Source organism: Numenius arquata, chromosome Z (assembly GCF_964106895.1).
Source record: "Numenius arquata chromosome Z, bNumArq3.hap1.1, whole genome shotgun sequence".
NCBI classification, from domain to species: Eukaryota; Metazoa; Chordata; class Aves; order Charadriiformes; family Scolopacidae; genus Numenius; species Numenius arquata.
In genome coordinates, this window is record NC_133616.1 from 83,884,873 (window position 1) to 84,388,563 (window position 503,691).

General features: G+C 40.5%; 3 protein-coding genes across 3 annotated transcripts in view; 1 reads left to right on the forward strand and 2 right to left on the reverse strand.

Annotated features, from left to right (window-relative positions):
* Positions 1–90,515, reverse strand: part of KIAA0825 (KIAA0825 ortholog) — a 216,580-nt gene extending 126,065 nt beyond the window's left edge. Inside the window, exons 1-15 of the mRNA XM_074166415.1 lie at positions 90,385–90,515; positions 79,348–79,516; positions 73,585–74,254; positions 53,009–53,179; positions 41,981–42,075; positions 40,040–40,267; positions 38,782–39,047; positions 37,394–37,544; positions 31,939–32,129; positions 29,620–29,802; positions 18,756–18,866; positions 13,630–13,769; positions 4,718–4,906; positions 3,018–3,251; positions 1,225–1,633 (exon numbers count right to left, since the gene is read on the reverse strand). Coding sequence (XP_074022516.1) covers positions 1,225–1,633; positions 3,018–3,251; positions 4,718–4,906; positions 13,630–13,769; positions 18,756–18,866; positions 29,620–29,802; positions 31,939–32,129; positions 37,394–37,544; positions 38,782–39,047; positions 40,040–40,267; positions 41,981–42,075; positions 53,009–53,179; positions 73,585–74,254; positions 79,348–79,516; positions 90,385–90,515 — 3,338 coding nt within the window. The remainder of the gene's footprint in view (positions 1–1,224; positions 1,634–3,017; positions 3,252–4,717; positions 4,907–13,629; positions 13,770–18,755; positions 18,867–29,619; positions 29,803–31,938; positions 32,130–37,393; positions 37,545–38,781; positions 39,048–40,039; positions 40,268–41,980; positions 42,076–53,008; positions 53,180–73,584; positions 74,255–79,347; positions 79,517–90,384) is intronic.
* Positions 90,516–124,794: 34,279 nt separating this feature from the next.
* On the forward strand, positions 124,795–163,129 carry SLF1 (SMC5-SMC6 complex localization factor 1). The gene is made up of 18 exons (XM_074166406.1): positions 124,795–124,803; positions 125,268–125,381; positions 125,536–125,611; positions 127,885–128,128; positions 130,285–130,447; positions 135,028–135,159; positions 136,634–136,687; positions 141,044–141,202; positions 141,782–141,948; positions 143,423–143,560; positions 144,248–144,413; positions 151,962–152,109; positions 154,274–154,419; positions 156,385–156,554; positions 157,053–157,186; positions 159,240–159,332; positions 159,727–159,909; positions 162,645–163,129. Exons 1-18 carry the CDS (start codon positions 124,795–124,797, stop codon positions 163,127–163,129), a joined length of 2,781 nt encoding a protein of 926 aa, XP_074022507.1.
* A 15,881-nt stretch (positions 163,130–179,010) lies between these two features.
* On the reverse strand, positions 179,011–463,884 carry MCTP1 (multiple C2 and transmembrane domain containing 1). Its single transcript, XM_074166917.1, has 21 exons — positions 463,321–463,884; positions 355,405–355,519; positions 336,718–336,860; positions 333,851–333,930; positions 333,189–333,297; positions 326,436–326,474; positions 311,972–312,142; positions 310,323–310,453; positions 298,990–299,176; positions 294,000–294,093; positions 280,640–280,742; positions 278,470–278,572; positions 277,985–278,086; positions 277,561–277,635; positions 275,637–275,756; positions 231,209–231,328; positions 214,150–214,203; positions 187,286–187,395; positions 183,873–183,982; positions 179,948–180,045; positions 179,011–179,082 (listed from the first exon to the last, which is right to left on the reverse strand). The coding sequence occupies exons 1-21, from the start codon at positions 463,882–463,884 to the stop codon at positions 179,011–179,013; spliced, it is 2,700 nt and encodes an 899-aa protein (XP_074023018.1).
* Positions 463,885–503,691: the final 39,807 nt, after the last annotated feature.

The window sequence follows — 503,691 nt, forward strand, 5'->3', positions numbered from 1 at the left end:
TAGTACACTAATTTAAAATTCTCAGCTTCAGGAGAAGTGCAAATACTAAAGTTTTAGTTTTTAGAGGTTATCCACAGTATTGCCTTACCCTGCATTTGTATTATTTAAGAAATACCTATTCTCCCAGTGACATTAGAAATTGTATTATGGAACCATTCTGTTAAGTATCAATTTACACATTATCATTATGGGTTTTTTATTCTTTCAGCTTTCAGTCACTGGCATCTGGCTTCAATCTTTTAATCACTGGATTGGAGCTTGTAAATTAGTCTTAAATGGAAATGTAAGGATTACAAAGGTCAATGTCAATGAGCATTCATGTGACACTATTACTGCTTAGTGCTGCTCACATTAACTGACTACTCCTAGACACAGGGTACTGTCCCTTAAAGTCTGATACCAGCGATTCTGACCTACAACCATTATATCCTTCCTTTACATGGACAGTTACTGTCAGGACAGCAATGACTGCAACCTTCAAGAATATTCATTAGACAAAAGCAATCTTACTTTCAGTAGTCAACAATTTAACTCTGTAAGTCATGTAACTCCAATAAATCTAATAACGGAAAGCTGATGAATAGTATTTTTACAGAATGGTACATTAGACCAGACTGGACTAGGAACACATTGACATGTACACAACTCCTTGAAAAATCGTTATAAGGATTTAAAACACTGGGACCTTAATGTCAAATCTGCAGGGAAGGTTGATATTTCCTCAGAAAGGCACAGCAGGGGACTCTCCTCCTCCTGTTTTGATATATCCTACTCACCCTCAGGGTTTGTTATGTTTTAAAATGAAGTACTCTTACTTTTTAATCACAGATGAACACCGAAAGCTTTTCATAGTCCCTCTTAATTTAATCACCATAGCAAAATTAATTCATAAGCATATTATGGTGCCTTCTAGTCAGTGTACCTGTTCACTTTCTGAAAGATACACCAACTAAATCGTCCACATTTTTGGATCATCACAAAAATACGAAATCCCTAAGTACTACAAAGGCACTGTTCTGATGAAACAACCATGGTTTACTGTTTCAACCATGCAATTAAGCCTCAAAAGCATGCCACACAGCCATCAATATTAAGAAGCAATCCATTTCATATAAGACCATTGCTCATTTATTTTTTTTTAAACTGAACAATAGCCACAAACGTGCCAATAATCCAGTAAAATAAAGAACAAACAAGAGCATTTGAAAAATACAATGTTCTTACCAGTCTGTGCTCAATTTTCTAGCCTTCAGCAACTGGCTTTCAATCCAGTTTGGTCTTTGCTGTTCAATGCTTTGTATAACCTTCTGGGTCACTTGCTTAGGACCACTTTTCAGTTTTCCCATAATACTTTCTAAGCACACACGAACTAAACTCAGTTTTTCTTTGCTCCATCTGTCAAGTGTTGCACCTGTTAAAAGTTCTGCAGTATTTCCATCCTCAAATATCCGACATATAATTACAATCAAGTTCCAGACAAGCAGACCAGCTTTCTTCAATTCAGCAAAGTTTCTTGACATTTTTCTCTCAGCCAGAAAAAAGAAGTACTTAATTGGGGGAGGCAAACATGCAATCACTGTAGGTAACTTGCTGATTACAATAGATACCGCCTGAGCTGCAAGCCTTGTGAAGCCTTAAAAAAAGAAAGAAAAGAAGATATGATTAACATTAACGTTCTAGTTCTATCACAGCATGCTTCTGAATGTTGTATGATAATTTCTAACTTTCTTTTGTACTGAAAATGGGTAAAAAGCTTAAGTACTCAACACTGTAGCTTGACTTCTATTGTGCTTCCTCTACATAAATCCCCCAAAATCTAAACAATAACGTGAATTAAAAACAGAGAACCTAGAAAATTTGGAATTCAGAATGACTCTATTAACAATTAGTCCTGCTGTGCACAGTTATTATAGAATAAATGAAAAAGACAAGACCCAGGTATTCTGAATGGTAAAAAAGTTGTTCTCAAAATTGTAATGTAATATTTTTTCAACTTCACAAGTGGAGCATTGCACTATGTGTCACAGGATATTACATACATTCAAAATCTTTAGATTTCTATCAATTTCTTTCTATGTTCAAACCTACAGAACTTTGTTTTATCAGCTTTCATATAAGCATGCACACTATAGAGCACTGCATTTTAAACATTTCATATATTAAAAGTAGCTAAAATGAAAAAATATACCAAAGGTGATCCACAATATTGAGCTAAGTCAAGTTTTTTTTTAAAAAACCAATAAAATAAACCAAGAAAATATAACTAACCCATATTCAAAATTTCATGCAAGAATATATTACAGTGATACTACTGTATTGAAAATAAGCAGGTGGTACTATTTTGGTGGCAATAGAGTTATGGTGAAACGTTCCCAAAAGAGCCTTTTGATATAACAGAGTCTTTAGGCACAGTAGGCTATGAAAATAAACACCAGAAATCACTTTACATCTAGTCACCTTCAAAACATCTCCTACTACATATAACATTTCTCTTTTTTTCAGTAACCGTTTCAACAACCAAGCAGTAGTATATTCCATAACAGTGTCAGTGCTCTTCAAATATAAATTGCCATGTAGTAAAGTTGGGATGAATAAGCTGTTACCACTTCAGTCAACAGCGTGTATCTAAACTTTAAGAGTCTTGACTGAAAAGACAATAACTAAGAGAAGAACTGGTTACAGTCATTAAGACCAGAGCGTAGACACTATGCTTTACTCTGCTTTGAATCCCACCTTACTACTGCTAAAAATGTTTTCAGTACTACTATTTATCAGTACTACAATACTGATTATTTTAGAAAGCTTGTTTGTGTATGCATGGGTGTAAGCCTCAAGAAAGAATACCTGAATTTTAACGTTAAGTACTTTAAAAGCAACACAGGGTGTTTGGAAATTGCTTTGTTCATTGTCAAACTGCAACATTCACAAACTCTTAACTGTTCAATTTTTTTACCAACTCATTAAAGGGGTAACAAGCCCTTATGACAAACTTATAAAACAGTATAACTTTCACCCACATTTCCCAGATTCTTTTCTCTTCATTTCCCGAGGAGTGTAATTCCATTCCTTTGGAACCGTTTTCAGTAAACTTTCAGGAACTATTTGCTTGTGCTGGTACGTTCCATAGTTTTCTGTTGCCTCCCATGAATGCATCAAAGAAATTATCTGCTTCACGATACCCTTGACTGAATTAATCAAAGTCAACTTCAAGCATCTGATAACCTCTGGCTCCGACTCACCACAACTGGAAACTTCAGAAGGAAGAATTATTAAATATTCAGTAAGTGTAGTCATTTGTGTAAATCTGTTTCAGAAAGAAGCGTTTCAGAATTCTTATGGCAAGAAAAGCAACAACATTACGTTTCAGAACAACTTAGACCTATTGGTCTGCTAAAAATTAAAGAACAAGTATAAAGCAAAGCAATACACCATCTTGTACCATCTTAATACTGTACTAACAAAACTTACAATTTCATTTATTTCCTTCATCTTCATTTCTCCCTTAATATATTTATAAAAATTTAATTTAAGCTGACTGATGTCTTCCATTTTACATGGAATACATTTAATTACTTGTTAGACATCAATGAAGCAAATGGATATACCTATTTTTTTCTACTTTCTTGTCTTGATAGTAGTAATGAAGTTGTGTTTATTAGATACCCAAGCTGTTATCCTAGAGAACACCAAAGGAAGAAAAGATACTTTGGGAACAAAAATGCACACAAATAATAGTCATCAATAGAGACAGCATGTTATCAGAGATTGCATGTTAAAAATAGACCATCCTAAATACAGCTATTGACATTACAACAAGCATCAATCTTCTCCACATTCTTAGTACCACGGAGAATTGCAGTTCCTCCCTGGCCATGGAGCAGCAGTCTTCAGGTCCTTTCCTCATGCTTTTGCTTGTCTCTACTTTTTGCTGATCTAAGTTTATTTTCTTCTCTGCATGGCCTTTCTGGAAGTTTCCACGCAACATTTCTGTATTTTTCCTCCTCTTCTACTTTTTGCAATCCCATTTTTCTCTGAGGAATTCCTGAGCACTTTTAGCACTGCTGTTTTCTATTTCATGATATTCGTAATTCCACTTCCCCTCTTACATTCTCCCATTTTCTTCCTTTCTTTCCTTTTGAGCTTTCCTGCATTTTAGCCATCATTTGCAAGATCACCCTCCTAAACCTCACCTCTCTTTTCTGGTTGAACACTGCTTTTCCCTGGGGGCAGCACTACTTCCTACAATTGTGAGAGCAGCTTTCCCTCTCCATGGAAGATGAGGAGCCTCTCTGCCTGTTGACAGCAGAGTCTATATGTCCATCAGGCTATGTCTCCCTCAACAGGAATCCTTCCTTTTCTTTTTCCACTCTCCTTTAATTGTTTCTTACTTTTAAGTCATGGCAAAGGTCTGGAGCTATTAAATGGAGACAGACAAAGAACCTGTATTGGTAGAAAGCCACAGAAAATATCTCTTGCCAGTCTGCTGGTCAGACAGACTCCTGGTTGACCACACTGCTCTCTAACCTCTGCTTTCTTGAGAGTTTTCACCACTCCTACCATGACCTGATTGCTCAAAACACTTCAATTATACTACAATTTTGAAGTAAACTACCATCATTCCATCTGATTTATTACGGTAAAAATAAGATGCACCACATGTCTGAAAACTGACAAGGTTTAACATCGGATTTTAAATACTTATTAATAAATTAAATACCTGTCATATTGTATAAGCAATTCCACAACTGCTCTTTTTCCATGTAGGTCTCAAAAGCAATGCCAAGAGATTTGGGTGATAAAGTGCAGTAAGACAATACCGTGAAGATTGTTTCAACCAGAGTGGGCTGTTTGTTATTTATCTGTTCTAAGAGGGAACTTTTCTCATCACGATTCAATACTTCATTTCCTTCAAAATAAACATAAACATGGTTACAATAATTTCCAAGTAATTCGAGTTCTCAGTAATAGATAGCATTAATCAAAACAAACTGCAAACTGTCTCTGAATAGTATTTCAAACAATAATAATACTTACTGATACTGAAATCTGATCTTCCTCTGCATAATGACATTTGACTGTCTTCCTGAATTATATATAGCCATTGAAAAAAAGACTCAAGCATGTTTACAGACTACGGAATATGCCTGCTTAATTCAAAATGCATTCAGTATATAACTAAAATTTGATTATTTACTATATGTTAATCAGAAGTAAATTCTACTACTTCTGTAGAATCAGAGTCAAAAAGCTATTAGTGCTTAACTCCCCTTACCAATATATGTCACATGAAATAACACAGCTCTATTTAGTTATATAAAATAAAATAAAGTAGCAACTGCATAATCCTCAAAATGGGTTGGCTTTCTTTTTCAGTATAAGACAAAATTGCAAAGAAATCGGTTCTGCAAACTAAAATCTCAGCCCTGCTAAGATACAAATACGTGTGCTTTCAAAGACAACTACTGATTTTCATAGAGTGGAGTGGTAACAGCTTACACCACATGTATTTCTAAAAGCTTTTCATAATCATTATAAAACATTCTCACAGCTGAAAGATAATGAAGTGCTTAAACCTCTTTGAACCAATGCCACTCAGTGGCTTTGACTTGTGCTAATGTTAAAGACCTCAACTTCCCACTTATTTGTGGAATATGTTTTTGATGTTAACAATTGTAACAAATGACTGGAGACAGAACCAATCAAACACTTTTAATTTAAATTTCTAGTTTGCAAAACTGAAAGCTTCTGTAAAAATTACTTAAATAAAATTACACTTGAAAATGTCATTGTTTTATGCCAGTTTGGATGCCCCTATATCCTTAGCAACCTGTGCAGGAGAAAGATGGGAGAGACTAAATTTCCAGGCTGCGTTTTTCTAGTGCTTCAAACAGCCTTCAAAATCTACCACAGTGGAAAATTGCTGCTTTCCACTCATCTCTGAATGATTTGAGAATGCTGTAAAATTCAAAAGTTCCATTTTACTCTCCTCTGAATTCCTACAACCTAATTCACACATTATTGTAAACCATTCGGTCTGGGTAGTGTGGAACCTTAATGGAAACAACCCATAGGATGTAGAAAGCCGAGTGGTTTCATAACCAACAGGCTGTGGGGTTTTTTCCTCAAGGCAGAAGACAGATCAGCAATAAGTATTTTTTTTTCATCAGCTTTTTTGCTATGAGTTGAGTGAGATGGCGTATTTCGCTGAGACACCTTCCAATGCCAGACATTTCTGAGTGAAGAATCAAATGGATTCCACTAATTCACTCAGACCAGAGATGTGTTGTCTGATACGGCTATGACAAAGACAGGATCAAGGAAGCAGAAAAAGCAGTTCAAAAAGGAAAACCCAAAGGTATTCGAACTGTGAGATGAAAATTTGAATTGAACTTTGATTATATTACTATAAGTATTTTTTTTTTTACATTAATTTATCAAAATTCTAGGGAGGAGGGTTTGCTAAGATTTTAAGTACTACGTAAACTGTCTTTGCAGAACATGATGGGAAATTGCTTTGTTTAATGGGGTTTATGACTTGAAATTAAGCCTAAATTTGCTTTATGATCAAGCCACATGGGAAGTTTGAGTCACAACTTATTAATAACTTTTCAATCAACTTAGTGCTACCAATAAATTTAGATAAATGGAAAGAAGTATAAAGGAATTCTGTAGGGGTTATACATATATCTTCTTATAACTGCTGTATAATAGAAGTCTTCTGCTCTTAGCAGAGATCTTCAGGAGTCCACTGGGAAACCACTCTGAGGCTAACCATGATACGTCAGTTTTCATTGGCTTTGCCTTGTTATACCCTGAAGTAAATGTTGCTCTTGTTGTAAGAATACCTAACCCTTCAAAGCTCAAGGTGAAGCAAGTTTCCTGACTAATAAACTGTCACGGATTGTAGAATCATGGAATAGTTTCTGCTGGAAGGGACCTTAAAGCATAATGTCAGTTGGTTGATAGATTTAGCTAGTTGATCAGTATAGCTGGTTAAATATTATGAATTAGGAGTCTACAGAAAGATGTGTAGATTTCTTTTGCCTTAGAATTTTTCTCTAACGTTTATTAGCTCACCTGTCATAACATTAAATATTCATCTTAGTTTGAACTCCAATCCAGCTTCTTGTTAATCATCACATAAGAACAGTATTTATATGATAGGCATCATACTTATTGCCCGCTGATGCTTCCCTCTATATATTTTTCTTTTTTCACTCACTGCATTTGTATATCAAGAGCTAATCTGTGAAGGGAATCTAAAGCTCCTACATGTAGCTCAAAGGAGATGCTTGTTTTTCATTTTAGCGGGACATACATCCACACATAAATATGGCTATATACTTACCTTAAATACATGTTAAATGAAATCTGCTATTTGTTATTTCCATATAGCATAATGTTGCATATGCACCAAGGATACCAAAATATATAAAAATATTAATACCATTAATAAATATGTTTATAAGAAAATTATGTATCTAGTGAATAACAGCTATGCCCTAACCAGTCACAATGAATCATTCTTCCTGTGACAAAATAATGCACTTCACCTCTTGGGTTAGTACAATGTATTTTAAAAACATTTTCAAAGAGGCACACTCACAAGCATAATTTATCCTTATTTCTTTCCTACTGCTAGAAACACCTCCCAGTAACTTGCTGACATTATCACACTCATCCAGCTCTTATCTGCTACTGATTTAGCCATGAAATGAATCTTACTGAATTTTGAAAATCATCTGTTATTGACTCCAGACTTCTCCTTCCCATGTGAATTCTTCCAAGATAGACAAGCTATAAACAGTTATGCTGTCTTCTTTGACCAAAAGAGGTAGTCAAAATTCAAATTTATACATGCTGTTTCATTTAGGAAAAGGAACTGAAGATGAAGCAAGTTATTTCTGATACAGTTCTTTTATTTGCAAAGAAGATAAAACTTCTGCTTTCTTTATAGTTTAAACCAGAGCAGCTGATGAGGATATAAAGAACGCAAGAAGGATATATTTTATTTGTTTATAGAACCAAATCTTTCAGCAGGCACTCACATTACTTGCTTCTCACTATATTGTCAGTGCTTCTTCTGTCACTGGCTCTTTTTCTATTCTTTTTCTGTATCTGTTCTGGTAGATCATTTTACTTGTCTCTCATGGAGTTGCTCCTCTCCAATGAAATAATTCTCCAGTCAGTCTTGACAGCTAGAATCTATTGTAACTTTGAATATAACTTCATTTTGGCAGAAACTCTATTGTTCTAGGCTTTAATTCCAAAGAGAAATTTTATATCACATTACTTCTATCCTGAATGAAATGCAGATCTCAACCCTACCAATTTCAATTTAGTAAAACCCAAATAATAATATCCCCTGTATAAACTGTTGCCTGCGAATCCAATGAATCCTAAATTTGTGACAACTCAAAAGCTCAACACAAGACAAAAAGATTTTAACAAACTTTATATCACCTGCCCATAAATTATTAATGTATCAGCAAACTTCTTCTGTGCCGATATATTTCTACATCACCAATCACATAGTATTTTATTCTCACTCAACTCCCTTTAGAATTTTTTCTCCCTAAAAAATTTATTTTCAACTATCTGAGAAGAAGCTTCTATTAATGAATCTCTAGGTTAATGGCTTCTGTGAAATCTATCTTACCAGTGTTAAATAAAGTACTATCAGAAGACCTCCAGCACTGATGTTATGGGGTAGTATGCTGAAATTGTGGCGTTCTGATAGCCAAATTTTGATGTGGCAACATTGAATTTAGTCCTATGGCCGCATTACCTCCTTTGTATTACTGCATGTGTTGGGGTTGATACTGAACAGGTTACCCTCTTAAAATGTATTCAGTCTATAGCTCTGCAAGAAATTCCTACCAGAAATGACTAGGTCTTTGAAAAGCTGTCCATATGACCATATATCACAGTCATGGAGACAATAACAGGTACATCATCACAGAGACTATCTTCACACTTTGTCAAGAGAAGGTACGTGATTCTCAGCCGGGCTCTGCCCCACCACTGGAGGGGTTCAAGACCAGGCTGGAGGGGGCTTTGAGCAACCTGGTCTGGTGGGAGGTGTTGGAACTCGATGATCTTTAAGGTCCCTTCCAACTCTAACCATTCTATGATTCTATGATTCTACAGTCCAAATGCAAATTCCTATTTGATATTTCAGAAACTCCATAAAATCTGTTTACTGTTTTCTTCAGCTTATCACTGGAAAGTCACCAAAACGATTAAGGTCCCTTTTCTATTGATCTTCCAGCTAGAAGTACATCACGCCAGTAAATCTTTCTACCATTTTACCATGGTTAAGCAGGTACAGTATCCAGTAAGTTCACTGCTCAGATGGGTATTTTGAGGATATGCCATTTTAAAAATAATTTTCTAATCTTTTGTTGTTAGGGTGCCACGATACAGGTTTTTTTTATCCTGGAGAAGCTAAGAAAACTCTCAGGTGCTCTGGAGCCTGTACTCACAAGCCTCATCCTGCATGACCCACAAATATCTGGAGGAGAGCGCTATCTCTGCACAACTATATAAATTCCTCTAAGAGACTTCCTTGTGCTCCCTGTGTTGCACATTAACCCCCAAGCTTCATCAAAAAAACCTGCAAAGCTCTATTTCCCCAAAATTGCATGCGGCTGAACCACAGGACTAGCCCCGCTGCTGGTTTTTCCAGGTAGACTCTGCCTCAGGATTATTAAATCCAAGGAGTCATTCCAAGAAAGTACAAAAATAATGACCTTCAAGTACTTGAAATAAAAGTTTTGAATTGTTATACAGATTTAGCCAATGCCAGGATTTTAATGGAGATGGTAATTTATTTAAGGAATGTACATCTTATTTTGTAATAACTCACTACAGTCACTCAAAGTTAAAGTTTAGTCTGATTCCTAAGTGAGGTCCATTGGTAAAGTTACAACCTTTCACTGTTTTTTTACGGTAACTTACAAAAAATCAGTGCTATTCACCTTTAAATGCCTACAAGTTAATTAATTTGTTTTTATTCCATTAAAATTTAATTAATGCTTAAAATTCACCTCAAAATGCCATCTTATACTTAGTGGCAGTCAAAGAGCTGCTTCCAAGGGGCAAAGTATTGGAGTGGGGAGGAAAAAAATCTTTCCATTCTACAAGTATATTTTCAACTCATTTCTCTTGCCAGAAACAGGTTTATAAAAGCACAGTCATAGAAAACTCTTCATATCTTTTAGCATCTAGGGAGTTGGCTGATACTGCACCACAGTTTTATTCTCTCAGTGGAAGCCCCCCCTTCCCCACCCCGCTTATGTGTGCAAGGTAAATTATCTCTTTTTGAAGCAACTCGCATTTCTTTGGGTCCAATTTCAGATTTGCAGCCCTAAACTTATCACAGAATATTTGCAATTGTTACTATCAGTTCAAATTTCAAAGTTTTAGTGGGGACCAGGATATCATCTAGGTTTAACTGTACTGGCCACACAATACCCTCTCCCATTAGTCTCTCAAATATGCACTGTGCAAGCCAGAAACACAAAGCGAAACTGCCAATGGCCTTGCCCTGCTGTGAAAGCAGTTTTCTTCCAGTTTATCTCCACATCCCGGTATTCACTTTAAAGTTGTGCGTAGAAAATGAAATTAAATCTCTGTAACAACTGGAGCCTAATGTATTCATTGTAATGAATAAGGTGTTTTTTTTTTTTTTTTTTAAAGAAATACATTGCTGCTTCTATTGTACATCCTTAACTTGGTGCTACCATCTCTTCTTCTTAAAGAAAAGCCTCATGAGGCCCAAGGAACGATTGATGATACGTTGCTGACGATTTCTGAGTGACCTCTTCATTATCTGCTACCGGTAAGGGGTGAGGTGTCTGTTGACTGACGAGGTTCCCTTTGGTATTAATCCTGTGTTGGGCCAGTGTAATTCAATAACACATAATAAAGCTTTTTGCTTTATTATGCAAGGAATAACTCCTGGTTCCTGGGCATAAAGACTCTCAAACAAGAAGTCAGGGATTGTTCTGCTGGCATCCTGTGCATTTACAGCAACTCTGGCAGAAATTCTTAAGAATTCACTTGCACCCTTCTCATTTTCATAACAGCATCTGCTGGATCCAATAACTCATATTATGCAAGCACCACTTCTTTATTCCTCTATTATTTGTTGCTTGTCAAAATCTGCCATTTCTGTTTCATATCCATGGGTGATAAAGAAATCCTGGTAAAAAATTCCACCAAGAAAATTGCAAACCAGTTTGTTTTCTCTGAAAATTAACACAGCACCAGTCACCTTTATTGTTTCTCTCCACAAAGGCACAGCAAAGGCTCTGGACCCTCCACTCATTCAAGAATGTGTCTTAGAAGAAATTTTCTGAATGCTGGATCTACAGAAAACAACTCTGGGATTATATTACACTGTAATTAACTGTAATTCAACAAACCTAGCTTGTTTAGACTTGTAGTTTCAGTTACAGAGGTCCAATATGCAAATGCAATTTTTCAACTATTTTTTCAAAAGTACCTTTTACCCAGTGGCCATACTCATTGGAGACAAATAAGTTGTTCAGTTTTGGGTATCCTGATTTATTGTCTTCAGTATTTTTGATGTGCCAACTTATATTTGAGGAGCATTTTACTTTTTGTGTACATTTTATATCATATCATATTGCATAAAAAAATGATAGAAGTCCAAATCTTGTCACCTCTCTGTCCCTGCTCATACATGGAGTTTCAACAAATACGATAACCTTCTTATAATATTTAGCAATGCTGAACCATCCTACATGTTTTCCCCCAAAATACTCTCTGCTGAGGCAACTTTGCCAATCCCAACAGCACTGCCTACTATGATGGGAGATATTAATTATTTCTGACCCTCACCGTGGTGCAACCATGTGAGAGCAATTAAATTAAATTGTGTGATGCCTACTGTAAGTACCCCCAAGTATTGCTACTATACAAAAACGTGTTACCGTTACCTAAAACCTCCTACATATGAGCACCTCTTTACACAGAATCTTTGCCTTCTGGCCTGGTTTTTGCAGGGAAAGGGAAAGACTGAGTGTAAAATAAAGTAAAATCTGAGAAGGCTTTTCCTATTCAAAACATTCTTATGATCTAGTAAATACCAGGGGGTTTCATGATCATTAGGGCAAATCACTCAAAAGCTATGGTATACTTAGCTTTTTATCGTTTTCATGCATAATATTACACACTGCAAAATTTTACTATTGATGAGTACATAATTCTGTAAGCCTTTTATCCTACTAAACAGAAGAATCCAAACCTGTCATTTCTAGTACTAAGGTATATCTTATTAGTCCAGCTTTCCTTGTACTAATACATAACTGCTCGCATTAAAAAAATTTAGATTTTTTAAATCAGAAAGCCACTGCGTAGGAGACGGAATAAAGAATACAATCATTTTATCATTAGATAATTAACCTTATTGAAATTAATTTAGAAGATATGGATCATCGCAGGTTTCAACTTCATCTAAACTGAAAGTTTATTCGTACCAATATTGTAATAACATTAACAAAGTCTGTGTAAATAGCACATTTTCTAATTCAAGGCAGCATACATTTCCCTGAAGCCCAAGAGGTTGGTCAGTCAATAGATTAATACATTCTGTCACTCAGTACCTGTGATAATTTAAGCAGCTAGTGAAATTCAGTACTGGGTAACACCCGGGTAAGAATGCGACCCTGATCAAACATTTGTCAGTCTTTGTAAAGGATGAGAGGTCTGTGGATGAGCAAGTGGATGCCGTGCAGCTCACAGTGCCAGGCGTGACAGGAATGGAAGCAATGTTGTACCCTTGACAAATGCCAGACCGTTGTAAAGTGACAGAACTAAACGATGTTATATCTAATATTATGTGGCCCAATCCAGCCCAAGCCACGACAACCTAATAGTTTTTTTCATAAGTAGGGAGAATTATTTTGCTGAAGAAAGATAGAAACTGAGATTCTCATTTGCTACTACTGCAAAATTTTGTCAAACGAGATTATACCATTAGCTTTTCAACAATCTGGTCATTTGATCTGAAAGCTATTAAAAGCAAAGATGTGATAAAGTTTGTTCCTTCAAACACAGTATTAGCAGAATGAAAAGAAAACCTCGTAGAACCATTATTTGTTATATTTTTGTAATGGCATTAATGAGAGAATTAACATGAGGAAGCACATAAATGTCCACATAAATGCATACAGTGACAAACATAAAATAACTTAAACAAAAACTCTATGAAGCTTTTCACTGTTGAAACATAATTTTAAAAGTGATCTTTCAGATGACTGATCCACACTTTTAAAATATCTGTGTAAAGCAGTTGTGGTATCAAAGCTCTGTTGAGTTCAAATTCATTTTACTCCTTCACATTTAAAATAGCAACCTGTTTTATCAAATTGTAGTCTGTTTTGAAACTATGAATACTCAGATTGACTGCAAAACATTCTCATTAAAAAGCGATGACTTTTTCTTTCTTTTTTCCCATTCAAGAAGTGTCCTACTGATGACTGAATGGCTACTGATACCCTCAAAAATAGTTGTCAGCCTTCCTTCAGTATTTAACTAGTTAAAAATGAATTTGTGTTTCTCACTGATGGTCTTATAAGGATTGACAGTATAAATACTTACTTGAACTCCTCAGTAAAATTTTCACTAAGAGACAATCATGATGTAGCAATGTTTCCAAAAGCAAGTTCAAATTGCAGCACGGCTGGGATAAGAGCAGTTTCAGCTGACCCTGGGCTGCCATTTCTCTGGCTGACGGAGTCCTTTCAAAATGTAAGATAAAAAAACGTAGTTAATTTATCTATGAAATTAATATCCTTAAAGTGCAGATGTAATGCTAACTCCCTTAAATGTCAATTCCTCCCAGATTACTCTGAAAACGCTTTCATGCTTGCTTACTTTAAGGCAGCTCAGGGAAGGAATTACATTTAATCTCAACTAGCTAAAAGCAAATTAACATTTGGTAGTCTGCCAAAGTTATAACTGATACAAAGCAACCTCACTTATCTCTTTCATGGAACCATGTTTGCCTTGTTCTACCAGGCAAAAAGGATTTCTTTTTTTTTTTGGTGCTTGAATAAATTTAAGGCTATTATTCTTTAGTTCACTATTACATTAATTGTTTAGTAAGAGCTCTGAAGTATGCTGGATAAAGTATATGAAGCTCTTAATTAAAAAACAGAGAGAAAGCTCAAAGGGGCTGCAAGATTCCATATTAAGTTGACCAATTCTTACACATTTTGAAAAATCCACATGGAACATTAGACTGGTTGGGTAACTGCTTCGCCAGCAGGGAAAAGTGAGAAAGCCCAGCACAAATTCATTGGCTTCTAATGGGGTTTCTGTTTGTGGTTTCCATGTTCTGCAAAAGTTTAGGTTTCCAAACAAAAATAATCCAGGGGTTCCTCTGAACTCAGCCAATGACCCAACACCAACCTCTGAACTCAGGTTGGAGCAATTAAATTAAAATAAAAAGCAAAAAACCAAACAACTCGACCCATTGTATTTACTATTTTCTTCTTCTTGAAACATTTTTTAAAAGAATTTCTCAAAATTGGGTTGTGGGTAACTTTTTTTCCTTGAAAGCTTAATTTTTCATTATTTTTAAGGATTTAAAATTAAATTTCAACAAGTGTTTTGCCATTGTATTTATTCATTTTGGCTATGAGTTTATACAACAATAGCTGCAAACACTGAAAGTTTATGCACTGCATATGTAAACTTCTGTGCACATAAATTTCATATGCACCAGTGTAAAAACTACATATGCACTGACGTGTTAACTATGCAGGCATAAACATTATCTGCCAGTACACACACAACACCTTCAGCATCAGTTAAAGCCGCCTTCATCAGGAGCTACATTTTCCTGTCAGACTAGAGAAGGATTTATCTGCCTCTGCACGTATATTTATGTGCCAGTTACACACAATGTCAGCATGAAAAAAACAGAGATGACTGCACAAAAACACACAAAAAAATATACCTACTACCCAGCTACAATGCCAGGAAATGGGACACTCCTCTAGCTTAGTCCCTCACACGTACGTATGTTTCCATTTCCAGAAAAGCAGTGTGCCACGTATTTTGCAGGGCAACCTCTATGTAACCCAAGGAAACCAAGCTTCCGTGACCCCGTTTCCCAGCAGGACCTTTACATCACACTGTTATGTCAAAACTTCTCAGTTAAAACTGTAGCAGTTCTTTTAGTAAAGGAGGATTTTATACATCTCAGCCTTTGGGGTTTTAACAGTAAAGCTAATACCTATGAGTTGATAAGCAATGTGGGTGCCGTGAAAGCTTATGTACAGTTTTTGTGACATTTCATCTGGTTCATTATATAAAATCATTGATAATGCAGCACTGGCTCAACAATTATATTTTTGCATGTAAGCACATACTGGATTCTAATAATATTTATCAAAAATATATACACATAAACATTTAAATGTTGATAGAACTTGCAACCAAAATAATTTTTCCATATTTGAAACACATACTGCATTCAAACTTTCAGCATTAGGGCTTTGCATTCTTAATAATATTATCTTAATTTCTGTATGTTCAAGATTAGTTATATATATATATAAACTCTAACACATGTTAAGAACTAATTAGTAGTTATTAATTAAAGTTTAAATTAAAACAATTGCTATATGCACACTAGAATTAGTGCTGTGGCTGGAAGCAAACTCAACACTTCACTAATTCAGTTAAAATACACAGGCCAGTTTCATTTTATTTCTCCCTTGAATGCCACATTATCATATCTAATAAGGTCACTCATTGCCTTCAAACTATGAGAAAAGGGACAAGTTTGGTCAATTAGATTTATGAAGGATAATATTTTAAGTAACTTTGGAAATAAATGCCATTTTTAGAATATTTGAGTTGAAATAAAACTTGTCTGTCATTGACCAGATGGGAAGTTATCATGTTGTAATATACACCAGTTCTTGGCTCTTTCAGCCTCTTGCAAATTGAAATGTACAATGGTGTGACTCACTTGGAGGAAAAATAAAATATAGCAGACATTCCCTACAGCCATGGAGCTAGCACCAATAAATGCACTGAGAAGTTTTGCAACGTGCATATGGAGAGGCATATGTTCTCCCATCCCCGTCGCTCAGTACTAGTGAAAATAAGACTAGCCTCATAAAAAGTGACAAAAGGTGAAGTACATATAAATATCACACATATAAATGTTCAGTTTTGTACAGTAAAAGAAAAAAAAACAGAACTCTGAGCTGAAAATCGTATGATTCAAAGCCCCAAATGATGCAAAGAGTGAATCACAATTACCACTAAAGGAACTGTAATATAAATTATCAGTAATTATTTAGTTTGATAACCAACTATGTTATTTTGGTTAGTATCCAAGATAGAAAAAAAAAACCCTCAAATGATAAGTTCAAGATTTTATAAGGCAAATAAACATTAACACTAATTCATGTTAACAACATTAATAAAGATGCTGAAGTCAAATAGATAAAGCAGACTGCAGCTATTTTTAGGCATGAAAAATTATGCACTAAATCTAGTTAAACAGTGAAATTGTAAATTGAAAAGAAAGCAAAACTTTCTCTTGAAACATCAAGCTTGGGAAGAGTAAATATTTAATAGGTACATTTCTGTCAAATTAGAGTCTTCAGTTAAAAATTAGGTGGGCACAGCTGGGAGGTGCAGAATGGCCTGAGCTTCTAGTATTGTTATGGGCAGTGAATATACATTTGTATTAGATGTAAGAAGTAAAACCATAAAACAATTCAGGAAGAATTAGGAAGCTCTAAAACACAGGCTTTGGCAATACTTAAACATAATATGTCTTCTTAATACTATAAATGCAGTTATTTCAAGAAAGAAAAGCTTCCGTGACATAAATATACAGTGCAAAACTGGTAACAACATTATAACACTTCAGGATATGTCCCTCAAATTATTTCATTACATACAGGGTCATTCACTTTTTTTTTTCTGAGCAGCTGAAAATTATGGTGCTAAAAGAAAACATTAAATATTTTACCAACATACTTCACTCATTATCACCAGGACAGCACACATGGCTGTATATAAATGGACTGTACTCAGGTACACAAACTATATCTTCAAAAGAGAGATGTGCTCTCTTTTGGACTACTCATTTTCCCATTTGGTGGTCTAGAAAATGTACATTTTCCCACCTTTCACCCAGGAAAAATAAGTAAATTCTGGATAACTCTGGAATAGCTTTCTGCTATTTATTCAAGACAAATTGGTCCTACATAGAATCTGTAAAATCCTAATTCCACCTCAAAAAAAGAGAATTATGTCAGACTGAAACAGTACCACCATTTGCTTTACGTTCTTTTATGCAGCAGAGGGTACTCGCTTGTGAAGTCATCTTCCAAAACTCATAATTCACAGTATTTTGAGTACTGTCCTTGGTTTACGGCATCAAAAAGTTTATCATCTTCTCTACAATGTATCGTTAATGAAGCATAAATTTTCCCAGAAATAGAGTAGATCCCTTTTTAAGTGCTCATGCAGTCATTCCCTCTCCTCTGTCCCCCCCTTCTCCTCTCCTCTCTCTCCACCCATCTGTAACTTATAAAGCCACCCACAAATTTCATTGCAGCTCAATTGGTAAAAACACATGATCTCCCAAGCTTTAGAAAAATTTAAAATTACTATTTCAAGCAGGGAAAAGGACACCTCCTGAATTCAACAGTTATTCACTCTGGCATTGGGTGAGCCAACCACACAACGTTTACTCCCTCACAGCATCTATGGCCTCTGCAATATCAGCAGGTACCATAGGCACCAGGGAAGTAGGTAACAGAACTGCTGACGTCGTTAGGCTATGGAGAGAAATCAGCATATTTTGTGTAGAATGGGGCAAAATCAGCCGGAAGATATTGTGATGTACAAGGTACAAGACACTGCATGTACAAGGCAAGAGGTAATAAACCCACAGCACATTGATCTTCAATAGGTCGCCGTAGGTCACCACTCGTAGGATAACATATTCCTCCGAAACAGAAAAATACTTTCTCAGAAAACACAATAGCAACTCACAAAAGCAGCTTTTCATGAGGATGGAGAGGGAAAATCTCTCAGGAAATAACTTTTGAAGAGGAGGAGGAGGTGAAGGGGTTAGGAGAGGATCTACACTGGTGTGGGAGTGCTTCAGGTTCAAAATTAGAAAGGGAATGACAGCACAGCTGGTAGCATATGTCTCATATGTAACTTGTCATTATATGCAGTGACACAGAAAAAGAAATTAAGCTTTTGCCTCTAATCATGCAGTAATCTCCCAAAAAAATCAACTATGATCAAGCAGCATATTTTTCAATGATCTATTTATATATAAAACCTTTTTTTAACCAGCAATCATAAACATTCTTTATCTCCCCTTTAATTACAGTCTTTCGAAAGAGCAACTGTGCTGAACTACATTGTTGTCAAGAGCTATATACTCTTTAATTAAAGCAAGAAAACCTTACAGATAATTCAAATATCAAACATAATGAATATACTAACAAAAGGCTACACAGTGCATTGCTTCCAGCTTGACCTTTCTTACAGACTCTTAAAGTGAAAAGATTAGGGAAATCTGCAATGAATTGAAAAAAACTGGTTTCTATTGTTTTTCAATGAGAATATTAATTAGTCATTTATTCAGATATACTCTTTTCAAAGTGTTGTAACAGTATTTGATTAATATTGACTACCTGGTGATTATTGTACAACAATTAACTTTTGATACTCACTTCTGTAAGGAAGAACGGGGTGATGGTATGCAAAATAACCAGTGCAATGGATGATAAGAGACTTTTGAAAAATCTTGAGGAAGATGTTCATCAGAATTGTTCAGAAATGTCCTGGAAAAAACACAAATACTTTTGAATTAAATGGAGGACTGAAAATCCCTTTGGATCATTAGTACTAAATATATATAAATAGAAGACACAAAATCCCTTAAGATAAATAGTACTAATATATGCACGCATACAGATAATTGCAAATTTATTAATCTTATATACTGTTAAAAATGTCATCCTATATCTTATTTACTATCATTCTTTGAAACTTGGTACTAGCACTGTTAGTACTGTTACAGCAGTTTTCTTCTTATTTTTACTCCTATACAGCATGTTTTCAAAGTATGTTTGAAAATGCACTGAATAAGTAAATTGCTCTTCCTATAGCTATTGATTCCTATAGCTGTTTTCTTTCTGCATAATACATGCATCATATTAACAATACTTTTATCATAATCATAAATAAAATATCTTTTGAAATGATGATGGTTCCTTTTTTGGACAACATGCAAGTACTTGTAGACTTTGGATTAAACTGGACAAAAATTTGACCCAGAGGCTTTGGACCTTCACTGGCTTGTGAGAAATAGAATACTGGTTGGAAAAAAACGCTGTTTCCAAATATAAGGACTAAATATTCAAATATAAAATTAGGCAAGCTACTTTTGTGTCACTTCTGCTTTACGTCTCTTACCCAAAGGATGTGAGAGGCAAAAATCAGTTGTGTCCAATCCACTGATACTAAAAATTAACTATTTTTATTAATTATTGATATTATATGATTATAAAAATATAAGAACAGAATTACATAATTTAATATTTGTCTTTAATTATTATTTAACAATAAATAACAATAAATGTGTAAGTATTTGTACAATTCTGTAGCAACCACTAGGCTGCAGAAATCTGTGTAAGGAATAGATGACCCTTGGTCTCTTCCATTTTTGCTCTCATTTACACTGAACACAACCCAACATATAGGATATTGTCTGTTACATCCATCCTCCACTAACCATCATCAATTATCACTTCTTTTGCACCTTACTTTTCAGCTTACTTGGCTGTGAATTTTTCATCTTAACTTTCCCTGTCTGAAGCTTCTTTCTTTATGTATCATGGCTGGGATTTTCTAAGCTGTATAAAGAAGGTAACTACCTTTTAAAAACACCACTTCTACAGAACTCATTTATGGCATATTTGCTTTCCTTTCTGGGGTGATTCAGTGTCATCACCACTTCTGAGTCAGTACTCTTTCTATTGCAGTAAGAGTAGAAGGACATTTAAAAATACATCCAGAAAAGACATGACAACGTTCTCAGGACAAGATAATTTTTTTACAAGACATAAGAGAAGCTGCTGCCACGACATGGAAACAGCGAGAGTGGATATAGACACTTGAAACTGGAGATGGAACAGAAACCCATTGGAATACAGACTTCAGGAACTCCTAACCTAAAAGGTAAAATCTCCTTTCTTCTAGGGTGCTTTGTTACTTACGATATAAATAGTATTTGTGTTTTGTCATTCGATTATTTAAAATTAATTTTTAACTCTTTTTCACATCTGCATATAAGTAATTTAGAGTAAGTAATTAAGTAATAATAATAAGTGTATCTACTTGTCTATAAGGTCACTGTCTGCCAGTAAGACCCCAGCTGAAAGAGAAAGAGAATGACACTTGTTCAAAAAGGTAGACAGGTGTACAGCTTCTGAACTTCTCCAAAAGGTACGGTGGGTTTTTCTGGAAATTAATTCTACTGATCAAATGAAATTAGCAGGAAGGATTTACTACAGACTTTGACATGATCTTAAGTAAGCAATATCTGAGCAGAAAGAACAAGCACATTGTGAATTTGTGCTTTTTATGAATTCATGAAAACCGGAAGATTAAAAATAAAGCTGAGATTGTAATATAGATACAGGGAGAATTTAAACTATAAAATAATTATTTTCAAGATAGTAATTTCAAAACTGTGAGAAAAATAAAGAAAAAAATCTGTCTCATACTCTGAAATATTTTTCTTCATACAGCAAAGCATCGTAGATACAGTTTGTGTAGTAACCTAATAAAAAAAGACCACATCCTGTCTACTGATAGTGCATGAACTATTTGAGGGAGTTCTGGACTAAAGTAGCTTGTTAAATGTGGTTTCTTACCTGTCTCCTAAGGACAAGAACAGTGCAGACTTTTGGACTCTGAGGCTTACAACAAAATATCTACAGAAGTTTTTAAACTGAGATGGGGGTAGCCTGAGGGCTTTAAAGATTGTTTAAATATTAGAATAACTTCAAATACTATAAAAAAAATCAAGTGTGTAATGATAATATGAAAATTCTGGTGCCAGCACTTCTGACTGTCCACTGCTGGCTATGTAATTCCTGCCAGGAAAACCCAACTCTGTGCCAGACAGTTTAATTCAACTACTCTTCTGACAGAAGTATAATAAATAGCTAGTAGGAAATTTGTTTTGACGAAAAGTTATGTTAAAGCGGCTGCCTATAGTCTCAAAGCAGTGGATAGCATCTGTGGAAGTATTTAATACCACAGCAAGATTCCAAGTTACAGTAGTTTTGTTCTTTAGTGGAGTATGACAAGGTGAGAATTGATCTTGTAAGCCTCGGTGCAGGTGTGAAAAAATGAGATGCCAAGAAGACGCATCCTAATGGTATTTCCTTGTAGACTTCAAAGGATTTAGCTCTGCGTAAGGAATAAACATGACTAAAAAGCAACTTCATGAACTGTAACTCTTATATATTAAAATTAAGAGAAATATTTCCAATCTTTAAAATTGAATCTATTGAATTGGTCTAGAGAACATGTCATATGAGGAGAGGCTGAGGGAACTGGGCATGTTTAGTTTGGAGAAGAGGAGGCTGAGGGGAGACCTCATTGCCCTCTACAACTACCTGAAAGGAAACTGTAGAGAGGCGGGTGTTGGCCTCTTCTCCCAAGGGAATAATGACAGGACCAGAGGAAACGGTCTGAAGTTGGGGCAGGGGAGGTTTAGATTAGATATTAGGAAGAATTACTTTACTGAGAGGGTGGTCAGGCACCGGAACAGCCTGCCCAGGGAGGTGGTGGAGTCGCCATCCCTGGAGGTATTTAAGAAACGTGTAGACATGGCACTTCAGGGCATGCTCTAGTGCCCGAGACTGTTGGTTTGTGTCTGTTTGTGGGTGGGTGTGGGTATTTGTTTCGTGTGGTTTTTGGTTTTGTTTTGGTTTTGGTGTTTGTTTTTTTGTTGTTTGGTTGGTTGGTTTGTTGGCTTTTTTGGGGTTTTTTTTGGTTTCTTTTTTTTTTTTTTTTTTTTTGTGGTTGGACTCAATGATCTCAAAGGTCTCTTCCAACCAAGAAGATTCTGTGATTCTGTGATTCTGTGATTCTGTGAATTACAGATATTTATATCCAATAGACAGCAATTTTACCAACAGAATCTCTAAACTCTTCTCTCGGCACTCAAGTCATTCACCTGATTTCTCATTGAGAGAGTAAGACATAATTCATAGTATGAAATCATAAAAAGGATTTCTTTCTCTTTAGGATCTTCCCTGACAGAAAGATTGTCGTCTCCTATTCAGTACAAAATACTAAAGAATGTAGAAAAAGGAAAGAATGGATCTGCCCTAACTCGAGAAACCCTCATCCTGGTGCAGAAGACAGTCTCTCCTTTGAAGTCATAATTGGGTCTGTTGTACTGCACATTGCCAGCCTGCTTCTCCTGGATAATTTAATTCTTTTAAAAAATAGTGAATGAAGGACATCACTGGATTTTCCTAGGAAACCCACAAGCAGCACTAAAACTGTCAGATCCACCATACAAACCCCAGCTACTTCACATGAGTAACTGACAACAACATTGACTGTGATGACTGAAAATTGTGAGGGATCAAAACCCTCTTTTTTTTTTTTCAGAGGTTTGGGTCATCAGCAAGAAAACAGCAAGGCCTGGTAGTTCTGGGGAGCACATTCTGGAGACTGCTGTTGTTCAACAGCTTCCTCAACAACCTGGACAAAAGCGGGCAGACAGAACACACATTTAGGACACTCGCAGGTGACACTAAATGGGGGAAGCTGGTGCAGGAGTTAACACAACATACAGCAGAGTGCCATGCCATGGATGACTGGGCCAATGGAAACTCACAAAGTCCACTGAGGTTAAGTGCAACTTTTTGCTCCAGTGACAGAATTATACTAACCTAGGCCGGGAGCTGATGGTCTGAGTACCAGCCTGACCCAAGCCCCAAGCCTGCGGTTTTATAGCCAGAAGGGTGTTGAATATGAGGCAACGGTGTATTCTCACTAGAAACCACCAAACCACACACTGGGCTGCATTAGGAGGAGCCTGGCAAGCAAACTGAAGAGAGTGACTCGCTTCATCTGCTTGGCAACAGTCCAGTCTTACCTAGAATGTTTTGTCCAGGTGTTGGGCCTACAACTCAAGGAGGATGTTAGGAAACTGGAATGGACTAGACAGCATCATCTGTGATGAGGTTTGAGGGATCTAGGGTCTTTTACTCTGGTGAAGAGGTGGCTAAAGGGTTGGATTCCCTAATGGCAAAACCCACCGAAAGAGTCATGACAAAGACAACACTAACAAGCTTTTCTCAGTGGGGGCTGGTGTGACACAGCAAGGCAAGGTCAGCAGCTTTGAAGGCTCACTCTAGACATTAAGCAATGCTTTGCACCAAGGTAGTGCAGTCATGGAACAGGTTTCCTGGAGAGGTTGCGAAATCTCTCAGCAGTTGATCTGCTGAAGGGTAGAGAGGCTTTGCAGAGGGATCTAGACAGGCTGGCTGGATTGGCTGAGACCAACGGGATGAGGTTCAATAAGGCCAAGTGCTGGGTCCTGCACTTGGGTCACAACAACCCCCTGCAGCGCTACAGGCTGGGGGCAGAGTGGCTGGAGCTGCCCGGCAGAAAAGGACCTGGGGGTGTTGGTCGACTGTGGGCTGAACGTGAGCCAGCAGTGTGCCCAGGTGGCCAAGAAGGCCAACGGCATCCTGGACTGTATCAAGAACAGTGTGGTGAGTAGGACCCGAGAGGTGATCGTCCCCCTGTACTCGGCACTGGTGAGACCCCACCTCGAGTACTGTGTCCAGTTTTGGGCCCCCTACCACAGGAAAGACATTGAGGTGCTGAAGCAGGTCCAGAGAAGGGCAACGAAGCTGGTGAGGGGTCTGGAGCACAAGTCTTACGAGGAGCGGCTGAGGGAGCTGGGGTTGTTCAGTCTGGGGAAGAGGAGACTGAGGGGAGACCTCGCTCTCTACAACTCCCTGAAAGGAGGCTGTAGAGAGGCGGGGGTCGGTCTCTTCTCCCAAGTTACAGATGATAGGACAAGGAGTAATGGCCTCAAGTTACGCCAGGGGAAATTCAGGTTAGATATTAGGAAATATTTCTTTACTGAAAGGGTTGTCAGGCATTGGAATGGGCTGCCCAGGGAGGTGGTTGAGGCACCATCCCTGGAGGTATTCAAGAGAGGAGTTGACATGGTGCTCGGGGATATGGATTAGTGTTGGGTGGTGTGGTGGTGTGTGTGTGGGTTGTGTGTGGTGTGGTGTGTGTGTGTGGTGGTTTTTTTGTTTTGGTTTTTTTTTTTTTTTTTGTGTTGGTGGTGTTGGTTTTTTTTTTTTCATTGGTTGGACTAGATGATCTTAAAGGGTCCCTTCCAACCTAGGTGATTCTGTGATTCTGTGATTCTGTGATCTCAGTTCCTGGAGGTTCGCATGGGTCTGTTAACACAGTCATGTCCGACGGCTCTTGGTGATGGTCCTACTTCGAGTAGGAGGTCGGACTAGATGACCTCCAGCCGCCCTTTCCAACCGACATTTCCACTATGCTAAAGTTACTTCAGGGAAGCCAGCGAAGGGTGGAGGAATATATAGCACAGATAAATGAGTATTAAAGACCAATGACCCAAGATTCATAGGTGAATTTAGGACTGGGTCTAGGTAGCCTTGTCATAAAGAAAAGAAAGTCTAAGTGACAGCAGAAAGCACAACATTTCATCACAAAATTAGGAAGGAGAAAGCATACACCAGAATCACTTTATTTGAAGTTAAGGATATTATTAATTTTTCAGCACCCCTACTATTTTGTTGCATTTCAATAACATAATAAAGAATCTTGAATAATTTGAATTCCCTGGAAGCAATAGTTAATACAGTATCTCTAGTAAGTTGGAAATGAGCCAGTCCTATTATTAGACAACTCCTGGAAAACAATGTTCTGTCATCACCGCTTTTATGATTACAGAAAACTTTCCTGAGCAGTCTAAAGATTAATTTAAACCTAGACCCTGCAGGGAAATCTTCTAGTACCAAAAGAGAAAGCATGATAGATTTAAAAGAAAAATCTCTATTTCACTTCCAGTTAATTTTACCAAAGTTTTGAGAGATATAGAGCCAAGCTAACAGATGGAAATTTTGATTATGCAGCTGTAATTGTAAAGAGAACTGATGAAGGATTAGTATTCCTTAAAATAATGCATAACGTCTAAATTTGTTATTGATAGATTCTTGCTGTGATGGACTATGCACAACTCAGAAAATAACAGACCTAGGAATTCAACATAAAATTCAGTATATGAAAGTGTTTCCAAATGGATAAAGTCTTTCAAGAAGCTAATTTGGTAAATTAGTTTTTTCTTTGTATTCTGGACACTGAGTTAGGTTACCTTACAAATACTGGCTGTAATGGAACAGAATATAAAAGAATTGTTTTGATCATGGAGTCTCACAGGTTTTGAAAATAAAAGTTCTGAATACACAGTTCATAAAGAACATCCCTTTTGACTTATCCAAAACCATGCATTAGCTCTCTAACAATGTTTTTCAGTCCGAGTATTATTTTTATAACTGTATAAGAAAATATGACATTTTTTGTATTCTTCTGAAAGCTGCCAGATTTTGGTTATGATTTGCAGAGTATTTTGTAGTAAATTAAATGAGCTGCCACATCCTGCGCATGTCAAGTTTTTGATGTCTAAATAAGCAAATTAGGATACGGAAATTTATATGCCTGAATATGAAATCTATATGCCCAAGTTGTTAATCTGTAGCATTTTACACAAAATACAAAATATGCCGCCTCACTCTCTCCACTGGCACTTTGTTCTGAGATTCAGTGAGTTCTCAAGTTAGCACACACTTTTTATCGATCCAGGTATAGAAAAATCTGTAAACAATGTGTTAGTGGAGGAGAATGGGATAACTAAAAGGAACAGGCTATACTACATATTTATTTTAGCCCATCATTCTAAGGGCTTTTGATAAAGTAAAGGTAAGATGCCAAAACTGACAGTAGAAGCAGTTACAGCTGCCACAATGTCCATTCCTGCCTCCTCTACTATTGCCACAGCAGGACTGCCTCATCTCTTCATGAGTCAGCTTCTTAATGCCTATTTTTTCATGAGCTTGCATTGTATAAGATCAGACATCCAGTTACAATCCGCTTTCGCATTTCCTCAGAGCCCAGGAATATTAAAATGAGCCCACATGTGACAAAAAATATTTGGTTAAAGAAGCTTAAATGCAGGAGGTCTCCACCCTCCTCTTTGTACCACTAGTATTATGTAGGACATTCTTATTTAGAAAAATCAAATAAAAGCCAGTTGAACAGGATTTGGCTTTCTTAGTTTTGGGGTTTGTTGTTGTTTTTTTAATTTGTGATGTCACTACATATTGTCTCTGGCACCACACTTACAGCATAATTTTTAGCACGAAAAAGCAATGAAAGACTCAGACCCACTTTCAGTGCAAGTAACCTGTCCTTTTGTCTACGGTTGTGACCTGTGAAGACAAAATTTTATAAAGATGGGCATTTCATACTCTTTCTCTTTAAAACTGTATTTAATATTTGTCAAGGCATACTGGTCATGTAACGAGGTGATCTTTTCAGTAAATTATCTTTAAATTACAGTACTTATAGAATTATTATGGGATGACAGTAGAAGATTCTAATTTACCTGGAAGCTGAAGGCAGATAAATCTGGACTAGTAAGAAACTAAATTTTTTCAACTGCATGTGTGACTAAGCCCTTGGAAACCTTACCAAAGGTTAACATTTGGTAAATGTTTTTAGACCAATAAGAATGTGTTTCTAACACAATGTGTCCTAACTGAACAGTTAATTGCTAATTTAGGACAGTAATTATTAATGAAATTCTACTGTTTGTGTTACAGAGGAAATTAAACCAGACATTCACTGTGGTCAACGTTACCCACAAACAAAAAAATGTGCAGAGTTTGATCCAAAGCTAATAAAATCCTGCAGATGTAATATTCAAGGATAACCTCCCCCAAGCTCAGGAGCGGTGCATCCCGACAAAGAGGAAGTCAGGCAAAAATGCCAGGAGGCCTGCATGGATGAAGGATGAGCTCTTGGACAAATTCTAACACAAAAAGGAAGCCTATTGAGGATGGAAGCAAGGGCAAGGAGCCTGCGAGGAATACGGAGAAATTTTCCAAGAAGCCAGGGTTCGGGTTAGGAAAGCTAAAGCCCTGACAGAATTAAATCTGGCCAGGGACATCAAGGGCAACAAGAAAAGCTTCTAAAGGTATGTCAGTGACAAAAGGAAGATTAGGGAAAATGTGGTCCCTCTCTGGGAAGAAACAGGAGACCTGGTTACCTGGGATATGGACAAGACTGAGGTACTCAACAACTTTTTTGCCTCAGTCTTCACTGAGCCCACTGAGCATGGGCTCTAACCAGACTGGCCAAATCACAGAAGACAAAGGCTGGGACTGGGAGAACGAGGGATCACCCACTGTAGGAGAAGATCGGGTTCGAGACCATCTAAGGAACCTGAAGGTGCACAAATCCATGGGAGCTGATGAGGTACATCTGCGAGTCCTGACGGAAATGGTGGATGACGTTGCCAAGCCACTGTGCATAGTATTTGAGAAGTTGTGGTAGTCTGGTGAAGTTCCCACTGACTGGAAAAGGGGAAACATAACCCCCATTTATAAAAAGGGAAAAAGCAAGACCGGGGGGAACTACAGGCTGGTCAGTCTCACCTCTGTGCCTGGCAAGATCATGGAGCAGATCCTCCTGGAATCTCTGCTAAGGCACATGGAAAATAAGGTGATTAGTGACAGGCCAACATGGCTTCACTAAGGGCAAATCATGTCTAACAAATTTGGTGGCCTTCTACGACGGGGTTACAGTGTTGGTAGATAAGGGGAAAGCAACTGACATCAACTACCTGGACTTATGCAAATCGTGTGACACTGTCCCACATGACATCCTTGTCTCTAAACTGGAGAGACATGGATTTGATGGATGGACCACTTGGTCAATGAGGAACTGGCTGGATGGCCACACTCAAAGGTTTTGTGGTCAACGGCTCAGTGTCCAAGTGGAAACCAGTGATGAGTGGTGTTCCTCAGGGGTCAGTACTGGGACCAGTGCTGTTCAACATCTTTGTTGGAGACATGGACAGTGGCATTGAGGGCACCCTCAGCAAGTACCCTGATGACACCAAGCTGTGAGCTGTGTGGCACGGTCGACATGCTGGAGGGGAGGGATGTCATTCAGGGGGACCTGGACGGTTTGAGAGGTGAGCTTACACCAGCCTCATGAAGTTCAACCAGGCCAAGTGCGAGATCCTGCACGTGGATTGGGGCAATCCCAAACACAAATACAGACTGGACAGAGAACAGATGGAAAGCAGCTCTGAGGAGAAGGACTTGGGGGTGCTGGTGGATGAGAAGCTCCACACGCCCTGGCAATGTGTGCTAGCACCCCAGAAAGCCCCCTGCATCCTGGGCTGCGTCCCCAGCAGCGTGGCCAGCAGGGTGGGGGGGATTCTGCCCCTCTGCTCCACTCCGGGGAGACATCCCCGCAGTGCTGCCTCCAGCTCTGGGGCCACCAACACCAGAAGGACATGGAGCTACTGGAGTGGGGCCAGAGGAGGCCACGGAGATGCTGGGAGGGCTGGAGCCCCTCTGCTGTGAGGACAGGCTGAGAAAGTTGGGGGGGCTCAGCCTGGAGAAGAGAAGGCTCCGGGGAGACCTTCGAGCCCCTTCCAGTCCCTCAAGGGGCTCCAGGAAAGCTGGGGAGGGACTCTGGATGAGGGAGGGGAGCCATAGGAGGAGGGGGAAGGGTTTGACACTGAAAGAGGGGAGATGGAGATGAGATGTGGGGAAGAACTTCTTTGCTGTGAGGGTGGTGAGAGCCTGGCCTAGGTTGCCCAGAGAAGCTGTGGCTGCCCCATCCCTGGAGGGGTTGAAGGCCAGGTTGGAGGGGGCTTGGAGCAACCTGGTCTGGTGGGAGGTGTCCATCAAGTTCCATCCAAACATGAGGAGGAACTTCTTTTCTGTGAGGGTGGCAGAGCACTGGAACAGGCTGCCCAGAGAGGTGTTGGAGTCTCAATCTCTGGACACATTCAAAGCTCACCTAGACACACTCCTGTGCATCTGCTCTAGGTGGACCTGTTTTGGCAAGGGGTTGGACTAGATGATTTCCAGCGGACCCTTCGAACCCCATATCATTCCATGATCCTGTGATTCTTTGATTCTTCTTCCCTCCCCAGGGCAGGGGGGTTGGAACTAGATGGTATTTAAGGTCCCTTCCAACCCAAACCATTCTATGATTCCATGAGGGTAATTCCCTCATTTGGTAAATTCCATTGGAATTTAGGTAAGATCATAAAGGTAAGTTCAAGACCAAATCAAGAAATAGTCAAAGCTTATCAAAAAGCGTCAACACTACGCGTTGCACTAGTATTTCAGCACAGAGATTCACCTTGTAGATCTATCCAAGTAAGCTCAAGAACCAATTTTATCTCAAACTGAATGTTTCTTTCATACTCACTCATACAAATTCTTCAGTGGTGAAGTTAAAATAGCCAGCACAGAGAGCAGACTATTGCAGTGGCTATGGATTTTATAGATCTTGAGATCTCTGTCTTCATGTGGATTCAGAAACTCCCGTACAGAGCTGCAAACTGACCACAGCATATCTTCCGTGGACATCAAAATTGCTGCAATGTCAATTCTGTAGGGGAAAAAAAGTGAAAATAACATGATTTAGGACATCAGGATAGTGGTAAATTTCAGTTAAATAGAGCTTTTCTCTGGCAAGACAAAATACCTAAACCATAGCACGGACTTCAAATTTCATCTTCCATCAGTTGTACAGGAATTCTGAATCTAATACACCATAAAAAAATCAGTGCTTCCACAGAAAAGTTGTTACTGAAACTAGTCAAAAGAAGACTTAAACAGTATGGAAATTTCTTCTTCCAAAAGACAATGCCACTAGACAAGAACAACTTACCTTCTAAACTACATCTAAATGAAATTAAATTTAGTTTCCTTTATGATAAGGTATATATAGAATGTACATACTATTTTCAAATCCTGCTGGAGCAAAAAAGTAATGACAAATGATCTAAATCTTCAGTTTGCATAACTTCAACTCCAAGCAACATACTGTGATGTGGAATGTTTCTGGGTCAGGATCTGTTGCCTATTGATACTGGCTGGCAGAGCATCATGGGTCACTGGCTTAAACAATAGCAAGAACCCAAATTACAACAACAAAATCTCATGAGACTACACTGACATAGAACAGGCAGGTAACACAAAATATATGGCAGGAATGAAGTTGGACTGAAATATTACCTAAGTACCTAAAAGCCAATGTGATCACCTGCATCGTTAAGGACCATCTTATTTATGGAAAATCTAGGCAAATAGACAGGAACAGACATTTGTCTATATTACAGATCAGATCTCTAACATTTCAAGAACCTTTGGGAGAAAAGACACACACACCCCCATACCCCAGAGTACAGTATTATAAAAAAAAGTTGTAAAATCTCTGTGATGAAAGTATACTGAATTATATTTATCCATTTTTTTCATTTGTGTATGACTGCACAATTCAATTCACTCAGTGACAAATTCAACAATCACCTTATTAAATAAAACAGCTTCTCTACAAAATGACAATGTAGAAAATTCTTTCTTGTTCAGTATTTTGAAGCAAATTCACATAGAATTGACTAATGCTACGTTTAAGAAATACTATATCAGAACTTATTCTTCATATTTCAGGGTATTACTTTTTTTTCCAGGAAACTTCCAGGAAAGTTTCCAGGATAACTCTCCTTACTTAAAGATATAGAAGGGCCTAATCATGGTAAATTAGTGCAAGAATAGAGCACACAAGCAGGGATTTTGGTACGTAGAATAAAACTTTTGGGTTATTCCTTCCCTATTCCAAGGATGTGAAGTTGTGCAAGGTATTTCAGCTTCCATGACGCTCCCCCTTTTCATAATAAAACTTACGATGACCGCACGTAACTCTTTTCTCACACAGAACATATCTCTGCTGACTCTGTCTCATCTGCAAATGACTGGCTCTTAAGTTTTTAGCTGGCATAGCCACCACGGACTTTCAAAATATAAAAAGAGGAACATGTTCATATAGGAAAGATATATAGCAAAGGGGCAGGATGAGAAACACACCAATTTCTTCAGTCAAACAAGACATTGGACAGAGGCAGGGTATGATTCCACCTGGAGACACCTGCTTTAGCATTTCTTAACAAGACCCGCCTCTCTGGGAAAACATATGAATCCCAACAAGAACTTCCAGCCTTATATTTCTTAAAATGACAGGAGAAGGAATAGCCTCTTCCTCCTCTCTCCTTCTGCACCACTGGCTTCGTTCTGGCAAATCTTCTGATGTGACCTCATTTCACTTGAAAAGCCATATGAAAACCCAAATTCTACTGGAACACATGGAGTTTTCTTCATGAATCAATAGCTTGATTTCTAATCCTGAAGCTGCCAATTCTGCCCCCATTTTTTGCTGCGCCACCATCCCTCAATGCACTGTTCATCATGAGGCTTTCAAACCAATCCAGCAGTTCATGCAACAACTTCACCAAGAGTTCAAAAGAGGTCTTTGACTATGCACAGTTTAGTATATGACTGCCAAATATTCTTAAATATACAAAATATATTGAATTAAAACAAACAACAAAATACATAAATTGTATCTATCCCCTCTACTGTGTTCATTAGTGTTTAAATTTGAATAAAAGCCGTGCTGTGTATAACAGAAAACTATGATTTACTTATTTTATTCATTAAAAGTGTGCATTAAATATATAACTATTACCTGATTTGTGGTGTTCTTTTGTAGCTGGGGCAGGCCTGACAGTATCTGGAGGACAGTATAGCCAAAGATTGCTCCAGTACATCTGTAAGTATCTCCTGGGCTGTCTTGGGAGGTAGAATAGTCCATAGATCATGATGAAGAGCACAGCAGAAGTAATGCCACATCTGGACAGAGAATGAGCATCTTTCCCCCTATCAAAACCACCACACGTTAAATAACAAAAACGCACCTTCCAAAATGTCAATTTAGTTCCTGTAAGTCTAATTAATTCAATCTGAAAGGAAATAGCCGAAGAGTTTCAGGCACTTGATGACCAAAAAATGGTCCTTGACAACATGTGAAACATCTTTATTAGAAAGGAAACACATGTTTCAGTTACAAAACTAGAGTTCTGCCAGAAAGCCAAACCACAGCATTTAACCTCTTATATCTTTAATTAACCTGTTCTCAAAGCCCATAGTGTTATGTCTAGTTTAAAAACATATACTGAATTCTGTACTTACTAGAATAGCCAGATGAATTTAATATAACACTTTGTTTGTCCTCAAAAGAAAGAGTTTTTTTTTTTTTTCATCTTATAATGGTAACTCACTGAAACGAAACATTCTGGGAAGGAATCCTGGGAAGGAATCAGCTTTGGAATTAATATTTCATTGTCTATACAGAACCACCCCAAAAAGACACACAGATAAATACAGAGGAGTCAAAATCACAGTAGTTAATCAGTAATATCTCTAAGAAGTACATAGTTCAACTCACATTTAAATATTTCAACTAACACCTGTTCAGAAAATAGTATTATGAGGAATTTGCATCAGAACAAGGACTTGAATCCTCACTTCCTGCATTCCAATGGAGTTGAGAAACATTTTAAGAATTTGTTGATACTTTAGCTTTATCAGATATAAGAAACAACCCCATGGGTTTTAAAACACTGTAAGAGTTTGATAGGCATTCTCTAATAATTATAGTAAACCAAAATAATCTGGCTTCTTTTTAAACACATCACATTAGCAGATTATTGGAAATAGTCACTATTCAGTACTTCTCTGCCATAATATTTGAAGTGTGTTTTATATTAAAAAGTGATAAATTATGAGAGAGAACAAAAGTACAAAACTTTTGACCACTGTTCTAGTTATTAAATTTATGACTGGCATAGGCATCTCTGAAATCCCATTAAAAAAAAAAAAAAAGAAAACTAAATCATTAAGAGGTCCAATTTTCCAAGTTTCTGTAATAGAGAAAAGAAAAATGTAATACAGATAAGATTCAAAAGAAAATTATATGCCTTATTTTCTTAGTACATACAACCACAGACATAACTGTTTTAAGGATATTACAACAGGCAAAATAAAAATTATCACTGTGGTATTTCGAACAATCAAGCACTTGATAAGTGTTCGCTCACAAGGAAAAAAGGATTGTCTTATATTGACCAAAAATTGACGTAATAAAGTAATGGACATACTAAAATAATTTCCTGCTTTTCTTATATGAAATATAATTACAATATTATTACATGATATACTGAAACATCATCATAAGGAAGTACAAGTTTACTTAATAGCCCAACTCCTAACATAACTTCATCACTTTGCATAACTCAAATGTTAATACATTTCTATAAGTCTGGGTTTCTTAGCTATATTACCATGACTGCTCTTGAGGCAAATTCCATCAGAACTTAGACAGAAATAAACCCCTAACCCTGACTCACAGACATTTTACTAACATTTCCCTTTCTTTGCAAAAACATTCCAACTGTTACAGAATAAACTTACCAGGTAAAAAATAATTAGTTTGAATGCCTAATGGAAACTAGTTTATTTTAGTCATATCTTTAATTTACATAAATAAACTAAAAAAAAATCAAAAACTGTGCAGACTTAACAACAAGAAATATAATTCTGAATTCACTTTATAATGTAGAGCATTTATTTTTTTAAGTAACTAAATGTTGGAAAACTTTTCTTTTTGACTATGTAACTATAAACACAAATAGTTTTTCTTTATTTAATTTTAAAGCAGTAAATTGGATAATATCTTTTTTATAACATTGTACCTCCACTGCAGAAGGAACAGTTTCACTGAAGATTTAAATGAGATTCACTCCCCTTTTCTGACCTGTTTTTCTACTTGTTGCCTTTTCTAGACAATTCTACTGGTAAACATCTGCTATTTTTGCAGGCTTCATGTAATACAAACAGATGTGAGCTTTTATTTAGCTTATATATCAGGAAACAAGCAGCTGTGCTTTATTACATAAGCCACTCAATATTATCTTTGAACAGACAATTCTTTATTCTCCGACTATTAGAAAACATAAGTTCCCAAAGCTGCAGCAGATGGTCCGCTGCGCTGAAAGCTCCATTTGAAAACGCGATCTGGAGAGCTGGCCCGTGCAGACCCAGAGAGTTTCGCTCCCTGGAGGCTTAGACTCCGAGTGCTCTCAGAGCTCAACTCAGATCTCACATTATCCCGAATTCACTACTTGTGAATACTCACTAAATCTCTGCCTAAGTTTCCTCAGATACCCAAAAACTTTCTGTGATCTTACAGTGATTATAATCATTCTGTTTGCCCTCTAATCATAACTGGTCTTCTGGCATTTCTTTTAATTCCAGTACCACTATTGGATTAGATATGTATGTATGGGTATCCATACCACTATGGAATAGGAATATATACATATATATTAGGTTAGAAGGAGGATGAGTGAGCAAGTACTGAAATTGGTTATGGAAGTCCAAAAATATTTAAAAACACATTATTCTTATTTTAACAATGTAGAAAATTATTTTAAAGAATGTAATAACCATTTGCTACCAATCTTGTTCTCCTCAGATGTTACCATGGTACAAACAAACAAATAAATGAATATGGAAAATACAGCCCTGTGTAATCAAACACAGACATTGTCCCCTGCCCCCTCCTCCTTCCCTTTGTCTTTCAGTGGTTTTGTATTCTTTCTGGATGACTTACACATCAAGGAAGTAAATAAGTTTTATCAGTCAGTATGTCATTAGTGGGGAATGGAAAGGAAGGCTATCACAGAGTCTTTCTAATACCACCGGTATGTCCTGTATTATTGGGGAAAGAGAGTAACTTCAAGTGTAGGATTGCCATTTAGTTTCTAATTAAGCCTGAAATACAAGAATGAGGAAAGAGGGGTTTCTTCTTCCTCCTTCTCCCCTATTCATGCACATAAAACCAAAGGATGGGCAATGTTTTGCTTATTTTGTGGGAGCACAAGGGAATGTGTTTTTTTATGAAATTGCATTCAGGATTTACAGATAAGGACTGAATCTTTTATAGTTACATCTAATACTCAAAGGAGAGAGGGTAGTCAGGGTCCTGATCTAAATCAGATTCAAGTTTAGGCTACTCAAGACACAAGCAGAAGCAGAGGGCCAAGTGCAGCTTCCCCTTAGAGAAGATCATGATGCTGTTTACAGCAGTGGACCCCACTGAGGATGCAGGAAGGGCTGTGAGCCGCTGACTCGCATGAGCGCAAGAGTGTGCTCCCATCGAGAGAGGAGAAACTCATTGCTCTTGATGACTGGCAAGGTCTTCTGGCACCTGGCTCCAAGCTACTTTTGTTTTCCAAGCTCAGCAGGACCTGTGTCTCTTAAGAGGCAGTCTCACACTTACTGCTGAGCTTAGAAGGAGCCACCTCTCACTGCTACATGTTTCAGCAGGACGTTGCCTCTGTAACAAGCAATAGGTCTTAAGTCAATCTCTTCCATTTGGCGTGCCTACAAGAGCTCTGTGGAAGTAGCATTCAGCATTGTGATTCCTGAAGGCACTCTGAGCCTGGTCCTTCCTTGGGCCGTGGCCCATGGCCCAGCAAAAAGAGCAGAGTGATGATGTAAGATTACACACTTCCCACCTCAAGTCCTGCATGTGTACAGAACTGAGACACCAGCTTTCTTCATCCCGTCCTACACACATCAGTTCTGGTCAGTAACGATAAAATTGTTTATCTAATCCATACTTTTTGAGACAGTTAATTCTAATAATTGGGTTCCTCAATGGTGAATAGTTATTGGGTCGGTCTCTTCTCCCAAGAAACAAAGATGGGACAAGAGGAAACAGCCTCAAGTTGCACCAGGGGAGGTTTAGGATGGATATTAGGAAAAACGTCTTCACAGAAAGGGTTGTCAAGCCTTGGAAGAGGCTGCCCAGGGAAGTGGTGGAGTTGCCATCCCTGGAGGTATTTCAAAGCCGGGCAGATGTGGTGCTGAGGGACATGAGTCATTGGTGGTTTTTGTCAGTGTTGGGTTGATGGTTGGACTTGATGATCTGAAACCTTCCAACCTCAGCAGTTCTATGATTCTATGATAAACAGGACACAACACCATTTGGACTACAGAGCATGAAGATCATACCATGATTTATCAGCTGCCAAAAGCCACTAACTTTCTTACCCTCTTATCAGCCCAGGACATCTGGGCTCACATTCAAACCAAAGTGAAATGCTTATTTACTTGTCTTTGAGGGATGGGTGTTTTGCTAGATAACTCATGTTAATATGAATCTGCACCACCTGGCCAGTACAGGTTTTTGTCACTGACTCAGCAGCTTTTTCTATTACATCTGTAGAATACACCCTTTCACACAGAGTTTTCTCTTGTGTAAGAATTCTAGAAAAGGCTTAACAAAAGCACCTTAATTCTCTTGCACAGCAAATGATATAGGGAAGGGCAGGACTTTGCCTTGAGGAGATCTCAGTTATTATTGATAGAAAACATGTAATACTTTCACTTCATCCTGAAATTAAGAGAAGACAATTTCAAACACTATACATCCATCTATGTCTGCCTTTAACTGGGCTGAATCAAAAAACCCCAATAACTTATATTCATTCACTTGATCCTTAGGGTTTTTTAACAGAATCATTAGGATTATAGTTTATGAGAAGACCTGTGACTTCAAAACACAGGTGAAATGGCACCAGTTATTTCAGAAATATATTGTTGAACAGTGAAGGTAACTATATTGACCATCTCTCTTTGTTACATCCTTCACTCACAAAAGGTAAAAAGTGGAACCAATTGAAAATAAAAATCAGAGAGTCAGATTAAAAATTTCAAAAGAAAAATAGCTGTCTTTCATTTTCATATGTGATATTTTCTACAAGAAGAAGAGTTAAAATGATGGTGTTTTCTTTCCTGAGTTCTGTATATATGTCTTGAATTTGACACACAGTATTTTATTAAGCAAATGACACAAACACTCCTTGGTAATGATTTATCTCATCTTTAAATGACTCTGCTTTCCTACATTATTCCTACAGAGACATTTGCCTGCAATAATAAATAGCTCAAAATAGTAAATTCCAATAATCTTTATGTAAAAATAATGCTGATCTTATGCTTCTAATTAGTCAGAGAGCTGGCAACCAGTAAAACACGTTTTGTAAAAGGGAGGCACAGTAAACTTAACCTCACACCTCATAAAAAGCTTTGTAGTCATCCCAGTGGTGGCTCTCGGCATCCTGTAAAATGCTTGTAGCACAAACTCTGACGCAGTAGCTCGTAACTTGAAACTGGAGAACGCTGATGAATTCCTGATACTGTTGGACAGGCAGGAGGAACAGGGGTCTGTTCAGAGAGAATGATCAAAGAGGGGAAGATTGAAAGGCTGTGCGGTAGGAGGTAACGATCCCCAGCACTGCAAATGGTTCTGATTATTAGGTATCAATCATTCATTTCCTCTTGGTCCTGGAGTCTGAACCGAGCATTCTCTGCTGAAAAATATCTGGTCTTTGTTTCACAAGTTCTTTAAATATATCTGCTCATCTATAAATTCTCATTTAACCAAGTCACTGAGAAATATATTACTTCAACCTGTTTTCTGAGATAAAAGTACATTTGTCATTCATTTATTGGGAGATTCTGGCTTGAGGCATAATAGCATCACCACTGGGTGTGATAAAGAAAACATAAACACAGAGCCCAGAGATTGTTTTTGGTAGGTATGTACTAAAACTCTTTCATAATACACATAAGTAGAATTATTGAGCAGTATTTTGGCTCAGACTTCCCATTGACAAAGATACAATTCACGCAGGAGAGAGTAAAATATCAGAGGGAAAGTAGCTCAACAGTGCATACAAGCCCTCAGAAATCATACACTCCTTGAAAATTGTGGTAGTTCAGGTGTCACGCCTAAAAGGCCCTGTTTCTACTTTTAAATTAGATATGGCAAAAAACACATGGACCAATACAGAGATTCCTGTATCTTAAGTCAAAATTTCCTAAAAGCATAGTAAATGTAGTTATATTGCCCCCCAGGTCAAACGCTGTCTTAGACTTTACACTCCTACTTCCTATCTTCTCTAATTTTTATCCTGCATCCAATGGAAACTAAATTCTAAAACTACATTGGATGTATTTGTTCACATTTCTGAATACAAACGGTGTAAGGAAAGAGTGCAGGAATGTATATTTATACTGTCCTCCAAGACTGTTAAGTGCTAAATCAGATTTTATGAAAATTCAGCTACTGCAAAGGTCAAAAAGGGAAATTAAGGTCTTAGCCCTCTATTTACATGACAGCAGAGTACATTCAGTTCACTTGACAATCCTATTTACTCAAGCTTAATAAATAAAAAATATTGATCTGCAAAATGAAATGCAGATCTTAAACATAAATAATTTGTTTTGCAATGGCTGCTTTAGATTATCAATAGCTTTGATTCAGGTCTTTCCATAAATAGTACCTGCAGTGTGTGCGCTCAAAAATACGAAGGAATTAGGAAAACCACAACTAAAACATGGAATGAGGTCCTGTATTTTTTATGCTTGAATGAAACCATTGTAAGTGAAAGGGACTCACTTTTTGCTCGTTTCTCTCATTAAGTTGCTGTACATTGTAAAATGCTGACGGACGTATATGGCCGTGGAGAGGGCAGCGTACAAGTCTTGGAGGGGAGCCTTGGAGGGAACGTCCTTGCTCCTCTCCCCCAGCCTCGCCAGGACAGCTGCTGCCACTTTGCCGCAGGCCTCCACAAAGTTGGCTCTGATTTCCTGAAGAGAGTCGTCCCTGCATGCCAGAGCCAATGGAAGCAACGTGTCGAGTTCCTCCATGATGTCAAAACAAAACTGAGGGAAATAAACGTGGCATGGAGTTATTTGTATTCTGACACCACTGTTTCATTTATACACACTAGGGTCAGACTCTTGAATAATGAAATTGGCATAAAACATAAAAATGTTAAATCAGTTTTACAAACATTTCATTCTGTTATAAAGGGGAGAAACGTTTATCTACAATAAATGAATTATTATTTTATTCTTCTTTTTTTAAAGCTGTATAATACATATTGGGGAAAAAAAATATTAAAACCATCTTATGCTACTAACACCTTCATTTTGTTTATGATTTCATTAGATGTTAATTCCTTGTAAACAAACATAATTTTCTAAACTGATTTATTTTTAAAAATATACAAACACATTTCTTAATACTGAATTTGAAAACAAATTTGTCATCTCTTAGTAAATTCATACATCAATCTTCCAAGAATTATCTCCCAAAAGCTTATGTGTTACTTTAAGGAAACATTCATCAACAGCATTCCAAATTTCCTAGAACAGTTGCAAAGCTTACTAAACAAAAAAACTTTCAAACACATATTTGCTTAGGAAAACAATTTAATTAATCACCATAAATGACCTTTCAGCCAAATCAAAGAACTCTAATTTGGCCATATTATTGGTTATGCTGATTAGTTAAATGGCATGTCTAAGGATATGAATACAGGAAATCCCTTTACAGCTACGCTTCAAAGCTTTCAGCATTTTCCCATCGAACCACTTGGTAACAGAGCAGATACTAATCAGAATGTTTTAGAACTTTTTGGATGAAAAAAACTAATGCCAGCAAACTTTAAAAGTTATTTCTTTCAAGTATAGACTATGGGCTATTGTATAAAGCTCTGTTCAGCCTCATATTTTAATGCCTCTCACTTTCTTCTTAATTCCATTTATATAAGATATAGAATATTAATGGTACTGTAAGTACTTCAAAGCGTAGATGGCAAACAGCCCTGGCATTCTGTCTCCCCTCAAACTTCAGATCTTTTGATACCTGCCTTAGCAATTCGTTTTGGTTGCTCCTCCTGTTGGACTGCTCCGCAGGACTCCCTCATTTGCTGGTTGTTTACAAGACTCATTGCATAGCCTGCAGCTGAAAACTCTTCTTTCTGCTCATGTTGAAGGATCTTAGTTGAAAAATCCTCTATTGCTATTGTTATACAGTGAGCCACTGAAGATGACAGGTCTTTAAACGCATTTCTCCAGCCAAAATTCAGTAAAACAGGCTGAAATACATATTAACATTAAATCAATCCAAATTCATTATTGAGTGTTACTATTGTCTGAAACTTATATGAACACCCATAATTAAATTAAAGGACACCATAATCTTCTGAAATTAATTTTAATAATTTAAAATATAGACTGCTAATCTTGAAGTCATATTAAAGGCAGTATATATACTCAACAAAAATGAACATGCATAAGAACATTAAATTTGTCATCAAATTTTTAAGGAATAAATTTATAAAAAACTCTGTTTAAACAAGACTGTTTTTTAAAAGCCATGCTTCTTCTCTACATGATTTTAATCTCTAATGGACCCTAACAAAGTTAAATACATCTATAACCAACAGTTTAACAAGTAATCCAGCAATGGACACCCTGTAATAATTTTCACTGCAAGGTAACAACTGCAAGCCACTAACCATGAATGTTAACAGAAAACATTTAGAGAAGCTGGTTTTGACACAGCCACACAGGCTTTCACTTCTCCAAAGCTGGATTTAGCAAAGATTAAAATGTTTAAACAGAGATTTCTAGTTTTTAGCCAATGCTGGCTTTTCCATCAGTTTATATCAGTCCCCTGCCTTCTATAAACAGAGATTTCTGAAGTTATCTGAAGCATAACACTTGGAAGAAGTAGACACAGTAGGACATTCATTACTTTTCCACTAATCTCGCTTTGCATTGCTCGTAGGACATACAGCAGGCTTAAACCCTATCAGAAGTGGTCAACTGAGAATTGCGCCGCTGTAAGAGAAAGATTTTAATGACGCAAGATGTAAAGATCCCCACTATGAGTAGGAGGAAAGAAAAGGAGGATTCCTAGCAAGTTGCACCTATAATACTAAATTGGAAGACAATGAAGGGCTAATGAAGTGCAGCCCTTTCAGTTTACTCCAATTTAGAAGTTGCCTCCTCCTTCCCTTCCCCACTCCCAACACTCAACTCCAGCCCCCACAGACACCCATTTTTGCACTCCCTCTTTTTTTTTTTTTTTTTCATTTTTTTGATCTTGGGTCAAGTAAAGCTCAATCTTCTCAAAATATTGTTCTTTGTAATCTATAAGATATAGGAACATCAGTCTCACAAACTGATTCAAAGCACATTTTTAAAAGTCATTTCACCATTAAAACGGAGCCATTAGGAAATGAAATTCCACTATTGCAAAGTATCAGGCTTGTTAAGAGTATCTAGGCCCCACAAATTCAACAATAAAAATTTGTTTAGCAGTAAATGGAAGCCAGACTAAAACTTAATCTCGTACATAAATTGTACAAAGCATCCTGCTTACTACACAGTAGTTTGTTGGCATCAAAGAAACAGGACATTGTGTGAGTACTTATCCCTATAGGAAGCATCATTATGATCAAATGCTAAGAACTTGATACATTTTTTTTTAAGATTCTGCTATATTTTAGAATATATCTAAACTGGAATAAATCTACCATATTATAGCATTTTTAATTGTTTTGTTATGAGGTATCTTATGATGTTAAATCCATTCTGTTATTGAATCTTAAATAACAACTACTTCATGAATGCCCTAAGATTTTATTCCACCTTAACTGAGTCTTTGCACCTAAAATTAATTGGAGTAGCTAAATAATGAAACGATGGCAATAGGTGTTTATAATGAACATGGTGGCAGACTTCACTGGAGACACAGACAAAAGAAAATCCCCTACAAAGTGCAAGACTCCCTTCATACTCACCTCTTCTACCTGAAGTAACTGTTCAGGAAGCACACTGGTTTCATTTGCTCTAGTTTCTCCTATTAAAAGCTCCCCACTAGCTTTCTTCAGAACTCCTGCACAGTATGATAAAAGGGATCAAAGTTAAGATTAATTCTGTAGAAAAGTCAGCAGCCTACAACATCTTCTGATATATCAATACGAAGCGTAAAAAAACCCTCAACAAGATGTAGGGGAATACTAATGTTATGATAAAGTCAAATTCAGGTTATACACAGCTCCTTTTATATAACATCATGAAATCCACATCCCATTGTATTCATATTTTATACAAACGCACATATAATGTGTAAAATATAGTTTCTTTTGTCATTAATTCATTTTTATACTGATTGTGCAGTCACCTATTCCTAGGGAGAACAGATAATGTTAGAACAGCTGCGTAGAAATTAATTTCTATTCTTTGTTCAATAAATTATATGAATTGCACACTGATGTATTTTTATAGTTTTTACTTATTTGGAAACGCCAATATGATAAGAATAAAAAGACAGTTAATTAGTACAGTTATTATAAGCAAAATAATGGCGACGGGAACAAGAACAAGTGAAGCTCCTTACGAAGGGCTGGTACAAAACTGACTCATAAATCTTGGAGTAATGGGAATATTGCGCCAGTTTTGACAAGGACACACCAATATCTGGGTTGATATCACTTTCATCAGAGTTTCAAGCAATTCAGGATGTTCCTGGAGTGCATTGATGATAACTTCCTCCTCCAAGTGATAGAGGAGCCAGCGAGCAGAGGTGCTATGCTGAACCTTGTTCTCACCAAGAAGGAGGGGCTGGTGGGGAATGTGAAGGTCAAAGGCAGCCTCGGCTGCAGTGACCATGAGATGGTGGACTTTAGGATCCCAAAGGCAGGGAGGAGGGTGAAAAGCAACCTTAAAACCCTGGACCTCAGGAGAGCAGACTTTGGCCTCTTCAAAGATTGATTTGGACGAGTCCCATGGGATAAGACCTTTGATGGAAATGGGGCCCAAGAAAGCTGGTTAATATTCAAGGATAACCTCCTCCAAGCTCAAGAGAACTGGGAAAAAAATGCCAGGAGGCCTGCATGGATGAACACAGAGCTCCTAGCCAGATTCAAACACAATGAAGCCTACAGAGGGTGGAAGCAAGGATGGACAACCTGGGAGTAACACAAAAACAATGTCTGAGCATCCAGGGACAAAGTTAGGAAAGCTAAAGCTCAAATGCAGCTAAATCCAGCCAGAAACGTCAAAGACAAGAAGGGTTTCTGTAAGAGGTGAAAAGTGGAAGATTGGGGAAAATGTGGGCCCATTGCTTAATGAGATTGGGGACCTGGTTACACAGACATGGAAAAGGCTGAGGTACTGAATCAGTCAGTCTCTGCTAGCAAGACCAGCCTTCAGGAATCCCAGGTCCCAGGCAGTATGGTTGGAGCAAGGAAGATGTATTGGTGGAAGAGGATCAGGTCTGGGAATGCTTAAGCAACCTGGACATACCGAAGTCCCTGGGCCCTGCTGGGAGGCACCCACAAGTGCTAAGGGAGCTGGCAGTTGTCATTACAAGGTCACTCTCAACAACCTTTGATCAACCATGGCAACTGGGAGAGTGTCCAAATTGTGCAGAAAAGCAAATGTCAGTCCTATTTTCAAGAAGGGCAAGAAGAAGGACTCAGGGAATCATGGGTCAGTCAACCTCACCTCAATCCCCAGGAAGGTGATGAAACAGCTAATCCTGTAAAGCATTTTGAGGGCACATTACAGACAAAAAATTAATCAGGAGTACTCAGCAACTTCATAAACTTCTGTGAAGAAATGACTGGCCTGGTAGATGAGGGGAGAGCACTGGATATTGTCTACTTGGACTTCAGTAAGGCCTTTGACACTGTCTCCCATCAGATGCCGTTATGCTGTAGACCATCTCTTGATGTACAGGATGGATAAGCAGACAGTGAGGTGGGTGGAAAATTGGCTGAATAGCCAAGCCCAGAGTGTGGTGGTCAGTGGCACAAAGTCTAGTTGGAGTCTACTGGCCTACTGGAGGCCAGTAACTAGTGATATATCTTGCGGTCAGTACTGATCCAGTGCTGTTTAACATCTTCATTAATGATCTGGATGATGGGGCGCAGTGTACCCTCAGCAAGTTTGCAGATGACACCAAACTGGGAGGTGTGGCTGATATACCCGAGAGTGTCATGCTGCCATTCAGAGACACCTCAACAGGCTGGAGAAATGGGCACACAGAAGTCCAACAAGGAGAAGTGTGAAGTCCCGCACCTGGGGAGGAACAACCCCAGGCACTAATATATGCTGGTGGTTACCCATCTGGAAAGCACATTTGCAGAAGGACCTGGGGGTCCGGGTGGACACCAAGTTGAACATGAGCCAGCAACATGCCCTTGCTGCAAGGAAGACTGGTTTGCATTAGACAAAGCATTGCTAGCAGGTCAAGGGTGGTGATCCTTCCCCTCTGCTCAGCGCTGGTGAGGCCACACCTGGAGTATTGTGTCCAATTCAGGGCTACTCCATGCAAGAGAGACATGGATATACTGGAGGGTGTCCAAAAAAGGGCCATGAAGGTGATGAAGGGATTGGAGCATCTTACATACCAGGAAAGGCTGGGAGTACTGTGGTGTTTAGCCTAGAGAAGAGAAGGCTCAGGGCGAGCATCTTATTAATGTCTATAAATACCTGAAGGGAGGGTGCAAAGAGGACAGAGCCAGACTCTTCTCAGTGGTGCTCAGTGACAGGACAAGAGGCAATGGGCACAGATAGAAACACAGGAGGTTCCCTCTGAACATCAGGCAATACTTTTATCCTGTGAGGGTGACCAAGCACTGGAGCAGATTGTCCAGAGAGGCTGTAGAGTCTCCATCCTTGGGAGATACTCAAAAGCCATGTGGACAAGGTCCTGGGCAACTGGCTTTACATGGCCCTGCTTCAGCAGGGGTTGTTGGACCAGACGCTTCCAAAGGTCCCTTCTGATCTCAACCATTCTGCGATTATGTGAGTCTGTGTTTCAAAAGGAATATGAAAAAAAACCCCAAACAATATGGCACTTTAAAAATCTGTCTTCTAGTACAAAGCTGGTACGCAACACAGGTACAGACACATTGCATCTCGTGTGAAATTAAAACCAAGAAGTTTTAAATTACTGGATGCTGTCAAGCATTGTTAAAGGTTATCTTCTAAGCATAAACTTACAGGTCTGCAGTCAGCTGAAGCTACTGGTGGTACCCATGGCCAAGGTTTAAAGAGGTTTTCTCTTTCTGTACACCCAGTATTTCCACACACATAGGACTTCATTTACCCAAAGTGGATTTTATCTTTCCCCTAAACAATACAACCTCTGAAAACAAACACTCTGCTTTTCATATACCTATACAGGATTCTAAAATGTCAAGCTTTTTTGAGGGTTTTTTCCTCAAGCACTCTTTTAGTTTGCAGTTTCAAAAGACATCAGAGAAAAACAGATTTGAGCTGGGAAAAATGAAAGATAAAGTGGTAGAACATAAAACCAGAAGAGATTAACCAGGTCATCTAGCTCCCTGAATGTTCAACATATATTACAGACATCACCATAAACTTACTGCTTTTTTCATGATGTTTTTATGCATTTTTTTGATGACGTTTCCTACAGTTTTCTTTAGAAATTACTCCAGAATGAAAAACACCCCTAACTGACTGGTTTCTCTCTTTTCTATTCTGTGCTTTCTACCTTAAATTTGGCTTGTTTTTCCTTGCAATTCTCCTTTTTTATACATATAAAATCTAACTATAAGCATAGTTGAATATATATATATTCACATTCTCTTATTGTCACTACTTAGATCAGCTATTTATAAATACCAAGACTTTAAAGAAAACCGTTAGCATTTAACCTAAAATCCTCATGTATTTGTGGAATTGCTGCCTTACTTGCTGAGAACTCACAGCTGAGACAAACAGGTATCTACTCATGGTAGATTTACGTCTCCAGAACCAGAGGTGAAGAGCCAAATGATGCTTCTGCCAGCATCAATCATTTTAAATATTTATTCATTTTGAAATTAACAGTTTCTACTAGATCTCGCCACCTCCTTTTTCAACTAGCAGTCTGGGCACTCTTGCCCTATATTCACATACATCTATCTGTGTGCATTCAGGCTCACACACACAGAAAACCTTTTCTGGTCTTCCCGAAGAAGCCCCAAGGTCAAGTCTCCTATCTTTTACTGAGTTCCTTTGGTTTCCCAAATTTTTGTTTTTCCCAAATCCCTATGTAATCACCTATGTAAAGTTGGCCTTAATCTTCTTCAATTTAACCTCCAGCTTAGCAAGGGCTCCCTTGATGCTTTTCACTGATCAGTGCACAGTAGCCACAGCCCCCTCAAAGCCTCTGCACTTTGGATGCTACCACAACCTTCCTCTCAAACACTGTTTCCAAAGAGACACGTATCAAACCACCCCCTTCCTCTCCTGCTACTTCTTCACTGGTCTTCTGACTGACTTTCCCTAATCATCAAACTCCCCTGGAAACGGAGGTGTAGCATTATTCAAGAGACTGGTGCAGCTGTTGTAGTGAAGCTACTCAGCCTAAATTAGTTTGCCATCGCAGACAGGAAGGCAGGCAATAGGATGGAGGAAGCATCCCTACCTACACCACTGTAGTTTTCTACACAAATTCTTTGACTCCTCTCTTCTTCCAAATTATCATAGAATCACAGAGTGGTTTGGGTGGAAAGGGACCTTCAAGCTCACCCACTTCCTCCCCCTGCCCTGGGCAGGGACACCTCCCACCAGAGCAGGTTGCTCCAAGCCCCCTCCAACCTGGCCTTGAACCCCTCCAGGGATGGGGCAGCCTGGGCCAGGCTCTCACCACCCTCACAGCAAAGAAGTTCTTCCCCACATCTCAGCTCAATCTCCCCTCTTTCAGTTTAAAAATGTTCCCGCTTGACCTATCGCTCCCCTCCCTGATCAAGAGGCCCCTTTTAAGTACTGAAAGGTCGCTCTAAGGTCTCCCCGGAGCCTTCTCTTCTCCAGGCTGAACGCCCCAACTCTCTCAGCCTGTCCTCACAGCAGAGGGGCTCCAGCCCTCAGGGCATCTTTGTGGCCTCATCTAGTTCTGCTCCAACAGGTCCATGTCTTTCTTATGTTGTTCTTATGTTCTTATTTCAGGAGCAATCCTCCTCATATGGCTGCTTAGAGGAGAGAATTTACAGAAAGAGGGCAGAAAGGAGCAAATGTCACAAAAGAAGAAGATGGAAGCTGAAGGAACATTTCCCAGTCTTTCATACTTGCTCCCTTTCTAGAGCATATTCTACACCTCCATTGTTTTTGATTATTAGGGAAGATTGGATTAATAATAAATCCTTGCTATACCTATCTTGAAGCTTATGTTCTACAAACTTGATCAACCGCTCACACTTTGTGTACTTTCTTCGGATTACCAGTCAGGCAGTTTTTGACAGTAAATATTCAAAACAAGATTATATCAAGTGCTTCACTTAAAATCAAAACTCTTCAGCTAATTTCCGTTACGTGTTTTAAAATTTGTCTGGGATTATTCTTCCCTTTAAAGCAAATCTTTTTGCCTATGTCCCCTTTATCTTCAATGCCTTCAATTCTTTTGCCAATTTAGTATTTTTCTGGTTTCGTAATGATGATGACAGTGAGACCTCTTGCATTGTTAATACAATTCTTTTTCTTCCTCATAAGAAGTTTTATTAATTTATTTTTTCCACAGAATTCCATTGCTTTCCTACTTTTTTCATAGCATTTAGGGTCATAAGAACAGTCATTGTGACATCACATGCAGCATACAGTAGCAAACCATCACAGAAACCTTTTGTACTACAGTTCATTAATTGAATAAGGTAAGCAACAAAGCCACCAAAGTGGTTTACTAGGGGGATTCAACTGTCTCAGTCAGAACTTTTATTGAAAAGAACTTTTACTTGGAAATAATACGTCTTGCAGAAATTGGAAATACCACTGCCCTCTAAATATAAATAAGCAGAAGGAACAAAAAGTTATTGACTAGCTGTAGATTAAGAAACCTTCTGTTTTCTATCTTCAATAATTGCCTTTTTATTTGTTGTGCTATACTGAGTAAATAACATGAATACAGAAAACCTACACCTGAAATCAAACTCCCTCCCAGTGTAAATTCCATCTTCACTGTGGATTGATGCGGTGAAGCTATGTATTTCTTAAAGAAGTTACTTGACCATCTTACTTTGAGACCAAAGCAAAAATCACACTTTTCTTTCTTGAATCTTTACAACTTCAAAGTCTATTAAGAGGATGCACCTCATAAATTTGATTCCACACTCCTTTTATTACGCTTTCCAGAAAGGGATATAGAGTAAAGGATTTCTTCTTATGCTGTGAAGGAAAGACCTTTGCAAATCTTCCCAGTCCCTGAGGCAAAGCCTGTAAACCTAAGGGCTTGACAACTTTGCCCACAGTGTTTTCAAAGAGCTCCATTGGGAAAAGATTTTCTTGGTACTCATTATCTGATCTGTCCAAAGTTCACCTTTCTCACTGGAATGGAAAAAAAAAAAAGTGAGAGACAGATGAAAGTACGTTAGATGTTTTTGATTTTTTAAAAGTCTCAACAAGAGGCTTCTGAAAAGCCAGACGGAAGATAAATCTACCTTAAAGATGGGAAGAGAATGCAATTTGGCAGGATTCTAAACCAAAATCTCCTGCTTAACCCTTGACTGCAGCTGAACGTTCCAGATTCCTTCAAAGAGAATGACCCCTGTGATGCTGCATGTACTAGGTATCTCAGAACATCTCAGGAATTTCAACCGAATGAAAATAGAGAAGTAGGCTATCTCATCCCAGTAGGCATGACAAGATACCTCCAGAAGAAAGGGTTAAACATCTAGTCAAGAAAAAATAGAAGGTGGTTACTCCTTTAATTATGTGAAACCTTTTGCTTGTAGTGGAATGAAGTGAGGTTATGCAATGTTGAGAACAAATGTGCTGCAGTTGTCAGAAAAATATGGGTACCTTTCCTCAGAAAGAGTAGCCGTCTTGTCTAGATGCCACGCTAAAGTTCAGGGATGGAAAAAACCATATCATCATTTATTTGTCTGGGAACTTTTCATGATTTTCTCCTTTTATTTGATTTAAGAGAAGATTTGAACACTACACTGGCAGTAGATAAAATGTAAACTATGCTTAGGTAACGCAAATATAATTTGAAATCAAGTGCAAAACTTGGCACATACATACTGCTCGTTGAGGAATACATCCTAAATTAGGTCTTACGAAGGAAAGCCAAAAAATAAAATCAGGAAGAACTGAATGGAGAATAGTGAAAAGAAGTTAGAGTGGAAAATGCAATTCACAGATTCTTTTTTCAATCTATGCAAAACAATTTGGGAAATCAGGATTCTGAATATATTCCAGAAGATGCCGGATACAGAACTCTCAAACTGAACTCAGAGAACTATCCGTATCACCTAAAAAAACTCTCTACATCCATCTCCCTACAGAGTTCACTCTGGTTCACTGTTTCCTCTGGTGCTATTGTCTGCCATGGGGTTACCATCAGAGAACACTGGTAGGCAGTACTTCCCTCTAACATCTATTTTCAACCACCTAAATTGGTCTTCATAGGATTCCATTGTGCACACTGCAAAGAAACTTGTCTTGTTGCCAGCTAGAACTGTGAACTACATGTCTTTCTTTTCTTCACTGTTCTTTTTTTGGTTCACAAGCAACCTCCTACCAAAAGCAGAATCCGCAGAAGAGACTACATCCAAGAGATAATGCAATGAAAAAGTATGAAGAGAAGCCCAGGTGGCCACCTTGCAAATTTCCAATGTGGAAGCCTTCGACCTCTCCGCCCAAGAAGCAGCTATAGTCCTAGTGTAATGAGCTTTACAAACCCTGGGAGCCTCTTTACCCTTAACTACATACGCCTCCCTAATACAATCCCTTAACCATCTAGCTAAGGAACTCTTAGAAGCCATTTGACCCCTCTTAAGACCCCCTAAGAGTACAAACAATCTGTCAGAAGATATGAAATCTTTGATTCTTCTGTGATAAACCCTAAGTGTTCTTCTTACATCCAATTTATGCAGCCATTGCTCTTTGTCATTGCTGGGTTTAGGGAAAAATGAGGGCCAAGAAACGGTCTGGTTTAGATAAAACTCAGATGCCATCTTTGGGACAAAAAAAAAATTTAAAAAGAGGAACCATCCAAAGAACTACTTTGTTTCTGATGGAACTTTACACATGTTCTATATATCAAGATTGAAGTACTATGGGATATGCTGAACAAAAATCAACTAAAACTGCCATTGAAACAGCTATACACATAAACGCAACACTTGACACAAGCACATGAAAAAACATTATTTTTGTTGCATCTCTGTGTGAGTTACACAGATAAAAAGGCTCCCGTGAATACTAAAAGCAACCAAAAAAGAAAAGGAAGCAAGTGCAAGGTTCCAATCTATGTGATGCCTAGGGAAACTCCAGCTCACTTGGATATTAGCCTACCTTTTATGAATTGGCCGGCTTCCCTTAATTTACCAGCAGCTCTACTTGCAGAAGACTGATACTTCAGATACTCCTGGACTGCAGTGACTGCAGGGTAGTTGGGATTCACCCAACCTCGCTTCAAACTGGTGAGGGAGAGTACAGATAACTGTCTCGCAACAGGGCTCACTTGCTCTGCTCCTTTGGCTGGTTCTGCAGCCTGAGCTGCACCGTAGAACCCATACTGGCACCTGAGCTAATTTAAAGCTGCCTTGTTCTCTATGTTCTGTTAAATTAAACAAGATTTCTAGTGAGAAGGCTTCTAAATAAGTAGAGAAGGTGGCCATTATGTTTTCTAGTCACATATTACAATGTGTTCTGATGAAAATAAAGCAAGGATTCTACTAAATCCTTCTTATCAAAACTCAGCCTTCATCAGTGAAAAAAATAAGATTATCAGCCCAATATAGAACATTAACAGAGAAGATCTTAAATCCCTTTTGGTACTTAACAGAACTTGGAACTACTGGGAACATAGCTCTCATTCTCCCATATCAAATCATCTTTCACTTCATCACTACAACTGAGATTTCTGACAATATGAAGTGAAAATAACACCAATAAACCCTTTTCCTAGCCAGATTTTTTTTTCTAAGTTTATCCAGCCATGTCTTCTCTTCGCGTGTTCTCCAGAAACTGATATAAGTGAGCAAGGTTTTGTGAGTAAAACCACCTGATCAGAACAGCAACACTAAAACCAAAGGTATGACTTCACTGACATCACCTGTAAAAGATTTACCTCCATTTGTGTTTCAGGGTAAAAGTAATTTTATATTTTCTTTAGAATGGGCCTTCTTCCCAGAAGACTGCCTCCTAAAACAAGATCAAGTAATATTCCCCATTCAGCTTCCATTACGTAGAGGTACCATTTAAGAACCTAATTGCTATAGACATGATTACTCTCAAAGAATATTCCTCAAAGAAGAAGTCTTAACACACTTTTGAGGAACAGTTCTGAATGTAATTAAGCTTGGAGAAATGCCTGCAGGATAAAGTCCTAAATACGCTTCCTGGAAAGTAAAACATTTCTTGTTAACATTGCAATCATTAAGTTCTCAGAATTATTGGTGATCACATGTCTTAGAGTGCAGTTCGTTAAACATGTCAAATAAATTTCCCATTCAAGAGTTTTTCAATTTGTTTACATTTTACCACAGAATATGCAAATAAAAAGAACACTTAAAATTACCATTACTGAATGTGTATCCTACCCTCCACATTACGGCTAAGAGAAGCTCACTGTAACACCTCTTTGTAGGATCAAGGCCATAAAACATAAAACATAGTGTGTTATAGCTTAGCGTTTCTTGAGAAGTAGTAAAACTGAGAGATTAAAGGAGGCAGAAATACATTGAAACCAATAGCAAAAATAGAACCTGAATGCAAATTTTATTTGAGCTTTGATGAATATTCTAAAAATGCATAGGTTAACCTGTATTTCTTTATTTCAGTGTCAGTATTTCAGAGGAAGGATCTATCAACAAAATGTGTGCCTCAGAACTCTTCCTATTTCATCTTTTTTTTTATCAAGTTAGGAGACCACATTCCCAAAACACCTTTCTTCTCCGCCTGCAGCCTGACTACAGAGATATCAAATATTTGACTCCACCTCTCCTCTCTCCCTAAGCAGCCTGGCCTCATTTCTGGTCTGATCCTTTCCTGCAATATAATCAAAGCTCTTGAAACCACTTGCTCTCTGGTGACCTGGAATCTCTCTTCTGGCAGAAGTAGCAGAGCAGAAGAACATTTATAAGCATACTGCGACCTGGAAGGTGTTATTCACCTGAATTTTCAGGATTTTGGGTTCTCCTCATATGACATGAATGCAGTTAGATTAAAAAAGAGAATGAGCTTGGAATCTAAAGCAAATGCAAACCTGAGGCTGGATTGTGAAGCAGTTTACATTCTGATGTAGAGCCTACTTCTATAAGATATCCACTGTAGCCGGTGGGATAAGCATGATAGTAAACATAGAACATACCAGTAAGTGTTTGTGAGAACTATAGGTTGAAGCAGGACCATACACTAACACACCTAGTTGCATCTATACTGAGATCAATGAAACAGATGATCAGGTCAGTGTTTTTCTCTTCTGAAAAAGGCAGCTTTCAAGGACAAGTTCAGAAACAGTCACAGTTTCAAAGAATTCAAGACTCCATGTATATTTTTGTCCTATATAAAACACAGGATTTTATAGATAGTTCAATAGGAGATATTATGTTACAGTGTTTGATAGTTTTTCATTATGGTTCTCCATCAATAACTACTGTACTTCACATCTTTACACATAACTATCAGTTCTTTTCCAAAAGTGACTGTGTTCTAAACTAAATCCACATATCTCAAAAAGATTTTCAGTGGATACGATAATAAACTTGTTTATAAAATACAATGACATAAATAAGGGCATTAAGCTTGAAAATAAAAAAAAAAGATCTTTTTACACAAAGTAGAATCAATAAATAAGGAAAAGCATTCATTACCTTGAACATTCTTATTCTTCTCCGTAAGTGAAGGCACCAACAGAATTTCTGCGGAGAGCTCTTCAATTTTTTCTTCCATTAATAAAAACAGTTTGATAAGTTGAGAAAGGCATTTGAGTTGATACAATGTCAAGCAGAAGTTCCTTCCTTTTTTGTGGTATTCTTGGGAGGCTGTTTAAGTAAAATAATAAAATACCTTTTACTATTCCTTAAAAAATGAACCTGCAAAAGTGATTACATAAGAAAGTAAAATATATCAAGTAATTTGGTTTTTGATATAGCATAATGTATCTTTTCCTCCTCCTAAAATACTGTTACACTAGTTCTTCCAAAATCTTTGGCATTTCTCCACTATCTGGGAAGTTACAACCAAATTCCAGGTTTTGTTATTCATTAACTAGGATTTTTTTCCCAAGCAACAGACCTACTCAGAAACCTTCTCACCTGTGTATTACTGAAAAACCACTGTGTTGCAAAAACTGATTGAACAAAAGGAAAAAAAACCACGTCATTACTATTTTTTAATGGTTTGGGACATCACATCACTACACTGTCACTCTGCAAGTCACCTTGTCTGTTTAACAATCTGCTAGCACAATACAGTTGATGAATATGACATTTGAGTGAAAAGAAACATCAATCTAACACTCCATAACTTTAAATATGTGGGGTTTGAAAACAAGTGAGACTGTCAGGGAACAAATATCAGCAAGTATCGTACCTATAAGCACTCGGTATTTAAAAGAAGAAACTGAACATTTTATTTTGAAAGGTTAACACTTGTAATCATAACATATAATCATGTCACATCAACCAGGGAACTCTGATTTGAGCACAGTCAGACTATAAAAGACTGGGAGCTGTTTCCAATTCAGCATTAACCAAACCACATGGTTTTAAGTACTTTAATTTTATAACTTCCTTAAATGTAATGCAATTTGCACTTCTATGCAAATTGTGGTGAGCTGATACCCTGTTCCTGTGCAGTTCTGTTGCTGATGTAACATCAGCAGAACAGTTTATGCAGAACGTGTCAGTGAGAGCCAGGGTAGTTTGAAAGGGAAGCTCTGAAAGACGAAAACAAATAGAAATTGATTGAAATGTACTTTTATGTGTCAAATCTCTCTTACCTTTGCAATTTTGAAGTACTCAGTACCTCCCTTTTTCCTCAAAGTTCCTAGGTATTTTTTTTAGGTATTCACAAATCACTTTTAAATAGACATAGATCTAGGTAGCAGAGCTGAGCTCTGAATACAAATTCCCTAATTTGCTATTCCATTTTTGCAGCCTTACAGACTGAACTGTGAGTTTTGCATCCACATCTGAATTTCCTCAAAGTTCCAAACAGATGTATTCATGCTAGTCCCTCACATTTCTAAGAATGGCAAAAGAAAGCGTTATGCGTAATTGCCTCTGCTAGTGCCTTTCCTCTCTGAATAACAAGTAAATAATATCTGTATTACTGGATTTCCAGTTCTAAGTCTTAAACTTCCAAAAAACAGACATTCCACTATTCAGAGTATATTTTTCTCCTTTTTTTCTTCTTTTTTTTTTTCTCCTTTACCTGCAAAACTAGAGAATATAAACAGAGTTTAACTGACATGAAATGACTGCCTGGGTCTGCAGACAGCCAGAAATAACAGATCCAAGACATAAGAACCACAAATCACATCATAAAATTCAATGGAACGTTACTTCTGCCATCCTATAATTTGAAAAGCTTGTGATGCTCCTGCCCCTTTTTTGAGGAACAAAGAAACTTTCTAATTATTTGATTGCCTCAAGTGATATTGTCATCATTAGACTGAAAGGAAGTGGACCTAGAAGACAAAGGCATACCACAGTAATATTAGTTTTAGAATGTATTGCGAAACTCAGAAAAAAGTAAAAACTTTTATTTTTACCTTCAATGACCATTCAAAGTTTATTTCAGCTGGAAGCTGAAGATATTGAGCTCAAAATCCCTCTTTTTTCATGCCATTAAGAAGTTGGGAGAACACTTTAATATGTGACAAAGCACAGTACACTATTAGCAAACAAACACTTATACAATGATCAGAGCAAAAGCTTACTATTTAATACTACATATGTTCTACAAACACCTAGAAAAGCCCTAAAAAGACTTTTAGGTTGGGAAGTATATAGGCAAAATTCTAGATGCTTGAAGGTAGGGAAGAATACTGGGTTGACATAAAACTGATGGCTGACATAAAACTTTGATACAAAATTAAGAAACAAATGGAGGTGATCCTGTCTTTGATAAAAAGGCACAAGCATATTGCACAAACATAAGCAGCCAACCCTTATAGTCAAGGGGAAAGGAGGTAAGACAACAGCGGTTTAAGTGCACTCATGAAGGCCTGAAGCATGAAGTTGAAATCCCTTGAATCAGTGAGATTCAGAACTCATCAGAAACCCATAAACTACAGGCACCAAGAACATGGTGATCCAGTTCAACATAAAGTGACGTGCAAAACTCTGTGTCAAGATAAAAGCATTAGAAAACAGAACGGAAAGATGAGACCACCATGTAATAAATACTATTCTCAGAGAATTGCTGATGCTAGGGAAAGCAGGGCAAACAATCATCTTGCACCAAAGCTCTAAGGCAGAGAATCCTTAAGATGGGATGCATCACACAACCCAGACCCTAAGATGACTCTGGAAGGAGAAAAACAACCAACCAACCCACCAAGCAACCAAATACCTATATGGCATTTACAGAGAGCACCATATACTATGGGTAACCCCTTCTTAAATCTTAGTTTGTCTTCTGTTAGGCTTTGTCATGATAAAGAAAATGTAATATGACTTAACATTTGACATGACAGTATATCAAAGATCCAGATGTGACAAAGATTCATGCATCACTTACACAAGTTTTTTGCTACAACATCATGGATGGTTCAAGCCACGTACCCTCACATTCGCAATCAGCACAAATCATGCTGATGTATCAATGAACCCGGGCCATCAACCAAAGTTGATTGCAATAATACAAGAGGTATTTGGAAGGACAAGTGCTGGTCCCGTAACAGCTCTCAACTGCTGACTTGCCCAACGGGCATAAAGTTACTCTGCACAGATACGTGTTACATACATGTTACTCTGCACAGATCACAATTTTTGAGGCTCTTGACTAAGGGTGGTAATTTTTGACCTGACTTCTCCATAGCTATCACTGCAATGCACGGTTCCATCTCCCTGTACTCATACAGAAACCATTTTACTGAGGAGTGCAGACTCTACAGCTGCAGAAGCATAAGCTTCTTGTGGGTTTGGTTCACAAAACCATCTTATTGGATAGTCCAACTTTTGGAAGAAGTTGGCTTAAACCTCAGTTCTGCTTAGAGCAGCCACAGCAATTTGGAAGAACTGGACAGGTGGAACCTCCAGAAGTGAATTTCCTTTGACACATGGTCGTTTCCATGTCCGCAGTTTTGTTGTCTCCTAGAAATGACAACTCATTTATTTAGTGCCTGATGACCAAATAGTGTGCACACACCTGAGTATCCAAAGTTTGACTGAAAGGTCTTCTATATGTCCCCGCCTGTCAGGTTTCAGAACACTGGTGGCAGCATCCAGCTTTGAAGACCACTGACCAGGCTGCTTGAATGAGCACATCACAGTCCATTTTTTAGCAATGAAAAGGCATTTCTCCTCAGACGTTGATCTGATTGGACAACCACAGGATGGAAACATTTAAGAACTGTATAACAGCAAACAGATAAGCAGCCAAAGTGATGACATATAGAAAATGTGTATTTTCTGTATTGCCTATACTGATGATTTCTGAACTGCTCTGGAGGCCAAATCTGCCAGCAGAAAAATCCTAAGCCAGTATGACGAGCTATCTTTAGGCACAACGAAAAAGATCCCAACCAAGCACAGTGTCAGGGAGAACCGAAGGCTGGGTGCCCCCTGAGAGACAGAGAGTAGAGCACAGTAACGTGGCCATCAGGACAGGTTCCTTGCCAGCCAGGGGCCTGACCCGCTGTATCTAAGCAAGGCAAGAAGGGCAGACCCAGAGACGGCAGGTTTCAGTCAAGGGTCCAGATCATCAGCCAAGTTCATGGTGATGATGCAAATCTGAGTAAGGAAGTTAATTCAAATCTTGAAGTCAGGATCAGGTCTGGTGGGGTTAACCTAGAGTCAGACAGTTCAGTTCAGTGAACATTAGGCAGGACCATGGTAAAAAGGCTCAAGCCAAGGTTCAAGCTCATCCCAGGAAGTCTGAACCAATGGGAGCCATGGCCAGTCTCAGACACGTCTCTGGTGGAAATGAGACATCAGAATGGCTATGACGCAGCTCAGGCAGGGGCTGAAGACCCAGGCCTCAGCTGAAAGAGGCCTCTTGGCCAGGCTGTGGTGGAGGCCTCAGAAGAGGCTGGTCAGGGCCATTAAGGCCCGTTAGTGCACACAGGCCTCTGTTGCATAGCCCTTAAGGAGCTTCAGTTTCCAGACTAAAACCATGGAAGAACAGGTCATTTCTGGAAAACTGTCTTTCAGCTTCACCAAGGACAGCACAATTATTTTGATAAGAGGAAAGAACAGAAAGTACTTTAAGTTTCTGCTGTCTAGACCGTGATCCTTTCTGGGGGGTAGGAGGGAGAAGAGGTGGAAAAGACAAAGATTTTACTTGAATTAACTTGAACTTGCACTGCACTTATTTGTAGCAAGTAAAGAAATTTCGATGGTTCAGTATACAAAACTGGATGAACGCAAAGGAATAAGCACAAAACTTTCATCCCCTTAACACCCCTACATTTAGAAAATCTGTACTCTTGACCTGCAATGATGCGAAGGTTGCAAAAAGGGTACTTCATTTCCACCGGCATCCTGATTTACCACCCCAACCATCAAACGACAGGCAGCAGGAGCCTGCCATCCCCAACAAGGTGACTCTTTGAGAGCTTTGCTTGTAGAAAAAAAGAAGTCTCAGGTAAAACTAATATTGAATGTATATCAAATTGTGCAAGGTTCGCCAGACCATGGAGTCATATAGTATCAGAGAAAGTGGGGGCACTTATTTTCAAGGTTGGCCTTTCACTTTAGCAGAAGGAACTTCCCGAATATCTGAAGGATGACATACTTGTTGAAGAATGAAGCATCATACTAGGGACCATCTGGCTGGTTGTATCTGGACAGATGGATACTATTAGTCTTCAGGAATGAGCACTCTGACCTGGCTGATCAACCATCCTGCTAAACTAGGGGTTAGAGACGGGCTACACTAGATCTTGGGTTTCTGATCAGATCTCATCCAAGCCTCATGGCATCAAAAAAAGGGACAAATGCATAGTCCTTTCCAAAGGAGCAGGAAAACCTCAAATGTCAGCAAGTCTAAGGATGAAGTATGGCCACTGTAGATCTTACATACCCAAGGAGAGGCACTGAGTGAAGGCATCAATGGAACAACCATAAGTAATAAAAGTTATTAATTGGAGAAAAAGAAAAAATAGGCTTGGTAGTAAAAAATGTAAAAACACATGAAACAAGGAGAATACTCAGGTCCCGCATCCTCCAAATTAAGACAGTGTTGTTATGATAAACATACATCAATAATAAAACACAAATCAAGTTTGATCTACTTTTTTTATACAGCCTTTCAAAACAATCTAAGCTTCTGTTCCATTCTTGCCTATTATGCAACCTAAACACTAATTTAGTTCTCAAAATTCTCATAAAGGTGAATCTTAACATAAAATCCACGGGTCTTGCACTCTTTAACATACAATTAATCCAGGTTCTTAGGTAAATTCAAGCCAAAACAGTTCTACCATCCATACGGAAAAACTCTTCAGTTGCATTTTCAAATGTTCTAAACTGAAATGAGTTTATTCAGCTGTTGTATAATTTAGAACAGAAGATCTGCTGTAACCCAGGCTATGGGTCCTTTTCCCCTGTGCAAATTTGCTGAATCACTCAAAACCTGAACATCTTGCAATGGTCATACTAAAATTTCTTGCTTTCCTCCCTCCTTCCTCAGACTGGAAAACTCTCGTGCAATTGGAGAAGCTATACAGAAAAGATTATGAAAGAACCTAGACAGAAAGAGCATCGGTAACACAAACATTTCTGCTGAAACAGTCAAGAATCACTAACATACACAGAGTTTTGCCGTTTCATTGCAAAAATGATGACATTTAGTTAACAGTAAATATTTAGATTGAGATGCTGATAATTCAAGATGAGCACATAGTGCAAACAAACCCTAAAAAATGTAAGCACTCTCATCATAATTTTCAACAGCCAGGTTTAGAAGATTAACTAGAAAAATTTAACTAGCAAAAATGGCATTTGTTTTTGTGCAGATGAAGTTACACGCACAAAATTCAGAAAGCTATTTAGACTTCTGATAGCATTCTAAGACCTCAGAACTTCTAAACTGCAGGTAAGCATGCTGCCTTAAATTATTTTTATTTTTATATCTTAGGCTTGAAATGCTGGATTGAAAATAATTTTAACTTAAGTAGCTGGCAAACCACTCTTCCTACCAATAAACAGCAAAAATGTATGAGACAACACTTTGCTTGGAGTATGAACAACACTATACTCCAAAAAATAAACTGTAACTTCACTGAAGTTTTTCATATAAAATCCTGAGAACAGAGAGTAATAGAAAATTATTTTCACTTATACTAATCACAAGGACTGTTAGTGCAAAATATATAGAATTTGAAAAATTTCAAGCACCTCAAATAGGGGTGGCTAAGAAATCAGAGTCTTTATGTAACATAAACATAGGAGCATAAGATTGTAAAAGTGGCTGTGTTCAGCTACAGTCTTTTATCCCAGTATCCTGGGCTTCGGCAATGGCTGAAAGAAGACGACTAAACAAAAAATATAGCAAGGAAACCATATATGGTATTTTTTTCTTGGAGCTTACCTAGCTCTTGATCACTTGCAGTTGGGCAGCTTCCACAGACACGGCACACGTCCATAATCTGTGGTGGGTTTCTATTTCACCAATTTCTCCAGTTATCCTTCCACCTCACGTAAATTTTTACCATACATAGCATTTTGTGGAAAGAAGTTCCACACTTTACCTACACTCTGGGTTAAAACAGAAATAATTTTGTTTGCTTGAATGTTTAATCTTCTAGCTTCACCTGATGCCAACCAGTTTTATGAATCAGTCAACTACTGATACCTGTTTATTTTCATAATTATTCCCTTCATTTTACACACATCTATTGTATCCTGCCATGTTAATTTTGTTTTTGAACTGACGTATTGTAGCTTGCTCATTTCTCCTTCTATGGAAGCTGTTCTACATTTTTTATCACCTGGTTGTCCTTCTCTAAGTCTTTTCCACTTTCTTCTATATCAGCAACCAAAAAAATGCATATACAAGATAAAGCCTAATGAAACTGACAGTATCAATACTGTAAAAAAGACACACAGAGATTACTAGTGAAATTGGGGATCACCTTGCAATACTAACAGTTAAATTAATACCTCATCTTCTAATAAGATAAATTAAATACATTGTAGACCTAATTCTACTCAATATTAATTCTAACAAAAAATCAGCATGTCATTCAAACGTCAAGGTTAAAATCAGTGTGGATGCAATATGTCTTGAACACTAAATCTCAGTCTTCTCTTACGTATTTGTATATATTTTCTGCAAAATAACGTGACCACTTGGGAGCTCTTAGGAATAAAAAAAAGATGGTATTAGAGAATTTCACTTAACCAGTGACAAAGTTGCGAAGTGTGCACAAGAATTCTACGCCAACTAATATGTTAATTAAAGCATTTTTCAAGCAGTATAGAGTGAAAGACACATATTCAATAAAAGCACTTGATCGTAGCACCTGAGCTTCTCCTAAATACTCCAATTCAGTAGCAAGATATCTGCCTTTATCTTACCACTTAAAAAGATTTGCCCTCATCTCTAAAAACGAAGCCGCATGAGAAATGAGGATGTGCTAAATCTAAATGACCTGTGTACACCTGCTAACTTGTGATTTTACAGCAAGTTTCAAGAGTGGTACTTTCCTCAAAGCTGTAGCTCTTGGAACCATTAAATAAAGTGTTTCCAATTTCCTTGGTTATAGCCTGGAAGCATTTAAAATCTCAAAAGGCATAAGAAAATATGCATATGAATGAATCCCATAACTTTAACTTTTGTGATTTTTTTTTTTTTTTATAAATGAGTATGCCACCTTATATATTTTAAACAATTTGGTATTCACAACATCTCAAGAAAACTGAACGGCTAATTCTGATCATTTCAGCCCATCCAGGGATGTGACACAGTAAAGTGTGGCGCAGAAATCCCTGCATCATAGGTGAGCTGGCTGTGGATGTTCAAGAATAGCTACACGACGACAGCACTGCTCTCAGATTAATTAGCCTTCCTACTCGTTGTACAGAGCCACATGGCTAAACTGCTTCTGAGACTTATGATGGAATCCTTGGAAAGCAACCTGATGACTGCCTTCTTCAGTGATTACAGTGGGGATTTCTCCCTCAGCAGGAACCAAGGGTTTAAAACCCTTTTAATCAATTTTACTATAAAATACCTTCCCAATACATTAAATATCATTCCCCTGCCCCCATTTATAAGGCTTAATTTCATATAAGATGGATCTACAATATTGTTCTACAAGGGACACAAGAAAAGGTTGTCAGGGATTTCATCCAATAAAGCTACACGAGGAAGAAAATCGAGAAAGTGCAATATTAAACTTAAAATCTAACTATAACCTGCATACAAATAATAAAGCCCTTTCATAAATGGAACCAACACTTTGTTAAATTCTGAAAAGAAACAGCCTAATAAAGCAACAGAAACTCAGCTGCTGATAGACACTGTGTATAGGGATATTTCAAGGGGTAAATTTTTGAAGCAGTGCACAGGGAGTTACATACATAAATTCCATTAACAATAATGTGTTCCTCAGCTCTCAGCGATATTAACTTTTAAGTGATGCTATAACTATTATAACAATCTTGCATTTATGACAGAATTCATCTGCACACTATCTCCTAAACGGAGCTTGTATATAAACTGTATTATTCTTTCACTTGTGTTTAGTAATGATATATTCAATTTTTATGGACATCTGCTCACAGTTTTCTCAAACTGCATGTTAGTGTATGTTTTTTAATGTAACTGCTAGGTTTAAATAATTAGTATTGCTGGATATAATCACTAATTTCCTCATACTGTAAGAGTGAACTTAATATTTCTGCATAGCAGATGTAATACACAATATTACGCAGAACTAAATTATTACAAACAGTGCCAGCAGTTTTCTATACACAGTACTTAAGATAATTATAAAAAATCATCTTCATTACTGCATGCTAGCATTTTTTTAACAGTTTAATTTGGATAGGTTACAAGATACATTCAAATCACACAGATACAATTACTGCAAACCCAAGAAGCTATAAAATGTTCCCAACCAAATCCCTTTGACCCTGTTAATGTCTGTTCCTTGTTAATCTAAGGCAAACATTGTTTGTTGCATGCATTTGTTATGGAATATGAAAAAAAAGAGAGGAAATCCCTTAACAGTTGTTATTGATTCCAGCGTTTACTGACTGAAAGTTAAGTGCCGTTTACAAAACAGAGCAGATGCAGATGCTGACAAAAAGGTAAACAATTGTTGCATGGCTCACTGCCAGATCCTAAGCCAATATATTAAACTCCGAGTGAAGCACATTTCCCCTATAGATTGCACTTATTGCCACTTCATTTCCTATGTGCTCTGTCTCTCTATTGCTGTGCCTGGCACTAAGCTATTTTCAGTTCGTCGGTGACCCCTGAGGCCCAGTGCTACCTCACATAGCCATTAGTGAAGGGAATTGCATGTGTCTGACATGGCCTGAAACCAATTATTTGATATTTTCTTCAGAATGATGCCCAACTCTGTTGGGAATGAGCAATCATGAAATAATTTACCTCCTGATTTAATTTTTTCCTGCACAAATTAGTTGTAGCCTGAGCTAGCGATACACAGCTGCCTGTGACATATCTCTGTCTTATCAAGATTCTACTTGAAATGATGAAAAAGGGAAGGGGGGTGCGGGGAGGGAAGGCTGGGGCGAGGAGGGGGGGCGGGATGAGAGTTGAATAGAATAGGTTGGGGAATCCTGCTTTAAAAAGGCATTGACAAGTTTATCAGATATACTGATCACATGTGCTCTGCGCTGATTGAAACTGACAGACCCATAAAGAACTATCAGCGCCGCAAAGGAAACCACATGGATGCAAACTGTTACCCGAGTGTTTAAGGTTTTTTTTAAACACCCGTCTTGCTCTGCAGCTCCCTGTTAAGTTCTAGTGAAGCCCAGGAGCATCTGATAAAGCAGCTTATGCAAATAGTCTACACGTTGGCTTTTTTCTGGTCCCCTTTAAAAAAAAAAATTAAAAAAAAAAATGGTCACAGATCTGAAGATAGCAAACATTTTCTTATTAGACATCACCATTAACTTTTGACTTTTGTAAGTGCTTATACTATACATCCATACTGTGCACGTGTCAAAAAAGCTCAGTGAAGTACGGGATCTCAACTTATGTATAAACACGGTAAGCATGTATAAATTTGCATATATTTAATCAAGACACTGTGTCTGTCATAGAAAGAGATATGTCACTGCCAGCTATTAAACAACCTCAATGAAGACTACACTAATCTTTTGAAAGAGATGTGCTATACATGAAATTTTAATCAAATCTGCTCCATAATATCTTTCCACTTAAATGAGATGGGTTTTCACCTCGTTGTGAAGGTTGATCCTGTTATCAGCTTGCTAGATGTTTGCCACCAACTGCTGAAGTCCTTTGTTAACGATGAGTGTACAGCCCTGTCAAAATTAAGTCTTTTCCTGGAATTGTATTCACCGACCAACCGATGGAAGGATAGACCACTGCTGGAAACACAGGCTGGGGGGCAGGAACATCTGATCATGCTCTGACAACAAATCTACGTAGTAAATCCTGAGCAAATCATCTCACCAGCCTGACTCCTGACAGCATACAGCTACTTTGCTACTCTGTCGGACAAATTACAGAGACTTTCTCAAGGGTTCTGAGGATGAAGCGCCCTATAACACAGTTTTAATAAAACTACCTTATACCTATAGATACCTATCTCAGCTGGCTCTGAAACCAGAGGCTCAACCTGCTCCTTACTTTTCAAAAGCACAGGTATCCTCTAATAAATTACAAAACATTCCTATTACACACTGCAATTTCTGGCAGACAATGACATCTTAAAGAATTCAAATTAATGAGTCTCTGAATTAAAACTAATTAATGATGGGTCCATTTAAGGAATTTAGCAGCTGGTATCCAAACATTTTCAGATAATTATCACAGTAATGAAATAGCAGACATTCTGTAAACTGCTCTTTAATTAAAATGGCCATAAAACTTGTATATAGACTATATTTGAAGTTGTTTATAGCATTTATAGGGGGGTTTTTTAAGTGCTATTTTATAACTGTTTTCAGTTATACTTCAGTAAAATTCAGTTTTACTTCCTCTGAAGTAGTTACTATAAGCAAACGGTACTCTTTAGAAAACTGTAAGAATTATCCTATGACAACATGTACTATTTCTCAGTAGTACTGAAACCACATTCTGTCCTTACCAATGACAGAAACTGGTTCCACACACATTTTTTTGAATTTTCTTGCCTACACCGTGGGCTGAGGGAGTCATCGCATTCCCTAAAGTCTTCCCACACACGCAGAGAACTGAAGTAGAGTTTGAGGAAATCAAAAAGACTGAGGGAGACTGTAGCAAACTGGAGATAGCACCTATTTTGAAACAGCAGAGTCCTTGAAGAACTCAACGAAGTTGATGTTCTCCTTCATTCTTTACTGAAAGAGAAACTAAGTACTGCCTGTTCTGTCAAACTTTCTCGTGGATTCTAACTTTGACAGGACTTGCATATCTTTCCCTGTAAACCATTTAAAGCACTTGGCTGATAAAAAAACAACTGTAATTTGTATTTGAAAACATAGTAATTAACATATTTATTTTAATCTGATTGCAATTTCTTTAATGTCAGCAAATATAAAAATGTCTGCTAGTCTTGTTTCTATCCTCTGCATTTATATTCACAGTGGAATGGCTGGGTGTCTTACAGATTGGCTCATTATATCAGACCCACTCCATTAAAATTAGATTGTTCGGAACTTTCAACCAATCAGGAATTTCTATCAAGTGTTCATCATTCCTTTGTGTAGTCTACGCATGATGTTATGTATTTCCTTAAATAATAGATTAAAGTGCCTCTGTCACTTTTGCTTCTCTTACTCCTTGGAATTTCCAAGACATAACAGAGGCAGATAGTGACAGCTTTTGTTCTAATAAGAGAAAACATTCAAAAAATTACTTATAAAGCTGGAGTCAATACTCATATTTCTGCCTCCTACCTCTTTGTATTTCAAAACCCTAGTTAGGCAAAGTCACCCCAAAGTTCTCATGATTACTTTTATACAGAATGTAAAATTCAGAACTAAGCCCAGGCATAGAGGAAGAAGGGTAGACATTGCTGTTCAAAAACTTCTAGAGAAGTAAGTTTGGAAATTCATAACCTTTTAACAAATATTTTGTAGAAAGGCTAGAACAAAAACGAAGGATTAATCATACATCAGCACAGATGTACACACACAGGTTCCTACTAACCGACCCGAGACCACACTCTTGAAACACCTCTTTATAGACGAGCTGCTGGGACTGTGTGTAACAGAACACCTAATTTCTGTGTCACAGGAATTGCTGGACTTTCCCAGCACATGAATAGTAAATCAGTACACTGACCCTTGTACTTAAACACAAAGAACTGCATCTTGGCCCAAGGACGATCCGTGCATGAAGCTGCTGAGGAAAAGGAAGCTCTTCTTGCAAGTCTGAAACCAGTAACTGATCCAATTCCAGACAGTTCCTCAATGTTTACAGGAACTAAAAATCTCCAGAGCACTAACTGCTAAATTTCTAAGGAAGAAGCTGGACTGGGTTATAACCACCCTTGTCCACTCTAGATCAGACAGACAGGAATACCTCCATTGCCTTGCTCTATTCAGCAAATGTAGTGAAAAGTATTATAAAATGACTGAAAGCTTTGTTTTTCAAAAACTCAGTAGATACAGCAGCCCCTTGACTGAAGATGGAGGGTTTTTTTAAAAATTTCTAAGCCTGAGGCACAGCGAAAAGGAGATTCATGTCCAAATTTAGCACGTAACTTCCATCCTGTGGATGTGACATACCCTCAGTTTAAACACGTTATTTTAATCACAATAGTTTGTTTTAAAAAAAATAATAAATATTTTGCTGTTTTAAAGTTCCATTTGCTCTCTGAATACACATTTTGTGACAGAAAAGGCTCTCTGTCTTGACAATAATCACAGCCAGGACCACAAAATTAACTTGTGATTACATGATGGTAGATGCATATATTGAAAAGATTCCTGTAACAACTTTCTTTTCAATCAATACTGCAGGAGCTTCTTTAAAAGGCATTTTTGAAGTCTCCTCTTATCTGCCATAGTTCTACACACTTTTCTTCACACAGGCCTATATTCTGAAGTAAAAGAGAGCCTAGTTTAGTAATTCTCTCTCAGGTTTTGCCACTTTTTATTATTAAACAGAATACTACAGTATATAAATCTCAAATTGACCTCTGACCACTCACAAAGTACCAGACTGGAGAGTAAATCACTTTCATCTTTTAAACTTGGGAGGAGAATGCAATAATTAGAGGGCATAGTGAGTTAAATGCTCTCTTCACGCTGAGGAGGAACTCGCAGGTGGGCTGAGAGAGCAAAAAGGAAGATAATTAGTTGGTGTTTGCTAATTGTGGACATTTTGAAAGCAAAAAAACTACCAAGAATGGAATTATCCCCCTTTCAACCTCTACAGAATTCAGAAAACAGATTCAAGTTCCTGTTGGAAAAGATGAAGTGGAAGAACTTCATTAGGGAGCAACAGTATAAAAAAAAATATAACCCAAAAGAAGATAAAGAATTTCATGTTTAAAAATGTATCAATAATTCCAAAAGTAAAGTTAGTGTTTACTTATTAAATAAACAACACACTAATAAAATTCTGGAATGGGCATCTTTTCAACATGACAAAGAGTCAATAACTAGATTTCACTGCCCGCCGCCTTATTATGGGCTTAATAAGTAATTTCCAGCAACTGCTCTAAAAAGAAGGAAGGTATTCAGGCATTCTACCAGCTTTGAAATTCTGTCAGTTCAACTGACATTTCAGTAACTTAGATACTGTTATCTTACCCCCTACTATAAGCTTAAAAAGTAACAAGCTTAATGCTTTTGTAATCTTTACGAAAATGTCATTCTCCCACTAGAAACACATTTGTGGTCGTGGGGTATTATGTTCATATGGCCTTTAAAAGAGTACCTCTTTTTTATTAAAACTTCAACTCTCTGTGTTCAAACAGATGGTTTTATTTTCTCCTCAGTACTACTCGTATTTCCATTTAATATAATTGTGCAGTAGAAATCAAATACAATACTTGCAAGAATAAGAAATAAATAATATGTGACAAAGAGGCTATGAAACACATTATTTCCTATATTAAATGCAAAGACATTTATTTTGTTTCCCCTGAGTAATAGGATTTTGTTTTGGCTGTCAAAATTTCATAGGCTTCCTGAGGAACAGAGACAACTGCAGAAATCTGCATCATATCTGTATGTCCACTGGTTTTCAATTTTACCTTCCTATTATATATTCCCACCGACACTGTTTGCTCCATTCTTTAAACAGGTGACAATTAAACCTATTGAATAAATCAATATTGATTGGTTCAGAATACAAAATTAGGAATCTCTGGTGTTTATAAAGGAAAAAACCTAATGATGGTATCTGCATTTTTACTCAATCCATACAGAGTACCCATGTCATTTTTGCTGATGTCCTCATGTTTTCTGTGAAGGTTATATATGCATAAGAGAGAAGTTTGGAATATTGTAAATCTTAAATTAATGAAAAAAAAAAAACTTTAAATAAACCTCCATAATAAATTTTAAAATTGTATGTTTCTAAAACGTTTGCCCCTTAGCAACTGAAAACTTGCTCCTATTAATGCAAGGATCTGGGCAATATAATGAACCTGACCTGTTGAGGCAGGATGTGATACTGGATATTATAATCCATATCGGCTACTTTACTTTCATGCCTTACCAGCACCTCAGAAAGATGCAACAGGACTTTCTAGGACAGAACAGTGATAAGCCAACTGACTGAGATACCCTCCTCCGAATACTTCTAAGAAACCAGATTTCAACAATGGACTGCAGATAAGAAAACATGATGGAAAAAAATTGTAACTACTAAATAAATATTGTAAATTATCTGCTACAGATTGTAATCTGGACAGAAATCTCAAAAAAAGGTGTGAAGATATAAATATTAATTATATGAAACCAAGTCTGGAATTCTTTAATTTCCAGACATAAATGGGAGAATAAATTATACTAAAGTTATTGAGTCCTAATTATTCTCAGACATGAACAACTGTTTTTTTCATCACACAGTTACTAAACCAGCAGGTATCAATGCTATTTTAGGCATACTTTTGATAGATAAGACAAAGATCATAGAAGATCGGTTGTAGGCAATAATAGTGGGTCAAGAGATCACAAACCAACTGAATTTAAATTAAATGGAAAGATAAAAGGAGTCTGAAACTAAGGTTCTTTATTTCAAAGGGAGGAAATGATAAACGAGGGGAAATAAAGCCATGTGCACATGAATGTAGAGGAGAAATCAAATTTAAGTCAAATGCGCAAAACCCAAAACTTGTATTTCATGTTAGCTGGACAACAAATTGTTGAGAATAGATAGGTAAGGATAAGTAACCTCAAAATAGACTTACCTTACTAAGTACTTTCATTTAGTGTCCCAAAGTTACCTTCATTTCAACAAATTACTCCAAAGTCTGTTTCTCTTCTTGCTCTCAACTCCACTGCACAACTGCAGCTCCTCTAAACAACATTGGGTCCTTCTATTCAAGCTTAGATATATGCCATATTCACGTTAAGTGTACCATAGACACAATATATTCCTTAGGAACTCATGCATATGTAAAGATAATAAATTAAAAATATCATGATTTAAATCACAGTTTGCATTTGAATATAACTTTAGAATAGAATGGAATTTGGTCATATTCTATAGAAAGAAAACAGAAAGGAAGCCTGCTGGACACATAAGTAAGAGGATGGTATACTGGGGCAAAAGTGTAAAATACATATATTAAAATACATCAATGAAGGTGATTTAATTTACCTCCACTTTGCAATAATATTTTCTTAAAAATAATCAGCTACTGGTTTTGATGAACACACTGTGTATTGCCTCAGATAGCAAATTTAAGATTTTTAAAGTTATTAATTATACAAATATACTAAAATATATATCTCATTGGCAAATGCTAGTAGATTTGAGATCCTATTTAAGGGTGTCTGACAAGTTTGTGACTATATGAAAATATTAAGCCAATGAATTCGAATGTGTCACAAAAAATAAAACTCAAAGCTCTAATCTCTTTTTAGGTTTAACCACAGGAAATTAAAAAACAGGCTAAGTAGTCTACACAGGTATTTACGCTCTCTCTATAAACAGATAAAAAATATATAAAAATAAACCCAAAGAAAACCTTCCACTAATACATAAAATGTGTATAATTTCATGGGTTTTAAGTTTCTTTGGCTGATGCCTTATCACTTACAAGAGTAGCTGTTGCTTCATCTAAAAGAGATGGAGGATTAAGATAGTTTAGTAATGCCTGATTAAACTAGCTTAACATTTTTGTAAACAAAGAAAAGTGAAAGAGATTCAAAAGGTAAAATCACAATCCACTTTTAAAAGACTTACTGCAAATAATTTCTGAGAAATATCACACTGGAAATTGAAGCAAAAAATCATAAGAGATAAGCTGAAAACCAGCTGTCTGCATGATTCCTTCCATGCCAAGTATGTTAACAGATACATAACTTTTTTAGCATTTTCTAAAATACTGTAACACTACATAAACTTTTGAAAGAATATGATTAATATGATAGAAAGGCTGAAATAACATCTTAGAAAATTCCATCATAAAATATTTGGGGGATAGGAGGGCTGGGAAACATTCCTCAGATATTGTTTTAGTGGATTGGAAACATCGATGAGAGTACACAGAGAAATTATGACCCCCACTAGATAAAAAACTACTACAATAACGTAGCCCAAGTACTAATGGCTGAAACCTGCACTGTTAAAGGTAATAAGAGTCACTGATTTAACTGGGAACAGGATCAAGTTTCAACATGAAAACACCTGCCTCCACTAGAGCTGGCAATCAAAGATGCCAAGTTCCAAAAACGTGCCTCTTTTCACATACCATTTTGCCAGTTTCTCTCTCAAACCACGCTCATCCTCAATCCTGCTAAAGAGATACAATCTCATACAGTACTTGACAAATAACTGTTCTAATTCAATATGAAAACAAAAATGTTAATTCCTTACTTCACAAATAGATTGTTATATATGAAATATTTTAAAGATTTATAACTCTGTTAAAGCTTGTTATAGACTACCTATATTTTCCTGACAGAAGTAGGTCATCCATATAAAGTTTTCTGAGGTTCTAGCCTTGTTTCATTATTTTCTGTTATTTTTTTCCTCTCCTATATAGTAGGATCAATTACAGCAGTTCTTATGAAAAAAAAAAAAAAGCCAATAAAAAAATCAAACCAAACCCTGCATTTCCCTGAGGGCGGACTAAGTAAACACAAACCCTTTTTTTCACCTCTGGGATAACAGTCCCAATTGAATGCCCTAGATTAAATTATTTTGCTGTTCTGAAATGCCCTGGTTTGGTGGTTCCCAGAGGGCAGAGGCAACATGCATCAAAAAATAAGAAACACATTGGTATAACTGTCTTTCAGCTAAGAAAAGAAGTCTCCTTCCCTTTCTCCCTTTCCCTTCATACTCCAGCATCTGTTTTTTTTGATACTCAGAAAACGGAATCACTGTCAAGGCAACCTATTAAAGCTGTTTTTTAACTTAATCTATGTATAAATACAGACTTCCACCCTCAGTTGTGGGAGGGCAGCAAAGGTATCAAAAATCACTATGAGTTCCAAGCAGGAAAAGCCACTTGACACTAAGAACTTGTCTGCCATTATAAACTGCCCCAAATAGTTATTCTGTAGAATTTCTTCCATAATAGTTATTTCAGTATGAACTGTCCTGTGAACGCTTTTATTACAAAGGTAAAGTGCCTTTTTCTGACTTAGCGTGATACAAATGTGGTATGTTCAAACATTTAGAATAGAGAAATCTCTTTGCAGAAAGGACTCCTCACAGATGAGCTCACACCCAATGAACTATTCAATAATACTTAATTTAGTAATGCTATAAGTATAGATTTTGCTTGAGTTGACTAATAATACCAAATAATAGGCTATAACATACCCAAAAAATGAATTAAAAAAAAATCCTATGTAACTTCACAACTCTGACCCCTTATTTTGCCCTAGCCTGCTGATTTCACTATTGTTTGGCTCTATTGTCTGGCTGCAGTCTATAACCGCAGGCCATCTAGAACAGTCTGATTCTGCAGGAAACTGGTAAGAGAAGCTGCAGGGCAATCAATGCTTGCCTCCCATACCAACCTCTTGGAAGTGAAATAATACAGAGCACTATACAGTGAAGAGATGAAGACATGAGCGTGACAGCCAATATGAAGAAAGTCATTTTGAGGATGAAATGGTATTAACAAACCGCGCTTCTAAACACAGTTTATGGGTGCTAAGAGGACAGATGCTGTGCCTGCAAATCTGACCTGGAATACATTTTGAATAAAAATAAAAATCTTCTGTAGGATTTTTTGAAATACAGAAATGTTTTGGTTTTTTTTCTTTAAATAATTGCAGAAAATGTCTTAAAAGTTGCAAGCAGGTCCCAAGATTTACTTTGTATATTTTAATCTTCCTCTGTTCTTCTGAATATGCAATAGAACTGTGCACTGGAAATCTGTCCCAATAGATGTGTTGGCACAAAAACATGTAAAGATGCATCTTATGCCAAAGAAAATTTAAGCAGAGGAATTAGTATCTTAATAGGTTGAAGGACTGTTCTCTCCTTTCTTGTAATACAGAAGCAGCTAACATGGTTTTTTTAGAGAGTCGCCCTTATGGTGACTTTAGTCTTCACATTTTAGATGTAAAATGGAGATAACTGAACTTACCCATCTTTGTGAGCTGTTTTGAGGTCAAAAGAAAAATTGTTACAAACTTCCATTTCACTCCCAGTCATTTTTTTGTCAGTGAGTCTTTTCACCAATTCCCATCTCACTATGTAAGTCAAAGATACATTTCTTGACATTTATTTCACAACTCAATTCTGACACAACTTCTCCTTGTTTCCCACCAACACACCTTCCCACTGCTCCTTTCACATTATTTGCCTGCATGCCTTTTCCCTTACCTTCTCTTTCATATGTTCCACATATTCCTCTATATTTCAGCTACAGTTGAAAAATTATTTCTACATTTCTTCTAGTGGAATTTCTAGTTGGCTTACATTAACATGTATATAGATTTTAAAACTCATGGGAGTATAATTTTCTTCTTATGTAGACCTGGCAGACCATCACCTCACTCATCTTTGTGTATGTTGTACAACCCAAAGATCTATCTTCTCTTTCTGGATTTTTCACATAACTCTAAACTTTTAATATTTTCTGTCTGCAAACTACTTCACCTTTACGGAAGGCTACATGTTAAACAAACAGCTCTTGCACAGAGGAGTGCCCAAAACTCTGCACTGAAAAAGCAATTACATACAATCACGCAATTATGTTATGCAAGTTTCCATTCTGTATTTTTTTCTAAAGCTCTGATTCCCCGCTTTGGAAATTAGCATGTCAGACTTACCAACTGTAAAAAGAAAGTACAGAAAATACCACATTGATAACAGGTTCCTTTTATGCCTTAAATTCTTTAGAAGAAGAAGAAATGACCAGGCAGCATTAACTTACCGTACTTACACAAGATTAGAAAACATTAACTTTTTTATTTTTTATTAATTAGAAACTGCAGAGTTATCCTTCAGGTCAGCTCAGGTGTATGAATTTGTGTTTATTTCACCGTCACACTATTGTATGGACTTTCCTCTAATCTCCTTTAAACTTCTGAAAATTTGGAAAAAGTGGGAGTAGAAGACTAAAGGGTCTGTGTTTTTTTTTTTCAAATCTGGATTAAATAGTTCTTATTCTATTATACATTTCAGCAGCTAAAATAAATTAGACTGAAAAAAATGACTATGTCATGACAATGTTATCCAGTGAATTATAACAGGGTTTCTATATACAGAAGCATAAGATACTCTCGCTTACTTTAAAAGTTTTTTCCTCACAATTCTGAAACAGTCTATAATTCAACTGCTGCAATATGGTTAAAACATAAAGCTGTAATTAATAATCTTAGGCTTCTCTCTTCATAGAAAATAATCAAGTATACTGCAAAAAAAAAAGTAGTATAATTAAAATAATATCTAACTAAAATGAACATAAAATAAGGCTACTAACCCACAGCATGAACTGTTCCTCTATGCTTCTTTGAAATCTTGTTTGCCTTAACTACATGCAGAGCATTTTCTTTGAACTGCAGCTCACAAAGTCTTTCAAGAAGAACTGTGATTTCTTCAGTGATGGTATCCAGATAAGTTTCATTAATGAACTTCAACGATGAAGAAGGATCAATAGTTCCACTTAGTATATACAAATCCTCTTTTATCATTGTGCACAATGTGGGTATGGAACTTTGGTAACCATGAACCACTTTATCAAAATTTGTTTCACCACAACTAGACAAAACACAGTTCTGTAGAAGGTTGCTAACCAGTTTATTCTGCATATTTTGATACTTCGTTAAGACTTCTGATTCAGGGTAAAGAAACAAAAGTTGCTGTATGCACTGAGTTTTAAACTCCATTTGTTGTTGCAATGCATTAGTATTTGTTTCTTCTTGACTTTGCAGTCTATTTACTAAAAATCGTCGAAGATGTAATCTCACATCATCCCAGAGAGATTTCACATCCATAGTTGAATCGTCCTCAATGGCATGAAGGGAAGACGTTAACTCAAAAGGCGTCCCACTTGGAGTACAGGGAAACGAGACACCACACTGACTAGAGAGGTCCAGAAGGAAGTGAAGTATCATTTCCTCTTGATTTTGCTCACTCTTCAGCAAGCTTTGCTAACAAAGGTAAATCAGAGAGTATTTTAGAAATGTTTTGTTAACTCTGGTTTGTAAAATGAACAGCTTCATCCTAGAGTACCAATTGTTTCCAATGCCAATTATCTTAACAGCAAATAAGAGACTCAAATTGCTATATAAACAACAGAAATATCAAAGCTTGTTTTCCCACGGATTTATGTGCCAATCCCTCTCCTTGTCTACCTGCTCCAATATCGCACATTCCTCTTCCCATCCTTCTTACATCCTCAACCTCTTTTATCAATCAATTCTAACCCACAATTCAAATGAAAGCTTTGGAAAACTCATTATGTAGGCCTTGGCAGCCTGTTTGTTGTGGTCCACACACGTACCTTTGAAAGAAGACGGTGTGAAAAATTACTCCAGATTTACACAAATAAGGGCAGGTTTTGTTCATAAAAGCAAACAAGGAATTTATAAAATGAAACACTGATGCTTTCTGTGTTCTGGCTCAGAAAGCAAACGTCAAAAAGGCTATTTTAAGGACAAAATAATCTTCCCAGGACCCCCTCAAAGAACTAAAATTGAAAACTGGTTAAGAATTGAACAGACCTGGATCACATAGGGCAGAAGAATAAGAAGCTGTGTATCCAAGACACACACTGATACACTAGCAATGTAGTGATCTCTAAATACATCTCAGCCATATGGGATGGAGACGAAGGAAGGCAGTTAACCACAGGAAGGCTGTTAGGAAGGAAGCAGGTGAAACCACACGGATGGATGCGCTGTTCCTACTTCATCTGATCCTGAAGAGCTCCCTCCTGGTCCAGGGCCAGGATCTGCTGCTTCAGGTTCAAGAGGCAATGCAGCAAATAGCAGGTCCTCCTGTCACAGCTCGATCCTTTCTACTTGCCCCAGAATGACACAAAATTAAACAGCCCCCAGCAGCTTTCCTTATTGTCTGTGAGACAAGTCATTCAGACGGACAAAGGCATGTCCAATACATGAGTAGAACACCACCCTAAAGTCCCATGGTCACTGGACACCAAAATCTCCCTCCTCTCTCAGAGAAAAAAAACTGCCTGTCATAAACCCATTTCCCACAACCTCAACGTTTTTCCTACTGTAAGTTGGCTTTGGCCAAGTCCTAGGCCCACCAACTTCTTATTTGTGAAGACCTGCTCTCAATCCTTCAGCTGAACTAGAGCCGTCCACATATTTCCCCATCACAGTGACAAGAAAACTGAGTGAAACTGGTGGTTCTCTTTACTTTCTGGGTTTCAGGACCCAAGCAGCCAAGCCTTAACCAGGATCCAGAAGCCCTCCCACTTGCTCCTCCACCTCCTATTGCTTCTCTCCAACAGAGAAAAGGTGGTGGAAATCACATAAGGGTAGTTCTCTCCACTCCTACCCTTTATCTATGTTTCCAAGCTATAGTCCATCCTATAAAGCAAGGCTGGTAAAGAAACGGTCAGCACCCTTCCACCTTCAGATTTACCTAACCTAAAGTATTTGAGGAAATTATTTCTTTTCCCATTTTGAAAGCGAGACAAATAAATCAAATTCAAGTCTGGTATTGCTTAAATATAATAATTTCCAATACAACTTGTTCCAGTTTTCTACTGTAGCAAGCTTTTATCAGCAGATAACTTATAAAAATATAAAAAAGATAAAATTATGAACAAAAACTTCAGTGGGCTTCCCCCCCACTTTTGAGTCACAACAATTTTCAAAATCCGAACTCCTATTCTTTGCTCTGGATGATTCAAAAATGTTGCACACTTACAGGAGAAAGCATGAGTTTAACCTTCCTATTGCCCTTTACTCTGGAGCGCTCCTGATGAAAAACAAAAAATAAGACTAGCACCGCAGTAGCTAATTCTGAACAAAAGGCGGAGAGCATGATTGCCTCCCATAAAAGAAAGTCTTAAAAATAGCAGACTAGCTATTTGCTTCCATTTTACATCTTCATTTCAGAATGTTCCTACGAATTTTTTTACTTACAAGCAGGAAACACACATGGAAGAAAGAATAATAAAGGAAATCATCAGCCAAATATCATCCAATAAAAGCATATGCATGTGATAGAAATACGTACAACTACTTAAAATCTTAAATCACACACATCAATATGCATATACATAAGGCTGATTTGATTGTCATTATCTACTAAAGTACTCCATATGGTTTTGTGGCCCCAAAGAGAATGTGTCTCGATGTCTAAACTGAAAGCCTAATCAGTAACCACTGTGCTGAAGATTCAAGTCTCCACAGGTAGAATTCTGGAGTTTAAAGGTTATTTTCTTTTATAAGTAATGCTCAAATACTATATTCTGAGATCAACAAAACAAGAGAAGCTGTCAAAACAGTGAACGTAACTGATGCCTTTGGATGATGAATCCAAAGTGTCTCCCAAGCAAATCCCTACTGCTGTTTTTTAAGGTTAAGCAGAAACATTTTTATTCATGAAAGCACGTAAGAATCTAAGTATTGTTTCAAGCCCTTTGCAACTTGAACTAAAGCATTAAAAATAGGGAGCTTGCAGATGCCATCTTAGACTCAATGTTACTCAGAAACAGAGCCCCTGAAGTGAACTTTGAAGCTCTGAAAACACAGTGTCATCAAGTCTCTTTGAACATTGCCTATATTGACATAAGCTTCTCTATTTGAAAATTAATCTGTAAAAATACTTCAAAAGATGGTGCCAAAACTATTCAAGAGAAAAAGAATCAAATTAGTATCCAAAGGCTTTAGAGAAGCATGAAAAGTTCTCTCATGAGCACAGAAAGTTAGTGACAATAATATGCAGAAAACATTTGACATTTGCAGTCTACTAACTGGACTACTACCTACTATAGGCTACTACCTATTGTATCATCAAACAAATCCAGCAAGATAAAGATTTTGTTAAATAAAGATTTTGTCATTAGTTTAGCATGAAATGAATTTAAGGAAGATGTGTACATGTACATATTCAGCTTTTAAATATTCAGAATTACAAAAGAGTACACAGAATGACAATATTTCACATAATTAACACTTCCAGGCTTCATGAAGAACCTCTCAGTACTTTCATGAGAGTTCACAAATGCATGAGAATACCACGCTAGCAATAAACCTACATATAGCACCTCAGTTAAAGCACATACAGAACTTTGCACTATTTTTTCAATTGTTCCAGCAGCTTAAAAAATAAGCAAAATCCCTAACAAAATAAATACACATAATAAGGGATAACAATTCTCCTGAAGCAGAAGGAAGGTTACCACTATTGAAGATGTATTATATGATACTTAATTAAAAGCCTGCAAGTGAGAAATTAAATCAACTGAGTAATTAGTTCAATGGACGGAGACACATATTTAAGAAAGGTCAGATGGTAATAATCTCATTAATGCTGAATATTATTGAAAATAGTTTACTGCAGACCTATTTATGCAGCTAAACATAAACTCACTGTGACTATTACTCCTTACAGATGAGCTGTCTATGCTAACACATACACACTTTTCATCTGGAGTCTCATCTACACAACAGGCTGGATTATCTAAGAAGCCATGAGCCTGGAAACAGTGATGTCCAAGTTCCCAAGCTCCAGATGTTTTCCAGATAAGCTGTGCAGAATTGAGGCTTTAAGGCTTCTCACACTTTGCCACCTGTTTAGCAGCCTCTCACAGAGCCCTTCCCAGGGCTTAACCTCCACAGCCCACAGCCACTGTCACGCAGTCAGTAAGCTCCTGGGAAGCTCTTTTGTGTAAGATATACCCAAAGTATTTCAGAGATGGGGACCTTTTGGTGTTTCCCAAACAAATGCCGCCACCTGGTGTTCAGGTATATGGCTTGAATAGACCTTGGAGAAGGAAGAAAGCAGGGAACGGACACAAGGAAGACATCGTAGCCATGCCCTCTTCTGAGGGGCCTTAAGTGAGGTTCTAACTGGACTAAGAGGAATAACAAAATACTTCATAAGGCAGCATTTTCTGGGATTCTCTCATTTTGTCTAGATCCAGTGTGGCACGTTAGCAGTTACTGACACCCTTGAGCGGGGTGATTATTAACAGCAACATTCATACTAATCACCTCTGCCAGAAGAGGAAAAAGTCACTTCTTCACCACATGAGCATTAAAGACCTGGAGTTTCTGGAGATGATCTCATTTGACACAGCTTAGTATCCAGTGGATTCAAGGGGGACTGAAAGATCAACAACCACTTTGAAGAGTTAAAAAACTGAGAGGTGATTTGGTGAAGCATGAGCTCTGGCCAGGAGATTGTCCCAAAGGAGAAAATACTCCACTTCTCCACAGCGGTTTTCCTCTGCCAATAGAGCCAATCTTAGCCTAAACACATTCATGTCCTACAACTACACCATGACATGGAAGTGACAAAGAACAATCCACTGGATACTATTTGTTTTGACACTCATGTGTACCTACATCATATAAACACACATACACATAGCTTATAAACTTTCAGCTGTCATTTACCGAGGTATCATCTTTCACTTATCTAGCAAATTCAATTTTCCGGACTTCCATTTTCACTCAGGTTAAGGTTAACTTTTAACAAAAACTTTGGATAAAAATGCCTTCTAAAATGATGGAATTTTTGGTTAAAGTGAAATTTGATTTCTAGTTATGCACAGTTGCACAGCTTGCTAGGACAATGGATGTAGCTCCCACATTTCTAATTAGAAAAAGCAGATAGGAAGTTAATGCTTAAATAATGTATAAAGGACAATAATCTGTATTAGATAAGCTAAATTCACACTGAAAAAAGTGAAGAACAAGAAGTAAGAGTAACAGCCCTGGTGTAGACAGTAACTGCAGATGTTTTTTACTGACATGTGTTTATAAAACATTCCTAGTAGTACTGAACATGTGGTAGGATTGTGAAAAGATTTTGCCCCAATTTTGTCTATTTAAGGCATGATCAAAAGAAAACATAACCCCCCACTGTGGACTTAAAAACAGTACTAAGCCTTATAATAAAATTTCTGAACTATCCTCACCACAGCGAAGACTGAAATGAGAAAACTAATTAACTTCAAAAAAACCCCCAAAACACCCATCATATAACCAACTTTCCCAAACATTAAACTAGTAGTAAACAATTAGTGAACAATTTTTACCAGGGTCCTAAGGAACTCCATCAGCTCTCCATGGTGTGTAGAAGAAGGTTTGAGAGAAGTAAAGTTGCAGTTGTTTAGCCACTGAAGGCAGTCAGTTGTGCTTTGTAGTATTTCATCAGTACAGATTTCATTTACTTCTGATTGCAGATCTTTTAGACACTGTTCTATGCTAAAAAAACAAAAACAAAATCACAGGATTTTTTCATGACTTGGAGATAAAAGCATTTTATATATTCCATATTTTAAAAAGAAAAACTATTTCATATTAATGTAACACTAGTCACTCTTCTTCATAGATTAAATTACTCTTATAAAATAAGGCATGAATTTGCAGGATTAACATTTAAATACAGCCGAGACAGAGGTAAAATAAATTTCCTTAAGGCCAGACTGTACCATCCTCAGTAAGAGCAAGTCCTGCCTCACTTCTCAATCCTGTACTTTTTAATAAAGCAGTCAGTGGATAAGACATTATCTAACCTAAGATCCGGTCCTTGGTGCTTAGTTATCTAAAGCAGAGAATATAAACTGAATCAACTACCATATTCAAAGGTGAATGTGTCATTTTAGCGATCAGCAGTTGTTTTATAATACATAACATATATTAACGACTTCTTAAAGACCCACTGACATCACAGAAAAATGCTGAAAAGAATTTTAGAGTCAGTTGTGCTGAGAAAGCAGATCTTCTCTTTCTTGTTTTTGTCATTAGAATATTTCAAAGAAAACAGAGTTTGTTTTCAAGGAGCTGATCCACTCCTTAGCATTCATCTAGAATCACAATCCTGTTTATGAAATCAGATATGGCTGCTTGTTACAGGGGTTTCAGTTGCAAAAAATCAGAATAACAATTGAATATCCAAAATTATTTTATTTCTATTTGTGTGGACACTTACATGAAAACAAAAAAAAAGAGAAAAATCCAGAAACAATTTAACTCTATGTTTTTTCCTACAAAAACACCTTTCCAGTATTTCAGAACTACTTTTTTAAAAAAAGCAATGCTTAATATTTTATATAGTTTCAGTTAGAAAAGTAGTGTTGACTAGATCTAGGCAGATCTAGGTTTAATACAAAGAGAGCCAACAATAAGACTGATGCCAGTGTTGATTTATTGAAGTGCAAAGTGATTCTCACCGCAATTTAAATTTTATTTTTGAGTATACTAGTTATTCCACTTATGTTCTTACAGCTGATAAGGGATGCAAGGTTTAACACAAATTAAAATTTAGTTCTTTCTATCTCCGTAGAGTTACAGGATTAGATGAGACTCAGCTCTTCACAGGCATTTCAATGTCAGATACTTTTGATCGTATTACTTTCTATTTTCATGACATCAACCAAACAACACACTTGCCTATTATACTGCCACTCGCCTCTCTATTTTATAGACATGAAGTATGACTGTTTTTCTTCAGCTGCTCTCTAACATTTTCAAACTTGACTAGTTTTGGCAAAAGAAGACAAGAGAAGAATATTAGAAAAGAGGACAGGCAGAGGAGGAGGAAAGGAGAACAAGAGGAGAGGGAAGAAAAGAAACTGGGAAACAAATAAAATCTTTAAGTGTATTACAAGCCGTGACAAAAATAAAGACCTCCAGTTTTCATAAAAATACGGAAAACCAAATTTTTTAAATTAGTAACCATAAGTAAAGTTTTTAACTGTTTTCTGCATAACTTCTCTGTGTGGAAGATTCATTTTCCACAAAATGGCATCTTTTTGGAGAAAAGTATTTTTATTAAAAATATAACCTACTTCAAATATCAAATAAAAAAAAAAATCTTAAACGCTACTAACCCATATCAATTTGTAACAAGAAATCACTGATGAAAGACCGTATCACCCACTGACTATACTTTGTCATTTAATTCTGCCTGCAGTACTGTTTTCAGGACGTGGAAGAAGCATTTATTTGATTTTCTACTGGATTTCCTCTTTTATTGAGTGATTTGCATTTTATTCTTTTACAGATGTTATGCCATGTACCTTAAATTCCTACGAGCTGTCTCATTCTGATCAACAGCAATAAAGTAAATCAGTGTCATCCATACCTTTGGGAACTGAGTCTGTTAGTTTGAATTGACATTTTAAAAAAACAGTGGAAAAAAAAAAGTAAGCGATCACACTAAATTAAGTTCAGAGATAAACAGTAGTTGTGTTTTCCTTTTAAAGTTACCTAAAACAAGCACCAAGAGAGAAGCATATTTTTTCTGATAATGCCATCAAGACTTATCATCTGTGATAGGTTTTGCTTTGTGCCTTTTATTTCTTTAAAATACAGTACTAAGTAATAACAACTTGGATATGAAAACTGCATCAACCACAATTATAGAATGCAAGGACGATCATAAGAATGTAAGTGCAGAAGTGTAATGTTTTTAGTGTTAGGAAAAAAAATACATAAATTGTTTCCAAAACTATGACTATACAGCTCCTAAAAAAAATTTCATCAGAATATACAGATCGTTTTGAACAGCTTATTTTTCCATATTTAATTGTCTTTATTGAGAATGATGGGTATATTTGTTTTATGTTTAAAAGGTGTGAGGTAAGCCATCCAAAGTCTATCTGCTCTATCAAATTGAAGTCACCACATTTTACAGCTGCATTATCTTCAGAAACCAAATTCACTACTACAACTAATGCTAAAATATATAAAATTTTTTAAAACTTATGAATACCTGGGTGGCCCGTAAAACACTATAAAATTGATGCGAAAGTCTTAAGACTTTCCTGAGCATGACCGAACTCAAAATGAAGTGCACTGAAACAAGTATATTCCCACCATCAAAGGGCCTGATCAGGAGCACAAAGGACCTCCATGAAAAAAAAAATCACCCTCTGCCTGTGGCCCACTCAGGTTCCTGATGGGATAGTCCAGCCATGAATACCAATTCTAAACTTGACAAAAGACTGGCTTGTATCTTTTTAACTTGTGAAACCTGTTCTGAGGACTATGGAACTGAATGCCTTGTTCATACACCTTGGCTCCTGAGACACTGTGGTGTACCGATGTGCCTCCTTCAGTCATACCCAATAGACTACAGCGTTGTGCGTTGTCAATGGCACCACTGCCGTTAGTCTGTGCCAATCTGCTTCAATTGGGAACCAGTTGTTACACTCATCTTTGACATAGGAATCTGTGTGCAAGCCAATAAACAAGCCATGAATAGGCTACAGCCTTCCTGAGGCCAGATATTTTGGTAATTTGTCCCAACACAGATAAGGGGATTAGGTGGATCTATTTCAGTGGCCCTCCCTGTAGGCACAAATCATGATAAGTCTGTTCATTTTATTTAATCCTTTTATTCCAATAAAGCAAACATTGAATTAGGACTAACACTGTTGTTCATTGAATAAAAATATTTTCTTCATGTTTACTCAAAACATACTGTAGGTAAACATGGTCTCAATAACGTTGCTATTTCTTTCAAGATTTTTGTCAACACTTAGTATTACATGAACATGGTTAACTATAGATACTTATTTCTTTACATTAATTTCATCATTACATGAAATATTTAGGAACCATATTTTTCAGTTAACACTGAAAAAACCACCATTTTTAGTCTGTATTATCTGAGTTTAGAAAGCAATCATTTTAAAGAAAAGACTTCTGCCGAATAGGATTAAAATTTTTCTCACTAGCCAGTATTTAAAGCTATAATTTCACATCAGCGTAGGGAGAATGAGACTTTGATTTCCTTTTTTAGAAAGGAAATTTGCTGCAGTTTTAAAAACTGTAAACAAAATATACCATTTTGATGTGAAAGATGTGCTTAATGTATTTAATGAATTTTACTCTTAAAAGTACCATTATAAAAAGCCACATAAAGTGCTAAATTCCCTTTTTTCCCCAAAACAATCCTTTTTCATTAAGGTTTAACTGCAAATATATTTTAGTAAGTCCAGTGCAGGAAATAAGCTTTTTTTAAACAAATTGAGGCATCAGCCCAGATGATGTCAACTGATGCTATACACCACGAGAGCGTGCAGTCAGTGCGAAAATACAACCCTGCAACCCTATCTAAATCAGGAATACAAGATCTGGAGCACAACAGGGAAATCAGACGTAATTCAGCACTTAATACTTTTCCCCTATTTACTATAGTTACCTGGTTCTGTGCTCCATATGTATGTTTTCTGAAACTCTAAATTTTAATTACAAAGTGAGGCATAAAATTCATGTTTTAGGTGATCAGGTACCGATGTTGAGACATTGCTGAACCTAACCAGAAGGTTCTTAATTCTTCTGTTGGATATTAGCCTGCTGGTACTACATTAAATAGCTGTTCCTGGTCAGATGGAAGGTCCCCATGTCTCTGACAGTGGTCATTAGGAGATGCCAAAAAATTAAAAAAAAAAAAAAAAGTTAAGATTTCCCAGAATATTTTCATTGTCTACAGCACTTTGTGATCCAAGTACTTAAATAAGGCAGTGTCCTAGTATTTAACATCCCACAACTTCTTCTTCCACAGATAATTCCACTTTTCTTTGAACCTGTGGAACTGTTTAGATATAAACAGAAAAAAAAAATTAGTCACCAAACTACTAAACGAGGTGCGGAACATAAAAGCTCAAAGAAAAAATTAACTCTTCTCTGTAACAAAGAAATCTGATAGTTATGCTTGTACGGATTTTTGTAAAATTGACCGAATTTTCAAGAAAGAATTCTTTAGTCCCACAAACGAGCATCTTGAGCCTTTTTGGGCACATTAACGCTTGCGGTTAGTACCAATGGTATACCCTTACACCAGTGAAAATTATTTCACTGAAATAGCTTCTCCTTTTTAGGTAAGGGGGGGTTGGTCTGTTTTTTTTTTTTATACACTAAGCAAAGTTCTGTTGTGTTACCTGTGTCCACACTGGAATGCTTTTCTGGAGTAGCACGTCAATACCATTTGGTAAGTATTCCCACTGTAGAGAGACAGTCTTGATTTGAGAACTCCCTGGTACTCTTATTTATTAAGTTAATGACAGTTTTTAGGAATAACCTAATCATTTTTAGATTAGGTTAGGATTTTAATTCTCCTCCTAATTTTAGATTAGGAGAGACGGTTTTTAAGTGGCTGCATCAATGGACAAACAGTGACAAACAGGCACTATAACGGAACTGATAGTGTAAGCACTGTCACACTGACACAACATTATTTTGCAAAGCAGAATATCAAAATGAGGGCTGCTGTCTCCATGTGTCATTTTCCATTGCCTAAGATTACCATGAGTAAGTTGATAGATGATCTCCTAACTCCTTTCAATTTCTAACAAGCACTGTTTCAATTTATTTCTTATAACATATGGAACAGCTATAAAATGGCAATGAGATTGGTTAAACTAAACTGCTAAGCTATAAAGTGAAATTATCTTTAAACCTCATGTTACTTATGCTTAAGATCCTCATATTCATGGAGATCTGTTTTTAGAATCAGTTTACATGTCTTTTAATAATAACAGACTGTTTTAAAAGAAATTAAATAATTGTTTCCACTGTTTTTTGAAGACAAGCACTAATATAATATTACTTTGTTATTACCAAGTACATTCTTTAAAAAGCTTGACTGTTAAAGATACAGGACATTTTATACAAAATCTGTCATCTCATTTGGAAACCCATGTGTCAGAGGACTTGCCGTACACTTCAAGTAGTAAGAAATCTTTGAGAAAGACTCTTCCCAGTACAATTCCCAAAGGCGTTTTCCTTGTTACACTGTCTCCCATGTGGAAACAAACCTTTTCTTTTATTTCATGAAAGCTGACCTGCTAAAAAGGACATATTAAGAAAATTTCCCATGATCTACCCGCAATTTCATGAGGTCATTGCTTATACCTCAGCACTACTGTGTGTTAATAAACAGCAATTTAACCATAAATATAAATAATTTATTTCATAGTAACTTTTAAATCGCTAGATACAATCCATAAAAATTCATGCAAAGAATGTTTCAATATTTTTATCTTGAAAAGAAACATGAGGTTTTACCAAAAGTGGCTATTTATCATCTTGAGTGTTCCTGCAAAGTTTATGATAACCAACAGTAACATTCATGGTACAATGTATCTCTTAGGATTTCTAAAATTCAGGAAAAAAAAAGAGATTATTGTAGTTTCAGGCCTATAATGTTTATGCTGTTCCACTCTAGTCTACCTGACCATTAGCTTACTCTTTCTGGCATGTCCATTTTCTCACTCTCACTAACCCAACTGCATAAACAGATGAAATTCCTTCTTGTATTTTATACTCTTTACAAGGGTGACCTCAACAGCAGAGGAGAAAGCTTGAAAGTCAAGATGCTACTGCTAATAATATAGGTTTTGCTTCCACCTCATATTTGTGTGTATGTTAACTTTTCTTTCATAGTTTGACTATATTATTCTCTTGTTCATATTTTGTATCTAACTTCTGTTAAAAATAAAATAAGTCCAATAAAACCAAAGTTAAACATTATTTTGTAAGCAGAAATATGAAACTGATAGATTAACTACAAAAGCTTTATCTCTTTAGAAAAATGCTGTTAAGACAAATATGTATTGATACTTGTTTTTAAAACCAGCAATTAGTTAAAGTACGAGTCTGAAAGTTACAGGCTTATAAAGCTGAAAGCCTTGAAAAAATTCACTTCCTCATATTCCTTGTATGGTAATCTTGGACCTTACGATGTAAAACAAAAATGCAGCCCTTGCTTCAAGGACTTTGTAAGTCTCTGATTATCTATTTACAAAACATATCCACCAAAACTGTGAATTAACTCTACCATTGAAACCAGAAAGAAATAGAATAGTGATGACTGCAGCTCAGCAAGAGAAACTTAACAGCATAAATGTACCAGAACCATCACTTCTACCTGAAGCACCACCTACCTTTAATTTCTGATCTTGTTTTAAAGACTTGAGATATTTCAGTCCACAACACCTAAGCTTTGCCCTGATAAGCTATTTCAAAAGAGTGGCAGCAAAACATTGGAGTCTTTCAACTCCATGGATTGGTACTGAAAGCACGATAGTGAAAAACAACGGCTAAAAAAGCACTGTCTCATCTATTCTCTTACGAAATGCTTTGGAAAATTTCGCAGTTACAGAAAAATCTGGTTACAGCTTCTGTAGATGCACATGACCTCTAAATAGCTACCAAAAATACTGACACGATTGCAATCACTATAGATTGGAGTTAAGAAACTGTGTCTCTAATAAAATAGCCAATCTCTGATAAACTGTGCTGTCCAGCTAGCAAGGTGGTAAGAAACAACTTTCCCGAACTCAGTGATCATGCACAAAGACAACACAGGCTGAATAGGAGTAAAATGACATTCCTTTCTCAGTTTAATTACTCATTCCTAGCTACTACTTCGAGGCAGTGGGTAGACAGATACTATTTTGGCAAAGATTTTAGTATCATTATTCCAGTATCTTTATAGGTACTAAATTTTCAACTAAATACTGCAGTAATGCACTTGTACAGGAGGCAGGTCACATTCACACAGAACAGTCAAATTATTTTTGCAAGCTGTGATAAATATTAGGTACGAGTAAAACTGATGAAATTATCAATTTTATTCCTCTACTTTTAGCCAAATTCTGCCAAATATTCAACCACTATTGGGATTTTGGATGGAGATGCCAAAATTTTGCTAATTCTCTTGAATAGCAGGAAAGTGAGGTGTAGCTGCTTCCTGAAAATTCCAGAAAGGAATAAGCCAAGATTTTCTTCAAAATAAAAGAAAGACAACTCTTGCAGCAGATCTCAGTTTAAAAACACATTTCTGTGCAAATGATGTAAAAGTAATGAACAACAACTGGAAAATGTCAAACTAACATACTTATTGAGGTACTTTTCAGACAGTCCTATTATTCACAAGTTAAGGATCTTGTTAGTTCCTCAAATAATGACAACAATTTATACTGAACAGTTATGGGACACAATGCAATGTTTCATGCACTTACTAGTATTGACCTCACTGGAGCCCTCCAAAAAAGACCTTCATCAAAATTCCAAATGACTGAATTACTGCTAATTAGACAGAGGGTCAGGTTGAAGTTCATCGGATTGAAGTCAAATTAAGCCTTTGTGAAAAGCCTCAGAAGATATAGTCTCCAGCATATTGTGGAGATACAATTATTAATAAATAATTTTGTTGAATCCTGAGTAATTGTTCTGTTGAAGAAGACCTAGAATACTTCACACTGTCCTACAGCCTCATAGAATCTATTGTCATTTAATCACCACAAAGGGCAGCCAGTCACTCCATGAAGAAAGCACTGAATAAACACACACAAAAAATCAACCGCTGAAGAGATTTCATGCTTACAACCACTTTCAAGTTACACACAATAAGCTTGGTTTCAAGCTCCATACCTTATTTTCTGCTTAGAAGTATTAAATACCAGCTGAAAGTTTAGTTCTATGGATTGCTCAAAAATTAACTCTTACTAATTCTTAATCCTCCAATTAGGAAAAAAAAATCCAAAAGGCTCACTTTTGATTAACAGTAATAAAAGTCAAAGCAAACGTGAGCAGAAAGAATGAAGACAAATGGCCATCCTGATGAAATTAAGACTACAACTTCACACTTTAGAATAACCCAAGACCATCACTGCACATAAAACTGGCCAACAATGACAGTAGTTTTGAGATTTTGTATTCACCTGCTTTGATAAACTGATGTGAAAATGAAGTTAACATTCAAGTGTAATAAGAGGTCTGTTATATAATAGTGAATGAATGAACCACTTACTCCCTTAAAACTTACAAATAAAACAATTTCGCACAGATGGCCTTTTTTTTTTTTTTTTTTTTTTTTTGTTATAGCACCAAATAGAATTGGTACAATACAAAAATACTGAAGGTAACTCAACTACTGGAAAGCATATCTGATTTGTCGTGCCACACAATTTTATAAAAGCTATTCAGTTGGAAGGCAATAAATGAGCATTCAAGTGATTTACACACTTTTGGATCATAATTTTTTACACAATGTTTTATTTTTAAAAATATATATATGCTGTATACTATTATGTTTATTCTCTGTGGTATAATAAAATCATAAATCTATCTGATGAAAAATGGATTGTATTCCAATTGTATCACTGTAGCACATAGAGCTGCTCTTATCATACCACTTACAAAGATCAATGGTAACTTGAAAATGATTTCATTCCATGCTACCTCTAATATATTAGCAATAAAAGGACTCTTTTTAATTTAAAAGTCACATCAGCTGCTGTCCATCTTCTTTTAAACTCCCCTCCATTTCTGAAACTGACATATTACAGGAGCAAAATATCACCTGGTAACTACAGGGCTACTTTCTGATTTTCCTTGTAAAAATTAGTTTAAAAACTAGCTCAAGTGTCAGTTCAGCAGAAATACAAAGCTTTTCCTGACATGCATTGTTGTGTACCACACCCCAATCCTGTGGTGATGTTAATGTAAAATGTAACATAAAACGTTAACTGAAATAAATTACCACTAAAAGCAACAAACAGCTGGCCTGCTTTGCCACCACCAAAAGTTTTCTAAACCAGCAGCACACATTTTACAGGCATTAAAAACAAAGAGAGTGATAAAGCTTGCCCCCCAAAGGCTCATCTTGAAAATAATCTTTCTAAGTCTCAGGCTGGCTCTGCATAATGACGACAAACTCACTTTTATTTGGTAGCTGAAGAGGTGACAACACCTGCCAAAACTCCTGATGTTGTTTCTTCCTGGATATACAAGGCCATAGCAACTCAAAACTTCAGTACTTTTAACTGTGTCATGACTTCAACTAAACTCTAAATAAGTATCTACATTTCACTGATGTCATCAGCTGGAAAAACATAATACGAAATTGCATGATCCAGTGGTCCACAATAGCATATTTCCCAGATCTTCACTATCATTGCTACCCTGAGATTATTACTATTGCAACCACATTTGTAAACACTGAATTTTAAAATTAAAATGTTCAAAATCTGACATAAGAGTAATAAAAATAAAAAGCCTGAAAAATCTCTCAGCCCGGCACAAGCAATGTAACAATAATTCAGTAAATCAGTTTTCACTCCTCCAGTGAGATACAGCAATGGCTTATCTCCATTCTTCAGGAAGCTGTTTGGGAGCAGACAAAGACCTCTCACAAACGTGGGCTTCGTTAAAATTACAGCATGTTTAAAGCAGACGTCATAAAGGGCATTCTTTGAAATCACGCAAGTATATAACAAGCACTGTTATCCAAAGGCAAGCATTTCCAAAATTCAATACAAAATTATGTTATTTGTTACATCTCTGGATGTATGCTTATATTTTTAAAGGGACAACTAGTTTATTCACTTACGAGCATCTATCACAGACCAAAGTATTTTAAAGGTGCTAGAGAGCTTAGCCACAAAACATTTTTCAAATAAGGCACAAAACTTTGAGCTGATTTTTTTGTAGTCATGCAAAAAAATAGGCATCAAAAAGAACTCTTTCAGTACTCCACTGTTTCTATAGTGTTGATTTTTGGAAACCAGTATGTTACAAAGAAGTGGACAATGTAATATATTGGAAACCAAATTCTAGTTAGAAAATCTTGTATTGCAGCGTATCAGTTTTAACTGAAATAGGTAAAATAATGGGTTATATAAAAAAAGATTACATATATTAACTTACTTGCTTTTTCTACTTTTGTTCGAAATGCTTAAAGAATATACTGAGTTCAAATTTTGCTTTTTTTGTATAATTCTGTGGCTGTTTTAGTGAATAAAAATTCTGTCTCATAGATGTAGGAAATACAACTGTCATGGGAATACATATTTTCTTCCTCCACTATCACACCTACTGCAATAATTCCTAAGATCAAGATGATTCAACTGTTAAAAATACCATACAGAGAAAGACTATAGCACTACAAATATATGGCATTACAGATTTGTTAAATGCTCAAGTGGTTAAGTTAAATTACTACTGAAGTAATTATCAGAATTTTAACCTACAACTAGACAAGAAAGAAAAGAAAGGCCATATTTCCTAAACATAATGATTGTCACTAATATTTTGTATACAAAGAAAGTACTCTTTACCTAGAAGAGTTCTTCTTTATTTTTTCATCAAGATCACTAAGGACTTGTTGAAACTCCAGTTCTCCAGGAAGGACACTTAACAAACAGTCTAAATTGGAAGAATCAAGTGAATACTCTCCTCCCCATTCCATTTTCAGAAACTGTAAAACAGATACAGAAAAGTGGTTAAATGATAGAAAAACTCAGAGAAGAAGTATATATACAACATTTTCTTCCTTGGAACTACTCAGATTAATAAGGGAAGCATTTATGTAGGGAACTATAAAATTGGTGTTGAAAAGTAAACCTTGTGCATCCTTCTGAGTGGAGTGCTACAGAGAGGGCACCCATAAAATAAAAGCAGAGATAAATTTCATAATATCTTGCATTTTTTTTTGGTTTAAAAAACCCAGTTCTTTTACCTTAGTCAGAGAAGTAGCTTTCTTAATAATTATTATTATTTTTAAGATTTAGAAAGAAAAGTCTCACTATTATAACTGGAAACTATAAAAGTAAATACCCTAGAGGGTAAACATATTCTCTGTGTGCTTATCATTTCTATTCAAGGAGTAACTGCTTTCTGGAAATTAAGCACATCATGCAAATAACTAGAACATAAAAATCCCAACCAAAACACTATAATGTACCAGAAAACAAGAGTCATCTTGCTTTGTACACATTTTACTCAACAAATACTTTGCCAAAACACAGGTCAGATCCACTGGCCTACTCAAACTAAGACACTAAATCCCAGGAGTCTTTAAAGGAAAGCGTTAGTGGAATTGTTTTTTCTGTATTCTCTTTTTTTGGGAAATAATGACATTGATTTTACAACCAGTGATGACTTGCTACTGAAGTTAAAGAAAAAATTACATAAAAAGTGGAAACTTCTAAATAACCAGTATATATCACATCAACTATTTAATAATACTATTCATATTGCAGTAGTAACATAAGGAACAAACATAACCATTCAGATGCACACAATGTTTGGACAACAAAACATACTGAATTAATAAATACACTATTTTTCTTGCAAGCAATACTCTTTTATGAAGCAGTTACAGCGTTGGTTGGAAATTTACCTAGAGGCACTACTAGAAAAACAGGCTGTGAGTTTTTCTAAGTGAGCAGTGCAGAAGAGACATATTCCAAAAGAACATCAGACTAAGATGTGAGGTCAAGATAACAGTTTTTGGTCAAATATGAGTGTAGACCTACAAGTAGCAGAACTGTGAATTTCTTCAGCAGAAATGACACTACTGATTCTGGTTTTCTCATTTCAAAACAAAGTTAGAATGAACATGAAGGTCACTTAAAGCCTAGTGTCCTGCATATCGGAATTAGCAGTACAATACTATGAAATATTTCCTGGATATATAATTTCCTTAAATTCTCAGAAGCTACAGAATAGTCCTTTGCAAATAGAAACTCAAAGACTTTCAACATTTTGGAATGTACCTGAAACTCAGTCACCCTTCTGGTTAAAAAGTTTCAATGTAAACAAAATACATCACGTAACACATTGAGGGAAGAACAGTCTTTGAATGTACGACTTAAAGTATCTTAACAGATGTTACTGCAATTAAAGACATTGTAATCAAAAGCAGAAGTTAAAAAGCGTTCTCCCAAATGCTAAAATGCTTGTCAGTTTCTCTGGCAAAAAACAGTAGGCCAATTGGGAAGGTTCTGCAACCAATGCAAAAACATTAAACAGCACTTTATAGAATTGAGAGAGAAGGAATACTGGAAATAGATCGTTCACTCATGTGAACGATGATACCGCTTACATGCAGACATGGTCATACAAATCCTTTCCCTCTTCTCTTCAGAAATATCTCAAAGAGTTTATACGGAATATGATGCCAACTCCATTCAATACCTGTAACTCAAACCCATCTTTTATTCAACTATGCTTGCGGAACAGTCAGCGATTGGTGCAAAATGTACTGTATAATAGATACACGTAATATAATAATAATACCAGCTTGGAATGACTCAGAGTTTTCATAGAACAGCTGCACAATCAAAATTGTATATTTATATTTATTCCTAACTCTTTTCCTTACAGGATAGCCATAAGAAGCTTGTGTTCCTCAGAAAAATATCAGTATAGTTTACAGACCACTTACTGTTTGAAAAATTCATCATATGAAAAAACTCGCCTTGTAAACATGACAGCCCAGTTTTCATGTATGCATTCCTGTAAGACTTCTGTGTCATACTTCTTCAGTTCACTTGTCAAAACAAGGTAATTATTCATTTCAGTCTTGGTTTATGGGGGAAAATGCAATATTTGGTTATTCAGTTTTCAAATATTGTTTTAGATGGTCAATAGTAATTTCTTCCTATGAACATCCAAGCATTTCTCTAATACAAGACTATCATATGAAGAAGCAAAACACAAATATGTTTCAGAAGGAAAAACTAAGTATATTGAGATATAAATTAATTCAAACTGAGCAGAAATTCTACTGTTATTTAGTGTAACGCCTGACAGGGCCCGGGGTGCACTAATCAGGCTGTAACTGCCTGACGACCTGGACTGGCAGCGGAACTGGACAATCACTCCGGTGCCTCCCTGGGGAGCAGGAGGATGGTCATCGGCTGGTGAGGTCCCTCCCTGCCACTTGGGTCACCCTCAAAGAGCATCCAGTCACCACTGCTCCCTGACAGCCAGTGTGAAACAGCCCTCCTCCAACAACAGAAAAGCAATTTTTTGTTAAAAAACGGATTTGTTTCTTAAAAGTTGTGTAATTTGCAATAATATGAAGAACTCTGTTTTGAAACTCCAAACACTTTCAAAGTGTTTTAGACAGTAATAACCCATTCCTTGAGCAAAGGAGATTAATTTAACACTTGTTATTATGCTACATAAAAAGTATCATCCCATCATATTTCTATTTACTATCACAGTGAAATATTGTATGTTTTGAGACAAGCGATCCTACAGAACCTGCTTCAGATGCAACTCAGCGTGTCCCTGTCTGTAATAGGACTAGTTGTTTTCAAAACATATTGTAGGACCATTCGTCGCCATTAAAGTGATGTAGCTGTCAATCTTTTTGGTAGGTACACAAGAAACTTAACCTATGTACAATGTTGCTTAAAAAGAAATATTATTCAAGTCTCTTATTTTAACCCAGAGTATCAATGCAATTTAACTTCACTGCAACAATTTCCCACTTCCAACAAGCTTGATGTGAAGAACCAATTTCTACTGAAAATTATTAGGCCTATTTGAAAAAATATTATGGAACATTCAAGTTGATACAACAGCTACTCCTTCCTTTTTCAATTCATACAGTGTTTACCACTGAAGAGCATTTTTTCTTTTTTCTTATTTTTTTAGGGTTTTCTTTTTCAATGTCAATCAAAAGAAAGCAATCTTCTCATAGGAGTCCTCCATAAAATGATACTTAGTTCAAATTGGGTATTTCTTCATTCTGATACAACAATTCAATAAATATCATTTTAAAAACCTTCCACTACAAACACACATGAAATTCCACAGCATTTCTAAGATTAGCTTGTAATGTTTATATTTACTGTAACAAGCATTTATTCTCAGACATATCATTTGTAAAAGTTACGTGGGCCTACACCAGATTTTTGTATGAGCATTTTTGTTGAATTTACATACAATATACGTCCATATATGTATAAAACACAATATTTAACTATAGATTCATAATCTAACACACTGTAGATACGCAGCTAGCAGACATCTCCCACTTTTTGACACAGACTCTTCTTTTTAAATATAAATTCTGAGTCCTTCATTACACTGGGTAAAACATCACTAGGTCATGTTTACAGCATACAAATCCATTCCAGAATTGTTAGAAAGTATTTAAATGTTGATAGACTTATTTATTGATAAATACTTAGTACCATTACTCCTTTATTTCCCGATGGCACTTCAGTCACTTAAGATTCTTGTTTTGACTTCAGAGGGTTTCAGGTATCACAAGACAGCATCAACCATGGAGAATGGAGAGCAAATTTTGTATTATAGTTAGACAGAACACCTTGGCAGGGGAGAAAAAGCATAAATACAGTTTTAAACCTCAGTTTGCCTGGAGTTTCCTCTGAATCAATTGCTAAAGTCTAATGGAAAATTAATTAGCTGGGCTGTCAGGCCCTTTGGAAAAAAAGAAGTATATATGTGTTCAAGAAAATCATAGCAGAGCTAAAGTAGAAGTTTAACATTAGACTTTATGGTTTCTCGTAATGTTTGACCACACTTTACTAAACTTCCAACTGCACTTTAAACTTTCATGGGTTTTCAAATGTCCTGTTGTATGTTTATGCAAGCTCTAAGTAAACTAAGAAGCCTTAGGCAGTATACCACTTTATACAATGCAGATCCAAAGAGATCTGTCTTTGAGCTCTATAGCACCTATTTGAACAAATTACACAGTAGGTTTCCAGAAAAAAAGACAAAACAAACTATTAAGGCTTCAGTAAAATCCAGATGTAGGCTTTTATACACATACTACTGTGTATGAAATAATCTAAAGAAGTTATCTAAACAGACTCTACTACTTAAGCCCTGGCAGATATTTAATGCAACCAACCATTTATGGGGTGTCACGTTAGGTAAATGATGTATACTTGGGTAGAAAGTCTTAATTCAGTATTTCTAACCTGTTAAGGCCAGAATATGAGGCAATATATAAGAGATCTATACCACAAGACTGAAAGTCTACAATTAATAAACTTAATTAAATGAACCCAAATAATGTTAAGATAAATGGTTTGACAAAGATAGATAATTAAATACAAAGTTTGTGTCTAATAGCTGAAGAATAAAATAAATAAAAAAATCCTTCAATGTCATTATGATAATTTAGCTTCATAATTTGTTACAGAAAAAATGTTTTGATTATATCATAATTTCTGTTATTCACCACAACCCACACATATGTGTAAACAAACCTCTTCAGTAGATAAAAAAAACAGCAGACTGATATTGTTTTGTTCAAATCACTAATTTCAAAACCAAGATTTGTATAAACCAAATCACATTCAACTCCACAATTCAGTCTTTAAAAAGTCATTCAAGAGTTAAAGAACCCATGACCCATCATTAATTTCCTTCAGTTAATGCCAATGTACAATTTTAGCTCTTGTGTAATGAGACACTTATTTCCGAATACTTCAAATATTACCATTAGTATATTTCAAGATAACTTTTAAATAATTATTTATATTTTGAATTGAAACAATAACTTGTGCATATGAAATATTTAAAAACTATTACCTAATGCATTTATTCATTTAGCAACATTTTTTCCACATATAATACTCCAAACTTCAGCACAAAATGCTTTGTCTAAGTGCAATCCAAGCACCACAGCAATCAAATTTTCTGGACTGCTACTTTACAGCCAATCTAAATATTTGAAAACTTACTTTAACATTATATGAGATCTACCCCAAGAGCTCTCATTCCACCCATATCCAGCACAATAAAAGAAAATTATTAGCATTTGCACTACTTTAAAGAAAGGATGTCAATGTAGCCGTGATTTGAAAACAGGGATATTTCAAACTGCAGCACTATATGCAGAGAGAGCTCGCCAAACCATTGAAGCTTTTTTTCTGATGCTGCTTCTTATCTTACAGGAGATATCACTTTATTGCGCTAGCATCCTTGTAAAACTAAAAGGGGATGAGAGAATTGACAAGATTTTTCATCACTCAGCTTACACTTTCAAACCATCATCTTAACAATGATTTCCTTTATCTATCTTTAGTTGCACAACTGTTCCCAGCCGCTTTACAGCACAGAAGATGTCATCTGCAATCGCACAGCAGGCAGCAACAGCGATGGCAATGGCTCGAGATAATACTATTCAATGTGAAATTCCTACTGTTCTGGACTCCTTATCGCTTGAATATTTAAAGTTTATTTGGAAACCACACAGAGCTTACACAAGAAATACATTTAAAAATTGTAATTTCTCGAGGTCTGCTCTGACACAGCAAAACCTTCTTAGCAATTTTCTCTGGTAAAAATCCTTTAAAATTTGTATCACTGTATAAAATAAAGATTGGTAAAAGAAAAGGAAGAAATTAAAAAGTCTGTCTATAAAGGAACATGACCCATTTTTGTTTCTGCTAATAGGCAGATATCAAAAATCTCTCTTTCAGTTTTCCAATTTACCTTTTATATGCACCGATTTCCCACACTTTGCTGAAGCATACACAGCTTTTACAAAAAGAATACCATACAGCTCTAGTGAGAAAAAACATTTACAAAATAGTTTGAATGCCACAAGTAACTTCGAAACAAGTTTTATTAGGAACATCTTGTAATGTTCCCCTCTGCAGACTTTCCACATTTGCTGTTTTCACAAACTTATATTTAAATGTTAATTTTATATTCATCAGTTATTATTCACCACATACATAACACATTTTCCTTTATGTATTTCAAAGAGAGATTCTCAATATCTATAATTAAATTTGTAACTGTATTGAACACATTTTTTCTCCCAAATTCTGCCATTATAAGACACAGCAAATAAAAAGAGTGTGAATAAGATATAACCCACAGTGGGACTGAAGAAACATAGTCCTTACTATGGACGAAACAGAAAGCTGTGCCTTCTACCTAAAGCTGTAATATCATAATGCAGTTCTCTGATCTAAGGCAGCTGTATCAGCCATTGAGTCATTGATACTGTCTAAAGCCTTGAAAAAGGACTGGATATGTAGTTGTCTTAGAAATCTTCCTATACTAATGCACATTTCTGACAAATAGCATATGCTATTATTTTTAATATCTGTGGTTTTTTCAAACTATATTGCTTAGTCTTGTTTTCCAGGCATATGCACATGCGAGAATTTAAAACTAAGATCCATGAGTTCTCCCTACTGCCTCCCCCCCATCTTTTGAGTCACACAAAATGAAATGTTGAGAATATAAAGCAAAGGAATCAGCACCACTTTTTTAGATTTCCTGCTATTTGGGACTGGTAAGAGATGTTCAAAGACAAGGAGAGAATTCTCATTTACATGAACTTAATCAAACACTATTGGTCAAAGGCAGTGACTTCAAAAGAGGAACATGCCATCTGGAGTTGCAAGGAAACTCCTGAGGAGTTATGTCAGAAGAAAGGAATAAAGCATAACGTGATTTCATAACCTTCAGAAGAGAAGAAATGGCCATTTTCTGAGTAGCTCTTCAGTGAAACAGTCCTGTATCATCTTTGTCTCTCAGCGAGTAACCCCGCAGCTGGAATCCCACAGTGTACAACATCCGACATTCTATATTTATAAACAAGCCATTCTTACAGAAGAAGTACACAAACATTAAGCATCCTACCTGTGAAAAGTCAGTGGCTTTCCCTGCCGCCTTATCAGTCTTTACAGTTACCAAAACTGTAAGTGTGAAAACAAGAGTTTGTACACAGGTGTACCTTTTTTCTTTTTTTTTCCTTTTTCTTGCTTTCTTTTGTAGAGATAAAGAAGGATACAAGATGCCTCTTCTCATAGAATTCTTTTTTTTGTGTGTGTGTGTGTGTGCCTGTAGTTCTACTATATTTAGTAAGTTAAAAAAAAAACAACAGATAAACCTGGTGCAATGTTGTCTTCTTTTGACATGGTTTAAGGCCTTACCAAAAAAATTAATAGAATAATAGAACGGTTAGAGTTGGTAGGGACCTTCAAGCCCCCCCAGTGCCACCCCCTGCCCTGGGCAGGGACACCTCCCACCACACCAGGTTGCTCCAAGCCCCCTCCAACCTGGCCTTCAACCCCTCCAGGGATGGGGCAGCCACAGCTTCTCGGGGCAACCTGGGCCAGGCTCTCACCACCCTCACAGCAAAGAAGTTCTTCCCCACATCTCAGCTCCATCTCCCCTCTTTCAGTGTCAAAGCCTGTCCCCTCCTCCTACAGCTCCCCTCCCTGATCCAGAGTCCCTCCCCAGCTTTCCTGGAGCCCCTTGAGGGTCTGGAAGGGGCTCCAAGGTCTCCCCGGAGCCTTCTCTTCTCCAGGCTGAACCTCCCCAACTCTCTCAGCCTGTCCTCCCAGCAGAGGGGCTCCAGCCCTCCCAGCATCTTCGATCATCTTCATGGCCTGCCCTGGACCTGTTCCAACAGGTCCACATCCTTCTTGTGCTGAGGACCCTGAAGCTGGATGCAGTACTCCAGGTAGGGTCTCACCAGAACGGAGTAGGAGAATGAATATTATATTCAATAATCCACTTTTCTGCCATTGCCACATACACACAAACGCAGCATAACTTCCTCTTCTGCCATTACGCTCAATTAAGACTACATCAATCAATTTCATTGTCAAATGGACATGCTTTATGAATGATGGATGCTTTAAAAATACTTTTAAATTACGAAAATAATTACCAATCAGTAGACTACAGTAATCACTAACACATAGACAAGAGATTCTTAGAAGCCTAGTTAGAAATACCTACTGTATGTTTTCTTATCATCCCTTTTTTTTGACCTATGGTATTTGCCAAGAAAATATACAATAAATAGAATAATTTCAGAATAGCATAGAGCATTTAATGTATTTTCTACAGCTAAAGCTGAGGATCATTAAGTATTGAGTAAATCTTGCATACCAGTACGAGAAAATGTCCGAGACCAGCAATTACTTTCCTCAGAAAGACTGGCTGGTATTGTGTTTTTTCCTGAAGGACAAGAATGTAAGATATCTCCGATGTGTGAGACTAACGGTACATCTGCTGCAGAATTGTCTTTCCAATTGTGGCAATAAGAGATGCTATTTAGGGATAATAAGTGAGTTTTCTCACTTTCTGTCACTTATAAACTCAGAAAGAAGAGGCAATACTTTATAAACCCCCACATCCCTCTCAGAATTATGCTCTCAAAAACACCTGTTACAGCCTTCCTATCTTGCTCGTCATTAACGTCTAAAATTGCACAGATTTATAAGGACTGTACTGAAGGAACTAATCTTTTAACACACTGGTAAAGAACCTAACATACACCATTTTAAATGAAAAACCTTACAAATACATACTAGCTACCTCTACACTAGACCATAAAAGCCCTTTCTCTTCTTGTTTATTGGAAAAAATCCTCCATCCGGACACAATACTCTTTGAGGACAATAGTATTTAAAGGAAAGAAATTTCAAGACCTTTGAGGTCTTATGGTTCAGTAGATCAGATACAGAGTTGTTAGAATTTTAACAGGAAATAGCCTTCCAATGAAACTATTATATTTAAAAAGAATTACAAAAAAAATCTGTGACCACAGCTTTTAAAAGGTAGGCTGCCATTTCAGTCCCTCCACTCCCGCACTTTCTATTTTCTTCCATTACTTGTCAATTTAAAGCTGAGAGTTTGAAAAATGTCAATTTTACAAAAACGAAACACAGAAACTCTCCATAGAAATGCCTCTTAAGTGGGTCCAAGCTGATAGTCACAATCTTTAAGGCTTGTTTAGTAGTATAAATGTCCTGGATTTTTTTCCCCCAAAATACTACTATTAAAGCTTCTTACTAAATTCTATACTATGAAACATTTATTTAATTTTTCTTTTTTTTTTTTAATTAAAAAAATCTTTCATTTCTTAAATCAAAAGTTTAAATTGGTTTTTGCTGGCATAATTCAACTTGTAAAGGTTTCATGCCATACTGCCTAATGCTTACTATGTCATTAAGATACTAGAGGGTACTGCAGTTACATTCACCTATGATTTTCAACTCCAAAAGCATTGCTAAGCTTCTGTTCCTCTCTCCTTGAAAAAACCCCATTGTCTGTGTATCTGTCTTTCTCCATGCTGTCCCAGGTGCATCTTTTCCACAATTTCAGCCAGGTTTTGCAAAGGGGTAGAAGACTCAAAGATAATTCAGTTATAACAAGCTTCAGGAAAATAGTTGCACAAATGGAAAAGAAAATCCCCGTAAATGACTCTGATGAATTTACACAGAATTTGTAATCCAATATAAGAGGCAAAGCCTTCAAACATTAGGTATTCCTAACTAAAGATGCCGGGATACTGGAAAACATGGAAAGTAATGACCCCGGATCCTTAAATGCCAGGAACAGCATGAAGCTGGTACCTCGCAAAGCTGTATGACAAGCACCAGTCCTTCTGGACGGAGCATGATAACAGACAACCCACTGTGTCTCCTGATTTCAGCATTCAGTTATAACAGCTATTACTATCTTTGTGGATAATCCGGATTCTGATTTGTGCTATCTGGAGGCCTTGGGAAGCAGGGAAAGAAAGTCTCCAAAGACTTTTTGCAAAAAGGGACTGGATGAGTGAGCAGGACAAAGTGCGATTTAGAGATTAACACAATGTACTTTACACTTATGGTCAAGGCATCTACTAGCGAGGGACTGCAGAGACATCTAGATACGGCACTTAGAAAACATGCTACCAAACATGAGGACACATCTCTAAAAAGCTCCCTATTGTCTGACTGCAGGAATGGGTTGTCCTGGGACAACTGAATTACACATAGCATGCTTGCTGTTTGGCAGATGAGTCACAGCTGGAATGTTTTAAACAGAAAACATCTCCGATAGGCAGAAGCAGAAAAGGCAACTTGATGGAGACTCTGAGACACTTTTGCAGCATGTACACTAAACAAGTATGTTCAAAGTGGTTTTAAATACTGACGACTAACTTCTGCCACATCCAGGAATGTCAGCTTGACTCCTCTACTCCTTGAACCAAGGGGAAAAATGAGAGATTATCTGTGGTCCTTCAGCTTACTCTGACGCATGAGTAACCCGAGCTGCATGTCCTGTGTTAACAAACTGCACCCAAAATGCAACATGAATGATCAGTGGAGTTGGGGAGACCTCAGCACACTCAAGACAGTGTTTTGAAACCATCGTGAAAGGTATTTCCTGACATCAAACCTCTTTGGAAAATGTCAGCAACTGCACTCAGAATGGCCTGCTGACAGAAAGGAGGTGGACCTTGCCAGAGCAAAGTGCCATGGCAGGATTTCAGGACACAGGTTATGATTAAATCCAGAGGTTTGGCTTCACTAGGCACTTTTGAAACCTCACTCAGAATGAGAACCTAAGTGAGTGGCACACAATGTACTGAGAAGCAGACAGACGCTTCTCCACTGGATCTCAGAACCATGTCACCTTCTTTGTCTGGGTTCCTGAGTAAGTCCTCAAAACATTACTTTGCATAATACTGCGTCATGTTGCATAAGAAGTTATTCAGAAACACAGATGAAATGAAAAAAACATCAAGAAAGTCAAGAAAACGTATGAAGGTATGTGTGGATTCTTCTTGAATCCAAAACTGCAGAAGACACGAGACTCTCATGACTATGATGTGGTTGGGGACAGCATCATTGTTTTAAGTAACAGAGAGGAGCTGAAGCAATCCCAGGTGCACAGTGGCCTAAACATTAATACATACACCATGAGAAATGGGAGGGCACGAACGCAAGGGATATTGCCTTTAACTATTTGCAAAATACCGCCCTCCAAGCCTCTCCCTCAAGAATTCTACTTCTTTCAGCTGACAGTCAAAATACAAATCTGGGATGCTTAATAAAAACTCTTGACTCAAGTCATCTACCTTAATCATCACTGAAGTTGGACAACACGTGATAAATAACACAAAAAAAATAAATAAAAAGGATGATCTGGTGAAGGCCTACATGTTCTTCCTTGTAGAAATTCTTGTGCAAAGTTCGATAAATTATAAAAATCAAAATGTCTTTCTGTGGCAAAGGTTGTTACTAATTTTCTAGGTGCTTAATAATCATGTCACATTGCTAAAAATTGCCAATGACTTGCTAATACTTGGCATACAAATAAGATCTTAAAAAGAATATAAAAGAGATTTTTGGATTGTACAGTTTCTTGGTTTCATTAATGAATAGATAGTTTTTAATTACCAAAACAGAACAATATTTCTTTCATTTTTACTTTGAAAGATAGTTATTGAGACATTGTTTACTCCCCAGTTCAGATACATTCTTCAAAATAAGTTTTCCAAGATCTTTGTAATTAAGCAGTATGCAAGATGAGAAAGAGAGGAAGACGGGAAGGGAGGAAGAGGGAAAAGAAGTTGTATATTCTTCTGATTTGTTCCTGTTCTTTTTATTTTTTCCCCTTTTAGTTAACAGAATTCTTAAAGCCTACTTGAAAGTCATATTAAAAAGGTTGCATATTGTCCCCTTTAATTATATTGCACATATTACTGATAATATTGTGAATGTTTCATCTAATATGTTGCACATCAAATTATTTTAAATAGTGAAGTTTTTGTTAAGAAATAATATTTGACTATAAATTTTTTCAGTTTTCACTTTTTTTCAGAAAAAGATCCAAGTGAGGCACTGAGAGTCAATTTTTGTCCTAAATTACATAAAAAATTGTGCACTTCTATAAATAAAATTTAATGCAGTAAGTTATATACATTTTGCAAATAAACTTTTGTTAGATATTTATAATTTTTTTTTTTTAAATAAACCTTTTATAAATAAAATGTCATTGCTTTCTCTCTTCATAACCAAATGTTGCCACACTAGCAGAACTATCCAATTACACCAGTTGCTGGCGTTCCCCAGAGTTATGGAGTCTTTAAAATCATACCATATTTTTTCACTGGCTGTGTTCCTCACATCAAGCTGGAACTCCGCTGCTCACAGCAAGCTAAGTGGGCAAGCAAATCCTCAAAAGCCCAGGTTTGTTGCCTAGCATTTTATTCTTACCTACCACTTATGCCTAGACTTATGCGTTGGCCAAAGTACAGATAAATAGGACAATAGACTATGGTTACTATGGCATGAAAGATATAAAGTATGGGTGTTATGGATAGCTCAGAATGAGAAACTAAGGTCAGATCTTTGTGTACTGGACTTCAGAATACTAAAAGTCCATTGAGACATAATCTGGGTGCAATACTTATTAGAGAAGATGTGAGAAAAAAAAAATAGATAAACTATAACTTTAAAGAGCTATTACGTAGTTTTTAGAAGGATGCTTAAATAGAACAAACTTATTAACAGTTCATAAACACACACTTTCTTAAACTTACACAATTACACACATATTTTCTTACATTTATTATACAGTTACACTTTAATAAACTGTGTAAATTAAATATTTGAAAAATTACATTTTGGTAGCACTGATTGTTTTTTAGATTATTTTATAAAGATATCTGTTTTCTGTTCATGTTCCAGTCAGATCATTTCAAATAGCTGACTAGCAGAAAATACAGGGTTGGGGAAGTTCTTCACAAACCTGTGAATTCCATTCAGGCCTCTACTGTGGTTTTGTACAGACATTTCCAAGCCTAAGTGAGCAAACGTCTTATTTCTTATTTTGACATACACCTTTTAAGAGAAAAGTCCATTTCTGTTTGAGAATATATAGACAGTGAAAGTAAGTCTCCTGGCTTTGCTGAAGTAGCCCAACAAAGGCAGAAAGAATACAAATATTCTGAATCTCCTAGCTTGCCACATGTTGGGAAAAAATAGATAGTAACTATCAAAAAGGATGAGGCCAAAAAAGATACATGAGTGTTTCTGAAAGGGTATTTGTTAGCTCTCACAACATCCAGCTAGTATTTCTACCTTGGAATAGCTGCTGTATGACCCAGGGATCACTTCCGAATCTCAGGATTTTCCATAGACCAGCATATATTCTTGTACTCAATCAAACATAACCGGAATCACTGTTTGAAAAAAGGAAGACAATATGATTCCATGTGTAACTTATCTTGACTTCCTAGATCACCGAGCAGTTTGTGGCCCATAGCTTTTCAATCTACATGCCTATTTCAGATTCAGAAAGCTGTATAGTAATTCACTTTCTAAAACTGTCCCCAAGGACATGGAAAAAGATGGAAAAGTTTAGGTAAAGGTAAATAGAAGTAGAAAAGAAAGCTCTTGACAAACTTTACTAATAGTTACCTTACTTATTTGGAAACTCAACCTCCTTGACCATTTAAACAGCCTTCCAGACCCAAATATTAATTCAACACAGATTATATTATTTTTTGTGTTAGGCTTACATTTTATTATTTAAAGTTCACCTTTTAACTGGAATCAAGATAAAATATAAGATTTGATGAAGTATTTGTAGATAAAACTACTCAGCTCTTTCCTAAAATCTGCCATGAAACATGGTAAGAACTTGCATAATTGATGTAAACAAGGAAAAGAAGAAAACCGAGGCCTTGTCTGGGTTAGGGCCCAAAGGACTCCCCCCTCAAAGTTTAGTCCTTTTACTGACAGTAAACTCTACCCTCATTTGAAGCAACCTATTTCTTAATAACACATATTCATTGTCATCTTCCTTACAAATTCTACTGTGGATTTTGACTCAGGTTTTAGACACTTATTTATATGATCTAAGTTAAATCACCTATAGTTTCAGGCTGCTACTCCTGAATGCTTCTAAATATGCAAGTTAGTCATCATGCTCGCATCATTATGACAGACACCAGAATAGGTGCCAGAAAATAACTGTCACTCTCTCGTGTGTAACTGGTCAAAAAGATGTAATTAGCGAATGTGGATGTTATTCATACTACTGCAGATGAACATAAATTAGTAAGTCAACACAGGAATCCCTTCTTTCAGATGTTAAGTTTTAGAGCTTCTCAGTGTTTCAAAAAAAAATATCTCCACTCAAAACTATTAAAGAGGTCTCAGCATTTTCTCAAAACCTTTGTGACAGATATAGGAGTCCCTGCTAGATAAATAAGAAGCAGATCCTCTATAGTATAAACGTAGTTACGATAGGACAATCAACAAAATGCTGATGTTTGTCATGTTCTTTTTACTCAATTTCATTTAAGCAAAATTTCATTTATGTGACTTCTGAAATGTGGAAATTTATTTCACTTTGACAGCCTACCAAGATGTTTTAAAAATACTGAAAATGCTTATTTAGTATAATGTCCTTGTTTTAAAATCTTTTCTGCTCACGTTACTTTTCTATTTCAACAAGCCTTTAACAGCTAGTATCACAAACAGGCAGGACACTCACATATTACTTTACCAAAATACAGCTAGCTAGTTTCTAGCTCCAGTGGTTCTGGAAACTACAGCCACCACATAATATGAAAACAAATCAGTCCTTTACATAAAACACTGACAAGAAAGGTAAAGGGGAGATTATCCCTTAGAAATCAACAAGAAATGTTTAATTGCTGTGTGTGCTAGATTCTGCTGACCAGGGCCTCTGTAGAGCTCCACCAAAACCTTTTGGTGACCTTTATCTCCAATTCTTAGGAGAAGTCTTCAGGATAAGATTCCAGGCCCCTTCCCTTACATTTGGCTGAATAAATCTTTGTGGGGGTGGAAAGTGGACTTCTGCTCATCAGAAACAGACTAACCTATGCCAAAATGTAAACACATTACACTTGCAGTAAAAATACTACATTGTATAAATTGTGAAATGCATTTGCATTGTTTATATTAAGAATAAAACTCAGTAGAACTATTACACACTAACATGAACAAGCAATGAGGAATCTGAAATTAATTCTGGAACTATGCAAAATAATTCATATTCACTTCTGCCAGAAGCACCTCCTCTGATCTGCTGTGTTCTGAATCTCTAAACAAATATCATAACTTTTGTACTTGAAAACACTTTAAATACTGAAATCCTGGGGTTTGAGGTTATTATTTCTCTCTCCTTAATCTTCAGACTAATTCCACAAAAAGACATTAGAAAACGTAGCCTGATCCAACTGATCTCCCCTTTCATAAAGACCAGACACGAGGAGACAGAGAAGGATTCCAACAGACTATGAATATTTTCAAAATTATGAGCATTTGGCTGAGTAACATGGTAAATTCTGCACATTCAGGTAAGACAGCTCTCCTCCAACCCTAACTAGCCCAGATTAAGTCCACACAAACTGTAACCTGAATTTTAAATGTTAAATGTAAATTTTAAATTAAGTATTCTATAATTTGTGGTTTTTTTTTTTTTAATTTCTGCACTTGGAAGTACTTGTGCACAAAGCATTTAAACAATGCCAGCACTGAATGATGATATGGAGATACAGAAGTAACTATGGAAGTAAGTATGTAGTTGACATTTGTCACTGTTGGTTCCCAAACGAAATTCATTTATTAGGGGAGGGAAATGGAAAATCCTTCCAATTGCCTTCAAAGTGACTGTCTCCGTCACCTCCCATCCGGTGTTAACATCAGAATGCCACCTCGCACCTGCAATCGGCTGCTGAACCCATGTTTCCGGGCACAGCAAACCCGCCCCCACCACTTCAAGTGAGGTACAATTAATAATTCCTTGCACTGAAAAGAGACACAAGGTCACTAGAAAACCAGCATAGCTGCTGACAGTGCATAAGCATCCTGTAGCATTGTAACACTACTTACTAACAGCATGATCTGTGAAAATGTGTAAGCATTTTGTAACTCTGCTAAAGAGAAGCATGCAGCCGCAAAGGAGCAAACAGGAACTTATGGCTGCTCAAGAAAACGTGCAAACAGGAAAATGTGCAAGATAAGAGAAAAATATACAAATAAACCAACAGATATGTCTGTTGGAACCAGAGGAATCCTGCAGAATAAAGGGAAAGGATGTCTGGCAAAACCACAGCAAGTCCTGATCCTAAAAAATAAAATCAATTATGTTGAGAGCAAATGAGATCCTCCCAATTTCTTTGAGGAGAGGGTAAGAAGCATAAAATACAGAGGAAATAATGTGGGAGGAAGTTGCTTATTGGGTTCATGCTTTCCCTCATTAAAGAGCTCGAGGCTGGCTGCTTCAGTGACTAAGACCATCAAGGACTCAAGCCGTCAAGTGTGAGTACCATATACTCACACTTTAGGATAAGCTTGTTAAGTACTAACTGTTTTAATCTTGTGTCATAACGACTGATAACAACTAAGTACCATGCGTATTGTTTATTAATGTCAAACTAGTACAGTATTGCTTCAAAGTGTGAAATTGGCCTGATTTATCTGCCGTCTACCAACACAACAGTCTCTAACTCCCTAAATGATAAATATAAACACACTTATATTCAGTTGCAAGTGTCACACTCTGTAAGTAGAGTTCCATTCCTAGTTCTGCTACATAATACTAACTCCACTATAGAGCAGGAGTTGGGTAAATCGCCTACTCCTGTTCTTTAAATCTGATGAAAACAGAAATAGTATTTCCTTCCCCTCCTTTCCTTTGTCCTGTTTAAATTGTGAACTGCTCTGATTAAGGACTGTTTTTCACCATGCTTAGCATCAACCACAGCAGGACCTCAGACTGGTACTTCCATCAAAACAGAAAATTTTAATGCTAACCTAACTTTTTGATAGTACAAGGACCAGCTTCTGCAACTACAGAACTGCACATTTCATTTCTTGCATAGGAGCAGCTCACTGCAGTGTTTTTTACCTCCCTTTGAGATTGTCCTGTTCACACATTTTCAATTCTCTCTTATTTCAGGGTGGTTGTCTGTGTTTCCACATCCCCCCTCCAGCTCCCGTCAGGGTCTGGCACCCTCCTCTCACACCACAAGTTGTGTGTGCTCCGTTACTCCAGCACCTCCTTTACCAGCGTCCCCACGCTGTTTTCAACACCACCCTCGTCTCTCATGACAGCCCTCGTTTTACAAGTCAGTGAACAATTCTGTGTCACCTCTTTTCCCTCAGTCATTCTGCTCCCTCACCCCTTTTGTTCTGGGAGATGAATCACTCTGGATGCTAATATGCTTCACTCCACGGTGAAGATGGGTGACGATGAGAGACGGGACGCGCGACACTGGCACGGCTCAACTGTTCAAACGTGGCATGACGTTGTTTGAAAGACATGAAGCTATGGCTACGCTAAATAACAGCAAAGGCTTTCATGTGTCACTTGTTCTCCTTTCAGTTCTCTAATTTCCTATAAAATCATAAGACTCGACACTGAAAATTGCCCCAAAATGGAATTTTTCACAAAGTTCCCATATTGGAAAACAGAAAGAGAAACGACATAGAAATGAGAGCAACCTTCAAACTTGACTAATCAGGTGTCTTCCTTCTGCACTAAGTTGCCTATTCAAAAATTGAAAGTTTACCTATACGACCAAGAGATAAAACAAAGGATTAAGATTAAATAATGCATTGCATATTCACCAGACACCAAAAGATGCAAAGAGTGTGCAGCTAATGTATCTCCAGCAATTAAAAATTCAGCTATATGAATATTGCAATAATTTAAGTTTTTAAATTATTTACCTCCAAGTGGCAGAAAGATCACTATTTAAAAATAACATGCAAGATGCAAGTCATGAAAAATTGATGTGAAACAGCAATCATTAAGACTTGAGCTCACTTTATGCAAAACTACTAATGCTAAAAAATTCCTACCAAAATTCAAGTCATTGGAAGAAGAAACTTTATGACTTGCTCCATCAATTCTTAATCCTCAGTTTTATTCCCTCTGAAGTATACTAGCAAGCTGTATGAACTCAAAAAAGGATAAAGAGTTGCTGCTTAAATCAAATCACAAAGGAGAAAATTAAATTCTTTCTGAACCACTCCCTTTTTCCTTCCATTTGCCCCTCTAGCCTTTCATTTTCTGCTACACTCTCCCTCTCAAATTTCCCAATGAAAATAAATGCTGGATGGCTTTGTGTCAGAAAAATCATGTATACTGCATTTTACTGTTATTTGCTGCTTAACATATCCCAACAGTGAACCTAACATTTAGAATCTATCGTATCAACATAGTCATCATGATCCAAGCTGCAAATAATAGAGAGTGTCACTGTCAATTTTGCTTTCTCACACTTCCTTCCCTTCACTTCATCTGATTTTAATAATCCCTGTCAAACCACAAACAGTCCAAATTACCTTCTTGACACAGAAGCTTTCAAGGAAGAGACAGAATCTCAACTTTCATTTAGCGACTACAAAAGCAAGCTGTCCGACTGGACAAATATTATTTCCACTCTTGACAATCTCTACAGTAAAGCATGCTTTTTAATTTTCACTGAAGCTGCCAAGGGTTTGATATAAGCTTCTTGTTTAGCGTAGATTGACTCACAGGATTAGCAAACCAACAACTGTAATTGTGTTTAAAGAAACCAGCACTTTCAAGTCAAAGAAAAAATTGCTTGCAAAAGGTGACAATTGCATGTCACAAGCTAACTGAATTAAGAAAAAGATTATACAAATAATTTCAATTTTGTAGATCTCACAGGATGTGTTTCAAGATCATTTTACATTTATAAGATTGACCAAATGGTTGCTGCTAACATGTAATATAAATCAGAATTTCAAGGAGGACAACTTTATATTCAACCACATCCGCAACAATCTAAGAAAGGTTAGCACTTGACAACAGGAAATATGTTCAAGGCAAATAAGCTTCTGTAAAAGGATGTGATCTGTAATCATTTTCCTCTCTGTTGGCTTGTCTTCAAAGTAAGCTTGATAACGTAAGTTGCTGCTTCACATATATAAGTTTAAAACTAATTGATTTCTCTGATGAGGCACAGTATTGTATAATTAGCATTCTATTTGAAGTTTATGTGGATTAATCAAAGCATAATACATTTTTATATAAAATATTTTCTTCACATAGACACATCAGTCCCTCTAATCATCTGGAAGTCTATTGCTTCTTAGTATTTTGACTTATTTAAAGTTGCAATCAGGTTTTGACGCATCACTAGTCACAAAAAAAACCCCCCAGAATTACCAAGCTGCTTCCCATCAGAAGACTCATGTGAAGTATTTGTTTAAATACCTCAGATTGCCTGTTCCATGCACAGGCCTAATTTAATCAAAGCTGGTTTAAAAGATTCTTTCATAACTAGTCAGAATACACCAAAATAATAAAAGCCTTTCTTTGAGGAATCCGTAACACCACTATGAAATGCACAGGTATATGCCTAGATGGTTTCTAGAGTTCCAGAACAAGAAAATTATGCTTTCTAGCAATACAGCAGCATATTAGTGTTCTTTTAACAGTTTGGGCTTGCAACTGGCTCTCCATGATCACTCATCTTCATGGCAAGACATCCTCCTGCTTGCTTTTTTATTCTGTTTTTCTTCCTAGTGAGGAGTAAGAGCTTTAACAGCTTACTGTACTTTTCTCCTTTAGCACTGCTAGCCAAAGCACAATTTTGATACTCAGCAGTATATTGATTCTACCATATGAGGCATGCATCAGATTGGACCTGTATGTTCTTTTATTCTAAAAGGATTTGATCAAAAGATCACTTAAAAGAGAAAAAAAAAAAATTATATAGTAACACACAGACCAGTGGTATTCTCATTTTTTAAACAAAAGGATATTGATTTAAGCCTCTTAAATAAAGTGCTTAGTCTTGACTATGTCTTGACTTCTAGTTAACTATCAGTTTGAATCCAGAGCAGAATTCAAAACTGATACAGCTAGCTTTACGCATTAAATAAGCACAAATTATATATCATTTAGTATTTAAGCACTGCCAAACACAATGGAAGTAGGAGATAGGAAATACATCTGTAGAACAGTATATTAGAGTAAAAATATACTGACTGATATGAAAGTATGTCTACACTACATCTACTTAACGGTAATTAAAATACTTGTACAAAACTAAACCTTGTGTCTAGCGGGTTTGCAGTTCTGTAACTATTATGGAAGCTAGATTTTTTAATGTACCTTTCCATTGCTGCTGAAGAAGAAAGAAAGGAAAATAAAGGAATGGTTACAGCGAATGGAACTTCCTTCTTCTCAAGGATCTCTTAAACTATACTCTCACACTCCATCCTGAAGCTCCTTATCACAGGGCAACTAAGAGTCCTGCAGCTCATGAAACAGTATCTCGTACTTCACGGTGAAGTTCATTTACCCCTATACTGTTAGTCTGTATATGCCATGAAAATACCATTTGGGTGTGATTCAAGAATACTCATGGAGAACCTCCAAGAATACTCATGAAGAATACATTTTACTATCTCTTCCAGAAAGATGCTGTGTCAAGAATACAATTTCAAAATATGATAAAGGGAACAGTGTTGAAAGGTGGGAGAGGGACTCATAACAAAATGCATTCACACAGGGACAAATAAATCTTCCTTTGGAACCAGACCAGGCCATAAATTACTGCGCAAAAAGGAAAGGCTGATTTTTGATGAAAAAAGGGGTTCCTCCTCCCTACCATCTTAAACAACTACTGTAAAGATATTACTAAATTCTCTAGTGCAGAAAGCACTTAGTCTTTGGTTTCACGATTAAGAAGGCAACTGTTCATAAATATCTTACAAGTGAACACCACGCACTGTGGTATTTCTTACATAATTACAAGACTCAAACGAGTTGTGCAACCAGGCAAGGAGTAGAACTACATGGTAAACAAGGTGCACTACTTGCCTATCACATGAAATAAATCTTTTGCTTCAGAACACAACCGGACTGAAAAGGAAAGATCTCATTTCTTTTAAGGAAGACTACACTGAAAGTTTGTACAAAGAAAGAGAGAGGGACATCACAGGCTAAAGAAAAAGGAGCAAAAACATTTTTCTAGGGTCACATTAACATTTTAGCAAATTTTATTTTCCTTATATTAATTTTATAGTATTTTACAACTTTTGCAAAGTTAAAAATTAATAAGCCATATAAGATTCAACCCAGAAACTTACAGTACAATCAATTTTTTAAGGTTCAATCTATATATGTTTTAATTTAATTGTCAAAAACTAAGCATCATAACAACTCTACCAGAATATCTTCAGAAGCATGAGTTTTGGCAAAATCTATTTTTAGCTAAGAGTTCTATGGTGAACCTTAAGAGTTTCAACTATATTCTATTAATCTGTAAGAAAAATTATGCTTGCTGTGACCCAGAGCAGGTGGTCCCACCCAAGATTCCCTTCACTGGTACATCACCAGGAAACAGTGTGGAGGATGTTACAAGCACAAACAAAACATCCAATGAGAAAAGTAGTATGTATGGTACGTATTCTGAAAAAGGGAGAAAGAGTTCAGGGATAGAAAAGCCAGGGAGTGTTCACTGAAACAACATATTTTTCCTAGACAGGCTGGTAATAAGTGAAGTACAATATCCTGCCTCATGCTAACCTCTGGAGCTGAGCATTATTCAGAAACTTTAAGTTTGTTCCATATTAAGAGAACCAGAAGTTTATTGCTTTGCAAGTGTACAGCATAGAATGGCATTGAACAAATAATTTGATTTTTAATATCAAGGCAGGCTGGAATGGTTTTTCTGTTTTTCTGTTCTGTCATGGTGTGCACCAGGGACAGGTTTATTGTAGGAAAAGAACCAAGTGGGCTATGTTCCTCACCAACCCCTATATTTGCATTGCCTGACATAACTCACACGTCCCCAGTTAAACGGCATGATAAGAATTAAAACATTGTAGAGTCAACTATTCATATTTCAAATAATCCACTTTTTTATCTGTACTACTGGATCATATAGCTCCCTAAGCTACCCTTGGAATGATTACAAGTTTTATTCAAGTTTGATTTTTGTACTATTATGTACTAATGGCAACAAAATCAAAAGAGTGGAGAGAAATAGATTGACTATACTGAGAAAAGATGCCATTTTCTGACCCTTTCTTCGCAGGGTCAAGAGAGTTTATTGGAGTTTTCTGTATAGTACAGAACAGACTGTATTCTGCTCCAAATGTAATAAATATTAGGGACTCTTTCACTTAAGCAAATGCTGCAAATCACAATACGCATTTCAAAAACAGTGCTCTAAATTAGCTTCTACAGTAACCATGTAAGTCCTCACTAGAGAGATACCTTATTCAGGCTTCTGACAAAATGTCCTGGTTTCAGCTTGGATAGAGTTAATATTTTTTCTAGCAGCTGTGTTTTGGATTTAGTATGAGAATAACTAGATAACACATACTGTTTTAGCTGTTGCTAAGTGATGTTTATATTACTCAAGGACTTTTTCAGCTTCCCATAGAAGTTGAGAGGGAGCAAACACATAGCAAGCTGGCCAAAGGCATATTCCATACCACGAGCATCATGCTCAGCATATAAACGGGCATTGGCCAGGGGCAGGAATTTGCGATCACTGCTCAGGATCACTGGCGGTGAGAGCGACTTGTGTTGTATCACTTCTTCTGTATATTCTTTTACCATTTTTTTTTCTTTCCCCTCTTCCATCTCTGTTCTATTAAACTGTTTTTATCTCAACCCACAAATTTTGCCCCCCTCCTTTTCTCCCTCTTCTTACCCTACTGGGGGGAGGAGGGAGTGAGTGAGTGAGCCACTGCGTGGTCCTTGTTGCCGGCTGGGGCTAAACCACGACACAAAATAACACTAATACAAAGTTCATACCTATCCATTTCTTAATAGTTAACACAACTAGTCATTTTTATAGCTGTTGTGAAGAGATAAGAATTTATAAAATGGTTAATCTGAACAAAGCTTGTTTTGAACTTTTTAAAAACTCAAATTTAAATGTAGCATCTCCATTTTCCTCAATCAATAAAAATTCATATATATTCTTCCTTAGTACCAATAAGCACTTTCCTATAAACATCACAGATCTCATCTAACCACCCAGTTAGAACTTTTTAAGCATTTATAGTTTAGAGCAACTCAATTTTAGAAAATATCAATATACTAAATACATACCTTCAGTCAATATATTCCTTCTGTAACCGAAATCTTCAATTTTAAGGGGCTACGCATAACATTCAGTTAATAAATCATCAGTGGTCCTACGCAAAAAAGAACGTAGTGAAATTACTAATAGGTAGTATTTGAGGAACTAACACTTTTACAGGTAAAAATCCAAATGGCTTAAGTATTATGTAAAATTGCTTATAAGAGAAGATAGTATGCATCTTAATTCCAACTGGCAAATAACAGTTCAAGTTCAAAATGTTAAAAGAGGTTTTAACTTCAGGAGCCTCCATTTCTGTTGATACTACACAAACTATGATGCCACATAGCACTTAATTTCATTGTTCCAAAAGTATAAAAAAAATGGCGCGAAGATATGTATAGGATGGGAAGGCCATAGAATCTCCCAAAATAGCATATGGAGTTGTCAGAAACTGGACTTTACAGGAGGCTACAAGAAATGCTTAGACAAAGTCTACACGGCTCAGTAGTTTCATTGACAATAATCTACTTTACAGTCACCCATCTGCAGAACAAGCAACTTAGAAGAGCGGAATTTTGAGATGAAGCTTCCATATATAACAGGCAATTATAAGAAAGATGGAGAGAGGCTTTTTACCAAGGCCTGTAATGACAGGATGAGGGGCAACGGTTTTAAACTGAAAGAGGGGAGATGGAGATGAGATGTGGGGAAGAAGTTCTTTGCTGTGAGGGTGGTGAGAGCCTGGCCCAGGTTGCCCCGAGAAGCTGTGGCTGCCCCATTCCTGGAGGGCTTCAAGGCCAGGTTGGAGGGGGCTTGGAGCAACCTGCTCTGGTGGGAGGTGTCCCTGCCCAGGGCAGGGGGTGGCACTGGGGGGGCTTGAAGGTCCCTTCCAACCTAAATTATCCTGTGATTCTATGATTGTACTAAAAGAACTGAAGATTGACTGCTGCATCCAGTAGTGGTTGTGGATACTAATGTAATGAATCAAATCAGGTAGCTAAACACGAGCTTGGCAAAAATATCCTACCATCCTTATGTACCAGCCACTTTACCCCGTGCAAGCCCGTTTATCCCCGTTTACCAGGCAGCAGTATAATCACTGATGGTGGCACGGGGTATGTGACTGCTATGAGTGGCTGCTGCAGGCCTGCCCACTTGGCGGCACTACCAGTTTGTGCTAGATTAAATTGACAAAACTGAAGTGAAAATGATAGATGGCCTGCATTAGAATTACAGACCTTGAGAATTCAGCTCTACAGAAGAATTGAAAAGATTGTGTTTACACGTGCACGTTAACATACCTGAATATAAAGTTCCATCATGTTTAATAGCAACAAAATGGGAAAGCATATGTAAGAAATAATAGGAAGTATCCTGTTCACCTCTTTTGTTACACAAAATTTCAAGTAATTAAAAATATTTTTAGAAGGCATTCTACATGTATTAAACTCTTATTCAGTACTGTTTATTAAAATGGAAGTGGTTCCTTATGTGGAAAAGAATTGGGAAGTCTTAGCACTTCCCAGGGTTTCAGCTGAAGTACCCCTCGACTAAAGTTCCTGAAACTCAGAAGTTCTGTGGAAGAATCAGCAAAGACAAGAGCAAAAGGAGTTTAAAAGAACCGCATTTAAGTTTGACAGTGGGATAGCCCCTGTTCTTCGACTGATAGTTTCAAGTCTATATTATAAATGAAGAACAAAGCCAACAAAGCCTGTACTTTTTCCATTGCTTTTATTACTTTTCTGAAAACAGAGGCTATGCAAAAAGCTATATAAAAAATGACAGTAAGGTTGTAACTCCAGCTCACAAAAGCCAAGAAATTTAAAGTTAGTCTGACATACAATCCTTAAATCATGCAATTGTGCTTCTTTTTTAAAAAGCAACAATGCAAGTTAATGACAAGTTGTCAGCTCTAACTTTGAATTGCCTGAAGTTTGTCATTTGGTGTTTGTGTCACAACCTTAATGTTATTTAAATGTAGTTTTTAGTATCTATTATTTAAAAAGGTCTACTTTACGACAGCAAAAAGCTTTGATGGAATAAACCTCAAAGTACACTGTAGTGCTGGTATGCCACTTCATTAGAAGTAGTGCATAAAACATATGCTGTTGACAAATCTAATTCATTAAAGGTGAGGTAGATGCACTTTAAAACAACTGCATGGCATCATTATCTACAGCTCCTTTTATAAATTATTCTTCTTTTCCCTTTTGACTGAACTTGTCAGTGTTCCCTTTTCAGACTGTGAATGTTTTTGCCTTAAAATTCAATACCTTCAACATGTTTGGACAAGTTAAATAAGTAGCGTGTTTGCTAAAACTGAAATTGTAAGCAGAAACATTCACATCGATTATTTCACTTATATTAACTAATGAGAAATAAAATTAACCAACAATGTATAAGAGTTTCAGCTTTATCAAACATAAAATTTGAAAATGAAGAGAAGAGGAAATTACAAAGTACAACAGAGTAACATTCTGGCAGCGTTTTGCATTGCTATTCAGATGACTTGGATTTGATACTGAATTGAATTCCGCAAGAGAGAAGATCAGGCACATCACAGAGCTGACAGCTAGCTGACATACTTAGTTATAAAAGGAAGAATTGCTAACTATATTACTCAGACTTTTAGGTAAAGACCATATTGGTATAGGAACTAAAGGCTATTGAAGGGTCCATAAATAAAAGCAAGCTGGTATTTGAAGCATGGCCCATCAGAGTGGTGAATTCCTTCAACAGCCTTCCAACAGATAAAAGACATACAACTAGTCAAAAACGGATCAAACTCCATCTTAGAATGTCATTGCCTGTGAGAACATGGAAATTTTTCTCCTCAGCCCAGAAAGAATGAAGTCCTTCTATCACTGTGGTCTCCAAATCACAGTGCAGGAGCTTCATTGAATCACTGAAAAAGTAAAGAGAAAACGAATGCTTTTGAGGACTAAATATAACACAAATTATGGTTAAATTCCAGTAATCACATATTCAGCAAAATTCTAAACTACACTGTATACAGGGAAACTGGGAAAAAAAAATAATCAAAGGTTCTTAATCAGGGATTCTTTCTCTAACATAATTTTCCATTTAATTCCTTACAAAGTGACCTAAATCTATTGATTAAAAACAGAGAGAAATTTTTGCATAGAATGCATAATCATACTTCAATATGTCAATACTCTGTACAAATATTTTGTAATTAATTAGCTGGATTAATAAAGAATTCTGATTTCAAGAAAAACCCATGTATAGCACATAATGTCATCCTATATATTTCTATACAGACACATGTACACATACACGTTTTTAACTATATGCAGTGTCTCAGATTAATTCTAGATTGTCTCTTGCAGAGAGAATCTCATTCCAATATAACACTTAACCTGAAAATTTAAGAGGTGGACACTTTACTTAGAAAAAATTGGCATGTAAGTAACTAAAATATGGAATCACCTCCAAATATAATTCACCGAGACCTATTTTATGCCTCCACAGATTGCAGCAAATCAGTTTCTGCAAGCAACTTTAAATCTTTCAACTAGAAACTGACAGATTAATTTACTACATTTCAATCAGCATTTACCATTTACCTCAGAAGATTTACATCATGTATGTCCAAGATGCTATACATGCAATTCTCCTAATTAGTCTCCCTGTTAATCCTCATTCTGCTGTTTTCATTTTGTTCCCTCTCCTGCCATTCTGTCTTTACAACCCCATGAGTGGAACAGTCATATTTCTTTAAGCCTTCCGCCAGCAAAAATTGTAAGAGTTAGCTGCAGATGGACAAGAGTACAGTGGTATCTCCACTCCAGGAGACATAACGCAAAGGCCAACTGTGCCCAGAATCCCTTAGTGAACTGAATTTGAAATCATTCCACTTACAACATTCTTATTACTGAAAAGATCCATATCCTATTGACTGCTGGTACCAGCATCTCTTCTTGTGAAGTCATTTCTTAGATCTGTGAAGGGGGCTTCTGTTTACCTCTGTACAATGGGGAGGTAGGACTTTGGGTACCTAAGTTCTACTTTGGTCTGCCTAATAAATCTTTCAGGATGCGGCTGGGAGTGGGGAGGCAGGAAAAGGAGAGAAATGAGGCAGGAAAAGGAGAGAAATGGGGCTGGCATGCTTAGAGAGTTTATGCTTATACAGAAGGGCCTGTAATGCCTTCCCAAAGGAAGCTTTTGTGCTCCCCAACATTTCCTGAAAAGATACTCTGTTCCCAGTCAAGGATTTCAGTCCTGTTCGTACTTCAGCCCTTACTGATGATCTTCATAAGCCCTTCTGTCAACGCTGGCACTCCAGATGGGAGAAACCGCTGACAGCAAAAACCTTCTACACTAACAAATGTCATTGCTTCATGGGGAAAGCGGAAGAAAAGAGGGAGAGACCGTGTCTATGTCATTGCTTCAAAGGAAGTCTTTTATTCTTCTGCTGTGCATACGGGACTGCCGAAGCACCTCTTCTGCAAAAAGTCTAGCAGCTTTTTCTGCAATCCTCAGGTTATTTTCAGGAAGCTCTTTGGAGGACCTCACCAATCCTCATAAAGCTCCCGGGACTACAGATCACAAAAGGACATGCCTGTCTCTGTCCTTGAGGCAACACTTCCCTCATAACACAGAGTGGTACCTCTGGATGGGAGAACGACTTTTATGTCTTATACCTGGGTATGCCAAAGCCAAGTAGAATCCACACAGTAAAGTTCACAGTACCAAAACTCCCCTTTAACGCCCAAGCCCAAAAGTGTGATGGGACACAGTCAGTCATTAAGCAAAATTTCTTGTTCATCCAATTTTTCACAAGGCTCGATGAGAAAAATAAAAATTATGGATCTTCAGCTTATTTTGCACTGAAACTGATCTCAAAGCCTATCTGAAAGAGAAAACCACTTTCTTATGGCAATAGGTTACTACATTAATAGGATGTATTTTTTGCTATTACTCTGACAGTTAATTTTGGATTTATTCTTGGGTAAACGCTGTTTTCTGAGCCCAGTAGACAACAATTTCTGACAAAACAAGAAACACCACCAGTGAACACACTATTTTAGTACTGAATACTTCTACTACAGTCCTCAAGAGACACTGATACCCCAAGGTAAGCTTGACTTCTGAGGCCACCTAGAATTCTTAGGTATAGATGACAAAGCTATAAGAATACAATAGTTACCTGCAAGATCTGCTGATGACAAGGGCTTCACCTTAACAGACAACTGAAGTGCTACAAGGAACCACTACCATACTCTGTTAACCTCACCTTAAGTACCAAATCTATATAATCCTTATTTTTGATATATATATATATTTCTATATAATCTTCCAGTTACATGTTGATAAAATAGAGAGAGAACTGTAACATACTGTAGGGTATTCTGATACTACCTTGCTCTTCTTGTACCTTCATTACCTTCCCTATTACAATTTATGTCATATTTTCTCCTAACTTCTTTTTAGTATTTTTCTTTCCTCCTTCCATCCACAATCATCTATACCTTTTGCCTGCCCTTTGTACTGACCTCAAGTACAGCGAACAGCAGAGAAGGTAAAAAGTGTACATGCAACACGTTACTCCACCGGTTACATCATGTCTAACTTGATTTTCTAATGTCTGTAAGCCAGGGTTCACGTTTCTCTACACTGTGGGGCATCAATCATGCTGTAGGTAGTTGCCTAATAAGAAATAAAACTCTGGGGGAAGAGGAGTTATTGCAGAGAAGAAACCGTTCTGCAATATTGTGAATATATACATTGCTATTTAACAATAATTATTAAGAAAAATATATAATTTCTGCTACCATTACACCCATTCACCATTCTGACTGCAGTTACTCAGGGAAGCATAATACACAAAAGACAAAGAAAATGCATTTTAAAACACACCAAAAAAACAACAAAAAATAAAAATCACAAATACAATCTGAATGAGCTTATATGGATTCTCAAAAAAAAAAAAAGGTGGAAAGATTTTGATGAAGGAAGATTTGCTGATCACATCAGAATGGACCTCCTACATAGGAGAAAATATCAAAAAGTCAGTGGGGGAATTAGGTCAATTAAGCATTCCAGACAGGTATAGCGGATTTAGGTCAGGGCAGGAGAACAGTAAGATGATTAAGAAAGAAGGTCCAAGCAGCCAGGGACTAACTCATGTCAGGCAAAGGCACGAAACTTTACGTGTTAGGAAAGGTAAGTATTAAATGCAAAATGAAACCATTCCATTACCTTTATTTTAAAAGAAAGACGACTCAAACAAACAACATCTTATTCCAAGTCATGAGTGACTGAAAGTGCACTAAGGAAGTGCACTAATTCACTTATGAGTGAACTAATACACATAAAGTACATAGCTTTGCATCATTGACAGAAGAGTTACTGAACAAGTTGCTGAAGGCCGTTCTGTGCTCTCTGTATTTGTCCCTCAACACTGATTCCCTGACAGACATTAATGGAATGTGAGTTGGCAGAAGGGCAGATGAATGCAAGGAGATAGAAGATAACGCTGAGTTTACAATGATCAGAAAAGGAAATATTCTAGCTAAGAAAAATGGTTACAAGAAAGAAACACAAATGATACCTCCTGAAAAGACCATAAAGAAGATGTTTTTAGATAACTACAAAGTCATGATAACTGAGAATTCACACTATCAGTAAGGCTTGAAGAAAAGCAACAATTTTCACAATGCTTGTTCTGTCATTTTATATTCATCAGCTCATGAAAGAAACTCTAGGTTTGCTTATAGAAGAACAATTATTATTAACACACTATTCTAGCTTCTGTGGGTTTATACTAATTCTTGTAATCCCTTATCACTATAGAATAAAAATTAAATTCCCTCACTTTTTCGACAAAGCCAGAGTCGGTGCTTCATACTGAAGACATTTACAAAATGGACCTAAAGCAGGGCACAAAGTTAGATTTTTCTCCACATGAAGGCAGTGTGGAGACACTTCATACTGTTTTAGCTTTTATGACTGACTTTTCAGTAGTTTTGCGTTTTCTTTACAAAGCTGTTATTAATAAATTTTTGAACAAAATTTGCCTAAGGCCTTGTGATTTTTGTTTTGTCAAATTATACTGCTTAAACGAGTATAGATACATAATGTTGAGGCAACAGAAGAAAAAAGCTCTAATAATTTTTTAAACTCTGAAATTGTTAATCCGTCAACTGATACACTTCTTTGCCTGACAGAAAATATTTTAAGCACAGAATGCAAAATATCTTCCACTAGATAAAAAAAAAAAAATCTGTCAGATCACATTTGACAATGGAAGAGACGTCTGTGCATGGATTGTATTACTATTGCCATTACTGCAAGAAACTGCGTATCATTTTCAACACAGGAAGTCAAAAGGCTAGAGAGGGGCAGACTGGAAAAAAACCCAACCCAAATCCTAAGTTGCAAAGTAAAGGATAAAGTAGTAAAGGCTTGCAGAAAGAGGTTGTGAGATTTAAGGACAAGGTTCAACAGTGATCACATTGATCATGGCAACACCGATGAGACTTGGAGAAAAGTAACCACATGTATTATGTGAAGTAAAATGGTTATCTATGGGAAAATGTAAGAAGTGAAATTCCAAGGCAAGAGACACGGTAGTAATACAACTACGCATAGAACATAAAGGAGACAAAAAGAATAGGGTAGAAAATTAGAACTGTGGAATGAAAAAGAAATTTCTCTTTTCTGTCTCTAGGAAAAATCAAGAAAGAAAATGTCTCATAGAGATGGGCACCTGAAACACTATAAGTAAACTCTTTTTGTGAAAGAGTAAAAAGCATACTTATTTCCCTGATCTTGGCTTCTTAAAGAACTGAGGACGTGGGAGCTGAACAGCCATTCTTGATAATCCTTAAAATGTAATTAGAAATTTTTTAAGTGAAATACCATTTGTGCAGTACAGAAAAACACTTTTGAATTGTTATAAAAGACGTCACATGTACTGTAGAAGATAAAGTGTAAAAGTGGATATCCATCTAAACCCAAACAGCTTAAATATAGTTTATAATACTGAGCAACTGAACCATTTGACACAGAACAAAGAAACCTAGAGATATTGAAAAATACTCCAGTTAAAAAGACTGCTCCTACAAAACCTAATATTAACTCTTGTAAATAAGGGTTAATGAACATTATGAACTAAGAGCTATCTAGCTACCATAATGACATCACAAGAAGGATGGAAAAGAAGAAAATATTTTAGACTTATTATGAAAAAATAATACAGGGAGAGGATAAGTGAAATCCAAACTTATCAGACATCATTAAAACAAAGGTAAAAAAACATGTTCTAGGTTTCTTAATGCTACACTTCAGTAACAAAATATTTTAAGGTGAAAATAGATGTGGAATGTTTGAGGTCTCAGTTATTTTGATTCCACATATGTTATAGGGCAGAGATAAGGGGGGGGGGGGGAAGCTAGAAAATACTTATTTCTCAAAAGTAACAAATTATCACCATATAAGTATGCAAATTCTCCACTAGTAGCTAGTTTACAGTATTGTGTGCTGAAATTTATGGTACTGTATGCTGAAGATTTCCCCAGCCTGTTAATGGCCCTGTGGCATAAAACTGCTATTAGTCACTAGTTAAGTAATGGTTCATAGTCAGTAGTAGTTAGTAAGAATTAAATTGTTAACTTTTAAAAATATTAATCCAAACATTATCTATTTCAGCTTTACCAGAGTAAGTAAACTCAGAATTATTTATTCATACAAACTGGGCTGCTAGTTTTTAAATAAAATAAATTAAAAAAAATTAAAAAAAAATATTTAGGGACAACAGATTAAGCGTGGTCCAAACTTTAGATTACATTTTGTAAAACAAACACAGGTTTTTGATTTTCTGCACTCCAGTTACAAGAATTAAAACGAATATCTTTACAGTGCTGACAACTCAATAGTGAAGGTATAAAGACGCAACAGGTACAAAATACAAAATGCAACTAATCTTCAATGTCAACCAAGAAATGCAAGCAATAAATACAGCCGTTTAACTCTGAATAGTCAAGTGTTAAAGATTTTACAGTGCCACTTATATAAAAAACTGACGACAGAGGTTGTTCATGGTTACTTTTTCACGCTCGCATACAAAAATATAGCTGCAATGTTAGGGAAACAGAAGATGGGAAAAACTTCAGTAGCATTAAGGGTACCAGAATATTTCACAAACAGCAACACGAGACCCATCTCAGGCCTGGAAGAACTATTTTTCCATTTTGATATTTGGGAAAATCAAGACAGATTTAAAACAAAGCGTCCAATGTGCTGCCAAACTTCAGATGTCTGAAGACAGGTGAGTTTGGTTTTCTTTCCACAGGAACACCTATGTATGCGTTGCTTCTATTGATCTAAGCTGCAGTGACAAATACTCAGCACTTGTGAATGTTTTGCCATACATTTCTCAGTTTATACATCTTAAATGTGAAACAGCTACCTCAGTGAGTACAAAGTGACTTGTCCATTATCACGTAAGAATTTTATGGAAGGGGAGAGAATAGCACTCAGTTCTCTAAGGAGGCAATTCAATAATTTTTTTTTTTTCTGCTTGAATCAGAATGCGTGCCTTGTACTCTCCGATTGCATAAAAAAAAGTGTTCTACAAAGCTAACTGTATTCATTATAACGCACTAACAGATTCCTTGTGCGCCATTCATTCAGTGTATTCGACACAGGAATCAAGTCAAAAGTCATCTCTCAAATACAGAAGGGACCAAAATAAAGTTTCACAGAAAATCATAATCTTGTCATTTCTACATTTCTAAATTCTAAATTGAGTGCTTGAGGTACAATCTGAATATTATTTTGACCTTTTCATGTTGCTTCGTAATTTAAAAAAACATCAAACCCTGACATCCATAAAGAAGAGTCAGTATCAACTCGATCAGCAGGGCACCAAAACAGGTGCCTCAATTATCTGGCTGCAGCAGCACATGGTCATCTTCCCTGAGGCTCAGCCATCATGTGGCACAAGATACTCTGAAAGTTTCTCTGAGACACAGAGAAAAGGGCACTGAGGATCAGAAACCCTCCGTCCCTTTCCCGACTCTCACAGACAGCCCGTTCCAGAGGGGAGACTCTTCAGCCTGCACCTACATCCAACTCCACCTGGTTCCTCCGTGAGCTTCCTCAACTCAGTCAGGTCTCTTCCGTCTTCCACCCCTAGTAGACGGCCTTCCACTTTTTTAACTCTGCTGAGCAACAGAAATGGTGATTTTCAGGGACTCTGAGGTGGCAACGGCCTCTTTCCCTACTTACCGTCTGCCACACCTCCCCACTTCCCGGCCACCCAGTTCTCCCGTCCTGAGGGAAGGCCTCCCCCTCCCCGGGCACCCCGTCCTGAGGGAAGGCCTCCCCCTCCCCGGGCACCCCATGCTGAGGGAAGGCCACCTCTTCCCCGTCCTCCCATCCTAAGGGAAGGCCTCCCCCTTCCCCGGGCACCCCGTCCTGGGCAAGGCCACCCCCTCCGTGGTCACCTCGTCCTTCCGCCCTGAGGGAAAGCCACCCCTTCCCGCCGCCCCGCTCCGGCGGGGCCGCCTCAGAGGGGCGGGCACCCACCCGAGGAAGCCTCAGAACTGCGCAACGCCCGGCCCCGCCGCGGGGGAGGGGAGGCGGCCGCAGGGGTTTCGGTGGTGGGTCTCCCCCGGCCCCGTCCCGCACGGTAAGGGGAGGGGACGGGCAGCCCCGCCGGCGAACGGGAGGGGACACTTACCGGGCCGGGCTCTCCCCGCGGCTCGGCGCCCACAGCCCCGGCGACCGCGGAGCGTCGGTGACAACGGCCCGGAACGGCCGCGCCGCCACATCCGGGGGCGGAGCAGGGGGAAGGCGGGAACGCGCCGGGGAGCAGCGCCCGCACCGGACCGGGGGGGCGAGAAGGCGCCCGGCCGTCCACATGGCTTGTGTAGGTGATGGCGGGCGGGCTCCCACCCACGCCGCTGAGGGGGAGGCGGTTGGCTCCCCGCAGCTCCTGCCCGGCACCTCCGCCCCTCAGCGGCGCTTCCCCGCGGGGCCTCCCCGCAGGGCGGGCGGCTTTCCCTTCACGGAGGTGGGAAGGCGGAAGGCCGCGCTGTTCCGCGGGTGGGGTGGGCTCCGCGCCGTTCGGCGGGTGCGGAGGGCGGTGGGCCCCGCCTGCGGGTTGCGGGAGCCGTGGTGCCCCATCCCGGGGGGTCTCGGCCGGCCGCGGTGTGGGGTCTCCGGCCTAACCCCTTACCGCCCTCGGGCCGTGCCGAGTCCTCGCCCTGCGTTTCCTCTTTTTTTTTTTTTTTTTCAATCGGAAAACGAGGAGGAAGTACTAGTAAGAGCAGCGTTCCGTGATGTGAATTTTGTGTCTTAAATGCCTCCTTTTGGTTTGTTTTTCTCCAACAGATGGCAAGTGGCGGCCAGAAGCGGATAGTCCAATTCACAGGATTTAAAAAACGAGAGAAGGCGGCGCTGCTGGAATGGCTCTTCAAACTGGACTGTGTTTTTTTACATGATAAGGTATTGTTCGCTAAAGTACCTGTTCGCTAGAGCAGGAACAAAAAAACGTAAGCCTTAACGCGCTGTGCAGGAGTTGGCGTTCTGCATAAATAGCCAAGAAAGTTAAACCGTTCCCCAGTGATACAAGTGTGTTGTTTCGGTTTTGTTTTCCTAGAAATACAGGAACTGTACACATCTTATAGCAAAAAAGCCATGCAAGAGTGAAAAGTTCTTAGCTGCCTGTGCTGCAGGTGAGTAAAAGATTTGCTCTAAAATTTCATAACATTGTAACATAGGACCGTAATCTTGACTTTTAATATAGTATTATGTTGAAGTTCTGATTTACTACTTTTTGGTTTGGGTGTTTTCCTGCCGTCCTTCTTTATTTGGTCTGCATGTGGTCCCAAACAGAAAGCTTGGTTATGTATTAGTTAGATCATGAAGTACTATCCAAATGATATGGGTGCTTAAAAATTCATTGCTTGAAAAGGAAGCAGAGAGAGCGTGGACACCTGTAATCAGCATGCACCAAATTCACATCCAACATTCACTGGTAAAGGCCACTGTAAGCTCCTGTTTATGCAGCAAGAGAAAACTCTAGGCTTTTACCATTCTGACGCAAGCCTTTCATCTTTCGTCTTGCTTTTCTTTTACCTAAGGTCTGATGCCAAAATCCCATACATAAGCAACCTTTTTATAAAAATACATGTAGATTGAGAATTCTGTATTTTAATATATTGTTGTAGACAGATTACATGGAAAGATTTTATAATGAGTTTAGAAAATCTTGTGGAGCTACAAGATTTCACAATACTGATACATTAACTGGTTAAATGTGATCTTTATTTTCCGTATATTGTCTTATACCAAAGTGTTAAAGCAATTTTTAGGATGGATAATCTTAAATTTAGGAGTTAACAGACAGAAATAAGTAATTATAGATTTGGATTTAAAGCATGTGTAAATGTCTTAATTTCATATTTGTACTTAAATATTGTATTAATAGGAATTCTCCATTGTCTACCACTGCTAGAACGTAGGTGTGTGTGATATATATATATGTATATATATACATGATTCCTTGTACTAATGTAAAATTTTGATCGCACTCTAATCAAAAAGGAAATAGACCAAAAAGTTTCCATAAGGGAGGCAATATTAGAATGCGGAAAGATTTCCAGCATAGCAGTTCATTTTAACTTCTATAAACCTTTGAGTTAACATTTTCTTACTTTACGGGATTTAAAACATCTGGAGATGTTTTCTTTAACTGAGTAGAAACGGTATATGTAGCATCCAGGCAGCAATGCAAAACTCTGTCTTGTTTCTGTACTTGCAAATCTTCCCCAATACAATCTAGTACCTTTCAATCCCACAAGAGGTACCCTTTTTGAGTAAGCATTGCTCTTGCCCTTGATGGCAGAGAGAGTGTGTTCATTCCTACTGCAATTTTTCCAAAGTAGGTGTGAAAGAGCATGTTTAAACTCATTTAGAACTCCCTAGAGGTGAAGAGAAATGCTAACAAGGATGACAGTCTTCATGGACTTTCTGTCTGCCAGAAGTTTTGAGATGGAAACTTTGAAATAAAAGTGATTTTCACACACAGGTTGTGCACAGCGTACCTTTTCCAGTCAGAAGTGTACTGGTACCTGTGCTAGGTTGTGCAGAAGTACCATCTGTGCTCCTGCACTGAGACATTTTGCCAGTCAACCCTGCTGTTCTGTGAAACCAATTAGGTTCACACAATTCAAGTCAATTTCTCTTGCAGTATCTTCTGTAGGTAGTGTTTCAATACAGGAGCAGGTTACTAACCACGGCTCTTGACCTGAACCTGTAAGAAGAGAGAGACAGAGAAAAAGGGGAAGATCATTACACAGAGTATCAAAAGCGTACATGTGGAAGATGAAAGAGGAGAGGCGGAGGAGGTGGAGCCAAGGGATGAGAGAACAGGATGTGAAAAGAAGAAAGGGGAAAGACAAAAGTCTGAAACCATATCCCCCTAATATTGGTGGTATTCGCTACACTTGCAGTGCAAGTAATATTAAGAATATGTAAAAGAAACAGCTTACGTGCTAAAACCTTGGTTCCTCTTTATAATAATTGGTGGTAAAACATTTCTTCGTTTTACTACGTTTGTGAGTACATTTATAAATGTGTCAAATGGTGTTAAAGGGTTAAGCAAGGTTCTGTGGAAGTTGTAAGAACCAAATCTGGGAAGCTGAAAAATTCCATTTGCAGATTTTTGAGCAATAGACAAGTATTTTATCTGGGAAGGGTAAAAAGGTACTTCATCATTAAAAGAAAACAAAATGATCATTTTCAGTGGCATTGTGAGATTTCTGATTTTAAAGTGTGAAGAGGAGAACTCTCGTAGTAGGAAGAAGTTTTTAAATGGTACTTGTAATTCCAGCTTTTATTTGCACAAGAAAGGTTGAAGTTAATTTTATATTAGATCTTCAGTTGATTGCCATTTGTCTGCACAAAAAAAAAATCTTTTGTGGTTGACAGTTCATTTGCTTTTTAGGAAAGTGGATACTAACTAAGGAGTACATAATTAATAGTGCCGAAAGTGGCAGATGGCTTGATGAAACAACGTACGAATGGGGATATGAAATTGAAAAAGACACCCATTATTCACCTCAAAGGCAATCTGCACCTAAAAGATGGCGCGAAGAACTGACACGCTCGAGTGCTCCAGGGGCCTTCCACAGATGGAAGGTTGTCCTCCCTGCTAAGGAAGGTGGTAAACGAATGGCGTCTATTAGAAGGTAAGAGGATACGTCTTAAAGCTTAAATAATCGCCAATGGAACACTTATTGTATGGTGAAACACTTTTTTTTTTCATGCATCCCAGTTAATTTGGTCAATAACAACCTCCAGCTCTTCAAACTCTGAGCTGTTTTTTATTAATATACTTCCATACTTTTTATAATAAAGTTACTGTAAATCTGTAACTTTATTACTTTTCTTGCTTGCTTTATAGTATAGTGTCAAAAATTCTCATGTTTGTGTCTTAAGTAAGCTGCGTACAGAAACTTGCTTCATGAGGCAAGATACATTGGCTTACTTTTTTTTTTATGAGTAATCCTTTATTTTGTGTGGCTGTTACACTCAAAGAGTAGCTGGAACGGGATACAATATTTCGCGCGGGTGGGTGACCTGGGCCAGCTGTGAGCTGTGTTTTTTTAGGGATCTGGGCCACACTGTGACTGACTTGGTAGGTTTTGGTTTCACCTCTGTGTAAGCCCTTCTTGTACTTCTGAAGACCTGATTTGTACTGTAGCAGATGTTTCTGATACGATGTAAGTACAGGTAGTTCAGAAGGGAAAGGACAAAAGTATAAAGGGAAAACACAGAAAAGGAAAACATCTGAAGGGCAAGAATTCTGGAACTGCATATTTCTCCCCTCTCTTCCCCCACCCCCCCATACTCTTCCTACAGGTTTGGATTCTGTGGTTTAAATACTACAGTGAATCACAAACAGTGTGTGTTAAGTAACGTTTGCTTCTAGTGCAGTAAAAGCAAACATCCCATGACACTGTTTTAGAGCTTTGTGTTCACTGCAGGCGCAGGTATTGTCCTCCTGTCCTTCTCTGTTGAAATTCCCGTTAATTAGGAGTACTCCTTAGGGCTGGGTGCCACAGCCACACAGGCAAGAAGGGAAGTGCAGTTTGGCTGACGATGGTACAGGGCTGCATCGCAGAACACCTGCCTATTCGCCGTTCGTAAAGACCAAGTGAGGTATAGCTGAAGTTACCATCTTCTGATGTTGCCAACTGGAAACAGTCTGTGTGCTGTTTCCTTGGCTGAGCAGTGTACTGTGTGCTGTCTGGCAGAAAGACGCGCTCATCCTGCTACACTTGTGAAAAATGCCATTTCTTTTTTTCCATAAAAACTGCTTTTGCAGGTCTTCATGATAATACTATTGGACTGCTGTCTTGCACAGCTCTGTGTTCGTGATAGAAATAATGTTTAACAGGAACTACATCAGCAAGAGAGGTGAACAGGCAGTTTTGTGGAAGGAATCTCTTTTTCAAGGCTATTTCCCATACACCAACATGGGGATCCTTTCACTCAGTCAGAAAACACTGAAAGGTAGATATGTTTTTGTCACCAGCAAGTACTGTTTTCAGTCATGAAGGCAACTGTAGCTTTGGGAAAAGATTGATTTTTCTCTAATATTTACACCACTTGTGCCTTTTTTCCCCCCTTCTATGCTTTTCCTGCCTTTAGTGCCTAGCTGTTGGATGGGTAAGTGTGTGAGACCAGCATCCTTTTCTTTTAGCATACCTGGATTATGAAAAATAAAAGATATATCCAGCATGTTGAGAGACCTTATTTCTTCCACCATTTTTTTGGTCTGGCATCTTTTATAAAAGATAGGAATAGTTGCAGCAGTACAACTCTGGAAATTGCCCCTAGGGAAACTCTCCCATGCAGTGGCGTCCCAAAGACAAACAAATATGTTTTCTGTGTATGATACTGGACAGCACCAAGTGCTGTAAATGGCTCCAAAATGAAGTATAAAAGTATATTTGCATTATGAAAATTTTTGGTAGACCACTTAATTTGTTGCAAAACTTAATTGAAAGACCATTATCATTATGGGGGACATAATGCAATAAATTAGAGCTGCTGTCATGAAATTTGATCTTTAAAAAAGTGCACAGGTAAAGCTTTCCATCAGATGTGTAGAAAGTGTACATAGATATTAGTTAATAGTGTTAAATTGTGAAGAGAAGGATGTCTTGTTAAGTGGGTTATTAAGCGCCCTTTTTTTCTCCTGATGAAGGTTGGGCAGTGCCTTGCATCTAGACCCCTTATTCTCTCGCATTTGCATGCTGAAAGTTTGTGAATGATAACCTAGCTTTAGGCAGTATTAATATAATGCAGTTAATACATCTTTCTAAATATGTTTATTTAGAGTTCTTCAAGCTGGAAAGGCAACCATATGTTCATCTCAAAAGGCAGAGTGCAATATAACTCATGTATTCATCCTTAATAAAATTTGTCCTGTGCAAAACAAAAAATGTCTCTCTGAATCTCGATACTACCCTGTGCAATATCTAGGAGATTACCTTTTTGAGGTAAGTAATTTAAAAAACATATCTAAAGTTAGTTTTTTATTGTTAGCATTTTATATCAGGTTTACTGATTAATGTAAATAACACGGCATTAATAATAGAGGCGAATGTGTTTTGTAATTTGATTAAAGGTAACACAACTTACTGATAGTGGGGCTGTCCAAGAGAAGAGGATGAAGGGAGGGTGCAAAGAGGACAGAGCCAGGCTGTTGTCAGTGGTGCCCTGTGACAGGACAAGAGGCAATGGGTACAAATTGCTGTCTGAAAGCATTGGGTTTTTTCCGTGTGAGGGTGATGTAGCACAGGAGCAGGTTGCCCAAAGAGGCTGTGGAGTCTCCATCCTTGGAGATACTCAAAAGCCATCTGGGCATGGACGTGGGCAACTGGCTCTACATGGCCTTCCTTGGGCTGGGGGCTTGGACCAGATGATTTCCAGAAATCCCTTGCATTTTCAACTATTCTGTCATTCTATAATAGAAAAATTATCTTTCTGAAAGGAGTGTTCTGTTTCGGATTAAACACCAAGGAAGCATACATTGTTTCTTCATCTTCATGTTTGTTCTTCCTTGGCTCGTTTTGTGCTGCTGTTACTGGAAAAAATAATTAGACTTCAGGGGGAAGTTCCAGTGTAGGTGACCATCAACTAAACAGTTATTCACAAAATACTGAGGGAAAAAAATACCATTTTTCATTTATATTCTCTTTATTTTGGTAAGGATTTTAAATATGTATCTATCTGTCCACCTATGTACCTGAATATATATGTATATTTTTATTGGGTTTGGTAAACACTCAAGCTGTACTGTAGTGTTATCTTCATGCTTCAAGATCAATGTAATCACTTCTTTTGTCAACTGACCCCAATTATGCTACCTTTTTTACATAAAGTGATAGATAGACTGGTTAAATAGTCTGTAGATTATTTTGTTAAGATTCAGTTTCTTAACTCCAAATGAGTTTGCTGGCAGTCCTTTGTGTCTGGGAGGAACTGCTGGTTGCAATATGAATTTTGGGAGGGAATGGTATACCAGGCAGAGAAAATTCGCTTAGACTGTTTCCGTGCCAGGAATGTAATGTAAGCTGGTCACCTATGTTCCCTTTTCAGTCAATGCACTTAGCTTTATGCTGCAAGAATTATAATTTCCTAAAACAGTTTGTGTGAACTGCTGTCTGCGCATACCTTTAACTCCCCATTGCTGTAGAGTGTTCATCACTTGTAGACAAAATTAAACAAAATGGATTTAGGCTAAAGGACTGTATAACCAACCAGCAGCTCTATGAGAAAAGGTTAGCATACCAAGAGGACTTGTTAAACTGTTGGTATATGAGACATTCTTATGTGCTGTAATGCATCTCCATTTGCCAGACTTCCACCCTTGGAGTCAGAAGCGTAGTTAATTAATGATTAGTTAATCGTCTGCATTGCAGAAAATGTTAATGAGTCCTTAAAACTCAAATCACATGATGCTCACATGTGCAAAGATTAGATTCAACTTTGTCTCTTTCTGTGTCAGAAAACCTGCCATTCGTGACGAAACTTCTTTCTCTTTTACTAGTCAAAAGTGTTAGTTTCTTGAGAATGCAAGCTCTGTATTTCTGGGTTGGTAGAAGAGGGTTGTCCAAAGTCCCTATAATAGCTTTCTTCTGCTAACTAAACTAGGACATGAGACGGTACCTCATCAGATCCCCTAAGACATGAGGACCTGGGTGGACCTTATTTAAAGAGAGAAGCCATACTGGAAGTCATCAGTTGGAATGCCTAAGCCAGATGAAGCATCCAGTGCGATATCGGATGTTTCAGAGTGTTAGGTTTACTGTTCAGCTCCAAAATTGGATCAGGAGTTAAATTTACAGTGATGCAAAAGATAAGATGCAGAACAAGAAAAACATTGTTTCTTTGTAATATTTCCATCTGAACGATGAGGGGACATGTCACTGTTCAATAAATTTTCTTGTATGTGCAGAACTCATGAGAACTAGAATTTCTTCCTTACTGTTTCCCTTGAGAGAGAGAGAAATTCCCAGTGGTCCATAGTTGTTTGCTTCCCAGGTGCACTGTTCGTCTTTCACTCAGGTGCACTATTCAGAGCTTCTAGCATTTTGATCTGAGACTGCTCAAGGGCCTCAAAAGATTCTGTTAGTCTGGTGGTTCCTCAGGCTCTGGGATGATTTTAGTCAACTGCTAATTGAAAATACTACCTTTGCAAGCAAGTAGGAGCTAAAACGCTGTTTGTTACTAGGAATAACCTATCTTTGAAAATCCTTTGGATTCTTCAGATCAAAGCATATGCTTTCTCTTCCTGTTTCAATGGGCAGTAAAGTTCTCACAAAAGGGTGAGAAGAGTTGAAAGGTCTTAATGTTTATACCCTGAATAAAACACGCATCAACATGGGATCTCAGTCTAGTGCTTATTCTCTTAATGAAACTTGTTGAGGGAAACTGTTCTCTATTACACTTTTCAGCTAAGATAGGCATTTACATTTAATAGAGGAACGAGTGTCCAGTTTTTATAGCTACTTCACATTTTATTGATCTCTGTGAGAATAAAGTGTTTCTTGCTATGCACCCTGAATTCCTCCCAGGTGTGATAACAAGTTTCCATCTTAACCAGTCCATTAACTTGCACGTATCTTTTTTTTCTTAGATTTCATTAAAGTAACTCACCTCAGAGGCCAAGAGAGCATTAGCTTTCTATTTAAATGCATCTAAAGAACTCAGAAAACTGCCAAGACTCCTAGTCTCTTAAAAGGAAGAGAATAAAACATAGGCAATCAAATCACAACACTTGTCCAAAGTATTAGGCTTTATCAAAGGATGTTATGGACATGGTCTTTTTCTCTCCCTCCCAGAAGTACTTGGCACATAATTCATTAGAACGTTCCAGCTTTATAAATTTGTGGTCCTGCCATTTGACTGCTACTTCTAGCAAAAATAAATACCCCCCTTCTTCCCGTAAATACCCACATTATGTGTCCAGATGCTGGATTTGGCAAAGCAGTATTATATTCTTTTTTTCAGAGGAATCAAGTCTTTGCTTCATCTTTACATTTCAGTATCTGTTCTTATAATCTTAACGTCATAACTCTAGTGTTAAAATACTCTGTGGGATTGTCATTAATGACTTGATCCTGAAAGCTGTCAGATGTGTTTGTTCAAGATATTAAAACACATGCATGATTTTAGGGAGCTAGTCTCATGCTTAAACAGAGACTTTAAATGCTTTGTTGAATGCATGCTGGCATTCATAAAATTTTGCCAAGGTGGGGCTCTAAATTGTTTGAATACAAGTATTTTTATAAGCATGTTGAAAATAATGCATAGAAAGTGCCACAAGAAGCAAAGACTAGTTAATGCATCAGAGTTCAGTTATCCCTGGCTCATCCAAAGCTTTTTAGGGCTCTTTTCAAGTTACCCAAAATACTTAACTCTTCTATGACGTGCAACAAACTCAGTATTTGTTTAGAAATACAGTTATTGTGCCAAATACTTTTGGGTTGGATTATCCATTTAAGGGAATATCTGAAAACAGGATGAAACATCTGCACTGTTTGAAACTTTTATCTTGAAAAATTAAAAGTATAAACTGTTCATGGCTTGCACCTTGTCATTGCTTGCACCACTGTGATTTTTTTGCCTAATGTTATTTCCTGTATTTCCCATACTTGATTCGCCCATCAGGACTAGGTGTTTGAATTAGAAGGCAAGCTGCCCCAAACCTCCCACCCCTGCTCCCAATAAAAAATGGACATCAATGCTGTCACCAAGAGGAACCCTTTGCTTGTATCTATGTTCTTAACTCATCACTCTGCAGGAGGAGGCTGGTTTTGTACTTATATGTGTATTTGCCTAAAACAAAGATGGTGTTTTATTGGTAGTCTGTGTATCTTTGAGGAAAAGCATACTTCGAAACTTACTGAAATTTGTTCTTCTCATATCCTGAAATAACTTCTTTTTTTTTTTGTAGTTATTTTTTGCCAACAAAAATAATTTTTTGGCTTCACTGAGAGTCTTTTCAGAATGAGATGGAAACCGGTTTGAGAAATATTTCCTCATTCCCTGTTCTGAAGAAATAGCTGGAAATGATAGGGGACTAAGATAATAAATTACTAAAGAAAAAAAAAAAGAGCTTCTAATTTTAAAATTACTACTTTATTTCAGGCTTATACGCAAGAGCTGAGAAGATTTCATTGTAGATTTAAAAAATCCTTACTACATTTTTGACTAATTGAAAAGGTGTGGGCTTTGGGTTTAGTTTTTGAAAAGTCCAAAGAGACTCCATTATGGAAACACAGCTCTGGTTTCAGCCACGGGGATTGGATCAGGGTTGTTAGAGTTAGTCAGTTAGGAAAAATCGTTATGGGGAAGCTTACATTTGTAATTCCTGTGCTATAGCTTTCTATAACCTCAGTGGTTTTGTTTCTAAACCACCCACCAGCCATTTGTCTGGCACATAATGTAGCAATTCCATACGCATGCACATAAGGGTTTACAATAGAATATATAGAAAGGGTTAGGACATAAAAGCTGTTTTAGAGCTTTAGCTCTGTAACTAAGACCAATGGTATTTGTTTGCTCTGCACAGAATGAGATACAAAATACTGAAGATGTCCAAATGAATCATTTCCTGGCTGCACAAGAAACCAACCAAATCATGTCTAACATGCAGCTCACCACAATGAAAAATGCTGTTATAAAACATATGTATTTTGCTGCAGTAAGTAACAATCAGTTAATACTTCCTTAGTGTAAAATGTATATTATTAAATCTATCTTTCACTATGGTATTGAGCTAATAAAGTAGATAATTTAACATATTTTGAAATGGTAATAATGCCTTTTAACCTGTTCAATAATCCCATATTTACTACATGTACTGTTAGGTAAAAAGTAGTTTAGTAGTGGTAATTGGTAGGCGTGGGTGTGTGGAAGACATGATGGACTACTTGAAATCTTGGTGTAATACATGAGATAAGTAGTAGCTAATATTGTTCAAAAAATACCATTGGACTACAGTCTTTCTATGACTTTCCTGTTATCTAGCTGAATTACACATGAATTACACTAACCATATCCTAGAGCAAGTATTTCGTTGATTCATATGAATGTTTTTTATTACAAGTGAGAAATAGGGCTAAATGCACTCCTTTGTTTTAATGTTGTGTAATATCTAATCCTGCTAAACGTGCTACATTAATAATTAAAAATATTGTTTCATATGTAGAAAAACAATTAATTACTTTGGGTTAGGATATATTATCTCTGTAAGATACAGTGATGAAGATGACGGTGTGTAAGTATTTTTTTAGGAGCTTACTTATATGAAGCACTGTATGATATTGTAACTGCAAAATCAGGTCCTCTAGGTATATTATATGTTCTTAGTAGCAAAAGAATTTTTAAGTCCTCAATATGCTCAATGTTTAGATGTGAGATTAACAAATAGAAGACTCATGCTGCTTAAATCTATACACCTTCAAATGCTACATCTTTTATCAGTGACATTTTATCATGACTATACCCTACAGACCTTTAAAAAGTAAAAGTGTCTTTGACTTCCATGTATACAACACACAAGTGCACTTATCAGATTATCTTTCCCTCAAACTATTATTTGCAGATGGAGCAATCATAATCCTAAACAAAATATCTCCTAAAAGACTTTTTTGGTAGCGTGTATTAGTAAGATTGTAACAAGAGGACATAATAAATACAGCAATAAATCTTTGCGCTTAATGCCATATCTTCACATTATCAGTAACTTGCAAGAGGAATCCAAAGTTTAAATTTTGCTGTGGAAAAACAGAAAACACTTACTATATTTTAATGTGGTTAAGTGGACCAAATCTAGTAAAGCTGTCCTTACGTAGCAACCACATAAACAAGAAGCACAGAATAACAGGAAAGACAGGGAGAAAAATTGCACACATTATTTTCCTGTTCGGAAAACAGTGTCTTATTTTTGACATAAAAGTAATTTTTTTTTTTTTTCCATAAAATAATTTCATTATTTTTGCCATCTATTTCATAATTTTGCTATCCAAATATTAAAATGATAAATAGATTACTATGTTGAATGTTTTGCTTGAACTGTGTTTAACAAAAGTTGCCATTTTGGGGGTTTTATACAGTATTTATTGCATATGTTTATTGGTCTCTAACATGCAGGTTGGCTTTATCCTGTTTTACAGGCTGTTAAGCACAGGATTGTTCAAAAAGACCAGCTGAATAAATGCAGTCCAGAGGTAAGGATTCTCACAAAGAGGACACATGGAATTCTATTATGAAGTTAGGCAAACATAATTTAGGGACTGAAAAGGGCTCTAAGGTCTCCCCAGAGCCTTCTCTTCTCCAGGCTGAACCCCCCCAACTCTCTCAGCCTGTCCTCACAGCAGAGGGGCTCCAGCCCTCCCAGCATCTCTGGGGCCTCCTCTGGCCCCGCTCCAACAGGTCCATGTCCTTCTGATGTTGGTGGCTCCAGAGCTGGAGGTGCACTGCAGGTGGGGTCTCACCAATGTGGAGCAGGGGGGCAGAATCCCTGTCCTTGCCCTGCTGGCCACACTTCTTTTGAAACAACCCAAGATATGGTTAGCCTTCTGGGCTGCAAGTGCACGTTGTCGGCTCATGTCCATCTTTTCACCCCTCAGCACCACCAAGTCCTTCTTGGCAGGGCTGCTCTCCGTCCCTCCATCCCCAGCCTGGGCTGATACTGGGGCTTGCCCTGACCCAAGGGCAGGACCCTGCACTTTGCCTTGTTGAACCTCATGAGGTTCACACGGGCCCACTTCTCCAGCCTGTCCAGGTCCCTCTGGGTGGCATCCCGTCCCTCGGGTGTGTCAGTCATTCCACTCAGCTTGGTGTCATCCACAAACTTGCTGAGGGTGCCCTCAATCCCATTGTCCGTGTCATTGATGAAGATTGCACAGTGCTGGTCCCAATTTGGACCCCTGAGGGACACTACTTGTCACTGATGTCCAGCTGGACATTTGGCCATAGACCACTACCCTCTGGATGCGACCATCCAACCAATTCCTCATCCACCAAACAGTCCACCCATCAAGTCCACATCTCTCCAACTCAGAGAGAAGGATGTTGTGGGGGACCGTGTCAAAGGCCTTATGGAAGCCCAGGTGAATGGACTGTATTGCAGTAGCAGTAAAGAGAAAGCAAACACAACTTTTTGCAGTGGTCACGTGTTTTTGCTGGTAGGGTCAGCTTTAGCTAAAGGTTGTCTCACTTTAGAAAGAAAGAGTAGTTGTTCATACAGCATAAGCCTTAAACATCATCTTGCAGGTTGTGGAGTGTACCGAAACAAAGATTGTGAGGAGAGTACATGATGGTTTCCAGTCCTGTTTTCATAATTACTTTGGCTTAATTCCTGTTTTTGTACTATTTAGTTAATTTCTCATTTTGCTTCCTGTTTAGCCAAATGGATGCCATAAATCAGGTACAAGTCAGCAACAGGTTCTATTAAGTCTTTGTCATATCTTAAATAAATAAATACTTGCAAAATTTTCCCTTTTCTATCTATAATGCTACAAGTGAATCTTTAAATCATGTTGAAACATTACCTGTTAGTACTTGAAAAGCATTATACATAGTAGGTATGAGCTATTGTAGTTTATATGGTAACCTGTATTATTCAAAAGTTAAAATGGGAAGCACTTAATATCTATTAGCTTTTTGTATTTCTCAGTAGCTGAAGGTTTGGTATCTTAATGAGCCATACTACGTAAATAGTTACTTGATACATAAATGAAGTCCCAGTCTGACTAAATGAGCTCTCGGGCTTCTCTTTCTTTCCCAGAAATTTCTTTTTATCTGATTTCTTTTTATTGACACAATAAGGAAGGGAGGAGAAAAATGTGTTTAAAAGATGAGCCTTTGTCATTGTCCAGCAGTACCATTAATGGGCAAAATGCTGTGCGCGTTTGCGTTACTGAACAGATTTGCATTGAAATTTAAGGTTAATGTTTAGTTTATTGAGTTTATGGGAAAACTGCTTTAGCTTTTTTAACACATGTATGCTGAAATTGTTATTCAGTGCTCTTAATAATAATAATAATACAATATTTTGCTTGGAGATTTTAAGCTGAATTCTAATGCTTTAGTTATGCATGACCTGCCACTGTCTTTTATTGCTTTGTGAAATATCCATTGCTAGCCTTTGCGTCTGACATGTGACTTCTATAGGCAGTGTATTAATGGCTTTTAAAAACAGCTCCAATAAATGTGTCTGATAATACTAGTGAAGTAAAATGAAACCTACAAACTAAATTAACAGTTTAGAACTACATGCTTTATTCATCCATCTCAGTTTGCATCTGCTAGGAAGGCTTAACTCCACTAAGTGTTCTGTTATCTATCATCTTCCCTAAAATATTTATTGCTCTTTTGTCAACTTCTCTTCTACATTATGCTATGTAAAACACAACTTATTGTCTGTGGACCTTCATTTTTCATTTGTTTTCATTAAAAAAGTTTTCATGGTTGTACCAGCAGAGCTTCACAAGAAACTGCTAGTTCCTCGTCAGCCAGACCGCAAGCCGATGCAGCTTTTTCAGCTTATTGAATATTAAGGCCCTACAATAGGTGTCTCCTGATACTGAGAAAAGTTCAACACCTCAATTCTCTAATCATCCTTCGTATCCCTCTACAAATAAGCTGAAAATGCGTTCTTCACTTCCTCCTTATCATGAATGTAAAGCAAAAGGCCTCACACTTGCCCAAAACAGCATTGTTTTGGTGTGCTTTCCATATACTGCATCCAGTTTGCTCTTTCTTCTAGTGACAGAATTCTCAAGAGGAGCAAGTTTCAATCACAGCATAAAAAGAGAGATTCTGGTCCCGTCACCAGATGAGGGCCAGCAGTAACATGCTTGTACACACAGAGTGCACGGAGTCATCTTCACACATCTTAAATCCAGGCGACAGAGAAGGTGTTCTTTGGCTGCCGTTAAACAGTTTATGATTGCTCTTTAGATGTGCTGTTTGCATATAATTAACATTACAAAAGTATGAATGCAACCATTATTTCCAAAGGAAATAGTGTGAAGATTTTAATAGTGCATGTATGAATGCAAAAATTGACATAAATGTGAGTTGCGAACGCCAGATGCACAAAGACTTGATTAAAGAAAAATTGTCTAGATGAGCAGCTTTATTTATTGTTAATGTAACAATGGCATACATTAGGACTGCTAGAAATTAAAGATTTGCAGAGAAAGTAAATATCTAATTCTAAGGTGGAGCTCATTCACTAAGATTTTACCTGTGATTTAACTATGATTACCATTTCTTTCAGAAGTTTTTTCAGGTTTGATCTGCGCTCCTAATGATTTTAGTTTATTATTGAAACATTTTTGGAAAGTCTCTTGCTAATAGCAGCGTACTCTATCGACCTCAAAACCACAACTGCAGTCACAGTCTGTGTTAACTTAAATTTTAAACTATTTTTAAAGCAATTGGTAGGATGTCTTGAGTAGCTTTATCTATTGAACATCAGGAGCCAGTTTCTTTGGCAGAGATCATAAAGTTGTTGGGGACTAAAGTAGTACAGTAATCAACGATCTTCCTGACCCTGTTCTCTCAGTTGTGACTCCCTATCCTAGTTTCTTTGAATTTACCAGAGCCTCAGGCTGTGTGGTCGAACAAAATAGAAGTTGTCAGGCAGAGGGAAGCTGTGCTTCTGTTAGCAGTATGGTTGCAACTGGTTTGTGCGTCTTGGCTTTGACTGGAACCTGGGCTACAGGAAAGATGTAAATAGCAATGTAGCTGAGATCTTCACTAGCTCCTCCTTTGTATCATTAATCTGTGGAAATAAAGGTTTGGGAAGCTGAGAGTACAGACAATAACAGGGAAATTGCAGGGCAGGTATGGCATTTCAGGAAAGCCATTAGATCCTTCTGGGTCCTCTGAAAGCTTGCAAAGTTAAGTGTTTTGCTGTCATGAGCGGCAGAGAGTAAGAAGGAAGCCCTGTGTCATTAAGAAGATCTTCAGGGCTTTGAAATCCACTGGATCAATACCTGTGCTGTCTGTAGCATTAACTGCTTCTCTGACATGCTATGTGGGAGCAGGAGAACTAGGGAGATAAAGCAGTTACATGGTTTATGGTTTTATAATGTGTACTCATAAATGATAGATTTCATGACTTTACATTTTTCTCTAATTTTTTTTTAGCTGTTCAGTGGTACTAATTATCTTACTGCTCCAGTCATATACTGTGGGAGGTACTCTGCACCTTAGGAAATATTAACACTCCTTTGCATACCTTTCCAGAATAAATTATAGAGAAGTTATTGGGTGTGTGAATTGTCATTTGTTTTTTAAAAGGGTAGGTGTGTTCAGATCTTCTAAGAAGAGAAGCACGTTCTGACCTACTATCTTTTCAATGAAAAGTTCAGTAAGAGTGAAGGCCTTTCTAGATGACAGCAGCTTATTGGATCAGGCAATAAGTAATATTTCTGGTTTAATTTATAATTTTCTCCCTATTTTATTATATTACCAACATTTTACTTAGAGATTGCTTGTTAGTTCTTGTAAGGTTTTGGGGTTTTTTTTATTAAGCTGTTCTTTTACTTACAAAGATACCTCATTCCTAGGTTGAAAATACTACCCTGTCCAGAGGCATGTGGTATATGCTTGAAGGATTAATGGAAGAGTATTTATTTCCTGATGTAATCACAGAACTTGCTGCCGGTCAGAAGTACTCTACGCCTCCTGTGCAACTTCTTCATTTTCTTCTAGAATATGTCCTATTGGTGAGAGATGAAGACTGAAGTATAAATATTAAAGCAAGAAATAGAAGTATTGTGATCTTTGCTTCTGACGTTGTATTTAGTGCGTTTTAGTGACATATTCACTGTTCACTGCGTTCATCAATGTGCATGTGTTGAAAAGGGAAGAATTTAATACTTAGGGATTTTTTTAAATTATTATTTATTTACAAGCCATATGAATGTAGTGCTCTAAATATTGTGTAAGAATTGCTCCAGAATTTCTTTTGGTTGCTTTTAGAAACAGCACTTGTGTGATTTTATTTATTTTTTTTTTTTAACCTAGTAGGCCACAGAGAGAGAGCTCACTCCAGAAGGTAGTTTGTTCTAAGCAGTGACACATTCAGCTGGAATATCACAGTAGAGCAAACTCTCCTTGTTTCCTCCCTGTTTTTTGTAAACTCTAAATTTTGCTGCTTGTAGTTATGTATTAAATTGCATGTTACTTCACTGATTAAATTTGGTAACTTGGGATTGTAAGGAATAAAGAAAGTATATAAAATCTTAGTGACTATGGATCTTTGGCCAGCATGGAGCCAATATTATTTTCTCATTTTATTACAGGGAAGTACCGATGCAATATTTTATGCTAAACTTCATCACGCTTTGTACCTTGTTCTCCATTGTGATCCTCCTTGGAAGTCCTCGTCTACATTAAAGTATTATTTGGATCTTCTCCAGTGTCCTATCTGTAAGAAAGGTACATGGTCCTTGATAGAGATGCTGGTAAGGTAAGAAAGTTTAACGAGGTGTTGGATGCAATAGTTGTTTTGTTACTCCAAACTCAGGGACAGGGGAGGAGGATTGGAATTCTATTGTATCAAAGTCACATTTTCACAGAACAAGTTAATGGTATGTGAAGGTCTAGAATTGTAACTGAGATTTGGACCCTTGAGTTGATGTTTCAGTAAGTGTTAGCTCACAAGCAAAGGATGATTTTTTGGAAAGGAAAAAAAGGTACATTTTCTTGTCCTCCTTCCTTTTAAAAAAATTATTTCTATTATTTTTTAAGCTTTTCACAAATTATAATAATCTGTGTATTATTGCTGTTGTGGAGTGTGTGTATGCACACACATATATATATCTGTAATTACAAAGCAAATTCCAGTCTTACCTTACCAAACATGAAGCTTCATATTGTATTTAGACTTTAATCATAAACTTTACCATCTTGTTCAGGAAGTCTGATTATATCCTATGCATCTACAAATCCAAGACTCAGTACATAGGAGCTGTTTGGGTAGTTCATCTATACTTCAGCTTGAGAATTCATTTTTTTGTAATTTACATCAATTGAAATTCATTCTTCCATTCATTTGGAAGAGAAACTAAACCTCTTCTTATTACTGTCGTAGAATTACAGAGTAACAGAATGGTTTGGGTTGGAAGGGACCTTAAAGTCCATCCAGTTCCATGCCCTTCACTGGGCAGGGACACCTCCCACCAGACCAGATTTAAATGCTTTGATACAACTGTGATTACAGATATGTGAATGTGTATGATTGTGAGTGCCTCTTTAGTCTTGAAGGGCATAGAATCACTATACTTCAATCACTCTAATTGGGCATTTAATAGTTTTTATTGGCAATATGTCACATGGAATGGAAATTGTCTTTTATATAAAGTATTTTATCTTTTAGCACTCGCTGGCAGAATGTGAATACACAGCAGTTGTATACCTGGTTGTTCTAGTACTCAAAATTCTAGCCAAGAAAAATGTGTTCACCCTTTACTTCAAAATTATCTCCGTCATGTTAGGCAATCATTAAACTTGATCACAAACTGTAATCCTGCCAAATAGTGTGTGTGAACTGTTATATGAACTAAGCGTTATAGGATGTTAGTGTCTGAAAAATATTACAATACTACCTTGTAATTTAAGGATTTTAAAGAAGTTCTGTTAAAATCAGTAATTGTATAGTACCTCAAGTAGAAACAGAAAAATTAAGCACACTTAAATTATTTATTTTATAGTATAATGCAAAATCTTCATCAATAACACAAAGCCCCAGTCACAAACATGTTAATTTTTTTTTTTTTGGAAAATGTAGCTTTAAAATCAGAACATTCGGCTTTAAAATGATAAATGTTGCTGGGGAGCAAGGTATTTCCTTGTCAAAATTGTCAAAAGTCAAAGCTGACTTTTTTTACCAATAGACCATGATTTCTGTCATACAAATGCATTTTTCCATGTTTATTTTTCAGGTCTTGCCTTTATTGCAAAACCATTTGTCATGCAGTCCCAGTTTCAGGGAGAGGAGATGAACAGAGGATAGTTCACAAAACATTATTGAAGTTTTTCTTTGATGTAGTTAAAGCTGAAGTAGAGTTTCTGACAAAAAGGTGGGTTTTATAGGATAATACTTTTTCACAATTTCACAAGCATGTCTGTATCTACAGCAGGTTGTATCCCGATTTTTGTATGTCCCTAATAAGATACTGTTCTGTAGAGATGGCAGTTTAGCTTTTGCTTTTGTATTTCTCAATTCTTAGTTTGTTTATTGTCCTTTACAATAGGTTTTTTTCGAATCTTGTTTTAAGGCCTCTAACTTTCCCCAGCCTATTATTTCGTTATATTACAAGTTTCAGTAAGCATTTAATTTTGCTTGTAAAGTTGTATTTTTAGCTTTGCAATGCTTCAGTATTCATTCTTTAAGGTAGACAAGCAGCATTTTGAATATACTGATTATTTTTTCAAAATTCAGTTAACTGCTATCTTTTGCTAGGGAGACAATTATCTTTCCTTAGTTTATGAAGTATAAAAAAAGTCTTGATGTTGCTCTGCCTTTATATAGTAAAGGCAGCCTTTACTTTATGTAATATTAGCACAATATTAGAATTCCTTCAGTCTGACTGTAATAGTCATCATTATTTTACTTATTATTCATCAGAAATTGTGTCTGATCTTTCCATACTTAAAAAATTGCCAAACCTGTGTGTGTTTTGACAGAAGACAAGGTTTCTGTCTGGTAACTATAGTAATCAAAGTGGCGTAAAGATTTAGGTTTTTTTCACTTCCTTTTTCTACAGTTTGGTTGAAGGGACCAATTCACAGCATCAGCAAGTCATGCCACAGACGGTTCTTCTGAAGACCTTTTGGCTGGGAGGCGAAACCTCGGTGCTTTTTACCAAACACATAAATATTCTAACAGACTGGGTCATACTTTCGCATCGAGAATTGAACAGAAGAAACAATGTGAGTATGAATTTTGTACTTCAAAATAATGAAGACCAACGTATATTTTTAGAGGCGTTCCTTTGTTCAGTCCTTTGTGGGGAATTATATGTAAGTATCGCAGCTGCTTGTTACAGCTGCCTTTTGTTGTGAAGCATGCTGGTTTTTGCTCCACTAAAGGAAATGAATTGATCCATAAGATTCTCATATTGATCTGCAGAGAAGAAACGAGTCGCCAGTAGCTTGTTGGCTACATTCAGATGTTCACATGCCCTTACCAGCAGGTATTACTGTAGTCATTAGGGACACCAGCTTAAACACATCCTTTCAAACAATAAGGTGTAATGAAAGAGGTGATTATCTTATTTTACAGTGATTGTACTCAGGAAATGTTGGAAGGAGGTGGTTAACAAAACTAAGAGGGTTTTTTTCTGTTTTCTACAGGTATGTGTTATTTTATTTTAATAAATGCCCCAGTTTTCTTCCCAAGTCCTTTAGTTTCATTTGGTATCTTTCCTAGGTCTTTTCACAAAAATGGAATTGAAGGCAACTTAATTGCTGTTCTGTGACCTGCTGACCAGCAGGACACTGACCTGAAAGATACTGAGTGTGCTCTGTACCACCTCTTTCTTTTCAGAAGATAGAGGCCTTGTAAAACGTCTTTGACTTCTAGATTCTCACATAAAATACAAACTTACTGCTGTCTCTGCGTTCTCTTTTAAATTATTGTTGAAAGCACAGAATAAATAGGTACTTCATTCACTTTTTCAATACAATAACAGAACAACAATAGAAAATCAAGTATTCCAGAGAAAAAAGCCACTTTCAATATAACACCTAGTAGTTCTTCATTATGTTAAGAAAGCAGAAAGATTAAACATAATGAGAGCTTCACTCATCTTACCTAGCCAGACCTCCTACCTTTTTTGAGGGCTATCAAAGCAAGACATTCTGAAACAGTGCTGCCTTTTATCCTTGGTCAAGATATTAAAAAAGTGCCTAAAATTAGGCTTCTATACCTATATTTATATTTAAACAACCTACCTTTTCAAAGGTTCTGAGCACCAGGCTTGCATTCAGTTAGTGTCAGTGGCCGTTCAGTTTCTTTGGAAAATGGGGCTGCTTTCATATGTTTCCTGGTGTTGAATTTGCAGTTTAAGTGTAGACACCATTTTCTTTTTTCTGCTGTGCCTTCTTTTGACAAGTTCCAGCACTGTAAGCCATACCTTTTTTATAAAGCATTCTTTGCATAAGCAGAATAATCACTTGTGTCAGATGGAGGGTAGTACATATACAAAAAATAAACTTAAAAGAGAGAAAAAAACCTAACATAAAACATAGAGACCTTCCTCTTGTTTAGGTTCTGTTTTCTTTAGATACATCTATGTAAGAATTGTACTTTCAGCACAAAACCCAGATGCCTATTGCTTTCCCACTTTGATCTTATGCACTGTAATGTACAATATCCCTGCAGATATGAATTCTAGACTTAAAAAGCAGCTTGTTGCCTCATAATATCTGTAGTTCTGTGTGTTCTTTCTTATAGCCTTATTCTTTAACTTCATATTTATATATTGGATTTTCTTTCCCTCTGCATTTTTTGGCAAAAATAAACTCTAAAACAAAATGCCGTATTTTTACATTCAAAACTTCTCATTGTCCCTTTCTGCGCTCTCAGTTTTGTTATACTAAAACCTGATATACTGATTTTTCCATATGTTCAGAGACTCCATTTAAAATTCCATGACCTAGTTGAAAAGGTCACTAAGAAAGCCAAAGCAGCAGGTCCTCCCTGACTGTGCAAGCAGATCTGTATTTTCTTTCCTCCTCCTTTTTTTATTATTTTAGAGATGCATAAATAAAACCACAGTACTTCCATGTCATTAAATACAGCATATTGGGTGCAAAATTTTCCTTCCTGTCTTCAGTTTAAGAGTGTGAGTCATTGTTACAAATTTTGTTTTTTTTAAAAGCTGTTTGCTCAAGAGGCAACACATTGGCAAGAAACATGTAAGGCCAGTCCGAAACCCAAATGAAAAGAATGAATTTGAATATTCTTACTCTCTGCATAGGCACAGAAATTAAGTGTTTTATAGCACAGTATAAGTGTTTCCCAGCTTACACAGCTTGTAAGAAGAAACAAACGTGCCAATTGTGATATACCTAACTTCTGTGCAATTCTCCAGTGAAAATATTTTAAGGAAAAACAGATGAATAGTTTAATTAATTTTTTGGGGGGCCATATCTAACACATTCTTTTCTAAGTGGTAAAAGTGGGCAATTTTTTTTTTTTTTAGCTTTTTAGAATCAGATTATCATTTTTTTTTTTTTGTGATTCAAAGAGATTGCAACAAATCAGCACTAGAGTGGAGGGAAAATATCTGTATATGTTTACTCTCTTCTAGTGCTGATTTATTGCAAAATTATGTTCTGTATACAGGGCAGGGGGGTATATCACTTTTCAGGCCTATTACAACCTACATCAGAAAAAAAAGAAAAAGAAAGAATGAAGACTTAAGTTACATATATAAGTGCATTTGCTTTCTTGTGTTAGATATAATTTACTTTATTTTAAAAGTCCCAGAATAAAATTAGTGACAGGGAATTGGACAACCTCGCTCATCGCTGTTAGTCTGATGTGACAGCCTGGTGAAATAAAACTGATACGCTATCCTTGTAGTTAAAAATGCGCTGCCAAAGAACATAGAAGTTTTACCATCACTTGAGATCTTCAAAACAATATTGAATATGATTTTAGTATAAATAACATTTATTATTTATTATATTATTTAAATAGGTATGATGCAGAAACTCCAGCTCAAGGTTTCTTGAATCAAAACTATTGATTCAGTTTTAGAATTTACAAAGGAACGTCTGCGTTTCTTAAAACATTTTGAGTAGCATCGAGCTATTGCATGGCTTTTCACAATGTCACAAATGGTATCAGAAATGCTTTTCATCCTTGATGCTACTGGTGGTTTGTGTTTTTTTTTAAAAAAAGCTGTCTTGCGTAACCTGACAAAGGAGTAAAAAAGACATTAATTCTATTTTTTTTGTTGCATCATCTTGCATATTTCTTACTTGTTTTCTTCCATGTTTCAGGTATCTTTACCAGGTATAAATCTGCTTGTTCTAAATTTGTAGAACCAAATGTCTTTCTGGTCTATCTGTCACTTCCAATAACTAACTTGGGAGTATGTGTTAGGCACTTTTGGAGTACTGCATAACACTACAAACATTTAACACCACATGAAAAGGAACTCTAAAATAATTCTGTAATTCAAAGTAAAAAAGTTCAAATAAATTTTTCCTATGACTTAAAAGCTTTCCTATAAGAACTTTTATGTGTACTAAACCACACTGTGAAACTTCTGTCACTGCAGCACTGCACTTGACTTGGCAAAGCATTAAATGGAACAGCAATGTAGGAATTGCATTTGCAGAGCTGGCAGACATCAGTTGTGCTGATGTGACCTTTGTATGCTAACGCAGTCAACAGCCTCTTCCCCCTTGAATGCCTTTCTCGGTGAGATGGCTTTGATTCTTGAAAATAAGAAGGAGGAAGAGAGTTTTGAAAAAAGGTTTGACTGGATCGTACTTAATTTGCTGTGTGTGATGCAGTGGGCTGACCCCAGCTGGTGTGTAAGTCCTCACCCACCCTGCAGCGGGACGAGGGGGAGAATCGTGTGGGCAAAAACTAGAAAACTCAAGGGTCAAGGTAAAGACAGTTTAATAAGTGAAGCACGAGCAAAGCAAAATAGGGAATTTGTTCATCACTTCCCATCAACAGGCAGATGTCCAGCCATGTCCTGGAAAGTAGGGCTCCATCACGCGTAGCGGTTGCTTGGCGAGGCAAACGCCATAAGCCTGATCATCCCCACCTTCTTCCTCCTCTCCCCAGCTCTTATTGCTGAGCATGATGTTTATACGGCAGGGAATATCCCTTTCATCGTTTTGGGTCAGCTGTCCCAGCTGTGTCCTCTCCCAGCTCCCTGCGCACCCCCAGAACATCCCTATGTCATCAACCAAGATTCAAAACATGGCACAGGCTGCTATGAAGAAAACTCTCCATCCCAGGCAGACCCAGTACACTTGGTTTTATAAGGAAAAGTAATACTACAATTTTATTAAGAATTTCTCCAGCACAATTTGAAACACTACATTTTGTAGTAGTACATTATTTTTAGGAATTTAAAAAATATTTATGGGGAAGAGGGAGAGACTTGAATAGTTTTTAATACACCTACAGAAAGCATGTTCTCATTTGCCAGCTTATAAAGAAATAAACTGTTAAAATTAAATCAGATTCAAATTTGATTGAAGATCAAACTAGTAACTGATAGAACCAAGATCAGTGGTTTCTGAGTAGTCTCAGTTTTTGTTAATTGAAGGCTCGTGTTCCAGTGACCACTAGTCACACCATTATCTAAGTGACAGTGTAAAGAAAAACTCTCATTTAAATGTGTTTTTACTTAATCCAACTTAATCCAAAACTGCATTTGTTAATAAAATAGCAATTCATGTCATTTATGTGGGTAACTTGTTATTTCATATCCAGGAATAAGAGTTTCCATATAATGTTCTGAATATTGCTTTCCTATATCTACAAAAGCATCAGGTGGCTCCTGCGCATTTACTTTTTCACTGATTAATATACTGAGAACACAGCTATGGAAGACGTTATTCTTATATTCCAAAAATATTGTTACTGAAACTTTTTTTTTCTTTGCTGATATTTTTCCCTTTATGTTAGTTTGGTAATTAAAAATATCATCTAAGCGTCAGAAAAACTGGAGCTTTGAACCAGCAGTAGAGTTGTAAAGCAGTAGAAGAGACTTCTTTTTAAGATTTAGCCTCTTGGGTTTGATAGCAGAAGCTATTTATATGCACAATGATGTTTCGTCATACATGGTAGTAATTCCCATTTTAAATAGAAATGCTTGCTTCTTTTCCCTTTTTAATATTGCATGTGTTTTCATTACTATGTTTTTATTGTTTTGCGGTTGAAAAGGAAAATATTTTTAAGATGTTAATATTTAAATATTTTTAGAACAGATGATATTCTCAGTAAATTAGAGTTTTTCCCCCTCATTTGTAGCATGGAACCAGTATTTTAAAATATTAAGGAGAAGCTCTTGGTTTGTACTACTCTTGATTTACCAAAATGGCAACCAAGCTTACACCAGTTGGCAGGTTCTGGTTTGTCTGTGTTGGTCTGCAGAGATACTTAGCTGAGCAAATGTAGTTGTAACTAGTTTATCAGCCACATTTAATATGCTGCTATATATCTGACTGCGAAACTTCATTAATACTTGCAGTATTAACAGTCATTATTTCAATCTGCTGCCTCAAGGTCAGCTTTCACTCCCCACCTTTGTCCTTGAAGATACTTCATAGATGAATCTCATGATTTAGAAATAAAAGAATGTAAATACTTGTGCTTTACACCTGTATCTACCTCAGATTACATCCCTGTGTCCTTGATCCTGTCACTTACCTCTGTTAAAATTGTGCTTATTTGCTGCATTTGTGTAATTTATTTCCTGCAAAGAACTATTGATGGAATTAAATTATTCACCCAGTATTTTGCTTTGGGGTCCAATGATAAAAGAGGAATGCATACTTAAGGGAAATTTAAATGCATTTCACAGGTTTTAAATTATTTCTTCAGTTTCTATTCCTGAATCCTCAGAAGATAGGGAGTAATGTAGCTTTTTAAATATTTAAATTCTAGTTGAAAAAAAAATTATTTTCATGTTGTTGACATGGCATATCGATGTTCTCAGTTGGTGTTTTTTTAAAATTATGAGATCTTACAGTTCCTCTACAATAAAATAATATGATACACTAAAGCAAGGGGCAAGCCAAATCAAGTTGAGCTGAACAGAGTGAAAGGAAGAAGGTCTGGAAGCGATTTCAGAGATCACATTCCTAACAGACTCTCCCTGGCCAGTTCTTAAAGGCCTTCAGTGATCCCCATGATTATACTTCCTCCCCAGACAATGTTTATTTGTAGTTGTGTTTATTCCTTTTCTTTTGAATGACAAGTAAGTCTGTTAACTGTAGGGATAGTATTTATGTAGGTTTTTGACAAACTACTTTGTAATCTTTTTATAATAAATCTCATCGGTGTCACAGTCTCTGTTGCTCTTACATATGTCTGATTTATTGATGAAGCTCAAACTGTTTCAGTCTTTGGTGCTTTTCAGCTCCTGAGGGAATCCTATTAAATTATTTTAAACCAACCTTGAACGTATTTTGTTCTCAAAGGACTATCAGACAAAACATTGACTGTGTTGTGGGGGCACAACGAAAGACAGAAATTTTGCTTCCTCTAAGTAATTCTTTAAAATCTCAAGCTGACAAATAAGTACGTACATACTCAGTTCAATTTCCCTCTTATCCAAAATTGTCCATTTTGAAGTACTCATTCTCTTTCACTAGATTACAATATATCGTCTGGTGCTCTAACGATTCTCCAGTAGAGCCTTACGTGCGTGTCTTTGGGCAAATGAATTTCATGTGTTCCTACAGTGGTGCACGTACCCTTCCAATTTGCGCAGACAAATACTGAATTTTCTGTGGTTGTACGTGTGGTCAGAGGAGTCACTTATTTCAGAATCATTGCATAAAATACTTCTAGATGTCACAGAAAGATGACATCTGAAGTAGAGATGAGTAGAGAGATCAGTTTTTCCTTTGCACAGATTAACTCAGACACTAGAAGCAGTGCTTTACACCGCCAATACTGATGGAGCGAAGTGCTCACGTGGGTGAACAAATAAATTTGTCTATCTCACGGTTCTTTCTGGGTAGCATGTTAAAGTACTGTATATTGACTTGATGCTTCCTGTAGACATCATGCTGTGGCTCTTTTATCCACACATGACCATTTTGTGCAGGTTCAGAGAAGACAAAGCTAAAACTAACGCCCGTAAGTGTGTTCTTTCTAAATTTTCAGCTGCTAGTCTCTTTGGAATTTTTGGTAGCAGAAGAAAGTTTTCTGATCCCACAAACTGTCCGCCAAAGTTTCTTCTGTGCAGGAAACTAACACCTTACATCCTTTCCCCTTTTGGCGCAGACGTACATGGTTAGTCACAAAAGGAGCTTTAATTCCGCGATGAAATCTTTAGGTAAAGAGAATCAGAACAGGGAGAATAAGATCACTGTAGTCGTTAAATTAAACACAAGGTTAACTAGCATAAAGGCAGTACTTGAAATCTTGCAGTTAAACAAAACCTAAGTTATAAAGAAATCACACTTGATACTGGTAAGCTTTGATCCGATTTTGCATTTGGTTTTATACAGTATGTTTTCCAATAACTTCCATTTCTCCAATGACAGGTCTTAACTGATGTGGCATCAATGGTGTATTAGTTTTGTTGACCTGGCTGCAACAGTTAGATTTTGAGCAGAAAAAGAAAAGCCATCAAAGAAGTGATATGGCAGCAGAATTGGCTTTTATCTAAAGAAGTTCTCTAGTGTTATTACTGGTACATTATCAGTGTGAATTTGTTATACAGTACAGGTCTATAGATACTCTTTTTGTTTTCCACCCCCCTCATTTAGGCTTTCACATGTGAAATAGCTGGTCTGTTAAATGCAATTCTTGGAACTGTAGTGGAATATTGGATCATCTCGAGTTTGCTTATGAACAGAAATGTGTTTCATCAAATAGCTGATGATTTGGCTCACTACATTGCCATTTCCTGTGATGGTGAGTGTTTGAAATGCCTCTTGAAGTCTTCTGTCAGATACATTGAAGTCCAGACTAAAATCCTCAGTTTACTTTCAGGTTATATTTTACCTTCTGCTGCAGCTGTGCAGTCTTATATAGTGTGATCTGTACATATGCAGGTGTGAGAAACTGTGTTATTGTGTGTATGTGTCTGTCTGTCCCAAGCAAAGACCAAACAGAACAGACTTTCTTATTAAAATCTCTCTGAATAAATCTCAGTAGGTGTTAATGTGAAAGCAAGACTACACAGTGTGAAGAATTAAAAAAATATCTTTGGAGTTTCCTTGTCAGTTTAGGAAGAGTTTTAAGCATATCATAATAAGCAGTTGGAGACACCGCAGCTCAGGCCAATTCTTAGGTGAATTTTTTCACTCCACAACCTTGATTTTGTTTGCTAAAGATACTTCAGCCTTAAATTAAGTCCAAAAGCAACGCTGAACTCTTGGACACATACAGACTTCAAATGAAACATTTCAGTGTCTCGTTCAAAATCTTTACACTTTATGGACTTTATTTGGGTGGTGGGGGAAAATTCCAACTAGTCTCATGAATCACTATTGTTCCTCTTCCTTAAGCATGCTAGAGAAAGAGAAATGTCGCAACTCAAATGAACCATTGTCATTTAACATGAAATGTCGGTTGAGATATCTGTCCTTTTAGCAGCTAGGGGACAAGGAACTCAAAAGACCAAAAAAAATAGTCTCAGGAAAGCTACTGAATGTTTATAATTTCATTTTCAAACTTAATTCCCACCAAAGATTTTTTTTTTCCCAATTAGGAAATAGTGGGAAAACTGTAACTGACCTGTTACACCTGTATGGTTATCCTGGTTTCAGTCATCATTTTCTCTAGATATAGGTATATGTAGGCTTCATTTAAAGTGTTGCTTCCTTCTCCTACCTGGACAATTGAAAAGAACTATCCTGAAAAAATTAAACTAAAATCTTAGTCCCTAGATAAATGTTTCCACTCCAGTCCTATAGAAAGCAAATTATCAGAACCATTATAACCTGCCCTGGATTTTAGAACACCAAATCAATTGGAACCTTGTAATATTTAAATCAATGGAGCTTTTAGTGTCTGCAGCTATTGGCACCTCTCAAACAGATATTCTAGCTTTCATATAATAGGGAGAATCTTGGGTATATGTTTCTGTAACACTTTCCTACTTTCCTGTACACAAATGAAAAATGATACTTCCTGTGCTCTCCTCCACCAAGAGCATTCACAATTTGGTTATAAAGAGTTAAAATTCTTTGACCTGTTGGTGAGCACTGTGGCTTGGTTCAGTCCGCAGCACTTAAAGCCAAAAAACGGTTACAGTTTGCCTGAATTCTGTCGCTGTTAGAGTAGGAAACATCTATACTCTCAAAACTTGTGCTTTGTTTTGATTGAATCTACAGATCAATTAATGTATGAGCACTTCTTAGCAGAACAGAATATTTCCTGAATAAAGACTTTCTTCCTCATGGCAGACCTTGCTTTCCAGAGGTTTCAGTTGCTATTTTGACAAAATTATTTTGCTAGAATCAAAATACAAGTATCACCCTAAGAAAAATCAGTCATTATTTCTCCTTTTCAAAAAAAAAAAGAGAGGTAGGACAGATGTATGCCTGTTATATATTGAGATAGATATACATTCTTCTGCCACTGTCTGTACTGGGTTTTTTTAAAACAGTATGAACTATTTGATATAATGTAGAATTTATAGGTCACCCTGCATTACTTGTGCATTTCTTTGTTCATGTATTATACATTTTATATATGAATTATGTTTGTATTGTGTCACAGATTTTAAAGATGATTACTTGCATAACTTCCCAAGTAAATAATTTAATTCTCAAAATCAAGGCGTAATTTTATAAAATTTTATTTAAAGGGTATTTTAAAAAAGGTTCACATAAAAAATGGTGCTTTGCCTTATAAAATGTGCTGACCATTTTCTTAGAAGCTGATCTTATCAAATGATGGATAAAATTTTTTTTAATATGAGTATTTTTAGTAATTCTCATAGAGAATAACTTATGAATCTGCAACAGCAGAAAAAAAAATCTGGAAGAGTTATCTTCTAGGTAACTCTAGGTGTACAGGTTTGTATATTCTCATTTTAAGGCTCTTTTCCTTCCCTTTGCTTTTTATCCAGATTTTTCGATATCTGAATTGAAAATGTTCATTTGTTCCATACCATCCCTTTGGCTTCAAATGTTTGTTGCAGAAGCAGTTTTCAAAAAAATGTGTTTACAGAGGAATATAGCTATTTCTAAAGAACCTCTTTCTCTTCAGAAAATAGTGAGTAAACCTTCTACTCCTTAATAATCTATCATACTTAGATGTTTTGCAAGTAATTGGATTCATTAAAGTCTTGGAAAATATCTTTCTTTTGTGGTCTAAGGTCATACTCATTGAATGTATTGTCTCCCACCTGTAGATAGACTCAACTGCATTTAAATGTCTGATCTGGGTTCAAAACAAGATTTTTCTCAGCACAGAATTTTTAATACCTGATTAATCTGTTTACATGCAGTTAACATGAAAAATCACAGTGGAAGCTTTTTAAAATAATCTCTGATTTAAATACTTTATTGCAATATTCAATTTTAATTAAGAAAAATGTCCAATATAGTGTGATTTTCACGGGATATCTTTTCCTTCAGGTTTTTGAAGAGGTGACAGTCTATTATTCTACTGTGTCCAAGCATTTGTTACATACAAGATCTCATTATTTTGAACCACAGTGTATTCCTATTAATTTCTCCTCGTAAAAAATATTTTCCTACTTGCAAATCTTTTCCTGCCTTCAAATCAAAAATTATGATAGTTGATGAAGAAATACATGATGAAAGCTGTGAAGGAAATTCTCAAAGTCATGACTGCTGGCAGGATGTAGGCAAATCAGGGAGATCACACAGGAATCACGTGCCCTAACTTACAGCCTCATTTCAGTAATCTTAATACTAAGGACTAACCAGAATATGGAATCCCTATCTTTTTCTATATGGCCTAAAATTCTATGGGAGGGTCAAAGAAAAACAAATTTATACCTTTACACTTTTTCCATCCTTAAGTTTTCCTGAATTTTACAGGAGTTTATTGTGAACCAAGATCATTGTTTATTAATACATCATGTTTAAACAGAGCTCGAACAAAAGACTGTCAGAATTTTAAAAATAAACCAACTATATATCTAATATTTAACATATGTTGCCAACACATATGCAGCAGCAATTGCTATTTTTAATATTGCTATGACTACTGATCACTTTCTGCAGCTACTTAAATGTAAATTTTTGTAGTGCATGAAACGGGTTCGTGTGCTTTTTGTGGGTTTCCTTAGCATTACAGTTCTTCCCTTCTCATTCCATAGAGTAAATATTAATTACTGTCCAGTTTTGCCAGCTTTTGTCATACAGGATGTTATCAGCTGGGCTGGTCTACTGGTTCCAATAGTGCTCCCCTACTCTTTGGGGGTAAATGTACACTGAGGGTGCAAATAAGGTGTCCCCCACCCATTGCAAGTTATTTGCAAAATCTACAGTGATCTGATAGATACTCAAAACCGTCTTTAATATCTTTCTTCAGATACAACCATTGTGTAATCCATGGATGACTTCCCTCACTAGAGTTTTTCCTGTGCTTTTACCAAACTGCAGAAACTTAGATGACTTTTTAAAGTGAGGGTTTGGGTGGGTTGGAAGCTCCGTATTCCTGGAAAGAAAAAAATATCTACAGTGTCCAAAACTATCCTAATAAAAGAGAGAGCACCTAAGAGATGACTAGTTTATTGCCCTTGCAATGCTCAAGGGCTTAATCCAACCCCTCATCTTAGAAGAGATGAAGGAGGGGAGTGAGTATTTCTTTACCAAATTGCTCCCTGAGTTGGGAGCAGGAAGCTTGTAAACACTTTCATTAAGTAGCCGAGAATCAATTAGCTTTACTTCGGTCTTCTGTCCAGCTAAAGTGATCAGAATTTCCTCAGCTACTAAAAAACCAAGAGAGAGGTCTAGAATTTCACACTCTCTGGCTCAGACACAGCCCACTCACCTCTGAGGCCAGCATGAAGAGTGATTTACAAGAACATAAGAAAGATTGCAGAAGACGACTTTATCTATGTGTGTAATCATTTAGGGATCATATTTTTAAAAACAGCAAGTTGTGGGTGGGGGATGACTGCATTGCATGCAGTGCAGCGGAAGAAAATGCCCACATTTTAATTTACTGTCTACAAAGTCATTGAAAATGTTGCTTTTGCAACAGGTCTGTTGCTATTTGCCTGCTTTGCGAGAGGTGGGGATACATGAGACAAGGAGGATGCAGAAAGCAAAGAAAATGAAAATAGGGCAACGGCCGTGCCCTGAGTCTCAAAGGGCATTACAGATGCTAAATGGCGATAAGCAGAACCAAGTCAAAGTGCTGCCTGATCTACCGTAAGTAATACCTATAACATCACCAGTTTTATTCTGCTGTGGGGGACAGCTTCTGACCTGACACATTTCTTGAACTTTATATGACCTGTTTTGTTGTCTGCAAATTACTGCAGCTGACAGAAAGCTCCATTGTAAACCTGTAACACCTCTGGGCTGGGGTTCCCCCTTTCTCCTCAACCTCCATCTCAGTGTATATGCAGACTGATCTGCTTCTATTTTCCCAGCATTAAATTTAAAGTGTACATAGACAAGTTGAACTGTTCGCAGAATTACCTTTAAAGAAAGTTTAATTGTGGGTAATTTAAATTTATTAATGGTTTAAATACAGTTATAATTAAATGACATAGAAATTATTTAATTAAGACATTTCAGAAATACCTCTGAAATGGATATATCTAAGTATGCTGTATGTACACATTTAAAAGCATGAAGTATATATACATTATCTTAAAATATAAAACAATGATTTTAGATGTGTCCCCTTTGCTCTGTTTTTAGTGACTTAATCTTTAATAAGTGCCCTACATTGACAAAGAAGCTTAGAACACAACCAGAAGTTGAGGCTTCATACACCAAAGAGAACTGCTATGTTTTGTCCGAAGAGGTACAGTTTTACAAGAGAAATATTAAAGGTATGCTTTAATTTTAGGTATGCTAAAGCATAAAGGTATGCATAAAGGTATGCTTTAAATTAAGATTAATTTATCTTAAGAACTTTATATGGTTAGAATTGGCAGTTTCAGATTTAAAAATCTTGTCCCGATGCATGCTGAACTAAAATGATGGCTTATGCCCAATAATTATTTTCTTATGGTTCGTCTTTCTTTTTTTTCCCAATGTCTGTTTAAAAGGAGGAACTGTATATATGGTGGGATAAAGCTGCCTTCTCCCTTCCCCTCCCCCTCCCAGATATTAAATACGGTGTACAGCTTGTGTGAGCTCATTCCAGTCTTGCCCGCCTTACTTTGCTAATCCACCTCAACCTGTGCTTGGTAGGATCAACGTCTTCTGATTTGAAAGTATAATTCAGTCTTCATCTCTTTCAGTCCTAGACATTTTGTGAACAAAGACCGAGGAGTATGCTATGTTACATAGCTGTGTTAAGCATATGGACTGTTTTCTTCCAGGCATTCAGCCCAGACTATGAAAGGCATTTGGCTTTTGTCTTAGCTATACTGGAACCCAAGTACCTAAGGAGTAAAACAGCGCTGCAGTAATTCATTCAGTTCCTACTTACTACACAAATTTAATAAGCCATACTTTACATGAGCCTTTACCTGAACAGAATTACTTGCTGGGACTACTTTTTGTCATCATCATCAGAAGCTTACCTATATTGCTTCAAATGCAGCTATATTAATCATGAAGCCCAAGAGAAGGCTTAGAAAAAAACTGGAAAAAGCAAGCTGGGATTGTTCAAAAAATTAAAACCAGAATTGTATCACAAACAGTGAAGGACAGGAAAAGCCCCGCACCCTCTTTTGGGATTTAAGAGAGCTTCAGTAACAGAGCCAGACCATGCATTTTTAAAATTGGTTCCCTTTCTCTCTATTGCTTTTGCAAGTAAAATTGATGTGAATTATTACATGCTGACTTCTACAAAGAAAACTGAGCTGAAGGACTAGGGCAAAAAAAAAAAAAAAAGGCAACTGCTTTTTTTTCTATTCTTCCCCTGCCAAAACTGCAAGTAGTATCTTCTGTTGAAAGAATGAGTATGGAGCTGACAGATTTACGTAGTGAAGGTATTAATATAACAAAATATACCATGTAAATCTTACCGCAATGGCTGAGAGATTTAGCCTGAGATATTTTTCATTTCTAAGATGTTTGTTGCATCGTCTTTCACCTGGCATCAAGATTTTCCTCTAGCTCTTGGTCAAGCCTAATCATTTAGTGAAAGTGAAACAGCGTTTAGAATGGGTCTGAAGTTTTTATCATGCAGAAACTAATGGTGTCTCTACATGCAAGCAGCAGTTCTCAGCTGCTTGCTGTTCAATTTTTCACACTTACTTCACTTCAGCTTTACATGGTACTAAGGCTTAGGTGTTTCTTTTTCCCCAGAGGATTTTCTTTATTATTATTATTATTATTATTATTATTATGACCCCTTCATTTATTTCTCTCTCTTTCCCCCCTCTCTTGCTACTGTAGCCAAGTCAGGCAGCCTATTGAGAAACAGCAAACCATCTGTTAACGGATTTGAAGTTCTGAATTATACTTGAGTGTGTAGAGGCACTCGTGCTTAGCCAGAAACATTCATTTGAATTAAGCTATAAATGCTGTGTAAAAAGAACCATACATTTTAACGCAGGTTCATGAATAAATTTAAGGGAGGGCAACTGCACTCTAAAGTTTTATTGCTTCAAAACCCAGTATTTTTGGTGTTCTGTGATCACTTGGTGCTTTTATAGTGTGATTGAAGCTTTAAACCTTGAACTGGGGGGAGATAATTCCTGTGTTAAACCGTTTGCAATACAATTTCATTGCTGGATCTCCGGTGGAACAGAAGCTCTGTGGGTTTTTTTTGAATTTTCTTAAAAGATGGTTAAACAGGATAAAGGAAAATCTTACTCATTATTGCATTTTCTGGCATATAGCCAGGTCTCCTAGTTCCAGGCACTTTGATTATTTTCTTTAGTTGCCATCTTGCCTAGTATAGTGTAATCTATTAATTTTTTATGGTAGGAGAGACAGCCCTGCATAGAGCTTGCATAAGAAACAAAGTGGAGAGATTGATTCAGCTTCTCTCTTCCCCTGGAATAGACATTAATGTTAAAGGTAAGTTATTCAATTTCTCTACAGAACTAAGAAATTAAGCCAGATAAAGAACTGTATTAATATTTGTTTGGTAATAAAGTTTGTATTTATACTATTAAAACTGTCTTTATTATTTTAAACAACACAGAATGAGGAAATTTTACCAAAAATTGAGGAAAGGTTAATTTATAGCCAAAGTGCATTTTAAAATCACATTTTGTATTGATTTTTAAAAACGCTATTTAATTTTTTTTCAGATGTTTTTCACTAGAATTTCTTGTTTTGAAATCACAGGCTGCCACTGTAGCTAGGATGAATACTGAAAAGTAAAGTGTTTTACCGTCTAATAAATTACGTTATTAACATTTTAGTGCTACTTCTGCTGTTTTAAAACTTCCCTTGATTTATAATTCAGACTATGCTGGCTGGACGCCTTTGCATGAAGCCTGTAACCATGGCAGCACAGTGTGTGTCCGTGAAATTTTGCAGCGTTGTCCAGAGGTAGACCTGCTCAGTCAAGTGGACGGGGTGACTCCTTTGCATGATGCACTGTCAAACGGACATGTAGAAATTGGCAAGCTGCTCCTTCAGCACGGGGGTGAGTGCCTTTATGCTAAACGGGCTTAGGGAAATCAGCCACCGCTCCGAGTTCCGTGTGAAGTTCGTGGTGTGTTTTTTTTTTTTTCCTTAATCGTTGCTTGAAATACAATGTTATTATGAAATATTTATTTTAAAACATTTTTAAGCCAAGCTGTTTTGGTCACAATAAAAATAATACTGTTTTCACACTTATCTTGATCAGATGAATATGAAATTAACCAGGATTTTCACATTTTTTTCCAATATGGTAATGTTTTTATTCTGCATTTTACACCATATGCATTGTAACTATATTCTCCAAACTCATTAATGAAGATAAAGATTACCTAGTCACCAAGCAAAGCTAAGGATTTTCTTTTGTTTTGATCTATTTTTACCACAGTGCAAAAATAGATCGGTAAATCTCTATATAATCATGTATTTCAACATAAATTTGTTCAGCATTTATGAAAATTAAGGTGATGGTCTTTGAAGAACACAATTAGCTTGGTAATTAGTTTAAGAAAGGAATCTATATTGTAATTGCGATAACTGCTGTTTAGGGATAGTAGTGGGAGGGATGCCTTAGTTTCTAAAAAAAGATACATTGCCCCTTAGGCAGACATATGATAAATGTTTTGAACAACATTTTTTGTTCAGTGACAGGGAACTTGTATCTTGCCTTGAAATATACTGTATCAATATAATTAACTTAGCATGTTTTTTTAAAAAATCAGGTGCAAAGAACGGTCTTGAATATCAACTCTTCCTTCTTTTAATTCATTTACTAAAACGAGTATTCGCGATATCCCTACCATCGACCCACTGTGTCAGTTTGATCTCTGTGCATTATATGCCGACTCCAGGTTTTTTTTCAGTCAGAATCATTCTGCATGTAGCCATGAGGCAGAAGAATGCACTGTATTTAGATGGCCTATTACTTAATTAAGGTAGAGAAACAACATTTTATTTCATCCTTCCGTATGACCTCCGTATTTACAGTCTTCTCCTGCCCCCTAAAGGCTATTTCTGTGTCTGTTGTGCGAGCACCGGCTGGTAATCAATACGTTCCTCTGCGGTTCTACCTCCTGAGTCTGCTGAGCCCCAGCTCTGTGGTGGCTCCCAGGTGTTCTGTACATCTACTGAGCCGTGTCCCTGACACGCCAAGCCAATAGCGGGGCTCCATCCCATCGCTCCAACTGATACAGCAGCCGATACCGGGGTTGAGCCCAGCTCCTCCATCGGAAATGGCATTGCGCTGACGGATATGCGTTTCTCCTCCGCTTCTGTGAAGAATAGGTGGTGGATGACCCCCGTGTCCTAGGGGAAGAGCTCTCCTCGCCCTTGCATTCATCAAGGCTTTTTCTGCCAACTCCAAGGCCGCGTGTGCCCTTATCTTTGCCGTTGTCACCAGCTGCGTTTTGGCCTGTCAAATAGCTGACAGGACTGCGGTGGGAAAGCATGTTGCCCCCTCAGTGTGGATTTACTCAGCTCAGTAATTTACAACACATCTCTGCGAAAACTTTTCCCACTTTCTGGCTCTAAAAACCTTCGGCTTGCGAGAGTTAATTACACATAATATGCATATGTATATATATGTATGTATATGTAAATATACATGTAATATACATATATGTATATATGTATATAATATACATACATGTGTGTATGTATTGTTTTACTCCATCAATGATTATGTATATGCATTATATACATAATATATATACATAATCATAATATGTATATAATGCATATACATAATCATTGATGGAGTAAAACAATACATCTTTAATCACAGCAAAGTTAAAACCTCCAGTATGGGGGTTTACATGCCAGTTACATACGCAGTATGGGTATGTAACCCGGTGAAGTACCTTTTGCAATTAAAATATATTTCTGAAAATGTATTCCAGTTAATATTTCATCATTACTTTAGCATAGTAACCCCAATTTATGCAAGAAGATTCCTGGTGGTGTTTGTCGTTGAAAAACACACCTGTAGTGTGTTAACTGCCTTCGTTTTTCCTTACTGGTACGGCTTTTCTTAAGCTCATTGAAATGTCTGTAAACTGTTTAAATATTAATAGCTCCATTGTACTAATAAACAGGAAAAGCCAAAACAATGTAGTATAGTCTGAACAGGTAAAACATGTCCCATTTACTTACTTTAAATCTATTTACTAGGGTAATTGCTTTTTGCATTTCAGAAGTCTGTTAAGAGCAAATTTTGAAACTCTGTTGTTTGGGGAGACTGGGATTCCTGCCTCAATAGCTTACCTTGCTGCTTAGCCTAGGACAAGGTTGAGCACATCATCCACAAAAGTAAAATAAAGACCATCATAGTAACACACCTTTAACTCAGAGTCAGTGTCGGCAAATAAGCTGGTCAATAAAATACTTAATGGAATTTTACGACAATAGTAACATTACATTTTTACTTGACATCATTACTTGACATTTTAGAATAAGCAACATTTTAATTTCTTTTCCATTTCTGTATAATAATCCTTGGCTTTCAACCTAGCAAAACTAGGAAGAAAATTAAGACAATATCATAAAGAAACCATTGCAAAGGGTCATTCTACATGTTCTAGATTGTGTTGCAAATGTGTAACTCATCAGTTACATCAGCATAACTTAGTACAAAAAGAAATTTAAACAGGCTAGTAGCTTCTAGCAAAAACCAAACGCAAATCTTGTTCGGCTGCCGAATCGAATGTGCCATTATTATTAATGTTTATATTTTCCCTGCAGGACCAGTCCTTCTACAGCAGAGGGACTCCAATGGAGAATTGCCACTGGATTATGTTGAGTCCGAGGCAGTAAAGCAAGAACTTCTGAATGTTGTTCATCCAGAAGAGAACATTGACAGCTTCTGTGAACGCACAGAACAAGATTTTTGCAGTCAGCAGGGAGAACTGTGGTTGATTTTATTTAATAAGATGCTGCTGAATTTTTGTTCAGTTTATAATCTGTCTTCACCCTTTACTTTAACTCTCAGAGAGGTAGCTTGTTCAAATGCACTTCCAGTAATAGCTCATGGTAACTGTAGGATGAAAAGTAGATTTTCTGCAGATTGGTTAGTTGATACATATTTTAAAGAGCTAGAAACTTTTCAAAAGCTACCACAGTTTCTTGAAGAAATATCTGCAAACATGTTATTCTTCCCTGGAGAACAGATGAATGCTTTATTAGCAACTCTGGAAACTATGGTTGAGGCATATCGTCTCTTTACTTAAATCTTTTTAGCAGTTAGCTTCCAGACAAGCCGCATTGGTTGAATCTTGACAGCCCTTGGCATTGGGCTAACTTTTTTTCCGGTAAACAAAGACGTACAAATTTCACAGCCCTACACATTAATATCTCCCATGTTGTTAATACTCTCCTCTGCCAGAACCTGGAAATCAGATGCATTGATGCAGTGCGTTCAAAAAACCAGTGCGTTTAAGGCCACATTTTTCCAATAATAGTGTCTTCTGGTGGTCTGATAGCTCTGGACGCCTGTCGCCACCTCAGAGGGGTGCTATATCCTTTGCGCCAAGTTAAACTTTGTGTTTTCTGTCCTGGAAATCTTTATTGCACACACACAAAAACGTCTGGAAAACCTTCTTCTCCCTCGTCAGCACTGTGGCACTCGTGGTCACATCCATTTGTGCGGTGACTGACTTGAGGACGGCGGCCCAGGTTTGCAGAACGGGTGGTTTGCAGAACCCCAGTGGGTACCACTGATTAGAGGCTTAAAATGATGAAGTCACCGTGCTCTTCCCAGGCCAGTGTTGCTGGAAGGGGCCAAACCCACCCTCAGCAGAACTTAGGGTGTCCTGGGCTCTGCATTGACTCCCGTTGGCTTGCAGTATTTTGATAAATCCATTACAGCAGCAGTGTATAAAATGATCTGGTAGCACTCCTGGGATTCCCTCAACTAAAGATGCTGGTGGAAGCAGTGGCACAAATCTAGTTGGCAGGGGAATTTACAAAGGATTAGACAAGACAGTTTAAGTATGTACTGGGCATCAGATTCTGACACTAAGTATGGATCTCCTTAAAAATTACACCCCATTTAATATGAGAATTTTGTTCTCCATTCTGTGAATACATGCAAACTACACATGATAAATCCTCTAAACTAATCCTCTAACCTAATTTAGGATTGTCTGCTACGTATTCTATCAGATGGTCCTTTTAATTAAGTAAGAAAAAGGGAAAATCCTGTGCTGTTCTTTAAAGGTATCGAGGCTGGTGAGGCAGCTGAACTACAGAATTGTGCTGCACAGGGCTGGGGATGCTGAAAAGCTACATGTTTTGAAGAGCTTCTATTGCACATTTATACAGCAACAATTACTCTTCTTGCCTTGCATCTTTGTAAAGGTCCAGTGCCAAAGTCATTTCAGACTGGGGTCTGGGAAGAAATGCACTTTTAAGGGAAGCTTATCCCTTCCCCTTCCAAGGGAAGAGAAGGAAGTGCCGCTTTAGAGTGAGGATACCTGATTTTTTTTTTTTTTTCCCTAACAGTTTCAGTAGTAGATCAGGAATAATTTAAAATCTTAGCCTTCAAAAGGAAGGTACTAATTAGCAGCGTTTCCAATTCTTCTGTAATAGCAATTTATAATATTAAAAAGAAAAGAACCCTAAAAGAAAGGGTGTGGATAATAGCTGCTTCTGAAATTGATGTTGCTTGACTAGAGGGAATAAGTTACGTTGATGCAGCTGGCTTGCAGCACATTAAAACTTCCTTTTAGCCTTTCTGCAGCTGAGATATATGATCTCATAGCAATTAATCCACTGAAGATGCTCAGACTGAGTTGGTCTTGGAACCAGACCTATGTTACAAATGTTCGGTGTTTATTAATGACTGATTATTATTTTTATACTTGCATGGAGAACAGCCTGCTCTGATAGAATAAAGGGTCGGCGCATATCGGGTTCATTTCTGTTTGTGCACTTTTGATTTTTCTGTAGTAAGAAAGCAACACCAAAAAAACCTTTGTCATGTATGAGATGGACTAATAAACATCAGTCTTCCCTGTTGCAGGGCGTGGTGAAAGAGATGCTACATACATACTTTCTAAAGAATGCAAAATAAGCATTTAAGTTGGCAATATTAACATTTTCTTTAGTCATTATTTTGATAGGTAAATGGGAATTTATAATAATTGGGACTCAGAGAACCACAGAAGAATGATTCTGGTCCTAATATAATACATTAGTGACTGAAATGAAAGCAGGAAAAGCATTATTTTGGTCTGATAGTGATTCTGCTTACATATCCAAGATATTCCCACAATTATTTGCTATTATGTCATTTAGACAGGAAAAAAAAGCACATCAATCATTGGTAAGTCCTACTTAACCATTTAAACTAATTTAAAGTACATCTCTCCAAGATACGATAAAGAAAAGTAGATAATGTGCTAAATGAACATTATTAACATTGCAAAGTGAAACGTTCAAAAGTTAGCAAATGTCTGAATTAATATTCCACATGTAGCTCCAACTTAAATATTGTCTGTGCGCATCGTCAGTCTTTAATTATATGGTGACACAATTTTGTTCTTTCTAATGTTCTCTCGGTTTAAGTAAGGATCATGTGTTGAAAATTTTCCTGTTATTTCCCAGTTATGCTCTTAACAGAGTTCAGTTTTATACATATTCAGTTTTATCTATACTCAAGTTTGCAAACTCCGTATCCTTAAAAAATCTTAAGTATATCTCAGTCGTATTTAACATAAAATTATGTGCTTCATCTAATTTATTAGAGAGTACCTGTTCTCCTTCAGAGAAGCAAAACTTTCCTGTTAAATCATGATTGCAATAAAGTGAGATCTATTAAGTGATTAAACTGCCTGCTTTTTAAAATCCCTCTTGGTACGTGGGCTATTTCCCACTTCTTGCCTTAGTTAAAAGAACAAACAAAATCAGCCGACCAGCCCCGCTCCCCCTTTTTCTCTCTACGCCCACGTTTCACACGCCGACACGCTTCACGGGCACCAACGTACATCTTCATCCTCCATCCATCCTGTTTCCCCCAGGCCTTTAAATGTTCTTCGTTGTTCTCCACCTTCAGCATGCAGTGGTCAAGCTGGAAAAAGGTGCCCAAAAAAGTTGCCAAGTTAGGCCAAATTTCAGTGTTACGTTTTGTCTGGCGTAGTCTTTGTTTCACGCTACTGCCATTTTGAGATAGGGAGCGCGTCTGTTGATGTGCAAAAATCTCCGTGATATTTGTGACACGCTTTTACAGAGTGTTTCTTGATTTCAAAACAGTCACACTTGCTGGCAAATAAATCACTGCTGCCGGTAGAGTAGGAGACCAGGCTCAGGAGTTTTGCTATTGATTTGTTTTATATTGCTTTCGGAGCAGAGGTTAGCTCATAAAATTTAAATATTCCTCTGGCTTCAATTTAAGTTTAATTTTAAATTTATTTTAAATTTAATTTTAAATTTGTTATAACAGAGAGGGGGTTCAAACCTCAGAGCTTGAGCTTCCTTTAAACTATCTAAATAGTCCTGAAGCTGTTTCCTGCACATTCTGCCAGCCTGAGTGATGCTGAATTGCTGGAACGCGAAAGGGCAGCATCACAAATGCCCTGTCTGGGGACAGGCTGACCCTTCGCCCCTACGTTCAAGGACCACACCAAGCATTTTTGCCTTTGCGCCAAATTCTGAGGAACCCACCTCCAGTCTGTTGTTGGGCAAGTGCAGCCTTCATGGCGTTGTCCCACATTGAACTTGCACTGGCTGCATTAAAACGCTTTTTTTTTTTTTTAAATAGGGATCCAAGTTAGTGACTGAAAGAGGGGAGATGGAGATGAGATGTGGGGAAGAAGTTCTTTGCTGTGAGGGTGGTGAGAGCCTGGCCCAGGTTGCCCAGAGAAGCTGTGGCTGCCCCATCCCTGGAGGGGTTCAAGGCCAGGTTGGAGGGGGCTTGGAGCAACCTGGTGTGGTGGGAGGTGTCCCTGCCCAGGGCAGGGGGGTTGGAACTCCATGATCTTTAAGGTCCCTTCCAACCCAAACCATCCTGTGAATCTGTGACTGAACCAGACCCATCTGTACGAGGAGTCATTTCATCTCCTCCTGTGCCACCTGCAAATGTCATACTGTAGAAAATGTAAACTCTGTATATACTCTTGGTGAAACGCCCCAATCTCAGTGCCAGTCCCAGGGGAACACGTGAGAAACGCTCCATGCTCAGTGGTTGTTCCCCAATGCACACTGTTTAAAATCTGCCAGATAATGCCTTTTTTTTTTTTTTTTTAAATCTGTTAAATGCACATTAAATAATTATAATCACCAAACTGCAATATATAAGTGTCCTTACAAGTTCATAAATTTATCGTCGTATTTTCCGGAATATGAAATGATGCTGCTTTAGGAAAACAGTTCTAAAAATTGCACTTTGGAAAATATTCATCTCTGCTCTCATATTGAGATAAAGATAGTGAAAACGCACCTAATTTATCAAGAAAACTTGTAATCTCTGTGGGAAAAAGAAAAAAATACAGATTTGGGGTTGTCTAAGAAGTTGCTTTAAGTCAGGATATCCACAGATACTATTAAAGTAGCTTATTTTAGGCAGTATTTAGGCAAAATACCTTCTTTTAAAAAAGGATGAGCTGAGGACTGCAGAGCGCCAGTAACACTGACCCACACAGGCCTCTGTGAACCAGGGGCTTGGAGAGCATGACCCAATGGCTCAAAAAATAATTAGGAATATTGAAAAACAATGCTTCTGACTACCTAAAGCTGATGGTAATATACATTTTTTAAAAATTATAGTATTTTGCTGGTTTTAACAACATCAGGAATTACTGTTTCCACCCACATTTGAAGAGAATTTGAATTCCCTGGAATTGGCTGGAGAGGGAAGGAAAGAGACAAGATGGAATGGTGCAAAGAATGCCACGCTCAAGCCCAGCTGAGAAACCGAGATCCAGTTTGAGGCTTCTTTGGGTGCAATTTTCATTAATCTTTCAGGAGAGCTGCCCTATTGACGCAGGAAAATTGTCATTAATCTGGAATGTAGGAGAAGTGAAAATAAAAGAGCATCGGGGTGAGCAGCTTACACCAGTTGTCAAGAGTGCTGATACAGGGAAGTTTACCTGTTGTGGCTTGTCACCCACACACAGCCGAAGCCTAATTAATCTAATTCTTGTCTTACCTAAATGAGCTTGTATACATTTGCTAAATGTCACAGTTTTTCAGGAGAGTCGTGGAAAGAAAGCCTCATCCTCGTTTAACTCCCCTGGCACCTAAATCCCCTCGCTCTTATGTTTGAGAGGAGTGAATGTTTTGCTAAGATAGGTAACTGCCTCGTTACAGCTGGTTTGGAACCAACGGGGCTCTTGGAAATTCACAGAATCCCAGAATTTTAGGGGTTGGAAGGGATCTCTGGACATCATCCAGTCCTGCCAGAGCAGGGTCTCCCAGAGCAGGTATTCGGGGAAGGCAGAGCTAAGGTAAAAATAAAATAATTTTGAACTGAACTAATTTATAGAGATCTCTATTGAAAAAAATCATAAAAATTCAGTATCAATAATTTGGCTTGTTGGTGCATTATTTGCCTAATTTACCCATTTAGCCTTAAAATTGGACGTGTTCTACTTCTCACTAATGCTCCAAATTTTTTTAATGATGTTACGTTATTTACCCCAATATCTACATGCATGCCTGCTGAAATTTTACTCTGAGGACAAACATCATCTGGCCGTTTGAGGTGGTCGCTTTCAGGGTGTTCAAAGCCCACCCTCCCTGTGCGGGGGACGCGCTGTCGGCAGCAGCTCTTGAGCTACTGGATGTTGATGTTCACGTGGACACCACCTGGACGGGAGATAAGGTGGTCTTCTCCATCAGCCCCTCCTGATTTCAGGAGCGTTCAGAGAACACGGAGAATTGCTTGTTCGCTGAAGAACCTTTGAACCTCCACACAGAAAAGCAGGGCGGGAAATGATGAGGTTAAACGATGGGTAGAGTTATGGAAGGCTCTAGCATACCTGTATTTATAGGGACTTCACCACCATTATTAAATCAAGGTGCCGGTTGGGTTTTTTTTTTTGCTTTTGTTTTGATATTTGAAAAATCCAGAAAAATCACCTCAAATGCCACATTGTGCCACAGCAGCACCAGGTTTGAGGCAAGTTGCTAGCCCAGGAAAAACTTTGAGGTCCCCCTCGGCTTCTTTGGGGAGAGACGACCATACAAAGCAGAACGAGGATCGTGCGCATCGTTCAAAACTCTGCCCTCCCCCAGAAACCTCCACGGGCCAGAGCATCTTCTCCAGGGAAGGAGACATTTGTTGACTTTTCTCCCACAGGGGTGCGCTTGCACACCCTTGTTCCTGCAATACCTGCATGAAAATTGCATAAATATTTTTACAGGTTGTATTTACATGTTTGCTGTTCCCCACTGGCAGCATCACCCTCGAGGCTGCAGGCCATCTCCTGCCGCTGCTGCAAGAGGATGAGCACTCTAACGAGGTCCCTTCTCCCTCTCCCCCATCTGAATGGCCTCATGTCTGCCCCATCATCCTCTTAGGACATATGGAGCATGGATTTGAGTCCACTCAGACTGAACAGAAAGTAAAACTGAGGTCTCTCTTCCACCTTGGGCAGGTCCCAAGCCCACGACACCGAAGTTAAGGTGCTTCACACAGGGTCAGCCTCATGTTATCTGAGCTGCGGTTGCCACCATCCCAGCTCTGACTGTCTCTACCCAGCCCTGCTGAAGTTGACCTTCTCATGTTTTCACAGAAAGAGTGGTCGGGCATTGGAACAGGCTGCCCAGGGAGGGGGTTGAGTCACCATCCCTGGATGTGTTTAAGAACCGTTTAGATGTGGTGTTGGGGGATGTGGTTAGGGGAGAACTTTGTAGTGTAGGGTAGATGGTTGGACGTGATGATCCCAAGGGTCTCTTCCAACCTGGATGATTCTATGATTCTATGCTGCAGGTAGGGGTCAACTTCTGCAGAGCATTGAGGCATTTAGCAAATATCCCTCTCAGCTGCTGCTTCCTGCCTTTCTTAGCAAAGTCAGACTTTTTTTCTGCTGAGGGAAGGTGACCCCAAAAAACTTTTACAGTTTATGAGAAACCGAAGGCATTTTATCCATCCATATGGAAACGTGGTCTTCATTTTAGAAGAGCTACTACATAAGACTCTCTTTCCCATCCATGTTTCCTTTGATGAGTGGGAAGTATGGAAGCTTTGATGTCACCTGCTCTTCTGCCTGACCCCTTCTTAGTATTTCATATGCTCTGAACTGAAACTTTACAAGTTTTTAAGCCTTCTCCTTCTTCCATCACTCAAACAGCAATAGTTTTTGAAGACCTTCTATGCTTTCTACAAAAGTCTTGCAACGCCACTTGCTGTGCCTCTACCTGCTAAATCAAAGTTATTCACATTTTTATGTTAAGTACCAACCAGGAAACAGGCTGCCCTTGCCAGCGGTGCCGAGAGCAGTCCTAGAATCACAAAATGGTTTGGGTTGGAAAGGACCTTTTAAAATCATCTAGTCTACGGGCATGGGACACCTTCCACTAGACCAACACCCCCAGGTCCTTCTCCTTGGGGCAGCTCCAGCCACTCTTCCCCCAGCCTGGAGCACCCGTGGGATTGGTGTGACCCAAGGGGAAGACCTGGCACTTGGCCTTGGAGACCCTCACACCATTGGCCTGGGCCCATCCATCCAGCCTGGCCAGACCCCTCTGCAGAGCCTTCCTCCCTCAGGCAGATCAACATCCCGCCCAACTCAGTGTCCTCTGCAAACTTAGTGAGGCTGCTCTCTGTCCCCTTGTTCCAGTCATTGATAAAGATATTAAACAATCTTTTAATTGGGAAAGGGAACAGTGCAGCTCATGCCTCCCCTGTTACAACCCCTATCGTCTCACCCCAGTTACTGTTGGGGTGCTCTTGGTTCAGCACACGTCAAGCCGCTGCTCCCTCTGCCCTCAATAATAGGGGAGACCAATTTCCTACAACTCCCGAGAAGGTGGGTGCAAACTCACTGCACGACTCCGGATCCTCTCTTCACCTGTCCCTTTGCTTCATCACAACTTAAATCAAAAGGTGAACAGAAACCCTGGCATTAGACTTCCTGGCACTTGACAGCTTCAGCAACAAGTGTTAAGTGTCAAGTGCTTAGAAAATTCATTTCTTTTTAAATTGCTACTGTTTGCTCTGAAAAAGTGTCTGGTCAAAGCGCAGCCTCCGCGTTACCCCATGGAGGAGGAGGCCAAACTGCGGAAATCATAGCGCTGCATTTAATTATGAACCACAGGACTTAACAAAGAAATTGCACATTGAAACCCCATTTCCCATGATGGAGAATTCATTAGGCCAATCCTCCCCCACCCCAGACAACCCGTATTTGGGGCAATTTCCAGTTTTAAACATAATCCCCCTTCACAAACTACAGGTTTTCTGCTTTGGTACAGCTTTATGGTTTGCTGTTGGTTGGTTGGTTGTTTTTTTTTTTTTTTCCTCCCAAGATAAAATGCCCGTTGTGATTTGATGTGAGACACAGAGAGGTACAAACCCTTTAATGGGAGCAGAGCAAAACTCTCCGCTCAGATAATTCAGAAGCCAAGTAACGGATGGCAAGACGCCTGTGTGGTGCAGAAACAGTTACACAACTTCCAGAGGAGATTCCTTTCCTTTTAGCGTCAATTTTTATTTTTGTATTCTTCCTTTCTGCACTGACTTTCGGGGGGGCAATTTCAAAATATGTCACAGCCAGGGAGCGGGGAGCGGACAAGGTCTGGACGCAGAGCGCCAAGAGGAGGGTGGTCCAGAGGGGCGTCGTTGCAGGTGGTCCAGAAGGAGAAGCAGCACCGATGAGAGGCAGGAACGACCGGTTAATGCAAAGAGGAGAAACCAAGGAAAAGATGATGTGCTGATGTAAAAACTCAGCAGCTGAAGCTTTAGCTTTGTGAACACATTGCCAAGGAGTTAGGACCGTTGGGAGAGGAATAAGCCTGAAAGAAATTGTGGGTGGGAAAAGGAAGGAGAAACCCACCAAAACCCCAAAGAGAAATAGGGAGAAGAAGCAGGAGGGCGTGACACGGCAATCAGCGAGATTTCCCAGCAAGATTTAATTGCTGGTATCAGCGGTGACCAGGAAATCAAGGGGAGGAGACACAGGGCAGAATCCTTGAGTTTGGTCACCCGGAGACCGCAGCCAAGGAGGAGAACAGGAAGAGCGACCCTTTGGTGTGGGACCAGCTCCGCGGCGTGTCACCAGCAACGCCTGAGGTTGAGAAGAGGTGGGAAACGGGGCGGTAGCGGGAAAGGTGTGGATGTCACTGTGTTTTTGAGCTGCGGATCTCTGCAAGGATGTCAGGGGAAAGGATGTGTCGGTGCTGGGGAGGGAAAACACAGGCTGGTTCCAGCCTCGCAATCCTCTGTAACTCTTCCCCAGCTCTTCTCCGAGATGCCACCAATCCTCCCCAAAATTTTATGCTGCCTCAGAAAACTGCAGCGACCGGACCTTCTTCTGGGTGAGTGAGACATTTACTGCTAGAAACATAGCGCAGAAAGACTTTTGTCCTTTAAATAAATCCCAGTCTTTAAAAAAAAAAACCAAAACACCACAAACAGAACTGCAAGAATTGAAGTGATATTTGATAGTTATCCAATTTACAAGTGAATCTTTTATTTAACAGCCTTCCCCATTTCTCCTCCCCCTTCCCCAATGGATGTGTTGAGGGGGCCTCAGCCTGAGGACTGAAAATGTAGCTGAGGGAAGGAATTGCTTTAGTCTCCAGGCCCGTTTCTCCTGATCAAGCCGTTATCTCATGCCCGTGAGCAACAGCTCCTCCCGACGCGTGTACGAGTGCTTGTCGAGCTTGTTACGTGTCCCAGGGCTACCAGCCCTGCGGGGAAGGGAGAGATTTTTTTCGCTCGTGTTACCGTATTTGTTCAGGAGACAGAGAGAAATCTTCCCGCCCATCGTAACTCAAGGACAGACGCCCACCGGGCAGGCTGGGTTCTGAGACATTAAGTTTTTGTCAGTGAGAGAAGCCGCACCATGAGTGAGCCCGGGCAGTCCTGTAATGGGGTTAAATGGGAAAAGACATTTCCCGGCACCCACTCCAGCAAAAACCCCAACCCCTTTTTCGTTTACTTTTGGGTGAGATGGTGGCAGAAGCTCAGGGCAGCCCGTGGGAGCAGATTAAAATGGGTAGGTGACATCTGAGGAGCTTCTGCTGGGGAGCGTTCCAGCTGCGTTAAACCATCAATGCTAACTTATCCCCTTATCTCTTCCTCTCCTCTCTTTTGGGGGGGTGGGGAGGTAGGGGTGGGAAAGAGGGCCATCTGTCAGTCTGGTTTTGGTAAATTTGGCCGAAACCACGACAAAGTTAAACGACTTTCCATCTAGGAATGGCATGGTAAGACAAGAGATGTGTTTGATATTGTCATTTTCTGTTCAAAGTTCTGGTGGTCCCTGTGGCAGCTGCGGTGGCACACACTAAAGATGGGAAGCTCCCGAGTGGCAGCTCTTGTTCTCTTCCATGAACCTGCCCAGCGCTTGGCACCCCCCACAAATTCAACCACGTTTTTTTCAACGCGTTTGAACTTTCCTTGTTACTTTTGACTGGGGAGCTCTCTTCTTCAGTTGTGGATCTACAAGGCTTTGGGTTTTTTTCTGACATGCCTAATAAAAGATGACGTGCAATTATGCAAAAAAGTAAACTTTTAGGAATGTGTCTTCACATCAGGGCAAATCAGGTCAGGCAATACTCTTATGAAAGGATTCCAGAAAAAATTAATCAGCACTCTTTAATCAAAATATATATCAGTGGTGAACATTTCAGGCTTTCCTTTAATCACCTGCTGTAATTTACATAAAAGCTGAGTAAGAGAAGCAGTTTCGAGTTTCCTTTGATTATACTAAAATGGGAAAATATTTATTACAGTCTGACTCATAACCAAGGGTTTCGGGCTTCTATATTGTGCAACCTGAACCACAGAGAAGTTTTTGACATTTAAATTTAATTCAGTACTAACACTGATGCAAAGAAAAACACAGTTATACTCTTTTTGGCCCCTTTGGTAAAAGATCTGAATTTAAAACTTCCGGAAATTTAAGTTGGACACTCAAGATTCATTGATGGGCAATTTGTCCTGTTCGAAGCAGGCTGAATCTGACTTCATTTGAGCATTCAGTTGGTGCGGAGAAAAAAAGAAATTATCCAGAAGTGCAATGTCTTGTGCAATGGATAGTTTGGATTTATTTAATATTTTGCATTAGGATAGATTATGGATTATTTAAAAAGTTAAGATTTTAAATCCTTAGTTTATGAGAAACATGCCTTCTTTTGGTTGATTACTATGATACAAAAGAAGCAAAAAACTTCTAATGTCTCTTGGGGCAGAAGTATCCAACCTCCTGGTCTGGTGGCCGGACCTACGCTTGCTCACCTCTTTCATGGCCAGCAGCAGCTGTGCTAAATAATCCCTTTTTCTGCCTTTTCCTGAGAGAGGCTGCTCTGTGGGAAGGGATGTGTGTTCCCAACAGGCCAAGTCCAGGCAACTGAAGCAGCTCTCCATATTTTCAATGTGGAGAAACATGGAGAGAAGGTGGTTTAGGACATTTACACTACTGGTCTGCTATGAAGGACCTTCTCTTTCTCCAAGCACAGAGGAAGAGCACCATGGGAAGGTGAGGCCTTGTGAACATCTCTCTGGGTCTACATGCCTTTCTCCAGGCTGCTCCTCTCCCTCGTCCGCATTTTTCTAGATTGATGTCAAAAGATTGCACTTTATCTGTGCGTAGCTGAATTTCTCCTTTGAGTGTCAGAAGATACACTCCTAAAAGGAGCTCTACCTTCATCAGGCAGAAAGCAATGGAAATCCAGTCTCCCACACTGAAAAATAGCCATAATTGCTAACTCTGATGTAAAAGAAGTTTTGCGTTTCCATCTTTGCAAGATTTTAGAAAAATTCTGGAGGAGGAGATTATTTATTGAAAATTTTCAATGGCAGTTTTGGTGGGGAGATGATGTCTTTCAGCGGCCGTGCAGCAACCTGGAAATTTGCCCAGCTGGGAGGAAAGTTTGCCCTCAGAAGAGAAATGAGCTCAGCAATGGTAAGAAGTCTGTGTCTTCCTGGAGCCATGCAAGGAGGGGAGGTGGGGGCAGAAGCTGCGCTTCTCCCACCAGGCAGGGTCCCTGGATGCTGGGCAGAGGGATGCAAAGGTTTTATGAGGTTTTGCCGGGCGGGTGTGGGATCTAGCGCTGATGAGAGAAGTAGTTTTTCCTTTCTCTCCCTCACTTAGAATAGAATCACAGAATTGCCTGGGTTGGAAGGGACCTTCAAGATCATCTAGTCCAACCATCAACCTAACTCTGACAAAACCAAAAAAACCCATCACTAACCCATGTCTCTAAGCACTATGTCAACCTGGCTTTTAAATCCCTCCAGGGATGGTGCCTCAACCACTGCCCTGGGCAGCCCATTCCAAGGCTTCATAACCCTTTCCGTGTAAACATTTTTCCTGATGTCCAATCTGAACCTCCCCTGGTGCAACTTGAGGTCGTTTCCTCTTGTCCCATCGCCTGTTCCTTGGGAGCAGAGACCGACCCCCCCCGACTACACCCTCCTTTCAGGGAGTTGGAGAGAGCGAGAAGGTCTCCCCTCAGCCTCCTTTTCTCCAGGCTGAACACCCCCAGCTCCCTCAGCCGCTCCTCACAAGACTTGTGCTCCAGACCCCTCACCAGCTCCGTTGCCCTTTTCTGGACACACTCCACCACCTCAATGTCTTTTTTGTGGTGAGGGGCCCAAAACTGGACACAGCCCTCGAGGTGGGGCCTCACCAGTGCCCAGGACAGGGGGACCATCACCTCCCAAGTCCTACTCACCACGCTGTTCCTGACACAGGCCAGGATGCTCTTGGCCTTCTTGGCCACCTGGGCACACTGCTGGCTCATGTTCAGCCGACAGTCGACCAACACCCCCAGGTCCTTCTCCTTGGGGCAGCTCCAGCCACTCTGCCCCCAGCCTGGAGCACCCGTGGGGTTGGTGTGACCCAAGGGCAAGACCTGGCACTTGGCCTTGTTGAACCTTTGTGCTCTTGGGCTATCCTAGAATGAAACCCTTTACCATCACATTTACTGGCAGTTCCAGCAGCTCTTCCTGTTGTTGGTAAAAAAGCCTGTGCTCTTGGGGACCACACTAGCAGATACACAGTATGCAGCCTGCTTAATTACCTTCTGATTATTCCACTGTTGTTTTAATTGCAATAGAAAAAAACCTAGGTTTTAGTCCACTTGGATTTAAAATGCTACGCTTCAGTACAGGAGCTCTTCAAGTTAAAGCTCATTGCTATTATGAAAAACACCGAGTTGTTCCTCACTACAGAGAGAATCAACTGTAAAAAGAGGGTAAGCAGGCTCTGTGCTGTGAGTGATCAGCAGAAATGTAATTAGAACCTCTCCCACAATTAACCTCAATGGACCCTGGGCACTCTAACACCTACTTTAAGTGTGCGCCCCACAGTTACTCATTTTCACGGGTCCAAAATAAAATTGTTAAATTTTATTTTCTGAGAGCAGAAAAGATGTTTCAGGATCATGAGACGTGTTATTCTTTTGTGATCGTTTATGAATGGACGAGTTGCTCAGGAATAAAACCCGGAAAATCAAACAGGTTAAAAATCGACTTCAGAACCAACCTGGAAATGGAAGATGAGTTGAAATATTTACGGCGTAAGGCAGGACTGATTCTCTGCAGAGCCCTCCTCCCACACATGGCAGAGTAGACAAACTGCAAATACTGAAAATGGGTTCACAGACAAATTATTATAAAATGTGATTTTAAAATGCCCTGTTGTGGCAGGAAAATCATATTTAATCAACGTGCACCCTCAGTCTTGCCTCTGTGCGTTATATCTTCAGTGCGATCAACTCTGAATGACTGAGGCATTATAAGTATTTTACCAATTTTTGACAAACAGATGTTTTCCCTCCCTTGCTCCCTCCGCTTACATGTTTTGGGGCTTAAACCACCAAAAATCCTGCACATAGAAATATGGTGTTTTCACTCCCCTGCCCTTCACACCGCTCATGGGAAAATGACAGCGTAAGGACTTCAAAGAAAGAGGCTTCCTAATACCTTGTAGAGAGATGCTTAAAACTGTGTTTAATGCCATAAATGTGTATAACTAGTCAGATGTTACCACCAAAGCAGACATTTGAATTCGGGTACAGAAAAGAAATACAACAGGAGATCGCACGCAGACCGATGGGCAACATCAGGAAGGTACAAGGCTTCCAGGGCCTCAGAGAACTCTGCAGAACTGACAACTGGCAACAAACATTTGCACATTGTCAAGTCAAAAGTTTGGCTTTTTTTTTGTTTTGTTTTGTTTTTTTTAAACAAAATAGGCTCATCAGTTGTTCTGACTTCATCAATAGCACGTTGCTCTTCGGGCAGCACACATTGGAAAGGTGGTTACACAAGCCTCGCAAATAAATTCTTTTAAAGTCATGACGTAATGAGAGCATTTTTAGGTCCAAGACTTCCGGCAGAACAGTTGGCTTTCTTTCAAACATACAAACAGAAAGATCAAAATAACTGTCACGTCAGAAACCGGCCACCACCGTTATCTGCAAAATAAACAAACCCAGGGTGATCTTCCATGACCAACGCGGCTAACATATAATTCTTTGGACAAATATACATATATATACATCTGCTTGCAAAGTATTTCTAAATAGTCTTTTCAAAAAGTATTCTTAGAGTAGTGCAATATAACTTCACCAGCAACTGCAACCAACGAGAGGTAGCCCAGAGAGGACGGCGGGAACGCTCCTCTCGAGGAAGGTCCCGCCGTTCTCCCCGGGGGCAAGAATCCCCTTGAACGTCGCCGGGGGCTACGACTAAGAGCTGTGCAGGGGTAGTCCCTCAGGAACGGAGTCTCTGCCCACTACACGGGGAGCTGAGCGTGGAAGGTCTACATGCAGCTATCAGAGTATATCCCCAAGTACTCATTATGCAGTGGCCACTAAGACATTTGAAATGTAAACGTTTCTCCTCTATGTTCCATGTAATTTATAAAACAATGCAGTTTCCATGCAGTAGGGTACAATCGTATCAGAAGAACTGACTACGTTATTAGCTAAGGAAATAAACCCGGTATATCAGCTTTACCACAACTGCATTTTTCTCCTCTACACTATATTTCACATTAGTAACAGGTAATGTGTCATATCATTAAGCGTATTAATATGATCTCGTGATTTGAAAGCAAAAACATTTTCTGCAAGATTTCCATATTAAAATAGTTATGTGCACGAAAGGTGTTCATAGCATGACACCTGAAGCAATATGGAGTTAGATCGATAGTATTCCTATCACACCAGAACTATGAACTTCATTCACTAAACGATGTAGTACAAATGAAGATTACTGGTACACATAGAAAAATCAGATAGGCAATCAGTTTACAAACCTGGCAGTATTTTGAGAGAGAGAGATATTTTTCAGGTCTTATAATGGAATGATAAAAACTGCAGGAACTTCTTTTGGGAGCTCCAGAAAGAGGTTTGCACTTGGTGTTTCTCATTATCTTATAAGCAGCCCCTACTGCACAGGGAAACGTTGCACCAGGAGTTAACACCAGGGTCTGGAGTTCAAAAAAATCCGCTAAAACTTAAGTGCAGTAGGCTCCACTACATTGTATTTCTCTTGAAATGTATAAAACATAGAAAACTGTAATGGTGACTTACTGGATAAAAATATTAATGCTCACGATCTGACTGAATTTTTGAGTCAGATTCAAATTTACACCTTTTGCAGATTTAGTCGACATGGTTTGAGTATTTCAGGTGTCTTTCACCATCAAGCAGCGGTGCATATTTACCATTTTGATTCCCTCAATGCGTTACGCTGTTTCTAACAAGGCTTTCAAACGGCGAAAACCCTACTAGAAACCCTCCTCAAATGTGTCTTTACAGTGCGCAGTATACAGTCAATGAGAAATGCCTTTTTACAGTATTTACAAAATCTCCTCGTTCGATAAAAAGGCAAAATGAATAAAAAGCTCAGAGAAAGGAAATGCTGCTTAGGTGTAGGCTTTTTCTTTTAACTTCCCCCCCAGCAGACGCGAGTCCCCCCGGCACGTGGAGCTGGCTAGCCAGGGTTGTTTTTCTTCCTCTTGCTGGGGCTGTGGCTGGGATCCTGTTTCAGCTCGTGGTATTGCATCTGTTTAAACACAATGTTCAGAAAGACACTGGTGAGGTGGCGCTGGCTAGAAAAAGAAGGATTTATATTTTTACCTCTTTTTTTTTTTTTTTTGTCCCAGGGAAAAAAAAAAAGAAAGAAAGAAAAAGAAAACTATCCCCCTGCAAACTACGTGGGATCTGCAGCTGCGGTTCAAGAACAACAGAATGACAGATCTGGAGTAAGAAGGAAAAACAGCATTAGGAGAATCCTGCCAGGAAGGGAAACAGTGTTCCAAGTAAACTTTAAGCAGGCTACTTCTTTTGTTTTCTCCATGAGCTCTGACAGAGAATAACAAGTATCCTCTTTAATAAATTGAATTCATATTTTTCATAATCTTTCTTAAAAACTTGTTTATTTTCCACGGGCTACCACAGCAGGGATCAGCTGCAGAGTGGGTACGTGCACCCACACCTCCTATTTACACCAGCTCTGAACCGGAACCCTTACCTAGAAATACGGAGAGCAGATAATCTCAGTGACACCGGAGGTGATTTATGTGCCTGACATTATCTTAACGCGTGCACCTTCTCAAGAGATTGCGTCTGGCATCACAAAAGCTTGTAATTCATAACCAGCTTATTTTTAAAGGAGTTCATGAGCACGGTTGAACTGTGGCCGCAGAGAAAACTTTCCTCCCAGGAAAGGAAAGGCTGGAGGGCTCCGAGCGCTGCCACGAGACACTGGGAAAAGTGTCGGTGTTGCTCCTTTCATCACAGTTGAATGAGAACAACTGCTTTAAAATTTGCTTAAAAAAAACCCCGGAAACTCATGATGCCACATGAGTCAAACTATCAAACTATCAAACTAACCACCGCAAGGACACCTGAAAAAGACGTATACACACCAATTGCACATCTGAAGGAACTCTGGACAGAAAGTCAAGCAGCTCGTTGTTATCAATTGCATACGGATTTCGAAGCTTCTTTGTAAATTTGTTGATGCCTGCAAAAGTGAAAGTTCAAATGTTACTATCGTAATTTTGTTTTAAAAGATAAACATTAATAATTTTGTTTAAAAATAATAAATAAAAAAACCCATAAAATAATAATTTTGTTTTAAAAAATAAACATATATTTTTGGCAAAGTTCTAAGGAAGATTTTACGATCTGTTTACAAAGTCTGACAGCACTGAATAAACGAATGAATGAACTTTAAACTCAGGCTCTAAAAAGTCAGAATCTGCTCCTGTGGTTCCCCCTGCTTCAAAATGCAAAAGTTCTCCGGGTGTTTTCAAATTCTTCCAGTATTTTTTTTTTTTTTAAACTAATAGAGACCATGGTTATCACATGGAGGTTGCAAAAAGGAGAGGGATCAAGTGTTCTCCATTTCTGTGGCCCAGAGGACGAGCAGTAATGGACTCTGCAGGACAGAAGATGCTGTTTAGACACAAGAAAAGTCTTTCCAGTGCTCAGGGTGGTGGAGCACAGGGGAATTAGTGCAGTCTGCATCACACGAAGGCTTTAGGAAGAGTTTACACAAACCTCTCTCTGGGAATGACCGACACAGGGGATCCCACCGCAGTGCAGAGAAGGGATGTGAGTCTTACACTGCCTAATGACAGCCACTGTTCAGAAGCACCGAGAAAACCCTCCCCAGGCTAAGCAGAAAACAGGCTTTTAAATTCTTATCATTACAGAGAGGGTCAGTTTCACACTCTTTTCACAGGAGAACCTTGTGCCTGGTCTCTGGGAACACGTGTCTAAAACGAGGGCAGACTCTCCCGTCGGCAGGAAAAAAGCCGGGACAGCATTAAAAATGTGCTGTTCTGTGTAATTTATCAAGGCTGTATCAGAGATAAGATAATGCCGTTTATCTTCCACAAAGTCTTTGGTGCCCAGGCCTTTCAGAAAGCTTTAGCAAGGACATAGAGCTTTGGGATGGGGAATGCCGGCTCGGTAACTCCCATGGCGTGAATTCCGAGTCCTGTGGTGCGGACAGGGGATGCCGAGACCCCTTTATCACAGAATCACACAGAATCTTCATGGTTGGAAAGGACCGCTGAGACCACCGAGTCCAACCATAATCTGGTGACTGAACAGTGAGCGCTGAGAAAGAATACCTGAGGTTCAAACACCTTTGTCTGAGAAGATGCTTTGTGTCTGCAAGGGGCTGAGAAGTTTGAGGTTCTACCCCGCCGTTTATCGTGCGTGGCCACCCGAGGACCCAGAGGTGAGTTCGGGAGTTGACACAGTCCTACCCTGTCACCCCCAGCAAAGGAAAGAACCAGCCACCAGCCACGAAAGGAATTGCATGAAGAAGTGACGGTCCAGGCTCAAGAAAAGAGCTGAACAGGTGAGATGGAACACGACAGGAGAGGCAAAACCCAACAAGGGGATTAGGGCTTTTCAAAAAGCTTGAAGAAGGGAGCCTACAGGAGAGCCGGAGAGGGACTCTTTGTCAGGAGATGTAGTGACAGGACAAGGGGTAATGGTTTTAAATTGGAAGAGGGGAGATTTAGATTAGATATTAGGAGGAAATTCTTTCCTGTGAGGGTGGTGAAGCACTGGAACAGGTTGCCCAGGGAAGCTGTGGATGCCCCATCCCTGGAGGGGTTCAAGGCCAGGCTGGATGGGGCTTTGAGCAACCTGCTCTAGTGGAGGTGTCCCTGCCCAGGGCAGGGGGGTTGGAACTCCATGATTTTTAAAGTCCCTTCCAACCCGAACCATTCTATGGTTTTACGTTCAGATTAGCATTATTTTCTTTATGCTCTTTTCCACCCAAATAGCTGCAGCAGTTACCAGGACTCTGTTCTCCTGCAAACAGGGTTAGAGTACAGAGGTGGCTCCTACACAGCCACACAAAGGACAGGCCATGACACGGGAAAATTGTCATTAATTAAAACCCTGTCTTCCCAAAGGACAAACTGGGCACATGCTGCTAAAGACCACCTCAGACTCTCCCATGGGCAAAAGTCAGACACAGAGCTCTTTTGTTTTCGGGTGCAGGATGGACAAACAAGGTGAAGAAATGTGTATTTCTTCATTTCTTCAGACGGGGGAGGCTGGAAACACAAAATGATGGGGAAAACAGGCATGTGTTTGGAATATTGCATTTTTTTGCCGGGACAGCTGCCCGGGGTGCCCCCTGCTTTGGGTGACATGGCTCTGTGAGAACGTGTTTCACTCCCAGGAGGTCCAGGCTGCTGGAGCTACGGCTAAGAGGCACCTGCCTGGTCTCCCAGCACAACCCAAAGGGAATATTTCCCTAAAGGAGGGATCCCCATGCACTTGCTGAGTAAGAAGCCACCTGAACTGAAATACAGGAGGAAAACATGGATCCGAAACCTCTAGCGAAGAAAGGTGCTTGAGGTGGTACCTCGATAGACTCCATCACCTGGGACAGGGAGGGAGGAGAGGGAGGGAAAGAGAGCAAGGTGCACTCGCAGTAATTAGTGCCTACGTTACCCATCCGTGACTGGGGAGGCTTGGGCTCTGGTTTGGGAGTTGACGCTCTTCTTTAGGTGAAACAGATGTTTTTGGTAGAGTGTGACCCACCCCCAGGGTATGGCAGGGTACATGTCAGGGGTTTGTCAAACTACAGTGCTGACTCTGTAGTTCTGTGGGTCTCGGAAGGGTATTAAAACCTCAGGTCCTTGCATGAAACCAAGGGGATGTATGAAATCAAGTCTACAAGCTGCCACATCTGTCCAAAGAATGACAGATAAAGGAGACAGACCAAGCACTTCAAACATCAGTACAAGAGGCCGACCACCATGTGTGTGTGAGGCAGAATGAAATTTTGGGAACAAACGAAGAGTCTGGAGTTCACCCAAGTGATATTGGGTGTGTGGGGAATAAATGAAATTAGGAGACAGGAAAGGACAGTGAGCCCAGATGCTTGCTTCGGTTAGTTCCATAAACATTTTGTGTTCAAATTGTCCTTACTGGTTCTTCCCCAACTTTGTATATTCTGCTGCATTTATTTGTGAAGAGTGTGTAAGAATATTACTAATACTGGCTGATACATAACAAATACATTTTCTGCAGTAATTTCAAATGATTTTATATTGTTTCTTGAGTTCAGAAGTTTTTAAAAGGCATGACTGTTATTCTTCAGAAAGAAAATCTAGCCACAGATTTAATTGAGGCAGCGCTCTTTGCAGGTCTGCGCTGCTGAATGAGGGTACAGCTGCTGGCGGTGCATAAAAAATGTACAAATGAAATCGTGGAGCATTATTTACAATAGATGTGGTAACGGTAGCTGTTTAAAATCAGTATAAAGAATAAATACAAGGACAAGTAATGAGAGCTTGGATCAATCACAACTCTGCCCTCCCTGCCCCTTCCTCCCCCCAGTTTCTGTTCATTATCAACCAGCCAAATGCCACATACACCTTTCTCTCGGACTAAAGGTGACCCTTTAAACAGGTTCCTTGTTGCCATGTTTACATATGCTTTCACAAGATAAAGTACTGCAGTAAAAAAGGCATATTGTCCTAAATGCACTATACAGATTGAAATGCCTCTGTTTGCGTATAAGTTGTGAAAATAAATCAGAGTAATATCTAGACAAAGCTACACTTTGATATATGAAGAATCCTCATGGCTACATGTTTATAGTATGATGAAGTCTGGAATGCCAGCCAAGAAAAATGCATTTTGCAGGTGGGCCTAAATCTTCATGCAGTTGTGATTTTTAACTAACCTGTCTGCTTCCATCATGGGGCAGCTTCATGACCATAAATACAGAAAAGTACTGAAAATGTAAGTCATCCCTTAAAAAACAGTTTTTTCTAAGTGGTGCAGACAGTTAAAAAAGGCTTTACTTACCCCAGACAAGGACAATGTATCTCAGTGGAATGAAATACAGGATGATGGTGAACACCAAGAGGGCAACAATAGCCAGGCAGCTCAGGAATGGGACAGTCCAGTTGAAAGTACTGAAAGAAAAAATAATGAAAGTCAGAACTGTGGTGACACGACAGAGCCAATAAAAGAACAGATAATGGGCAGGACGGGGGGAGAAGTGCCAGTTTCCATCGGCGAGAACAAACTGGGACTACAAAGGGATGCATGGATGGTGGACGTCAGGGTGAGCTGGGGCTTGGACCCCCTCCCAGTGCAAAGGCAAGGAGGTCCAGGCTTCACCCACCCTCCTGCTGATGGGCACCTCTCCTGGCCCAGCGGCAAACAATTTCCAGAGGAAGCATCGCTCCGCTTGTCGGAAATGTCCATGCCCACCCTCAGTATCAGGCAAAACACACACAATTCCTTTCTCTCTGGACACCCAGATCCCCTTCTTCGGCACCCGCGCAGAGGAGTGATGCTAAGGCTTTCTGTTTTATCCCCTCCCTGCTCTACCATGAGGACAGAGAAAGCATTTAAAGGCCCTTCTCCTCTGCCTGATGTGCCCTTGCACCCCACCCCGGGCCAGAACAGTCAGTCCTGAAGACAGGGATAATGCAACAGCAGTGGATGAAAGAAGGAAATAAAAACACTTTGGGTGGCCAAAAAAAAGGAGAAAAAGGATGGAAGGAGAAAAAAAAAAAGGAGGGAGTGGCATAAGGTAAAGTGCATTCCAGGAAAAGCAAAGAAAAACTTTATCTTCCAGATAAAATGAAATCAAATACAGATTATTTATTTATGGATAAAGGATGAGAACTTCTGGGATCCCATCAGAGCGTCAGGATATCAGCGTTCCAAAAAAGCCCCAGATCAAAACATCCTTAATAAGGGTCCTAAACTCCACACTGTGATAAAAAACCTGCTGATCCCCCCCATTTTGCAGAGGTTGAGGTGTGGGCAGAGAGGAAGCAGAAGCTAACGAGCCTTGAAGCAGCCGGGCTGTGGCTCTCCCACCTCTGTGTGCGTGGAAGAGAGGGAGGCCAGATGGCCAGTTCATACCCACGTCCCACAGGAACGCCGGCGAAAGGGAGCTTGGCTCCACGGGATGGTTCCATGAAGGCACCACCATATCAAAGGTGCTGCATGACGTTTATCCAGAAGGAAAACGTGGCCTTGGCTCTAAATAGCCTGATGATACTCTTTAAAGTATTACCACTAGCTACATGCCCAATCAGTGTGATTACATTATTTTGGCTGCTCTGGCTGAATAACTGCAATTATCTGAATTGCTAGCCATATTTTTCATAATGAGCCCTGGCTTCCTGTGTTTATTTGTCTTCTTTTCTCCCTGGCAATTTTGACATGTCTCCAGAGTGAACATGATGTCAGCGTCACTTGGTGCAGGATCACTCCCTTCCTCCTCAGGGGACACCTGCTCTTTTCCCCTCTTCTGCCCGCATTTGGGATGAACAGAAGGTTGAGGGTCTGCTCGTGTTCCTGCGACTCGGCTTTGTGCGAGGGATCGCAGACACGCCATGTGTGGGAACACTGGCTCCTCACTCCGCAAACCTCCTTCTGTGCTGCCTTAGCACAGCCCTCAGTACAGGTTTCCCATTTTTAGCGTTAGGAACAAATTACAAAGATTTATAGGAAGATTCGGTCTCACTCGGTTTAGAAAATTCTGTTGCTCTCATCTGGTCTATAGTGGAACGAGCCCTACTTCCAAAATGCACAATTAGAGAAACTTAATCATCAAGGCAACTGCCACGAACAGCCTTTTGATGAAAGACTTCTTTCAGAGGGAGGCTTATTTTGCTTGTCTGAAAAATCGTGCAATATAATATAATGTGCTCGCTCCTGCTTTTGCTGCTGTGAACATGACCTTCTTGAAGTGTCCCCATGGGAATGTTTCCCAGGCTTTCCTATTAGGGACCTTGCTCTTAAATGCATAAATGGCAACCACCTCTTCATCCCGATCCCGATATGCTTGCCTTTTCTGCCAGATTTAAAAAAAAAAAAAAGGCAGCACAGCATGATACATGAAAGGAGGGTGTAGCAAGGTGGGGGTCAGTCTCTTCTCCCAGGCAAGAGGCAATAGGACAAAAGAAAATGGCCTCAAGTTGCGTCAGGGATTAGGGACGTTTAGGATGGAAATTAGGAAAAATGTCTTCACTGAAAGGGCTGTCAAACATTGGAACAGGCTACCCAGGGAAGTGGTGGAGTCACCATCCCTGGAAGTGTAGACGTGGTGCTGAGGGACATGGCTTGGTGGTGGTTTTGTCAGTGTGAGGTTAATGGTTAGACTCAATGATCTTAAAGGTCCCTTCCAACCTGGACCATCCTATGATTCTATGATCCTCCTGCTTCCTGCAGGTTGACCTCCACCCAAGGCATCTGATTCCTAAAATTCCTTTCCAAAAGTCAGTACTTATTTTGGGGCTGTACCCCTTGCCCAGGCTATGGTCTCATGGGTGGGGAACACCACTGCACTGCAGATGGCACCAGTGGTGGATGAGACAGGAGCTCCTAGATCACATCCAGAACAAGGGACCACGTGGCTCTGACTCTCCTGTAAGATGTTCTGCTTTACAGCAAAGCCCCTTGTGAAGGTTTTCTACCTTCAAATCTCCGCTTGCCCCCTCTGCCCACCGCTGAAAGACAGTTTGAAGGCTCTTCTCCCAGCTTCTCATCTGGAGAGGACAAGATGCTCCTGGCTGTTGGGGAGCAGAAAGCCAAGTCCATCCTGCCCCTGCTTCACAGCCGATTGCTGGAAGACATTTTCTAGAACCTGTCTGATCTCAAATAATAAACCTCACACTGCTGTTCATTGACCATGCTGAAAACACACCAAACTTCCTGCAATAAATCTCAGAATCTCTCTTGCTTTAGGCCTGAGTTTGTTGGCAATTCTTATATATAATGCATTAGGTGTTACAAATTACATATGCTCTAGGAGGAAAAGTTTTCCTAACTCACATAAATACAACACTTCCAGCAATGGAACATATGTACATCCTTAAAATCAGAACCCCTATTTGCTTATTTCCTTTATCAAAGCTGCATTTTTTTTATTATTTCTTTAAAATAACTACTGTTAGGCCTCACAACAAGATTCTCTTTCTGTTTTACTTCAAAGCCTTAGTTCTGATTTTCTTTCCCAATAATATTTCTGAATTCCAACGTTCATATGACAACGTTTTCATTAACTGAGAGCCTGCACAAAGCGAAGTAAATATAAATGGGCTTCAGCAACGGATTGTCCAAAACTGGAGTCCCCACAACAAAAAAAAAAAAAAAAAAAAAAAGAAAATAGGAAAGGTCTAACACTTTGTACCTCAGCATGGAAAAAATATATGACCAGTACCAGAGAGCAATCCAGCACCTGTGTCAGCACTTACTTCTTGATCCTTTCTCCCAAGGAAGCCACTTCATCAAGGATATTCTGGACACTGACACACACCTCCTGGATGGCATAAAGTCTGTTCATAAATCCCTTTTTTTCACTGTCCTAAAGAAAAGAATAGGAGTAGTTGAGTAAAAGAATTTCTGACTGTAGGAAAAACCATGTGTCCATCAGTTAAGGTTCAGGAGGGCACGTGTTATAGATTCATCTAAAAGTAATTGGTAAAACCTGGCAATCAGAATCGTTTCCTTGTTCTTTAAGCAGTGCTTGTTGACCATAAGTATGTTTTAGTGTATATGCTGAGCACCACACAATTTTGTTTGTCACTGCATTAGTTTCTAGATACATATTTCAATAAGCCAGGTCTGTGGTTTATAAACATGCGGAAGGTGCCAACCTCATATGTTTGACTCAAGTGATAAGAGTCAAAAGGTGGAATAAGGGCAGTTTGTCCAAATGTTGGTTCTTGTGCTGAGTAGGTGCTGGGAAGATAAACATTCCTCGTGGGAGGCACGGAGCGAGAAAACAGAACCACCTCAGATCCCACAGACACGATCCTCTTTGTTTAAGCTGCCAGACGTACCTGTGACCACCACCATCATCCACCCTACCTTTCCGCTCGGCCGGTCAGAATGCTCTCTCTCTCTCTCCCTCTCTCTCTCTCATTTTTCCTTACTAATATTCATGTGCTGCTACCATAAAATACATGGGATATGTAGGTCTGACTGCCTTTACAGTATGATTAGTGCAGCCCGTTGCTCTAGCAGCACATAAAACACTAGCCATGGACAAAATGCAAGGTGCAGGGGAGATGTCACTGTAGGAAGTAATATAATTACTGCCTTACTTACTCAGGTTTCTATGCACTATTGGACTTTTAGTCACAAAGCCATCAATTTATGTTTATATTTCATTTTTTAAAAAAATTTATCAAGATTCTTTGTGCCCCTAAAAATGTGGTGTATTTTTCAAAAACAGAGTGACCATGGCTAGCCATGGCTTTGAGTGTCCCTCAAAGGCAGGACCCACCCTCATCAAGATGTTTTCTGGGGTCTTTGATAGATTTGCCATCAGTGAACGTTGTCCTTCTGCCAACTTGAGCAGACTTTGCCTCCTAGAAGAATCCAACAAGGTTCCACTTGGGTACATCAATGCCCTCCATGGACCATCCACGGGCCTCCTCCTGCTGTGATAACCTGTTCTTTTTTCCCCCAAAATCTTTCTGTGTCTAAATCCACCATCAAATCCATGCAGAGCGACAGCACTGTCAAAAAAATGCTGTGCTAGATGGGATTAAAATGGAGCATCACCATGGAAAAAAAAAAGACAATTTCTCTTCATTTTTCCCCAGACTACACGTAAGTCAAAAGCTCATGTTCAACATTTCCAACGGATTGATGGCATTTTACCCTACCTAGTTTGAATTTCATGAGTGTTTTCTCAAAATAAGAACTGGAAAGAAAAATACTTCAAGATTTGCAAAGTATTTGATAAAGAAGTTGTTCAACAATTTGCCATCACAAACCAGACAATACAACAGTCTCTGTAATTGGCTCTGAAGCCCAGCACCTAAGAAATCAGCATATATTGCATTTAGTTTTTTCTTTTCTTCTCCTGATGCTTAATTAGCAGACCGTATATTGGTTCACTTATTTTGTTGTCATTTTTGGGGTCTTAATAAACAGGTTTGGATGAGGAAAACATCATTGAACATTTGATCATCTGGAGTTACTTCAGCGAGACTGGTTCTACAAGTACGTCGTCAAGATTTCTTGTGAAGACACTGAAGTATTTACCTGCCGAACACAGATTGTCTGAAAATAAACAATGAGGGAGATGGACAGACGGACAGAGGTGGCAAAACTACCTCCAGTGATTGCGTGTAATTTTAAAAACCCAAACATTTCAGAGGCAGCAAAACGGACAGTTTCTCAGGCAACTTGAAAGAGCTAATGTTCTCAGTCAGGACTAGCAATTATACCACAAAGAAATATTTTTGTTTTTTGAGGATGACCATAACCACAACCACCGACACCAACCATGTCCAGTGCTGCCCGACTCCTTTGTGAAGTTATTTCCTTAACATTTATTACATTCTGGAAGCCCTGGCAATGAGAGCATTGCTGTCCTCAGAGGAGGTGCGGCGTACATTCAGCCTGTTTCATTTCTCGTCGGGAAAGAGATACCTGCTCCACTCCTTCATGTAAACCACATGCTTCCAGTACTGGAGAAACATGAAAATAATCTGTTTTCTCATGTAGCAGAAGCAAACAATAAGCCATACAGAAATCACAGGTATTTTGCTGTTTTTTAAACACATAAACATTTTGCCTTTTCAGTTCTGTTTGACAGATTCTGCCCTCTCTATAAAGTTATTTTGATTTATAATTAAGTTGTGTGAGAGAAGAATTATGTTACTGCAACAAAACCAGTACCCTTTGTGACAGAACTCAACTGGGATGATGTTCAGAGGTCCTGAGGCTGTTTTTCTTTACAAATATTTTACAAGACAAACTGGTACCTTTCCTTGAAAACACATCTGGTTTAAATCATTCCTCTAACCTCCTCCCCCCACCAAAAAATACCCAAAAGACAGAAAGAGGCAGAGAAAGAATCACTATTTCCAACCACCCCCTGCACCTTCTGAGCTTAAAGAAAATTTGTTGACATACTCCGAGGCAGGAATAGACAAAACAGCGCAGGAAGGAGGAGGCGGTCAGAAGGATCAGGGTTCGGCTTTGCTTAAACTAATTCCACATGCCCCGCAACTAATAGCTGTTTTTTATTTCCTGCTCCAAAGATTTGTGGAGAAAATAATCTGGGCTAGGGAAAAGCTCCCCTTATTTTCTTCCAGCAAGATGCTGCGTTAGCAAATACAACATGTGAGCCACCTTAAGCGAACTGAGGTTCTTAATAATCCATTTTTCAAACACTACGGGTATTTCCTTTCCAAAGAAAGATGGGCTGTGACTGGAATCAATTTCATCATTTGTATGGCTACAATTGCCAAGTTTCTGGAAATAATTGCCATTTAAATAGTAGATAAAATTTAATATACAAAGCTAACAACAGCTTTATTACTATTTAATTTCCATGATTTGTTTGTTTGCAGTAGGCCTAAGGTACCTGAAAAGCAAGATGTTTTCTAGGGGATGGCTTTGGGCATAAACTGTGAAAGCAAAGTCAAATGGATGCTGACAGCCTGGCTTGAATTTACAAAAGAGAGTGAACCCCAAGTGAAGTCTGAGACCACGTCCTCCTCCTCTTCCTTCACTGGAAATCGTGTACTACAGATTGATACCCTGCTTGGCCAATAATAATACTTCACTCTTGTACACTGATTTCCAGCCATAACCATATTTTACTTACATTTACATACATATTTTACCCTTGAACACAACCCATGTTGTCCGAGTCTCTTTATTCAGTGGACTACGCTTCCAATCCCATCATAAAAAAGGATTGAGGAAAGGATTATATCTCTAACCCCAAACCCCGCTCTTCTCTAGGTCAAAGTGCATTGGCAAAGCAAACATTTCAAAAGACAGGGAAAGTGGGAGAAATAAGTAAGCCAGACTCAAAAGTAAACTTTGGCAAAGTTAGTGGAATTAAGTCCACAAAAAGAAGAGCTTTAAGTGAAAGGAGACATTTTCAGTACAGAGAATAAAGCTCTCATTTTTTTTATGTTGGATAACTGTCCTATTAATAACACTGAAGTTGGAGAGAAAGGCACAGATCATAAAAACAAAAATCACAGGAGAGTTTCAAGAAGTGAATTTTGAAATTTTTAGGAGATGCTGTATGCGAAAGAGAGAGGCTCCAGAAGGATCACAGGATCTTCCAAAACCACCCCTCGTTGCCCAGGCTGGCACGACGGAGCACCTCTGTTCAAACCAAACCACTGAGACAAAGCCAGAATAACCTGTGATAGGGCTGAGAGAGGGTATGAAGCCACCACTGAGGGCAAGAGTCTTCACCCGGTATGTTCTAAGTCCTGTCACTTGGCCACCAAAACGTGTGTTTTTGCTTGTGTCACGCTGGACTACCTGTGGCCACAAAAGCATAGCCCTGCAGCTATCGGTGAGGAACCCCTCTAGTTACCCCTTCACCTTTAGCCACAAACCTTGAACAGAAGAACACTACTTCCGTGAGGAGAAACTGCAGATTACGTGAACTAATAGTTGGTCTCCAAAGCGGAGTGCATTCATAGGCTCTGGCACGAGTCTCAGCCACACGCAGGGCTGCAACATCCTGGTAGACCTCCCTTTGGAGACTAATGAAGTAGATCCAGAAATGTGAGTAGGAAACGCTTTAGCCCTTTCCTGGCAGGATTCATTAGTACCTCCCAGGGAGGACATGCAGACATCAACTGTTGAACACCATCCTGTGGTCTGGCTGCTGCTCAAAAACTTCTCACTGGGGATTAATGGCCTCAGCAATTACCTCCCAGACTTTAACCTCTGCTTTCTGGGAAGGTCACTGAGAAGAAGATAGTAAGCCAACACTACTCCAGTTCTGGAGGCATTTGATCTCCTCCAGGGTCTTCTGTAGCCCTATCAAAAGGCTTCAGATCTGGTGATGGGTACTTGGGGTAAGTCATTATTTTATCATTTTCTCAAGGAAATGGAAAGAGGTCAGACAGCCATGATGATATTGTTATCTTAAAGCTGATCGTGGAAGTGCAATCATGAGGTAAAGCTGAATGGTCTGCAGGACCTGGAAAAGTGCATGGAGTGACCTGAAACTGGCCTCCTCTATTAAGGCTCTAATGAACTGAGAGGGTCAGGTCGTTTTAACCGCTCTTCCCTCTCCAAGGCTGACACTTGTGGAGTAACCATAACGATCTTCTTACACTGAAAAAAGTATGGGAAGACTTTGGGAGACAGTAAAACCTTTTAGTGGGACCTTAACAACTTAGAACTTTCCACCTGTCCAGCAGGCAAGCTCCTAACTCTTCAGACTTTCAGTTATTTTAAATAGTGAGTGAGGGGATGCCAGGCCGACCAGCCTGGAACGTACCAGCGAACGTTCTCCCCTCAGCATCAACAAAAGAGAACTGAGCTTTTAAACTGCAAGCTTCATGTTTGCCCATACTACCTGGCACCACACCTTCAGTGACCACATTTTTAAGATGCTATCAGCTGTTTACAAATGCTCAATACATCATCTCTAAAGTCTACCTCCTAAAGTCTACCTTCCTCTCCATTTGCATGGAGAATAGGTCTGAAAATAATTGCTCAGGCCCAAACGGAAATCAGGCCGAGGATTTTAAAATATGGAGAAAACCACATAATTCTTAAAAGAGCAGGGTTTTACAGAGAGAAATGGTATTTGTGTTCATGATTATTAAAGAAAGAAGCAATAAATTGCCTAGTAAGCATTCCATATCGAAACCAGCAGAAAGTAGGCACAATAGAAACCATATAAACATGTGGACGAAAACACTAGAGATGCACTGTTTATGGAGACACCGTGCCTGTGAGCATGAATATTACAACAATCTGTTCTTCCTCAAACATACACTGAGAGTTGATAAAAATCATTTTGAACCTTCTGTGGCTTTTTGGCACTACCACCTATATAACGAATTAAGACTTTTTCATGTGTAATGAACTGCTGCAGTGCTAGAACATAAATATAAAACCAGAAAAAAAAAAAAAAAGTTAAGAGCGACAGTAATAATTCTAGGGAAAAAGATGAAATTGCAAGCTTTCTCTGAAGTAGAAAAATAACACTTTAATGGCAATTCTTATGTAAATTCTTATTAAATGAATTATTTTTTGTTGCCAGTGCTTTTTATTTTCTCTTTCTCCCTACTACATTCCACAGTATTGCCCAATCCAGTCTAAATCTGGTCCTTCCTCATCTCTCCTTCACTGTGTATTTTAATACTGTAATTAAAACATTCCAGATAGAACACAGAGACATGAAAGCAAGGAGCCAGTTAATGGAGTGACACCTCATTTCACTGAAAAAGACTTGGTCTTTTTAGTCTGGAGAAGAGAAGACTCATCTGATCAATGCCTATAAATACTTAAGGGGAGGGTGTCAAGAGGATGGGGCCAGTCTTTTTTTCAGTGGTGCCCAGGGACAGGACAAGAGGAAATGGGCACAAACTGGAATATAAGAAGTTCCATCTAAACATGAGGAGGAACTTCCTCACTTTGAAAGTGGCAGAGCCCTGGAAGAGGCTGCCCAGAGAGGTGGTGGAGTCTCCTTCTCTGGAGACATTCAAACCCACCTGGACACATTCCTGTGGGACCTGCTCTGGGTAGACCTGCTCTGGCAGGGGGTTGGACTGGATGACCTCCAGAGGTCCCTTCCAAGCCCATATAATTCCGTGATTCTGTGAAGGACCATCTAGTGGGGGGAAACAAAACCTTAAATTTTTCTTGAATGATGCCTTTTTTGGCTAATGCTAAACCTTTATGAGGTGTTCATTTCGTAAATAGTCTAAGCAAATATATTACTTGAAAAGGGTGGAAGTTTGTTTGTTCATGGTGATATGTTCAGGGGCAAAAAGTCAACAATGCCAAATAATACCGTGCCTTTCTTGGCATTGCTTTGGAAGAAAACATAAATAACTAAGACATTCTGGCGTTAGGCATTGGGGTGACGAGAATGCACCAGATGCACTTCCTTTATGTTCGTATTTGAAGAACCTGAAATTTTTCTCTCAGCTGCCTCTTTTTATCGCCTTCACCATGTTCTGCTGTGTTTAAGGAAGGAAAGAGGGAGTTCCTTATTTTTTTGTGAGACAGAACTAACCTGGAGCTTGACAGCGATCTCATTAATATTACTTTTGGATCCAACCACATCGATGTCACCCAACAAAGGCTAACACAGAAATCTTGGTGTGTGGACCAGCATTCGTTTGCAATAGCTAATTTAGATAGAATACGGTCCTGGAGCTCTACCAGCAAATAAACTTTGGCCATGATTTCATAGCTGAATTTGTAAATTCCAGTGGTTCTAACAGTGTTTACCCTCAATCTATGCTGAATGCAAAACTGCAATTAGCAATGTGTTCATTAATGCAACTCCTCGAGTTCTGCGATACAAATATGAGGGATGACAAATTTAAAAGTCAAACCTCAAAGCTCTTGTAATCTTAAATAGCTAAGGAAAGAGCTATTTTAAATAAGCACAGCCCTGCTATACAAGAGGCTGGAAGGATGGTGGGTGAAAACAAGTCATACCAGCTACTATAAAAATTCTGCATTCAGGTGGGGGTGAGAGAAACAGACAGAGACACCAGAAAGGGAATGCTGGAAAACAGTGCTTAGCAAAACTTCCGAATTTTTGAGATGCTTATCTAAAGCATATCCACACACTATTGTTGTCCACTTGTTCCCACCAAGAGCCTCATCAAAATAAAATAGCGCTCTGTTTTGAAAGTTTAAAGTAGCCTCAAAATTTATGTTTCAATAAATGTCTGTACCGCTGTCATGGATTGATATGAAAGGAAGATTATGGAGTTCTGCTGGAGTTACAGTCACTTAAAATTTCAGCTGCAGTTCTGAAATACATTGGCTTGAATGTAGCAGATGTAAAAGTTAATTTGTGTACGTAGAACGTCATTTTCATTTTCTCCCTGTAAAGATTATGATAATGATAAACATGCCTTTGGGCAGAGGATAAGACTGACTGCTCAAGATCACCTCCATCCAGGCTCGGACACTATCTCTGCACCAAAGTCTGCATTTAGATTTGCTTTACTGTCTCTGGAAATTTCACAGTCCTGTGTTGACAGGACATTATGACCACATAATTCTTATGTAAGTTGTTCACCTAAACAAACAGAGATAATGATTTTACTCTAACTTATCGGCTGGACCTGGCAAGCCTTGGAGATAGCAGCTGTAATGGCTTCTGCTGCCAGAAGACCTGCATCTCCAAGGCAAGACTGCAGAGGGTATCCTCGAAGTTGTCACCAGCACTATATGAACGGCCACCACAGAAGCCAGCATAAGGAGTGAAAGACTTATTAATATAAAAGATGACTCAGCACTCCAGCCTTAGATTTCTATTTCTGAGTTAATATGAACTATTCTCTAGAAGTGGTCCGCTCCTGAAGATGAATGTGGTCTTCCCTCCAGCCTCCACCTCCTTTACTTACCACGATAAAATACCAGCCCCTTTTTACGCAGTGCTACTGCTCTAACGTTTCTCTCTTAAGTTCTCAGTTATTAACTATGTTTAAATAAAACACATACAATACCAATTTTGTATTGCAAAACTCATGTGATGGTGCCTTGGACTGCTGATGTTCTTGGTTCACAGAAATCCCCTGAAATTTCCTTACCAAACTGGCAACACAGTTTTAGTAGTAAATTACCTGGGTCTGGTTAAGTGGACTGCTGAGCAGAGGACTCCAGAAATGCCTTGACCATTGGTATTTGCTGCTCAAACAGCACTCTTTTGGTACAATCAATCCAAACTTTTTGACTGCTTGGGATTCCAGTGATTTAACTTAATGGCAAGTTGCTATGAAAAAAGGCAAAGAAAACCATTTTCTTGGGGACACCATCTGTAAAGAGCAATTGATCAGAAAGACTTGAAAAGAAAAGGTGAGGTTCTCCATGGTTGTACCTTGCAACTACATCCTGAGGTCAACAGAGCCCAGATGGTCTACACTGGCTGAAGACCAAGCCCTAAAATCTGAAATACTTGATTGTTGTCAAGTGCTCAATGATTAGGCAAAATTTCTCTTTTAGGAACCTGATCTGGAGAAGAATGACATTAAGCCTAATATCCCTGCAAATATTCTGGGGGATATGGTGGGTGAGGAGTGATGAGCGAACGAAGAATTCCAGGGTCCCTTTGGAGAAAGTCTAGAGAAAAACCTGAAAAGGCTGTCTGCTTATTACATTGAAATGGGGGGAAAAAAAATAAATCCCTCTTTTTTTATTAGGAAATACTGAAATTTTGGAAAAGATCTAAAGCTGAGCCATCTCTTGAAGATGGGATGGGACCATGAATATGCAAAGTCACAACAAAGGGTAATTTGTAACAATGCTATTTTAATGTCTGACCACTACAACAGTCTGTTCCACACTCATTTTAAATATGCTCCAACATGCCGATGTCTCAGAAGGAAAAAAAGCACATATTTATGCTGGACCACAGCAAATGGTACTCTGACTGAAAACTTTGTAAGAGGCGCTCACATTCTGGCGGTGCGCTGCAGTCTACAACACCAGAAAGAAAGAAAAAGAGTAGCCCAAAGGCAAATATTTACACAAATGTCTACTTGATTTTTTTCAGAAAAACGAATAATTGTAGCTAGAGAAAAAGCTTTGACTCTGTGCTGTATGTATATATCTGTTACTTTACAATAAAAGACATCGTAGAAGAAGAAACCAGCTTGTCTTCAGTCACCTTAGGTGAATTTACTTTTGAGAAATGGATAATGAAACTTGCTTCATTGAGCTGATAATGAATGGAAGTGCTTTAGAAGGAAAAAGGAAAGCAAAGCGTTGTTAAAACTAAATACAAAATCCAGATGATTACTATAGCGTTGGAATGACGGGTGAAAAAATAAATGGCAGGAAACACAAAAAATTGTCGTTCTTCAGGCAATATTAACTTGACTCATGACATAGGAAGTATACTGGATCACAGATGACACTATTCACACTAAATACTGCAGCCAAAGAAGAAAAAACCAGCTGAGATACCTCATTTACAGAAGACGAAAAATAGGCATTCAGTGGAATTTACCTGCTTTGCTAAAGAAACAAATAAACAAAGTACTTCAACCAGTCACCGTGTGACATGCATTTCCCCACTTTACTGCTTCTTCTCGTCACCTCCTGACTTGCAGAATGCCTGTTTAAAAACTTTAACTCACCGGGACCCACAGATACACAACGGCTGGAGGAGGAAGGCTGGGAAACCTGCAGGGAGTAACAAGCCCGACAGCAAACGAACAAATTGTTGCTGTTTTAACAATTGAGAGCGGATTTGGGGCATTCAGAAAACGAATGAAATGAGACTGAGTGGAGAACGAGCGAAAGGGGCACCCTGTTTCTCCAGCTCCACCACTGCCGTGTAGGCGAGGGGGCTGAGCAGTGCATCATTCCCAACAGGCTGCAGTCTGCCTGGAATAACCTGTTTCATTCCCATAGCCCTTCTCAGCAGAGAAGACAAATTAGGCCTCCATACTACAAAAAAAAAACCCAACCAACCCCAAAACCGCTTGTTTCTTCTAAAACTTCAAACTCGTTGCTTATTTTAGTGTCACTCAGAAAAGCAACAGCCACCAGCCACAGCGCGAGAATTCAATGACAGGTCTCTCCTTCCACTTTCAGCAAACGGTCTTGTTATTATTTATCGCCTAGTAAATAAAGTTTAAATGCTTTTCAGCCCTGGTTGCAAACTCCGTACCCATTTGCAGTCCAACAACACCAGGGAATAAAGCTGCCACCGTAAAATGCCTTTTTTCTCTCCTGTGTGCCTGCTTTCCATAGATTTCATTATTTCTCCCGGATCTGCGCACGCTGTCGGATCTGGGGCACAGCGACGCGAAGTAAACAGGGAGAAGGGCTGGGAAATTTTTATCCTCAGTGAAACAACTGGCGGGGAGGTTCCAACTGTATCCAACCTTTTTCCAAAGAAAACAGGGAGAAGAGCAGGTGCCGTCCCTCCAGGAGAAGAGTTGTGCTGTTCCGGCCGGGCAGTCTGAAGAGCTCAGGCACTTGAGGTGTTTAGACTTTGTGGCACAACCGTTAGCAAAGAGACCGCAAAACACGACTGTACTGGATTAAAACAGCTTTTTGTAAATGGATTTATGTGAAGTTTAGAAACACCTAGACTGTTTTGGCTATTAAACAGGTGGAAGGACGGCTCATGCAAGGCACTGGGTGGACACATGCCTGCACAGAAACTGAGTTGTCAAGAGCAGAGACACACAGAAATGAGCGAGTTCAGGTCAAATTCAGCTTCCCAGAGTATTTCTCACGCTTTCGGAGAACCCTGGTTCAGACGTTTCCACAGCTGCTTGTTCTGAGTAATTCCCAATGGCTTTTTTTTCCATGAGTTTGTCCACTCACGTTGAACATACACAAGTCTCAACCACTCACATCACTCTTAGTGGTTCAACTATTTACCCCCAGGTTCCTCCAGAGTTTTCAGGCAAACACCATCCAGCCCTGATAACTTGTTATTGGTCATTTTGTTGACTTTCTTCCACAACTTCTTTTACCAACACTTGATTTGGAGCAGACCCTGTGCCACAACCCTTGTGGAAGCCTCCCTAAGCTCTTTCACACTGAATACACGTGAAAGAAATTAGGCTTAAATCCAAGATTTAGCTTGTTTTTGAAAGTTCCTAGTAACGTACATAGAACTTTTGAAGTTATCTATGGCAAACTTCTTTAAACTTTTTACAATTTAAAACTATTGAATCAATACTGGGAAAGCAAATGATAATTGACATTGTGCTTAAAAGAAATCTTTTAGATTGTTCCTAGAAGGAAAAGGAAATTAAAATAACTAAGTGAGGAGAAAGAGGTGAAAGAGCAGAAAAGATTAACAGTAAACTATCATTGAATTTGGTACTAGACCTTCCAATAAACTTTCTGAACAAACGCGGTCACTTAAGGGTTTTCCAGCTACAGCACTGACTTCTTCTGGAAGGAAAAGACTTGCAAATACTAATTTGGGATAACCATTCCCATCCCGAATGAAAAAAATGGTTAATTTTGCTGTGTTTTTTTCTGGAGACTGGCGCTAAGAGAATGCATGGCATGCCCACAGTTGTAACATCAGTCACTTTTACACCAGTACTTATCTCCTAACAGCTATTTCATGTCTCCTTCTGTTGAACTCTGCCAATCCATGCTTTGAAACAGGTTCAGTTTTATTATGGGGTTGTACAATAGCATGTACGAAAACAAACACGTAAGAAGATCTTCAGCGTTCTTGGGGAGCAGGGGGGAAATCTGAATACCTTCAGATCTCAAACTGAAAATCACCCGAGAACCTCTGGTTTACACATAAAAACACAACAGCGCATTCCTCTGAGTTTCCTTCCTTTTTATTTTTAAGATGGAAGAACCTTGGGATCGGCTACGAGCAGTCAGTGCCTCAAAACTCTGTAGGAACTTCTGTCTCCTCTTGAGATATTGAGCTTCACCCTCACGCCTTCACCCCCCATCCCTGGAGAAGCCAGCACTCCTGGACGCACAGTTCCCACACGGCATCCCACCGCGCTGCCTCGGCCCCGGAATCCCACTCCCTTTGTGCTGACTTTTATTGATTCCTGTGCTGTGGAAAATATTAATGTATGCAGTGGAAAACATTAATATAGTGCTACAGGGGAGAGAAAAAGGAGGGGATTCACGAACAAGGCTTACTCAGAACCGGCACCCTTTCCAGGGCTGTGTCTGAGATTGCTCCCCACTGCGGGAAGCTTAGCAACACTGCTAAGATTAATAAGTGATAATGTTATTAATATTAATAATTAATGGCCATCATTATTGAGACTTTTTTTGGTTGTTTGCCCGAGGAAGGGGAGGCAGGACCTGTCAGAGCAGAGCCTGGTGGGTCCCAGCACCCCCAGAGGATGGGTCTACCTTGCAGCAGGCGACAGAAAGACAATTAGCTGCACCAGACAGGGTGGGTGAAGAAAGTAAAAGAGCATTAAATACTTATGAATTACCTCTGAGCATGCAAGGAAACAAAGCAAGCCCCAGTTAAACCAAAGTAAAATGGGCACCACTTCTCTGAAAAGTGGTATAAAAAGACAGCCACCTTCTTCACATAAAGCAATCATCATTATTTTTTATATTTCACGCACAGGCTCTATTTACCCTCCTCAGGCGTTGCCATGTTGTGTCCTTGGATGCATTTTCTGAGTTCCTAAAAGACCCTCTCCAGGGTGAGGGCACCACCACGTACAGAACTGTGTCATTACGGGCAGTCCCACCGTCAGAAGGGCTGAGATCTCCTCAGCACCAAGAGGTTATTACTTATTACACCCTTCCATGTCATCATTTGTTTCCAACTCTTCCGTATTCTCTTTACGCGGCATAAATCCTCCTGGCTGGTTCCAGCGACAGAGTTGCACTGAGCTCTCCCCTCCCCACGTTGTCTAATATTATGGAGTAAAACAGAAGTATCTTAGGTAGAAAGGATGTATATTATTAAAAGAGATATCCAAATTATTCACCTGGAATATTATTAAGAAGCAATATGTTTTAATCTCATCCACACCACATTCAGTTTTCCTTACTGCTACTACAAAGAACAAATAAACATTTAAATAAACTGAGCCACCATTGGAGTGGTTTAAATAGACATCTCAACCTGTAAAACAGCAGCAATAACTAAATGCTGCAAATCAGATGTAGTTTATGGCAGAGGTAATTTAGCATATCTAATCACGGTTCCAACTTTCTCCTACAGCGTGAGAGTAGGAAGAATCATACATGGAGAAGAGGAGGGAGAAGGAAGAAAATGAAGATTTCCAAAGCAGGAAAACTTTTCAAAGTCCCAACAGCAAGTAACCTGTATATCATACTTCAGAAACTTGTGCCAGGGCTGTGCCTATGCTTCTGCCTTATGTGCCTTGTCAGGATACAACTCTGAACAGAGACCTTCGGGAAATACATCCTTTCTGGCTCCCTGGAAGCCATTACAGACCTTGTCTTTGCAAATGACCTCATTCAAAATTTAAAAAAAAGGAATTATTGCAATAAGAACATGGAGTAGGATCGCATTGACTGCAGACTCTTTTATTTTATTTTTTAGTGTCTTTTTAAAAAGTAATATTATACTTTCTTAATGTTTTTCATGTTCAGATTGTGGAAACTAATTCCTCCCAACCCTCTTCACCTTCCTGGGAAGGTGACAGGAGGTACAGAAACCACCTGGGGTGACCAAGTCCTGATACTGATTTTGGGAACTGTTTTGATCAAAAATAATCACCACAGGCTGTGAAGTGGAGGCACAGATTTATACCATAATTCTAATAGTGGTGACTGGAATTGTAAATAAATAAATAGTGTGGTAGATCTCATGATCTTCAAATAGTTTAAGGCTTTTAGCTACAAAAGTGCATTTTATGACGGGTGGCAGCGACAGAGTACGTGGTGCTCACTGATGTCAAAGGTCCCAAGGGTTCATCACGAAGAGTTTGTCTGAATATGGGAATAAACCCATATTTGGCCACTTTTTTCTTCAAGCCTGTACTTTCATTTACAGAAAACAACAAATTAAAACAACAGCAATTGTCAGGATCGATCTCCCCTTCAGTTTTAAAAATGGAAGTATAACACACTGCTCTTCAATCTTTCAGCACTTTATTTTGCCATGACTTTGGGACACTAAATGTCAGTAGAGCAGTAAGATTATCAGATAATTCCCTTAACAGTCTAAACACCGCCTTCACATATTCCCCCAAAACAGTCTTTAGAAATGTAGCATATTTTCATGTTTCAGCTGGTATTTCTGCCTGTTTTCTGTTGCTTTTTAAAGGATGTCCAAAATCAGGTAGTTTTTAAACAATTAATTTGATTTCCCTCCTCACGCAGTAGGGATCCACTCTTTCCTTGGCATGTTCTTTTTCATCCCTAAAGCAGAAATCCCTTCCTATGCCCCTTATGCCTTTCAGCTGATGAGTTTGTTCCCTCCTTCCCTCCTTCCCTAAAAAGTCTTAATTGACCTTGTAGTCCAGTTTGGTCAAATTCTTTTTATCTGTTTTCAATACGATTTTGTTTGAACTTTGGCTCTCCACACAATCTGCTGTGAAACTACAGAGGCTGGATGCTCCTGCTTGTCCTTCCCACCCAAAGGGTTTTGTCAACATGGAGCACTTTGGCTTTCTGAACTTTCCACTTATTTTGTGGGGCAAAAAAAACCCCCCAAACCCCTTATGGGGTTCTGTATTAACTCAGCCACAAATTCCAAGTTGCTGTGCGCTGGTCACCTTAGAGACATAATTCACACAAAGTGCATCTACACATTGGAGGAGCTCTATGGACACAGAGCTCTGCAGACAACGTCCTTGTGAATTGTTCCTCCATCCCAGTGAAACACCAGCACAGAAGAGCCATGCTCTCTCTTTTCTCCTCTCCACCATCCCTGTACCTTCTCTCCCGGATCACTCTCCCCGTGTTTGCTCCAAGAGTTCCTCCACTGCGCTGCTCCTTCTCAAACATTAATTTCCTAGAACTATTAATACTTCTGACAAACGACACCATTCACCGACCCGCTCCCCCGGGGCTCCGGCTCCGGCGTGAGGCTTCGCCAGCGGGGAGAAAATAGAGAGGGGAAGAAATGTTTAAAGGAAGGAGAAAAGACCTTTCTTTCTCCACTCCAGCTCAGGACACACGGACAGACTGCTGAATGTTAACAAAATGAAATCACACATAAAAATGTCTCGGGGTTAAAATGAGAACAAAAGAAGGGAAATCTGTAAATACATTCCCCTGCGCTTGAGGTACTTTCCCATACTCGTGAATGACCGGGAAGTACAACATTAAAACTGTCTCCTTTCCCCAGCAAACTTTGAAGAAAATAGATATTCTGGTGTTCTAGTTAAGGACCGTGGCGGTGGGCTTAAAAACATGAATTGCAGAGCAAAAATTGGAGGATATGGGGATCGGTGGGAAAGCAATGATCTGATCCCCAAGTCCAGAAAGAAAAAAGGCATCAGCAAAGGAAGTTTCCTCCAGTGTTCTGACAATAAAAAATAAACAGTGTATTGGCAGGAAATATAACATAAAAACCCAATATATTTGATTCAAAAACCCCTCTAGGCTTCAATAATTACTATTTATAACTACGCTGATTTGGTCGTCTGAAAAAAAAAAAGTCTCTGTTCTATATACCTCATCAAATCTTACATGATGCTCTACTTTTCCTTCCATTTTAAAGCTGACCTGCTTTTAAAAGCAGATGGTATTTCTTCAGACTCAATAGACTAGGTGGTGGTGACAGACTCAATAGGTATCTGTGGTGACAGAGCTCCTTATTATCAAAACCGTAATTTGGAGATATAAAACATGTTGAACTCTTCCAGCAGGCCCCCAAGAAGGGGTTGTCTAGATCAATAGGTGCAGCCTCAAACCCCTTTGCATTACTAGCAAAGGGGTTTCTCATCAAATTTTTGGGTGGGAACTTCAACAGTGTGAAGGGCTGCTCTTGGGTCTGATGGATGTTGTTTCGAGCTTTTTGGGGCTACAACCCATGAATGACCAGCCCCTGAGGCCTGACCCATGTCAGAGGAAAACACAATTTTGGTCTAAACCGATGTGTTTTCTCTCGAGGCAGCCAGCCTGAAGAATGAGGGGTCTCCAGTGGTCCACAGGGCCGAGTCCCAGCCTCCTGGAACAGGGGGTCTACCGAAGACCGGCATTTCAACACCCTCAGGTGGCCTTGAGCACAACGTTAATTACATTCTTGATTAGATTATTTTGAAAAGCACCTTTAATCTATTTTTGCAAAAGCAAACCAACAAAAGGGCGACACGTCGCTGTCATTTGAACACTTTTAGTCCATTATCAAATAAAAAGACAACATTTCACTGGTGGAAAAAAAAAATCGACAGCACTTTCAGGAGATGACGTTTCCGTATTTATGCATTAAGACTTCAAAATTCAGTTAAAATATTTTTTTTAAAAAATCACTGTGCTATAACACATTTTCTTCTGAATCAGTATATCCTGAGGAAGAAGGGGGAAAAGGATTACACAAGTAAGAGCTGTTTGAAAAAATTATTTAGCAGCAAACTGTCTCTTGGCCTGTAACATTATATAGTGATTTCTGATAATGCAGCTTCAAGCTTTCCCTGAACAGAGCATAAAATCTTAATTTTTAATAGACTGCCCAGAAACCACAACTATTACTATGCAAACCATTCTGCTATCAAAATGCAGGGGTGTGTGTTATACTTCATAAAAATAGCTGAGTAAGCTGTTTCTTGATTTTCACTATATGCTATGTATTGATCTAAAATATTCAGGCAGCATTTGTTCTTTAAGAGTGGGAAGGAAAGCAGCCCTGGGAATGCACAGAATAGACAAGAAGGTGTTTTAGTGCACATAAACACATGCAAAAATTTCAAATTCCTCCAAAATTAAAAAAGAAAAATCCAACCACAAATTAGCCTCCTACTTAGCAGCAGAGAAAGTATTCCAAAGGATTTCTATCTGCTCTTTCCCTATTTGTATTTAAAATTTTAATCAAGCAGTAATTAAAGGCCAACAAACAGCTTTTCCATACTTCATTTTACATTATAGCTAATGCCATACACCACACTGCTCTATATGCTGAAGGTAGGGGGAACTGCGCCATTCTGTTGTGTAAAATACTAAAAAGCACATCTGCTGAGCAATTGACCTTAAATTACTATTTCTGATTACAAGAAAGCTTCAGATTAGCAACGCTGTTCTGACTTTTTCACACTGTTAAAGAAAAACAGAAAGCAATACTTTTTCGACAGAACGCTTTTTTCTCGGTGCTCGGCATTACCCAGATGCCATTAGATATCTGTGACATTACATAAACGAGCGGTGTCCGATTTGTTTTTCTAAACTTGTTAGCCTCCAGAACAAAAACAGTTTGCTAACAAAAAATCTGTTTTTCCCATCCTAGACTTTGCTGCTTTAGCACTTAAGCAGGCCAAGAAAAGATATAAAGGGAAAGGAAATAGGAGAAAGAAGAAAGAAACAATACTTAAATATTTATTAGCCATTTTTCTTATATGTTTTTTGAGACGTATGAAAATAATCCGTATACATTCCCTCAGCTCAATTACTTACAAACAACTTATCTGTAGAATCAAGTAAATCTGTCAGTTGTGCAAGTTTATTTTTCCATGTGCTATCTCGAGATAAGGAGGTCTGTAATATTAGATTTCCACTGACATAATTGTGCATGAATTCTGATCTGATTTAGTATTACATGGTGCAAAAGGTGACACATTTTCTTTAATACAGCCCATTAGGAAAGGAAAGGAATTGCCAGCGTATGAAATCTGAGGAGTTTGATTGAAAGACTCTGGGACTTTGGGGTCAACTCAGTGGAAAAGTAACTTGCTCAACTACCCCAGGCAGTAAGGGCTGTGACAAGCAAACCTAATACCCGGTGTAGTGACTCGGTTAGACAATCAATAAAAACACTGCATTATCAGACCGCTACAGCTGTACATTACCCTATCGTGTTACCTCATCTGCTCCCAAACCAGTCACACACGCATTTGCTGATCGGGCAGATAACACAGATACCACCCTGCTCCTTCGGTCACATTTAGTACCACACCAGAGCGCTAAAACAACCGTTTATTGCTTTTCCATATGCCATAAATTCTAATTTTCGAGTCTATCTAAACTGCACACCACAGACTACATTCAAAGCACTACTGAGATGGTGAAGCCAACCGCTCCGAAATTAGGGTATGTGAGATTTAAGGTCTGTATTTCCCTCTGTGGATGCTCAATCCATGCCTGGTCCCCCAGCTCACCTCCGCCCGGGGTTCTGTGGCCTCTCCCTGACTCCTTGTCTCCTCCTCACGTAGATCTCGGCATCCTTCCCCGCATCCTGCCCAACGCTTGGCCATCTCTGCCCCCTAAATTATCTCTATGGGTTTCTTTTCTCACATCTGTGTCTCCTTCTGCCTATTCCAGCTCTCGCTCCCGCAGCCTCCACGACTCGGAGCTGCTCCCACAAGGCTCATGGGTGGCCGTCTGTACCCATGGTGTGTGGCTCACGAGAAAAACCAGTAAGTCCACAGAAAATACATTTTTCGCCTCCCCCAGCACTCAGTTCCACTGCTTCAACTCTCACGAGTCCACATCAGGCAGGAGACACAGCCACGGCAGGTACTTGCCCTGTTTGAAGGATGCTCTGTGAGGATACAGGTGGGACTTCACCAACCAGCTCCTTGGCTTCAGCAAGGTTCTGCCGAAGGCTGGCAGACTGCTGCCTCCTTCCCCCGTCCAGACCTCCCACCAAGCCACATAAACCATCCAAACAGGGGTAGGGTTTCACAGGAATTAGGAAAGTCTCATCCTTCATGTAGTGGTCACCTGTCTCTATGGTTATTTTGAAGTTTCTGTAGCAGGAGAGTAGACGTCAACAAAAATATATACTTTTTCCACACTGAAAACCAATATATTCTTCCCTGCGCTTACAGCTTAAAATTTACAGAACTGTTTTAATGGAAAGTTCCCATGACTAAAGAATGCTCTTTAAGGCTGGATTGTGAGTACTGGAAAATAAGCTGGTGCACAGCTGACGTCAATAAACACCAAAACTTAGAAGCTACAAAAATAAAGCAGAAAAGAGCTGTTTTAACCTCTATTCCAATGGAAAGTGGGAAGAAAGAATGCAGGATGAAGGACTGGGGAGAAGATTGTTTTGGCAGAGATGAAATCATCCGATCTATCAGCATTCTCAAACACATTTTTTTCTTCCCCAAAAGAGAGGTATACTCCAGGGCAGTGGAGGGGAAGATGCCTGGTAACCAAACCCTGTTGGAAAGTCTCTAGGCATCTACAGGTATCTGCTGTTCAGAAGCTGTGTGTCCAGGAACGTCTGCTGAGGTGGGTGGAACCAGATGCCTTTTCTGAATGGAAGTGTATTTAAGCTTTGTGAAGCAGAGGATCACAGCAATTCATTCAGAGGACAAACTGCCCTAGTAAAGTGCCGCAGCTTTGGAGTTTCTCTAGTAGCTATCTGTGAATGCATAAAAATCGTATCAGCTGCACAATCCCAGCTTTAGAATTCCAGACCACACTCCTCTCAGAGGAGCTCTGCACCGGAATTCTTTGGGGCAGGGGCGCCTCCTTCATTTTCTCAGGATTAAATTTTGACCAGCTGATGTGTCCAGCAACTTCATCACTGATCCGCATATCAAATAAGCAATAAAAATCCTTCTACTGACACACTGATACTTCAAACTGCACTCCAGATACATATACATATTGTTTGCAGAAACTTGCCATTTGGTTTCCCATGTTCCTGTATCTTGCTCCATAAAGCACAGCGATGTCTGACCAACTGTCCTGGCAAACTTTTGTAGCTGAAACTACATTTTTTCCTTACAAGCGCTTTAGTGAAGTGAAAGGCACACACCCGGCCTAACAGGCAGATTTTCAGTTGTGCTGCACTGCGAGCCTCAGCATCACACCTCAGCTGAAAATGTAGACCACGACATGGACCCGTTTTGCAGAGTGACGATGCTGGGCATCAACATCTCCCACAGCATCATCTCTGCTGGTCCCTCATCCTCACTAACTGAATCTAGAATAGTTTGGGCTGGAAGGGACCTTTAAAGACCACCAAGGGAACTTTAAAAGCCATTTAGTCCAACCTCCCTGCCGTGGGCAGGGACATCTTCAACTAGACAAGGTTCCTCAGGTTGCTTCATGTCCACTATGCCAGCCACAAGTCTGCCACCAGGGACTGGGTCCATGCAATGCTCATCCTCATGCTAGCACTTCTCAATCACCACACTTCTACCAGGCTTCCAAAGCCGTGTCTTAGTCATTACCATCTCTGCTCATGGTGGGACCTAGATGAAGACTCGTTCTGTATTAAGGGCTCTACACTTCGCTGTAAAAAAGTTCAAAAGCCATCTCTCTAAAACAGGTCTTTGGGGCTCTTCTTTGGAAGGCTCAAATGGGGAATAACCTGAAGAAACATTCAGGCGGATAGCAAATACTCATATACCAGCGACTACATGGCTTGCTTGGAGCTGCAAGTGGTTCACGGCAGCAGCTTAAACAGAACCCAGATTTCATGATTCTGTGTGAAAAGATGTTAAAAAATTCTGCTAGACAATAAGGTCCATTCTTACCACCTCTGAAGCCGCGTAACAGATGGATGCCTCTAGAGCTAAGGAGTAAAGCAAAGCAACCTGTAAATGTAGGAAGGTTTCAAAGAGAAGCCACCAGCAAAAGCTCTTGGTCGTTTCCTTCAACACTCACCATTCCTCTCCCCTGAGTCACAAGAAGACCATACAGACGTTTTTGCTACACCCCGTTTTATAAAGTTACTTTTTGAGGTGAAAACAAACCTTTGTTTGGTCTCAGAGAACTTCAATCTGCTTAGTTATATTAAGACATAATATTAAGGGTAGAGGAAAAATGTAGGGCAAAATTATGTCACATTCTGAAACAGCTAACATAATTAAGACATATTCTTCATTTGATTTAATAATTTATTGAATTATACTTGGATTACTTAATAAATGAAGAACATTACCCACACTGTATTAGTCACAGGTGAAAAAACCCACGTACACGGATGAGTGTAATTCATTCAGTAGTTTATAGACCCACGGTCCCCAAGGGACTCCCTCTCACACACCCACACCTCCTCGAGTGCCAAACTTCAGGTATAAATCTCGGATCCTGGTGTTGCTAATACTCATTTTACTCCACTATTTCTGACAGCATTTCAGGACTGCACTGGGATGAAGAAGCCTGATCTCACTAAAACTAAACCTCTCAGAAGGCTGTTCCAAGCTACCTGTTTCCAAAGGTGCACACTTTGATCATGAATCCCATCCGATGCCCCAGGACAGGGCAGGATGAAAACTCTTTGTGGAAGCACCTGTGCAAAGGCTCCACACAAACCACAGAATGGTTCGGGTTGGAAGGGACCTTAAAGCCCCTCCAGTGCCACCCCCTGCCCTGGGCAGGGACACCTCCCACCAGACCAGGTTGCTCCAAGCCCCCTCCAACCTGGCCTTGAACCCCTCCAGGGAATTATCCGAAGTACATCCTGGCAAAAGTAACTCCATGGCCGCGACTTTGGGCAGATCCAATGACCAGAAACATCACCAGCTGATATTCCTGTGTATGGGTTGAAGCAGCCTGCACCATCATCCCTCTCATTATGAACAATTTTGAAAAAAACCCACGACTTGTCACCATCAATAACTAAACGGAGCCTGAATCCAAACTGCACTGAGAAGTTTGACTTCGGCAGCTATGCACCCTAGACCGCTCTGTTGTAGGTTTGTAGACAAGTACACATAGTCCAGCTGAGCTTTTAAGGGACAGTGGTTTCATATGCAGCTACAGTTCTCACTGCAAGCTCTTGTTAGTTTTTTATTTACAGTTAGTACTTAGGTGTTTTGTTCATGTAGAATTTAACTGTGGAATCAAGCTACAGGTGAACCTACAGATTTATTCATTCTGGAATTTTCTCTTCACTCCACTCACTCCCTATTTCTTTATTGTTTTTCCACCATTTATTTTACAGGAAATAACTGCCGCTACAATAGATGTCAATCTTGTCTTTTATAGAATGTAAGAATACGGGCAACATTGGAGTTATCTTTTCTCCTCCTCATGATCCACTCTTGGTCAACACGCAGGGCATGCTTCTGAGACAGGTTACGAACTTGGCTTGAAAACAAAGTTGGTACCTTTCAGCAGGGATGATTAAAAGCTTTAAAACATATTTTAATTTGACTATGTTTCATTAGGAAAGCTTCTCGTTATCTTGAAACATCATGACATTGACTGAGAACCACAAAGAGTTTTTCAAAGAATGAAAGTCTAGAGAGAGAGTAGCCGAAGGTGCAAAAGATTTGAATATTTTGTATTAATAAAATACTGCTAATAAAAAGGTAAAATGAAATAGTGCTCATTCTGTGCATCTTCCCCCACTTAAATCTGCAGTAGTAGCATCGCTCACCGGCTTCACTCTGTGGTGTGCTGGGGGCTTCCAACAAAATGCTCAGCCGAAATTCTTTGTGATTATCTGAAATCTTATCTGGAGCTCGTTCAAAGAATGAAGCTGTGTGAGAAGCATACCTGAGCTTCTTAAATGACAAACTAAAACCTTACAGACAGAGATTATGCATGTTGACCGCTACATTATTATAACATAACTGCGTAGAAATCCTTTTGATAGCTCGTTGATAACTTGACTTCATGTAATTTAACTGACCCTTATTTGCTAAGATACTACGTAAGCCAGACTGTGGAAGGGAGCCAAAAAAAAAAAAAGAGAGAGGAGAGAGTGAAATCAGATTAAACTGTAAATCTGTGGCTGGCATAGGTTTAGCAAGCAGTCCAGAACATATGGAGCACTGAATCCAGTGCTATTTCTTGGAAAAACTAGTATTAAACTGTGGACAAATGCCTGAGCCAAACCAACTACAGCATCTTTTTCAGTTCCTAATATGAAAAAGAAACAAAATTAGCAAAAAAGTGTTCCACTGCTAAGCAGCACTTTGTAACTGATATCACAAGAAGTATACTTGCCATTTTAGTTTATTAGTCATATTGCAACTGAAAGTTAATATTCTCCAGCATTAAAAAAAATGAAAACATCCTATGGCCTCAAATCGTCAGTCCTGTCTACCTTAATCACAGCAGAGGGTGAAAAAAAAGTTACTAAAACCCAGAATATTAGCAAGAGACTAAGCAATAAGTGCAGCGCAAGCCTACCTTGTCTCAGTGTCACACGCCACTATTAATAAAATGCATTACTTTAACTAATTACATACACTTGAGCATTCATCATCCTCAGTTTATTACTTGTAACGCTGCAACTTAGGGATGTGGAGCAAGGTCCCTCCACCGGCGCGTCCCACAACCTACATCGGGGCTGGCCCACACGGACCTCATCAAGTAGCCCAGGAGTTGCCCTTTCCCCTGCCAGCGAGCAACGAATGAATACCTGAGCCGGCCCTGAAGAAAGACACTTTTCATAATCGCCCAACAATCTGCTAAGTGAAAACACATGGTGAGGCTTAGGGGAAGCCTGCCAGGGGTCCCCGCTGAATGGGAAACAGGTGCCAGGTAATACCCCCTTCACCGCCGGGTCCAAAGGTTACAGGACTAATAGCTGCCTTGTGGTAATCAGGGAAAGCCAAGACACTGGCCGTGCTCAAACATCTGGGATGTATTTTACATACTTGCAACATGTGCTTCAGCTTCAATTAAAGTGAGGCTTTGGCACATTTATTAATCTTTTTTTTTTTTTTTTTTTTTTTTACTTCTATTGCATAAGAAGACCCATTTACCTGGCTTTTCCATTATACCAACTGGAAAAAACAGAGAAATAATAAAAGCCAGAGGCTACTCCCAGCTGGCGTTACAAAATGTGCGTTTGTTTCCTCACAAGACTTCATTCTGCCCGTAGCTTTCAGAAGACACACACAGGAATTAAAATAATACAGAACCGGCACCCTTCCGTTCTGACAAAGAGATGCAGGAGGAGCAGCAGTGGTCTGGGACAGAGCAGGTCCAGGGCACCAGAGAGGAAAAAAACACCCCACCAGCTTCTAACCACAAACGACTCCGTCCCAACCATGCGTTTAAGTTTTTACAGTTCAGCCCAGTGCAAAACAGTGCCCGCGGCGACCTAATGCACACGGTAGTCTCTACATGCTCATTTTAAAAAAGTGCAATTTTCTTCTCCATTCAAACAGCATATTCAATCAGGAGAACTCAAAATGTTTGCAATAATGAAGACAGCTTTGAATTTGTAAAAATCAACCTAAACACCTTCTGTATAGAAAGACAGCTCTTAAATATTCAATAAAAGGGCTCACCGAATGTGCACACTAATGTCAGCACTCACTTCTATTCAACCTTGGCAACTAGATCTAGAAAAACGTTTGAACTCTGGTGTCAATTTGAGAAAGCTGAATATTAGATCACAACACTGAGACCCAGAGTGATATTTCTAATTGGGTATGTTTTGCCTGGCATCTGCTAATCGCCAGAGAACGGGGGGGTGGAGGGGCTGACCCCCGCCCTCATCTTCCCTTTTAAAGGAGTGTGTTTAGCAATTTCCAAAAATCACCGAGTGCTAACTACACAGGCTGGCTTAAACTACACGCCGCCAAGCACTATTCTTTGCGAGCTAATCACAGTTATTAAAATATCCAGGAACACACACACACACTACTGGGATGATGCTTCGGCACCAGCGCTAATAATAAAGCAGGAAGAAATGGGAGAAAATGGCCTCAAATGGATGGCAGATCAGTGTTTATCAGAAGAGAAATGATGATTCAAAGCCAGCATGTTGAGTTAAAATACAAGCTCTCCACAGCTACACGACTGACCTTTGCAATAAATCATATATTTTATTGCCAGAAGTGTATGCTCACATCATTTAGTGTTAAAAACCATCACATACGTGTTTTGTAAAAGAAGGTTTTGTTACCACAGTGTTTGCTGATTCTGGAATGATGTAGCTAACGATTTAAGTGATGTATAGAAGAATTTCACATAATAACTTTCTGTCAATTGTAAAATGTTTGCGCCGGCAATGGAATGAGGAAAATACTCTTTTTTTTTTTTTATCATCTCACAGATCTTAGGTGTTAGCTAACAGAAAATAATCATTCAGGGGTTTAACTAATCATGGTGAATTTTCTGACATTTCAAACGCTGCTGCCAGCATATGAATTCTTACAGTGGTATATAACTGTACATCTCAACTAGAAACAAAGGTCAAGGGCATAAATTAAGATACACTGTTTTTCTCCTCTTGGAAAAAAAAAAAAGAATAAAATTCATTGCTTTACTACAACAGAAGTGGGGGAACATCTGTGAAGGTCAAAATCGTCTGTACTTTAATTCAGAGTTCTTGTAAAATTATCTATTTTTTTTTCCCCTTTCCTTTCCTTTCCTTTCCTTTCCTTTCCTTTCCTTTCCTTTCCTTTCCTTTCCTTTCCTTTCCTTTCCTTTCCTTTCCTTTCCTTTCCTTTCCTTTCCTTTCCTTTCCTTTCCTTTCCTTTCCTTTCCTTTCCTTTCCTTTCCTTTCCTTCCCTTTCCTTCCCTTTCCTTCCCTTTCCTTCCCTTTCCTTCCCTTTCCTTTCCTTCCCTTTCCTTTCCTTTCCTTTCCTTTCCTTTCCTTTCCTTTCCTTTCCTTTCCTTTCCTTTCCTTTCCTTTCCTTTCCTTTCCTTTCCTTTCCTTTCCTTTCCTTTCCTTTCCTTTCCTTTCCTTTCCTTTCCTTTCCTTTCCTTTCCTTTCCTTTCCTTTCCTTTCCTTTCCTTTCCTTTCCTTTCCTTTCCTTTCCTTTCCTTTCCTTTCCTTCCACAAATATCACGTTCCTGGTATGGGAATACCAGCAGCAGTGGCAGCGGGGCCGTCCCGCCAGCGCTGCTGTGGTGCAAGGTCACTCTCATTTCTTTTCTCTGGTTTCTCCATCTCCCTGGGGGACAACCCATCCAGGCAGTCCCACGGCTTGGCTCAATAAGGTGTGGAAATGAGCTGTTATTTACTGTGGGTCGCAATCCTCAGCCCAACCAGCAGCCTCCAAAACGAATCACCTTTTTTTTTGGCTCAAATCGCTGCACGATGCGCCACGGTGTCCCAGGCCACGATGCCAGCTCAAATCAAGCAGATATCCGTGAGAATTGTGATTATTTAAATGTCATACAGAGTGCAAAACATTTCAGCCATTCATTCCTCCAGCGAGTAATTCTTCGAAAATTATAGATGTCAATATCCCCTCTTTAACCAGTATGGAGTTGCTGTTTTTACACCATTTTTTCCCCCTAAAGTGCAGCCCTATTTGTAATACTCAAGACAGGACAAATTTTTGTCCTTCAAAAACAGTTGTCACTGCAGTTATCTTCACAAGAGCTATCAAGTTCCAGACAGGCTGAATTATTTTTGTTTCTGGCAGAAAAAATATTTGACCCAGCTCTGGACCAAGAGGAAAAAAAAAAAAAAGAAAAAAAGGAAAAAAGGCAGGATTTCTAGTCCTCTATCCTTTCCTGCAACACTCTGTAGCATTGTTAGGATGATAAACAGCTCTGTCCAATTTTCTGGACTAAAACACTTCAACTCCTTTTTTAACTGTCTGTAAAAACAGTGTCATGTCTAAATTCTCCCATCCCCAGATACCCAAGTGCTAGGAAAGATAATTACCTTGTCATCTCTGTCATCCTCTTCCTCCTCGTCCTCTAGCATGTCCTCCACTACCTGCAGACAGAAACAGTAGTAGTTGTCACGATTTAAAAAGGAAGAGTTTTGTTCTGTCAATTCTGAACCTTTTGTAGATGAAAACTTTATTAACATTTGAAATAAATGCACAGAAGGAAAATGTACAACTAGGAAAAAAACCCAATTGATCTAGAGATTCAAATTTAGGAAAGTGTTATCGCTTTAATTGACCTACATCAGGGAATTATATACTGAAAACCCTTCCTGTACAAAATGCTTGCTTGACAATTTAAGTATCTGAAAGGTAGTTCAAAATTCAATGTATGATTGTTTTAACTAAAGGAATCCTTTGTCAGCTCCACTGGTGCCTACACAGCACACACAGATGCTTGTTTCAAATTTACTGTTGCCTACAGAAACACGCAACATTTTAAAGAGAATTTACAGCATTCACCAAGAGATTTTTAAAGAATACAAAGCTGGGAATAAATTCATAGTAGCTTATCTCCATACGATCTGTAACAATGGTATATACCATATGCTCTATCAGTGTTTCTTAATAGTGATTTTATACAATCTGTGCATCTAACTTTCTGCACATTCATTGCGAGCTGCAGTTGCCAAATCTATGCATTTTGCCATTCGAAGTCTTTTCAGTCTAACAGTACGAAATACACACATACATTCAATTAATTCTAAAAATATTAATAATTATTAATCACACCATGAGCATGAAATGAACCACTATTAAATCTAGCTTACAGAGAGATTAAATGACTTTCTGAAGATGGTCGGTGGCAGATTCAGACTTAAAACTCTCAAATCCCTCTCTCATAACACTGTGATCAAGTCTTCTCCCTATCTTATGGGGAAAGTTCTCTGTTGGTAGACTGAAATAAAGTTGTACCTCCTTATAACCAGAAAATAATGTGGCTCTTCTTGTAGCTATTTGTATGTAAGTACTTATTAGGATATAAGAACAGACATAATTGAGGTCAGCAAAGACCCACCCAGCCCAGTGTCATATTATGGATGCAAAAAGTGGGTACTATGCATTAAAAAAATACTCATAAAAAGGACAAGAGAAAGAAAAACTTGTTGATATGAAACATTAATACTTTGGCCTATTTAACAGACTTGCCACCAACTAAAATGATTGTTTACTTCGTCATATAGGTGAAGCTACAAACGGTTTTAGCGTCCTTGTCATTTAAGGCAACACATTAAAATTATAACTTCATAATCACCCTCCCGATCACAGCTGCAAGGATACTCTCATTAAGTCCAAATCCACGTCCAAGAGCTAAAGGGACTTTAGCCCCATCCAAATTCAGGAAGGAGAAGAACTTAAAACAAAAAAGTGTATCAGATGCCTTCCTCTGAGTCAGCTCAACCACCAAGAAGATCCCAGTTAATCACATCACATGGGCCCACGCGAAACGCAAACACCACATAGATTGATTTAACATGCACGTCTGGTAGAGTATGTGCAAGTCAACTGCACAGTTCAAAATATCTGGAGTTTCAGCTGCTCATCCCTGTTTGAAGCCAAAACACCTCTAACAACAAGCCTGGGACCTCAGAGGGGAAGGAGCCTCCAATTCCATCCACTGGCTGCTCTGTCCTGGAGTTTAGACTCCAAACAAAGACTAGAAACACAGAGAAACAGTAAAGAGTGAGAATGTCCAAAAGCACAAGGAAGAAGCATGACCCCAGCAATTAAGGAATAATTACTCTTGAATCCTTTCTGGCCCAGAAGACCAATTTTAGCAGGAGGAGCCTGGCTGACCACATCTTCTGCAGCCTGATGCAGGCCCATGTATCTGTGAGTCCCCTCAGGCTGAAGAAGGAACCAAGGCTGGGCTCTAGCCACTATATGAAGAAGAAGCCTTCTCCACCAGCTTCTCCTCTGTTTCCCGTTTAGGTCAGCTCTGCTCCTTTTCTTAAAGAAAGAGGATCAGAGACAGTGCCCAGAGAGTTTGGGATGGTCACACCTCTCAGCACAGAGAGAGGGAAATGCTTGTTGAAATGCTCATCAGCCCCTGCCCAGCTCAGGAGGCCATTTTACACATCCCATTTGGAGGTGTCTGAGAGGTCCTGTCTTCATGGACGTCTCTGTGGAAGCAAAGGCATCTTCAGTTTCCCATGCATCTACATGACCTCTTTGTTCCCCTCCTCCCCTGGTAGCTCAATGTCATCTCCCCTAGGCTCTTCCAAGTGTTTGGGGAGCTGGACTGATTGAGTTCTTCAAAAAAACCCACCCTAAAACTTTTAACGTGGATGGTTTCAGTGGCCCTGAGCAGCTCCAGGAATGCTAGCATTAGCTCTACTAAGGGAATTGTGAACTGAGAAGAGAGGACAAAAACCAAGCTGTTAAGGGCTGCAGCGAGATGGAAACTCTCTTAAATCAGTTTTGCCACATGCAAAAAAGCCTGTAATTACATCATTAGGTGACTAAAGCCCAAGTATAAACCTGAATCTGTTGACTCAGACACTGCCTACGCCTGGAGCTGACTAAACTCACTAGGTCTCTTATTTTTCAATATTAATATTCCCCAGACACTTAAAGATCTCTTTTATGTACATCCAGAAATTCCCTGTCTTGACAGGGTTGAACAGCAGAATGTCTATCTCACAGCGGTGCTAAAGTTAGCGTGGAGACAATTATTTGAATTGGAAACCTCTAAAATTGTTGCAAATGATGGCACCTCACTGAAATCACTTGCATGACAATACCCATTCTAAATTACCTGGATAATAATACTTCAAACCTACTTTTTTTTTTTTTCCCCCTCTTCCTCATCTAATGATCTCAAACTACTTTACAAGCTTCCATAGAGTGGCAAAATGTTAACTTGTTCAAAGGACATAAAAAGTCCTTTGAAACCACCTGAAGCCCAGGACTGAGCCAGATTTCCAGCTCCTCCATTCCATTTTTTAATTCAAAAGCCACTACCAGTCTATGCTCTTGTTCTAGGTTAGTCATATCATCAATTACACTGGCTTCGGAGTATTGAATTGTCTGGAAAGGAAAACAGAATTCAATTATTGTAGCAAAATAAAATGTAGTAAAACTGTTCCTGTGCCCAAGGTGCATAAATGATTCTTTAAAGTGTATGACACATCACCCATGTTCTCACTTGTCTCAAAATTCAAAAGGAAGGGTTAAGAGGAAGAAAAACATACCATGAACATTCAGACAATACAGACACAATAGTACAATTTATTAAAACACCAAAACAAGTGTTTTCAGAACTCTGACACGAATTAAAGCGAGGAAAGGAAATTCTTTATTAACTTGCGACGGAGGAGGAATAGGTAGGCTGAAGCTTTACAAAAGCCGTATACTGAAGCACAACCTATTTCTGCAGAACAAAGCAAGGCTGTTCCAAGAGAGGTGCAGGGAATCTCGGCAACAGATTTCAGTTCAACATTGTGGTAAGAATACTGGGGGGGGGGGGTTGGGAGGGGAAATTGCACAATGGAAATTTTTTCTCTCCTTTGATTCTGCCTCGTTGCTATTCAAATAAAGCACACAAGTGTGGCTTTGGTCTGGAGGAAAACCGTAGTTAATTCGGGTCTCTGTGGCAAGCATCGTACCTGGGGGAGGTGTGATGGGGGGGGAGAAGACAGGGAAGGAGGGAGAGGGAGGACAGGAAAAAGCATATGAAGATAAAACGAAACATTAGAGTTATTTTATTAAAAGTTCTATGGCAAAAATCTGAGATTGCCCCTAGAATACTCACTCTAAATTATGCCTTCCGATGCCTTGCTTGAAATCAAGTAGTATTAATCAAACAAAGGAAGGGCACTGGGGAAATCAGAAAGATCTAATGCAAGCAGTTAAAAGTGACATGACCTTCTGTAATGTCACTTGTCACAGACTTATATGCCGCATACTGGTAGAAGGTCTTGAAAGAACCTGTTTCTTGGTACTATCCCTTGAATGTAATACTAATACCGGTGACATTTTGAAAAAAAACCCACACGTCGACGGCCTCAGATACAGCATGTCAGCTCCTTCATGGCCAAACAGTAAGCAGAGGATGTTTTAATGCTGCAAAGTAAGATCCTTCCCGTACAAAATAGCCCTATTAAAAGCTTATTTTTTGAGGAGCGTGCAGCCCGATCCCTGCCCACTGCCATCGCTCCCGACCTGTTCCCACCCTCTTTGGGGACCTCAGCCCATAAATACTGAACGATTCATAATCCACAGGAGGTTGGAGGAGCGTCAGGTCTGTTGCAGCCGGTTACCAGGAGGGAGCAGAACCACTGCACCAGAGGAAAACCCAGCATCTCTGGGCTAAAACCAGCCTTCTGAGGGAGCTGACCACAAAGTACAACTCGCCTTTATTCTAAAGGTGACCTATTCACCAGCAAACAGGATAGGATTCCTGAGAAAATAATTCGTTTTGACTTCTAACCTCAACACCTGCAAAGTATGGTTGGATTCTGGTTATCTGCAAGCACGTTGAACCTAAAGACCATGAGAGAACTTTAAAATAACCTCCTGGATCTAAAGACTCTGTGGAAAAAGGACATGCTGAAACTTAACACTGCTTTCAATGAAAGGTCCTTCTCTCGGTATCAGCCATTTCTCATACAAAATGTGCAAACCCCAAATCACCCCATGGCCTCTCTCCTGTTCTAATTTCTTTGGCCGATCCAACAGAAACACCTGCGCAGGAGATACCTGGGTTTCTTTACATCTGCCCTGATGTAAAGAATGTCTGCTCTGCAGTAGTATGCAAAATAAAGAAAGAATAAAAGGAGAGACACTACCAGATTGCAGATAACCCTGATGACTGGTATTTTAATACCATTCTTTAATGTCAAGCAATGCCCACCCCCGCAACACACCTTCCATTAGGACTTCTCTATTTCCTTGTATCTTACTTGGTGTAGTTCTTCAAACATGGGGGTTTTCAAATGAAAAACAAAAGCAAACACATTTTATGCTGTATCACGTTACGGTGTCGAGACATCTGCAGACATTTGTATTGTCACATGAAAGCATTAACACATTCATAAGGCAAAGTAAAAGAGAGAACGAGGTTTGGTTCCGAATTAAACACATTTTAGAAGTGCAATGAAGGTGGTCAGAATCGCGCTGTTCGGGACTGTTTGGAATTCCTGTTAATTCCTACTCTCCCGACATACCCTGTACCGTATGTTTGTGTGTGACTCAACTCGGCGTTCGTGTGTGCATGTCATATAAAAGCGTGCAGTGTGTACACGTTCAGAGGGATGCACAAAACCCACTTGGGCTCTCCCAGGTCATTTCCAAGCGCTTCGAGCTGAAGCAGAGCCATCCATCCTCAACAAAAACCCGCAACGGTGGCAGCTCCGCGCTCATTCCCACAACGCGATGTCTGCGTCTTCCGTGGGGTTGTCAAGGAGAAACTTCACGGGAGACACAGCTTAATTAAAATGTCCACCTTTTTTTTTTTTTTTTTTTAATACCGCATTTGTAAGGAAAATAAAAATCAAATTAACAGATTCTGATTTAATAGTGTAGTATATCTGGAATACAACCGACCCTGATTTATACTATCAATGTTTTGACCTTGGGGTATTTCATCTGCAATAATAATCAAGATAACTGAAGCACTAGATGTAATAATAATTAGTGTGATAAGCTTGCCAGTAAGGTTGAATATATTGCAGTACAGAAGAGACAGCAGACTAAAAAGAAAAGCATTAGTACTTTACTGCTAAAATACTTCCTGATTTTTACAGAGACACTCAAATGCAATTATTTCTTCTTACAGAATGCATTTTGTTAGCTTATTCTGGGAAGTGCTCATGTCATAATTTAGTCTGATTCTTAATAGGAAATGAGACTTTAATACGGCTATCAGATGCCTTTTGATGCATGCTACTGATTACATGCAGTTCTGTAATGTCAACAACAGAATTTTTATTTACAGTATAATAAATTTCTTGGCAACATGCACGGGCAGTAAACACAGTTTATTATACGAGAACATGTAACCTTTTTCCTGTTGTCAGCTTTATATGTCCTCAGTATTCAGTTGCCAATGTAGTTAAGACTAAGTAATTTTTAACATAAAAATGGCAAAAGTAGTGGACCTTTATCTCTACATTTCTTTCAGTACTTGGTTCTCATTTACTTTAGCTCTTTCTTGTATTTAAACAATGCACAGTGAACTGAATATTAGGTGTTTATTTGAAGTATGTCTCCATCTAAAGGCTTCAACATGTAGTGTACACTTGAAATGTCAGATCCCTCCTAAAATACCTCATTTTTAGTTCAGCAGAATGGAAAAAAAACCCTATTCTTTGGTTGGTTAAATAGCAATGGCAAGTTTACTACGAGGGACTATTAAAAAGAACACCTTCACAAAATTTTGTGAGCTAGAATTCTTGGCCAAAACCTCATGATAAACTATCTTATTAACAACCCAACAGGGCAATGTAAGTTTTCACTGTTATTATTACTTCTCTTGAAATAGTTTTTGGATTCTAGAATGGCCAGATATGCTTCTTTTAAAAAACAGTGTTTGTCCAAATAATTGTAAGCTTGTGGGTGTGGAACAATCTATTGCATTCAAATTTGGAGCTAACAAGCTTTTTGGTAGTAAAAAAAAAAGCTGTGCTATGTATTTTATGTGACGATGTATGAAACACACATATTACTGTGATTTCAGTTGTGGTTTTTTTCCCAAGTATTGATATCTTTTGGTAAAGACATTAAAACTGTAGTGCAATCCCAAAGTTCTTCAAGCGTAGGCTGGATTAAAACATGCAAAAGAAAACCGAACCACAGATGAATAAAAATCTCACATGACTGTAGGAATTTTTACTAGAAACTAAGCTTATGTCAGTTTATATAATATTATTTTTAATAGCCACTACAACCTGTCAAGTGAATCTTGTTGCCATGTAAATCGCCATGCAAACACAAAAAAAAACCCCCACCATTAAAACAGTCTCGTAGAAAAGATGTCTCTATGTGCAGTCAACTTGAATATTATTTCAGATGCCCACAACATTGCAAGACAGTAATCGAAAACATGTGGAAAGAGTTAAATTAAAAACCAAATTGGTTTACGATAGAAAAAAATCCAATTTTTTCCAAATACTAGAGAGAGATAGGGTGGGGTTTTGGTTTTGGTGTTTTGTCTTTGGGTGACAAAACCAGCCCAAATATCCCAATTCTATAGTGGATTTGGTTTTTTGTAACAGTTACTGGGATGAGAACAGCCAAGTAAAGTTGTGGCAGGTCACCATCTGACTCGGGGACAGTCTCCCTCCTACCCACAGCAGCCCCGATACCCACTTCCAGCACGGCATTCCATTTTGCTGCAGGAGAGGAACGCTTCCTGCCCAACTTATATCTTTATAAAGTGTACCGTGCGACTGTTAAATTAGTTCATAATGCACTTAAAATATTTATAGTACCAACATTTAGTTAAATAACCTTTATGTAAGATTTATGTTGATTTGTTCATTTCTCATTTAATGGCAAATTATGAAGAGCATGTTTCATAAAGATAATTCTCCATTTAAATTCAGCAGGCCATTAAATATTAAAATTATGTTTCTGATGCAATCTAGAGCAAATTTGTCCAGCTTCAGCGATTATTTGCACTCATAAAAATTAGACTTGATTAATAAAATTTAAATGCTTGATTAAGCTGACATTTTCATGTTTCTTTTCTGATTTATTTAAAAAAGCCCTGTCCCGCAGTGGGGCACTATAGTGTATTTTTCCTCCCTGACTATATGGGTCATGCAGAGAGAACAAGCAGGGGCATGAAGACAGCAGTGGATCTTGGCAGAGTATTTAATCTTCAGGCTCGTGTTGCCGGTGGTCTTTGTGCCCTGACAGCAGCCAGAGAGGCGATGGCCGGTTTGCAAAAGCCTTTCCAACTTATGGGTGATAAAAAGTTTGTGGTTCTGATTAATTTGGCAAAAAATCCTTTCTCTATGATCTTGAAAGTCATTCTACAAAAAAGCCCCACATTTTCCTTACTTTTTGAAGGCGTTGTAGATCAGACTAGTTTTACACACGTATTGTTCTATGCCAGGAAGAACTTCTTTGCTGTGAGGGTGGTGAGAGCCTGGCCCAGGTTGCCCAGAGAAGCTGTGGCTGCCCCATCCCTGGAGGGGTTCAAGGCCAGGTTGGAGGGGGCTTGGAGCAACCTGCTCTGGTGGGAGATGTCCCTGACCAGGGCAGGGGGTGGCACTGGCTGGGCTTTAAGGTCCCTTCCAACCCAAACCATTCTATAATTCTATGATTCCATGATTCTCCCACCTGCCCTCATGCTTGGCGGGTTCTGCGGCTGCTGCTGTTGCTGTCATACCGAGGCACAACTTCCCAGGAAAGTACAGTCAAAATGAAATCAAGATGCAATTGCCAACCTGAAAACACCCTTTTCTATCACCTTGTGCAAATGACATATTCCAGACATGTTCTAGCCAGAATACAGTGGCAATGATATTTATTTTTGCCATAAACTCATAGCACCCTCAGTCAGTTTGCAGATGACACCAAGTTGGGTGGGACTGTCGACCTGCTGGAGGGTAGAAAGGCTTTGCAGAGGGATCTGGACAGGCTGGATGGATGAGCCCAGGCCAATGGTGTGAGGGTCACCAAGGCCAAGTGCTGGGTCCTGCCCTTGGGTCACACCAACCCCATGCAGCACTACAGGCTGGGGGCAGAGTGGCTGGAGCTGCCCCAAGGAGAAGGACCTGGGGGTGTTGGTCAACTGTGAGCTGAACATGAGCCAGCAGTGTGCCCAGGTGGCCAAGAAGGCCAACGGCATCCTGGCCTGTGTCAGGAACAGTGTGGTGAGTAGGACTCGGGAGGTGATGGTCCCAAGTCCTGGGCACTGGTGAGGCCCCACCTCGAGGGCTGTGTCCAGTTTTGGGCCCCTCACCACAAAAAAGACATTGAGGGGCTGGAGCGTGTCCAGAGAAGGGCAACGGAGCTGGTGAGGGGTCTGGAGCACAAGTCTTGTGAGGAGAGGCTGAGGGAGCTGGGGGTGTTCAGCCTGGAGAAAAGGAGGCTGAGGGGAGACCTTCTCGCTCTCTCCAACTCCCTGAAAGGAGGGTGTAGCCAGGGGGGGTCGGTCTCTTCTCCCAAGGAACAGGCGATGGGACAAGGGGAAATGGCCTCAGGTTGCACCAGGGGAGGTTGAGGTTGGATATTAGGAAGAATTTTTACACTGAAAGGGTTATCAAGCATTGGAATTGGAAGTGGCTGAGGCCACCATCCCTGGAGGTGTTCAAAAGACGGGTTGACATAGTGCTGGGGGACATGGTTTAGTGATGTTTTTTTTTTGTCAGAGTTAGATTGATGGTTGGACTAGATGATCTTGAAGGTCCCTTCCAACCTAGATGATTCTATGATTCTAAGAAGTTAGTCCTCAGCTAGAAATCACTGCTGCCTGCCTGGCAGAAAAGGACCTCTGGACTTCAAGCCCAAGACCCCCAGTACTGCACAGGCAACAGATCTGAAGCACTTGGTGTTTGTCCTGTATTCATTTGCAGATGAAACCCTTTGAAAGCCTTTCAACTGAGGACTTTATGGACTCATGCTTCCATGCTTTAAGACCATAATGTGAAGAAACACAGAAAAATCCAAGTTACTACCACCTTGTTTATTTGCCTAGTTGCTCAGTTTTCAATTGGCAGGAAAACAGTTGGTTTGAGTCAGGCACTTTCCTGGTGGGGCTGGTTTCTGGGTTGAATGTACAGCAAAGTGGCAACCTCTGCCCCAAAAAGGAGAAGCAGCAAATCCACCAAAATCTCTGACAGACACTGTTGCCTCACCCCCATAAGAAATTCATCAAACTCTAATCAGAAAAGCTTTTCCAGCTGCAACGGAGCTGGGGTTGCACAACCAACTCAAGCTCATCATGCTCACCATCCCTTTTTGAGGAAAGCAAGAATCCAGTAAGATGGATATATTTGTAATCATCCTTCTTCCCATTCCCCCTATTGCTTTTCTTCATGTGGCAATTTCCAGAAGACACATACCAAAAAATCTGTCTATACATATCGTACTGGAGGACTATATTAAAAGTACCCACAGAAACTAGCTAAAACCTCAAATTGAAAGGCTGTCTTTAACAAAAGTTATTTTTCTTCTAGTGTCAAAATTTCATCCTAAACGTGTCCAGTTCTAACTTTCAATAGAAATGTATACTCTGGAAACATAAGTCACTGAAGCCTATTTCGCAAAAAGCTCCAGTGAAATTAAAAGATGTATTGTGCCATTTTATATCACTCTTACAAGATTAATAATATGTGTATATACTCTATTATACAGATTCATAAGAATTTGTGTATGGCACATTAACTCCCAGCTGCTCACCATCATTTTCTATGCAATGACATGTGCAACTTGAAACTTCAAGAGGAAATTAGCTATTTAATATTTCCTTAAAGGCTCTAAGTATTAACTATAAATGCAGGATGTGAACTGAAGTGATTAAACCTCTTCTCCATAGGGGTATCTATGGCAGAAGAACATTCATAGGTAACTCCAGGCATGTGCACTCTTCTTCTATTAAATTTTAAATTGCTTGGAAAAAAACCCTAACAAATAATAGACCAAAAGGAGAGAAAGATTAATATCTTCAGTCAGAGAATCATGGAGTGGCAGAGGCTGGCAGGGACATCCTGAGATCAACTGCCCTACTCCAGCAGAGACCATCAAGTCCAACGCCCTGCTCAAGTGAGGTCACCTCTGAGCAGGTTGCCCAGGACCATGTCCATTAAGGTCCTGAGTATCTCCATGGATGGACACTCCACAACCTTTCTGGCCAACCTGGTCCTGGGTGTAACCACACTCATGGTAAAAGTGCTTTCTTGGTTTCAGATAGGATTTTGCATAGTTCAGTTTGTGCCCATCGATACTGCCTGTCACCAGGCACCTCTGAGAAGTGCCTGTTTCTCTCTTCTTTTACGTCCTTCGGGTACTTATACATGTCATCAATGCAGGCACTAATATAGGTTAGGGGTGGACCTTCTGGAAAGCAATTCTGAGGAGAAGGATCTGGCGGTTCTGGTAGATAGTAAATTATCCAGGAGCCAGCGATGTGCCCTTGTCACCAAGAGGCCAATGGGATCCTGGGCTGCGTAGGGAAGAGCGTGGCCAGTAGGTCGAGGGAGGTCATTCTCCTGCTCTGCTCTGCCCTGGTGAGGCCACAACTGGAATACTGCATCCAGTGCTGGGCTCCCCAGTTCAAGAGAGACAGAGAGCTAGTGAAGAGAGTCCAATGTAGGGCAACAGAGATGATTAAGGGATTGGAGCATCTCCCTGATGAGGAAAGGCTGAGAGAGCTGGGACTCTTTAGCCTGGAGAAGAGAAGGCTGAGAGGAGACCTTATCGATGCTTCCAAGTACCTAAAGGGTGGGTTGAAGGAGGAGGGAGCCAGACTCTTTTCAGTAGTTCCCAGTGACAGGACAATGGGTAACGGGCACAAGCTGGAACATGGGAAGTTCCATTCAAATATGAGGAGAAACTTCTTTACGGTGAGGGTGCCAGAGCGCTGGAACAGGCTGCCCAGGGAGGGTGTGGAGTCCCCTTCTCTGGAGATCTTCAAGACCCACCTGGATGCAGTCCTGAGTGATGTGCTCTGGGCAACCCTGCTTTAGCAGAGGAGTTGGACTGGATGATCTCTAGAGGTCCCTTCCAACCGCAACAATTCCGTGATTCCATGATCCATGATCCCTCCTGAGCCTCATCTTCTCCATGCAGAGTGGTCCCAGCTTGCTCAGCCTCTCCTTGTATACTAGATGCTCTCATCCCTCTATCGTCTTCCCAGTATACATGCATTGCATGACAGTCATGAGAGCAATCCCACGACATCATGATCATGCATGCATGTAGCTGCATGTGGACCTCTTAACTCCTACTGGGTCCCATGCTGTGCAGTCTAATGCACAGGCACTTCAGGGAGAGAACCCCTGGCATGCTGGGTTCTCAGAAAGGGTGTGAGAGCTTCTTCCAGAGCGACGTTTCCTTATTTGTGTGCCTACACCTGGGGTGGGCCCCCTCTGCCCTGGTTTGGTGGGTTTTGAGGTCTCTCCTGCACACTTCACCCTCCATCCTTTGTGCTCCAACACAGACCAACACTTCCTAACATGATAGTGGGTCATCATCACTTCCCTCCTGCATCATTTCTAGTTTAATGCTCTCCTCATCAGGTTGGCCAGACTGCTGGGAAAGAAGATTTTGACCCACTTGGTGAGGTGGATCTTGTCACTTCCTAGTACACCTCAGTCCTCAAGGAGGATTCCATAGTTGTAAAAACCAAGTCCCTGTTATCAGTATCAGCTGTACAATTGGTTGTTGACCCACCAGATCTGTCCACTCCTCTTTCAGCCCTTCCTCCTAATGGCAGGATTGAGGAGAAGACAAACTGGGCTCCCTGTCTGCTACCTATTTAGTCAAGGAAGAAGAGGAGCTTGCAGTGTCACCAGAGGAGATCCAATGTGCCTGTTACAGCAGTTAAATGTTATGGTCCAACAGCTGAGAGACTGTCATAGTTTGTCCTAATCGTGGCTGTCAGGATTACATGCGTGGGGGAAAAAAATAAGTTGGTAACTATGCAAACCAGGTTTCTCTCACAATAGGACACGTTCCAACCACACAATCAACTGTTTCATCTCAGGGAAGGGGACAAGAGCAGCTGGAGAGCGGGAACATTTTTAATCACGTTGAGGGATTATCTGACCATTCCTTAAGTTAGGCAGCTCCAGCAGGCAGTCAGAACACAGCCTGAAGTAGAAAAGCAGGAAAAAAAAAAAAAAGATTTTTTTTCCCCCCCTGACTTCATGCAGTTCTAATAACTGTGACTTTTGCTTAGAAATGGAAGTGAAAAAAAGACCCCAGACAGCAGTGCTGCTGTTTTCTCCAAGCCATAAAGGTGACGGGGTTATTTTGTACAACACATTTCAAAACATCAAAATATTAAGTAGTTTCTTAAAGAGACTGAAAAGAAGCTTTAAACCCCAGCATACTTTCTCTTAGTTTGGATGTATCTGGAAGTCTTTCAATTACAGCTGTGTGGGATGAACTTTTCTCTTCGTCCATCTATTGTAAGGTGTGATTTGGCGTTCCCGGAGAGCCGAGGCTGCTCGGAAATAACCAAGTCCTTTGCTCTCCCTCTGTCCTTGTTCTCCCCGAGCATCCCCAGCTGTCTGTCCCCACCACCCTCTGCCTCACCAATCCTGCGCAGGTGACACGGAGCAGTGGGGACAGAGAGGTGGCAGAGGGTGACACCTTTCCTTCCCTCCCCCCAGGGATGTGAAAAAGACGCTGGAAAAAAAAGAGAGGGAAAAAAAAGTAAAAAGCAGCAAGACCCACTCGGTTCTAGTTTTGTGTGTTGAGGTGGTGAGGGTTTCAGATGAGAACGGCAGCTGTGCTGAAAGTAAACTATTTCGTGAGGGCAGGTATTTAGGAGCACGCTTATAAGGGAGCGCAAGGATCCTTGGAGAAAGCAGCTAGGTAAGCTTCAGGCAAAAACATTACTGCAAAATTCATGGGAAAACATTAAGAAGTGTCGCTATTTTATTGACTTTTTTTTTCCTTGCTTAATACTGGAAAGAGATATTTTTTCTGTGATTTTTTTATACCTGTCACATGACTTAACACCAGAAGTTAATTCATTTTAGATCAGTCTGAATTCTCACAGATTGATTTAGAGATCCATCCACTAAATGTACATCTGTCTACATCTGCTTACACCAACATTTAATACAAGAGCTTGTACTTGATGAAAGCATATCTTTCAGAAAAACATCTAATCTGATCTAATACACAAAAACCAGGGAATCCAATGCTTTTCTCTGAAGAATGTACCAGTGTTCGACTAAAACCACAACGATGATCAATCCTTCGAGAGCCCAGTTGAATCCAAGAAAGCAATGGTGTCTAATATGCCACTTCACCTCTCCATCGGATTTTCCAAGACTTATCTCCTGTGAGTAAATACCCGTGGGGCTCCCCCTTGCCCCAGCCTCATTGCGCTTTTAGTTCAAGAAAGGACTTGCACAAATAACTTAGGAGTCAGAGTAAATGGCAAAATAAGCATACACGCAGCCAAATGAGCGGCACAGGCTCATGTTATGGCAGAGGAACCCAGACCACTTGGCGGGTGAATTATTCCACGAGAAAACAGGTTCCAAACTACTTCAAAGAAACTGATGGCCAAGAGGACACAGCGAATGACACCTCGTCTACCAGGCAGCCAACAAGGATGAGTTAAGACAGTCCATCTGCCATACCCGGGCAGAAACTCAGGGATGACTATTTCATTGACCTGCAGAAGAGGGCAGTCCCTAACGCCCGAACCAAGACAATCAATAATTGTTTTCTCATAGGGGTATTACATGGAAACTAACTCTTCTGAGCTACTTTTGAAGGTCCCAAATTTAAGTATTTTCCATAGACATGAAACAAGTATAAAGCGCATACAATTTTTAACCACGTTTGTCTAGTGTTAGTTGCGTAAGAAAAGTTAACAAATATATTTCTCTTTTTGTCTTATCATTAGCTTGAGGATTCCACAGTAACTTCTAAACACGGTTGATATTTCTAAGATAACTAGTCAATGACTTCACCGAGGCGCACAAGAAATCTCTGGAGATCTGGGAACAGAAGCCAGATCATGCGAATCCTGAAGCATTCTCTAGCCACTAGAAAATGCTGCTTAATTAATTTAGTTAATATTTACACTCTGCATAGGAAAACAGAAATATTTAAATGACTCCTAATCTAATGATACTGTGCTAATGACCTGAGCTAAGGACTTGTGATATTACTGAAGATTTGTGACTTAATTAGAAAGGCATCTAGTAAGTCTGAGGATCAATTCATGAAAGACAGATGCTCACCAGGATGATAACCATGCTCAATTCATTAAAAATGAGGTCCCAACTTACTTGTGATAAACCTAAACAAAAAATACTAATTAACAGCACAGATAAGAAGTATTTGGGACGAACATGATTGGTTGACATAAGCTGTACAGCTTGGTCTGAAGCGATCTCAGCAAGAGGAATATTTTAAGAGCAGCATTTGGTGTCCTCAACAGAGCGCTCATCAATAGCCTCAGCGTTTTGTTAGAAAAGTTACCTGACCCAATTAATCTTCACAGGCAGGTGGTATTTCAGAGAGAAATGAAGTGTATTGCAGCTCACGAGTGAAATCTCTCCCTTCACGAGGGACTTGAGTTACTGATAAAATCTACAGGTTGAGAAGCTTTAAGCATCTCAGGCAGCAGGAGACTAAGGGCCATGATTTAAGTAATGCACCTTTAAAAATCTTGATCTCAGGGTTTTTTCCCCAAAGGTAACAACCTTTGGGATTAGGGAGTACTTCTATCATCCCCACCCTTAATTTCAGATGACCCTTGGAAGCATAACAGTCTTAGTCATGCAGACAGCTAATACCAGTGTCAGGATCAGAGCTTTATGAGTTCCTCTGGTCACTAATAATTGCCGTTGCTAGTCGTTAGGGTCATGGGATCACGCGGGCTGGAAGGGGCCTCCATCCTCCTGCCCAGAGCAGGGTCAGCCATGAGGTCACATCTCTGTGAAGAGTTCAACTCCAACTTCTCAATAACCTCCCTGGAGGTCGTGGAGGGCTGCTCTTCAGGTCACCCGAAGCCTTCTCTTCTACAGGCTCTTTCAAGCCCACTTCCCTCACCTTCTCCTGAGAGGGCAGGTGCTCAAGCTCCCCCTTACCATCTTGGTAGCCCTCCATTGAACTCACTCAAGTTAATCAGTATCTTTCTTGAACTGGGGTGCCCAAAACTGGACACTATTCCACATGCAAGTCTAACACGTGCTGGGCAGAGGGAATAATTTCTTCCCTCCATTCTGTGCTCCTCTTAATGCAGCCCAGGGTGCTGGAGACCCTCTTTCCTCATGGCTCAAGTTTACCTTGTTGTCTACCAAGACGCCCAGGCAGCTGCTTCCCGGACAATCAGTTATTCCTCCCCAAGAGCAACACTTCAAATTTTTCCTTCCTGACCTGGGTCATTTCTACAGCCTACCTAGGTCTCTTTGATGGGCAGATCTAGGGTATCAGCTAGTCCCGTGCACTTAGTGTCACCTAGAAACTTGATGGGAGAGCACTCTGTCACCTCCTCCAGGTCATTCACGGAGATGTTAACAGGACAGGTCCTTATGCACGCTGGTGCTCCACATCTTACCAACTTCCATTAACCACCATCCTCTGAGACCAATTATCTAACCCATTTTGGTTTTTTTTCCACCCCTCTGGTTATCCATCCAGATCGTAATGTCCTAGACAGCACGCTGCTTTTGGGATATCAGTACTGATACAAATGCCAAATTCATAAGGCTCAGCAACAAAATACATGCAAAAATCCTTAAGCTTCCCGGGTACTAGAAAATTTGCACAGCAAATACAAATACAACTTCCAATTTTGATACATACTTCTGAAAATTTCAATCATGCTTTTATTACTAATAAGTGTCAGTTATCCGTAAATGTTTGCTACTTTATATCCCAACTACATGCATTTAATTAAATGATGGCATTAGATGGGGAGCAGAAAATAAGAAAAGGCTTATATTAAGCTCAATGAATGGCAACATATTAATGATAAACTCTGAAATACAATATGATGTGACACATTCTGAAACTGTTAACAAACTGGAATAATTTTAATCTTTAACTTCAATATGTGAAATAAAAAAGCAACATAAGGACTTAGCCACACAAAACAATTTTCAAAGAATTTGCCTTCTCCTGAGCATTAAACCTCTCATCTCTGCTCCCACACAAACCAGATCCTGAGAACAGTACATGTTCTACTGTATTTTTACACAACATTTTGAACAAAACCAGACACGTTTATTGGATGGCTGGAGAAAAAATTAAATTGCAGGTGGGAAAACTGTCCACTGTTCCAATGTTCCAGCATTGTGAACCGAGACATTTTCAAAAAGATGTCGTATTTAAACCCAGTTAAAAAATTTTATCTAGTTAAATAAAGAAAAGGACATGCATGCGCTTGAAGTAGAGAAGACTTACCGTATCATGTTGCCTGTTATCTTTCCCTGATATGATCAAGAAGTAGTTCCATGCCAGCAGCAACAACAAAGCCAGTGGTATCATGTAGAGCTCAAAGTTCCAGACCACAAAAAGAAAAAGCTGGAAGACAGAGCAGGGAAAAAAAAAAAAAAAAAGTGATTCAAATCTGCATTACATTAAACTCTTGTGCACGGTTAAGACCAATAAATTAAAACAATTCCAAAGAAACCCACCTCTCCTTGGGCAGGAAAGTTGTTTAACCACTTTGCTGACCAGTCACTTACCTGCACGGAGCAACTACTGCACTTTCCACTGATTCGTGCCTTAATTCTTGCAAAAGGAAAACTGAGGTAGTGTAGTCTAAGGGGAATGTTAATTGTTCTCTCATAAAATAATTCTTATGCGGACAAAATAATGCCAAATAGCATAAAAATAAGATGACAACTTAAGAAAGAAAAGGTTAGTTATTTCCATAGATAAAAATTAATTTGCTCATTTTGTAGTAATGTCACACAAACAAGCAGAAGATGTAAATATCAGAACAAAATCTGAAAAAATCTTTTGCATAGAAAACTAGCAAAAATCACACTAAAAGGTAAAATCGTACAACTATTCTAATGAAAGCATAGTAAAACAGTACTGACCGCAGATGGATCAAAAATTAGATTAAAAGGAATCACAGAATCACAGAATGCTATGGGGTTGGAAGGGACCTCTGGAGATCATCCAGTCCAACCCCCTGCCAGAGCAGGGTCACCCAGAGCAGGTCCCACAGGAACGTGTCCAGGTGGGGTTTGAATGTCTCCAGAGAAGGAGACTCCATCACCTCTCTGGGCAGCCTCTTCCAGGGCTCTGCCACCCCCACAGGAAAGAAGTTCCTCTTCATGTTTACACGGATCTTCTTATGTTCAAGTTTGTGCCCGTTGTCCCTTGTGCTGTCTCCAGGAACCACTGGGAAGAGTCTGGCCCCATCCTCCTGACACCCACCCTTTAGACATTGCTCAGCATTGATGAGATCCCCTCTCAGTCTTGCTGAGAAGCTACACCTTCGAATATGTTGATTTGTGGGTGTTTCCTCAAAACACCTCTAGTGTTCCAAGGCTGGAGTTTGGCATGACCAGCTTACATCCCCCAGAGATGTGCACCTTGGTACCTGAGGGTCCTCTCCAGTGCTGGGGCCACACGGGCATCACACCCCAGGAGGAACCCATCCCCACCGCCAGCTCTGGGGTCAAACTTGACTTGGGGTTTGTTTTCTTTTGATACAACAAAAACACAACAAAAACAAAAACATGAAAGTATTACAGCAAACCACACTACGTACCCACCACAGCTGGCTATACACCCAGAAATCTTGCTAAGCCTTTTTCAGCCAAACAGTTTAGCTTTTGAATATTTGCATTTCTAATACCTACTAAAACAAATGAAGGTGGTGCGCCACAGAACTAGCAAACCTAAAGGAATGCCAATACCCAGGTAAACTAAAAAGAGGCTCATTTTCCCTGATCAGTCACGAGGACGTATATAAAGCCGAGTGAGAACAAAATGGGGATTTTAATAGTCTTCTGCTAGACTTTTGTTTAGAGTGATAAAAAAATGCTCTTATCAAATACAAGCTCACATAAAAGAAAAAATATCTGTATTTTAAGTAATCTTCTCCCTCAAGATTTGCCAACTTACCTCGCCCCCTACTTTCTGCCACTGAATACTATGTTTATGGGGGCCCTGAGAGACTGCAAGACAAACATGATAAACACTGAAAGACCCGGAAAAGCAGTGTGTGTGACATACATGAGAGGATATTGGCACTTCTAACAGTTAATATTTCATTTGAAAGAAAACTGTCTTTTTTACGTTGCTTAGTTTAAAAGGAAATCTGTTAGAAGTGGTAATGAGTAAGAAGCAAACAACATCTCATGGAATTTGAGCGTTCTTCTGTGAGTTTGTGAACTACCCTTCTGAGAGTGAGACCTACGGGGATTCGATGCGGTAAGTCTGACACAGCCAATTTACAACAGAATTCTCATCCCAAAAGAAAAGCAAAAAAATCCTTGCACCCTTAAACCCCAGAAACTCCCCGGCTCAATGGATGCATGCTGAAGGGAGCTCTGGAAGTCGCCAAACAGGATCAAAGTGTAGGAAAAGCAAACACTGGAGACTACCCATTGAGGAATGACAACGCATACAGGCTTTCTGATGGTCCCACCTGAGCTTTGGTTAGAAAGGCAGAGAGAAAATCAAGTAATATCCAAACAATTCCAGGCTCCAGAGAAGGCATCAACCTAGAGAGTCTCAGGAGATATGGACCTGAGAATCATGGAATGGTTTGGGTTGGAAGGGACCTTAAAGATCATCGAGTTCCAACCCCCCTGCCCTGGGCAGGAACACCTCCCACCAGACCAGGTTGTTCCAAGCCCCCTCCAACCTGGCCTTGAACCCCTCCAGGGATCATAGAATCATAGAATCGTTTAGGTTGGAAAAGACCCTTGGGATCATTGAGTCCAACCATCTACCCTACACTATAAAGTTCTCCCCTATATCATATCCCCCAACACCACATCTAAACATCTCTTAAACACATCCAGGGATGGTGACTCAACCACCTCCCTGGGCAGCCTATTCCAATGCCCGACCACTCTTTCTGTGAAAAATTCTTTCCTAATGTCCAGTCTAAACCTACCCTGCTGGAGCTTGAAGCCGTTCCCTCTCGTTCTGTCATTAATTACCTGTGCGAAGAGACCAGCACCAACCTCTCTACAGTGTCCTTTCAAGTAGTTGTAGAGAGTGATGAGGTCTCCCCTCAGCCTACTCTTCCTCATACTAAACAGTCCCAGCTCCTTCAACCGCTCTTCATAGGATTTGTTTTCCAGGCCCTTCCCCAGCTTCGTTGCCCTCCTCTGCACTCGCTCCAGCACCTCGATATCTCTCTTGGATTGAGGTGCCCAGAACTGGACACAATACTCCAGGTGTGGCCTCACCAGTGCTGAGTACAGGGGCACAATCACCTCCCTACTTCTGCTGGTCACGCTATTTCTAATACAAGCCAGGATGCTGTTGGCTTTCTTGGCCACCTGGGCACACTGCCGGCTCAGATGGGGCAGCCACAACCTCCCTGGGGAACTCTGTACTCCAAAGCATAGAATCACAGAATCATAGAATTTTCCAGGTCGGAAGGGACCTTTAAGATCATCTAGTCCAACCATCAACCTAACTCTCCTCACTTGAAGTTTCTACATGTCAAATGATTCTTACGAGTATTAATTCTTTACACTGTAGGCCATTAAAATATTATATTAAGATATTAATTCTTCACAACTTGTATGGACACACCTTTCCAAAACGAGGCCACTACACCAGCTATCTCCTGCCAGCTTCCTTTCCATCTGGCCTGGCTGAACTTTAACCAGTTCCTCCTTTCGGGCACCTGTCTTGGGCAGGCTCCAGGGAAAGGGGGACTTTGCCTTTTGCAACAGAAATGAGACATGGGCTGTGTGAGACCAGCACGGCGATGGACCCCAGCGAAATGGCATCTCTGTCCTCCCCAGAGGAGAAACACACTCACAAAACACAGATTCCCAGGATCAGACAGAACTTTTTAAGTCAACGCGAACAACCCCAAAACCTGCTGTGGAACTGCAAGAAAATGCAGGGGCTCAGTTCTTTGCCAAAAGGGGTCTGATAGTTGAGGGAGAGGGAAGAAGAGAAGTGGTGTGGACAAAAATTCACGTGTGAAGGGGAGGAAAACCTACATATCCAATCACTAAACAAGTATAGGGAAAAAAAAAATCGAGAAAAGCCACGGAACAAGTGTAAAAGGGCAGTTCTGGGACTTGCCCGTGCCTGTGAAGCATCCAATGGAACACGGACTGTATCTGTTACGATCTCTTCCACAGAAATAATGGCTCTAACTCCGTCTAAAAAAAGGATCCTCATCACTACTGAAACAAGCCAACTATTTTAAGGGAGGAGTGGGAGTCTCAAAGGTTACAGTTTAATATAGCTGCCATTTCCTACACAGAAGACTATAAGGGAGGACCTTTTTTCTTCTCCCCCGTGAGATCAAGATTTTCAGAGTCACAGGCATGAACTGGCCATTTACAACATCACATCAGTTGATGCTCTTAGTGAGAGACACAGGCATTAAATGATCATTCAGGGAGACACATGACACTATCCCTGGTGTACAACACTTCAAAAAATAATTTAAGTTAGAATATTGAATATCCTATTCTTTTGCAAACTACAGTATATTTTAAAAAGAAATCTCATCCAAAATGATTAACACTTCCTACTGTTCAGAAAAAAAGCCTGCCCTTTCAGACTAGCAGCTGTGGATCATTAGCTTTCCAGTGATGAGATGTGTTTGATGAGTATTTTTCTTTCTAATTAAGAGATGAGATTCTCTATTTGACTCTCTCTTCAGACAGAAGTGAAGAGAAAGATTTCTGCCTATGTGGAAAGGCCGTATTCTACAGAACAATTATTTCAGATTTCTTTTTATCTACCTCCACCCAATTTCATTTCATTTTTAACAGAACCCTGTTTGCACCCACAGACTTCACAGCATTAACCCCTTTGTTTCCCAGCTCTTTTTGTTTCTCCTTTTGCTTCTGTTTTGGCTGCTAGAGGAGAAGAGCACATACAAAAAAGGAGCACCCCACTCAGGAGACATCGACCCACATCCTCAGGTGTGGGAGTGAGCTGAGGGGATCATAGAGTCATAGAATCATGGAATAGTTTGGGTGGGAAGGGACCTTCAAGACCATCCAGTGCCACCCCCTGCCCTGGGCAGGGACACCTCCCACCAGAGCAGGTTGCTCCAAGCCCCCTCCAACCTGGCCTTGAACCCCTCCAGGGATGGGGCAGCCACAGCTTCTCTGGGCAACCTGGGCCAGGCTCTCACCACCCTCACAGCAAAGAAGTTCTTCCCCACATCTCAGCTCCATCTCCCCTCTTTCAGTGTCAAACCCTTCCCCCTCCTCCTGTGGCTCCCCTCCCTCATCCAGAGTCCCTCCCCAGCTTTCCTGGAGCCCCTTGAGGGACTGGAAGGGGCTCGAAGGTCTCCCCGGAGCCTTCTCTTCTCCAGGCTGGACAACCCCAACTCTCTCTGCAACATGTGGGACAGCATGGTGGGATATGGCCATTCCCACCACTGGAGGACCCTTACAGCCTCACGTACACACTACCTATATCCTCCTGTTATATGCATTACCCAACTCCCAATTTCCCTGGAAATGCAAAAGTTTGCCGCATGGCTTTTTTGGCACAGCAACGACAAACAGAGCCCACATCTGCAGCTGCAATCTCAACATCATCCTTTTGCCCTTTGAGCTTAAAAGGACAACTGCATTTCCCAAGGCTTCATCCCTTGGATGTGTTCTCAGAAGACCAGAAGGAATGAGAGGTACCCCACGTTATCTGCATGGTACAGGCTGTCTGCCAAGTACTGCAGGTTTTAAGGCTCTGGTAGAATCCTGCACGGTGTTTATTCTGTGAAACACTTGAAAATACTTTTCCTTGTACCTTGGAGAGTCAGTAGCCTCTTCCATTGCAAAACTACTCAGTCACCGCTGGCAATGGCAGCTCCTCTCATCCTGTATGGCCCTTCTATTAAAAAAAAGTGAAAAGGAAGTATTTCCTTTAGCTGCATCAGATCTCATACACGGCAGTATTAATGTAAACATTTATGGAATCCATTTCAAACACAGTGCCCTCATTCAGGCAAGTCTGGAAGAAATGTGCCTTTTGAAAATAGTCTAAAGCATCCTCCAATGTTTTTTTCTCAGCAGTCTTGCAATTTCACTTCCAATTACCTGAGTGCCAGGAGAAGGTGCACTCTGAAAGATCTGAGCCTAAAACACATTATCTGTTACCCTGGTTCTTTGAATAGGTAAAAGTCAATTTGAACGTAGCAAAAGCATGGAATGTGTAAGACAAATACAGAACAAATTTCATGTCATTCCCGGCCGCATTCCTTTGACAGATTTCCAGTGGAACCTTGGACTAGTGTTGGTTCTCCTTGTTAAATGCCCGAGGTCTTGGTAGTCTGAGACATGCTGAATAATTAGCATTTTTGACCCTATAAGAACTTTTCCTTTAACTCAGAAACAAATTTATAGAATTTCCTGCATCTTCCCTCTCTCTGCTGGAATTACAATAGTCTGGTTCACTGCGATTCAGATTTTTACTGTCATGCTCTCTATTTATTTCATATAGAAGAAGAAAATGGAGATACTTCCATGATAAAGAATAATAAGATCTTAAAAGACTGGATGAAGTATTATATTGAACCCAGTCTCGATGAGGCTTTTGTTGTATTGAAAGACCAATGGTAGCTCTTGTTAGAGCACTTGGGTCCCGTATCTGGAACAACACTCAGCCAAAAAAAATCCATTTCTTACTAGGTAGGACATGTCTGGTCATGGTTTTTCCACGTCGATCACCTGTACAACAAACCCACATTTCTATTACATCCCATGGTCTATGGCTGGTTACTAAAGAAACAAGTCTGGCAATTACATGTGGCTCACTTGATGGGCTTCAACCCACTCAGCTTGTTTTTGAAACTCATCTACAGTAAGACAGACTCATTTCATCTGAAGAACCTCCAGGATGGCACTATTGTCCAGTCACATCATAATATAAACTACCCGAGTCTTTATAAGAGTGCCAGCACCAAAAAAATGTTCTAGTTAAAAGCCTGACAATTTTCATTTAATTTTTGTTTACTTTTTTCCTTGAACCTCTTGCTGTTCTCAGGGCACTTCAGATTTGTTCTCTCAGACTGCTCAAATACAGACAAACTAAGAGAAACCAACAGTGTTGTCCCTGTGCACAATAACACCTGGCAGCAGTAAGAAATGCCCCACCAGGACACACAAGATCAACAGCGCATCCGGGAACGGGGGTATTGGGTTATCAAAGCTCCGTCCTGCTTCAATACTGCACTTTATGAACACATTTCTGAACAACTGAAGAACCCTTGTCTTTGTTTCAGCAAGACCTGGACAGGCTGGAGAGTTGGGCAGAGAGGAACCTGATGAAATTCAACGTGGGCAAGTGTAGGGTGCTGCACCTGGGGAAGAATAACCCCCTGCACCAGTACAGGTTGGGGCTGACCTTCTGGGGAGCAGCTCTGAGGAGAAAGACCTGGGAGTCCTGGTGGATAAGAGGTTGACCATGAGCCACCAATGTGCCTCTGTGGCCAAGAAGGCCAGTGGCATCCTGGGAGGCATCAGGAAGAGCATGGCCAGCAGGTTGAGGGAGGTCATCCTCCCCATCTGCTCTGCCCTGGTGAGGCCCCATCTGGAGCACTGGGTCCAGTTCTGGGCTCCCCGGTTCAAGAAGGACGGGAAACTGCTGGAGAGGGTACAGCAGAGGCCACAAAGGTGAGGGGATGAGAACATCTCTCTGATGAGGAAAGGCTGAGGGACTTGGGGCTTTTTAGTCTGGAGAAGAGAAGACTGAGGGAGGATCTGATCAACACCTATAAATACTTAAAGAGTGGGTGTCAGGAAGATGGGGCCAGTTTTTTTCCAGTGGTGCCCAGGGATAGGACAAGAGGTAACAGGCACAAACTTGAACATAGAATCATAGAATGGTTCAGGTTGGAAAGGACCTTAAAGATCATCGAGTTCCAACCCCCCTGCCCTGGGCAGGGACACCTCCACTAGAGCAGGTTGCTCAAAGCCCCATCCAACCTGGCCTTAAACACTTCCAGGGATGGGGCAGCCACAGCTTCCCTGGGCAACCTGTTCTAGTTGCTTCACCACCCTCACGGTAAAGAATTTCTTCCTAATACCTAGTCTAAATCTCCCTTCTTCCAATTTAAAACCATTACCCCTTGTCCTGTCACTACACTTCCTGACAGAGAGTCCCTCTCCAGCTCTCCTGTAGGCTCCCTTCAGATATTGGAAGGCTGCTATGAGGTCTCCCCAGAGCCTTCTCTTCTCCAGGCTGAACAACCCCAGCTCTCTCAGCCTGTCAACATGGGAAGTTCCATCTCAACACGAGGAGGAACTTCTTTGCTGTGAGGGTGTCAGAGCCCTGGAAGAGGCTGCCCAGGGAGGTGGTGGAGTCTCCTTCTCCGGATATACTCAAACCCGCCTGGACACGTTCCTGTCCAACCTGCTCTGGCAAGGATGCTTTGACTGGACATCTCCAGAGGTCCCTTCCAACCCCATATAATTCTGTGATTCTGTGTGACATCACCTGGAACGCTAGTCTACACAGCAATTATTTTCCAAGCAAAAAATGTGCTTTTAATGCCTGTCTCTGGATGGATTTTGCTTTTGTTTATTATATAAACCTTGGTCTGACCTATTCTTTTTAGCACAGTTCTGCTGAGGGTCGTAGTCACCAGCTATAGGAGTCAAGCCATTTTTCAAATGGCTTGAATTTGAATAATTCAAGTGTCCAATTTTACACCATGTTTTTTTAAAACGAAGCACGTTGAGCCTGTCCCCATTGCAAATACCTCTCCCTGTCCTAGAAACCAATCACGTCTGCCAATTTTAAAATTCCTTAAAAACTGGCTAACAGTTACAGAGCTGCGCTTGCCATTTCTGTTGGAAGTGTCATACTATGAAAGGCATTTCTAAAAAGTACATTTCTCGTAATTATTTACCTTTTTTTTTTTTGCACACACAGATCCTTTTACACAAAAAAAAATTGGAATCTGGCAGGCTTCTCTGTTACGATAGCACTGCTACGAGGGTGGGACTGCTGCAAGTGTACATGTGCGTGTCACTTCAGACGGAAAAACCTAAAGTGTTGACTTTGTGCAAAGTGTAAAATCACGACAGGGATCCCGCCAGATGCCCACAGCTATCCACCCGTAATGCACTGGCCCCTTCCTTCCTTACAGCTTGAACTTACAGCTTCCTTCCTTACGGGCTTTGAACCCCCCTCCTGCTCCTCTCAAATTCCCCAGGATTGTAAAATTAAATTGTCTATCAAAAGTTATGAAGCTGGGCATAGGGAAAAAAATATTGGGTATCTTCTTTGGGTTACAGAGAGTGGCTTCACCGTAGCCCAAACAACAGCCACACTCTCTAGACATCCTTTAGGAAAGCTGTTCCAAATGCTGTGCTTTCTTTTACATCCCATACTGCGCCAGATTAACTTTTTCTTAATTTGCTCCCTTATTCTCCATCCATTTTTGCAGATCAAGGGAAGTCATTCAGCATTTTAAGACAAACACTATACAAAAGTTTAATATTGCAGAAATAGTCAGCAATACCCAAATAATGGAAGTTAAAAGACTTGCAGACTTAACATTTTCCAAAGAAAAATAAGCCACATACTTTAAAAAGCTGAATGTGAGCTACCTAAAACTTCACAAATGTGTAAATTGTGCTCATCTTCATTGGTACTAGAGAAAACCAAAACAACCCCTCCTCATCACCCATTCACAAATAAGCATCAGCAAAATAAACGGACCATTAGGATATTAGGAAGTCTAGCCATTGCAAAGGTAAGCCCTTTGGCCGTAGGAAAACCTACGCTTTGCCAACTGTCCACCAGAAAGGGGCAGCGGTAACATTTAAATTGTATGAAGACTAAAACCACATGGTTAAAGCAGTGTGTGATTTCCAGTGATAAAATGCAAATATACTGATTTTTGGTTTGATAACCACCCATATGTCTGGAACAAACAGGAACAGTGGATTCCACAGAGGAGCATGGACGCTTCCACAAGCTGTTCTGAAGGCCCATTTTGCAGACTGGAACTGTGCTGCCCTCATTATACTGAAGGCACTCTGGCTTAAAACTTTTACTTACAGCTAAATTCTGTAATTTTGTTTCCACAACTGTTTGGAGATAGCTGCATCAACACACTGTTTTCTCAACCATTCACACACAGAAACTCCTTACTGAGTCTGTCCCTTCACTTGGAGCTGAAATTAAGGTTGAATCAATCAATATTTCTACCTCTTCTGTTTTTTCTCTGCTCTAAAAATATTCTGATATGTTTTGGGGTGTTTTTCCTTTGGAAGAAGAGATAGAGGCACCAAGGAGTAGGATGACAGAAGAATCACCAAGAAGCAGCACCATTGCTTTTCAAAATGATAACATCCATTCATTGGAGCATTAATACGTGTAGACATTCAAATTTCCCTAATGATTCCTTTTAAATCTTTTTTACATAGTAGGAGTGATTTTAGAAGGTGCCACTTGCCATCGACTATCACTTTATAGCAAGTAACTTAGTCTAATGTTGGCTTATTTTAAATTTTCAAGACCATCAGTCAACCAGGCTGATTTTCACACTTGTAACTCAAGACCTACTTAATTTTGTTGTCTGTTATGTCTGGAGTATTTATTGGGTATCACTGTAAAACAATAAATAAATAAAAGCCTTGGATTTGTTTGTCTTTTACTGACCAGCCTTCCTTAAGTACAGATAGACTAAGCTGCAAGTTGTTCACACAATGTAAGAAAATGTCCTTCCACCTTTTAAGGTCCTTCTTCGTAAATGCATTTAAACAAATAATAATACATTTCAGCTCCCTTACCACTCTTTGTGGTTTCATCAAACCAGTGCTGTCTAACATCTTTGTCAGCAAGATGGACAGTGGGATCAAGGGCACCCTCAGCAAGTTTGCTGACGACACCAAGCTGAGTGGAGTGGTCGACACGCTGGAGGGAAGGGATGCCATCCAGAGGGACCTGGACAGGCTGGAGAGGTGGGTCCATGTGAACCTCATGAAGTTCAACCAGGCCAAGTACAAAGTCCTGCATGTGGGTCGGGGCAATTCCAAACACAAATATATCTCCTTTCGAGCCCTGAGAAAGACTTGGAAGTGTTGGTGGACGAGAAGCAAAACATGAGCTGGCAACATGCGCTGGCAGCCCAGAAAGCCCCCCAGAAAGCTATATTATTATATAGCACTGGATGGGCTTTAAGGTCCATTCCAACTCCAACCATTCTTTGAGTCTACGATGTCCCTGTCTGTCTTGTAATTTTCTAATTTTCTCCTTCACCGATCTCAAGACTTCCCCCCAAAACTTCAGCTCTGAAAACTTGCACAGTTGTGTGCAGCATCACCAGCAACGGGTGCCTGTCTCTATTTGCAACTCTAATATTAATCCAGGGCTGATATAACTGACTTCTCGTTTCTCTAAAGTGTTTTACTCTTTCTCTGTGGGCATCGTAGAGTATTCCGCCCTTCTGCCCCAAACGACCTCTTTAAACTTACGTAGATCCCACAGATATCTACATGTTAGCATGCTAGGGATGTATTTTTCTTCATATTTACCAAGCCTCTAAACTTTCTTGTGCAGAATAAGACTGCAGACTGTAAAAAGGAGAAGTCAGCAGAGTATACTATACTAGTTTAGAGAGGAGAGCAAGGCAGCTCCAGGTGTTTGAACAACCTGAATTCTGCAGTTATGAGATCGTCCCTGGGCTGAGGCCACTGAGAGAAGCAAGTATTTTTAGTTCCCTGGTAAGATAGCTATAATTATATTCCGCACTGCTTTCTTTAAACAAAATGCAAAATAAAACACTCCAAGTTCATTTTTAGCTGGCAGTTTTTCTCTAGCAGACTCCAGTAGATCCCAAGAAAGGTAAAGTATGTTCACATCCTTCTAGGTAAAAGTTAAAAAATCACACTGTAAAGAAAACAATGACTTCTGCTATTGGCATAAACAGTAGAAACTTGAAATATGTAAATGACATAAATAGAACAGTAGTTAGAATACAGTTTATGAAATGTAAGGTATCATCTTGTACGTTTTCAATTTGGCTCTTTGCATTGTAAAACACAGCACAAAGGAGTGGAAAGATGGCAATTAACAATCCCATTACAATTTGGTAGAATCAGTCATGAATGAATAACTAAAAATAATTTAAAGAAAAGCTAAGATAGTTACTACTGTATCACTACTCAGTCTTTGGCTGACTTTGCTTCTCCTTGCCTCTGCTAAACTCCTCTGGTCTGCAAAGCTCCATTTGGGTGCACTTGAGGAGCAGCACCAGATTCACGCAGCATTTCCTGCAGGAGCACCACCCTGAACTGCTGGGAAATGAACGGGAAATGGGGTCAGGTTCCTGGTTAAGAAATCCACCAGTCACACCTAACGATGGCCCATGGACTTTCAGTTCTGTCAGAGGTTTTTCCCAATAGCCACTTAACTGCCCCGCTTAATGAGGGCAAAGGCAAAATTGGCATCTCGGAGAAACCAGAGGTTCTGCATGAAGGAAAAGAATGTCAAAGGCAGGCTTGCGAAACAGAAGTGACTTATTTTTGTTAAGAAACTACAGGAGAAAACTCAGATTCTGGCTGGAGTTAAGTAACCATTCATACAAGGTCCCATAAAAACAGGAGAGAGGTGAGGGCTGGAAGAGAAGCAAAGGTGGACAACATTCAGAAGTCCACAGCAGTGACCCCAGGCTCCATGGACACCGGTAAGCTAGACAGGGCACAACCCACCCGAAACAAAGAAAAAAGCATACCACGTAATTAAACAACCCACAAAAAAGTTTGGAGTTGTTTAATCTGATTTTTAAGGCTCACCGTTGCCAGATATATTGGGAAATAAAATGATTAATCCATAACTCCTAATGTAATTTGTCAAGACAAACAAATTCAACAGAACAAGATTTTCTTTCTTCTGATCCTAAGTGGAAAACTGTTTCCTGCTGCTTTTGTTGAGGTAATGCTTCTGCAGGGAAAAGCATGTTCTCATGCTATTAAGAAACAAACATGCCCTTCCAATCGTTTCTCTGTAATAAATTTAATTATATTTGTATTTCCACATACTACATTAAATCATATTTAGCACAGAGAGGTGCGTCCTGGCAACTTTCCTGTTGTTTTTTTTATAGTTGCTTTTTTTCCCAGCCAGCAAATGCTGCAACCCAAGCTGCCTCCCATTTTTCACAGCCATCTCTCCCCGCGCTGTAGCGGCTGCAGGAACTGCGGCTGTGCACTCCAAATATATGGCGTTTCACAGAATCTGCCTCACCTCCGCGTAGCTCATTGTTTCAGCAACATTACACTTCATTTATTTAGACGTCTGCCACTCCAACACGTTGGGGCACGCTTTAACACGGGAACGTTCCGCAGCTCTCGAAAACCCTTCATTGAGCCAGCAGCACCATCAATAACCTTTACTAACCAGCGAAGAACAGTACATTTTATAGATGCTCATTTCAAAGCACATCCTTAAAAGGTGAATAGGGGAATGTAGAGTATTTTATGGCTATCTACAACACAGTGTATCATCATTCTCAACAGCCGTTGCTACATTCTCAACTTTTTTTTTTTTTTTTTTGCAAAATAATGTCACAATGAGAGTACTGGTGTCAAAATAAGGACAGATTTTCTGTGTGTGTCTGTGTGTTTGAATGTGCTACACACGCCAGGGAGGGGAGTATTCTCCTCGGAAGGACCAAACTCTGGAATTAAGACAAAAAAGATAAATAAAAAATAAGTAAGAAAACACAGATAAATTTAAGCAAGCAGAACTCAACACTTGGAATTATAAATACGTGGTTTCCACACCTTGACAGCCCATTCAAGTCTCAGAACCTTTCAATCAAACCAGAACAGCTGAATATAGTAGTAGAGAAGCTCTCATCATTAAGTTGTCTACCACTTCCCATTCATTTATTTTGCCATTTTATAGAAGTTCTAACACACTTATTAATTATAAAGGACCTTTGAAACACAACAAGAAGCCATCCCTCAGGCAAAAGGAGCACATTTTTTTTTCCAAATGCCAAAATCTCTAATGCTTTACATACTTGTCAAAAACCTCCTTTTCCATTGCTAGCAAACCAAAATAATAATGACCTTGAAAACCCAAGGTGGAGACTCGACCTTGTGATTTTTATAGTTGAAGAAGCGGAAGGATGTATCATGGAATCACGAAACTGTCAGAGTTGGAAGGGACCTCTAGAGATCATCCAGTCCAACTCCCCTGCTGAAGCAGGGTTGCCCAGAGCACATCACTCAGGACTGCATCCAGGTGGGTCTTGAAGATCTCCAGAGAAGGGGACTCCATGACCTCCCTGGGCAGCCTGTTCCAGGGCTCTGGCACCTTCACCGTAAAGAAGTTTCTCCTCATATTTGAATGGAACTTCCCATGTTCCAGCTTGTGCCCGTTACCCATTGTCCTGTCACTGGGAACCACTGAAAACAGTCCAGCTCCCTCCTCCTTCAACCCACCCTTTAGGTACTTGGAAGCATCGATAAGGTCTCCTCTCAGCCTTCTCTTCTCCAGGCTAAAGAGTCCCAGCTCTCTCAGCCTTTCCTCATCAGGGAGATGCTCCAATCCCTTAATCATCTCTGTTGCCCTACATTGGACTCTCTCCAGTAGTTCCCTGTCTCTCTTGAACTGGGGAGCCCAGAACTGGATGCAGTATTCCAGTTGTGGCCTCACCAGGGCAGAGCAGAGGGGGAGAATGACCTCCCTCGATCTACTGGCCACGCTCTTCCCTACGCAGCCCAGGATCCCATTGGCCTCTTGGTGACAAGGGCACATTGCTGGCTCCTGGATAATTTACTATCTACCAGGACCCCCAGATCCTTCTCCTCAGAACTGCTTTCCAGAAGGTCCACCCCTAACCTATACTGATACCTGGCATTCTTGACCTTATATCCTTATTAATGTAAAGGAGAGCTTGAGCAGACCTTCCTTTGATGTCACCCCTCCTTCCCTGTCTCCCCGGTATCCGACTTCCACCTGAGGTCCTGTTGGCGTCAGGCAGAGGAAGGCACAAGGGCTTTGAGCTGGGATTTTTAAAAATCCTGTAAGTTTCTGCAGAAATGACCCATCTGTTTGAAGCAGAGGGATGGTTCCTGAGCAGCCCTGGGCTCCTTGGAGCCACGGCGTGGTGTTCACCACTTGAGGGGACCCTCTGCGTAAAGGCAGTGCTTGGCCACTGTCCCCACAACAGCGGGATAAATGTTATGCTCATCAAAGCCACTTCCAAGACTCAGGAATTCAGCTACCTGTTCTTGAGGAAAGTACATTCCAGCAGGTGCAGACCCCTCTACTGCCACTCTCACCAGATCTCTCACCAGCTCTGATTGATGCCTTTCCCTGATTTTCCACCTATTCTGTCTTTTCCTGACTCCTGCGGGAAGGACACTGGGTCACTCTCCGCTGCTGGGTCTCACCTCAGTGACTGCACCCCACTCTCCCTCTCTTCCCAGACTGTCACCATGCTCAGCAGAACCCTATCTCCAGAGCCCTGGAGAAGAGAAGGCTCCAGGGAGACGTCATAGCAGCCTTCCAATACCTAAAGGGGCTCCAGGAAAGCTGGGGAGGGACTCTGGATCAGGGAGGGGACCAACACGAGGAGGGGGAAGGGTTTGACACTGAAAGAGGGGAGATGGAGCTGAGATGTGGGGAAGAAATTCTTTGCTGTGAGGGTGGTGAGAGCCTGGCCCAGGTTGCCCAGACAAGCTGTGGCTGCCCCATCCCTGGAGGGCTTCAAGGCCAGGTTGGAGGGGGCTCGGAGCAACCTGGTCTGGTGGGAGGTGTCCCTGCCCAGGGCAGGGGGTGGCACTGGGTGGGCTTTGAGGTCCCTTCCAACCCAAACCGTTCTGTGATTGTATGATCTTGTCCCTTTTCCCATCCTTTCTAACGGAATGTCTTGTTGTCCGCTTCCTTCTTCCCTCCCAAAAAACCCCTAGTTTCAAATCATAATTCCTCTTCCTTTGGTTTGCCTGGAGAGCAACCATAGGAGAAAGAAAACATGGTGGGGATTTTCTAGCTCTCGATTCCAGCACATGTCCTCCCCCCGGACTGGCTCTGGAGGACCTTCGGTGCTTCAAGACAGAGAACCAAGGCTGCCAGCAGGCGAAAGGAGTGCACACAAGAAGGCGGCAGCCAGCTGGACACATCTGACGTGTCTCTCACAACACACAGGCAGGGTGGCTTTCAAGAGCTGGCCAATATGTGTCAGTGCGCAGGCAGAAAACAATGGGCAAAACACCAACGTCAGAACTTGACCCCCTTTTAGAAAGTCCTGGTAAGTATAAAAATGTAGGAATGCATCCTCAAAATGGTTGAAAATACGTTAAGGTGGGCAGAAACTTAGATTGTTTTCTAATTGTAAACAAGTGAACTACATTACTACATTGCCTCCATGAAAAGCTTCAACCTGAGAATTCAAACACCGAGAAAGTCGAAGGCAACAGAGGAGATTACAGACAGGTCTTAACTGCAGACAGCTCTGCTGAAAGAGCCTACAACAAATATCAGGCAGAAAGAAGGAATTTGGGTGTATAACCAGAACACGATCTGAGTTATTGGAAAAGGTCTCTGTGGAGATCTGAGATAATCACAAAAGCTGTCTTCCTCATTAACGGTTTCACAGCCGCACGGCTCGTCCAAAATAGAACAAACTATCAAGAGTCCCTTCTTACCGTCGCTCTTCACATCCTAAAGGCACAAAACTTCTTCTTGGATCTTTGAGAACCCTTAGTGGAATTTAACTAGCAAAGACATATTGGTGTCTGATTCCACAGTTTGTTTTGTTTGTTGTTGAAGTACTGGTTAGGTGGAAATCACCATGGCTGGAAGATACCTGCTATGGCACGAAAAATAACACCTACCAACTAGAAACGGAAATTAATGAGCTCCAAATGAAGAGATAAAGGTACATATACTCTTTATGTATATAAATTACATGTATACGTAATTGAATATGTATGCACACCCAGACAAAACCAGATATTTACATAGCACAATAATCCCTCCTTCCATTCCTGTGCCTTTTACAGAGGTCCTTTGGGCCACATACATCATTTAGTAATATCATTGCTGGGATGAGGTTTCATTGCTCGGTGCCTCATTTGATCATTTACCTCTCTGCACAGTTAAGAAACCAGACAAAGTAGAAATGCTGTCTACGACTTTGTACTTGTTCCGCCCGGGTGAAAATGACACGTAACATTTACTCTTACTAAAAGGAAAACAACTCGAATTTTACAGACAGGGCTGGAAAATTTTCCTTTGGTCATATTCCTTTTGCTTCATTAGAATGTCCTTTTTTTTTTTTTTTCCGACATGATTTCAGCATGCATGAGACAGTATTAAAAAGTCACGGGTTTTTTGTTTTGATGCTGCATCTACAATTAACTGTGGTAGCCCACACTGGAACTTTGTATGAAGACATCAAGAAAAAGACTTTAGAGACATGGGCAAACACAGATAAAGTTCCAAATTTAGTGACAGAAGATTGGTATTTTACCATCTTCTCTGAACATTACAGACTTTTTATCATGCTACAGGCAACAAACCTCGGTGGAACTCTGGCTGGTTGGCCTTCTATCCCTCAGAGCGTAAGTAGAATCATCCATAAACTATGCGAGTTTATTAAAACTCTATTTAATTACTGTCCAGACCACTTTATCATCATTCTTTAAATATTTATATATACTATCCCATATGTTCTATCAAGGATCACTGCAATGAAGCTTTCTACGTTGTGGGAATGTGAATAATTTAACACTAAAGAGTTGTCAACAAGGTACAGAAACAATATAAAACACATTTTTTTTGGAATAAAACACAAATCTTGTGAAAGCATCACAGAACTTTCCATACCCAGCCAGGCTTACTTATACAGCTTTACTACCTGGAATTTCCCACCACTGCTTAACGAGCGGTACAGCTTCCAGGACACAAACCACCACGATGCGCACTGACCACTGCACAGCTGGAAGAAAATTAACTAATGCGGCAGCCCAAGTCCCAAGACACAATCCCACAGCGGTCCATAACAGCCGAGGGTAAAACCCTTAACCTGCAGCAACCCCAAGGAAGAGCTCCCACAAGATGTGCCATAGGAGCCACCGCCATGTTCTCCAAGGCTTCCCACACCCCAAGAAACATGGATAACTTCTTATATTTCTGGGTTAGAGGGACAAAGACATGTTCTGGCTGTGTGAGGCTGAGACTCAGCACGCCCTGAGTGAGTTATTACCTTACCTTCAAATCATTCCAGACATGAGGGTGGTGATTCTGCCCCTCTGCTCCGTTCTGGGGAGACCCCCCCCAGTGCTGCCTCCAGCTCTGGGGCCACCAACGTCAGAAGGACATGGACCTGCTGGAGCGGGGCCAGAGGAGGCCACGGAGATGCTGGGAGGGCTGGAGCCCCTCTGCTGGGAGGACAGGCTGAGAGAGTTCGGGGGGTTCAGCCTGGAGAAGAGAAGGCTCCGGGGAAACATTAGAGCCCCTTCCAGTCCCTAAAGGGGGGGTCTCCAGGAAAGCTGGGGAGGGACTCTGGATGAGGGAGGGGAGCCATAGGAGGAGGGGGAAGGGTTTGACACTGAAAGAGGGGAGATTGAGATGAGATGTGGGGAAGAACTTCTTTGCTGTGAGGCTGGTGAGAGCCTGGCCCAGGTTGCCCAGAGAAGCTGTGGCTGCCCCATCCCTGGAGGGGTTCAAGGCCAGGTTGGAGGGGGCTTGGAGCAACCTGCTCTGGTGGGAGGTGTCCCTGCCCAGGGCAGGGGGTGGCACTGGGGGGGCTTGAAGGTCCCTTCCAACCCAAACCATTCTATGATTCTACAATGATTCTACAGCTACACCTCCACCAGCCTGTACCGCCTGGAGCACTGCTCCTCCGGCTGTTGGAACAATGGGCCGATTTAAGTTACCGCACTTCCTTCCAGACAACCACATGTCCTTACCACCGAACTTTTAAATATGTGCTGTTTCATATGGATTTACAACGGGGAAGCACTCGCCATGGAAAGCGACTACAAATCACAGCCTGGGAACTAGCGGTGTAGCAAGTTATTATATAGCACAATAAAAGGTAAAGAAAGCAACAGAAGAAATACAACCTGAAACAAAGGAGGGCATAATAATGAAGCAAAAAAGAGAAGTAACACCAATAAGCTTAAAAACATGCTGAAGCAACTTGGAAGTTGTACATATTCCTTATGTTTTAAAACTAATCAACCCATGCAGTTACAAAAATAAAAGCAGTGTCAAAACCCCATCAGATAATTATATCACTTCTTTCTTCCCTGTCACTGTACTACAGACTGCTCAGTACTACTCCATAGTACTTTTTTGTGGAATAGCATTAAAATTGACGAGGTACAACATGTTATGTTGAATAAACCTCAATTATGAAATACTTTCTTTAATTTTCCTTAATATAACTTCAGAGCAGGTAGTGTCAGAAGGTAGAGAAAACCAAGATTTTATATATATGTATACATATATATATATATTGCAGCTACATCTACATGTAAGTTTAGCTGTATCTCTCCATATGAATAGCAATTTTGTTTCTAAGAATAAAAAGAAAGACAATTGGTTGAATGACTTCTACAGTATATTTTTATACTTTAACATATTACTATTAGTTTTACAGAACTTCTTTTTGAGTTGTGCTGGCAATCTTTGAACACTTGAGTACGTGGGGGTTTTTTGTTGTTTTTCTTCTGCACACCAGCACCATGAAATTGTCATTCCCACCTCAAGCAGAAAAAAAAAAAAAAAAAAAGAAAAAAAAAAGGCAGAACAAGTTTTTCTAATAGTACATTAAAGCAAAAAATAGAATGGTAATAATGATGCCTTTTTAAGCCCCAAAAGGCAACATGAACAATGACTAACAGAGAAGATTTACTGAAACACAACTTGGGCATATAGGTAGACCCGGAATTCCAGAGAAAACAAAATTCTCATCTAAAGAAAAAGTAGAATTTACTGTCTGTATGAATTCTCTTTCTTAAAATGTCTTTAAGACCTCCTTCCATAATTCTGGAATCTGTTTCAAAATTCTTTGGAAGAAAAGAATTTTGTGCTACCTGAATTTAAACAAATGAACCAGCAAAACTGAACGTTGGTTTCATGGAGAGGGAGGAAGGGGTATGTGTCCCATCTCTGGTCTGGGACAGGGATGTCACCCTTTCCTCTTGCAATTCCTTTGGGAAAGACGCCTCTGTGTGTGCAGAGGAGCAAACACAGAGGATGAGGAGGATGAGGGACGGTGGGCGCGCGGTGCTGCACCCCTGCCCGGAAAGTCACCCACGTACAGATGCTGGTGTCCGATGCCCACACTGTGGTTACCGCCTTCAAAACACAGGGAAAGAAAAATAAAGTTAGTAGCTCTTCAGCTCCTCCCAAACCCGCCGCACCGGGGAGGACTCACTCCAGAGGCAGAGATTGTGACATATCTGCAGAAAGCTCTATTTGCGGGCGCTGGAATTCCATTTGCTCCGACTGCGCCCGCTTCAGACATCAGAAACCAAGAGCTGATTTCCTATGCTCTTGCTTCTCACCACCCTGTGAAGGCACGAAACCCCCAAATGCTGTGGAATTATTTTCAGCGTCAATTTCTTGTTTATCACATTTTCCACCCTATCTATTTTTTAGTATCTGATAAGTCTCCCCGGGATCTAGCTACATCTCTGATAAAGAGCTGTTTGACGACTGCATTCTTGACACAAGCTTTCTCCCCTGCATTTTATCTATATGTAAATACACAAAAAGGGCATAAAACATATTTACAAGTATAGGTGCTCCCAGATACCGTATTCAAACACACACACAAAGTAAATGCATGTATGCGCTCATATACATACGGCAATACAATGGGATTTCCGTGGGGAAATGTGAAAGTTATTGTTAAAATGTCTGTCATCCATGTAAGAGAAACACAAATGAGCTGGGCATTAAATTTGCATACAGCCCCGAGCGCAGAGGTTCCTGCATGTGCAGTGTTCTCCTGCTCTTGATGAGGGGCATATCTGGCAGGGAGAGTCTGCCAGGATTAGCTCAGGAAAAAACACCCCCAAGGAGATAATTTGAAGACATACTGAGAATTTGCCTCAGCACATGAAAATAAACACGAAACCCACTGCAAACTGCGCACGGTGAAAGTTACCACAAACACCGCGCCACACACCGGGGGATAATCTATTTCAGCTAATTAACACACAGCCACACACAAGACTGTGAGAAGTGGTTGCCACTTAGGATTGATTTAAGTCTTGCACTGCTTAAATAGACTTGGAAAGAAAAGGTCTTTTTAAACGTTCAGACAGAGAAGGGGGGAGGGGGGGGAAGGTAAAATTAAAGTAGCTGTGAAACAAACAGGCTCAGATTCACTCGGTGGCTTGGCTTTCCAGGGAACAACAAGACAAGGTACAGGCGTTACTACTTCTTTCATAATAAACATCCAAAAGGCACAGTCCCCTTCTTGATTTTAATGATGCTTTTGACGAAGTCAATACTAACATCCTCTGCTCCAAGTCACAATCAAGATAATTTTTTTACTTTATAGGTAAACCTGTGCTAATAGAGTGTATCTTTTAACAGCAATACTGGCTGCAGAGGCAGAAATTATTGCGACTTAAAATTCAGGAAGAAACCAGATAGGTATTATGCTGCATGTGATTTCATTTAAAAAAAAAAAATCAATATGTGAAAACAACTTGGCCTGAAACCACCTAGCATAAGAAAATGAAGTATTTCTCTTTCCTTCTCTTTTTCCGCAACCCAATCCTCTTTTCCTTTCAATTTTTCTTGTTATGAGAGAAAGCGTGATGCCATTTCGTAACTTCTACTTTCTGAACACAAACGCACGAAACAAATAACATGTCATATCAGAAGTAGGATGTGAAAGCACATCTCCAAATGTTCACAGCTACCCATCTCATTAAGCGTCCTTACTACTTTTAAATAGTAATTGAAATTATTCCAAAGATCTTGCGTGCTTCTGCTCTGGCCTGCTAAGCTACCTCTAGTTATCTTATGGACAGTTCACAGATACTGCTGAAGAGTAATGAAATAGGACAGAAAAAAAACCCAGCGGAAGATTGCTCACCTATCCAGAAGAGGTTTAAAGAAAGAACTAAACCAAGGAAATAAGAAGCATCTGGGGAAAAATGGAGGTGGTATCTGCAGCACTTTTTGGGCTTGGGTCCAGTCTTCAGACCCGAGTGAATGTGAGAGTACCATGTGCATTTGTGGTAAAGACAGAGGGGAAGGAGACAACCTCCCATATGAGAATGTGAAATAAATCTAAATACCCATAACCCTTCCTAATCAAAAAGGGTAGTTTCCAGCACAGATAGGCAACTCTGAAATGGAAAAACAATTCCCTACATTCAAAATATCAAATTTCAGAGTTCGGTAGACATGAAGCACTGAAATATACAACCAGAGCTGTAATTTTGGAAAAGCACTGGATGAATTATAAGCTTTTTATCATAATGAACCACAAAAGCTGTGAAGCTCTGTCCCCAGGTACAGGACACACCTGGGGTGCAGGGTCTTAGCCGTGAGACTTCTCTTTGGAGAAGGGGACCCATTCCAGGTGGCCATGAAGAAACAGCACCCAGCTGAACCCCAGCCAAGGTACAGGAGTTGGTGTTTGGGTGATGCCTGAGCAACGTCTACTCCCTACTGCATCTGCCCCGTTCTCCAAAACACATCTTTTATGGCATTTTATGGCCACTGCTCTCTATCTGCCAAGCTCCCCTGAAGGTCTAACAGCCACCAGCGGGAAACCCGGCCCATTATGCTTTTGTCTGGCAGATTTAGTCCACCAGAAGTTGAGCCAGAGTTGATTGTCCAAGGCCAGGCAGGGACCACACGTGGTCTCCTGTTCTATGCCTGGAACCATCACTGGACAGTGACTTGGTTTCACCACCAGTTGCCTTTGACTTCATAGAATCATAGAATTGTCTAGGTTGGAGGGGACCTTTAAGATAATCTAGTCCAACCATCAACCTAACTCTGATAAAAAAATACAAAAAAACCCCACATCACTAACCCATGTCTCTCAGCACTACATCAACCCATCTTTTGAATCCCTCCAGGGATGGTGCCTCAACCACCTCCCTGGGCAGCCCATTCCAAGGCTTAAGAACCCTTTCAGTATAAAAATTTTTCCGAATATCCAATCATTATATCTAATGTTCATCTCCCTCTTTATGTAGTTCCTAACAACTATTGACATTCTCTTTTATCAGAAAAGCTGTTCCTTCACCATAAATGGGGTGAGAAAAGAATATGGGCAACAGAATGAATGATGCTTTGTCATTTGGTTATTTAGAGCTAACAATCTGGGGAGAAAAGGAGGATTTGTTATGGGTACCCAGGATGAAGGGGAACCCTTAGTTTTCATCCCAGTAGGAGGAAAAACTAAACTAAACTTTTTACTGGAAGGACCCAGATCTTCCCAGTATAAAAGAAGTAACAGGAGGATGTTTCACATAATATATATATAAAGTGAAGCAAGGTTTACGACTATAAAAAGCAATTTTGGAAAGGCAGTTCTGCTCATTACAGTATCATTAACCACGATTATCCTTAAGCTACCTAAAGGGTGGGGCTATTTCTGCGTCTGCAGAATGTTTTTGAAGTTTTACGGCTGATGTTTTACCAGTACAAATAAGCTGGGTAGCAAACTCATTGACTGATGGCAGAAATTAAGACATTTCGTTTTAGAGTAAAGTGATTGCTCTGGTCTGTGAGCAGAAGGACAAGCTATAACATGGCAGTTGCTTTTGAAGACTTCATGTTAGTAAAAAGTTCAAGATCTGGGAAAAGATTTTTAAAAAAGGAACACAAGGTTTATTGATTTGATCTTGAAGAATTCACTCAGCAAAAACAAGAAAATAATTTTAAGGTTTCTGTGGTGGGATTGGATCTTGACACCCCCAAGACAGGTGGCAACTTCTGCAAAAACACCACAGATCAAGGGAAAATTGGATAGAAGTAGCGTAAGAAAGGTCTTTCAAGGATCAACTTGTACCTTTAAAGAACTGTGAGGTTTGGAAACAACACTGTTTGTTGTTTTTTAAATAGCTGAATATTTTGCAGTAGGGACTCTTAGTTAATAGATTTCTCAATGCAGATGGGTGAAAAAAAAAATCTGGTGACCTTTCACTTATGAAGGCACAAATGACCTGAAAGGGTCCAGCGCTTTTGGAGAGCAGGAAGCCAAAACCAGAGCAGCGTTTAAATCCCACTCTGGAATACCACCACACTAGGACCAAAGACTTTCAATTCCAAAGAACTGGCTCTTGGTCCTCTCCAGGTCTCCTCTCTGGGATTTTTATTCCCATACATGACAACTTCAGGCAACAGCATCCCAACACAGGAAAATGGAAAACCCTTTCCCAGCCTGGACCATACCACGCACATGGCAGAAAAGGTGGTGGAGACCCATGCACTGCCCTCCCGATGTCAGGAACCCAGGACACAGCAACGTCTGGGTCTCATCACCATAGAATCATAGAATGGTTTGAGTTGGAAGAGACCTTAAAACCCATGCAGTTCCCACCCCCTGCCCTGGGCAGGGACACCTCCCACCAGACCAGGTTGCTCCAAGCCCCCTCCAACCTGGCCTTGAACACCATCAACCTGAACTCAATGAATATTTCACAGAATATTTCACAGAATATTTTTGTTTGGATGGGACCTTTGAGATCATCGAGTCCAACCAACAGTGCCACGAAAGTGCCACGGCTAAAACATCTCACCCTTTTCTTCCCTAAAAAAGAAAGCATTCTGCCCCAGCAGAGCAACCAAATACCTGAAACTTGACCAAAAAAGGGTGCGAGTGGAGAATCCAATACAGTTAAAATCCCGATGTAAGAGCAGCCTAATGAGAACAGAATCCGGCCTCAGGTTTTTCACATCATACAACAAAGTAATACCAGTAATTCCCTAAAACAGTACTTCAATAATGTTTATCCGTGTCAGATTTCAAAAAGAAAAATACATTAAAAGTAGGACCACAATACTCAGTGTCTGCTTTGTGAAAGCTTGTGATTGCATTCCAGTTTTTTCCCTTTGAAAATTTGATCTTGTGTCTTGACAGTGACAAATCGCTGGTTCTTCGCTCAGTGGACCTTCCTGATAATAGAAGATATTCTTCCCCCAGAGAAGGAATATTTCAGGTAAACACGTTCACATGGACTGAGCCTGCCCTTTACTGAAAAGAGTTTGATCTAATTGCTTGAATGTCATCACAGAACAGGACATCTGAAAGTAGATTATCAGGTAAATTTTAAATTACTTCAAACATTAAAAAATGCCTATTTGTCTTAAGATAATTGTTCACAATTAGCTGTGAAAGGCAAGTTTTGCACCATTGTAATACCGCATGCACAATGAGAGCTATGTAGTATTCATACTCTGAATAATTCTAAAAAATAATTAGCTCACTTAAAGAAAGCAGAAAGAGAAAACAGGGTAAAAAAAAAAACCCAAATTGCACTATTTTTAGATTAAGTTTATCAAGAGGTATTTTTTTACACCCTCACTTAAGATTTTAAGTTTAGGGGAATCTACCGCAGAAGCACGTAAGTGTATTTCCCTGTAATCTTCCTGCCACAGACCCCAGCAGATTCCTACCCACTGCTACCTAACTGTGGGAAGTTAAAAAAGGTAATTTACAGCACACCCCCCAGACGAGCAGTTAAACGCTCTCCTGTCATGTTTTGCCTAGCCTTATTTTTCTCCACGCACCCAGAGCAGAAATACAGAGAACGCAGCGCACGGAAATAAAAACCACCCCTGCCAGCCTCGCCTGCCCGCGCTTCGCTGCTCCTCGCTGCGCAAATGGGTTCCCAGGTACGACCTGCGTATGGAACACCCGACAGGAGGGTGTGCCTTGCTGTCAGGATGTAACAGATTAAAAAAAATAAAAAATAAAATTATATTAAAACAAGATTTTTTTTTTTTTTTTTTTTTTTTTTTAATGTCTAGATGGAGAAACCTCCTTTTTCCCCTCGCACTGATTTTTTTTTCCTTTCTCCCGTCTATAGGAGTCTACGCTTCGGTTTGACAGACGTCAGTCAGGATGGGGTCCTCCTCCTGGGCGTCCTGCCTCCCCCCGGGGTCCCCGCGCTGGAAAAACGACCCCCTTGTCTAACGAGCTACGATGGGAGCATTTGCTGGGAGCAGCAGATGCCTTTTCTAACTCGGCCGCTGACACGACAAATCGAAGCCGGGCCCTCCAAAGCAGGTCAGATTTTCTCGTTAACCGCGCGGCACTCGCCCGGGCAAAACAAGCAGTAAAAAAATACTCTCTTCTCAGTTTTCCGAACGCTTGGGTTCCTGTAACAATTTGAAAGATGAGGAGGCTTGCATTTTATGAAAAAAAGCCCCAACCACCTCACCCCACAACCCACCCCAGACAAAGAGTGCCCCGGTGTGTGCGGGAACTCAACCTCTCCCCTCCGCCACAAAAACGCCCCTATTCTCCCCAGAAATGGGAAAGGCTGGAGACTGCCATGCGGAGGGTCCCGACGCCGCCGTGAGTCAAAGGTTAGTTCCCTCCCACCGGCCTCGCACATCGCTCCCCCAACGGCACAGACCACACCAGTAGGCACCAGTTTGTTCACGGGAGGCTCCCCCAGACCTTGGGGGCTCCCCTCTCTGATAGAATCATAGAGATTCTATATATATTCTATTCACAGAATATATCACTGATATCCCAGTCCAGCTCATGGAAAAAAATCTTAACCTTGGACATTAACAAGAGCTTTGTCATTTTTTTTGTGTGTGTTAAACCCCGCTCACTGACCGTCAGTAACATTAAATACAATCTTGGTAAATCAGAGTAAGCATCGGCCGTTTTATTCAGCACACCGTGACCACGGGCACGGGTGAGAACCACATCTTCTTTGGTGCGACCTCTGAGGGAAAAAAAAAATACATAAACCTAGAGGCGTTCTGCATTAAGTGGCACAAGAGCAACGCCAAAGGAAAATAAACTGTGATTTTAAGAGACGGCACGCTACCGCTGGGTTCTGGAAATGGAAGCAGCCTTATTATGAAGCAAAAAAAAAAAAAAAAAAAGAAAAAAAATTAAAACTCTAAAGGTAATTTGTTGAACAATTTTCTCTCTGAACAGCCCTGGATTTAAAAATAAAGCCTATATTACTTTTTTTTTTTTTTTTTTGCTATTACACATTTTACAAGTTAAAAAGAAAGCAAGTAACGGCAGCGTGGGTAACGGGTCACCTCCCCGGTGCCGCAGCGGGGCCAGGGTTCTCCTGGGATGCTTCTGGTGAATCTTGGTCACCCACCTCAGCTCCGGGGACACATCCTGACTCTAACAAGTGCTGGATCAGGCCCACGGTGAGGAGGAGGAAGAGTTTGCTCATAGTCTTAAGAGTTTACCTTAGCCCGCCGCTAAGGGAGACCACGAGTGTCGCGTATTTTCCAGCACAGGGAAGAAAAGGTGCGACAGAAATGTGGAATTACGCTCATGAGTTAATACCTGACGGGCAGGATGATAAAACAGGTAATTAGGAGGGAACGTGGCTCCTCTGAGGCTCCCCGCGAGAGTGATCTGCTGTGCCTCCCTGCGCCCGTCCCGCAGGGAAAAAAAAACAGGGATAGGTCTTTAGAGAGAAGTGAGTCACAAGGCCAAACAACTCCATGCGTAATCTTTAGGCTACTGTTTTAGGATCACAGATTGTCATCAAAGTCTGGAAATTATGCAAATAGTGCTCGCTGCATTTAGAGGTCTGCACAAGCAAAGACTTCCCGACCTAAATAGCGACTGTGGCTCTGAAAAGGCAGAGATTTCCTTTGTGCGGTGCAAGGGTGCTGCCTACAGGAGCCCGCGGGGAACCGCAGCCAGGCAAGGCTAGGGAAAAAAGATCCCATTTTTCTGAGGAAATAGGACACAACTAGCATTATCACTAAAGTAAATCCTTCTTAATTTCAGGCTGAAGAGCATATGCTTTACTGATTTTTTTAAAATCCATAATCCCAAAGATTTGGGGTTAACCCAACTTAATCCTAAATCTTATAATGGTGCTTATATTTTTCTATTTTTCAAGCATCTACAGTATTGTGAAAAATAGGCTTTCTTTTTTTAATAAAAAACAAATTAAATAACCTCTGGGCTCTTCTAACACATGTATTTCACATATTTTTGTTGACAGGTAGTTTTGGCCGTAACTACTGAAAGATCCCATTGAAAGATCGCAATTAGTGCTCGGTCTTGTAAATACATTAAGTTTCTCGAGAGGAAGTATTTGTTACCATATGGAATATATTTCTATCCCGTATCTCTTGTATAACCAATGTTTCATCCAATACAGTGCAACTGTATTGAGAATTACTTAAAATAGCCCAAATGCAACAGTATTTCCGATGGTTTTGAGATAACGAGGAGATGCCTGGGAAGCTGCACTAATCTAAGTGCAGGCTTTTTATTCCCTGCGTCTTTTACACATTCGTCTCTTCCCCAGGCAGGTCAGATACGGCAAGTTCTCAGGCATGTGTGTAAATTTACTCCCGGGGACAGCCCTACTGGTTTGAACTGAACTGAACGGTGGGGATTTAGGAGCAGGGGCTCAGTCTGTCAACTCTTCCGGAGAAGGGTCCCCGCGCCCTGCAGACCCCGCTGCAGAAGGCAACCAGCAGATAACGGGAACGGGGGAAGCGGCAGCAGCGTCCGCTTGCTTTTACCATCAGCTGAGATTCAGGCAAGACATGCAGTTCAAAAGTAGTGCAACCTGGCTTTCAAAAAAAAAAAATAAAATTCTGACATTCTTTCTTTTATTTTTCTTTTTTCTTTTTCAGGGGGATGTTTCACAAGTACTACAAAAACAGAAAAAAAAAATTATTAAATGCATTTACATTGCATAAGAGAGTAATGACTGAAAATATTTCTCCTTCCAGAGACAGAACTCAGAGCTTCTCTATTTAAAGGCTGTATTTTTATATCCACAGCGAGGAAAGGACATCGCCTTGTCAGAAGTACAATTACACACATTTTAATATCGCTGCAATGCTACGAAAGGGGAAATTTCAAAATGAGTTTTTTCTGCATCCATTTGTCCAAGTCCTGAATACCTTCCAGGGAGTAAATGCCAAGATGTATTTTTATTTGTGTAAAACGATTATGATATGCAAAATTAATAATCTCATGAGGTGAAAAAATGCTTTCTTTTACACTCCTAGTTGAAAAAAGCACCTAGATTAAAGCACTTTTCTGAAACAGTTAGGAGACATCACTAACTAATTCCAGCTTGGCTAGAAACACTATTAGAAAGAAAAAAAACCCCAACAGCATAAGATCTAGTTAAAAAAACGTATCTCAGAGAAGAACTGACAGTATTGATGTATGCTACAAAATAAAATAAAAAGTATTCGGGAATGATACATAACTTTTGCTTTATTCTGAGGCACCTAACATATCTCTTAAGGACAAAATATATCAATCTTATTAATATTGTTAGTGATTTGAAATTCATATTATTTTGCCAAATATTCAATTATTCATGATTTTCAGATGAAATTTCAAGAACAGTTGCACCAAAATGTATCAGCTCTTCTTATTCTTATCTTTAGAAATTGGGAAAAAAATTGTTTACATTATTTTAATGACATCCCACATATAATAATATAATTACATCACAATTAAATGAGCTCAATTCTATTTTAATTAAAAAGATAATCCTGAATCATTTTTTTTAATAGAAATGTCTCACTATAATTAAATTGTTCAGAGGACATTTAAATGAGCATTGAAGAGAGAACCACACAAGCTGTAACAGTATATTCATAACAAATTTGTTCTGAAATTAATATTTAATTAATTTTAAAATACTTTATGTCTCCTATATAGTTGTCTGTAAATTATTTTAAGTTGCCTTTCCCACTGATTGAACTTATTCATATTTTATTCAGTTCTCCCAATTTTTAATTGCATCAGAAAGCTCTGTGAGCACAGTTAGTGGTAATGTTCACGGGTTGCCAGAGAAACATTAGTAAAGGGAAAAGTTCCTACTAGCTTTCTCATTAGGCTAACTAAATTTTAAATCCTATGCACGCATCTTTTTATTAATTACTTGCCTGTGACAAACTAATGTCTCAGCATAGAACCTCATTTCGGTGCCTTCTAATATTTTAGATGCAAAGATAGGGTTTTTTCCCTCACTGGATTTTCTTAATCTGTAACCAATATTAAATTCTTCTGAAAAGTGGGGTTGGCACATGTCTACTCACCCCCCGCCCCATAGTTTTACAATTTTATGGCAGAAGGAAAGCAATGGATTGTTGATTAATGCAAAAATATTTCTGATAAGGAAAAAAATCAAAATGAATCAGTCACATGCAAATATCATTCTTACTTTTGCTGCATGCATATCTAATACATGCGTTTCCAACTCTTAAAACCTAGCCACTATTAATATATCGTAACTGACTTCTAATGTGAAGTGATTCCAGTCAAACATTTTTTTACCCCACTGTAGTACTTTGTGTGCGTCCTGACATTCATTTCTTCTTTGGATTGCTGTAGCATTATGTTGCACAAAGTTCCCACCAGGAACACCAATATCACTGATTTTTTTCTTTGTACTTTTCCCTGAAATGTTCACAAAGTTTTTCAGGATGCCAATCAAAACTTAAAAAAATAAAATAAAAAACAATTCCTTTATGAAAGCTTGATGACCTTTGACATTGTTCACTATTTAGAAACCCATAAAAGAATAGATAACAAATATATGACTCACAAATTATCAATTATGAAAAATAATCTGGGGTAGAATGCTGCACTAATGCAAAAAGATGGATTACTTGTCATAAACCAATAACGCTTTTGTTTGTGAATCCAATATCTCATTTCTTTCCTTCATGTTGGGAAACTTAAAATGATTTTTAAACTGCATTAACTTAAAAAAACGCAACTATCATAAAGGTGAACACTGAAAACGCCTCCAGAAATGATCTGTCGGTTCTTAACCAATTTATGTATATTTATATACAGCTCTAAGTTCTGAAAATCAGAAGTCAGCAGAGGCCGGATCCGTCACCGAGAAAGGGGTGAGCCCAGCACCTGGGGGTGTTGGCTCCACCACCCAGACCCCAAACCGCTCGGGGTGAAGAGCCCCATTTGCCATCGCCCGGCAGAAAACAGAATTTAATTACTCCACAGCCAGGTTTTAGGGCACGGGCACGCCTGCCCCATTAGACTTCTTCACGGTTCTGGGTTTACTTTGCTTTCTGTAACCTAGGGGGGGGGGGGGGGGGGGGCATATTTTGGGGTTTTAATGGAAGAAATGTGAGAAAGGGAAGAAAATAAAGCCAAGAGCCACCTCGGAGGCGGGGGGAGCGGTGCCATCGGCTGCGGAGGGGTTACCTGCGGAGAGCCCCGGCCGGTGACGTGGTGGAGAACCTGCCGCGCTCGCCGACCGGCAAACGCCAGGGGAGAAACCCAGATGGGCTTTATTTCCACCCAGAAACCACAGGTTCCCCGCTCAGCCTCCCGCCTCCTCTGCGGACGCTGAATCCGCGGCTCGTGGCGGAAGGCTGAGGGACACCTACCAGCAGAGCTCACACAAACAACCGCCGGGACTCTTCCTTCTACTTTAATTTCCGACTGTCTTCCCACCTACACCTCTTCCACCTACACCCTTTGCTCTGCCTCCCCCAGAACCCACCTTTCACGGACTAACTTTGGTCGGGTTGAGTCAAAACACCTGATTTTGAACACCGGCAGCTACCGCTCTCAACCGCCCCGCGCCGCGAGAAGCGGTTGAATGATTTAATTAAAATGATTTAATTTAAATTAGGCGTATTAGACATTGTCAGTGAGGGAGCAGGAGGGCGAGGGCAGCGATCCGCAGGCAATGAAGCATGATAACCAGAGATTCCCGGGTCAGGGATGCGCTCCTGGCTCCCGGCCCCAGCTGGAAGCCGGCCCGGGGGTGGCCACCCCGGCTCTGGGAGAAACGGGGGAGCAGGGAATGTGTGCCGGGGGCAGGGGGGGCCAGGATTAACTACTTCGTCACTCGCTAATGACAGCTGCCAGATGATTAGGAACCACACTAGGTTCTTAACTTTAACTTTGCTAATCAGCAAGATCAAACTCTGACAACTCTGGACTGGATTTTTTTTCTATTACACCAAAAAGAAAAAAAAAAAAAAAAAAGAAAAAGAAAAAAAAAGAGAAAGAATATGAAGAAAGTAGTTTGTGCGTTTGCACTGGATGTCAGGCAGCCAACAAGCACACAGTCCCAAAAATTAACTTTGATGGAATAAAACACTCGATTGATGTGGGCCAGCCACAACAGCACCATTTGCAAGGGCTCAGTTTTCCGTCCCATGGAACCACAAAGGTTTTAAACAATATTATTTCTTCCCATCTAATGCCAACAATCAGGAATCAACCAACAAAAGGGAAATTCTATTTAATCATTTTGACATCACGTTCCCCAGGAAAGCGGAACTTGAAAACGGCAAGGCTCTGCTACGTTTAGTGTGAGATAGGGAAAAAAACCCAAACCTTGCAGAAAAAGACCAGCCTTTACCACAACCCCATAACCCTTCCCCGGGTGGGCTGATGGCCAAGGCAAAATGGGTACATTCACTTTTGGGAAAATTGTGATTTTTCCATATTCTCCATACAGACAGAAACCTTGCTTCTTCGATGCTGATTTTAAAGGAAATTCAAAGCAGATAGTTAATGGTAAGGCTGTAATGAATTTATTTATTTATATTTTTTTTAACCTACGCCTCTGATAAAGCCACTTTCGGAAATATAATGGTCACCCAACCCTTTTGTGGCTTTAACAAACCCTTACTTCTGCCCCTTCTTCCATACAATGTAGACTCTATTCGCACCCGTGCGGTACCAAATTACAGATAAAGTTACAGCAAATTTGTTTTCTCAAAAAAGCAGTGAGGCCTAATATCCCCGGAGCAATAACAGCCTTGTCTGCCCTTCAGAAGCAGCGCCGGAGTGGTTTTCCCTCAGAAACGGGGGTTTCTTCCCGCGACAATGGGGCCGTTGAACGGGCGGTGAATGGGACGGGGCTCGGTTTGCAGGTGCCCCCGGGGGGGTCCGGCGGGGGCAGCCCCCGCTGCGGTAGGTGACCCCCCATCCCCCTGACGGGGTTCTCCACCCCGAACAGGCACAGAAGAATCAGTAATTTATAGAGGTGCGCCTTGTTCATACTGATGGAATCAAGGGGGCTAATGAACACCCCGAAGCAGCCTCGGAACGAAGCGAAAAATGTCTTAAAAGGTGAAAAACCCACAACCCACACCCGAAGTGACTCCTGTCTGTGAAAGGAATACTGGCATGACAACGACCCACCAGCGCGCTAAAGTTATTTTCCAAATGCTCTAGCTAATAGGCTGTGATGAATAAATAACTTTTTAATGTGTTTCGCCCGCGTTGTGCTCGGGAATATTAACACCCAGTGTTAAAAACGCTGTTGGGATTGGTGTGCGGCCGTAACGCTGCGGGGACAGTGACAGAACACAGAAAGAAAGCTCAAACGAAGAGATTTCGTTAGTCGCCCCTTCTTTAAAATAATTCACTCCAAAATGTTCCCCTGTTTACTTGCTACCGTATTGCAACGCTCCGCCTAAAAGACGAAAATCAAGCGTATTTAGGGAATAAGCATTAAGTGTTGTTAATGTGGCCTTATCCTGTTAATCATTATCCTGGGAAAATTATGTTGTGTTTTATATACTAATACTACGACATTTTTATTAACTCATAATCCCTCTGCTAACAGTAGTGCTTTAAGCAAGTAATAATTAAGATGGCAGCAAATACTAGAAAAAACCTACTTTTAAATTTTTCGGTCCTGTTAAAGGGGTACAGTACATGCTGGTACTAGAGGTTCTTTCAGGGAAATCTGCAAAAAGAGGATTGTATACCAAGCAGAAAATATTCTTTCCTTATTGAGGAAAACAAGCTTAAATAATCACTAACAGTTTCCCTTACAGTACTGATCAGTCATCTTCAAAGGAATTAGCTGATTTTAATTATTAAAAATGCGCTTTTCCTGGAAATTGGAGAATTTGTCATTGGAAAACAGAGTTTCAAACACATTCACCTGCGCCTTCTGCTCTGAGATTAAGGAAGAGATTTTTCCCTCTCCCTTAAAAACGAGCACCAGAGAGACCTCAGGAGAGACGGCGCCAGATCAGAAATACCAAACCAGCCGACTTTATGAAGGCGAGAACAGTCCAGGAAGGAGCATCCCGAGCCGAACAGACACCGCGCGTTCCTGCACCTAAGAACCGAGGGGGATATAAGGAAATAGCAAAGACTCATGCATCAGGCCGGCCAGGGCTACTGTTAAAAGCAGAGATTTACCTTCAGCTTAAACATGTTTATCCCTCAAGTGACGATTTAGAGGAGACAAACCGAGCACAGAGAATCACAGATATGCATTAATATTAGCTTGGTTTTCTTTTTTTTTTTCAATCATATCTTTCCCCAGCATACAGTGCCAGCTCCTGCAGCAACGAATGCAAAATATGGATTCAGTATATCAAAGCAGAATCAATTTTATTCCTTTTTGAGCACATTTCTTTGCTACCTTTTAAATTTTTTTTAATGGGGTTAGGAAGTGTCTGTCTCTGTTCATTAAGCAGCAGTGTCTACTTACAGAGGCCAGTCAATTAGGACTGGAATAGAGGCACATCTAATCACAGCCACTGTGTGGCCGTGGAGAGAAAACCCTGTCTCCCATTCAGCCGGTGCCGATCGCTAATTGCCCGAGAAGTTCCAGTGGCATAATACCGGTTTTAACAGATAACTTTGCAGTCTGAGAGCAGCAGTCCATCTCAAATAAACATGCCTAAATTATGCCTTTTTTTTATTTTGCTTTTGCAAATCAGAGGATTCTTCTCGGAGTGCTTGTATCTCCGGGAAGCAGTTGGCATCCCGTAACTTCAGAGTCACCGGGACGGTGTCAGGGTTATCCATGGAAAGGTACAAACTCCAAAGATCCGCCACGCAGTCCCAGGTCTATTCAGTGTCAGCTGCAGCCACTTGGCTTACAGTTATTAAACTCTTTTTCTCTTCAGTAACAATTCCGGTCACAACGTTAGTTATCTCCACTGGGTAAGTGTTAATACTTACTCTGGAATCAATAAAATCTACCAGTGAAACCAAAATGAATTATGCTTTTAAGTTATGTCTCCTTGTTTATTCCAGAGTTATAAACAGATTTTGGGGATATAAACACCTATTATTTTTCTTTTGAAAATTAAACAAACTAAAAAAAAAAAAAGAGCTGTTTATATCAAGTAAGTGGCTGTGAGGCTTACAGGCTTTTCATTTCAAGGCCAACTGAAATTCTCCTCTCCTGCAGAAGCTAAATCACTCAGGCATGACACTTGCTAAAAAACTAACACTCCACCCATACTCTGAGTGTTTCATGTATTAAAAAAATTATATAGACAACATTTTCTTGCATAATACTTAACTAAAAGGACGTTTAAGGCAGTTTTTGTTCCTCTTTATCTTGGCCTGACCAGTAAAAAAGTTGTTGTGCAAGAGAGGTCATTGCAAACACCTGACCTTTACCAATAACATGGATTACCAATAATGAGGATTTTCTTCACAACTTTTCAGCCATCAGTTTGGCCTTTAATTAAGAAGTTTAAGCAAACTTTCTGCCTAGGTAGGGATCTGCTGGATGCTGCTTTGTCACCTGGCCACCGCCTGCTGCCAACAACCGGGAGGGAAAGAGGAAAAGCAGGTGGAAAGGCAGTTCAGAAAAGCATCATTTTTTTTCTGGAAGAATGGATTTAATCCTAGTTCTTCAGGTATGGAAAACACCCTGGGTGGAAACACCGTTTACCCTGAGTCAACTACACAATAAAGATTACGTTAATGATGTGCTGTGTAACTCATGCCTAATTTAGAAGAAAAAAACCCAAAATAATCCACCACCCGGCTCCTTCATAGGACTTTCCCACATAGATCTTAATGGAGTTCAGGCAAAAATCAAGCCTCTTGTGTGGGAAGCCCACCTCACACCCAGGAGGAAGGCAGAGGGGCCACAGGAAAGGGGACAGCAGAACGAAACAGCCGTTTTTCACTTTGATTTCCAACTGTCCTGAGGGCAAAAAGGCTCATCACTCATTCTCCCCACCAGCTCTGCCGGTCTGGGACATCAGCACCACAAGCACCATCACCACCCGACAGTTATCTCCTAGTGGGACGCAAGATTCCCAGCTCTCTCTGGCCCAAACCAGCCATTTTTGGAATGCAGCATCTCTCTTTTGCCGAAAATGTAGGATAAAGCTGTGTATGGCAGACAGTCCCCTTTAAGAAAAAAGGGATCAAACTTCCCCTGTAGCGTTTGCAGTGGGTCCTGTGGGGTGTTTTTCTTTGGAGGCTTTATTTACACCACCAGTAAACCCACTTACATACAGCACGTGCAGCACTAGTAGAAACAAACTAAGTTCTAAGCCTTTTTTTTTTTTTTTTTTTATATTAACAGTTTGGATTTCACACTCTGCAATCAAAACTGAAATCATAAAATTGCACGTCAAACAAAATAAGCAGGACAAATATTTTCATGATGCACATTTGAAACATCACAGAGTCTTTTCACTCCAGTAAAATCCAGCATATTGAAAATTACTTGGTTTTGTCTCATTCTTCTACCCAGGAACAGATGCTTACGGCGTCCCCTACCAGCTACATACCTACTGAAGAGGCAACTACTCTGTAGGGATGAGCACACGGAGGATTCCTTAAGGAGCATTAGGAAGAAACCGGTAGCTTTATTTCTGACCAGGCTGTCCTTTCTAAGCATTTTACGCATCATATTTTCAAAAGCTTTGAAAGATTGCTCCTCTGTCTGATTTTCCTTACTTGGGCTTTTCTCACTAGCGTGCCACGTTCCTGGTTATTGCCTCTTTCTTTACCACGCTGAAACTTTTTGCAAAGCCTTACATTGCATTATTTTAACTACTGAACGGCCTGGTAAAATCAGCGTGTCCCGTAGTCCTTCCTCTTCAAAGCAAAAAAAAATTAGAATACCTACCGCTGCTAAAATAAAAGGAAGTAAAACACCCTTTGTAACACGGTTTTATAATGTGTTGGTTCTCGTATGACTCATAACTAAAAGACAGTGAAAAACTAAGATATTTTATAACCCACCCATGTGCACTATTTAAGTAATGAAAGTTTAAATGGCCAAGATTTCCTGCAACGACTGTGAAACAGGAGTTCGGGGAAGCCAGCGATGATAAGGTACACGACTTTCTCCTTGGAACATCAGTAGTAAATCATTATTCCAATTTAACATCAGTGCTATCTGAAGTCTTTCAGGTGCAAAGTTTTTTATTTGGGAGAGTTTTGCACACTCGGGAGGGAAGTGCAAGCTGGAGTCCCTGGTGGAACCTCCCCTCTCTGGAGGCAGGGCCAGGCTGGGTCCAACACGACCCCCCTCCAACTCCTCCAGTGACACTGGGGATCGCCTGGAACACGGTCTGTGTGATGGGAAACATGCTCCAGACCAAGATCTCAACTCAAGGAGACCGGCTGCCTAAATTTCCAGTCACATCACTGCCTTCAGATGAAATCTAACCTCATTTTTATAACATTTGAGACAACACTAAATGCTGGACAGTGACTAACAGCTTCATGAATTTCTGTAATTTTTGATCAACCACATTTTGGTGCATCAGAGCTTTTGGTGTATCAAGTTGTAATTTCATTCCAAAAGCGTTGAAAATCAAATACTTCCAGTGCAAAGTTGTCAGTTTTCTAAGTCGGCAGAAAAGGAAAATAGGTGGGAAGAATGGTCTGGCAGTGAAAGGAGAAGCCCAAGACTTGGAATACCCATGCTCTACTCTACTGTGTATTTCCTGTTGGAGAATCACAGAATGATATGGGGTTGGAAGGGACCTCTGGAGATCATCTAGTCCAATCCCCTGCCAAAGCAGGTTCACCTAGAGCAGGTTGACCAGGAACGTGTCCAGGTGGGTTTGGAATGTCTCCAGAGACGGAGACTCCACCACCTCTCTGGGCAGCCTCTGCCAGGGCTCTGCCACCCTCACAGCAAAGAAGTTCCTCCTCATGTGGAGATGGAACTTCTTATGTTCAAATTTGTGCCCGTTCCCTCTTGTCCTGTCACTGGGCACCACTGAAAAAAGACTGGCCCCATCCTCCTGACACCCCCGCTTGAAGTATTTACAGGCGTTGATCAGATCCCCCCTCAGGCTTCTCTTCTCCAGCCTGAACAGACCCAAGTCCCTCAGCCTTTCCTCAGCAGAGAGATGTTCTAGTCCTCTCATCATAAAAGAAATCATGAAGCTCTTTACCTCAACTGGTCATGCAAAATAAGGAAAATATTTCCCCTCATTGTACAGGTGTTTTTTGAGGTTATGAAGAACTCAGAATGGAATCCAGGTAAGTACCTAAAGTCGACACGCAGGTAAAATAAATGCCTGAGGGAGCAATTAAAGTGTCCAAAGGCAGAGCTGGTGCCACTTATACACCCTGGGGTGGGCACTCCCATCACCTGGATGGTGATGGCAGAAGTGACACAGAACCTATGACAGACACGTGCCCTCCTGGAATAGCAGCTGAGCAGCACACAGGATGCTCCAGATTACCTGAAATGACACCAAATCTGTATTTAGGCAAATAATCACACTGCTAAACTGGCTCAGCAAGTAGGCATTCACCCTGCGAAGGAAGTAAAATGAAAGTGATTTTTTTAAAAACAAAACACTAAAGGAAATAATTACATGTATAAATATTGCCCAGTCTTTCCTTGTATCAGCTCTGCAAGCACAAAAAGTGCCAAACACATAAATGTCCCAAAAGCCAACGTGGAGGGTTGACACCAAGTGTTTCCCCACCAGCATCATTCCTCAGCTGCCACTGTTAAGTAGGGAGAGGTTTGTTCAATCACCACTGACGCTGGTACACTCTTTAGGAATGAAATGCAGTGGATGACCGTGGTCAGATCTACCGGCACCTGGTTCGTACCTTTCCTACCCCTCTTTCCCAAACCCGGAACGCAGCAGAGATAAGGACAGACGAAACCTCAAATCCTACTCTATTTTTGCAGCAGTCTCACGTTATAGAAAACCGTGTCTACGGAAAATTGGGAAAGAGGAAACAGGACCTAGATCACTTCTCCTTTTTGCTTGCTTTACTTCTGAAAAACACTCCCCCAAAGCGCAGCGGCCCGGCCGACGCTCCCTTTCCCCCTGCTGAGGATGCAGCTGACAAAAAGCCCAGCGGCTCCTGCCCTCCTGTGCATCCTGCATCACAAACGGACCCCGCGCCCGGCTCTGCCCAGAACAGGCAGGTCTGACAGTCAACAGCAGTTTCTGGAAAGGCTTTTTTAGGATGAAGCTTTTGCGACTACCTTACCCACGCTTCTTCCAATTTCAAATTCTAGACAACAGGCGGCCACCACAATCTGATGGCCCGCTTCACCCAGGCTTAGTAAAAAGCAATTTGAAGCTTTTTATGTATTATAGCCTCAAAAAATGGTATCAACGATGGCAAAAAGCTCTTAAATATATCTGCAAAATTCTGATTCTCCTACAATTACAGTGTGGGGGGAAAAGGACAATATTTAATAACTAACACAATTGTAACCTGACGGTGCCGTATCCAGTCTCGCCCAATCTGTGTCCTTCAGCTTTTAGCAAAAGTTGCTTCTGAGATAACACAGCAGTGATCATTTCCCTTTTTTAATAGGGAAAAGCTAAGGAACTTGACAGAATTACTTTACTGTCTCATTTCCTCCCAGGGACCAGCTCTTTTTTTTTTTTCCCTCCTGTTTCCTTCTGGGTTTCGATTAATTAGCATGACACCACCGCAACGAAGCAGTGTGTGTGCAAGGGAACCAACACTTAATCAAAGGCTAGGGACAGTATTGTGTCATTTTCACACATGAGTTGTGTAACGTCAGAAGACAAAGCGGAGGTGAGTCAGGCCTGACGAATGGCTGGGAGGCAGGGCGAGTCGTTTTATCGATATTTCACAGCCTGAGAAAGAAAAAAAGTATTTTCTGTGTGCATGCACAGACACCTATAGAAAGATTCGGAGGAATAAGAGCAGGAACGGAGAGAACATGTCCGTAGAAGGCTTTAATTTGGGGACACACTGAAAATTGCGACCAGGTGAGGGTACTCTGCTTCCAAATGAGAAAGGAAACAAGTTTATTTTATGAGTAACAGTTAAACGCTCAAGCAGGCAATTAAAGTGCTTTACCGAGGCCATTTTGGGATACCAAACACTTTGAAGATTATATATTCCCTCATATTTCATGTTCAATGTTCCTCTAAGTAAAATATGTGGTTCCCTTTAGTTAGTCAGTTATGAATTGTGCTTTAAAGGCAAGGGGACATTTTTGATAATGCACATCTTAAACTTTTCATTAAACTACCAAATTTAAATTCTACCTTTTTGTGCACTCTGACATTTTTGTCTGGCATTTTCATTAATTTTGCGACATACATAAATGTAGCTGAAATGTTAACTGATCAATACTTTGTCTCTCTCATGTAGCACTAGAGCGAAGCTCCCCAAGGACCACGCAGCAGTACAGAAATTAAATGTGTAAAATATCAAATGTTAATGTTAAACACAGCAGCACTTACTGTATAACGACTGAAAAGGCTAAAAGAATTCCAAATGGACAGATGGTAGCACAAATTATCTACGATCACATTTAAAGATTAAAGTTTGTTCCGTAAAATAATTCATTGACTCACATTGAAGTGTGTCCTTTTACTGATAGCTCAGTTGTCCAATTATTTTTGCGCTCATTACAGTGAGAAATGACAGTATTGGAAAAAAAGAGTGTACACTTTTTCCCCCTACGTTGCACCCACTGACATCTGCAAGAACACAAATGTCTGGTCAAGAAGCTGATGGAAATTAGGCCCAATTTAGTAGACATTTCAGTGCCCACTAATCTAAAGAAAAAACATCCATTTTTGCATACTCTGATAAAGTTCTTCTGCCTGAAACATACCGTATCAATTACTGAATTAAAAATACAGAAAAATTAACTGCTAAATAATCCAAAGGTCTGATTTAAATACAGAAAATCATGTGAATTTAGCGCAATGGCTCTCTCTATGCACTCTATTCCTTTCCATTACATTTAGTTGTTTAAGAAGCATAAACACAAACACGTAACACATTTTTGATCAGCCTCTAGATGTAACAGGAGTATACATTAATTTAACATTGCTGCTATGCACTTTCTTTTCTTCCAAAGTCTATGTTCAACGCATGTTTCATGAGCTATTTACAAGTATCTTTTAGTATCTGAAAAATAACAGCTAACCATACTGCAAGTTTATATTACCATAGAAATATAAAATAATTATGTCTGGGTAGCAATTGTTCTTCTCTTGTGAACTAGTGAGGCACAGGATAAAAAAAAAAAGGAGTCAAAATCTTAAGTCATTCAGACAAAATCCCCAGTGAAGGCAATGAATGTACAAAATTCAACAGAAACAGGTAAAATATTGTTTAGTTGAGGAAATGCATCATCTAGAATACTCAAAACTTCTAGGTTTCTGTACTTTCAGGTACAGCACGGGCAAAAACGGCCATGGAGCTGGTGGTTTTGGACAGATTAGAGGAAGAACCATGCTAAGACTTTAATAAAGCACTTCCTTTCCTAAAATAACCCAAAGGTTTTTTCATTTGGGACCCAAGGTCCCAAATAACCTAAAGGTTTGAGACAGCTATGTTCTGGAGTATAAATAAGCAGCAAGCCCCTTCAAATGAACACTTTTATTGTGAGTCTCCAAGGACAATGACTTTAGGAAGAGCTGCAGTGAGCACTGTGGTGCATGAAGAGCATGAAGCAGACAACAGTTGTTTATCACTCAAGGCTTTCTGTGGGTCTCCAAGAGCAGTCCTCCTTTCCAGATCTCCGATTAATTACAACTAACGTACTGCACTTCTGGAAACTGAGCTAGCCTGCCAGAATTTCTTCAACCATGGGGGTCGGTCTCTTCTCCCAAGGAACAGCTGATGAGACAAGAGGAAACAGCCTCAAGTTGCACCAGGGGAGGGTTTAGGATGGATGTTAGGGAACAATTTCTTCACAGAAAGGATTGTGAAGCCTTGCAGGAAGCTGCCCAGGGAAGCAGTGGAGCCACCATCCCTGGAGGGATTTAAAAGCTGGGCAGACATGGTGCTGAGGGACATGGGTTAGTGGTGGTTTGGGCAGTGTCGGGTTGACGGTTGGACTCCATGATCTGAAATTTCTCTTCCAACCTTGGCGATTCTATGATTCTGTAGGACATGGGGTGAGGCATGAGAAAAGGGCACTGGCAAATCTTACCTGGGCCAAAAGGAGATCTAAAAAACCACCCCTCACACACGTAACTTACGTGAAATGGCTGTAAATCTGTGTTGTGATGTTAACCATCGAGGTGTGCCCTCAAATCCAAGGAAGAAAAGCTGAGTTTAAAAGTTTACTTCTCGTACATTTTTTATGAGTCTGCCTACAGAGCTGGAAGCATCCAGAACAGCCTATTTCTCATCTCCTTTCTGGCACTGACATTTCACTGTGACATTCTCCAACCTCTGGGAGACAACTTCAAGAGGAGATACGATTTGTGTAACAGTGAAGAGACGAAAATGATACATAGAAGTATGGCTTTTTTTTTTTTATAGAATCTATTAATTTCCAGGGTAACCTTAGTGCAAGCATAATTCAGCATCACACGTGCAAGTGAACCACTCCCGAGACTTTTCAAGGAGCTACGATAGCTATGAAACTCCAGAAACCATCAAAATCCAAAGCTTACGACCACGAAAGAAGCTCACGTAGACTTGACTGAGCTAACAGAAACTTATCAACGTTTTGCCCAACAGAGGGATGATCCAATCTGTGGAAAGAGTAACTTTTTCAAGTGGAAAAGCACGGGACGCACTTTGGATGCAGAGCGGGAATGCATCCGTGAGGTCACGGCACTGATGCAGATGTAAGCTATCCATAGCAACCACAACCACCACAGAGCAATGCAAATACTGAAAGGAAACTAAGGAAAATAAGCTTATATATATATATATATATATATATATGTATGTATGTAAATAAAAGCAGGAACTTGTTTCCCTTGCAATACACAATAACTACAATAATGACGTATGCTGACTATAGCCCTCCGTGCTCAAATTCCGTGTTGTATGTATTTTCAACCACTTATTCTGACACAGGATTTCTCCAATAATGGGAAACAATTAGAATTTAACAGCCACACAACTTTTTCCATGGCCACAGCAGCACACCACAAGAAAGGGATTATTTCATTTGCCCCAAGGAATAGGGTGCCTTTCCGTTTCCCCTTCTCCCACCAGCAGCAGGTGGGTGTTCCACATCTGTACTGAAATCACTTGGACGGATGAGTATTTACTTACTGGAGCAATAACAGTAACATGAACCTTTTGAGTTTTACACAGAAACCTACATTTTCCTATGAAATTTCAAACCAAAATAATGGCAGATCATCTTTCTAAAGTAAACAGTGGCAAGTCATTTTATATTTTTGCACGCAGTGTAGCTACTGCAGACACTAGAAAATTATAAACACCCTAAGAGTCGAGCAGCAGGTGTATCTCCTGTACTCCTGGTGAACATCACAAACAAGGACCAATGGCTTGCTGCCGTCCTGTGACAGGCTACAGGAGGGCTCAACAAGTCACTTAGTACAAATAGAGCCCCGCTACAAGAAAATTCCTGCAAAACAGCACGATTTAGTGACACACCAAAGCACCCCAATTTACTGCTCCAGCACGGCTCCAATGTCTGGTTGATTTCTCCAGATTTGAAGCACCTGAGCTTCAGGCACCCGAGGTAGGAGTCCTGTCACCAGACTCCCTCTATAATTATTCAAAGTAAGACCAAAACCATTCCCCGTCCATATTGATGATGGAGAGGCCCATAAGTTCAGTATTTCAGCCAACTTAATAAATTTATTTAAATGTTCCAGAAAGCATGTCCATACATACGTTTTTACTCCTGCTGGGACTCCTTCAGGCTAAAATAAAAGCCAGGACTCTGGCCTTGCTTGTAGCTCTTTCTTTTTTTTTTGAAAATAAAAAGATACTCATCTGGGAAACACAATCTAATCTATGATTATGCTTGGATTTCCCAAATTTAACAGGAAAATAAAGGTTAGTATTTATGAAGCTAATGTTTATGGAGAAATAGCAGTTTCATTAAAATCACTAAAAACTGAACCATGACCAAAAAGATTTTAAAATTGGGGTTTTTTTAATTTTCTTTTGTTTTGTTTTTTTAAACCAAGAACACTAAATTGTAGTAAGAAAGCAACTATTTGGGTCTAGAGCTTTCTATTTCTAAAAAAGTTATAGGTGTAACACGAATTTATATGTGGAGGACAAAATAACACTAATTTTGTATTCATGATACGTAAAAGCATTCCGGACATGCTCAAGGTTTTAGGGTAAATATCCACTTGATTGTTATTTGTACAATAGTAAATTAAAAAAAAGAACACCCTCTACCTTGTTTGTGTGACATTTTAAACACTTTTTTTTTTAAATAAGTGAAGAAACACGATTTGCAGTATCTTCATAATGCAAAGTTTTAAATAAAAAAAACCAGAACCCACCACCACAACACTGTACTATCTCTCAGTCAAGAACACAAACCTTCCAGCGTGATTAACAATAATACAGAGAAGATCATACCAAAAAAGCAGCAAGACTTCTTGGGGGAGAATCCCAGTCAAAGCAGCTGCTGATGTAGTAGGCGGCATTTATGAGCACCATGATGCAACGCTTCGTCCGGATAAAGTTTCTCACCAGTAGCTGTTAAAAAGATGAAAGAATGAAAATATTTCAAAACCCCAAAAGCTTACCACATTGTCATTCTTAACTTGGGTGAAGACTGAGAAAAGAAGATGTTAAGGTCTCTAGCTCACAAATTGAGAAAGATGATAGTTTAAAATTTGAGACTTGGAAAAGAGAGAATTTTAGTTATATGTGTCAATTGATATTTGCTGAATTTAATTCTACAGACACAAGTTGATGTCTTCATTTCCACAACTGTAGATCAGCTCTGAAAAGATGCTTGCCAAATTTGATGAATTATTTTAAGATTTCAGAGTTTTATTAACTAGGCAAGACTTTCTCCATTCTCAATTACTTAGACAATTGTGGCCTTTCTTAATAAAAAGATGCTGTAAGACACTAACCATGCAAAATTACTGTTCTAATCTAATTAAGATCACCTACAACCTGTTACATCCAATTTTACCTTCATTTGTAACAAATTTATGCTATTTTGACCACCACGTTTTTAAGTATTTATCAAAGTAACTTGTAACTGCAGACATTGTCTACATAGTGATGAGACACAGCAGCACTGGGTTTTGATTCAAGAGAATACCCTGAAATCCTCTACATTGGCGATTCACTTGACCAAAAAAAGTGAAGAAAAGAGTGAATGATTTCTGAATCAAATAGCACAGAAAACACGAGGCAGGTAAGACACATTCACTCTCAGAAATGTGGATGTTTTAAAGGCAACCACCCCAGTTGTACACACAGATGCCTTCCCCTCCTCTGCCCTCCCCCCGGTGGGATTGTGGGGAGGTGTTTCATGCAAGCTAATTTTTAAAAAAACAACCCAAAGTGGGTATTTAAAGTTTACTCCTCCTGCCATCTGCAAAAAGCTCAATGCCATGTTCTGTTATAAAGTGGGGAGAAGAATTAACCTTGAAGAAAAGGCCTTGCTGTTTTTCCTCTCCGGAATAGCTGTGGAAGATGCAGCTTTAGTAACTGCATTACTCACAGCAGTAAATAAAGAAATATTTTGCCTCTTGAAATCTTTTTTAATGAAATATATCATACAACTGATATAAAATTCATCCAGCAGATAATTTAAATTACGCTCAAGCCTATAAGCTTTCAGCAAAATAAAAGCCAGTTTTGAGGCCTTTGCCTTTTCACTGCAACCACAAAAATCTTTTTCCCACAGCCCAGCCCAAAGCCCAGTTCTCTCCATATAAAATACATCATTTGTGGAACACCAAAAACTGAATGAAAAGTAGTTCAGGTGGAGAAAAAGGTACGATGTGTGTTGAAGTATATTTTTTTACCAAAAGCGTTAAAACTGAGCATAGCAAAAATATCCAGAGAAAAAAAAAAGAGCGTCCAGACATTTTGTACCCACAGGACTCTCCAAAGTAATAAAGAGTTTTATTCTGCCTTCACCTTTGATCCAAACCTTATTCAGCCAACTTATTTAAAATTTGGCTGAAAGACCCTCTCCCCTGCAACAAATGGAGATCTTTCGGGTCAAGGTTAACAGCAAAAATTTATGCAAGACTTAGTTTACATGCACCTGTGCTATCATCTGATATGTGTGGAACCTGATGGTTTCAACTGTGTTCTTATTCACGTATTTCATGGAAATTAAGCTGCAATTTATAGAGGTGACACAATAAACCCGTGTATTTTGTTTCTGCCTCTTCCGACCTTTCATATTCTTTTGTAAACAGGTAATGAAAATGTTATTCTTTACCCTCAGCAGTACGATACCAGATATTTTGGGTGTGCACACTTGATATTAAGGCTTTCGGAAAGGATTAGTATTTCCTTACTTCTTTACCTGTTTAGACAGTCTGTTTTCCTCTTCAATGTACTTCTGTTCTTTGGGCATTAAGGTGCGTATGCTGGCTTTCACCTGCAGGTTAAAAACGCGTGTCAGTGTCTCGAGCTCGCTCCTCATTAATAACACATGCCAAAAAAAAAAAAAAAAAAAGAAAAATTAGGGAGTTTGGAAGCCGGGGCTGCCAAGCCCGGAGAGAGGAGGGTCGGGAGAAGGCATGAGCTCCTCGGCGGAGCCGCCACCGCCACGGCAGCAGCAACAAAAAGGGTGGGAGTGCCAGGCAGTGGCAGAGGAGCATTCTGTGGTAGACATCAAGGTTTTAAGAGAAAATGAGGAATGACAGAAATTCTCTACAAATCGGGAACAAAAGCTTTCATGAAACTGAACTCTTTAGCAGTACAAAAAAGCCAAAGTTAAGACTTACAGCATTAAAAATCACATCTATTTCAAGATAGATGACCCCCTTTGTTGGCCCTGTCAGCTGCTTGTTTTTCAAGACGTAGGCTTTCTGTTCACCATTTTGAATCTGCAGGAAAAGGACATGACAGCCGTCTGTCTCGCGGTCTCCGCTGAATACCCCCCCGGCGACCCCTGACCCGCGGCTGCTGAAACTGACAGAGAACCCAAAACAACTGTGGCAAGTCTGACAAGTACCTGTTCATTACCAGGACCCAGTCTGTCAGGAAAAATTAACTATCATGGGATTCAACATGGCCGTGAATTGAGTATGTTAAAATTTTAGTGTTCTTATTACAGACCTTGGTTGAGAAATGACAGACACAGAGCTGCAAATCTTTTTTTTTTTTCTTCTTTTTTTTTTTTTCCCTTTTTTTTTTTTTTAAATATTTTTTCTCTCCCCCCCTTCAGCGGGAAAAATACAGAGTGGTGTGTCAGGTGAATGAAACTTACAGACAGCAATGGTATAGCAACTTTGCCTAGGAAGTCAGCGCTCCGATCCCGATCTTCGTCATAAACTGTCACTTCAAGCACCGAGTGGATGTCTTTAATATTGCTACAAAGGGAGAAGCACACACAGAAGGGAGAAGTCACCTACACCAGCGGGTACCAAGGACAAAAGCCTGAAAGGTTAGCAAAAAACCAGATTTTTTTTCCCAGCCACGGGCAGAGAGCAGAAGTTAAGTAAGTGAGACACCCTCCGTATCGCTGAAATGCTCTCTCAGGGCGGCTCCCCCTCGCTGCCAGGCTTCCCCGGCACGAGTTTTCCCCAGGATGTTGCTTTAAATCCCCCTCCTGGGGTCTGGAGCCAGGCTGGGGATTTACAGGACCCGGAGCTCTACAGAGCATCCCTTACACTCTGCGACCCCGGCAGCAATCCCTACTGCAAACACCGGGAAAGCCGCCCGTTTGTCAGTGAGAATAATTACCAGCGGCGCCAGTGCATCCCCGCACTGAGAAGAAGCTCCTTCCTTCTAAAATCCCTGCCTGATTACAAGCCTACAACAGTCATTACAGCAAATTAGGGACAAGCAAGGCAAAACAATGCATTTTTCAGCTACTACTGCTTTATTTTTGCCTGTGAGCCATTAAACACGCCAGTACCACGCACAACAAATGCCACTGTACATTGAAAACTCTCACGTGAAAAATCCACATTCCTTATTCAGAGAGGAAAACACAATTGTTTGAGAGAACTCATCTTTGATCAAATGGCTGATCCAGGCAATATGGACTCAAGCAAAGCAGTTTAACTTCAGTAAAATACACATCTCCAGATTGTTAGCCCAAAATTAATTAACAACTCCAAGGATAAATAAAATACTCAACGCAAACATACACAGAAGAGCAGTGAAAACTCTCCTTGAAGGCCTTTTGAGTTTTTCTGTTTGATTCCTGATTAGTCCTTTGTTTCTACAAAACCAGGCAATTCCTTACGCAGAGAACGCTGCTGAGGAGTAGAGGTTGATTAGTTATTGGCTCTATCAGTAGCTAATTAAAAATAAATCACTGAAGAGTTTAGCGTGGTTTTGCAGATACATAAATGAGAACTAAGTTAATGAGCTAATGAGAAGTACAACTGTTGTGAGATTTTTTCTTTTGTTCTGAGTTCACTCCTGAAAGCTCACTGCAGGGCAAGAAAGGTATGCGTGACAAATACTTGAATGGCAAATTTAGAGGAAAACATAAACAAATTAAAATCAGACTGCGTTTTGAGACCAAGACCAAAACACAGTATTTTCATTTATGAAAAAGGGAGGTATGTGTACACAAAGCTAAAGCCTCCAGTGGTTTTGCAGAGGACTGTCAGCTGGTTTCTGCAGCAGAGCATCCTGCCACTGATCAGTTTCCTACTCGCTGGTGCTCACACCGCAGCCAGAGAGAGAAGCAGGGGGGGAAGAAGGCCACTGAGCAAGACAAATTACAGGAACGTTTTGTTTGCAGAACGCTTTTTTCCTATTCTGTCACAGCCTTTTACTGCCTTCAAAATAACAGAAGGATAAAAAAACCCAACCGCATCAATTCCCCATAAACTAAACTGTTTAGTTCAAGACTGCGTTGTACCCAGCAGCAGCTTTGTGCTCGAGTGATGCCCCATGGCGTGGTGAGAAGCGCAGTTGGTAAATGGAAAGAACCAGTGGAAAGTATCTGATCATAATGCAGAGAAGTATGAAAGCACTTAAAATTCCTTCCTTTATACAGTTATCTAATGTTTATTAAAGTTAACAATCACATTTTAATGAAGGTTATTATCACAATATCCTGTTTTACACCCAAAACTTCAGGGCCAAATCCAGCATGATGTGTTTGGCCCTTGAAACTCTCACTGAAGCTTGCAGGGGTCCACGGCACTTAGCATCATACCTTCCAAGAAACAGACCTTGCTTTTTTACCTTTAAAATGGTACCTCTTCTCTATTCTTTTTTTCATGTTTTTAATGCTCAAAAAAGTATTCAGCGGTTTGGTTTAGAATTATCAGTATGCCATCACGGTCTTTCTTCAGAGCCAGCAGTGGGTATCTTTGATTCACACGTACATCGCCTTCGGAACACCTCCCCCCGCCTCCAAAAAAAAGCCCCCAGCCCTAACCCCCTCCAAACACTCACAAAACCCAAACACCTACAATGTGAAGACTTTGTTCCACTCTGGGTTGAGGTTCTTGTAGACGGTATGGGTCAGCAGTCTGTCGTTGTTCAGTTCAACTACACAAAATGGGTCACTTTTACCTACAAGAGAAAATTTGGAACAAAACTTATGAACTAAGAAAACCCACCGTGAGCAAGGTTTGAATAAAAATTAGTTTTGGAGTTTTTTCTCTTTCTTTTCCTAAGCTGCATTGTAATTCTCTCAGGAATTAATTCAGGGAAGTCCTATGGTCTGCATTATATTCAAGATGATCATAACAGGCTGTTCATCTCCATAATCTATTAACATTCTTCACTAAAAGAACATCTTTTTTGTCTTTAAAAAAAAAAAAGAAAAGAAAAAAAATCCCCATACAGACTTTTCTGATGAAAAAACAGCATGTTCCTAAAAGGTGCCAAGCACCCTTCTGAGACAGCTAAGAGAACTTTACTTTAATGGGGCCAATCCCACATTTTCTGTAATGATAACATAATTAGAGCATTTTGATACGTAGGAAATGTATTATTCCGTACTATTTGTAATAACACAGCACCTATGATACTTATCCAAAGATTACTATGCCTTACATGCTTCATGCTGTACAAATCCTCTCCCCAAAATCAAAAAACCTTAAAGACAGCCTCAGATGAAAGCCTGGCACCGGAGAAAACGGGCAAGCACAATTAAACAATGAGACGGTATCAGCTGGAATGATGGGCTGTAGTCTCAGCACAGCAGAAGCCCAAACGAGGTGGAGATTTTTGTATACATTAAAGCACAATGAAGTAGCTTTGCATATATTTACAAGAAGGTCCCCCAGCATGAAAGCCACCACAGGAGAAAGTGTGAAGATGCTGCTTTGAAAATGTAATGTGTAGATAATGGAAGCGGTACCCTACGCTGGATATGGAAGTTGATAATTTTTTTTTTTTAATTTAAAGAAAAAGAATGGAGAAAGGAAGTGTGTGTGTGTGAGCCCCTGAATATCAAATAAGCAGCTCATGGCCAGCGACTGCAGGTGAGCCGTGCTTAGACACCAAGCAAAGAGCAAGAAAAGACGCGTGAAACTTATACTAAGCTTTTTCTTGGATATCCACGAGGCCACGGTTTGTATCTGGGAAGCAGAAGAAGGAAAGCAGACACCTGAATCTCGTGCTTAACAAGGGTCTGCTCCTGTGAAAAAGGAGCTCTCCGAAGAGGGAGGAAGGCAAACAAGGGAAGATCGGTATCTCCAGGGTTTTGGGGCAACCCTGAAATTTCTTGGAAAGGTTAGAAGGTGTTGGGAAGAAGATCCGAGGAACAGCTATGATGGAAGAAGCGGTAATGAAAACATGAGGGGCATGGTGGGAAGACAGTTGCAATAAAGAGGCAATAAAGAGAAGAAATCATAGTGTGGAGTAAATTATTTAACTCATATTTCAAATTATGACAGTAATGACAACCACTATAAATGCTGGCCGAGACGGAGAGATACTATCCCTCCTACTTATTTTGATTTCCTCCAGTAATTGAAGAGAACAACCCTTGCCTTTGGCACAGAATACAAGTGCGTGCATTATTTTCATGTAAGGCTGCAAATATATAAGGAGAAAGCCATAGAATAAATTGCTGTTCCCAGAACCCAAGGGGATGTTCTCTGATGGAAATTAACAACTGAGTTGCATGCCACAGAGGGGCTCCTTCTGGTTTTCTCTGGACAGCAAAGTGTTTGGAAGTTATTGAGTGTTGGCGTTGGCCCCCCACAATCAAACCCAGCACACTAAGCAACTGTGCTTCACAACGTCCTCAGTAACTCCAAAATGCTTTGTCATGCGCTATAAGAAGCCATAAATTGAGCAGCTCAATGGGGCTACATTAATGATATTAGGGAGGCATGTAATTTGTTTCATACCTTATACAAATGACAATGAAATCAATATTTAGACAAAGCTGTCCAGGGGTCACATCTCCCAAACTGCAGTATTGATCCAGACTACATCGGGGTTAATGTGCATATTATTAACTTTAATGATAAAGAATAATTGTTTTAAACACGTTGTGAATTACAGTTAGAGTTGATGTTTACCTTTTCTAGAAAACAATGTATCATTGAATCTTTTCCATTAAGTTTGAAAAATGATTAATTCATTGGTCAGCAGAGATGGATGTATCACACATCTCAATATTCTCCTACTTCAGAAGCCTAAAATTTGGTAGGAAACTTAAACAATTTGTATTTATTTAAGTTATTTGGATTTCTGTTTTTGAGAAAGAAACACCCAGAAGATAGTTAAAATAACAAGTCAGAACTGACACAGCAGGCAAGGGAGGTGATATTACTTTATCTCCTTTTTTAAAGTATCTTCAATCGTATTTGCATATGATGGTTGGTACAATGTAATTTGTGCTAATTAATCATATAGAGACACAGGAAAATCATAGAATCATAGAATGGTTACAGTTGGAAGGGACCTTAAAGATCATCGAGTTCCAACCCCCCCTGCCATGGGCAGGGACACCTCCACTAGAGCAGGTTGCTCCAAGCCCCATCCAGCCTGGCCTTAAACACTTCCAGGGATGGGGCAGCCACAGCTTCTCTGGGCAACCTGGGCCAGGCTCTCACCACCCTCACAGCAAAGAATTTCCTCCTAATATCTAATCTAAATCTCCCCTCTTCCAATTTAAAACCATTACCCCTTGTCCTGTCACTACATTTCCTGACAAAGAGTCCCTCTCCGGCTCTCCTGTAGGCTCCCTTCAGGTATTGGAAGGCTGCTATGACGTCTCCCCCGAGCCTTCTCTTCTCCAGGCTGAACAACCCCAGCTCTCTCAGCCTGTCTTCCTAGGGGAGGTGCTCCAGCCCTCTGATCATCTTCGTGGCCCTCCGCTGGACCCGTTCCAACAGGTCCATGTCCTTCCTGTGTTGAGGACTCCAAAGCTGGACACAGTATTCCAGGTGGGGTCTCACGAGCGCAGAGTAGAGGGGTAGAATCACCTCCTGCGACCTGCTGGCCACACTTCTCTTGATGCAGCCCAGGATGCGGTTGGCTTTCTGGGCTGCCAGTGCACATTGCCGGCTCGTGTTGAACTTCTCATCCACCAACACCCCCAAGTCCTTCTCCTCAGGGCTGCTCTCCAGCCATTCTCCACCCAACCTGTATTTGTGCCTGGGATTGCCACGTCCCAGGTGCAGGACCCTGCACTTGGCCTGGTTGAACTTCATGCAATTTGCATGAGCCCATCTCTCAAGCCTGTCCTGGTCCCTCTGAATGGCATCCCTTCCCTCCAGCGTGTCGACTGCGCCACCGAGCTTGGTGTCGTCGGCAAACTTGCTGAGGGTGCACTCAATCCCACTGTCCATGTCTCTGACAAAGCTGTTGAACAGCACTGGTCCCAGTACCGACCCCTGAGGAACTCCACTCGTCACTGGCTGCCACTTGGACATTGAGCTGTTGACCACAACCCTTTGAGTGCGGCCATTCAGCCAGTTCCTTATCCACCGAGTGGTCCATCCATTGAACCCATGACTTTCCAATTTTGAGACCAAAATGCACTGCGGTGTCTAAAGGCCATCTTCTGTAAACAAGGAGAAGGTATTTACTGTGTTCATTTATTTTCCGCATCTGTTGACATGCACTTTTTCAGTGACTCTCCTCATAGGTTTATAAGGATATCAATTCACTTTAGAAAGCTAAATAATTTGTAACATCAATCACAGAGGTCCTCAATCAAACCAAATGGTTTTCAGAAGTGAAAAAAAACCTCTCACACTCAACTTTTGATGTCTCCTTCCCCCATAACTTGAATACAGTCTGAGACCAAATCCAAGTAAAGGAACTATTGCGAAGCAGTCCAAGGGAAGGCCCAAGCATCATGGTTGATGAGTAGGAGTTTCCCAGCTATGAACACCTCTGCTAAGGAATACTGTTTTTACCACACGAGGAGGCCTTGAAGTTCCCATATGCAAAGCCCTTCGCCATCACCAATGGGCACTTCTTCCATATGCTCCATCGCTCACAACCAAGCTGGTGCTCAACAAATGGTTGTTTGGATACCAACCCAAACAAGCAGACACAATCCAGAAAGACAAAGCCCGAGGAACGCACCAGTTCTCGGTGAAACTCATATCCACTGGTCATTTTTCAAGTTCTCGTCATTGGAAAGAGTATCTGCAATCTTAACTCTCTCTGATGGCCATGGCAACCTGCTGCACTGCAAGAGTGTTCACAATAATGGGACTGTTCCACATGAAAGCCTTAAGAGAGCACTAAGATATTAAAGAAGGTGTTCTTAGGTCTCCTTGGTCTCTAGGAGGACCAAGGAAATCCAGGAACTTACAACATCGCTATATTATTCAAAACCCCTCCCTCAAGCACAACACATAGAGCCAATTGATTCTGGAATTGCCGGAGACGTCAGGATTTGGCATAAAATCTTCAAGGAAAAGTTCCCACAGGAGAAATATTTTCAAATAGAAGTGACCGTGCAGTGGTCTGGAGGGAGGGAAAAGGGGGATTCTTCCATGGCCACTTTCTAAAAATTGAGAAATGTTTTAAGGTTTAATTTATTGTTTTCTATTTCGCCCCCTCCAGATCCACAAACAAACCTGCATTCTCCAACTGTTGTAGCAGGGATCACACTGCAAACAGGCAGCTGCCAATAGGATAATTGCTTACTTCTTGGAGACAAGCTTTAAAGCATTCCCAACTTATGACACAATTCAGCAGCTCCTGCAGGTTGTAAAGCAACCACAAAGAAAACAATGCAAAATTTGAACTTCTTGAAGGCAGCTTCAGACAACTTCTGTCCAGTGAATCCAACTGGCAACTTCAAACAAGAGATAGATAAATGGTCTTCCTCATTTTTATAAAAAAGAACCACACATGTTCAGAAGAGTACGCGCTGCCCACCTAGCAGTTCTAGAAGTACACGTAAATACCCTTTGATGAGACCTGTGCTGCCGGGGCTCAATTGCACCATCCTAAGTTATGCTGTCACCACCCGTATGCCAAATCATGACTGTCACATATCACTGTGCATCATCTGTCATATGTCAACAAATTCTACCCAAATCCCTCTGTCTACTGAGGATCTTCCAACCAGTTCCCTGCTCCCTGCCCTTGGTAGGATCCCAGCTACTGTCCCAGTGACTTCAGAGGTACTTCACCCTGTCGATCAGGAGGACATCCACAAACTTCTTCTGAATACAGCCCTGAAGGTGTGCTCAGTGCTGTGCAAGGGTAAGACAACCACCACCTGCGTATTAACATGCTTCCAGCACCACAAGAACCCACCACTTAACGATCTTGAGTAATTCCACGACCTCAGTGGGACTAATCACTATTGTACCCAGCACTGTTTGAAGGAATTCATGAGACAGGCAGTAAAACCAGGGAAATAAACCTTCCCACTGACTGAAATCAGAGCTGCAGTCAACCTCGGTAAGAGGTAAAACAAATCTCATTAATCCATTCTGTTGCTCTAACATCTCATGCTTTTTGGATGCTACTCGTACAGTCCTACAGGCTCCTGAAATGACATCAATAAAGTCCTAACTTATAAAATACAAATAACAATCTGGAAGAGAAAGGGAAAACAGCTTAACAGCTTCTCTTTGGATGGATCTCCCTCACCGTTTTTTCCCCTTTACCCTTTACACACTGGGACTATCTGAGAACGTCCCCTAGAAGGAATTATACTTTGCAAGGTAAGATCCCACTGAAAAAAAAGAAAAATTAATTGCAACTGAATTTTCCCATTTTATTCATCATTCCACACACTGCATCCAGTTCGACAGATATCCTTGTTTGTGCTGCGCTGTGTTGCATTTAATCTACACACAGTCAGTGAGACCACAGCACAAACTGCAATTACTTTACTTAGATCTAAGTATTTTACTTTAATCAGCACGGTGTCCCTCACATGAATTAAAACATTAGTCTTTTAATTGGCACCTAGCTTCTCGGAACCACCACATGCTCCTGGATGAACCCTCCACCCATCAGCTCAGACCAGCCCAACTCATGGTTGAGCTGCAAGAGGGGCTGACCAGGAACTGGAGAGGTCCTACATGTTATTTCCTTCAACACCCAAAGTCCCCCCCAGCCCGGGAAGTCCCTCACAAAAGAGACACTGTCAGTTTGGAGCTCAGATTCATTATCTGGAGCTCAGAAGGCTGCCCACTGGAACAACCTTTTTCTCCTGCAAGTATGCAAAATACACTTCTTCATCATACAAAAGAGACTGAAATAGTGACAATTTTTAATTACTTCTCAAAACATTTAGAAAATCAAACCAACAAAAACTCAACACCCACACAATTTTAGCTTCTAAATCTTCTCCTCAAGTAGCTACAGCACCACAAAGCCTAAGAGTTTTGCTGTGGTTTTCACTCGGAGAAGTTTGGGAAAGGCCCTTTCCATCAGTCCCAAGACCACAGGACTTCCACATTTGCTGACGAGCTGGCTCATTATGCCGGAAATCATCAGGAAGCACCAGAGATGCTGTGTGGCTTGTGAACCCGTGTGAACTGATGTCCTAGGGCTGGTGGACCAGTCTCAGACACAGGCCACTGTAGCCCATCTTCCAGGCTAGAGGCGAGCTGGACTCTGCCCAGTCTAGTGAGCAGCCCAAATAACAAAACATTGGGCTGCATTTCAAATTCAACTCCAAAATTACTGCTTTTTCACAAGAGATTGACACAACTATCTTCTGTTTGTATAAATATGAACTTTACCTCAACACTGGAGCTGTCAAACTGCAATACAGCATAATTCATATTCCTGGGCAAGTTAAACAGGTATGTCCTTCAATGGACCCTTACAGGGAAGTTGTCCCATAACCTTTCTTGATTCTTAGTAGATTGTTTTCCCAGCAAAAATTAATTTCCAAGCACTGTAACTCTTCCAAACAGGAACTTTAATTCAACTTAATTACACTTTTGTGCTCACTTTCTAGCTCTGCTTGTACAGAAATAGGAGTCTTCCTTGATGAAAAGCTGTCAAAGCTTAAATTTACATTTCTCGCTTGCCACTTTTTGTACAAGTTAAACTGTGATGTCCTTTCATTATAAAGCTCTACGAAATGCATGCATTTGTATCTAGAAAACTGCATGCCATCTGCATATTATTTGGTTAAAACTGTAAAAAAGGAGACTTTAGTAAACAAACATCTGGAGACACCCATATTTTATGCAGTTAAGATGACTCCGTGTTTTAGACAGGGAAAAAACACCTGTGTGCAGTCATAAACATTGTGCTTTTCTGTTTTCAATCCCTGAAAATCCAGCTTGTTGGAAAGAAAAAAAATCAGGAAGACCATCAGTCGTCATAGAACGACTCTATCCTTATTAATCAGAGCTGCCACAGGCTCTTACAAGGAGCTCCCATTGATGCCATTGCTCTTCAGAGCAGGTGGAGCCAAGAAGCAGATGACAGACCTACCTGTGGCCTGGAAAACTTCACTTCTCAAGGATTAACTCTCAAGGGAGATGGGACAGCATGGGGCCACCTCCCCGTGAGCCCTGAGGAGATACTCTACCGTGGTTATAGAAAGCATGCCCTGCTTCAGTAGATGTCCAGGGACAAATAATTTCCTAGCTTGCTTTCTCCAACAGTTTTCTCAGCAAAAGGAACCACGTGGCAGGTAAATAGGGATTGGCATTTAACATCTGCCTGCCCCTGGTCAGTCTGTAAAGTTTCACCAACTGACAGAAAGTCAACTCCAGCACTGGCTAGACCATGAACTGATTGTAAGCAGATCCCTAACTTTATTCTGAACTATTACGTGAATTTTTTGCATTGTTAAAATTAGATTATCCAAACTGAACTGGACTCGCAAGGACTACTAAAAATGTTCTGGATAGTCGAAAAATTAAAAAAATAGATTTCAATTCAATTTCTCCTTTTTTTAAAAGTCAAGTTCCCAGACAACCACTTTGCAAAGTTCAACCAAGTTTAATGTAGTTATGAGAGCTGAAATATTGTTTGAATATTTCATAGGCTATTAGGGCTCTCCCCTACCGCTGGCCATGCCTGTCCCTTACGGACCTAAGTCCCCACAGCCCCCAAAATGCCTTTTTTTTTTTTTTTTGGAGGGGGAGGGTGGGGAGGGGAGGGGGAAGACAAGACCGCCAGTCCATGGCTCTGGGGGGGCAGTGCCACTCACGCAGACGCTAATGTCACCGGTGTTGTTCCAGGCTCCCTGCCCGCCAGCTGCTTGCCACCGAGCATCCAGCCTGACCTTTGGCCAGGAGGAGGGAGGGCTCAATAGCCGGAGAAGCCGCCTTGTCGAATGGATTAAGGACAGGACCCAGGACGAATGCCAGCTTTGAGAAGGACTTGCTCTGTCGGCCTTCGCCGAGTCCGTTAGCCTTTCTTAGTTCTTCCGTCCTTAAAATGGAAACGGTAATTCCTCTCTGGCAGTGCTGCTGTGTTGCAGCGGAGGGGAATTATGACATACCTGACCAGGCGAGCCGGTGCAGCGCCACAATTGTGTTAAACTCATTCCCACACAATATTTACAGAGGAAGAAAAAAAGTTAATTATCACAAGTCCTTCTTTCACCGTATATTTAATTCTAAATGCTACAGTTAACCAAAAATCTATTTAAAATCCTACTTTTACCCTTTAGTATCCTAGACCTGCTACCTTCTTTAAAAAAAGTAGTTTTGCAGTACAAGACATTGGACTGATGTCTTCAGGCAACCGACACAGACAGGACCAGGTGAGATTTTATCTGTTGCAGAGAACTGCCCATCTAGTAGATTTCCGTACTTTGTGAAGATAATTCAAGTGTATATTGAAATCTGGTTGCGCTAATTGACAGAGCAAATTACTTTTGGAACCGTATTTCCAAAGGGCCTCTGAATTTATTCCTTCAATTTTACATGCATGGGCTTCCATACCTTTGTGAATTTAACGTTTGTGTACATCACTCTGACATTCCCCAGCATTAGAAGAACAATTTCAAAGACTATTTTTGCACACGTATTAGGACATTTTAGTAGAATAGATTTTAGAAAACTCATTTACATTCCGCACATTTAGCCACCTTGGTATCTTCATCCTACTTTCAAGTGCTTTAATCAAAATTTTAACATGGAATTTTCTTAGAAGAAAGGCTGAATTCCAGACATACAACTAGAGAGAAAAAAAAAATAAATTATCTTTTGCCTCATTTTCTATGCTTAGTTTCTATTCTTCAGAGGAGGAGGATCCTAAAAAGGTTTTGACTGTAAACCTAAATATCACCAAGCTCTCTAGTAAAATCTGTCTGATATACCAGGTTCTGAAATCTCGGTACCCAAAAAAACCCCACAGAAAATTGATGAATAATGAGGTCAGAAATACAAATAAATTTACTTCTAATGAAGACTGGAGACACAGTAATCAAAGTGTTAAAAATTCATTTCATGCACATCTCATTTGCCTCTTAGCTGATATTTATCACATAATTCTGTGAGAAAGTGGAGGCCTAAGATGCTCCAGATAAATGTCTCAATTAATTGTACAGAGGTAGCCCTCTTTGAGCTGAACCAGAGCTGTGAGCTCTTTATTAAAAGCACTATTCTGTAGCCTGTAACCTTGTTCCTTGACTCCTCTCTAGTTTCCAATTTAAACAAGTCCCCATGCGGCCGGCTCTAAAGGGCTTTGTCTCCCTGTCATTGTTACGAGAGCCGAGGCATCCTGGAAGTGTGAAATCAGACCTCATGAGCTGAACGGTTCCCCAGGGAACGCCGGACGGCGCAGAAGGTCAAAGTCATGGGCTGGACCATCTGAAAGCGTCTGATCGCCGGTCTGTGACACGGCGAGCGGGGTGGGGGCAGGGGGAGAGGGGGGCCGGGGGGGCTGGGATTGAACACGTCTTAATTAAAGTCCAAAGACAGCAAAACACACTGTTTTCCAGGCGGGCCCATCACACTGAGCTTGGATTTTGCTCTGCTAATGAATCGGAGTTGCTCACTCTTATTATTCCTCAAAATAGTAACAGGACTTTGGCTGAAGTCGATCAGGCCTGTGGCACACCCTGCTCCCTTCCCGTTAATAATAAAGCAGAGGTGTTCGACTTTATTTTGTGGTACCAGGAAAAGGAGGAAAGCATCCGCCTGTGAAGCCTGCAGCCTTCCTCCACCATGGCTACACCTACACCTAGCTTTGCTCCAGGAGGGATACTTGTACCTGACCATGGCCTAAACTGGCCATGGTTGAGGGTCCCGTGCCTTCCAAAACTCATATGGGTTTGGTGAACACAATATATATTAATTTCAGAAGCGAACTGACACGATGAGTCCATCATATCTTATGTTTTCCAGGTATTTCTTCCTGTAAGAGGACCTGTGGGCACATGTGTTGCCATGCCAGGGCTCCCCAAGAGCCAAACCCTCGAGAAGGTCTTCCAGGGCAACCACGAGTGAGCAAAGACGTGGGGGAAGGGGAACTTAGGATTTAGGGAGGAAACAGCCTTGCACTGAACAGCTAAAAACACAATGGGAGGTTTAAGTGAAACTTTCTTCTGGAGAAGAGAAGGAAAAAGTAAGCACCATGCTCAGTGTCTTTCCATTCGTTAGGTTATAGTTTGAAAAACACGTGTTAAAAGGTAAGTATTTTCCAGGAAGCCGTATTTGCTATGGCCACGGTTTCCATCAAACAGAACATAATTTTGCATTGGTGGAAGCCCTAACACTGTGGTTTGACCATGGAAAGACGCTGTTTTTCTGGGGGAGACATCCTCATAGACGCAGCAGTTCCGGCAAAGGCTCTGCTCCTGGAAGACGCCCTGTTCTTCAGCTCCCACTGAAACCGAGGTGAGCTTTCAGGCACCGGTGGGGAACCTCCCGACCCCCTCAGCAGCTCTGCCTTTCCTAGACTTCCTTGCAAGCGGGTTCTGAGTGAGGAGGTCTCACTTTGTTCTTTTCTGGGGTATTTTTCAAACCCAGCCATGGCATGTTCGAGCAGAGCCCTGTTTCCCGACTCGCTCCCTTGCTCACAGCTTGACCGAAATTTCAGCCTACTCCGGCGTCTCGTTCAACCACCACCCTTAATCTCCCTTTTTTTTTAACTAACCTTAACGATTTGAAGTGTACTGTCCAACACTAGGCTATTGAGACTGGAGAAAGACCTGCCCTCGACTATCAACAGTTTATTAGGGGCTTAACTGAAGTGACCTACTGTAGCAGCATTCAGCTGAACGGGGCCATGGGCTTTCTGTGGAGAGGAGAAGAATTGAGGGTTTCATTAAAAAGTAATTTGTGCTTTTTACTCATTCATTCAACGGGAGTCTCAATTGCTCTTTATTCACACAGAGTTAATACAGTATTACAATGCTGCTCAATGAATGTATGGTAACAAAAGAAAAATTTCACATTTTGAAAGGGAAAAAAAAAATCCTTGCAACTGCAGTAAGATTGATGACTACTTAAAAGATTACAGAAATCTTTTTCCGTCTATGCTTATGCCTAATGATGGAATATTAAGGATTTTTAAAATCCATTCAGCCCAAACTAATAAATTTTGATTTATTGCTGCACATGGAAAGACTCCTGAAAGTGAAATGGGATACGCTCAGCCGACAGGAAACAGCAAATCACACAGGTACGATACAGGTGTCTCGGGCTCGGAGGAGGGCAAAAGATTAACTCTGAAAAAACAACACAGCAAGAAGAGCAAACTAGTCCCTAGCTTTTACTGGCACAAGCAATCCTCGGTCGTGTAAGTTACACCCCTGATGACAGCGCTCTCCTCACTGACTAATAACCCTTCCTCGGCTGAATAAAGGTGGGGGGTCAAGTTTTACACAGTTTTTGGCAACCATGATTTATTGACAATCACCAGATATCCACTGTGAGTTATTTCTATATATTACTATTCAAAGTTTAATCTGAAATGAATGGTCTGTACGTACCCACAAGTGACTAAAAGTAGCTATAAATTACTACAGCACTTAATAAAACCCCTCTTTTCAAGACACCAGGTATTTTTGTCCAAAATATACAATGATTTCTGTAATGCCTGGAATGCACAGCCATTCCACAAAACGTATCTGTCCTATAAATGCTTTTTCTTGCTAATGAACAAAATATGTGGGACATGAGAAGGTAGTGAGTGTTCTTCCCCTTCTTCCAGACTGTCGTTCTAAATGCAATGTCTGAAAATTTTTGGTAGCTCTGTACATCTTTAATTGAATCAAACGTATTTCCCAAAAAAAATTTGTTCAACCAGCACAAATGACATGTTGATCTGGAAAAAGTCGAAGATTGAACGAGGTCAGGGACTGAATTATCCCATTTGCCCCTGAATAACTTAATCTCTCTCTCTCTGTTCAGACCACATTGGATTATAAGGTCAAAGCAGAGTGAGGAATCTTTAGCAGCATTTCTCCAACCTCCCTGAAAATAGAAGAATCTCTTATTTTGTGTGCCACAAACTCGATGATCAGTTTCAGCAATAAAATGTTTGCTCTGTTACCTTGTCTGAGGAAAAAAGCCCACATAAATACTGGTACTCATGCTAATTTACAAAAAATTATTAAAAAGTAAGTATGTTGTTATATATCCACATCTGCCCCTACAACAGAACATTTATATCCAAATTGCAGTTAAGCCAGCTAGACTAATATAGTTTCCTTTTTTTTTTTTATCTTTTTAAAGCCAAGATGGCTATTTTCTGACACAGAAGCAGCTCATTTTGCTCCATTCAATTTGAGCAACATGAAGGCGATTTTACTTATGGGATATAACTTGGGACACTTCTGGAGAAAAATGGTCAGAATGGCTGAAATACTTTGTCTTCATTTTGAATAGCAAAAGGTTAAATTACCCGTTCAGCTTGTATCACATAAAATAGAATATACAATTTTTTTTTCTTATTTCCCCTCTTAAAGAGATAAGCAGTAGTTACAGGAAACTGCATTTATTTGAAACGCCTGAAATCAGCAGCAGCCTTGCTAAATAACTGACAGATATCGAGCACTTCTTTTGGAAAGAAGTTTAAAGTAGTATATAAGTCTAGCACCTTTTATTTGCCTTGTCCTCTGCGATTCAGCTCTAATTCGGATAATTTTATTATCTTTTTATCTCCTACCAAAAGAAGTCTTTTCTGTGCATTTTTTTCCCAGGACCTCTGATGGAGAAAAATGTACATTTCACCCTTCTGAGAAATAACCTACGTAGGGCTCTGCATCAGAATGACTTGCTGCCTTCTTACAAAAGTTCTGTTTGTTCCTCTGCAGATTTTTTCCTTAATAAGCAGAAGGTGAGACTGTGCAAACCGACAATAATGTTTAGATAAACTCCTGTTTTAGACATTATTTTTTTCCCCACTTCTGAAAAGGCCCAGTCTTTCTACGGTATTTACTGTCACAGAAACTAAATGAATCCTTGCCTGTGACATCAGCTGCCATCAACGCTTCTGCCCTGATGACCTTCACCTGAAGAAATCCCACATCCTTCATGTTATGAAACATCGCCATCAGACTCTAAAAAAAAAAAAATAAAAAATAAAAAAGAGAAGTAATTCTGGACTGCAAAAAAAGACAAATCGAAAGCAGTATTAACAGTCTCCTCCCTACCCCAGATATAAGTGTGATTCTGTCAAACGTAGTCATACTTTTAAATACTCCTTTCTGAAGAACGTACAGTTGTCAGTGTTTCTCTGCAACTTTAACTTACCAATGAGAAACGCAAAGTAAAAATTAGAAGATGAATGATTAAATATAATAGTGAATTAATCCCCTAATAGTACATGAATAACCGTGCATTGAAATTTTAAAAGGTAGCAGTGTATTAACAAAATTAATACAAACACTTCCTCATCCTGAATGCTCTTCTGAGATCTGTGTTCACATTTTCCCCTTGATGGCTCCAATACCATTTTAAACAGTGTCAAAGGGTCAATATTGGGGTTTTTTTTGTAGTTGACCATTACACACGAGCTTGCCTATAGCATCTATGCATATATAAGCTTGCATATGGCTTGCAAATAACATGAGCAAAAACCATCAAAAGAGGATTATAACAACGTAATAACATTTATAATAATCACATGCAAAAAGATAAAAAAATGAATTAAAATATGGTTCCAGTTTCATGGCAAAAAGCTCTTACTATAAATATTTTTTAACATAAATTTCTGCAACATCTACATATATTAAAAAGTGGAAGAAAAAAATTAAAGAATAGACTAACACTTGCATTTATTCATCCAACATAGTTTTACAAAGCTGCTTGCAAGGTGCATTCTGTTGCTGCTCTTTTTTCTAATAACTAGAAGTAACAAACCGGGAGTATTGCACCGGGCAGGTGGGACACGCCAAAATACTCGAGCTCTAGCTTTGAATATAATTTAAAAGTTGCAGCATTTCAAATGATAGAACACTGAATGCAACTGTGAATCTGCAATCAATTAATAACAAATCTGGCATTATCATTCAGTGTTTGGATAACCGAGGGGAGAAACCCCAAAAGAGGAGACTAAAATTAGATTTCCAAATCCACTTTAAATTATACATATACGTGGCCTAATTTTTGGATGCTTTTGCAAGGTCTTGTTCGTAAGTACTAGCACGTACCTTTGTTTTGAAGTATTTTAAATTGTGGACTAATACATTTAATGCCTTTGGCCTTTTCTAAAATTATAATGTAGGGCCGGTGAAACCTTTTCCACTGTTTATGATAATGCCCAGATTTCTAGAAAACGCAAACATCCGGTAAAACACCAAGTCAACAATTCTTTCATTTATTATGAAGGCAAAATCGACTGTTATGGAAAACCGGAATAAATAACATCCCTGATCTGAAAACCACAGGTGCTGCTTAAATGCAATATTAAATGTCAGCTTGCAAAAGCTACGGCATGTTTATGCATAGGTAACCTATCCATTAACACCCTGGACGTATAATACGCATCCCTGTCTTTTTATTAATAAGACAATTCTAACAGTTAAATCACACTCTGGTATTAATTTCTCGAGCCCCAGCTGACCCTGGGCTGTTCACAGGGGGGGTCTGACCTTGGTACGCTGAAATGAGGGATCTGTTGTGGAGCCCCACACGCTACATACATGTGAACACGTGTGTGCGTGTTATCACAGGATAGTGGTTAAGGCATTTTTACCATTTTTTAATATAGGAATCACCAGAAATGCGGCCGATGGTCAACTTCCATCAGCGCACACTCGTCACAGGTAGCGCTGTTATGGCTCAGACACACCTCGGCGCCGTCCCTTCCTCAAGGTTTGGAAGCCTCTTATCAGAACTGGTACCAGCACGGAGATCACTCTGCTCCAACACCAGGATGAGAGTGGAAGGATTTACAGAAACCTCTCCACGTTTTACCCAAGTTTCCCACCGACGGAAACAAACACCAAGCCTCAGACAGAAAACAAAGGCAGAGCGAGCCAAGGGACGGCTCCCCCTTCCCGCAACGCCCTGCGGTCCCCTTTCTCCAAATTTCATCAAAAAGGCACCGATGCTCTATTATACTTTCCCACCTCTGTGAGCGTGCGGCAGAACCATTATTTTTGAACTTTCAGTTGCAGCAAGTCGGCTGGCTGGGATTCATTAACCCCCGGCTGCGGCGGTGGGGGCTGCTGGAAACGTATACAACGCCGCGGCAGAGGCTCCGGGAGGAGCAAATGGCTTTAATACATTACTTTAAATACATAACTTTAAGTAATGATTTATCAGATGGTATTCTGTCTTCTTATTTATGATTATTGTTGAAGGCCTCAAAACCCACATGGTTTCTGAAGCCTGAAATTTCCATAGCAGAGGAATCCATGATTTGCTGAGAATCTTTTCAGCCCTCAATAGATGGGGAAAGATTGAAATGCTCTGGAGATGAGTCCTCTTTATTTTTTTAATGAAAGGCTGTATAATATATTTTCTGTATGGCTGCAGCAGCTGTCAGGGAGAGCATCTCAGTTCAGCTCTATTATGGGAGAAGCAATACCCCATCCTATGGCATGGAGATACACTGAGGGGCCAGCCCTGATTGACAGCTTGTCACCATGACGTCTTATTCCATCTCTGTTATGGAGAAAATTAATGTCACACCACCAGCCTTATGACTCGCTGTCATCTTAGAACTGCTCACCTTTTATCAATGCTCTAAATAACATTTCAAGCCCATCGTCTCACGGTGGACAATCTGGTCAAGGGACATTAAATCGGATGACTGTGAAATGTCATAATAAAAATGGAATGCTAACAACTTCTTCTCTAAACTAGCTCCTCTGGTTTTTAAACTGTGACAAGGGGGACCGCGGGTTCAGCACACCCGTTCTGAAAAGGTCATACAATCTCTCTTGGTCCGTACCCATTAATGCGCCCCCCTCCTCACCCCAAAAGGAATTAATCTTTTCAGACAATTGTGGTAAAATAATGGTTCAAACAGTAATGCCTGTTTAATTTGTAAGGCTCTGATGTTCAGCTACAAATGGTTAAATGACAGTAATAGAGTCATTTTCCAAGGCTATTTGATCTGATGGCAAGGTCAGCTCATTAACTGTTTTTGGCTGCAGAAAGGGTGCAAAATACATTTCTCAGATGGGAGCTGGTTTTCTTTAAGGGGATGAAAAATAGAAACCCCCAAAATCCAGCCTCTCGGTGGGGAACAGTACATCTTGCTAATTGCGTATTCTTTCTTTGTATTGGTTCTGCAGCAGAGATATGAATACCAAAGGCAAATCAAACACCGGTGAAAATAAACTACTTGAATTTCAATAATCCTTGTCATTTCTTTCTTCGGCTGTCCACCGGTCATTTTAATAAAAACAGTAAAATTTATCAAAAATTTTATACATCGATGCTACAATTTTCAAAAAACATAATGAGAAACTCATGCCTCCACAATCAGAACATCTTCCAAAAATATAAATGTTTTCAAATGCATACAGGAATGTAAATACAAGAAAAGACACATATCCACAAATATGTAAGAAAAGGAAATAAATAGATCAGTCTTAACATGACACAATTATGCTCTACACTGGGGACAAAAAATTGAGAATTTAGGAAAACTGGTTAATAATACACAGGCAAAACGCGTTTCTATGGTGCCACTAAATTATCAAACCCATCAGTATCACTTGACTGCCATATCACCACACACAATAATCCATTGCTGCACTTGGTAGCAAGAAGTATGTCACACCTCACAAACAGACCCATCACAAATTTATTATATTTATAAAGATCCATCCTGACATCCACAGACCGCCTTGGCGGATCCCAAAATGTGCAGCGACTCTCTTAATTGTAATTATTTCTCAGAGACGGTGCACAATACCTTAGCTCTCAGTTGGTTTAGCAATATTATGTTTAGCCTCACTAAGTCACCTCTATTAAACTGTGTTTATGATAACGCTATTGGTGTATGAGTTGTACAAGCATTAGCAGACAGCTGATTCCGTGGAGATAGCCAGAATAAATTTGCTGAAGCGCACATCCTGCTAATCTGTTTGAAGAATATTGTACAGCATTAGTACTAGCACTTCATGTTATCTGCACAGCCTGATAAGGTACATCTTTATTAAATTCAGTTATTGAAAGGATGTCAGTCATGGAATAGGAATATTTTAAAATCTGGGAAAAAAAAAAAAAAATAAAATTAAGCAGCTCTTTGTTAGTCAGAGCTTGGTTTAATGGCTGAGTGTCTAGAGAAGCCTTTCTAAACACCTGGCAGCATTGTACAATAAAAGCTTTGTAATTTTAAGTGGAAATAGCTTTTTTTTTCCCCCCTTTTTTTTTTTTTCCCCCTTCTTTCTCCGTGTGTAGTGATACAGTTACTTTTAGTGATTTAGGTATTAGCAAATGCTGGAGTAAGAGCTCCCCTCTCTGTTGCTTTGATAAAACTGCAAAGATTCTGTGTAATGTGAGGATGCTGGGAAATGAAAATAATTTGCCTCTGAATATTTTGAAGTGGAAATATTGTTTAAAACAATTATTTTGAGGATACAAAATACTGCCCCAGCCCCTAATGCGCAGACAAAAAAGTAAGTTTTCTTGCCCTTTAGTAGATGCTCCAAAAAAAAGCCAAGAACTATTTGCACCTCAAACCACCTGGCATAAACACGCTCTGGAAAATGTACTGAGTGACCCCTCAGTTATTTTATGATTAGTGAAAATTAATTTCTTGATGGCACATGATCATATCAAATAGCTGAATTGCTATTCAAGAAATACCTTATTGTATAAAGATGGTTTGTAGCCTATGTGATGTTACCCGTACCAGCCACGATAACAGTAGTAACTAGTTTAAATGACTGTCATTGGCTGAGGATATAAGGATATAAGGGATATATTTAGATTTTTTCCCCCTACACAAAAGCAAACATTTTGTGAGCAAAGGGTAAGAGAGAAGAACTCCATACATATCTCTTGAGTATCTCCTCCCGCTCCTTCTGGTCCTCCAGGGAGGTGACGGAGAGGTCGGAGATGGTGACGGCAGCCGAGGCGGTGAGGGTGACCAGCAGCACCAGACACCCCTCTCCCTCCTCCAGCGGCATCTCCAGCTTGTGGGTGTGCTCCTTGCTCAGGCTTGACAGGTCCACCTGGCACCTGCAAACAGACATTCTCGTCAAGCTGGGGCTTTCCTCACCTCCGCTTACTTGCATTCCATGGGACAAAAAAATGCCCAAATCAGTAAAAATTCCTTCCCAGCTTCTGGAAGGACTTCTCTGCAGCTTCAACCCATGATGCTTCCTTGACTATATTTTTTAAAAGGCTACAACCTGTTATGCTTGTGAATAATAAGTACTAAAAAGAACATACAGACACTAGAAACCAAGTTAGCTAGTATGTCTCACTCGAACCCAAGTCAAAGAGAACTTTAAAAATTCAGCTTCAGATTCAAAACGTCCGTTTTAATTACACCTCTTTTATATACACAAAATCTAAGTAAGTTTTGATGTGAACGTTTTTGATACCATTCATCTAACAACAGGAAAAATCCTCTCTTAAAAAACAGTAAGTCTGCGTGGACTTAATTGTGACGGAGTTAAGAGCAAAACACACCTTGAGCACCACCCGGGAGGCTCCTCTCCCGCAGTGAGCTGGGGGTCAAACTTGCACCCGGGCACCCAGGATCAAATCTGATGCCCCAGCCTGCTGTGAAATGAGGTGTTTGGCGTTGTAACGAGCAGGGAATGCCGGTAACGGCTGGAGCCCGTCCAGCCTGGCTGCACCCACCTCACGGAGAACGGCTCCGAATGCGCCAGGCGGCAGAAACAGCTCAAAAATAAAAATTAGAGCACAGAAGGGAAACAGCATCACTGCTAACAAAGAGCCGGACATGAGCTTTTAATTAAAACAAGAATACCTTAGGGTTAGTAATTAGTCTGCTTAGAATTTTTAATGCTCTAATTTGTGCAAAGCACAAGTTTCGACTTTCCTAGACTGCGACTCTGAGCGTGCCTGGAAATTCAACGCCTGTGATAAGTCTCATGTCCTGCACAGGAATTTCTGTGAAAAAGCACTATTTGGAATACTTTCACTTATCGCATCCCCCAGCAGTGTTTTGCCAATTCATTGCTCTAAATAAAAACAATAACAACATTGAAACAAGTAAATGAATGTATTCTATATATAGTTAAGCCACTGAATACTCTACTTTTAACAGCGATTATTTAATGTGACAAGCACATGTTCTATGTGCCACTCTCACTAAACTAAACATCTAGCAAACTCTTTTCATAAAATGTCAATTGATTTTGAAGAGAAAGATAATGTGGTGACCGCAGGGCCAATAAACTGAGAAAAAGGTGGCAGACATGAATAAATAGGCATTTAAGGACAGGAAATAGCCAATTATGAGAATAAATGCGGCCTCATAAAATGGGCGCTCTGCTATCACAGGCAGATTAGATTTGCTACAGGAAATTTTTCTTGTAATTTTTTTTTTTTTTTATGAAACGTTTACTGTCTGTTGTGCAGCTGCCAAAATTAAACCACTGCGAAGCTCATACAGTAACAAAGTTCAATTATTTTACAACGAAAAACATTTTGGACTGACATAGCATTTCTGAGCTTAACGTGCACCTCTTTTCAACCTTATTTTCAACTCTTTGGATGGGAAGGACCAAGAAATGAAATTAACAGCACGGAAGGACTAAAGCCGTTGCCTCAGCATCAGTGCAGGCTGATGGTCAATATAAGTTTTGTACATGTATATAGGCTGTTAAATTTTTATTTGGGCTGCAGTGAGGAGTATAAAGCTCTCCTTAAGATAACAAATATTGTAATCAGCCATTCAATGCTGGACTAGTTTAAGATGCCCCTGTTGTTAAATATTCTCACATAGTTTAAAACAGATACCCTCAAAAATATGTCCCTGCAACCACATTGTGATTTTAACCAACAGTCACCAAAAGAACCACTGTAAACTCTCTCAAATTCAGTAAAACAATCAGAAAGTTACTGTTATACAAGTAATGCAGAAATAATCCACCCCTCACTCAAAAATGGGCAACAAAAGCTACCTCCACTGGAACAAAACAAACCCTACATGCATCAGAAAATGGCAATGACTGCAAAATTACAGGGTTTACATCAGAGCTACAAGCTCTGAGTTCTCCAGTTCTTGAACTTACAGCACTTTTGCAACATTAGCAGTCCACGCTGACTTTTATGGAGGCTGAAAGAAGCAACTGACAATTCGATTTTACCCGCGCACCATTCCTACAGCCGTGAAATATTCCCAGTAGCACCACATGGGGAAGAGATTCCCTGGGAAATACGTCTCAGAGAGATCTCCACGACCAGCCCCTCACCAGCTCGTTATTTCCTAAAATCAGACAAAGGGTCGGGACCGATCTGGAAGCTTTTTCCAGTGAAAGACTTAACTATTTTACAGGGAAAACATCCTGTGAAGGGTTCCTGGGTAATTTGATGAAAACCTGGGATTATTCCATTCAGGAGTGCCACCCCTGCGCTTGAAGGAAGCCTGGGTTGTTTAAGGCATTACCTGAGCGCTGACCCTACCCCGGAATAACCTTCACAGATGTTAGGAAACCCACAAAACTCCTTTTTTTTTTGGATTACATTTCCTTACAAGCCCTGAGCTTAACAAAATATTTCTAAAGATAAATAGCTTTGGAAAGCTCAGGTTGACGACACCCCTTTACATTTTACTGAGAGTACATACAAGATTTCCAAGGTTTAAAGCCTCAGCAATGCTGAGTTTTACATCACTTAAGATGTTCTCTGAACAGACATTTGTCACCTACAACTGTTTCCATGGAGAACAAAGATGCTTTGAGAATGAAGGTGAACCCGAATGTTACCAGAAAGTGGTGCAGAATGAGCATATTGCGGTGGTAGAAATTTCTGTCTTGCCTTCTCAAACTGAGGACCATGAAAACCCAGAGACTTTTTGAGAAGGCCGTAAGTTGCGTGTGACCAGCGGCTGTCACACTGAAAGTAGGAGATAACAGTCATTTTGGACAATTCAGTTTCTTATGGAATTACTATTCACATGCTGCTGCTGAAAGAAGAAGTTCTCCACGTGTGAAGGGGTCAGCATGAAAAATTATGGCGAAAATAGCCATTCATTCCATAGACAGATTTTCAAACATGGCTATAAATCACATTTTACGGCAGTTTGAATATTTTGCGTATGGTCCCTCCAGTGCCCACATTCTGCCAGCACCGGCAGAGCTGGCTGACCCTGGGAAGAGGCACGTCCCCCCAAAATCAGCGCCCCATGGGAACATCACCAGGCATGGGGCGAATCTGCGATTTTCATGCCCCAAGAGATCAGGAGGGAGAAAACCCACCCAAGTGCCTGAAGCTGATGGGCCAGAGAACCGCAGAGAAGAAGCTGCAGAACCAGGGCACGGCTCCCAGGAAGGAAGATGGGAAGGTTCAAGGGGATTTCACCACTTGTCTGAAACTGTGCTCAGTGTGTTAATCGCCCAAACTGTTAGAAATACATTTCTGATTTATTTTTAATTTGAATATATCTGGCCTTTGGTTCTTTTCATGCCTTTCTTTACTTGGTTGAAAAAGCCTTTAGTGCCCCGTATTTTCTTCTAGCGAAGGTACTCATATACCATAATCATATCTTTTCTTGATCTTCCTTTTGATATGCTAAACACCTCCAGCTCCCTATACATTTCCTTGGAACGCATCTCCTGCAGCCCTCAAATGACTTTTTTGTAACTTTTCTGATCCAGTGAAATTCTCCCGCAATCCTTTTTCAAGTGTGGAAGCCAGAACTCTATGTAGCATTTTATTATCAGCATGTCTGAGAGGTAAAAATCACCTCCCCTCTCTAGTTCTAACAGAACCCGGAATGTAAGACCGCGTTGGCACCCTGGTGAAATATCCTTGCTAATGAATGAATTACAAAGGTAACGACATGACATAGAAGGCCTCTTAAAAGCCAGGTGGCCAGGCAAGGGAGAGGCAGCAGATAGTGAGATCATTTTCTCACATGACAAAATAAAGCATAAAAGAGGAATTGGCACAATCCTAAGTGATAGGGACAGAAAAGCACCACTTGGCTACAACCCAGGCAACTTAATTATCATCATGACTTGTTGGGGAAGGCAGCCTTTCAACTCTGCCGTGATCCAGGTCTATGCTGCTCCAAAGGATGCCAAGGAGAGGAAACTGTGCGATTCTGCAATTAGAAGTGAGCTGGACACACATCAGACGCAGCGAGGCACGAACTGCTACAATTTGTGAGACTCCGTCTCCTTTATGAGCCCAATGTTCCAGTAAAAACCAAGAAACAAACGGCGAGGGGAAATTCTGCCGAGTGCCGGCAGAAAAATGACACAGCTCGGAGAGAGGGGGACTGCAGCAAGGCGAAGTTCTGGGGAGAACCAGACTTTAAAGCATAAAGATAATGAGAAAGAAATAAAACGACAGACCCCACACGATGCTTGAGATAGGCGGTGGATAGAGGTGAGAGACTGAAAACCAGGAAAGCTCCCCAAGGAGCTGGAGGCTGTAACTCCGCTAAGTAGGGCAGCCACGGTGGAGGGAGCCTGGGAAGCCAGAGGATGCCTGGAAATCTGGAGGATGCCTGGGAAACTGGAGGATCCACGGGATGCTGGAGGACACCCGGGATGCTGGGAACACACAGGATCCGGGAAACAGTGCCGCTGGGTGCCAGGCAGCAGGGAAGAGCCCTGCGGTTTGGGGTAAATCAGTCTGGATCAGGGAAATATGAGCTACACGAAATACGGGACAATCTCACCCCTCCCCGAGCAACACGGGAGCAGCGACAGGTACATTGCTGGCTGAAACAAACACAGTCCATGCCACAAAATCCTGTTGGTGGGTTTCAAAATGACTGATTAACATTTTCCTGAGCACAGCTCTTCCCAGTAAAACTACAGATTTACTTTTTAAATTGCATAGATGGACAAAGGTACTTGCAGACGTTTCCCGATGGGGTATTTCCTACGCCGTCCCTGTGGCACAGCCGCACTCTGCAGACGTGCGCTGTCAGTGAAATGTGTTTTCTGCCACAAAATTAACACTTTCCTCTGCTAAACCAGTCTACTGCTTTGACGAAAATTATGTCTTCCTATGTGGTTTTCCCCTCGCTAGCTGGTACGAGCAACTTCGCAAGAGCCTTCAGGCTGCTCCAATCTGTGCCTTCCACAAACCATCACCCCCAGCCCTTCCCCACGCTGACTCTCACTTCCAGGCAGACAGTCCATTTTTCCTTCCTCTCCCCTTATTTTGCCACTCTCACCTCAGGTAGGGGAGGACATTTCCACAAAGGGGTCAGAAGAAGGATCCATAAACTAATCCAGCCTGTGTGCAGCATCCCGTATTTCAGAATACGTTGGGGAATACTATCAATTTTCCAACACTACGTGACAATAACAACTGTCAGTAAGAGTTGTAAATAGTAACACACCTGGCAAGGAAAAGTTACTCAAGATTTGTGAGCCAAAACTGAACCTTTTTTGGCTTTCTAGCAGAACAGAAGCGCCTCTGCATTAATAGAAGAAGTTAAAACATGCAGAGATAGTAATACATAAGGTGGGGAATACCCAAAGGCCGAATTTTGAGATGCACATCAATATTTACATCTAACTCCCTTTGACAACGATCAGAAATGGAGACAGCTCGGCGCCTTCCAGGATTTGTCAAGGGCAGGCTGACCAGTAGCATTTTTAGATTTAAATGCTTTGGGCAAAACCTTCATTTTACATCGAGAAATGCATCTGCAATAATTTAACTTCAGGCATCACGTAAAACCATCAAGCTGCTACAGACACGGGCTGCTGGTCGTGTGCGGGTCTGTGTCAGCACAGAACCGCTGCGTAATTCACACGGGCACCGAGTTCAAAACCCAAACCAACAAACTCTGCATTAACCATTATGTTTAAACTTTGATAGCTTTCCAAAGCTACTCCAACACGCAGAAATTTTCAAACCACCATGTGAAAAAAAATATTTGGAAGATCAGCATAATAAAGTCCCGTTTACAAATCCAGAGGAGCACGTTTTGGCTCCCTGGATTTTTTCAAAATTGAGAAAACTTCCAAGATTCATCTATTTCAACATAAACACATAAAACTCTCACACCTACTATTCAAAACTTCTTGGGCAACAGTATTTTAAAAAGGAAATTCCCAGTATTTTAATATAAATCACAATCTCCACAACATCTCCAGGAAAAAAAATCTGGGAAGTAACATCATCAGGAGCGCACCTAGTGTGCTTGGCTCAACTTTATACGCCTGTTGGAGTAGCCATACACAGCTTTACAGCACCACTCAGCTCTCTCTGGTAACCTTCAGTCTCCCGTAGCAAAATCACATAAATTTCAGTGAGAAAAAAAACCAGCTGAAAAAGACATAAATATTTTATATAAAAACCCCACTTCAGTTCAGAACTTTTGAGTCGTGTATCCCTGTGCTTTCAGATTAATAATGCAGCAGCACAGGTCGCACATTGCTTGTATTTATGGGCGCCCAAAAAACTATGAAAAAAACGAACAGAGAAAGCATAGCAGATTAGCTGTCGAAAACCTAAATACTTAATTTTTAGTATTTTGACTTTTGTACTTCATAACATGCATTATATGGTGTGTACCCACACACACACGCACACACAACACCATTCTGAATTTTCCTGACAACTCGGAGAGATTATAGGATGGTTCAGTTTTCTACAGATAAAATTAATACATAGCTTTAATGAATACACTATGCACAAGGTCTTTTGTTCTTAATTTGCAACAGATTGGAAAAAAAGATAGTAACATCTATAAATACCGATGAAAATAGATATAGATGAAGTCAACAGTAATTTCCTGGCACAAAATATGAGTAAAAGTCAATGTCATTTTAAAGATAAACACACATTTTTCATACCAATAAATAATGCTATAAATCCTGCCGTGCTGGATTGCAAATAACTTCAGCTGAATAAAACTGCATGACATGGGATTTACTTATCCTGTATGTTCACAGAAACAACTTGTTCTCTGACAGCACTCATTCTTGGCAATTTATTGCAGCTGTCAGCAGCCAATTTGTTCAGATTACTGCTATGCATAAAGGTGTAACAATCATGAGGATTTATTAGCTGATTATCGTAAAGGTGACAGTCAGGATCGCCTTCAAAAACGCAGATGATAAGAAAGTTAAATAATTACACGAAGATTAAAATCATTTCACCTTCATTTTGATCCTAGTATTGCCCACATAAACTTACTGCTGTATATGTTTTTAATCACGGGAGTATATTGACTCAATACGGAAGAGAAATTATTTACTCGTAGCAAAAACACGTGAATATTGAATGTATTCAAACTGAAAAATATACGCACATACGTGTAAGAATTTCTACCTATCGGACGAAGTAATGACTTGTACTGCTCATGCAACTCCACATGGTTATTTGAATGCACGAAGGCTGCCCCTGTGGCTTTAACTGCTGGTTCTTTCCAAAAAAAAGGACTTCCAGATCTCCTGTCTTTGGTCCTGGAATGGGTTGGGTTTTTTTTAAATTATACTTAGAGAATGTCAGAATTTAACCTCCTGCATAATGAAACTCAGTTCTGGTCAAGCCCAGTGTCTCCTCATACAAATCAGTGTATGAATGGAAATTAATTTTTCTTGAAGCTTTTGCATGACATTTTTTTCCAGGCTTTTGAAAGCCCCAAAGAAACACTGAAATGGTTCTAGGATTTTGGTTTTTTAGGGCATTCTAAGACAGAAATTCACAAGGTGCTACATCCTTTAAACTGTCAAGGAGAGTGCACAGAGCTGAGGATCAAATGGATTTTAGAAGCACGTCAGGCTCAAAGTTAAGGACGGAAATCAAACAGTGACCATTCCATCCAGGAACCGCCGTGCTGGATGTGCATGGGCACCAAACAGGAGCTTTGCGCTGGCTCCAGGACAGACACATCTTTCTCCTCCTCTAAATCAGGATGCTCCACGCTGCCACTCTCAGCCTCTCAACACCCTCCTCCCTCTTACCGTCCACCCCTTCCATTCCATCCTCCTCCTGCCAGGCTGCCCCAAGGCCCCAGTCTTACTTCTATGTCTTCGGCCTTCCTGGACATCTTTGCTTCACCTTCCTGCCCTCAAGAAAGGATGGCCAGTCTGAGCCCTCCCAGTATGAGCAAATATCCCACCACCACCTCGTCACAATCCCAGCTTCATCCTGGCCCTTGGCATGCTGTAGCCTAACGAGTATGGTGACACACGCAGGGCCCACAGGAGTCCACGCTCCTCATTTCCCACTTCTTTTATTTCACTGAAGTGTAGCTGAGACAGTGTCAGTCCAGAAGTAGTTACGACATTCTGTTCTGGAATAAAATTTGCAAGTTGAGCAGAGAAAAGTATTTCCACTCAAGGGGGGTTCCTATGGTGGTTTCCAGGAGGGACCTGGAGTTTATCCCTTCAGCCTTCCATCCAAAGACCCTGTTCACCCACGGCTCGGTTTGGAACCACTGAACCAGTTTTAGGGATGGATCCCTTCAAAGCTCAATAAGGCCTGTTTTGCAGGGGAAGTTCTGCTGACCTTCAGGTGTGCTCCTCAAGCAGATGAATATGGAGGACGCAAAAAAACAACACTCTGGATGAGAGGTGAGAACCGCTCCTTAAACAAACTTTTTCTTCTCTTTTTTCAGTTTGGTTTGCTGTTTCCCTCAATGAGCAGGATCTCCTCAATCAAGCATGGCTTCTCCATGACCATACTTTGGACAGGCAGGACATCTTCAAGAAATAATTGTTTTCACTGCATTTAATACACATATTCCTGTATAATACAAGAGCTGCTGCTTGCACGTGATTCAGGAAAGCGGGAAGATCGCAGTACGATGAAAGGGGTAACTCTCCATCACTGAGTAATGCTAGAATACCACCAGAAAGTCTTTTATTTCCCTCCCACAGCCTCATTATCACTTTTCTTGGAACCTGAATCAAAATATTCCATTTATTGTATGTGCCTCGAGAGCCACAGAGCCTTAGCCATGGACCACGACCCAGTCCTGCTTTACAAAATTAACACACATTTAGCATAACACACGCTCAGAGTCCGTACCGTCTGTACCAAAGTATTTCCAGCTTTTAGAGGCAGCCTCGAGAGGTGAAAGTGGGGAAGAGAAGTTGATGTAAAGTGGAGCTGTCAGGTGCCCGTGATTTTTATCCACAGTGACTGGAAAAGAGTATCAGGGAGGGGGAATATTAAGACCTATTTTTGTATTCAGATTGAGCTTGACAAATGACAAAGTTTTTCATGGAAATCCTCACGGAGAGGAATTTGTTCGCCGGTTGCATTACCCAGAGATAAGGTACCAACAGAAGGTGGAATGAGAGAGTGTCTGAGAGGACAAACTGAGGAGGGATTACACATACACCAACAGCAGACAGGTCACAAAAATCAAGAGCAGCAAGATTTTGGGAGAAATACCACTGATTCTGTTAAAATCAGTTATATACTGCAGGAGCACTACAGCTTAGCTTTGTCCAAGGAGCATCCTCTTTTTGATACATACAAGAATTACATCTACTTAGGAAAACAGCAGAGACCAAAACAAAACAAGATTCTCCCACTGAAAAATGCTAAAGGCTTCAAGCATTCTTTTTAGGGAACCCTATCAATTTTTTTTGGCCTAAATAACACGTAGAAATCATTTGTTACCTGCAAAACAGCATGCAGTTACCAAAAATAAATATATGCACACTTAAGACATACAACTTTTTTAGGTATCTGAAAAGCTACCTTAGCAAATTAAGTGTTTGAAGTTACAAATTTTCCTTCTCTCATTTCTCTATCACGTTCTTTGCCTTGCAGCAAAAAGGGTGTCTTTTAATTCATGCAATGCTCTTAAAAGGACTTTATAATTACTGGTAACAGTAACAAGGTAAGCGCCACTTTGATGACAGTGTTCTGAAAAACCACACCTGAAAACCCTGAATCTCATCATCTTTTGGATAAGAAGGTTAAAGTTAAGCAGAAAATAGGCATCATTTTCCAAGGTATATCACATACCGAAATAGGTCTAAATCATTACGTCACTTCAGAAAAATAGTTATTGTTGCCCCATGCACCGACTGAAATCGAGCGAGGTAAAAAACGCAATGTAAACTTCAAATATAAATGTATCACACCGTCCACAGGGTTTCATCATATAAAATAAAACCCTACTATGTATACTTTGGTAAAGTGGTTTTGTCGTGTATGAAAGCCTTTTGCCTGCCACAGACTCTGCATGTATTCAGACCTCCCACAATTTACAGTAGGAAATAAACAGAGTATTATCCGACTGATCTAATTTGATAAAGAAAGCCATTGCCCTAAACGTAACGAGAGGGAGGAGAAGGTCAGTGGGAACACAATCACATTGATATCGAAAGTACAAAAGTATCCGCGGGATTTCCATTCCTGATTTTAACTACCAAAAAAAGCAATTCTGCTACTTATTAGTATCAACGCCCTATTGAAAGAACCTATGTCCAATATTCTAACAAACTATCAAAATAGATGGGATTAATAATAATTACTTTTATTATGACTGTATGGATATCAATTAAAGTATGATGTAAACAAGTACCTGAACTTTCAAAATAGCACTGACTTTGTACAAAATCAGTAACCACAAGACAGTTTTTTCCCCATTTTTTTTCCAGTTAATGCCATTGTTAAAAAACATTAACTTCTTTCCTCCTCCTACACAGAAAAATGGAGCGTAACCACACACACTTATACCACTTCTTGAACTCTAAGACAGATCCCAAAGATTCACTTTTCCTGAAAACGAATGATCTTATTTATTTGCCCCAGTAGCTGTGCATAGTCCTTTAAGACTCTCATTTATTTACCAAACAGATTAAAAAATAAGTACATAGTTTTTGTCTTTTGCGGCTGTTACAAGTCACGAGAGATACTTCTCCTCCAAAAGCTGGACATTGCCCTATGGAACCTCCTGCATCTTGATTATTGCTCTAAACCCGGGATTTTCATTTTGGAAAACTTCAGTCTATCAATTGGTAAAAGCTGCCACCTACTGGTCAGTAAAAAGTATTTTACCCCACGAAAGTAAAGAATTACATCAACGCAGCGAACTGCACTGACACTTTGTGAAAAATCCTCCCCCACCTTTAAAAAAAAAAAAAAAAAGAAAGCAAGAACAAACGGTCATAAGAAATAGTTTCAACGGCAAGGCTCATTTTAATCATCTGCTCTCATCCCCAGGGAACAAGAAGGCTGTAATTGCACAAACCTGCCAATAAAATCATCCTTTTTGCCAGCATCTTTGTCCCACACGGTAATATCAATAATTCCACCTCGTTCTTCATAGAGATGAAAGTCAAACTGCTCCCTCCACTGAGGATTCAAAGTTTTTGGCATAATCTGAAAGGAGAGCAAAAGGAAAGTCATATTGCAGCGTGCAGGCACACGCTTTCCTGGATTGTAAATTTGATCTTTAGACTCTGTTCAGGAAGTGGGCTTTTTTCTGTTTGCAATATGAGTGTCTTAAGCAGTGAGAATTAAAAAAAATAGCAATTAGAAAAGACGACTGGCCGGTTGTCTCATACCCCTCTGATACAATAGCAACCTCCAAAATCCTGCAACCTGTCACCTTCAAAAGCCTCCTGAACAAAGGATTTACCCTGGGAATGGATCCATTTTTCTGTAGAATAATTACGCCCTCCTTTGAGTGACAGTCAGCTGCAAACTTATGTGCCTGAGCCTAAAGGAAAACAAAGCACCTGCAATGACAAGTAGGTGATGGCTGTAAGTATTTAAACAGAAACAATTTCATCATGTCCTCTTTCCCCCGCTGCAGTAGTATCGGCGGAAAGGTGATACTGTGGTTTACTTTTTATGGAATAATATTCCTTTTTTTATTTTTTTTCCAATACTGTATTTTACTTCCTTTCCTTTGCAACTCAGATGAAAGTAGCTTTCTCAATCACTTTCAGTCCAGTTACTTCTGACAAAAGAAGCCACTTCAATGGATTTCAGTCCATGTAGTTCCGACCACACTCTGCAGAACAGAAAGCTGGTGGGTTTTTCTACCCTAATGCAAAAGCAGTAGTCACACCTGGCCTGGGCAAGAACGGAAACTGTCTAGTCCCTTCCCCAGGAAGCAACTGCCGCTTTCTACATCCACCAGTTCCACTGGCTTGAAAAAACAGAAAAATTAGGGAGGATTAAAACACAGAAATGCTATGAAGATTTCTAAGTTAGAAAAGCATGAAATTTGATTTCTTCTAATTTCAGATGAAGAGGCTGCCAGGCTGGCTCAGAGGTCAGCATGCTATCAAGAGAGGAAGGTCCCAGCATCTGACATAAACAGCAATTTTCAAACCAATAGGGATCGGGGAAATAAGAGTGAGAAAGCCAAAAGTCTCCGCAGTCATTTTCTCCCTGATCAATCTCCTCTGCCCCTTAAGCTGATACATATAGAAAATGTTAATGAAACTCGCTGTAAGGCCAGAATGAGGAAAGCGAGAGTACGAGCACAACACAGCTCAGGGATAAGACCATGCAAAGGGTCCAAGAGGTGACCAGCATCACTGGTAAGAGATGACTGAAGGGCACAACGGTGCATCTTCTGGTCAGGATCACTCCACGTCTCTCCCTTTGAACAACCCGCAACAGGCAGTAAGAGCCAACACAGTCCGTACGGAAAACCAGGTGTGCCTCCTCGCCACCCCGCATTTTTCAGTGCTACACTTTCACCCATCTAGTATTATTTTTGTTTATTAAGAAATAAAAAAACCCCCGACATCTAAACAAAGCTCCAGGTGCCCTGGCAGCCAGTTAATATGACAATAAATCTCCCATCACTATATAAATAGTTATTCAAGGCAAAAAAATACCCACAAACAGCCAATGCACATGTTTGGTCACAACTGAAATTACCTTGCTCTTGTACTTCTGATGCCCCAACCGGAACTTCACATAAGGGTCACTTAATCCATTTGCATCCATCGCCTTCAGCTCACGACCTTCGATTAAGGTAATACTGACTATCCCTCTCCAAAGCTGAGATTTTCTGTGCAGGTCTGAGAGACGTAAGCTCTGGGTCTGAAACTTTAAGGAAACAAAAACATAGATTTAGTAAAAACAATTCAAAAATTTCCCCTGCATTTTAATGTAATTTATATCACTATGAAATGCAAAACAACCATCTTAAACCATTTTGAAGGTACTTGACAGTCTGTATGTAAACTACATTACAAAGAATTACTCAGAAAGAAACAAAACAGTGACAAATACCCAGGTAATGTCTTATGCTGCTTTTGCAGAAAGAAGCAGAACAAATGCTACACTTAAGGAAATGTTCAGAAAAAAAAAGAAGTGTTTTTTCCTTCTCCCTCCGCAATAGAACTAACAACGTCACAAATAAATGTGAGAAAAGTCTCTTACATTAGTAGTGAATGATTGAACGAATTTGAACAAACACTAAAAATAAACATAAACAGCAAGAAAATGAAACTTCCATTAAAATAATACGAACCCACCATGAGAAGAATGGACCAAGGAAAAGTAAGTCAATAAAGTCCCATGCACATGATGGCTATCTCAGCCTCTAAAATGATGTGGTATTCTCAGAAATAGCAAGAAAAACTGAATTAATTACCAACGCATTACTTCAAGAGTTTCAAAACAAGAGGCTATGGAGCCTCTGATGGGAACTGTGTGGAAACTGTGGACTGTGAACCCGCAGCCGCTGACTTTGGGGGCTAAAAGAAAATACCCACACAGACCAGATGGACACAGCACTCCTCATCCCACCGGGAGCAGGAGAGCATAGGGCTTATAAATTTGAGTAAATCGATGTCAGCTCCAGCTTGCTGTGAACTATAGGGGGTACAAGGTACCTCCCGGCGGCCCAGGACTGGGAAATCACCTCCGCACACCTGAGGAAGGCGAACGTGCCCCAGGTGCATCTGAGGAGTGATGCCACCAAAGGCTCTGCCTTTCACTCTGAAGCTGTATTCGTCCAAGGTTACCTTATCTCCAATCAGAACACCTAAACAACATTTAAACTCACACATTATTCTTTCTAGAGATCAAAAAGAAAAGCCCCAAGTCTGCACGGATGTTCAGCTGTAAAGGTATCAAATATATGCATTTTCTTTATTATGTGAGGTAGCTTGGGCAACAAAGGCTGTATGGGCTCAGCAACCCTCCATAAAATAAAACTGCACACCTCCAGGATCTCCCTTACAGAGATTTTCACTGCAAATTTGGTTTTAGTCTTTCTGAAGGTAAACACAGCTGTTTAGTGCCCAGTTTGGCAGGACTGCAAGTGCCCAGGGCAGGTATATTTTATTATTATTTTTATTTTATTAGGGAAGAGTATAGAAAGCATACTGGAGTATAATCACTGGATTATAATCTGTACTCACCGGACTCCAGAGCTGAGATTATAATCTGGGGCTGCGGGGTTTGGAGAAAATCTGAATAACATGCTTTTAGCAGTATTTCAGACACCATATTGGCATGTATTTTTATTGTCTAATGGCTATTGATTCCAAGCAGTATGGTTACTCTGAAAATATTTCACCTATTTATTAAAGATTTCTCTTTCAGAAGTGAAGGATTTGACTTCTCACAAACTTGCTGTTTCTCTCAAGGCAGACAAGGTGGACTTCAACTGAGAAGAGGAATAACCCTTAACTTAACCTGTGACATGAAGCAGCAGTGGGACACCAGGAAGCAGAGAATCTGAAAAACGAGGGCACGAGTGGGAAATTCAGTTGCTGGAAGAGATTTCAGTTACAACATGGGAACCTTATTACACTTAATACATATTTTCTCAGCACAAATACCCTTTTTGTTGGGGTATACAGTCAACACTGCCAAAGACTTGTCCTGTGAAGTCATGGCAGGTTTTTTTTTCCTCTTGTTCCAGTTCCTTAGAAGGTTTAGAGCGAAAGAAAGACTGAAAAGTAAGTAACTAAAACTGACTGCCCTGATTGTAAGGTGTTGCAAGACACAGATTGATGAGTCAGAAGAAGAGATGAGGCACATTTAGGAAGAGGCTTCATACTGGGACAGAAGCAGGGGTTAATTGAGACTTATTCTGGTAAAAAATACACACTTGTTGGGCTTTTTAGAAGAGCTGAGTGGGAATCCAAATGATTTCCAGGGTACTACCATGGAAAATAAGCATGAGCGTGCATTTCAACTCTTTTAAAGTAAAGCTTAAGTGTAACTGCGTAAGTCTCTGCTTCACTAATCACAAATGAGACAGTGAATCATTTAGAGAGTAATACTTGATCTAAATTCCCTATTTTGAACGGCTCTTAAAATAATTTGCTGCGGTAGAGCAGCTGCCACCATATAAAACACACTGATTTTTTTATAACCGGTAGGGAGTTTTGTCAACGGAGGTAATTTACATTCGGGGTGGCAAGGCACCATCCAAACAACCATGCATGGAACATCTCAACCTGCTGGAAGAGAAGTGGCCGACATCTAAAAACAAAGTGGTGTGGGCTGCTTGTGGCTGTTTCTTCCTCAAGGTAAGGAACCTGCACCACGGTGGTGCTCTTTTCTCCCTGTCCTTACGGGTAACACAGAGATCTGTGGAACAGAAAAAGGGAGATGGACCAAAAAGAGCCAGGGTACAGCTGGCTGGAGATAAAGCTATTGAGATTTCCTGGATTCACAAGGCATGGGCCATGTGGTCTTCTCCAGCAAGAATAACCTCCAACTGTTATTTTTCCTGTTTCCAAGTGAGACTGAAGAGCATCCGAACAGACATCTAAAACACGCTTCCCTTCCAGTCAAAGTCAAAGTCATCCCTACCTTCAGAAATCACAGATACTAACATACTCTCTAATTTCATAAAGCCTTTCTTGTAGGAAGTAAAATAAAATAAATATGAATGTTTAGATTTCAAGTCAAATTTGACAAAAAGCTAACAGATGAAAAAAATGGGAAAATAAAACTGATTTCACATTTTAGAATTCATCCTTTATGAAGTTAATTTCATACTGTGAGACAGGTACCGTAATTCTAGGTACATTTTCAGGTGTCTAAGCAGCCTTCTGTAATCCAGCCCACAGTGCGTCAGTAACAAAGTCAGAAGAAGAAACTGTGAGAGCAAAATGAAGAAATGAGCCTGGATCTTCCCAAGTTTCTCCTATGAAGGAATATTTCTCAGGACTGATTCTCAGACAACTCATTTCCCTCAGAAAGCAGGTAATGCGTTTTGCATTCTGGCTTCACTCTTCTGCCATAAACAGGCAGAATCATGAAGAAAATGCACAGCTTTTAATTCTCTGGGAAGAGATGGAAAGTTACATATTTCTTAATGTTCCATCTGAAACCAGCCACATGGTCTGCATAATGCCACGATTTGGAAAGAAGTAAGGTCAAAATCTCAGGCCACAACTAACCGTCATTAACGTGGGATTATTATTCCTATTCTTGTACATTTAGAACCAGGCATGGAGACTCCCACCTGACATCTTCTAAACCAAAAAAAAAAAAAACCAGAGTGTTTATTTTTGGAAAAATGGAAAAAATATTGATGTTAAAAAATATTTATAAGATGGAAAAAATACTAATGGAAAAAATGGAAAAAAAAATGTTTGGAAAAAAATGGAAAAGAGAAAAGAAAATAAAAGAAAAAAGAAAAAGGAAAAAAAGAAAAAATAAAGAAAAAAGGAAGTTTCAGCCTTCATACTCTAAAGCTTTCTCTCTTTTCCCAAAAGAAAATTAAAATTAGACTTCTGAAAAGGAGTCTTTCACGTCAAAGCTGCCTGCGAAGAAAACCTTGCATCTTTTCATATCCATACACTGCTTTAATGCTTCTACTATAAACAGGAAGCAAACCTAACATTTTCTTACATAACAAAATTAAGACTTTATTTGTGTTTCACTGATGCTAAGAGTGGGGTAGTGGAAGGGTTAGGGGTGCCAACAGCAGAAAATCTCCTGACACAGAAACTAGTCTGTATCCTCTATTAAATAGGATTAATATAGTGAGCCAAATACAATGGTAGAGCTGAAAGATGACCTTACAGCACGGCGTTAATATTCTGTGTACGGCCACATATTACCGGGTAACGTTCTGGGGTGGGAAACCAGCCGGGCTCAGCCAGAACCCGGGCGCTGCTCCCAGGTTCATCAAGACCGTGCTCTTGATGAGTGCATTAATCGCCACAACTTTACTGTTACTTCCTTCAAAAGAAGAGAAGCCTTAGCGAGTACTTTTGAAAAACTGTATTTTAGGATATTTCAATTCTAGGTAAAGCTAATCTAAATGTCTGTAGGTGAGAAATTTACACTGCCCTACACCCTGTGTGGCTTTGGTATGACTGCCATGTTAAAGCTCGTTTAGGACGTTTGCTTTAACGACTCAATATTGTCACTGTAGCAGCAATCTTGAGCTGACACCACAAAATTTGCAATAGGACCTGATACTTTCGCAGCATTTCACTCAGTTTTGTGGTCTGCGAAATCCAGCAATTGTGCATTCTAGTGAAAGGAGCTTGGTGCCGTGTGATGAAGGCTGGGACTCTTCTCAAGCACCAACTATGACTTAAATTTTCTGCGAAAAAGGTGGAAATATTTACACAAGACAACGTTGTGCCATCAGGAGCTGTCAGAGGGGCTGTGTCAGTACAACCCTGACCTTCACCCTTGTCTTCCTCCCAGCAAACCCCTTGGAAACTGTGGCTGCAGCATGTGAAAGTCAAGGAGTTTCCTGATTCTATTGCCCAGGATGGCCAGTGTCACCATGGTCCTACACTGACGTGACCATGACACACAGGACAGTGGCCACCAAGACTTGGCGGAAACTCCCTCTGCTTTGGGAATTGCGGGCATGAACCCAGAAAACCCACACGGAAATGTTACTCTGCTTTTTGATTGTTAACAGCTGTTATCACTCACATACAGGTAATGCAAATATAAGCCTCACCAAACATTTGCATAATTTTTATAAGCACATGTCTGTCAGACAGGTGTATCTATTCTGACGGTTTTTTACTTCTATTCCATTATTTAGTAGCTTTCTATCAAGCATTATTTACAACTGATAAACTGACATGGGGAAGACCATGGCTTACAAAAGCAATTATTTTCTCAGTCTTAAAAGATTCTTCTTAAAAACCAAAACCTAATAATTATACCTTCTGTTCTGAAATTCCACAGAATTTGGGTTGAAAGATTCTGGTTAAAAGATTGACCTGATTGCAAATACCTTGAATTAAGAAATCTCATACAACTCCACGCTTCTGCTTGTCTTTGTCATCCTTGATTTCCTATTTATAATTTTATTCTCTACTCAAGAGGTATCTCATTCCAGTGGAAAAGCATTTGCCCCAATTTTAAAACAGAAAAAAATCCTTCATAAGGCTTTTGCTATTGAAGAAGGCAAATCAGGAGTCACATAAACCAAGTATTTTCAGTTGGGCATAAAAGCACCAGTTAATAAGGCCACAGGTTTTGGCACTTCAGTTTGTGCCAAATAATATAATAAATAAAAAAAAAAAAAAAAAAAGTCAGCAGTTAGGAACTGAAAGCCCTACATTTTGCAATTCATTTTTGTTTAAAATGTTCCTAAATCATATTTTTCCTTTTAAAAGTATATGCAGAAATTTCTAAAGCTGAATTAAAGCAAAAATAGTTATCAAAGTGCAAATTAAAAATAATTTTAATTCCCTTGCTTTAGGCAGTAAATACACTCTTTTATCATCAATTGCAATTATTCAGAAGTAGCTTCTCAGTTTTGACTTTGGGATGATAACGTATTTTCACTCTTAGTTTATACAACCCAGACTAATTTACCTTGATTTCTGAGAAGAATGGACCTTTGGTTCCAATTGATCAACATCACACTGAAACAGCTCATCACATATTAATAGTATAAATTAAGAGTATTATTACATTTTTCAATTAGGAGTATTATTACATTATATACTAGTGCATTCTCGTATTCCCAGTTCTAAAGTTATCATAGACAATAAGAAACAGAGGAGAAGGTGTAAGAGAAGAGAAGGTGACATCTTTTCCTCCAGATTTTACTAGACTGCTGTTACTTGACAGGGCATAGCAGATAATTATTTTCCCCTGCTGTTTTTGGCTAAAGATGCCAAACCACTTGTTCCTCTGTTTATCCTTAAATTAAAGCATTCAAAAGGTTTTTCTGGTGTTTTCTTCATGTGCCATTAATGAAGCAAATTTAACGTGGGGTCCGATCATGTTGGAGCTCAATTGAATGGCAATTCTCCCACAGAGGTGGGAGGCAAGAGAAAAGGGCAAGAGCAGATCCTTATTCAGATGAAAACAATTTTCAGTGAAATGAACAACATTTCTGACAGAGCTTCCTCTCACTGTGCTTTGGATAAAAGGCACTGTGTCTTTATTAAAATGCCTTTGTTTAAACAGTTATGGTTGCACAGGAAAACACAAGCTAATCTTATTTCTTCATATACAAACTGTGAATAGAGGCAGTGAGTATATTAATTAGCTCTCCCTGAGTGCAGGGTTTGTTGAAATGAACTATTTATATGGGATAGCACCTCACTCACCCTCTACCTGAGCCATGCAAAAATTGACAGGATAAACAGGTTGCCATCAAGAAATGCTGTTCAGAGAAAATCGAACCTCTATATGAGAATATGACAATTTCATCAGAACTTTGGACAAAAATAAGGAATATAAACAACCTGGTCAGCCAGTATTTTGGCTTTTGGTTATCTATCCTTTCTATGAGTATCTGCCAGACCACTAACCCATCAGTACACTGCCTACTGAACACAGGACATACCACAGTTCCCACCCAAGTTCACAACCAGGGAGGACAAGTGTTGCCAATGAGGCAAAAATTACACCAACACCTTCAGGTTTTCCATTGGGAAGACCTAAATTAACACCCAGACAGCATAATCCTGTCTTGTGAAGTAAGCAGAAAGAGATGATGTGTTGACAAAAGAACAAACCAACTTTCATTTCCAAATGCCTTCCATCCCGAAAGCTTAGGAAAAGAAGACTGCAGTGCTGCACTTTCCTCTCAACTATTGAGTAAAAATGGATATTCTTCTTAATTGTGTAGCACACTCTACGTGTCCTATATAAACTAGCAGAACTTCTCAGCAGGCACCAGACCTTGGTGCTCTCATCTTCCATGGTGTACTTTGTGGACTACAAACTCAATGGAGCTTACGAAGTTCTCAGATGACAGCGAAATACATTTATCTGTCACGTTTCTTTCCTCTGGGAATGGCCAGTAAATCCACATTGTGCCAAGTCCTTCCATGTTACAGAAGAAGCGGGGAGACATGTCAAGTATCTGCAATTGCAGTCCTTACAAAGAGGTTCCTCCATGATCTACACCATCAGCAAACATCCAGCAACGGTTGGCAGCAAACCAGTCTGACCACACAGCTCCACCTGGGTCTGACTGGGATGGAGGTCCCTTTCCTCACGCCACCGTGCTTCATGTTTCTGGTGAAACCATCGCTGGTAGCACGGGAACGCTCTGGCTCTTGCTGATCAGGGCTCGGGGGGGATCAAGTCTTTGTGCTAGATGGAGTCACCTCACCACAGACCTGTTAAGTTTCTTCCATCTTCTCACTATTCACTCTGTTTCTGCTCGCAGTAAAACTTCATTCCAAATACCACTGTTTTTCTTCCTCTTACACACTCGAAATGATTACTATTTGAGCACCCCAAAACTTTCCTCTGAATTAACTAAATACACATGCACACATACATATTTAAAATATATATGGGGTGGGGTCTAGAGAACTTGTCATATGAGGAGAAGCTGAGGGAACTGGGCACGTTTAGTTTGGAGAAGAGGAGGCTGAGGGGAGACCTCATTGCCCTCTACAACTCCCTGAAAGGAGGGTGTAGAGAGGCGGGTGTTGGCCTCTTCTCCCAAGGGAATAATGACAGGACCAGAGGAAACGGTCTGAAGTTGGGGCAGGGGAGGTTTAGATTAGATATTGGGAAGAATTACTTTACTGAGAGGGTGGTCAGGCACTGGAACAGCCTGCCCAGGGAGGTGGTGGAGTCGCCATCCCTGGAGGTATTTAAGAAACGTGTAGACATGGCACTTGAGGGCATGCTCTAGTGCCCGAGATTGTTGGGTTGGGTCTGTTTGTGGGGGTTTCTGGTTTGTGTGTTGTTTCTTTGGGTTTTTTTGTGGTTGGACTCGATGATCTCAAAGGTCCCTTCCAACCAGGAAGATTCTGTGATTCTGTGAAAAGTATCATTTTATTTCAGACTCACTCTAAATTGTGCCTATAAATTGTGCCGAAATCACTGTGATAAAACACATCCATCTGTGTTGTGGGAAGAAATGAGCTCAATTTGCACCACGGGAGGTACTGTTAGGCACCAGAGGGAGAAACAGCCTTTAGTGGAAATGGTAGTTATGCACCGGAACCGACCCTCTTGGGGGGCTGTAGAACATCCACCACTGCGGGTGCTTAAGGACAGGTTAAACAAACACCTGTCAAGCACATTTTAGCTGTTACTGTTCCCACTTTAGGGCGGGAAGAAAACTTTTCAGGCTGTTATTCTTATTTTCTGTCTGTTTCACACCTACTCTGCACACAGGTAGAACTTTCATATATCCCAGGCACCTGAAATCCTGGGAATTGAGGTTGGTTCTGTCCATCAATACCTGCTGTGCCACTGGCCTTGTCTCCCCGAGACATTCCTGTCACCTCCCCAAGCTCCTTGTCTCGTATTTTTTTGCCTCCATCTCTCGCAGCCAGCACAGTGAGGACAAAACTTGGAAAGCAAGCTCTGAGTGAATCACCCCGTGAGCAAAAATCACCACCTGGATCCACCATCCCTCACCCTTCCCCGAATGGAACGCCTGTGCTCATACAGCGAGTTTTACAACAACAGCGGGAACAGGTGGTTTGTCATAAAATATTGACTGTTATCTTCAGGTTCCTCACGGAGAAGTCTGCCTGCTCCCAAAGAAATGAAATGCTCTTTGAGAGAGAGCGCCCAAAGAAAGGCTTCTGCGTCAGTCAGTGTGAACAACTAATTGTCAAACGCAAGTAGAATTACCCCACTACTCTAAAAATACACAAGCTGTGTTTCTCTAAAAACTAACATTAACTCTTCTGTGGCTGCACTGTCCACAAAAACAACCCTTACTAGACAGAGGCAATGACCATAAAAAACCTGACATTTTGTATGAAAAACACTTTTTAAAAAAATAATAATTAAAATATAATTATGTATGCTCTTCACCCTTCCCATTTCCCAAGGGAAAGTTTTGATTTTGGCTACGTATGTCTATATGTATGTTATATATACAGATAAATCAGTGCTGAATTATAATTACAGCTCCACTGACCCCAAGTTTATTATTTATGCTTTTGATTTTAAAGCACTTCACATTAAAAAGCACTGGAAGCAGTTGAGATTTTATCCTTTAAAAATGTTGGCAGTAAAGGCACAGCAAAAGCAATGAAATTTCATCATTAGAAGCTAAGAGAAGAATGAGGAGGAAGTATTTCATTAAAGAGAACACCATTTTTTACATGAGAAAAAATAGTGCATTTAAACAGTATCCTCTTTCCTCTGTTGTGAACTTTAAGCTTAAGAATCATAGAATCATAGAATCATCTAGGTTGGAAGGGACCTTTAAGATCATCTAGCCCAACCATCAACCTAACTCTGATAAAAAAACAAACAAACAAAAGAAAAACATACAACCCCCCCCATCACTAACCCATGTCTCTAAGCTCCATGTCAACCCGGCTTTTAAATCCCCCCAGGGATGGTGCCTCAACGCCTTCCCTGGGCAGCCCACTGCAATGCTTAATAACCTTTTCAGTGTAAAAGTTGTTCCCAATCTCCATCCTAAACCTCCCCTGGCACAACTTGAGGCCACTTCCCCTTGTCCCATCGCCTGTTCCTTGGGAGAAGAGACCGACCCCCCCCTGGCTACACCCTCCTTTCAGGGAGTTGGAGAGAGCGAGAAGGTCTCCCCTCAGCCTCCTTTTCTCCAGGCTGAACACCCCCAGCTCCCTCAGCCTCTCCTCACAAGACTTGTGCTCCAGACCCCTCACCAGCTCCGTTGCCCTTCTCTGGACCCGCTCCAGCACCTTGGCTCTTTTTTGTGGTGAGGGGCCCAAAACTGGACACAGCTCTTGAGGTGGGACCTCACCAGTGCCCAGGACAGGGGGACCATCACCTCCCGAGTCCTACTCACCACGCTGTTCCTGACACAGGCCAGGATGCCGTTGGCCTTCTTGGCCACCTGGGCACACTGCTGGCTCATGTTCAGCCCACAGTCCACCAACACCCCCAGGTCCTTCTCCTTGGGGCAGATCCAGCCGCTCTGCCCCAAGTCTGGAGCACCCATGGGGTTGGTGTGACCCAAGGGCAGGACCCGGCACTTGGCCTTGTTGAACCTCATCCCATTGGCCTCGGCCCATCCATCCAGCCTGGCCAGACCCCTCTGCAAAGCCTCTCTACCCTCCAGCAGGTCGACAGTCCCATCTAAATTGGTGTCGTCTGCGAACTGAGGGTGCACTCAATCCCCTCCTCCAGGTCATTGATAAAGATGTTAAAGAGAACCAGCCCCAATACTGAGCCCTGGGGGACACCAATGAATGGTAAGAAAATGTTAAGCTTTTTTTTTTTTTCCCCACTATTATTTTTGACAGCACTGCACTGAACAATACAAAAATGAGGAGGAGAAAGAAAGCAGTAAGTCCAATCCTCACTCGGTTCTACGCTGCCAACATTCTAATGGGCTCCCTTCCCCTACCCTTTCCTCAGCTACTGATGAAGCCCCTGAGCTGCGGAGGACGAGTAAAAAAGAGGTCAGAACTGACTTTTATCTTGTTTTCATAACCAGGGGGGAAAAGGAGAATGGCAATGGGTTATTTCTTGTCAGGCGGGTTGCTCATTCCTAACGGGAATCACTCCAGCAATTAGCACTACTCATCCCACCGTCAGGAGCGGTGTTAGTAATTGTAACTATTAGTAATAAATCACTTCTCTTGCTAACCTGGGCTTTTCCCTGCTCCTTCTATACCCAGACTGCAACCACGTTTTACCAAACTGGATCTGGTATCCAGACAGTTTTTAGAAAGCAGGAGAGAAGCAGGAATTTCATTTCCTTCAGCGCAAAAAAGGAGACCCATCGGGAATGTCTGTCTACACCTCCGGAGTTAATGCCAGAAGGGAAACCTGCCCTAAAGGAAAACTGTGGTGGACGTGGAGAACCACAGAAGGAGAACAGGTCAGATCCACACACAGGGAGGAAAGACGTTTTGCACAGGTCAGGTTTTTTCCAATAGCTTTTTATGAAGAAAAAAAAAAAAGCTAAAAAATCCTGTATTTGGTTTAAATGACTGACTGGCTGTCTTTGTGCCGCAGCAGTTTTCTGCTAACCCACAGAACATCCGAGTAACTGCAACCCAAACCACGGGCGCACCCAGGGTAGTGAGCAAACACCGGGGTCACGAAACATTGAGTACTCTCCCAGTTTGCTTTAATGCCACATAAAACAAACAATTTCAAACTGCAGATTGTAACTCCCCAGCAGAAGTTTGGGGTTTTTTTAAATAAACAGCTTTGTGGTTTTTTTTTCAATAGCCCACGGGGTGTCTCCTTTCGCTGAAGACAGGAAGTTTGACTTTCCTTTTCACAGAACGTATACGTGCTCTGACTCAAAAATTGTTTGAATTTCATTTTTTTGCTAGATTCAGTGAAAGATGAGTATTCCCTCTGACCCAAGCAGCACAGGTAGTGATCTAGCTCCCATGAATTTTGATCAAGATTATGTCTGGAATAAATTAAACATGATAAAAAAAACCAAACCAAGGCAAACAAACCAAAAAAAAAAACCAAAACCAAAACCCACAAAAAAAAACAACAACCCAAACAAAAACCCAACAGTAACAGAAGGAAAAAAACCTAACAAAAACAAAATCAGAAGTGGTGTTGAAAACACTGGTTTACACGCAAAATAGATAAAATGTACAGCTGCACTGAGCTGGGTTTTTCATGAGACTTTAGCTTCATCTTTAGGGTGCACAGGGGAAGCAGTGTTTGAAGTAGAGACTCAGAATTTGGCCAAAATAATTTTTTGCAAGTACATGAATATCGTAACAGACCTGAGGAACTCTGTGGAACCCACACAGCTCACAAACACAGTCAATGCCATAGTGCTCCGCACTGCTATAACTTAACTTCAAGCTACCAGGTTACAGAAAAGGTAGGCTTCAAGTACGCAAATTTTAAAAAGTGAAATACACTGCCATAATCTGTAAAATCAAATTCATTGACTAGAAGTGCCATTTTACAGATTCCAGAGAGCTAAAAAAAGTAGTTTTAGGAAATTTTATAATGATACCTCTAAAAAATTTTAATATTCTGTTTTTTCTCAGCTCTCAGGAGTGTAAGACAAATACTTCCTTGATGAAGAAGGATCTCAATTAGGGCCCTTCTCAATTATCTAACAGCATTATACACTTATTTCTAGACATTTTTTTAAAATCTGCAAATGATATCTTAGTTAATATCGATCATCCTGCACCCCAGACAACAGCAGCTTTTTTGAAGGAATTATTTGTAAATTGAAGACTTCTTCATTTGTTTTCCTGACAGCAGACCTAAGATCTGGAACAGCCCCACAACACAATGAGCTCCTGTGGTTTTAGCCGAGATACTTCTGTATGTGAATGACACACACACAACAGTGCATGTAAGATATCGCACACACGTTACATCTCTAAGTAAAATTATTACTTCAGATGAGATAAATGTAGAAAAATGCAATATTTAAATTCATACACTTTGTATTTGCCAAATCTTTTGATATGCCCCTTTGCAAAAATGGCAACTCCTAAAATGTTGTCAAATTACTATAACTAAGGAGAACATGGATAAATAACTCATTTGGACACCTCTGAAGAATTCCCAACCATCATGTTGCGCCATTCATTCAGGATTATTCACGCTCTCAGTTGTGCCAATTAGAAACCTGAAGTATGGGAAAGCTCTTGATTAGTTTTACTAACTGTCATCCCAACACGTTCAGCACATCAGGAGTTAACACATCACCTCCATGATGCAAACCAGCTCTGTCCTTCCTCATCCTTACAGCTCCTCATCAACTCCTCAGGACTTTGAGTACTTCAGGTGTTCCAGGAGAAGTAAGAGGAACCATTTGAGAATCAAAATACCGCACTTTACCACTTCACCAAGTACTTCTGTTTCTCAAATTTCAAAAAGGCGACAGAGGTTGAGAACTGTCCCGTATCACAGAAGTTAACTGTGTGAAATCCCCATGCGTAACCCAAAAATTAGGAACTCTGTTCTTTCTTTTTTTTAAAAGGTTAAAAATGACCTGTAAATATTTGTCAGTCAGTGCTATATACAACGCTCTTTATTAAACTTCTATTTAAATTTGTGTGCCGCTGTGCTAGAAACGTAAATCCCTTTAAAAAATAATTGAAATGACCCGATAATTCATTTTTCTTACTTTAACACCATTACATGAAATATCTCAAAAAAACCCAGATATATCAACTCAGCTCAAGACTTTGAGAAATTTTAATGCCATTTTTAATTATGCAAATAATAAGGAGGCTGAAAACTCAAAAGCAGTATGGCAGCATTAGCTAAGAACAGTCAGAAAACTGCTGAGAAACTACACCATTTTCTTTATCTTTTTGGAGACATGTACAGGAAACAGGTAAAAATGAGCCGTATTCTACTACAGTAGAAATCCCAGTCTTTCCCTAGTGGAAAAGAGTGTACACTGCTCCTTTTTGTCACCCACATGACCCCTAGGAGGAGAAAAGCCAGACACTGAATTTGCCTGAAAAGGCATCTAAAGAGCTGTACAAAGTGGAGACCGATAACAACTCCTTGATGACTCTGCTGGTGGAACCCCTGGCTGCGACTGCCAATCTGTGCACGTCCAGCAGCCAGGGGAACTTCTCTTTGAGAAGCATAACTCTGGAAACTCCCACACACAAAACCTCTGACCATTACAGTAGCACGTAACAGGAAAATGAAAAGTCACCCTTTGGTATGGATTCTTGGTTAACAAGTGAGCTTTAAGGAAACTGTTTATACACGAGAAATTAAAGGTTTTGGAAAAAGAATCAGGACATGTTTGTCACTTACTAAACAACTTCAAGACAGGCCATAATGCTATAACAAAGTTGAGAGGTTTAATGATTACACCAAGAGCTCAACTGTTTCATGATTTTGATTTGATGAAACACAAAACAATGTCATTAAAACACAGTTTGAAGGGGAACAAATCCTGTGACAAGTCCTAGATGGCATATTTGGTAAAACGTCATAGTTTAAAAAACCAAACAAAGAAAAAACCCCAAAAGCCAGAAGACCACATGCTAAAAGTTACCTTACTTGATCTTTTCCAACTCTTCCTCATTAGCATTGTCTGAAAATAAAATAGAGCATTTTAATTACCTTTTCTCTGCAATACAGAAAAGGAGGCCAACTGTCTCCAACGGGACAATCCACATTTAACCACCACTAGAACTGAAGCAGCGACACGTACACTCCAGCAACACCTACACGAGACTGAAATAAACCCAGACAACCAGCAGCACCGTCGGCACCCGGGCACGCTTTCCCAGGTGGTATGAAGGTCTCATTTCCAGAGACAATGCATTATGTGGAATGGTTTAAAAAAAAAAAAAAAAAAAAGGAAAGAAAGAAAGAAAGAAAGAAAGAAAGAAAGAAAGAATTGGATAAGCAAATGGAAAAAATCAATGCCCCATTACTGATAGTGACTTCAGTTGTGGCTGATACTTGAATGATAGTTCTTTTAATATTAGTGTACTCCAATTTTTCGGAACACTGCTGTTCAGCTCACAGGTGGAGCCACCTAAGAGAAACCCTGCATAAGGCTCCTTGGACAACACACATCTGTTACAAACTCTTTAAGGTTACCGCTCCTAATTAGTTTCACAGCAGTAAAAATAGCTCTTTTGATTGATAATTATGCACAAGGGATAGAAAAATACTCCTACCTTGACTCTTAAAAAACCCCAAAATGCAGTAGCCCTATCCCATTACCTAAATAATCTGTAAATCCTTGGCATTGCTGCAGCCAATGCTTCGCCATGCCAGGAGGCCAAGCGTCCACAGAGACAGATTCTTAATCATTAAATAATAGAGACACACTGGTCAAGACGGATGTGGACAATTTATCTGTGAACACAACTGTTGCTTAAAGCAGCTCTGTGGAAACACAGGGAAATTAATTCCTACAAATTATTAGCATTTAGCAGCCTGCTGCTGACACTTCGCAAGAATAAATCACAGGTCACTATTTTCTACTGAAACTTTTTGTCATAAAAACAAACTTTTTTTTTAATTAATTCTTGCAAAACCACTTTCTTTTTCAGGTAAAGGAAATAAATTTTGAAATGCAAGCATTTTCCTTGCTAGGAAATAACAGTATAACAGGGGGAGAAAACGAAAATGTGAGCAAATGTGTGGGTTTTATATTTTTGAAACATCCAGAAACGTTTCAAATAGGCACAGTTTTTTGGGAGAAGAAAAAAATCTGAGGAAAACTTTTTAAATTGCTATGGGCGGTTAAAGCCTAAAGCCTCTATGATAAGTTAATGATAATTGTAGCACTGTGGCTTTGGAATATATACATGGACACTAATGGGTTTTCAAAGCTGGAGGAAGCCATTTAGCTCATTTTTTATGGGAGAGGCACATAAGAATTAAGTAGGTTGAGGCCGGCAGCAGTCCCTGGAGAAGACCTCCGAGCAGCACCCCAGGCTCCTCCTCGTCGTGGCTGGTTCCTACACAGTTAAAAGTCAGGGCAGAAACTCAGCTCCACGGGGCTTTGGAGCAGGCTGTGAGCAAGGAGGAGAATACGGCCCCACAGCCGAATTTACTGCCTCTCAAATCTTATTTCAGCTCTGAGGAGCTCACTGTGAGCAGCAGCTACAGGAACCGTAGTGACCGTGCTCGTGGAGTGCACCAGCATCACCACCAGCTGCAGCAGGACAAGCTGAAGCCATCATAACCATCCTCAGAAGCCAATAAGACAAATACACAGCACAGGGCAGATTAGGATGGGTGGTCTACATGGAACTATTCCATCTGAAAACGTTCCATGCCCTAACTCCATATCTGTCATTCTTTTTTCCCCCCTAAGTTGTTATTATCCCTCTAGCAAATGAAAAAAAAAAAAAAAAAAAACAACCCGATTTAAGAGGGCAAGCGAATTGGCAGTATATTAATGTTGTTAATATTTTTGTGTGAAGCAAAATGGATTAAGCATGACGTGGGGTAAATTATTTAAGGAAAAAACAATGCTGTGAATGTTATTCTCATTAAATAACAACATCCAAGTAGCACTCATACGTCTCCCTTTTCCCATTTTCTGTGCTACTCAGGCCGCTGGCAGTGGTGGAACAGGAGTCCCCAATCTCTGCTGGCCCCGAGGCAACTGCTCTCATCCAGCTACCAAATTCCCCATTTCCAGTAGCCCAGCGTGGCCTGTAAGACCGAGGCTGGGGAGAGATGGGAGATGTGCAGCTCTGACGAACTCACGGCCGCGCCCCGAGTGACGAAAATCTGCGCATTCAGCCAAAAAAAAAGAGCCAGAAAACACTCACATGCACCGCGGCAGGGGGTAACTGCAGCACCAAAGAGGACCTGCAGGCATCACGTACACTTTCTTAGGGGCATGCACGCGGCTGGAAAGGGCACACAGACATGCACAGCGCTGCATGTGTCCAACGGGAAACGTTAGCAGAACCCTTGTCTGAATTAAAGAAACAAAACAAACACCACTGCAGCAGGGCTAAGAAAAAACATCAAGCCATTGATAGATCTGACTTCTTTTAAAGTGGTCATCTAAGGGAGAAATTGGTGAAAAATACAGAACGTTCATCATAAACATTATTTTTTAGAAGAAGAGTTAACAGTAAATTCTTTCAGAGCTCACAGGTTTCAACATTTTTATATATACATACTTTTCCCATGCTTCAGGTCTTCTTAGTTTACACTAGTTATCTAAGCTATCTGTCCTCTCAAAGCAAAGTAATTAAAAATGCTGCATTAATGTAAAGGACAAGTATTGTTAACAGCATAAATGAATTACCGGCACTAGTGCTAGTACAATTAAATTGTGTTAGGCTGGAAATAGATTATACTTTTCATGAATACTAAAGACAGTCTTATTTTTACGGTTGTAGAAGAATAATTCATTCATCAACTTTGATTCACAATTTATGACTCTTCAAAAATCAGAACAAATCAGATTGCCTTCATTTGTCAAAACTTAAAAGAACAGGACTTCTAATCGGGTACATAGTCTGAATGCAGAATTACAAGATTATTACTTTAAAAGTTCACATTTTTATCCTGTTAGAACAAGCACTAGGTTGGAAAAGGCAAAGATACTTAAACACAAGATTTGCTAAAAACTTTGACTTGTTCACCTGCCCACATTCATATTCAATGATAACCAGAGGCTATTTCTGCATCTTCTTCCCATAAAACACACTACAGAAATCAAATAGTGTGTTCTTGTTTATGAAACTAGTATACTGAACCTCCTTTAATTCAAATCATGTCCAATATTCTTCTACTGGAAAACCACAAACTGTAAACTACCCAAGCACTGTTTCCACAGTCCGCCAGGACTCAAAGATAAACACTCCCCTCTCCTACTCTGTAATATAATTTTACATACAGTTACACGAACATAGGCATATGTTAATATTCTTAATTGATATCTGAACCCAGAGATGTAATCAGTTTCTGGTATCAGGGCATGGGACCTTCCAGCTGTAAAGATCTCATCAGTCAGCACATGGAAAAAATCTGTATTTCAGCAGAATTTCTTTCAGAGAGATAAGGAAGAGGATGCTCCTGTGTGTACCAAATCTCTCTCTCTCATCTTACACACCTCAAGGCTTCACAAAAGTACGTCGACCCAAACCAAAATAAACCATTGCTTTTTCAAACCAATTTCTTATTTTTTAAACCATTGGTAATAATGCCCCTCTCACAGACGAGTGGCAATATACAATAAGGCCACCAATTTTGTACCATTTAACTTCAAACTTCACTCTTATCCTCTGGCACAGGTGTGAACATTTCAACGTTCAATATTTCTTATGCGGCGTGGCTGGATGCATCTTGCTGTAATAAACAGCTATGTTATTTTGGTAAGCCAGTAAAACGCTTTATGAAAGACCTACCCTCCAGCTACAGAAACGCATTTGCCAGAAGACTTTCCCTTCATCTCCATGCATGGCCTCCAAACCACTGCGGGTGGCTCAAGTCTCCTTGGGAAGTCCCATCCACATCAAACCCTTACCCAACGGCACATCACAAACAGCAAGTCTTGTTGAAGGGTTTGGGTGAAGACTGTAGAGCTGCCCAAAACACCAGACCAGGCACAACGCTGCCTCTGCGGCTACATGGCAAAGCTGATGCTTCTTTCATTAAAGCTATTCCTCCTTTTATTTCCCTGTTGTTCTTAATAAACACTCTCATTTTAAGTATATGTTATTAAAGTACGTGAAATTTAAGTACTAGCAGTTAATTTCCAAATTCTTCAGCTTGATGATTTAACCATTTTACACCATTTACATGTGACAGCACGTGCAAGCGATTTAGAGTTATCACTTGAACAAATTTAAACTTATTCAGAAGAAAATGTATTTTTGAAATGTAGACCATATAGCAATATCAAACCACCAGGATTTAAGAAAATGTACAGCTGAAGAGGCTGTTTCTACGTCTTCTACGCAGCAGTCATTAAAGCGCATTTAAAGGTGCTCACAGGTTTTTATCTGAACATTTTAACTATACTATTTGAATTATAGAAGAATTATAGAAGAATTCTCCCCAGTAGAAGGAAAGTGGTAATCATTCAAATCGCACACTAGACAGACTGGGAATGTAGGAGTTGCTTTTAATTACGACTTTATACGGTGCATATTTCCAGAGTGGACGTGAATTAGCTTCGATCCTCTAACGTAACACTTGAAAATTTATTGATCTCAAGCATATTAAATTCAATAAAAATTATCCTCATTATTACAAGACCTTTTTTAAAATAACCAGGGATGACAGTTTAATTGGAGCGATACATCTGGTAATATATCTACTCCTTCGAGAGTAAATAAAATCTGATAGATAAATAAATAAATAATTGTATGTGGTAACTGAATAAAAGATAATTGCGCCTTGAATTATTAAACCCCTAATACATTCATATACAGCAATTCAATATTAATTTTGTAGGTCATCTTCCCTGCATTGCGACACAATCTCTCCGATTTTACTGCAACTCTGTTAGAACCTCTCTGAGATCTGTATCTTGGGAAGATTGGTTTCTAAAATACAAATATAAAGCTACAGAATCTTAATCTGAATCTTGGGTGTTCTCAGAATGAAGTCCCATGTAACAGTTTGAATGGGAAGAAAAAATTGGTCACTTGAGCTAAATTAAAAGGATTAGCTTACTAAATAGAAAGCTAATAGTGAAATGCATAATAGCACAAATCCAATTCTTCCTCCCATTACAGCCAGCCAGTTGGATATGAAAAAAAAGTTGTTACCCACCAAGTCCATTACTTTTGATGTTGAGTTGCTAATTTACCGCGTAAATACTCATAATGAAAGACATGTTCTGCTCTAGTGTCTTAATTTATTTGATTTTCTCACGGGTAATTTTCTGGAGCGCTCGTTGTATTACAGCTGATAACACCGGGCAGCACAGTAGCTATCCTAAGAAAGGAAACTTTCCAAAAAAAGGAAACTAACGTGCTGTCCACATAACAGTTTCCCGCATAACAATACAGTATTTCTGTGCTGCTTGATTTAGGATTATGGCAGGAAAACAGCAAAGCCCCTTGGAAAAACGGGGCTATTACCAGCTGACTCAGAAATGCTGGTCTTACCCAAACACACACAAAAAAAAAAACAACCTGGTATGAAACACATTTTTCAATTGCAGTGATAAAGAATTTTGTGGGGCAAATTTGCAAGATAGTATTCTGAGTTCTCTAGACAAATGTATCACCTAAAAAAAGAAAAAAATACTCTGTTTAAATAAACTTCCTCCACATTACTACCAATTTCCATTATCTTGCTTAAGTTCTAACAGAACGTCATGAAGAAAACTAACAGATGAGAAACATATTGTCAAGATTCTACATCTCTGTCACACCAAATACCAAACACCTAGTTCCAGTAACTGACTTACCAGGGTATTTAGCAATAGTTAGGAGAAAAGTGGAAAAAGAACAGCATTACCATCCGCCACCATTCCTCAGGGATGCAACAGGACGATGGGTTGCACTGCACCATACAGAAACATATGTGCTCTTACAATAGCCGTAAAGTTGACCATATCCATGGAAAAGTTCATCAGATTAGGTTTTTTTTTTCCCTTGGCCTCTCTGAAGCCAAAGGAATCCACATTATTTTACAGCCTCTAAGCAAGATGTTGTAAATTTATTTCTGATTTCTGCCCTATTTGTAGTACCACTGCTCAAGTCAAAAGTCAGCTGACAAAAAGCTCATAAAATACATCCAACTAGAGACAGAATTTGGCCTAACTAGCAGGATCTATAAAACTGGAAACTACTTTCACTTACAACTAAGCAGCTCAGAGAACTACGACTGATGAAAGAATCAAAATAAACCTAGAAAACCATACAATTTTCTAATTGAAATCTGGTCATGAAATTTGAAATTATAAAAAAATACTTCATCACTAGATGCCAAAAAGCAGAAATAATACCTTTCTCTTCAAGTTTCTTTATTTTCAGTGTGGAATAGGATTCAAATGTTCGTATCTAGAGATGGCAGCGCTAGGTCCAAAATTCTTCACCGGTGTTCTACAGATATTTTTCCATATTAATCACCATTCACCTGCGACTGAGTTTATCTGAAACTGGTGAACATTCATGTTCCACCTGGGTCCCTCCATACTGTCTCAGGGAGGATCCAGGTCAGACGAAGTACACTGTACTACACCAGCGTTATTTTAAGAATCAGAAAAAAATCAAATTAATCTCAGAACATGCGATTTACTCTTGTGCTTTACGTCATCCAACCCTAGAACAGTCGCAAGAGTGATGACACATATTAAAATATTTACCGCTTCTCGCTGTTCTTCTCGAGGAGCCAACAGAACTGATAACAATATACTTCCCAGATCATGGTCAGGGTAGTGAGAATCCTTCAGACTCAAGGTAACATCTGTTTGCCTAGGAGACAAAAATATATGCGTTTATTTCAATTTCAGGCTCTCAGATAATGAAAATTCTGAATCATGAGAATTACAGGCATCTGCATTTCCATGAATCTACTTGAAAATGGTGTCATAAATTTACCCTATTTCTAATTCTAAGTATAGCAGTCAAAAACCCCATAAATAAATACTAAATACTGTTACTCTGTGTTAAGTACTTATACGTACTGAAGAACTGTAACATGAATGGATTAAAAAACAGGAAGAAAATAAGTTAAACAGTAGGTGGTAATGCTGTGAATGAAGATAACATAAAAACATGAGCGAAGTGGTTATAAAACTAACCTCTCCATAAACACTGTAGAAAATGTTGAGCATGATCAGTTAATACATTATTAACATTCATATTACAGTAATTCCCTAAACAGAAAGTGTTTTTCCTAGGTGAGTTTTATGTAGTTTAGGTTTATATAATTATTTTCCAGCATAATGTTCTATTTGCAATTCCACAAACACTATATCAGCACACAACCATTAAAAACTACTCCATAGGCCTGTTTGTGCCATACCTATTTAATTCCAATGAAGTGAGATCCAAAAATGCCGAACCAATAAAGTCATCTTGCAGTCCAAAGTCATAGTCAAAGACCTAAGATGCACAGGAGATAAATGCATTTTTCAGTACTGGAAATATATATTTTTTTTTTCATATTTTCTTGGTTTATGAATGGTTCGTGCAACTCCTTTTCCAGATTTAAGCCACACACTTCTCACTTGTCAAACCAGGGCTATCAGAAAGTAGTCTGAAACTTTCTGTCCACAAAATGTGTTTGAAACTGCTTATTTTAAAAGTCAGAACACATCACATACAGGCACAAGGGTATATTTCTACTACTAGATTGCGTATGTGAGCAATATCAATTTTATTAAAAAAAAAAAAAAAGTATTTTTATCAGCATAGGCATTAAAAGAAGGAAGACCAAAAGAATAACTAAGATTAAGCAGAATCATTGATTTCCTATACATTAATTGATACCTTTATCAGTTTTGCAAAATACAGGCAGGAGGGCAGGATACAGTTGTGAAAAGTGGGTTATTACAGCTCTTTCATCAGTATTAGAAATGATAAAATTGTAGGTTTTGAAGGTTGTATAAGTTTCTAGGCTTTAGAAATACTATAATCTAAGATGAAAACTTAATGGATATGTGTAAGGAAAGAGTGACATTTATCACTCTACTATAAGGACCCTGCCTGCAAACTTGCTACCTAAAAGAGAGAGCATCTGGACGACATCCAGGCAGGAATCTGTGGCCAGTGCATGGAACAGTATCAATGACTTGAGATGGATTATGCCTTCCCAAGTCAGAAGGAAGAATAACAAATAAACTGGGGACGGCTTCTGGAGGGAAAAAAACAAAAAAGGTGGATGGCAACACAGAAAAGGTTTGGCAAAAAATTAATTACAAAAACAAAAAATGGGAAAATGTCAATTATCAAAATCAAATTTTCTAGGTAAGTTAAATTTTCCTGGCAAATATCATCATAAGAATTTCTGAGGACTAGAATATAGTCCCACCAGAGAAAGACTTGTGAACAACCACTAATGTCAACATTTAACTCAGATGGGACAAGTCTAGGTTCGAGGTCTTCGATTTTGGTAAAAACACTTCAACTGTTATATTACAGAACTCTTTCCCAGGAGGCAGCTAAAGCTGTTCATCTTCTACAAACACCTTAATATGGACCAAGCTGAGAAATCCCAAAGCTGCTCAGGAATCAAGGGTCTGAACGCAGAATTTGAGCACCAGTCTCTCCCTGCATTGATCTACCCAAGTGGGTACCCTCATATTTTCTCTGTCTAATACTCATTCTAAAGGGGAAAGAAAACAAATGGTGAAAATGCAGCTCATGTTGCAAAATAGAATTGTTTTCTCCCCCTGCAAATTACCAAGATGAAAACCTCAGACAAATATTTTCATCTGACTTAGTACAACTCAATCACGCCTTAGAACATCTGGACAAGCTACAAAAACTGAAATATTTCACACGGTGTGCTCAGAGTACAAATATGGGTAGACATTATACCACTTCACACACTCTTCTTGGAAAAAAAAAATAAAAATAAAATACAGACACTTATTCCCTTGTGACCCTACTGCAGGGTTGGTATTTGGCATGAATGAATCAAAACAGGTAGCTGTGTTGCAAGTGTCCTTCTTTGAACTTGCCTCCCTCTTCACCGCGCTGGGCCCGTGTTCATTCCCTACGAGTCACTGAGCTTAATAAGGGCAGGAAAATGCCAACTAAGAATTACAATTAAACTTATGCTTTCTAATAATGATGTACTTTATCTGAACAGAATACATGAAAGATAGTAGAGACTGATACTCAGGGGCTGTTTAGGTGGCATTCGTCTACTAAAGAAAAAAATCAACAATTTCATATTTCAGTTGAAATTTTTGTCATGTATTTGAGATTCAGACTGATACTGATCTGAAGCATGGTATCATTTCAGATCAATTAAAAGGATTACTCAGGTAAGACTTAAGTTTCCAATCTCTCTCAGACTATTTTTGACCTACGTACGTTCTAATCAGAACCCTGAGACTGCAGTTTTTCCAATAACATTTTTAGAACTTAATTTTTATCTACTTTGTTTTACACAGTTAAGGATAACTTTTGAATATAGATGACCATAAACTATTTGGGCCAGAAAAGTACCTTTCCATTCTATGACTACGAAACAATAATCACAGCTTTTCTAGCTTCCATTCCAATATGGATAGCTAATAATTACGAGTGGCATTGCTGCTAATTACTCTGGGCACTGCTGGCCTCTCTTTGATTTAAACTCAAGCTATTTGTGATTTTGGAATAAGTGATGCCTCTATTATGACAAAACCATCCTCACTTGTGATATACTAAGCAGAGTTACAAGCTAAATTAAAAAACAGTATAAAACATTATGAAACTTATAAGCAAACCCTCTGTGTTCAAGTAGAAAAAAATCAAAACCTAGCAGAATTGGGTACACGTCTTGATAAATTCTCAAATTAGCCTCAGCAAAAAGTTATTTTTCATGAGATAGATTATGCTTCATATCAGAATTACACAATGACATTTGCATAAATAAAAGGGATGTCATCATCATGCCATCAACATAACTTACTTTCTCTGTCCTTCTCCTAAGATCACACTTAAGAAATATAGAACAATTATGGCCTGAAATAAACAAAAAAATCTGTATTTATCTGTTTTTTTGTGGGGGCAAATTTTGATGTCATCATTGCACAGATGTAATTTAAATAATTTCCACCTCTAGATAGTCTTGAGTAATGCACTACTGCACAATAAATTTTCCAGCGTACAAAATATAAATTCTTTCAATAACTCTTCTGTTGTAATTTCACAGAATTAAGTAAGACAGTGTCTCACCTTTATATACAGTGGTTCTCTTGTGTTATCTATAATAATGGAAGCTTTTTCTTCCCACACAGGATTGAGGTTCTTGTGTATTGTCTTACTTCTAAATACTTCTTTTCCTCCAAGTTTGAACTTGACATAGGGATCACTGGTTCCTGTTAATGATACATATATACTGTTAATTATCTCCTTTTAATACAGTAAGAGAATGGAGACTGAATTACATTAAATAGATCTAAGTGTAATTTCTACTGATAGTTAAATTAAAAACAGCAGCTGAGGAAATAATTTTTTATTGGCACAATTTATTATTTTCCGCAGTGTTTGTTAGTCGGTAACTCACCGTGTTAACATCAAATGGGCGCTTGCATCACTTCCTATCGTTTGCAATCCATACTGAAAGCCATACACAAAATACTGGCTACTGAAGTGTAGTTTTCAGTTAACAGAATTAGGTCCTTGTTAGGACCAGGATTTTGACTTAATGCAATCACAAAAATTAGATTATAAAGTTAAAATTGTTTCTGTAAAATATTAATCTAATTATCTAATGCCTTTGAAAAGGCACAGGCTCCACTGACACCACTACTGTAATGCTTCACAGAATCACAGAGTGATATGGGGTTGGAAGGGACCTCTGGAGACCACCCAGGCCAACCCCCTGCCAGAGCAGGTCCAGCCAGAGCAGGTCCCACAGGAACGTGTCCAGGTGGGTTTGAATGTCTCCAGAGAAGGAGACTCCACCACCTCTCTGGGCAGCCTCTGCCAGGGCTCTGCCGCCCCCACAGGAAAGAAGCTCCTCCTCATGTTGAGATGGAATTTCCCGTGTTCTAGTCTGTGGCTGTTGCCTCTTGTCCTGTCCCTGGGCACCACTGAAAAAAGACTGGCCCCATCCTCCTGACACCCACCCTTTAGTTATTTATAGGCGTTGATCAGATCCCCCCTCAGTCTTATCTTCTCCAGACTAAAAAGACCCAAGTCCCTCAGCCTCTCCTCGTAACAGAGATCTTCTAGTCCTCTCATCATCCTCATAGCCTCCACTAGACTCTCTCCAGCAGTTCCCTATCCTTCTGGAACTGGGGAGCCCAGAACTGGACCCAGTGCTCCAGATGTGGCCTCCCCAGGGCACAGCAGAGGGGGAGGATGACCTCCCTCCACCTGCTGGTCACACTCTTCTTGATGCACCCCAGGAGACCATTGGCCTTCTTGGTCACAAGGGCACATTGCTGGCTCATGGGCATCCTGTTGTCCACCAGGACTCCCAAGTCTTTCATTGAGTTTACGGTGTCCAGGCTTTGCTCTTCCACGAAGACATGCTTCCTACAATGCTCACAGTGAAGAAATCAACTCTAAGGTCAGTCCCCAAAGTTCAGGTCCTTCCTGCAGTGATCACCTCCCTGCAGGAGAGCACAGGTCTAAGCCCCTGATACAAGTGAATAATGATTAACAATGACCACAAAGACAGCCCTGAAGGAAACTGAAAAGAGAAATGTTAAATCACGGTACGAACGAAAAATGGATAGGATGTGGGTGTAGAAGTGTCAGAAGGAACAACTGGTGGAAGGAGGACCCTTGGGGTGGCATGTGCTGGGGACATAGAGATTAGCAGCCACCCAGGAGCACATCTGTGTCCTCTTCTCAAGACACCCACACGAGGAGACAAAGGACAGTACGCAAAAACCTGATGTAGCACACACAGGCATGACAAGACTGAGAGATAAATCACTGCCAGCTCCCAGAACGGCACATCCAAAACCACCACAGAGACGGTCACCCCACTAGAGGAAGCCCCAGGGACATGAGGAGGACCTGTCCGTTGCTGTCCTTCCCCTCCCCACCACCCAAGACCCAGATAACATGTCTGTGCTGGTGAACGTGAGCAAGTGGGCCTGAGAGTGTGAAAGAAAATGACCACAATCACTTTTGGTTTAAAATAAAACCACTTTTCCCAACCACAAGGTTTCACACCGCTCTGTGGTGGTACTTCCCACAATCTGACCCCAACTCCCAGCGCGTTGACTTGAGATGACGTTGTGGGAAAGAGAGTGAACCTGGTGGAAGGAGAGGGGCAAAAGCCTCTTCCAGCTGTGCCGTTCTCAGCTGGGTGGGCACTGGGGCAGCAGCTACAAGACACAGAAGTTGTGCCCACCACAGTCCTCGCGAAACCACCGCCTCCCTGGTGGGCTGAAGAAAGACTACTCGTCTTTTCCTGCATATTTTGATTACAAAAATACAGCTAAGTCTTTAAACAAAAGAAAAAAGCTAGACAGAAAATTCAAACTAATACCTTCCCTAAAACATCAGTTGGTAAGATTTCGTTGTTATGTAAGGAAAATTCATTTTAATGAGAAATATTGGATGGGACTCACATTTCTATTTCTCCCTCAACTACTTCTGAGCCTTAATAATATCAGTCTGACTGGTCCATGACTATCTTAAAAAACACAATAATTCTAGCACAAATAGTATCTTTAAAAGCAACAGCAAAATTGTAAGACAAACTTTTTTTTTTTTTTTAAACTTTTAATGCTTTTCACAAGCCTGGCATATTCTAGAGGTTTGTGTTTACACCCATTGGGCAATGCTTTTGTTAAAACGGCAACAAACTCTTCTAAACATAAAGGCGACCGGAGCTCCTTGCACTATTCCATGAAACCACAAGATGTCAGTACTCTTTACCCAAAATTATACATCCCTTTCGAAAAACTGTAGTGGTTGAAATCTGTGTTCTCACGTGTGGCAGGGTGACGGTCATTCCCTTCTGAAATTACTGGGGCAGGATTTCAGTGGCGTAAAAATGTTTAGTGCAGCACAATTAACTCGTCCCCTGGTTATTCAAGTAGTGGTGATGCTTTTTGGGGCAAAGATCAGTCATCTGAATTCATTCTGTGAAATCTGAAGAATACTCTGAGCACAGACCCCAACAAATCAACAACAGAAACACAAGCCATAACTCCCCTGGAATCCATAATTCTCCCACTGATTTTCCTCCCGGTTGCCATGAAGCCCAGATACTGGCCTTTAAGCACCATCTTTTGCTGTGCAAACTTCACAAATCTCAAAAACTCTGGAAATGTGAAGTCGATGCAAAACACTGTTGTGAGATACGTACCCAGTGAATGGTTTAGCACCTAGACATCAGATAATTTAATATTAATGCATTTTTATGTGTAAATTCAGTAGCAGGGCGGTGAAATGCTAGTTCCACTTACAATACATCACAAAACCTCGGGGTTTGTATCTCTGTGCTATGAAAGCTGAGAACCACCAAGTTTGCTTTGACACATCTCTGCTTTAAAGCTGAGAACTCATTAGGTCCACTTAGTTGAAAGCTCCACACATTTCACGGACTTTTTCCATTCCTTGAAGAGAAACCATCAAATTTTTTAAAGTATATGTATAAAGAAAGGCAAGATTAAAAAAAGATGAATCTGCTCAGCAATGCAATCGTTCAGCAACGCCTTCACCCAATGGGAGGGCAAAAGGAGGAGCACAAGAGGGACCAAAACATGATCCTCGCTCAGTTCCTGAACCGCGTCAAGCCACCTCCACTGCCACTCTGTGTCGCAGGGTCCCAATTTTAATATACAATTTCAATTCAATTAACAACCATTTTCACACAGGTCATACCATTTTAATATATTAATTGTGCATTCATATTAATATTAAACTATTAATAACACATCAAGGATACTTCAATATATATTTAAATATATTATGACATACTATACTAATATGTAATTTTAATCAACATCAATAATTCAATTCACATATTTCTGCTCTTTCAATGGGAAAAATAAATTCAGTTTACTTGGGACCTTATTGTTAACAGTGATTACAAGTTCATGACACAAAACCTGAAAAAATCAGATGCCTCAGGGTGAGCCTGCAAAAACCTGATATCCATCACTGATATTTGAGTCTCAAGACCTTTTACTGGTTTCCCACTTACTAAAACAATCAAATGAACCTGACACACTAATTGTACAAACATTCGTCTGATCTGTAGCAGCTGAGAACATCCTCATGAGCCGTCACTCACAGCTCTAAAAATCCCCAAATTGTGAGACACTGCTCTCTTGCTGAAGCACCAAGTGTAAAGGTAATAATACAAACTCCTGGCACAGGGTGGCAGCCTCTCTTTTCCTGGGAAACGTTGGGAAACAGACACTGAAAGATGCTGACGAAGTCCAGGAGAGAAACTCTCCACCATCGCTGCCACCGGCCCCGAGAATGGACCTGTCCTCCCAGCACGGGGATCTCTGGGCAGACACCTCTGAGAATGGATTCTGCTTTGCAAGTTTAGAACATCGATTAGATCTCGTAAGCAGACAGAAAAGAAGATTAAAAAATATTTTGTTGGAGAAATAGTCAAGATGTGTGTTCAAAGGAATGCTTCTCGGGAAGGAACCGGAGATGCGTGATAGAGTGGAAATACAGCAAAGGCACATCTGGCCAGAAAAAATGGTGAATAATTGGTCTGTAACTTATTGGTCTGTATTAATTGGTCTGCAACTTCTTTCCAATACAATGGGAATTGTATTGGATAGGAAGAAGATGCATTCCCAATAAATTGTATACATTTACTTAATTGGTTCCTGAGGCTTCACAACAGACTTTTCAAAGTGATTAGAGAACTTGTTGAACAGACTTCTTTCCTTAATGAAATCCTACTTAATATAATGAGATGAACTGCTAACCGAACAAAATTTAACAGTGAACACAGGGGTGAATGCAACCCTGAGACCAAGTAATGAGCTTGAGTCTGCCCCCCTGCTCCCCCACAACTGGAGCCAATGAGACAGGGAGAACAAGGCAAAACTCTCCATATTTTTTGCAGCATGAACGAAGTGAAACCACCAGCATGTCTGAAGAACTCAGCTGAAGATCTAACTGTAGCATTCGGTAACCAGACGCTGAAATCCTTAAGGCAAATTTCAAAATCTTACACTAAAAAGAGAGAACACAGGCTATAAAAAATCCCAATATAATATAGACAAACAATACTGAAAACCCGCGCTTTCAGCTGTCGCTTCAGGTAGAGATGTTTTTATACTTCATATAACAAGAAGAAAAAAATTACAGTTTAGAAAAATGGTAACTTAGCAAGTACATTTATTACACAAACTAATTAACTGATTTAATTAAAATTGTCTAACTACAGCATGATTAAATGCATTCATTTTTCCACTACTGCTGTTCACTCTCAGTTTAACTTCTGGAACGGAACAGAAAGCCATACGCAAGCCCATTCTGAAAAACAGGAGTCACTGTGCCGTAAAACCTTTTGCACAGTTGAGATGCTCATGGCTGTGCAATTCAAACTGAAGCTTCAATCTTTTAAAAAAGTTAAAAAACTAACTTTCCCCTGTTGAGAAAAATATTTCAGAAAGGAAAACGGAGCAAAAGAGAGAAACCATCTTCTCCTCTCCTGATGGCTTTAGACATACGGAAAAAAGCAAACCAACCCATTCATTAGGGTCTCTCCTGTAGGTTGTTATCACTGCTGCAAAGTGGAACACACAGACACAGGATATTTTGATTTTTTTTACCTACGGAGGTACTAAGGCTAAGCAGTAACCTTACAAAGGTTGCAGCCTGTCCAGTTCTTCATGTAAATCATGAGTCTCCTTCGGATTCACCATACACAGACAATAAATAACAGACTTAGATCAATTTCAGCCCAGTGGCTTGAAAAAACAGAAGCTTCAAATAGTATTAACTGGAAATCACAGTCATTAAATAGGATTCGCTTCTGTACAGGACACAGGAGGAATACCGCAGGAATCAGCACAATCTAAAAATCAGTAAGCACCCAAAAACCAGAGGTGAACAGAATTTTTTATCACCCCAAGGAATCAGGCAACACACGCATTTCCAGAAATAAAAATACGGCAAAAGTGTGTTCTTAATTATTTTCATGCTTAGAACTATGACTAAACTTCTGTCATGGCTTTTTTATTATTCCCCCATTTTATTTTCAATCTTGGAATAGCTTCATTTGATCTACAATTATTTGAGAACAAAGCAAGCCCCTAGTGATGTGCAGAGATGTGCCATAACTCTGATGTCATAATTCCTGAGAAGCTTAATTATTTATACAAACATTTGTTCTGGATTCATCGCCTGAAGAGCTCTCTCACTGACATCCAGCTCCTTCCCCTTCTCTCTGACTCCAGCCACGCTTGTTCCCCTCTTAGTAAAGTTTCTCCGTCTCCAGTGGTTTTCTGAGTTACAACCGAAGTAGAAGAAAAAATGGGAGAAGAGCTCTCAAGTACGTGTCAGCTGAGTACATCAAGCAAAACACCTATCGGTTCATAGCATTTTACATATTTTGTATTTCCAAACTGCAGTACGAAGCATCTCAGAAAAAGAAATGTCGAGAAACATGTCTGCTCTGTCCCATCTTTTATTCTGAAAAGTAGGGAAAATACCTAGTACAAGTTACTTTATATTAATTTCACAAGTAGAAATAGTAATTATTTGTCTTGCACAAGAGCTGCCGAGACAGTCTCCTCATTGGTCTTTAGCAACCCCTTAAACACCACAACAACGACACCAAAAACTACAGCTTTTCCATCAATACTACTACTCTCTGTCCTTCTACCCACCTAGCAAAGAATTACCCACCCAGTTCACCTAAAAAGGACACTCATTATATTAAATTATACAAAGCACTTCTGGAAAACTAATATCCTACAAATGGAGATGCCAATTACAAATCCACAGTGATCACAGGGATGCTGCAGGATGCAGAGTTCTTCTACTCAAAAGTCAACAGGGAGTAGAGAATTTTAATTATTCAGTGCCCATTAAAAAAATATTGGTTATAACAATCACAGCTTTTTCTCTTTCTTTTGAAAGACTAATTCCTGCACAAAAAAAAAGGCAGCTTTAGTACTACATTTCAGTGTTGACCATGCTAAGTATCTTTACTTAATTTAGTAAATACTAATTTAAGCAAATACTAATTATGCTTGTAAAGTAGCGAGAATGAAGAAAACATACTGACACAACAGAACAGACAAAAAACAAATGTGCAATGGTCATCCCAATTTCAGGAAAACATTTATATTTCATTTTAAGCATGGCTGATGTCAGATTAATTTAAACAGGAAATATTTTCCTTGCCGCTCAAATTATTATTCTAGTTAATATACTTTAATACAAACAGAATTGCATCCCTTAATCAAAGGTAACAGTTTGCTCTGCCCCTAAAACCTCAGGACTGAAATTATAAACTTCCTGAAATTGTTTCAAATCTTACTGAAATTGTTTAAAGCGTGGCTTTTTTTTTTTAAGACAGCCAGCTTTTGCAAAATCAGAGGTTTCACCTCTTCTGGAACAGAGAGCTCTGATTTGCTCTGTCTAAAAAAGCACAGCTCACTGTTGGTCTTACACATTATATCTTCCAGTTTTATAGAAATAATCTTTTTGATATATAAGAAATAATCTTTTTGATATATACTTGCAACTGACAAACATGTGAGTTGCCCTTGTAACAACGCAGTCAATGGTCTTTCTCTGCAGTAAAATGTGCGAGTTTTCCCCCATTCCCCAGGGATAATGATTTACTACAAGTTAAAGGCAAACTGAAATAAAAGCTTAATCTTAAAATGGGGGGGGAGCAAGCTAGGTAAAGCAAAAATAGAAGTGTTAGCAGCCTGCATATGTTTGGCATAACAAAAAAAGGCAAAATGTATATTTAACACCTTGGTGGAAACCGATTCTCGTTGGATATGCAATGCCAGTTTAAGGTCACATGAAGGGAAACCTACACTGTGAAGAAACATCCACAAATACATACTACGTGAATCTTGCCTTAAAATAGTGTTTTAATATACTAGCTAGAAAACCTCCATGTTGGTATTTCCTTATTAGCATATAGTCACGTGAAAAAAAAGGACATAGTAGAATTATGCTAATAAAGCAGGACTTTCTATTGTCTTTTAACAAGCAGACACAAAGGTGTTTGGTGCCTTTCAATGACCTTGAATTACAGACCAGATTCCTCCATCTGAACCATCAGAGGAGGATGGTCTGGAAGTCCCAAGCCAAGCTGCCCCTACGATGCTCTGTCAATTCACCTGCAGGACCAGATAAAGTCCTCACAGGGATCTGGGCTACTGGAGCAGCAGAGACCACTGAAGTCCTACATTGTCAACCCTAGCCAACAGGTCACCTGGTAAGAGGAATCTCTCTTCAATCTCAGCATGAATTCCCACTGCAACAGCCTACTCGGGAAAATCACTCAACTTTTGAGACAGATATTTGCATTTTCACAGGCTGAGAGAGTTGGGGGTTCAGCCTGGAGAAGAGAAGGCTCCGGGGAGACCTCATAGCAGCCTTCCAATACCTAAAGGGGCTCCAGGAAAGCTGGGGAGGGACTCTGGATGAGGGAGGGGAGCCATAGGAGGAGGGGGAAGGGTTTGACACTGAAAGAGGGGAGATGGAGATGAGATGTGGGGAAGAACTTCTTTGCTGTGAGGGTGGTGAGAGCCTGGCCCAGGTTGCCCTGAGAAGCTGTGGCTGCCCCATCCCTGGAGGGGTTCAAGGCCAGGTTGGAGGGGGCTTGGAGCAACCTGCTCTGGTGGGAGGTGTCCCTGCCCAGGGCAGGGGGTGGCACTGGGGGGGGATCTTTAAGATCCCTTGTCACCCAAACCATTCTATGATTCTGTGATTTGCCATAGCAGCACAGTATGTAAACTATACCATTTAACCAACGTACTGTGAATCTATGCATTACAGCCTCTAGGTGACTTAACAACTTCCTAAAATTTCTTTTTCTACCGTACTTTAGCGCTGCCAAAGTCCTCTTGCTTTATCTCCATTAATTTATAGCTAGAGGAATAAGATGATTTAATCAGGGAGATGTTTAAAGAGTTAATCGGTGAACACCTATGTTCATACAGTGACCCAGAGACGTACCCAGGAACACACGTGCTTTTTCCCCTCCTATGAATATTTATATCTTCTTTGAGGAGAAAAGCTATTAAATAGGAATGAAAGCTTAGCCTCTACAAACACGAGCCATAAACACGTACATTTTGTAATCTGCAGTGTTAGCACTAATGCTCTACATGTCTAGCAAAGGAAAAATCCATTTATCAACACAATACATTGCCATGTGAACTTAAAGTGAATGATAAACACGTTCCTACAACACTTGAAGAATAAAAAACACGGCAGTGAAACTGAAGGGAAGGGGAATAATTTGAGATTCCTGATTAAATAACTATTTGCTGAATAAGCAATTCCCTGGTGCATTTATCATGGAAGAGAAAAAGAAGAAACCAGTATCCTCAGTACTGGTATTAAACTAGAAATAGCCATTTCTAAGTGATGGTAAAAACCCACATCAGGTAGGAATAAAGTGATGGGGTTTTTCTACCATCACTTAGAAATGTGTGATGGTAAAAAGGCTATGGCCAAAAAAAAAAAAAAAGATCCCTAATGTTATAACTAGAACTTTTTGTTAGTCTCGCTGCAAACAAATTTTGATTATTGCTACCCTTTTTGGAACTAATAAAAATGCCGTCACTGAATTTCACTGAATTTTTAGAGTTGGAAGGGACCATAGAGATCATCTAGTCCAACTGCCCTGCCGAAGAAGGATTGCCCAGAGCATGTCAGAGCATGTTACTCAGGACTGCATCCAAGCGGGTCTTGAAGATCTCCAGAGAAGGGGACTCCACACCCTCCCTGGGCAGCCTGTCACATCGAGAGTTTTCTAGTTTGGGAGAAAAAAGTTCCCAACGATGACAATTTACAAGGTAGAACGTGACCAAGTACAAAGCCGCATCATGGGTGCTTTTGTTGGTCAATCAGCCAGCAATGAGTGTGACTCCCACTTCAATAAGCCCCAAGGGACTGGAGTAAAGGTAACACAACAGGAACCCCCCCCGTCATGTTCCATAGGTATATCCTGCTGCCCCTACTGCACCAGCAGGAAACTTTTTGGCCTTCAGCAGGAGTTTGGGCTTGTCTGTAAGAGATTGCCCTCACTTAAACCCAGCTCTTCTGTCCTTCTCAATCTCATGTAGCTCCCGCCAAAGCCTCCATGAGATGCTACTGCCATGAAAACTGGGCTCTTCTGGGGTGAAACGATGTTCCTAACCCTTCCCCATCTGCCTGTGTCCTTCATGTATGTTCAGATCAAGATCAGCTGGGGATGGATTGTGCCCATGATACTTGTCTCATTCATCCTTCTGCAATACATAATTCCAAAAATTCCCATTTTTGCCTTTAATTACAACAGTATTCGCTAAGTAATCAGCTAAGACCAGAGAGGCTCTGTTCTTAACACTGCTCTTAATTTTTCTGTATTGATGCGCAAATCCAAAAGCATCCTCTACCACTAATTAACAAGAGTGGCAACAATGTGATCACAGCATGTCATCTAATAGTACACCGTCAGAAAAGTTTTACAAACAAATTTGAACATCGATTTTATTCTATCTCTTACTGCATGAATCAGCTGAATGGTCACACAAGACCAACGATGCCTTAAAACATGGAAAAAAATCCCTGACTTCATACCCTGGAGAAAGCATTTTCAGAGAGCTGGACTCCACCAAATTTCAAGTTATATCATACTTGTAAGTTATAGCATCTCAAGGTACGCCACATCACTTCTTACTGACAGTTTATGTTACGCGGTGCATGAGTACTTCAGGTTTCACTAGAACTCCCTCTTGTTTTTCTAAATTGATCTCTAATCAAAATACAAAAATATGTCCCAAAGATCATCTCTAAACAGCTATTTACGAGTGCTTCCGAGAGAGTTTCTCTAGTTTCTGCTTTCACCCACTCTCTCAGAAGGCTGCCATGCAGTTTCCTCAGATGGGTCCTTCCTCTTGGGATGGAGAAACGAGGAAAAAAAACAAAAGGCCAGAGTGTGTTAAAAGAAACACAACAGGCCAGATGCTTATCAAATTATAAGGGAGAATAGGAGATCATTTGCATTGGGTGCAAATGATGGGGTGACTTTTTTTCAGCTCCCCATACAAAGGGGAGAAGCTGTTCCCTCTGAAGGTTTCAAAGGGACAGTTGGGTACCACCACCAAGTGAGGACTTCCTAGAGTGAGTAGGAATTCCTGGCTATGACAGAAACAGAGAGCCACAGTGGACAAAAAATGCTGCATGCAGACCTGTTGTCAACTGTTCCCGGATGGATTAGATTGGATATTAGGAACAATTTTTTCATGGAAAGGGTTATCAAGCATTGGAAGAGGCTGCCTGGGGAAGTGGTGGAGTCACCATCCCTGAAGGTATTTCAAAGCCGGGCAGATGTGGTGCTGAGGGACATGCGTTAGTGGTGGTTTGGGCAGTGTTGGGTTAATGGTTGGACTTGATGATCTGAAAGGTCCCTTCCAACCAAAACGGTTCTATGATACTATGGAGAGGTGGAGGCATGGTGAGGGACCTGGCAGTGAGATCAAACTGGGAGCAGAAGGAACCAAAGCAACAGATTGAGCCCGTCCTCCAGTGGACTTTGGTACCTTCTGCAAAGGGACTTGCTCGGCCGGACAAAGCTGCTGTAGAACGTTAGAAGAGTGGGCAATCCTGTTCCTCGCTACCGCTCCCTGCTCTGTCCTCCTCCCTTTCCTGCATCGCAAATGAGAACTGTTCCCCATCACCACCAGGTACGAGTCACTGCCGTCAGGACCCCATCCGAGATATGGCCACCTTCTTGGTGGCAGCCAGAGCTGCCATGCGTCAGGAGGCCAGGCTGGAAGGGGAAGAGGGAGCTCTTCTTCCTCTGCTGCCACCCCCGTGTCCGTCGCAGCAAGGCTCACACAGAGCAGAGAGGAAACAGAGAAGTATTTTTCCCAGCCTACATTTCACATGGGACAACGCTGATCTGCACCTTGTAGCAATGAGAATTAAATCCATAATTCTCTTCAACCAAAGCTAACCTCTTTGCAGAAAAAAAAAAAAAAAAAAAAAAAAAGAGATAAAACTCCCAAACCTTAGGCACCTTTACCCAAATACAGACAAAAAGCACTGCCTACCTAATGGGGCGTACCTTTAAATAAAACATGCTCCAAATGTTTTTACACACTGTGAATGCTGGCACACTTATCTACATATATTTGCATGAATCCCAGGGTAGCAAGCATGCCAAGCTGCCGTTTCTTGTTTCAGCACCTCATCCTCACTACCTCCAAAATAAGGGAACTGAGTGTTTAAAAATTTGTTCTTCCAGACCTGCACAGCCCCAGGAGTTCTTAAAAATTACTAAGTGTATTTTTGACTCAGATAGAACTTAATATAACCTTTCTGAAACACCTTCATATAAGATAACATTCTTGCCTATTCTGATTTGAACTAAATATAAACCCTTTGATTTGCATCCAAAACCTAATGAAATCTGATTTCCTCTGTATTAAAAAGCATTCAAATTCCACACTAATTAATATATTAAAATAAAAATATAATTGTAGAGCTACTTGGATGAATGCTTGCAATTAGTGGCATGAAAATAGTGATCCAAAAGGCCCTTTAAAAATAATTTGGCATCTGGCTACCTGCTACAGCACAAATAGCGTTTCTCTTGGTTATCACCTTGTGATTATTTGCCACATTTGGAAGATGGTGTGAGAACTATTGATTTATGCCAATAATCTTCTCCATCTTACCTTTTCAGGAAACAGAGCAGGGGCATGTTCCTACCAGTCTCAACTGTGTGACAGATTCAGCAATGTTTCACAATAAGCAAAATTTACTCCATAAACCTGGTCTACCTCAATCATAAGGATGAAGAGTTTCTCAATCTGCAAATCTACGCTGTATACACTGTGTTTTAATCAAGCTAAGGACTGAATTTCAGCATCCTACATCAGCAAAGCTCTCAGTTCACACATAAATAACGTGTTATAACATGTTATAACATAAATGAAAAGTCTTCAATAATTTTAAATCATTGCCTTATACATAGGTTTGCTTTTAATATTGTGCCATTGCAGAAAATTAGGCATATCTTAAAGGGTTACTAAATCATCTCACTTTACTTGTTACCCCACTGGCACTTACTTTTCCTCTAGATCCTGAAAATGCACATGTTCACAGCCATTCACCAGACAAAATGCAAAGTCTATGAGTGTGTTCTTGCATTATCTCAGTCCTTCAGATTCTCCTGGTTTTGACAGACGTCTCTCCCAATTATTCTCAGTTTATGCAGCTAGTTCCTTACGGATCTAAATATTTCATATCGGAAACGGTAAATTTATCAAACTGAAATGCAGCCCCTGCACTGCACGAGGGCACTAAGTGCATTACTATTTCTGGTTATTTCTGGCCATTTTGGGTGTAGGTTTCAGCAGCAGCGTCAGACTCTGAAGGGCTGTTTCTACACATACAGATTCTCTAATCTTAGGAAGCATGACTGAACTGTGTCTCCTGCAGAGAGACACACAGATCCAGCAATATTATCCATTTAGAGGTCAAGGCCTTAGACGATGACAAACATCTGTTTTCAGGCATCTTCCTGCAAGATTTCACACAGAAAATACACTACTGCCAATGAACATTTCACTTATGCTCAAAAAAGTATTTTCCTCATGTTATTTTGCAAGATCGGGCTAATCTTCATGCATTTTGTAAAAATAATATTAATAATAAAGGGATCAGAAGGGATCAAATTCATCATGTATCTAGCCTGCTTTTTGACATGATACAAAGTCCTTGGGATTAACCCGTGCTACTTATTTCCCAACTTTGCCTAAAGTGGAGCAGCAAACCAGCACCGTACATTTCTCAAAAAGCATGAAAAAGAGTGGATTCCAGGCTCCAGTTAAGTAAGAAAACACCGTGAGGAAAACCATATTTAAAACACATATTTTTATATCCTTCTTTTGATGGAAGAGAATTGTAGAAAACCAATGACTAAGATTTTAATCCCCTTTTTCACCAATTCTGCTATAACATTTCAGACTGCATCTCAAAATGAGTCTCTTTAAAGCAAAAATTCATCAATCACATGGGGTTTTTGTTTATTTGTTTAAAAGCAATATTTAAGGTATTGCAAAACATCTGTAAAGGCGTATTACCAACATGAAGTAGCCACATAAACTCCACATGCAAGAAGTCAGAGAGAAGAAACAAATCACAGGGGTTTTTTTAACCTAAAAATTTTGACTCCAGAAAATACATGATATTATATAAACACTGCATATGACAAAAAGAAATGAGAAATCAAAACTAAAATGGAGATGGAGATTACCTACAACTAAAGATGTAGGTAATCAGGTTAAAATTGTTAATATTACCAACTTACAAGATCCAACATTACAGAGTTTTTCCTAATATTATGGGAAGTTGCAGAAAACAAATTTTTAAATCTAAATCTAATATGGTCTGCTTTAGGATGGACATATGTTGTAAACCACATTTCTGGTCACTGCAGGATTCTGCCAGAAGCAAAACCGTAAACTGCCTCATCACAGGGCGGGGATGAAGTTATGGTTCCACAGCTCAAGGGAAGCTGGGTCAGATGAAAGATGGGATTTTCTTGTGAAGATGAAGAGTTAAAATGAATAGGTACATTTCCTTCTGCCATACTGCACGCACCAGAGCACAAGCATCGCCTGCTATAATGAAGGATTGTTTTCAACCATTTGAGAAGAAAACAGCAAGATGTTGGTCCTGTCATGAAAAATGTTCTGTTCCCCTTTTGTTGTGACTATCAGCGCTTATTTATCAACCAACAGCCGTGATTAATGCTGGCATTGCTAGCCACATAAATATAGCTTCCATCTTTCCCCTTTCCTTCTGAGAATGTTGTGGTGTCTCTTTTTATAAATTTAGGGAAGACAAAGTGTGCAGAACATTCACAACATGAGAATTCAACTTTGAATTCCAAGACTGCAATATGTTCAGCAGCAGGTTTCTAAAAAGATATGTAAAACTGCAGTTTAAAAAAAATCAAAGAACAAAAAGCTAAAATTAAAACGAAACTCTTCTCTGCCATGTAATTCAAGTATTCTTCTAGAGCAAAATTGACAGTACTTGCAGAAAATTCAATTGTCAGGCTTTAAGCAGAGGATCTGGAAAAAGTTTTGGAAGAATGGGGTGTTATGTGCTGTTAACACCTACAGAGTAAGACTCCTTTGAGACAATCCTGGGCTAAATCCTCGAGGCTCTGATTTTAATATCTAACACATCTGTCTTAGCAGCGCCATTTAGCATTTGGATGTATATCCTTAGATGGTGCCTCCCACACACCGTCCCACAACCACCTTCTGGCTTAGACCATGGGTCTTAGACCTTAAGATGCTGGAGCGGGTCCAGAGAAGGGCAACGGAGCTGGTGAGGGGTCTGGAGCACAAGTCTTGTGAGGAGCGGCTGAGGGAGCTGGGGGTGTTCAGCCTGGAGAAAAGGAGGCTGAGGGGAGACCTTCTCGCTCTCTACAACTCCCTGAAAGGAGGGTGTAGCCAGGGGGGTTGGTCTCTTCTCCCAAGGAACAGGCCATGGGACAAGAGGAAATGGCCTCAAGTTGCGCCAGGGGAGGTTCAGATTGGAGATTAGGAAAAATTTTGACACGGAAAGGGTTATGAAGCCTTGGAATGGGCTGCCCAGGGAAGGGGTTGAGGCACCATCCCTGGAGGGATTTAAAAGACGGGTTGAGATAGTGCTGGGGGACATGGTTTAGTGATGGTTTTTATCTGAGTTAGGTTGATGGTTGGACTAAATGATCTGAAAAGTCCCTTCCAATCTAGACAATTCTATGATTCTGTGATTCCTGTGAGCTCAGTGCTCCACCTCCATCAGGGCTACAAGCAGATGCCCTCAGAGAAACAGGAGGACATGCACATTATTTCCCTCCAATGTCCCTCTAGGCATCAAGAACTTGGAGCAAAGACCTTCAGAGTCAGATGCATTTTCTGTGTATTTCAATCCTTTCATGGACTTTTTTTCCATGAACTCACTGAATCTCCTCTTGCACCCACATAAGCCTCCAGTAAGAACTGAGTTTTACTTGCCCAGGTTCTTAGTGACACATCACTGGGACCACCACGCAATACTTAAAAAAATAATTAAAAAAGAGGTAGTATTACACTCAAGAGGGGATTCAGACAAAACTTGATTCCCCAAATCAAGCCCCCTTCTGTGCACTTCCCATTCAGCAGCCACTGAAATTCACTAAGTGCTGGCCTAATGCCTGTGAAGTCTCCTCGATTTAAGTTCTGCTGGCGCTCCTAAAAATCTCACTCTGAGTAGCTCTAAGAGAAAGGGAAAACAAGCAGAAACACAGCGGATAACAGTGAGGACGTTCAGTCATGAGTGTATGGGTCCTACCTTGGGGTCCCTGAACAAAGTATTGTTTCTGAATTTTCCCCTTAAGAAACAAAGGCTCAGTCCTGGAAGCTCCCCATCTGATCTGAAGGATCTTCTGCATTTCATTAAGATGCAACGCACATTCTCCTTCCTGACACAGAATCACAGAATGATACGAGGTTGGAAGGGACCTCTGGAGAGCACCCAGTCCAACCCCCTGCCAGAGCAGGGTCACCCAGAGCAGGTCCCACAGGAACATGTCCAGGTGGGTTTGAGTGTCTCCAGAGAAGGAGACTCCACCGCTTCCCTGGGCAGCCTCTTCCAGGGCTCTACCACCCTCACAGCAAAGAAATTTTTCCTCATGTTGAGATGGGATTTCCTGTGTTCCAGCTTGTGTCTGTTGCCCCTTGTCCTGTCACTGGGCACCACTGAGAAGAGTTTGGCCCCATCCTCTTGCCACCTGCCCTTTAGATATTGCTCAGCATTGGTAAGGTCCCCTCTCAGTCTGCTCTTCTCCAGCTGAACAGCCCCAGGGCTCTCAGCCTTTCTTCAGCAGAGAGATGCTCCAGCCCCTCATCATCCTCATAGCCTCCGCTGGACTCTCTCAGCAGTTCCCTGTCCTTCTGGAACTGGGGAGCCCTGAACTGGTCCCAGTGCTCCAGATGGGGCCTCACCAGGGCAGAGCAGAGGGGGAGGATGACCTCCCTCCACCTGCTGGACACGCTCTTCTTGATGCACCCCAGGAGACCATTGGCCTTCTTGGCCACAAGGGCACATTGCTGCAGTGGCCACACTTCCAGTGGCCCAGTAAAACACTCCCTGATCCCTCAAGATGGTAGGGCTGAGTTTTTTCAGGGATAGGAAAAAAAACTCAAAAAGGGAGCAGAAAGTAACCCAGGCATCTGGCTTTTTTGGTAAGTTTCCAAGCTACGAGACAACTCTGAAAACAGAGCCCAACAACTACCTTCTTTCCTTGCATACAATCACATCTACATTCACAGTTTTGTTCTTTTGTATATAATACGAATGACGGATACGACTGAGTTACAACCCATCACTCAGAAACCAGGCATGTTTCTCTCTCTCACGGGAGAAAAATATTTGAGCATCTATTTTTAATGAACATCAGGCAAAGCTTGACAGAATATCAATATATGTAGAGGAAGAATATAAATAAAAGCATATGTCTCAGAGCAGACTAAAAAGCCAGTATGTGGTCAGCAGATTGGCCAACGGGTAGAGCCTGGACACATCCAACAGAGGAGTTTCAATGTTTTTTTACTGGTCCTTAAAGGCAGCTCCAGTATTTATCAGTTAAGCAGTCAAGGAACAAAATTGTCCCGGTTTGAAGTAAAACTGAACCAATTTTCTGTTCTGTAACTTTACATCCTAGCTAGGCCTCCTCTAACTCTCTGAAATTAACGGCATATTGTGGAGAAAACTGCTCGTTCTCAGAATGATCAGCCCAATGTTTGTGCTCCGTGCCAAGGGATGGTGTGCAGGGAGGCCCTTGCTTATCCTTATTGCTGTAACAACCAAGGGCAGCCAATTTCATTATTTGCCCCCTTAGAGGGTCGGAAACGGAAAAAACGTAGAGGGGTCACATCGGTGGGGAGGAGGGGACAGGACAGGTGACCCAAACCTGACCAACTGGGGTATTCCATCCCATCTGCCCCACGCTCAGTATAAAGGCTGAGGGATCAAAGGGTCAGCCCCTTCCTGCGATGGCCGACGTCCAGAGAGGACTCTGTCTGTTCATCTGCCTTTGATCCCGATCCGTGTGTTCCTGACTCCAGAGCTGGAATCCAGTTCCCATTCGTCGCTGAGTCCAGTCTGGGACTGCCCCAGTGCCTGCCGGTGACGTGACTGTCATCCTGGGAGCTTGACACGGTTTTGTATATATTGTATCTATTTCATTATTTTCATCTTTATTTTTATTTTAATATTAATTCTTCATTAAAGTAGTTTAGTTCATTCTAAACTTCTGAATCTCCTTATCTCTTTCTCCTCCTCTCTCCTCTTTTGGGGGGGGAAGGTGGGGAAGGGCCATCTGTCAGTCTGGTTTTGGTAAATTCAGCCAAAACCACGACAAAAATACAAGACAGCACAAGTCTGCACGGTTGAAGTAAATCTATCACACCTTTTTTAGTTTGAAACATTCAAAAAGAGGAGGAAAATAGCTAGCAGAAGAATTAAGTCAGTATTAGCTAAATCTTATTTGCTCTCCTGTGTGGTTTTATCTGGCTTTAGCTCCTTTTACTTTGTGCTTTTGAGCAAAAGAACCTCTAATTAGTTATAAGCAGAGTTTTACTAGCATGCTTACAATTCATACCTCAACTGTAGCTTCAAAACCCTCAGTAACTTTACCCAATGGACAAGTAACTTCCCAAACATTGAGAGGGTGCTCCCCAGCACGCTTACCTCCGCGGTCCCGTGCTGCTAAATTCTGCCCTCTCCTTAGGGTAACGTCCAACTGGTACATTCTGGGGTCCCCAGAAGGAAAATCCGCATTACTTGTTTCAACCAAATTTGTTCTCTGGAGGGAGAAAAAGAAAAAAAAGCAATAGCTAATGTTACTAGAAGTTTCATGTAAAGTGTATTTTAGTTTGGTATCACTATCCTGTTGAAGGAAGACAAGGCTGTATCCCATTCCCCCGCCTCAGAGCTAATACCCCAGCACCAAGGAACCCGCTCCTGTCATCCATATGACAACTCCTGTTTTTTTTTGAAAAAAAAAAAAACAAACCAAAAAACCCACAAACCGGTTGACAGTCTCAAAGGTTAAATTTAGTATTTAAAAAAAGATGGTTGAAAAATAATTCTTTGATACCTGCATTTGTCATGGCAACCTCCATTTTTAATTATGCTCACAGACATTTCTGCCCCACTAGAGCAGAGTAAGTAAGAAAGAACACATCTGGACCTTACAGTACTATTCGGACAAGCCATTACCAGTACCCTCAAACCCTGTATTTATTCAACAGTGATAATCTTGGCGTTTTATAAACATACACGAATTATGATTTTGTCAGCTACTGCAGCACTTTGCAAGATTCGTGTTTTTTTCCAGAGTTATAGAGGGAAAGCGGAGGGAAAAAAATCATAAAGGCATTAAATGCAGCTGTAGCTCTTCACTTGTAATACATGCCTTCTTAGCTTGCCTGTATGCCAGAGTGAAGGTAAGACTCTTAGAGCAGTTATTTGTATAAACTGTATCATAAAAAAATTAAAAAAAAAAAAATAAAAATTAAAGGACATCTGAATGCAAAGAACTGCATGAATAGTAACCACATTTCTGTCCCAAATGACAAAGGAGAGAAATCATATTTCTTAGTGTGCGTAAGCTTTTGCAAAACCATTTTTAACACATCTCTCTGTAAGCACCATCTAATTACAGTGCATGCTTGGAACACCACATGTAATTTTAAGACTAGAACAACTATTTCTATTATACATTCACAGTACATACAGGAGCTTCATATATTATACATACTGAGCACCACGGTTACATATTCTCATGCTTGGAGCTAAATCTTTTAAGACCAGTGCTATTAATATTTTATTATGCGATTATGGGTCCTCTGCAAGAAAAACAAAAAAAAAGGCAGTGTGATATAAACATCTCAGAGACCACATGTGTACAAAGTGCACTTCAGCAAGAAACTTCTTTCTTGTTTCTCCTTTCTTGTTTCTCCTTATTCCTTATTAAGGTAATAATAGATCTAGAGCACAAAGGAAGACACAAAATAAAGGCATTTTAACATATGGTTTATTCTTTTTACATATGAGTCACGAATCTGAGCCCCAGCACATTAACCTTTGCTGTGCCAAGTACAATGCTGGCCAAACACCACATTGACACACTCACCACTTCCACGGCAATGAAACTGCTCAAAACCGATGCATTTCAGAGAAAATGGTGAGATGTTGTTGCCGAAATCTCTCAACATTTATCTTCTAAAGTAACTGCTGAGGCACACCTGAAACTATCAATGACTTTCCAAGACTCTTGCAAAAGTCACCCACCACCTTCTTTTAAAGGACTAAAGCCCCACTCACCATCTTTTTTTTTAATTTTTTTTTTTTAATGCCCTGGCCACAGAAGGATACAAGATTGACAACAGAGAATTTCCACCCCACCCCTGAAATGGTCAGTCCAGCCTGAAATAGGAAAAAATTGCATACTGACCTGATCCTCAACCTCACCCTTGAACCCAGCATTCACCAGGGTCTTGTGGAAGATGATACTTGTGTTCTAAATCAAATAATAAACACCAAAACGTTCCTTCCTATTTCTTGCCCTTTTAGAAGGGCTTGCAGACACCAAAGAAGCACGCTGTCTCCCCGCTTTTATAACCTCCTCCCTGGTTTTTCCTCATGGCATCCCCCTCTGAGGTTCAGCACAAGCTCTACATTAAAACTCCTTGGTGCTCCCTTCTTTTCCCTTTCTCGTCTCCTTTTCAGTGCTTTTCCTTCCTTCTTTCTTGCAATGGAACTTCTTTTAACATTTACATTAATGAGTTTTTCTGCTCAAGGAGGCTAGAAACAGTTAGGTGAGCAATGTAACAAGCCTACAGGACATAAACAGTTTCACAAATGAAATAAAACGTAAACATAGAATCATAGAATGGTTAGAGTTGGAAGGCACCTTAAAGATCATCGAGTTCCAACTCCTCTGCCACGGGCAGGGACACCTCCACTAGAGCAGGTTGCTCCAAGCCCCCTCCAACCTGGCCTTAAACACCTCCAGGGATGGGGCAGCCACAGCTTCTGTGGGCAACCTGTTCCAGTGCTTCACCACCCTCACAGGAAAGAATTTCCTCCTAATATCTAATCTAAATCTCCCCTCTTCCAATTTAAAACCACTACCCCTTGTCCTGTCGCTACATCTCCTGACAACGAGTCCCTCTCCGGCTCTCCTGTAGGCTCCCTTCAGATATGGGAAGGCTGCTATGAGATGTCCCCGAAGCCTTCTCTTCTCCAGGCTGAACAACCCCAGCTCTCTCAGCCTGTCTTCATAGGAGAGGTGCTCCATCCCTCTGATCATCTTCATGGCCCTAACAGGTATTAACTATTTCTAAATAGCTTTGCATCAGAACAGACGCATTTGAAGTACGCAATTAAAGCTGGAGGTTGCCATAATAAATGCAACCACCAATAAACCATTTTTCAACCACTTTTTTTTAATTAGCAAGTTGAAAAGTTGAAAAAGCAACTAGTAAAAAACAAAGGACCACTTTTGTGTGGTCTGTAGCAATGACCTAAAGTCAGAAATGTTGAGATGAGAAACTTGAGAGCATTCATGAAAGCCTACAATTGCCCTAACCATGGAATAGTTTCAAAACCAAGTTTTCTCAACTACTAGATTCAAACTAGTAATGTCAAGAAAACAAGTTATCTGTAGTCAGAAAAAAAACCCAAAACCATCACAACTGGAAGTTGTGAGCCACAAAGCTGTTTTTACTGACTGCTGCAGGATGATGACACTAGGCCTGACAAAGCCACGGCATGCCGTTACCTTTAGTGCCTAAAATGTATAGAAGGTCTTGAAATTATTTTTAAAGATAACAAAAATGTTGAGATTTCAGACAACGACCAGGAAGGCAATTAACCGTATTTTCACATAGGCAAAATCACTTGTGCGAAGGCAATGCCTGAATTGACTCCGTTGAATTAATTTTTAGCAGTGGTCTGCCATTGTTTGACATTAAAATATTCTTTTTAGCTAATTTATGACTAAATTCTTGGTCCCTGCAATTTCCCATGAAATGGAAATTAATCTGCTTCCAGGGAAATCTATTATTCAGCACAAACACCAGAACCTTGCACACAGTGCAGCTCGACCAAGAGGTTAAAGAACGTGGTGGGTGTTGAGAACAGGTCGCGGGCACAGGTCAGGACTGAGGTGCTGATGACCATGCCCATCCTCAGTCACACTCTGTGGCACTTCTGACCCACAGCATGTCGAGGGATGCTCAGACATGGCCACAAAATGCATCCTTTCCTCCAGCCAGCCTGAACAAGGAGCTCACACTGGCCACGCTTCCGATGGTCCCTACCAGTGGCACTCCTCCTTTGTACCACCTGTTTTTCCAAGAACTATCTCCATAATATGCAAACTCATCTGAAATCTGAAAGAAGACTGTTTCCAACAAAGGAAGGAAGCAGAAATAAAATTGCTTTTCAGTTTGGTTCCAATTTAGCCCAACAACCATTATTCAGCTGGGTTATTTACCAGCTGCGAGTCAGCTGAGCCCTTTCAGATTAGAGGGTACGCAGGGCAAGCCCATGATGGACACTGGATGCCCTATTAGAACAGCCACCAACGAACAGCTGGATGGGTAACTTCTAACTAGAAAACACTCAGTATTGTGTTTTAAGACCAAAAACCAAAGACAGTACTACTACAAGAGTGTGTATTAAGGATGTTTATGGAGCTAAGCTCACTTTTACACAATATCTGGGGTTTAGACATTTACTGAGACATCTGCCATTCTGGAGACACACAACACCGAGAGGAGCTGTGGAGGGGATGTGCCCTTGCCCAGGACTTGTGCCACTGCCACAGTATGGGCCACACAAAAAACAATGCAAAGAGTCTGCGCACCTTAGCATCAAAAAAAATTTAAGTTTTGATGCCTGTAGCTTGTATCCATGTAGAGCTTCTGCAACTCAAGCTGACACAAAACCCAAAGTATAGTTGAGAGGGTAATTAAATGTTTTGATTTTTTTTTTTTAACTCAATTTCTGTAAAGAAAAAAAGAAAAACAACTGAATTTTCTCCAAAAAATTTCTAGAGCAGCTGGAGGCTCTGGTTGCATGAAGCTCTTCACTGCTAAACCCTTTGCGATTCACTGACATGAAAAGTCAGGCGAGCGTTTCCCCCTCTGTTGTTCTCGCCAGGAGCGACACATCACTGCGTTCTCCAGATTTAGCAGCTTAACAACTAGATGAAAAACGTATTTTTTATAGCTGAAGAAGTGCTGAGCCTGTAAAAGGACTGTGAGCTGGCTGACAAGTAGGCACATGCGAGTAGCTGCACACCAGTAAGAACGGAAAAAGCTATCCCAGCTTTTGTACATCCAGTGCTTCTACTGTGTGAAGAGTTCACTGGTCAGACCCAGTTCCACCTCAGGCTGCAAGAAGAGCCACGCTGCTTTGAAACTGACAGGATGGCTGAAATCACCACCATTCCCACATCTTGCCATTTTTCACAGTTTGGTAAAACATACTATAAGACAAGAAGATGGTGAATCTGATTCTGGTCACTGGGCATTACCAAAGCCAGGGGTGAATCTGTTAAAGTCAGACTGGCAATTTATGGCTAAAAGGTGAGAATGAGTAAAATCACCTGTGCTGTCTTCTTACAAACCACATCACAAAGTTTCAGGGTAACTCATTAACTTCCCCCAACCTGAGACCCTAAAGATTACTACCATCTCTGCCACTGAAAACCATTACCCTTTTATATCACCATGAATATCACCACTCTCCTTCAAAGCTCTTAATATTTCTAAAAATTAATCATCTAAACCAACCCGAGAGATCAATGGCTTTGCTGCTGTCAGACAATTTGTATACCATACACTAGCATGACTTTGTGCCAGAGATTCAGGGTGAATAAGAGTTCTAAGGAATTCTCTGCTGCAGGAAACAACTACCACTTCAGAGGAACAGATCCTAAAATTCGATATAGTTTGTTCAATGCCAAAACTGAAAACATTCAGCAGTTTAGAAAAAAAATAAATCTACACCTGTAACGCATTCCCCCTTCCAAAAAAAGGAAAAAAAAAGTAAAAATCTTTTGCAATACAGCTAAGAAAAAAAAACCCTAACATTTTCCAATGCTTAAAAGTATATTTTGGAAATGCATATGAATCAGATGGAAGTAATATTCTTATCCGAGTCATTTAAGCAACAGGTTACAGATCTGTTGATTGGCTGTTTCACTTCAATATTCTGCCAGAACACACTGATAAGACAAGCAAAAAGCACTTCCCCCCCCCCCCCCCCCGGCATAAAACAAAGGCATCAGCATCACCATTTCCTTCGGTAGATGAAGGGAAAGGGAAATTAAGAGGAGTGGTACAAAAGGAGTGACAAGGGGAGCTGGAGATCTGGCTGCAGCGACTGCCCACATGCTACAGACCAGGGTCAGGAAATGGGATGGGTGAAATAAACCAGTCTTCCTTGGCACACAACAGAGGAAATTAAATCAGTGTCCTGTCGTAGAACATCAACAGCCAAGGGTTCGCAGCATGGCATGAAATATTACCTGCTTTCAAACAGAAAAAAAAAATAAAAAAAAAATCAAAGAGTTTGAAGTAATGTAACTGTGTCTTCAATACTGTGTAAGCAGAATTGTTCACTCCTGGCTCAAACTGATTTCTTCATATCGTTTTCATTTGCCAAAGCGCCATACTTTGGAAACACGTGCTTGCAAGAAATTGGGAAATTCTGAATATCCAAGTGGCTGTCAACTCCTTGTTAGTGCAACTGATGGGAACTGACTGTGCTGCAGTTACGACAATAAAATCAAGTGAAAAGCAATTTTCGTATTTCATTGAATGTATTTACTTATCTAACTTAAGAATTACGATGATTGTGTCTTAAACAACACTTTGTACACTACTTTTCTGGTTGATGGCAAGTCAGGAAGAACTGAGGAACTTGTGAGTAAAAAGTTACACAGCTCACTTCACCTCATTGATTCTATTTTCCTTATTTCCTAAACAGAAAGGCAGGTGTACAATGTGAATCCATTTCAATAGCAATATAAAAGAACACTCGGGGATTTTAAATATTATTGGAAATGTGCAGAAAATATTAGTAGCATTTTATATGCACTAATGATGTGCTTTTTGATTAACCAAGTATGTGCTTCAGATGGGACTGGCTACTTCGTTAGAGCTCGCCAGGGAACAGATGTTTCCCACAGACAAGATGTGTCATGAATGTGAAAAGCCTCAGCTGTCGTTTCAAAGATTTTGTATTGGATAAAAAGTCCTGAATGAACTTTGCGTGTGTGATCTTCATCACATAATGGCAACAGTGCATACATGCTAATCTGAAATGTCTCAATTACGAAGAACTATAAATTAAAGATTATTTCTGCAGAATAGAGACATTGTTTAAGTTGGCATTAATCACACATATACACACACCCACATTTTTATGTATTTTGGTATGCTCTGAATATGACAGTCCAGTTTATATTGTCAGGAAGTACACTATGGCTAAACAAGAGTCTTGAGCACATAAAAAATTCAGACTCTTTCCTGAGCTTTTTGGACATGGCTGAAGGAGCTAAAACCCTTAACAATCAAACAGCAATACTGAGCATTTACATCTGCAGAATAATGGGAATAGTTTTGGTGACACCTGCACTAATTGTTGCTCTTTGCTTTTATTTGAAAGCCGCCAAAAGCAAATGCTCGTTTTCAGTATCAAACTGATTGCTGTCAACAGCTTGCCATGTTCCCTTCTGAAAATACAATGAATAGATGCAGAAATAATAACGAAGGATGTAAGCATGTTAACATGTTGAAAGCTTTGGTATTCAGAAGTACAGTTCAAATCACTTTTTTCAGCTGAAGCACTAACCCTGTCTGGCAGCGAAGACAAACTCCGATAGAAGAGAAGACGACCAAACAACTACCGATAGTGAATCAGAGGAATTGGAGGAGATCCCAAGTTGTTCCTTCTCCCATCTCTCTCCATACCCTTGCTTTGGGATGGAAAATAAAACCAAATGAACCCTTCTCCACCAAGATTATAAATTTACTCTTGAACAAAGCAACAAGAGCCTCCTTCCCAGCTTTGCTACTCCCCATCCTGGCCTCCACACCCTCCCCAGGAGTTATTATCCTCCCGCGTTACATCTCAAATTAAAAGCTGTCGTCTGGTCCCTTCTGCAAAAAGCAGCTGCTGTAACTCCACAAAATCCTTCTGGGGTGATCAGTGTTCCTTACAGACACAATATTTCACCTACACACAACGGAATGCCCACACGGGGATTTCGGCTGTCAGCCTTTCAAGGACTGAAAAAAGTCTCTGTTTTCAGATAGAAGTAAGGGCAGATAATTCTTTGCTGCATTTTCCAACTCTTACTCTTCTTCTCATCCTTAAAAGTACATTGCCTTGATCTCTTCATAAGGGGATGTGCAACAGGTTTTCTGAAAGTCCAAATACATTTTACCACTTTGTTTCCCCTTGTCTGGTCCGGCTTTGATAAATTCAAGGCTTTCTAATCTACTATTGTTGAGCAATTCCTTTGTAGAAGACCTAAGTTTAAAACCACTATATCTGGTATCTCAACTATTGAGTTAGGAATTTGTTACTAGTTTGATCAAGATCATAAGTACAGAAATATCAGTATCGGTTCACTGTCTTTTAAACTACCTATTTTGGCCCAGCACTCCAGTACAGCTACTGCTTTTGCTAAGATTTCAGCTGGTTTGACACTTAGATTTTACTCATTGAACAAAGTGATTTGTTACAGCTTAGTGGTTTTCTCCAGAACCATTTCTTTTAGCACCTTTTTTGCTGACAACGCTTCCTCATTAAACCAGGAAATGGCACATGCAGAGTCCTTTCTTCTTCAGCTGCTTTGGCGGTGGAGGCTGGTGGAGAAACCCCTGCACAGTCCTCCTCCACGGAGCGGACCCTTCCCCAAGCACCACAGGGGTCCTTCCAGGAGAAGGCGGATGCTGAAGGTGGAGAGAGGGATGGGTTGTGTGTAATTCCCTTTGGAATAACAATACGTAGGACATCAGGAATAAATTAAGCAGGTATGGCAGATAAATCAGTGCCTTTCCAATTTGACACATCTAATTAAAACTGTAGATCCCAATGGCTGGGATATCCCTATTGCTTTCTCTTCAAAAAATCCTCCGCAACACAGAATAAGGAAACATTCGACTTTGTTTAAAGTAAAGGAAAACTGATGCTGGGAGGGCTGGAGCCCCTCTGCTCTGAAGACAGGCTGAGAGAGTTGGAGGGGTTCAGTCTGGCCTGGGGAGACCATAGAGCCCCTTCCAGTCCCTCAAGGGGCTCCAGGAAAGCTGGGGAGGGACTCTGGATCAGGGAGGGGAGCCATAGGAGGAGGGGGAAGGGTTTGACACTGAAAGAGGGGAGATGGAGATGAGCTGTGGGGAAGAACTTCTTTGCTGTGAGGGTGGTGAGAGCCTGGCCCAGGTTGCCCCGAGAAGCTGTGGCTGCCCCATCCCTGGAGGGGTTCAAGGCCAGGTTGGAGGGGGCTTGGAGCAACCTGGTCTGGTGGGAGGTGTCCCTGCCCAGGGCAGGGGGTGGCACTGGGGGGGCTTTGAGGTCCCTTCCAACCCAAACCATTCTATGATTGTATGAAAACTTCTTTCTACAAAAGATACCCACTAAGATCACAGTTTTTGCTGTTCAGCAGCAAGCTACACAAAGAATTCCACAAAAGTAGCCCTAATCCTGCAAATCTGTATACAAATGCACAAATATCTGAATATAACCAAAGACACAAGACCACTAGCCCTCTATCCCTCCACAGCACTGAGCAATTCTTATCTTCTTACGTGTGCAAAAATACATATTCTGGAATACTCAAAAAGCATTTTCTCACAACATGGGTGCCACATCCAGTATAAACGGAAGCTCCACAGGTATTGGAAGAAAACATTTTCTAAAAACATTATCTAAATTGCCTTGCCTTCACAGCCCATAAAATTGAGATGTTTATTTATATAAGCCTGAAAGCTATGTTAGCAGAATAATAATTTATTCCTGACTGCATATAGTTACCTGGGGTTATCTCCACTAAAGCATAAGAAAAAAAAAAAAATTTTCTTTTCTGGCATACAGAAGTAACTTGTTTTTCAGAAGCAAGACATAAACTAGGAAGAACTGGTTTTGACATTTTCCCAGTACAAACTTCTCCAGTTAAACCAGTACTATTGAAACATACTAGAAGTTTTCCAGAAGTATCCTTGCTGACTGTACTGAAGACAGGCACAGGAGGTTTCCATACAGTATTGTAAGGATAGTTACTTGCCATGGACCTCAGCTGAATCAGGCAAAGACATTTGCAGGCAACAATTATTATCAAGGTCACTTTGGGTTGACCTGAAGAAAACACTTTGAAAAACTGGACATTAAATTCATCTTCACCTGTACTCACGTGAAGCCTGCACACAAAACCACCAAGTCTTCAGTCTCTAAACAAGACCAAGAGTGTATAACTGTCCTTTTTCCTTTTAAAGGCATTTTCTTGCATGGTTTTTAACAGTCTTTATACCAGTTGGTCAGAGAAAGGCTTCTACTGACAACACCTAAACTGTTATGTCCAGAAATCAAAATCCAGTATAAGTAGTACAACAAATACTAGCAAAGAAGAACGTGGTAGAAAAAACCGAACTTGCCACAAGAAGGACAGTCAAGTGCTAAATTTTTGGTCTTTACTGGGAAGCCTACGAACCTGTAAGAGATGGGTATTATTTCTGACAGGTTTATGCACATTATTTTTCTCCCTAAAAAACCCCACACCCTTACAGCTATTATAGTGTTCGTGCAAATTCTTTAATTGGAGTCATCTACTGCCTCATCTTCGACACAAGAATGAGGTGTAAAGTAATGACCACACACATTTTCTGCAGTCTTCTACCCAACAGATACCCGAATGTCCCTCTGATCATCTTGGAGGATGATAACCTCAGCCCGCCCTGCAAGATGCCAGTCAAGGCGTAACTCAAGGCTTCCAGTTTTGAACATGACAAAAGGTAGGTCTTTCATACTGAAAGTGTAATACTATTAGGCTTAACAGTCTGAAAGAAACCATTATTGAAGTCACTGGGTTTTCTTCCTGTCTATGGCAAAGCCTACAGCTGTTGCAGGACACTTTTAGATACTCTTCACTTGCCTTGACTGACACAAGAAAACATGTGAAAGTACAGAAAAATAGAAGGGATGCTTTCCAGAGAGAGAAGCTGCAATGGCCAAACATGTCGTAGCTAATTTTTGTGTTATTGATGACCACCAACACAGAACTCCAGACTGACGACCGATGCTGAAAGGTGAGACTACGGTCCCATGACAGAGGATCGCAGCTTTTTACTAGGGTGAACGTTTTCACGGTTGCGGGCATGGATTTACTGCTCAGGGCTTCCAAGAACTTCAGGGAGGCCCCAGTGATGGCAGAGAGTCAGTGTTGTCATTCTTTGGTCCTGAGAAGTAGTTGGGGAGGGCAGAAACCACAAATTCCGGGGCGGATACAAAGGTGGTGAGATGAGAAAAGGTCTACTGTTCCTTCACCTAATCCTGGTATCTACACACAGCTCCCCAGAAAGAAATGAGTTGTGAGGTGGAACACAGTTTGCAAAGAAATGTACCAGTGGTGCTTTTGGGCTGAAGAACAGGAGGAGGCCAAGTCCTCTAATGGCAAAACTCACTGTTGCCTGGTCTACACCCAGCACAGAACATCATGTCTATCTTTCAGAGACCTGACAAATTCACATTTTAGCTCCATCACTGACTGCTGCACAATGAAAAAAAAAGTGAGAAAGTAATCTGTCAGAATTTCTCAGAAAGGTCCCAAAATCCTGTGAAAATGGAGACTGGACTGTATCAATCCTCTCAAGAACCCACCTGAACCTCAAAGTGATTTATCGAATATCAGAGGGGAAGAAATATCTTTGAAAATAAAACAAACGCACGCCACGCACCATAGACATACTGATTTCCTAAGTAGAAACGAAGCCTTTACGAGCAGTGGTACCCAGTCTCCAGCAGCGCTCACAACTGGGATGGGGCTGGTATCACCGAATACCAGATAAAATGGGAAAGCGCCGTCCTGTGGGCATTACTGAGTGCCTCTCCAGCAAGTACCAGAGAGTGACAGGACAACCCCCAGCTGCAGAATAAACCCCTGCCATCAAAAATAACTCATCGAGGGCCAGAGAAAATGAAACAAAACGCAGGCAGCTTTCCAGCAGAACGCCTGTCCGCTGAGCAGTGAAGCAGTGATGAAGCTGCTCAGGTGAGACAGCAGCAAATGTTATTTTCCCTCAGAAGTTTTACTACTACTTTTCTTCTGGCAATTTCCAGCGATAGGGTTTTTTTTCCAGAAGAGATGTAAACAGCTTATTAAGCCTTGCATTATGACACCCAAGTTTCTGGCAGGGAGCCAATGCCTAACCTTTGATAATTCCTGAAGGAATCCTGTAATATTGTCCAATGAGACAGCATGGTCTTCTACCACAGCTTTGTCATCCAGAGACTGATGAGGAAATGAGGAAAACTGAGTTTTTAGCTGGTTTAGCCCTTGCATTTTTTATGGGGGCAGCTCCTAGTTCAAGAATTGAAGCTTCAGAAAGGTGTTTCCCTTCTCATCGCATAAAGAGACACAGCTCTGATTCATTAATTATTTGTAAATATACTCTATTAGTACAACAATGCCCAAGGAGAAACAAAATTTTGCAAGTGCTGGAAACTACTCCTAAATGACACCAGTAATAAAGAAGCACATATGAACCATTGTCATATTTATCAACTCTCAGTTCAGGAAACTCTTCTAGAGTGGGGATAACAAAAATAGCTGATTGTTCTCTTTCAGAAGGCAACTGCTCACCTTCTTTCATGAAGTTATACTAGGAGAAAAATTTTGGTCTCTTAATTAATGCAAATAGTGCCTTCATAACAGAAACCATCATGCACAACTCTCGAAAGATTAACTTGTTTTACCATCTTTGAGTAAAATAAAGAGTATCACCACAGTAACTGAGAAATTTCTAGATGCAAAATAATCTGTGAGCGCCCTCAAAGATGGAGAAGCTGCATGTGGATGGACAACACCAGAAAATTACGCAGAAAATTCATGTACAGCCAGTGCCATTGGGATTCCCATCAATCAGTCATGACAAAGCCATGACCTAAGTGCCACCAGGCCAGTTCTGCTGAAGTGGATTCAAACAAGTGACAGGACCCACCCGCAACGCATCCTCAGACCACTCAGCTCAGGAGAACCCGTATCGGCACTGGTGGCAGGTGAACACATCCTTCCTTTGTCTGTTCTTCACATCAGCTACACCTTCTCCATCTCTATGAAACACATAAATATTGTGAGATTAGTCATCTTCCCTGGAAGTTCTGTTGATCAGCAGGCTCTGCTGAACCCTTTCACCCCAAGCCTGAGCTGCGGGCTGAGGACCTGCTGTCCCACCATGGGCACACTGACGTCCCATCAGATAGAGGAAATCGACATCTGGTGTTTCTGCCTCTTAGCCTAACAGAGAGTCCCATGATGGGAGATGTGACGCCAGTTCTGCTAGATAAATAGAAAATAAAGAAATAAGCAATCAACTGACTGTTAACTACTGATTTTTAACACGTGAGGTCAGGGACTTGGAGAAACAAGCTGCAGCTGGAGGAAGAACTGGCTTACCCCAGCAGTTGCTCCTCCTAGAGCATCAATGTTGGATGTGGTAGCTCCGCGTTTGCCTTGTTCATGGCTGCTGACTAGGAAGTTCTTCAACCCACGTGGACTGGCACATCCCCAAACACAGTAGAGTAAAGAGAAGAATTGATTTTCTTCCACAGGCAGGCAGCTTGCTAGAAATCCCATGGATATTCCCAGATAATTAGAGCGGTCTCAAATGTAAGTGGGCTCCCAGAGGAGATGCTTTTTTTCCACCATCACTGATGGACTTCGCTTGCCCTCGAGATGTGCAGCTCCATGGTTTCTCCACCTGGGTTAATCCCTTCAAGGAGGTTTGTTAAACAGAATGGGCATTACTTTGAAACTCAAGGCAATTTTCCCAAATACGCTGAAATCTGGTGCAGCATCCTTCTCCCTCATCTCATTCCCTACCCTGTTCCCTTCATCCATTTCTATTTTAGAGGGAAACTGAGCCAAAACTGCTTATAAGGAAAACATAGAGTCACAAGAGAGGAAGATCTACTCTTAGATTTTCTGAGGGAAAATAACATTAGAAAGAAGGACATCACTCTTCATTAATTACTAAATAACAAATAGTACACATAATATTTCTAGAGCAAGTTTTATTACCAGGTTATTCACCTTACTTTTGAAAAAAGTTACCAACAGGCTATCTTGCTCCACGGGACTCTGAAGCTGATGACTGGCCTCAGTCTTTAGTTACCAGAATTTCCCACAACAGTTTACAAAATGATCATCTCTAACTGAAAGGTAATTCGAAAGATACACTAAATGTGTCAAGGGCCTTGATAAATTGATTAGAGAGTAACACTTTAAAATCTACTTTGAGTGCAAAATAAAATCCTAGAAAAAGTCAATCAAAGGGAGTTTTTCATGACCCCTCCCCCTTTTTCAATAGCTTATTTTCAGTTTCAGGAGGTCCCTCAACACTTCCTCCTGTTCTGCTCAGCACTGGCGAGGCCACATCTGCAGTGCCAACGCAGATAAAGTGCAGTAAGTCCCACGGCGTGTCACAAAGATCATGAAGGTATTGGAGCATCTGTTGTAGGAGGAGAGGCTGGGACTGCTCCACCTCGAGGAGCTTCCTATCCAAGAGGGAGGTCCTACTCGTGTATAACAGCAGCCAGGCTCTTAGTGGTGCCCTGTGACAGAAGAGGCATATTGGATATTTCACTCTAACCATAAGAAAAAGCTATTTTTCCTACATGAGGGTGGTTAAACACTGGAACAGTGTTTGAGTGTCCCTGAAGATGCTCAAAACCTGCTCTGAGATGGCCCTGAGCAACCTGGATAACTCTGCTCTAAGCAAGAGGTTGAACTGTGCCACCTCCAGATGTCTCTGCAAGCCTCATCCACTCTGTGATTCTCTATTACTTTGAAATACCATAATAAATAAAGTCTATTTACTGACCTCAGCTACCTTTCCTCAAAGCTTTGTTTTGCCTTCCACTTCTGGTTGCCCTGGTACTCAGTTGGCATTCAGAGCTGCCATCCTCTCCACCCCTTACGAGCAGAGTATGGCCAAGATACACATAAACCCCGAACATGTCAAAGCAAGTCGAGATATATACCTATATATATATATATGCCTTGCATTTATGCTGCAGTGTTCACATATGTTGCAACTTAAACCCTTCCCCTGCACATCCCCGTCTTTTTCTGTAAAGAAATCCATTATTTTCAAAGGTACAGCAAGACATATCGTGTATGACCATATAAACATGACGTCGCTTCCTGCACGCACTCGAGAGTACATTTACCTGCACTCTCAAAAATCCCAAGAGTATAATCTTTCCCAAAAATGAAAAAAAAAAATAAAAATTGCTTCTTTAATCAGAATAAATGAAAATCACCATGAAATGAACTAGCTCTGACTTTCATCTCTGCAGAATTATTCAGTTCCCAGGACAAGCAAAAAGAATGAGCCCTCCTGTGCCGTTCTGGCTTTAAGATTATTGGAAGTTACATGGGCTGTCTGAGTGCATTTTTGCAAGCACACAGGCACTTGCACTCGTGAACATGTGATGTATGCACAAAGTAAATGGGGAAATAAAAGCAGCCTGTAAGGGGATGAAAATGTGGTGAAAATTCAAAAACAATGTACTTTCTTTCTGACAGAAATAAACCTGAAATTCCTGAAACTATCAAACTGTGAGCCATTAAGATCATGTCTGCATTTCCTTTTTCTATTTTTTTTCCAAAGACCAAGTCTCAGGCAGATGCAGCACTATCCTAATTTCTGACAGCTGGCATTTCCATCATCTCTGGAGTAACTTGCAATATCACACACAAAAATCCTCTCACTTGCCTGAAGAGTGCAGAATTACACTGCAAGTCCTGTCAAACGTGGCACATGAAGGATAACTCAACTGGGAACCAGAGACAGGTGTCACATCTATATCAAAGATGATCCGTGAACAATTAGCTGTCTCCATTTCACAGTGAGATAAATACCTGAAGCCAACATACATGCCATATGCATCATTCCGTTGGAAAAAAAAAAAATCACCTTCAGTCATTGCATTAAAAATACGCTGTCCACATTTTCACAGCAGAAAACCACCCTAAAATATTCTTAATTTTCCATATTATTAACCATAATCAGTTATACATATAAATATACATACACACTTTATGTAACCTAAGTTATTCAGAAGTAGTTTTATATTTAAATTATATGACAAAGTTATGTTTTAAATTCTAGGAAATACAACTAGCGGTACATGACACGTGAATTATTTTTAATTAACTTCAAAGCAAATACAGCGACACCGTTGCTATCAGTAAAACAACCCTAAACTGCTTCTAAGAGGAACTTCCTTAGTGCTCGTTGCACTCCTAGTTCACAAACCAATGTTATGAAGATAACGCTCGCCTGTAAGATACAAGCGGCAAAAACATTTAAAAACAAGAATCTGATTTTACAGTCAAAGCTAGATTTTCCTGACCATGTGCTGCCTAGATATTTAGATATGTTCAATTGCCATTAAGGAACGACAGTGTGTTACAGCCACAAAACCCATAAAAACCCACAAACTACTCCGCGGAAGACAGGTATCTAAGAGCAGTTTAAAAGGAAGAAGGACGGTCTTAAAACTACCGAACGCGCCAGTAATTAAATAAGCAGATTCTTCTGTTAACACAGAGAACTCAGCAAAAGAATGACAAAGGTGAGATTTCAGGAAATCTCCTGTATTCTAAACTACTGCAGACCTCAGCCTAACTGTGAGCGAGTGATGCTTCTCTCATCTTTTTGTACACTCTACACTGAAGAAACAGCTTTCCTCCTTCTGTATTATCCACTCAGGGCATGCAGTTTCCACCAAAAGCAAGCATCTAATTATTGTCAAAACAGCGTTTTGAATTACCTACGTTGTAAAGCAGGATGCACACAGCGCTGTATCACAGCACGTCTAAAAGCACTAAAAATCCTACCTTACCGGGTGGAAAGGGAGAAGTTCCTCCAGCTCTCTCACCTACCTAAAAACACAGGAGCGAGTCACGGGGCTGAGTTGAACACCTTTTGCTTCACAAGGCTGCCTGCGAAGGGGAGCGATCCCTGGGAGCTGGGGGCGGCCGAGCGGCACTGCTCACCTCCCGCCGGCAGCAGCGGCTCCCAGCACTCGCCATCCGGCTGCTGCCGCTGGCAGCCCAAGCCACATCCAGCCCCGACACCCGGCTGCCTTTCAACACCACATATTCAGAGGAAATGACTCAACTATCTCCTCATCTTCAGAGGCTGAGAGCTGCTTCCTTCCCCCCTCCCCCACGGCAGGGGACGGTGTGAACCCAAGGGCTCTGCCCGGTTTTCACCAAATATTGCTGCGAAACAAGTGTCAGAGCTCAACTGGTGAACGGCAGGTTATAGATCATACCCACCCTGACTTTTTTTTTTGCAAGCAATGTCTTGAGCGGAGGAATACAAGACTTAAGTGTTTGTTTTAATAAATGCATACGTAAGCATTCCATGAAAAAAAAAAAAAAAGAGAACACATACTTTCTAGCCTAGTGTATCAATTCCGAAGATATATTGAGATTTAAAAGCAATATTCAGGGACCACCCAATATTCATCTTGGAAAATTTCAGCAAAATTCCTTCTTGGGCATTATAGAAATATCAGAAGCTGAAAAAAGAAGGAATTGAGATAAGAAGGAAGTGATAAAAATGTCGATTTTATCCAACTGAATTTCAACGTGCATTCAGATATAACCCAGTAAGCGTAAGTATTCCACACCTTATGGAAACGCACTGTTATTTGTTTGGCATTAGAGCCTGCCCAGTCTGATATACCTGCGGTATGACACTTAATTCATTTCCTTAATCTCTACCCATTGCAGAATATCTTGCTTTAATTTAGCTTGAATCTTGAATACGGAATGAGAAATGGCTCTCCTTAAAATCTCTGCGTCTTGCACATCTTGTAGTCATTTTTGTTCCTTTAAGATCCCTCTGCTGATCCATGGGCCCTCAGTTTCCCAGGGTTCGGTTTCTCTGCGGTAAATACAGTATCTCTCAGGCGATGAGAAACGAGCACCATTTGGAAATGTGGGTTCTCTCTTTCTAGACCTCTCCATCCCACAGAGATGCCCCTGGGTGCTTGGGGACCCCCGCTCAGGCTGGCGCAGTTCACCCGGGAATACACAAGTCTAGACTTAAATCCAGTGGTGAGATTCTGAAACACTCATTTTAAACCTTACGGATAATCAGACAGCGCACAGCAGACTGCAGCCAAACGGGCAAACCACTTTCCTCGGGAATTCGTATTTTAAACATCGAAATATTTAATATATTTTTATATCAATATTCTATTTAATAGACATCACTAAGGGCTGTAATGAAGCACCATTAAGAATTCCAGATTCTTCCCTCCCTAGCACCTTGCTACAAAGCAGAGGAGTTCGGTGGAATTCGTGAACTCATCTCACGTGGTGGCCAACTGGCACACTAGGCTTGGTCAGAACGTTCCACCTTTTTCTTCATTTTAGCTTATTTTATCACTTCAAAATGGTGGAGTTATATATGCTTTTGGCATTCATTTCAGGATGGAAAAAAATACATATCACTCCCAAAGGAAAAAGAGCACATGTCAGGATCAGTCACCTAAGGAAAAAGACTGTGGCTACAGGTTCGGATAGGCCTGGATGAGATGTGATACACTGAAATAACAGAAATCAGAGGAAATGGGTGCATCACTTGCATGGCACAAAGAAAGATCATATATGTGACATATATGACACATGTGACACTACCAACATCTCCATGCCATCAGCTGAAGACAGCCTACATTCTGGCAGACTTCTCCTCATGACCAGCACCCAGAAGTAACTTAGAAGAACAGATTAATAAGGAGTAAAGCATCTCCTTTCTCTACTACAAGATATATTTTCCCTAAACCAGCAAAATTTTATTTGGGAAAATGGCAGGGAGTGATGGTTCTCTTAAGAGGATAGGGATCTGTGTGGCTTGTATGGCTTCAGATCCCGGCACCTGCCCTTGCCTGTATCATTTAATTCCTCTATGCCTCATTTTTGACCACAGGAAGCAGTAAAATAATTCTCCCTTACTTTGCAGATGAACAGCCAAGCACCCAGATATTGCTGTGAGAGGGTCCACAAATGGAATAGTAACATTTTTTATCTCCCTGACTGCAGCTCTGGAGAACAATGAGTTCATTTTTAACTAGCACATACGTTGCTGTCCTCATTTAATGGCAATTTTCAAAGAACCTCACCTATTTTCCTTAGAGGAAAAGCAAGCAACGGAGGACAAAACACTACAGAAAGAAGAAATTGTAAGGCGTACAGTTTTTTTAAGCGATGTCATCTATCACTGCTGTCTGCCTCCAAAGCAGTAAGCCCCATCTGCTCCAAACTAATAAATACTACAAGACAGGTTCTTACACGTGGCCAAAACCCACCTGGGAAGAGCTCTTTGCAGAAGCAGCTTGGAAGACGGTAAAAGAGCCATCACTTTTCATGATGACAGAAGAAAGCACTCTGCAGCTCAAGACCACGACGATGCGGTGAAACAGGGATGCTGCTGACAGGGACCCACCCCCACGAGCCCCTCGGGCTTGTGGATAAAGCAGGGAGATGGAGACCACTAAATTCAGCATCTCCCACGATGCTGGGACAAAGCCTTTTTGTGGTCGTCTTTTTGTTCGGTGCCTCTCTCCTTAGTTTCTAAAGGCACGTGATGATGCTACTAACAAATGTTTTGCAAATTTGGTCTCTGAAACCCTATTAGAACGGACAAGAAATCAGTCATTTGGAAGGTAAAACAGGTCTCAGCCCTTGGCTGTGAGAAATTAAAGAGCAGACCTGGGATACTGAGTCCAGTGTGTTTAAAATGTGCGTTTTCTGCTGAAGCCCATATGCCAATAAACGCACACCATAAAAAACACTTTCTTCAGAATGCACGTGCACATTTCAGCTAGATGACTTTGCTTCTGAAGCAATCATCCGAAATCATTCTTTACTCATATTCATAAATAATAAACTGTGATTAACTACAGCCTAATCTAGTCGTTTGAGTAACACATCGTACAGCGACCTGAAAGAGTGGAACAACTAATTTCAGCTATTCCACTTAAGACAACAACAGTGTTAATTCTTTAGAAAAGTTTACATCTTTGTGAGCATCATCCAGTTTCCCAGAGTTTGCTGCACAGATCCAAAGGAAAATGCTACCTACAACAGTTTTGTAACGCTACTTCCCGATTTAGCATTCTAAGTTAACACAGAATTAATGAGATAGCTCCTGTTGGTATTGGTACGAAAAGGGGAAAATAATTTTCATTTCATGGAAAGACAGTAATTGTAACCTTGCGACAACGTCTGATTAGAAGGATACAAGCATATTGCATTCAATATTAAATTGACACGTACTGTATTTCTTGCAGCTCAAGAACTTTGTTTAACGTGATAGTACTTGTTTCTTAATTTCAGAGGCAGACTTTCACTCTGCTGAATGCCTGATGTTCTGATCACAGGCTCATTTAGCAGCACTTGAGTGGCCCTGTGTGGAGCAGATGATGGGGAGAAGGTGGCCAGGCCAGCGCTCCCCCCTTCCTTCACTCCGTGGGGCCTTAATTTCATAACCGAGAAGCAGAACATCAACTATAGCCATTAATAACAACAGCTAAAAAATGGCACCAAGACTATGATGCAGCCACTGTGAATAACTCACGTGAGTTAAACTAGTAATGCCGATTTCCCTGTACCTTGACTAACGCCTCTGAGGTTTTCCTCTGTCTAGTGACAGCATACTCCATCTGAATTTCTTATTAATTACGTCTGCAGACGGAATCAAATACACTTCACTAATGTATTGAGTTTCCTACCAAAACGTGAAAAAAATACCAAAACATAAATAATGATTTTATGGAGTCTGTACACCTTTACAGGCCTCCAGCTCTACCCCTGGAGACCGCTAAGGAGTCAGTTGCTGCCAGCTGGAAAGAAAATAGAAACCAGCTACTCCTTGTGCATGTGGAAGGCTTGGAAATGAGCACTCTAGTCCTGCCCACACCTCTCCAAGAAGCAGCCATGAGAGTGCACCTTCCTCCAGAGACGACCGGGCTTCCCAAGCTGTCTGCCCGCTACACAAATGATGGGTGACAAGGAGGAAAAGGCCCTTCATACAAATCAGGGACCACAACTGTCCTTCCAAGAAGTTCACAACAAACCCTAGCTGAGGGGATTTCTGTAGACATAGGGAACAGCGAGTCTGGAAGAGAAAAAAAAGATCATCTACAAATTTCCCAGGGAAGACAGCATCTACCAAACAGTCTGCTAGAACTGCGTTATCCGGTATCAATTCTCCATCACTCACACTTTCACCCTACTGGCCAACAGAGAGTAAAAATGCTTCTCAAAATATGTTGTTCACAAAAGAATTTCCTGAGGCAGGGATATGGGAGAGGCAGTTAAATCAATGTAAGAGAGGAAAACACAAATACACAGTATTTAGACAGAAAAGAGTTCTAGAAGGCCCAGAACAGGTGCTGCAAACAAGCACTGATGTGTGTAAAGAGTCCTATAAGGAGTCAGCAGCCTACGCTACAGCCTAGCTCACAATGAATCTTTAAAAATCAGAAAGACTAGATGGTATAGAGAGGCGTGGAAGAATAAAAGTTAAAAACAACCAGAAAACCAGACCGGGGCGTGATCTGTTTTTCTACATGTTACATATATAGAGTTTATACCAGTTATTTGATCCTCTGTGGTGTATCGACACCTGAAGGTTTGGGAATTCCACAGGAATACGGCGGTGCTGCTCACCTACTGCTGGTACCTGGTGGTACCCACTTATGCTTTACTCATCTGAAGAAGTCTATTTGCTTGCCAGACAGATCAAAGCTGCCAAGTTCTAAAGGAGGTCACCAAAACCAAGCTGATATTCTTCTACCATGAGATGACTGGCTTGCTGGGTGAAGGGAGGGCAGCAGGTGGTGTTCACCTCCACATCAGAGTTATCAGAGTTAGGTTGATGGATGGACTAGATGATCTCAAAGGTCCCTTCCAACCTAGACAGTTCTATGATTCCATGATTGACAAAGCTTTTGGCACCATCTCCCATAATATCCTCATCGAGGAGCTGACAAAGCATGGGCTGCCTACGTGGACAGAAAGGTAGGCTGAAGATTCTCTACACCGCCAGGCTCAGAGTGGTGCAACCAGCAGTACAAGGTCCAGCTGGAGGCCCGTCACCAGCGGTGTACCCCAAGGAGCAATACTGTATGCTTAGCACCTTCTTTAGTCACAAGGAAGACGTAACAGAGAGCACCCTTATCATTCACAAATGATGCAAACTGGGAGAAGTGGCCAACACACCAGTCCTGCTGCCATCCAGAGGGACCTGGATGGTCTGGAGAAATTGAGAAGTGCCAAGCCCTGCCCCCAGAGAGGAATAAGACCAGTAAACGCTGGGAGTCGAAGAGCTGGAAAGCAGATCTGTGGAGAAGGTCCTGGTGGACACCAAGGTGATGATGAGCCAGCAACCTGTCCTTGCAGCAAAGCAGACCAACAGCCTCCTGGACTGCATGAGGCAAGGCACTGCCAGCAGGTCGAGGGAGGTAATCCTTCTTCTCTGTTTACACTGGTGAGGCCACATTTGTAGTGGTGTATTATGGGCTCCCCAGTATATTAAAAAACAACAACAAGCAAGACATGGCATTACTGGAGCGAGTCCAGCAAAGGACCACAAAGATGATGAAAGGATGAGAGAGCCTGAAGGGATACATGAGAGGCTGAAAAAGCTGGGAACCTGGAGAAGAGAAGGCTTAGGAGATCTCATCCATAGTTATAAACACCAGACGAGGGGAGAACAGAAGATGGAGACACTCTCTTCTCAGCCAAACCTAGTAACAAGACAAGGAGCAATGTGCACAAACCAAAATACAGAAAACTCCATTTGAACACGAGGGAAAAAGGCTTTTATTGTGAGGGTGGTCAAACACTGGACCAGGTTGCCCAGAAAGGTTGTGGAGTCTCCATCATTGGAGACACTCAAAACCCAACTGGACACAGTCATGGGCAACTGGCTGTAGGTGACCGTGCTTTGAGCAGGCTGGACGAAATGATCTCAAGAGGGCCCTGCAAACCTCAGCCACTTGGTGCTTCTGCACTTGCATTTTATCTGATAATCTATAAAGAAGAGAACTGTTTGTGGGTCCGCTGATTAGAATCTCATTTTCAAGACACTTCAAGATAATAGTCTTCCTACGTTTGCTGATGAAGTAATTACTGATACTATATTAATTTCATGAACCACATAATAAGGGTCAACTTAAAAAAAAAAAAAAAAAGTAACTTTGTCCAGGGAGAATGCATATTAAGAGAATAAATAACAGATGTCAATGACTATTTTATTACAAGCTACTCAAGTATGTTGGTTTATAGTGTCTAAACACTATACAGATGATTTTGCATATAGATGCGTACAACACTACGAAGAGTATGTACAAAAATGTAACAAACCAGATTACTTAAGACACTGGTTTTCCAAGTGCTTTAATCATTTAGTGACTGTTTGGATAAAAATGACAGGATAATGCATTTTCTTGCTCCATAAGGTATTCTGGAATCTCTTTTTTCAACCGAACAAGACTGTTGTGCTCAGAAATGCTCACCAGTACCATCAACGCAGACATCGGTCCATCACTCCCCACAACACTCGTGTTCGGAGGCCAAAGGCTTGTTCATAAACCATGTGAAGTCTGTGCAAGCCATGAGCCGCTGCGGCCAGTGTGCAGAGTGATTTAAATATTTGCTTTGTTTCACTTACGATTGTGTTTCTGAAGCAGCTTGTTCACCTTAAAGGTATAAATGATCAAACAGTACATAAGTTTAGGGACAAGGGCAGGCTTTTGGGTGATAAAATTACACCTGCTACAGTATAAGGTTAGCCCATTACACTCTCTTATAAATAGTTTTAATGCAAGAGCTGACCTCGGTTGTTCAATAAAACAAATTTTGACAAATTTTGCCATTGGACTATTTGCTATTTGACTTAGACTGTGTTCTGCTTTAGACCTCACTATTAATTATCAGATATTGTGCTTTAAACTTTTGAGAAGAACTGACAAGTAAGATTTCATAAATTAGAAAGTTTTGTCAACTTGAAACACCAACTTACATGTAAAAGTTCTTTTAATTTATTTTATTTTTAATTTAGCAACAAGGATAACATCTATGATGATTCACTATTGGTGTAACACTCTCAAAAACAACTTATTAAATTGAAATTACTGTGCCCTCTTCTTAAACCCCAGCAATTGGTCTTGTAGATTTGTAAAGTTCACTTGTCTTATTAGCATACATCACTAACCTCTTAAGAGTCATTCTGAGATGACATCTGACTTTTGCCACAGTACGATAAAGTCAAGCTAACAGAACTTGCATGCCTCTACTGCTTGTAGAAAAGGGAGCAAATAAGCACAGTCTATAGAGAAAGCTATCCTCACAGTAAATTTGTGCTTGGAAACAGATGGAAATGTAATTTCTCTCCTTTCCACTAGACCTGATCTTTTCACAACTTCAGTTAACTTAAAGTGTGTGCAGTTTACATAAAGAGAGGGAGGTAAAGCAACTGCACATCCCCTCTAAAGAGCAAAATGAAGCTTTTCTTGATCTAGAAAATATGTAACCTACGCCAACATAAACACGAAACAGAGAGATGCACTCTAGAAAGAGCCACCACATCCCAAGTTACCCAAAACCAAAGCACACTGAAAACACCTTCTTTTTCATCTCTTACCAGGAAAAGCTAGCAAAAAAAGAGTGCACTTCATGCTTTAAACCACTACTGAATCATGCAAATGCAAAATGCATTTTGATGCATTTAAAATTTAGGTCCAAAAAAGGCAATGGTAAGAGCTAATGGAGTTCTGCTTATTTATTTATCTTTTTAAGAATGCATTTACTTATTCTCAATTAGGGATTTAGTTTCATTGCTCATGCATAATGGAAGATAATGTCTATAGAATTTATATCAATTCCTGGAAATATTCCTCCAGGCCTTTCTGGATTACATACACTGGAACTCATTCTAGAGCTGCATTTTACAAAAATCAGTTTTCATCCATCTCTGTGAGACAACTGAACACAACTTGAGGTGATTTTGGTGATGCTACTGCCTTGCTGTATAAATCAGGCAATCTGCTCAGGTGCTTACGCACACTGCAATTCCTTGTGAAAGCCCCCAGACAGCCATGAACAACCTGGTTCCAGAATCAGGATGAGCAACTTCATGCTAACACACATATAAATGCCCCTGGGACCTTAAAATGCTATTTTTCTGCATTGCCTTTTGATGATCAATGAAGCTCTATCATGACATGCAAACGGGAGAAGTTCATTCAGGACAACACTTAAGTATTTTGTATTCTCCTATAAATACACTCTTACGTTTCTAAGGCAGTTCCCATGCAAACTGGGTTAGTATCTCTTTTCAGCTCTTCCCACAAATGGGCTAAGGAAACTCTTACCAGCTGAAATACCTGGCAGCATTTCTGGCAGAATTCACATCCCTGGATTTTCTTGCCTGCTGGCTTTGAATACTTGTGACACAACATACTCGACATGTTTCTTGTAACTGGCTTTGGGTAGATGTCGTCTGCATGTTTCTTCTGTCCACCCTCACATCCTTCACTTCATGAGAATTCTTGGGGGAAGAGATCTATTTTGATAGCAGTGCGACAGGTAAAGCTACCTTAGATCTTAACATTTATTTCACCTAGTTTATGGTAATCACAGCTTTCTTCCCTTAATTCCAGAGCTGTCTAACTTTTTGCCAGTGGATTTGACAGTAGGACCCATAGTTTTCACCTGGTGGCATGAGTCACAGATTTTGAAGACACAAAAAAGTCAGTTTGCCCTTAGTAAACTAAGGGGAAACCACAGCTAACATGCAACACCACAAACTTAGATTAAATTCTTAGTCTTTCCATATTAAGTAGTACATACTTCATTTGAAATTTCTGGTTGTGTTCTGGTCACCTGTAAAATACATCTCTCACATCAGCTGAGTTAAAAACTGCCCAGAGATCAAACAACAAAGGGCGGTTGAAATGCTTATGCAAAAGGAACCTGGTTAAGAGTAAACCCTAATGCAAGCACTCATTTAGAACTTACAGATGTCATTATATTTTCCCAAATGAGAGATTAACATCTGAGTAGAAATTCTAGGTCTGTAAACACAATCTTGAATAGCACTGATTCTCCATTTTAAAACTCACAGTTTTGAAATGCATCTTTGTAGCTCAACTTGAACCTCCAGTGTCTGACGCAGGAGGTCAGGGCTCACGTCCGTGTGGAGAACCAGGGGGTGCAGAAATTTTAAAACATACACATACACACACACACTTGCAATTCTGCTAATGATTTATTCTTTCTAATAGCCAAAGTCTCTGTTAACTAAGTACCATTAAAGACGATATCAAAAGAATCTTGTGTAAGGTCTTACGTTTTACCTAATTTGAAAAAAACATTAAGGATTTTGAAATAAGCAGTTACTCATATAAATGAGAGACTACCCACTTAGAATTACACACATGCACTATGGGAGCTACCGTCTTACTAAATGCTAATGGCATTTAAGAAAAAGCTCTGTGAAGAGCAGAGCCACCTCAGTTTACATCTGTAGCCCTGGTGCAATGTGACTGCTGGAGACATAAACTTGGTACAAGTAGACTCCTGAGAACTGAAACTGGTTCACACCTCTTCATTTTAACCACTGAAAATGTACAGTCTGCCTTCATAGGCACAACGGGCAGTTTCTGTGTTTGTACGTGTCTTTTCCACTGGTTAAAAAAAAATTAAATACTTTTTTAACCAAATATTATAGCAGAGGGTACAGTTCAGATATCATCTGAACATAGGTTATGACAGATGTTTGGTTACAATGGAATCCCAAACAAGAGACAAGGAAGAAGGCCCATAGAATAGCATGACAGGGGACACTTTTGCTACAAAAAGTCATAGAAAAAATAAAAAAAAAATAGGTCTGTGCTGAACTAAAATAGCCTGACGTCCTGCTAAGGCAACTAAAAGTAGGGGGGTTTGAGTAGCTTTACAGACTTGTGTAGGCCACCTTGTACAATACACCAAGTCCGTCAATTACACTGCTTATGAACGTAAGACAACGAAGTTTCCAGAGCTGATGAAACAAACACCTCAGACAGCACAAATATCTCATTCACCTCAGGCGACCCTTTGGATCCCTTGACTTTATAAAGGGTTTATACTTTGCCCTTTACAATAAAGCAGTCGTCTTCAATACATCAAAGACATGACCACCATGAAAGCGCTCCAGTTAACCTTCTGGACTTTCCTTCTATAACCACCACAGTGAGAGGATGAAAGCTGGGACACAGCCACTAAATAGAAAGGGACATAAAAACCGTTAAAAGTAATACAAAATTCATAAAGATATTTCCTCCAAATCAATCTAGCACCAGATTTTAACTTTTGTATTAAAGTGCAGTTTTGCGTGTAATTTTATGTGCAATTTTGACCAAGGAAGGCCATTATAAATAGTGCTGTGTTGTGTAGTGGTGAGGAAGGAGACGGGGGAGACTATTCCCCTGGATGTGGTATTTTGTCCCTTTTTCGGCGAGAGAGCAGAGGTGCCCGCTTTCGGAAGCGGTGCTGGCCTATGAATTCCAAGGGCACCACTGTGACATTCAGCTCTTCAGCTTGAGGAGGTGCAGGAGAAAATATTAATAATGAGATGTTAGTACTAATTAATAGGCTAGTACTAGATGCCTCACCGTAGCCATCTGTGTTAGAGCCTAAATGTGCAACTCAGGACTGTGCTTTTTGGTATCAGGCCAGGCACTTTCGGAATTTGCTCTAAGAATTGTCAGCAGCCTTTAAGTGCTTCAGTGACTTCTGAAATCTACATGTACTGCTCAGTTGTTGTTACAAAGCTCCAGGATCAGAATGCTTAATCTTCTTTCCATTATCACCTTTCAATGATTTTTTAGTTAATTTCTCCTGGACAGTATGAACCGCTTACGTGCAAAAATATAAAACTAATCCACCATAAAAATGCATTTTCTGTGCTAAGTCTTGCTCTTGAAGAGGGGAATGGGCATTTTCTCATTTTAATAGCTTGCATACTTTTTATTTTCAAAGAGTTTCTCTATGATGGTCTGTATGGCTTTTTCTTCATTTCCATAATGATTTCTTCCAAACAATCAGAGAGCAGAATTTATCATGAGTTCTGGGGAAAGGCTGGACCCAAGAGATTTCAATAATTGAGCAGGCTGAGCAAAGCTTTGATTTGCTACAATAGGCATTTCCCCGTCTGGAAACCTGAAGAGCAGCTCCTTTTTCTACTCATGTAAAAATGCATTTATGACACTTCCCCAGGCTTCTTCCCGAGTCTGTGCTGGATTCACAACATCTTTGTGACTACAAATATTCAGGACGGATGGCTGGAGCCAGCGCTACATCAAATAGTGGCTTCAGTGTTTTTCAAAGCACAGCAGGTGTTGTTTGCAGAACACTGCAGACCTTCCCGGCAGAGAACAGGGAGTACAAACTCTCTTCTTCTCCTCCGGTGAAGTAAGACACCTTGTAAAACCATCACTTTAACAGGCTGTGTGTTAGGATTGCATTTTAATTTGTTCTTTCTAAGTAGGAAGGCATACGATCTGTACAAACACTTAATCTCAGGAAGAAACGTAGAGATGGCTTTTTGCTTAAGTAAGTCCAAAGCTTATCACACTACTAACAACTTACAAAAAGTCTTCTGAACATGTAAGTGCATATATTTGCATCCTTTCTTCAACAGAGCTTGGATTTTATCTGGAAAGAAAACATTCCTACCTCACGCTCAGCCTTCATCTCTCCTCATGCTCTAATTAGCCAATTAATTTAGCAAACAAGACTTAGAACATATCAAAGGGCCAGCATAGGCAGTTTGTTTTTCTGGTCACATGGCAAGCTTACATTTACACTCAGAAACATAAGATTTTGGTTAAGACCAAGTATTTTCCACACAAACTAACACAGCTGGATTCTTGCTAAGATGATCAAAGTAAGACTTAATTTTCTTCATTGTGTAGGCTGAATTCAGACCTCACAGACTAAAGCGCATTGCAACTTCCCAGGCCCTCCAAATTCTCCATATCTCCCATCTGTCCTGGAGGGTACTGACTCTCAGTTGCCACCTACTGCTGTTCTTCCGACGTTAGACACAAGCCCAGACCTTCTCACCTGCCCTGACACCTATGTCCTGCCTCTACAACCCAAACCCAGCAACTCAACCCACCCCTTCCTCTCTGTTCTTACCTGTCTCCTCCACTTTTCTTTAACTTTCCACCCTGGGAGGGGAGACTGGAAGTCAGGATTACCTTCTGGAAGGCAGAAGGTAATTTACAATAAATTACAGAATCAGAATTCTCTCTTGAGCCATTTCTCCGTCCTGACTTTAAGCCCGATCTGTACAGAGGGAGGCTGATTCCATTTAACTTGGCACAGCAGGACAGAGTGAGAATTATGAATAACACGGTGTGACCAACGGTAGGCAATTCAAGAATATGACTGAATTAGGTATTTCATAATTGCGCTTGGCATTCTCACAGAAATCACTTGCTCCCACATGAAACCTGACACTGTTGAGAGATGTGAGAGAACAGCAACTTTTTCAACAAAGAAAATAGAACTAAAATTGTGTTTTGTTAGAAAGCATAGGGTGCTAGGAATACTTTAAGGAAGTGTGACCTCTTCAGCCAAAGCCACTAATGCACGCTGTATCCATCATTAAAAAAAGAATTCAATAAAAACAGGAATGTGCTTCTTAAATAGATTTCTCAGTAAAGAACTTATAGCAAACAGACTGCAACCACCAATATTTTTTACAAACTATGATAACTCACAGTAAGTTATTAATGCTCCACTAATGTTAATTAGACCAAACTCAGAGCACTACTACCATTTCTCTATTCCTTATGGGATAAAAGAGGCACATTTGATTTCCTAGCATTTTTCTATCATTTAAAATTAAAATTAATTTTCCCTGTCCTCTTTTTATTCACACAAAAAGCCATTTCTGTAAAGAGTTAGTCCAAATAAGACCGAACCGAAGACATACATGTACTTCTCCAAATACTATACAAATGTTAAACTTACAATATTTTGAGCAGCCCAAGGTGGTGGAGAAGTAATGCAAGGCAACCACAGGTAGGATTTCACTGAATTTTTTTAGAGTTGAAAGGGACCATAGAGATCACCTAGTCCAACTCCCCTGCCGAAGCAGGATTGCCCAGAGCATGTCAGAGCATGTTACTCAGGACTGCATCCAGGCGGGGCTTGAAAATCTCCAAAGAAGGGGACTCCACACCCTCCCTGGGCAGCCTGTTCCAGGGCTCTGGCACCCTCACCGTAAAGAAGTTTCTTCTCATATTTGAGTGGAACCTCCTATGTTCCAACTTGTGCCCGTTGCCCCTCGCCCTGTCACTGGCAACCACTGAAAAGGGTCTGGCTCCCTCCTCCTTCAACCCACCCTTTAGATACTTATAAGCCTTGATAAGGTCTCCCCTCAGCCTTCTCTTCTCCAGGCTAAAGAGTCCCAGCTCTCTCAGCCTTTCTTCATAAGGGAGATGCTCCAATCCTTGAATCATCCTCGTTGCCCTTCGCTGGACTCTTTCCAGTAGTTCCCTGTCCCTCTTGAATTGGGGAGCCCAGAACTGGATGCAGTATTCCAGTTGTGGCCTCACCAGTGCAGATGACTTCCCTCGACCTACTGGCCACACTCTTCCCTATGCAGCCCAGGATTCCATTGGCCTTCCTGGCCACAAGAGCACACTGCTTGCTCATTGTCATTTTGCTGTCTACCAGGACCCCCAGATCTTTCTCTTCAGAACTTGACTCCAGCAGGTCCACACCTAACCTGTATTGGTGCCTGACATTCTTCTTCCCCAGGTGCAGGATCCTACACTTTTCCCTGTTGAACCTCATGAGGTTCTTCCTTGCCCGGGTCTCGCTGGATGGCAGCACGGCCCTCCGGGGTGTCAGCCACCCCTCCCAGTTTGGTATCATCAGCAAACTTGCTGAGGATACACTCTGTCCCCTCGTCCAGGTCGCTGATGGATATGTTGAACAGGACTGGACCAAGTATTGACCCCTGGGGGACACCACTGGTTACAGGCCTCCAGCTTGAACCTGCTCCATTAATCATTACCCTTTGGGTCCTGTCACACAGCCAGTTCGCAATCCACCTCACTGTCCCCTCATCCAGCCCACACTTCCTTAGTTTTCCAATGAGGATGTTATGGGAGACAGTGTCAAAAGCCTTGCTGAAGTCAAGGTAGATGACATCTGCTGCCCTCCCCTCATCCAACCAACCAGTTATAGCATCGTAGAAAGCTATCAGATTGGTCAAACATGATTTACCCTCGGTAAACCCATGTTGCCCACTTCCAATAACCCCCCGCTCTTCAACTGGTTTGGAGATGACATCTAGAATGAGTCTCTCCATTACCTTCCCAGGGATGGAGGTGAGACTAACTGGTCTGTAGTTCCCAGGGTCCTCCTTCTTGCCCTTTTTGAAGACTGGAGTGATGTTGGCCTTCCTCCAGTCTTCAGGCACCTCTCCTGTTCTCCATGACCTTTCAAAGATGATAGAGAGTGGCCCAGCGATAACATCTGCCAGCTCTCTCAGCACTCGCGGGTGCATCCCATCAGGGCCCACGGACTTATGAATGTCCAGTTTGGCCAAGTGGTCCCCAACATGGTCCTCCTCTACTGGAGGAAAAACTTCCTCTCTCCATACCCTCCCCCTTGCCTCCAAGGCCAGAGATTCATGAGGGGCAGCCTTAGCAGTGAAGACTGAAGAAAAGAAGGCATTCAGCAACTCTGCCTTCTCCGTGTCTTCCACCACTAGGGTGCCCATCTCATTCCTCAGTGGGCCCACATTATCCCTAATCTTCCTTTTACTGTTTACATACTGAAAAAAACCCTTTTTGTTATTCTTAACTGTAGTGGCCAAGATGAGCTCAGCTTGAGCCTTGGCCCTTCTAATTTTCCCCCTGCTATCTTCACCGCTTCCTGGTATTTCTCCTTGCCTGCCAGGCCCCTTTTACAAAGATCATAAACCTTCTTTTTGTTCCTGAGCTCCAGCCAAAGCTCTCTATTTAGCCAGGCTGGTCTTCTTCCCTTCCTGCTTGATTTTTGGGACTTGGGTATGGCTCTTTCCTGCGCTTTTAAGAGCGCCTCCTTGAAGTACGACCAGCCTTCCTGGGCACCTTTCCCCTTCAGGACTGTCTCCAAGGGACTCTTTCAACCATGCTCCTGAAGAGGCCGAAGTCTGCCCTTCAGAAGTCCAAGGTGGCAGTTTTGCTGGCCCCCCTCCTTGCTTCAGCAAGAATTGAAAATTGTATCATTTCGTGATCACTCTGTCCAAGACGACCTCCAACGTTTACATCCCCCACAAGACCTTCTGAATTAACTATCAGCAGGTCCAGTAGGGCACTTTCCCTAGTCGGTTCCCTCACCAGCTGCGTTAGGAAGTTGTCTTCCATGCACTCCAAGAATCTCCAGGACTGTTTCCTCTCTGCTGCGTTATATTTCCAGCAGATATCTGGGATGCTGACATATTATACTTAACTCTTGGTTTTAAATAGAGCTCATACTGGTCAGTCATAAGAAAATCACCCCAGTGTGACCAGTAACTGCCAAGGTACACAAGAAAAAGCACACTAATAGTCCTGAGCTTCTATTGATTATATCCAGGTAAAACCCCTGTGACAGAAGTCACAAGGAATGGAATACTTGTAAAGTATTCCATTTTAAAAAAAAAAAAAACAAAAGCAAAATAGAGTTAAAGAATTTGCCACCTCTGCAAATTCTCCTTGCAGTATAAATTTGCTTGGGAAAAATGTCACGATAGTACTGCAGGTATAGAGCAGTAAATTACTGCTGGAAGGCACAGTTTGAACACTCTCTGCTCAATGCACAAGCTGTCACATCTCTCAGAGCTTTGCCACTTAAGCCTCACATCAGAAGGAAACCTTATCTAAGAAAAATACCTTATAAAAACTAGGCATCTAGATACAGGCATTAGTAAGAATGGCAAGAACAATTGAGGAGGAGGTATTTTGTCTGTGTTCCAAGTAACACTGAGTATTTTCTTGGATGGGAAAGCTGAGCTTATTCCAAAGTTGTGGTGATAGACAGGAAAGAACCTGATAGTCCAGCTCTTCTACACGTCACAGGACAGTCTGGCATCAGCCTGCAGTAAGGCTGAAGCTGAGAGACAGCTTCCCATCTAGGAAAAACCCTTCTCATGGTTCCATGGTCTGCAAGACAAACTCTTTTAAGAGAAATGTCTCGTGTCACAATCTTCAGAGTAAAAACAGTTGTGTCCAACACTTGTGCAAAAAAAAGGAGTTTCATCTGTGTTGAATATATTCTATTGGGGTCTCCACGACATTTGAAAACATGTGTAAAATCACTGAAAAAGCCAAAGAAAGGGAGAAGTGAAACATATGTTCATAACCCCCAACATGAAGGAAGGAAGGCCAGAATGGCCGTGCAAGAATCAAGCCCAGGCAGTTCAAAACTTGTCCATGAGCCATGTAATGGCAAACCTCTACGACAGGGCACTTGTTCATAGCAGTACAAAAGCAAAATACAGTTTTCAAACACTCCTTGGAATAGTCTTTTTGACATGTTTATGTGACCTCCACTAAGGTCAGACACCACTCAATGAGGTAATGCTTTACTGGGAAGCTTTTTGGTGTGTTTAGATAACCAATTCAGCTTCCCAGTAAAGCATTACCTCATTGAGTGGTGCCTGAAATGGGAAGTTTTCTGGTTTAGGGCTTCCTGTCCTCGTTAAGGAGGAGGATAGAGTGAGTTAATTGCACTGACTGCAGCAACCCACTGCAGCCTCCACTATGGCTGAAGTCCTGCAGAAAAACCTCTTCAGGAGCAGAAACGCATCAATAAGGGAGAATAAAAAAACCAGAGACACTTCTTTCCTCTCCCTGCCCATTGCCTTCTCAGGCCTCACTGACTCCATGCCTTTGAGCTTTAATGCTATTATACTTGGTGGTGCCATGATACTTTTTGTCAGTTGCTCCTCCCAGGGCTGGGACTGCTGAGGACCACAGCCACCACTCGAATGGCAAAGTAGACTAAGCGTGGCTGCTCCCCTATGGGCACAATTAGCTGTTGTCGGGTCAGAACCTCTTCTCAAAGGTTAAGGTCACTTGGCTTTGACTGTCCACACGGCTGGTCTTCACCCCAGACATGGCAAGGAGGTTTCGGTATTGTATACACACAGAATGCACCTGAAGACACTACACCCATGACCAAAGAGCACACAGTGACCTCCACCCATCCACCCAACAGCTTGAACCCAAAGAGGACAGCCTGTCCTTCCCATATGTGCATCTTCAGCAAGTACCTTCTGCACCACATCTCGCATCTCCTACTGCTTATCATCACCTATTGTGTGCCAGTTACTTCCTAACTGGTTAATTGCTGTGTTCAAACGCAAACCGTTATTTTTAGCCTGTATTTTTGATAACCATGCCATGAAAACCAAACCATACTGACTATACTTGCTGTCTCAGAAAGATGAGGAAGTCTGATTTCCATCTTGGTGGTGATGCTGCTTTCTCCCTCTCCACGGCAAGGGAAATAAGAAGGGAATGAGAAGAGCTGCTGAGTCTAAACTTTTCCCAAGGTCTCATCAGGAATAAAGCACTCATCAAAAGTATCCAGCAAGTTCCCAAAAGGAGCAAACAGCAAAGGGGCACTGTCAGTCTGTTCACCACAGACCAAACATAATATAATCTCCATAAACCCCTAAACCCAGAGCCATTGTGTTCAATTTCAGTTTCCACAGGACACAAACAGGAAGGTTGGCACTGATCCTTTACGAAATGTCTGACACTATTCTTCATTTTCTGGCACTTCAAGAACTAATAGACCGTTGGGGGATAGCCAACACAGTAGAGAGAAAAAAAACCACCCTACCACAACAACCTGCTACTGCAAGCAAGTGCACGTCTGCTAGAAAATGAGGGATATAGATCAGAAAAAAACTCCATATCTTTTAGTCATTTACCAACAACAACAACTTCTCTTTCAGGATGTCCTCTCTCTGAAGGAAATGAGTTGTTGATCTGACAATCCATCATTCCTGACTTCTTCCATGGTGACTAACTTTCAGAGTCACCAACCTTTACCAAGGAAAGCCTTCCAAGTCACTTAGATGTTCTACCCAGTGCTCTCACCCTCAGCTCTTTTGATTTTTAGCTTGCTTCTGTTAGACCTTCCACTTTCTTTCACTAATTAGTGCTCCACTTCTAGCCTTTCAGACTGTCACCTATCAGTCCTACATTTTATAGCATAAAATGGAATTCAAGTGAAAAAGAAATAAAGGATGTGATCCGTAACATCCATTATTCTGTATTTCATATATATATGCAAAATGCCTATGAACACTTGACAGCACCTTCAAAATAACAGTACAAATGAAGAATGGTTAAAAACTTTTGTAACAGTTTTCTTTGAAAACCCAGAAATGAGTGCTCTTTCATACTAGTAAACTGAAATTTTGCGCTATACATTAGAACTTTTAATACGTGCTTCAGAAGTTTGCTCATAAACGGCTATACTTTTCATTGAAGGGGGTAAGACTTTTATATCCTAAGTGACTAAGCAGACAAAGACTGTATATATAATAATCCTCAGGAAGTACAGTTTAAGTGATGCATCTGTTCCCAGTGACAATCAACGAATAGGTTTGCATCACTCCCTGACCAAAATAGTTCTCAAAGGCGAACAAGCCTCCCAGCAGCAATCTGAGCTGTCTGTATGAAGGCCTCTTGAAGTATGGAAGAGGCAGGGCAAGAAAGGTGCTGCCAAAATCCAGAAGATTGGGAGGAGTCTATTACACGAAACAGCATCTGTAGATTACCGTAGTAAAAGGCAAGACACACACTGGTTTCCCAAAAGCTACTCAACAAATTGCCTCTGCTGTCTATTCTTCTGTCTGGAATATAATGAACTCTCAATATTAGGAGATTTCGAAGTGAAACATTTTAATTCCATCTTGTGCCATGCTCACAACATGCAGACTCGCTCAAAAACAGGTGGATTAGTGTCTCTGCTATTAAATTTGTCAGCAAGGATTCAGTTTGGAGGTCCTCTTCAAATGTAAATATTGAAATAGTATCACACACAGCAAAACAAAAGCACCAAGTATTTCTTTGTAAGAATTACTTATACTATGCAGTTTTCTTTTAACAGTAATATTTTCTTAAGATTTCTCATTTCAAACAAATACATATTTATGTGCACACACACTTCTATATTTTATGATACATTTCCAACAAAGCTGTTCTTTCTCCTGGTTTCCTATTCTTATACACATTCTCACAATGCAGACTTTGGGCCAAAAAGATTAATATCTGTCTCATATACTAATACTACCTGGATTAAAAAATGGTAAAATTTCTAAATGGAAAAAAAGATAATAATTTGGAAAATTAATCGCCATCCCTTAGATTTACAGTAACAGAAGCTTAAGATGGATTCGACAGTTTGCCTCACAGATGGAGAGAGTACACACAGCAGGCAACTTAAATAAAGCACACCAAATTAATCCACAACTCCATTTTGTACAGATGAAAGCAGCTAACACCAGAGACCCGTTTGTCTGGTAAAATGCTGGGGTTATGGGGATGCAATCATCTTGGTCCACTGCAGGTGCTTCCTACCCTTTGATGCAAGTGCCCAGCGCTGCAGAAACTCAGACACAAGCAGATGCCACAGCCCCTGTCTGGAGGAGAGGGTCTACTTGACTAAATCTTGTAGGGCATAAGAGATCGCAGCCTAGAAATATTCTGCACAGACTACATTCTGCTCAGAAACAATAGCTATCTCAGCAATTAGAAGTGAATATCCCTCACCGCTATTACCTGTTAGTGGAATCTTAATTTATTACACTGCACCAACTTCCTCCTAGGGAATAAAAGTAATTACCAAAGCTATCGCTGAGACAACTATTTTGGAGTGTTATCCAAGAGTCTTGGGTGTCTGGTAAGAAAATATGTCATACATTACAACCATCTAAACTTTTATGATACTTTTCAGACTTCGGATAAAATGTGCAACAGAGTTTGGAAAATACTGTACAAATTTTTGCTTTCACATTCCCAATGCTTATTTCCAATCCCTCCTTAAGGAATTCTAGTCCTTTTCTCCTGTGTATTAAGGAATGAAGAACAATTTCTCTGAAAACAGACATCTGAAGTGAAAAAGAAAGAAATCAGATGTATCAGAGGAGGACTGCCTTCTACAAGGCCTCGAGATCTCATTCCTAGAGTAAAAATGCATCTATAAAAAGCAAAGTGAATCACTGAAATGCTATCACCATATAACTTTTAAATCACCAGAATGTTTTGTCAGTCAATAGTCAAATATATTTTCAAGTCTGGAATGTAAAAAAGGATGCACAGTGGCTGTTAAACTTTATAAGTTGTTAGTCAGGAGTCTTCGTGTGCAGCTAAAATTTAAGGTGAGAAAAGCTGAATGTCAAAAGTATGCAATTGCACATTGAGATTTCACAAGATCATTGTATTAGAACAAGTAAGAGCATGAAAATAAGACCATAAACTTATACACCAAAATTTATGACAGTAGCCTTAAAAATCTCTTCTGAGACAAACAGAAGTCTAAATTTAACTTATGCATACAAATTCATAAGTGCATATACACACAATTCACCTGATACTATACTCAGCGAGTGGTACCATGCAGTTCCTGACCTTGGCGCCCAACAAATCAACTGCTTTATCCCTGCAGTGGATCTGTTAATTTCTTCCATTAAACCTTGCCTAAAATAAAGAGATTTTTCAGGAAGCTACACCCCGACATGTTCCAATTCTATCTCCAACTGGTAGAATCAAACATAATGGGGAGTCTGTATTTCTGTACTTTGTTAACTTCTTTTCCCTGTCAACGTTAATTCACTTATATGTCATTAGTCATTCATGTTAAATTACTTTTATCTCTGTCTTACACGCTCAGTTCTGTAATACCATCTCGAAAGCCTCTGTAAGCCTCTGGAGCCTAATCTTCACCATGCTTAGTTCAGACTATTGTTAAGCATCTCAGGTCTTGGCCAACGGTCTTCTAGTCAATTTCCAAGCTGTAAGAATGAAGATGAACAGTGACAATCTTAATATTTTGAATCTGCAGCTGCTCAGTTCTTTCACACTCTTTTCCTGCCTCCTTTCTATTGATGGAAACTCTTCCTCGCATTTTAGAAAAGTTCATTGAATAAGACTAAAGAAAAAGCACTCTTTCGCAGGGCACTCTTGAATCCAACCAGTAGAAAAAAGAAGAAAACAATTATATCATTTTCATAATTGCTTTAAATCATCTTTTCTCCTGCATCATATGAGTCTGCAAACCATCCTAAATATAGAAAAGGTTAAGTTAAGCAGAATTTTTCTTTAAATCGGTCCATTATTTTAGAGGAGCATAGAGTGTAGTAAATGACCAAGCAGTATCTAACATTCAAAATGTTCCAGGGCACAGAAAAAAAAAGGGGGGGGCTTTGCTTCCAATAGTTTTCTATAAATTCCATTCATTTTCTCCATAATTTTCCTATATACCTATGATAAGAAATCATGATTAAAACCTCAGTGAAACAAATTATGGCCCTCTTGTACCAGAGAGCAAACGCTAACTCACACATGCCTGCCAGTACCCACTAGAGAGAATACTCTTCAAACTTGCTAAACAGGAGAAAATCTTCTCCCGAAGCAACTCTTAAATCATTACTATGCTTCTCTTTCTACCCACACTGCATTTAATACAGTTATTTTAAGTCTCTATGAAAAACCATGAGGAGGGATCATCAGAATTCACAATTACTGCTTTGCTTCACCCACACATTGTACCTACACTGTACTTCCTCCACTCAAGTCAACGTCCTGATCTTAGATGTTCCAGCGAAGGCCAAGCATTGAGCTATTGGCCAGGACACCTCGAGTGCTCAAATATTATTTGCAGCTTAAGTAGAGTGCCAGTTTAACACATAACGTCAAAATACATACACAGATGACCTAATCTGTCACAAAATTCCAGTTACTGTGGCTTTCTACAAGGAAAAATACCTACATGTCAACTCCAGAAAGGCCAATAGAAGACCACACCATGCCAGAAGTCCTGCAAGGACTTTAATTCTGCTTCACTGAAGCACAAACGTCAACATTTAACTATTTCACTGAATTTAACTATTTCACTTCACTGAAGTCTGTAACAACTTCCACCAACCAGTGACTGCCTATACATCACTGATGCCAAAATGACCACTTTGCCATAGGCCTCTGGTGAGAGCCACCAGCCGTTTGATGCAGTCTTTCTCCCTTCCAGATGAAGTCCTTCACCCCTGTCCTTCACCGGGGAGGTTTTGTTCTGGAGAGAGAAAAAGGAGAGAATTTTCCCTTGTCGCACTGAAAGCAGCAATCACTGCTTTAGTGCCCCAGGCCTCTTACTAAATATAAAGCAAGAGCATGCCGTAAATTACAAAATGGCAGTATTATTCATGTTTAACTCCGCTTCCAGCCTGGCACACAGCTATCTCAGAAGAAGAAAGGCTTCACAGCACTTTGATTCTGCTGACAGGTACTGAAAGGGCCATGAATAACGCTGTCGGGGGATGCTTCCAAACCCCTCCAGCAGAAATTGTCTTCTAATGCTCCAATACGGTGCTGTTCTCATGAGCCACAGATGCCTACAGAAACCCTGAGAAGCACCCTCCAGTACAAATTACTTGAGCGTTTTACTGAAGTGTTTTGGAGCAATCATCTTTAAAGTGTTCAAGTTATTGCCTTTCACGGCTACACCAAATGAAACTCAAGTACTCTCAGTCCTACAATGTTACTAAATCCTCTCAAGCAGCCAGTTTTTCCTCAACTACCTGCTCTTTTGCAGCATTTTTTCTGTTATCCAAAACTAATTCACACAGCATTTCATAATCTTTATGATTAATTCCAGAGAGCAGAAAAATAAATATTTGATACTCAAAACCTGCATTCCACAAAAGCAAACTTTGTGAAAAAACCTCTGCCTGGACACTGAGAAGTGCATAAATTACCCATGAAACAGCAAGAAGCAAACCAAACACACTGATGCACAAATAAGCACTGAATGAAATAAAATAGTAGTGTTTTAAGTTGCAAAGAGCTGTTTGCTTCTAAATGGTAACTTTATAGTGTATCTATTAGAAAGTGCTACACAAAAGCTATATGGTAATGAGTGTCTGCTGAATTACTCTCTTTTATGTATATGCTTACTGAATTACAGAAACATGTCTAAATGTGTTATTATTAAAATTATTTTAAACTGCAAGTTATGTCAGAAATTGTCCAAACTTTACAGAAAGGACAACTGATGCACACTGCTTAAATAAATGGCCAAAACGGGGAACTATGTGGACGGCAGATGTAAAAAAATAGCCTCTTTGCCTCTTGGTGCACATGGCAAAGGGTGAGGTCACGGTCCCACAGCAACTTTCCAGTGAAACCTGAACATCTGACACTAGTAAATCCTGGTGTCCTTGTTCTCTGGCTCTCACCTGCTGGCTCTGCAATGCTCCAGCAGCGCAAAGCAACTGGAAACCCACCAGCCCTGCCAGGGGAGGATTCCCCCGTGAGCCGTGATCCCCGGGTGGCAGGAAGCCAGCCCTATCGGCATGGGGACCCCGGGGATCAGCTGTGCTCCCGACAAAAGCCAGTCCAAAAATACACGCACGAGTTCCTCGGTGCCCACGGTGCCACCACCAGCAGCAGCTCATGCCACGGCTCCTCACGGCTGAGCAGCTCCTGTCTCCGGGGACGGCCACACTTCTGCTGAAAGTCACAAATTACTCTTTTCATAAGCCAAATTTAAAATAACGTAAGTATCAAGAGGAGGTAATTACTCACTGAAGCATCAAGACTCAGCTCTTCACATCTCTTAATTAGCTGCCACTAAAAATATAAAATCCTCATGTGAGAATGACATTCAATAGCCCTCAATTCAAGTTATTACAGGAGGCTCAATTAAAAAAAAATTAAAAAATCAGATCACTGAACCAAATGCACTGCTATTGACAATGGCAATATATGTTCTGTAGCTCTTAATCTTGGTACTAACGAGTGATCCTAAAATTTGAACTGGGGACAATAAATTCATTTGACAAAAAATTAATCAGTGAGATTAAAAACCATTGTGGGAGTCTGAGTCAGTCAAGAACAGGAACCAATGACTAGAATATTCATATACTAAAAAATTAAAATACTGTCATCACTTTTCAGAATACGATATTATTATTGTATTTTTATGTGGACTAACTTTACGTCTCAGCTACACTGTGCTGGGATTACAGCTCCATTTAAAACAAAAAAGAAAACTTTGAAGTATATGGTTCTTAAATTAATTGTTTTACCCTAGTGCAACTTTGATCGAGGGAACATGGCAGGGCAGACAGCATTTTGCCTTTAGAAAGATATGGGTGGCTAAAGAAATTTCAAAAATGGTCAATTAGATTTTACCCTTTATTTGAAAAAAAAAAAAAAGACAGTAAGTCATTTTCTATAATATTTATTTCTTCCCTTTCTTCACTGCCCATATCTTTCCAGGCAACTTCAACAATTATGGCCTCCAGCTCTGGGGCCACCAACATCAGAAGGACACGGACCTTTTGGAGCGGGGCCAGAGGAGGCCACGGAGATGCTGGGAGGGCTGGAGCCCCTCTGCTGGGAGGACAGGCTGAGAGAGTTGGGGGGGTTCAGCCTGGAGAAGAGAAGGCTCCGGGGAGACCTTGGAGCCCCTTCCAGTCCCTCAAGGGGGGGGCTCCAGGAAAGCTGGGGAGGGACTCTGGATGAGGGAGGGGAGCCATAGGAGGAGGGGGAAGGGTTTGACACTGAAAGAGGGGAGATGGAGATGAGATGTGGGGAAGAAGTTCTTTGCTGTGAGGGTGGTGAGAGCCTGGCCCAGGTTGCCCAGAGAAGCTGTGGCTGCCCCATCCCTGGAGGGGTTCAAGGCCAGGTTGGAGGGGGCTTGGAGCAACCTGGTCTGGTGGGAGATGTCCCTGCCCAGGGCAGGGGGTGGCACTGGGGGGGTCTTTAAGGTCCCTTCCAACACAAAGCAATCCATGATTCTATGATTACCAAATCACCACTTAAACATAAAAATGACATAGGTGGCATGCTAGAAGATTAAAAAAAATAAAAAAGTTTTTTTAAGAGATGTTTTCTTGTTTTTTTTTCCTATTAAGAATTCTGATCTTATTAGACTGTAAAAACAGAATTAGTTAAGTATAAAAGACAGAAAGCATTATTTAAGCAAGGATGTCAGAAAAAATCTCTTATATTCACTGCTGATTATTCCAAAAGTACAAATTGAATTACACTTGTAATGAAAACATGAAGTCTCCATAGCTCATTTATTCTGTATAGAAACTGGTATCATTTCTTCAGAAATAAGCTTACCTTGTAAATTATACTGCTAATCCATCAAATTCATACGGTAGAGTAGGTACAGTTTTATATTCATTAGGGATTCACTTATAAAACTGACAATCTGGCACAGTTTGTACTCAGCATAGCAGGACAAGTTAGAATAAAATTGAATCATACAGAGAGACAAGTTCAAGTCAGTGAAGATAAAGAATACTGACAGCACAGCAATAAAGGGACACTCAATTTTTTCAATATCTGGCTTATAACTCACCAAACTCAGCTATTTTTGTTTCAGCATCGGCGTCTTCAGGTTTATACACTAAAACGAAACTTAAAAAGTTTCTTCCATAAGTATCTAAATGGCAATGGTCACAATTCCAGAGTGTTTGGATTCAAATAGGAATTCCAGCATACCTACACAGGTCCCCTGGGAAGGAAGCGCTTGCTTCAGGACTCACCAAGGCACAACGAAGCGCAAAACCAAAACTGTTCCATTACAGGCATTGGAAATGGAAGTGGCAGCCCAGAACTGAACTTCTTTTTCAGCTGAACACCTCCAGGTACACTGGTAAAACACATCAGTTTGGAGTTTCAACTAGACAGGAAATTCTGCCCTCTCCCGCCAGTGGAGACGAGGCCACGGAGGATTTTGTGTGCTCTTCTTCTTAGGAGAAACTTTCTAAATTTTATTTTGGCTTGAACTGATTTTTGAGCCCCCGGGTACAGTAGTACCTGTCTGTTCAGAAAGATCACATTGTAAGGTCCTGCATTACCTTTACGGATTCAGCTACACCTTTCATCTCATGTATTTTTGGATGGTTGCTTTATCTTCCTTTTATTTTTTTTTAAAGGCTGACTTCAAGAAGCATAAGTCACCTTTCAAACAGAAAGCGATGCGCAAGGGAACCTAATTCATTTCTCCCTCATTCTCTCACTCTCTCCAAACCTTGATGTGTTTGACATTTATACAAACTCAACACACACTCACCACCAAGAAAGAGAACACAAAACTAGGAAGTGCAATATTGTGGACAGGGAAAAAGCACAGCACTATTATATTGTGAAATAATCATATCTAATAAATTATGTGCACCTTCAATACTCTGTAAATGAGTAATCTCATATGCCTTAAGACGACGTACTTGTTCAGAAAAGTCAGTCTTTCTCCTGCTAACTCAAACCCATCATTTGCTGTATTTGAACAGTATTGCTGTATTTCCTTCCTCCACTGATATGATGCAAAACACTCGAAAATGTGATGAACCACTGCACAGCAGACATATTCAGGATCATTTATCCAACTGAAACATCAATGAAAGCTTCCTTCAGAAGGTCACTGACTGAGGAAAACTAAACAACAAACAAAAACCAACTTCTACCAAACACAGGTAACAAAGCAAAACAAAAAAGTGCTCTTTTAGAGGACTTTTGTATCCGCTCCCATCCCCCAGAAACAAGCATCAGATTGCCAGTTCCTCCGCTCCTTGTAAGTAGTTCAGGAACTGCTCAGGGAGAAGGGATTTTTCAGCTGCTCCTAAGAAAAGTAAGCCCCCCTACACCCCCACCCCCCCCCCAATGGCTTGTTTATCAAGGTCTCAGTCTCAAGGGGACACAGAACACACTAACCCCTGTGGTAGCCACAATCACTTTTACTCCTCTCCTGGTCAAGCTGTTCAACAATTATCTCCTAGCACATTATCCAAACTCCTCGTCACCTTTTTGCACTTTCCTACTCCCCAACACAGTCCACAAGCTTTCTTGCTTTATTTTTCTAGCTTCATTTTCCACGAGAAAACAGACACATCCAACCTACAAAACACAACCTCAACTAGAAGAACATTCAAACCTGAATATTAGCTGCTCATCTGATTCTTTTCCCCTCAAATAGAAGTAGGCAATTGCTCTTCACCTCAGTTTCCACATGAACTCCCTCAATCGCCTCCATCCTAATTACGTACTCTTCATGTCATCTGGTTCTGATTAAACTAAAAACCTTGCTGAGATTTTCAAGACTGACCCATAAAGACAGAGGAAAACAAAATGGAGTCATGAATATTCACTGACGTCAGTAAAGTCTGCTCTCATTTTCAACTCCTTCCTTCCCTTTGTATTTCCAGAGGTGCCTTCAAGATGCTTTTCCCCAGGAACATGCAATGGAGCCCTCCTCAACAGCAGCCATACAACACAAGCGATTGTCTAAGAAACTTTGTGGTTAAAATAGAAACAAGAAAACATCCTGTATTGTGTTGGATCCATTTCTTTCATTAATGCTAACTGAAAGAGCTCTGAAGAGCCACTGGCTTTCAGTGTGGATGCTCTGCCTGGCATTATTCATTACTGTCAACTTCACTTTATCACAGGACACTTACCCTCGAACAGCGCAGTACAAAACATGCACAAAAATACACCTAATATAAAGATGGGTAACTAACTCTAAACTACCTAAATTCTCAAACTCATCGTATTGAGGTCCTGAGTTTTCCTCATTTCTTTCTCAGGGGTGAAGAAGGCTGATCCAGCAAATAGGTTAAGCCTTGTATTCGGAGAGTACACAATCAAGCAGATCCCCTGTGTTATGTAGTAAAATAAATATATTCTCTGAAAGAGTGATTCTGAGTGGTTTAGAGGAACATTACGGAAGATGATGTGAACAGCAGCATAACAACTGTGGCAGGAACCCCCATCCAGGAGGGTAAACACAAACTCAGTTTGCTCTTCCCTGCTCCCAAACTGGGAGGAATGAGGACAAAGAGACAGAGATGAGGCAGGGCAGAACAACTCGGTGAAGAAGCAGGACACATGCTTCGTGACCAGCCTTCCACCCCCACACCAAAAATACCTGCCTCAGGAGTCTACTCCATTCTGGGCTTCTTCAGAAAATTCATGGACAAGTCATGATGGCTATTTTCAGTAATTTGTAAGAAAATGGAATTTGTAGTAAATATAAACAGACAGGCAAGGAATTTAGATGTGAGTAAGATTGTACTTGAAAAAAAAAAAGAAGAGTCCCCTGACAGGAAATCTATTCTAGAATATTTTCTAATAAACAAATCTTGGCAAATAAAAGTATTAAAAAATAGTTTACAATGTATGTGTGAGTGTAGCTTTTTAGATAGTTTCTCAAGAATAGATTCCCGTGAAAAACTTGTAAACAAGTTGTAAACCTTTTTAACCATTTAGAGGGCATAGAAGAGATGAGACAGGAGACTAGTCTCCAAGGACAGAGCAGCCAAATCCAGGAAGCAACATATACATAAATGCATGGATGCTTTGCAGCACTTCTGCCATCACATGTAATATTCCCTAAACTATACAATAGCTAAAAGCAACAATATATTCACTCTGGAGAAGAGAAGGCTCCGGGGAAACCTTAGAGCCCCTTCCAGTCCCTAAAGGGGCTCCAGGAAAGCTGGGGAGGGACTCTGCATCAGGGAGGGGAGCCCTAGGAGGAGGGGGAAGGGTTTGACACTGAAAGAGGGGAGATGGAGCTGAGATGTGGGGAAGAACTTCTTTGCTGTGAGGGTGGTGAGAGCCTGGCCCAGGTTGCCCAGAGAAGCTGTGGCTGCCCCATCCCTGGAGGGCTTCAAGGCCAGGTTGGAGGGGGCTTGGAGCAACCTGGTCTGGTGGGAGGTGTCCCGGCCCAGGGCAGGGGGTGGCACTGGGGGGGCTTGAAGGTCCCTTCCCACCCAAACCATCCTGTGATCCTATAGCACAAAAATAGCTTTTGCAGAAGCACGTTTATCAATTTTGTTCAGTCCCGTAGCGTGATCTGGAAAGTGACGGAAGAGCTGCCACTGGCAGGTGGGTCTCAGAGGAAGGGTCTCTGGCCTCAAGCAGCACAAAGTTGTAGGAAAAGAGAACATCTCATGGGACAACTACAGAAAACAACATCGCTCAGTTCTCACTATATAATAGTTTAATCCTTTTAAAAGCAGAGTATCCTTCATGGAAAAAGGGATCCTTTGTTCTAGACAAGGGATTTACATCACCTATATTTGCCAAGTAGCTATGAATAAATCCTACATAACAATGCTCTCTCCAGTTCTGTACTTCATGATGAGCACATCTGACTCGTGTATCTCACTTGTTCTACTTATTTCTACTTTATTCTACTCTAAATTCAATTCTTTTCCTAGCTGACGTGAATGATGATGTTATTAGGAGAAAAGGAATCCTAATAATAGATATGACCAATTCAGATTAACTCAGTTTGACAAAAGCTTGGTCCGACCCACTGGATCGTTGCACAATCAAGAGGTTGATTATGTTTCCAGTCCTCCAGAATTCCCCCCAAAATACATACAAGTGCACGTGCCACTTTATAGTTCTCATATCTGCTGAGGATTTTTGCCAAGATAAATGAATCTCTGCTCCCCTCTGCACAGCCCCCTTAAAATTTCTAGCAAAATACTAGGCCTTTTATTTGATCACTTAGTAACAGGTTGTTGGTTTTGATGCTGAATTCTTTATCTTAGAAATGCTAATTTCGTATTCAAGTTTCAGAGGCTCCATATGCCTCCATGTACAACCAAGTAATCCGTCTGCAGCTGTTTAAGCACCAAATTTGTCAGTGACTAAACACCGAGACCAGTTTATGTCGTACTCAACTTTCTTGTTTATAGTCTAATAGGTTCAATTACCATCCAGACCAATTTAGGGCACACATTTATGTTCCACATAAACTTCACTCTCTTGAATCTCTCCTTGATCTTAGGCACAGAAAATAGCAGCAGATTCAATACCCGCCCCCCCCCCCCCCTTTTATTTTATAGTGAACATTTCATCTACATTTGGTAATTTTTCCATTTAACATAAAAGGATAGACATACACCATGGTTTCCTACTGCAAACATCACCCCAGGCAAATGAATAATTTTACTTGAAGAAGCACTCTTCTTGGCACTAGACGATGCAGCATCGTGCTTTTACACACGAGAAAATAGAAACACTAGCAAAACTGAAACACAGTCCTCCTTCTCAGCAGTTTTGGAGACAACTGAAATATTTTGGAAAATAAAAAAAAAGTCCCAGAAATTAGGGAAGACAAGCATATAATGCAGGGTATGAATTGCAGGGTTTGGCTAGAAGGTGGGTGCAACAATTAAACATCGCTATGCTACAAGAAGCGAGCTATAAGTGAGATGGTACTCTGATGACCATAATACTTCAAATTCCTATAATAGCTAAATTATTAATTTAAACCATAATTTAATACTCACAATCTAAATTATGCAGAGGAATGCAGATCTCAGAAATAATGAAAAAAACAGTCTACTTCTAAGGAAACTAGAAGTTTAATGTTACTGAACAGGAGAATAATGCAGGAAAGACTTCATCAATTATAATAATTCCCAAGGACATTCGATATTTTGCCTGGGAAAACAGAAGTAAAGGGTTGAGCTGGACAGCATTCAGTAGTCAACCAACTCTGAAGACTACTGGGTCCTTTCAGTAATGTAGACTGCAGAGTTTAAAGTCTCCTAGGACCGTACCACAACCCATGGATCTACATAACGGTACTGGAACATAACTAAACCGAACAGATTTCTACAGCTGTCATTATGACTTTTTTGGACCACTTAATTTACTTCTGATATTCTTTACTCATGGCAAAGCATCTTCTAATAGCTTGGTACTTAAGCAGATAAAATGCAGCACAACTGAATTGCAAATATTTTCCTCAATTTTCAATCAAAGCAAGGTCTCGTATTTTAAAGAAGTAAGACTTCGAATTGGTAGTAAGAACTTCTTTAATTCATGCCATTGGGTGTACTAGTAAGACAATGACATTTAATCATCTCTATTTGCAATAAAACTCAATAGTTTAGCATAGCCAAGAACATAAAAAAATTACATTACTTATTGTGCAATACTAACCTATAAAAAATAAAAATCAGGAAAGTTAGCTGAAGGCATTATGCTAGAAAAAACAAGCAGCAGGTAAAAGTATACTGACAGGTATTCCTGTCAAAATTATGGGGTACCTACAAATGCTGCAATGGTACCTTAAAGTTAAGCTCTCAAAGGCAAGGACGAGCCAAAATAAAACGCTTGTTGAAATTTATTCTTTCAAATTTACCTCCCGATGAGTATTATCCAACAGGAAATCACTAAATATTTTTTCACCACATTATTTTATTGTCACAGAAATCCTGTGGTGAGTTAAGGTATCCACATTGTATGGATGTAATTTTTCTGGAAGAAAGAATCCTGTGGTGGTGGTGCAAATCACGGTCCAGGCACCCCAAGTTCAGCACATGGAAAAAAAGCGAAACGCCTTCTAGGAACTCTGCAATAATGTAAGAAAGTAATATATTCTCTGTGTCAGCACCTAACTACTTTAACCTTGTTCATCATTCTCTTCCTGACCTCCTTTTCTCATTTGCCTCCCTATCGCCAGTTTTTCAACAGCTAAAGGCAAGGATTTGCAGAGAAGCATCAATCATAGTGCACACTCAGCTCATTTCAAACTACTTAGCGTATCTTTAGCAAGCGTGGCATGATACCACAAGAAGCAAAAAATAAAAAGCACATGATCTTGTATCTAAAGATAGTACAACTCATTTTTGAATGCTTGACTGAAATTATTAATATGCTTTAGTTTTTTAAATATTATAAAAACTAACTGCACAGTTGCATAACATGCCATATTTTATCACAGTCATCTTCATGCACAATTACCAACTAACAAAATACTTCTGATATATATATCTGTAAGTATTTTATTAACTAAAATGTAACTAAATGTAACTAAAAAACCCCAGCTGATTGACTTACTAAAATGGATACTTCTAACCTATTATGCGGTCATAAATGTTTCATTTTTAACATGCAGGCTTTCACTTTTACAAATAATACTTGATGCTTATAGTGTATTGCCACACAAAATAATTAATTAAATCAGACAGTAATGGTGAGGACAGCAAGCACACCAATAACAATGCAGAGTCCCATTATTATACAATAATGTCTGGCAGCTCTTAGAAAATGCTGCAAAAGCTGTGCTGTCAAAAGTCACATATAAGCACAGTTCTCTATTAGTTTGCTTTCTACAAGTGAGGTCATTCCTGACATAAATCACATTTATTTGATCTGTGTGGCCAGAAAGAATCAGGAGTCTTCAGCCACGCACCTCTCCTCAATCACAACACTCCAAAAGGGCTACAAGATAGAAAAATTATTGTCAACTAACAGATGAATGTCTGCAGAGAATACTTTTCCAGAAAGCAATTAATAAACAAATATGTTAATAAATAAAGAGTATCTAACAGAAAATACTGTCTGCTGAAGAAAACCTGTGCAGGGTGCTCAGATTCTCTATTTACCTTGAACACCTGCCATATCTTGGGGTTTTGAGCATTTGGATTTTCGCAAACTGCTATTATTCAACCAGCCTATGGATTTGTGAAACAACTCCCCCATTCCTGTAGGGAGAAAAGAAACAGAGGGCTATATAGCAGGGAAACTCTGGCAAGAAGTGTGGCTGCCTTCAAAACTCATCGCTCAACAACAGCAACCATTGCCACACAAAAGCCTCAGCTGCCACAACTTTAATTTCACATTCTGTGAGCAGGCTAGCCAACTTTCTGCTTCCCAAGCAAACAGGCCTGAATCTTGAATCCGTTTCTTATGTTTTAACCGTTATCACACAGGCTGATCAGAATGAAAAAGGTTGCCCTGTCTCTCTGGGGATGAGTGTTTTCCCGTGCGCTGGTGCGGCACTCGGCAGCTCACCCACTGGACCAACAACCAGATCACAGGTAACAGCAGGGAGAAAATGACCCCAGAACAGGCCAACTGCTCTCCTACAGAGTTAACACTTTTCCTCCTGTTCCTCTGTCCCTGCCCTCCGTGTTTCCACCATTTTTCATCCCCACATACTGAGAACCTCTTTCAGACTATATTTCCACTTTGTTACATAAAATGATAAGTGTAATGAAGGACTATAATTTAATACTTTCTAGAGGAATACTTTAGAAAGACTGGCTCTTCCAGTCTTGCAGAAGTGGGTAGGAATATTAAAAAGCTCTCTTGTCCTAACCTCCTCCTGGTAGAAAGTAGTGCATTTTGTGTTCCTTTCATGTTCTTCTCTCAAACATATTTTTTTGTATAACAATTTGTTTCCAGTCAGAGGTGAGATGAATGGTAAAATTCGGTAGTTTGGAAGTTACCAAATTTCAGACAGTAAAAAATTGAATTATTTGTTAAAAGTTACTTTAAATCACTAAAGTCATCAAAAAATCCAGCTTCTGCAGAGACAAAGATTGTTATATTTGCCATATTCTGAACAAGCTTTCTTTTCCCATAGCAAACCTCAGCTCCTTATTAGTTCTCCATAACTTCTGAAAGTCTCTTTCATGGAATGTGCAAATTTTGTAACTTCTGTGTTAAACAAAATATCAACCAGCACCTGAAAAGGAGATTGTGGTAATTCTTTCTCACTGTATCTTGGACTAGACCAAGAGCAAGACTTCATTCAGTAACTATTAACCCTTACACTTACCCAGTGAGAGAACCAAGCAGTGCAGGGAAGAGCATTGCAATTTTCAGCACACACAGTGGATTCTTGGCTGAACCCAAAACCTGCCTGTTAGCATTTTAAGGGAGATCAAGAACTGGGTTTTCTCAGACACTGGTTCTGTATTTCTAATAACACCCTGTTACCTTTCCTCACAAGAGCTCTTTAACCAACCTTAGGCAAAATTGCTTCTTTATTGGCCCACCATAAAGAGAGTTTGTTCCTCGTTTATATGAGGCTGAGCGCACACACCAATAACCACTGCTCCTGCCGGCAGGAATCCACATGCATCGGTGGTCTGGGGACAGGTGAGTACCAGCGGTGCATTACCCTGGATGCCCTCCCTACACGGTGTTAGCAATAATTTAGCAAAACTAAAAGAATTTATTTCAAGTGCTGCAGCTGCATGCCACTCCGCACAGAATGGAAGTTTTCTTACAAGATAAGCTCCTGTACACCTACAGAAGGCCTTCACCTTCAAATCATAGAATCATAGAATGGCTAGAGTTGGAAGGGATCTTAAAGATCATCTAGTTCCAGCCTCATGGGCAGGGACACCTCCCACCAGACCAGGTTGCTCCAAGCCCCCCTCCAACCTGGCCTTGAACCCCTCCAGGGATGGGGCAGCCACAGCTTCTCTGGGCAACCTGGGCCAGGGTCTCACCACCCTCACAGGAAAGAATTTCTTTCTAGTATCTAATCTAAATCTCCCCTCTTCCAATTTAAAACCATTACCCCTCATCCTATCGCTACCCTCCCTGATGAAGAGTCCCTCTCCGGCTCTCCTCTAGGCCCCCTTCAGGTACTGAAAGGCTGTTATAAGGTCTCCCCAGGGCGTTCTCTTCTCCAGGATGAACAACCCCAGCTCTCTCAGCCTGTCTTCATAGGGGAGGTGCTCCAGCCCTCTGATCATCTTTGTGGCCCTCTGCTGGACCTGTTCCAACAGGTCCATGTCCTTCCTGTGTTGAGGACTCCAAAGCTGGACACACTACTCCAGGTGGGGTCCCACAAGAGCAGAGAAGAGTGGCAGAATCACCTCCCGCAACCTGCTGGCCACACTTCTCTTGATGTAGCCCAGGATGTGGTTGGCTTTCTGGGCTGCCAGTGCACATTGCCGGCTCATGTTGAGCTTCTCATCCACCAACACCCCCAAGTCCTTCTCCTCAGGGCTGCTCTCCAGCCATTCTCCACCCAATCTGTATTTGTAATAATTTGTATATAATCTTCTCCAAATACTTCCCCTACATTAACACACAAACATTCTGGAAACCAGTAACATTCATTCCATCTTAATTTCCCTTTGAACAACGGGTTTTACACTTAATGAAAGAATAGTGTCTGAAAATAAAAACTTCTGATACATTTATACACTCTAGCTCATCTATAAAATGTCTTCATTCCTAGAGGATGAGTAAAGCCCATTAGCAAAACTAGTGCTAATATTCTGTGAAAAACACTAAGGTAAAACTTAGAATCTTACAAGTGCTTCGCATTATACTAAAACAACATTATTGTAATTAAAACACACCCTCTACAGTATGTTAGATTAGCTGTTCTGGAAGTTCATTATCTAACAATGAAGTGACCAGAACTGATATTTAAGCTAAAACATGTTTAGTACCTTTCAGTTATGACAGGTTGCACAGAGGCCAGCAATGGTACCTAAATAAATGTGCTCCCTCCAGAAATGGCTGCAAACTGCTGTGCTTTGGGTAATGCACAGAACTGCTGAAATACACTATTTTTTGGAGGTGAGGACACAGTGAGCCAAGAAGCACACAGGACCGCTGCAGCTGAGATGATTACAGCCAGATTTACACACAGAAGGGCCACGGACCATCACCATTTTGGGGCCTCCCATGCACAGGAACATCTGGAGGGTCACCTCTGTCACCTCTGCTCCAAAGAGCCTCACAGATTTCTCTCGCTCTAATTATTCATTCCCAAAGCCCCACTGGAAGCAGACTGAGTGTGAGTAGCCTATGCTAATTTTAGGACCTTAGATCCACTAACTACCTACCCTCCAGTATGGTTTGTCTGGCCCCCAAAGACAAATCTTTTTTTGTGCTTCAAAGCAGAAAAGCCAACACATGAACATAAACAGAAGCCAGGATCCTTAACAAGACAAGAAAAACTATTGGAAATAAGTATTTGAGTGACTAGGGAGGAGAATCTGTACCAAGAGAATCATAAAAGAAGACAACAAAGTGAATTTTGATCCACTACAACAATGTCTAATGGTCTGTGGAATGCACAACGCCAAATCAGTTAATGTCTCACTTCCACGACATAAGGAGAAATTTAAGCATCTCTGACTGAGATTTCACGTAAACTGAGAGCAAAGTTGGAAGGTCTCATCGTCAATGCTAATAAGGGAGAGCAATTGCTTACCTTTCCTTATGGATTTAAGCACCTCATTCTGTAGCACTGTCTTGGTTTAGCACCTGTGATGATCTACGATCCAAGGCTCAAGAAACTCCCTCAAGGTGATGCACCTGGATCCCTGCAGTCAGAGGGAAAAGGCCTCCCTTTTAAAGTTATTGACCTCAGAAAAAGTTATTCACCTCAGCAGCCAGACACTCTGACTTAAATGTCTTCTGTGTTTGAGAAACCTGAACCTGTAATTCCCATCTCAAAGAGAACCATCAGTCTAATAAGCAAGTTAATTAGAAACACCAGATTTACATGTTTGGACCAAGCAGACTAAACACAGAATCACAGAATCATTTAGGTTGGAAGAGATCTTTAAGATCAACAAGTCCACCACTGACCCATGTCCCTCAGCACCATGTCTGCCCAGCTTTGAAATACTTCCAGGGATGATGACTCCATCACTGCCCTGGGCAGCCCATTCCAAGGCTTCACAACCCTTTCCGGGAAGAAATTGTTCCCAATCTCCATCCTAAACCTCCCCTGGAGCAACTTGAGGCCATTTCCTCTTGTCCCAACTCCTGTTCCTTGGGAGAAGAGACCGACCCCCCCTGGCTACACCCTCCTTTCAGGGAGTTGGAGAGAGCGAGAAGGTCTCCCCTCAGCCTCCTTTTCTCCAGGCTGAACACCCCCAGCTCCCTCAGCCGCTCCTCACAAGACTTGTGCTCCAGACCCCTCACCAGCTCCATTGCCCTTCCCTGGACATGCTCCAGCACCTCAATGTCTTTCTTGTTGTGAGGGACCCAAAACTGGACAGTGCTTGAGGTGGGGCCTCACCAGTGCCCAGGACAGCGGGACAGTCACTGCCCCACTCCTGCTAGCCACACTGTTCCTGACACAGGCCAGGATGCTCTTGGCCTCCTTGGCCACCTGGGCACGCTGCTGGCTCATGTTCAGCCGCTTTTGACCAGCACTCCCAGGTCCTTCTCCTTGGGGCAGCTCCAGCCGCTCTTCCCCCAGCCTGGAGCACCCATGGGGTTGGTGTGACCCAAGGGCAGGACCCAGCACTTGGCCTTGGTGACCCTCACACCATTGGCCCTCATCCATCCAGCCTGGCCAGGCCCCTCTGCAGAGCTTTCCTGCCCTCAGGCAGATCAACACTCCTACCCAACTTGAATTTGTAGAAACAAATCAGGCAACTGTACAACTTCTTCTACTTTCTCTTTCCCTCATTAGCCTCTTCATTTGAGAGAACTCTGCTTTTCTATGTAACAGGTAACAAACAACTGGTGATGAAAGCACAGCATTCTGATTTTAAATCATGATGAAGAAGTCTCAGAAGCTAAAAATCTTTCAATTACATCAAACAGCAACCAACGGAATTGGAAACAGAAACTGCTTCCTTTGAGAACCAAAACTGTTAGAAAAAGCTCTTTAATAGAGCAAAAGATACAGTAAATTAATGATCACTTTGCTCCATTGTAAGTTTACAACTTTTGAGATAACAGCGGTATCAGAGAACAATGACAGCTGAAAGTCTCAGGTTAGCTTTAAAAAATAGCAATTGTTTTGTAATAATTGTAACTGAAGAAGATGTTCCCACAAATATTTGACACTCCTTACAATAAAATTTTTGAAAGCAATAATTCACAGTGGTGCAAAATCATACACTCTAAGAAAATAACATAACATGAGAAATTAGTGCAAAGTTTTGCCTAATGAAGTAAAACTAGAGCTCAAAATCAAATTCTCGACTGTCTCCTTCGGTGATGAAGACACAGAACAGACACGCTGGAGAATTACCCATGTCATAGCTTTGAATTTCTAGTAATCCTAAAAAAAACACATTAAACCCTGAAACATCTTGTTTTAGTAGTCCCTAGAAGCCTGTGTGTATTTTTAACATTCATAATGTGCCCTGCTGGTTCCCCTATTCCCAGGACTGTCAGTATTGCTGCTCTTCCACCTCTCAGCTAATTACATTCTTCCCCCCAAGTGGAGTTTAGAAAGTTTAGAAAGGTGTAATCTCCTGCAATGCAAGTTTGCTCCCGAACAGAAAACATACCTTTGAAAGAGTTTTTTAGCGCTGGTTGATGAATCAACCCCTTTAATCAGGTTGATTTCTATACTTCAGAACTTAAAATGGTTACTCTTCAGTATCCCCCTCCTCTCTGCACCTGTTAAATGCTGTATTAACTTTGCTTTCTGTAAACTTCTGACCAGAAAACAAGCCTAAAATAGCACTGGGAAATTCTAAACAAAAACCTCAAATCTAACAAATCATGCTCTGTGGGAGTACTAACAGCTTTAGGAACTTACTCCTGCATGCCTCAGCCAGCTGACAATAGTTTTGTTGTAAGTATGCACTCTGATATTTATATTATTAACTGAGTTTGTTGGAAATTCACAAAGCAATACGAGAATCAACCACTTGTTCCCACATCTTAAGGACAGATGCAGATTAGCTATCCTGGGAAGTTTCTAATCAAGCCGGGAGAAAAAACCAGAGAGCCAAGACATGCGGGAACTGAAGGAGATTTGAGAGGTGTTTGGATTTGGACCCATCAACCATTAGATCCAAAACAGACAATAGATCTAAAGCAGCTTGTGTCAGCTATGCCAAAAGGACAGAGCCAGCAACAGGCAGCAGGCCACCTCAGAAAAAAGGTACATAGAAGTGGCTCCCAACCAAGTAACCCAAAATATAATGGCTTTTAGTCTAGAAAAGACTAAAAAGGAAGGACAGCCAAATACACTCTCGTACTTATATCATGATAGGCATAACACAGACAAATTCTTTAATATGCTGTCCAAAACATTTGCATTTACTTTTACATACATACTTTTCCATTCATGAAGTGCATACATAACTTCCATGACTTAACAAAAGGGCAGGAAACATATAGTAAATCTGTTAGCTGTTAAAACATTTCCAGGAATGCAGAAATCCACAAGAACTTTTCATATGAAAGATGAAAAAATAACAAAACATTAAACCTGGCAACTGATTATTCCCAAGCACAGAGTCAAACCAGAATTGATCAGACACAAAATGACAAGGTACAGTGAGATGTGTCAGTCAGTACTCAATAGAGCTGAACTTATACCGCATTAAAGATTACTTATTTCTAGACAGAGGGAGAAAAATGGTCCCAAGCCTAATCTCCTTCAGAGTTTTTTATTTCTCCAGCATTGAAATGTATCTGGCATTTCAGGATCTTCATTTACAAACCCTTCCAAGTTTCTGCTTTCATGTATATAAACCTGTAACATATTAAAAATTAATGCACTAGCTCTTAGAAGCCAGACTCCCAGTCTGCATTGTCTCTGGGAGGAGCTGGAGAGGAACAAGAGTCAGCCATACGAGTTTGGGGAGTCCTTTATCAAATATTCAGTTAACCTAATTCCTGAGAGAATGTGAATTTTAAAATATTATTTTAAATGTACAGGAGTGCATTACCTCTCTGCTACAATTTTTATGAACCACTCACTTTGAATATATACATGATGCATTTGTTTATGAATAGAAAATTTCAAAGTGCATTACATACATACACATTTCAAAGATGATTTAGTATGAGCTTGACATACATAGTAGAAGTAATTCTACAACAGTTACTATAACTGTCTAATGAGAAGCTCTGGACAGGGAAGAGGTTGGGTTTGCTTTTTTCCATCCTTTGCTCAAGAAGTATAAATTCAATAAAATGCAAGCTGAACAGCAAAACAACTACTGCCCAGTCAATGCAAGACAACTTACCACAACAGAGACGTAGACTACACAGAAAACTGTAATTCAGCATTTAAATAACAGATGAATCTCTGATGCTCAGAATTTGTGAGCATCCACAATTTGTGAGAATAGACCACAATGTCTATGATGGGCCAAACAACAAAAAGGCTGTAAGATTTCAGCAGGAAGGACACAAAAGAAAACAGATCAGTTTTGGAGTTAGAGTGCTTCAAAAAAATTTTAGACAATTAATCATTTTCAAATCTGTATGAAACTGTGACAACATAAACTGAGATTTGAAATGTGCTGTACTACTGCTCTCTTTTCTTACCAAGCAAAAAGAAAATGTAGGACAGACGGCCTTTTGTGTCGAGATACTGCCAAAACCTCTGGGGTATAAATCGATGAAAAACTGTTCAGATTGCCTTACCCAGGCAGAAGCGATCATGGCAATGCCTGCGAGATCCTCCAATATTCGGGATATCAAAGGAACCGTATGACACAGGTGGATCAAAGTTTACAGACAGCAGACACTGGAGGAGATCCAACAACCACCAGTTCAGGAACAGATTCTAAACTAGCTCCTGCTACGGTCCCTGCCATTAGATCTGCAGGTGAATGAAGCCCCTCGTGAGGGACGCTGAACTGCCCCGAAGTCCTTTAGTTTCTGTTCATGGGTGGGAGCATACAGAAGGAAGCTGCTCTGAAAAGAGATAATTTTAAAGCAATTACGTTATTCATAGTAAATTCATTTGTGCTGATGAATTCCTAGTCACCTGCAAAAGCCTGACTTCTGCAGAAGAAATTCCAATGTTCACAAAAATGCCAGGCCTAGATGGACATCTTAAGTACAATAAAGACAACAAGCTACACCTCTAAAAACCAAAGATTGGGCTTTGTGGCATATCTTTATTTTGCTTTTACCACTTCCTATTATTAACTGTTTATCTTCCAACAAGTACCTAACCTTATCTGAATGCTTTTCTGGCCAACCAATGATCAGCTGTACATCCTGCTCAATGTATCTAGCTACTAGCTATAAAATGGGCACAAATTTATCAATCAAGATCAAGTAATCTGCATAAGGTACAACATATGCAGTAAAACTCATTATATGATCTACCAGATCTGGGATGCAGGATATTCATTTAAACCCACTGCATCACCAATCACTGAAGCCAATGCTTTTCCAAGTAAGGTCTTTCTAGATGCTTTTTCTAAATAATGGTCATATATGCCTTTTTGGGTGACCGTTTACAGTAAGTAGTAATAGCAGAGAATGGCTCTGCTCTAGTTAGGGTTTACTGTTTAGTAAATAGCTGTTTACTATTTAAAACGATTATTCCTCCAAATTCAACATGTTTATCAGCTCGACTTTGCCGATTCATTTCAACCCCTGGAATTTAACAGGAAAATAAAAAGAAAAGCGGTAGCAACAGCTGGTAGAGTTACCCCCAACTGGGCAACGCCCTCGGCCTGAAGGAGCACTAAGTGGAAACTGGGCATTTGTGGTGTTTTCATGCTCCAACCATCACTCAAACAGCAGGGTGGTACTGACTGGCACTCAGATTTCCTCAAGCTACAAACAACTGGTAAGGCTCCTTAGGTATAGTTGCCAGGTTTTTGTTTTTATTTCATTAAATAAAATCTTAGAAAACTTCAATACAACTAACAGATGGATTTAAAAAAAAAACCACAAACAGAAAACGTTCTATATGCAGAGAGTGAATCACGGTATTGCTGTTTGTGCAGAGCCCAGCAATATGCAACTGTTGCACCTAAACAATATGTCAACACAAAGAAACCTGTAGAAAAAACAACGTCTAGTAAGCTATGCAATATCAAAATATTACTTTATCTTGGGGAGGAAGGGGGGAAAAGTTATTTAAAAAAATAACAAAAATAATCAAAACTCAAGCAGATCCATGGTGGTGCGTACACAAATCATTCAGGCAAAGACTAGCTATCCAAGTAAAGTATAACATTGCGAATGACCATGAACAAATCTGGGCTGGAACATTAAAGGACGTGTCCCATTACCCAAGGAATACAGTCCTAGGACAAGAGAAGAAACAGGAGGGAGAAAGCGGAAAAGGTAATACTTTAACCCCAGCCTTGTTTATAATGGGGTCCTGACTGAAGACATGGTTTTCCCTCAGTGTAGCACACCTTTGTAACGGGAGTTTATGAACACAAATTGTAAACAAACTCATTTATGTATGTGGGAAATCCATCCTTTCAGAGTCCAGCTCTGAGAGGTTCTGAACTTGGGGCAACATCCCACTGCTGTCAGTCCCCGTGGGAGCTCAGCGACTCGTAGCTTGGGACAAAGGAAAAGGGAAAAGGGAAAAAAAAGGGAAAAGGGAAAAAAAAGGGAAAAGGGAAAAAAAAGGAAAAAGGGAAAAAAAGGAAAAAGGGAAAAAAAGGAAAAAGGGAAAAAAAGGAAAAAGGGAAAAAAAAGGAAAAAGGGAAAAAAAAGGAAAAAGGGAAATGTATTTCATAATCCAAGCTCTTAAACACCTGAATGTGGAAAGATTACCATTGCTGTAAATAACTATTTTGTCTACAGTGCAAAAAGAGTTCTTGCGCTTTAATGTTCTCTGGCATGGGTATATAAATTGTAGATTAAATGCTATCTGCTCATTTAGTAAGGTACATACCCATCAAAAATGCCATCAGTGGAAAGCACAATGTAAGTATATCCCTGCTATATACAACTTCTTTCTAGAAATGTCAAGGAAAGTACAATGTATAAATAATTCAGCTTTTTAAAAAGAATGCTCAAACCTATTCAGGGATATCATATGCTTTCTGTAGAAGAATGCCCTTTACACTCCATCAGGTTTAACATACAATGTAATAAACACGTCATGAAAAGCAGAGGAAGCAAAGATGGTCTGATTCCGGTCTGATTCAGTAAGTTCTACCGCATAACATTTAGAAAAGAAAAAAGATCAGGAAAACCCATACAAATTTCCACTGACCCACCAACTTCAGGACTTCAGAACTTCCCAGCACTATGAAATCCCACACCTTGACTGCCCGGCAGCATGGTGAAACACACTGGGCTGCCACCGGGTCCATCGCATTGCGTGGACAAAACAGGTCCTACCCAGGTGCAAAGAGATAGCAAGTCTGCTACACACCGTGACAGGCTGCTCTCAAAGCTAATTATCCTAATAAAAACAACTTAGAAATGCCTTTTTACATAACAAGAACCAGAGGCAGGGAGCTCTTTCCCCACTTGACTGACATGCCTATATTTATGTAATGTTGCAGAAGCAAGGCATCTTCTCCCCTTCCCCTGTTCTCATCACAAGTAATCTTGCAGGGAAAAAAAAATAATCTACTGAAGAGACCCTTTTTGCTCTGGTGAGGGACCCTTCAATTATAATCGTTCTCTGCCTTCTTTTAGGTAAGATGAGCACATTAAACTCTAAGGTTTTCCTCTGCTTGGCATTTTCTTCAGCCTGCAAATTGTTTTTATGACAACCCAAGACTCTGTTTTTCAACATCTTCCTGAAGATGCAGACGCTGCGTGCAATATTCCAACTCGCCTCGCGGACAGGATCTTCATTTTTTTACATCTCAAGGTCACTACAGATTGGTTTGCTGTAACGTTACACTAGCTTACCTCCCTGAACTGCTTGACTCCTAGATCCCTTTCATGATTTCTCCTTTCCAGGACACTATTCCCCTCTCACAGAGACGTATTTCTCATCCCTCAGTGTATAGGCAAATACCAATTTTGACTGTATTTAAAAACTGCTCTTTTTTTAAGTGAGGCTACTTCATAAAGTCACTCAAGCTGTCATCTATGCCTCTCTGCAATGTGTCGCCTGCCAGTTTTATTAACAGCAAATGTATTTATTTCTAGATCATTAAATAAAGTGTTGGAAAGCACTGGATGGAATGCTCTGAGAAACCTCAGCAGAAATATTTCTGTTCGGTGATGCTAGAAAATGACTATTTTTTGTGCATGACTATTTTTAACATGAGTTTTAATGATACTGTGCAGTGAAAATTTTCAGATACAATCATGCAGCATCGGATGAGCTCCCTGTAATGCTGTCACCGGCATGAAAGGAAAAGGCTAAGTTTATGCCTCCCATCTCCCACTCCTGCCCTCAGCAGAAGCTCACTAGCATCCCAAGTAGGGTAACAGGGTTCTCCTGACCACCATGGACCTCCTGCGCACAGTGTGTCACCAAGCTGCTGCGGGGGCATTGTGAGACACATCCTGACACCTCAGGTGTGCAGGGAGAGGACTGCATCTTGCATTTTAAAATTATTCATTTCAAAGGCTCTTTCAACAGATGTCCCCTGGCATAAGGATAGGTGATCCCTTCCCTGATACGCTTCAACAATACTGCTAGATGTACGCCAACAGGAGCATCAGTCATGGACTTTTCCTCAGTCTGCGACCACATACTGTATTTAAATATACCAGATTTAAAATAAATATACCAAAACACAAAGACACTGTATTTCTTTCATTCTTATTTGAGTAATAAACGCCAAGAGAACCGTGAGTCACTATTTTGCCTCTGTCAACATTATCTCTCATATAGATTATTCTTCCACATTTCATATTTTTAAGTGTTTCAGCAGTTGCTTGAACGTATGTAATTAAGACCAGTTCCTGCTCCTGGACAAAAATAAAATTGTAATAAGCTACATTACTTCACAAATCTTGTATTAGTTTTGTTCTCTAATGAGAAAATATTGTTACAGTTGCAACAGAAAATGCTACGAGCCATCAATATAAAATTATGAACTCCAACACTGCATGTTGTGCACATTTTGACACATTCAAAGACAAATCTCTTGCAATTCTTTACAGACAATTGCCCTGACAAAAGATTATTTGTTTTCATAATTCATCAGTGAGTAAAACAAAGACTTATCAAGTCCTCACAATAAAGCTGCTGACTGTGAATGATTCGGTTTATATATTCAGTTTATAGCTGCTGCTGTAGAAGCAATGGCGAGCGAGACCAGGGCAGCAGTCAACAACTACCCAAAGGGGCATGTTCTTTAAATAGTAATAATAGTAAAATTCCCCATCGTACAAATAATCTGAAGAACAAAAAAAAAAAAAAAAAAGTAGAAACACTATTAAGATTGAAACACTGGCAAATCTCAGTCTCCCACAAGAAAAGATGAGGTCAAACCTAAACAAACATGCACCTCTAGAACATCTTGTAAAATTCTGCAGTTGTCAAAACCTAGATGTTTCTGAGATTTATGTCATTTCACCTTAGCTCCAGACACATCATCTTCAAAGACATTCAATAAACCCTGAAAACTGCATGTTGGAAAACTGGTATCAGGCTATAGGGCAGCATGGCCCTCACATGTGAGGCCCCAAAACCTCACAGCCCAAATTAAATAACCAGACATGAACGAAAATGAGCGAGAATGGGAGATTGCGAGAAACTCCTTTCATCTAACAGCAGGAAGCTGCAAGTGGATGCTACGGATACAAATCTTCCTCAGAAAACACAGTATCCAGTCACAGGGCCATCCACAGGAGACCACTGACATTGCAGTAAAGCACTGAATATAATTCAACCAAAAAGGAATTCAGAAACTAGAAGAGCTGACCAAAACGATCAGAGTCTGCAGCAATGAAACACACAGCAACTGTTCAGACCAGTTCCCATCCACTACCTAGAAGTTCTTGCTGGTGACACAAAGCTGGGAGGGGTGGCTGACACAGCAGAAGGCTGTGCCACCATACAGTGAGACCTGGACAGGCTGGAGAGTTGGGCAGAGAGGAACCTGATGAACTTCAACAAGAGCAAGTGTAGGGGGCTGCACCTGGGGAGGAATAACCCCCTGCACCAGGACCGGCTGGGGGCTGACCTGCTGGAGAGCAGCTCTGAGGAAAAGACCTGGGAGTCCTGGGGGACAACAGGATGACCATGAGCCAGCAATGTGCCCTGGTGGCCAAGAAGGCCAATGGCATCCTGGGGGGCATCAGGAAGAGTGTGACCAGCAGGTGGAGGGAGGTCATCCTCCCCCTCTGCTCTGCCCTGGGGAGGCCCCATCTGGAGCACTGGGTCCAGTTCTGGGCTCCCCAGTTCCAGAAGGACAGGGAACTGCTGGAGAGGGTACAGCAGAGGGCTACAAAGGTGAGGGGATGAGAACATCTCTCTGATGAGGAAAGGCTGAGGGACTTGGGTCTGTTTAGTCTGGAGAAGAGAAGGCTGCCAGGGGATCTGATAAATAACTACATACAACGCCTATAAATAACTAAAGGGTGGGTGTCAGGAGGATGGGGCCAGTCTTTTTTCAGTGGTGCCCAGTGACAGGACAAGGGGCAAGGGGCACAAACTTATACGTAGAAAGTTCTATCTAAACATGAGGAGGAATTTGTTTGCTGTGAGGGTGGCAGAGCCCTGGAAGAGGCTGCCCAGGGAGGTGGTGGAGTCTCCTCTGTCTCTGGAGACATTCAAACCCACCTGGACACGTTCCTGTGCAACCTGCTCTGGGTGGACCTGCTCTGGCAGGGGGTTGGACTGGATGATCTCCAGAGGTCCCTTCCAAGCCCACTTTGTGATTCTGTGGTTATGACGACTTTCTTATACAAATGAAAGGTGAAGCACAGCATCTGTACGAATCTAAAATGTCAGCTTGTGCTTCAAATAGTTACTTAATTGTGCTTGCCAGCACAATATAGAACAAAAGAAAGCAATCTGCTTTTTCTGTTAGAATCCATGCAAACAGAAGATGAATACACATAAAAGAAGTGGAAAATCTTGAGGCAAATTTTAAAAATGAAGTTATTTTCATATATTCATCCCTCAGGTACTTTTAAATGTCTCACGAGATCTTCTACGTTTTCATGAAAAGTATGAAATTATCTAGCTCTCTAATCAGACTTAATACTTTGAGCATCACTTTGCAGGCAGGTTTCTATCTTATTTCAGATATTCTTATTACCATTTCCAATTTTTAAAAAGAAATAAGGAAGGAAGAAGGAAAAGTCAGCAATTGTAGCAGCAGAAGTTGACATCCCATGACTACAGGTCTGCTTTTAACTTCACAGGGCATCCAACAGAAGTCTCTTCGCAGAAGAAGCAGGGTATCGCATCCAGCTAGACAGCGCTGGACGAGGCACACACGGCCTTGCCGCCAGTTAAGATTTCAGTGGGGACTTAGGGAACAATCTGAGTCATTTGCTCACTGCTGGCACTGAAAGACACAGATGTTCACAACAGTAAGAATTAATTAGCGATGCTTATTAAAGTACTGCCAGTACGACCATTCTGAAACCCTACATGTTACCAGTAAAAGCACTGCAATTCACCTATAAATCGCCACTGAAACCACCATAAAAATAACTAAAAACCAAAACAAGCAACAAAAAAATCCCAACTGTTCATTTGCTAGAAACAGAGGATGGAAATTATAGAAGAGAGGTCAGATTAAAATTCCAGTGTCAGCAGCATACTCTTCTGAAGGATTAACAGCTGCAGTTTAGTGAGTAATATTAATATTGTGCTCCTCATCAGTCACAAGGAATAGCCTGCTGGCTTATGCTTCTATGGTTACCTGAAAAAGCATGTTCGAAATATTTTCTAGAAATAGGGCTATAATACAATTTTGCTCCTCTGAAAAGTAAGTAGTACTTCATTTTACTAATGTTAATAATCTTCAAGTGACAGTCAGTGTAAGAGCACTATCTGTAACCACTCTTAAAGAACTATTTTCTCTCAAAGACTGCTTGTAAGTTTAATTAAACAGATAATTAGGAGGAAGAAGCACAACTTACATAACACACTAGAGTTTCTTTCAGAACAATTATCTAATGATACAGTTAAATACAACTGAAACAGAGGCAGAGTTTATTCATGCATATCATGCATTTGAGGGAGATCTCCACCTCCCTCAAACAGGCTTTATGTCCTACAAGAGGCTGAAAAACCCTTTGTCACTACCACTATTGCATCTTCCCGAAGAAGTGAGATAATTCCTAACTGGGAAAATACATGGAATCTACCTCAGGGAGTTTCCTTACTAGATTAGAAATGCTGAAGGAGTTTTGATTTTCAACTACAACCAAAGCCCTGGTTTAAAACCTGCCTACTTGACACAGTTTCTCCCCATCGGATCCAGCTTCTGAGAGGCAGCAAGCCAAGCTCTTCTGCTTCTCCCTTGTTTAATTTAAGGAAGCTGCTGCTTAGAGTCCTCTGCCTTCCTGCACAGGACCAGCTGCTCAGGGACACATGGAAGAAGTGATCTTCTGCTTTCGTGTACATGTACCTAGAGCATTAGGAGCATCATTGCCCACAGAGCCTCTGGATCGAGGCAATTTGAAAGTCATGTCACTTCTCCCACATTCGGGAAGGTTGCAAGTGAACTGGTTTCTCCCTTTGCATGACGAGGCACCAATTTACCACTAAAATACAATCCAACTGTATATACTTAACATTTTAGGACAACGGACTGCCCACACCTCCTCCACTACACTTGAGATATATTAAAAAGTTACTAGTGAACAGAGCACTAGTTTCCAAACAGAAAAAGTATTTGCCAGCATTCTGTCCTAGTTCTTTAAGGTAGTCTACACCTTACAGGATGGCGGCTAAATAAACACATCACACTCATAAACAAAGCTCTCGAAATTATACAGCAGCATCAGCAAACTCCTTTGGGTAAGTGAGAGGAGAATGGTGGGATGTCTCGGTACTTTCCTAGTGTCATACACTCTCCCTACTCACTTCTGTGATAAAACAGTTTCCCTTGCTGATTGCACAAAATAAATTCAGATTCAGACTTTGACAGTGGTATGGAAAGTAACTAATAAAAACAAGAAATCACCACTGAGAAGAGACAGAGATTTAGAGTAGACTCTTCCCAATGCCATGTATGTGGAGAGCAGCGAAACCTCAAGTTTCTTATACTGTAGCACTGATGTACAAATGAAGATATACCTTATGCATACACATACCCCTTAATGTAAACATACAAATTTACGTAAGTACTTGCTTAATTATTTCCAAAAAACCCAGGTCTGGAAGAGCCAGAAATCTCTCAATGGAATAAATCTAAACTTAAGCATATTAAGTTACCCAACTGCTGAGTTTATATGGTACAAAAGTACTTGCACTTCCTGAAGAAGTGCTCCATGCACAGACATTTGTTTCTATGGCCCTCTGACAGCTCAATAGTTAAAGAAATATATATATACTCTGACATATATATTATGTGTATATATATATACACACCTCTTCCTTCCTGGAACTGAATAGTAGCATTCCCTTTGGGGAATTCCTTTCACAGATAATTTCTGTTGAGGAATTATTTTAAAGGCTTTCACCCCCCCACACTGCATTACTCTTAAAAGAAATAGAAATGCCCCAGCTGTTACACAGAAAGCTGGAAATGTCTCAGTTCTTACACATAAATCTGAAAATACTTGCCACACATTCGAACACATGCACTTTTTGAAAAGCAATGTGTGTTTGTTGAAGGTTACTAATGAAACATTGTGTTTAATACAAACTATTTTAAAATTAATTTTAAAAATACAGAACAAAAATTTTTCTGAAGCAGCATAGGCAGAAAAATGTTTGCTTACAGAGAATGACCATGAAAGAATGTAATTCTGTAACTGTAAAAAAATTACTGTAACTCAGTGAAATTCACTATTTTCCTTGTTTATCGGTTCAATAGAGATTCAGAATACACCCACTGGGTTTGAGTAAAAAATCAGCAGGATCAAAAATAATTCTGGGACTGAAGAAACAATGAGGGCCTGCTGTTTTTGGCCCTGGAACACAAACCCGTGCAACTCTTCCCTTATATGCTTAAAATTACGCACATGTTAAAGTATTTTACCAGAGCGAGGTCAAAGTCATAAATTAAACTTCTACAGTGGAGGACTTGCCTCATTTAAGTAAATATGATTACTTTGAGACTCTGTTCCACTCCAGACACCTAATGAAGTAAATCTGTACTGCATTTCCATTTTGGATGACGGTACACTGCAAAGTTCAATATTCATTATTATTTAAACAATAAGCTACACAGTTTGCCAAAAGCAGCATCAAGTCTCCCAGTCTCGGCCGAAATTCTGTCTGTTTTAGGTGTGATGCAGCCAGCTGCAGCTGGCTGAGATTTAACTCAAGCTAGCCAGGTAGGGTTAACCCAACCTGAGCTCCTCACTGCTGAAGCTACAGTACTTGATAGGGAAATCGGTGGTTAATAACTAACTCATCTTTACCACTGTGACACTGATGAGTAAGGCACACTATTATCATAGGAACAGGAGCAGAAAGGCAGGACTTGGTGAAACGATTTCAGGGAGAGAGTGGCAGCATCCAGGTTTCCCAGCATGCGGATTAGCACCCTCCACACAGAAACCCCGTTACCTGTTAACAGAAGAGACTTAACACTGCCGGCATCTACACAAGCGAAATAGGTTTATCACAGCACAGGAAGAGTATAGGACAGGAAGATTTAAAAAGAAAAAAAAAATCCCTAAACACCAGAGAAGTAATATTACACCATTAAGTTAGTTCCCTATGAACAAACGAACAGGAATATTCTGACAGAAAAGCTCACACAGGCTCTTATCAGAAGCGGATCATGCAATTATTTCAGTTTACCCATTTAAGCCATTTACTTGTCTTCACAAGACTCTTTTTCTTCATACGTGCCAGGAAGTACAAATGCATTCATACACATTCGTAACACAGCTGCTTCCTTCACCTGGTGCTTTCTTTCTCCTTCAGCTCTGCAGCCGGGGTAGATACTTTCACTCATCCCATCAGCAAGAAAAAACAAGATTACCCTGAGCCTGTGGAATTAAAATTTACAAACATACTCCCCGCGCTGTCTGAGTGGTGTTTGTCTTGAGAGCAAAGCAGGTACAAGCTCTGCCATTCACGCTCCAAGCAGTAATCGGATTTCTTGTTAAATTCTGGCTGCTCAACAGCAGCTGTGACCTTCAAATAAGCTAAACTTGGCAAGTGAGCCAAAAAAAAAAAAAGCAGCCCATCTAGGAGATGGGAGTCTGGACACAGCGCAGCCCAGTCACACCATAAGTGAAAAACTCCCTACACAACTTCTGTCCTTCAACTATTTTTTTTTCTAAAAAATACTTTATAAAAAGTATTTTTAAAAAAATACTACCACAGAATTCATATCCCTGAAAAAATTCTTCCCACACAAGCAGACACAGCCATCAGGTTGTATTTCCACTTCTTCCAGCTGGCAAAAAAAGTAAAATCATAACTGCAGTGCTTGGCTGATGCAAATTTTTTTTATTGTATTTCTAGAACTGGGCACTCAAATGCAAAGATGCAGGCAACATTAAACTCTGCCAAATACAATTCTGATTTTCTGATACAGAATTCCACCTTGCTGTGTGCACTATCACCAAACGTGCATTCATGGCCACTAGCAGGGGAAGAGCTACAGGCCATCACATCTACCACATAGAGACAATACTAAACTCTACACAACGCATCGGGTTTACACACTTTTAGGTAGGCTTTGATGTCAAATAGTTTGCTGAACTGGGATCTGATGCCATCTCTTCTGAATGAGCTGTTCGGGGGCAATTGTAAAAGCAATATATATATATATATATACAGTGGCTTCAGAAACAGGGATCACAGACATTTTTCAACTCAAACTGACACCGATACGTGAAAAATGCTCACAAATAGGGACTCAACTCACAGAGATCTGAACTGATACAAACGGGAATTCAGGCAGATAAAAGCAGTGCTGGAAATCTGACAAGTACTCCCAATTTGAGGAACGTCTGTTTGTATTACTCAGGTTAATGTTCCAGTCTTCAGGGTCCAAAATGCATTATAAAAGTCTAATTATTAGGGGATTGTTTGACTCTCTGCTTTTGTTGTTTGGGTTTTTTTTTTGGGGTGGTGGGGGTAGGGGTGGGGAGCAGTTCTTAAGCATTAATGGAAAAAAGCAGAGGCTTGTTGTTTTTATATATGTTGACCTTAAGAACCAAACCAAAACAACAAAAAGCAAAAAACATGCAAGGCGTTTGCGTTTACTCTTCCAATGAAGAGTCATTAGTAAGTAGTAAATCAGTTAGTAGTATGAAAACATTATTTTGCATACCAAAATTTGAAAATACTTTTTTTTCCCTTAACAACAAAAACATAGTCATGTTTGGAATCCTTTCCCCTTGAGTATCTATACAAAAATGTGAAAAGTATCTCTCATCTCTTCTAATATGGTTTATGTCTTGTCAATATCAGATTTTATGAAAGGAAGCTAGGAGGGGGCCCGTTCAGAATTGTTACTTTTTTAAAACCTCTCACTAAAGTTTAGAAGTTTAGAGCACAGACTTTTTTTTCTTATGTCTATCACTTCTAGCTTCTGGGTTTTACTGTGTTCCAATCTATTTTATTTTTTAATTGCAGTTCTTATTTTATATTTCATAATATCCAAACAACCTACATTTTAAGAATGAACGTGTTTGCTTCTGTTTTCAAATCTAAATAATTCAGGAAGGTGAAGCGGTAAAAAATTTCCTTCTTAAGCTGACACAAAATGCTTGAAGAAAAAAAAGAACTCACACCAAAAAACCACCACTCTCTCTGTTTTTTAAAATACTACTTTTCTTCTTGGGCTTACAAGAGATTAGCACACCACATACTTATTCTGAGGCATTTATCTTCAAGTACATGCGTTTTCTTTTTTTCTATTGCCTCCAGAAACTTAATAATACATGGTACTGGAAGGTATGACAGAATTTTCTGATCTTTGATTTTAGCAGTTTTCCAGAACTAAAGGACACTATTTGCTATTAAAAGAGAGACTCTTCTTCTTGCCTCTTCAATAAAAAACATCCGTTCTTTCACTTTCCTCTAAACGTCTTAATCTGTTTCTTGCAGCTAGATTTCTGCACCTAGATTTTGAACAGACTGTGGTAACATGGGAAGTCAATCTCCTGTCTCTGTATAGGTACCCTGCATCGCCAAAAACCCTGCAGTGCCAGATGAGCTGCTGCACTCCTTGGAGTCAGTCCTGTGGGTTTCTGTTTCTTGCTCAAGCATAGTGCAAGTGAAAGTGAAGCTACAAGCTTATTTCAATTCTTTTTGCTTTTTTTTGGCATTTGTCTTCTTTTTTAGCTACATCCTTTAAATCCATCAGGACAACCAGCTGGAGCTCTGCTAAACCTGCACGCACCACCCTCTGCCTTAACATCAAAGTTTATATGAATAACACTTTTGCCTTCCCTGTTCTCCTTCCTTTGCACTTTTTCGCGTCAGAAATCTCAGCACTGCTCATTGCCAGGATTTCCTTTGTAGTTTATTGCTGTTGCTTACTAAAACTTGTCTACTTAAAAACTTTCAAAGACAAAAAGAACTCATGGTGTTGCACTAGCACATCGAAAAAAAAAAAAGGCGACTCAGTTTGAACACCACCCCTCCACAGTTCAGAAATTTCTGAGTCCACAATTAGTGGAGACTGACAGGATTCACCTGAATAGATTCTAATTATTTATTAAAGATCAAAGTTCTTATTTTTGTTGCCCTTGTCTTGCTAAACGATCACATGAAAATATTATAAGGAGTTGAGTTTGTGCCATAAAAACGAAAAAGTTACTCAAATTCATTGCCTAATTTAAGGTCAGAAGCAGGTATCAAGACATAACCCGTAAGAACAGCTTCCAAGAACCAGTCCAGAAACTGCCCCCCGCAGCTAGCATATTTACCTATTCACATTGATTGGTATATATGACCCAAAGTAAATTCCAGATGCGATATTATATTGGCTTAACCTAATGCTTGCATGAAAACTTAGTTCCAGAATATGATCCCCATGTGATCTTCTTTAGGAAAGGGTGGGAAGGAATATTCTTCCTAAACACCTCATGCTTTCCCTGGAGCACAGCAGCACACCAAATGAACCCCAATATCAGACCCCCCAACCATTCAACCTTAAGTTGTTCTTGAACTAAGACCATCAACTGCAATACTGAGCTACATCATAAAAGTTTCCATACATAGAGAAAATAAATGGCATTAATAGTAAATGTGAGTTTTCCCTCACCAGGTGGGGCTCAACAGTAGGCAAATGCTAACACATACATTTCATAAGTGTAATTTTGAAATTTCGACATCCAACATGGGTACCTACCTCTCGGTGTACCCACACACTGATACACTGTGTGACAGAAGAGTTAAAATCCTTTCCCTAGGACAGAGGATGAAAAAAGTACCCCTTAGATCAAGTCCCAGCTGACACAAACTACCCAGTCTTCTAAACTAATTATCTCAACATATAGCTGTCTAAACATTATGTTTGATCATCTGCTCAAAGAAAGAACATGCAAACGGACTTAAGACATGAAGCATGTATCTGGCCGAGGATTCAGCGGCTCCCACATATCGAGGCAGATAAAACCCCTTCCATATCTGCCGGAGAGGCAGGTAACCTTGCCAGCACAGACAAAAAGTTTTCTCCCGTGCCGCAGCTCAAGAACAGAACGTGCTGTATTCAAGTTGACTAATAAACATGGGCTTGTTTGGAAAAGGTCACCATGTGTTGCTGCAGAATTTCTGCTCTCTCTGTATACCTCCCAACGAGGCTGAACCCTGCCCAGGAGTTCGAGTTCTTCTGCTAGAAGAATTGTGAGATGATAAAACCAAGCAGCTGAAACCAGCGATCCAGCCGACGATTACGGGGTTCATCCTTGGGGGGGGGTGGAAACAAAAAGGAGGGGCCCGAGGCTAAAAGTACATGTTCCCAGAGAGACCGAATAAAGACCAGCAACACAGCACTCTCTCTGGCACCCTGACAATCACCTAGAAAGATTGCATTACTTGGCAAACAGAAAAGGGAATACTTTCCACTACTACCCTCTGTTCCTGCTTGGTGCTTCTGTCTACCAGACTGCTCTGCCTCTTCACCTTTTCCCTATTCTTCCTCCACTTCTTTGCTCCTGGAAGGATCCGCATCAAACCAAAAGGATGTGAAAAGACCCCAGAACCTGCAAACATCAATCTAGACTAATTTGGTCTTCAAAGTTTTTTAAGAAAAAGCAAGGAAACTGACATCTAGGATAGCTATTCAGAGAATTCACAAAATGTTAAATTCTGGTCCACTAAAATCTCAACTAATGCTTAAATGAGAGCTTTAAAAGATAAAGTTGCAATTGTTAAAAATCTCAGCCTCTCAAAAGCTTTGTGTGAAATTTGAAAATACAATCACCAGAAGCTGGTACAGTGGCTTCTTCTTTCACATCATTTTTGCATAATCCTTCCACTGGCAACTTCTTTACAATATTAAGCTGCCTGCCCTTTAATAATGCCTTGATAAAGTTTGCCAATCTTATACTTTAAGAGACAGAAGGTTGGGAGACCTGATGTAACACCAGAACTTCAGAACTTGAGCATCTAATGCACATACTTTGCCGCACATAAATAGAAACCCCAAGTTTAGGAAGTCCGATACCATCACAGCAGCAAACCAAGCGTCCTGGCTTGCGCTGTGCTAAAACTCAGCACTTGTCACGTAGCATCTTTTAATGGAAGCAAACATTTTACTAAATACAGCTTTGTTTTCTGAAGAGAAAAGCAACAGTATCATGGCAAAATAAAAAAGCAAGTCCTTCCATGCTGCCCATCATGCTCATTTGCCTGTTGTCACGGCACTCCACACCTCTGTGTGTCCCACAAGGTATGGAGACAGACTCCAGAACTCTAGAAGCCAGGAAGGGATGGCTCCACCTGTGCTCCCGTCCTTAGTCGACTGCGGAGATGGACAGATAAAAATCATTTTTGCTTTGTAGGTGTCTTTCTGCCTTGGCTTCTTAAGTAGTACATGAAGCTTTCTTATGCTGATTCATTCTTACACTGGCTGTACGTTTTTCAATTTTGTGGTTGAGGGAGTTGCTGCCTTCTGGTTTGTGCCATGCAGACCTATTTCTCTTTTTTTTTTAATAGCCTCAGCCAGCTTCTTAAAAAAAAAATAAAAAGAATCACAACTACTTTTGTCACTTCCTTTGGTTAGTATGTATATACCTAAAAATGTAGTTGCCATTACTTTCCAATTGGTGTAATGAACAGATGACAAAGAATTAATCTACAACCAGAAATGCCTGAATTACCCCAAAGTCCAAACAGCAAAGGTTTGCCATACTTTCCCTACTAGAATCAGATGGGATAATTTCAAGCTGGAGTTTGCGAAAGCCAGAAGAGCTCTCAAGGGCATTTTCCGTTTGTTTTCACAAAGCTCTCTCTGGAAAGCTTTCCAGTCTAGATGGGTGAGGGGAATAAACAACAAAATGCTGCTGACATCTGTAAAACCTAGAATTTAACAAGCTTGGTGCAGTCTGAGAGGAAATGCAAATTTAAATAAATGTACACCATTATCAGAAAAAGGATGCTTCACCACAAGTCCACTCTGAAAAAAAAAATTGTCCTCAACTTTAGCTCATGCTCACTTTGCTCTGGTACGCTGCCTGCGTTTGACAACTGTATCCACCTTTTTCCAAAACAGCTCACATCGCTAATACTTGCTTGCCATCAAAGTTAAGCTTCTTACTTAGAAGACGTATTTGTAATGCTTTGCATTAAAAAACACACACTAACTTACTTACATTAGCAAAAGCAAACACGGTTTGCTTGATCATTGGCTGACCTATGCAACACACTTTAATGGAAGTATGTGCTGACCTGTGACAAGCAATTTATACTGTTTAGTGGCTGTGCTCACTTGGACAAAATGCTGGGCCTGTTTCTCATCTGTTGCACTTCAGGCCTTCTCTGCTGGACAGACAGGCCAAAGCAGTATAAAGAGAACAGATACCCGAGTCTAGGTCAGGAGGGCTTCTCTGGGAGAAGCCGGCTCATCCTTGGTGTGGGAGACACTTGAGAAGAAGGCAAGGGTGATAGTGCAACACCCCACAGCCCTGTACACATCTCCCTGGCCTCCTGATCCGTAGCATGGCCAGCAGAGCTCCATCAACTCAGAAACCTTCCTCTTCACAGAATCACAGAATGATATGGGGTTGGAAGGGACCTCTGGAGATCATCCAGTCCAACCCCCCTGCCAGAGTAGGTCCTCCTAGAGCAGGTTGCACAGGAACATGTCCAGGTGGGTTTTGAATGTCTCCAGAGACAGAGACTCCACCACCTCCCTGGGCAGCCTCTTCCAGGGCTCTGATACCCTTCACAGGAAAGAAGTTCCTCCTCATGTTTAGATGGAGCTTCTTATGTTCCAGTTTGTGCCCATTACCTCTTGTCCTGTCACCGGGCACCACTGAAAAAAAGACTGGCTCCATTCTCCTGACACCCACTCTTTCAGTATTTATAGGCATTGATCAGATCCCCTCTCAGGCTTCTCTTCTCCAGACTAAACAGACCCAAGTCCCTCAGCCCTTCCTCCTGAGAGAGATGCTCGAGGCCCCTCATCATCTTCGTGGTCCTCTGCTGTACCCTCTCCAGCAGTTCCCTGTCCTTCTGGAACTGGGGAGCCCAGCTCCTCTTCAGCGAGGAACCTCAGCTCAGAAGGTGGAGGCAGACTCTGTGCTTCCCTGCTCTCAGCTGCCTACCAGAAACACACTCTGCATTTGGAAAACACAGAAGGACATTGAGGAACAACAAAACTAGTATTTGAAATAAGCAAATAAGCCTTTTTCAGGGATTTAAAGAGTAAGTTAAATGCCAGTCTATGAAGGTAGTTTAAAAGTTAATTTTCCTGCTTCAATAGAAAACCAAAGATCTGCAGCAGTCAGAATGCAGCGCATTCCCTGTTTATCTGGTTCCTCCTAAAATGAAGTCTTCGGGGGCCTCACCAACAGTCCCGCAGGTTCTCACTCCCAGAGGCATTTCTTAAGTTTCACCCCTCTTTCTCACTGACCTGCCTACTTCAGAAGGCCCCACATTGCCTTAGCACCCAAATGACCCACTTGCACAGATAAAACCCTATCTTTTCATTTCTTGTATCCAAGGGAAGACAGAACTTAAGAAATTCTGATGAAACTAACAAAGAAGGTCTGTGTTCATGGCTTCAGCTATCTTCCAGTTTCTCCTTTCTTAGGACATGCCCATACATTCCGCAGGATGTGTAGGGCCTCATGTAGAGACCTGAACTCCTTCGGCGGGACTGCAACAACTCCACAGTAGGAGACAGTACAGCAACGTCCAAAGATTGCAGTGAACAAGTTCATTAGTCCTTTCTGAGGCAGGACTTTTTGTTGGTTTTTTTTTTTTCTCCCCAAACATAAGCAGGCATCGAATATTATCAGAGTTAATTTAAGTTTCCACTCTGAAATAGCTTTGAGGGACTCTGTTCTGAGCCCCACTCTACAGGACAACATTATGTCCCTACCTATAGTACCATGCCACAACAGCCTCTGGGCTTTACCTGCAAAACTGTGATACATATTTCTGTCAGTAATTTTCAACAGAACCAAATCTCACAATTTCATGCTTCACTGCTTCAAATATCCAGCTTTGGTTTTAAGAGTTATTTTGACCAATTACTACCTTATCGTATCTACAGCCAAAGAGTAGAGCAAGACTTAACAATTTACCTCACTGCTCCTTTTCCTAGATGGACTGACTGAAGCAAGAGTTAACCTCTTGAATTTATACCACCCACCACATGAGAATAGTCAGGCAAACGAGTCATATTTATGGATACAGTACACATCTTCCATGCTCTCCACGTTAGTACACCGCAGCCAGAGTCAACTGTCACCTTGTAAAGCATCACAATTATTTTTTAGTGGGGAAATAGCGCAGCAGCATTTATGGAAAGCGACTACCTGCAGCTGGTCCTACAGCAATCTGCATTACTCTGCAGACATAACCGACCTATACATAAAATATATATATATATATCTCCTATAAACTAACTGGAAAAAACTTCCCCTTGATGTGTAACTAGTGATCCTGAAGTGAAAATACCTCAGAATTTACAAAGCAGATAATGCTGCTCAAAACACCTGGGAAAAACATGGCCATGTTTTGCTGAACAAACAGCTCAAATGCAGAAAGCGCAGCACGACCTTCAGCTGACCTGGTTCATTAAGTTATCTATTTTGCTAGTTTCAATTCCAATACACAAAAAATTGCTCATTGCCAGCTGGTATCAACTAAAATAAGAAACATGGCATTATTTTCCTTTTTCTACCATGTGAAAAATCTGTTAATGTCTGAAAAAATGCAAACCATCTTAACCTTGAAAAGAACAAAATAACACAAACATTTTGACTCAATAGGAAAAGGAGGTCCAGTGTCTGGTGCTAGAGATAGTTATAGCAATTTTACATTGTTGCGTATGATTAAAAGGTTAAGGTTTGTTATTTTTAAAAAATAACATTCCTTGCCTGCAACCTCATTGTGGTTCAAAATCAGTCTGCACAAAAAAACGCACAACAACTTTGTATCACAGGCACAAAAGAGACTAGCGGAAGATTAAAACATAGATCCTTTTCTCAAACCACTCTAGAACATACTGGGTGAAATATGCCTCCAACACATCAAAAGAACATCTTCAAAAGCTAGGGAAAAGAGACCACAAGAAGTAGGTAGAGAAATTTGGGGTTTTTTTCCTACTGCTTTGATTTCAGCATCGATGCAACACACTCAAATCTTTTTGGAACTCTTCTTCTTATATTCAGCAAGAAGATGAGAAAAATAGAATTAAGGCCCCTAGTATGTGAAAATAAGATAGCTGCAGCCAACCTCAAAATAACCCTAACAACAATAACAAACTTACCACCCTGAAGCACTGAAACAAGCCTGAAAATCTTCAGCTCCATAGCTGATCAAGAAAACCAACAACATTTCTTTCATTCAGTCCTTGGCCTAAACATGTCTCATAATCTATGGAGTGATTTTGTGATGTTTTTAAAATCTAAAATATTCAGTTACTTTCACTGTGTGAAGTTTCTGAGCAACAGTCAGGAGTGAGGAGGAAGAAAAGAACCAGGTTAAGGGGACACGGAAAAGGACTTTGTATTGGCCATTAAGCTGAGCAGCTCCCTTTCCTTCCTGCCTGACTTGTTCTCAGAGGTCCATTTCTCTATCAGAAGAAGTTAATCTCTGGTCCCTCTAGTCTCTTAACGCACCTCTCTGAAAACAGGGTATTTATACAGACATTAGTAACAACAAAGGAAAAGAACTAGCATTTTGCTTGGGTGTTTTTGAGATACAGTCTATCCTTTGTTTTCACCACTCCCGATCACCAGGGAAGGGCAGCAAAAGACACTCTGTAAGTTCCAGCAAAAGCGTGAAGCAAGAGGAAGCGAGCGCACACCAGAGATGCTGGTCCTTCTGCTCCACACTGTCTGCTGCCTCATCAGCAATCCTTTCACTCCTCTCAGACTGAATGGGAAAGTTTGTCTAGCTCAGCAGTTCTTCCTCCTCCCTCTTCTCACACATGTACATACAAGTCACTTAAGTATTTTTGACTTATTGTGGTTTAATAAGTGGCTGTTAGCTGACCTATATTAACTGACCCAGGAAAACATCCTCAGCCCACTGCAAATTTAAAATAAAATATGCTCTAGTAACTTCACTGGCTGCAGCTGTTTGTACTCATTCTCCAGTTTTGCAGCAACATAACAGTGATTTTTCCATATATGGAGGTAGGCTGTTTTTCTTTAGGGTACTTGTTTTGTTGAGCGTTCCCTGCACTTGCAAGCATATGGTATTGTCATGATGAACAATGTGAGGCCTCAACAAGGCTCCTGGCTGCCTGTGATCCATGGGCAGCCACAAGCCTTGGCGAAGCTGAAAATGCAATAGCAACATTCAATTTAGTTAAATGAAAGAGTAGCTTTGTCTTAGCCAAAAACTGTGAAAAATGCAACCCTAGGGACTCTTGAAAAATGCCACATGCTGAATAGAAACACAGGAGCAAGGAACTGATTTGGATGCAGCTGTATGTGTGTATGGCAAAAGCAGTCATAGGAACAGAAAGCCAAAGTGAAGGCCAATAAAGATTTGGGAAGAGTAATGGCTAGCAGGGGTAGCCTCAAATTATAAGTAAGGAGATTGTTTCTTTTTTTTCTTTTTTTTTTGCTCATACTTTACCCAGCAAAATAGAGGAGCAGAAGGGACTGTTTACATTCCTTATAAATTAACAGGATCTTACCCAAGAAATACTTGACTCATGAGTTTTCTTACTAACATCCCTAAAGGCTCCAAGCAATGCATAGCCATTCAGGTCTAAGGAAGGGTAGAATTTGCGTTGTATCAGTTTTTGTAAAACTAAAAAAACAATTCTAAAGCTGAAAACAAGCTTAGAACAGAAATTTAGACTCTTATCTCTGTGATACCCACTATTCTGGCTTACCAGCACCTACTAACCACACATCTTGCATTTACAGTGTACGTGTAGACCCTATATATAGTATGCCATGGCATCAAGCACCATACGTGACATGTATACATACACAGAGATATACTTGTATTATTTGCACAGCTCTGTTTTTATGCTGGGAACCCAGCAACCTCATAGATAAAATACAGGCCATGTGATAAAGAGCAGTATAATTTTTTTTAAATGCCATGTTTGCATATATAAATTTATTTCTTTATGGTTTCATGACTCCCTGCAGCTCACATTGCTGCTATGTATGGCTGCACTGGGATCTTTGCATTACTGAGAAGTTTTATGGAACATGTTTCATTTTTCCCTATAAAACTTTTGATAGATCACTTCAACCTGAACAGTTCCAGTTTAATTTCCTTCCTGTCCTAACAAAGTCGTTTCATGCTTTAAGCTAAATCAACCAAGATAAACTAACCAACAGCTAACACCTGGTTAAAAAAAAAAAAAATTACCCCAACATAATAAACCAAAAACCTCAAGAACTAAAAAACTTCAGAACCTAACTGGCTTTTCTCAGATATTTTTAACATGATCACATGCCATAGTTTAATACTACTGTACAATATAATCATTCATTAATGTTAGTTTAGTTAATGATTACAAATATTTAACTTAAGCAGTTATCTGCAGCATCTGTAGCTTTCTATTCAGAAGTCACCTAAGAGACAGAAAAAGGGGCTGTTAACCTTTGGCCTTGGAAATATCAACACCATCAGCTGGAAGGGATTATATGATCTTCAAACTAGCACTCTAACTGGACTTACATGAACTTCAGCCAGCACTTTAACTGGACTTTAAATAAAGTGTTCGTGTGTTTAAGCATGTGAGGCGGCTGTGCAGAAGGAAAATTTGGAAACTCCTTTCAAATACTTTTGAGATTTCCTATAAACAGGTTTTCTATCAGAGATCCCTCACCCTCTCCTCTCCTCCTGCTCAGCTGAGGAAATCTCTACCATGTGTATATTTTAAAACTTGTTTTTTTGCCCACTTCGTAAAGCTGGAATTCCTTTCTGTTCCCCTCCACAGCCCAAGGATCAGGGTGTGAGGACTGGAGCCCTGGCAGTGCCTGCAGGTTAGAGCTGCAAATGAATCAAGGATCTGGGCTGCCTGAAACACTCCACCTCCCAGATGCAGAGCAGCAGGAGCAACAGGGAGAGCCGGGAATCCAGAAATCCCCCACAAGCAATGTATGGTAGCTGGTGGCACAGAAAACCTCAGCAGCTATATGAGAACTTTGTATCTGCATCCTTAGGTCATTATTACTGTTTTTATGAACAAGGACACAGCTGAGAGAGCTCCAATTTAAAGCTTATACCAGATGAGAGGAAGTCTTAGAATGAAAACCTGCAAAAATGCATTGGAAAGTTCATCCTGATCTGTATTTCATTTTTATTCCACTAAATGCTTTCTACTTGCATATTAGCTTCACCTCATGAGTAAGATTTTCATGAATATCTTTGGAGAAGATACTAAAATACCTTCAGTCTGTCTACTCACATTTACTTACAGAGTTTACTGTGGAATTTCCTCCATTGTACCACACAGGATCACATGCACCACGTTTCTTCAGTGTTAAAGATGCTTCAATTTTTACCACAGTTCTCATGACATTCTGACATTTTCTTCAAAGCTCCTAGAATCCATACACCACAGTGAAAAAAAAACCCATCTTTTTCATTATTTTTTAATTACTTTTTTAATAACCATTGCACTCTTGACTCTGAAGATTCAGCAGAAATTAAAGTTTCCTGAAAGTCGTAAGGGAGTCTCAGCATGCATCCAAAATAAAACATTAGTTTCACAGTTTCTAAGCTTGTTAACTCTAACAAGCGTGAGTCACTCTTGAACGCTCAAGGACAGCAGTGCAACACCGCATTTCAAGATCAATACATGATTACCTCTTCACCACCCCAATTAATTCTTAGAGCACTCATGGTTACAGTAAGTCTAAACTACCCTGTAACAGGATGGCACTTTTGCTCCGTGTGTTTCTAGGTAATTGTCTTGATACGTGACTTTTTCCCAGCAACTTCTTTGGACTTCTCAGTGACAAAACTTGTAACAAACGCTTAAGAGGAACCCTCCATTTTTATAACAGTCAGAAACCTGGCAATTCTCAGCATCACTGGCACAGTGAAAGCGTGCACGACAGTACAGCTTGAACAACTACCTTACACGCACATACAAAGCAGCTAGTCCACTGGCTAGTAACCTACACATAAACAGCATGAATTTACACTTTCTGAGGGTGCAAGAACAACTTTTAAATATAAAGCGAATTTTAACAGCAGATTCTCCTGACTGGCAAGCTCAACGTGCTACAGGATCTGTCAGACAGAGGACATGCAGATCGACAATTTTAGACGGCCCTGGCGCAGAGCCACAATGCTGCTCCAAACACTCTTTAGACAAAGCTGCAGCCTGATTCTGGGACGAGAAGACCGTTCAGGAAAGCAGGGGCTGCCATGATACACAGCTGCATATGCATCATTTTTTCTCTGCAAACATCTCTTGTGTTAGAGACTTATTGTCTGACAGTGCCTTGGGCCGTCAGCACCCAGAAACTCCTCACATGCAAGGAATTCACCAGGAGCTGGCACAAATCATTCCAGCAGCTTAATACCATTACAGCAATGTAAAACAGCAGGACTTGAATTTTAAAGACTTTAAGTAACCGAGAGTCACAGCCAGAAGCATGGATTAACAGAGACACTTTGTTAAAATCAGAATATGGATTCCTCAAAAATGAGATAATGACAACATAAATCTTTACAAGTGTAATAAGGATTCAGTAAGCTTCTGTTTCCATTCTTTCTTACTTAGAATATGCTACTATAGCCACATAAAAATCTATCGTGCTCTCCTACAGGAACGCCTGTAGCAACTAGTTTCTTCTAAAAATCACTTTCTGGTCACATACTGTGAAGCTCTGTTGTGGGTAGGCACCCCAGGGAAGAGGAGAATAGCTGAGGATATACCTAAAAGTCTATAGGGAAGAAACACAAATATAATTCCTTTTGCCTTTCTTCCTCTGCCCTTTCCTCTTCTACACACAGACCCCCTTACTTCCCCATAAGGAATTTTTCAAAACTTCTTGTGCAATATCACAATCATGGAATCAAAGAATCGTTCAGGTTGGAAAAGACCCTTACATTGAGTCCAACTGCTGACCTAACACTGACAAACCCACCATGGGTCCACTACTGACCCATGTCCATCAGCACCACGTCCGCCCGGCTTTGAAATACATCCAGGGATGGTGACTCCACAACTGCCCTGGGCAGCCTCTTCCAAGGCTTTGCAACCCTTTCAGGGAAGAAATTTTTCCCAATATCCATCCTAAACATCCCCTGGCACAACTTGAGGCTGTTTCCTCTTGTCCCATCGCCTGTTCCTTGGGAGAAGAGACCGACCCCCCTGGCTACACCCTCCTTTCAGGGAGTTGTAGAGAGTGAGAAGGTCTCCCCTCAGCCTCCTTTTCTCCAGGCTGAACACCCCCAGCTCCCTCAGCCTCTCCTCACAAGACTTGTTCTCTAAAGCTGGTCCAGATGAACATGTCCCATGTCATGGGCTGTCAGTGCTTCAAGATATTGCTGACCAGCATGCAGGAAGGAAACCCTTTGGCCCCCATGTGGTAAAGAAAATGCTTAAAAATCACATCAAGCCTTGCTTCGTGGCCAGCAGCGTGGCCAGCAGGGCGAGGGGGGGAATTTTGCGCCTCTGCTCTGGGAAGACCCCACTTGAAGTACTGTGTCCAGCTCTGGGGCCACCAACATCAGAAGGACATGGACCTGTTGGAGCAGGGCCAGAGGAGGTCACGGAGATGCTGGGAGGGCTGGAGCCCCTCTGCTGTGAGGACAGGCTGAGAGAGTTGGGGGGGTTCAGCCTGGAGAAGAGAAGGCTCCGGGGAGACCTTAGAGCCCCTTCCAGTCCCTAAAAGCGCTCCAGGAAAGACCAGCAGGGCCTGTAGCCATAGCATAAGGAGTAATGGCCTTAAAATAAATGAGAGTAGATTCAGAGTAGACATAAGGAAGAAATATTTTTCAATAAGGGTGGTGAGACCCTGACCCAAGCTGCTGAGAGGGAGTGGATGCCCCATCCCTGGAAACATTCCAGGTCAGGCTGAATGGGGCTCTGAGCAACATGGTTTAGTTGAAGATGTCCCTGCTCATGGTAGGGGGTTGGTCTAGATGGCCTTTAAAGGTCACTTCCAACGCAAAATATTCTGTGATTGTAAAATACAACAGAAGGAGTAACACCTGCCCAACGCACCGGCCTTATGCACACACACATTCACAAAGTACACCAAGGCTTGAAGATGGCCTTCCTCCCCTTCCATCTTCACACCAGCTCACACCAGTCGTAGAGCTTTTGGGACAGTGAGGAGAAGAAGAGAGCATGGGAGAGACAGAAAAGCCCTGGCTGGATCCTGGTGGTCACTCTCGTACAGAACAGAAAGACCTCTCCCAGACGGAATTTAAATAGAAGCCGTAGCGAGAGGAGGAAACAGCTCAGGATGGAGAAAGAGAGACCCAGACCTCTCCTCACAGCTACAGCATTAAACTTTTGCTTCTTTCAGCTGTTGAAGGATGCTTCTACAAGAACAAATGGACCTTTGGAAGGTCCCAAAGAGTGGTACTCAATGGATTTAAATCCAGCTGGCGGCCGGTCACAAGTGGTGTGCCTCAGGGCTCAGTGTTAGGACCATTTCTGTTTAACGTCTTTATTGATGATCTCAACAAGGACATAGGGTGTATCATCAGCAAGTTCGCAGATGACACCAAGTTAAGCGGGAGTGTTGATTCCCAGGAGGATAGGGAAGCTCTACGGAGAGACTTAGATAGATTGGATCATTGGGCCAAAATCAATGGTATGAGTTTCAACAAGGGCAAGTGCCAGGTTCTGCGCTTGGGCCCCAATAACCCCAAGCAGCGCTACAGGCTTGGGGAAGTGTGGCTGGAAAGCTGCCTGGAAGAAAGAGACCTGGGGGTTCTAATTGACAAGCGGCTGAATGTGAGCCGGCAGTGTGCCCAGGTGGCCAAGAAAGCCAACGGCATCCTGGCTTGTATTAGAAATAGTGTGACCAGCAGAAGTAGGGAGGTGATTGTGCCCCTGTACTCAGCACTGGTGAGGCCACACCTGGAGTATTGTGTCCAGTTCTGGGCACCTCAATCCAAGAGAGATATCGAGGTGCTGGAGCGAGTGCAGAGGAGGGCAACGAAGCTGGGGAAGGGCCTGGAAAACAAATCCTATGAAGAGCGGTTGAAGGAGCTGGGACTGCTTAGTATGAGGAAGAGGAGGCTGAGGGGAGACCTCATCACTCTCTACAACTACTTGAAAGGACACTGTAGAGAGGTTGGTGCTGGTCTCTTCTCACAGGTAATTAATGACAGAACGAGAGGGAACGGCTTCAAGCTCCAACAGGGTAGGTTTAGACTGAACATTAGGAAAGAATGTTTCACAGAAAGAGTGGTCGGGCATTGGAATAGGCTACCCAGGGAGGGGGTTGAGTCACCATCCCTGGATGTGTTTAAGAGCCGTTTAGATGTGGTGTTGGAGGATATGGTATAGGGGAGAACTTTGTAGAGTAGGGTAGATGGTTGGATTCGATGATCCCAAGGGTCTCTTCCAACCTAGACGATTCTATGATTCTATGATTCTATGAAATAAAGAGAAAGTGAAAGTCAGTACCACTGCCCTTCCGCTGCAGTGTTATCTGCTGAAGTGAAAAGGAAAGCCGACAGCCTGGAGGTGCATCTACCCTCTGCCACCTTCTGCTTTCAGACAGGTATGACAGTCCCAAGGTGCCACCAGCGGCAGGGGTTAAGGACTGTCTCCATCAGAGCACCCAGCTCTGCGCAGGGCAGGGCACCTCATGTGCGTGGTGACCCTGGCCCAGACCACTGCACCTCCGGGAGCCAAGGGGTGCACAGCTCCTTCCAGCCATGACACCACGCGCCCAGCCTTGTCCCAAACAGCACAGAAACAGGTTCTCATGGGAACATCCCTTCTGCTCGATAACAGAAATTATGAATGGAGCTTTCATTCAGGAGAGTTCTTGAAGGGCTCAAAAGACCAAAACATCAGCTAATTTTTCCACAGAGAGGATCCCACCCTGACAGCAGTTCAGTGCTACACCAGTTAGGGTTCTAGCACCCGATGGAATGCAAAATTATCTATACTACCCTTTTTCCCATGAGAGTTGGCTCCAATAAAGGGCATTTTACCAGGGTCAGAACAAACCAGGTGCAAAATAATGTCGTGGATGTGGTGCTGGAAACCATTATATTCTGCCTGTCACCCTCCTGCCACAAGCTTCTGCCGCCTTATTCTGCGCTGCAGTTTAAATACACTAATTGGAGCAGTTGCTCCAAAGGTAATTTTCCATGTAACAGAATCTTCCTTCAAATACAGGACGCAAACATTGCCACTAACTGATTAAAGCTTATGTGAAGTATATGAACCAAACTGCTGAGATAATTCCTCATTTTTCTATCCATTTCTTTGCTTTTTTACGGAACAGTTAGGTTAGCTGCATTAAAAGAAAAAAAAAAAATATCTGTACAACCCCTGCTAGCACCAAGGGCTACCAATTTATCTTCTGGGTTAAAATTCCAAGGCAGGAAAAAACATCTTTTGGATCAGCTATAGATTGGGTTTGTGGTTTTTTTTTTTCTTTCTTTTAAATAGACTGTTTAACTTATAAATGAAACAGGGAAGAGAGAAGAAATCGTTCACCAGAGCACAGTGTTGATGCCCTGAAAGTGAGCTGAAGAACCCATGCACGTTTGGGTGGAAAAACATTCATGCAACTGAAAACTGAGTGCCTTCAAAACTCAAGATTCTGAAATTCTGAGAGACCAAAGAACAGTAGAACTGGTGGTACAGTAAAGCTACGCAAAATTCATGATGCTTAAAAAACTATGAAGTTGGGAGGTGGGGAAAACAGATGACTGCTATCTAGTGCAAGTTATCTACAAGAGATTGAACTATTTCTCTGATATTTTTAGTTCAGCTCGTCCTTACAAGCCAAAGCCTTTTTCCTAAAGCTTTGTAATGAACATTCACAAAGGAATAAATTAGGGAGATTAATCTAACTCCACAGTTCAGCTCTGACCTAAAAATGCAATGATTTTGAATTTATTGAGATGAAATGTACAACCTTCAGAACAAATCCTCATAGGCCACTGGATGAAAAAAAAAAATATGTTAATCTATGTACCTTCTGTTTCTCAATATATAGTAGCTTTGGCCTGTCCCTATTCATCACTCTTCTGTATTTTTAAAATTCTCACTTAAATGTACTCCAAATCAAATCCAAAAAGGTTAGCTTTATTCCAAATTTCCAAGGCTATCTACCATCATATTTCCAGGCTAAACTCCTCTTCAAAATTAAGTTCTGTACTTTGTTTTTCTAAAAAAAATTGCAGCATGGAATTGTTTATTGTTCTTCTATGTTTTCCATAGACAAAAATTCGCAGTTGCCCCCCAGTCATATAAATAACTTCAGACCAAAATTAAGTTCAGCTCTGTCTACTGCATTGTTACCAGCAATAAAAATTGCGACCACGATCACAACGATCTTTTTGCCCCATTAAAATCAAATAGTAACAACCATCACAAGGGGTACTTCTTCAAGCCACATATAGGCTGCCAAGGATGCAGAACTGCCACTAGAGAAATCTGCGGGCAGATGGAGATCTCCTAAAATCAATTTGCTCTTCCAGCTTTGGCTCCCCTGAGAAGCTTCACCACCAGCTCCACCACACCAGACATCCCAAAACAGGACCTCAGCACTGGAGGGGTTGGTTCACAGGCCAGGCTGGATGCCCAACAGAGAGAGGGCCTCCTCACACCAGGAAAAATAATTGCAGAAAAAAAGGAGCTGTGTTTGTCTGAGCCTAAGCACCTGCACTTCCACAACCAGTAACACCAGAGAAAGGAACTTGCTCCATCACGTGAAGTGAAAACTGACACTAAAATCACTGATCAGTTTGAACAGTAATGGCAGTGGCCAGCAGGCCCCGGGGTTGCTACCTTGGTGCAAAGGCAGATTTACTGAGATATTCTACATTGCTTTTCTTTTTTTCTTTTTTCAGTATTTGCTAATTATATTGGAAACTACGTATGTCCAGAACATCTGACACAACTACGCAAAGAGCCGGTTTTGGGGCAGGTAGAAGATCCCTGAACACCCCACAGAAGCTGCTCAGCGCTGCTCTGACATTTTCAGAATGGTGCAAAGCAGCACAAACACTGCGAAAACCTGTATCTCGGCTGCCTCAATCACCCAGTGGACACTTTATCAGGGTATAAAAGGGTCATGAAAGGCTAAGAATAGTACAGAATCCCACAGATGAAAAGAAAGCCGATTTCTCTCCAAGTTTCTCCAGGAGGAGCAGGAGATGGACTCTAAAAATAAATCAATTGCAATGCAGAAGTCTTTTACAGTTTGTCAGTCAGCAGCTGGCTTATCATATATTGCTGGGGGGTGTATGATTGGGTTTTTTTTTTTTTCTTTTATTTCCCTAGTTTCCACTGTTAAATCATATTAAAACAGAGATAAATACAAATGTTATAAATATTGTCTTTTATATGCAAGCAACTGGAATTGCCATAAGGCTGTTAAACATGGCATAGGTAAGAGAGGCAATCTGATAGTCTAAACAAGGAGACAGCAGTATGTTCTCTCCAATAAAATACACTACAAAACCACATAAAATTTTGAGAAGCTAGATACTAAAAGGAAAGGGAAAAAAAAAAAGCCGCATCCAAATGGGTAGTTCTCCACATAGAAGAGGAGGAAAAAAAAATGTTTATTGCAGACATCCACCTTTTACAAACACCAAGCTGAAACGCATTAAAATGACAACTTAAACAGGCTGCCTTCAGCAAAATACTTTAGCAAACTACTCATCCATGACAGGACAAGGTTCATTTGATGACAAAGTTTATTAAATTGTACAAGGTTTGTTACTTAAATTGTCTACTTTTAGACACTGTGCACACACAGGGAAAAATATTTAGCCATCACATCCTAATCAAATATGTAAGAACTGTTTAGAATTACCTCCATTTACATGGAAAGCAAGTAAATTAGTCCTCACTTTTCACCACTTTTTAATAGAAGTGACAATGACAACATTCAGAGTTGGAGGTAAGTATCTATTTTTTATTCTGAATGAGGATATTTTAATTTTGAGAGTAAATGAAGTGAGCACGTCTCCAGCATTAACAGAGGAATAAACACACATGGAAAACCGCATAGGTATGTGATAGCTTTGACTATTAATTGGCTATGCATCCATCTGATGTCACCATATATGCACCAATTCCTAACAGAGCACTTCAGAGATGTCATAAATTACAAAAAAAATGTATTTTCTATTTTTTTTTTAACATACAGAACTTAACATACTAAAGATACAAAGATTATTTTGCCTGTCTTTTAAAGTGGTACTGAAATGGTAAGACAGCTATCTCCCACAACCTAACTTATCCTTTGGCACAGTCTCTATTTTCTTTCCTGCAGGCTACTAAAAATTTCAGTATCATCTTGCACAAAAAGGTGAACCAAGATTTCTTCCCTAAGCCCATTCTTGCTTCATTTCACATTGAGCACTCTATGGAAAAAAAAAAAAAAGAAAAACACAACCTAACCCAGATCACCACAAATAACAACCCCACCCCTCAAAAAACCAAAAACGATTGAACAAGTATTAGCACCTACAGTATTAATTGCTAGGTGACAGATTCACGTTACTTATGTGTTTTCTACAACCACTACATCTTTAATTTTTTCCTTTATAGTAGCACACCACCAACAATAAGCACATAATATGATTATCGAGAAAAGACTCTAACTTGACAGGAGGCAGTAGATGAGAATTTCAACATTTTCTGTATAGGAAGGCACTAAACGAAGGCCTCCCAACTCCTACATGACAGGTTTTACCTTGTAACACAATGGGCTGGGAGGCAGACACAAGCACATTCTTTTCCACCACATGACGTAAAAGACTGCTTCTCCAAATTTTTTGTACGGATCCCAATCTCACTGCTGGGCAGTGCCTAACAGTCTATCAAAGCAAGCTCTTCAGGGCACTGAGACACAGACACATTTATTTTTTAGACCCCCAGTTCAGACCGAAACTTTGCAAGGGGCTGCAGTACTTCCAGGTGAGCTCAAAGCAGACTCACTTGCCCCTGGAGAACTCTGAAGTCACACAGAGCTACATTTAATGGGTTTGGATGCCTACTAGGAAGGGACTCCCGACAACTCCTGACTTTTGGTAGAACCAAATGTCTCACCATTGCTTATGGTCCCTGTAACCCTGGAGCACAACTTAATTATACCAAACCCAAGGCAAATTCTGAGCACGTATAAACTGATCCTTTGCCCTGCGTATCACAGACCTATTAACACCAGCTGAGGATCTAGCCTTATACAAAAATTAATTCCAAGTAATAGAAGCAGTCTACACTAAGACTAGTAATTAATGTAATCAGGTCAGGCATAGAAGGGAGTTCTTCAACCCATAGTGAATAAGCAGAAGCCACTTAAAATTCAGAACAATTAAATGCTAATTAGCTTTTTGTCAATTGCCTGCTAAAAATGATACCGCTCCATTTCAACTGTGTTTCATCTCTGCCTAATGAACCACACAAGGAAGGAAAAAAGAAAAAAGCACACAGAGAGAACTCAGTGTAAATCAAGTCTGTCTGCAGCTGCAGACCAGGAGGAGACTACCTGCAGTAAATCTCCAAGGGCAAAGCAGCATCGCAGGACAGGACCATTCTGAAATGGGAAGACCACAATTTCCAGGTCTCACAGTCTAGGGCCGTAAGAGGCTGAACATTTCACTGCCAATGTAACTTTTTACTTCTACTGGGGAAAAAATAAGGAGGTGGGAGAAATGGGAAAAATATCAATCATGTATGTTAAGCAAATATCATCTTAAATGTAAGCACACATTTTAACCACTCACCATATTTTCATTCAGATAACCCACACTTGAAGTAATAAAACTCAAAGTAAAGCAAATGAAGACAAATCCCACACAATGCAAATAAAACTTAAGATATGTGGGTGGGGAGGAGAGGGCAAGGGAAGAGAATCACTGAGACTGAACAACAGAACGTTAGAGCTCAGGAGCAAGAGGGTTCCCTGTTTATCACAGACATGCAAGCTCTTGGGTGGAAAGGCCCTGGAATAAACTCTGTGTATTACTTGCCCACATGCACTGTCAAGCTGCTGCTACCTCATAGGGGACAGAAAGGCTATGCTGTTTCATTTTTATAAATAATCCATAACATAAAAATTTTGAACCTTCCACTTCAAACCTCCCAAGTTCTCCTTTGACCAAAAATATATGTGATTAACTACATCAACTCCTTTGTTCTAGCAGCACATTAACTGTGCAACAAACAATAATATTAAAGATGTCAGATACTACAGCAGCACTCAAAACCAAAGACTACAGTTTTTCAAAAGTAGTATGAGATTAAATACAGTTCACTCAACACTACAGACTGCAAAAATATATCCTGCCAGGATTAGGTCAGAAACGTGACAGAAAATTCTTTTTTTTTTTTTTTTTTTTTTTGCTACTTCATGAGTCTGCAATAGGCCAAAACAGGTGAGACTTGGTTGATGAAAGATTACAGGTATCAAATTTTTGAAAGTCTTTTGTAGGACAGGGTCATTTCCAATTCCTGACACAAACTAAAGATGACACTGCCTAAGCAAAATCTCTGGGTGAGGGGGCAGGGTGACCTCTGTATCTCACACATCTCGGCAGGCACTTACGCTTTTGATACACTGAAGTGTTAGAGATTCTGGGGTTTTATGCTACTGATGGTCATACCCATTCTTTCTCTTTATGTCACAAGTCCTTATGCAGTATTCTCAACCAAACCAAAAAAAATTATTCTCCCATTTATCAAATAACATTCTTGACAGCCTTTTGGCTCAAGGTCATGCCTTAAAACTTACCATTGTAGAACTCCATGAGACACACAGCTGAACTTGGAGGAACTCATATCCAACACTGACCTTGAGACCCTCAGCATCCCTGGTCAAGTGCCATCTAAATGAAGGCGCACCTGAAGTCTGCAAAGCCTTCCAGATAGGAAGGTTTCAGATACTCAACACCACAGAGCTGTTCCGAACCCACCCTTTATCTGAACCCTCTCAGAACTTTCACAGAAAGCATCTTCTTACCCCAGCACCCCGAGTAAAGCCGTAAGGCAGAAATGCCTGGTGTTCACCTACCCTTCAGGACATCAGAGAAAATGAACAGAAGGAGGTAGCATATTCACTTTAAACACAATATCCCACTGTAGAACAATCTTACAATGTACCTGAGACAAAATTCCAATGCATCTTGTTCTGCCTAATCTGGAGCTGGAATTTAATCACATCAGCTAACACCCACCTAAATGCCCTAACCATCAGACTACGGTCACCTGGGATCCCTCTCAGTCTCTCTCAAGAGACATGGTCTTCCCATGCATTAGATGAAGCAATTTTGTGACCACTAAGTGAAACGGATTCATTTTCCAGCAGCTCAAGTCGATTAACTCACCCTGCTGGCACAAAATGGATCCTACAGAAGGCATCCAGAACCTGCAAGCAGATGGGAAAGTGTAATGAATGAGTATATCCCAAGGCCAGCGACAGATCGAGCACTCCACTGGTTGAAGCTCCCATTTATATGGTCCAGTTTTGTAACACAAGAACTTGGGGAGAAAAGTCAGTTTTCATTCAAATTAAAATAGAGTCTTCCTTACTTTATCAAAAAGTTCATCATTATCTGAGCAGTATCTTTCCCATCCTGAAGGAAAAGTCTGGCATATTTTCTATATATCATACTTCACTGATAGGCAAGGAAACAAATTAATCACAGTTTTACATAAGATATCACATATGTCAGTTTCCAAGTAGCTTCCTTAGAAACAGCAATTACTGAACAGAGTAGCTGATGGTTGTTTATTCTTCTGCTTTTAACTGTCTCACTGTCCTCCTCTGCTGTTTGCTTGTGACTGCTGTCACTTTTTATGGGGTTACATCTCACCTTAAAAACTTCTGTGGGCAAAACCTTTCATTTCCATGTATGTTTCTGCCTTACCATCCCTAGGTAATAAAGCAAAAATTGATTATTTCAGTTTGAAGTTTAAAAGAAAAGTTTGGTGTGCTTGTGATAAAAGCTTTTTAATTGGATTTATTGATCTGCTAAGAAACTAAAATACCAATTATCAGAAAATTTCTCTCCCCTAAATGAACCAGTAAGAAAATCCATGACTAGTTATTCCAGACAAAACAGGTGCATTATCACCATTTAAATCATGTACTTCAGGAAGCACAAAGATTTTTCCCAAACCACAGATCAACGTCATATTTACAAGGAGAGCACATTAATCTCATGCTGCCGTTACTAGTTCATTCAGCAAGTATGCTTCATGTTCTGAAAGTAATTGTACTGGAAAGCTCCTCTGTGGGCTGGAAAGCTGCTTGACTTGGAGAGTAGCTTATTCCTCGGCCAGTTTATTACATGCCTAATTTTTTTTTTCTAGGCATTTTAAGGCAATGGAGGACTCTCAGAGGATCTCACTGATAAGTATCAGAAGATATTTAAGAAAAATACTACTAGATCAACATGCATGTCTATTTTGAAGCTGATATCAATACAACAAAGATAAATATAAAGATCTTGTGAAGGGAAGTCAACCTTTAAAACAGAAACATTCTACATATAAAAACAGCAGAAGAGATGAATCATAGCACATTTATTCTGGATCGCAAAAAAATTTCTTGCCCCCTGTTGGCATAATGTACATTACAATCCCAAATACAAAACCAGGGAAAGCTGTTGGGATTGAGCAAGGGCAGGAAGAGAGATAAGGCTGAATTTCTGTCTGTTTTTTTAACATTGACCAATTATAAACAGACAGTGTGTCTGGGCACTGATGATTGAGGTGATGCAGAATCTAGTTCTGCATTATTAGGAAGCAGTCTAACTGTCCACCCTTTACAGTAACTACAGCTCACTGCAGGAAACAATATCAGACATCTGCCATAAAGAAGCATAAAAGATTGCTTTTCTTGCTTATTGTTATAATGGCTAGTCCAGTAATAATCTTGTCTTTCACATTTTGTAATCACTTCATCTAGACACCGCTCGTGAACTGATGCATGACTTCTACATGGGAAAAAAAAATGAAGTGTGTAACTGTTCAGTTATTTTTTTGGAAGCCACAGTATCATTTTGAAAAAAAAAAACAACCCAACACTTAAATGTATTTTGGGCCTGAAGGCATTTTTTCCATTATAGGCAATCAAGCAACACAAATAAAATGTGTTACTTACAGTAGGTTGGCATTTTCTGATATACAGTAAATAAATAAAAAAAATAAATAATACTAGTTTATTTTTCTCCCATGGGTTATGACAGTAGATTCCCAGACAGGAGAAATGACATTGGTTTTCTGTTTGTCTAAGCAAACTACAACACAGCGGACTGAGAATCACAACTCAGTTGACATTTAGCTCTATTTAGGAAAGCAATTCCTCTGACAGGCTATGAGGAAAACTTTATTAAAATGCTTCTTTTTTTGATGAACAAATACAGTGAATACAAGAAGCCCCTAATCTTGCTGAACAACTCTGGAACTGAGTTACTTAGCTTGTTATTGTCATCAGTGCTTTTGCAATCTTCCTCACTTTTTAAAAATCAAATATAGCTTAGACTAGAATAATCTAGAATAGAATAGTTCAGTTTGAAGTAACCTACAATGATCTAGTCCAACTGTCTGACCACTTCAGGGCTGACCAAAGTTAAAGCATGCTGTTAAGGGCATTGTCCAAACATCTCTTAAGCACTGCCAGGCTTGGGCCATTGACCACCTCTCTAAGAAGCCCATTCCAGTGTTTGATCACCCTCTCAGTAAAGAAATATTTTGTAATGTCAAATCTGAACCTCCCCTGATGCAGCTTTGAACTGCTCCCACGCACCCCGTCACAGGGGCATTTTTGAAAATTTGAAGATAAACTGTGAAATACAACAATAGGTTCCCATCTACGCAGCTCAGTGAAGTCGGAAACAATGATTTCCATTAAATTGTATGACATAACAAATCATTCACATGCAATAACCTGGGCAACGAGCAGCACATTAACCAGAATAAGTACACCTGGTGAATGAGAATTACATAGCAATCCTGGATTTTGAGAAAATTCATACTCAAGCCCTGCAATAGCTATTGCTTCTTTTAAACAGGGACATCATCAGGTGACAAGAACTGTACATGGTATAAGCATATATAGCACAGGACAAATTAAATATTTTGTACTCTTTTCACAAGATAGTTTCACAAGATAGAAGCTTTTCCCTAAATATCAAATACTTCAGAAAAAAGACAATATATAAAATGTCCAGATTTTGTATTTGCTGGTCATAAATAACTCACTTTTCAACAAGAATTGTTTTTTAAAAAAGCATGTTCACATTGCTGCCTTCTCAAATCTCAATCTTCATTTTTAGTCCTGAGAACAAGGACAACGTCAAATAGTTTTACCCTTTAAGTCTCTTAATACCTCAATCTTATGCCCAACAACAAAGATTTCAGTAACATGGTAATAAACCTTTCCATATTTTAAAAATAAACCCATGGGTTGTAGTTCTGCACCGCTCCTCAAAAATTCAGTCAATAAAAGATGTCATTCCTTTTTTCTGCCAAACCTCAAAGTGCTGAAATATTGACTTCATCATGCACTATATATAGCTGAAAACCACTCCATTCCCTGATGAATTCATAAAAACCAAATGATGACTACCTCAGCCAGGATGCCCTAGAAAGTTGCAATAATAGAAACCCTCTCCTGTCTCCTTTCCCAAGTGCCTTCCGAAGGACAACATGCCTGCAGATATCAGACAGTGAAAGGGAACAGACCAGTAGCTTCTGAAGGCTGTACCCAAATAATGTGACAGTGACACACTAGTGCAACCCTTCTGCAATCTGGCATCCCTCTGCCATCTGTCATCACACCCATATGCAGCAGAAGTCTGTACTGTTTTAATAATGGAGACCTACAGATCCGCTTTACCAAGCACGTAAACTGCAGGGCACATGTGGAAACCCACAACCTGTAACACTAACCATTAGTAAGAGTATTATGCAAATAAGACAGGAAGACTGAAGTGCTACTGATGCTTTAAAGTACTGTATTATCATTGCAATACTATTAAGATGATGACTCAGTTTGAAATAAATGGTCCAGAGTCAGCCCATTATAAAACAAGAATCAACGCTGATGATGGTAACAGCTGGGGCAGTGACAGACCCCCATTCCATCCAGAACTTTGAATTAAGAGACAAGAAAACACATTACCAGAAAAGCTGCTGAAATTCACTAGGTAAATCTCTTGGGACTTTATTGTGCCTCTTCTATTAGCACATAAACCATTAGTACAGAAATTACAGCACCGATGAAGACACGTGGCAATGCGAGGGGGGAGCAGAAGGGACTACTGTCTAATGGAAAAGTTTCTGCTCGTCTTCCCTGCATTCCCCTCCACTTCACCTACTTCCCTCCCTGCTCCACGCACGCATGCACACACGTGCACACTCACACTGCTTTCACCTAAGGAAACCAAATCAAACCTGTTATGCCAAAACAAATTTCCCAGCAAGAGCTGACAGCAGTCCTACAGACCAAGGCACCTGTCCATGACTGGCCATCTCCCCTTGCATCCCAAGAATGCCATTTATAATCCCACTTTTACTACCCCATCTCTTTTTCCCCTCTGTTGCTCTCATCTGCTATCTCAACAGCAATAAAAGTAACATGCATTAATTACATCAATCATATCACAATAAATCAAAAGAATGAAGTCATTCTTCTTTGCTAAAAAAAAAAGGACTGACAGAGCAAGCAACTGACTGTTACCTTTTCCTTTGGAAAAGGGCTTCCAAAGATTTTGAGTGCCTTTGTCTTGCATAACTATTCCATTCCAAATTGCTTTGTGCATTGCCTAGGACCCACTTCTCCTGGGTGCCATGACCTCTCCAAACAATAACTCTCAAAACTTTAGTATGGAACCTCCAGTGCATTTGTCAAAGACATAAGTATGTGAAGATCTCTGTGCTTAGAAAGACAACAACCCATACTTAATTAAGGGATGTCAGCACCTTTTGTTCTTTTGCATCACTTATTACACCAAAAGTCAACAAGACAGAATACTGTGCGCAGCATCTTGCCTCCAGATCACAGGTATCTCTCTCCCCCTTGCCCTTCTCACCCCTCCACTCACATTCAGCCAAATCCTGAGGTTTCTGTACGCACCCAGGAGGCCCCCAAAAACACCCAGAGCCCGCTCTGAGAAGAGACATAGTAGGGAAGAAGTGGCTTAAAGGCCTGGTACATCCTCATGGCAAGTGCTGGACTACTGCGAACTGCTTTTGGTGCCTGCTCCCAGACACACACTGTCCAACATAAGGACGAATAAAAGCTCTTCCTTTTCTTCTAGGTATTTCCAATCATTTGTAAAAATATTCTAATGTACTATATGCAGCTGCTTCTCCTTCTATAGCTAAAGCAACTGACACCAGGATTTTAACAAAAGTTGTTTTTTGAGTAGAGATCACGTAATATGGCAACTGGCCACCAAACCCTTAAATGGCAGTGCTGGTATTCCTTGTCTAAATAATAAAATGTACCACCACCTGAGTTTTGTGATTTGTTTACTGTAATGGTGATCACAAAAGTATAAGTGGAAACAAGCAAGAATAATCATAAAGAATCCTTTTTTATGCCCTTTGTTTTTGTCAGTAAACGGTTCTAGAGTATGGCAGGTCTTCAACGCCAAGATATGCATATTTAAGAACACTAGCTAGAAAGATCAAGTAAATTCAATATTAGCCTGCAGTTCTGCAACTGACAGAGGCTTCTGGCAATACATGACTAACTACAGCGTGTATTATTCGAAACGTTGCTACAAATAGGCCTGAAATTAATTTTTGTCTGGAGGAACAGTAGGGCAGAAAACCAGCAGAAAGAACAGAAAACTGTAGAGCTGCAGTTAATATTTGGCTTCTAAACATCTTAAGTTATTTAACAAGGCTTGAGATGCATGCTATCCTTCAATATACCACCTTTGAGGGGAACAGAGGAACCTTGTATGCCCTTGAAAAACTCCACTTGTGTGTATTTACCATTTTAGAGACAATTTCTTCTAGCAACTTATACTCACAGGAAACGAACAGAAGTTTCTCAAAATTCTCAAGTTTTAAGGAAAATTGGAAAGCAAAATAAACAAGAATTTGGAACAAAATAAAGCAGCACTTTGCATGTCGACACAGTGCTAAAAAGGGTCTACTGGGAAAAGCAGAAAGAGGCATAATTCATGCCATTACAAACATACCTTTTTCTATCACATCAGACTTTTTAGGATGATTTCTATTTCATTTTTCTAGTCTTGGTCAACATAAAGAGGTATCTGTAAACAGGGAAGTTGCCCAGTTCTTTTGCATTAGGTGACTAAGAAACACTGCCTCTGTAAGAGATCCATGAAATACAGAAGAACCATATGAAATGACTGATAAAACTTTCTAAAGCCAAGGAGCCCAGTTTCAGCACATCAAAACAAACCTAAGTCACTTACACCTAAGGTATCATCTGGAATCCTAGACGCAACATGCCATATGCCCAAATACTGCTACAGTCTCACACCCAGTGTGTCTTCCCCACACAAAACCACATCACCATCCACCATATGTTTATAGTCTGAAAGCCAGGCAACCAAAGCATCCGACTGCTGTAACAGAAGAAGAAAAGCAAATAAACAACAACAAAAAAAACCCAAACTCCCCAAGCCCCTCCCCCCAAACTGCATAGATACAAATTTAAAAGGAAAACCCCTTCATTCTGTAGATCATTTCAGAAGTGCAGATCTCCAACATATGACAATGATCAGACTATTGTTATTCTACACTAACTCGCAGAAAACACTGTAACATAAATCCTAGCTCGTAAATTGCATGAGATTAACTGTTATCCTGCATATTGAACTACACTTATTAGTTGGATCTTAGATATAAATCTTATAAACATGATAGAGATTAAAATCCCCAATTCTTGTAACTCAGAGAGGGATTTTTATGCATCACACAAGGGTTACATTATGAATACACATTTACTCCTTCATATTTCCTGGACTCCAGCTGATTCCCACATGGTATTACTGTTATTTTTGTAAAAATGTAGTAGAAAACCAAATTGCAAAAGCCAGTTCTTGTGGCATAAAATGGTTTTCATTATTAATACTATACTGACTACAGTAATTCAGAACATCAAAACACCCACCTAATGTCAATAATGTTCAAAACTTAAAAATGGAGTTATTAAAACTGTAACAGTTTAGTAATATTTAATAATGAAAAGTCTCTGCCAAAGAGGGCACTAAGCCTCTAAGAGTAAGGATGTCCTTAATACCTTCAATTAACAGTTTCATACTTCTTTCTACTTTTCATCAAGCCTCCTACAGCCTCAGACTCTCTGCTGTGCATGAAGTTTGAGTTGATAATCATTCCTCACCCAGCAAATACAATAGGAAGTCAGCATTTGTTTTCTCCTGCTGAAAAGAGTTTTGTCCCTTCTCTCCAAGAATTTAGAGCCTCTTGCCAGATAGAATCAGATGGATTTTTTTAAAGACAACGCTTAAATGAATAGAAAGAATTTTCTAGCTTTGGGGATTAAAAAAAAGAAACTACTAGTTCCTGGAAGGTAACGTTTTCTGGACAGAGCACAGGAGCTTTGCCACACCTGAAAATGAAAACTGGGCAAGAATTAGTTTCTGGAAAGTCTGAACTTCATTCCCACACATTGGGACTGAAACCACATTTCAGCCGGTGACCTCTGCTGCGTGCTTTGTTCTAGGCTCCAGAACCAGGCAGAAACATCTTGGAAAGAGAACCTGGCTCACAGTTAGCAACAAAAGCATTAGCTATAGTTCTCCTTTTCTTATAATTACACAAACTGCAGCAAAAGCCACCTTAACCAAAAACAGGCAACAGAAAAGTGTCTGGGGTTTCACCCCTCTGGCAGTACACAGAAGATTTTGGTATTTGTCTAAAACTTAACTCCATAAAATATTTACTACTAGCTACAGGGCAGTCTAGCTGCTGATTTAATAACACACATCAGAAGCAGCAAACAAGTGTCTTAGCAGCGCTTGCATCTCTTACATGAGAGATATGAAACAGAACAGTTCGCACAAGGTGAGAAACCAATGAGGATATTCATTAACTGCAAGGTACTGAATGGCTTAATTGGATATACCTCACAAAGAACCTGTCAGGCACATTATCTTGTCCATCAAATGTTTGCAAGCCTTCAAAGGATCATTCATCTTTGCCTGACATGAACACAAGCACAGCAGAGACGGCAAACTGAATGCCGCCAGATCAAATACACCACAACCAAACGGCATCCTACCCCTAGCGCACCTGGCGCTCCAACTAAAGCCAGCTTCCTTATGTAAATAGCACTCGGGCTTTCTCCAAAAAAACAGCTGATCTGCCTGATACCACATTTCATGACTCATTCTTGAATATGATTTCCATGAGAAACGGTTGCAGAGCTTCCCCAGAATAGGACGGAGGGAGGAGAGCATAAGTTGGAACACTGCAGCATTTCAAAAACTGGTTTGATACTGAGTTTTACAGAGTGTATTTACAGTGCCAGTGGTTAGTAGAATAGCTAAACAATTGACTAAATTGGCTTCGTTTTTCTGGAAAGAAATTTACTTCCTCCTTCCCCTTTCAAATGGGCAGAGAGAAGCTAAAGAAAAATCACAAAGCTATAAAGAATTAGATTTACACATATTTGAGCAAAGTTTGAAATACAGCATTCATTCAGAAGCATGCACTGTTGTTGCCTCTGGATTTTTTGCAGCAACTTGTGGTCTTAGTATGAAGGAGGTAGTGCAGAACTGCGAAAAATAGGAAGCATTTGATCTAAAAAATAATTTATGAAAAGATATAAAAGAATGAACAGTCAAGAATGACAGAGAATACAGGCTGAAGGAAGGAGTAAATTCCACTCACAGAGGTTTACGCTTCCCAATATCAAAATGAAGAGACAGTTCAGAGGAAGTGCTGCAGATATTTTAACATTTTGACATCTTAAAGTCTGTCCCAGTAGTTGAAGTTCCCTTCCTAATGACAGCAAAAGCTCCAGGCAGGTTACTGCCTCCAGGCCATTACCTGGCCTCAACATTGTCCAACATTCATGGCATACATTTCACCTGTGAAATGACACATCATCAGAATAGCATATCTGTAATTCAACACAGATTTTTGCTCTGCTACATTTCTGGGGTAAAGGGAGAAGATTAAAAAAAAAAAAGCATCAGTCCTCGAGATATCAACTATTTATCTACACAAGGTCAGTAAGAAAATAACATATATCTCAGTAAAGCCGGAGTTGGCAGTTAAGTGGCAGAAGAGCAAGTTGATCAAACAAGAGATGGTTAAAACATCATATATTCCAGAATTTTTCTGCTTAGTGGGAAACATAAAATGTTCAGCTTTGCAATTACATAAACCCAAAGAATAATAAATTCAAGAACTCCATCTTTTTTCCCCCCCATCTTGTGACAGGACTTGCATTGTGTTTAGGGTTCCCAGAGAAAACCACCTGTCAACACGCTCTTCTAACCTGCATCTTTGGGTCAGAAAAACTTCACTAGGGACATGAAACACTGGGACAAGATCTTTCTGTGGCAGTGGTTACACGTTATCTCCAACTTCCCTGCAATGTTAGGTCATAGGGGTAGAAGACACAGGTCCACAAGGAAAAATGCATTAATTGATGAAGAATTCAGTAGCCACTGCTGGTAGTTATAGCACCTGTTTACCCAGCTTAGCAGTTAAAGGCTTTCGCTGCTGAAGTAAGTGGCAACACCTAAAACACGAACGCATCATAATCAACAACAGCCGAAAGCTTTATTTTAAGCATCAGTGATGCTAAGCCTCAAATGCATCAGAGAACAAGGTTCTTACTCATTTGTAAGGATAAAATGCCAAGTAATTATCAGACTGCTATCAGTGCTAATGAATGGAAACCCATATGACCATCAACAGAAAAATCTGATGACACAGCAACACAAACAGATCACCAAATCGTTACTCCCTTAGGGAATCTTTAACACAAACATTATGCCTATTTAGTCTTTTCTTTAAATACAGGCTGAAAAATCACATTGCTCCAGAAGCAATAGGATTTAATGGACAATGTTCTTAAAGTATTGATGCAATGCCCAAACACGGTACAGTGAACACAGTGCTGCTGCCTCTCCCATTTTCTCATGGAGATGCAAAACTAAACCTAACCATTTGAACCAACAAGGGTACAGGTACCTCCCAGCCCTTCCCATTACATGCTCTATCGATGGGCCACAGCTACATTACAAGCTACTTGCATTTGCCCACCTAGAAAATCAATGAATTTTTTTGGAGAGATAATATCACATGCTTTGTTAATGACTTACTGACAAATCTCTTCTCAGACAAATGCAAAATTTGTCCATTCAACCGGCTACAGAAAAGCACAAACAAGGCAAAGCTGGATGTCTTGCTACAGAGACAAAAAAGGTCAATTTACCCTACAGCACTGTTAACCTGTAGTGGCAGATACAGCCTACAAAAGAAACACAAAAGGGAATCGAAAAAAGAGTAACAAAAAGACAAGTCCTTTCAACATTTGCTACACATCTTTCAGCAAATATCTGTGTTAAATACTACCTTTCAAGAAAATCCTTATCCTATATAGCACTGTTCCATGTTAATTGCTGTTAAGAGTTCTGTTTGGAACAAGCAGAGGAATCTATTTTAGGGCTTTTATATACATTTATCACCCCCAGTCACTTATATAGTTAATTCCTTCTCTCCAGGGAAGTAATTAAGCACTTGGGAACTTTTAAGAATTTGAAACTACAAATGTTATTTGGTCAATAATCTGAGGCTACAGATTTTATTTGCTCAAATGACTACATGGAAAAGCGTATCAGCAACATTCAAATACAAAGGAGCGAAGACTGATCACCATCCTTGTTAATTACTTGATTTGCTAAAACATAGTCTTCTCTTCACCAAAAAATCATCCACATGAAACATAAGTAAAAAGGTGGCTTTACTGATATATATCCCAGTATTGCAATAGCTTTATCCCCAAGTCCCAATTCTCACAGGCAAAGTACAAAACTTTCAAAATGAGATTTTTTTGATAGCAATGGTCAATCACAGCTCTAAGTCTTTGAAATAGGAAACCTCTGGCTTGGTGGCAAGGCATGAATCAGCTGCCCCACAAGACTTCGAAACTGACAAGTCCAGAGGGGTCATTTTTCTGCGCGCTTGCTATGGTTTGTCATCAGTTCATCACTACAGAAACGTATGGAACATGCACTGCTATTTCCCTGAGCAGAACACAAACTCAACATAAAACTCCATACTGAACTAAAGGTGATCTAATTTGTAGTTTTGATAAATTGTAGTTTTTTTGATAAATTAAGTCTACCACAGATAAAAGTTTGGGGGAATCAGCCTCCTTTTACAAGGGAAGAGGAAAATATTTCTTTTTTACACTTAACAGCTTCAGGGCTTACATTGTAGTTCCCTCCTTAAAATTCCCTAGAAGATAACACGATATCTGAAATCTAGGATCAATAGTAAGATTCGAGAGGAAAAGCCAAATTCAGTTTTCAGATCAATGCAGAGTTCTCAGCTGTCTTGCCAAAGACCAGCAATTCATCCAAGAGGAAAAAAAAAAAAAAAACAACGCTTGGATCTATTATTATATTAGCACCACATCACAAGACAAAACAGTTAAATTAGAACTACCTACAGAGCTGGCTGCTGAATGACAAACTGGCAGTTTTAAAACTGTTTTAGTCATATTTTTTAAAACCCCAAAAAGTACTTCTCTTTGCAACAGTACAGTAATCAATGATAAGTCTTATTGGTATGCCTAACAATTTTCTGCATCCAACATTTCAACAAGAGGGAAAGAACATTTTTCAGCATTTCTAGGAAAAAAATTTTAATGCTATAACCATGTTTAGGTGTTTGTCTTACTTGTCTTTACTTTTAAAAAGTTCAACACAATTTAGAATGTTATGAAATATATACATGAAGTACCCTGAAGTAACAGAGTTTTCAGTCACTTGAAATCCAGCTAGAATCTCTACACTGAAAGTCAATCACTTCACAGCAGAATCAGCTGTGAAGCATTTTTTGTTCCTTCAGTGTAATGACTGTTGCAATTCCTATCCACCAACCATCTGTTATTCTCCATGCAATTATTTCACTAAGAACACCTTTACGGGGGGGGGGGGGGGGGGGGGGGCAGGCGGGAAGAGAACATAAAGCTTAAATGAGGTCATGGATAAACAGTAAATCAATAGCTGCTACCAGTTCATTTTAAAATATCTAAGTATTTCGCACAAGGATAAACGCAAACTGGCCAATTCTGAAAAATGATGCAGCTGACTTTGAAAACTCTGGAGAGATTCTTTAGTTAATTAAGCAGAGGTTATTCAGGATGTAATTAAATACAGTTCTGTTATGCCATCTCTTGATTTTCATGTCAGCAATACACCGACACTGTATTAAAATACTGTAAATTGACAGACTGGTCAGAGGCTGACAGAGCATAAGAAACAGATTAATGCATCTCAAACTGCTGAAAGATAAACCTTTTATCAGAAATTAATACTATGACAAAACAGGGCAATGCAGAACATCCCTTGATAAAATCAGATGTCTAATTAAACTCCTGAAGAAATAAACTGCCTTGAGAGACTGCAACAGCTTTCTTAAAAACAAATTAACATTAGCCAACGGCTTTTCACTCCTGCTTGCTATTCCTACTTCTATGTGATTTCTATTAACAAGCTCCAGGCTCCTCTGACCCAGCCTAATCATTTAGTGATCTACTTATTCTGTATGTGTCAGGGGTCAGATCCCCGACAGCAAGCTTTCTCCTGTTGCCTATAATTTTGCCCTGTTATTCTCAGAACACTGCTGCCCTCAAACCATGTTCCAAAAACCTGTGAAAATTAGCTCTCTCCAACTCTTCTTGTTTTGTATTGGCATTATCTCAGGAAAAAGTAAACCTTGACAGTCAAAAGTGTTCAATTTTCCTCACCACCTTTACCTTTCCCAGTGCAGTTTCTTAGAAATCTGAAGCAGCAATTAAGATTCTCTTGGGTGACATTATCTGTTTAGCTTTTCACTGACATTTTCTGCCTTTTCTTTTGTCTTTATTTTGTTCTTTTACCTTCATTGGTTGGATCAATTACTGAAACGTGACCTGTAACATACGCCAATTAGACCAAACAAGCCAAATTTTTCCCTTGTGTAACTTCACTGACTCCCATGGCTCTAAGCCAGATACAGATTTATTCTGGTATAGGCAGAGAAACGTGCACAGTGTGCCAGTCGGTTTTCATCCCCTTCCACACCAAATTCAAAATTCTCCTCTCTTCAGGCTTGCTCACAGCTGTGCCTTTGCTCCCCTTTCATCACTACCCTTCCCTTTCTCCTTCCCAATGTCTCGGTACAACACCATGCTCCTTGCCCTGAAAGTTCAACCTTTCTTCGTATGACCCAGCTCACTACACCACCCCTTTCCTGCAGATCCCTCTCATGTGCCATGCAGCTCAACTCACACCGACTTTACTTAGCAATACTTATACAGAATTATTGACAGAATGAGAGAAACCCTCTATCAGGGTACATATCACCCATTTTTCTCATCGTCTCATCTCTCTCTTGCATCATGCTGTGTTATACGAACCAGACCACTGTTATCTCTGACCCTGAAGACCCACAAATGTTTTCTGAAGGTTGCTTATTAATTAAGCAAATAGTTGTGTGTGCAGCAAAACTAATGAACCTTCATTTCCTATGGCTATGCATCTAGTGGTTGAGTGGCAGCTCAACCTCCCCCACTCCTCCCCCTGCAATAACCCCAGAGCCCTCCCACATCTCCAATTTACCCACTTAACCACCAAACGGGAGACAGACGGGGAGGGAAGCGGTTAAGAACCCGTCTGCTTTTTCAGCTTAATGGATCAATCTGGACATACTTTACAAAGTCACAAAGTTTGTTGCTACCAAATCATTATCTTGCAAGAAAACCCACCGGAGAAACATGCCCGTAGGAGTTCTCTCTGCGGCAGCCAGACTGCAGCCTGGACAGCCCTTCAGCCAAAAGCCCTCTCCCTAAGGATCTTCACCTCCACTGTTGGCTCAAGATGAGGAATGCCCACACCAACATTCTCCAATTGAGATGATAAAACACTTGTAGGTTATTATTGCAAATCTTAAGAAAAAGTGGTGTTTCCGCCCTCCTGCTTTTCTCTACCTGAGTAGGACACACTGCAGGTGGTGTAAAGCTTTCCACGTGAAGCTACATCTCATGTTCAGGAGAAAGGCCATGCTGGCAGGGGCACTGCTGGGTAAATCCAAGCTCCCACTGGCAAGAAGACAAGTTTTAAGGCGCAAGTGGAAAAACCCTTGCTGAACTGCCTTGAGGCTCAGCAGCACACTCAGCCACTGGAAGTCCCGTGGAGCAGCAGAACGCCTAGAGAGCCGTTGTCATCTCCAGCCCATGAAACACTCCAAGAGGCTTCTACCACGCTCAGCTCGTTTCCTCAAGGGTGCAGCACCCATCCTGTAGCCCTCAGCCATATGGAGATGACTGTTTGCCATATGTAAGGTTAGCAAAGGTTTGGCCGAGTAAACCTGACACGCAGCATTTGGAAGCTGGAAGGAGGAGGATGTTTAATTACACGTGTTTATTTCATTGTCCTGATAAACCATGTTCACACTTTGGCTAGCCTTTAAAAGGAACCTAAGTTTCCTGCCACCAAATGTAGTAGGTATGATGCCCTTCTCTCCCCAAAACCACTCAGTGACAGCTTTGAGAAGTATTCAGTCTCCGGGGGAGAACTACATCAGTAAGTAGTGCTCGAACATAACGGTTATTCTTCGCATAAGACTCCACTCTTAAGCATACACCGTCACTCAAACCAAGGTACTAACCCAAGTCACTGCAACAGAGGCTTTATTCAATGCTGAGAAAACTAGGGCTCTGCTATGTTGTCCACATCCAATGCAGTATCACTATACCCCCTTTTAATTAGTTCAATTTATTTTTTAAATGGTTTGACTACGCCAAAAAGTACATTCCAAGATTAAATCCAACAGAGTAGTGCAACTTGTAATTCTTCCCAGCCACTGCACTAACTTCTGCTCCTTTTCACCAAGGACAACTGTATTATTTCAGTTTAAAAGCACATGAAATGTGACTTCTGTTAGGATTTTATTTTTCCCCATCATCTTCTTTCAGATACCCAGTAGGTCTTTTTGTGTATGGATTTGCTAAAAAAAATTCAACAGTCTTGATCTGAAAAAGGCAGTAGCATTTGTTTGCCCTTTTATTTCAATCAAATCTTAAATACATTTTAAAGCAATTTGTAATTCTAATATTGTTTTACTTTCAGAGAATTTAATCTTATTTTTGTGGTTCTGCTAGTTGCCAGAATTTTTCGAATCTTTGGACCTGTAAGGCTGAAATGTAATTTAAGGCAATGAAAATCTGGACACCTCTGAAAGTCTGTGCTACTGTAAGTAAAACGTGGATTTGAAAAATGTAAGTTATTCCAAACTTCTGTTACCAGACATCTAAACCCAGTGCTCTGAGGTGTGTAGATGCCATGACTAAAGTTAGGCAGGGACCTTACCGACCTGAGGGTGCAGCGTGTAAATGTGCAAGACTCAACTCCCGAAATACATTGAATCGGAAACTCCAGCCGGTCAGAGTGGAAGGCACAGACCACTAAACAGTGCCAGACACAAATTAAGACAGTCCAACAGTACCTTATAGTCCGTGTCTAATTTCCCCAACTATCCCATAGCTCAATGAAGCTGGTGAATTAAATCAGATTTAATAATCTAAGTGAGATTATGCATCTAGAGATGAGAGGAGCAGAGGATGTGCCGATTATGGAGCAGCAGAACAGCTGTTTCAAATCATCCCTCTGAAAAAAAACATGATCAGCAGCTCTGCAAACTCCACCAACAAGCAAGGGACGTAACAAGCTCTACTTAATACCAAAAATACCAATTTTGGTATGCAAGCATAGCCCAAGTTAATACTAGAAACTGCTTGGAGGAATTGGCGATAATCCTGCTAATTAAAGACAAGTGTTGGAAAGCTTGAGTACCACTTTGTTTTGATTCGCAGTATTCTTTCCAAATGTTATGACTGTACCTTCTTCAAAACAAGAGTAATGCCCTTACAACTAAATAACAATTGACATGTTTCGTAAATAAATGCGCTGTTTCTGTGCCGAACTCAAGAGCAGAACGGCACTGAAAAAAACCTCCACATTTTCCTATTTAAAACCCCACATTTTCCTATTTATTAACTGCTAGACATAAGAGTCTGTAAAACAGAAGAATATCCTGTAGTCCTGAACAAAAATACTTAAAATGTGCCATAAATTTTTGTGACCCAGGGGTGGGGGTAGAAAGGGACTGACTACTTAAGGGAAATGCCCACTTCACAAGCGCCTATCAAAATAATCCCAGGTCAAAAAGCAATGACCTAAACCACTTACAAGCGTGATTTATACAAGGGATAACCACCGCAGTTTCATGTCAGCACCCGCTGTCCTCAAGGGATGCTCACAAGTCGTCGCTAGATCCCGACCACAGCTTCTGACAGAAGCCAAATATATTCACACAGTTTCTTTCTGACACCAAAACAGACAGAAGCGTGCCTCTTACTTCAATTACTCATTTCTCCTTAATTATGACAGAAGACAATGTGTAATAATGCGTATTAGCCAACTATTGCTGCAAAAAAAGTGGATGACTGCTTAGAATTACACAAACTCCAGAATGACTCATATGTTTTGCACTTTCCTCGCAGGAGATTTATTCCAAGATTCGGCAGCCCCTATTAACACTAGCCTCACCACTTAATTCCAAAACTGATGGTGGGAAGAGCTACGGCTTTTCACACCGCCTTCCCCCGGCAGCGAGGGAAGAACCACTATTTCATCAGCCTGCACCGACAGCCACCGGTGATGGTGCCTGGTACCTTCTGCCAATGAGCGACCTGCCGTCTACTAAACTCGTACTAGTGGCAGTCTTTCGGGTGTCCTGCAGAAACTAAAGTAGTAATTGAAATCTGGATTATCAGGCGAGGAAAAAGTGGAGGTTAGCTGAGCGATTACCTGAGCAAAAGCCACACTGAAGCCACACTGGAGGCATCAAGACACCAGCAGCGAGGGGCTCCCTCAGACAGATGGGGGGCTCTGGGGTGAAGGCCTGAGGGGCCATATGGGTACAAAACCCCAAATTGAGCCTTTGGGACACTTTTTCTCCCTATGTTTTATACAAGGGAAGGTCTGAGGGAGCTCACTGCTGCTCTGGAGGACGAGCACCCCTCAAAGTACAAACACAGCCCATCACACCGCCTCCTGTCACGGCGGCCGCCGCCTGAGGGGAGCCCTCGCGGCGGGGGAAGGCGCCCCAGGACATGGCCGCCCCGAGGCTGTTCCCCCCCTGAGGCGAAGGGCGCTTCGCACCAGCGGGCTGAGGGGAGCGCCCGGCCCGGCCGCCTTCCCGCTTCTCACCTCACCTCACCTCACCGCCCCTCACCCTCATGTCACCGCCTGTCCCCTCACCCCGCCGCCTGTCCCCTCAGCCCACCTCCCTTCTCCGGCGACCGCCCTCCCGCCTCGCCTCCCCTCCCCGGGGACCACCTTCCCGCCTCGCCTCAGGACCCCGGGTCCCGCCGTCCCGTCCCGTCCCGTCGGGAGCCGCCGTCGCTGCTCGCCAGCGCAACCCCGCGGGGGGACCCAGGGCGGGCGCCGCCACTCACCGCGCTGCCGTCGCCGTCCTCCGCCCGCTGCTCCTTCTTCCTGCCGGCGGTGGGCGAGCCCTGCAGCAGCTGCTCCAGGCAGGCGGTGCTGGGCAGCGAGGAGCTCTTCTGGTGGGACAGGTGGGCCCCGGGACGGCGCCCCTCCTTCCCGCCCTTGGCCCCCTCATCCCCGCCGGCCGCGTCCTCCCTCCGGCCGGCCGGCGGGCCCTTGCCCTGGGGCAGCAGGTGCTCCCGCAGCCGGCGCAGGGCGGATCCGGACTCGCCGCCCGGCTCCAGCTGCTCGGCGGCCGAGCAGCAGAGGTTGGGCTGGGAGGAGGAGAAGACGCGGTCCAGCACCTGCCTCCGCCGCTTGAAGCCGCTCCACTTGGCTCCGGTCGGCAGGTCCCCCTTGCCGCCGGCCGCCGGCGGGGCCGGGGGGTCCGCAGTGCGGCGCTCGGTGGCCGCCCGCCCGCCGCCGCTCCGGCCCTTGCCCCCCAGCTGCAGGTTCTTCCACAGCCGGGCCTGGAAGGAGACCGCCGGCTCGGGCTCCCCCGCGGCCGCCCGGGGCTCCTTCCCCGGCTCCATCCTCTTCCTCCTCCTCCTCCTCCGGCGGCGGCGGCGGCGGGAGCAGCAGCAGCAGCAGAGCCCGCCGGAGCCCGGCGCCTTCGCTCCCGTGCGGGGCGGGCCGGAGCGGAGCGGCGGGGACGAGCGCGGGGCTCCGCCGCGCCGCCCCCCCACCCCGCGCCCGCTCTCCCTCCCCTCAGCGCGGAAGGGCCGCGGCCGGCGCCGGGGGGAGCTGAAGGGCGGACGGAGCCCCCTCCCCGGCCCCGCCGGCAGGAAAGTTTTCCGCCGCGATGCCCCCGCGCCCCGGTTCTGCCCCGGGCGGTCCCGCGGGGGCTGCGCTGGAAAGTTAACGGAGGGGCGCGGAGCGGCGGCTGGGCTGTAGATGTATATATAGGTGCGGCGGGACAAGGACGTGCCGGGAGTGGGCTTATCCTTGCCCCCTCCCCGGCGATTTATTTGGCTTTGGTGACAGTGACAGGGAGGGCAGGCGGCGGCGCAGGCGGGCACAGCCCGGAGGCTGCTGCGGGGGGGGGGGGGGGGGGCAGCGCGGTGATGCTGCAGTTTCCCGGGAGCCCCGGGGACACCCCGACCTTCGGGGGAAGGAGGGGACGGGGGACGGGTCCCGGCCGCGGTGACCTTGCGGAGGGGCGGTGGGGCCGGCAGAGAAACGGGGCTGGGTCCCCGAGGGCTCTGCGGGCGCGTCTGTCCCCCGCGAATGGCGAAGGCAGGGCCCGGCCGGTTCCTCTACGTGTGCGGGGGAAAAACCTGGGCTCATCTGTCACACTCGTGTTGTTTCTTAAGAAAAAAAAGAAAAAGGGCATTGTAAATAGTTCCTTGTTTTCTCGTCATAGGACGCTGTACTAGTGGCCCCATCGCTGCATTTTTGGATGCTTTATGCTACCTAAAGTTTCTTTTTTAATTGAAATAATAAATTAAAATAGTGGGATTATTTTAGGACAGGTTTCTACATTCCTGAAACAAACAACCCAAATCACAGAATCATAGAATGGTTCAGGTTGGAAGGGACCTTAAAGCCCCCCCAGTGCCACCCCCTGCCCTGGGCAGGGACACCTCCCACCAGAGCAGGTTGCTCCAAGCCCCCTCCAACCTGGCCTTGAACCCCTCCAGGGATGGGGCAGCCACAGCTTCCCTGGGCAACCTGGGCCAGGCTCTCACCACCCTCACAGCAAAGAATTTCCTCCTGAGATCTCGTCTTGATCTCCCCTCTTTCTGTTTAAAAGCATTACCCCTCGTCTTATCACTACACCCGCTGATAAAATAAATACATATTTCTTGCGCACAGTAAACCATACTTTTCTGCAGTGTACTTTTAGGTTCCATTTCAAAAGTCACATTTTTACAGCGTGGAGGATTTGATCACCTGTATTCTGATTCAGGCTTCCCCGAAAAGTTTGCAACCAGGCATTTGACAGTATAGTTTCTGCTGAACAGAACAGGAAGAAAGCTAATTAAAAGTACTGAGATAAAAGGGATGCTTTTAGATCACCAATTGAGAATTCAATCTACAATATTTGAGAAAATAGCAAAAATAACCTCTGAACCACTGGAGATCATTTTTGAGACGCCCTGGCAGATAAGTGACATTTCAGGACCAGAAAAAGCCAAAACAGTCATAGCCCCCCTCCTCCCCACCCCCCACCCAAAAAAACCCACCAAACAAACCCAAACAAAACAAAACATAAAAAAACCCTGAAGATAGAATATCATAGATAAGTCAACCTACTTTGAACCCTAGAAGTGAGTACGAATAATCAGCTTCTGACCACCTAACAGCAAAAGCAAAGCTCAAATGGATCAAGGCCCGGAGGAAGCTTGTGTGTCTCAATTTCTCAGAAGACATCTTAAATCAAAGAAGAAATGTGCTGAAATGGAACCTCTTTAAAAGGTTTCCTTTCTTGTAAATAATGGATTTACTCAATGAGCAGGAATCAAACGAGTTAAAAGATTAATTTCGTTCTTCATCTGTACTGGGGAGAGTGACAGAGGCTGCCTAAAGAGTATGTCAATATCTGTATCTGCCTTGTGGTTTAGTTTTTTTATTTTCACATTACAGTTGGAAAAACTCTAAAATAAGCAGCTTTTCAGATAAAGAGTAATTTCTATTACAGTTATGAAAAAGTGAATACTGTTTTCACAAAGCCAATAGGCATAGGAAAAATACATTGTATTCAGAAGAACCGCTTATTTGACAAAAAACCAAACTACTCTCATATCTTTAAATAACAGCTACTTTCAGCATTGATCACACTTTCCTATGAATAAAAAAATAAAAGACCAGAAATTTGTTATTTGTATAAAAATACTCACTACAGCAGCTACTCTGGTAAGTGCGGTACTACATGGAAGCTCATTGTCTATGAGGAGTGGACACAAGCCACAGAACCAAATACTAGTGTTTTCCGTGCAGTTTGTGCTGCATTTTTATCACTCCTGCATCGGAGTGGTCCCAAATTACTCGCTGGCAGGCCTCCTCATTCTCTGTCCACAAAAGCCAGCATAAGCTTTCCTTACATTAAAATTGTGTCGTTACATCATCATTTCCAAATCTGCCTAATTCGTGTCCATTTTACCCAACCAGAAAGCAGATTTGTTTGTAAAAGAAAAAGGTCAGAGTAGCTTAGGCTGTTTAGTTGCAGAAACATTCATTGTCCCGGGGGCGAAGTGGATCTGGGACCAGAAGGCAGGATATGGCCGCGCTGTAACAGGCGGAGTGGGATTATTCTAGAACTAATTCAAACCAATTCACCATAAACAGTTTTATAATAAAATGACTCATTCTCCACATTGAATTCTCTGAGCCGTATTCATTTATTAAAGTTGAAGGTGAATCTGGCAGAAAGATCACAGCAAGACTTCAAGCAGCATTCAAATGGAAATCTCAACACTTAACAAGGATATGGATGTAACACCTGTGCACGTGGGAATGGCACTTTTCAAAAGGTACAAATAAGTCTTTATTAGCCTCAGAAATAAATTAAGGATATCTGAAACCACTTCTTTATGCCCTATTGCGTCAATGTTTCATAAGCTAAAACAAAACAGAACATAAAACCAAAGAAAAAAAAAAAGAATGATCAGGTATTTCAAACGTGAAACCAAGGAGATTCATAGTAGAGAATGTTTTTTTTTGTTTCCAACATATCAATTATACATGTCAAAAAGGAAGAACGTTTTCTGAGGAAAGCAACTATCAAACTCCTCAGAACTGTATTTGATCTAGCCATATATGTCATTACGCTAATTAGTTTAATTTAAACTGATAAAACAGTTGTACCGCTCAATGCTAAGCACTGTGCTTTCTATAAAATTTGTTTAGTTTTTTTAATGTTTTCTAGCATTCTTGCAGACTGACCCAAAGCCCCAAATTTCTCCAGTGTTTTAGATGAAATATAGATCTCTTGGTTTGGTCTTGGTTATTTCTTGGAGAAAAAAAAATGTTGCTTCGTAGCTTCTGATATTTAGATCATTACCTATAGGTATTTATATTTGGAAATATACTTAAATTCTTAGTCAATGCTTCCTTTTGAAACACCTTCACTTCTCCCATCATTCAGAATCTAAAATACAGCAAAGACGGTAATATTTTGAAATACATAGCAGACGACTATGGAGTCAATATTTGATTGGAGACAGCCTTAGGCACAAAGGCTGAGCATGATTTTGTTCTTCTCAGCCTGGAACCGCATTTTAATACCATTTGCACGTGTTCACTGCTGTCATTTTGTCTTACTCCTTCTCAATGTCTCTTCAGTCTGAATTATTATGAATTTGTGTCTCCTTTGTTTCATCTGAGTTATGTTTCAAATGGAAAAGTTCATGTCTATAAAGCAGTTTTTCAGGACAGCCTTGAATGTTGTTTTTTGCTTGTTTCTTCCCCCACAGTAACAATGGGATATAGGCAACCCGCTGACGAATTTCGGGTATGATAAGTGATCTCAGGCACCTTCTCCCCCACTTGTAAGAAATCTTGTGTTCTGCAGACAACCACGTGTTCTTTAACTCTCCTTGTCCATGCCTTCTTTATTTTTACCTGAAACTTTCTGATTGGGATTCAGCACAGAACAGAAATCCAGCATAGAACATTGTAGCCAAAATAGTAATTTAAAGTATTTAAATTTAAAAAGTATTGAAACCGTGTCATATGATTTGAAGCTTCAGGCAACCTTAGCTATAGGCAGAACTACAAGTCCTGTCTTCACCCACAAGTACACAGTAATGAGTACATTTCTTCTTAGATTTTATACGGATAATTATGCTCCCACCACATATGGCTCTTCTAATTTGACAAAACATAGCATCTCACAAAGCCAATCACAACTTAGCTCTGCAAAATGCTTCCTCGTCTTACTGCAGCTTCGAATATTTTTAACCAGATATTGGGTTTTTGGGGTGTAGCAATGAGAATACAGATTCAGCCATTAATCTAAGATAGCACAGGCTTCAGAATGCTCTCCCAAAGTGAAATAACCCCCTTTTTGTATTAGCAAAGTGCCATGAAGGTTATAGGATGCACTGTTACGGGAACTGGAGTCAATTTACTGGAGATTGATTTCCCTTCTTTTCACGTGCATCTTTTTCTGTAATATTTTAACCATATTGCTAGCCTTCTGCTTGGTGCTCCTGAGCTTCCCACCTTAGCAACGATGGGAGATCCAGTGAGACGTTCTCACAACTGGGAAGAAGCACCTTAGCCCCTACTAAAGGACTGAGCATCAAGACATGGCACTCCCTCTGATTCTAGCAGGTTTATTTTCCTCTTCAGGTCTCCACCACTGAATAGACAGCTCTTTTTCTTCAAGTGGGTTCTGGCTCACTTTTTTGATCTTCCAATGTTAGTACTAAATTGCAAGAGTGTTAGTGCTAAATTGTAATATTAATCTGGAAATTTTGTAAAGCTTCAATTTTATTCTAAATTTGTCTGGCATCTTCAGTATTTCCCTAGTAAATACATATAAGCATTGACAAGATAGTCTACACTGGATGCAACATTTCAAAGTACCCTTTGCCTATTTTACAGTGTATCTGTGCTGTTTTTATATTAAACAGATATCAAATATCTGTTTAAAAAAAATGTATATCCTTAAATGCTTGTAGGGTCTTCAGGAATTGGTAATATTGACTATTTTCACCTCTTCTACAAATCTAATCTTTATTTGCTCGCATGAGAAGTATTTTTGCACAACAAAATACGTCCATCAATTGTTCTTTTCTGTTCTGTGATTCATCGCAATTTCAGCCTTGTTTTTTTATTCCTGTATTGTAAAACCCACCAGTGCTTATGATTCACAACTAATAGTCATGTTGGCTTTTAAAGTTATCTTTGCTGATTGACCCACATAGTTTTATATCTTTACAAAAGTCCAAGTTCATAATCTGTTAGATCAATGGGCAAACCTCGAAATGCTTCCTCAGCTCCTCAACACGTTCCTTAGGACAGGTTCTGGTGTTTCCTTCAGTATCTGTCGGGCTTACTGGGCCAGGGGTAGCTCCTTCCCCTTTCAGTCCCTCTGAGAGCTCCTTCTGAGGGGGCTGCTTTTAGGCTTTTGCCTAAAGTTCAGGAAAATTGCATGATCTTCCCGTAGCCTGGGACCTGTGTCTCCATAACTCCTCTGTCTCTCCAGGTATGAAGTTCAGGCTTCTTTATTTCCTTCTTGTGCATGCACAGCAGCCACTGAGTTGAGAGTCCTCTTAGAACCAGAACATGACTTATTTTAGTAATGAAAAGAAATACCAGAAAATGAGCTTTAAAACTGCAGATAGTCTCCATATTGATCTTATTATAGCATCTTCTGTTGCTAAGCATCTCATCCTTCAGATCCTGCCCGGTTCCTTAGCCACCTTAACACAGTGCTTCTTAAATCTTCTTATACAGTTCTACTCTTTGTCACTGTACTGTATTTCTACCCTTTCATCAAAAAAAGCACCTCTGTAGGTTCGTCTGGATGTAAAGCATCTTGGATGTTCAGAGTGAGTCTTTCTGGTAGTAGTCCTTGACAGCTTTCATGTCTCTGTTGAAGCATCACCGATGGTGAGCCCTTTTTTCCATTCCTGCTTGTTCTTTCAGGTGTCTGCTGTTGACCCTGAATATATATTATATACGTCAGATACACAGACAACTGACTATGTGCATCATAAATTAGAGTTCCAAATACTGCAATATCCAGAACATTTACTGACTTTTACAGTCAATACACTTCACCTGTTATCAGGCTACCATTGAACATAACTAAAGATTTTTTTTCTCTCTTAAGCTTCTACATATTCACGAGCCATCACTGCTTCAAATCACCCTTCCTCCCAACAGCCTTCTTGTTTTGTAAGGTCTCAGTGTCCCAAAAGGATATAAGCTTTATGCGTTATTTTTTCCCATTAATATCGCTCAGGTTTAGAACTGCCTCCTGAGTCCTCAAATGGCAATTCCAGCAATTGAGGAATTTCAATTCCAGTTGGAATGAGAGATGGTGGTGGAGTTGAAGGCTGTCCTCCATTTCCTCCTCCATCCCAGCACTGGAATTAAGAGGAGTGGGAAAGGAAAAGGCTCATTGCAGAATCATTTGGAGCTTAAGTATATATATATATATAATCTGAATCATATTGCCTTTTTCTGTTATTTCCATCACCAAAATGTCAAGCTCTTTTAATTATGATTTCTCATACAAATAGCTGCTTTGGTTGCCTTCTGCTCTGGAATTATTAATAATAAAGGAAACAATATATATAACATCATATTACCACTTCCTGATTTTAAACATACGACTTTACATCTGTGTATTGTACAGACTGTCTTTTCCTGAATAAATTCCGCCACAGACCATAGTGATTTCAGGCACAGAATGTAAATATTTCATTTTTTGAGTCTTTGGAGCTTTTTGCTTAGTCTTATGTTACGCCTTATGTAAGACCAGTCAAGTAGTACATTTTAAGTAATAGGCAATACTTCTTGACTGCCAGACTTGGGGAGTATCAGTTTGAGATATAACTGCGTCAATCCTAAACACGTCTTGTCTGGCCTTCTTAAGTTATTTTAATGAGTTCAGTACTATGTCTGTTTGTCCCTGTTGTTTGACCTCAAATACCTCTCTTTATTGCGTTTCAGCCTGAACATATTATGATCTGACAGCCCTGGACCTTCCTTGTTTATCTATCCATCTGCTCTGTGTTTCTCAAAATACTTAATTGCTGCTTTTTTCCTAAGACCACATTAGTGTTTCCTTGAGGCTACCCAGGGTTTCCTAACACAGTGATTAGTATTCTGCATGACTTATTTCCCTCCTCCTTTGCAAAACTTTTGTTCTTGCAAAACCGTTGTCTGCATTTCTGCTGCTGTTGTCACATTTTGAATTTCTTGGAGCAAGACTGAATTTAGCAGCTATGTTACACAGCTTGTGCCAACTATAAATCTGGTTGTATATAGCTGCCTGATTTCTCCTCTGGGTCATATTTTTAAAGCTGTTTTCATGTCTAAGGACATAGAAAGCTATCTGGTGTGAAGGTGAAAAATGTCTTGGTTCTTAATTTGACTGAGTGTTTTAGTGCCTTGGTTGTCTGTAAATTCAGCCTCTTCCTTATAACTGCCTATCAGGTTACCTAAATAAAAGAATACTTGGCTGCCTCTGTGTTTATTTTTTTTTTCAATTTGGCTGTCTGCGTACTTTTTTTTTTTTCTGATTTTCTGGCAGCACTGAGAACCAAGAGAGGTTTCTGTAACCGTATAACTCTGCTCTAATTGAATGTACTCTAATAAAGCTCTTGTTCTGTCTGATGTATCCTTTCAGCTGCAATTTTATTTGACTGCCACCTTCCTGGCTTGGCAAACCCATGTTTCAAGCTGCAGTGCAGACAATTTGCTCTTGGGCCCTTGTAGCAGTCCTAGAGTAATAATATTTTTGCCACAGCCCTGAAGTTCCAATATTTGACTGTAACACTCCAGAGCTATTATTGTCTTGATATCACATCTCTGCTCTCCAACATCCTCCTCAGTACTAGGACCCATCTTTGTAGCTGTCATTACTGATGTAATTACTAAGACTTTTTTCTTTTTCTCCTCTCCCCTCCCCTCCCCTCCCCTCCCCTCCTCTCCCCTTCCCTTCCCTTCCCTTCCCCCTTGTGACTGCATTAATCCAAACATAAAGCACATTTGAGAAAGGGGGCAGGAAGGGAAGAACTGTTTACATGAGATCTCAGGAAGAAATTTTTCATTCTGAGGGTGGTGAGAGCCTGGCCCAGGTTGCCCAGAGAAGCTGTGGCTGCCCCATCCCTGGAGGGGTTCAAGGCCAGGTTGGAGGGGGCTTGGAGCAACCTGGTCTGGTGGGAGGTGTCCCTGCCCAGGGCAGGGGGTGGCACTGGGGGGGGGCTTTGAGGTCCCTTCCCACCCAAACCATTCTGTGTTTCTATGATATCTGAGCAAGAACAACCTGTCAGAAGCTCAGACAGCACCAAGTGGCAGGTGGACAATGCCTTCAGTAAATCTGCAGTGCTGGTTTTAGGATCACGACTAGTAATTTTAAGTGCTAACAATTCATCTTTTTTTCATGAGAAGTAATTGGTACACAACTGCTTTATGATTTGGGTTGCTTTAAAGTGACTATGGTATGACTTTTTGACTGTTTGCTGTGGACCTTGATCATTCTCTTGGTATTTTGGATATTTTCTCTTCATCTTCTGGTATTTGGGTAAGCTTTTTAATGTTAGATCTCATTCTGGAGTTTCCCTGTATTCTATATTTCTCTGTCTCCATGTGGACAGCATTTGATCTGAGAAAGGAGAACATTTACTGATTCATTAAATGACTGAGGCTGGAAATGAAGAAGGTTTTCATCATGTTTCCTTAATGCATTTTTGTCTAAGCCACAAATATATTTTATTCTAATACACTAGTAACATACCTAAAGCTCAAAAAAGAGTCTTACTTACGTGTGTGAAACATTATAGCTTTGTGCTGCTCTTAACAGAGTAGAAGAAAACTACTTTTTTTTTTTTTTTTTTTTTGACTTGAGATAACAGATAGACGTAGATATTTCACTTCTACCTTATTTCTTTATCAGACTTCTCAAAAAAATCTGCTATAGCCCCATTTAGGAGTTACCAGTGATTTCAAAGATGAACACAACACTCAGGGAAATGTTCATAGTCAACTCCACACCTACACTGTGAATTAGAGCTTTCTGAAAGAAAGAACCCGATGAACTTGATTATTGGGGAATTAGTGGTGTGATACAGAACTTCATGATTTTTCATTATGTCAAAACTAGCCTACAGAAATCAATAATAAAAGAACCATTTTCTTCTAAAGATTGTTTTATCACTATTTGAAACAAGGTCAGAGACAGTCTGGTCTTCGTCACAAGAAAGACCAAAACAAGTGGCTTAAATCAGCATTGTTTGTTCCCTCCAAAGTGTCTTTGGACATTGTTCCCTTGGGAGCATTTTACAGATTAAAAAAAAACATTTTTTTTAAAAAAAAAACATTTTCTGAATTAACGTGTAAATGACACATAACCATCTCAGGAAGTGATTTGTGGTTATGTGTTATTTTTAGTAAAAGATCTTCCAAATAAAATCCTACTACAAGACGCAGGCAAATTAGGCAAATGTATTTTTGCCTTAATTTGAGGTTCAGTCAGATGGGATTCAAAACCATAGCTCAGATTCAGATCTCATTAGTCTTCTGTGGTTCCAGATGAGGAAGACTAATTGAAACAAGAAATAGAAAAGTCAGTGTTCATGAGGAGAATCCAATAAAAAAGGAGTGGAGAGAAATAAGGCTAAGAAGTAACACAAAGAATCTGTACTAAGAGGTTAGTAGGAAGTTTAAAAGTTTAAAAGGACAAGAAAAGAAGGAAGATACTGAATAATTTGTGGGGTAAATTTCCAGGAAAAGGTAATATAAAATTAAGATGTGACTAAAACACTAAAGCTTCTGTAGGAAGAATAACAGCAGTGACAGATAACTAACATTGGCGTTCCTTTAGTCCGGCGTACCACGAGCTCTTTGGGAACGGCAGGGGGATGGAGCAACCTCTGGCTGCGAATTCCCCCTTACGTCTGGGTGGGAGAAGAGACACAAGTACACCTCACACACACAGGCTGTGTTACACTCTGGGAAATATATATATGTACACTGGATCTGTAGCTTTATGGACTAAACTGGTGGTTCCTTACTGTAAAATGCAATGGGCTTGCTTTGAGCCTTACAAAAGTTACTCTTTAAAAAGCTGTTGCTTGTATCTACAAGGAAAAGGATGCAAAAAACCTAATTTGTGTCACATATGTGAAATGTGTTTCTGGATCTATTTAGTCCCATATTCCTCAGGCTTCCCCATTCAAATGAGTCTGATTTTGCTGGATGAAGCCTGCATCCACCGTACTCATTGGGGACAAAAAACATAGAGCAGCAGACAAAAATAAAACTTCTGATGCAGATGTAAATGCAGCGGGGACAGTCTTAAAAATACAATCCTAAGTTCATTCTGCTTCAGTTCATTAAAGAATCATATTAACCTGACAGAATGCACATGCGCAAACAGGTAATTAAATACCTAATTACCAGTGCCTGCATCTGTAGCCAACTTATAATAGCCAATGTGAAATGCAAGTGCCATTTCTGATAAAGAGAAACTGCAATAGACAACAATAACATGGAAATGGTTCCTGGAAAGCAAGGACTTTTCAGTCCTACTGGACCAACTCTATTTTCCAACTACATGGCTAGATTTTTTCTTCAGGTGATGTCTGTGTTCCGTCTCTAATTTAGACCAATCACTTTAAAACAGCTCACTATACTTTCAGTGGACAAAGACACTTAGATAATAATAGGTATTTTCCATGTGTACGATACTGTCTTATATGTATAATTTTGACCTTGTTTTCATTTTTTTCATCAACAACTTCAGTATGAAGCTCATAAGAAATACAATGTTTATGTGTTTAATTTGTTCAGTTGCTTTTACTAGATATTTTCTGTTGTCAACTTTTTCAAAGTTCATAAATGCATTTATTCAAGTTGCATGACAGAGAGGAACGAACTTCTGCATATCAAGAGGGAGTAACAAACTAAGCTAGAGTTACCTCCAATGGTAAACGTTTTTACAAGACTGATAAAACACATAGTCATTAATGTCCAGCTACTTGTGAGCCAAGTTCCATAGAAGTGCCATCTGGTGCACAGGATCCTGCAGAAGCCCAAACAAAACTGATTTCTGAGGGTTTGCAAAGGCATCTACAGCGCAGAAGCCAGATGGCGAATTTAATGTTCATCGACAGGCAGATTTTCAGAGCTGTGAGTGCAATGTCATATTTTCTGTGTACTCTTCTGCGTTTGGACTTTTGAAATGACAGATGCAAGCAGTAGTGACTTCTTATCTAATTACCTGCTTGCACATGCAAAGTCCTAAAGAAATGTATGCAACATGCACACTTTATTATTTTTAATATTTTGAACTGAGCATTGCAAATCTCAGGCTGGATGTCTACCAACTCATATTTGCACACACTTTGACTACACGTGCAGTTATTTGCATGTGCAAACACCCAAACTGTAAGCCACATCGAGAACTGAAGCCAAAAAGTACGAGTCTGTGTTGCCTGAAAAACAGAGCCAGGGTTGAGCAACAGAAACGCTATGCTTTGAGCAACGGGAATATAACCTTTTTCTGAGTTCCCATCCATTTGAGGAGGACTTTTCATGGGAAATGAGACTCTTTGTAGCCCATTATTAACCCCATTAGATGCCTGTTTATCAGCTGGAGATTGATTATGTATACAGCTCACCTTAATTTCGTTTTGAACACTGTCCCGGTTTGAAGTAAAACTGAACCAATTTTCTGTTCTGTAACTTTACATCCCAGCTCGGCCTCCTCTAACTCTCTGAAACTAACGGCACATTGTGGAGAAAACTGCTCGTTCTCAGAATGATAAGCCCAATGTTTGTGCTCCATGCCAAGGGATGGTGAGCAGGGAGGCCCTTGCTTATACTTACTGCTGTAACAACCAAGGGCAGCCAATTTCATTATTTGCCCCTTAGAGGGTCGGAAACGGAAAAAACGTAGAGGGGTCACATCGGTGGGGAGGAGTGGACAGGAGAGGTGACCCAAACCTGACCAACTGGGGTATTCCATCCCATCTGCCCCATGCTCAGTATAAAGGCTGAGGGATCAAAGGGTCAGCCCCTTCCTGCGATGGCCGACGTCCAGAGAGGACTCTGTCTGTCCATCTGCCTTTGATCCCGATCCGTGTGTTCCTGACTCCAGAGCTGGAATCCAGTTCCCATTCGTCACTGAGTCCAGCCTGGGACTTCCCCAGTGCCTGCCGGTGACGTGACTGTCATCCTGGGAGCTCGATACGGTTTTGTATATATTGTATCTATTTCATTATTTTCGTCTTTATTTTTATTTTAATATTAATTCTTCATTAAAGTAGTTTAGTTCATTCTAAACCTCTGAATCTCCTTATCTCTTTCTCCTCCTCTCTCCTCTTTTTTTTTGGGGGGGGAAGGGAGGGAAGGGCCATCTGTCGGTCCGGTTTTGGTAAATTCAGCCTAAACCACGACAAACACCTTTAAATGTTAAAATGACATTACATTTAGTATCTTTTCTACATTGTATACATCAGAAAGAATAAGTGTCCTTATGACGGGGGAAATAATTTTTCTGGCAACACAAAACTAACACAAATCCTCTCAATCTGTGGCAATCCCATACAACAAACAAATTAATTTTCCCTCCTCACATGAGAAAGTGTAATCTGAATATATTATTCTCAAACTTTTATTCTTTACCCACTCACTGAGATTAGGCAGGACTCATGGGATTTTCCCACCAAGCAGAATTTTTCAGGAAGCTGATTGATGTCACAGAAGTGGTGTACAAGGGACTGAGATCACACCTTTGAGAAATCCAAGTAGTCTAATGTGCTGAATGCATGCTTAATTTTGCTTAGAATCGTAGAATTTTTGAGGTTGGAAGGGACCTTTCAGATCATGGAGTCCAACCATCAACCCAACACTGACAAATCCACCACTGACCCATGTCGCTCAGCACCACGTCTGCCTGGCTTGGAAATACGTCCAGGGATGGCGACTCCACCACTGCCCTGGGCAGCCTCTTCCAAGGCTTGACAACCCTTTCCATGAAGAAATTTTTCCTACTATCCCTCCCAAACCTCCACTGGAGCAACTTGAGGCCGGTTCCTCTTGTCATAGAACCATAGAAACATAGAATTGTCTGGGATGGAAGAGACCTTTCAGATCATCAAGTCCACCCATCAACCTAACTCTGATAAAAAACCATCACTAACCCATGTCTCTAGGATGGTGCCTCAAGCACTTCCCTGGGCAGCCCATTCCAAGGCTTAATATCCCTTTAAGTGTAAAAATTTTTCCTAATCTCCAATTTGAACCTCCCCTGGCACAAATTGAGGCTGTTTCCTCTTGTCCCATCGCCTGTTCCTTGGGAGAAGAGACCGACCCCCCCTGGCTACACCCTCCTTTCAGGGAGTTGGAGAGAGCAAGAAGGTCTCCCCTCAGCCTCCTTTTCTCCAGGCTGAACACCCCCAGCTCCCTCAGCCGCTCCTCACAAGACTTGTGCTCCAGACCCCTCACCAGCTCCGTTGCCCTTCTCTGGACACGCTCCAGCCCCTCAATGTCATGAGGGACTCAAAACTGGATGCATGCTGAGTGTTGGGTATGCCCATTCTCCTGTGAGCTTGTTTCACAACGGGCAGGTGACTACAAGCAAACTCTTTCTGACACACGGTTTGAACCCAGAATTTTGCCTTACACAACCAAGAATCGGTGTGTACCTGCTAATATCTGGCACCCGTTTTCCTCGCTGTGTTATTAGACCCACAACTCACCCTTCTTCGTGCTCACTAGTGATTGCAGATGGCTCACTGTCAGACAGGGCCAACTTCGTGCCTTCTACAAGAAGGCACCAATAAAAGACAGAACCAAAGCAGTTGTCTGCATGTTTAAGCAGCTGTCGTAATTATTATAGGTTTGTCACATATGCCATTAAGAGAGCAGGATTTTTACATCCGTTAATAGATGTGAAACAGGCTGTCTCAAAATGAAGCTGAAAAACCTTTTAACTTCTGGCTGAACAATTTTATTCACTAGGGAATGCTCTAAAGCCTCAGAAAGCGGTGCTCAAGTGTTGCTGGAGGATCCTGGCCCATTCACATCTGGTGAGATGTGAAGCACCACGGAGCTGGGCTGATGCGTCCTGGGGCATCAGTGGGGCACGTGGCAGTGACTCATGGTGACTGCTGAAAATAATTTGTTCTTATAAGGTGACGGGATTAGTAGAGGTCCCTCTGTCTGACATTTTCCTTATCAATTTTAAGTATTTAAACAACAGCCCAGGAGAGTACAAAACTGTTTGCCACTTCAAAACTTCAGCATTTCAGAATTTATGCTACCTTTGGAAGCCAAAGTGGTGAAAATCTCTGTATAGCCAATCATCACTGGCAATGAAAAGATTAAGTACATCTGATTTTTCCCTGTATTTTGTTATAATCTGTTTCCAGCAGAAGTTGAGGAGACACAGAGAGGGCTCTCATGCAGCCAGGCAGTACTGCAGAGGAGCAATAATTTGCTTTTTCAGGTTTATAGCGTGTTTTCTAGAAGATCATAAGGACATACCAAGGGATCTCACTTATTTTCCTGGTCCTGGGGAGACAATACGGAAGAAGTGGGGGTAGTCCAAGAGGAGTGGAGCAGTTGTGCCTCTAATCTGGCAGCAGCCTCATAATTCAATTGACGTGAAGTAATTTTCTGCAGAACATAAAAGTCATTTTGCTTGCAAAGCTATTAAAAGAAAAATATACCAGTTATTCAGCAGCAGAGTAAGTATTCCCAACCCTCGTCTGCTACGTTGCAGAACAGCATTCTTATTTTGATCAAATAATTTCAGAAATCCCTTTTGCCTAGAAAATTATGATCAGATAACTTCAGTTGGAAAAGCAGAAATTCAGAAAAAGTGGAATAGCAGGAAACAAGGAGTTAGAAAGAAAATAATGTATCTATGCAAGGCGTTCTGTTCGGTGCAGTAGTGTGAATTAATGTCAACTGTGATGGGAATACTCTCAAATGAAAAAAAATTAACCTTTATTATGAAGCAAAGAACTACCTCTTGAATATGATAAGTAGCGTAGTTTTTATCTATTATTTATACTAAGGCACATCCTTTTTCTACTAAAATGTGCAGAACTATACACCGATATGTGTACATGAGGAAACCCAGCGCTCAGGAGGGTCTGACTGTGTTTCTCCCACTTTGTGCCGTGTTTTCTGCTGAACAAGGACCAGTTTTGAAGGGAAGTGAGGAGTAGAACTGTTGTCTGGTGGCTGTGCTGCGTGAGAAACCAGTCCCACACCTTTCCCCAGGAAGGGTAACCCCTAATTATACAGACTGATTACGGCAGGACTTCATAATTACATAAAAAGCCAAAGTAGATGGCATTTAGAAACAAAGCACAGATCCTCTCTTCTAGAACCAACCGAATTTGGTTGCACCACAAGAGGCTTCCTTACCACCCATCCTTTTATGGACTTTGTAAGGAAACAAGAAATTACTGTTTTAATTGAAAGACTTCCCGCACCTTATGGCTTGCACAGGAAGAATTTCATCTCTCAAGGTTAATATGGTGCTGCCCTTGTGCTTTTATAGCTCGAGTCATTGCAGGATGATAAACGGCCCCGAAGGGACTTGTTCCTTCTGCCAGTCCCCGCAGAGCAGCGTGGCAGGCATGTGTTTTCCTTCCTTCAGGCCATCGTGGGCAGATGTGGGGTATAACAAGCATTCAAGGGTACATGTTTGTGTTGAGCTCCATCTTACAGCACGACGTGCGCTTCCAGCAGCATCCCAAAATAAGGGGGCTGAGCAAGCTTCATCCCCCGACACCCAAATTCCCCTTGTGATCTGCGTTCCTACCCGCATCGTACACGCTCTCACTGCCCACGTACCTCTTCCATCATTTCCCTCCCACTAATCCTTTCAAGCACTGTGATTACTCTCTCTGCCTCTTTCTGTTTATTCCTTTCTGGGTGTTATTTTATCTCTCTCATTCACTCTTCTTTTGACTTCTTTGTTTTTTCCGAGTTGTCTCTGCCTTTTCGTTTCAAGAGAAATCAGAAACTCTGTCGGATTCAGTCCTACAGTCTGTCATACCACATTTTAACTCTGAGTGGCAGATTTAAGGAGTTTAAAGTGCCAGAACACTTTAGGGAATATTACGATGAAAAGTAAAAAAATAAAATCCATCTAAGCAACACTTGCACATTTCACTGCTCGCTTACACTACTTAGATACTTAAAGAGGTTTTTTTCAGAAGATATTTCATTTGTTTCTTACTTCTGACAGATGTGCTTTTTTTCTTGTTTTTTTTTTTCTTCATGCCTGAAAGTATCCATGAGAAACGCAGTCATTGGTGGGAAATTAGGAACTAGGTTTAATGATTTCTCTTTCATAATGAGCTCTTTTTATGTGTTTTTCTCAAGGAACCAGTGACAACAGCTGGTCAAAGAGTCAATTATGCATAGAAAAATTAATTTTTGTCTAATGAAATTAATGTGAGCATTTTCAAATAAATCAAAAGGGCTAATGGATGATTGAAAATTGCTGGAAGTCATTTGATGCATAATGCATTCCTGAAATGGAGACAATGGTCTATGAAACAAATTGATCAAAAAAATATTAAATTTTAAAATACATGTACAAATAACTACAAGTGAGGATCACAGGCAACTACTGCGATGCTCATTTTTGTAGCCGTCGCACTCTCAAGGGGGTGGTTGGCGTGTGCTGTTTGCACAACGATGCACAGAGCTACACCGTGACGTGAATGCTTCATCGTTTGACCTTGAGGTGTTTAACTGTACACTGGCACATGCAGAAAACTCATCCGTACGAATTTTAGGAAAAAAACCTGAAAATTCATTTACACCATGGAGCCCAAGCTGCAGACCTCTCTGATGAGTGCTGGCTCCCAGGGTTTATGAGTCCCCGCTGCACGTCTGGTCCTGGAAGCCCCGAATGTTGGTGGACATCCCAGTTGAGTTCCCAGCAGAGTGGATGGTGCTGGGTTGGGGGATGGGGTCCCCAGGTCCCTGCCTGGGTGATGCAAGAAGCTGAGGTCACCACAGCCCAGGGAGGGCCAGCGAGGGCCCCCCAATTAAATCTCACCTGCATTCCCACACCCCTTCGTCACACCAATGTTCCCAAAGATTTTGTGCAGGCTGGTGTTATGGTACCCTGCTAACACACTGCTGTGCAGGGCACCATCTCCTCTGTCAGCTGTCAGGTAAGAGCAGTCACGCCTCTAAATTCAGTGTTTGTGATGAAAACTTTGCATATGTGTCCCAAAAATGCCTCAGCAGTCACAGTGTCTTCAGTAAGTCTGCAAATAGCTACAGGACACAGGAACCCTTCTTTTTTGCTTTTTCTTTCCTTGTGCTGCAATAGAGGTGGTATGTATCTTCTTACTAACACTGTCCCAGCAAAGGCCTTTAAGGACACAACATATTCCATTTCTATTGTTTTGGGTTAGTGATAGTAGTGCCTGAGGGGTAACGAATCACAGAATCATAGAATTGCCCAGGTTGCAAGGCACCTTCCAGATCATCAAGTCCAACCATCAACCCAACACTGACAAACCCACCACTGACAAACCCACCACTGACCCATGTCCCTCAGCACCACGTCTGCCCGGCTTTGGAATCCCTCCAGGGATGGTGACTCCACCACTGCCCTGGGCAGCCTCTGCCAAGGCTTTGCAACCCTTTCAGGGAAGAAATTTTTCCCAATATCCATCCTAAAGCTCCCCTGGCACAACTTGAGGCCGTTTCCTCTTGTCCCATCGCCTGTTCCTTGGGAGAAGAGACCGACCCCCCCTGGCTACACCCTCCTTTCAGGGAGTTGGAGAGAGGGAGAAGGTCTCCCCTCAGCCTCCTTTTCTCCAGGCTGAACACCCGCAGCTCCCTCAGCCTCTCCTCACAAGACTTGTGCTCCAGACCCCTCACCAGCTCCGTTGCCCTTCTCTGGACCCACTCCAGCACCTCAATGTCTTTCTTGCAGTGAGGGGCCCAAAATTGGACACAGCCCTCGAGGTGGGGCCTCACCAGTGCCCAGGACAGGGGGACCATCACTTCCCTAAATGCTACTGACCCAAAACACCTGAGATGGATAATGTTATAAACCAGCGTCTTCCCTCTCTCAAAAATACCCCTTGGCAGGTTGTTCAGCTGGCCTGAAAACTGCTTAGGAAAGGACGCAAGATAAATAAGTGGAGATAATGGTTTTTTATCACTGATCAGGAGGAGTGGGATGCTGAAGTACGCCTTGTCTGCCGTGACCCCCGCCTGCTAGCCTACAAAGCTAATTAGTCCACCTGCTTCAGAGGCAGGCGTTCCCTCATGATTTCAAACACAAAGAATACAACGTCTTGTAAAATTCATGCTCCCTGTGACATGCATCGTTTTTATTTTTAAATTAAGAAAGACTGACCAATTAGTTCCCCCCAAAAAGAACCCCAAGCGGATATGAAAGTCCATGTTTTTCCCTTTTATTGGGAGGTTTACAGTGGATCTTTCTGGCTTGCTCTTTCTAGAGTCTTGTTATTGGTATGGATTTCCAATGGAAAATGACGGGGTGGAATGGAGCCCACAGAAAGCATTTATCTGCTTCCCACTGTAACCAGCCGGCGTGCAGATCCATTTCTCGTTTGGTTGCATTAACGGACCGGGAAGCTGACCTGTATTTTCTTCTGTTACAATATGAGTTCTTAGATGTGCAGTAGGCTTTCCGGGGCCATGCATGCTTTAATTAATGTAACACTTACTTCAGAGGGGTGTTGAGAGGCTTAATTAATTCGGTCTTCCACAGCCAGGTGGAAAACAATGAGTCATCACAAAATACTGCCAACAATTATTTCGTCCAAAGCTTGGTGGCCGTGTCTGTTGGGAAAAGGACTACATTTTATCAGGAATATGATGTGGGTAAATGATACCGTAAGAGGAAACTATTCCCTATATTTGTAAATTCACTGCTACAAAAATAATTGTGCAACAGGGAACCATTTCCACATCTTCCCCACCCGAAACAGCCCCGCGACACTGGATGGAGACCAGCAGTCGTGTGCGTGGGCAAGGCGGCAGGGGTTTTTTTTGCTGATTTAATCAAAGCGGGCTGTCACACGCTGAGAAAGCCCGCTGTCCCCATCCATCATCACCGGCGCTTTGCGGCTCCTGTAATTAGGGCTCGCGGGGGATTGTTTTACAAGCGCTGCTTCCTCACGGAGACCTACATCCATCCGCCGGGATCTGCGGACTGCACTGGATGCGGGCAGCGGGCAGGATGACGCCTGCTTGGACTAAGTCAAAATGACATTTCTCTCAGCCAAATTCAGGTCAACCTGCACTTCGGGGTGAAGCCAAGCTGGAGGACGGTAAGAGCAGCAACATTCCGCAGGAATTTCTAGTGGGTTTTTCCGTGCCTCCTCTCTGGCCGCAGCTGATGAAACCTTCTTAGACATCTTCAAGCATTCATCTGAATTAATAATATGATAAATGACATTGTAATGCAGGACCTATTTTCCTTAGTGAATATGCACAACGGTGCTCACTGTTTCGTTACGTACAGGCAGAGAGCCATATCCGGTATCTGTACACGTGTGGACCACCACCTGACCAAGTCCTTTGGGACAACATAGAGAAGTCATAAAAATGGCAAATCCAGTCCTTTACAAATCTCCTGTATAGACTACTGATCAAATTATAAAGAGGTGTTAAAACAGTAAAGGAGTTTGAGTCATTTTGTGCCTGGAATACATCAATTTTCAAATTATTTTAAAAAGTAGGTCTTCATGTTTACTATCATCATAGTTTCGGAAAGTCACTGTCAGGTAGGAAAAACTAACGTAGACCCCTCTGTTGTACTTTGCACCAGGAATCATTTCCTCATATCATAGAATTGTCCAGGTTGGAAGGGACCTTCCAGATCATCAAGTCCAACCATCAACCCAACACTGACAAACCCACCACTGACCCATGTCCCTCAGCACCACGTCTGCCCAGCTTTGAAATACCTCCAGGGATGGTGACTCCATCACTGCCCTGGGCAGCCCATTCCAAGGCTTCACTACCTTTTCCGGGAAGAAATTTCTCCCAATCTCCATCCTAAACCTTCCCTGGCACAACTTGAGGCCGTTTCCTCTTGTCCCATCGCCTGTTCCTTGGGAGAAGAGACCGACCCCCCCTGGCTACACCCTCCTTTCAGGGAGTTGGAGAGAGGGAGAAGGTCTCCCCTCAGCCTCCTTTTCTCCAGGCTGAACACCCCCAGCTCCCTCAGCCTCTCCTCACAAGACTTGTGCTCCAGACCCCTCACCAGACCCGTTGCCCTTCTCTGGACCCGCTCCAGCACCTCAGTGTCCCTCCTGTCATGACGGGCCCAAAAGTGGACACAATTAATGTTACGCCAGCCGTCCTGGCACTGCTTAGGTGTGGGAATGTGTCAGCTCTTCCAGAATGGCAGGAAGGAATGATTGCCTTCGGTTATGTCTTGAGTGGCCTGAGAGAAGCAGATGGAAAGTGACACAAGATCAGTGGCCTCCACAAGTCTGGAAGAACCAACCATCAATTTCTTTTGGAATGACAGTTTCACTGAAAAGTTGTTTGACGTGATAAGTAGATTAAATATCCTAGATTGTAGGTAAAACATGTTGGTGAGATATTTAATTAGCGATGCTTAGCAAAACATTAGAGAGGATTAGTAATGAACACCACCGTCTGAATTGACTACATAATACCTACGTCCTTCTGATCTTCATAAGCCGATGATGTGTCATTGACAGCAACTTAAATGTTCAAAGCAATGTAGTAGAAATGTCACGTCATTAGAACAGCTAAATGTCATTATCTTTATTATGTTGTGTATTATATGTACTTGAGTATACTTTTTTTGCACAATAAAGATATTAAGTTTTATCTGCAGCATGTTTCATCAGTTTCCACAAAAATCAATTAAAAAGACAGGGTCTTCTGGAGCAGTATCTTTAAGTGCAGCAAAACTTTATCTAATTTTCGTAGCAGTTTTTTCTTCCTCTGGATAATATTACACAATTCTTGTTAGGTATCACTATGTTCAGCCAAAAAGAATTGAACTATAAATGGAAGAACAATGTGAAATCAATACTCTCAGGGGTATCTCCTAAGAGTCTCAGTCAACTTTGAGTTGTGAGGAAGGTTGGTATTCTTTATACCCATATGTAACCCTGGTGTTTTATTTTTTTGGAACAGGGACAGGATTTGAGAATTCTTCCATTCTACTGCTTTTATGCAGCATGATGGCAACGGGAAAATTCCCCTTTTCTTTGGCAGCTTTCACTATTTTCATGTCAGCGGTGTCCAGGCAAGGCTCCCAGGTTCCCCTATCTTTTATCTCGCTTCATGCTCTTTTTCATCCTGGACTCTGTGCCAGTTTTTGTCAAATTTGGTTTACTCTATAGGCAACAGAATATTCTACATTTTTTGATTTAAAAACATTCAAACCAAATACATTTAATTTCTACTATCAACTCTAAGCCAAATTGCTCCCTCAATTACATTACAAAATATATTTCTCCGAGCCAACTCCCGCTTTCTCCACTAACCAAAAAGGGCTCTTTCCTTTTGTCATTTTTTGTGAGTCTCAAGACACTTAGAAGAACATGACTACATGGCCACGCTCTCTGTGGAGATGATGTCATGCTTTTATTACTCCAAGCTTTAAACTACATTAATTGCTCTTCTCCACGGCTATCAAGAGAGTCATTCTGCATTAGGCTTTATGCTGTCTCATTCTTTCACCGAATATCTCAAAGACACGACACTGAAAGACACGTTAAGTGTTGACCAAAGTGGGGAACATGCTAAAACTGACCCTGTCCCAAACACTGTGGCTCCTCAAATAATTGTGACACCATTCTTACAATGAATACCAGGGATAAAAACAGTCAGCTGCCTAAGTGAGTGGCATAATATTTGAGTTAAAGCACACAGACAACATCTTAATGGTGGGATGTCCTCATGCACCCACGAGCAGGTCTCCAAGCTGGAGCCGCTCGTTACCCACAGTGGCCGGTGACAACCCCTCCTGTCCAACCTCGCTCTCTCCTACAGCTGCCTGCCCCGAGGACCAGCAAAGGTCGGAAGGGTAATAAATAAATTGGGTTTTTTTGAAAGGGACTTAAACTCACTGTGTTGAGCTTCGTTACATGAAGCATTTTCCACTCCTAAGCATCAACTGGGACAACAAATGGTTTTGAACAAGACTGGAGATTATGGGAAGGGTGGCCTATTTTAGAGCTGGTTGGCCTTTCCTGTTGCATCTCTTTGCTACTTGGCCAAACTTTTGGGTTGATAGGTCCAGCACTAATATCATGCTTATACGAACAGACATTGATAAATCATTGGTATAAATACACCACAGGATTAATTACACAAGACTAGCAACTGCAGAAGTGCATATTCAAATACTTTTTGTGTATAAACCGGTCTGTTTAACAGCATTACTATGTCACTAATGTGAAGTTACCCCTTTGTTACATCTCACATGCAGAGCTCATATACTCACGATGGAGCACTTTAGCTGATATTATGGGGATTGGTCCGTCAGGAGTTTTTTACAGCATGGTACCAAACATGCCCTCCCCACTGCACATCTGTAATCCCAGTAATAGCTGCAGTAGCTGTTCTCCTTTTCCGATTAACTGAGGTTGGCAGCCACATTTTTTTTTTCTATTTCATCAGCATTAGAACTGCTAATATTAAGCAGCTTTCATCACCTCTTCTTTCTCTTTTTGTTTTTTGAGAAGTACATGACGCTAAGAAAGTGCACTCATTTCTGTAATAAAAGCAGAAACAGCAGCCTATGCTGCTGAAAGAGCACATTTTCTAAAAAATCCAAATTAAAGAGAAACAAGAAATAATAACCGGGATCACATTCATTTTTCTTTCTACAAAATATTTTTTTTTCTCAATGTCCTTGTCTTGGATGATGCTCAGAGGAGATTTTACTTCTGAGAGCACATAGGGCAGAAATTATTTCCCTTCCCACCTCCTGCAGACCCAACGCTATTGATCAGAGGGTAATAAAAGACTGTGGGTGCTTGAAGAGCTTGGCACATGCCCCTAAATACCTTTGATCCTTTTCTAGATTAATCCTTAAAATTGTTATGCTTATTACTCAACATTACATCTTTTAATAAATATCCTATTATTAGGATTAAAATGTTAAAAATAAGTACTGGCTTAATTACCTAGAAATTTCATGTTTCTACAAAAATTTAAAAACTTGTAGCCCCTTTCATTCTATTGAGAAATAAATCTTGCTCATGTTCCCTACTCGCAAGGAGAATTTACAAGACCTTCACAGTGATAGAAAGTTAAGAGGAGAATAAACATATTTAGAGAAACAGAGCAGACCATACCAGTGATGTCTGCAAAAGACCACAGTCCCAGGGAAATTCTGTGATATGCAGGGGTATCTTTCTGTTAATGTAAATATATAATGGTCTTTCTCTAATGGGAACATGTAACCGACCTCAGGCAAATTATCCCCTTCAGAAGCGTCAGGTGACAATAAATTAAGTTGTGAAGTAAAGTTCCCTAATTTGTTTATGAAGTATATCTTATTCCTACCAAATAAAAAAAAAGCATTAGCAGCATTGTAATTTCTTGATACGATTTCCTGTGTATTGCTAAACTTGGGCTTTACTGTGTTTCACGTGCAGTGTAAGTCTCAATTTAATCATGGGATGGAACAGTTATATTCTTGCAAGATTATTTTATAGTGGTATTTATTTCATTATTGTGCTGTTAGGTATGCTAGTGTATTTGATTTGATTCACTGAATTTAATAAATACTTCTGTTGCGCTCATCATCGAAAAATATTATGACCATATGTCCAGCTAAGATAATAGAAACAACATTTCCTACTTGTGTGGAGCTAGCACCCTTCTGATAGGAAGCCATAAAAATCTAATTGGAATAACTGTGTAGTCATTCAGCAAATAAAAACCAGTAAAACAGCAAATCACATGAGACCTAGTAGTCTGATGCATGGGAACAGCGGCATTATTGTGCTACCTTTGCCTTCTAGATGTTTTAACATAAAACGACTTGGACTGTCAAGTGCTTAATGCTCAAAAATATCACATTTTATGCTGTTTGAATACACATACACACACATGCAACCTGCTGCCATATCACCTTTGCTCTCGCTGACACTCTCTATTTTTGTACCCTTGTTACATATATCTCTTTAGATCAGCGTGTTCAATTAAAAGAGAATGTCATGATTCTTGCTTACAGAAGCAAGAATTGCCAGATTTTACATTGAAATAACAACAGCAATCATTTTAATTGCATTCGTAATGTGAAAAAAAAAAAACAAACGCACGCAAATAACCATCAGGTCTGAGTTCATGGAGCGGCTCTGCGCTAATGGTCTGCTCCCAGTGGAAGACGAATACGTCTTCCTTTAGAGCAGTTGAAAGACTCGTGCTGTTCAGATGCAACTAATCCATCTTCTTCCCCCAAAAAAAAGATACGGAAAAAAAAAGTGAGTACCTTTAAGCCCTTTAGGTCCCACTCCAATCTCTTGGGTGATTACAGGCGGTCGGTTGGTGATTCCCATACGAGTGATTCTCTCTGATCTCCTCAGAGTTTCTCCAGGGTCCCCATCCTGGTGGACTCCTGCTGGCTTTGGGAATCTTGGGGCTGAAGGAACTTGTATGTCCCACCCTGGGTCCAGCCACCCCATGGTTCCCACCGACAGCCCCTCTGCCCTTGGCGGCTCCCCACTGCTCCCTCCTGCCGGACACCTCCTGTACACGTCGGTGCTGAAAAGGCCATGAGATTGAACCACCCAACAACTTTAGGATTAAACTTTTATTATCTTTTGTGGGTTTTTCCCTTTCGTGATGCCCTCTGGTTTACGTCACAGATTGCACAGAACTGGGGTCCACCTCTGAGCCAGCTGTGCTGTGTTTATGTGGTTCAAACCCCGTGTGCTTTTCTGAACTTTGGATTTCTTTTACACCAACGGGGGCCTGATCCTCAGTTTGCTCCTCAAATCTTCCGACTTCATAAATAAAATCTTTCTCAAAATAGCACGGGAAAGGTTTGGCTGATAAATTTGTATGCATTGCTACTGAAATGAACATTTAAAATTTGCATTTTAGTTTCGCTCTTACTGACTTCTTGAACTATCTACAGAGAAAGAATTGCAATAATCTGCATTGGTAATTACCAAAGAATAAAATACCATTAAGTCCCAATAACTGGAAAGAGCAGAAACAACTTCAGGGTTCCACACCCTGGAGCAGACAGTGCTGCCTGTGCAGAGCACAGGGGTACGACTGAGAAAAGTTGCAGTAAATGGACAACTTCAAAGAAACCTGATTTTTGGAGCAGCCTACCATCAACGATAACCCAGCAAGGGCAAAAACCATGCAGCTCTTCCGTGAGAATCCTCCCTGTCTCCGTTTAAACCCCATGTAGACATGATATGCATTTTTCCCACACGGGGGGAGCCCATCCTGCACACGCGCCGTGAGAACAGCCCATCTGTTTGTCCCCATGCCAAACCCAGCGCGCTGGAGCCCACCGTGCCAGGGCTGCCTTCAGAAACACATGGTTATCCGACAGCTCTGCCAGGTCCCCGGGGAGTTTTCTGAGGTACGAGCTACGTGGAACTGTGGCGATGTGTTCTCCCTGTTCTTCCCCCGCCCCGCCGGCACCCGCTCGGGCCATGGCCATCATGGCCATCACAACATCAGTTGTGATAAGTTGAAGCTGGACTTTGGGGGATGGCTGGCAACACAGCCAAAACACTGCCTGGAGTGGGGACATATAGATATTTTGTTCCCCTGAAAATACGACTATAGGTCAATGATCTCACTCTATAAATAGTGGACAGCCCAAGAGCCCGTGGAGCTCTCCTGCACGGCAGCGGCTGTACACCAGGATCTCCCCTTGAGTGGGGATGCTCACTTAAGGTTCTACACCTCGAGGTGGAGAGGTTCGTTGCCGCAACAGATTCTTGGTAAGTGACTAATAGCATGCTAAACTTGGAAATCTTAGCTAAGTAATATAAAGGATTGATTGCGCAGATATAATCCTTTAGACATAAACCGTTGACCAAGTCTGGGACCCAGACTCCTCCATGAGAAGGAGATTATAAAGCCAGGGTGTCCGATCTGAACCTCCTGACTCAACAGGAAGGTCTCCCTGACAGCTTGTCTGACCCTGTCCTCTATGGAGTAAATAATAGAGCGTACTGTGCCACCAAGTCTCGTAAAACACTGTTGCATTTACTACAAATTTTGTTAAATGACTATTTCACCTTAATAAATATTTCACTAGTTCTCTCTTATGAGTGAAGTCAATCACTCTGCCTGCAACAGGAAACCCAACTGCCTGAAAACACAGCTTGTGGCAGGTACTGTGAGCAGCACTCCTCATCTGACTGTTGTCTGGGGAAAAGTGATGGTGGCACAGCGTTGGGTGCCAGGAGCCTGTTGCTTGTGCTCTCCCTGGGGCAACAGCAAACCCAAACCCATGCCAGACCCCAGTAAACCCATCCTCTGGTTTCCATGTCCTGTGACACGGCTGGAAACAGTGAAATTGATTGTTGCCCCATACTGGGCACTGGTGAGGCCCCACCTCAAGGGCTGAGTCCAGTTTTGGGCCCCTTCCCACAAAAAAGACATTGAGGGGCTGGACCGTGTCCAGAGAAGGGCAACGGAGCTGGTGAGGGGTCTGGAGCACAAGCCTTGTGAGGAGCGGCTGAGGGAGCTGGGGGTGTTCAGCCTGGATGCAAAATACTGAGATGCAAAATACTTTTCTGGGCCAACCCTGGAGGTGCTGGCACTTGCTGAGCAAAGAGGGACCTCTTGTTATGTCTTTTAAAGGTCAGTGATAGCGACTGGCCTTCAGGGAAGACGGGGACCTGCCCACCCAACCGAGCAGCCTGGGTGTTGCTCTGCCAAACAGATTCCTAAAAAACAGGTGTTTTGGTCACTAGCTTAAAACTGGTCAACCTAGTCAAAACCACGACCACTGATTCCACCCTGTTGTCTTCTGTCCTACCTGCTTGTAAGACAGACCTAGCTTATTTCACTAATATTTACATGAATATCCAGATATTGACAGTTGACACTGCATCACTGAAATATTTTCCAGTGCAAATAAATTTAAAGGAGGTCCATAGCAATATTTCTTAAGAGTACATTCCTTCTCCTCTTGGGAGGGGCTCTAAAAAAAATCCCCTTACCCAATGCTATAGGAGTCTGAATATTTCCTCTTTTATTCCATCTGTTAAAGTCTTTATTTTAATATTTTTATTTATTCTTCCATCTGTTAAAAGATGCTACATCAATAACAATATATTTTAATAAGTAACAAAAGCAGTATCTTTAAACTCTTACTACAGCCGCCTAGAAGTATCCTGAGATAAACCTTTAACTATATTTTCCGGTGTAACTTACAGGCTTTTCATTTCAATACCTATATATCTGTGATTCATTTTTTCTTAATTCTTCTGTTTTGGAAAAGAATTTCCAGCACTCGATTTGAGCAGTAAAAACATTTGGCAGGAAAGAGAGACAATCTCTGTAAATAAGATAATTTATTATTGTATTGATTTACTTGAACCTTTTCTTATGCTCAAGCAGTCAGGATTTCTCGACCATCACTTCTCTCAGTGTTATTGCAAATGTTGTCCAAAGCCAATGGGATGCATTAAGAGAGCAGCAAGGTGAGGACATGTTCCAGAAATCACAAATGCCTGTGGTTCACCCAGTAGTTCTTAAGGTCATTCTCTGATAAAAATCTAAAACTCAACAGCTATTAACACATTTTAATACAATTTTCAGTCACTGTGTCTCCTCTATGGATTCCCGTCAACAAATAAAAAATTGGCTTTTGGCTAGTTTTCAGGTCCTGTGTTCAGCCCTTTTTAATAGGTTCTGTTTGCCACCAAAATACAGTTCTTCAGGACTGGGAGCACAGCTCAGATTTACTCCATGGGTAGAGAAACAAGAACAAACCCCCCACTTTCTCGTTTTCCAAAAGGCAATGAAAGAAATTCTGCCTCTCTGCTCTGCTCTCGGGAGACCCCCCCACAGTGTCGCCTCCGGCTCTGGGGCCACCAACATCAGAAGGACACGGAGCTGTTGGAACGGGGCCAGAGGAGGCCACGGAGATGCTGGGAGGGCTGGAGCCCCTCTGCTGGGAGGGGGGGCTGAGAGAGTTGGGGGGTTCAGCCTGGAGAAGAGAAGGCTCCAGGGAGACCTTCAAGCCCCTTCCAGTCCCTCAAGGGGCTCCAGGAAAGCTGGGGAGGGACTCTGGATCAGGGAGGGGAGCCATAGGAGGAGGGGGAAGGGTTTGACACTGAAAGAGGGGAGATGGAGATGAGATGTGGGGAAGAACTTCTTTGCTGTGAGGGTGGTGAGAGCCTGGCCCAGGTTGCCCCGAGAAGCTGTGGCTGCCCCATCCCTGGAGGGGTTCAAGGCCAGGTTGGAGGGGGCTTGGAGCAACCTGGTCTGGTGGGAGGTGTCCCGGCCCAGGGCAGGGGGTGGCACTGTGGGGGGGCTTTAAGGTCCCTTCCCACCCAAACCATTCTGTGACTCTATGAAATTGACTGTCAGTGTCTGACTCCCAGTTAAGAGTTTCTGCTGTGGCTCTTGACTTTTAAGACGATTGCCCCAAGGGCTGTCCTTGTCTGGACCTTATCATCCCGCTACTGACCATTACTTGCTATGCCTCTGCAGGGTGTTGTTACTATGAAAAACATATATACATTTAAGAAGCATAAAGAAGATATGTATATAAGGAGCATATATGTATCTCTCTCTCTATATATATTTATTTTCTCCCTGAGAAGCAGGTTAAACCTTCTATTAGCTGTAGAAGTGCACAGAGATTCTTGAAAAAAATCTTCCAAATGTACATAAATAATTTTAACTCCTTATTTAAAACACAGCATATCTCTTTCTTTTTTATATATTGGGGAATAATTCAGCTTTTTTATTGCCATTTCTATTTACAAACTTTCCTTGCCACCTTTGGTACTCAACGCATCTGAGTTTCCAATAGCAGCTAACCTTCAGTTTGGTTGGTAAATTAGGCAATACCCTCATTTCTAGGATGTTCCTTTCCATCAGCAACTGATAAAGCCTACATGGGGTTCCTCTTCTCGTCATCCTAGAAGGTTGCATTTTTCAAGGCGGAATGGAGATCCTTGGGGATCGGGTAGGGCACAGAGGTAAATTTGAAGCAACTAAGGTGTATTTTGGACTTAGTTCTGATCCATCCAAATTAATGGCAAAATGCCATTTGTCCTCTGAGCAGACGCAAGGGCTGTGATATTGCCTGGAGTGGTGTCACCCCAGAGGAGTCATGAGGCAGATGTATTTCAGCCCAGAGGCAGATTTTCACACCATCTTTTCCAAAATGGGTGCTACGAGAGAGAGGACTCACCTCTTTCCAGAATTCAGCGCTGGTGAGCTTCCAAATGCCACCTCAGGATGGTTTCGCAGGTCGTTTGCACTGGCGCAGAGCTGAGAAGGGGTGCCCGGATGTTTGGTTGTGGAGAGTTTAGCTGCTCTCGTGGAGAGAGCACTATGTGCACTATGTGACACTTTATCTCTACAGTGCCACGGAAGGATTTAATCTGTTTTGTAGGCTGTTTTCTCAAGCTAAAATATTGCCTGTGTTCAGTGATATTTCCTTAAGGGCCTTTTAGTTTTCTTAGACATTCAGCTCTTGCCTCTGACATATGTTTGTAGAAAATCACAGTCATTTTCTATTTGCAAAAGCATCAGAAAAAGGGAAAGGACTGTCGTTTTGTGTTTTGCATCTTGACATGATTGGCTCTGTGTTGTCCCCTGCACATTCACGCTGCACAACACAAGCAAAACACTAGAAGATCTCACTGATACGGAGCGAGCTGTCAAATACGATTCCCTGATCATTTACGCTGCGATCTGTTCGTGTCTGATCCCTCCCTGTACCTCCAGATGATGATGTTGATGCACATCACATACATACAATCCTGCCCTTGCAGCTTACTGGTGGCTGCCCTGCATGGAGACAGCAGCATTGACCATGTCTTGGACATCTATCTCACTTATCTGGCCATGGCTTTACATTCCTGCAGCTCACCAGGAAATGAGGAACAGTGATGAGTATTTCTGCCAAACAAGGTCTTCCTGACTGTGCAAGCCCTTGGGCACCTCAAAGTGTCCACCTAGGACACCGCAGCTACCAGGTGAACAGTAAGTCTTCAGAAGAGGTTCCTGTGGGGTCTTGTGCAACTTGCCCTGGGGAGGTGATCTGCAAACATGCCAACATGGTCCCTGAATCACTTTTAATTTGTTCACCTGTGACCAAGTATTTCACATGAAGAGCAACCCACTGCACTGGAGTTTTCCAGGGTAGATGTTGGACATGGAGGTGAAGTGGTCTTCTCTGGAGACAGAGAGACCCACACACCTCCAGAGACTGTGGCCAAGCAGTCAGTGTGGTGCTGCTGGGGATCATAGAATCATAGAATGGTTAGTGCTGGAAGGGACCTTAAAGATCATCAAGTTCTAACCCCCCTGCCCTGAGCAGGGACGCCTCCCACCACACCAGGTTGCTCCAAGCCCCCTCCAACCTGGCCTTGAACCCCTCCAGGGATGGGGCAGCCACAGCTTCTCTGGGCAACCTGGGCCAGGCTCTCACCACCCTCACAGCAAAGAATTTCTTTCTAGTATCTAATCTAAATCTCCCCTCTTCCAATTTAAAACCATTACCCCTTGTCCTATGGCTCCCCTCCCTCATCAAGAGTCCCTCCCCATCTCTCCTGTAGGCTCCCTTCAGATATTGGAAGGCTGCTATGAGGTCTCCCCGGAGCCTTCTCTTCTCCAGGCTGAACAACCCCAGCTCTCTCAGCCTGTCTTCATAGGAGAGGTGCTCTGTCCCTCTGATCATCTTCGTGGCCCTCCACTGGACCCGTTTCAATAGGTCCATGTCTTTCCTGTGTTGAGGACTCCAGAGCTGGACACAGTACTCCAGGAGATGTTTCATCATCCCCAGTGCCCTCACATGGGTCCTCTCCCTCCAGGCTGGGAGAGCAGCAGCTCCTCAGCTCCCTCCTGGATGAGGACAAGAGATCGTGTCCCAGGCATGGCAATTGAGCTGGGATACGTAAGAGAAACACAGCTACTAATCCTCATCACACTTCCTCCTCGGAGCAGGCACCAGGGTTTCCTGGAGACAGGAGCAAACACAAACCTCCTGGCAGCAGCAGTCCCCATCAACCAGGGACTGGCCCCTCTGCTCGGCTGCTTCCTTCTGCTGGGACATGTTAAGGAGGCAAGTTTTGCTCACCTTCCAGGTCTTACTTTAATTTAAAGCATTTTTCCTGCTTCCCGGGGATGGGATTTCGGGGGGGAAGTTGGCAGCAGGCGTGTCTGTGGATTGTTTCTGTTGTCTCCCCAGCAGACCTGCAAAGTGACTACTGGGGGAGTGGGGACCTGGTGCCACTTGGGCTCAATTCTTATTCCCTTGGCAATTGCTTCTGGGGATCCGGCTCCTGGGATTAAGATTAGCTGAAGTTTCAAAGGACAAAGGGAGAGGAAACTATTAATTTCAGGGTAAAGCAGACAGTCCATGGCTTTCCTGAGGCTTTCAGGTGCTCCTGTTGAAGGGGACAATTTGGTGCTGTCGTGGCACTAGGGTGGTGTTTACACAAGAAGCCCCAGTCTGCAGCTCTGTCATTCCCTATAATTTAAAAAACTTTTATTTAATTAAGAAGTTTAGATGCAAAACTGCTGTTGCCTAAACAGGTGTTACGTATGTAGCATCAGCTCAGATTTTTGAATTCAAGAAATGCTCTACAGCCCAGTTCTGGGCTCCCCAGTTCCAGAAGGACAGGGAACTGCTGGAGAGGGTACAGCAGAGGGCTACAAAGATGATGAGGGGCCTGGAGCATCTCTCTGCTGAGGAAAGGCTGAGGGACTTGGGTCTTTTTAGTCTGGAGAAGAGCAGACTGAGGGGGGATCTGATCAACACCTATAAATACTGAAAGGGTGGGTGTCAGGAGGATGGGGCCAGTCTTTTTTCAGTGGTGCCCAGTGACAGGACAAGAGGTATCGGGCACAAACTTGAACATAAGAAGTTCTATCTAAACTTGAGGAGGAACTTCTTTGCTGTGAGGGTGTCAGAGCCCTGGAAGAGGCTGCCCAGAGAGGTGGTGGAGTCTCCTCTGGAGACATTCAAAACCCACCTGGACACGTCCCTGTGGGACCTGCTCTGGGTGACCCTGCTCTGGCAGGAGGTTGGACTGGATGATCTCCAGAGGTCCCTTCCAACCCCACATCATTCTGTGATTCTGTGAGATTCTGCCATTGCTTTTCTTACAGAATCATAACTGTGTATTATCAAGCTTAATTTATGCATTTATAATTCATGATACAGTGCAAGAAATGCCGTACAGACAGACAGAAATATGTTATGGTTATTTGTTCGGATTCCTCAGTAACAATGTTAGGAAAAAGCTTATCATCCAGTCTAACTCTTATTAAACTTCTACAGGATTTGTTACAGTATTGAAGTCACTGTAGACATTTATGGGCCGAAAGTGTAGTTTTTGACAACGCTGATGCAAAGTTATGGGTTGACACAGACACTGCTAGAACTGTCTAAAGCAACTTGCATTTGCTCTGAAAGCCCACCTAAAACTGCTGAAGAATCCCAGCTTTCTGCAGCGTGGGGCTAAGGGCAGCAGGGCTGGTACCCGAGGTCCATAGCACGAGCATCTGCTGGTGCTCTGTCCATGGGAACAGCCACGTCCGGACACTAAATGTGCAGAAGCCCAGAACTCCTCTGAGCCTTTGCTTTGCCCAGCCTTTTTCTAGCCTCATTTCGAGACGATTTTCAGAGGTCTGATAACTCCTCTGAGCACATCTCCTGAGCGTGCCCACAGCCAGAACAAGAGAGACTCTGCCTCCCTCAGAGGATGCTCCTCAAAAAAAAGAGGAAAGCCCTGGAAGGTGCCAGCATGGAGGGCTGAAGGTATCTCTTTTTGCAAGTGCTTTTCATTCAGTGCCAAAACTGTTGCGGGCAGGGGATGGGGTGATGTTTTGCAAACACAATTAAGTGACACAGCAAACGAGGCCTGCAGTGGGATTTCTTAGAACAGCAGAGTTAAAACATTTGGAGATGGCATCCTCCTGGAGCTCAGGCAGAGCCGTGCAGCTTCAGAGGAGCAGAGCTGGCTAGTTAAAGTGCTTGCAAGTATTCATTGTTTTTCTACCTTTGCCTTGGTAAGTAGGGACTGAAACTGACCAAGGAAAAAGGGTAAAATACCTGCAATTACAGAATTTTGTTCTACTTGAGCAGTACAACATCACAGCCTGATTTCTCTCTGAAGACTTTCTATTTTAAAATGTTCCTCATGCATTTGATATCTCTACTTTTAGATGATTATAGGCATATGTACGACCAGTTTGCTGTGGTGATAAAAACATGAGGGGAAATTATATCATTACTGTTAAAATTTTACCCGTGGCGGACATGGCAATAAAATGTCAGGTTTTGGCTCCGTTTGTGGAGACTTGTTTCGACCCCATGTCGAAACACAGGTGGAGATCAGTTGATGAAGGCTGTATCCTGTGTTTAGCCCCTGCTTGAAGAGGTATGTTATATGGGGAGTCCAGACAGAAGATCACAGCAGCCCTCGGGGTTTTAACACCGGGGAGAGCTGAAGTTGGCAGGCCAAGGGATGAACCAAGAAGGAAAAACAGAATCCCCCCTGCCAGAAGCCCTCCACAGTGTCTGTGCTGCCTGCATGGTGTGTGTTGCCAAAGGCATCCACCCCCAGCCCCACAGAGTCTTCTCATTTTGCCCCTTTGCAGCCTCGTGGAGATGGCCATGGGAAGGGCTTTGGCCACCCACCAAGGAGCTGCCCTCTACCTCCGGAGCACAGATTTCAGTTTAACAGCAGAGATCCTCAGTAGCTCTCCCAACCTGAGCCGTTTTCCCAGGAAATGCTCCCTGATGCTGGTTTTTCCTGCTGTTAAGTGGTGTAACTCAACAACACTCAGCGTACTCACTATACTCGACAGCTCTCAACCCAGCTCTGCAAGGTGTCCCAGCTTGTCAGGGTTTTATCTGGTATGGGAAGAGACAGCTCATGTTTCAACCTGGTTCGGATAAAAATTCAGGAGACGGACCCGAGCACAGCAGTGGGCTGAGGAAGCCATTTGCTGAACTCCTCAGATCGTTACCATTGCTTAGAAACCTCCTGTTCAACAGATGTTATCAAGGAATTGCAAACAAGAGCAACAGAATTATTTAGTTCATGACAGAAGCAATTAGGCAGCGCTGACAAATTGTTATTGAGGATATGCTGCAAAACATCGGTTATTGGTTTTAGCAAGGAACATGCCTGGGGTTAAACTCATCAAATACTTTCTGCTCACCTCCACTCCGGGTCACCTGCCTGGTGCCCACAGCCTTTTCTCCAGACTCTGCTCTGCTGCTTCCTGAGAAACAGCCCAGAAAAACACCTGAACGACCTCAAAATCTCCACCCTCGTTACTCCAGGATGGCCAGAAGCCTACAAGACCCTTGTGGTACCTTGTGGGGTGGGATGGAGGAGGTCAGACCTTTGCTCCGCTGCTGGTCCAACCCATTTACCGCATTACAGCCCAACGAGAGAAAAAACCATCAGTGCAGCCGGGTGTGCATCGTGCTGCACTTACAGTACTGCATTACATGTTACTTTACTGTATTTTTTATTTTATGAAGAGTTGTATGCATCTTTGTTGTGTGTTGGTTATTTAAGAGAGTCTCTATGCAACAGCTATGAGATTTTGTGCCTACTTTATAGTCTCATACCTCTTCATGCAGCAGCCTTCACAATGATTTATTTAGTTAGCAGTAGAAGTGAGGTAAGTGCTCACTTATGTAATACATAAATAAAAGTCAGCTAATAATTCATGGGGTTTATACATAAAAAATGTATTATATATAAAAATATTACATATATTAAATAAAAACACACTACTTGATGACATTTTTCTTGGCTTGTTCATAGCTAAAAGGGCTAATAATTTTAGAAGAGTGACCTTAAGTTCATTATTCTCGGGTGGACATCACTATTGACACCCATATTTATCTAGACACCAAGAGATGAGTCACATCACCGATCATTTTATTCAGCAGGTTACTTTGAGAACAATGCAAACACATTCAACTCACCATCTCGCAGCGTTTGTCGATTCCCAAGCCACCATCCTTCCAGGGTAACCTCTGCTATCACTCCGTGGGTATGAAACGCACTGCTCTGTCTAGAGGAGCTCCTGATTCAGTGAGCTGATTCCTGTGGCATCCTTTCTACAACAGGGATGAAGACTGTAATTAAGAGCCCAAGTGATTCATGCTGAGGTATTATGAACCTCTGCAGTCTGGTAATGTACTTCCTCAGGACCCCTGAGGCTCTCCCGGAGCAACACGTGGTGGTTCACACAGCAGGAGCTCTTCTGCTCCATTGTGGTTTCCTCATCCCATAAAACTGGCTTCAGTCCCCGTGATGAACTGGTGCCTGCGCTGCCCTTTCCAAACCTCCCATCCCGGTCTGCCGCAAGCTCTGCTCCGCTCTCTGCTGGTGCTGGCTGGAGATACTTTTCTGAAATAAGATCTCCATCATTTCCACGACCCATGCCTCCAGGCAAGAATTGGCTCCAAACAACTTCCATTTTGTGGGACACGTGAAGCTCCTGGCTTCTCATGCTGCTCACCAACCACCCACCACCATATGAGGAGCGTTTCATAGATGGTCAATGAACTTCATGAACTTTCGGAATGTTGAGCTCCCAGGTAGGCTTGTATTTCTGCACGTTCCTATGGACATTGAGAGCCATTCATGACTGTTGATGTAGCAATTTGCCTTCTACCTCCTTTCTCATGGGTCATTACATCCACATTGACACGCATGCAGCAGAGATGCTGTACTTGCTTTTCTGTGAGAAGCACCGCAATGACCAAGGAAGGTGAAATCACAGCACTGACCCCACATTGGAGTTAGCACAAGCCCGAGTCCGACCTGTGTCCTGCTGAGGGGTGATGGGTGCCCTTGCTGGGTGCTGCTGGAGCTCCTGAGTGCCTTTGCCAGATGCTGCTGGAGCTCCTGGGAGCCCTTGCTGGCCGCTGCTGGAGCTCCTGCCCTACAGTGATGCTGAGAGCTTCTTCTGATGCGCAGTCCCTTGGCCACCTTGGCTTATGAAGTTACAAACTCACAAGTCCATGCTTCTGCTTCAGGAATCATACTGCCTCAAGCCCATATCTCAAAAGTTTGACCTGCTGATTCCACTAGCTGGGGGAACAAGCTAATAAGAACTCTTCCTAAAATGCTGACGCTTTTTGTTTTTTCATTTTATTGACCAAAATGTGACATTTTAAGCCATCTGGCTCAGAGTCATTGAGTCCCACAGCTCGCTGGGCTCCCTCGCTCTGGGCCATGTCTGGAGCCACTTCAAGCACGGAAGGTGCTGTGGATAATTTCTGTGAGTAGGGAAAAACAGATACGAGATGATACAGGGCCAACCCTGAGCATTTTTTTTCTGTACAGAGATTTTTTCCCATGCTGAAGTATGAGAAATGTTTTTATTAACTGAGCTAGGAGGTAAATAGAGATCACTGTTGTGCAACAGCAGCTGCACATAATTTATACTGTTATGCAGTAAATTTCTGCAAGGTTTAGAAGGCTTTTTCAAGATTTGTGTTGAAATAGCTGCGGCAAAACCATTCTGTGCGGCCAGATTTACTGCGTGTTTCAGACCGTTCTTAAAACCAGCCCAGGTGTTTCTTAACAGAGCTTCTGCACGGCAGGGACGGTCCCTGGGCCTCAGGGGAGATGGAAAAAATCCGCAGCTGGGTTATAACGGAGAAGAATGACCTAAATCAAAAGTGCAAACTGCTCTACCCCCAGCAGGTGAAAAATTTCAGGATGCTGGCAAACTGCCCCTCAGTGGTTATAAAAATTCTTCCTTGGACATGGACATCCAAAAACCAAAGAAAAAGTAAATTATTTGTGCATTGTATGAATTGACTGAGTCGTACAACAACTCGGGTTGGACAGGAGCTATTTTTCAGTTCTGAGGAACATCTCTGCTTTCTGTGCCCTGTCCCTTAATCAGTGAGAAATTGTGCAGTGCAGGATGAATTTTTGGCATTAGGACCACGCAGGGCCCGCTGGCCAGGGAGGGACACGCGGGTGAGAAAGGCCCTGTGTCAGGGCTGGCAGCAGAATTCTGGAACGAAGCGCAAGAAGTTTAGATCTTGATGTATTTTCTCCTATGCCCCTATCAGCAGCTTGATCAGAAGAAGCCCATATTCTCCTTAATCCGTATCCTTGCCTGCTCTCTGCTGAATAAGCAGAGAAATGAGGATGGATTTGCATCTACCAAGAACGTTCAAGGTTCGTGTGAGTTGAAGGGGCATGTCCATTACTCTTGACCATGAAGTGCCATCGCAGTAGATGAGTCTTTTTTTTCTTTTTTGTCATAGAATTGAGGGAACAACTTTTAAGTAACAGCAAATTGATTAACTGTGGTTGATGTCACATTTATAAACCTTCCTCCTCTGAATTTTCTTGGTATATTCTTGAGGTCTCTTTAACCCTGAAGGCCATTGACTTAAACTTGGTTTCCCAAAGTTGAAAGTGCAATTGATCCACCAGAAAAGTCTTCTTTTTCTTTCTGTGCCACCAGAAAAGTCATAGTCTCGTGGCAGAACAATGAAGTTATTTGCTAGGAGGAAAATGCCCCTCTTCATGTTTTAATTAAAACACTTGCAGTAGTAACAAAAATAAACAAACAGAATCCAGGAAATACAGCATCCAGAAGGATTTGCGCCTTTTGAATCTTCTCTTCTCTCTATGTGCAATGGTTCCCTCCAAGTGTCCCTGCATTGCTGTTGGTCTACTTTTAAGGAAAGTGAAGTTGCTCTGCCTTTAACATTTTTTTTTAATTCCTTCGGTGTTTCAAATACATCTGACAGGGATGTTGTGCTCAGAGATTTGAGAGAAACTGAAAGTTTCCTGCAAGTTTTAAGAGAATGGGTGGCCACGGAGAGCTGCAGATATGTCCCTGCAGGTCTTCAGTGTGAAGTGAGGGTCTTTTATTTAATTTTATTTCATTTCATTGACAGAAGCCCAACCATGGCTTGCGGCTATCCCAGGTGTGCTGCCCCTGGGCAGGTGGAGCAGATTTGTGGGCTGTGTTGCTGGGAGGGAGGGGAGGTCTCAGGGTCACCACAGGGAACTGAGGACATCCCAGCTGGAGGGCTGGGAAAGGCCATGGGAAACAGGGAAAAGAAGAGGGGAGATTTTGGTGAAGTACTGTAAAAGTATGTAGCTGCTGGAGTGTGTCCAGAGGAGATCCACCAAGCTGGTGAGGGGTCTGGAGAACAAGTCATACGAGGAGAAGCTGAGGGAACTGGGCATGTTTTGTTTGGAGAAGAGGAGGCTGAGGGGGGACCTCATTGCCCTCTACAACTCCCTGAAAGGAAACTGTAGAGAGGTGGGTGTTGGCCTCTTCTCCCAGGGGAATAATGACAGGACCAGAGGAAATGGTCTAAAGTTGGGGCAGGGGAGGTTTAGATTAGATATTAGGAAGAATGACTTTACTGAGAGAGTGGTCAGGCACTGGAACAGCCTGCCCAGGGAGGTGGTGGAGTCGCCATCCCTGGAGGTATTTAAAGAACGTGTAGACATGGCACTTCAGGGCATGCTCTAGTGCCCGAGACTGTTGGTTTGTGTCTGTTTGTGGGTGGGTGTGGTGTGTGGTTGTGGGTGTTTGTTTTGTGTGGTTGTTTTGTGGTTTTGGTTTTGGTTTTTTTTTTGTTGTTGGTTGGACTCGATGATCTCAAAGGTCCTTTCCAACCAAGAAGATTCTGTGATTCTGTGAAAAGTGCATACTTTGGGAACCACACACTGTTCACAGAATGACATTTTGAATGGGACTCTGTTGTATACAAGAAATTAAAGCGTGGTATCCAATGGCCTGTGGCAAGCCCTGGTTTTTCCTCTCCTGAAGAGATTTCAAAAAAAGTGATGTGAATACACCAGTCAGCTGCACTGGGACCCTCAGATGCCCCTGTACCTCTCCAGTGACACTTGGCAAGGGCAGGAGCGAGGCTGGGGCTGTCATACAACGCCACTCTCATTTTTCTCCTACTTGATAAAATGAGAGCGGTATGACCCAGATGGCCTTCACCTACCGCTCAGCTCTCCTGTTCCAACCTCCATCCATCTCCCACCATCTCTGCTAGCCTCAGTCTTCAGACCCAGGCTGTAGATCTGACCCAGCTTCCCTACTTAGTTTTCGTCTCTCAGTTGCTTGACTCTGAAGGGGAGGGACTCTGGATCAGGGAGGGGAGCCCTGGGAGGAGAGGGAAGGGTTTGACACTGAAAGAGGGGAGATTGAGATGAGATGTGGGGAAGAAGTTCTTTGCTGTGAGGGTGGTGAGAGCCTGGCCCAGGTTGCCCCAAGAAGCTGTGGCTGCCCCATCCCTGGAGGGGTTCAAGGCCAGGTTGGAGGGGGCTTGGAGCAACCTGCTCTGGTGGGAGGTGTCCCTGCCTAGGGCAGGGGGTGGCACTGGTTGGGCTTTGAGGTCCCTTCCAACCCAAACCATCCTGTGATTCGATGATTCTGTGATGGCATATTTTCTCTTGAACATCCCATGAGCACCTGAGCTCAGGGTTTGGGATGTCTTCTGATAC

Coding starts and splice junctions, on each gene's coding strand:
- SLF1 (XM_074166406.1), top strand. Junction 130,448..135,027: donor TAGGAGATTACCTTTTTGAG/GTAAGTAATTTA, acceptor TGCTCTGCACAG/AATGAGATACAAAATACTGA. Junction 157,187..159,239: donor TTACAAGAGAAATATTAAAG/GTATGCTTTAAT, acceptor TTTTTATGGTAG/GAGAGACAGCCCTGCATAGA.
- MCTP1 (XM_074166917.1), bottom strand. CDS start 463,884: ATGGAGCCGGGGAAGGAGCCCCGGGCGGCCGCGGGGGAGCCCGAGCCG. Junction 336,861..355,404: donor AGCAGCACGGGACCGCGGAG/GTAAGCGTGCTG, acceptor TATCATTAACAG/GAACCAGTGATCCCTATGTC. Junction 179,083..179,947: donor TTCCTTCAGATGTGCAATTG/GTGTGTATACGT, acceptor GTGTTTAAACAG/ATGCAATACCACGAGCTGAA.